This window comes from Cyrtonyx montezumae, unplaced genomic scaffold, assembly GCF_038088225.1.
Source record: "Cyrtonyx montezumae isolate F1298 unplaced genomic scaffold, pur_monq_1.0 scaffold_8, whole genome shotgun sequence".
Classification (NCBI taxonomy): domain Eukaryota; kingdom Metazoa; phylum Chordata; class Aves; order Galliformes; family Odontophoridae; genus Cyrtonyx; species Cyrtonyx montezumae.
The window spans coordinates 115,676,151-116,128,243 of record NW_027072089.1 but is presented as its reverse complement, the minus strand read 5'-3'; the positions used below and the strand labels follow the sequence as shown (position 1 = coordinate 116,128,243).

At 36.6% G+C, this 452,093-nt stretch overlaps 2 protein-coding genes and 1 non-coding gene across 3 annotated transcripts; 1 reads left to right on the top strand and 2 right to left on the bottom strand.

Moving 5' to 3' along the window:
* Positions 1-24,340: 24,340 nt before the first annotated feature.
* On the bottom strand, positions 24,341-206,998 carry AGMO (alkylglycerol monooxygenase). The gene is made up of 14 exons (XM_065752692.1): positions 206,990-206,998; positions 200,442-200,846; positions 193,517-193,647; positions 181,085-181,236; positions 126,910-127,013; positions 120,739-120,834; positions 109,075-109,141; positions 106,689-106,754; positions 106,498-106,577; positions 105,246-105,380; positions 104,675-104,791; positions 98,056-98,138; positions 96,854-96,959; positions 24,341-24,618 (listed from the first exon to the last, which is right to left on the bottom strand). The coding sequence occupies exons 1-14, from the start codon at positions 206,996-206,998 to the stop codon at positions 24,538-24,540; spliced, it is 1,632 nt and encodes a 543-aa protein (XP_065608764.1). The 3' UTR covers positions 24,341-24,537.
* On the top strand, positions 182,525-182,628 carry LOC136059537 (U6 spliceosomal RNA). Its single transcript, XR_010623236.1, has one exon. It is a non-coding gene; the product is annotated as a U6 spliceosomal RNA (small nuclear RNA).
* A 10,943-nt stretch (positions 206,999-217,941) lies between the features above and the next one.
* MEOX2 (mesenchyme homeobox 2) lies at positions 217,942-270,428 on the bottom strand. Its single transcript, XM_065752279.1, has 3 exons — positions 269,611-270,428; positions 230,015-230,187; positions 217,942-219,207 (listed from the first exon to the last, which is right to left on the bottom strand). The coding sequence occupies exons 1-3, from the start codon at positions 270,119-270,121 to the stop codon at positions 218,983-218,985; spliced, it is 909 nt and encodes a 302-aa protein (XP_065608351.1). The 5' UTR covers positions 270,122-270,428; the 3' UTR covers positions 217,942-218,982.
* Positions 270,429-452,093: the final 181,665 nt, after the last annotated feature.

Sequence of the window (452,093 nt, the reverse complement as noted above, 5' to 3'; positions counted from 1 at the left end):
TCAAAGACATCATTAACAAAATGTTTCCTCAGGGCTAAAAGCCATTTCTATTTTCTCTGCATCTGTTTGTAGAACACAGATTCTACAACACTCTCTGCATCTTCACATGGGAGCACAGAGGTTTAGATGGTGATGAAGTCACTACATCCTGTATTACGCATTATGTCTCCACCTCAGTTTTTCTGACCACTTGAGCGTGCCTCTTCCAATGTGTCAACATCACAACCACTCCAACAATTTACTAAGTGGATAAACTGTTTCTGTACCAGATACCATATTTATTCAGCTAACCTTACTGATTGAGCTTTATCAGGTGGGTTTCTTCTTCAGAGAGCATATCAAACCTCATGTACTAGGTCTAAATTCTACAAGGATCTATCCCTTCAACGAACTGAATATAATGAATAAAATTCATTATTTGATTCATTATTAGATAATTTGTTTATTTGATAAGAAAATAACCACTTAATGACACATTGACTGATTTTTTTCTTTTTTACCAGATACTACTAGGAAAATATTAAGATCTTTCAATTGGTTTATCTGCTTTACCAACATGCTAAATACATAGTGAAGTTCCAGTCCGAGAATCACAGAATCATTACTTAACTATATTCAGAAGGTTCTTGAATACCTCCAGAAATGGTGGCTCCACTACTTTCCTGGACTAACTGTTCAAATGCTTGATTACTCTTTCAGAAAAAAAAAAAATTTACTAAATTCCAACCTGAATCTCCCCTGATGCAACTTGAAGCCATTACCTCTCATCCAATGTCTTTTATCACAACTGTATGCTCCAATTACAACATATCTTTAAATGTATTTCTTGGTTCTTTTCCAGTCTACATGACTTGATTTTACAATTATACTTGTGCTTTATATAGATCTTATTTAGTTCTTGATGGACTACAGACATCCTGTTAGCTAGCCTATTACCCAGCTTCTTATCAGTTGCTCTCAAAACCATTATTTCAGTGGCACAAATATAGAAGTCAGGTCAACTCTTTCCCTACCTGCACTGTTTAAATCCACCCTTTCTAATATAACTTTTTCCAAGTAGCAGAGGAACTGCTTCTAATTAAATAAAATATCTCAGGAAGATCACACAGGAAAAGATGAATGTACCAAAAGATAATATAACAACAATATCTGATGCATGTCAAATTGAAATATCCCTTACATAAGTGCAATGCCTGCATAAAATGGCACCGTTACAACAAACAAAACTCCTAACCAAATGTAGGAATACAAGAAAAGATATTCAGAGCAGAAGTTGAGGAGCAAGATAAACAGCATGAGAAAGGAAAGCTGAGAACCAAGGACATTCTAGAGGAAAAGAAAAACAAATTCAAGTAAGCTGCATGACGGTCATTATTGGAGGACAAGCGCATGGCTTGGAATTACACGTGACCCTGATTAGATAAGCACCTGCATGCACGTTTAAGCAGTGTTTGTGGAATGTTTTGTTGACGTGTAAAGATGAGTGGAAAAAAGAAAAAAAATCTGTGAAAGTATATAAGGGATATTAGAACCTGTAACAATCAATTTGGATAGTCCATATTTGAGTCCATGCCTCAGACGCTGCAACCAAACACAACAAAATTCTTTTTTGTAATTTCTACTATTATTTACTTTCTACCTGTCACCAAAGTTTCAAGAGAACTCTGTACAATAATGTTAGGCTAGAAAAAAAATCTCTTTGGAAATGTGTTGATTCAAGTAAAAGACAGGTCATAAGTTTTATTTTCTGAACAGCTGCACTGTCACAGCTTGAACCAGATGTTCTCTTTGCATGCTCTCAGTTCTGTTTGACAGAAGAAAGCAAATGCCATTCTGAACAGACTTGGAACTACTGTTCATGTTAAAAAAACATAAGTTCGGCTAACACTTTTTTGTTTGAGCATCTTATTGTTCAAAAATATTAGTGCTTAATAGCAGCTATGTAGGGAGTTAATTATAATAATAAACAATGTAACTATAGGCTATACACAATTGTTCAATTTTAATTTCTCAGTGAGAAGTGCAGCCATTTGGGAAAGGAATATTTATAACAACGTTGTTTACACCAACAAAACCAAAGTGGCCTACCTCATCTTCCATAGGAGCACACCTTAAGCATTACGTTAATAGCACATCACTGATGCAACTGCATACAGGATTAAATTACCTTTAAATGAATAGGAAATGAGCAGTGGGAATTAAAGATACTGCCAAAAGGTCACTTCCAAGCTAGTTCAATATTAGGATAGTCTTCCTTGACAAGCTTCTGTCTGTGAGTGACATAATTCTGATATTGCTCCTCTTTTTTTCCTTTTTCTCTCCTTTTCCCACACTCTGTGCAAGGACCCCTTTGCACCATCTTTTCCAGACTATCTCCTATTCTTGTGGGGCACAGAAATTGCCACTTTTCTTCACTTTCATGGCATCTGCAGTCCTCCATTTGTCTCCTGACCATTTTCAACAGTCCCAGGTTTCTGTGACCTAGTTTGTACCTTGAAAGGAGTCAGCAAATGACTGTGATTTAGGGAGTCCAGGATGACTGCCACCTCCAGCTATTGAGTATAGCCAGGTACAAGCATACATGTTTTTCTTACATTTAGGTAAAGTACAGAATGATTGTTTTTAAACAAATGAAAAATAATTCTAATTAGAAATAAAAAAATGCAATAAGCAAGCAAAATAATTATTTTGCAGTTTTACTGGAGAAAGAGAATGAATTGTAGCATTATTCTTTGATGGTGGAAAAAAAATGTTATAGTCCGCCCTTCAGTTATCTGTCTACCTCTTCTTCCTGCTAACCATCCAAAGATGGCTAACATTCGGTTTATGCTAACTCACATTTCTGAGCACTTCCCCTCTTCTTATCACCACACACTGCTGAGAAAAGTCCAAACTCGTCCCTTTGCCTCCCACTCCTTAGGTATTTATAGACATAGATCAGACCCCCACTGAGTCTCCTGTTTTCAAAGCTGAACAGACCCAGGTCTCTCAGCCTTTCCTCATAAGGGAGGTGTTCCACATCGTTATCTTTGCAGCCCTCCGCTGGTCTCCTTCAAGGAGATACCTTTCTTTTTTGTACCAGGAAGTCCAGAGCTGCACACAATACTCCAGATGAAGATTGTATTGTAAATAAAGGTCCAATAAGGAAAATAGTCTCTAATGTTTTCCAACATCATTTATAGAATCATGTCATCTTTTCTACTGGAAGGGATTGTCAAAGGTATCTAGTTCAACTCCTCTACAAAGAACAGGACCATCCACAGCTAGATCAGGTTGCTCAGAGGATGGTCCAGCCTGACTTTGACTTCAGGGATGAACCATCCACCACCTTTCTGGTTAAGCTGTTCCTGTGCCTTACCATACTTACTTTAAAAAGCTTCTTATATTCAATCTAGACTTCCCCTCTTTTATTTTATTACCATTTCCCCTTGTCCTATCATAACATACCCTGCTAAAGAGTCTGTCTCCTTCTGTCTTATAGCGTACCTTTAGATATTTAAAGGCTGCTATCAGGTGTTCCTAAAGCCTTCTCTTCTCCAGACTGAAGTACCCCAGCTTTCTCAGCCTGTCCTCACAGAAATGTTCCTATGGGTGTGCTCCATCTCTCCTATATTGAAGGCTACACATTTGTACACAGTACTGCAGGTGAGATCTAACCATCACAGAGCAGAGAGGCATGATCACCTTCCACCAGCTGACCATACTCCTGATGCAGCTTAAGACACAAATGACTTTCTGGGTTGTGAAAACACATTGCTCTTTCATGTACAGCTTGCCATCCACCACTATCCCCAAATCCTTTTCAGAAGGGCTGCACTCCATCATTACATTCCCCCACTCATACTGAGAGCAGGGTTTGCCACGACGCAGGTGCAAGACCTCAACCTTTGTTGAACCTCCTGAGATTCATCTGGGCTCACTGTTCAAGCCTATCTAGGTCTCTCTGAATGGCATCCCATCCCTTGGGTATGATGACCACACCACAAAGCTTGTTGTCATCCACAAACTCACTGAGGGTGAATTCAATCCCACTGTCAGTGGGATTGAAGATATTAAAGACCACCAGTCCCCACACTTTTCCCTAAGGGTCACCACTCACCACTGATCTCCTCTCAGACATTGAGCCATTGACCATCACTCTCCAGGTATGATCTTGTAACCAGCTCTTTGTCCATTGAACAGTCCACCCACAAAAACAATATATTTCCAATTTGGAAAGAAGGATGCTGTGGGAGACTGTGCCAAGGGCTGTACTGAAGACCAAGTAGATGAAATCAGTTGTTCTTCCCTTGTCTACTGACACAGTTATGCCATCATAACAATTGACAAGGTTGGTCAGGCAGGAGCATCTCTCGGTGAAGCCATGTTGATCATCCCACATTACCTCCTACTCTTACATGTGTCTTAGCACGGCTTCCAGTAGGATCTGCTTCAGGATCTTCTCCAACTCAGAGTTCAGACTAACAGCTCAGTAATTCAGTGGTTGTTCTTCCTACCATTCTTAAAATTGGATGTGACGTCCCCTTTTTTCTAGCCACTGGGAATTTCACCTGACTGTCATGAGTTTCCAAATATCATCAAGAGTGGATTGGTTACTATGCCAGCCCATTCCCTCAGAACTCTGGGTTCTCATTGGGACCCACACACTTATGGATGGGTGTTCAGGAGCCACAGGTGGTTACAAACTGATCCTCACTTCCAGATGGAAGAACATTACTCCTCTCACCTTCCAAACCAATTTCATTTGCAGAATACTGAGACTAGTAAAAGAGAGTGTCATTTTGTATCTGCCTTGGACTACCAAAGGCTAAGCAGATCAGAAAGCCAAATTAAATCCATTTTCTGATTGAATATTTTGTTCCATTGTTACTTGAAGTGGTTTGGAAACATCTTCCAGTATTTACTGGATCAGTAATTAATAGTTGAAGACCCATGAGCAAGGATGCTTCTGAAACACTATGCCTGATAAGCCCTGTGTCTTAGAGATCTAAAAACAGCCATCTACAGATCTTCACAGAAAAGAATAAACAGTTTCAGCTTTAGTAACTTTATTATAATAAAGAACTGGCTAGAACTTTCTGTACATTTAACCCTTTTCTGGTGCACAATCAATTGTACATTCACTGTTTTAATTTAAGTTAAACCATAAGTCCAGCATTATTGTTTCTGAAGTCACAAATTTACACTATTAGCTTCTACAGTATCAGATATGGACTAATAGTATATTAAATATGGACTAACAGTAGATGGCTTAGTGGTCTGACTCATTGCTTTAATTCTCAAATATCACATCCTACTTCTACCAGTATGAGTCAAGTATTCTTGAACTGCATTGATGTGGTTTAAGTCACTGTTCTTTGATGTGCTGTTCTGTACTTGCTGTTTTTAATCACACGTAAAATTTCTACCAGCCTATCAACTTATTTTAAGCGTATGTAGTATATTACATAGCCTTTTCATCCAAACGTCATGGTTTTCTTTTGAGGGTCCATCTCATAATGTATTTTCTAACTTTTTTTTTTTTTACCATTATTTATGCTTCTTTAAGGATTTTCATTCTTTCTTTTCCCCATTGTGGCTTAAAAATATAAAAATAACGTTGTGGCGTAAAAATATAAGACCGAATCTAACTGTGTATCATCTGACTTCATAGAACAAAGATTTCTCAACCTAATAAGGATAACAGTAAACAAAGCAATGAAATTTTCCATCTCACTCTTTGATTTGGAGCTGAGCATAGAAGAGAGACACTTTTACACTCTGGGGAAAGAAACAGAAAATTAATCTTCCATTGCTTTTATGCCTATGTTAGCAGTGGGATATGAGGTCACGCTGCTGCCTCGGTAATGATTGCTTAGTCCCCTTCACCAAGTGCTGCATTCCTGCAGAGTATGAACAGCTTGTCCATGAAAGCAATTCTAGGAACAGTGGTTCTATAAATGCCTAGTGTGTGCTGCTAATAAGGTATAACTGCTGGCAAAAGGCCCCGTAGATGACTAAAGGCTATTGAACAGTAGCTTTCCAACCTTGTAAAGTTGTTCACTTCCAAACCTTTTAGAGTTCACCCACAGGCAGGCACAAATGCAGATAGAACTGTAAGTTCTCGGGCGATGATGTGCAAGATGTGAAAACAAAGATTTAATGCCTGCTTTCATTCCCCTGTCACGATCATACAAGATGGAGGATGTAATAGGGGGGTAGGGAGGTGTGTTTGTGTGGGAATATTCCATAGGTACCTGCAAAGAAAATACAGCTCCTGCTAACTAATAAGGCTGGGAAACACTTGGATCCTACTATTAATACCACCCTTAAAATTACTTCTATTTCTTATGCGTAGTGCACAGTATGTTGACTCTATCAAGCTGTGCTTATGAATGACCCAAAGGACAGAAGCTGTGACCATTTGAGATTTATGCAGCCTGAGTTTCTCTTTCTTCCTTTAAGATGTTTCTTCCACTTAGCAACCTCACCACAGAAGTTATGTGCCTCTATAGCCAGTAAAAAACATCTAATATTAGCAATTTCCAACATCATCACTGTAGATGTACCAGCTGCTAGGACTTAATAGCACATCTTGCCAACCATGTCAGAGAAAAAAGGGAATAGAGGAGAACATGAATTAATCAGATGCAACTTCCCACCACAATCAAGAAAATAGTTATTCTGTTGTTTTTTTAGCTGAGCCAACACAAAAGCAACTACAAACACAACACAAAAGCCAACATCTAAGCAGGAGATAAAAGGACATAGCACTTCTTAGCTTTCTCTTAGCCTCCAGCCCTTCATCTGAAACTCCTACTAAGCAGCATGCAATTTTATATTTTTTTTCTACTAACAAGCTCATGGTGAAGACATTGATTGCTTGCAACCAAAATGAGGTCTTACCTCATTCTTTATTCTATGACAAGCAATCCTACAGATCAGCTGGGGAAAAATTATCTCATTTTAGCTGTTTTGAATCGGACTGACTATCTAATGCCAGCTGGTTAGGTGCCTTTCTTCCTTGTTTCCAGGATTACAGGAAATCTCTTTCTCTGTTGTCAAATCATTTTTTCCTTCGGGCTCTTGGTTAAAAACATCAACTTCTAGATTTCCACTCATTGTAACAGATAGTAATCATAGGGGTGTCATAAGGGTTGTAAAGGCAAAGAGACCAGCGCAAACAAGGAAATATTACGAAAAGAAGGAAAATGAGTGCTTACCCATCTCCAACGAACCAGGCTCACAGGGAAGGAACTCCAAAAACAGAGAGATCTTCAACAAGAGATCCTTCCTCAGTGGCAGCCAGTCCTCAGTTAAGGTCTGAGAGAGGAGGAGAATGGCTCCATCTCTTCCAGTCACACAGGTGAATCACCTTCACCTGCTCTCTCAGGACTGACTAGATCTTCCCTTCTGGTGCTCATTCAGTGGTTCAGGGCATGACTCAGCATTTCCCATATAGTAATGTAGACACATAACTCAAGCACAAAAGATGGTATTGAAAAACACCCTAAACAAATAAAAATCATCCTCAAAAGCCCCTCACAACATCTAGTCTAGAGCAAATGCTGACTTAGGAAATTATACATCTTTGTGTGCACCATCATTTACTTCTTACAAAGAGCATGATCAAGCTGACGTTCAGATTAGTCCTCCTGCTCTAAGTCCATGGGTCCATTCTCCCCATTTATCCAATAAAAATAGGGGTAAATCCCCTGTGAATGAATGATCTCTTTCTCAGAGCTGCCAGACTGTTACCCATTCCTATAATGAATGCCTTTAGTTGTTTTCTATCTACAAGGATAAATCGATGAAGATTCATGCCTCCAAGTATGCTCTTTAAGACAAAGATGTTACGTTTATATATCAGTTTAAAAGATATAATGATATAAGCAAAATTTAATAATTATGAGTCATGACGATATGGAAAGAGTAAATCATGTTAGAGAAATCCAGTTACTTTAAAAAAAGTTCAAAACATCATTGGGCCAGGTTAACCAACAAGCTTGACATAGCTGGATTTTTTTAAAGGTTCAGAGGAAATTCAAAATGATGGATCATTGTTACCATTAAGAAACTTTCTATGTGACTAGAGTAAATCTTTGTTTAAAATAGGCTTTAAACTTTTCTCCAGTGTCAAGCACTTGTAACCCTACGTACACATCTGAAGATCATTTTTTTTCCTGAAATCTGACTCTCTCCAGGCCACAAACATCAGTTTTTTGGAGGGCACCTGCTTTTTTCTATAGAACTGTAACAACTTCAATGGGCTCCACATCTGATGGAGTCTTTTGCCTTCAGGGATCAGAAGAAACAAGTTATCAGTCATTACCACAAAAAAAAGACAGCAAAATGGATTGGAGGGAAAACAGAAAGGCAGCTGCTGAGAAGCGAAGTCCCATGGGGCTGTAGATTAACACCAGTATATTTTAATATTTTATTCAATGGTCTAGATAAAGCTGTAATAAGTTAGATCATTAAATTTGCAGATGATACTAAAATAAGGGGAGTATTTAAGACTCGGAGGGATGTAAGAATAATCTTGACATTAACAAAATGGGCTCAGAGGTGAGATAGGAAATTAAATGAATATTCATTTCAAGTAATGAAAAATGACACATTTCAGTAAAAATAATGCCCAGGACACATACTGAGACACAATTTAGATTATAGTAAGTTAATTAATAGGTAGAGTGAGAATTACAAGTATATTTATATTGCCATTCACATTCATAGTCTTAAATAATAATAAGAAAAAGGTCCCTGCCCTAAAGGGATAAAAGATGAATAGAGACTAAATAACACACAGTAACAAAAAACAGTAGGACTAGTTTCTGCAGTAAGCTAGCAAAGAACAAGGACTACAGTTGTCTGGTCATTAGCAAGACTCAGAAGAAAGAATAAGTACACCATCATCACTATCTGCAGCTTTCCAGTGCTGCCATCTCTACAAATCCATGTTTGATTATGGGATACTTCAAAATTCTACAGATAATTCTTTAGAATGGAAGTCCTCTGTATGAATACTCTTATACTACCAAGTATTTGAATAATCTACAAAATTAAAAATCTATTTCTAGGAAAGGAAAAACACCAGATCTTCAGCCCTCTCTCAAGGTTTCATAAGAAGAAGAGGGAAAAACATAATCAGTAAGATGTAGAGAAAAGGAGAAAAAAAACAACAAAACCAAACTAATCCAAATCCAAAAATAAACCATCAAGATAACTAGTTTATGGTTCTTAGCCACAGTTCAAACTTACATCATTAGAAATACCAAAATAATTCTGCTTATATAGCAGATTGCAAAAGCCAAAAATGTTCTCTATTTATACAACTGCATTAGCATGTCATAATACTTACCTGCAGTGTAAAATTCTTTTATTTTTCTTATCCCAGTGAAAAGACAGGTGTGAATGGGAAGTCCCAGACCTATCCTGCTAATACCCCCAATTAGTTACAAGTATTCAGGTGTAGAGTCTTCGTAAGACTTATTCTTTGTTACGATTCTAAGAAAGAAATTTCGAGGAAAAAGATCTACAGTGTTAACAGAAAGGGACTGCTAAGGACTTATGATTAATTTATCTAGGAGCTTAGCAAAAAAAGAAATCTGTGAAATACTTCAATAGTGATAAGCCAGTGGATTAATGCTGTATCAAGCAACATCTTGAAGGAGATCAAAGTAGTAAGTGAAATGCAATGACAAGGAGGAGAATAGGATATTCAGTTTCTTGACAGTAACAAATATTGAATGAACTGCGAAGATCCCATGTGTCTTAGAGCAAAACAAGGAGAGGGGAGAAAAAAAAAGGAACAATAAAGCTTTATCTCAATTAATAAAAATTAAAATAAATCTACATTCTCTCTTCAACTAAACCTCTTTGCTTTTGCTGGTGTCTTTCTTAGACAAAATGCAAAAACTCTGTTTATAAATAATGTTATTCTGAAGTATTAAAACAAAAGTAGAACAGTTATAGAATAATGAGGTGCTATTTAAGATTCCAAGAAAATAAATAATTCATCTAGCCTACACTGCAGGAAAAATAATAAAATAAAAGGAAAAGAGTGGAACACTGAATCATACTGAAAACTAAGCCCTCTGATTTCAGTTTAGAAAACATGGTTTGATATGTGTGCATACAGAATGCATTACAGTAAGTGTATCAACATAAATCAATCCCGGGCTTATATATAAAGCATTATAGCACATAAATAAAGCCCACAGTCTGTGATGTGAGCTGAATAGATTCTGTTGGAATATCACGAGTTTTGAGTATTCAAGATAAAGCCTGTTAAATTCAAATTTATCAGAGAATAAAACTGCTATGAATTTAGGGCATGCTAGGAGAGGATGACAGAGTCACTTTCAATCAATACATATAGGTGTATCATTGTTCAGTATCCTGCTGCTGAAAAAAATGAAATCCTATCTATATTATAAAAAAAAAACAAAAAACCAAAAAACCTTTTACCTTCATCTCAATTGCTATTAAAAAGAAAGGATATGCTCCATATGAATATGAACCAGTGCTTACTTTTAAGAATCTTGTTTAGAAATATATTCCATGTAAAACCATGCAATCTCTCCCACACAATATATGCATGTAAATGGCTACTTAGTAGCAACTACTGTAGAAATAAGAGGACCCAAAATCTGAAATCTTAATTTCCTATTACCTTTCTCATTTCATATTGTCTCAATCAGTGCTTCTGGCCAACATACACATAATTGGGCTTGAAATTTCTGTCATCTCTGTTTGTTTTGCTTCAAATATGGAATAACATCTTAATTTTTTCTGTGCAAAGCGACACCCAATCTGATTGAAATTTTATCCAGCTAAATACTTCTGTCTTTTTTTTTCCCCAAGAAATTATGAGAGAGTAAATACATATTTCATTTTCTTCTCTCACTGTACATAGTAAAATGTACATATTGCTAAAAATACACTGTTCTGGGCAGGAATGATAAGTAACTCTGATATTAGACAACCAATCATATTAGCAAGACAACTCCAAAACATCTACTTTCAAATTCTTATTTCACATTAATTTTTGACCGATTTATCCATTGCATTTTTGATCCTCTCAGTCATGTTCTGACCAAATGCCAGCATGAGACATGCCTTTCTTGTCGTCCTTTATCCTGCCTTCATGGGGCAATGAGCTAGGCTCTCTGGTCTGAAAACAGCATTTGATGCATCCCCAGTCTGAACAAGAATAACTCTCAGTTGCAGCTGCATCTACAGATATGCAAGGAAATACAGTCATATTATTTCTGAGTTTTTGCTTTGTTCCTTCAAAAGAAAAAGCAATCTATAATCTCAGTATAGTCTTGTTGGCTTCTCCTGAGTAAGGTGAATAGAGCTGCACATGCTATTATGGCATTATGGATAAAATGTCATCAACATCTTGTAAAAAAAAATAGAACTAGTGATTTTTTATCTTAACAGGGAAATTCTGACTTAATACATTCCTGACTAAAACCATCTTTTTCATTCATAGCTCTTTAGAAACTCCTTGAGCTGACTAGCAAGCCCAGGTCATCCTTCTCAGTCACCACTGATGGTTTGTGTTTTGAGTTAACAGCAGAATTTTATCATTAATATTTCAGCAAATGACATCAGAATTTGAACTATTAAATTTCATTTTCAGCTATTCTGTTCCTTAAGATTACCTTATATCCAAATATGTTTTTCAGCTTTATTAGCTAAATTTAATTTCTGCACTCAAATATTCTCTGTCAAGGTAACTAATGAAAAGTTAAGTAATACTAGCCTTGAGTCTGAATCATGTAGAGTTCCACTAGCTCCTGGTTTTCTTTTTGTCAGCTCCTAAGAAAATTAGAACATGTAAAATGAGTGAGACAAAAATTTCTCACCTAAATGGTTAGGGATAGTACATGATCTTTTTGAGTGTGTGTTGAATAGACCATGATAGATTTCTTTATTCCACGAATTTACCCATGAATTCATTAAGTCAAATTAGTTTTTAATCCATGAAACCTTTTTATACTTTTAAAATTTGAAACCAGTAAACTTCACATGTTAAAAAAGTCAGGTGAAATTTTACTCCACTTTCTTTCGAACTAACAGTCTACAATTTTGTTTGATATTACCTGGATGATACAATACTGAAAAAGATACTGATCATCCACTACTGTTGCCCTTTTTATTGTGAATTTACAAACATCAAACTCCAATTCATCATGATTTTCTTGAGACTAGTGTATCTTGTCACTCATTTAGTCTACTACTTAATATGCCTTATAATTCTTGCATTTATCACGATCTTTCCCACTTTGGTTAATAATTTCCTATGTGGCATCATATAAAATTGTTTGTCAAAATGTTGATAGATGAGATGCATTTTGTTTTCCATGTGTAAAAAATCAGTTGCTCCATGTAGAAGTGGCAGCAAATTATTCTGATATTCTCATTACAGTTAACTCATGCCACATTTTATTCTGCTTCATATTTACCTCCACATTTTCAGCTTCTTTTTATTTTTTAAAATCCTCTTGAATTCTATTGAGGTCAGGCTAATGAGCATTAAATTACTTCAGACATTTCATACTTTTATTTAATAGGAGCATATTATCTGCTGTTTTCCAGTGTTGAAAGCGTCCTTATTTCTTCATTATTTTGGAACAGTGAGTAATGGATGCCCCAAATTGAACTCATTAAACATGGTTTCTCTTTCTTTTTCATGTACTCAAACTCATGATCTGTCCTCATTTTGTTTTCATTCCATATGAAGCTATCATTTGGATTTCTACAAATACTTTTTGAATTTATTTTTCCATTGCTTTTGCAACTTCTGAGCTCAACGCTTTGCAGGTCTCAATTGAGCCTTACTTCTGTCTGACTTCCTTGATAAAACTCTTCTGTCCATTCTGCTGCCCAGACTGGTTGAGAAGTCTCCTTCCATCTCTGGAGATTTTCAGTACATGCCTGGATGCTTTCCTGGGCATCCTGCTCCAGGGAATGTGCTGAAGCAGGGAGTTGGACTAGATGATCTCCAGAGGTCCGTTCCAGCCCTATAATTCTGTGATTCTGAGATTTATTCCTGGTATAAGTTTATTCATCTAGTTAGGCTTAGATCTTTTCTGTAATTTTTTGCTTCTCCTTAGAATGCAGACTATAGGTAATTCTTTCATTTTTCTTAAATGACATTTTGGCCATTTTTTGCCCTCTTTCTGAGACAGAAACTGTTTCTGAGCATAGATGAGCTTACTAAGATAAATCTTCCTTTACTTTTCAATGTAAAATCAAATCATTACAAATAAAGTCAATTCCATATTTTCACAATAGCAGTTTCAGTTATGCAAAGTCTAATATGCTTCCAAACACTGAAACAGTACAAGCTGCAGCACCTCTTGTTGTATGACCTGTTTAGGCATCTTTGGGAGGGATCTCTACTTTGAATGCAGTGCCTTTGTAATACATTGCATCAGCATGGATTTTTAACAGAAAATTTTTAGTATGAGACACTAGAAAAAGCTGCCCAGAAAAGTCATGGATACTTCATCCCTGGAAGTGTTCAAAGCCAGGTTGGATGGAGCCCTGGGCACCCTGCTCTAATGGCAGCAGTGGTGGAACTAAATGGTCTTCAGGGTCCTTCCAGCCCAAACCATTGTATGATTCTATGATCTCCTAAGAAAACTATTAACAGAGCATCATGTAAGTATTAGCAGAAATATTTCTAAGCTTAATGTACGCAATTGAGTGACAAGAAGAACGTATAGAAAAGTCTAAAAAATCTTTTCAAAGTCTGCTTGGGGATGGCCAGCCAGTATAAAGTATCTGATCATACAAGAACCAGGTATATAAAAAATCTTTGTGCTGTCTCTACATGCTGTTTCTTACAGTTTATTTGCCTTAATCCTAGTACAGATTTTAGAGTTTTACTCTTTTCAGTTAAATAAATCTCTCCTTTAATGCTCAAGGCTAGAGGAAGAAGATTTCATTTGTACATTCTAGTATTTTCTCCTTACGCTCACTTCAGCAATCAGCAATCTTGAAAGCACTGTTAGATGGCAAAAAGTGATTCTACATCATTGCTCAGTGAACTGACGTCACTGAAGCTGCCAATGTGATCGAACACATACAGGAACAAGTCACAGGATTATTCTTCTTTTATAGTATTCATGAAGAACATTCAAAATATACTAGCTAAACTACTCGATACTTTGCTACATTATCCTTTTGCAGATAGTCTTAAGGAATCAAATTGTATGATATTGTTCTTATTTAATAAATGAAAAGTGAAATGAATTTGGATATATTTTCATCATAAAAAGTGTTTTTACAACTTCATTAACATTTATTTCTCCCTAAGGATCTGTAAATACTGAATGAGACTGGAGATGAGTAAGAGTGGAGATCATAATGCTGGCTGTAAAAATGTAACATATCTCTCCCAGCAGCAGAAGGAATGGACACATCATTCATTGCTTTGAGAACAGAAACTGAAGATATTATCAATTGTTTTATTCAGTGTGTGACAGTGTTCATACGTAGAAATGTTAAAAATATTCAGTTCAGAAAACATTCATGTTATCTGAGGCATTATAAAGTATTTTCACAGTCAGATCCTTTGATTCAATTATGTTTGCAATTTTAAGATCATATTTCATCTTTTTCTTTCATAGTAGGATTTCTGCCTGACTAGCTCCTTGCCTGCCTTTTTATTGTCACAATGGAATCGATGAAGTGTAAACCACAATGAGACTGGTGAAGATACATGAGGATAAATAAGAGCAAAAACATATAAGGTACATGAAACAACGCCAGGAAGAGATAAAACATAACTAAAATATTTAATTTTGAGGGAAAAAACAATAATCAGAATTAACTGAGATAAATGAATAAAATATTTCTGAAAGAAAATAAAATAGAAAATAAATAATGAAAACAAAAAACAACAGAAAAAACCCAAACCTTACTCGTAAAAGAAAACTCTTATAAAAACAACAACTGAAACAACAATCTGAGACATGGGAGAAATCTGCTATTTCTTTAATCCTTAGAAGTATCTTGGATTTTTTATTTTTTATTTTTTATTTTATCCACGTAGAAAAAAAGAAAAGAAAGGCTGCAAAGGCATAACCTCTAGCAAATATACAAAATATTTGGGTCTCCTTAACATCCTGGATAAAACATTTTTGAAGATACAGTAAGAAAAATAAGGTCTGTTTATCTGGTGTATATGAAGGGAATCCGATAGTGGCAGAAGCAAAATGGGCTCTTCTGGAAGTTGCAAGTGCCAGTACACACTGACTTTCCATATTGTGAATCTCCTAATTGGAGGTCTTGTGGAGTACTGCAACTCAGTGCTGTCTGCTACTGAAAGCAGGAACCAAATTCTATTGTTCTCATAGTCCACATACATTTCAAAAATGTAAATACACTGGCCACATTTATTCACTGTGTATGCATCTTTTATATTACAGTATATTTCACTCCTCTCCACCAGAACTGTTATCTATGACCAGGATGCTTGCCCCACATTCACAATATAACCCAGAGCTGAGAACATGGCTTGCTCAGAATGAAATGGAACTGCTTCCATAATAACTAATATGGGTGCTCCTGACAGTACAGACTTCAGTTGCTTGTCAAAACTTGTCTGACTGGCTAACTGCTGTTGTGCTCACTCTATTAGAGCTGGCATTTCTAATAGCTGTCAAAATCTTTTCTGAATCTAGAACAGATTCAATAGAATCCTATATTTCTTTCACTTCAAAGTTGCAGCTTTGGTTAATGAGGGATGGATGAGTTTCTAAGCTCACCCATCATCAGAAGGGAGAAAAAGATATGATTTTACCTTGGAACGAACGTGAACTATTGGCTTTTTTTTTTTTTTTGTATTAGTATTTTCCTTCTTGCTTATGATTTGATGTCTGCTATCTATCTGCTTTTGTTTTAACCGGAAATTTCAGTTGTCAGAAAAATTACTTTTACTAATATAGGTTTGGATTTTTTTCCCAAAAGATTATTCTTCAAAGTTCCAATAGATGTCACTATCAAAATATAAAAGAGAGCTGGGTGTGTAATGCAGTCAAAAAGAAAGGCAGTAGGAAAGCCTTACTAGACTTTATCAATCCCAGCATGGGAGCAAAATTCTTTAAAATAGGCACTGAAATGAGGAGCTGACAACCAAACAGTTGTACATTTCCTCATTCCTTAAACTCTTACTATTAGATCAATAACATCTAATAGTTTCACAGAATATGAAAGTCTGAACCTATTGAGTGCCTGGGCTAGTAAGCACCTTCCTGTCTGCTTTTTGTTCTTTACTGATTCAACTATAATGAATGACCTACCTCTTCTTTATCCCACTTTGCACACTACTACAATGTATTCTAGAATCGCTGTTCTTGTTTTGGATCATGTCTGGAGTAAGTCAGCTTTGAAGCCTTACTAATGCTTTTGGAATGACATGTCAAAACATCACCAGGCTCCTTGAAATGCATAACTGAACCTTATGATTAAAACGATTTCGGAGTTATTTGCCTGTGCTGGATGAAACTTTCAACTTTAGTACTGAGGACACGGATTCCTTGCCCTCTCTGTCTAACCTCTAAAACTCAAAAAGCTTATTGATTATATGAAAACTGAAACAGCTCACTGTTCTGAACCTGTTTTTATACTGTTTAACATAGTGAAATCTGATGTAGCTACTCTTTCAACTTTAGTACATGATTCTGAGATGACTATATCAACTCTACTGCATTGAAAACCAAGCTACTTTGTAAAACATTTTGTAACCCCTGATTTTGGGCAACACAGCTGGGGTGGGAATATTTCTGGCTTTACAAAACAAAACAAACAAAAATCTCGTGCCTTTTGTTTGGTACAAATATTTGCAAAGCCATTAGTTAGATGTCATTTTGATTTTATCTGTACTGTGGCAAGTTTTGCAAAAACTGCAGCAGGATCTATCCTCCCAAAAACTGAACCACAAGATGTCAGTATCCAATGTAAAGAAGTTCCATGTTCATTCTTGAAGGCTGTGTATGCTCTGCTTGTGAACCTTGTTCCAGTTGGGATTTATTTTGAGTAACGAGTATGTCCAAAAAGTTGCTATATATTTACTGGCTTTTTTTCTGAAGGGCTAAAGAGACAAACACAGCTGATTTTTTTTTTTTTTGCAAATGACTTCTCCAGCATTGAGCCTCTCTTACTTCTATATAAAGTTCTGTCTCTGCCTAGAACCCCAGACCTATGCATTAATTCAGAAACTCAGACTATTCTCTCAGTTCAGGGAACTTCTGTATATCAATGCAAGTACTTTTAAAATAGAATTTTTCTCTATGCCACAGAACTTACAATATGCTACTGCACTTGCCTTTTAAATCATTTCTTACAGACAGTTTGGCTGAACCATGGTTTGATGAGTTTAGAATGTGAGACATTTGAATGAGCCAAAAAGAACAAACAACCAAAAACAAAGGTCAGTAGAGCTACTCAACTTATTTCAGCAAAGGATTGCACTCGTCCTAGTAAAACACAGTTGAAATATGAACAAGGTTTTGCTTCTTTCTTATCCAATTATTATTATTTTTTTAATATCTGTATTACAGTGGTTTGATGGGAACCTCTCAAAGATAAAAAGCATCAGCTCCTGCTGAAGACTGCTAAGAATGAGCACACACTGTAGGCAGCAGGGTTTCTGTCCTACAAAAATGACAGCACCTGAGCACACAGAGTGTAGAGTTATGTCTTAAGGAATACAGCAAGGTGCTTTTTCATTTACTTTTCACCTGCTGGTTCTTGCTCAAAGGGTCTCTCATTAATCTTCTCTCATGTGCTACTACTAATAGCAGGAACCTTATCTGGGAAGCTCTATATCATGGAATCAGATCATTAGAGAAAAGTAGACCTCAGGTCCTCACGCATTGTGCCTAAGGAGTTTACTTGAGTTACTGCCTCCAGAAATTTTGCAAAATGGGTAGCCAGAAAGCAGATAGAAAAGGCACAGCATAAAAATTCTTGTGATTGTATATAGCCTTTAGTTTCATCCACAGCTATGAAAAGCTGATGAGGAAAATGTTGATAAGATATCTAAAACACAGTTTAAAAAACAAAACAAACAAACAAAAGAAAACCAGAGTATTTTCCCCAGACAAGCAGAAAGAAATTTTCATAAAGAAATATATTTCTTTCTGGAAATACTTCTAGCTCACTTTTTCCTAATCAGAAACTATTTCATAGAGAAATAGAAAGCAAGAAGAACATATGTATATTATTATTTTGCCCCTTCTTAACCTTTGTGTCTACTGCATATATAGTCAGTAATAACTTAAGAAATACCCAACTCCAGAAATACTAGAGAGTAGTTGGAAAATATGGCTATGCCTTCTGGAAAGCACAAAAATGAATCTACATATTCTATTTTACGTTAATTCGGGGATAGATCTCCACATTTTAGACACCAAATACATGTCTTCTAACCAGACATGACCAAGGATTCAGGCACTACTAATTCTTTTGCTCTGAAACCTCCTTAACAGGAAAGCAGGACTTACAGTTGAGTTTTTTTCTGCAGAATATATTTAGACTACATGACTACATTTTCCATAAGTTCCAGAAAATCTTCCAGAAGAAACAAAAACATCCCATTGCACATTTCTGGCAATTTTGATGGAGCTAAAAATGTGCAACTGTATTTGAAATGCGGAGTTACTTTTACTGATTTTAATAATCATTATCAATTTTACTAACTTATTACAAGTAATATTAGTTATTTTTAATGTTATTTCCTCCTATAATCTGACAGTAAATTACTTCTGAATTTCTTCAATATATTGGAAAAAGTCAGCTCCCTAGCCGTTCATTTGTGTTACACTGCCTACAACTACTTTATTTGTGAAATAATATCCAGAAAAAATACTATTTTAACCTTTGTTCTTTTTGGAAAAAAGAAAAAAATATATATATCTATTTAAATTCACTTTATCTATCAGCTAGAATTGATTTCTGCTGATGATTCACAAGCATTGAATACAAACCTGTATACCCATCCTCTTAAATAAGAGAAATATGATAGGTAGTGTACTCTGTAATGCATTTTAGTGGACATTTTTTTGTAACAGTTTCATTGACTAGAGCTACGTCTTACCTAATTTCATTATCATGCATATAAATGCAACAAAATCTGACAGGACCATGAAAATGTGCATTGCAAATACTTCAAAATTGCCTAAATCGCCAGCATATTATTTAATCTTCTTGACAAGTAGAAAAAAACCCTACTATGGATTAGAAGACCCATTTCATTTACACTTCCTTAAGGCTTATTTTCATATTTTCCTCCTGTGGCTTTGAACCTGTGGATGAGGACCGTATGAAATCTCTTCACTGCTAAAACCATTAAAAAAGAAAAAGTGTTAAGTGGAAAACATGGTCCTTCAGCTTTGGGTCGGCCATCTGAAGTTTGAGTTTCATTTGCTAAAAAAGTATGTGAGGCAAAATCTGTTCCAGCAGGGTCGCAAATGATCTCTTCTGCCTAAGTGGTAGGGCAATGTGCACGTTAGAACATCATAGGCATGAACACACTCTAAGATTTTTCTCATAACAGTGGATACACTATTAATGGAGGGAAAAAAAATAGCTATCTATCTCATTGTTAGCCAGGAAGACAAGAATATGTTACTCCTCTGTAACAATCATATTTAATGGAAATTGTATTTTATATAGGAATATAAAAGACGATTTGACCTTCAATGGCAAACATTGTTGTTACAATCTCAGAAGCAACCCTTTTATTTCTCCCACTGATCTCTGATCACCAGGCTTCCCTCTGTTAGACATCACTGCAGAATCAGTTTGTGGTAATGCATAGTGAACTGGGAGTACTTCGAGTTTTCCAGAAATAAGCATATTGGTACCTACAATGATGCGGTGTACAACACATTACCCTCCCTCAAAACATTTTCTTGCACTGTGTTTAACAGAAGTTTAAAAATAAAATCTCTGCTTTCAGAATGATTAAAGGTAATGAGTCAGCTATGAGTCATGAGTGGAGAGAAGGTAAAGGGCTGTCAGAATTGAAATCACAAAAGCTGATATTTGAAGCAAAGAAGCAGTGCCATTACATTAAAAAATCAGGCTTGTGACCTCAGAGCAGAGAAACGCCAACAAGAGACATTATCACACACAGTAAGTTAATAGGTTATTCTTCAATCTAAAAAGTGTGATTCAATTGTTCTCATATAATATATTTCTTTCTTGGCAAATATTTCTATAATTGTAATTTATGTGCTGATAAGGTACATGCGTTCAAGGTCTATGGAAAAATCTAAGTATCAGGATCATCATAAATTCCACTGTGTTTTAAATGTTCCATGATTTTCTTCGTTCATTCAAACTCTATTCAATCAAGCATTATTGCTACTGGACTGTCTCTCTGCTACACTAGAATCAGCAGGTTAAAATATAGTGCATTGAAACTGCAACAGTACATCCTAAGGAAAAGTCATCCAGTGATAGCTAAAGCACAGCAGTGACGAGAAAAAAAGTAACAAGAAGGAATTAGTACCAAAGAATCAGTAAAGGGAGTAGAAAATGGGAAAAGAACTATTATGTTATTGGAATGGAAATAGAAAATGAATCATTAGAGGAAACTAGACAGACATATACAAAATAAATAAATGTAACATTAAAATATATGAGCATTGCACTGTGTGTTTTGAATACCAGAAGAGCACTTTTGACCAATAGGAGCAGTAAAGTAGTCATCTTTAGATAAATATATTTAGCTCTCATCAATAAATACATAACTTCACCGTGGGAATGAGATGCTTTGTTAGGTATCTCTACACATTAAAAACAAACAACAGCAAAAACCTTAACCAACTGACAAAAAGCAACTAAATCAAGGAGGAGACATTTTTCTGTAATGATAAATAAACACAAGAGGAGAAGAGACAGGCAGAAATAAAGGATGAAGCCTTAAAAATATAGAAATGGGAGGGAGGAGAGGATTAATTTTGTATCACTTTCCTTTGCCAAACCATAAACACAAGGACACTCAGCAGTTCATTCTTACTCAATGTTTCCACATTTTTCTGCTGTTTTCCATAGGTGGGGCAAAAATTACAAAGGATTGAGCCAAGTTTTCCATTGGACTTATTAATATGGAAGCACTGCTTCAATATGCAAGATATCTTATTTTCCTTTACCTTGTGGTTTCTGTCTTAGTTTTGAACTCTGTACTTTTACGCTCATTTCCTTTTTAGAAACACAGAATCCTGAGGGACACAGTACATCTCTTGTTTGCATTGAACAGACCTGCTAGGAGTGAGAGTTTACATGACACAGTATGACTTAGGATTGTGTGTACTAAGAATTACTGAGGGTAGTAGGCCCTCGAAGTGCCTGTTCTTTGGATCAGTTTGTTTTAAACCCAAACATAATAGGCTAAACACAAGCAGAGAACCAGGAAACCCAGGAAAGCTCTACCTCATTATATTTTCTCATACTGAAACCAGAAGACATGGAAAAAGGAGTGACCAAAATTAGCTTTTTTCCCACTCTCCCATTCCCATTTTCAGCAATAGCTATCCCAAGAGTTCATTAGTCAAGCCACAAGTAATTACTATTTTAAAAGGGAAAGTATTTTAAAATATTATTTGCTAAAATCGTATTATCTGTCTTTTAAATTTTGAAACTTCCATGGCTCATTTTCAGCAGTTAGAATCATTTCATAATAAATACAAATAATTAAAATAAAACAAAATAAAATCAGCATTTATAGAATTCCAGAAGGCAGAGTTCAAGGAAAACATAATCTATGGGCAATATAGTTTGCATAATATCGCAAGACACAGCAATGATTTAATTATTTAATTTATATTAATTTATTACATTTATTAATTTAATTTATATTATTTAATTTTTTTCTCTCCCTCATGAACTCCATTTCTGAACCACAGCTTTATGTACCAAAATCTAAAGATGAAAGAAGAAAATTCTGAATAACTCTTACCCTTCAGTGCCACTAAGCCTAGTAGTGTATAATTACGTAATATGAAATCCCAAATACTCAGAGAAATATGTCTCTGCCTTTAAAGAGAAACTTCAAAATATGTAATCTGACCAATTTCTTTCTTTTAGAAAATTTTAGGTAACAATGCCCTTAATCCAACAGGCTTGAGTGAAAGCTGCATACAGGAAAGATGAAAAGGACTCCAATACTTAATACCTGCTAAGTAGAACTTGCGGCTGTAGCTTCCTCTGTCACTGTATATCCAGGGACTCTGATTTTAAAATAGCATGAAGAAAACCATGATAGCAGCTTACAGGAACAAGTAGCTGTGCAACTGTGCTACTTTTAATTAATGCTCTGTACCAAAGTTTGAGTTGCAGTGAATATTGCATCATTCTTGTTTCTACATAAATAAACTTCCAATTTGAAGTTTAGCAACAAGATTTTCAGTGACTTCAATGGCACAGACTCAGATCCCAAGGGAACAAAGGATTCAGCTGCTTACTTCTGGATTTTCAGTAACATGATATTGATGTGTCCAAACTTTGGTCAAGGCCTGTGTAAGGATATGACATCACAGCAGCTGGAAAGAGTAAGAAAAATCACTTTTTAACATTTGCTAATAGAAAAAGAAGATTCTGTTAATCTTTGGTTTTCTCCCAAAGGTGTGTGACAGTGGGAATTTTAATGATAAACAAAAACAAACGGAAGTCTTAAGCAATACTGCATATACTACAAATGTGATTATAATGTTTCTGACTTGAACCTGTGATACTAAGGCTTCAGCTTGCAGAACATCAGTGTTTCCAGAGATACAAAACAGTGGATCTCTAAAAGAAAAACAGTTACTTGCACAACATGTGTTAAACAAAAAAAATGTTTATTTCGTTCTCTCTGTCATATAATTCACCTACAATTTTTGGAGCTAAACAATATAGTCAAATAACTAATAAATAAGCCATGAAATCTTAAAAATGGAAGAAGAGCAGATTACCAAAATGACACTAATATAACCTAATGATACGCAGTGCTTGTAGTCAGAATTTAATCCATTCAATTAACTGTATGTAATATATTAATGATGCATAATTTAATTCACTAATCACCTGGACTCTAGAGTCTCTTAACTATTCAAAAATAGAGACAGTATAACTAGATCTAGAATTGGTTTAAGGTGTCTAAACATTTACATAGTTTCTATTATAAAATAATGACAGGCAACTTGACAGGGATATAGCTACCTATCACATAGCTAATAGGAGAATGATGCAGCCAAGAGCATTTCTTCAAGCCTGAGCATGAAACTCTCTTTTCTGAGAAATATATAAAATCCACGAGACACTGTTGCAATTTCATTTGTATAAGTTCAAGGTCTGACTTATGATTTATTGGAAACATCTGATTACGTAGTCTGTGGCATCTTTTATGTCTAAAGTGTGAAAATATATATTAATTAAGAACAGGCTGGCCTCATATGAGAAGTTGGTTGGCATGCCATTAATATCCTAAAAAAAAATTGAATGAAAAAAAAACCAACAAAAACCCACCAAAACAATATTTCTAATCCAAGTATTACTGTTAGCTTGAAGTATGCAAGACAGCTTGCATTTTTTAGCTACTTGACTTTAAGTACTACTAAAAGTTTTGGAACCAAGTAGAAGTTGGAAGAGCATGAGGAAAGAAAAACAACCTAGCTTCAGTATTTTTGCCAGTCCTGCTGTTTGGAGACTCCCTTTGCCATTTGTATTTAATTTTCCTATCTCAGTAGAAACCATCTTCCCAGCAGCTCCTGAAAGATGTGCATCTCCCTTGAGATCACCTCAACAGGAAATTACGAGGAATTAAGGGCCCAGCCTTGCAAATATTTTGTCATGTGAGTAATATTAGTCAATGGGATACTTGTGTGCAAGTGCTGGCTTGATCAGTATCTAAGGTTGGCAACTGCAGGTGTACTCCCTAAATAACTCAGTCGAAACTGAAAGCCTGTATTATAAAATGCATATATCCGTCAACTTTTCTGAAGATATTTCAAGTCATACTAGTTTGAGATATTTTATCATGCTGTTTTTAATAATTTTCCTGTCTCAACTATACATCTTCATGTTGCAGTGTGCTAGGAATACCAAACTACACATGATCATTATGGAAAAACTGATATTCATATATCAGCCAGTTGCTTTATACCAGATTGCTACAAATATGTTTCTAATTATTCCTATTCTGAAAATACTTTTCACATATGGTTAACTACGAGTAAAAGTATTGCAAAATGCAATTAGTTTTACAGGACTTCCAAGATACTGTGATACCTTTAATGCAAAAAGAATAAAAATAAAAAAAAAATTATGAATGAACATTTTATTTGAGAGTTAAATTAAGTATTTTTAACATCAAATAAAATAAATTCACTTCCCAATGAATCTTTCAAACTTTCATATGAAATCATACCCCTCCTATCATTGTAAAATGACTATGATTGAGAAAGAGTCATAGCAGATAAATTCCAAGGAACTTAGAAGGTTATTCTGAAGAGATGTTTCCATAATTAAAGTGGTGTCAGGTCTGTTCTTTCAGAGATGTTTATCTTTAGATGAAGTGATCCGCTTCATAATTTGAATTCCCCAGAATGCAATGCAGAGGGAAAACAGGACCTACAATACAAAATTAAAAATGATAAGCATTACATAATAGCTTCAAAAGGTTATTTATATGTAAACATGAATGGAATAAAGCATAGAACTCATAAGAGGAAAAATTACACAAGTACGTAGGCATACTGATAAATTCACTTTATGAAAGTATGTTCTCTTTTTATAATGCACTTTATTGTGTACCTCCTTGTTTCAATTTGTTTTTTCTTTTCCTAAATGGTATCAAAATAGAGTAACTGGCAGTCTGTATAACCTTCTCTATTTTGTAGTAGAGATTGGATTTGGAGTGTTCAGAGTTACATACAATAAAACACGACAAGAACACCAGCTGTGACAGAAGGTAGGTGCAAAAACGTTGACGTTTTTTCTGGCAAATAATATCTGAAGATTCCAAGCATTGCAAGTTGCATGGTAGTATACAAATACCTACTGTATTCTTACTCTATGGTAAATGAAGTGTTCTAGTTGCAGTACTTTAGATACTTATTCCCCAACACACTATTTGTGTAGACATAAACTAGATTTGAAATAATTTAGGAAAAATAGTGTTTTCTTTTGCTGCATGGATTTTTTTGCTAGCCAATGAATTTTAACAAGAAATTTACTGTTTTATGTTTATTATTATTAAGTTTGCTTGCTAGAAACCACTTGGGGACAAGTAAGAATATTTGCAGGGTACCTAATCCAGGTAACAGCTTTGTCTAAACAAGTATAGCAGGATAAAAAGCACTTGTGTGCATGTGCATATATGAAATGTTATATTTTAAAATCTTTGATATAAATCTTTGACTGTCACAATTTGAACAAAAATATGACAGTCATGGGTTAATGAAGTAAATATGAATTGAACTAAGCATTAGATTATTAGAAGATATTTTGTCCAAGTGATTTCTTTTGTTTGATGGGAAAGAGAAAATCCAAATTAAAACGATGTTTGGAGTCAAGTTATAATATTTTTTTCAGGTTTTTCTCCAATATAGAAGTACTGACTAGGACAGCTTCAATTTTAAATTTAACATAACTTAACTTTCAACATTTAAAAATGCAGGGCCCAAAAGCCTACTACTGTCCTCATCTGCACAATCATTCAACAAAGTACATGAGATCTGACTGTCCAATATAAATTAAAAATGACCATAATACTTAACAGGTACTAATTCTACATGGGATGGAATGAAGTCTGATCCCCCTCACAACCTATCTGAGACAGGTACAGCTTCACATAATCTATACACTGCACAGTTATTAGCATGAGGGCAACACAAAATAACAATTAAGCACAAATCAAATCAAATTCTCTTTCAAGGCAAATTCTCTTCAACTATTCCCACTGAAGATTTTAATTCTACTTACCAAGGGTAAGTTGACTATTCAGAAATTCTGGTGACACTATTAGTTGTTTATTTTAGACTCATTTTTAAGAAATATTTATAAAATTTTACCAAAATACGTGTTAATAGGAATTTCTGAAAAATTTTACTTTCTTTTTTTTTTTTTTTTCCCCCTTTCCTGTATTATCACAAGCACCTTGTAAAACTTGACTAAATCTCTCTGTAACTCAATTTTATAGCTATGGAGTGGAGATGCAGCGCTGCAGGCACACACTCTTCATATTTTGAGAGATTTGCTTTTTTTCTACACTGAGATGTCCATGTAGAAGAAAAATAATTATACATAACTATCATACAAATATCTGCCTATTAAGCAATTGAGCCATATGAATTGTGGCACAAATACAACGATAACATCTTCTGACTGTGGAAAAACTCTTTGTCATGCTATCTCCAGAAAAAAAGATCTCATCCACTTGTCATAATTAGTACTTCTCTGACACGCTACTAAACTCATTTTATTCCTCACCTCAGAAGATCACTTCTATTCCTGGAAGACACATTAAATATAGAAGTATTTCATTTTCAGAAGCATGCTTAAGCACATTTAATGACTGAAAGGCAGGGCATTTGTAGGGGATTAATGACTGCTGGGAGATGATGATCACCTGAAGAAGCACAGCTATGGGCCATTAAGCCCCAGGAAATGTTCTCAGCTAAAGATGGTTATTGCTATTATAGACTGAAAATGAAAAAAACATCTTGAGAGAATTTTTCTTTTAAAAATAGAACGATGCAATTTCTTCTTTTTTAATTAAATTATTCATTGTGTTTTTCATAAAGCATGCAATCAGTGCTTGTGGGGGTGTATTTCAAATTGCAGTTATTATATCCAGAATGAAAAACCACATAATGCACAGTGTGGATCTGCAGAACAAGTTTGGCTTCATCATTCTATGAAAGTATTGATTCACTGCCTATCAATGTCAGGACTACAAGTACTCGATGGAAAATAACATATTCATGAAATAATAATGCTTCAAGGTTGAGGAAAAAAAAGAACAGGGAAAAAAATTAAGGGGCCACATCTTCCCTTGCATGACAGAAGTTCTGGCTCGCTCTATAGCTATAATGCTAACCTATACTGAGCAGAGCCAGCTGCATGGGGCAACCAAGCAGAAACTTGCTGTGGGGGCTGGAGTTCAGTTTCTTCTGATTGCTGCTACATATTCTGGAGGTAAAAGGTTTGTCCCACTTGAATAAATGACGCAGTCAGGAGATGCTGGTAATGGAAAACCAAGCACTGCTACATGCCAGAATTTAGAGCAGACACTAGTGTGGGCAGCGGGAAGAAGCAGAAGAGCATTCCACCAGGTGACTTAAACTATATCTATCATCTTGAAAGCAGAATTTCTTGCAAGCATACATCCAGGAATGTTAAAATGCAGACTTTTTGCCATCTCAACATTAGCAGTTGTTACATTTATCTGTTCAAGTAGCTACAAACTAACTATGGCCTCTCCTTTAGACTGCTGGAAGAAGACAGACTTCTTCCAAATATTTACATTATCTCTTTCCCTACAGTCTATTTCCATAAAGCCTGTTGTTCCCACTGTGAATAAGGCTACAGAAATGTAAATAAAATTGTTCATAAGAAAAAGATACCTTAGCTAATGGTCTGAATGCAGGACTGAATCTGCTGTTCACAACAAATTCCCACTGGAGTGATCTAAGTTCATTAAGTTGTAAAATATTTTAAATTAATTACCTAAATTCATGCACCCAATTCTGTGTGAGTAGCTTTGCTAACGATCATTAATGTTATTTTCTGCCATTTTCTCTTTTTGTAATGACTTCTTTTGCAGAGTTGCCTAGACACAATGTAATAATTTCTAGATTGAGAAGTGTTTCTGTATATCATTATTCTTTTCCAGTTAATATAGAGAGCATGAATTGATATAATAGTACAATATAATAATACAATAAATAAAATACAATATAATAATACTAAAATACAATATAATAATAAAATGGTTAAATAAGCAATTCCAAATTTCACAAGTTTCATTCACTGTCTCCCTACATCTCTACAAGACTACTTGCAAACAAGAACGTACAGAACTATACAGAGATGGAAAATATGTCATAGAAGTGGAGAAAGAGGTATACTGTTTTGAAATGTCAGGATCTGGGTAATAGCTGCTTGCATCTTCATTCTCAGTGCAGTGTTTTGGAATGAGCAGCCCAAGGTTTGTACAGAAATACCATGATTTTAGCAGTAGATATAGAAAACACTTGTAGAGTGCACAGATCAAGTAGACTGCTGCACTAGCAAAAAACAAAAACAAAACAAAAAACAAACAAACAAAAAATGCAGTAACAATACTTGGAAACCAAGAAGTAGAATGATTAGTATTATTTTTTGGGGAGAGTAAGAGAACGGTGGATAGAAGGGAACTACAATAGTAAAAGCTTCAAAGCATTTGTCCAAGATTTCTGCAGAAGTAGCAGGATGTCTGCAAATTCTCCATGAGGGTTCATCATACACATTTAGATTATTGGTGTAGCACACATCTCACAGGTTCAGGACGTCCCAGACATAGAATGAAGAGTGTAATGATATATTGTTGGCACATATGCAATTAATTCAAGTACCTTCATTCCCCCCAAAAATATGCTGACAGTTCACTCATGGACAAGATTCTCACTGGTATGATGTACTCCATTAGTTTCGTACTTCATAATTAGCAGATGATGAGAAAATAAGAGGGAAGTAATCTTCTGCCCACTATGTTAAGCATTATAATCATTTTTTAAAAGATGGCCTGAGTCTCTAAAGCTAGATAAAGCCTGAAAACATAGTCTGTAAATGTCCCCATATCCTAAAAATTCTATGTTACATATTCAGGAAAGACAAAGAAAGATATGGAGACAGGATATATATCACTCAGTTGCTTTCACAGCTGGACACATCCTCTCTATGAAATGAAATGAAATGAAATGCACTGAAGAGATGCTTGAGTTAGCAAGGACAGAAGCTGCTAGGAGTCTCAGCACAACACCAGGTTGGATGACTTTCCTGGCACTGCACCTGAGCTTCTACCTTGCATCCCTCAGCTAAACTCGTGGGAATTTTCACACAGGAAGATCTAAAATGGCTTACATGCAGCCAGCACAATAACTAGAATCCTACCAGACCAGGGCCTTTCGAGTCATTTGTATATATATCCTATTGAATTGTTACTTATTGTATTCCTTTCTTCTGGGGTCAAAGAACAACCCACAACCTAAACATTAGGACTATGATTTTTTTTTTTTACCTCATTCTTGAAAGGACAAAAACAACAACCTGAAACCAGAAAGCTTTGCTGTCAATGGTGAATAGGAACTTCAAAGCACATTACTTTGCATAGAGCTAATGCAAGCTAGAGCTAATATCAACATTATACTTAATGACATGCACATAGACCCTTCTCATGATCTTCATTACAGAAGTTGTCAAAGTGTTTTACTGGAATATCTGAGAATAGTTGCCATATAAATTACTTAATTCCATGCATAAACACCTAACTTATTCTAAAATATTTAGCCTTTTTGAATTGTCCTCCAAAGCAGAACTCTGATAAACTGAAGTCTTATATGTCCAGCACACTAAAATAACTTCTGCACCATTTCATTGCTCTTTAAAGGGAATTCTCTTTAAAAGAAAATTTAGTAATTATGAACTGTCAGTTGTCCTTTGAGCTTAAAAATCTCATAAAAGATACTAACATATTACTTACTCTGTTACACATTCTTAGCTCACAGTGTTATTCCCCAGGTTTCCAACTTTGCCATTAACCAGTAATTCATACCATCGCATTGCCATTATCTTTTTAAATTATTAATTCTGGGAAACAAAGTAAAAGCCATAATTTGCCCTCTTTGGATTTGCCAGTCTTAAATTAGTTCTCATCTCTATCTACCTATTAGTCCCCGTGTTTATGTCTAAGTGCATGTCAGATAACCTAGTGGCTTCATAATATTCCCAAAACCAAACTTTAAAACTCACATGAAAGACATATCACCTACAAACATGTGTCTGATAATCACATTTTTCAGCTCTTTGCATTTGCTTTCTGGTTTTACTTGCAGTGCTTGAAGTCCTTCTTTTGAAAATGTTTCTTAAAATTAAACATTTTGTGTAGATATATGCACCCATGGGCTTAAGTTTAAAAATATGAAAATTATTCCTGTCCACTTTAGAAACTTTTACCAGTCACTACAGTTTTGACAGAAACTCCAGGCTGTGACATCTCTTAGGGAAACCCAGTTCATATTCTGGGCCTCTCTTGGCTGCAGGCTTCATACCTTACTCATGATGAACAAGAGAGATGAGCATCATTGAATTTGCTCTTATAATTATTCTAATTAATTCTAATAATTAGCTAGCTTTACCACACCAGAGGGGTTGATGGGTGCACTGCTGGAAGGAAAATCAGTGAAATAATGCTTTTTAGATTGTTGACAATGGAGTACTGAAAAACAAAGGTGAACAGATTTAGAACTTAATTCTGAACTTCGCTTTTTTTTTTTTTAATGAAAACAATGCTGTTTTTAATGAAAACAATGCTGTTTTTCAGCTTTCATTTTCTCTCAAATTTGAGAAACAACAGGCAAAAAAAATTCTTAGCATACTTTAAAAGAACAATTAAAAAATAAAATTTTCATAAGGTTAAAAGGACAAATCTTAGAAATATCTCAATCTGTAAACTCACGGGTTTAATCTTTTGTAGGCTACAAGGCCAAATAAATTGATAGAGTTATTAATAGCTGTTTATTGCAGGAACAAAATATTTGAGATACTTCTGTCTCAGTTTGGCTAAAACTGTTGAGTTTATTTTTTCCAACATTTAAAAAGGAAGTGTACCCATTGATATGAAACATCTCAATTACTGTTATGCCTGTCAGCAGCTGTAATACAATTACATACACCTGACAGCATCACTTATAGCTCAAACATAAGCTGGAAGGTAAAAGAGACATCTGCAAAGAAGTATTTAATTTTATAAAATATAAGCTAAATACATGTAAAGAGAATATTATCCTCCCCTGCTGTAGAAATATGAAGACTGTTTTCCTTTAATCAATAGTTTACTGTGGTGATCTTATGTTTAATCAAATTTAAATTGTTCTCCTTTGGCTTAAAGGACCAAATGTTTCAAAATGCAATACCATAGACTGGACATGTAGTATGCTGCTGTACACGGTAAGATTATTGCTTTTATGAAGTCATAAGTACTATACTGCTTAATCCTTCTGTAGCAAAGTATTTTTTTACTTAAAACATAGCAAATTCATTTAAAAGATGGACAGGATGACCTGCCCTTGAAGACATCATGCTCACTTAAAAATAAAAGCAAACTACAGAAAATAAATAAATAAATAAATAAATATTGCAGTTTGAACATAGAAAGAAAATAGATAATTGTAACATTTTGAAATTCATTTCTTCACTGTGTTACATTCACCTGATAAGCACCTACAGGAATAACTAAATGCTTGTAGGTCTTCCATTTTTACATAAATTTAATATAACACTATTGCAGGAAAAAGTGGTTTCCAACCTTTCTATCATTAACAAGCATTAATAAAATATTAAACATTAATGGAATATGTTTTTTCATAGATGGGTTTTGTTTCAGAGTGTGGCTACTGTGTGTAAGTGCATTGGTGATGGTGGAAAAACCAAGACTGTGATGTCGGCCTGGAGCTCTCTGAAAAGGTGGCTGCAAAGTGGAAGATCTCTGACTGATGGTTTCCTAAGTATGCTGTTATGAGAAAGTTGACTGGATAGAAGCTCAGAAATCAGAATACGTCCACTTTGTGGAGGTAAAAAAAAAATAAAATCCCAGCTTTTAACTATAAACCCACAGACATTAGATCACTGACAGAAAAACTTTGCTGCAGATGTTAAAAAGAAGTGATGGGAAAAATCTGACTAATGGCAAATGTGAAAGAAGGGAATAGGAATTTGCAGAGAGTGATAAAACAACTGAGTGACAAGCAGAAAGAATTTTCAGTACAGTGGGAAAAATAAAACAAAAAACAAACAAACAAAAAACAACAGAAAAGTATTCAAGGAAGACTGGAAGACAGAGATCAAGCCTAAAAGTCATCTGACACAAAGATTGTTCTGAAAGCCAGTATGTCTTCAGAAGAAATAATTATTTCATCAAAAAGATGGAGAACATACACGGCTGTTCTTAGCAAAGGAAATATATTAATATATATTGATACTGAAAAGGAAAAATGTTGCCATGAAAGATACATGTCCAAGTTAAAGATAGACAGAACATACCCATCATGCTGGCCAACCCTCTTTTTGATGCCAAAAGCAGGAACATGTGACTGTTCTTAAATTCCAAGGAGAAGAAAAATGTTGAGGTCAGTCCAGCCCTATGACCATCACTGTACATAGAAAAAAAAAACAAACCAGATCTCCTGACTACTGAAGTGTCACTTTCTTGCCATACAATCAACAAAATTTCTCTGCGTTCTGGATTTTGATTCTATTTTTCTCTGGCAAACTCCCATCTCCAAATCTCACTGTTGATAATGTAGAAGTAGCTGTACTAATATTCACCACAGCTGCATTCCAATAGGCTACTTCCCACTTACCCATAAAGACTTCCTACTTGGAAAAGTAAAGAAGCAAATATAAATGAAACTTCTACATGGAAGGTATGCAACTAAGCTAAAGGAAAAACCTCCAGTAAGAAAGAATCAATTAATCAATTATTATATTACAAAATGAGAGTGAAATTAGAATTTAAGAGAAAAAATAGGCATGCATATGATAATATTTCTAACATTAAAAAAAAAAAGCTACAATGCCTTTTTTTCTTTATAAATACAAGGACATTTCATAATAGTTTTTACTAAACTGGAGATTCTGAAGTAAATGTGTAATTTAATCAAAGTGAAAAATACTGTAACTAAGAAGAAGAAACTAAATGCCTGAATATGAAAGAGAAATAAAGGCCAGCTAAGAGTATATCAGAAAAAAAAAAAAGTAAAAGAAGAGTTGGAGCTTAGAAGATATTAGCAGAAGAGTATCACAGTAACTGTTCCTGCCTGCTCTAAGTTGGGGAAGTCTTTAAAGAAAATATAGATAAATAAGATATAGTCCTGAGGTAGAAAATTAAACTGATAAAAAGTTTAGAAAAGCTGAGTTGTAGGAAAGCTTGAAGAAATTCTGCATATCCCTGAAGAAAATAAAACTCAGAAGGAGCAACAAAATTAATTTTCTGACATGTGAAAGAATAACATAACAAGAAAAGAAGACAAAGTACTGTTCAACGTAATGAAATAGGGTTATATATCTTTTTTTTTTTAATATAAGATTCTTCATAGAAACTAACAAAAAATCCTGCTGCCTGGAAGGATGGTATAGCATTAGAAACAGCTATGTAAGGAAGCTGTGAAAGGTATATAAATGATTATATAGGCAAGTGTCTATGGTGTAACTGTAATTGATCCTCCTTCAGTGCAGACTCCCTGCTAGTCCAGTATTTCTGTTTATTCACACTGAATACAAAGGAATTCATCTCAAACTTACATTTGCTAATACCATCCGCTTTGCCAACTGCAGTCAAGAAAGATGAAACTGCTTAGCTCACAGAGCAATCAGTACTTTAGCAAACACCTTTTGCAGTAAGCAGCCTGCATCAACTTAATTCTCAGATGTGAGTGGGATGAAAAGTAAAATAGTAAAATCTGCTGCTTCTTGTTTTGTTTTTTTTAATTTCCCCAGTTTCTAGCATTGGACAGATTTGAACCTGCTTACCATTAGGAAGAAAGAGATCAACTTCCACTGTTTCTTTGGATTTTACCTGCAAAGACTGGTGGCAGAAGCATGAGCTTTCTCACTCTTATTTTATGCACAGTATAGACTCTGCACAAAAAATATGGCACCATACAGTCAAAATCATCTGCCTCTAAGACAAGGAGTTATAGTATAAGTCTGGGATGCTGGGATATTCAGTTTGCACTCTTTGCCATAGATTAGACTTTTAGTGTTTACAGCGCTCTAGCTGAGAAAGCTTTTATCTCCCCCACAAGGTGGTACTTTCTAACCCTCATCTCACTAAAATCTAAGACAATTGCACTCACTAGAGTAATGCAGGAAGAATAAAGACATCAAAGACAGATTTGTCACTTCACAACATTTTTTTCTGTGACAAACATTGTATTAATAATTTTAAATCCATTGTATTTTTTTCTCAACAATTATGTGCTTGCATAAACACAATGGACATCTTTAAAAATTGGATAATTGAGTGTATTTCTTATATGGCTCCAGCTATTGAGCAACCTTAGCTCCATAGCTCATGGTGCTGACCAAATAAAGAGCTAAAAATTGTGTGATAAATCATTTCCATCTCATGATTATATTGGCTTAAAGAAGTAACGTCACTATATAATGAATAATTAGACAATGTTGAAAAAATATCAATCCAAAGTATTTTATAGAAATATGTCATCTTCCTAAGCTAAAGTTTTGTTGTTTTCCTCCTTCTGTGTTGGATTCTAGATTAAAAGGGATGTTGTGCCCTAAATACAATTCTGTCTTGGAAAGGCTACTGGGTATTGTTTAATTTGTATGTCAAAGGGAGGACTGAAGTCTCAACAGTTGTTAACCTCTCCCATGGTGTGCTAATAAAAGGTCAGAGGCCCATATGTGGCTTGCAGCCTGGGGAATTTCTCTCAATGTTCTGCCAGGGATGGGACCGCCTGAATGTTTTCTCTCATAAGTTTTAAGCCATAAACTGCATCCTACTTGGCTCACTGTGCCAAAACTGGACCCAGGGGTATCCAGAGTCTTGGCTGATGGGAAAAAATGAATGCTTCCTATGGAAGCCACAGCTGTTTTCCTGAGAGAGAGAGAGAACAGATGCTTAAATATTTCTTTGCTTTCCGTTTCTGACTACCTGTTCTGGCAGCCATTCCAAGAAGGGGGGAGTACAGAGGCAGGCATCCAGCTGCTTTCAATAATCCTTGGCAGCACAGGTACTGATTACCTAAAAACTAAAAGTGTTCCACAAGCATTTTTTTTTTGTGTGAATTTCAAACTATAAAAAAGGTGAGAGCATGTACTAATGCTCCCATCCCCCATCCTCCCCTCCTTAGCAGAAATTTATTGATTGGGATAAAGACCTTAATTACAAAAGCAGAGAGTATTTCAGGGGAAAAAATAATACTGAAATTTATTTTCAATAAAATACATTGAAGTGTGCATTCTACATATATATGCACACAGAGAAATCTAAACTTGTAAATAGTATATATATTCCATGCATTTTCTAGAAAGAGGATTAGTTTTTTCAGTCAGATTGTAGGGTGAATGTTACAATATGGATTTGATTTTGAGTTGTGGGGTAGTATTTATCCTAAGGATAATTTCTAGAGGTCTAAGAAAGTGTGCATGCAAAGTTATGTTTTGTATTGATTTGGACCAGGATTGTATATAACATCAGCTACCTCCTAAATTCCACTGAAAACATATTACATTAGAACATAGCTTATGATACTGTATAGTAACTATTAAGTAATTATCTTTGTCTAACTTTATTTTTTGAATACATATTAGTTACCAATGACCTTTCCATAGAGACAGTAGGGAAAAAGTCTATCCTCTTCTTACAAACAGGTTGTATAGATGTTTGATAGCACTTAGATCAACTCCGTTCAACATTTTTCTCCAATAGTATCTTTTGATGTATTATGGAAAAAATTGATAAAATTAATCCAATTCAAACACAGTTAATTCATATTCATCAAAATGGGATAGTAGATAGCTATAGCTGATATGTAAAGAGCAGAACAGCACATAAGACTCTAAAACCAGACATAATGATTAGTCATTGCTCAGTGGATCAACATTTTCAGCTAAGATTACTGTTCATCAGTTTATTTGCTATTGAGGACAGCTTTGTCAGACCCATACACAGCTGCACCTGCTTGCTACTTGCACTGCTCAGTCAGTGCCTGCTCTGTCACAGTCCTTATGAAATGAAGAAACATCTGTCAACAAGTGAAGCAAGCAGATAATATCAATGCTTTCCATCAAGAGCTGTAAAGTGCTTTGGGAAAGAGCAGCTCTATAATAGCAGTGATTCTCCTCATCAGACAATAAAAACAGTATTCTCCTATAAGACACCTGAATGATCTTTGCTTCAAGACCCAGGGCAGACCACTCGAACAGCAGTGGGCCAGTCTTCCTCAAGATTTTTCCTCTCCTCCCCAACTACACTCACCAAAACTTTTCATTTACATTCAGTTCAACAGTGTATTTACTTATTTTTACTTCTATAATGATCACCAACCATGCAGCAGACACAATATCTACATCACTGACCAAACATTCCTGTGAGTGTTCTTGTGCTGATGGCTGAGCTGCTCTCCAAGCCAGTGCATTTCCAAAACAGAGCACAAATCCTGCACAGATATTTTCTGAGTGCTTACTTCAGACCAGAGGAGGTTGAAAACTGATGAAGTGAAACCCAGAGTGGTAGATAAACTACTTCCAAGCTACAAGGAATAGAATTTAGTTCTACTCCGACTGGTGATCTCACAGCTCAGCCATGCAAGTTGTTCCTCCCCTCCTAGAGGCAGAAACCACTGGCAAGATAGATCACGTACAAAATCTTCTAGGAATGGGAAAAGAGGAAGAAAGTGGTTTCACCTGACCAAACCACTAAAAGTCAATGAGTTCAAACAGGTAAGGAAGCCACAAATTATGAAAAAGAGCTACTGTATTTGAGTAAACTGTTCACATGGGAAAGAGCCTTCGGAATTTTGCTGCCTGTAATATATACTAACTAGATTCTGCCCTGTGTCACTTTCTCCTTTATAACTCATTTATGGCACTTCCAACAATACCAGCTCCTCATCTTTCCATTTTCTTTTCCAAGTCATAACACTACATTTAATAACTTAGCATCTGAAAATAGAGCAATATCCCTGTTTCTCTCCAAAGTAAGTGACAGAGGTCTTTAAAAATGTCAGGTGGCTGCCCAAGATAAAGTGTTCTTTTGTGACAATAAGAGTCCATCACTTGCTAGATGTTTTAATAACAATATCATAATTTTCATTTGTTTAATAAGGATCAAATAGGTTTTGCTGAAATGATTAACATGTAATAGCGTATGTTTGTCTATAGTTTTAGTTTTGTTATTTGCATCTTTTTGCTGTTCTAGCCCTTGTATTATTTTCCTATTCTTCAGTTGACTCATAAAGAATTATTCTTTTTTTTTGTCCTCTATTTTTGTCTTTAAAGCACTGTCAGTATAAAAGGCTTTTGTAGTTACGCATATATATCAGTTAAATCACACTTTCAACAGTACTAAACAGAACATTTCTGTATTATTTTCCTTTTTTGTTTTGTTTTGTTAAAAGCCAGCATACTACAATACTGAATCATACAGAAAATATGGAAAATAAGTGTATTATCATAAAAATCATTAAAGCGGGAGAGTGAAAAAAGACATGATTATAGGTGTACAGATATATTTCTAAAAAATTCAGATATAAGTGATATAAGATCTATTTGCAATCTTTACTCACCAAAGTATTTTTACTGAAATCTACAGGAGTATTCACATAAAAAATACAGGATAGACCCTAAAAGACTGAGAGAAATCCTTTTTTTTTGTTTTTCTGCTATGAGAACAAATATTGCATCATAAAGCAAATGATGTCCAGATGAGTAAAATAGCTTAGCAACAAGATAATCTTATAGAAAACTTATAGGTGCATCTATAGTGATGACAGATAATAGAACCTGAGGAGAGGTTATTACAGACAATTTGGAGTATAACATCTGAGTCATATCCCGATTGTTGAAGAAATTATTGTCAGATCCTGCAAGAAGATTAGTCTATATCTAAAGGGATTTACTACTGATATTATACTAACATGTTCAGAGTTATAAAAATAACACAGTTTTTTTAATAAAAGAGAAACTAATTGGTTCATAAAATAACTTTAAAGCACCTCTAGCTACCACTAACAACAGAAGAAATAGATGAGCTACCCATAAATTAGTATATAATCAAGATTATAATAGACTGTAGTACAATGTAAATGTATTCAGGGAAAAAAAAAGAGAGAAATGTGAAAAAGTACTAAATATATTTGGACACAGATGTATTTTTAAATGAACAAACATGAGTTTTTCATTTGCTGAGCCCACACGTGGAAATAATTTAAATGGATAGGTTTGTTCTAGCTGTGTGAGTAGCCTTCTGGGGGACCATATCACAAGGCTGACTCTGATCCATGGATTCTGAGCTAGATCCATGGACTCTTTCTTGGATCAATGCACTTAACTTTGCTCACCAGGTCACAACTCATACTGCAATACTGGTGAACTGTAGTATGGTGTTGGCACTCAGTGAGCTGGACTGTCAACTTCCACAGGCTAGTATGGAACTGTGGTAAAGGCACATCCTACTATAAAGACCAGAAATAACTGTAAAATGGAAAATATATTTTGCATAGTTTTGTAAACGTATCCAATGTTTAGTTGAATTAATTCTGTCTGAAGATTCCACTGTGCATTTGTATTTGGGACTGAAACATGACCAGTTGGAAAACTGAAGAGATAAAGCAGTAACATTTATACAGCCTTAATAAAACCAATTCTGTATTTTTTTTCCACTATAGAACTGGCTAGAGAAGTATGCAAACTGCATCAGATCTATACTAATTATTTCCTCCCCACAATACCATATTTCCTTTATGAAGCATTGCACTCAGATATATTCATATAAAGTACAAATTAACTGTTTTATCCTAATGGTGAAAAAAATATAACTAGAGAGTTGTGCAAAAGGTGAGGTTGATTAAAAAGGAAAGAAAAGTGAACTATGGAGTGTTCTGGTAACTGGGAAGTAAGGCCAAACATACGTTTAACATTCCGTCAAAAGGTTCTGAAGCTCTTGTATAGGACTGATATGATGAGCTTATTACAAACAAGAATTTATCAATTCAAACAATGCAACGGTAGATTAGATTCTATTTTCTTATTTTCAGATTTAAAAAAAAAAAATTGAAAATATTTGTTATTTGGCATTGTCATGGTTCAGCCATGAAAATTTTGCTGTTTCTGTGAGGCACATTTAGATTCTTTTTCAGAAGAGAATTTATTGAACATATTTCAACACTTGTACATGAAATAGAATAAACTAGATTTATTAATAAAAAAATATTTGGCTATTTTCTTATGGATTCTGCTTTTCCTAAAGTTCAGTCATGGCTTATTGCAAATGTTTGCCTCCATCATATTATTAACTCAAATTTCTATCGTATGCTTAACCTTTTATGAAGACCACCCTGATTCTCCAGTTGAAATAATCAAATAGACATTTGCAGGCTTCTTAACTAGGAACAATCTTTGACATAAAGATGGAGCAAGTCTTGAATTCCTATTTCTTAAGATAGTAAACAGGCAAACCACTCTAATCTTGAACTCTCTCAAGCAGGGAGACTAGTTCAGGGATGAGAAAATTTCTAAAGGACTTATAGAGAAAGGAAAAGACCTTCAATATACCATCACCAGACCAAACTTATGGCTCCATTCAACAAGAATAAAAAATTGCATCATGCAAGTAGCGTAAGGAAGTCTATTTGCTCACATAATAAGTCCACAGTATCTTCTCTACATTAAAAAGCAAAGATGGCAGCAGCAGTATGTTGGTACATATCCCATGAGAAGCTCACAAAAGTAGAAACAAAAAAATACAGGCTCTTTAGACACCAAACAAGCAAATGTACCAAGCCTCTTCAACATAGCAGTAAGACAGTTCTCATAACTCCACTCTTGTTGCTCTACTGAAGAAAATGTTTCTCAAATACTGATGATTATAATTTCCCATTATAGCTCTGTATCTTTCTACTTTTATTTTTATTTGTTGCTTTTTGCTTTACAGAGTTGTATTCACCATCCTGATATTACATTGCCAATAGCAATAAAAATAAACAATAAAACCCTGCAATTTTCAGTTCTTTCCTGTTCAACCACTTCATTTTACCACTGAACTTTAACAAGAGCAGCCTGCCTATATCTCTGCTGGTACCTTGTGTATCAATGTCTGGCCTGACATCCCACCTGTAGCAAGAACCATATGTGTGTTTTTCTCACATGCCAACCCCTCCCTTTTACAAACTTCATTCCCATCCTTGATCAGATCTTATGAACACATGGACAGTAATAGCACAACAGAATAAAGATGAGAATAAATTTTATTCTGTGGAAATGATATTAAGATTTATATACTCAGATTGATCAGAACGAGAAACCTTTTAATCACATTTTTATTGGAGCTTAATAACTCCACACCTGCACGTGTAAGAAATCAAGCAGGGGATTTAAGAAACTGTTGTGTCTGAACAAAGACCTGCTGGTCAAACTGAGATGTTAGAAAGGAAATGCACAGGCAGTAGTAGTGACATGTGGCCTGGAAAGAGTACAGGGATACTGTCTGGATTCATAGGGATGTAATCAGAATTGATTTGGCAAGGGATTCAAAGAATAACAAGAAGAGATTATATAAGTACAATGGCCAGAAAAGAGTGTTATCCCCTCAAATAAATGAGAAGGAAGAACTGGCAGCAGTAAATATGTACTCAGCAAGTTCCTTGCCTCAGTCTTCACTGTCAGTCAATCTCTGAACCTCTAAGCAGAAGATGAGGCAGAAAAGTCCCTCCAACTGTAAGCAAAAAGAAATTTCAAGACCACCTGAAAAATCTGAGCACATATAAAACTATGAAGCCAGATTACATGCATTCCAGGATCATGAAGGAAATGGCCGATGTAGTTGCCAAGCCCTTCTCCATCATATTAAAAAAAAAAAAAAAAAGCATTTACAGGTAGGGTGTAATTTTATTTACTTAGAGCATGAATGAATGAATGAAAGTATTGAAAGTCATTTAAGTAATAGGTGGACACGATGGGCTATGGAAAAAATATCCCATTTGGAATCAGAATTGTTATTTCTGCTTGGGTACTGTATCGATGAGAACATTATAAAGAAGTATGTATTTAATAGAAATGCTAATGTAATATATCAGTTCCACAATACAAAACACAAATTTACAGGAGTTTCAAGGGATACGGATATTAGAAACATATGGTTGGAAGAACTTTCTAAATCATCAAGTTCAGTTCCCACAATGATAAAAAACTATATAAATAAATATTTTGTCTGGAAATACCCACGGAAAATTAAAAAATAAAAATAAAAATGAAACACCTAAAAGTATTTCCCAAATTACTTTGCGAAACTTTAATCTGTAAAAAAATAAAATAAAATAAAAAAATCACAAAATCTTCAACCATTATATAGAACAAAAAGATCAGGGAAGCCATTTTCACCCACTAAGAAGCACACACAGTGAAATTACAGATCCTCAAATACCAGGCTGTCAGAGCTACTTTTTACTCTTCATGCTCTGTATGAAATCTAATAGCACATTACAGAATAGAAATATATTTTCCACACTAGAGTGCCTGAAGAGACTAATGTAGTCTACAAATTGCTTTGGAATTTTCTGGGAGGAATGTTATAAATTGCATAGCATTATAGCAATTCACATCATTATTTTTTATATTTATTAATTCACATAAATTAATTAATTACCCCTCGGAGCATTTGTGTGGTTTCTGTAAGTAACTGCGTGGCCTGGTAATCCATCACAAAAGGTTTAATATGTAGGTTTATGCATGGAATACTTAGCTGAAGCAATATCATAGTGATTAAATCAGAGGAAAAACACATAAATGTGTATGTTAGGAACGCTTCCTTTAAGATTTCTGTACCTATATCAGTGTGACAAAAAACTATAAATAAAAGTGAAAAAAAATGTGTAAGCAGATACAAAATTTAAATTAAAAAAATGTAATCAAGTATTGTTTCATGAGACTTCAGAGAACATTCTTTTCTGAAAAAAAAAAGTTTACAGATTTCTTAAAATAAGCATATCTGCTAATAAAATCCTATTTAGAAGGTTAAATTCCTCTGAAATCCGTTCCCTAACAAGTCAAACTTGCCAAATTGGCATGCTAACGAGCAGGCACTGTATTTTGGAGAATACATGAGAGTGGCATGCTGCAAAAGGTAATCATCTTTTCACATAATAACAAAAGCTAATAGACCTTTAAGATAGTTCCTGTAGGATGTTGCTGGGAGCTAGTTTTCAATTTTGGCTTCAGTTGCAATATCTCTGAAATGCAATAGGGAAAAATCCTATTTAAGCCTTTTATGTATCATTGGAATTAATTTTTGGTATCTTACTGTGAAGATTTTCTGGTGAGTAAAAATTTATCAATAAGTATGTGGGAAAACCTGCCGCCTGCCAGATATATTTGTATATACATACAAAGACTTGTATAATTTGAGTGTATATGTAACTATACACACACACTTCTAGCTTTGCAAAATTTGTATAAAAAATATGAATTCATAATAGCAATGTTTTGCATGCATTCTACATGGGCTAAAAAGCAATCATTATACATTACTGTGAAGAACTGAGCAGCAATAATAAAAATAACAGTGAATAATTTTTAGGGTTTCAGCTTTAATTACTGTTATGATTTTTTAAAATAAAAATATATCTTAATCTTAGCTATGAAATAACTATTAATGTTAATGGGATTGAATAAACCACATTTATCCTTCTTGTTTTATAGCCAATGCTCCTTTACATAAACTCAGCAGCCTGGCCAAATGATTTTGTTTATATTATTTTATATTAAACATAATCAAAATGTTCACTTTGCTAAACTAAACTTTAGATGTTCCCAGTTTTGTGTGTTTAAACGCACACTCTGACCTGTTAGTTTGTCTGCATTGCCACCTGGAGGACTTCATGGCAAAATCAGGTCAAAATGCTGAGGTGAGTTTCTGAGCTAGGGCTCTAGGAGTTCAAGCTGCCTTGTTATTTAAGAGGTAACCTTTTTGCTCCCCTCTGGATGAGCAAGAGCTGGAACACTGTAGAGCCTTGGACATGCCCAGCTAGTTAATCAGGCTAGCAGGTAATCCACGTGGATTGTTTCCTAAAAAGAAAACAAACCAAAAAAATCCCAACACAACCAAAACCAACAACATACACCAAACAAATAAACGAATCTAATGAGGCATCAAACAGTTGTGTTTTGGAACTAGTGCTTAGTGTGAGGCCTTACATGTACACAGCAACCTACAGACAAGTGAGGAAGAGCACACTATTACGCTGAGCAACAGTGATTTGAAGAATTTTGCAACTCAGGAAAAATGAAACTTCAAAAGGAATAGCTCAACTTGCTGAACATACCCGGGTAACATATCACATTTGGGAAGGAAAATAAGCTGATACTTCTTTGAATGACGGCCAAGCCAAATCCAATATAAAATTAAGACAAATTTTTATTCAAAAGCAATGCAAATATAACTCATCCTGCAGAAGGTTAGAGAACAATATATGATAGCCATAAACAAACTATTTTTTAACCCAAACTGCCTTATCTTTACAGAGGAAAGCATTTCAGAAAAGTCTCCAAAGAAATTTAATACTTCAGACTCAAACTTGTTGAAGAAGTCTCACTGGTCAAGCAAATGAGTATGAAATGAGGGAGCTGACTCTCCTTGGGCATCCAAGCCATGCTATACTCAAGAAAAGAACAAATGCTACACAACACACAAAGACTGCTGCAAGAAGGAAGGAAGAGTGTTTCAGCAGAAGGAAAATAGGTACATGCAAAGAATTAACCATCAGAATTTTCCAGGAGGTAACTATAACTAGTGGTGGAGTATTCCCATTACTGTGAGTGCAAGGAAAATGTTTATTTGCTTTAGGCTGGATACCGGTGCGGGGTGTTAATGTGATACCAGAAGTCTGAATAACAGTTTGGAAGAAAAAATCTAGTCTTGCTCAACAGGGATTTAAACCTTATGTTACACAGTAAGTATGGATAGACAAAACAGAGAACAAAATCTTGGAAAGTTACAACAGTAGTCTTTAGCAGAAAACAGACTCCCTTTTATAGACATGATATCCCAGGTAGGGTAAAATGCTTCAGAAGAATAATTTACAGAGATAAAAAGGGAAATAGAAGAGAAAAAAGTAAAAGTATTAAAATAACAAGATTTATCTCCAAGATATAGAGAAACTACATGGAATTACTAACAGAATGTTATTACTGAAGTTGCACCTTCTGCATGACAGCAGTATTTTGGCAGTGTTTTGTAGTATTTGTGCATGGTGAACCTTTCTGTGGCCAACTGAGCCCAGTAAGGACGTGTTTTCTTGCTCTTTACCAGAGTGTAAGTTCTTGCTTTTTGATCTTACCTCTTTTCCAAACTAAAAGGAATTTGATACTGCTACTAAAGACACATCTTGGTGCCTGTACAGAATCATAGAATGGCTTGGGTTGGAAGAGACCTAAAAGATTATCTAGTTCCAACCCTCCTGGCATGGGCAGGGCTACCAGCAGCCCTGCCCATATCAGGGACTAGTTCAGGCTGCCCAGGACCATCCAACCTGCCCATGAACACTTCTAGAGAAGGGGCATTCACAACTTCTCTGAACAATCTGTTCCAGCACCTCACCACTCCCTGAATGAAAAATTTCCCCATAAGGTCTAATCTAAATCTCCCCTCTTTTAGTTTAAAACCGTTCCCCTTGTCCAGTCGCTATCAGACAGCGTAAAAAGTTGGCATCCTTGATTATAAGGTCCCTTTAAGTACTGGAAGTCAACAAGTCTCCCTGGAGATCAAGCCCAGCTCCCTCAGCCTGTCTTCATAGGAGAGGTTCTTCAGCCCTCTGATCATATTTGTGGCCCTTCTCTGCAATCATTTCAATAGCCTTACGTCTGTCTTGTGTTGGGGGCACCAGGCCTGGATGCAGTACTGCACACGAAGCCTCATGGGCGCATAGTTGAGGGGAACAATCCCTTCACTCACCCTACTGGCCTGCTCTTTTGATGCAGCTCTGGACAGCGTTGACCTTCCAGGCTGCAAGTGCACATTTCTGGCTCATGTCAATCTTTTCATTCACTGGGATCTCCAGGTCCTGCAGGACTGTTCTTTGTAAGTTCTTCTCCCAGTCTATACACATATCTGGGATTGCCCCAACTCAAGTACTATACCTTGTACTTGGCCTTGTTCAGCATCTTTAGATACACATGGGCCCACTCTTCATACTTGCTCAGGTCTCATGCAACAGCAATTCTTCCTTTTACTGTATCAACCATATTACTCATCTTGGAATTGCTCACAAACCCACTGAGGCTGCCCTCAATCCCACTGTCTATGTCATCAATAAAGATGTTGAAGAGCAGAGGTCCCAAGATTGACCCTTGTGGGACTTCACTCATCACTGTCCTCCACCTGGACGTAGAGCCACTGACCACAACCCTCTGGCTGTGACCTTCCAACCAATTCTTTATCCACCAAAAAATCCAGTCTTCATGACCATCTCTCTCCAATTTAAAGATAAGCATGTCAAAGGCCTTATAGAATTCCAAGCAGATAACATCAACTGTCCATCCTTTGTCCACTAATGCCAACAGTCTATCACAGAATGCCACCAGTTTGGTCAGTCAAGATCTGCCCTTGGTGAAGCTGTGCTGGCTGCCTCAGATAGCCTCCTCAACTCCCATGTGCCTTAACATCTCTTCCAAGAGGATTTGCTCCATGATTTTCCCAAGCATAGACGTGAAGCTTACCAGCCTGTTGTTCCCCAGGTCTTCCTTTTTCCCTTCTATAAAAATGGAAGAGACGTTCCCTTTTTCAGTCATCTATGATTGCATCTACATTAGTTCTCTTGTGAGAGAAAGTACTGGCTAAAACAAGTGTTGCCAAGCTCTTCATGTGTTCACTTATGTTTAAAAGGAAGAGAGAATTAATTTGAATGTAAATATTTCTATGAAATACTTAGCTAGTTAATTGCCAGTGTAAGCAACTATTTCAGATTCTGACTTATGAATGTGGAAGTAATCTTTCTCAAATATTCTTAAAGGACTACAGCTGCAATATAAAAAAGGCAAAATAAGAAAACCTCCATATTCTGACCAAAAAAAAAAAAAAAACGAACAAAAAAATCCAAAACAGTAGACTCAGACATGAGGGTGAGCAGCATAGAATAAATATTACAGCTTGCAAAAACTACAAGGCAAACTATTCTAGTATGCTTTAGGGTTTTGAAACTACTAAACTGGTTTGGTAATATGCTGGATCCTCCTTATATTTCTTCAACAGATTTCTTCACAGGAAATTAAAGTCTGTACTTACTGTATGGTTGTTACTTAACTGTAACTGTTAGGCTTCAGTAAAAGTCTCTTCAGCTAAAGAGTGCTAAAAAATAACAAATCATTAAGCTACTTGAGACACATGGAGAAAGATGAATTTGCAGGCCAGAATTTGTTTTCTACTGAAGGGAACAATCTTTCTGGAAATGAAGTGGTTGTTTATCTGTTCTTGGTTTTTCTTTTTCTTTCTTTTTTTAATATATAAATATCAAACTTACAGAAAAAGGATTTTTTTTGAAGATCCAGCAAAGAATAAACACTGTATATTAAGGAGGCAGTGAAGCAGAGTTGGGAATATCCCTGAGATAGGAAAATGAAAGGAAGAAGGAACCAACAGTAATGGTTAAGAAAAATAGAAAATAGAAGGTCATGAGAGGAATGAAAAAAAATTGCAAAACACAAATTACTGGCTCATTGTAAAGGTGTGCACCCATTGAACAACAAGCAAGATAAAAGGAAAAAAAATATACAGATTCTCTCTTTATGCATGTATTTCTTCTGTAACCTTTCCAGGATAAGGGGCTTACTGGTTTTTAATAAGGCACAGGTGTATTGTGAAACTACACCATCATCCAACATCAGATGTAGCCAGCCTTACTGCTGTCCTGCTGGCTGGGTACAGGTTACTGCAAAACCCTCTAACCTGGCTTTTTCTGCAAGCTCATCAAACAGTCTGGCTGCCATTTCATAAAATAAAAGTCATTTGCTAGAAAAAGGGTTAAATTTAATACAGCTGGACAGCTGAGCAGCTGCTTTCATGATTTAAATAAAAACAAGCTGAAATCCTTGCTGTCAGCTCAGTGATATATGACTTGTAATGGGATGTTTCCAACCTTTTCTTCCATATGGTTGCCTATGTTAGGTAATACACACAGCCTACAGTGCAACTAGCTTCCCAGAAAACATCTGGGTCCCATTCCTGCTCTTCAGTGTTGCCTCCCACAAACACAGATGATTCATAGGACAACATCCCTTTGGTTAAGGATCAGATTAGGACATTTCATTGATAATTTTATCATGCAGCCCAACTGGAGTTATGGGAAAATGGAACTCATTCAAAAAAGCTTCTCCTCAGTTTCACTCTCCTATCTGCAGTTGATAAAGATTTCAGAAACAGATTTTTAATGACTACTTAGAAAAAAATTAAAAAGCGGAGTAGCCTATCTCCTTTGAGGAATGCATTTCCGTTTGATTTCAACTTCTCTCCTGACTAGAGTGTTACACCCCTTAATAAAATATGTTTGCTGACAGCAAAATCATAACATAATGTTTATTTTTGGAAGCTGAAATCAAAACCAATTTATATTGGTAAGATCTCATGGTAAGGAACTTATGTAAAAAATTGTTTATGTATTAAAAAATATAATGGACTAAAAATAATGTGGATAGCCAGCTCTGGAGTTCATGCAGAGAGAGAGGCCTGCTGCCAGACTCCTCTCAAGAAAAGACAAAGTTGGAAAATACCAGCCTACCACTTTTTTGGATTGGGTCCTCCAAGCATTCATTCAGTAGATCATTTAATTACCCATTTTTGAGAATTGCTTTAATTTTATGGTCATAGTTTTGAATACGAATGGCTGATGACATCAGTGTTTACACAGCAATTCACTTATTTGTACATCTAATAGATGACACCGATCGGTGGTCTTGTGTAAATATCTTTAATTTTTTTTCCAAAACAGTTTAAATTATGTGTGAGTTGGTTTGGTATGATATATCATTTTATTAACATGACTTACATCAACAGCAACATGCTAAGGCACAAAACCTTCTGTCTAAAAAGTTTTCAAAATGCCATTTTCCCCCCTCAGAATTTTAGCGAGTGACAAGTAGATGAGAGAATTTAATTAGTTTAGTCTCTGAAATAATAAGACAGCAGCTTGCTAACGCCTCTCCAGCATCATTTTAAATTCAAGTTTAACTCTATTCCTTCAGATAAGTCAAAATTATATCAAGATGCCCAACAGAAGTGAAGAATCTGTCAGGATTACTCTTCCCTTTCTTTCTTTTAGCACATTTATATTCTTGTCTGAGTACTAACCAGTGCTAACCTGGATAACATATGTAGTATCTACTAAGGTTAAGAAAAGACAAGATTCTTGTCCACTCGCCAGTCCAGGTACAAAAGAGCAGAAAGCATGAAACAACAATATTTTTCCCAGAAGCAGATGCATACAAGCATACAACCCTAAGTTGTATTTCAAGAACTACCCAGCTACTGTAGGACAGTACTGGGCCTCTGACATTTATATCAGGACAATCTGCTAGCACCACTGAGACGCTGGGTCATGATCCTGTTTGTAACGTGACAGAGACCAACTACCATAGCACTGAGTAGATGTAACTAGAGACAGGCTTCCGTAACCCCAGCCTTTCAAGACTTTCTAAATCATGTTGGGGCTGGCAGTGCCGGTGCCGGTGCAGACCAGAGCCAGCACTAACAAAGACTTACAGCTGCCCGACTCCCAGCTGCCAGCTCTATGATGTGCTCAGAGGACATGCAGAACACATTCTCACCCAGTGAGTTACTGGGATTTACAGAAAGAAAATCAAGGGCTGCCTTTGTTTCAGAAAGTCTGGTAATGTTTTTCTGTAAAGAGCTGCTGGCGCTTTTATTTTACTGACACTCAGAAATAGCTGAACAGGTCAAATACTGATCGGCTGTGGTATAAAATTTGCCATCTGACACCATGGGATCTTCTGGAATGATAAAAAAATATATATACATGAAAGAACAGATGGAAGTTTTGTTAGAAAGCTGTTGCTTTTACTGACAATTTACTGAAGTCATTTTTCTCCCGTTGACTCACTCTTTTCCTGTCAGCTCAAACAACATTCTGTTGATTTGTTGGCAAACAAAGAAATTCAAAATCAACAACTCATCAGCTCAACAAATTGACTCAAAGGATATTGGCTAATTATAAGCATTTCAGATAAGCTTTTTGTTAAGATAAAACGTATCAGAATGTTTTACATTTTTTAGACTGCTGCAAGTAGTAGTATTCAGGGCAGTCTTTTTCCTTCCAGTTCAGAAAAAAAATTCTTCACTTTCCCTCCAAAAAGTTCAGTATTGATGACTAAATATACATAGGTCACTCCAAAAGTAACGCCTCCTATTTATTTCCTTGGAAATATCAACAGCTACAAAGAGAACAAAAACACTATTTGGTAGGACCAATTATCAGCTACAAAAAATTATTGTTCAAGATGGTCTACATCATTAGCTCTGTATTTTTGCCAGTGATGAGCAAGAGCCTGCTTACTACGTTCTTAAAAATCTGCACCAGCCGAGGTGACTCACTGTTTCACAGCTTCTATGACAATATCATTGCCAAGAAAACATTGCCCACACAGTCCACCTCTCATTGGCTCAAATAAATGCAATTCAGACAGCACTAAATACAGACAACATGATGGGTGAGGTAGGACAGTCCAGGCAAGACTGGAAATGTGATCCATAGTCTTTCAAACAGGCATAGGTCCTGGCATTATCCCATTGCAAGAGAAAGGATGTCTTCTTTTCTGGCCTGATTCTGGAAATTTGATCCTTCAGCTTAGTCTGCATTGCAATACAGCAGCCAGAGGTGATGATTTATCCAGGTTCCAGGAAATCCAGAAGGATCATCCCTTTCCTATTCCAAAAGAGTGTGCACCACTTTACCCCCTGAAAGTTGCAGCTTGAACTCTTTCTTCACTGGAGAAATCATGTTGCCACTCCACGGGCTGTCACTTGACTCCAGCTTGTAGTGGTGGCGACACCACATTTCATCACTGCAAATGATGCGATCCAAGAAATTGCCTCTTTCAGCCTTGAAATGGTTCAAAAGGTCCTGACAAACTTTTATATGTCATTCTTTCAGTTCCTATGTGATCATTCATGGGACTCACCTGTTGTAAAGTTTGAGATATTCCAACATTGCCACCATTGTTTCCAATGTATTGAAGCCAATTTTCAGTTTCGTACACAGTTTTGTGGTCTTAATCCACCAGCTTGCACAGATGAGCTGACTGAAATGCTCTTCATTTCGTGATGCTACGTCTATGCATAACTATCCATGTTGTTGCTGTTACTGCTAAAATATACCACCCACTGCCTCACTGTGTTCACATCCACTTTTTGGTATCCATTCACATTCAGCAAGTGTTGATGAATATCAATGGGTGAATTTTTTCCACTTAGGGGGAATTCTATTCGACACCTTTGCTGCATATTCACTTCCATGTCAGATGCCATTTTGTCCAACTGCCCCTCTGCTGCTATCTATCACACAGCAACAGGATGTAATGGAATATTGGTGAGAAGGTTCATCATCTACTGCTATACCATTGGCATCTTCTGACACTGTGGGCCAACATAGCAAGAAATATTACTTAATACTTTTGGAGAAGCCCTCATAATTGAAATAATATAATCTTTATGCAGTTAATTTTTAGCTGGTTTTGGATGTGCTCCTCATTGTAATAAAATGCAATACTATAGAAAATATAAAAAGAAGATAATGTAAAGGTTAATGTGAGTATATATTATCAAATTCTAGCACTCACACAATACTGAAATAGGTACTATTTCTGCCAGAAGTGACTCATGTGGGATGTCGCTATCTTACGATGCACAGAGAAATTCTCCTCAGTGAATGTATCCTTCTGTGCTTCAAATGTGAGCAAATTTCTGTATATTTTATCTGAAGAATGAAAGTGGTGGAAATATAAATCAAAGTGACTATGCCATTACCAGCAGAAGTATCAAAAAGAAACTGATCAGCTTTCACAGCATGTGAGACAATCCCTGAGAAGGGCAAACATGCTCATTCTTGCACTGCCAATGTTTACTGCAGTGTGAACTGCAAATACCTTAAAATTCAGTTTTAAAGAAGGTAGCTGGAGTGAGGCAAACTCAGATTAGGTAGTTTGTCTGAAAAAGCATAGAGGACAAAAGATACATATAAGATACCAACATATCTACTGAAAGTTAGAGGTGCATACAATTAGCCCCAGTATATTTCTTGCTAATGTCTTCAACTTGCTTTACACATGCCTCAGTAGCTGAAAAGCTTTGAGGTACACCCTGTTCCATTTAATTCAAATCTATTTTAATGATCTGAGTAAAATAAGATTAAGCTAAAGTTCAGATAAAGGCTAAATTCATTCTTGATTACTGATTGGTACATTAAAAAAAAAATGGTATGGCATTTTTGCTCCCGAAGATAAAAGTATATATGAGTTAAGGATTGCATTCAGCTCTAAATATGAAAAATAGTGTCATGAAATTTCATGGATGTCTTCATAATATATAAAGATGCTATTAGTTCTAAGATTGTTTTATATATATACATATATACGTAGGTATTTGTATTTCATTTCTCAATACTGATAATTCTTTCATCCCATTTTTCCTTTCTTGCATCTTTTCACTTATTATATTACTTCATTATTCATAAGAATCAGCCATGACAGCAGTCTGGTTAAAAAAAAAATCAGAAAGATGCAATAATGAATAATGGCAGAATATGAATTTAAACATTAACTTTCCTAATACTGTTTAACTATTTACAATCAAAACATGAAACTGTGTGTAGACCACAAAAGCATGTACACAACTGGATGTACATGAAAGAAAGTATATACCAAATAGGTCTACTTTCTTTTCCACACAAGGGAGTACACCAGTGTCATATGCACAGAATTTTTCTAAGTAGTTGCAATTTGTAAGATGATTTAACTAATTGTCAACGCAACAATCGTGAACTAGCTTGAATGAAGAACCACTTTAATGAAATAGGAAACTTTTCCATGAAGTCAAGTATGTATCTGAAGAAAGTCTGAAAGACCATTTAACTCAAAGAGGAATGATAGGCACGTCTTTCTCAGAAATACATGTACATCTGCAATTCTTTAAGATTCAGCTACATGCGCATAAGCACATGCAAAACTTGAAGCAGATGACAGATTTAGAATGTATGAAAGTAACCAGAAGGACCAGCAAAATGGGGAAAATTCCCTTTTTCTCTTGTGAAAATAGTCCACTATGCTAAATCCTGAACTGGCTCACATTTGTAGTCCCACCACTCTTATTGAGACAAGTAAAGGAGGTAACCGGAGACCAAGAACAGCAGCTTCTGAACACTCTTCTTAATTCCTTGTTACTGCATGGTGAGACAATCAAGTGGAGTGAAGAAATGAAAAAAATATTCCTTTCCTAGATTAATGAATTCCAGCAACTTGTCTTCATCAGCTTAACAGAGACGATGGTGCAAGGGACCTCTGCAGGAAGAGTTACCTAATCTGAAACATTCTGTTCCTGCCTGAAACTTTCACAAGGATATTCACAGGCTATATTCTCTCTCTCTTTTTTAAAATATAATTATAGATAATTATTTTCTCCACAAGAACTGTTCTTTTTGTTTTGTTTTGTTTTCTGTTTGTTTGGTTTGTTTTTGTTTTTTTTTTTTTGGAGGGGGAGGGGGAGTTGGAGTTCTACTAGTCTAATTTCGTGTGATCTGTTCTATCACTGGCAAAGCTCTCAGGCTGACTATGTGTATATTTCGTAGCTTAAATAGAGATAACCCGTAACTCACCCTATCAACCTTGGAACTTCTTAATCAGTCCTGAAAAGTAATTCACGAAAAGCCCAAGGCTTTTATTGTAACTTCATTGTCCTATAAACTGCTCCCAAAGTTACACACACAGCCAGTTAAAAAGATCATAGTTCGAGAAATAGTGGTTATATTGGTTGTATTTTCATCTCTTTGATCATTATGCCTTCATTCATTTTGTCGGTGAAGCTCAAAAATTTTGAAGGTTCTGTGAAAGTTCAGGATAAAGTTAATTATTCTGCTGTATTGAAACCCACCCCAATTATAAAATAGGCCTTTCATTTTTTTTTCAGCTTCCTTTTCCCTTTCAATTAATATAGGTTGTTTTGAACAGAAGCATTACTTTTGAAGCAGCCCTCATATTTTCTTGCTTCTCTCTTCCTGAGTACATGAACAATTTCTTTAGTGAGGTTAAGCATAACGATGACTTACTTCAAGGAAAACAAAATAAGTAAGAATAATATCATAAAAATGCTATTCTCTAATAGTATCTATTAATAGTTATAAACTGTCTACATTGCATCCAAGTAAATGATACACAGAGAGAGTAGCCTAGGAGTTCATAGCATTGCTGGATGGAGAGAACAGCTCTCCTTATGGGAGGGAACAGAGGCTGGAGCAAGGAAGATAATTCATGTCTGGGAAGGGGATGTACAAGAATTTTTGGAAGCTTTCCTGAGGGTGACTCTCAGCAACAGGAAGGTCAGAAAGAGACAGCTGGCAGATAGGTGTGAAATAATATTCCTGAAGAAGGCTTATGGGAAGGATCCAGTTTTGAACCTGGGATAGCCTGGGGAGTTTTGTTTATTTAGTTAGAAGTTAGCATAGTTCTGCCAGGAATATGATGTTTTGGTGAAAGGAACAGAATAGAATACATAAAGCCAGATGAACATTTCTCTGGTGACTCAGAGAACAATTACAAGAACTATTAAAACTTTTAAAGATTATTTTCATTTTTAAAACAGTATAATTCTGTCATGGACAACCATGAGTACTGGGAGCCAAACACCTTATGCCACTAACATCTTCAGATATTATTCAGTTTCCATAAAAAAAAAAAAAAAAAGAAAGAAAATCTAAAAGTACCCAAAAAACCCAATTCATAGAAACAGGCAGACAGAGGTGAGAGTCACCTAAGCTACTAAACTCCTACAGAAGATTTAGAACTTTCCTCTCAGAGACAACAGAACAAAGAAATCCCTTTCCAAACCTTAGTTCAACTCTGAATTCTCCTTTCAATCTGAGTACCTTAAAAAGTATCTTATATTTTAATCTAAAAAATTGAAGGAGATTCTTGTACCTTCTTCATGCTGTATCTGACTTGACTGTTATGGATTTAAAAGCAGAAATGCTGGTGGCTTAGACACTTCCCCAGCTGGCCAGCTCCTAAGCTTAGGTACAGGAGTCCTCACAGCAGTATTTCACTAAACATAAAAGTGAAGATGTTGGATGCAGTTGCATGAAAAGTAGTAAGGTACTTAAGTTTCTCAGTAAAAAATATTTCTATTATAATCTGTTTATTAATTCACTTAAGAATCTTTAGACAACTGATAAAGACATTATAACTTTGAGTTACTTTTCTTTAAATGGAGAAGAGAACCAGTCTTTCAGAAAGTAGTGATACTTAATACAGATTACTCCGGCATCCAAAATTTACTGTACATACATGCTCATCTGCCTATAAGTTATCTTTCAAGTATACTGAAGAGAAAAATGCTAAGGGGAAACAAACGAATATAAACCTCTCCCAGAAAACAAAACAAAACAAAACAACCCCCCCCCCACACACACACACAAAATTCATAGGCATAATTGAGCACAAGCACTTATTAACAATAAATATGAGTCAACATCTGATGTAAGGAAAAGATGTCAATCAATTTTGAGAAGACTGAGTTTTGAAAACCACTAAAAAGTTTAATGCTGTAAAAATGACTAAAACTGGATGTAGAGTGACTAATTCATTTTAAGCAGTGCTAATTTCTGCAGCCTGGGGTAATGATAAGGTAGTTAGATAACTTAACTTTGAATGCAAAATGTATTGTAGAAGCTTTATTTTGCATTCACTGCACTACACTGTATGAGTGCAACATGGTGGAATTTGGTTCAGAATTTACAAAATAAACTCCCTCCATTATAAACAGGAAAGATCATAATATTTAAGTAAGTTTAAGATGTTTTCAATCTATTCTATTTAACTGAAGAAGGTACAATTTTTCTAAAAGAACAAGAAGAATTATATTTAAATAAGTTTAAGATGTTATCAAGTCCATTCTATTTTCTGTCAAAAAATAGAATTCATATGTCAGTTAAGAGAAATATTATAATTGTCAAAGTTCCCCTCTGAAAGAATAATGAAAATACCATTGCTACACAGCCTATCCAAAGAGAGGGAAAAACTTTTATTACAACATGATAGACAGACAAAAATGCCCACAGAAGTAAAACTAAAGTTGGAAGAAATATGATTGCTTCACAGGTTTTACTGGCCAAAAACTAAATGCCAAATCAAATATACCTCAATGCTTTTTTGATCTGCCATTTTCAGATACCAAGTATAATATGACTCAGAGTACCACCTTTTGCATTTAAAAAAGCATAAAGAAAAATTATTAACACCCTCCTCCACACTCTCTCCCACACAACATTTTTTCTATAGCTTCTTTCTTGGTAGCTAATAATGATCTGAAATCACGGTGCTTGTCATGAAATTCTCATTATTGTTCCTTGTTTCAGATACTTGTAAGATTAAAATAAGCAAATAAACAAAACACAAATAAACTCTTACTTAACCACTCAATTGTCTCATCAGTCATCTTACATTTTATATTCACAACCTACACTTCACATACCTTAAGGTAATATTAAGATTCCTTTACACTGTTTTTTTTTTTTATGTTTAGCAGAAAAAGCATTTGCAAAATTTCTTCCTCCTCAAACTTCTTAGCCTAAAGGAAAGTTGTCTTAAAGCAGTAAGAAACTGATGGAGCAGTGGACTAAAGAAAGATACATTAGCATCTCATCTTAAATTTTAAACAAAAAGAACGAAAAAAAAAGCCAAAATAGAAAACAGAACAGCTTTTCAATAAGCAAAAACAAACTAACAAACAAGCACAAACCTTGGAGCAAAGGTTTTTTGTAGTGAAATCAGCCTACATCTCACAGAACTGTTCTACTATCTCTATGTTTTCTAAGTCTGAGCTCCTTACTGAATCTGGAAGGGGAGGGGGAAAAAAGCAACTACAAACACTAATGTTTTTACCTGGGAGATGGAGTCAAGCTATAGACAAACTAAAAATTTATAGTGGTTGTGCAGTACCCTACAAAGAGTAGGCAGGATATTATCTTTCCTCACGTTAAAAAATAATTTTGGTGCTCAGTAACCAGGAGTGATCTTGATTATTCTGAATAACAGTTAATGTAGAGTAGATATGTATAGACATTCTCAGACTTTCACTGAAGTATATGTTTGAATTAAAATGCAGAAATGCTCACAACAAAATAAAACAAAAAACTGAAAGAGGTTTCTGCAGGAGGTTAGGGTGCCTGTAGCTCATGACATGAGACACAATATGCTCATCTCACCTCCAGATTAAGGAAGGCTTTAAAGCCATCTTCGTAAAACAGAATGAAAAAGGAAATTCAAAGGATTATATTAAAAATCCACACTCTTAGCAGAGATACAGGACTTTCTGCTGCACTGTTAGAACTCTGGTCATTTGGAAATAGTTCGATAGACTGAATGATATATTAGAAAGAAACATGGATTTATTTCATGCTCCTGCAGTGCTGAAACAGAGAATGGTTTTGTTAAGTAGGTGATTTTTCTACTCTAAAAGCCCAGTTTCATACCAAAAAAGGACCCATTTATGAACTCAGTTATACAGTCACAGACTCATTTCCTGTCTTTATATTTCCAGTTTGCTTTCAAAGTTATTCCCTTCTGCAATTTGCCTTTTAAAGGAATAAACTGCTATTGAAATTGTGGGGGCAGAAAAAAAAAACACATTTCCTCCAATGCACTTGTGAATTTCATTATATGTGAAAAGCAGTTTTTAGCTGCAGAAGCCAATATTGCTTAGAGGAAGTAGAGTGGAGGGGCAGATGGAGGTTAAAGGCTCGTGTATACTTTCTGTGACCTGTCAAGCTGAAGAATACGGATGTGATGTAGGCCACTTGCAATGGAGTGAACCAAAAAAAAGGTGGGAAGTTCTTCTGGTGTCAAGGGAAAAGCCTTGGAGAATTAGCTGAAAACATTTGCAACAAATTGGCAAAGTCATTTGAATTCGATTTATGTCTTGTGTTTCAAGGTGGGTCAAGAGTTCCCTACACCCCATACCTCCAATTTCCTTTCTCTTCCCCTAAAGAGCATTGGTAGGAATGAGGAGAAAGGGGTACTAAGTGGAAGGCACTGGAGTTTTTTGAATATATATAAGTGCATCTAATCACTAGAAAAGAGGCAATCCTGCACATTGTTTGCAGAGAAAGTATAGAAAAAAAATCAGTTAAGAGATTTCTCAACGTACATAGCTCACTCCAAAAGTAATGCCTTCTATTTATTTCCACAGAAACTACATCAAATACCAACAACTGGCAGGAAGGTTCAGCCTCTACTGCCACACCATCAACATCAGCCTCTGACACTGTGGGCCAACATAATAAAATAGGAGGCATTACTTTTGGAGTCACCCTCATATGTGTGTATATATATACATATGTTTTTGTAATGCATTAAGTACAATGCATACTTACAATGCATACAGATAACTTCAATGGTAGCATTGTGATAAACTTCATGGAGAGATACTGATTCACTACATTTAACTGACAGCAAAACTGCACCATTTTAACTTTGATTGATTAGAGATGGGCAATAAAGTTCTGTTGTATGTCTGCAAATTATATGAAATTTTTTTTGCACTCAAAGTCAATGTTCAAGTGCTGAGAAAACTGACAGAATGAAATAAAGGCTACTTCTCCTAAACATCAGCATATTTGAAAAGTTCAGAGTTATTTTCTTAATCAAGGTGAAAACTCAGAAGAAATGGGAATTCCCATAGTAAAGCCAGCTCCACTGCTTGTTTGTTGATATATCCCCAGAGTCAGTGAAGCTGAACTTGTGGAACTACTTCAAAAAGTATTTGGTGACGTGCAAAAGATGCTAAGCAAAAACTAGTATCAGAGTCCAACCTTAGAGAAAAAGAATATCTGAGTCCTATACACAGAAAATAAAAGGACTGCATAAAAATCTTGAAAATATAGCCAAAAGTTTCAGGTAATAGAGCAGCACCGTGCCTTTGCAGATCTCTAACTACCAGAGTCTTGGCCAAATTCCCAACTTCAGAAGTTGGATCAAACTGATCTTCGTTTAGCCAAAGCTGATGGAACCTCTAGAAATGTAAGTCTGAGCTACAGCCTAAAAGTGAGAGAATATTTTTTGCCTTATACAATTTTTCAAAGCACATAAATTTTAAAATTAAATGCTGAGACTCTTTGCTCAGTTTGGACTATGCAGCAGCTAAAATAAGTTACCAAAATTAATGGAAATAGGGCAGTAAGCTTTTTCAGGATTATAACGTGATGCAAGTGTTGGGTAGAGTGATGACAGATCCACTGCTCCTCTACATATCTATATTTCTGAGCTCAGAATTTGCACATAGTTGTTCCACACACAGAAATAATAATAGTTAAAAAAGCAACTACATTTTCACAAAACAGAACAATTTTTTTACACACTCCAGCACTAATCATCATTTACTAAATACCCACACCTAATCTGGATTTAAATATACATTAACTGTTTGTGTTATATAAGCTGTATATGTATTAAAATATTAGGAAGGAGAATTTATGAATCTTTTTTAAAGTATAAAAAGATAAGCATTTACACCTGAAATTCTGGAGGTGTAAAGCCACGTTAGAATGTTCGAAGTAGAAATTCTGAGTTTGTGGATTCCACTTAAACGAGATACTGCGCTGAAAGAAAAGAGTATTGCTGGGCAAATCTGACACCATTATAACCTTCTAAAGTTTGAGAAATACTAAGAAATAAAACATGCTATACGCAAATGTTATGAAACATACGAGTGCTGCTCCAAAAGTAATGCCTCCTATTTTATTATGTTGTCCCACAATATCAGAAGCAGATGTTGGTGGCATGGAAGTAGAGGTTCAACCTTCTCACCATTACTGCTACATTCTGTTGCTGCGTGACAGATGGCAGTAGAGGGGCAGTCTGAGAAAATTGCATCTGACATGGAAGTGCATATGAGCAAAAAGTATGTAACTGAATTCCTCCACGTGCATAAAATTTCACCCACTGACATTCACTGACACTTGCTGAACACTGATGGACACCAAATGGTGCAAGAGCATGTTGAGGTGGTGGGTGGGTGGTGTGTCAGCAGTGGAGACAGCAAATCAGCTGGTACAGATTTTTGTGAATGTAGCATGCAGTCTATTGCTCATTGCTGAAGAAAAATGCACAGCTAATGGTGTTGACTAGGTTGAAAAATAATGTATTGTATGTATAGTATATGTACTGTTCTATCAAATACTGTCATTGTACTCTTTTTATCTGCTGTAGATTCCACGGAAATAAATAGGCATTACTTTGAGAGCAACCTACATATATATGTGAAGCACGTTATCTTGCATAAACTACATATACAATTCCACAAGGTAAATCTGAATTGTTCTGAAAAGAAACAACAGGTGGTAGAAGAAGAAATACCATGTACATGGAAATAATTTGCACATATTTTCCAACATACTATATACACACCCTGTGGTTTTTTTGTTGATTGAAAGCAAAAAGAACAATTTTAAGAACATGTCCATGTGAACACAGCAACACGATTACCTGACAATATCTTGTCAATGAGTTATGACTTACTGCATCTTTTGTCAAATTGATTGTGCCTTTTTTTTATTTTTCTTTTTTTTTTTTTTTTGTTTACTATATTTCCCCTGTGTTTCACCTACACATTAAGTTTTGTCCCATCCCTGAAATGTGGAAAAGAGGTTCTTCTTGCACAGTAGGGTACTATACGATGGGATGGTGAGACAACAGAAACATAGGTTTTATTGTAATGCAAATATTAATAACATAAGATGGTGGTGTTAAGTCAACAAACTGACAAACTATTCTTATTATGTGAACAAAGACATCAAAGAAAAAGTCTCACTTGTACTTGGTATGCTTTCCCAAAATTTAGGGGCACCTCCCTTAATTCTTACTTTTCTCCATTTTCCCCTTGTTTTATTTTTCAACACCTAGGAAAGGAATGCTGGCCTAAACTAAGACCTAAACTATAACTCTCAGTCTGTTTGATAAGCTATACAAAATGGAATAGGAAACTGCTCCTCAGAGTCTGATTGCAAGAAGGATAAACTAACATGGAAATGGAAGAACACAGAGAAAGTAAGGTGACAAACTCAACTGGATGCTGGTTAAGTGGAAGAAAATGAACACTGATATGAGGTATAAATAATGATTTTCTCCTGTACTTAGGAAGATGCTAAAAACCAGTGTTTTCCTTGAGATAGATCTGCCGAACTTTGCTTCCAATTGCACCTCTAGAGTGTAAGAACTGGATTCCTTTAGAATGAAACTCAGTTGAAAGATGACATGTGGTGGGACACTTCATGTACTCCAGCTGCTGCCAGGAATTCAGTCCAATCACCTAACTCAGATTCTAAGAATAAAAAACTATGCTCTAGAGATCAGTGTCCTGTTGTGCTTCACTACTTTCTAGTGTAGACAGAGCTATACCACAAAGGCACCCACTAGATATTTCCTAGGGCTCATTAACTGTATCAATGTCTCCAAACAAACAAGAAATTTTGCTTCCTGAAGCAAGTGAGCAGTACTGTGAAGGACATCTTTTGTTTTTGGAGAAAAACTAACAAAACATATTAACAAAAGCATCTAACACAGAAATAAATACCTATTGTTAAGACTTCTCAATGAGGGTTTCTTGTTTTGAAGTTCTTCTTTTGGGATCAAAAAAGATAAGTACAGTATAATCAGAATAAAGAAAGCCTTATCTTTCAGGAAATATTTATAATATAAATTAACATAGGACTGAGATCTTGCTGAAAAAATGCTGGCAAAAAAAAATCAGTCATAAATGAGAAGATTAGTAAAAAACTTGTGTGCACATCATTCATCTATGAAGGAGGAATACTCAGTGGTGAAAGCATTATTAATACTGTATTTCCTTTAGGATCAATAAAACACACAAGAAATAAAAACTACTTGTAGCATTGCCTGCTTAGAGATGGAAAAAATTAAATGGAATATCTTAAACTAGAGAAAAATTATGGCTAACAATGTAAATGTTTTTGACCAGAATTCCATTTAAATTTTCCTATTTTGAACAAGCATTTGTTTTCTACCAGAAAAACAACATATATAAAACTTAGATAAATTACACTAGTAAGTCTGAAATCACATGCAACAGAAATATATACACAACTCTGAAACATCTTAAAACAAAAACAACAAACAATTTGAACATCCCTTGAAAATTTATTACACTCACTGGACATCTCTTTAAATGTATCTGAAAAAATATGGAATTAATTTTTGCGTGCAACACAATTGTATTTAAATACACTCTGCAGTTACTTTACTGGTAGAATATTGAGCAGAACTAGCAGGATCAGTTAGGAGTGATTCGTCCCTTGTTTTGGAAATGCAGATGAAAGGTGAAGGTATACCATCCAGAAGAAATACTGAACAAGGAGTGTTGAACATATGTGCCATTTCCTCTTAAAAAGAAAAAGTTCATATCCCACCCAGGGAGAAGAACTGACCCTGATAAAGAATGTAAGTGATCTTTTTTGACCTGTGACGCAAGACTAGTGCTGACCTCTGCCGCCTAACCACCATGAGTGGTTTCTGTTATGAGTGAGTAAGTGTGCATTGCTAAAAAGGAATGCAGGGAATATGAATGATGCTGAAAGTCAGGAGAATGAAATATTGACTGTGGAAGTGAAAGTGTTTGTTCGTGTAGGTATGAAAGGCTGAACAGAGGGGGAAGAGGAAGAAATACAAGAGAAAAAATTGAAAGTAAACGTACACGTAACAAAATCATTTATATTCTAGAAACAAATCAGGATGTGCCACTTCCTTATTGCCTCTGCAGGCCAATCCTGCTCTTAAAAGCATAATATAACTGCTAATTATAGTATGTAATATAACTAGTTCAAATATTGTCACACAATTGTGAAAATACCAACATGTTAATTTAATTATATTTTAAGTGATGTTAATTATTGGTATCTAATATTATTTACATAACTCTTTAGATTACATATTAAGTACTTCTTACTCAGCACATGCAAAGCATGATTAACCGTTCTCATTCAGAAACTGTCCATACTAATCATACTAATCTTTTTTTTCTTTAAAATAAGCAAACACTCTTATTTGCCAATATCTAGTTGCATATTTGTTTCTAATATCCCAGTGTTTCTGAAAAATTATTTTAATTGTCAATTTTCTCACACGGTAATCTTAAAACAAAATAAAATGCAATTGGCTGCTTACTGACAATGCATATTTCAACCTACAGTATAGGAAACAGGATGTTTAATACCCAGTCCTTACAAATATGTTGTCTATTTAGGTCTTTTGCCAAATATGATTAATGCAACAGATGAAAAGCTAAAGTCAAATTTAATCCATTCAATCTAAAAGCATAAATCAATGCACTTCAGTTCACATCCAAGAAGAGTGATTTATTAAAAGAACTGTGAAAGGAAAGGAACTTATTAAAGCAACTCACATCAGCTGAAAATTTGTCCTCCATTTTTAAATGTGACTAATAGAAATACTGGAGAATGTAACAGTAAATCTAATTACATTGCAGGTTTTTTTTTTCCTTCTTCTACTTTAATCTTGATATATAAGCATAAAGGACCAAGCACAAAAGTATAACACCACTAGATCTGATGTACAAATCTTGGTAATATGTGAAGCAATTGGACAAAGAGAGTCTAACTTGTCAGCAGTCAATATGCAGTACATTTTTAGTAATGGTAAGAATACATTAGGTGGAGTTGAATGACTCAAAAGACAGGAAAGAGAACATGGAACTATACATCTCCAGGTCATGAGTTCAAATGTAATCCCAGTCTGGATCCTCACTGAAATGCCTAAACATTAGGAGCCTGCTTAAGAATTGGAACTCTACTGCCACTCATTCTACATAGTTGCTTAAGACATCTTATAAGTATGAAGGTGAAAAAATAATAATATTCAAGAAGATATTCAGTATGTTCAAGAGTCTGACTGGAGCCTCTGTCCAGAGTCAGATGTGCAAGTTTGTTGCCTAAGTTGAAGCATCCAACTGTTGGTGCCTCAAAATACATAGAAAGGTTCACTCCTGAAATATATTCAGAGAAGCAAGAGCTGATGACTGTAATAACCTTTTACAAAGTAACCCTCCAAAAAATTCTTCTTTATAGATCTCTAGCAAAATTGTTTAGGAAAATTACTTCATTAATTTTCCTCAGTTCCTAGACCACACTGATACCAATTAATTGAAATGCTCCAATCACTCCCCACAATCTATACAAAAAAAAAAAAAACAACCAGAAAATGCTGCCTTTCATTCCTCCTGCTGAATCAAGAATAAAAGACTCAAGAAATGAAAGGAAATCTCTACCTAAGGAGGTCAGTGTGGCTCTGTAGGCCACTGACTTGTCAGTTCCAGTCCTAGATTCTATCACGATTTATGCAACTTCAGATTAAAATGACATTCACTGGATAAAATACAGACAATGTCTAGTGTTTCAAGTTCTGCTCTGCAAGGTGGAAGATGTATATTTGTCCCTTCAAATAGAAAGAGAAATACATCCATTTATTTTTCTTCCTGAACAACTTATTTCATTCCTAAACTATTATAATTGAAGGGAGAGTGGGAGAAGTATCAATAGTGCATAAGCTATAACAAAAATGGCTGCTGCTCCATCTTGAAGGAATCTTGACCCTCTCAATGTCATAACTATAGTCTGTACAAGCATACTGGAATTGGAGTCCCCATGGTATAGGCAGAGAAAATTTGTCTTGACACCCATCAGATTTAGGTGGAGATGCTCAGATTGTAGCAGTCCTGAGCAAGCAAAGCAGCTGAAATCTGGGTATGTCTGGCATAAAGGAGATGTTCAGAGACAATTTTGTGCTCATCTGTTTCCTAATTCACATAGTCTTACATGAGGTTGTAAAATCATTAGCCATCAGTATGACCTAGCCTTCAACTACCAGTGTCTGAAGTCGCTGCTAGCGTATCAGCAATTTGTGAGCTGAACATACTTGTGTTTACAAAGAATCTTCAACAGTTCAAATATCTTCTTCCAAAAGAAGAGCAATCAACACGAGTACATTAATCTGGCCAAAAACACAGCACACTGGCCAATTTAATACACAATGCCACTTAAGCCACATTTATTCCAGTATCTTCATTCAGTAAGTAGTCCATGTAGCATAAATATGCATGTGCTAAATGGGAACCAGCTTACCTGTTTTGCTCTTTAACTGAAAACCTCAACTACTATGCTTACTCTGTATTAAAGTATGGAAATATAAAAATAAATACCACCTGTATCAATTCTACCACATCAGAAATTCCAGTGAATGGATTGGTTTCAGAACAAAATTTTCAGATTAAGGAATACACTTTTAATTCTGTTATTTTGAAGGTGTGAATAATCAAAGGATTAAAATTTCATCAGTGATTTAATAAAAGCATCATTAAATTTATATGAATGACTGATTTGTGAGCACATATAAATTCTCAGATGCCTAAGTGATTTTAGCTTTTGCTTTATGCTACATATTTCAACTTCTTTATCAACTATCCACAAATTACTTAACTAGTAGAATATGGGAATAAATTTTAGCATTCTGTAAAATCATCTTTTATTTGAAATGACTCTTCAGAAGTAGATTAGAAAATAATACCAACATTACATCATCCCACATCAGGTTCTAATAAATTTAAAAAGCATTGAATTTTTTTTTTTAATAAATACTGGAAGTTGTGCTGATATTACGTTTCCAATGAGTTTCAACTTGTAAGAATCACAGCCTGTGAATATCATCCATTTCTCTTTCTGAACATCTCTTAAGAAGTTTAAATACTTGTATTAACCCTACCCTGCTACTTGTCCAGCAAAATCTTGCCAGTGGATTTATTTCCCCAGTGATTCTAGTAACATTTCTTAGCGTTACTTCTTGATAACTCTGCATCCCTTCTCAATAAGTTACCTTCCATAGTCATTCTATCAATTTAATTGATTATTAAAATAAGTAAAAGCATTAATAATTACTTGGTATGTTACTTTCCCTATGAACATGTACTTACTACCTTACAGCAGAAGGCCATCTCCTGAAATTAATCACAGTGTTCTTTGCTACAAAAGAAGGTAGCAACACAATACAAACAGTAGGGACTTGAAGAGTTTGTTCTAATTTTATTAATTTCATCATTTTTCAAATATCAAAATAAAGCAATATGTCTTTTCGCATCATATTTTATAGAATGTTAACCCTTCTGCCTTGTGGACTTGCACAGACACCTCAGCCTGATCTCCAGCAAATACAATCAAAACTTTTGACACGTCCCAAGATTGAATCCATTAAAGTGTAAAGACTGACATTTTGGAGCATTCTCTTTATGTTACATTGACAAATGGAGAGGTTTTGTGTTTCGTTGGTTAAGAGAGTCAGGTTTTAGTTATTTGAACCTGGGGTAACTTCATTCATGGATCAAAAAAGACCTCTTGGGGCTTCCAAAGTCTTAATTATTTTAGAGCTACAAGGCATGATTTGGTAGAGATTTGGGTAATGGGAAACATATTCTTCTGGGATCACTTCACTTTGGGGAGCTTTCCAGCTGTGAAACAGGCTCTCAAACTTAAAAGCTCTCCAAAGCTCTACCTGGCCCCAGGCCCAAATTTCCCTGTAACAGAAGTTGACTCGTAGAAGAACGAACGTAGTATATGCAACCAAAAAACTGCAACATTAAAGAATTACTAAGATTTATGATAACACTAAAAGTTGTTAAAGTGTTTTTAAAAGGTCAGCTTTTCACATTTAGAATCAGAAGAGTGTTCATTTTTATATAATCGCCACATACCTAATTCCACATGCAAAAGTGACAGCTATTTTATTATACAAGGTATGAAAGGGGGCTTGCACATGACAGTACTAACTTATTAAAATAAAGTGAAGGTTCCAGTTGCTATTATTCAGAATGATAAATAGCAGAGGTTTTTTTTTTTTTCCTTTGGAACTGGTTTTCTGAACATAGCTAGTACTCTGGAAAATTGTTCTAATGGTAACAGCTTGTTTATTAGCTCATGTAAAAATAAATAAATGATAAATCTCTCAAAATCTCTGTGTATCTGGTGTTGCTTTGTAACATTTAGACATCATACTACTTTCAAGACATTTATCAACAAAATGGAAGACAGGCCATTTCAAACACACTAACTAGTTTTATACTGTACATAGTTGTAACAGTAGGTAAGATAACAAACAACATGAGATCTGAGTATGGAGGGATTGTCACCTAATATTATTTAAATTGAAAATATTTCTCCTCTTATCAGTAAAAAGAATAGGAATTTGGGACCCATACAGAACAAATAAGATTTTGCTTTGCTTGACCTACTTCTTACCTAGGATATGTGTTTTTATAAGATCACAGGAACACAGAAGTTTAGGGTGTGGAAGGGACCTCTGGAGATCAGCTAGTCCAACCCCCTGCCAAAGAGGCTCCCTTGACAAGGTTGCACAGATAGGTACCCAGGAGAGTCTTGAACATCCCCAAAGAAGGAGACTCCATAACCTCTCTGGGCAGCCCAATTCCAGAGCTTCGTCACCCTTACTGTGAAGAAGCTCTTTTGCTCATTCGAACTTCCGGTGCTTCAGTTTGTGGACATTTTCTCTTGTCCAATCACCATGCACCGCTGAAGGGTCTCGTCTTTGTACCTTTGCCTCCTGCACCTTAGATATTTATAAACATTGATCAGATTCCCTCTTGGTAGTCTTTTCTCAAGGCTGAACAGACCCGGGTCTCTCAATCTTTCCTCATAAAAGAGGTGCTCCAAGTCCTTTACCATATTTGTGGCCCTCCACTGTACTCTTTCCAGGAGAAAGTCAAATCAAAGTTTAGGGAAGAAATAGATTTGCTGGCTTAGGAACAAATTGGGTTGTGATCTGTTTCCCTGTGAAAGAATAAGGCAATAGCCCAAATGATAAATGTTCCTGGGATTGGTAGCATCAAAGAAGTGTGATACGCAGAAAGTGAAATGCCTCTCTTCTGTGTTTTCCAGTCCTGCAAGGTCAGGAAGGTTTCAGGTAGTCACATATACAATTCACTGGGCAACTCATCTCTAAATGAGCTGATTAGTTCAGGTTCCTCTCTGAGTAGAAGTGCCTAGTCTGCTCTTTACAAAAGCTTAGTAGAAAAAATACAATTATGCTTGTCAAGTGTCCAGACTGCCTCTATTTATGGCACAGCACATCTACAACCTAAATAAGCTGCCATGGCAAACTCAAAGAAGATTATAAGAGCAAATATTAGTAATAAAACAATAATGTGTTGTTGCCTAATAGATTTTTTCTTAATTTATTTTTAAACAATCATACCTTTAGACATAAAAAATAAAAGAATTTGGGATTTGTTTTCAGACAGGAGAAAAATCTAGAAATCACTTGAGAGCCTTTGGTTAAGAAAATGTGAGACAACATAGAAAGAAAGAAAAAAAGCATATAGCACTTGAAAGTGATGCCATTTTCTTTGGAGGATGTTTTATGCAGTAGCAGTAGCATGTATAAGCATTAACTGAGTAAAACAGGCCACACTGACCAAGTAATACCTGCAAAATGATATAAAATGCTTGTAATATTTGAATTAGTTCACCTGACAAATTGCCAGATTTCTTTGTTGATACATTCTTGATTAAGATTAAGAACATTAAGAAGGAACTATCTAGCACCTTGTCTGATTTATAGCAGCGGCCAAAATACAGTGCCTAGGGAAGAGTGTTAGCACAGGGCAAGCATACAGGGGTATCTTAGAACATCCTCCCAGCCTCCAGTGATTTCCAATTGACAAAACAAAGAAAAAGATTTATTTGAAAGATGATTATGCACATATCTATGGCTAGAGGCAATAACTCTTCCTCAGTTTATCAGCTTCATATACAGTCTAATACTAAACATTCTTCATGCCACAGAAATAGTATGTTAGTGTAAATATTATTTCAGTGACTGCAATTGCACTTCTCTGAGCATGCAAACATGGGAATGAAAGGTCTGTGCTCCATACACCAACCCATGGGCATCCTTTGTATCCTTACATGTGATCTCCTGAAAGGTTCACAGGCTACATGACAGGTAGGGGACGACAAGGAAACTTAGTGCAGCACTTAGGTAAAAAAGATGTCCCCCTTAGCAGTGTTCAAACCAACTACATGCAAAGTTCTACAGGTGAGACTGCATTTACACAGGTTTTCTGCACCCTACTATTGAGGCTTCAGGAGAACTGGAGGACTGAGCAGTCACACAGCATGTTTCACTTGATGCTTTTCACAGCCACAGGTGATGGGCCCAGTCCTGCTTACATTATCCTAAGCCCTTGAGAAGCTTCTGTTCAATCTAGTCTTGCTTTAAAATGAAAAAATAAGCATCATCACCAACATGAGCATGTTATTGACAATAATAAAACATTCTTTAGATTCTGTTTCCCAGAACCTTGCACATACATATTTTAAACATTCTCAAATAATTAATCCAGAAACACAATACCACAAACAAACAGATTTCACCATAAAATAGACCTGCTACTAATACTGGAAAAATCACCATCTCTGTTGCATTTTGTATAGGGAAAGACCATTGCCTATGCTGCTGCTAGGCAATACCTCTGGCCCTCCAGCAACTGATGGAGGGTCTTCAAAACCAGCCCCAAAGAAAGAACATATGGATGGCCTTTATTTGGCGTGGAGAGTGAAATATATGTAACTCTCAGGGCAAGCCAAAGGCTGCTTCTATGACCACTAAAGGAGCAATTAGAGTACTATGAAATGGACAGCACGTTACACTATTCTGATGAAAAAAAAAAAGGTATTTTTCTGTTCTAGTCATCTTTCTGCACAGCTCTGTCTGTCATAAGCAAACACAGACATATTCATACATCCACACAATAGGCCCCATCCAACGGATAAGAAAAAATCCATTTAAATCATGTTTCTAGGTATGCTTATAATGAGTATTCATATAACTGGGCATATAAATGCTGCCAATGTACATAGCCATCTGTTCCGTTATTGTAGTCAAAACTACAAATCACATTCCAGAATGAAATAAGTCATTACTCAGCTACAGACCCTTGTAAAATCTCTCCTCTCTCAGGGTGTTTCTTCAAAAAACAGCTGCAGAAAAGAGCAGCTACTTATCTGTACAAAATGGTTCACGTTGGTTTTTATTTAAAGAATATTTATTTATGTCATGATTGTATTTAAACAAACTTTAAAAAATTCTAAAAGGATTCAGTTGTAGTAACTGATCAAAGTTGTGATTATTAGGGCTCCTTTTTAACAGGACAGTTACAACTACCTGTTACCACCTGTTTCTTTCTTTGCTTGTTTAATATCCCCTATTACAATTGGATAGCACTATCCCAGAAGCTGCTTTGTGAGTGACCTCTGCCCCAGAAGTCATGGCAAAACCGGCAGGTCTTTGTCCATTTTTCATGTTCGGTCATAATTTCAACCACCACGATGTACTTTCTAAGGTCCTGCTTCACGTAGGCTTTCCTTTTTCTCTGGTTTGCTTGACTTCCCTCTTCTCACATAGACCTAAGAACTCTAATCATTGAATATATTTTGATGACTTTATGAGACAATTTCAAGTCTACTAAGAATGCAAAGAATAATGACATTTTGTTTTAGAGACTATTTTGGAAAGTCAGCATAACGGATACACCAAAGCATAAATCATGGTCTCAAATGTGAAAAGTCTGCTGATACTATCAAGTGAAGAAAACTATTCTGTGGCAATGCCTACAGGGATGATATAACAAATAACCAGCAAAGTTTTTGTAGTAGGCTTATTTTCTTAAAGGAAGTTATTCCCATAAGAATAACACCTTTTGATTCCTACTCTTTTTGATAAGCAAGCTCGGTCACACGGTTATAAAAACATTCAACTAAAAGTGACTTGAGGGAGACCTGTAGGATCTAATTCTTCAGGAATTATATACATAATATTAATAGTGTATGTAAACTTTTGCAGTGGCAAAACCTCAGTTTATATATTACTCACATCACATCATAAATTGTCTTACACAAGCACTGTTTCCAGCATTTCCATATCTTTTCCTTCAGCCCACTAAGACACATTTTTGTTGGTATCTAATACAGACACCTAAAAGGCCAACATTCACTTGCAGTGTGAATGAGCATGTGTGAGGGCTCTTTGGGCTGCAGCTTGCTTGGTTCAATGTAGAAAATCTGGCTGGGTTTAAAAAAATTCATTTGGATTTCAGCCTGAGAAGGTTTGGCAATATCCCTGGTTTATAGAATTTCTACAGTCTGCTGTTCACATTTCAGGTAAAGCAATGCTTCACAATCTTAAAGACTTCTGCTTCAGTAATTATTTTTACAGACTTCTTGATAATGCCAATTAATCAATTCTCATGTGATTTTTTTATTACTGCTTATAATGCAGCATTCAAAATCAGATGGTAATAAAGCTGCTCTGAGTAATGTTTTAGTGAGTTTATTTTATCCATTTTACTTTTTATTTTTTAAAGGAATAGAAAAACTGCAAATATTCTGAACATATGTGAAAATCTGATGCCTTTGCTCAGGGAAACTAGAAAATTACTCAGTGAGATACCCAAACTTCACGAAAGCCTGTATTTTTATTTTGAGTCAACTTGTGTAAATCTGGACAAAATTAAGCTGATATCATTGAAAATTATATTTAATATCTCTGATGCTTAATAATTTATTTTACTGAGTATTAAGTTTTGTAGGAAAAACTGACAACATCCAAGATACAAGCCTTGGTTAGAATGTACAAATGTTGCACTGGAAAGTAATGCCTCCTATTTCATTATTCTTGCCTACAACGTCAGAGGCAGATGGTGATGGTATGGCAAGAGAGGCTGAACATTCCCACTAATTAACTGTTACGTGTTGCTGCCACTTAACAGATGGCAGCATAGGGGCAGTCGGACAGAATGGCATTTGACATGGATGTTCACGAGAAGCAAAGATGTATCATTAAATTCCTCCCTGTGGAAAAAATTGCATCCACTGACATTTATTCAAGCTTGTTGAATGCTTTCGAAATTCAAACAATGGAAGGGAGCACAGTGAGGGTGTGGGGTGTGTTTCAGCAGTGGCGACAGCAACTTGAAAGACAAGTCACATTCCTTATGGCCATGTACAGCTGGCACACCATGCAAAGAACATTTCAACCAATCCGTTCAAGAAAATTGTCTAAAAGTGGTGACTAGGTTGAAAAATAGTGTTCTGTAGACAAGAATTTGCTCTATCAAATAGTTTTATTGTGCTTCTTTTATCTCTTGAAGTATCCATGGAAAAAAGTAGGGGGCATTACTTTTGGAGCAGCCTATGTAAGGTTGTAACTATTGTGAATTTTTTTTATTTTTGGGAGGGGGAAATATTAATAAAGATCTAGCTTGTCCATTAAGCTCTTTTACTACTCTAAGATAATTGATCAGAAAGTGCTAATGTAAAAAGAGGTCCTTCTGAAAGGATCACAATGAGAATATCAACATATAACTTGTTAATTTGAGTCACGCTAACCATGAAATATTACCTTGTGATGACAGGTAGGAGGAAGGACTAAGAAAGAAAGACAATGGAAGCTTTCAATAAACTTAGAAATTTGGTATTAAGTTACCAAGAAAAACTCCTCTAAGGGGAATAGAGTTGAGGAGAGTCCTCAGGGTCTTAAAGGAAACAGTATTAAGTACATAAATGTAAAACAAAAAAATAAATTTCATTATTGAGAAAGACTATTAAGGCAAGATTTTCTCTAGATCACAAACTTCTCTTGATTCCAAATTCATGGCAAAATGAGCAGGAAATATTTGGAACATACTTTGAGGAAAGGTCAAACAAACAGATATATATAAATGAACATTAATCCTCAGAAATACTGACATACTGTGTAACAAGTATAATTATTTGAAAAATAAACTCAATCAAAGAATATCCACATAGACAAGAGTGAGAACCATAACAATGATTCAGGCTCGATAACTTTTTAACAACTAGATACTGAAATACATTGCCCCAGAAGGAACTGATCGTCTGATTTGCATCTGCCATAAAGGCAGTTAGGAATAGTTACGGACCTGCTATTGGGATGGAGAAGGACTGGAGAAGGACTTTTTTCAGCTGTTCATCCAGCCCAGTGACTATTTCTACTAATCCTATCATGTCACCTCACTTATCCTGCTTCTATGAATGTGTAATTCTCTGCCACTGCCCTTTCAACATTGAATGAGGGGTAGACCTCTTCCATTTCTTCAGCATCCAACATTTCTGATGGTATACTAAGGAAGGAAGTGGTCATCGAACGTGAGGAGGACCTGAAGATACAATGGCAAGTCCTAAAGAGTATTGCAAATAGGAGGGAAACGAGTTTCTGTGGTGAATGGGTATAGGGGTAAATAGAACACAAAAATGCAAGAAAAGCATTCACTGGTTTAGGAACACTGCTCACAAAAATGCAGTGGATGATGTTTGCTGAATGCTAATTTTCCTCTTTAAACATCCAAAGATTTCAACAAAAGTTAGATTGCTGCTAGAACTATCTTGCACTGCTGTAGAACATAGATTTTTATTATTTTCCTTACGAAAATATTTGAAACTTACAGAAAGCAAGTTTTTAATCAGTAATTAAACAATTTGCTCACAAGGGAAAGACCACCTGCTCCCTGAGAAAGTATTAGCTTAGGCACTAAAGTAATATAGCACTGACCCAACTGTAGTGTATTAATATTATATTTCACCAAGACAATGAGCCTTGCCTTGTGCCATTCATATAACAGTATTTTCCCCTCTCCTTTTTTTTTTAAATGCATTTCAGAAAAGAAACAAGGTGGTTGCCAAACAATGGAATTTTAAACACCTGTAATAATTAGCTCTTGGTCTGTGGAAACTCTTATAAAAAGGGGAAACAAAGAGGGCCAAAGAAAACTTAGGGTTGTTTTTTTTTTTTTTTTAAGTGTTCCCTATTTTGTTTACTATTTGTAATGAATTTTAGGCATCCTTGAATCCCTAACAGTGAGGTTAGCCAAAGTATCTGTTCAATTCTTGATTAATGGAGAAATCAGCATGAGGCTAGAGGGCAATCACAGGGTTGTTTGCGCATCCCTGATCCTACCTCCCATCTGCTGCACACAGTGGTGCCTCAAAAACTTTGTATCCAAGGAAGACAGCCAAGGCTGAAACTGCCAGGTTCCCCTGTGATAAAGCTACTAAATAGTAACAGTTAAATTCTGTCTCGCCTTGGAGCAGCAGGACCCTGGAAGCCCGCAGAATTTCCTGCTTTGCCTTGCCCCTGGAATTCCCTTACTCTCAGCTCTCCAAGGGTAGTGGAAAGTGTTTCCAGGAGATCAGTCATACCAAGATTTTGGAAGGCAGTCATGGAATCATTCCTGTCACTATTACCTAAACCATCTGTAGCTTGACAGCAAACCTACAGTATCTGTAACTCCACTTAAGCAGATGAAAACGTGCAGAGGTTTCTTTTACAAGGACTCCACTGAAAGTAATGCCTCCTATTTTATTATTTTGGCCCACAATGCAAGAAGCATATATTGGTGGTATGGCAGTTGAGGTTTAATCTTCCCAACAATATTTCATCACATTTTGCTGCCATGTGACAGATGGCAGCAGAGGGATAGTCTGACAGAATGGCATCTGACATGGAAGTGTATATGAAACAAAGGTGCGAAACTGAATTCCTCCATGAGGAAAAAATTTCACCCACTGACATTCACGAACACCTGCTGAATGGTTACAGAGACCAAACAGTGAATATGAGCACAACAGTGGTGACAGTGGCATGGAAGTCAAGCTACATTCCAGATGGCTGTGTATATTTGTATGAATGCAGTATTCATGGTCTTGTTCATCACTGGTGAAAATGCACAGCTAATGGTAGTGACTATTTTGAAAAACAGTTGCTGAGAATTTGCTCTATCTGCTTTAGTTTCCATGGAAATAGACAGGTAACATAACTTCCAGAGCAACATACCAATGTTATTCTTGACTTCAGGAAAGGATCTAGTTATCTATGGATCCATCTGATAACAAATTCATAGCTTCAAATTACAAATAAAAGTTTATTTTAATTAATGAACATAAACAAAATATTTATATCTACCTATATACTTTCCATAAACATTACTGTAAGCATGATAGTAAACAATTCACACCGTTTGAAATATTGATGCAACCATCCATATTTGCCAACTGTGTTGCATTACTGTGTAAACTGGATATCAAATTCCTACAGAAATTGTGGGCTTAATTTTTTTTTCTCCTTATTTTTTGTTTGTTTACAGAATCACTAAGAAATTTTGTCCTCCTTTTTTTGTTTAACTCTCATCATGGGTGGCTGGCCTGAATTGAATAACACAAATTTATGTATTACCAGCAGATACCTACTAAGAATTAATCATTCTTAATTGCAAACATAAAACGTCCAAGTTATCCAAACTGATATTTACAGATCAAACAAAGAAAAGCCTACAGGCCTGCAACTCTACATTAGAGCTCCTTCCTTCCTATCTGCATCAATAAAAAAAAACAACTTATGAAAAAAAAACTCAGAGATAAAATGTGTGAAGCTAAGTTGCCAAGACATTTCTGCTCAACGAATGCCTAATCCAGCTACGGACAAAAAAAGAAATTCCATGCCTTCCTCCGCAAACCTTTCTAGTTTATTCTTGAACTTTTGTAACCTTCTATGTTTCTGTCCCATGAGACCACCTAACCACAGTTCAGTAAAAGTATCTGGTTTGAAATTCAGTCTATCTTTCCGCTCTCCCCCCGCTCCCCCCTCAGCCCCCCCACACACCTTTTTCTGTTTTGTAAGGAGAAAAATCATTGATTTCAGTTTATCTTTTCTGCTATGTTTAGACTACAACCATTCTTAGAACCTGAATTCATGTTTTTACTGCATGTTTTAAAGCCACATTTTGTCATCAAAACTACCCTCATTTCTCACAGCCAAATGAGATAACAAATGAACTGTAATTATGGATTCCCTACCACTTGAGAGATTTGTAAAGCAGCCTTTTAAATTGAAAAGTTTGAGAACGCTATGGGAAAAAATGTGATTTTAAATACTACTTTAAATATTACTTCCGGGATTTTTCTTTTCTAATTTGTGATAATCGTATTTTGTATCTCTGAAGGCTAGAGAACATTATGAAGTAAAACATGTTTGTAAAGTTTAGTTTCCTTTGCAAGACCCTAAGAACTACCTAATTCTTAATAAATACTTTTCAAGGATTTTGTTGTCTTAGTCATAGTATTGTCAATGCTAATGTGACTACAACCATTTGCTTTGAACCCGTAGGGCATATGTAAGCACTAGCAATTTGTGACACCACTTCTATTTCTGTATTTTTGAGAGATGTAAACAAACTCAAAACAATTTACATCAAAAGGTAAGAAAAGTGAAGACTGATTATCTTGTTTATCATAATCAAGTTGAATACTAATTCCTTTTTCATGTGTTTCCTATGATAAAGTATACTATGTGCTGTATAACAAAGTATATAGTATAAAACATGTATATATCATTACACATGTTAAATATACAAAGATATATTTTAATTTTGTCCATCTTACATGCATACATGTAAACATTCATGCAATTTTTAGATTTATATCTGTTTTGTTTTATCCATTTATCTCTTATATATATATTTATAAACTTATTCATGACAAATAACATTCCTAGGTGTTCATTTCAGTAGGGAATAAATAGCCATGAATGACCTTCTTGTCTCTGCCTTTGATTTTCAAAACATTTCTTGTCGATTTAACAAATGGTTCACCGCACTCCAGTTGAAGGGGAAGAAGATGTCAGTGATTTGATGGATGTATTTTACTATAACTTTGACTAGAAAGAAGACACTTAGCACCATGTATTTTCCTGACTTGTTTTATAATCCTATTGACTAAGTACAATAGAACTGTTAAAATATATCACAAAGAATAACAAAAATCTACATTTGAAGTCTAAGATAATTTTTTATGAAAGTACAAATAGCACATCCCTTGAGAAGTTCTTCACTTAACAAATCTGAAAATAATTTGCTCCTATAATTTGCTTCCTAGTTTGTTCATAGTCTTGGCTGCAAGAACACCTCAAAACTTTGTCACTGTGAGAATGTTCAGATTACATATTATGATGGAACAAATACATTAAATAATCATTAACAATAGTAACAAAACAGCTATTGTTAGAAAGACCTTTCTATAAAGAACTATCATTAAATTTATATGCAATAAAACAAATTTTATTATGAAGGCACTTCACATTTTTATTATGAAGATACACTTTTGGCAGTGGGATCTAGGGGGCTTCAACTTACTGTGGAAGGACCCCCCAGTTCCTCTAGGTTAGATCACAACTTTATTTCGTTTTTAATCTACTTGTGGTTGCCACAGCCTTTAGCAACTAGCACATGCTAATAGAAGATGACAGGACAAAGCCTGTATGAATCTTTTGAGGCCACCTCCAACATTTTATTGTAATGACTTACATTATATGCCACTACACCAAATCAAACTTAAGAATACCTCACAGAGATGACTATATATTGATTTATTGGACTTCTGAGCTGAAAAGAAGGCTCTATTTTCAAAAGTAAAATAGTAGAATTTGACCTTTTTTCTTTTACTGCTATCCTAGCAAAGCAAGATAGGCACACATTCAGGTACTCTTTCATCACCCTTTGCAATGTATAAAGTGAGGGCATTATCTTTGTTTACCCTCCTGTGTGTTCTCCCTGCAACTCTTTTCACAAGAGCTATGCTTTTATTGTTCATTTCCTCTTTTCCTGATGGTCTATGAATAGTGTTTTTCTTCTGGAATTTTGTACATAATTTTTTCTTGTTTCCTTGCCAACCTCATTCTACAGCTCCCCAGTCTTCTCTATTTGTCTTCTAATTTTGGGTAGCTTGTAGTGTTTTTGAAATGGTTACTCTTATCATGAAGTGCCTTTCGCCTCCACATCTCATCTCAAATAACTACTCTCAACTGATTTTCCCCTCCCTTCTGTCCTTCCCAGCTAGGTTCAGCTAATTCTTCCACTGTGCTCAGTACATTATTTCTTCTTACACTGTTACACTGCAAGGCTATTACCATGACTCTCATTCTTGATAAAATTTGCAGATAAGAGGTCTAATTAGAGGCAAATTCTTTAATTCTACCTTTGCAATAATTTTTTTCCAGTATTGACAAAAGCAGCTTATGTTTTTAACTACAGAAGAGTTTTCAAAATTCTCATACTGATACAGAAATATATGCTTTCAATATGTAAGATGTCCTAACTTATTTCAAAACCACTTATTGACTTAATATTTTATTTGGCAAAATAATTTGTTAACCTGAAATCCTGAAGTTTACATCTATTAAACTGGGACATAGAAATTTAAAGTTAAATCTATGAGGGGGGGAAGAACCATTTGCTCTCAAAATAGTGTTTTCCACTTTGATAAGGAAAGCAAGTTGCCTAAGACCTTTGTATCTATGGCCTCACTGTAACTTCAGTTCAACGGGATTCCAAGGAACACAAAGATTTATTAATCCCACAAGGCCTGTAAACTGGCTATTTTTCCCTTTTTCAGCCTCTCTTGTAGGTGGGGTTCTTCATTTTCTAAAATCCTCTTAAAAGCTGAGGCAGTGGAATTTTAGGCTTCAGACTTAATAAAGGAATTGTTTTCCCTTGGGTTCACAGAACTGGGAAGAGGTATAAGAAAGTTCAAAACTAGAATTAATGGAATAATTTCACTTTTTAAAAAATTTGTCATTATTATCCAGTTCAGGTGACTAGAGAACACTGGCATTTAAATCTATATCATGGTATCAGTACAAAAACATACACATTTCAGACACTGAAGTATACATTAACTTACTAATGTGAATTTAATTTAAAATGACAATTTACCTTCATACTGCCACAGCGCATGTAAAAGATTTATTTGTATATCTAAATGAAGCATAACAGAGAGCCAAATAGGAGTATATTACCCTGTGAAGCATCTATATATTTCTCATCCCTATTCAATTTCTACTCTACTGTGTGGTAATTAATACTGGTCATTTACTATGACAGCACTGTCAGGCAACCAAGTGTAACCTATACCACATACAGAAAAGTTAAAACACCAAGGTTTATACTTCTCTACACGTAAAACATTAAAAACATGTCTGATTTATGACTGAAAAGGCAACAATATGGTGATCAGTTCCTCCCTACCAACACTATCTTATGCCTAGATTCAGCTGATCAGGACAGATAAATGGCAGGGATTTTACTATGCAGATCTAAGAAAATGCAATGCTTTAGAAGGACTTGATCAAGTTCAGTGGCAATCAAGTGTCTGAGGTTAGACATGCATGCAAAATTGTAAGCACGGTTACCTATAAACAGCAGCAAAATTCTTGTGTCTTACTTTGCAGATTTGTTTAATGCTTGGTCACTAGGCAATTAACTACTAGATTTTCAATACAGAATTTCCCTTAATGCATCTAGTAGCTATTCATGAAAGAGTTAAGACACTTGTCTAGCCATATCACAAGAAAAATTTGGTTCTTGGCGCATCTTGTCTACTAGTTACCTTCTTTCAAGACCTCCTATTAGCCATAGCAAAGCACTCCCATGACCAGTGTTATGTCATAAATCCCTCCTTGAGAATTCTTAAGATATCTTTGGCTGAAAATCATCTGCTTAGACAGAGCAGTGATGTAAGAGATCAGTTCAGTGAAAGAAAGGAACGACTAGATAGAACAAACTCAAATACAAACATTCAGGCATAGGCTCAAGATTGACATCTATGGCAAGACAGTAGATGATAGGAAACTGAATCCATGCAGTCAGAAGCATGGGATACAAGAGCAAGAATTTTAAGGCCACTGAATATTAAGACAAGAAGTTTGAACTCCCTATGATTGAAGTTAGTGAAGGTTCAAGAAAAATGTGCTATGATAACAGTTATCTGTCAAGGCATTACTATGCTGTACTTACCTTTCACCGTGGAAAAAAAAATAATTTAAACACAGTCTCTTGAAATGCACTTGCAGTTCTAGTTTGTGGACTGAGCTAATGACAACAGTGATTTTCTTCCTTAAGTGCTCTTCCTACAGCCTTCTGACAAAAACCAAAACACTATCAACACAACACTAATACCAATTTATATATCAATATAATCATATGCTGGCTACATATGAATAAAGGCATATTTAATGCTTCAGATTCATAGTGGTCACCTTCATTATGACAGTTCTCAATACAGATTTGCTTAGACATGGTCTGCCTAAAAGTGGAAGATAAATCTGCTTCATGGGGCAGAGATTCCCCGTTAGAAATGAATAAGGCAGCGATCATAAGACCACTCCTACACTTCATTATTTCCTCAGATATTTACAATCCATGCCTCTGAAATAGCTAGAAATAGCTTTGTCTCTGTCAAGGACCAGTTAGGGTCAAAACTCAGGTTCTCTCTACCTCAAGCACTATGCTGTAAATTAATTTTAACCATTCTAACACATCTAAACATGGAAATAACAGATTCAAGGAGAATTTCACATTCAGAGTCCCTGTCAAATTTGGCCCAGTTAATCCTTTAATTGGATGTTGAACTTTTTAAGTACAGAAACAGAAACTGAACATACTGCTGATATAAGAACATATGGGGAAAAACAGCATGTGCATAACTGGTAAAAAAAATCAGTGGATTTAGCTTTAGAAAATACTTTTAAAAATACAGGAAAACATTGGCAAAGGGTTTTGTTCATTGTCTAATAGAAAACAGAATCCAGACATATTTAACTATATTATTTTGTGCTAGCATGGACGATATAGATGACAACATTTAATGAGTTTCCCAAAATTTATTTCAAATTAGTGCTTTACAGCTTAAAATGAATACCAGTGCTGGCAGGTGTCAAGACTCAACAGCAATTTACTTTCAGAGGAATGATGCAAATTACACACTTGAATTCTACAAAGAAAAGAACAGCAGTAAAATGTAGAGTGACGGTACTATGAAGTTTGCAAGCAGTGTGACGGATCAGCTTCCTGATAGATCTGGTTTACTCAGCACAACAAAATCTTTCTGACTAGCATTTATGGCAGTGCTTGCTTAAATTTAACTATGAAATTAAACGTGGTAGTAGCTGGAAAACTTAGTATATTTCCTTCTGTTTTTGGAGTCTACTGATATGTTTTTGCTCAAATTTAATGTTTTTTTTTTTATTATTTTAATAACATGAATGTACAAGTCCTCCAATTCCTTCCCTGGAACGATACAATTAAAAAAGACAGTAAAATAGATAGTACATTCAACTAGGATACAGCAATATTATGGTAAGGAATTATGTAAAATTGTGAATTGGTAATGAAAACTGTGTATTATATAGCTGCATGCAACTATATAATAAATAGTGCATGCTGTGTCATTCTTAATAGTTTGAGTTGCCTTTTTTTTTCCTTTTAATTGTTAATCATTCTTATATTTGTTTGAAAAAATATTGTATAAATATGTTATCTGAAAAAGTAGCTAACCTATAAAAGTTGCTTGGAATTTGTAAAACTGCATTATTAACCTTAAACAGAAATAGAAGTAACAGACATAATAAAGTTATAAACCCAGGGTGAGCATGTGAGATCAGTAAGTGAATTCAGACATATAAAAGCTTCTCCATAGCCAAAGAGAATTTCCAGCATTTCAGACCAGTAAGGTAACTGCCTTGTGTAAAGGGATCAGGTTAGTGGAAAGGAAAATACAGAGTACAGTCCTGCAAAGATTTGAAACACATGCTTAACTTCATGCATCTAAAAAGTCCCATTAATGTGAAGTTAAGCATGTGTGCATGTCTTTGTAGGATTATACTCAAGTGATACCCCTTTGATGAATGTTGCTTCCTGTGTTAGCAGGGAATGGTATTTGATCAGGCCAGCATGAGGTTAAGCGCCCTTTATCTTTAACCTCTCCACTTAGGACCCTGCTATGCTGGGGGGGTAGGGGGGGAGTGTGGGTGAGGTGGAGAAAAGTAACACCCAGCCCTGAAGGTGTATAGTTCAAATTTGGGTTATTTCAAGGAAGAGATCCTCTGCAACAGCTGATATTGCAGGTCTAGTTGTAAGATTTGTACTCTGCAGATTCCTGAACAACTTTGGGTTTCAGACAAATTCCTGACAAAAATACTTGTACTCTTTTTTCATAAATTATAGCTAGTGATTTAATATGGAAGTAGCTCTGGTGATTTGCAGAATAAGTCTGTTGTGCTGATAATACACATTTCATTTTACTTTCTCTTCCCCTCCACCTAGAACTGCCGGAGGGCCAGTTCTGTCTATAACCATATGAGGTGTTTTTTTCCCCTCCAAGAGTGATCACCAAATATCTGCTTAATGTACCACACTGAAAAATCATATGCTTAAGCTGAGCTAGCTTAAAGGTTCTTCAGGAGTTCTAACCACTTTAGGACTAACACAGCTGTTTCTCATGGGACAGATGTGCCATAATAGATCACGGAGCTTTGTGAGGAATACAGAGGAGAAACAGGACAGTGTTTCTTACTACACTACAACTTCCTCTACGGCTTAAGGTCTTTAACAGTGTAATTTCAGAAGCTCCATACAAACAAAGTAATTATGCCAAATAAACGCTTTATAATACGGGAATTCTTGGACGGGTTTTCTATGCAGTCAAACTAAGACAGACGTCATCTTCCTCATTAGTCACCAATTTAGCAATAGGCAGACAGGGATCCTTGAAGTTTTTATTCTAACTTTAGAAGTACTTAAAGAAGCTTAAGTTTTTCCCACAAGTTAACTGAAAATATATATTTTGCTACTCTTCTTCCAAACAGAAGCTAATAACTACGTAAAGCTACGTGCGTTATGCCTTAGAAAAACACAACTTGACTGCATTGTGCCATTAGGCTTAAACTGCACATGCTTCCTAAAATGAAAAAGTCAAAACATGTGAGATATATCAAAGAAAACTTAGCAAAAGGACAAAACAAACCCATTCTAGATCTCTTCATGAAGAAAACCAAATGAGGATTATTAATGGCAAAATATTTAGTGTCTGTGAAAAATTTTGTCAAACTAAGCTGATCCAGAATACTAACAGTACAGAAAGCTGAAAAGTACTGTGAAATAAATACTTTATAACATACTGTTTTAGTATTCCATATATTGTTTTAACAGGAGTGGATTTGGATATATGCATTTAAATAAGAAATTGTATTAAAACTAATAACTCATCCATTATAATAATTAAATTATAGCATCCCTGAATTACAGTATGTGATTGCTTTGAATATTCCTGTGTTTACAGCTAACACTCTTTTCCAGTTTTTATTATCACCTTGTTATTCCCATTCTTCCTTCATGATGTTATGGTGATTAAATAATATGTGACTAAAAAATAGCAGCCTTTCATACTTCAATCCCCGACTTCCCCTGGGGAAGTGGATTACTGCATCATAATACTGGTATCTGTTAGTTAATGCTATGGGCTTCACTCAACTTCAAAGAAAGATATTAAAGGCTCGTTTTCCACTACAAGGCAGGTGTATTTTTATTAGCTCTTTTTCAAAATTGCTATGACTTCACTTGTGGATATCCCGCCAAAAGCCATTATTGAAAGCTGGACTATAATTGCTAAGGAACATGCAATGTCTGAAGCACTAAACCAGTGTTACTGCAATCCTCCAACAATTGACTGAAACCAAGTGTTACATCATTAAAGCTGAATTACAACACACCCATGGCGTGTTTTCCATGTGTGCTATTTTAAACAATAGTAGAGAAAAATCTGGCTATAAATCCACTGATCTCCAATTTGTTCAAAATTCACGAACAATGAGGGCTGTCTGACAGGCTCTGCTGGCTACATTTTAGTCAGAAACGTCACGCACCATAATTAAATGTCTGTTTGGCTTTTACTGGAGATGGAAATGCTAGCTTAAGTTATAAATTTAAACAACCTGTCACAAGGGGAGACACCACATTTGTACAGTTTAGGAAAGTTTAGCAATTGTAATTGCTCCAGGAAAGACAAATAAACTAATGGAAACTGTTCTATTTCTTAATTGGCTTCGCATAGGAAAAAAATAAGCTAATGTGGTTATGATATAGCATTCGTCTGGATTGGACCCTGTTCTTTGCTTTGGTAGAAAAAGTTAATACAGCAATGCTTTCCATCACTGTTGCTTGATTTTCACTGAGATGTTAACTGAAGAGTATGATGATCACAACTTCTAGGCTAAGAGAGGATGCCACTGACAAGTGGCAACAAAATATCATCAGTCTTCCAGAAAAACGTTTAATTCAATACAGCACAGTTCACTCTGATACGATCCAAGTGGAAATATTTTGCCGTCACACTGGTATGCGGAGGCTATTATAGTTTAAGCAAATCCTGCAATTTTTCTACTCAGCTTCAGAAAATTTTACAGTGCCCAGATTCCAGTGGAAAATATTTGATCACTCATATGCTTGGATAGAAATTTGTCACCTGGAATAGAAATCAGGGTAAACCTGCCAGCATCCTTATGCAGACAGGCTCTGCAAATATATACTAGGCAAGATCTCTGCCAAATAACTTGTGTCTGGCCAATACCACCTTTCAAGTAGCCTGTGAATACCAGTTGCCAATAAAGATTCATTATACCATGCATACGTAAATATTATTTTAGCTTTTGCATCTACAGTTTTAAGCTTACACAGTAGCAATTCATTTGCTCTCCACAAATTACCTGTCTGCAAGTTTTGGTGAAGTAGCCAATCACAATATTCACACTTCTCACTAGCTGCTAAACAATATTCTTCTTTTACTTAAAATAGATCACTGTCAGATGCAAACATTTCCAAGTTATGTTTTTCACTAACACACAAAGTCAGTATTATGACTATTTTAAAACAGTAATAACACGCAAAACTTTATAATAAATGTTATAATAATCATCAAAAAGTTTTCTGGCTGCACTTCTTTTCAAGAAGCTTCTAATCATGAAGCTAATGGTTTTATAATCCACTGAAATGTAAGTCAATGTGTAATCTCTTACACTTCTGAAAGCACTAATATAGTATTTTTTTGTATTAATTAAATATATCTCAACCTTTCTCCATACTGAAACTTCAGAACCATTCATTCAGGTACAGATTCTTGAGACTATTCTCAATTTGAGCACTGGGTAGTAGTCACTAAAAAAATAAGAACACTTCAGCAGGATGTTTGTAACCATTTACTTTCACTACAGATGTTTGCTATACGCTTTCATTTTCTCTTGTGAAAAAATAAATAATCACCAACTCAGATGAGACTCCTTCAGAATGCTCTTTAGTTTTTCACAATTTCACTAAACTTACCATTATAAAATTCCTCAAGCAGTTAATTTAATTTTCACTTCAGTTTTACCACTATTGTCACCTATTACAATTTCAAAGAGAACAATCCTGTGAATAGCTATTAATGTTTGATTCCAAAATGTCATAGAAATATCATTTAGCAATATAGTTCTTTTCCATAACATTTTCTCATTTACCTGATAAATCAAGTTGCTTCCTGTTCTCCTTCCTTTGTTTTAATTGCATTTTTTCCACACCAGTTCATCACTTATTCCTCTCTTTCCTCACTTCAGAAATTCTCCCAGTTTCCTTACATCTCTCTAGTAACTCAAGTATTTTAAGATCTCTCCTGAAACCTCTATATTGTTAATGCATTCTTGCATACAGACACTGCATTAATTTTCTTCCTCTGGATACACACCTATGTGCCTAAGTGCAAGTGTAGAAAGCTAATAAATGTTTAGCCCAGACTATATATTATATGTATTTGTCTTCTATAAAGTTGGCAGTGGCAGTATATATGCAAGAAAACATAGACAAGTCAGGAAAGATAATGGCAGAGATTTAATTTCTTTTTAGCACTGATTTCTAAATCTTCCAGTGACTGATTTGTCAATAGTATTGTTTACAACATTGTCACCACTTCCTCAATTTGTTCTGCGTTTTTCAAAGACAGTGCTGCATGAAAAATGACTATGCCACTGATAAATCGTCAGCAAGGACTCTTCATATATGGTGTTAGAGCAATCTATTGCAGCTGGGCCCTAGTTACCAAAGAATTTAATTTTCATGGGCTTTAAAAAAATTAAATATGCTACATTACAGTGAATATAAGGATAAATCTGTTGTACATTTGGATGTTTTTCTTTACATAAGGATTTTATATATTTTTTTCTTTTCCTGAAAGATATTGTTTAGGTTTGGTATGAAGTCTTTTCTATACAATTACATTCAGTTTTTCAGTCATTATTTATATTTATCATTATGCTTAAAGTTTCTCTGTCATTATTTGCAGCTTAGATACACCATGGCTTCCTTGTGCAAGCTCTGTTCCTGTTCTACATTTGTAGTCCTCCACATAACACTACCCCCAGCTCAAACTCATGCAGATTCCACTCACTTCACCAAGACTTGCTTTCACACCCCACCAATCATCACACTGCAAACTTCTCAATATTTTTCTGTGCCTGATTATCACCCTAAGTTAAATAAAATTTATATCATCTCTTCTTCCAAATAGATTTTGCTTTCCTTCCCTGTAAGCCAGATATCATCATCACTGTTTGTCTGCCATCTCTTAGTGCTTGATTTCCATCTCTCTCAAGATCACTACATGAGACATGCCGATTCTTTCTAAACAACATACCTGAGATAATCAGTCTTATTCATTGGATTCTCACCCAAGACCTTTTGTCTTCTATCATCTCCAGTAATGCAATTCTGTTTATATCTCAATAAGATTCACAGAGAATGTTCCCTCCAAAAATGAGTGTCTTAACCCCTCTAGCCCCTTTATTGATCAGTGGCAGTTTTGAAGTAGTACATAGCTACTTACAGTCCTTTATAGCCTCATTTTACAGTCTCACTATTGCATTAAAATGCTAAGTTGCTATTGTGAAGGTGTAGCAAGATGCTTCAGGTCCTCCTCAGTACAGTGAAAGCCAAAAATACTTGAAGAATAATATCCCTAAGTCAACAAATAAACAGGGAAAGAGTGCTTTTACCTTTAAATATTTTGAATCTTGGAAAAAAAATATTTGGAAAGCATTAAAAAAACTGATTAGCAAGAAGGTTATTTTAAATTTGTTTTTCTCACCATGTGAGAATCACTGTTTGCACTGAAGGGGAATTTATTTACATTGATGATTACTTTTTTTTTTTTTTCAATTATCTTAACATTAAGGGCAAAACATAGAAGGAAAGTAAGTCGCTGAACTCCTGAATTACTCTGATAACAAAGCAATCTATTCTTCCACTCAGCAACATACTTCAAAGTGCAAATACAACCAGAATTTTTCAATTTTTTTTGTTCCCATTAAAATGGAACAACTAGGTGTTTCATGTGTTTCATGCAATGCTAAGCATTATTTTAAGCTACGTGGTATGAAAATGCTGGATGAAAATGAGCTCCAGAGAGCTAGCATTCCTTAAAAAGCATAGTACATGAACAGTTACACATGCATAATTGTATAATTACACTTGATGGCAGCAATAGCACATTGAGAAGACTATTAATATCAGCTAAAATCCGTGGAAATCTCACGAAGATTAATATCTTCTAAATATACAAAAAAGGTGACATTTGGGTGCAGATTATATTTTAGTTTTACATTTCAGCATGACAATTACCATGAAAGAAAGGATCAAAGCCAAATGGCACAGCTGGCAGCTTGAGAATAATTTAAGAGGTGTACTGGCAATATTTTTTTGGTTTCAGTAAGATGGACTGCATTAACCATAATAGGGAAATGATGGTGAAGAAAAGTCACACAGTACTCTTACCTGGCCTAAGTACAGCATTAACTGAACCTGTGGTTTTGACTACTTCCAAAAAATATTAGGGAAGAAAGCTTCTGTTAATGAATATGAACAAGAGCAATATTTCATCTGTATCTTGGGGCAAAAAACACCATCCCTAGACAGCATTCAGGCTCAAATTAGTGATTCAGGAACTCATGAACAATGGGAAATACAATAAGCTCATCTATAAAGTATCCAACCATGGCTCTTCAATCTTGACCTCCAGTCTACAAAGAGATAATCTGTATGCAAAGATATGACTAAATATGTAAGAAATCATCGTAGTTGGACTGGATGGATGTAACATAAGCTACAGAAATGAAGCTCTCTAAACCCTGTAAAGCTCTCTAAAGTTTGACTATCATAATATAGCAGGGGTGAGATAGCTTTTGGACCAACTGTGCCCTGAATGGGCCAAAGATGATCCATCAGATCTTACCTCTGTTATTTCCTTCCATTCCGTTTTCAACCTCACTAATACATGAATATATACACAAAAATAATGGTATTTTTTATTACTGGCAAAAATAATGCTACATTTGATAGTATACCTTACGGCTACCAATTTCAAAGTCTACCATCAAAGACAACTTCACCTTGGCCTGAAGACATAAGTATGTCCTGTTTTAGCAGATTTCCTTCAAAAAACTGGACATGCAGTAGATATACCTTTATTTGTTTTGGAAAGTATTAAGCATAGCTTCAGTTCCTTAAAACTAATCTAACACCACACCTCTATTTCTACTACAATTTTTCAGAGGATATTTTCATTCTGAAGACTGAAAACTGTCTACTCAGAAACTAAATATTTGTCCACACATGAGCACTCAGAAAACCAGAATCTCCATTTGCAAGTGGATTGTAGATTCCACAAAATTACAGGCTTATATGATCAAATACATGGACTCTAACACATGTAGACTTTAAAACTGTACAGTGCGCACACTGCAGCTGAATAGTATTACAGAAGCAAAATAAAATAATGGAGACCACATAATTTTGTCCACACAAAGGTCAAAATAAAATAGCATTCAATTGTTTCTTGTTATTCAATAGAATACATTGACAGCTATGCAACTCATACACACATTAAATATTTTTATGTTGGTTTGGTTTTCACAGATCAGGATCAGCTCTCCTTCAAGTTGTGACAGGTTTCCTAAAACCTTGGATCCACTACCAAGATTTTCTTACACCAGAAGTAGTTGTTTCAAACAAGCCATCAGTATGTAAAGTATAAAAACTGAAACAATCAGGGCCTGAAAAAGCTCATTTGGATCCAAAGCTCTCACACTGTACCAACGCAACAAACTACGTTAAAAAATAAGCAAACCCTGTTAAGTTTTATGTATCTCATCTCACTAATCAAAATCTTAGGTCAACATGTAGCCACTCCAGATGAAACTCTATTCCCTCACTACTCTTCGAAACAGAGGTAGGACAATTTACTCAAATGGTTTATTTCTTGAAATATGTGATTCTAATATTAACAAGCTTAGATTAACTTGAAGATTTAATTTTATATTAAATTGAGAAGATCAAACATGTTTTATTTCAAGCAATATTTAGTAGATGTAATTGGGGGTATTGGCCCAAGATAAAAATTCAAACTTTCTAAAACTGTGTAAAAATTTAATTTTTGAAAATGTCTGGACTAATGTTTTTCTTCTTTTTATTTTTCAAGTTTTTACAATGAATTATTTTATTAAAAAGTCTACTTATTGTCACAATTTCCTTTTACCTTTTCCCTTTTTGTACACAGAAAGAAAAAAAATAAAGAAAAAGGAGAAAATAAAGCAGAAAATGCATTTTTCAATGCTTTTAAATATTTAAATTATAAAGCTTATTCCAAACTTTTATACAGAGTTCATGGCAAATCATATTCAGATGTGCCTTTATTTTTTAGAGCTTATTAAGCTGTTATTGTAGTTGTTGATATGTTGGTAACATTTTTCTGTTTCATTTACAAGTTTATGGCAGCTGAATTCCTGCTTCTTATGAACGATACGTTCTGGAGAAGCACTTTAAGGAGGACAAGATAACCCTAAAAGTTAATTAACAATTTCAACAGTATTGATAAGACAATAGGAATGGGCACAGTTCAGAGTAATGCTTTCATGAGGAGTGAAGAGAGACCAACAAAATATTAGAATTAGACTCCTCCTGTACTAGAAAATACCCAAAGTCCACACAGAACTGAAAAAAAAGTATACATGAAAAAAAAATAAAAACAATGTTTAAGTTGCATTTAATTGAAAGTTGAAAATAAGAAATGACTATGATGACACACAGCACATGTAGGTGGTTAGGCACTTTTGTATATGCATAAAGACAAGTATCTGCCCTAATATTTTATACTCTAACTAGGCTGCAGATAAAGGAAAATGGAGAGAGCTACAGAGATATGTAGCAATACAAAGGAAAATGAAGAGAGATACAGAGATATGTACCAATGCAGTTAACTGTCAGATCCTGTTTCTTAACATTCTGCTTTTTGGTTTTACTTAACATTTCACCTTTCTTTGTAGCCAACTTACATGAAGCCAACAAGAAGAGAAATAAATATAGCCAGATTTATATTCATACACAGATGTGCAATGAAATCAATAGCTACGGACAAAATATAGAAACATTTCCTTATAAAAGCCTAAAATATTCAAACCAAAACCAGGCATTCTCAGCTGTGTATTAGCTTCCAATCAGCAAAATAAACAATTTACTCTGGGCATTTCATGGGCTCCTCATAAAGATAAACCAAACTAATTCTGTCAGGACAGACACGATGATTCCCAGACTCCATGGGGGGTTTCTGCATTGTTTTTCCTTAGTTTCAACTGACAACTAGAGCTTTATATGTACTTTTTTTCCCCATAACACCTATTTCTAACTTTTAAATATACAAAATGTTGTGTGTTCTACATTTGGGAATCGGCTGTTAAACAGAGCATTTGCTAATCTTCTTTCATCAGGCAATTTTTATTTGGCATTGGCAGGAAAAGGAAATTTTAAAACATTCTATTTGCCTTGCTTAATACCCAAATATAAAAATAAGTATAGCATTGTTGATTTCTTCATATCCCCTGACTCTATAAACATCATAGAATGTATGCAAAAAAAAAGGCAGTAATAAAATAAATAAATCAGAGCAAAGATAACAGCTTGATTTTATCAAACTGAACTATTACTCCCTTTATACAACAAGCACTGGCTGGTTAGAATTTAGAATGCAACTACCAAATTGTCATAAACCATTTTTCAGTGGCTATTTCATGTGCTGTAGTAGATAAAAAATAGATTCAATTTGTACTGTGATTTTCCTTTCTTGTTCTTCTTTAAATGCTACTGGAAAAAATAGAGGCTGTGCAAAACAACTATCCAATAGTTAATTTTGATAAAATATACTATACAACATTTTGTTTTATTCTTTCTTTTCTAAATACAGGTATTTGTTTGGCTCTTCTGTGGCATACATTACAATCTGGATCTGTGAGTCTCATGCAGCCATTATCCCTAAAATGTTAAATATTTATAGCTACCATGTTATTGTTACTCCTACAAAGTCGAATGAGATGCTTATAGGAAGAATAATCTCATACCCTCTTCTCCCTCATAAGACATAATTGGGTAACCATGGTCCACATGCTCTTTCTACAGACAGTCTTTTTTTTCCTCTTTACATCTTGTGAGCCAAAAATACCCTAAATGCTTTAAACACTACGCTGGTTCTTTGTGGTCACCTTGTATCTGTCAAACCCAGATTTATTCTGCATCAGAAATAGCTGGCTTAATTAAAGCTGTCATCTCCTAAAAGCTAATTCAGTCCCTCCGCACGTCATGTCTAGGATAAAATTCAAACTAAGTCATCTGCCTTCATTGTCTTGGCAATATATTCACAGCTTTTCTGTTTAATACTGGGACAATTCCCACCTCTCAGTTGCAACAGTTTTGGTGTCAGACTACCTGATTTCACCACAAAGTCCACTTATTTGTTGTATCAGGTAGACCTATTAAACACACTCATGCAGACACGTGGGATTGGTTAATAACAGCCACACTGTGAAGCCCACGTGCACATCAGCCGTACATGGTAAGGCTGGCAGGCTCCTTGCTCTGGAGTGCTGTGCGTGGCACAGGGATAAGGGCATCATTTGATGCATTCATTCAGGAATTGTTTTCTGCCTCTTTCCCACTACATGCACAGGCAGGAAACCTCAACAAGTAAGCTGGTGTCTCTCATTCATCCTACCCTTGCCTTTGTTGATTTACATTATGTTATACCTTAGATCACAAATGAACATAGAACATATAGAAAAGCATAAATTGATTGGCAAGCACTGGCTCTGTCAAGAAACATGAACCTGCTTTGACTGCATTTGCATCTCCTCTACAGAATCTAAGCCACAAAGGTCCATCACTTTCACTCTAGTGGCCTTTCACTCTAGTTTATGCCAGCACTGCCTGAATAGTGGTGCAAAGATACCTCTGTGCAAGTACAGATGACTACTTCTGCAAACAAGGCACCCTCCAAGAGTTCCTTCACTGGAAGCTGCTGCTTAGGTATTTACTATTATTATTATTAATCATTATTTATTTCTCTCTGAGAGAAGATAAAAATGACAAAAGTTTTCCCTAAAAGCACTATCTTCACAGTATAAATCTAGGTATAAAACAACTCAATTCTTTTACTCATTAAAAACAAAATTGCCAGCTAACGCTTCACTACTAGAGCTGCAATTGCACAGATAAACACATCTACCCATGTGGAGTGTTCTCAGCTGTCACCAGAGATTTATATGAGTGAAGCAATTCATTGGTATGGAGAAGATTTCTATTATTACCCATGTGTCATGATGTAGAAAAGAATGCAGTTTGATGAGGTTTGTAGCCTTCCTGGCTTTTAGAAGAAATTATGCTTTGACTTATGAACTAAACCAGTCTGCAATGCAAATTAGTAACAATGTGTGAGAAATGGCACAACTTGATCTTTATAAAGACACTTTCAGTTTTGAAATTTTCAGTTATGCATCCATCTCATTTGGCATGGTTGTTATCTTTAAAATGCATACACACACAAGCCAAACCCTAACTGCTCAGAAGGGTCAGAATATGAACATCAGAACTATTAATGTGAATGTTATTTTCCTATTCATCTATTTAGCAGGAGCTGAAAATAAAATACAAAACTGCTAGACAGTATAAGTGAATACAGATTTTCTATTTTCAGAATACCACCTTTGCTTTATCTTTGACTACACACTTATGATTTCTATTAAGTATGACTACCTCCTTGTCTCACTTAACAATTAAAGTGACAAAAGTAATAGCAGATGACTCTTTCATATTTAAAACTGCAGCAAGCAGCCCATAGCTTGCATTTTATTACAACCAGTCGATATTGCCTAATAATTGCAAGGTAATTGAAAAGATCCTGATAATAAACCACCGGCTTACTTTTTTTGTTCAGACAAAATAAACATATTAACTCAATTGAGGCATCATTTTAATGACACATTAGATAGTTTCCAATTTGCCTTGATTTTTGTTTTATTTTATGATTGTAAATAAACCCTGGAAAATTCCTTCCCCGATTTTACCACCTGAAACTGCAGCTGTTGGCTGACACTATCAAAGCCTCGCAATTCCGAACTCACGTGCAAATCTCATCAAGTGCAGACACTTCTAATTGATTCCAGAAGTTTTTCTTTTGCTAAGATCAGCGGGCAGAAGAAGAATAATGAGCAGCTTTTAAGCAGAGGGGGGAGGGTGTTGAGCTCAGGGAGTGGAGATTTTAAAAGCTCCAGCTCGGCTGCTCTGCCAGAAATGCAGAGCAATTTTACGGTCAATTGGCCAGAGCATCTGGAACTATACATCATAGTCTGTAGTTGATGGTGGTGAAGCCGATTCTCAAACTGGCTAAGTTTAAAATCAGTAACGACTGCTGTCACACCTAAGTGGAAACGAACTTAATCTACTGCCAGATTTTACTGTGACTTTTTCTAAGGGACATTATTCCCACTAGAGTAGTTGTCAAGAATATTAAAAGTCCAGTCTACTGCATGGCATAGCAGAAATTTCTGAATGAGTCTAACATAGAAAATACAGATTACAACTCGTGTTTATTTAATTCCATGTGTGTTGACAAGGCTTTTTATCATGAGGCATTAGTTTCCTTCCATCACTTCAAAAATACATTTCAGATACACCAGCCGATCTAGTTAGGGCACAGAGACTGCTTAAATGCTGAGGTTGTAAATCACAGCATAGGGCATGAAGCTTTCACCTTAATGGAAACCAAATATAGGATATGCTGCACTTCAAAATGTGGCACAGATGATCATAATGAGGGACCAAGGAAAAATGCCGCAGAGCAGAAAACTATCGTTGATGTGGAAATAAGTTCTTATGAGTAAATGTTTGTTTTAAGTCAGTACTCATAAGTCAGTATCCTGACTCTGGGAAATTGCACTAAGAAACAAGTGAGGCAACAGCAAGTCTTTGTATAATGAAAAGAGAAGTAGTGTGGCTATACATCACGTAAAGAGGGACTGCTGTGGAATGCTGAGTACAGTGCAAATCAGTTCTTTAATAAAGAGATATTATATATTTCACCCAGACAAATTAGCTGACATACTCATAAGAAATATAAGAATTGCATCGAAGACCAGAGAAGCAGTCCATTTGGTACAGAATACTGTCTCCAAAAACGTTTGGAACAGCTGTATCTACTGATCTTATATACTCTGGAGAAGTAAATAAATAATTTGACCACAAAGAAGTTCATTTCTGCCTTCATTAGTTAAGGGTTGAATTATAACCTGCTGCACAAGACTCTACATATATTCCAGTACTGGTTATTTTTCCAATGGAACACATGCCCGTACAAAATAGAAAACAAGTACTTCATTTAAGATTTTACAAAGGTATACATCCTCTTTTTCTCTCTTTTCTTCAGTGAAACCTGCCCCAGATCTTTATCCTTCCCACCCATTAATAAATACATGACTGTTGATGGTTTTGTAGCCAAGCAGTACAGGAAGAATCTGGGTGTACAGACCTATTCTCAGATATAAAGACTTAGAAAAAAAGAATAAAAAATAAAAAAAGGTAAAAGATAAACAGACATCAAAATAAACATCTGCATTTCTTTCTCCAGCTTTCTTCACTACCATTCCCTCAGCTTAAGTGTCACAGTAGTGAGCTGCAGCCGCTATGAGAGTTAGTGAGTATATTTCAGACAAGAGTTCCAACAACATGTCAGTGGCTCTCATTTCTACTTGCTCCTCATTAGCATTACTGTCAAGTAACAGCCAGTGCTTGACCAAAATCAGCTCATGGAACATGCTGACTGATGCCAAAGCAGAGAAGCTAGATGGAAATTCTTTGAAGAGGTGTACCATCATCACAAATTTATTTTTACATATTGTGCCTGTTGAAATGTCACATAACTGAACGTACAAGCAATGTTTTCTGCTACCTCCAGGTGGTTAGGAGACTTTGGGCCCAGTCCAACAGAAAAAGATTTGGCAATAGTAATACACATGATCATCACATTACAGACATAAAATAATCAGCCTACAGCAAGCTCACTAGGATAGGATGTGGCAGCATAGACCCTTGAGCAGAAATGCACCAGTCTTTCAGCTCTTGCAGCCTAAATCCAGTCAAATAGAATATCTCTATCACCAAGGTGTTCAGTGAATTCCTTCTCAGAAGATCTAAAAACTTCAAACTTCACTATGTCTTTGTTTCTAAAAGCCAATCAACAAAAAAAAACACAGCGACAGTCTACTTCTTTTGTCCAAGCATACACAACATACTCAGCACAAGGAATAGAAAATACATGCTGAGATGTGTAGGGTTCTACCTCATACAAGAAGAGAAGATTATTTTTCTAACTCTGATAAACTTGGAATTATTGTCTTCTTTGGAAAAGGAAAAAAAACACCATCTCTCAAGAATATGACTTGGAAGGACTTCAAATACAACTGAGCCAAGACTAGTAACCACATTACTTAATGAAGAATTTCAAAGCATAGACACATGCAATTCTGTGTTTATTGGAGCATGGACACAATTATATGAAGATAGCAGCTTCACCAAAACAAGCGGTTCTTTCTTACCTACCTCTAGCTGCATTTTCATTCCACGGACCTCTGCACTGGGGAACTTTCTTAGTCCAGAGGAAGTTAAATCATCCAATTTACATGAAGATAAATCTTTGGCTGCATCAAGCAGAGCAGCCAGGTAACTGAATTATCAGGGTAGTGAGGTTAAGATATTGGAGAAAGAGGACGAGGCTGATTCTCCTGATGGAATTGCAGTCATTGGCTGCTATTTTCACAGCCACCTGTGCTAGTGCATCAGTAAAAGGCTCTCTCCTTTCCTCTGCTCTTCCTGTTTTCTCTTATTTCTGTACTTAGTTTACACACAGAAGGTGAAAACTTCAGTAGTCTTGATAATTATCAGATGTGCTTATGAGCTGCTCTATCTCACCGTTTATAATAGCCTAAGCTTATGACAAAACTGGACCTTAAGTAAATCTATGTTAGGTGACCATTTGAGGTTTAATCACTTATTTTTACAAGTTAGAGCACTCTACAAATAACATGACATGGACAATTACTGCCAAAATCTTATTTAGTGGTTATAAAGTCTTAACGAGGAATATAGTAGAAAAACCATTGGCACAAGAAAAGTCACAATTTTCACTAATATTTAACATGACGTATGTTAGATTACAAAGGTTCATAATGTTGCTGATAACCAACTCTGCTAGTGACCAACACTAGTTAGCCTGGGAATGTTATTCACATCAGAATCTGTTACTCATCAGTGTTATCCAACTCCAGTCACACTGAAATAGTTATTTTAACCAATCTTGCTTAAATAAGAAAGTAAATTAAAAAGCAAAAGTCACAAACACAGTAAAAACATGTCCCACATACACAAAAGCAACCGCACTTAAGCAGATTAAATACCTGTTTAATCCAGTCTCACCTCTTTTTCAATGCCTAAAAGTCTGCTCCTGACATACAGTATAAATACATAGAAAAATATTTGATATTTAAAACTTTTCCAGCCTCCAAAAGTTTTGAGATTTGTTCCAGTGAAATAGGAATTACTTAATTCAAATTCAGGAATGAACATCAGGTATTCTGGTGAAGATATATGGCCATTTGTAGGGTGAATAAACCAGAAGAATAGTATCCACAGAAAAGAATGAGGTGGATGATATATTTTGCATGGCTTATCTGGGCAGTATACAGACAATCAGTATAATAAGGAAAGGCTCACCTGTCACAGATTGTCAAGACTTGCCCAAAACTCCACAGGGGAGGGATCTCCAACAAGAGAACCTTCTGAAGTGGTGGTCAGCCCTTAAATGGGGTCTGGGAGAGGTGGAGCCAGACTCCACCCCTTCCAGTCACACAGCTGCATTGCCTTCACCTGTGCTCCTGCAACTCACTCCGTGCTCACCTCAGGTGATCAATCAGTGGTTCAGGCCATGATTCAACAGTTCCCATACACCATTAATATAGTATTTTTGCAAAGACTGGTAAACAGACAGCTTTCTGACTTCTTTCAATATAAATTGGTTGTATTAAAGGAAACAATATATGTTTTTTAAAGATAAAAAATAAAATACTAAGAAAAAAAATCAACACTATTGAAACTAAGTGATAAAAATAAGGAAAGAAAATATACATTTGTAACGTTCTCATTTTTTTTTCTATGATAGTAATAATTTCTAAGGTCATTAGCTTAAACATTTCAAAATAAATGTCTTACTTCATATGCATAGTTCAACAAAGAAAGCTGATTTCTCAAGTAGCCAAGTTTGTAACCTCCTAAGAAGACTGAGCAGCGGATGATTTCCAAAATTCCCGCATTGGTTCTAGAAACAGGAAATAATGAAGATTAATGTAATCTCCTTTTTTCCTTGTTAACTTAAATGAAAATCAGAATGTAGAAATTTTATGTGAATCCTACACCTATATCAAGTCCCCTTTCTTAATCTTTCAGTTACATTTTTATAGTATACAGCTTAAATGGAGTTAGAATACTGAATCTTCTGGGATTGAGAACACACATTTGCAGAGAATGTATGTGAACTCACATACATCTTAACATCTCTCTTAATCTCAAAAATGACAATAGCAAAATTCTGCCAACTGCCATCTGAATAGCTCAGAATCTTTTCATTGGCACATTTCTGTAAATTTCTATTAATTCATCTTACCAAGTTTGTAAATAATCCTGATTTCTTTAAAAACTTATACCTATCCTGAAATAAACCATTCAGAACATAAAAGCAAAATGTAATTCTTTCCTGAAAAAGACAGTGAGTAATATGTGCAAAAGATGAGTGGCACAACAGTGAATAATCTATTCCACATTTCCATGTCAGCATAATCAATACTCTTAGTATCTCCGTAAGAAACAGTAGTTGCTCTTCAACTTTCTGTAGGGTCATAGCACTCACACAGACTACTTCCAAAGCATACATCTCACAGAGGTGGTACACTTCTCAAATTCCAGTTTGATTTGAACCCATCATGACCAAATTTAGTCCAAAGTCTATGCCACATGATTTTGCATCTGCTCTTTTTATGCAGTTTTCATATACAATCAGCCAGCTTCACACCCATGATATGCTACTAGATAGGACTGAAACGATATGGCTGAGCTTGAACAGCATTGGGACAGTCTACAGGCCTGCCAGTATTGCAGAGATGTTGACACAACAAATGCAAACACATTTGAGGACATCAGTGGCTAGTGCTTCAATACAACCCCTGACTGCTACTGGAGAACTCCTTGTTTTAATTATTGGTTATTTGTGTTTTCTCTTCTAGTCAACAGACATATATGAAACACACGTGTCAGAATATATCAGTAGTTCTTTATCAATAAAATTTTGGGCACCCTTGAGATTTACTTATAGTATTAGTAGTATTAGAGAAGGAAAAAGAAAAAGCTTTATATCTTGCCTGTTCTCCATAAGAAATCCAAAAGAGGTCAGGGATAGAATGATAATGCCAATTCTCAGTAGAATAGTTTCCTGTGATAATACCTGTTAAAAAACAGAAAAATATAAACAAAAAATATTAATTTGGGCTAATTATCTGAAGACAAGCTGAGTTTAACAGAATCATTTCAACTTTCTCTCAGTGATTTTAGTATCTGCTTCTGAAGTAATCTGTATTTTATTTTGCAAAAGTTTGCAGTAATCTCTTTTATAGTTCTTTATTTCCAAAATAATTATTAAGATATACCCTTCTGTACCATGTGCTTTCATGAATCTGCTTGATTTCCTTATGCCTTACCCCAGGAGGGAACAATCATATTTCTAAGTAAAAATCAGCTTGGCTTCATTCTATTTTTAATACCAAAATATATATTGGTGAGAGTAAGAATTCAAATAACGTGATAATATAGCTATATTTCAATAAGAAATAGTATTAATAACATTCCCTCGTGACAAATCAACACATGGTTCCCAATTCAGGAAAACTGTTCAATTCATATCATTGACTTCAATCAGACTGAAAATTTTTAAACATTAACATGTGTTATGTTATTTGGACACAGAGCAGCATAAAGATTTATGTCCTTAATATTTATATCTAATAATAGAAACAACAACCAGAAAAGAAAATTATTTTATTTGGTGAAGTCTGATATTTTTTCTTTTAATTTATAAAATATTTTTATATTCCACACAGATGCAAATCAAATATTTAACCATTTCTCTTGTTCACTCCTTTGCTTCCTCTCAAATATTAGCCTTGAAGAGCCTTTGTTTCTTCTTTAAAAAAAAAGAAAAAAAAAAAACCAGCAACAATAAAAAGACCAATATGAAAGTAGTGTATCTTGCTGAGTTATAAGAATTCTTTCTGGTTTGAACAGTGATAAAGTTTATGAACAGTATTTTCACCTCAAGATTACAGGCATTGAAAAATAAAAATCTGTGAATGTCTGCCTTGATTTCAATAAAGTCCACTTTGCAGCAAGACCACTTTCCTTCAGTGGTGGCCCCTACACTGCAAAGAGATCTAAGGTAAGTATCTGAGTGTTGGAGGCCACAGGAGAATAATCTCAAGTTTTACAGCTGTGTGAACTTATAGTGCCCATGTTTGCAAAACACATCAAACCACACACTCAGGCTGGGTAGGGTTCTGTCATTACACTGAAGAAACACAAGCACCTACTTGCATATCCTTAACGAATGGTTACTGAACAAAGAAAACAGCATCTCAACAATTCATGAGCTAAAACAGCAGCCTCACTCATTTACAAGCCAGAACACACTTCTTACAAATGACACCTGTCAAGCCACTCAGTTGCACAGATTTATACAAGGATAGATCAAATTCATTACGGGAATGCTACATTAGCAGTCTGTTCCATCCTTTCTTGTGGTAAAATTACAAAATCTCAAATTGATGATCACCATCATCATCTACTTAGTTGAAGACCTACAGAAAGGATATCCTACCCTATTCTTATATTACCCAGAGCAAATGCTACTGGTCACCACAGGAGACAGTATATTGAACCATGGAGGAAGTCTGCATAGCAGTTATGCGTGGAGACTCCTGCTTAAATCAAGAAAGTGAAAATGCTCTGATGGGGTTATCCCTTAAATCAAGGTTTTTCTCAACTAGAATACATTCTCAAATTTCCAATATAGGTTTTAAAATGTCAGTAAAAAATTACAATGAGGGAACTTTATTTATTTACTTTTTAGCACTTTGATTTCTAGAATCAAAAACTGTACAGCAACTTTCCATTGTTGTCATTGATTTATTTTGAGTGACAAAATTTTTAGACAGAACTTTTTTCATAAAAATCTGGCACAGACTCTATTTACGTATAATAAAAAGAGCAGTTCTTAAATTGCTCATCTAGCCACAGTAAATCCCCATTTAAGCTTATTATAGAAGCTGGGTCATAAGGAAATTCAAGAATTAAGAGTAAGATAGCAAAGATAAACATGATTTAGCACAGGTATAATGCAATTCACATACAAATTTCTTAGAAATGCTTGTTATGTTTTTCAGTGATAGTTCCTTGTCAGATAAAGGGTTTTCCAGGGAACTGGAACTGTAGTTCAAGATTTTTTCCTCTTTAAATTCTGTTCTCCCATTTAAATTGGAGAATTGCACCATTTTAAAACTCAGACCTGTACAGGTGACTGGTTTGGTTTTCTATGAACAGTGCAACACACTAGCTTTATAGATTCCCTAAAGATGTCTTCACACTGCCAGATCACTTGTGTGAGGAAGGGAATGTAAGGCTTTGATTCTGTCAGGTAAGATAATACATAGCAAGTCTAAATTTTGAACAGTAGTTGCTACTTTACAAGATATGGCTAAAATCACGCTTTACAGAAAAGGAATGTATAAGAAAGAACTTAGTTCCTTCAGGAACTACAAGTTCAGGAAACTTGTAGTGAAATACATCATGAAGCCATTCGGAAGTAATAGATTTTAGAGAACCAGAAAAACACAGAATAACTACTGATGTAATAGTTTGCTTTCCTAAATTTCTGCTTACAGTTCCAGTGGTATAGTTACACAATGCCTTGATTATTTTATTTACTTTCAAACTTGTATCACCCTGTGAAGTGGATGCTGACAGCTGGGGCATCCATTTTCTTGGTACTACCAAAATAAGTGAAATAGTCTGGGAGTTATATCACTAAGCTAGTTACAGTGTGAAAAGAATGTGCATTTTACAACTTTGTTAGTGCTAGCATCTTCATACCTCTTAAAATTACATGCATGGATATATATGTATAAAATAAATGAATATTTATATACTGGATTACTTGCATAAACAGCGAAGCCTGAGGGACCACAGCAGGTTTCTCAGCTGTGAGTCAGCCACAACTTTGCAATGTGGTTATTGGCTATAATTAAAAAGAAAAAAAATATTTCTGTTGGATTTTGATTTCACTGAAAGCTTTTAAAAATACCTTGGAGACTTAAAAACAAAAGAGAGTTACAGATTTTTGGGAAGAAGTTTACACTGCTTTATAATCATAGGATTTTTTTGTTTTGTTGTTGGGTTTTTGTTTGTTTGTTTGTTTTTAGTTAGGTAAAGAAGAAATAATACATTTAAACAAAGGAAATATGACATGTGTTATTAAAAGTTAATTGAAAGGTTTCAAATTCTGGATAGTTTTTTCTCCTTCTGAAGTATCACATAAATGCATTTTCTCATCTTAATATGTCTGGTGTTTCAACAGAAATGCTAGGAAATATGTCAGCATATTTCATAACTTGACAGACAGCCTGCTGTCATATATGAGACACTTTTAACATTCGAATGAAGCATGCTAATACAGTGCTGTAGAATTTGTGTTGTTTGGTGTCTTTGTATGCATTTTATTTTAACAGAGTTCCTAAAAAACTGTAAGTACTTAGTAATATTTCATATATACTACCTTGTCATATGCTATTGAATGGATATATTACTTGTGTTCTCGACTTTCGAGAGCTCTATCATACTGCCGTATACTTTTTGTCTAATTAAAAGTGCTCACATATTCATGGCATTATAATCACAGTAAAAGTTACAGTATCTATCAACAACAAAAAGATATTACAAAATGTGTTTAAGGTAGACTTCATTTTGATTTATGTGATACAAGCAGTTCTGGAGCTATGAGACTTTTGCTTTGAATGTACTGCAGTTTTACACTCCTAGCACTCTCTCTGGGACTGATCCAAATCCTATTACTTCAATGATCTAGATGTGCACAGCTCAGAAATATTTTTTATTCTCTGGATACAGTACAGATCGCTACATAGAAAATAAACACTATATGCTCTCTCCTGTGGAAATATATATATTTGTTCTTTCTTGTTTTGCTCTTTTCATAACTTAAATGTAGGTCATTCATACTGAAGGTATATGGTTGCTCTTTACACATAAGAGAAACTTAACACTTCTACAGGGCGTGAGACCAAACACTGAGCAACTGTAATCACTTGAGAGATGTAATAGCTGTATGCTGTGTCTTATGGCTATTATGAAATGGAACTTACACCTAAAAATGAGGAAAACAGTCAGCTTTCTCCATTTATGGAGCTATGCCACAGTTATGACATAATTCATAGCCAGACAGAAAGTTCCAGTTGTATCCATAGACATTTTATAATTCAGTGTAGTGGAAAACTGATACTGAAGAGAGGTTTTTGCCAAGTAAAGTTATTCATACACAAGCTTCCTTCTTATGACAGCTTTCCCACTGTACTACAGAGTGATGCTGGAACTCTGCCTTGGGACCCGCACTTTCTACACCAATAGTGAAGGTTTATGTCCTGAGATGAAGTGCTTCCAGTCCCCTGTGTTCTCATTCTTACTACCTCATTACCCCACAGTTTTGTGCAGAGAACTTTCTAGTTGTTTTGTTGCAATAAGTTCAAACATAGTAGATGTCCAAGATATTTCCTCTCTGTAATTGCAAATTATAATTATCATATGGGGTTTGGGTGCATTTTTCAACTCATTACATTCAACTCATTACATTTCAACTCATTACTCATACTAATTCTTAAACAGCTGCAGATATCAGCATAGAAAATAATATGGACCAACCATTTTTCCTTCCAGGACCAGAGAAATACAGAAAGAGAAAATAAAATATATGAAAAATTTCACAAATGAACTCCTTAGTTCTTGCTGTTAAAAGCGATATCGACATAGAAAATAAACAAACACCTTATTTTATCCCTAGGGAAATGTGACTTTTTGCATGTATGCAGGAATTTAGAAGCATATCCTGAAAATGTTGCAGAGGTTTTTCTCAATATATGTGCATAGCAATCACTGGCATTGTATATCATGTACATATGGTAGATATTTATACTCATCTTTGCATTAATTTCCTTTCTTCAGAAATTTCTCAGTATAGACTAAACCTTATATGGTTTTATAACCTCTAAATTCTACACAACGTGACCTTCATAGTGAAGATAATGGTACATACTGTAACTTATACTAATTAGTAGAGTAGGCCTAAACAAGATTGAGTAGTATCTAAATGGGGGCTGTGAGAAAGAAGTGGGCAGACTCTTTAGCAGGATTTGTTGTGGTAGGACAAAGGGAAATGGTTTCATACCAAAAGAAGTGATATTTAAATAGGATGTAAGGAAATAGGGTTTTTTTTATGGTAAAGGCAGTGAAGCACTGGAACAGATTGTCCAGAGAGGTGGTGGATGCTCTATATTTGAAGACATTCAAGGTCAGGTTGGATGGGGCTCTGAGCAATCTAATCTAGCTGTGGACAACTCTGCTTGCTACAGAAAAGTTGGAGTAATCTAAATTTTAAAGTCCCTTCTGAATGAAATGATTCTATGATTGTATAATTCCTGAGATGTATTTCTATTGGAATGATACACACAACACTTTTTAAACGTTTGTCTAAAACAGTTTTAATCTATTCGTCTGATGTGGTACTCAGAACACATCTAAACATTAAATAAATAAATAAACAGCAGCAACAAAAAAGAGCTGCTATTAGCCTGCTGTTTTTTTCTCTTAAGAAATTATTTTACTCCAAGTCTCTTCTTGCAATTGAATGCAAGTCAGAAAATTAAAATTTCAACAACTAGACAAGACTTCTGAAAACTAAATTATTCTTGCAATTAATCATAGAATCATAGAATCACCAAGGTTGGAAAAGAGCTGCAAGATCATCAAGCCCAACTGTCCACCTACCACCAATAGTTCTCACTAAACCATGTTCCTCAACACAATGTATTCTCCCTTGAATACCTCCAGGGTCAGTGACTCCACCACCTCCTGGGTAGCCCATTCCAGCATCTGACCACTCTGTTAGAGAAGAGGTACTTCCTAACATCCAGTCTGAATCTCCCCTGGCACATCTTGAAGCCACTCCCTCTGCTCCTATCACTAGTTACAAGTGGCCAACCCCCAGCTCACTACAACTTCCAGGTCTCCCCTGAGCCTCCTTTCCTCCAGACTGAATTCTTCAGCATCCTTCAAGAATAAGCACAGCTAGTTATAAGAGACTTACATCAGAAATCTGTTGCTTGACCAGATTCAGACATCATTCAAGGCATCAGGGTACATGATATATAGATATGATATATACATGATATACATAGAGAGGAGCTACCTCCAATGCACAGGGACCAGTGACAGACAAGTGGAGAGGAACATGGACTGAGGGAAAAGGCTTGGACAAAATTGTCCTCTAAAAATCTAACCAACCTTGACATCTTAAAACCTACGCAACTTCAAATCTGAGATACGTTCTTCTTTTAAGGAGATCCTAAAGCCTGATCTAGATGCTTACTTTTTCTACAAAACAGCTATTATTTTAATTTAATTGCATAATTAATTGATTTACTAAATATTATAGTAAATATTTTTAATATACATTTAATACTATATAATTAAATAGTTACACATTTATTATTAAACTTTTACAGCATCTAGTTATGATTAGAATATTTTACATAGGATATGAGTCAGGCCCTACAGTTTCTACTCTATGCTTTATTACCTAAGGACATTTTGTGTTATATTACTATCATCATGAAATACTGTTAGCTAAAGATATTAATTACTTACAGTCACAGTAGCAAGAAGATCAATATACATCTCCATTATTACAACAAAATGTACCACTGCGTAGCAGTTAATATAAAATGGTACACTTGGATTGAAGGGAACTTCGTTTCCAGTAACCTATATGAAGCAATACAGATAACAGCCTTCAACAGTGATCCACTGTAGCCTCTTATTCCTTAGTATTCCTTAAAATTATAAACACAAAAAAGATTAAGGAACATAGATAATTACACAGAGATAATCTACAATCTAACATACATACTGACTAGTGTTTCACTGTGTGTGTGTGTGCATGTTCACAGCTGAAAGAAAAAGAGAAATTACTCTATAGAACTATTTTGAAAATCTCTTTAGGAAATGAATAATGAAAAGATAAACAAAAAGATATATTTTTCCTTCAAATAAAAAGAAAAACACAAGTAAAACATTCATTTCCTTCAGTCTTTTCCCTTTATGACTGCTAATTTGCTAATTTAAAATAGCATGTGTAGAGTTCTTAACATTGATCCAGTAGCATTAAGAGGTCCAAGTAAATTACACAAAACTGAAACCCTCTACATGTTATATTTACCACTGGGATTTCCTCAGGAAGGCCAAGTCTAGGTTTGCCTGGTCCCCAGCCTGGCCCTTTGAATATGACAGAAAGCTTATTGCAGAATCCAGGTGTGGCCCAAAACGTATTCCAAACAAGAGCCAAGGGACGTAACTTAAAAAAAGAGCAAGTGATTTTTCATTGTTAGTAACATAAAATTTATTAAAACATTACATTTTCCTCATTCTTAGCTTTCAAATAAATTTCTTTTTGCAAGTCTGTAAAGAGAATATATTAAAAAGAGGTGAAGACAGAGGTTCAGAAAACCTGAGTAAAAAAGGCAGGAGCAATATCAGGTCCTTGGTTTATAGTGAGGATTACAATGGCCTCTACTCAGAGGAAGATCTCTCTTTCCTATAAGCAATCCAGAACACTTAACAGTATTTTGTATAGTTATATGTATTATGGCTTTAAACTAAAATTTTGTTACTGGGACCTTGACATGACATGATCTCAATTCCTAAATTACTCAGTGCTGACTGGAATGTATGTAACAATGAAGACTGTGGATATCCTTCCAGCTTCCAGCCCAGACACTCCTTCAGGTAGAATTTCTAATTATTTGAGATGCCTAGTGGAGTGAACAGCCATAAAAGTCCCCATTAAATAGAGACTTCTATACTCCTAAGTTCTGGACAATTTTATGGAGAATTTTTTATCTAGACAAAGTGAATCTTGAACCATGAAATCCACCAAGAAGGATCACACTAAGCACTTTTTCTTCTTTTTCCTTTCTTTTACAAACAGCTTTTACTGAAAACATGATGGCTGCTATATAACACTGTCAACACAAATCAGTCTGAAGTATCTTGAAGATCAAATATACAAAAGAGATAAAAAATAAAGCTATCACACCATGGGATTACTTATGAAATAGCAATATTTAGAGAAGACATAACAGATTTTATTTTCTGTCAGTGCTTCTCTACATAATGCTCTGTGTATGTCAAAACAGAAAGTATTCACTGAGTAAGTCATAGACCTGCTCCACACTAATTAGTTAGCAATTTTACTGTATTGTGCTTTCATAATGGCTCTTCATGCCCTGTATATGTTCAGTGCAGCAATAATGAAATACTGAAGACACTGTGGATAGTGAATTGACTATGTACCAATGCAGAGTTAACCTCAATTAAGCTTGAAAGGAGTTTCTTTTGAACAACAAAACTGTTTCTGAGAGTTTGTTGAAGATAACAGAAGATATCAGAATCAGTGATACAAAGGATAGCACCTGGAGCAGGATGGGTTCAAATGAATTTACTGGATGTGTCAAGCCATACACAACTTTAGCATCTTCTGTCTCAAATGTTCCTGAAGGAAAAAATAAAAATAAAAATATCACAATTAAAAATATGTACATTTTGACTGACACACTAACTGAACATGAGGGAGAACAGCTTGTTTTTGTTTGGTTTTACTTACCAAATATCCTGTCCCAGATAATGAGCGTGCCACCATAATTTTTGTCAATGCAGTAAGGATTTCTACCTGTAATAAAAATGATCGATAAGTCATTGCATATTTAAGAATACATACAAGTGAATTATAAAAGGATATCTAGCACCAAGTTCTAATCTAAAAAATAGTGATAAGGAGTAAATTAGCAAGTTTGCTGATGATGCAAAACTGGAAGGAGTAGCTGACACACAAGAAGGCTGTGCTGCCATTCTTTGAAACCTAGGCCTGGAGAGAGTTGGGCCTGGAAAAGAAACCTTGAAAGTTTCAGTAATGGCAAGTCCATAGTCCTGCACCTTGAGAATAACTGCATGCATCAGTACAGGTTAGGGTCTGAGCTGCTGGAATGAAGCTCTGCAGAGAAGGACTTGGGTGTCTTGGTGAACAACAGGTTGGCCATGAGCCAGCAGTTTATCCTTGTGGCCAAGGTTCATGATATCCTGGGATGCATTAAAAAAATCCTGGCCAGCAGGTCAAGAGAGGTGATCCTTTCCCCTCTACTCTGCCCTGGTGCAGCCACATCTGGTGTACTGTGTCAGTTCTGTGCTCCTCAGTTCAAAAAAGACAGGGAACTTCTAAAGAGAGTGCAACAAAGGGATACAAAGATGATGAAAGACCTGGAGCATCCCTTATGAGGTAACGCTGAGACGCCTGAGACTCTTCAGCTTGAATAAGAATGAGGGGGGATCTTATGCTTACCAAAAAAAAGGTAGGTGTCAAGAGGAAGGGGTCAGCCCTTTTTCAGTAGTGTTCAGTGACAGGATAGGGAATAACAGGCTCAACATGGAATACAGGAAATTCCATAACATAAGAAAAGAACTTTACTTAGAGGTTGACAGAGCACTGGAACAAGATGCCCAGAGAGGCTGCAGACTTTCCTTCTCTGGAGAAATTCAAAACCTGCCTGGATGTTTTCCTGAGCAACCTATTTAAGTGAACCCGCTTTAGTAGGGGGTTGGACTAGATGATCTCTAGAGGTGCCTTCCAGCCCCTACAATACTGTAACTCTGAATAGTAGGTTAGCTACCTTTTACATATTTGCAGCTTCTTTTTTCTGACAAAGCTGTCTTCATACTCAGATTCAAATATATGAATGTAATATGTCATACATAAAATTTCTGTGAAATAAACAATTAATTTGTAGAGTAAATCCACCTAAAATATATTTATAAAGGAAAATTAAAGAGATAATGAAAAATCACCTCATTCATTTATACCCAAGAAAACGTGTGCAAATACATTTATGCACAATCATCTCATTATTATCCTTCAGCTATCTCTATGTTCTATGCTGTATATCTAGTCCTGTCTCTACTATTACATTCAGGGTGATACTTCAATATATTTATTAGGGAACGCACTTGTATATGAAATATCAATCAAACATTTGAGCAAAATCAAACTGTGGAGTTTGGAGCAAATGTACAATACTTGATTCTGCTCAACTCTGATCAGGATCAGGTTCAGAGGATTAGTCTGGATTTACAGCAGACCAAATAAGAGCAGACTGTTTCCCTCCAGGATTACCAGTACTTGTGCAAATTTTAAGGATTAGATAGTTACAGCACCACAACCTTTTAAAAAAGTCTACACAGTGCTATAAACACTACACATGGAGGATATAATAAATATTAATAACATCCTCTGTATGAATGACTGCACTTTAGTCTGTTTCAAATTATTTCGCTCCTCCATTCCCATTATTTTCTTCTTGTTATCTCTGCACTCTGAATGAGCCAATGACATATATGAAACCCACCTTTATTCCCCAGATATGTAATGGCATTTTTCATTACTCAGTCATTAATCAAATTTATTACCATCTTTAATTGATCTGAATATTGATGGAAATTCGTATCAGCTGACAAGTATGTGTGTGAAGTGATATGTTTTAACCGTTCAGATAGTTGAAACTAAATTCCAACAAAAATTTAACAGCTCTATTTCAAAAAGAAAATCGTGTTTTACTACATATTTAGGGAATGAATTTGAATGCAAGAGCAACTGTTATTGACAAGATCACTATGTTTTAGCAGTCAGGAAAAGGGAGATATTTTTCTGTCATTTTTTATATTTACAAAACTATTTTGTTCAAAATCTTCAAATAGTCTTCATTTCTGATCATTAATTAACCTAATAGGTGAAAATTTAAAAATTAAATATAAGTTCAAAAAAATGTTTTTTATTATTAATACCATGTAACTTCTCACACAACAAGGGCTATTTTTGGAGCATTTTTCAAAATTAAAATCCTTGTGCAAAACTAAAATACAATTTTCATTCTTATTATAGTCCAAATACTGAATATGAAGAAAAGTCCATTGAGGAATTAGAGGTTATGCTTTTAACTTACCATGATGAACTCTGTGATGACTAGGAGTATTAAGAATCCACTCCAAAGGACCAATATTAGTGATAACCTTGAAAAGAAATAATGCTTATCTGAATTTGAAAATGCTGTATAAAATCAATTAGAAGGAAGGAAGAGAAAAGGGTGAAAGGCATAAAGATGTTTATCTTCAGGAGACTTACCTAAAAAGATGAGAAAACAATTTATTTATTTGTTTGCTTTAACATGTGTTAATTAGTAGAATTTTCAAAGGAAAAAAAAAGAAAAAGAAACCTAGTGAAATGCAAGTTAAAAATCGAGTTACTTTTTGACCAATCAGCACACATTCTTCTTATCTTTTATTATGAGTTTATGATTCTATACAGATAACTTCACACAATTTTTATCTGTATCCATTGACATAGCTTGGTAAGTAATGTAACTAAGATCCCAGCAATGTGAATACTCAGCCAAGGCAAATAGTTGACAGTGTCCCAGAAACAAGCTCCTTCAGTATCTTTCACTACTTCTTCCTTCTACCACCATCCTTTTTATACCCTAGCAGAAATGACGTAGCGCAACAAACCTCTCATTAAAGAACTGATGCAAGTTGAAACTATTTGTTTCATTTTTCTAAATGAGTTTAACTGGATTGGTTCTTGAATCCAATCCAATGTGATCACAAATCCATTGGCACATTTGATAAGAAAGATGCAGCAACAACTCAGCCCAGTGTAAACTCATAGTGAAGCTGAGACAGAGAGAACTGCAACATCTGGAGCATCTGTCCCAAAACCTGTACACACTGGCTGGAAAAGCAGAACACTGGGACAAGTTTGTTTTGTTTAACTCAGAAGCCAAAGACAACACAAGTAGGGCCATTTGTATTTCTCAGTACTCACTCAAAATAAGTTCAAGCCTGAAAAGACCACCAAAAGGTGAGAAACAATTCAACATTCATGCTAGCTCTATTTCCCTCATCTCTCAAGAAGAAAATCCCACTGTATGAATCTATATAAGATGTAACCACTAAATTGAATTAATGAATTAAATGTCATAGATTGAACTGTAGCCTGGCACCGGAGAGAACAGTGATGTATCTATTAGACCACATCTATCTTTGATCTACTAGGTTTCAGTATATTTTTAGTTCAATACTTAAATACTTTTAGGAGGAAAATAAATCAACTCTGTGCCAAGAGAACAGGGAGTAACATTCCTCACTAATAGAAGTTTTCACTTTTAGTCTTCAGGTAGAATTTAATAAAATGCCCTCAGAATAAAGGCTTAGAAGCCTTCAATAACCATCTGATTATTTTCATATTTTCAAATTAAACATCATCCTTTGAAAAGTCCTTATAATACTTAGGTATGATGAAGTAGGACCTCATGTCTGGAGCTTTCTTGAGGATCTCAGTAACTCAAGTAAAATTTTAGACAAATACTTCAAACATTCTAAATAAAGTGGTGTTTTTTTTTTAGAAAATTAATTGTCTCTTGTCCCTTAAAGTTTCCAGTCCACCACATCATCATTTTGGTGGTGATGACAATTGCAAACCAATGGTAATATCTTCCCTGCAGCAATATTACTGACTGATGCCTGAGCATACTTTGCTCCTTTACAAATCCGTGTTGCCTCCATTGCGGAGATGTGTTAGCAACCCACTGGTGGAAATATCATCTTAGATTTTAACCACATGACTTTCAAGCTCAGAGGTGGTACAAAACTCTGTACCTAACTTAGCAAAAAATCCAGCATGTTGAAATTAGTGATCTGTAAATCAATACTTCAACTAAAACACACCAAGAATAGATTTCCACCAGATATTCAAACTGGCACAGTATGCTACTTCTAGAGTTTTCCATTGCTGTCAGGAAGCTTACTCCTATACACTTCATATATTTCTAAAATAGCAAAAAACCAAAACCAACCAACCAAAAAAAAAAACCCAAAACACCTAAAAACCATTGTCAGTGTAAAATTTTCGCATTTATAAATATGTAGTTTATATTTTATAAATACATATTTTATATTTTATGAACATAAATTCATATGATACCAATAGGGATAAATACATAACCCCTGTAACAGTGGATTTTGAAGCCTCCTGCAGTAGCACAATACAAAGAACACTTCAATTTTGTTGACATTTTCTACCTTCTGTCATCTTACCACAGGAGGCAAAACTATGAGCAGATACTTCATCAGAGTAAATTGCAAATGCTAGGATAGTAATGTAATTTTTACAAGGCAAGATTTTACACTCGCTCTGTCTGCAATTTGAGGCTAACAGGAGCCCACTGAAACCATAGTGAAAAAATAACTTTGCAGGAGTTGGCATGTAACAAAATGTAAGGTGGTGGAACAACAATCAGTGTTCAAAAGAATGCCTAGAATGTTACAGAGAAGAGAAAAGCAGTGGTGGATGCTCCAGCTACCAATCAACCTTTTATCTGTCAGTCTACCCTCATTGCTGTGGGGCGGATTTGTGTCCAGTCATTTTCCTTGAAGAACAGTAATCACAGTGCTTTAGGTAAATATAGTAGCAGTAACCAGGCACACTCTGCAGTTGCAAACAATCACCAAGATATATACACTGCCAGGTCTCAGTCATTCAAGACATCCGATCATTTCTTTCTTAAAACACTTTCTATTCAAAATGGCTTTTTAGATTAAACATTTTCAAATTTCTGGAAAAATAATGTCCAATTTAAAAATATAAAAAATATCAAATAAATTCAATATGATATCAGAATAAGTCACATATTTTGTGGCTTACAATTGAGATTTTCATTGGAAAAAGAATATACTTTTGCTATTATAACTTTTTAGGCACTAAATGCTTTATTTCAGTCTCTTCTCTATTACTGGAAATTAGTTTTAAAATTTAAAAATATACAGTGGAAATGTCATGGTCCAATATCTCTACTGCCTTTATTGCAAACCCTATTTCATTGTACTGAAAGGAAAAGGACTCTGCCTGTGGATATAAATAATTCTAGTTTATATCACCATCTTTAAGTTATCTTGCAGGATAGAAAAAAATCTCCAATTAGGCTTAAATTATATATATCAACTCCTTTCCTAGTATGATCTTATGATTATGTCAGAATGTTGACCAATGTGGCTGGGAGAGGAGGGTATACTTGTGTTAGTTTCCTTGATACAGGTAACTATTGTTCTAAATAAAACCCCATTTCCTATTTTCCCTCTTGATTAACACATCATATTCACCTAAGATACCATGTCACTGACCCACAGTGAACTGCAACATTCCAGCAAAACTCTTCCTGTTTGCACTGGAAAACACCTTGCAAATAGATTTGATAAACTACACATGAAACTGACATATGGGTATCTTATGTACATCATTCAGAAAAGTCTTGTAAGATCTCTTCTCAAAACATGTATACCTTTTTCCTTTCTTCCTTTCTTTCTTCCTTTCTTCCTTTTTTCCTCCTTCCTTTCTTCCTTCCTTTCTTCTTTTTTTAAGCTACATATTTTTACGTTATTGCACCAAGGTATTGCTAACCAATAAAGCAGAATTACTGTGAGAACACTTGAAGCAGTTTCAGGAACAGCTTAAAAAAACAGGTAGGCTAAAAGCTGTGTGCTTACAAACTTTCCACAGTTTACTGAATAAAAAAATTCCAGAAGTCAAATCTTCATATAAAGTAACAAATACATATTTTTTCTATAATAGCAGTTCTAATATAAAGATGTTTCCTTTGTGACAGCAATCCCTTGCCTAAAGGAAAAGGAACATCATGCAATCTCTTGTGGCATGTAAGCACGTCCGTTTGTGGTCTCAGAGTTTGTCAGCACCAAGGGAAATCTTTATTGCCTGGTACCTGCACCAATTCAATGTAGTTCTTGTTTAAATAATGAGAAAAAATCGTGACATGAAATCCAAAGGAAACTTTACATCTTGTGTAACAACTCCTCCTGTCACCACTACAACATGAATCTTTGCTTAACTCTGTTTCAACATGAATGTTAGGAAGGAATGTTGACAGAGCAGAGGAGGCAGTGTTACTGTAAAAGCACCGCTAAAAAAAAAACCAAAACAAAAAGAAACCCCTTTTTTCTTCAAGTATAGGAAAATCTGTTTGTAGCAGAGCATGACTTTCAATATCATGGTGTTACTGATGTGCAGGACAGAAGAGGGTAAATTCATCCCTGGAGCATCACTAAGGAGCACTTTGAACTTAACTCTGGCGTTTCAGCTAGACTAGTTGATAGTAGAACAGGTATTTCTTCATCAAAAGTAAAATAAGATTTTTATTCCTGGTATATAAATCTGTATTTCAGACAGTTTTGTGGGGAAATTTAAATATAAGACCTTAATTACATTCCCAATAGAGCTGCTGTGTTAATTCAGGACAACACGTCCATGTATTTATACAGATGGCCCCAGTGATCATATTTGCCATGTGAATTCTCAACAGGGAGGCTAGGGAAAGGCAGAACTCCTAGGATATATGCTTGTCTGCCCAGTTTCACACTTTGAAAACCTCAGCAAACCCTGATTTATACACCGCCAACTGTTTTCCTATCTGATTAGGTTGTTTTCTATTCCAGTAAGCATGTAAAATGGATGTAGCCAAATTTCCACACTGTGGAATGAAAAAACAATATTTATAGTTTAGAAATAAAATAAGCCAAAGGAATCAGGCCTGTTGGGATCATAAAGAGTTTAATAGGGGGGTGAATTTCTGATAAATCTGGATTATAGGAATGGGACGTGAAAGCCTAGTTTTAATGGATAGTCAAGTTCAGGGTTTGTTTATATAATAAACACACAGACTTAAGAAATGTGTTTATAATAAATTATCTTGAAGGCAGACTGCTGTCACTTTTCATTGGTTTACACTTTAACCAGAAGGTAAGGTTTGAATCAAATGGACATCTGACATGAATATTTCAGCTACCACTTTCAGTAAGTGTATGCAATATTTCAAAATTTTTTAAATTGTTTTTAAGGTCTAATTAAGCCTTCTTATAGAAAGATAAGCACACGTTGGATATGTCAGTCAAATTGTCCACTACAATGAAAGAAAACCATCACTAATTTACTGTTTTAATTGCAATATTACAAATAGCAGAGTGCAATGGAAGCCACTCTTCTAGTCATATATCAAGTGAAGCATTTTAAACAAACTCCAGGAGAAAAATTGGTATACAATTTCAGTATTTTTGTAATCAGCTTGACAAATACATGCTGGTGACTGTGGGGAAAAAAAACAGAGAGCAATAAATCATACACCAGCCCTGAAACAAACAAAATATAATGAACTTCACTAAACCTTTTTAAAAAGACAAAAAATACAGTCATCATTCTACACTTCTTTTATTATTTTCCTTTTGAAGGCATAATCAATTAAATTAAATTCTTCATGAATGCAACTATGAGCAAAACCCAAGATTATTAAATGTAACTTTGTTAAAACGTTGAGAAATATATAAAAATATATTTATAAATATAAATATATATATGTTCTTTTTTTCTGGAGTTTGGTCTCACTAACTTATCTTCACATTAATTTAGTATCCTTTCAGTATTTTATTAACTTTAATTGGTAAATAGATTGTTAAAATTGTTCTGCAGAATGCAGAATGTACTGAAATGTATTCTGTCTCTAAGTATCTCATTTCACATGCATCTTGATAGTTCTCAGACAGAATAGCCATGAGTAATCTAAATAAAATTCTTCAAATAAAATTTTTGGTTTTAGGGTTTTTAAAGGTAGATTAATAATAGAGAGACCCAATACTGCTAAATTAAAAATTTCAGAGCTGTATCTTGCAAGAATAGTCTTTAATGCAAGGAGCAGAAGTCAACAATCAAACTCAAGGACTTAATTATTAGGATGATAAATCAAGTTTCTGCTTATATTCTTGTCCATATTCTTCATTTCTGGCCTCACTAGTGATCCAACTCCAGCAGGAGAAGGGAAGGGTTCCTCTGCTGGATATTGCCAATCCATCACACACTTCCAAATCAAGTTGATTATTGAGTAGGTAGTTCTTGAATGAAAATGATCACAGCTCCTAAGCTGCATGGTAAATTGCAGAATTAATTAAGGAAGCTCAGGGAACTAGTCAGATCATTTAAATGATTCAGATATTTTTAAGACCTTCTCTATTCATGAGCTTAACTAAAAGAGGAGCTAGATAAGAAACAGTTAAGTTACCATAGAATTGCATAGGTTGGAAAGGACCTATGAGACAATCTAGTTCCAAACCCCAGTGTTATAAACAGGGTTACCAACCACCACATCAGGCTTCTAATATCTAACCCAGGAATACTCTCATAGGAATGTTTTATTTCCTCTCTCCTACATTATTCCTTAAATACAGAAAAAAAAAATTGACTTGAATGTTTTAGATATTTAGAAAGATCATACTTTTCCTCCATCCAGGGGGAAGTGAAGCATGGAAAAGTGGAACACTGTTTGCACTTATTGCTTGTATTACTGCTTAGTGATAGTGCTGCTTGCTTTGTACTTTTCTGCTCCCTGGCAACTGCAATGACAGTAAGACTTCCATCTTCTAGGCTGGTCTGAAAACCTAATAAGTCATTTTTGTCAGATACACTGGGCTGAAGTAGTGAGATCTATTTGTTTCCTGGAATCATGTTTGAGTTCTATTGTTTTTATCAAGTATACTATTTGGACCTACAAAAGCCATGTCTGGATTAAATGAAGTATTTTTATCTCTCTGGTATTTATTGATATATTTTCTCTCTCCTTCTCCCCATGGTAAATGCTTGAGTTGGCAATTTGTGGCAGATAAAACTGAGTTTTTGAGGACTAGAACTTTCTTTTGCAAAACAAAATTTTTGTTCTTTATGCAAATCAGTGATTAGTTAATTCCCAACTAGTTTTAGAATGATTTTTCTATCTTTGTAACAGTGAAAAACATCCAGCTTCTGTGGAAGAATGTCAGGCAGCATAGGTTGTTTCTGGCAACCCCAGTTCAATCATAGGGGGCATTGAGAGTTATCAGGTAAAAACTTGAATATCAGACTAGGAGATTGGCTGTATATCGCCTCTAAATTGCATCCATTCTTCTGATGACCTTTTGCAAAAGTCTCATGAACAGTAACTTTTTAGATGAATCCCTAGTAACTTGAATACGACAGCTGTGTGTGTTTCTGATTTGAAGCAGCACATCAAACAGACTCATATATTTTTGGCTATAGTGGCTGAATTAAATAGAAGGTGGTTCTTTCACTGAATGAGCCAATATATTAGAATATAGAAAATGAAAGATTTTGTTGGCATATGTTATTTGAATTTAAAGTGAACTTCCAGGGAAAAATTGAAGAGACTTCAACTTCACAATTATACGGAACATCTTAGATTATTACTGATTTTACCTTTTACTGACAACATTGGCTATTTAAAAAATGACAAAAAAAAAACCCAAACCCAACAACTACACTAAACATCAATAAACAAACAAACAAATAAATAGATAGATAAAAACACCACTTTGCTTTTCATCTTAGTGAGGGAACAATTAGTTAATCACACTTGGTTTCCACTGTTATCCAGTACACTTACATTCAAGAACATTTGCAAAATCTTCTACACATTAAATTTGTTTAATTACTGACCATATAGGGACTATTTACAGTACAATACATTAAGCACGTGTGCCTTTACAAATCTTTAGCCTTGGAATGATTACTTTTTAAACCCACCAGGAGATATCTCAATTTTGCACACTATTGAAGAATTTAGTTTATTACCAAAATCTTTCTCCCCTTCAACAGAACAACCACAAAAATCAAAAGCATCCTTTTCCCTGCAAAAATTCAAAGCACATTACAGTCAACTAATTTTGTTGAAATGCTTTTTTAATACAAAATCTCATTTTCAGTTTTAAGGTATAGATTTCTAAGTTGCTTAAAAATTGCTAAACTATTGAAAATATTTTAAATAACCCTTTTTATACATTTGCTTCTGCATTCCTTTATTGCTTATTTAAAAGAGACTGGAGCATACTATGTGCAAAAGGTTGGCATTAGAAAATGGAAAAATTGAATATGTAAGAAAAGAAAGGATCAATCTCACTTGTTTGGTCCTGAATATAGAGTATAACAACTTTGTACTGAATCACAGCATCAATGAATGGCTCGTGTTGGAATCAACCTTAAATCTCATGCAGTTCCAACCCCCTGCCTAGGCAGAGTTGCCACCCAACAGACCAGGCCACACAGGACCCCATCCAACCTGGCTTTGAACACCTTAAGGGATAAAGCGTCCACAGCTTCTCTGGGCAGCCTGCATGATTGTCTCACCATCCACTAAGCAAAAATATATAATCTAAGGATTCGTTTAGTTTAAGACCTTTGCTCCTTATCCTCTTGCATATCTTATCTGATGGCTAACAATGCCATTTAAGTATCACATTGTTCTAAATAATTTATAATTCTTCTAACTGCACCCATTAAGTAGTTTCAGTTAAAGAGACATCTATGTCCACTAGATCTTAAAAAAGAGATCTTGATATTGACTTGGTATTCACAAGTATATTGTTACTTAAAAGAACTTTAATGTACTTGTATGTATTTCACTTAATTTTACTACATTTTTTAACGTGCTTAATTTCCTTATTGAATTTGTGCTTCCATTTCAAAATTGAAGATTATTTCTGAATATGACTGTCTTCCTAGGTAAAGAGATGATGGATTTAAGGACTTCAGGACTGGGCCATAACGATTCACATGTGCTGACAGCTTATGTGCTCTGCATGGCCAGAAAAGGAATTCCCACCTTATGAAAATGTGAAGTCTCCACAATTTCTATCGTTTTGATTTTTTTTAAAGAAGACAGAGCATAAGTCAAAGCTAAAGGAAGTCAAGCTTCAACCTGCACACAGCACAGAAGTGCCCTTCTGAAATCACATTCTTTGCTCTCCTATGTGTGCCATAGTTGTGAATTTGTGGGGGAGGTGGCATTAAATATGGCATATTTGGCGTTCTTACACAGCCAGTTTAAGCTTTACTGAATCAGTAAACTCAAAACATTTTGGACTACATCTAGATCGATTTTAATTCCCTTTTGTCAGCCTGCTAAATTGTTTCTCAATCTCTTCCTGCCTGCTTTCAGTCATATTATTCCTGGTTAACCGGAGTGCATCACTTTTATCTGTGTTAATGATACAGGAAGTCTTAAACAATGGAAAAAGAGATGCTTTAAGAAATATGACTTCTATGAGTATGGTTAAAGGCACAGATTACAGTCTTTCCCAAAATTAGAAAATTAAACAGAAACTAATGCATATCAATGATCAAACAGGCAAGCAATAATCTGCCTCCACGATTACTACCAACAGGGATTGATTCAGTTGATATTTTCCAAATACAATTTGACATCTCATAAAAATTACAGCTAAACCAACAGAAACTAATTTCTGTTTTTTTCACAGGTGTCTATCAGGTTATAAACGCATCTAACTTATTGGTTGTTATAAATGCATAACGGAAGGATATAGTTTAATATAAGCCATAGACCCTCAAAATCACCTGTGAAAATAAACTGAAATGGAGTATTTCTGTCTGTCAGTAACAGTCCTGAAACATTTTGTGGCTTTTGAAAAATTAGATTTTTAGTGCTCTTTAACCAAAATTTTATTTTAGTTATTTATTTATTTTTTTAACTTCCCTCATGGTCTAATCGTAGAAACATTTCTCCCTGCCCAGTTAAGGCTGCACCCACTAACTGATTCATTCCACTGGCCTACATAGGACTGGACTGAACCAAAAATTGTTCTCCTTCGATTTACTGGGATCCTGCTTTCATGCACTATTGCAGATTCATTTTTTATCTGTTCTCATCGAAATAAGCAATGATTACAATTATTTCAATATTATTAGGAAAATATCTGTTAGAAAAAGAAATCCAGAGGGAAAAATCTCTAAAAAGTTAAATTGTAACAGTTGTCACAAAACAAATGAAATTGAGCGTAACAGTTAGAAATCAGTTTAACTTCATCAAAAATACTGACTAGTATAAACCACCATGTCTACAATAGCTGCTGCTATTTCCACTCCTTTATATTCTCTTGTTTATTAGGTCCCTACCTTTCAGAGAAGAATAGGGTGTAATTCTATTTCTATTTCGATATAATTTTTGACCTTAAATCATGACTTCAATGTATTTAAACTGATTACAGAATCACAGAATTGTAGGGGTTGGAAGGGACCTCTAGAGATCGTTGAGTCCAACCCCCTGCCAAAGCAGCTCCCTAGCCCAGGTTGCACAGGTAGGCGTCCAGGCGGGTCTGGAACGTCTCCAGAGAAGGAGACTCCACCACCTCTCTGTGCAGCTGTGCCACTGCTCTGTCACTGCACTGTGGAGAAGTTCCCACACACATTTGTGTGGAACTTCCCATGCTTCAGTCTGTGGCCGTTTCCCCTCATCCTGTCACCACTGAGAAGAGTCCAGCCTCACCTCTTTGCCTCCTGCACCTTAGATATTTATAGATGTAGATCAGATACCCACTAAGTCTTCTTTTTTAAGTCTGAACAAACTCAGGTCTCAGCCTTTCCTCATAAGAGAGGAGCCCTTTATCCAGGCCCTTTATCGTCCTTAAATTTTAACCACATCACAATTTCAATATTATTGACTCTAAGAATATGTCTCTTTTGTAAACAACGGTCTATGAGTAGATCAACTGGATCTATATAAAAGATCCTTTGTTTTCCTGCCGACACAATAATTTAGCAGTAAGAAGTGCTTATCTTTTTATTGAGAATGAAATTCATTCCTGTTTAGTCTACTGTCTAAACTTGGCTCATACAGTATGAAAATTGCTTTAAAGTCCTCTGAAGGATTTTTAACTTATTATCACCTAGAATAGCGAATAAATAGAATAATTTTTTTTCCAAAATGATTGTCCTATAGATCCCATAATGAAACTATGGAAGAAAAAAGGGATTTGAATCATCAGAGTAATCAAGAGAGTAAAAGTATTGCAGGGGTAATTAGCCTGCAGCCTAGTAGGGGCTATCAACACACATACTTACTGACATAACGTGGAAAAGTAGCAGGAGGGGGAAGGCAGAAGGCTGTTCAACTACCTGACAAATGTGGGAAACTAATAATTGCACTGGGTTATTAACTTTATATGTATGTAAAATCTATTTTACATATGCACTCATAAAACAAAAAAAAAAAATAGGTGCAGTCATAAATAAATAGCTATCAGAAAACAAAATCTTTTCATCTGAGAACTACATGCACTAAATGGAATAATTTCTGACTCCAATTGCAACTCAAGACAACCTTTAAGAAGCATCTTTTTTTTTTTTTTTTGGATATTTTTCCCTGTAATATTTATCTTAGAAATTAAATCAGTTGCAGTTATCTGCCAGAAATTTTTAATAAGCTGAAAAATAGGAAAATACAGTATTAAAATTCCAAAAAATTTTGATTCCATACAGTTACCATTTTTTCCTTTTTTTTTTTTTTTTAATCTAATTGGGACCAACTGGCCTCATTGCTTCTTATAAACTTAGCAATATATATTCAGAAAAAGGAATAAAAATGAACAGATGTTTCTCTTTAAAGAAGTCAGACAAAGATTTTTCTTACACAATAAATCAGCTGCTAGTGGATTTCCAGGACACTGCTCCAGGCTAAATGTTTAGGCATGGCTTAAAAAAAGGGGTTTACCTCTGTATGTATCCAAAACTGGTAAAGTAGATTAAATTGCAGATGAACAGCAAACACTGATGGTGGAATAAAAAGAGCCATTGGTAAGTTGAACATCTGGAAAATGAAGAAAAAACATGCACTTAGCACTCTATAATTGCGATGATATAATGAAGAATTATCTCAGGATCTCAAAGCACTGCACAAGATAATTTCATCTTTAAATGTCTCTTTAATGTAGGCATTAGATAGAATAGATACTTACTGATTAATTCACTGCTACTAGACATGGAATAGCAAGTGAGATATCATAGAATCATAGGGGTTGGAAGGGACCTCAAGAGATCGAGTCCAACCCCCTGCTAAAGCAGTTTCCTACACCAAGTTGCACAGGTAGGCGTCCAGGTGGGTCTTGAACATCTCCATAGAAGGAGACTCCACAACCCCCCTGTGCAGCTGTGCCACTGCTCCGTCACCCTCACCGTAAAGAAGATCTTGCACACATTTGTGTGGAAACTCCTGTGCTGCAGTTTCTGTCCATTTCCCCTTGTCCTGTCTCCACACACTTCGCCTTGCCACTTTGTCCCCTACACCTCAGATATTTATTAACCTGGATCAGGTCCCCTTTCAGTCTTCTTTTTTCAAGGCTAAACAGACAGAGTTCACTTAGCCTTTCTTCACAGGGGAGATCCTCCAAGCCCTTCACCATCTCTGTGGCCCTGCACTGGACTCTTTCCAAGAGATCCCTGTCTTTTTTATACTGGGGAGCCCAGAACTGGACACAGTACTCCAGATGAGGCCTCACCAGGGAAGAGTAGAGGGGGAGGATCACCTCCCTTGACCTGCTGGCCACGCTCTTTTTAATGCATCCCAAAATGCCACTGGCCCTCTTGGCCATGAGACTGCTGGCTCATGGTCAACCTGTTGTCCACCAGGACACCCAGGTCCCTCTCTACAGACCTCTCCAGCAGGTCATCTCCCAGCCTGTACTGGTGCATGCCATTATTCCTCCCTAGGTGCAAGACTCATGAATTGCTGTGAAAGTTATTTGTCAAAAGTCATAAAGTGAGCAAGCAGTAAAATCAAGAAAAGCATTCAGAAGTCCTGACATTTATTCTCTGAATTACACAGATAGACAGCAACATCTCCTTGATATGAAGGCTTCACTTTTAGGGGAGAATTATCACAGAGTAAACAAGGTGTGAATTTATATCAATATAGCTTTACCATCCCCTTTGAGAACACCAGAAGTGTAAGGCAGTTTTCTCCGCTTTCAAAATTGATTATAAACCCTTATCCTAACTTCCTCACAGCATCTCTCTTAAAACTTGGAAATATTACTGGATTAGAAAGATGTGCTAGCACAGAAGTAGTTTCAGCAAAATGTCTCCTTAGGAAATACAATGGTTTCTTATAAACGGAGAAAAGTCCCAATAATTTCACAATCAATAGCTCAACTGGCTGAGCAATAGGATAAGACTTTCAAGACTTTCACATGTAAAAGTTACCTTTTTTCCTCCCCTTTTTAACCTGACTTTGGATTACACCAGCTGAATTGAGAAGTTAATTCTTCCCTAAATAGATTCAAATTCCTACTGTACTTCTCATAAAATGAGGTCTTGAACTGTCAGAGAAAGCAATTTGATAGCCATGACAGGTCTCCTGAGCTATAAATTCCTTAAACATAGGTGTACAGAAAAACAACAGGCAGTATTTAATGCTGATATTCCTCCCGTTTCTGTCAAGAGGTCTACCCAGTAGGTAAGATATGCTGGGGCTGTGAAACAAATACACTTCTATCTCCATGATGTGATTGATACTCTTAAAAATCACTACAGTGATTTCTCTCCATTAAGAGCCAACAGATAACTCCAACTTGGTCTCCTGGCTTCAACACTGGAAAGAAGCCATTAAAACATAGTAGCTTCAGCATTACCTGGTAGAACTGGGAGAGTGATTTCAAAAGCTACGCTTAAAGACTTGATGATTTACAGATACCCCACAAACTATACTACGTAGTTCCTGTTTAAGTGCCTTGGAAGTTCTTTTCCAAGATGTAAAGGATTTCAAAGGTAGTGGAAGGACTACACTGAGCTTCTGGAACCTGGAGAACATCAATTACCATGTTTTAATCAGTCATTGAAGACCGAAGAGTTTGTGTAACATTTTTTGAAACAAACAAACAAAAAATATGCTGAAGTGGTATATTTTACATATTCAGTTCCTAATAATCACTCAATCTCAGTAGACTCACACAAATTCATAGCTACTCTTACTGAAGGTAGGAGCAATAGATGTCATCACAGAGGTGGGGCATTTAGGCATGAAATTGTGAGGTGAGTATGAGACATCTTTTAGAGTTAAATGCTTAATGCAGATCAGACTACCACCAACCTGGACTCCCCGGTATTCAATTACTAAAAGCGCTGTAAGCTCCAAGAAAAGAGGCTGGGAGATATTTGTCTCATGACAGACAGAGGGCTGGCATGTTTTTTCTCAAAATCTTACAACGAAGCCAAGGAAGGTCACGGACACATGGCCAGTAAACTTACTGCAATTTTATCTTATTATTGATTGTACCTGTCTAATGGCATGATAAGAGCAGGAATTTTTTATTTATTTTTTAATAAAAAAGAACAGAGAGAAAGTTGATTGAAAAAAAAAAACGAAAAAACAGATGGTTTTCAGATTATTCATGGAAGTGATTGCAGGATTTAAAGCAGAGTTAGAGATAACATGCTTTTCCCTTTTACCTGGTATTTACAGGTAGCTCAGAGGGGAAGAAAGGATCATCTTTACAATTATTTGGTAGCTCACTTCTCATAATGAGTACTGGAATTTCCCTACTAAATAGTGGGATGAAGGAAGTTTCATGTAAGTAGGTAAAATCGACAAAGCTTTCTTAGCTGCCTCATGTTACCTTGCAATGTAAACTTTATTTTATACAGAAAGGATTTGAAAGATCATTTCTGAAAGCTGAAGCCATAGAGATGAAAACCTTGTACATAAAATAAAAAAAATCTCCCATTTGTGGTTGCACTGCAACAAGATCATCATCAAAAAGAAAAAAAGAATCATATAATAGTTTTTCACTGGAAATACTAATTTATGGAATCAAAACATTTCCTGAAATGTACCAGTTTTCACTAATCTGCAGAAGAAAAGCTTTCCTGGCTCAGAGATGGAATTTCTGGTCAAAACTGAAGAAAAATGTTTGTCACATTCAAATGGTTTCCCAAGTGTCAGTTCAGCAAGAGAAACTGATAGAAAGTCACAGTGAGTGATAACCTGATGGGAAAGGCACTCACTGAGGAAGTGGAGAGAGATGTATGCATCACAGCTGTGTGTCAATAATTAAGGCACTGGCCTTTTTGGAACCGTGTATGTCCACCACATTGCTGAATACTCTCTGAACTGGGCATGCTCTATCTTTCTGTCTTTAATTTTATGTAAAAGCTTATGAATGCTTCCACAAAGAAATGGAAAGATGTGAATATCCCGAAGGTTAGCAGAAGGGTGAAGTTTCCTGAACAGGTCTAAGTGCTGAGCCCATCTCTTTCCAGGCTGTGCTCCTGGAGGCAGCTGATCTCAGCAAAATGGGGATATGGGGCACAGCAATGCTCTGATGCTCTGCAGGAAAACTATCTCCAGCTAGCTAGCTAGTTCACATAAGGTATGCTTTTGTGAAGATTCATCAGGAAATAAAAGATTCTGTGCTGGAATGAAGAGTTACCTGTTTCCCTTCTAAAATTATACACACAGACATTTCCACCACTTTTAAAACAACAGGTATAATTCAAACCTTTAGATCTAAAATAATTAGACAGCTGTGATAAATTTGAAATTAAATCTTACTCTTGGAGGAAAGTTGTATTCAAAGAACTAAGACACATCTTTTCATGGTTCATAAGCTGCATTCTCCTTTCGCAGTTGTGCTTTAACAAAGCACTTCAGCGGTTGAAAAACATGTATATAACATTAGCTTACTGATGTCCACTTAAAAATTAATATAAATTCTTTCCATCATTTTCACTCCAAATGGAATTCAAAACCACCTCTCAGTCTAACAGTAGGTCTGCTTCTCCAAAGCCTCTCCATTGGACAAATGGAAATGCTTTGTGTGCTAATGATTTGAAGTGACAGACATTCAGTTTCAAGGTCACTACAGCTCATGCTGATTATACTTAAAGCACGTTTTTCTCTTCTCTTTCATTTCACATCTTTTTAGTCAGGCCAAGAACAACCCACACAGATCGATATGCTGATTTATTTATCTTACAATGTTTAACTTAAAACACATACAGATTTGGCAACAGAAAAGTCTCACAATCCCACAACATCCACTATGACTTTCTCACAGCACCCACAAAACTGGATAGAAACTGTATTCAGCAGTACAGTTTCAGTGACATCAGACCACTCTCAGAGATTAGCTAAAGATTTGAGTGAGTTTCAGCTTCGAAGCAGATACATTCATGGAGTTCTGGGAACGTCTGGCAGTCCAAAAATAACAGAAGTACAAGAATTAGCAGGAATTGTGTTCACGCACATAAAGGCTTTGGAGAAAGAAAACCAGCCCACCTCTCAAAAGTTCTGGAGAGAAGAAAATCCCCATATCTGCACTAATGAAACCCTTTGGTAAATATCAAATGTTTGGTGGAAAAAAACACTGCAAACAATATTATGGATTCCTATACTGTTTTCCCTTTGCTCAAAGCAAATCAATGTTAAATAAGCATGTTATTTGCCAAGTGATACCAGTGTGGTCCTGAACCTAAGAAAACCAGACATCTTGGCCTCCCTGAATATTCTGTGCTCTCAAAGGCATCATCCTCAGAACCACGCAAGCAGACAAAGTGCTCATACACACCCATCTGTACACACACAGGCTTTTTGTCTCTTTTGAATTATTGTTGTTGTTAAGCATTTGAACATATGGTCCCAATGGGTATATGTTCAAAGGTTAAATCTTTAACATGGCCGTATTTATATAGGAAGCAGAGATGTGACAGAAATATTTCCACTATTGTTCATTATGGCCATTTAAAGTTGAGGCACTGCTGCTAACATCAGATGATTACTTTATGAATAAAATTAACAAGAATATATAGAAAAGAGCTTAAGATACAAAACTAAGGAACAATATCTCTTTCTCAAGTTCCAAAAAACCTGTATTTTTGTTTTTTGGAACCTACTGCTTTAAGTTAAGTTATGCTCTTGAAAACATTATGAACATTATGAACTAAATCCATATTCAGTTATGTGAGCATCAATCCAGTTGTTCATATGCTAGTCATGGAGATTGACAGATGACTTTTTCTACCCACCTACATTCCACTTCAGTGGGGCACAGCTTTTACATATTTTATATATATATATATATACATTATATACATACATATATATGAAACGCTACTTTAAAATCTAATGTAGATAGTTCAAATTCTGAAGTCATTATATTAAAAAAAAAATCTAAGTTAAAAAACAAAAACAACAAAACAACAAAACCATTCAAAAGAGAACATGAGAGAGCAACTGATGAAAAGTGGCAGTTATCCTGAGCCCAAAGCTAAAAATGGGACAGTATGTTCAATTTATGAAGGTATCTGAAAATCTACATTCATAAATCTGTAAATGAGCAATTATCTCATTTTCTGTTTGATGTGTACACAGCTCACCATTTAAATTTTAACTGAAACAAGTCTAGGAAAAAGTGGTGGCATATTTCTCTGACTTGAGTGCTGACAGATATGTCACAAGCAGAGACAAATAAATCTGCCTGCATGTCCAAAGTGATCTTTAATTGTTTCTTTCTCTGCTCCTTTCAGCTACACAGACAAATTTTACAGTAGTTACATTATACTCTGAACTTTTCCTGTATTTTCCGCATGAACTAAATAAAAAACTATCCTCTTTGACTTGGGAAATTATGAATGTATTAAAAAGACCTAGAATTACCCTTCTTAAACTTAACTACTGTACCTCTTTTCAAGTTTGCTCTAAAAGCATTGATCAATGTACTTCTAAAGCTTATGACTTTCAGATTTTTCAGTTTTACCTCCTTTGCTTTCCAGAATCAAATATCTTAAATAATTAATTTTGTTTGTTGTTTGTTTTGAAAGGCAATAAACATTGTATTTTCACTTCTACTAAATCATGGTGATACTGTTAGTCAAATTTTGTGCAACTTACCCAGGAGGTGTATCTCTGCAGAAAGGATTGTCTCAGGGCTGTGAACAAGTTGTAATCTTCAGAACTGTGATGTACCTGGTGTGCTGCCCACAGTATATTTACCTCTGCAAAACACAATTTCTAATGATGCATGGACCACAGAATAAAGTAATACTTGTTTCCTATTATATTTTTCTTCAGATAAATACAATTAATCCTCCAATTTACACTCTGCTATTATAACATAGTATAACATAGCATATAGCAGGTAATAAAAACTAGTGTTCAGAGCTGAGTTTCAGTAGGTTGGGTTAAATGTCAATAAGCAGATACAAGTCAGCATAACTTTTATGTTGATGAGGGTGAGACTGTAGCAGGAACTAAAGCCATCACTGGATGGACAGAAGGAGATGAGAGAAGAGAGCTAAACAGTCACAAAGTCTGAGCTAACGAAATTAATTCAGGTGCTCTATGGGGTTAACAGGGACAAGGATTGTGTCTTAAAGCTATCATTGTTTACTGAAGTTACAAATCAACACTAGAAGGAGATACAAAATGTTCCAAAAATCTTATGTTTCATATTTAAACAACTTAATCGGCATCTGCTGTTATTCTTATGCTTTTCTGGAGCACGTAAATCCACTTACACCACAGACCACAAAACATTATTGCCTGCCCACTCTTTACACAAATGGAAAAACAAATGGCTTCTTGCTGGAAACTGTTGGAAATTCTGGAATTGGTCAAAAGACAGCAATTGTTCTCTTGTGTTACAGTTCAAAAATATTGCTGGAGTAAGGGCAAAACCAGTATTATTTTTTTCTCTGAAAGTGTGATACCTCTGTTGTACTACAGTGAAGAAGAATATTTCAAAATCTTATTTGTATTTCAAGGCATTTTCTCATTAAGTGCAAATTTAGATGGTCTCTTCAAAGTGAATATTGATATCTGAACAGTCTTAAGTGGAAGGTAACCGGACAGAAAAAAGAAAGCTAGAAACATTCATGGCATCAGATAGAAAGATACAAACAATGAGGAAGATCTTAATCACAACAAAATGAGAAAGTGTTTGGCTAATGTAGGTCAAATAATGTCTATATAGAACAAAAATTAATTAAAGGTCACATATATCCCAAGAGCCAAAGCATACATCAAGCCTCAGCAGATTACAGAAATTACAAGTGAACTAGCTGTCCACCAGCTGTCTGGTACCATCACCACTGAATTGTTTCACCAGAGCAATTAGAGAAGTGCCATTGGCAGATATTATACTACTCACAGAATGATCTTATAATGTGTATTTAAAGGCTTGCAATTATCTAGCATCAAGCTTCAATTCAGTAGCAGAGGCCTGTTGATTAATGTGTGTTTGCAATGTGAAGTAAAGCCAAAAAAATCCCCTGAATGATTCTTAAGGTGCCTTTACCATTTCATTGGACCTGACAGTCTTGAAACAGGAAATAACAGACTTATGTTAGATGATGAGATTTAAAAATGTAATGAGTTTTTGACAGACTGCACGACAACTTCATTTCTGCACATTTTCTATGTCACTGAAAATCCTTACCATTGCTGAATTTGAACTGTAGGTTCAGTTATCATAAAACTAACTTAACATTCAACCAGAGAATTCTTACTTCTATGCAGGCATTTCTTCCTGAAGCAGCAAGAGTTCATTGTATCAAGAATTAGTGATCTCTCTTGAAAAAAAAAAAAAAATCTACAAAAATAACACTAACAAACCATCTTGACTTATTATGCCTAATGACCTCGCTAGGAGATGAATTATTCAGGTGAGCTTCAGTACTCAATAATAATTTGTATTTAAAATGTTTCCCAAGACCTCAACAGAAGCTAAATGAGTGAACAAAGCATCTGAAAAGGTGGAGGTTAAAGACCTGTCTCCTTAGTTGTTTTAAAAGCATTTACTTCCTATCACAAACTGTGTGTAACACAAGACTCCACTCAATGAAGTACAGCTGTACAAACAGAGTACAGTAACTGGATCTTGCTTCTTTCCCTCAGTCATTTTTCTGCATTGTGAAAAGTTCAAGGAAGAGAATCTATGATGATTTTTACAGTCTACTTTCATTCTAGTTAAGGTCAAATGGCTTTCAAAACGAATTACTAAAACGACATTTTATTAACATTCATTTTTCAGTTAAACTACCTCTTACACTAATAACAGTATAAGACAAGGTAACTGAATATTGGTAAAATGTTAACCTTTCAGATCTGCAAGACAGCCTAATTCATCTATCACTCAAAAAATACCACAGGAGTATTGGGGACATAAACAAAAAAATTATCAAAAGTAATTTAACTGCTAAAGCTATTTCAGTTTTTCTGCGAAAAAGAAGTTAAGCGAATTAAATCTTCCTCCTAAATCTTCTTGCTGACATCAGTGTCACCATTTGTGTTAAATTCCTTGATCAGAAATAATTTCTGTCCCCAGCATTAACATGAAGAAACTTATCATCCATTACTTCTATTTGAAACAGAAGAATAACATCATGAATGAGTGTGAAATGGATCACCCCAAAACTCAACCTGTAACCATTAGCACATTAAAAATATTACCGCCATTACAGCTAAAAAACATCTTGCAAATATAAAAAAAGAATACAGCTGATTGCTCATTACCTACCCAAAACAGGAAAGTATGTGTCTATAAAAGGGTTGTGGTTTCATTTATTTATTCATGTATAATGATGATGAATTGAAGCAAAATGAAAAAAACATTATTTGAATGAGAGTGAATTTATTAAAGACCATTTAACACATACTTTCTAATATTTATTATTACGTAATGACAAAAAATAAGAGCAAGATACAGTTGTTGTGTTGTTGGGTTTTTTTTTGTTTTGCTTTTTTTTTAACGGTCTTTATTTTTATTTTTTTTAATGAAGTATTATCTTGTTTTGTAGATCACACCAATGAACAGTCACAAATGAAGCCACAGGAAAAAAACAGCCAAAGGAACTGCTAACTAATGCTCTAAAGAAATTTTTCATGATGCTTTCTAAGTCAAACTGCTACAGAAAATGTAAAAAACACATAACTGAAATACACATATGCACAAAATCACTCTTTTTGATTGAGGTGAGGGAACATCATAGTACACAGGATAATTCAGGTTGGAAAAGATGAGAGGAGGTGTCTAGTCTAACCTGCTCACACCAGAAACAACAACCAGGTTCCTGAGAGTCAGCTAAGCCTTGGAAACCTCCAAAGACAGAAACCATGTAAACACTCCATCACCCATTCCATGAGGTCTGAATGTCCCCGTGGTGGAAAAATATTTCCTTATATCCAGTCAGAAACTCCCACAAAAAGCCTGGCTCCAGCATCTTGATAACCAATTCTTCATCAGTGCTGCAAAGCTACATTTAGGTTCCTCAAAAGCCTATTTCTCTCTCACTCAGTTCCCTTAATCTCTAATTTTCTTTCTTTTATCAATAGAATTAAAATATTGGGCTAATAGTAAAAAAATAAAATTAAATTAAAAATACAGGTCTTCATTTTCCTTTAGGATTATGATTAGGATCCAAATCTCTCCCTTGCTCTGAGCCCAATGACTTCAATAGATGCAAGTCTGAGTCTGAGATAACTTAATATAGACTTGACAAACTAAAGAGAAAAGTGAGGACCAGATGATAACCCATCCATCATCCACAACATACAGCACCAATTTCCTTTCCTTTCCCATCTACCTAGAGCTCACCATTCATTCTCTCACAGAATTATATGCTGAATACTTCAGGATTTATACTAAGCAACATGTGAAAATATTCATGTATTCAGTGTATTAAACAATAACTAACTTCAGTAGCAAGATGTAGTTGTTTTCATCTTCCCTATATCCAAATAGAGCATCTGATCTTCACTTATTTTCACTAGTTTTTAAGAACACTCTTTAAGAACACAGGACATGGGAACTTCAAAATGAGACTTTTTTATTTCAGAGATTTCCACATCGCATCACATTTTGATTAAGAATGGGAAAAAATATATTTTTCCAAGTAACCTGTAGTAATTTCAAGAAGCTGCACCATTTAAACCCTCAATTTTTCACAATCCTAAGATCAATTAAATGACAAAGATTTGAAGGATCTTTAATTAGTTTAAAAGTTCAGATGGATCTTTTAATTAAAAGGGGACAATGTCTTTTCATGTAGCTTTACTGAACTTAGATTTCTGAATCTAAGAAAAACTGGAAAAAATAAAGCCAAACGATGACTTCGAAACATGTCCATATCAATATGCTGAGCCATGTAAAGATTTGTTCTCTTTCAGTCAATACTGACTGTAGCTAAGAGAACAGGTGAAAGTTTCTTCTTAGCATCTACTTAAAACATTTAATTTGACTATACTTGCCATCTTACATGATTAGATATATTTCTTACATAGTGATTAACTGAAGGAGTTATTTACTTAAAAGATGCAAATTGATTGGAACATTACATGTCCTGCTGCTACAGATTATCAGATTACAATGAACTTCACAAAGCCAGACACATGGTAAGAAATTTTCACCGTCTGGTCCCTCCTGACCCCAGCATGGCAAATGAAAAGTGATCATGCCATAGGACCACTTTTCTCCTGTCAGAATTAGTAGAAGCTCCAGAATAGTTGATTAAAGTGTCCCCAAAGGTAAATCTTTCAGTCACTCCTATTTTATTCTTACCTTTGTAAGGCAGAACAGAGAAGAATGCATGTTGCTTAATTTCTCCAATAAACCATGAGCTCCACTTATTTACAAAACCTTGTGTTTGATTACTCATGACCTTCCTGCTCTGCCCTAATTGATTTGCTTATGAAAATTTTAAACAGATCTGTTATATGTATAGCTCTTTTCAAAGGTTATCCTTCCCACCTGAATTCTGTATTGGATGGACGACCACTGAGACAGAAATTCATGCTTTATTACTGGTTTTGTGGTTGTTGCTGTTGTTTGTATTTTAATAAAAGTTGGATAAAAAAATAACCCTGTGTCTTGAGACACTGTGGATGCCTTTACTAAAATTATGAAATCACCCTAGAATCCATTAAATCTCACACAGAATCATAAGGGCTGGAGAAGACCACTAAGTTCATCTAGTCCAACTATTGACCTATTACCACCATGCCTGCTAAACCATGAAAAAAAGAAATCTTCCTACACAGATCAATCATCACCTCTATCTGAAAAGTACTTATATGACCCATACCTGACTCATAATTCTGTTGTGGTGTAGTCCTTCTTTTGTTACCCTTCTGATCCAACTTTTCTTTATGCTTTTCATTTAAATGTTCAATAATTGTTGTAAGACACACTGTATGCCAAAAGCCTCCTCTTCTTTTATATTGTGAATTTAATTTTCATAGGAACAAGTTTTTCCCTCAGTCACTTTAATGTAAGCATAAGGCTGTATGGGTTTGATGAGAACAAGATTAGATCCAAGGACATATCTGAAAGACTATATCAAATGCCACACACAAAGAAGCCTCCATACAGAGAATTGTATATATCCTTCTTTATTTTTTATTTTTATTATTTTTAAGATGTCATTTTAATAAGACATTGTGGCCTTGGCTACATTGAGTGTTAGTAATAGTTTGTATGTTTGGGATACTCAGCTATGAACCAAAATACAAGCCGTAAGTAGAACTGTGATTGAGTCATAAATTATAAATGATTTACTGTATTGCATCAAAAATTTTCTGAACTTTCCTGCTCTGCACATTTTTATTGGAAGGCACCCACCTACACATATAACTGACGAGATAAATTCTCAGCAATTAGAAAACAGGAGTTCCATGGCTGGTTAGGAGAACCCGACTACTATAGCCTTTGTTGCCAGAGTCTGTTTCAGGAGTGAAAGAAGTCAAAAGCACCCCTTCAAGGCTCAATCTATGCCTCTTTGATTATTTCACAATTAAATGTTGCAGTATTTAGATAATTACAGCATAAACAATGCTTCATTCACACAAGCAGACTCAAACTGAAAATAATGCTACAATATGCAATTCTGAAGCATATTTAGTCGTAATCCAGCAACTTTGCTAGGAAACCTCCATAGGCACTGATATTTCCATGATGCAAGATGTGCTTTTTCCGTTCTTTGTTTAGTATTATCTCTTTTTCAGCTTTCTTCTTGAATTACTCTATGTGGTCAGCAAACTATTTAGTGAGTGGGCTAACTTATAATCAAGTAATACACTGTATATGCTCCCATGCCTTACAAGCCAAAAATTGGAGCGATCTTCTACAAAACCTGCCTCCAGAATCTAAGCACATGCCAAAATTTCCTGTTTGATCCACTGCCATACCAGTTGAAAACACAAAACTTCTCCCACACGAAAATCCACAATAAGATCTGCGAAACTTAAGATGCAGAATGGTCTAGGGAAACGTGGGAAGACCCAGGACAAGCCAAAGTATTACATATGCTACCCAGAACAAACAATGGGCTAGATCATATCCCCTCACAGCAAAAATCTGAGGACTAAACTATACTCCCATAGACTTCTGAATCTGTAAAGTATTTAAGACATAACATGGTTAGAAAAGCAGAGCTTGAACAGGTCAAAAACAATGGACCACTCAACCAATAGAAGCATTGTGTTACATAGGACATCAATGGAATGACCAGAAAAAGTCCCAGTGCTCCCCAAGACTTCCTGTTTTTAATCCTAAGGGCAGTTCTCTAAGAAGCTAAGCTACACAAATCACACTTTCTGCATCACAGTTATATCAATACAAATACAAGCCTAAGCTCATTACAGCAGGTCAGTCCTAACCCACAGCCTGTAAGAAGCCCTTCATACAGTTCCCAAGAATTGAACAGTCTCTCTCCACAAACACCATGGAAAACCACAAACAATTACAAAGTAAGGATTCAGAAATTAATTCATACTGACTCAGTCTCTGACTTCATTCACATTTTTTTAGTCCACTGCTGCATCTCACACAAATTCTGTTATACCAGCTTGCCTGAGCAACCTTTTTCTCACACATTCCCAGAGCCAGTTTTCTAGTTGCTTGGAGCAGCTTTGTGGCTGGTCAGTTTTGTTTGACTGAGTTCTAATTGATCCCTGCTGCAAAGAGCTGTATCTTCGGACCTTGAGGAATCAGGATGGTAGCAACTGTTGCATTGTTGATCCCTTCATGGTTGTAAGAAGCACAGCCATTTTCTGCCTGCACTGGCTTTCATGATAGATTTTTTGAGTTTAATAGCCTGAAAACAGCACTGATTATTACAAAATAAATAAATAATCAGTGTCACAGTACCTTAAAAGATAGCTACCTCATAGCATCAAATCCAGTTTGTGAACCCAGTCTCAAGACACGTCACAATTCCAAGCATGTCACACTTCCCGGTACACTTGCTCTATTTGGCCAAAGTCCTTTGGTTACCCTTTCTTCAGTGGGAGTTCCTACTGGTTATGGCAATGTTGGCCCATCTGGTACTCTCACAACCTCCTGATTGAGTGACATTATATATATCAACCTGCACAGCTCATTTCTTTAACTAGTTTTTGCACCACTTAGCTCTTTCCACTTTTTTTTTTTTTTTTTTTGCTACAAAGAGGAGTATATGGCTCATTAATTGCTCAATCACAAATCATTCTGTTGAACTAGATATATTTATTAAAATTAAAAACTGCATCCAATTTCTGTGTAAAGGAGATATTCATCAGCTGGTGCAAAATAGAGCTATAGAGTTATGTCAGTTCATACAAGCTGCAGACTTGAGTCAAGCTTTTCCAAATACGGGTGATTGCAGTGCTGGTAATCCTTAGTTCTGAGTATTTGCCAGCCTGCATAATATAACTCGGTGATGCTGAATACTGATGTCCAACTGCAGTATAAATGTGTGAAACACATTAGCTGTGACCAAATCAGCACTTTACTACTTTGCTGGATGATAAAAAGAACTGAAAGTAAGTCAATTCTTTAAACAAACAAACAAAAAAGCCTCTAGATACATATTTTACTTCTCAGAATTCTTATATATTTGTATATGTTTATAATTATTATATTTTTTTCTATAAGCTTCTCTGCCACTGAAATGTCAGCTTATGCAATTTGTTAATATATTCATCTTGGAGGATTTTAGAAGGAAACTGCTGGAATGAAATGGGAAACAAAAAGGATAAATCTCCCCCCACCCCTTCTCTTCTCTTTTCTTTTTTCTTTCTTTTTTTTTTTTTTTTTTTTTGAGAGAGAGAAAGAAAGAGAAAAAGAGAAACAGAGTGACAGTGTTCTTATTCTCCTGCATTCTGGGCTGTCTACAAAAGATTGATGCCTGGTGTCACTGTTAGGAAGTGCAAACTGTTCAGCTTCATTGCAATCTATGTCCTCATCCTCTTGCTCCACAGGATACCACATACTTTGGCAGGCAATATTCAGATGGGAAGTACTTTAATGGCAAGAATGGATGCCAGTGAAACCTTTTCCCACAATATTCAAAACTCTAAACTTACATACACTACAGAAAATAAAGCTGCAGGATATAAAGAAGAAAACAATAACTGATAGTAATTTAGCCAGATTAATCTTACTTTTTGCCCCTCAGAAAAGTATATTAAAAAAATGCTAGGGAAAACAGAAATAGAAGCAGAAAAAGAAGCGGAAAAAAGAAAAAAGAACAGGAAGAAATTAAAGTCCTCCAACTCAGATACAAAAACAGGCTTTTGAAAAAGAAATATCCATGGCCACTTCATTCAACTTCTACTTTGTAGGCTGGATTCCTGCATTCATTTATTTGGTTCTTCATTTTTCCAAAGGCAGAAACATCAAGATGTAACGCTTATAATGCAGTTCAGTTATTCTGGTGTAAAAGTGGAATTAGTTCTAGACAGTATTCTCCTGCAGGGTTCTAATTGATTATTAACTACGCTTCTGAATGATAGATACTGGGAAATGCAGATTAGACTTGCGAAAGAATCCATTAAAATTTACTGAGAATATCAAGGAAGCCTGGGGACATCCAGGACGCACCACACCCCTTAAATCAACTTTTAAAATATTCTAGGGCAAAAATATATGTGTGTATAAAGAAAAAAAAAGAAAAAAGAAAAAGTGTATGTACAACTTCAGTCCCACCAGCCTGTGGATTCACAAACTACAGAAAAATCCAGACAGACATTTTAGGAAAAACACGTTTTCTGAGTTCTGTATGGATCTGATCCAAAACCTACTTAATTTGGTTTTAACTGTCCATTAGCTTCACCAGATTTTGAAACAGGTTCATTATATATTATGCAGTTCAAAACAAAGGGCTGTTAACACTTCAAACTCAAGTTCAGGTAATTAGGCCACTCATATTTATTTATATGCTTGTTTTACAGATGTCTCACATTCTTTCTCTCATAAATAAAATGAGCTAATATATGCTTGGAGTAACAGCTACTGTAAGATTATTTAGCAGTGATAAACTGATTTCTTATTTTCTGTGTATGTGACATATAGAAAAAGAAATGTACACCAGTATTTACCTTACAGTCCCATTCCTAAAAGCACATAGCTGAACACAGATGTTCTGCATACATTTAATAGCTACCTATGGTTGCAACTGTCATAGAACAGACTGATTCTGGGCACTATTAGGTATGCTGAAACTGTAACATCCTTTTCAGTTTATCATTTGAACAAAGATATGGAAGCCATAGAGACAGATTAGGTAGAGACCACACCAAAGGCAACTTGTCAAAGCACAGAGCCACAATTTAAAAGTGAAAAAAAAGTCCATTAAGCTTGTTTTAATATGGATTCAAGCCAGGATCCATCTGGTACAGCCCAGCCCCAGGTCCATCAGCTAGAACTATCTAGAAGACACCTCTAAAACCAGAATGCAATCTTCACTGCTCTCTCTCTCACTACACCCTGCTCCATTCCTTCAGTACAGAACAAAGACATTCCAAAATTAATTCTACACAAATTCAGGCTCATCTTTATGTTGAAGCCATCCCTGGGGCTATAGCAGTTTAACTAGACACAGTGAAAAAAATGAGCATAAATTGCTCTTCAATAAGGGCCTTTTCCTTCGTTGTCTATTGCTAATGATACTGTGTTTTATTCTTTGACCGTGAGTCAGAGGTGTTATTTATATAAATATTTTTGGGAAAGAGGAAGTTGAATAAATAATTACTAGGTGAAGACTGGTAAAAGCATACACAAAAAGTTTCTTTTGTAGAGCCCATTCCAATGTTTGCTTTAAGTTTTGATATTGGCAATTGTGGAGCCAAACCTACTTCAGCACTCCCTGCAGACACAGATTCCTGGCCTAGGAATTTAAGATGAGGGCTGGCAACAACAAGAGCTAACAGATGAATCTGAAGGTGTTGGGGAACAGGAATAGCAACAGGCTCCTCTGCTGCTAATTCAAACTGATTTGTTAAAGGACAGCTATAGCAACTGACTTATAAAAATGCACTCCTTCTAAGTGCCCACTAAGTTTTGTAGCCACATCTTCTGACTGTCACTATGGTTTCTGACTTTAAGGACCTACATCTACTGGCTGGATAATTCATAGCTTAGGTAACAGAAAGGAGAGGATTTTGGAGAAAGAAACAAATTTAACTAATTATGACATAGTAATATATTTCCCTGTAAATTAACTAATTTTTATCCTTTACCCATTTGCGCTAAGCCATAAGAACAAGCTGAGATTGGAATTTCAATGCAGTATTCATCTTCTGTACGTTATTGTTTCCAAAATCACAAAAACAAGCATTTAAGCTATGAAGTGCAAGACACAAGACTGCAGGCTTACCTCGACCACTAAAATTGTATATAGGAAACATATCTGCCTAAAATAAATAGTCTCCTCTATTTTATAAAGTGTCATTATTATCTGGCAAGTGCAGGGTATTTCATTTAAAATATAAAAATAGAAGGGTTTTTTTTTATTATTATTTCAACTTGCAGATCTCTGGTTAAAATCCATTGCCAGCCAAAATTACTGACCCAAAATGAGAGCATGCTATTGGCCTCTTTAGGCAGACTGTGCCAAATGTAACTCTAGTCTACCAAAAAAATCCTGCTACTCCACAGCCAATCTCCTCCCACAGTTGGCGGGGGAGAAGAGGGAAACAGAGAATCTCTTTCTATCTGTGAAGTGTTGATTTTTTTTATAGAAAACATACTTGTAAGTACAGGTTTTTTTACAGTGTGTTAAGACATATCAAACAGCAAGTATTTATGTATAATTTCATAAGATATTTTATATGCACACCAGTACCCATTATCTCCACACCCAGCATGGTAGCTCTCAAAGCTTGTAAGTTAAATGACTACCCCATATTCATCCCAGAACTTACTTACATTCTGGGGTGGAAGGCCCCAGCAATGGATGAAGCCTGAGTTTCAGTTGCTCAGCCAAGAGGCACTCAGAAACTGCTGAATGGTGGCCTGAGGGAGACACAGAACAACTGTGTCAGTCCAGGCTAAGAATATCCTTTGCCAAAACCCTGAAGAAATTGATATAAGCTAACACCAGGGAATCAAGACCTAGACAATCAAGGGGTATAATTTATAGCACCTGGTGCCAGTAACACAAAATCTAGGCTATAGCTAGTGGTTATAGTACAAGAACACTCATTATTTTCCCCCTAGCAATAAATAAATGAACATTTAAAAAAAACAAAGTATGAACACAAATTTTATTTATATTTCATATCAGGACTTGGACTTATAAAGGACTGGAAAAATATGTATGTAAGTACTGTTTTAAAGAAATTAAGCAAATTATTGTTTAAATGATAGTTTAAGTTGCTTTGATCTCATTTATATGATATTCCTAATTACTTCATTACTACCTTTGAGAATTAATATATTCAATCAAATGAAAAGAGAATTAAAAGGCAGGGAAAGAACAGTACATATATCTGTGCCTTATTTTATAGAATGAAAATATTGCTTCATGGAGCTGATGTTTACTTCCCTCTGGTTCTGGCAAAAAAAAAAAAAAAAAAAAAAAAAAGTTTATGAGTACTAAATGCTCTCCTTATTCCCAAGGAAAATTACAAGAAACATAGTACTACACAGAAAAGAAAAAAAGAAATAAGAATAATAAATGCCTTAGTAGGATGTGAGTACATATTATAAAACACTATATATATGTGTATGTATCTGTTTTTCAGTGTTCAAGTAAAATAAACATTTTCATTTTGTAATTGGTCAAGGCAACCATATTACCACACAGATGTTCACCTAGTTTTAACCACACCACTGCTATCACCGTCTAAATACATTTTCTGAATGCAGATTGCAAACCCTTAAATCAGGAGCATTTATTTCTTTGTGTTTTTGAGTATCCAGGATCTAGAAGCCTTCACCTCTTCTGAGACTTGGGACCTCCTGTAACATGAGACCACATAAGGTCTGAATAACCAAACTTATAAGAAAAGATTTATAAAGGTGTACAAAAGACAGATACATTTGTTTCTGGAATAGGATAGGACTAGTGAAGTAGATCTCAGAGGAACAGCAGGTGGTTGAGATTATAATCAACCAATCAAAAAACCTCAAGCAAGCTGGACCAGATGGCCTTTTTTCTGTTACTAATATTACTTATGTTCCTACTCAGCTGTAAGAAGTTACAAATAGTTTACCTGTTCATATTATTCTGACTCAAATTACATAAGATCAATGCTCTCACTTCACCATCACATTAAAAGTTATCATGACATTGTCTGTAGTTGTATTTAATAATTTACAGTGCTACCTACTCAGAAGAGAAAGTGGTAGGTGTAACAGAAGTCTTGCCTTTTACAGCACAAATTATGCAGCAAGCCATAAAAAAAAGCTAAAGAGAAAAGCAAAACTGAACAAAACAGAAGAAAAAAAACCAAAGCCCTAAAAACCTTAACATGTAAGGTCTAAATGCTACTAATATAAACAAAATTTAAAGTTAAACTATATTTCCTGTATTAAAAAATGAAATTTTGAAGGAAAATTAATGGCCATGACTAATCTAATCACACAGGTTGAATGATATATTAATCTACAACTGCATCAAATATGTCCAAATCTGTCCTTCATTTAATATGGGGCACAGTTCAAACTATACAAACAACTTTGGGAAGGCATTTCGCAGGTGCAAGAAAAAGTTTAGCAACTCTAAGTTCTCAATTTGCGTTTATTTATTTCAAAACTGTACAAATTTCACATATAAAACTTATTTTCAAACAAGCTAAGTTGCAAATGTTGCATTTTACATGACCATGGAACTAAATTGATGTTAAGAAAGTAAACTTACTGCTAATTGCGAGGCATATTATGTTGCTGTAAAAATTCTAATAATCCACTGAAAAAGTTTAAAAAATGTTTAAATTAATTTCATTAAAAATAGCTTAAGAAAGAGCAACAGACAATATTATCACAACTGGGAGCAAGAGTTCATTCAATCAACATATATTTTTACTTTCCAAACCAGTTCTCTTCACTGTAATTTGATGTCATACATAATAATATTTATGGCAGAATAAACTGTGCCTATTATATACATTATGAATTATACCTTTATAGATTATTCTTCATTTATGTACATTTACATTTAAAATGTCATCATCTTTGCAGGTAAGTGTCTGAGATATGATTCCATTCTGCAGGCATTCCAGGTGCAGAAGAAGGAGGATGCGTGTCTAATTGCTGAATTCCAATTCACATCTAGTAGAAGTCTCAGAGAACACTACACAAGTGTTTATCTATACTTACTCTTCCTGTAGGCATATTAAAGTAGGTATAAAATATGTTAGATTCATTCAGCTACTAATATCCATACTTGATTGCTGCTTCATTTTGTCACAATTCTGGAATACTAAGCAAGAGTTTGATACTAAAAACGTACTACACCTCCCCAGCATAGATCATATTTCAGCAACAGTTTTATCAATGCGCTTTACACATCATCTTGATCCTGATTCTGCAGAGATGCAATCATTTTCATAGACACTTGGTATGGGTGGTTGGATGATTTTTCTGCCATTTATCACTACAATATACAGCACATTTTGTTTAAATATGGCTGGCTGGGTAGTGGAGTCACAGGATGAATGAGAATACCCAAAGCCAAGCTTTTGAGGTGGTGGAGAGAAGGAGACCTTCCCAGGGGCACAGAAAACACTGAACAGAGATGTCATTATGAATTTCCTTGGGTTGCACCACTCCACTCTGGAATAATGTAGTTGGCAGGCAATATATGGGTTTTCATAACCTTTTCCAACTTGCTTCATTTCAGTGTTTTTGGATATCTGTATTTAAATTCAAATAGGGAGGTGGTTGAGGCACCATCCCTAGCGCTGTTCAAGAAGCATTTAGATGAGGTGCTAAGGGATTTGATTTAGTAGTTCAGTGGGTAGGGATGGTGATAGGAGGATGGTTGGACTAGGTGATCTTGTAGGTTCTTTCCAACCTAATGTACCTATGAACCTATAAACCTATGAAAGTTTTCTTCTTCTATGTTGTACATTCATCTGCTGTTCTGGTAAAGCTTTAGATAAATGCCCTAAATCCTGGCATTGCCACTTTTAAAAGAAAGTCAGGTGGGAAGTTTTGTCTCAAGTGTCTTGTTTAGTGGGAACCTGTTACATACAGAGATGTGATTATACATATGTTAAGGTGTTGTGTTCAAACAAGATCACAGGGATTTAGAGATGTTATTTTGCAAACTGTAGTCTCAACAGTATTTGTATAAATTACTGAACAACACCAAATGAGTTAGAATGAATCCGTGTATTACATCAGTTAATCCAATGTCACTAGTTCAGCACAATAAAATAAGCATTGAATGCAATAAAATCTTATTTGCAAGAGATTATTTTGCAGCAAAATATACTAAGAGGTAGTTTGGTGAAGTTTCTCTTAAAGGCCACAGCCATAATCAGTATGTGATCATCTGACTAAATATTATGTTAGTGTAATGTACATACAGATGTTCATTTATGTAGATTTTATTCTGCCCTTCCACATTTTAATGAAGATATTTATTCTGGACTAACTCTTTTCTAGGTTGGACTCAGCAGAGAAAAAGGGACATGTAGAGACAGCCTCAACGTCAAGAGAAAGAGGCACATAAAAAGTTAAAGGAAACAAGAAGCACAAACATTTTCTCTGCCAGCCACTCCAGTCTTTTCTGTAACTCTTACAGCATATTTGCAAAGGTATCAGTATTCTACTTGGCTCATAGAGCAACAGATAAACACACCCAAAATGTGAAATACATAGCAAACACATTTCTCACAGAATTCTCATAAGCTCTAAATGAATACTATGGCTATAACATTCTGTTCACACTTAATTCAACTCGTTTCTTCTAGCAGTGAAATCAAGTGAACAGATAAGATTGGAATCAAATCGCACAATTTCATGTTTAAACAAAATCTGAGTGGGTTTGCTATGAAGATAAGCATTTTTTTCAACTGCTAAAGATATTTGGACTCCATACAGTCTCATTTGTTTGAAAATTGTTTTGAAGCCTCCATTTTAATCCAGTTTAGGGATAAAAATAAATGATCTTTTCTATAATTGTCAGTTTTTTATTATAAATGAAATACTACTAATGTTAACTCAAAAGGGATCTGCTTCATATTACATTATTTCTGCATTTTCCTTATACGCTTATGTAGTTTTAAGTAGTTTATTATCACCACAATCTGCTTTATAAAATTAAAACAGACAAAAAAGGCATGTAAATTGAGTATCAGGAAAAAATGTTTTTCTCACAAGCAGCTTTACAGATAAGGCTTAATTCTGCAGAGTGCTGGGGCCTCAGTAGTGCCTGTTTGTGCAGTAGCCTTTCAGTTTGCTCTTGAGTTGCATTGCCTGACTAGAGCAACTGAAGATATTAAGTCCATGAAACAATGGCACTCTCTGGAAACCAGTAATAAACTTTTTCAGACTTAAACTTCATAAGAATTTCACACTTTTGGTGTTCGATGGATCCTGGGAGCTTACATATCAATTGACAACCTCATGACCTAAGGTTTATGACCTCATGCGCAGGTCGTGTGGGAAATTTACAGGTGGGGTGGTCTTATTGCAGCTTAACGAGTGAACCATGAATGACAAACATCTGCATCAAATTTTCAGATAAATCAAGATGATCACCAACCATAAAGAAACAGATTTTTTTCCTTTTTTTTTTTTTTGGTACTGCAAGTCTCCTTTAGAAACAGACTTCATAAAGAAAAAAAAACAAAAAACCAAGAAAGTAACTTTCTCAAAGCCTTTAACTTTGTCAAAATGTAGTTGAAAATCTTGAGAAGAAAAACTGAACTACTAATGTGAGGTCATATCAGAAAATATCATTGAATTAATTACTGAGAAATATAGCTGCCCTGACTTGAATTTTCCAAGTTTGGGTTTTTTTTCCTAAGATACCCTTGATCTGTAAAAGTACATTATCTGACTGTGGAGCCTAATTTTTTTCTTTGGACCTCAATCTGATCTCTAAAACAGCCAAGCTAGAGTTCCAGGTTTGCAAGAGCAATCTGTCAGCTCCAGCTCATACAGTATTGCTGATTTTCCAAAATACAGCCTTGCCCTACTTCATCAACTTCCTCAATGGAAATTCTGGTCTAGAATCAGCTCAGTTGCCATAGCAACTTCAAGCAATGCTTATGGTAGTCAGAGCATGGTCAAAAAATGCCACCTTATACCTGCAACCTTCCTCTACTATCTAGTAAAGGTCTTGACAAAGAACAAGAATACTTCTCTGCCTCCCAAATATCAACACTATTACTTTACTTGTCAGGATTTGATGTTTCTTTAACCTAGCAGATTAGTACAAAAGCACCTAAAATATGGAAGAGATTCAGGTAAGGGCACAAAGAGATTAGGTATTACTTTAAGTTCTTAATTGGATGGCTCCTTAGAAAATAAGTTTGTACAAATTTCAAATGAAGACAGCTAAACAACATACATATAAGATTTTGAGTCCATAAACAATCTCTGTTCCGTGTACTTCTATGTATGTATGTAGCTATGTATTATCTAATAATAAACACATCTGCAGTATAGTTGTCTATCAGTACATATGTAAAGTTTACATTCCCTAATTGCTAACACTTAATTTCAGTTGTAACATCTACTGTGATTGACTATGAACATGGATCTTACCCAGAGCCTATTTCCCACACTGGTTTTCTGCACAACAGAAGTTTCAGACTTAAAAGTGCTTGTCAGAGTTTGCTTATGGCCACTATTTGGGATTAATGAATGAGCACCCGAACACATGGCACATCTGATGAGATCTCCAGCTGCAACCCAGAGTTACAATCTGTCATGGACAAGATCTGCTGGGTTCTATTGGGAAACGGTTTCAGAAATAGGGGAGTGAAGATGTCAAAGGTCACAGCCAAGAGATGGCTGAGAAAGCCTTACACTAATATTATGAAAAATGTTCATCTCAAAATACATATTTGCAACCAATTCTACCATAGCAACCTGAAGGACAATGACCAAAAATAACCAAGGGAAATTATACTCATTAAAGTACTTCCCACAAACAAACAAAATTTTACAAGGCTTGACTTAGTGAAATGATGAAGTAATAAGGGAGAAGCTGAAAGAGAGAAGCTGAAGGATAGGTCAAATCCTCTATAAACAAGCATCAAACATGTATTTGCTATGTGCTGCCTCAGTACTGCTGAGGGAGCCAGGAAGAAAATCCTCCAAGATGAGAAGCTTCAGATGTAAGTTAAGAATAAAGCAATCATTAATATTAAAATTCCAAGGAGACTTTAACAGTTATAATGTAATACATTTTATAAATCCATAAATTACTCACATTTAACTATTTACTAAGTCCAAAATGTCCACATTTCTTAATAGATGAGGGTGAATAATAAACAGCATGGTTAAGTAGGTCATGGATAGAAGTATGGTAATGCTTGAGACAGTTAATGGTTTCTATAAAAAATACTGTTTACAATTGTTTAAAAATATCATGATAAAATTGAATATGCCAACATTTTAAACATAAGTGCTATTTTAAAATAAACACATAACTTTCAGGGGAGATGGCATCCAGAACACCAACAGCATGACTAAGTACAAGTGTAAATTAACGTGCTAACAAGAGTCACCTCAGTCATTCACCCTATTGGGTAGCATTCTGCAGAAATGTGAGGACTTATACTAAAGGCAGTACTAAAGACCAATTAGGAAACAATGCTTTTAATACTGCATGTATATTTATGCAAATGAAACTATTATCACTTAATAAATATAAGTGCTTCTTCATAAAAAATTGAATTTATCATCAATATGTTATGGATTTGATCATTTTAGAAATTATTTGTTGTAATCTTGTATTTAGCTCATTTCATACAAAAGATATTAAAAGGTACTTATGTTAAAGTAAAAAAAAAAACTTCTCACATAGATGTTGAAATTCTTATACTGTTTCAGCTAGATGAGGTTACTTAGAGGTGATAATAATGGTAACTATATTATCTGTAGTTTAAGAATACATTTTCAGGAACTCTGAATCTTACACTGATTAAAAAAAAAAAAAAAAAGACTGTTCTTGGCAGTATGCTGGATTAATAAACTTCATCAGCTGAAGGAAAATGCAGATGAGTACCAGAGCAGCAAAGTAGTTATGGATGGAAGAAATAGTAAAGATGGGTGGGGAAAGTAATGAGCAGAGGTAATCAAGGCTGCTATCTTTGGAGGCAGTTCAAAATCAGGAAGGGGCTTGAAGCTATTAGAAATCTGGGAGAAAATATCATCACAAGGCAGTTCCTGTCTCCTAGGAACCAAATGCGATCACCTGACAATACCATGTAGACATTTTACAAGTTGACAGTCAAATGGCACTAGTAAGATTGAAAAGGTAATGCAGATAAAATATGAAATGTCACTTCCCATTTCTCAAACAAACTTCACTCTTACTTATTAATCCAAATATTTTCAAGCATTTTTTTTAACTACAGAGTTCATGCTCATGGTAAAGGACTATATCATCTGTACCCTGAATAGATGCATCAAGCTGGACTGCTTATGGAACCTCCTGGCCAGTTCTGCATTTGTGCATCTGCACAGATGTGTTTTGTTCTTCACTCAGCCTTAGCAAATTTTGAGATGTCAGATTTATTATACTGGAGATCCAACAGATGCTTTTATTGACATTGTGAAAGTCTTACGTTACTGTAATCAACAGGACCCAATTTCAGGTTTTAGCAACAAAACTAATACCTTGATGCTAGTGATGTATTGAAAGATCCATAGAAGAAGCAAGGGAACTTCGTTCTTTGCCTTCCACTCAGATTTATTTCCCTGTGATCTTGATAACAATAAATTAAACCCTAGACAGGTACAGTCTTCCTCCTATCTGACAGCCACTTCTCACAGTTTACTAGAAACTAGCGGAATGTAACAATTCCTTTCTCACAAATTCCACCTTTTGAATTTCAAATATTTTTGCCATCAATAAAGAGCTGTCAAACATATAGAACGAAAGAAAGACTTGCATTTTTTACTCCATGGTTATTGGAGACATACAGTAACGGCCTGGTGAAATGCTGAAGCCACTGTTCCCATCCTAACATCATGTGTTTGTATTGAGCTGGGAAAGCCAGATCTTTTGCAGGATGTGGAAGAAGATAGTCAGTTTGACTCCTTTTCTGCAATGCAGCGGAAAAGTAAGCGTAACCAATACCATTAATGCCATTCAATTCTTGTGGGGATAAACAAGTGCTCAAACTAGATTTTTAAAGGACAACAGCCATCTGGAAGTAGTGAAAATGAACCTAGTAAAAAAGGGAAATGTCTTCATTTCAACATCTTCCCTACAGTTATAATAGACAAATATATGTGGCAAATTCAGTACCTGGAAATAAATTATCTCAAATTTGTACCAATGATATTACTTGCTGTGCCATCAATCATTTACTATCCAGGGGAGAAATTACATCATTTTGGCCAAGTTTATGCATAGCCAATGGAAAAGAAAGAAGTAAACAAAAAGTACCCTATATTAGGTAGAAATATCAGTGCATTTGTAAACCAAGAAAAATCCAGAACCTGAGCTACTGAAAGGAAGTGGCAGCCAGATTAATAGAATATATTGAATTTCTTTAGGGGGTAGCTAATGAGCTGAAATTATTTTGTAAAAGATACAATGTTTGTGAATAAAGGGATTTGTAAACTCTGAATATCTTTATTCAGAATAGCCAGTGCTTTCAACTTCAGATGATGAGCTAATTCCAGTGTGCAAATGCTACTCTTATGTTCACTCAATCTTTAGTGCGTTCTCTTACAAACTGGCAATGGGATCAGATATCATTCCTCACACTGATCCGATCACTTTGGGAGTAGAAGGCTTTAAGCTCTCAGGATGGCCTACTCTTGCTTGGAAGCTATTCCATGAATGATGCTTTCATTGTACACTTACAAGTATAGCTATGAGATCTTTCAATTCTTATACCAAATAACTCATGTAAATTCGTCATCAGTTAATAGAAATATTAGTGTGTAGCTGTGGAAATCTTATCTGTGATAACATTCATCTGCAGCCATAAAGATTTGCATTTGAATCCCTCAGTGCTCGCTGTGGCTTGATACTGATCCACCTTTTCTTTTTTACTTTTCTTTATTGTAATTCTCAATTATGATCACCACCGTTATAGTTAAGAAATCAAACTTTCAATTCATACCTATTATTTGGAAATGCAACAGATCTTTGCAGGTTTATTGAATCATAAATTCCTTACAAACTTTTCTAAGGGAATCATAGTGAAAATATTCTGATACTCTACATTTCTTTAGCATGCTTCTTGCTTGACTTCTTTCAGCCTACACACCTTGCATTTCTTTACTCATGCAGGATGGAGTATATATTTGGCAATACTCAATCCTCTATTTGCCAGTATCAGCATACAAAATAAAATGACAATCATATATAACTTGTTGGTTATGATCTCTTGGAGTATTTGTGTTTTGTCCATCCATAACTTTGACCATGGAAATGGAAATTGGATACACTTGATTGTTTTTTTAAAAGTCTGTAAGGTCATCCCATAATGAATTTTATCAACTCTGTCAGAGGTTAGCTATAGAAATTAAAGATAAAACGTACCATGCAATTGTAGATTCACACTTTTTGTACATTCTTGCTCAGCTCATGGGAATGCAAACTCACGTTTTGACAACTCTCACAAACTTCCTTTTGTTACTTTGCACAGAATCTACAGATAATCAATATTTCAGGTATATATCAGGTATAAAAAGGTTTCCATAAATACGGTAATCATCCATCCAGAAATGATGAAAGAAGAAAATCATTCATGAAGTACATTTACTGAGTTCAGCTGAATAATATGAAGAATAGATGAAACATTATTTTCTATGACGACTTCAGTCTACTTCGAAATGTATAATTATTTTTGGCTTTATCAGCATTGAAAGGTGAAGTACATTGTTTTGACTTTGTTCATATTTTACTCCCTTCAAACATCAGTACAGAAAATTTCAGTTAAATCGAATGGGAGATAAAGCTGAAACCACCAGTCCAGTCCCCTTTGTCAGCTTACCCTTTACTAAGCTATTCACTGAAACATAAGCTAAGACTACAAACTGAAAAGAAAAAAATAAAACCACTATGTTCCAGCTGCAATGTACAGATGAAAATGAAGAAGAAAAAAGAACTGGATATTTGTGAAAGACAATGTGGAGTACAGTCAGTTCTGATTACAAGCCAGCTGTGTGAGCTTGCACTCTCATTAGCAGGGTTTCAAATTCCTGGGTTTAGGATAAAAGTTAGCACATATTTTCTTTTGTTTTCCTTTCAGAGAAAAAATAAATAAATAAATAGAAAAGGCATGGCTTGAAATGAATAATGAATAAAAAAATATATCCTTATAAGGGTGAACTTTACTCCTCTACTCATCAAAATGCAAACTTTTTAACTTGCTCAACCATAATTCTTGTTATGGTTGAGTTTGTAAGTTACGCATTCCAGATGTGAGGCAATAATAGGAAAATCTCAATGTGAGGGTTGGATTTGGGATCTCTGTGTGTGTGTCTGCAGCATTCTTTTCCCAGTAGGTTTCCCACATTTATAATAATGACATTGCGAATAATGAAAACAAAAAAATCCTAAACACAAGGGCCAGTATTTTCAAATCATAAACAGAAAAATAAAGTATATCTTCTTATGATTCACCTATTAATTTTGGAAACTGGTAACAGTAGGTCACACCATTTATTTAAAAACTCAGAGGAAAAAGCTGGCCAATGATTTCTTTTATTAGAAATATTTTGAATCTTTGGAAATGAAGCCAGTAGGAACTTAGGATGCAGTGAAGTTCAAAGTTTCTGTGGGTGTATGTTGTAGTGAACGAAAGAATGGTGATCCAGGCAGCATTAACTTGCCAGATACAATTTCCTTTCTCAACACTGTCTCTATGGGCTTGCTTAAAAAAAACTGGAGAATTTTACTTTTTATTTGCCAAATTGGCCATAGCTGGAATCAATCAAGAAGTAATACCAGAATTTTAAGTTCTGTGCAACAAAAAGCTGTTGTGCTACAGCAGCTCAATACTGTCTTTTTTATCTTACCCTGAAATAGATACATGCAAATCACACAACCTCTACGTGTTGTAATAATATGAATACACATACATTGTGTGGATATATCCACAAATTACACATACATAACCCAAGGTCAAGCCCAAGATTTTCAGATGTGATCAGTTTCTAAATCCACTCATTGGCAAACAAAAACATCCTGTTCCTGGGAAGTAATGTGCTTCTGAGTGTTTTCTAGAACGTATTTGGTGTGACTGGAAACACCCTGGAAACAGGGTTGGGCAGAGACTGCCATCCCAAGAGACACAGATAATCCACTTCATACTGAATGAAGCCTGAATCTCTTTTTTTTTTTTTTTTCTTCCCTCTACTGCAGCCTTTCCTCTAATCAGGCAACAGGAAAACAGTTTACACCTGGGGTCAAGTGGGGAAAAACTGGACACAGTCTCGTCCAAACAGATATTGTTGACAGCAGGAAGAGAATGGAACAGCCTCCATGTCTCGGGCTACCCTTCCCTGGAGACTTTTCTCATAATCACAACTTATTCCTCAAGCATCCTTCCAGAATTGTGGGATTTCTTCATCAAGTCCCCCAGCCCTTCTACAAGGATGCATGCAAGCCCATGAAAATGAAAAGAACTAGAAGTTTTCAGCTTCCTGCTTCAGTAGATTTTGCATGGAAAGTGCTTCAGAGACTGACAAAAATATTTCTCTAAGTTTGTAGAGCGGATGAGCAAATCAGTCTAGATTTGTGTAATTAGGCACACAGACATTTTGCTGGAAATACAAACTGACATTTCACTTTCCTCTGAGCAGAGGACACTCCAGGTATAGTCTAAATGGACAGAGTTCTGGAACTGGAAAAGGCCAACTGCTAACTTACATAAGATAACATAATGTCCGCTTTCTTTTCAAATCTGGATGGTTCAAAGAGCTTTCTGCAATATTTGCTCTAGTCTGACTCCTCCTTATGTTTTCTAGGGCATCATAGGCTGGCTCCAAGATCTGACAATAAGCACCAAGCACTGCTCATTATTTTGTGATTTTGAGGAGCAGAGACTGGTTTAAAATCAAGCAAAAGCTTCAGAGTTAGTTCCAATGTTAACACGTGGCCCCACCTTCTTAGGACGAGGGATATTCCTCAAGTCTCTGTATTTGGACTACTCAGAAATAACAAAGATCTGGAGTTGCTGGGGTTGCATATATACTATGTGTTATATAAAGAACATTTTTATGACGTATTGTGATTTGGAAGAGTTATTGAATACAGAACAGAAAGATAAGTGCAAATGGATCCATGTGTCCTTCTGCATTTATTACAGAAAGAAAAATCTCCACTTTCCTTTTCAACTTTATATTAGAAACAAATAGACAAAATAAAATATTCATTTCCCTTCTGAGTATCTTTATATTACAAGTTTTTTTTCAAGCATTCAGTAGATACATAGCTAACAAAAAGCAGATCTATTTATTCTACCCTGCTGGGCCACTAGAAGTATAGAAGTTTACAAGGAGTCATTTCTCATATGTTATGAAAATGAACATAGTAACAGTACAGATTAGAAATCTAAGGTTAAACACATCCTCGTGCTTAACTGATCAGAGATTTTTCTTACTCACAATTTGAAAAAAAAAATACTTGAACAAAACAAGGTTCATTTCAGAGTTCTTCTTTTTATTTTTATAATTATTATTATTATTTTTTTTTGTATGTTTCAAATGTCAAATAATTCAAGCTGCTTACAGGTCACCTGAATCTCAGTAGAGGTTACTTCCTGCATTCTGTTAAGCTTAGTTTTATATTTATCTCTTTAAATACGAACACCTAGCAAACAAACTAAATGCTTCTGCTACTTAGAGAGGTAAAGCATAAAATATTTTTTATAAAATGAAACGATGATATACGTAGGAAGTAGTATGTGCTAATGCTTTCTGGGCCTCACCAGAGGCTACTCCTTCCATTTATAAACTTTTAATTCAAACTAAATGGGAACTCAATAATCTGCCTCCTACAGAATTTAAATTAGTTATCTAGAACAAGCTGTTGTCTGAGGGTATCATGCTCTGTTATTTTATCTAAGATTCGCATAAGCTCCTGAAAAAAAGTAGTGGACCAGTGTAGTTCAGACTATTTAAAAGATATTTTAAACTAGGAGAGATATGTAACTTAATCACAGTGTTATGTAGCTGATATATAATAAATCACCTCATCCAAAAGTTTACTTTCAACACTCAAACATCATCAAACATCAGAACTCTGCAGCAGCACACTGAGGACAAGAAAAAAACGTGACATGCTATCAGGCTGTGCATTCATCAATAGAGCTGCTGTTCTAAACTGTTCTCTGTTCCCCTCATAGGATGCCAAGGAATTAATGCTCCATTGGCATGTTTTAATAGAACAATAGGACAAATGGTAAAGTTTTGTTGTTTTTTTTCCTAATGGAATAACCAAATAAACAAACAGAAAAAAAAAAGTTACAACAATCAGACCTATTTTCCCTCTAAAAAAAAAATAGAAAGAAAGCAAACAAAGTTGTGTGGAAAATGCTTAGGAATCACAGCAATCATTGAAACTGCAACCAGAAAGGAGGCAGTAATGTACAACCACCTCTGCCAGAGCTGCATGACCATTTGGTTTTTACAGCAAAGAAAAGACAAGAGCTCTCTCTGCAGTAATTCCTCTGGTAGAAGTGAATAACACACACCCATCACAAATTGTAGAAACACAATGATTTACAGAGGGATTCCCAGATCTGCCAAATCCAACACCACACAACCCCTACTTCTGCCACCCTAGCAACACCGGACTTGTTCTGCTTCAGTTTTTGCCTGGGAACAAGGAAAGTAAACATATGAGGTAGGAAGGGGAACAGAGATGCAGAGTGAAGTCAGATCAAACAGCAAAGCCCATCTCACAGTTGAGCACTCCTCACCCAACATGCTGCTGCTCAAAGCACTTAAGTCATCCCTCTGGTATGACAGAGCAAGTAGCAATGCAGTGCAAACATTAACAGTGGTGTAGATGCAGGGAATCCTGCATCATCAGTCTCATCCAGTCTTTCGGAAGACCATAGACTTCCTCCAAAAGCACCTCAAGGTTTTAATTGCCTGTCACTGTAAAACCGCACATAACTTCAAGATTTTGTCTACACACATGCAAGACCAAAAAAAAAAAAACAAAAACAAACAAAACAGAATTACCTCTTGAAACTTGTTAAAGAAGTGCAGCTGAAGGAGAAAGGGGAAAGGAAAATAGACCGCACAATACATAATTTGCTTGAAAGACGTGAAAAAAAAGTTTTGAAAATATGTAAATATATTAAAAACATCCTGCTCTCCAGCATGTTTTTATTTATTTTTAATTCCTTGAGTATATATTTATGCTCATTTGTCCTTCAGTAGCCACTCAACTCATTTGTCATCTGTACTAAGTGTTAGACTGTTAAAAGGCAACACATCCATGTGAAAATCTCCATGTAGGTACATATTTTCCCCTTGGAACACTAGTATGGCTTACTCACAGCCAAGAACTCAACTAGTCTGTTCTCACAGAATAGTCCTGTATTAAGTCAATGGCAGTTGAAGAAATGTAGTCTTGTTTCTGTTGTGGGAAATTAAGGGGAAGTAATAGCACCTATTAGCTGCTTCCCACTAAAGACAGTAAGCACAGAAAGGAAAATGCTTCTTCCATTGCTGAATGGAAAAGTGCATTTCATAAGATTGCTGTGAAAGATGACTGTGTGCTACATGTGGCAGCAAACTATGCAGCGCATAGCTAGTGTCTGTGCCTTCCACTGAAACAAATGTTTTGACTGTTCAATATTGCAAAGTCAGCTCATCTCTGAATGGCATTCATGAATCATTGTTTTCTGAGAAAGCCCTCTTCTGACAGCAGTTTTTAATGTATAGATTAAAATATGGATTAGTATGATAGGAGAAAAAAAAATCTTTAAATTGATACTTTCATTTCTGATAGCAAAATACTTCATTATAACGACAGAATACAGAAAGAAAATCCTTTTGACCTTTAACAGTTAAAAAAGAAAACAAAAACAAAAGACACAGAGATGACATGTGTCTATAATTATCTTTTACCTGCAAACAGTACTTTAAAAGGAAAATATCCCCTATGGGAGGAAATACTTCATATCACATTGTCAGACAATGAGATATTTGAGTTGTGAGGGCTGCACAAAAGCATCAGCATATGAACCACTGTATAGCTCATATAGGACTGACCTTCACTAATGGGTGAGCATTCAACTCTGGTTCTTGCTCTGTCTCCTTCTCACAGGTGTGCAAAAGACACTCATACATGTAAGCGGAAATTCTTTTCAAGAAACAAGGGTATCTGTTAGAGCATATTTTTCAAATACTGAGAAACAATCAGTACACTGACATTTACCAGTCAAGTAAATGTAAAAGAAAAAATAAGAAAAAACTCATCTTATGGTATAATCAGAAAAACTGAGATAGTTTAGGAAGAAAATTTTACTTTGGATTTGCAAACTTGTTTTTTTTTACTTTTTTTTTAAAGCAAGATGGGCTGTTGAAAACTCATTAAAATCAATGCAACTCAATAAACTGTCGTGTGCTTCTACTCTTAAACATAGTGAAAACTGTAAAAAGCAGCACAAAATCAGCTTTTACTGCTTTCTAAACTTGTCCTGGATCAGAAAGTGCAATGCTCACTGCAAAAAAAAAAAAAAAAAAAAAAGCAAGCAGCCAATAAACATTACAGAAAACAGTAGAGTCGAGCACATGCAAACAATATGCCGAAAAGCTGGTGGTTTTCTGTCTGCTGACTAACTTCAGATCTTGTCACCAGCACAGTCAATGGGGGACAAAATCCGATGGAATTTACTGTGCAATGCTGGCCAAGCAAAACAACCACTGGAACACAGGACACTGGACATATCACGTGCTGTCATCACAGATCATAGCGCTGTTCTCACTCCAATGCCAGCAGAAAAGTCTGCTTTTTATATTGAATGCAGGCTCCCTCCAATCAGTTTTCATAAAAAATCACTTGTTTGTAACAGTATTTAAATCTCTAGCAATTATTCTGATTAAGTCAAGATGCTTCCTTTCTTCATTCAACTGTTTGTACAGACTACCTAACAGCTAGATAGAAAGCATATCTCACGACATTTTATTTTGCATTTTTTATGGTTCCTCCTTCCAATCTCATCACTTAAAGCACAAACAAATTATTGGGCATCTCCAAGAAACTTGTTGCCAAAGTGCAACTTGACATATCCGGCATACTCAGAACATTTAGCAAATGAATGTGGTTTTGAAAGCTGAGAGTGGGACACGCTAATATTTTTGCAGAATTTACAGTCAATGTATTTTACAGAACCACATATACAGTATATGCATTCATGACCACAATAAAAACAACAGAAGGGTGGGAAATTAATCTCCTGTTAATTAAAAACAAAGAATAAAAAAATCAGAAATTTATATAAATGTTTTCCTACTAAATAAATCTGGATAATTCAGACTCTGTCTTTAGGTATATAAACTGTTACTGTCAAAAGCATCTTAGGCTACTTTTAGGGGGCTGTTGAGAATGACCATCTGAGCAGTGGGCCATGATGATTTCTTACTAGGAATGTAGTTCATTTATTTTGCACTACTTTCAATTCCTTACTTAAGTTGGCCAAGTGAGAATGTTTGGTAAGTGGAGTTTTCTGTTCAATGCCTTGCTTTGTTTGTCTTCAGCAGAAACTAGTGATTTTTTTGTTGTTACAATTACCACAAATGGGAAAACAACTCTTCTTTAACCGGCTGTGAGAGCCAAAGAAGTACAGTTTAATATATTGAAATGTGGGAACCCTCTAACCTGATCCGGGCCCCTAAATACAGAAATATGATGTGATATATGGAATAGTTGTTACTAGCACACAATTTATTGATTACAATTCATGCAGTATAAAATGTCTGTGGCTGGCTAAAACAAAGTTCTCCTAGTACAGCAGCAAGACACATACCCAAACGTAGCACCTTGATTTTCTCTTACTTGCTTTAAGCTGTTGTCTGCCCAAAGTCCTTCAGGATCTACACTGGACAAATTTCAGATTTTGTAACAGCTGGGTAATATCTGCCAAAAATATATCATAGCTTCAAATATATTAAAAGCTCACACCCACAAGAAGGAAATGATTAGTTCTCCCAGGAACAACATGCTCCCGGTATAATTGTTAGGTTTTATTTTCCATTAACAAAGAAAAAATCCATAACTGTGGTCAAAAGTTTACAGAACATTACTAAAGCTCATTTACACAATTACCCTGTCCATTTTCCTTCTTACTAACTTATATAAATCCATATGCTAGAAACAATGGAATTTTTTTCATTTTGGTAAAGACAGGAAAACACAGGAGTGTCAGGAATCTTTGATTAGAATTATTGAGCCAAATTCTTTTCTACCTACACCTGTGTGAAATTTGCTAGAAATAGGTGGCTCAGGCCACAGTAATAAAAGACTAACAACAGCTAGCATGAATAATTCAAACTTCACATATGCAATAATGAAGTCCTTTTCCTGATATGCTCTTTCATTTTAAATATCACATTTTTCCAGTCTCCTAAGCTGCAAAAAACTGTAAAAGAATGTGACTGGCTACATCTTTAACACCTGTAAATCTTTCTGTGAAACAAGCATTCACTCTTTTCAAATTCTCCCTATTTTCTGTTTGCTTCTTCCACTTAAAACTTATTTGACTTCTTTTCTGTTATTTCTCTAGCATGTAACTAAAACATACTACAGTGCGTTGTGTCAAGACTTGTGTTTCTGATGGTGGATAACATGAATGGTAACAGTCATACAGGGAATAACTTGCTCTAATTTTGTTTACAATGTGAGTTATAAATATACATTGCCTAAAATTTTTCAAAAACTCTTCCAGTAAGAATTTCCTGAACTACTGAACAACAGAACATCGATTATGAGGAGATAATGTCAGGGCAGATTTGCTTGGAGGAATATTAAATCTACCCATTATCCACTGTTACTTTTGTGCTCATTCACTTCTGGTGTGTATAACAAGGTGGAAACCACATGAGCGGTACCTCTCCCTGTCAGCCAGAACAGATTGTTTCTTCCATTGGATAATATTGCCCCAAGCTTGCAGCTCTACACTGTGCATTTTATAGAAATATATGGATGTACACACATCAGTTATATTTTGACTGCCAATTATGCTTTATTTCTTACTCTTTTCCCCTGATCCTGATATAAACACACAAAATTAGCTCTTCCTGACAATTCTGGTTTCTGTAAGGGAATCCTGAGCAGACTTTTTATAGGATTTTAATTTCTTTTTGATTAGGCCTGTGTGAATTTAAACTCTAATCACAGCTCTTGCCAACATTTTACGTAAATTGCAAAGCCAATCAAGCCTTGCTCATTTGTTTTCATAATGTTTCACCTCATGTAAATTCTCCATTTGGGTAAATGATGGTATGCTGAAATGTTAAAATAGCAAATAAAGAAAGGAAAACTAGCCCCAGAAATACTACAGCACATAAACTCTACCAACACACTTCCTGCTCCTGTCCCAGCTCCAAGTTAAAAAAAAAAAAAAAAAAAAAGTCTCCCTTCTCAACTCAAACAGCCGTAAGGCTGCCCTGCATACTTGTCTAAACATTATACTTCCATCACTTTCTTCTTACTTGAGAAATATGGATTCCAAAGTAACAAAATTAATTTCCATCTGTTTATACACATCTGAGCAGAGGAGTAAAAGAAAAGCTTCAGGAACACCCCAGAATTAGGGTTTATGTCATTTCTAATTCTGCTGCAACACAAAAGAACCTAACTCATACTTTAAGCCCCGAATCACAGTAAAGAAGTGAATTTTGAACCTGAAAGTTCTATTTGTGGTGTCATCTGTAAGTAGCTGGCAAACACCAAGGCCTGCGACTTCAGCACCAAAGGAGGAAGACAGGCTCTGTATACCCCACATACATGAGTATGTTTGAGCAGGTGCAAATATTAACCATAAACGTTTCTCAGTTTCTTTGGGATTGTGAGGCCCCCTTCTTCATCAGCTTCAAGAAGGTTCTGTTCAAGAAAGGATCCAGCTCACGTGATAACAAGATAAAATGGTTTCCTGCAGTCTGGCCAGTATTACATTATATGAAATTCTTTTCTTCACAGCAAATATGTGGAAAGTTAAAGTAAATACATCACATATATCCAGCTACTCTAACTTTTTATGTTTTCTACTCTAATCACCATGCTAAGAGAGAAATTAGAGATTTTTCTAAGCTGGGATTTCAATAGCGTTTAATTTTTATTTTTTAAAGAAGTGTTATGGCTTTAAGATTTTAGGCAGAAGGCCTTGAGGAATCTAAAATTAAAACTGTTATTAGAAGCGGTTGAAAGCAGGCAGTGAACTGAAGCTGTGCCTCGCAATCTTGGCTATTGTTGTATTATTGCAGAGTCCCACAGGCAGCCCTCGCATGTACAGTACAGAGACTTCACATCCTGGCTCTTTTGATTCTTTTGTCTGCCCTCCAACCTGCACGGCCAGGAACTTTCACTTGAGAAAGATTTATGAAGCCTCTGCTAACAGGATCAACCCTGTAATATCACCAGAGGTCTTCTTAAAAATAATAACATCTATCCATAGCTCTGTAGGGCGGTCTTTCCTGGCATCTGCTCTCCCTGTTTGTCTTAACAACCAACTCACACAAGGCCCCAGCCATAGCACGGGCAGTGAGCAGTTCCGCTAGACACAGTAGCCCTGTCTGCCGCTATCAGCCAGACCAGTGTCAGACCGGATAGCCCACGCCTCGAAGAGCTGCTCTGAGTTCCTAAAGGCTTGGCTCTTGTAGCCAAGAGAGGTCACACCCTCGTTTATTTGGAAAAGTTTGGAAATCCAGAATACTTTTAAGAAGTCTGCAAGACAAAGTAATACAAGTATTCTAGAGACTCTGATTACACTGAATGACAGTGGAATGCCTTTATTTTTATCTGTCAGCTACTAATATTACAGCTTGGAGCAGTCACTTTGACTGACAGACTCTTGTCATTTCAAATAATTAGGAGATTCTTCTCCGCCCTGTTTAAAAGTTTCTTCCAATGCCCTTATGACCTTTACAGTGCAGGTGGTTTGGCTATCTATTCTACATGCATTTTGGAAGAGGGAGAAAAATTACTTCTGCTCCCCTTCCCCCACTTATTAAATATTAAGAATAAGTCGGGAAAATTATTTTTACAGTCATTTTCCCCAAAGCAGTTCATGCTTAGAAGCTTGAACAAATCTTCAGATAATCTGTCCTACTCTGTATATTTCTTAATAACATTAAAAGTTGAATTTGGTCCCACTCCTCCTCTCCTGCTTAAGAAAATGCCCTTAAATTTATTTTATTTATTAAGATTACATAAAGTGTTTCTTTCACAGCAAGCATTCCTAACAAGTTTAGTCTCCTGTGCTGGGAGGAGAAAGACTCTTTTCATGGATACTCAGCCAAGGGTTCCTGAGAGTTAATACTCCCACTCTTCTTCTTTGAGTGTCAAGGGATTTTTAACATCCGCAGAACAGACAGGAACTTGGTTTTATGCCTTAGGAAAAGAATGGATTTTTTTCACCACATAATAATCTGCTGTGCAATTACCAATAAAAAAGTAATATTCTCTGCTATAAACTGAACAATGTGCCAGAAGCATTTATTGGTAATGTACTGCAAAAGGCACAAGGAATTTAAATCAAATTCTGAAGTGAATATATAGAAATCAACAACATAAAGAAACCATGAGCACTACGCAGTGCAAATAATTTAAATGATAAAAAGAAGTATGTAACATGACAGACAGGGCATTAAGATACCATGGACTAAATTGCTCATTTTTATAAAATACTGATGACTAGTAGATTGCACTCACTGTATCAAATGCCATAAGGTCTAGATAGGTATAACATATTCACATAAAACAACGTCAGCTTCAATACGCTCAATGTGGGAGCATTTCCTTTCACAAATCCAGCCACAGGACAGGGTCTTTATTAAACTAAGGGCTATATCTTTTAAAGTTAATAAGACAGAGATAACAAAGGTTTTGTCACTGACGCATCTATTTACTATAGAAATGGGTGTTAACCTACCTCAGATTAGAATTTGTCTTTTTCTTTGTCTGCTTTTCTTTTTTGACAGAGAGTAGATCAATGAAACAAACAATTAGCATAAAAAACAATTTTAAAAGTAATTAGGTGAATGAATATTGACGCCCAGATCTTCTACTTTGTTCAAAGAAAACATTAACTGCACTTCAACGTTTCATAATAAATTCATTCTGAACACTGAGTAACTGGAAATGGCTTTTATTCAAGACTTGAACTGCTGTTCAGTCAGAAGCTGGCAAAAGTAAAATAACACTCATATAAAACCATATGTTTGTCTCTTTTGAGGCATTTCACACATATGCTTATAAGAAAGTATTAAATTTTGAAATATATTTTCCTCTACAAAGGCATTATCAGCATTTATTTATGTACCATCAATTAAAACTATTTCCCAAAACATATCACAATGCTGTTCAAGACAAATTTTAAAAACTGTCTTACAAATTGCTCTAATGTATGTTCTCCTAATCCATGCTAAAAGCTAGGTGACAGAACAGCTGGAAGCACAATATGATTTCAGCAGGTGCATACTCTGCCTGGCAAAAAGGAAACATTCTTACCCAGAATAATGACATAAAAGCCACCAAGCATGAAGACTTTCTTAGATGGCTGGCAACTTTAGATTGGGAAAAATTTCCAAAGATAACTTGCAATAGTTCTAGGTACTACGAAGCAAAGCATCAAAACTCAATGCAAAGTAATAATCTTTCGACACCACAGTCTGAGTTTGCAGTGAGTTTTACGTTTCCATATCCATCAAAAATACAGCCTGATTAAGTAGCAGTTAATTCCACAGGAAAAATTACTACAGAACACAGCTATTCTGCAAGAGATAACTTCCTTCAACTTCTCAGCAGAAAAAAGTAATCCTTATGTTTTTCAATTCAGGCACAAGAAAGTGATACAATATCCCTTAAATCCAAAAAATACCTGAGAATGATACTCATAAAAAAATTATGCATCATCATTTAATGTTTTATTCCCATATCGATTTAGGATCATAGCATAGGATCAACAAATGTTAAAAAATTGTATGCATTATACTTCATCTAAGTGAACTGATCTGTTTCCCTCACAGGCTATCATGTCAGAAAGAGCATTGTCTACCGGTTCAAAATTCGGTGACTGTCCAATATCTGATATGAAAACCTGACTAAGAGAAACTGCTAGTTTTGGTTCTTGAACTAGTGGAAATCCACAGCCTCCATGCATGGAATATGGCATAAAAAAATACAAAACAATAAAAAAACCCACTGTCTTCTAAGATCCATAGTCAAAGGTATTCTCACATGTACAAGTCAACAGTTAAACAGTTTAGTAGCACTGAAAGTTAATGCACACACACACACACAAAATAAAATAAAAAATATGAAATTTGCAATACAACCAGGGCATTGGCTTTTGGAAGTTGTTTGCCATCCAATAGTTGTATGACAGTTTTAAAGATATGTGACGGCTGCTCAGAAAGTAATGCCTCCTACATCCATGACATCACAGACAGATATTAGTGGTAAGGCACAATAGAGGTTGAATCTTTCCACCAATATTCTGTCACATTTTGTTGCTGTACAACAGATGGCACCACAGGGGTAGTCTGACAATGGCATCTGATATGAAGTGCATACAAAGCTAAGGTGTGTCAATGAAGTCCTTGGGCAGAAAAAAACTGCACCCATTCAACTCTTGATGAACATTCATGAAGAACAAACAGTGAATGGGAGCACAGCGAGGCAGAGGGTGGTGTGTGATGTGTTTCAACAGTGGTGCCAAAAACACGAAAGACAAGTTACGTTCTGGGGCCAAGCACAGCTGTCACGCCATGAAATGGTGAGCTTCTCAAACAGCTCAACTGCACTGTTTATGACCACTGAATTTTGTATGGAGCTTCAACAGAATATCTGCTTCAATGCATTGTAAACAATGGTGGCAACACTGGAATACTGCAATGCTTGTACCAGGTGAGCCCCACAGCTGTTCACACAGAACATCATCTGCAAATTAGTAGTGACACCATGTCTTATCACTGGTACTTAGAGATTCAGAAATCTCTCACCTTCAGAGTTGCATTGTTTCCATAGGTCCTGACTATGAGACAGAGTCAAAACAGCAATCCATAGAATGGGGATGTGAACTCCCCACTGAAGAGAGTTCAGGATACAGCCCTCACCAGGTAAAGTGATGTGCACTGTCTTTTGGTTACAGGAAAGTTGTGATCCTTCTGGATTTCCTGGAACCAGGACAAACCATAAAAACCTAATAAATACACCACCAAGTTGACTTCCAGGGTCAGGACAGAGAAGAATACAATATTTCTCTTGCAATGTGGCAACACCAGACCCCATACCAGTCTGAAGACCATAGAACACACTGTCAATCTTGGCTGGACTGTCCTTTCTCACCCACAGATTTGGCACCTTCTGACTTCCATCTGTCTGGGCTGATGACAGATGGACTGCATGGGCAATATTTTCCTACCAATAATACCATCATAGCAGCTGTGAAACGGTGGATCACCTCTGTAAATTTTTAAGAGCAGAGCACACATTCTCTTGCACATTGTTGGTGGAAATGCACATCTGATGGTGGTGACGATTTTGAAGAACAGTGTTTTGTTTTAAATATTATGTTATTTTGCAACTGTTGTAATTTCCATGGAATTAGGAGATATTACTTCTGATATAAATACTGATATATATATATATATATATATAAGTAGCAATAAATTTTATTACTCTACCAACCTCACCTTCATAGTTTTCAGTTTTTTGTCTGCTTCAAGTAAACATTTTAAAATAGAAAATACACCATATATTCATAATGTTGCAAAAATATAAAAATAGCCATCCATTAAACATGCACAGATTCAAAAACAGTTCTTCCTGCAAAGATGACTTTTCCATACTTCCTCCACTACAGCTGGACGCAAAGTACATTACAAGTCACAGCCCAGTAAGGGAAAGGCCCTCCCTTCTAAGCCATTGGGGAAGTGCTAGAGCCTCAACACATCCCTAGCAACATTTCCACTGACCTTTTCAACATGTAAGGGAGGATCCAACCCTAATGACCTCCCAATCTGTGAGGCAAATTGTAGGAACTTTAAGACATTCAGCCCTTACACTGCAGTGCCTGCTTGTTTCTCCACCACAAGTACTGTTACGCTCGTACCTTTTCCTTAGGTCACCTATTCTTCTCAAGTTATTGCAGTCCTGAATAACAGAAAACATTAACCTTATCCTTAATAACTTCAGTAGATTCTCCATTAAAAAATAATTTTACACATCTTCTTTGGAAGTATCAGTCTCAATAAATTATCCAATACAATATAAAAAAACACCTACTGCTTCTTAAAGATAAAATCATATTGTCTGCACACTCTATGGATGCAATCATGTTCAAGTACAGCCTTAACACACTGTTGCAAGTAAACTGAAAAATTAAAGTTTGATTCAGTTATTAAATAAAAAAAAGCAAATACTCTTGGCAACTAAAAAAAATCTTCTAGTACTAAAACCAATTCACCTTTCAATAAATATGTGTTCTGAATTGCCAGGACTTTCTCATTTAATTGGAAACCTCAAATCATGAGAAAACATTAGATCTTTACCATATCTCCAGACCATAAATTTCAATTTCAAGACACTAATCATACATATTTATGCTGTTCTGAAAAACTTGACTTAAATCACAACCTTAAATGCTGTTAAATATTTGTCAAATTCTAAAACAAAATTATTATTAATAAAACCTATTGAAGGTTTGGACTTCACAGGTTTTGCAATAGCAATAAAATTATGTCAGATAATGAATAATGTTTTATTCTAATGAATTAGTAAAAAATAAGCGCTTAAATATTTTATCTGAGAGCAATTAAATTTGTTTTTAAAAAGAAGAAAGAACTGTTAAAAATCCATATAGCTATGAAATAATGAGATAAGTATCATAACAGAGCACAATACCATAGTGACATGAAGTCTAAGTTCATTTTGAATCTAAAAAACTTACTGTTATTTCAACTTCTGTATTAGTCCTAGGTGCAGTTCTGTTCAGTTTGAAATTACTACTCCTCTCCTATAAAATCATGTATACCTGGAAACTCCCTGTGGTGAACACTTGACAGATTAATCCCGTATGGTAATATTCAGCTTTTGAAAAAGCGTGCCCTCACTTCTCACTCCCCTTCACTTTTTGAAATACTTTTCTTTGTATATGACCTTACAAAAGCATTTTGCTTTATTTTGATGATCATGCACCTGCCAAAGGTTATAAGGTAACTGAGTTTCAAAAGTACAATTGTGGGTGCCAATCTCGGGAAGGACTCACACTCCTGAAAACTCCACAGCTGCAACACAATTTATTTTAAAAAGTACTTCATCTGGAATATAACTTCATGACTTTTCACCTGATGTACAGTAATTCCTGTTCAATCATTAATAGTTCAGTAGAATTATAAAATCAAATATGGTCAGGTCAGCTATAGTGCCATCAACACAATCTCCTTTAAAAACATAACGCTCAGATTACTATTGTTATGAAATTTTACTATGTATGTCACACACCACTAGGTTTATTTGGCACTTGCAGTCATGACTTGTTCTTCCGGAGGAATTCCTCTATAATTGAGCATTAGTTATTGTGCCATTAAAATACAATGTTTCCGTAAATTTTAAACAGATAACAGCACTTTCTAGCAAGTGTTTTTTATAGATACAAGTTTATTACCTAGTTACGAGGAAAAAAAAAAAATTGGCTAGAAACAGTTTTCCTCTTCTAGTTAAAAAATAAAAAAAAATGAGCTTAACAGAAAACATCCTGCCATTGCTCCCAGAGGAACATTCTCCAAGTACAAAATGAGGAAAGGCCATTTCTGACTGTAAATATTTTAAATCCTAATGTAATAATAAACAGCTATCCTACATATTTTTTCTCTAATATAATCTTTGTTATATTTGTATTATAAGCATTGATCTTTTATAAGCATTTTTATCTGTTCCTTTCATCTGTGGATGTTGGTTTCAGGTTCACCATTATTAACTGTGGCAACAGTCCAGCATCCTGGCAGAAATATGCAGTGGGCACAGATTGCTCTAGTTCCAGGCCTTGCTCATATTTCAGATGAGGAGTGGGCCTGTGCAGTTGGACTATTATTTTTCCACAAAAATGTCAAGAGACTGCAATGAATAGGCTCCTTTCATTATTCTCTGAAAGAAGAGGAGGACTGAAAGGTTCACGGTGAATTGTGTCCTCACATAAATGTCAGGACAAAGTAAGACTCTGCAAAAACATTTTCTTTACATCTTGGGAAGTCTTGCACTAAGAAATACTTCAGAATTGTGTTCATGATGTCTGACATACTTTAGCAAGTATGAAGGATTAACATTTCCTATCTCTTTGCTAATCTGCTCCTTTATATGGGAAATCAAATAGCCAGATTTTAGCTTTCTGCTAAATCAAGACATGGAACTGTCAGACCAGCTCACAAGTGCAGAAAGCTATAAACATACATACCAAGAACCGAACAAATCTCTCAAAATCACTAAATGGGCATATGATTTTTGTGATTTTACCCTGTAGACTTAGTCAAAGCAGTAAAGTTAGGCGTGGAATTAACAATTCTTTGAAAATGTTTCTGAAATATCAGGTTAAAATACTTATATACTCAATACGGTACTGATGACAGTTTAGTATTTTTTAACAAAATGATATTTAATAGCCATTGCATTGTAAAAGTCACTACCAGCCTAGCAGTGTATATACAATTTATGGAATTATTCACTGTTATGGATTAAAAAAAATCTGATTTTAAAAAAAATCCTGATCTCAAATTGCTATTAATTGTACATTTTCTCAAAAATTCACATAGTACTTAGTAATTTAAATCTAAACTTCTTAGAAATGTCGCAAAGAAAATTTTAAAAGTAAATAACAAATAAAATAGTCTAAAATTAAATGTATGACTTGTCTGAAGAACAGCAGGCTTACAATTAAATTTGCTAAAGTATGGAAATCAAGATTATAAAGTAGGGCTGAATTGGGGCTCATTTTGATATTGCTAATATTTACCATTCAAAGCAGCTGCCAATAGAATTTTCACCTGTGTCAGACTTGCATGTTACAATACTTTGGTTTTAATTAGTGTTCCAAACTTTCCTTTAGAGAAAATCACTGATACAGAGCATTCATTCCCAAACTGATTATACGCCCCCCCCCCCCTTCTTTTGAATTTAAATCAACTATACTTGTTAGCTATTTCTTCTGGCACACCTTAATTCTCACTTTACCAGCATCACTTCTAAACCACACAGTAAACATTTGCAGCAACAGATTATGGAAGCAACTTCTGAAGTTAGTGAGAGGGCTGTAATCCTTTGGAAGTTAGACAAGTGTGATATTGAACTGGTATCTGCAATGTTGAGCTTTCCTTCATGAGTGTCTGACGTAACTTAGAATAGAATAACTTTTGTGGATGTTTTGGGGTGGTGGGATCAGTTCGTGGTTTTTTTGTTGTTGTTGTTGTTTTGTTTTTTAATATTACTGGGTTTTGTTTTTCTCTAAAATAAACTGACTTTATTGAGTCATTTGCCATTTTACTTGACTTTGAATATACTGGGATCTAATTAGTCCTGAAAAACTTGTAAAGACTGGCTCAATATTTGGATGTGGCACCTTTAAGTAAATCTAGCTTACAAGGAGGAAATTTAACAGCTGTTTGTGGAGGAAACGTCTTTATCATTTAGTCAGAGGAACCAAGTGCTTAGCATAATTTTAAAGGCAGCTCCTCTGTCACAGGCATCATCATCCACTCGATGTGTAAAAACCATTTATAAATATTAGCAATCATCAGGCATTTTTCAAAAGAACAGGAAAGTAAATCCTGTTTCCTGACTGAGTTCTGACTTGCATAATTACATTCTGACTACCTAAGCTCCCCTGCAATTTCAGTTAATTACAGTATTCTTTTTTCTTCCTGTCCTGAAGTTATTTGTGTAGTAACCATATCCTATGAGAGTGGAAGATGAAATAAACTCTGCAAATTATCGCAATTCATGTGTAAAATGCTGTGCCATCACCTCACACAAATGCTATGATATATTGGATATTATTCTCACCTAAAAAAAAAGTGTGGAACTTTTCAACAATTATACTAACACTCAGCACACCTCTTGGGAAGTGCTTGCATTACTTGACCAAAAGATATAAATCTCTGTGTAATTAACAAATATTAGTACAGCCATTTATTTTACATAAGCAAATAAACAACGTTTAATATTGTTGAAGATTTGTTCTTGTGAAGATTTTCTACAAAAACATTTTCCTCCAGCACTCACCATTGCATTTTCATTTATAACTGAGAGGGCAGTTGTATCCAATTGTCCCAGTAAAAGTCACATCTGACAGTTCCATACATTGCAAAATCCTTCTATTCATTTAATAAACGTAAGATTTTGAAGCATAAATTAGGAAGCAACTAGGGTACTTTCAGCACAGAAGAGGGTTGTCCAAACCATTCTGCAAACAGACTGCATAAAAACTGATACAAAAAGAAAATACCACTGTCTGTACAAGCACCCATTCATAATTACTTCATAATTAATGATAAAATTTCTGCAGGCCTATATTGGACAAGTCTTTATACCCTCAACTGTGTAATACTGCTGCCATTAATCTATCATAAGTTTCCTTCTTTCATATTCACAGCAGACCATTCCTCCTCACCTCATTCTGAATCCACTTACACTCCTCCACATGGCCCAAGCACCTACTGTTTTCTGTCACATCCATCCCTCCTCGTTCACTCCCCCATATCCAGTGGTGCTTCCATATCCTACTTGCACATTCAGATCCATAGCATTATCCTACCTGAACTTCCTATTGCCAGTCCAAGTCTTCTCCCCTCTTGCAATATCTAGAGCTTTAGCACTTCGCCAGCTGTAGTCTAAACCCTTTCCATTACGATAAAAGTTATTCCAATCTTCTTAGATGCAAAAATTAAACCAAAGTAAACTCATACTCTAAAGCGCAGAAATCAAAGTCAAAGAAAAAAATACTAGAATTATTTCAAAACCCATACTACAAATAGATTTGTTGAGCCATGATAAGTAAGTACAGCAAGATCTGGCAACACAGATGAGCCATAACAACATGCTTGAAAAACAGCTAGTTTACTCACAAAGCTGAGCCAATTGCTTTGTTTCTCTGTTCTTCCATCTATCTCTCTACCAGCATGAGGAAACCATAGCTGTAAGTGTCAGGGCTTCTGTCCTCTGCCAGCAGAGATTAACTCCTAAGGCAAGAATCTCCCAGGCTTCATGTAACCAAGATAATATCGCTTTTACAACCACTTTTTCCTTGTAGTCACTTCCATCTCTCTTCTTTGTACTCTCTCCTCATCACTTCCCTTCCTTCACTCCAGGCTAAGATTTGTGTCATGAAGCTTTGTGTCTGCTGTTATCCCCATATATTTATGTATTTTAGTATTTTCCCTTCTCCTGAGCACTTCAGGACACCTCAGTACAGTGTTAAGAGGATCACATAGAAACTGAAGCAGGCTACTTCTGTTTGCTTGCAAAGGCTAACCTCCGGGTCAAGCTATAGAGCATAACCGTTCTCATACATAAGTGGGGAGAAATTCATTATCTGGAGAAAATATTTGAGGTTGGATAACCTGTGTCTTTGAGACATGGATTTCTGGAAATTCTTATTCCTTTCTAAGGAGATACAAGGCCTGTAATTATATGACAGATATGTTTCCTAGTGTTTACACACAGAGAATGATAGCACAGATTTACATAAGCAGAATGTACAAGCAAAACTTCAGAGGCTGTTGCCATTTAAAATTACAAGCCATGATAATTGAGTTTGCAGTGCTTAACCATGCTTAGCACTTGCTTTCCTATCCAGGAGAATAATTACTCCTTAAAAACATTATGGTTTTCGTTAAACAAAGAAAACTCATTCTCAACCCACTTGTTTTGGAGTCCTAACTGAACAGTGCCTCTCCTCCTGTGCACAGCCTACCTGCCTGGATCAGGGTGCAATTTAGCCCGAGTAGGAAGAGATGAAGCCAGTAACAAGACTGATGTGTTGGAGTAAGGGGCCTCCTCTACCTTGCTGCTAGACCAGTGGCAAGACCCCTTTATCCCTCATCAACCGAGGAAAATACCTTCCCCAGTAAGTACAATTATAGGCGCAAATTGGCTGCCAATTTCTGAAACTCTGCACCTTTAAGTTTTAAGGGAGCTAGTTTCCTTTTCAATTTTAAATATATCTCAGTCATATGGGAATAATCCAAAATCAAATCCAATATTTTCTCTACTGCCTAGCAGCTAAGGTATTTACTTGACTTTAACAAGAATTTTCTTTCCCCTTCCCAAGTTTGAGAGCAAGAACAAGATGAGATGAGCTCTGCTGCTGTATGAGCATGCTGCTACTTCCAACAATTTATTTGAAAAGAAGCAGATCTGTATGTTAGGTGGGAAAGGGAGAGACCTAGTGTAGGCGGGGGAAAGAGGGGAAAAAGTCAAGGTTTAAATTTTTGTTGTCCTAAATAGGCAGCTTGAAACATGGGAATAGAAAATAGGAAACTTTCAGAGACCAGACACACCTATTTCCCACTGTTGGAAAATTAAGACAGTGCCTTAAACTGCATCTCCCCTAAAAACAATGCACAAAGGGTGTTAAGTTAGCCACACAGACATAATGGCCCTTAAGAAAACCTCACTCATATTCTGTGTAAATTTGCATATGCAATCTGCATCTGTTTTTAAGAAAAAAAGATAGAAGGCAAAACACAAAAGCTTTAGTTTGAACCTCTTTTTTTTTTCCTCCTCTAAGAGAGAAGAGAATTTAGCACATTTACTATTTACAAACTTCTCAGAAGACACAGACACAGGTAGAGTATTCATGCCTTCCAAAATGTAACCTTATACATCTGGCCAGAAAACATCTGGATATTTATCTTCACTCATCATTTCCTTCAGTAAGTCCAAAAACTGTCAGTTATTTCAGCTGAGATTCAACCCAGGGGAGTACAAAAAAAAAAATTACATCCTTCTTTTGTCCAGGTTTTATAAACTGCTTTTTACCTTTTTCCCTGGGATATCAGTAAGTACAAAAATAAGCAGTCTGGATTCCTTTGACTGTTGTTTTTTTTTTTCTGTGAATATGTACTTCTGTAGCCACAGGGAGCATACATATGCAATTGTATTTATAACACAATCATATCTGCAACGCATGCAAAACCTCCTGCATCTTAAAACAGCTTTTAACTGTCATACATTTTACAAAGAACGAGGAGTAAAAAAATCCAGAGGAAACTACTCAAGTCACATGTAGGAACTGATTTGTGAATAAACTCTATAATGTCAATGATTTTTTAATACGAGGGATAGTCACAGAAGGAAGCATGAATATCAGTTTCTTTAAAAAAAAAAAAGTTCTACAAAAACATTCATCTGCCTTCGCCGCCCTTCTCTCATTTTGAAGAGATTTAATGAAGCCCACTTTTGCAAAACACTTTTGAGGTTAAAAAAAATAATAAAAACACCAATGCAACCACTACTGTAAAATATTTAAATGTTATTAACAAACATTTAGCAAAGCAATACATGATAGATCATTTCAGAATCTTTCATCAATAAGCTTTTTCTTACTATAAAGTAACTGAAATATACTTCTGACTCCAATTTCAAAATCACCATCCTAATATCCACTCTGAAATTATTTTTAGAATGTTTTGGACAAGAACTCAGGCTACGCAATGATTTTTTTAACTGTTCATTACCTGAGGTTGCACTTACTTTGCATTTATGATTTCTTTGAATCAGCTTCTTACTTCCTAATTTAACTCTGCTTAGTGATATTCAAGTACTTTTAAAAACTTAAAACTTATAACCATTTCTACAGAAAAAACCCAAACACAAAAATTAATAGCATGACTTCTTAAAATTCTACATTTAATATGAATTTATTTAATGCATACTGTGGGCACACTGCAGACTGCCAACTGTCCCATAGGTTTGCTGCAAAGTATTTCTGATTCAAATTTATTTCACCCATGTGGGCAAGGGAAGATGTTAATGATATAACTAGGATGCATACCTAACTGTGCATTCTTCTGTAATGCATTTAGAATCATTTTTAAACTTTAAATCAGCAAAAAAAATATAATTACTAAATTGATGTTTATAATGAAAAATAATTATTTCATTTCAGAATACATGGACAAGGAAACTCAAGTAGAGGGAAAAACACGAGATGGCTTTGACAGACCTGACTGTTCTGGCCGCACATCACTCCTAGTCAACAACAACAACAAAAAACCCTCACATACACTTTTAAAAACACAACAGTAGAACACATCTATTTCCAACCAAACCATTTTAACATAGAAGACTGCTCTGTGCAAATAAATTTATTTTTATTTCTATAGCACACCATAGGTAAAATCAGTGAAAAAGAATAAAATATTTTCATAATTATAAAGTATATAGAATGTATTTTGGAACTCAGTGGTTATAGTTTAAAATAAAATAAAACAAAACAAAAACATCTAAAACGTATGATGCATATATAAAGCATCTTACACTACTGTAAATCCATTAAAAAAAACACTTCTTTCTTTCTTGATTTAATAAGTCTGTTTAGAGTTGATGAAAAAACATAAAAATGATGTCAGTAACTTCTGAAATGTTTCCCTATGAAAATGTGTCGCATGCACTTCCCTTTCTATACTTAGCAAAAGTTTTGCCACTGATGAGCTTACAACTATAAAATGCAGAAGTGTCCTTAGAACAATAGCTATGCTTTCGATATACATTTATTTAATAGAAATTAATACTATTAAGTTACAATGAAAAAAAATATCATCCATATTTTACAAGCTCTTGTGCCCTGGTCGCTCTGTATTACGTTCAGTTATAAACACCCCTAGCCATTTATACTGACAGTCTGTGTAACAATGGCCACTTACATGTCCTCATCAGTGAGGCCAGGAACGATGATACTTCATCAGAAGCACAGTTTGTTAAAAATCCAACTGAACCAAGAGAGAAATACTTCAGTACTTTCCTGGACCCTGCAAAACCTTGCCTTTCCTCACAGATACATGCTAATATAATATGATTATTCCCATCTTTTGTTTGCCAGCAACAGGAAGAAATTTTCAGACTATTTCAGCTTCCATTTAGCCATCAAAATAACTAAACCAGACACCAATATCCAGTGCTCCAATCCAAGTGTTCTGCAGAATCCAACTCTGGATATCGTAACAGCTCAGTGATACTTACTTAGGATGTCTTTCATAAAGTTTTACATATGAGAATGTTGTAGATACTCTTCTTGCAATGGGATGTTTATGTTCTTTTTTAAATAGATTTTTAAGATTAAAAAATTAGTTTTATTTTTAAATATTTAACCTTGATTAATTCATTTAGGTTTGACGATTAGTAATTCTTGGCTAAATGTAATTGAGAAGTGCTATGGGTTATTTAAATATCTTAAGTTGGGAAAGAAAAAAAAGTTATGCAAAAAGAATTAATAAATTATATTAAATTTTTATGATAATTTTAGCTATTCCAAATAGAAAAAAGTAAAACTCATGTTAGTCATTTTTGTGGTTACATCTTTCACCAGCACACTATCAATTTAGGTAGCGTTTGCGTGGATATTGCAACCTGTGTATTCAAAAAGCATTTTGGCAATTTACATACTTTAAGGCAGTGAAGATGCATTGAGGGAAACATGCTCATTGCATATGTGTTTCAGATAGAATAACATTTTGTCCGCTCCAAACATTTTAAATGTTGTCAATCTTTAAATACATAATAAAGTATGCGGATGGCCTCACTAGATTCTTAGCAAGCAAGAACAACTAGTACAGACATCCAGCTTCTAGAAATCTAAGTAATATTCTGAAAGGGTCAGCTTCCCATTTGGGAGCTAGGGTAGAATGCACTTTTACTCTTCTTAAATAGCCATTTCAGAATTCTTATTAACCTAAAAGAAAAAAAATACCCTTTGTAAAATTTTCAAATAATCATGCACCTATTCTCCATAAGCAATGAAGTTCAGTCAGTTAAAACTGAGAGTGTTGATTAGGAATTGGAATTATTTATTTATATTTAAATCAGAAATTAGCTCCAACAGATTGTGAGCATTTGGAAATATTTGTCAATCACATCAGCTGATTTCAGGTATAACCAAAAATGATAAACACTCATAAAACATGCGTGTATGGACACGCACTGGAATGCTATTTAAATTACAGAAAGCTTTGCTAGAAGCATGTGTGTCTTTGAATGAAATGTATATAGAGATATTTCTGATATCACCTGATCCTGAACAATGGCTTTTTCTAGCAAGGTCCCAATGAGGAGCAGAAGAGCACACCCAAAACTTAAGAGGCATTTCATGTCTCAAGAGAGCAGGATCTGCATTCTTGCCTTGCACTCCCAGCCACATGCGGCTTGACATTTACCTTTCCCACAGGTAGTCTGTGAAGAGCAACAAGTGGCTGCTCCAAAATTAAGTTCTGCACAATCTGAAAAATGTTTTCAAAGAAATTTCAAAACAGCCATTTGTAATTGTGAAGTACTTTACAGCACCTCTTAGTTCAAGTGCAGCATCAGATCTCAGAGGTAACATTCTATACGCTTCTTTCTCCACTTTAAAACTATACGGACAGACACACGGCAATAATGACCAGGCAATTTTTACTAACACGACATGGGAAACAACGGGAAACAATTCTCTTTTAACAAACAGACAAACCACAACAGAACGGGCCATCTGTTTAAGCAATGCCTTTTATGCTGCATCTACTTGAAACCTAAATGACAAAGAATTGTTACCAGCACTGCCATTCAATGAATTTTATGACGTTTGCTTTTACTCTAAATCCAGTTAGTTCCTTATAACTCCATTTTCATATTAGCAATTAAAAGCCACTGTTAAACTTGGTACCTCTTTATGCTGATCTGATGATTTCAGTAGACTGGTAAAACATAGAAGGGGATTACAAAAAAAAACACAAAAAAAAAAAAAACAGTTTTCCCTTTATCAACCATTCCTTCAAGCTCACGACAAAGTTCTTCAGTAAGTATGCAAATACGCTGTATCAGACACACACAGCTAACATCTCCAAAATCATTAAAACTGTTTAGGGTTTGGGACAAAAAAGTCTGGATCAAGTAATTTGCATGTTTATTTAGGACTTTTTTTCCCCCTTCCAAAATGCTCATGCACAGGCTAGAGGGCAGCAGTAGCCAAGGTTATGAACATTTGAAGTCAGCAGTCCTAGAAACTTTCTTCTCCCATTTCTCCCCAGAAAATATTTGTTTACACTCAGTGACATCTCTATCATGCTAATTCAGTAGTCAGACACATCACTATGATCACAACAGCCATGTATGCAACCAATCAGTTTCTTCATTTTAGCATTTAATACACTCACTGTGAATTTCCATGGGGAATCTCAGAAGACAGTCAGTTTGGACAGACAATACAAAATTACTTGTAGTTCATTATAAGCTTCAGAAATTCTAGGATCTACAACTTTAAAGAAAGAAAGTAGATGAGAAAGAACAGACTTTCCCCATGGATTTAAATATTTACAGATACTTATTTTGCATTTTCTAACATTTCATTGTAAATAGCATGTTACTAACTTGCTCTTTGACAAAAAGATCTAGAACTTTTCCTCTAATCTGTGCACTCACAGATAACTCAGGCACTGCATATGGGAAAATGATGAGTGCACACTCCAGACACCCACAGGTATCTCTTGTTAATGTGTGCCTATATAGAGAGCCTTGACAAGGACAATGCATTACGTAAATCCTCAAAGCAGGATTTCAACGATGCTTAAGAGGAGCATTAACTTTATGCTGGCCCTTTTCCCAGCCATAAGAAAAGACAACTAACAAAGAAAATGGAGGAATATGGTTTCTTTTTCATTTTGTCCTGGGGAGCTTGCCAGATCTCTCGACGGCAGGAGCTTGAGAAAAGATAAACAATGCTGAGAGAAGATGGAAGGAAACACTAACCAAATTTTTGCTATAAAAATTATAACAAAAAAAGTCAATTTACACATTTAAAGAATATAGATCTCATTATATTTAAGAGATACACAGTCTCTGAACTCGTTTAAAAAAAAAAAAAAAAGGCTTTTGTTCTTGTAACAAGGTTTAATTCACCGTCTGTATCCATGAAAAACAATTATGTTTTCTGCAAGTACATGCAAGAATCACATCAAGTCTTTAGTAACCTCTCTCCTGATATCCTTCCATCATCCAGCAGTGAACAGCTTATGTCTTCTCAGACTAGATGCTGAACCAAGATCATGCTTAATTCCTCACCTATAGCAACAAGCCACATACTAATTTCTCCTCCAGAGCACAGGAAATAATAGTCTAAAAAGCCAAAAGTCAGCAGTCAATCTCTTTTTCTGCAGTCCAACCTGTCAGATAATTTGTTATTACCATCAGTCTTAAAAATCACTGGCATATAACGTACTTAGAAAAATCTATTCACTTGCAGTCATCTTCCAGATAATCAGAAGTAAGAATTAAAAAAAAAAAACAAAAACAATTTCTCTCATTTTCAACTTCTAAACTTGAGAGACTACAATGATTTTCCAGAAAGTCACTTATCTCACAGTTTCTAAAGCAGAACAGAAAGAGGTCTGTGATATATCTGTGCCACAACAAATTTAACAGCCAAAGTAATTCCACCTCAGATCGGGACATTATTCTTACCAATATACAAGAAAACCTTCTTTCACACAACAGGAACTTACTATGAACAATAGCAACCTGAAAACAATAGAAGCAAGCTCCTATAATTTTACAGGACTTTGGACCACTCCATGTCAGGAAGCCTGACTGCAGCTGAGGGTTTTTCAGAGAAACTTTTCTCAAAAAAACAAAACAATACCAAAAAAAAAGAAAACAAAAAACACTTGACTGCCAGCAGAGGAGGTATCCTTCTGGTTTGGTGAGATTCACTATGGGTCTTCTACAAATTTACTGTCCACACTGAAAATTATATAATATGTGGTAAAGGAGCACATCTTATTTCTGTGAAGAAATATAGAAGATATGATTGCAAAAAAATAAGCATATAGAAACAGTGAATGATGTAGTTTATTTACAGAGGAATTTGAAGGCAGGGAATGAATCATAATCACTTGAACTCTCTATTTATTTTTAATTCATGTTATGCTGTCCGCAGGTATTAGATTAGAATCAGTCAGAAGACAGAACAGAAAATATGACAACCAGCTATGGCTTTTGCTATTTTTGTGAGGCAGGGTCAACATTTTAATATCTTGCTCTCCCCCAAGCCTGTTTAAATAATAAGAAAAAATAACTGCCAGAATGACAAAAAATGTATTCCCTAAAATTCACGAGAATATTTTTCTCTTAATCACTGGATATCAGTTCCCTTTGTGATCAATACAAGCTGTGACAAGGGAATGAGCAGAGTTCCGTTCAGTCACTTGACAGGCTCCAAAGTTTTTTGCCTTTCACTGGAGTGAATTTAACATTCTGGATAATCAAGCACTGAATTGCCAGTGAGGTAAACAGTGTCATTTCCTCAAGTGAAAGGACAAGCTTAGAAAAAATAAAAATAAAAAATAGCCACCAGCCAACCATTCCCTTGCACCCCAAATGGAGCCTCTGGCACATAAAGGAATATCCTCATTTACTGCTTTTTTTAGAAAGAAAACCTTGTGTTTCTGACCATGTTCCCAATAAGAAAAGTCAGACATCATTTTAGTACAATGAATTTCCCATAAAACTAAGATCCCTTAAATCCAAAATTATTTCAATATACTATCAATTCTTAATATAAAATCTGCTTAACAAGTCCATTCTGATATACTGACTTCAGACAAGCAGATTATAAAATGCAGATGAAAGGAACACTTCAAAGGCAGGAATGGGTCAGATAAATAAAGATAACACGATCATATGATTCCAATCTTCAAAAATGAGTGGTGAATATAAATGCCGAAAAAAACCTTAGGCTCTACTGTCTCTTTAACAAGCTTACAAGTCCAAATGTATATTTACATTAAATTCTGAATGTAGCATTGCACTAGCAACCAACATGCTCTCAAATATTAGCATTGTTAACTGCAGAATATACATATGTAATTAACAGAAAGATTAGGATTAGTTTTTACTCTTGCCCATTCCTATGTTTTTAACAACATGAACCGTGAGACACTGCCTGCCCCAAAATATCCACACATGGATCACCCTGGTTCCTTATATAAGGATGATTTACCTGCCCATGTACTACTGACTCAAAAAATTCTTTTATGCTCTCCCTAATATCTCCAGGCACTGCACAGATTCTGTGCCAGCAAATCTGGCTTATGCTGCCTCGGTCCTCAATCAGCAGGCACTTCCTGCTCCATTGCTAAATTGACTCCACGATGACTGGAAAATGTTGGATTTCATCAGAGAGAAAGCCAGTAGAAACCTATTTCTTGATGCAGACTATTTAAGTGATTTCATGTATGTACACAGCAGGTTTTTCAGAATTCATTGAGTGGTACAGAGAAGAGCAGCTAGGAATTGCTGAATTGTTCTATGAAACTGTAACTAAAAATGCAGAAGCTAGTTACAGGTAAATAAGGCTAAGAGCAACCCTCCAACTAAAAGAATTTTAGAGATTTAGAACTTCTAAATCTTGGAAATCTTAGAAATCCTCCTCAGCAGAGACTTTCTGTCACAGATTTGAGGCATAGTCTTTCAGAAACAAAGCCAGTCTGAGAATTTGTTCTATCTTCTCTACCTTCTGACTCTTCAGAAGTTGTTTCAGCCAAAAAAGTTGGTCCTGTGGAATGGGAGAAACTGAAGAGCTCAGAGACCATTGTTCCAGAATATGCCTGATTTATTTCTTATGCACCATAAACCAACTGAGAATTAAAAGACACTCCATTATCTCAAAACCTTACACAGCAGCTGCAGAATCCGGCTATAATATACTTATCAGTTGATGCCTATTTTATGCTCTCCACATGCAACTCAAAGCATGGGCTGATATTGGCTCAGCCTGCTGCTGACAGGGACCCTGTCACGTATCCTTCAGCAGCTGACTCGGTCTCTTCAGGCCTGGCAGAACAATGCAGCCGCCAAGGTTGGCCCAGCCGAAGGAAACTTGCTTCTCCCAGGTTGTCTGAGGGGAGGGACACTGAAGCAATGGAAATTCCCCAGCAGTAAAGGAGAACAAAAGAAAAGGTGTTGGAAGCTGCTGTTAAACAGAGACAGGCTCTCTGAACCTGCTGACTGCCAGACCAGGACAGCTTCTCCCAGGGCCTGAAAGCTGAGAGGAGAGACCCCAAACTGCCCTTACAACCCACTGCTCATCACCAACGCATCTCTGAGCGACAGCTCCTTGTTTTTGCATAGGCCTAGAAATCCCTAGATTTCCCCCCCCCACCCCCGGATTAAAAGGTGTGGCTGCTGAAGAAGTTAGTTTACTGAGTCTCTAAATTCCTTACTGCCGCTGTCATTTGTCTGCAACAGGCGTATCAGCGAAGCCAGAGCTCAGGGAGGAGCATGCTCCACCACAGCCAGGGCTCTGTGCTGTCCTGGGACAGGAGAATCCCATTTTCTAGCAGGAATAACTCTGTGAAGTACTCTGCACCTGGAGAGGAAGCTTGAGAAGTAATCCATATATGCTAGATGAAAATATCTGCTAAAAATCCCCTAACCCACGCATATCCTTTCCACTAAAAAAAAAAATAATAATAATTCTGTTATTATACAGCTTATTTTCTTTAGTAGTATGGCCATACTGATTGTTTCTACTGAAACAAAGGAAAAAGTTACAGTGATTTATAAATTCATTAAAACACCAAGAGAAAAAACAGTGGCTAACTAAATTCTCCCACTGACTGCCATGGCATTTGGATCAGACCCAGAAGAATGCTGAAATAAGTGGCAAAACATTTTCTAACTTTTCAGTAGCTATGGCAAACAATGGAAAATGCGAGTACATACTTAGAATAACTTTATCCTTTAAAAAAGAAAAATGAGGTCACACCTAAAAATACTTCCTTTTGTTGCTGTATAACTTCAGTTCATGATAATAGCTATTACATACATATAGCAAAAAGGAAAAAATAGTTTCCCAAGTACTGAGTAAAAACTTGATATTCCACACAAGAGTTTCTGCTACGGAGGAAACTTTAAAATCTGAAAGAATTCAGCCTTCTTATTCAAATAAGAATGAATAATCCAAGTATTGGATGGACAATGTGAAAATAAGGCAGTAAGAAGCCATGAGTTTGACTTATCAAATAATTGCTTGGAGACAGTAAAAGCTATATGACAATGACAAAACCTGAATTTTAGTCCTTAATTTTGAAACCAATTAGTGCTATTATTTACATCCCTAGACAAAGTCTACACAGCTTGAATTTCCTGGGATATATACACATGCTATTAATTTGTAACTCAGCTCTAGAATCCAAGCCTGAATCATCAGGCCCTGTCACTTTCTAGCACAAGGGTGTGTTTGTCCGCTTATACCAGACACTGATCCAGCATCTCCACATCTCCAAGTGCAGAGACATTTTTCAGGAATCTACATTTTAAAAGCCTATCCTACATTCAAATTTTCCTTTCCAACTTCTGAATAAATCTACTTTTGCAGCTGTGTTGCCCTGTTACAGATATTATCACTGCTTAACCAGAGGAAGAGTGTTGTTTACACTAAAATCCTAATTTAGAGTGATTTTCTATAACACTGCATCAGCTTCCTGCTGAGAGCACAGACTCAACAGTGAGCAACGTTTCTGTAGCCTCCAGAACACTAACTTAATTTTTACAGAATAGCACAGTACTGACCTTGAGACATGGACATTTTATTATATGTTTTCCACAGCTTCATCACATACTGAGAGAATTGTCATGGATTTTAATTCTAAAATTGCTAGTGTGATTCATTTCTAAGTGCACAGTCCCAGTGTTCCTCTCAAAATATAGAGGAGCAGATGAAAGTGAATTAACACTTGCTGTAAGAACAGAAAAACGTGCAACTGCTTTAGAAATCTTAGAGTGGATCCTCCTCCTTTCTCCGGCACTGGGAATTTTACCATTGACTCTGGTGAAATGGAGCCAGGCTAGCAATTTTCTAAAACTTTCAGGCAATTATTTTTCAGTTAAAAACACAGGAATATCCTCCCACTCTGGTCCAGTTCTCAGCCGGAGCCGCAGCCCTGCCAGCACTGTTAATGTCATTGTTTGCGAAGTGTATTCCCAGTCTCGCGCACACCCACACAGGGCTCCAGCTCCCAGCCGTGATGTCCCCCCAGCACATTGTTCCAGCTCCCCACGCTTCCTCACCTCCTGCCCCATCCCCCTGTGAGCCCTGGCCCCCCACACCATTGTTGACCCCGCACCCACCCTGTATTGTTCTCCCCACCCGGGAGGGACCCTTCCTACCTCCCACTCCCCATAGAAGCTCATGCTTTCTCACCCACTTCCACATTCTCCACGGACCTATTGGCATCAAAACATTTTCACTGTTTGAAAGCACGTTACATAAACTTTCATTACTAGATTTTACAGCTTTTGCGGGGTTGTGGGCACTTTGCCTTGGGAGGCCCAGTCCAAACTGTGAAACAATGAGACCTCTTTGCTACAGGCTTTAGACCAGGCCTAAAATTAGGACCAATACGAAGTGTTACTGCACTTGCAGACAGAATACAAAAGGCTAGAACAGACATACGTTGTCACCACAGAAAGGAAATACGTAATGTATACAAAGAGGAATTGACATTATAATACCTTCACAATATACGAGAAAGGAAGTAACTGTCATGATTTACACTGCCTCCATTGTTATAATAAATACAGGTTGAATCCTTTTTAACTTCACTTTTAAGGCCAAGTAAGGTTAAAAATGTACTTCTTGAAAAGAGAATAATAATCACATTTAAGTCAAGCATTGATTGCAGACAGGATTTCTGAAATACCTTATAAACATATGTGGGTGTGTATAGACATTTTATACCTTTGTATATCTAAGCACAAAGTAAAAAGACACTTTCATTTATCAATTATGCAATCATTGTTTGGTTGGTGGGGTTTTTTTTTTGTTCTTTTTTTTCCCATAGAAAACAGATCTAAACAGTTGAAGCCATTCAGGTAGCCTACCATTGTTTTGACCACCTTGCTCCTTATTACACTTAGGAGTTGTGCAAATCTGTATTTTTCACATAGGTATACAAATTGTATGTACTTCTTATTTTTTCCTGTAAGATGCTACTTTTGCTGTGTGCTACTTACAAAAATATACTCCCTTTACTCATGAAGAGATATCTATTAGACAAAATGTATGGCATACAAACTCATTTCCATGCTTAAAGTATCAGTGAATCTTCACTAATCCTTGAGAAGAAAGCAATTAGGCATGCCCAAAGTATATTAAGTATAGAAACAAAAAGTAAATACCTCCTTCTGCTCAGAAAAATTTAACACAGTTGGTATTTTGATACACAAAAAGCTGAAACTCTTACCATGACTGATGCGGTGAAACCAGTAGTATGCAAAGTCCACTCCCAGAAACGTCAAATACCATGTCCATGGTGAGTCCCAGGGCAGTTCAAACAGTCTGTAGTTATTCCATACATAGATGTAACTAACTAGGTCGACACTTCTAAATAAAATACTGAAACAGAAAACCAAATAGTTTTAGTGTTCAACACTAGTGTCTTTTTATAATGTACATAAACAAGCGTCCAAGCATCACACTTGTAGTCAAGAAATAACACCACTACTGACTTCACAGACCTGAAGCAAATACACTACTGAGTTCCTTAAAATGAGCTCTCATCCACTTATCAACTGCATTTAGGCATGAATCATGCTCATTAAGCAACCATTAAGAAGTCTTGTGCCTTGCAGGTGGCACAGTGCTCCTGTTCTCACCTGTCTGGAAGAAATTAATATTCAAGTTCAAAGTGTAGTGGCATCATTCTCAATTCAAACTCAAACATTTGATTAGTGTAAAAAAACAAAAATCCTTACCATAATATTGAAAATATGGTGCATGTAGATATGAGACTGAGGACTAAGAGAAATTACTGGAGAATTTTACAGGCTCAAAAAGTGTGCCCATGAGAACTTAATGAGGTTTAACCAAGGCCACATGCAAGGTGTTACACTTGGTTTGAGGCAATCTGAGATAGGAGTACAGACTGGAAAAAGAACTCACTGAAGGCAGCCCTGAAGAGAAGGATTTGGGGGTCCCAATAACAAAAATCTGAACTTGAGCCAACAGCGCATGCTTGCATCCCATAAGGCCAACAGTATCCTGGGTTGCATCAGAACAGGAGCGGCCAGCAAGGTGTGGTAGGTGAGCATCCCTCCCTACTCCACCCTCTAAGGCCCCATCTATAGTACTCTATCCAAGCCTAGGGCTCTCAGAGCTCCTTTTGGAGCAGGCACAGAGGAAGGCCACAAAGATGAACAGAGGGCTGGAGCACCTTTCCTATGAGGGAAAGGTTGACAGAGTTAGAATAATTGATATTTGAGAAGAGAAGGCTCTGGGGAGACTCCATTGCAGCCTTCCAGTACTTGAAGGGAGCTTATACACAGGAGGGGGACTGACTTTTTATGTGGGCCAATAGTGATAGCATGAATAGAAATGGGTATGGCTTTAAACTAAAAGAGAGGAGACTTAGGTTAGATGTTAGGAAGACCTTTTTTCCCTCAGCAGGTGGTGAGACAGTGGCACACGTTGCTCAGGGAGGTTGTGGATGCTCCATTCCTCTAGGTAGTCAAGGCCAAGTTTTATGGGACCCTGCAGCCTGGTCTAGTGGATGGCAACCATGCCCATAGCAGGAGGGCTTGAACTAGATGACCTTAAAGGTCCCCTTCAACCTAAGCCATTTTATGTGATAATTCCTTTTCTACAGTTTCTGACTGATTCAGATGAGTTCATGTTATGGTTTTATGTGCTCGCTTCAGCAGCACATACACTAAAATTGGAATGATACAGAGATTAGCACGGCCCCTGTGCAAGGATGACACACAAATTCGTGAAGCGTCCTTTTTAAGTCCCTATACACCACATGACGTTGTGATGTGGGATATCAATAATACAACAAAAACCATAAAACCATAACAGTTCAGTATAGAGTAGGATTTAATACCAGGATTGGCACAAGAGATGTGTGAGAGCTCATTCTGAGAATGCCTTGTGTCTCCGTACATATCAGCACATTTGTGTCATTTCTCAGTGGCTCTTTTTTTTTTTTAGCTTATCTTCCACATAAGTGATTTCAGTGATTAAATTTACTGCACAGCCCCCAAAAAATACTTGAATCAGCAGAACTAAAAAAGAACATATATCAGTGTTTTCTCAGGTTGTGAAGCAAGGTTTTTGGAAGAAAAAGTACATGTCTACTGGCCACATGGAACAGCATTGAACACTCCTGAAAATAGCCTGGTCATGCACTCTACTTTTCAGCAGCTGGACTAAAACAGAGAAAATAAAAAAATGTTGCTGTTTTATTTCATGAACCATGCTCTCACTGAACTTTGTGGTCATCTTTGCATTTTCACAGAGACATATTCAGTAATTCTACACTTCCAGAATTAGAACCTCTTTCCATAATAGTATTTTAAATAAAATTATTAATAAGGAACAAATTAAGTTGAAAATCCAAAGTTCTCAATGTCAGGCATCAAGCAAAATAACATTTCATCTTCTCTGCACGATGTGGTCAATGTAGCTTTACAAGGAGGTGCTCCTTGGGAAGATGAGAAATAATATCATTTCCACAGCCAGCTGCTACATCTTACACACAACTATCTCATTCCTACACCTACTAGAAATATACCAATTCATCTCTTAGGCAAAAACAAAACAAAACTCAAACACTTTCATTTTGGCAGCTGGCAGATTAAGGATTTCTCTTGAGTCGCAACGGCAGGTGTATCTGCAACTTCAAAAAAAACCCACTGATCTATGCCCAGAAGTTGGACCATACACACCTGGAACATGTTTAATTTTCATAAGAGCTGTGTTCTATAAATATTTTTAAAGAAGATTATACGTGTCCAACCAGATTTTTGCAATTCACCTCATGAGGCATCTGTAAAGGTTGGTATAAATTCTCAATCACTTTCACAACAGGTCAGAAGGGAGCTGATATTATTCAAACACAAAGAAATGGGCATTTCTTAACATCTTTTCAATGGCCAGGAAATTTAAAACACCTTTTGCAACATACAGTATCAGTTATTATTAGGTACTGTTTTCTTACTTTATTCTTTTGCTTTTATTAACATATAATGCCTTTGCAGTACATCCAAAGATATGTGGACTGGTACATTTCCTCCATTTTTGATCACCTTTCAATATTTCACCCCTGAGTCTTTTTTTTTTCCTTCATTTTTTCCACAAGCTGAGGCCAAGGTGTAAAATTTGAGCTACCCTCGCAACACATTTTTTATGTTTAATTTGCTGTACAAGTCAGAATTTGCTTATTCTTTCCTTCATGCTTGAATCACAATTCTACAACACATACCACTGGATGATTACTATAATTAATTTGGAGTAATCCATCATATCACTATGCAATGCTGGAAAAAAAAAATTGCTTAGCTAAGATTTTTTTTTTTAATTTACAGCGTGATAGATAGAAAAGTCCACAGCTTGCATTCAATTATAACTCTGAAAGTTCACTTGGAGTTTTAAAAGTTTATATTGCCCATTTTTTCTCCCTCAAGTTCCATTTTCACTTCTTGAAAATACTGAAGAGAACTTAAGAAAACTTTTTCATCATTTAAATGTTAGTTTTTAACCATAAACATGACAGAAGCAGATAGGTAAGACTTTTGCCATCTAGTCCAATCCTCTGCATAAGGAGCAATAAATCCTAGAACACACAGACTTCATAGAAAATCTTATTACATACATTACATAGATTAACCTTCACAGATTTTGAATATGCCTGTTGAAAACTCTTATGATGTGCAACGTATGCACTTAGGTAACTGTTTTCACTCAGAGAAATGTTTTTTATCTCCTTGTTTCTAAAGTTAATACATACTTAATTTAAAGGTGACAATATTTGTTTTAATAAACCATTTCCCCTTTCTCCTTCCACTGGGTCAGATTATCACTTCCTCTAATTAAAGAAGTCCAAGAAGGAAATTCTGGGAGATGAACTCTCCATGTGGACATGAAGATCTACTTATGGTAGATCCCAATGGGATAATGAAGGAGGGAAAAGGTGGAGAAAATTCCACTGGAAGAACAGGCAGCTGACTCCTTGCAAAGAATACCAAGTCCTGTTTTGCTTCCTCCAGCTCACAGATCAACCTTTGAGCCTGGAATCATATTTCAAGAAAAGCCTCCATGGTCTCCAGGAAAGTCACCAAAAGTGAGAAGGATCGGGGGACAATAGCTGTTGTCTCTCTGAGCACTGGGAAAGAACCATATGTTGAAAGTCAAGACCGCAAGGAGACAGCCTAGGCTCTTGCCACTGCTGCAGTCACCACCTCACATCACACTGGGACACGACCTGGGGCCCCTGAGTTAAAAAACACAGCTCTACAGCTGGACCTACAAAGCCTCAGCTCTCAAGAGCTTTAACAGACTTGCATCCTTGGAGGTCAGACACAGAGGGAAACATGTTAAGACACCTCGGTCAGGAGGTTATATTATCATTAAAAATAGTGAGATTACTAATGCATTGTTTCCCTGGGTTAAACAAATTAATCTTTCCCAGCCCGATTCAAACTACATCAATGTAAAGTTTCAAAATGTTGAACAAAGGCAGTCCTCTGTAATTGGAAATTATTCAGCCTATATACGTAACAGCAGGATGCATGAATAATTAAAAGCTCTGTAAGCTTTTGTTTCAGAGTGGAAAGCATAAAGATTTCCATTTCCAAAGACCCTCATAGAGCTTTCTTTTCCAGATGAAAAACTAGCTCCAGTCACAATTGAAATAAACATTTTGATAACATGAATTCAGTAAAGAGAAGAAAGGGGAAGGAGATAGAGCCTTGAGAAAATGTCCATTTGCAAAACAAAGCAAACCTCCTGCAACCGAAATCCCCTTTTATTTCCTGTACAGGTGCCAGGTCTTGAACAGACACCCAATTTATTACCTTGTCAGGTGACTTATTAGGGTTGACACAAATCGAACTGAAATATGCCTGACACACCGCAGTCAAGGCTTTTTTCACGCTTTAGCACAAAGCCAAACTTTCCACAAGATGGAGGGAAGGGGAGAGGGAGCTGTGGGAGTTCTATTCCCTGTTTTCTATCATCAAGATGAATATGATCCTCTCCCATTCTTAATATGCAAAATCAGTCATGAAATAACCTAAGGCTAAAAAATAATTCACCAAAATGATACATCTGGGAAATGATTATCAGACTCTGCAAAGCCCTTGATTACAGGAAATAGCACCTACATTTTGAAAAAATGTTCCCACCAGACACAAAAGCTGAATCAGAGTCTCTCCTCTTCCTCAGTTTGGCTTTCTTCTCTGTCATTTTAGCCTAAACAATGCAAATCCCCGGTTTTCCTGAAGTGGAAAAAAACCCTATTAACTCCAAAATAAAGTGACATAGAGGTAAATTTGGTATCCCTACTAGCTGCTTTACATGACCTGTTCCCCAGGATGTCATCTGACAAAGCTGACCTGTTGTTCTCCAGACCTGATCCTGCTATACTTCATTTTTTGTCCTTCAATTCAAGACACTAATATTAATTTCTAATAGTGGGTGGTATTGTACATGAAAAAAGAGGTTTTGGAAACAAAAGACAGTATCATAATTCTTAATATGTCCTGCCTATATAATTTGAGTCACTCGTTTTTTGTATTGCTCTTTTATACATAAAGAAGCAATCAATATAGTAAATAATAAAAAAGCCAATATTAAGCACTTAAATATTTTCTTGTGAAATTCCACTGCCTTTCATGGTACAACCCACAGCAGCAAAACTCTTTTAGTAAACTTTCAAACTAGTCATCTTTAAAAATCTCAAATTCTAATTTAATTACTTCTGTATACCTCTGGCATAGTAGCTTCTGTATACTTCTGGCATAGTAGCTTATACTTCTTCCTTTATAAGAATGGAAATTGCATTTTCTTAGATCTATTTATATCTAGCCAGAACACTGAGCAGCAAATTGAGGTCCAGTAAATTTAGGACATGCAGTGCTAGAAGATTCTAAAATATGATTTTCTGTGACACAACAGACCTGATGTTTTAATGTTTATACAAATAACACCATACAAGTGTAAGCCAAGAGCTTGCTTAGTATGTTCTCTCAATAAAGAATCTATTTTGAACTTTCCTACTTGCAGAAGAAAGGCTGTTCCACTGAGGTCAGCAAATCTGCATTAGCGTTTGAGTTAGATAAGGAACAAGCTTATTATAGTCTCAAATGTGCAAGCAGAAGTTTTGAGTTATCTAGAACAAAAAGCAATAATGTGACTGTTCTCATAGTTAAATAACCTCAGAGAAACATCAGTTAAAGTAAAAAAACATTTACATAAAAATTTCTAGTGAACAGCTTTTGCCGTGTTTCTGAATTTTTAAAGTCAGTTTGCTTTTGTTCACACAAGACTAATATTTTCACTGATTTACAAAATCATGGAGAGATTTTTCCCTAATTTCCAGAGCTACTAAGTGTTGACCCAGCAAATTGTTGCCAGTTCTAAAAATGCTACCCCGGTGCTCCATCTAGTGGAATTCTGATTTAAGCCTAATAAATCTTTCAGCAAAGATCAGTTCTTTAGTCAGAAAGGTACTCTACCTTACCAAAAATTATAGAATAAAAATATATGCAAGAACTAAAGGGTTGGAAAAATCTGAATATTTTGTGAGCTTCAGAGATTACTGAATTTAATGACATTTTTTATAAGAGTAAACCCAGTTTCACAGCCTGTATTTTCACAGTAGAGGACAAATATCTGAGAATAAAAATAAATTCAATCAACAAGTCATGCTAGTGCAGAACTGGGCTCTGATATTCATGAAATCAGAAGCCTTTATTTGGTCTACTGTCTGGAAAATAAGAAGTGATTCAGCACTGAAAATGTAGACAAATACAAATTCTGAAAACAGCTGTCTTGTTATTAAGAGGCTACAACTCAAAGGAGTAATTGGCTTCCTGACAGGCTCGCATGAAACATGGCAAGCTCTTGAACGTCATAGTAGGGACTACCAGTTGTTTCAGTCAACTAGTTTGAGAACATCCTGATTCTCCCAAGTCTCTTTCCTCAATTCTGCTCTTTAATGCTTACTACCTTATACATCATTTCATTAGAAAGTCCAGAGCCTTAAACTCTGGCAGAGCTTTCTGTAGTCATCATCAGAAAGTAGCACGCTACGCACGCCAGGTTGTCTACAGCTATTCACTGGTACTCCTGTGCTCTGCCAGCAGCCATGCTTGCACAGATGCTTTCCAGCATGTGTCTCAAACAAAACAAATCAGGTCTGCAAAGTTGTCAGTTCAGACTCCTGAGTGCTACAGGGAAGCACACACCATTGGCAGAGGTGGAGATGGTAACAGGGGAGCAGAGAGGTGGCAGTGAACACCGGATGGCAGGCAGGAAGCTGGCATCTTTTATGGGCACAGCAAGATACGAACTTTTCCAAATCAAGCATAGCTTGCTGCACCAGATTTATAAGGCTGTGCTAAGCTAATGCAGCAAGAAGATATGCAACCCTCATGAGGATTAAATAAACATATATTTACTGAGTTAGCCCCACTCCACTCATTGATGATGAAGTAGGCCAACAAGAAAAAGGAATTAGACCAAACCAACACTGTTCACATAGAGTCCCTGCTAGGAGCTTAACTGAACTGAGTTAGAAAATTTCCTTCCAGAGTCAGGTCTGCCTGTGGAAAATGCTGCCAATTTCCATGCGCAGCTATGCCCTCTTTCTGGTGCTGTTTATCCTACTCTAATTGCTTTACCTACAGAGAATTAGTGACTTATTTCAAAACTTATTCTTACAGAGCTGTGAGGGCTATGACCTTTGGCAAAATGTGGGAACAATTAGCAGAGCATATGGGATAGTGCAGCCAAGGGGATATTCTTATGAAATACATAACTATGCAACCTATTTGAAGAGAAGGAGGAACAGGGTGGTGAGTAGATTCTGTCTCTTCAAGCTTGTTACCTATTAAAATCTTTTTTATGGAAACTTCTATTGACAAGCAGTGTCTAAATTGCCGTAGGCAGCTGCTAAAGTCATGGAGTTGCATACAGCTTCAATGGAGACTAAGCCAGTCCAGCTGCTGGCTGCCCATCCTCCTCAGCTGCCTATCTCTCTGCAGTTAAGCAAATACCTTTTGTTCATATATTGATCTGAAATACATTAACACAGGATCAGATGGACACCTGAACGAACACAAGAGAAAGGGATGACTATGTAAAAGAACATAGGAAGGACAGAAGTGCAGTAGTCAGAAGTTTGGTCGGTGTAGGGGCTCAGCAGCCTTGCAATTTAATCAGGTTAAGAGATTACCTTTCCATTTTGGCCCCATCTGCTCATCACTGCCCTAAGTCTAGTGGTTACCAGCCCTCAGACCTGCCAGCATAATTGCATGCATAGCTGCTCCCTGACCCAGCTCTGTCAAAATGAATGCAGCTGAGCTTAAACACCTCTTTTATAGTTCTTGGGGGGCTTTTGTTTCTGCTTTTAGCTGGATCACTTTGTCAGGACCAGGTTAGGGAGCAATTAAATGTGCAGTTATGTTGGCAGATCTGAGGGGGCAGCTGGACCAGAAGCAACACATCTGACCATGGTCTAAGTAAACATCTGTCCAAAGCTTTATTCAAACAGATGTGGGCAAAAACGTAGCTAATAATTATATTTTCACTTCACAACTTTGCAAGAGACTGCACGTATCAAATTTTCTTCTAAGAGATGCAATCACAAATTCAGGAGATTATAATTTTCTGCAGTCTTAAGCATAGTGAAGTATCTAGCACCTGAAGAAGCCAGGACTTACTTCAAATGGATGTACTGATGCAGGCAGACAGTTTGCGTTCTGTTAGGACACTGCCAGCCCCATGGGGTTGTGAATTCCTTGCACCAATCTCAACCAAAGGTATTCTAATCATTTCTGCACTCAATCCTGGTTCTGTTTTCAGATTGCAATTTTGCATGCATTTAGAAGCAGGTAGCTCAGTACTACAACAAAAGAATCAAGTATTTCTAATATTGCTGCCTCAACTGCTTTTTTTTTTTTCTATGCACATTTCTTGTCCTGGGACAAGATTTTGTGAAGCCATGGTAAGAACTGATACATGCTAGTATTACAGGGGGAGGTGCACAACGTACTTTCTGGGCTACTTTATCACAGAGCAACACAAATCCTGATGTTGGGAAAAGGGGAGAGAAGGATCAGAGACAGGAATAAGCAAACAGAAGTCCAAGTCAGGCAAGGGTATTTCATTTGGCAGCAGTGCTGGCATAAACTGTATGTGAAACCACCCCTTCAATCTCACTTCTGGAAAAGAATTACATAAAATCCAGATCATGTACAGAATTGAACTGTACTGGTTACAGGAGAATCAGGATTTGTACTCCTTTGAATCAACTCCTACTGAAGTGCAAGTATCTTGAGATGCATAACTTGAGCTAACCCAAAAGCACTTTCTGATGTACAACACCACTTCAGAGAACTTTAACCTCCCCTGCTTTGTAAAGCAAAGTATTTAATATATACATATTGGAACATTCTCCTCAGAAATAGGAAATTTAATTACAGATTTGACTGACAAAACCATTAGGTATAAATTCACACACATACTATGACTGTGTTGAAGAGTTGTGCACTGAGAGCTGGCAATTGAGCATGACCAAAAAGAACAGAGACATTCCCAACTAGTTTGAAAATGTACCTACCTCAGTTATCCCCCAAACACTTTTTGATTTATGTTCTGCTGCTTTAAAAGGAGAAATGGGCCAATATGAAATAATACACATACTTGAATAGTGGATATTTATACCCAAAATAAACTTTCTCTTGGGAGAATATTTTTAAAGCAGCATTTCAACCCTCCTGGAAATGGTTTGTTAGAGAAGTTAGTTATTTGTTTAGAATAAAGTTCTCAGAAATTTTTTAACCACCAACATTTAAGTTGCAGGAAATAAGGTTAATAATTCAAATTTTTCCCTTCCCTCCAAATTACTTTTCATTGTATATAAAATTTAGCATTCATACATGCAGAGGAGTGTACAGTACGTATTAATGCAGAGAAAATTGTATTTAAGAAATGTATGGACTATTTTAGACAAAGCGATACGCATATGCAAAGCGATTCTACTTACTACATGCTGTCGAGTCTAATAAGTCTAAAACAAAACACATTACCTGGTCTGATTAGACTTTTCCTCTTGCACCTATATTTTTTTATATTTGGCATACAAATATCAGTAATTTATGATTTGCATTTTCTCCAACAATGAAGTAAGAAACACTGAATAAATACTGTTTTCCCCGAAGAGATGCAGTACTTGTTATACAGACTGTGAAATGGAAAAACATGCTCACAGGATGAATATGGCCTGTGACTCCTTATTTTTCCATAAAAACTAAAGACCTCCATGCAGTGATGCATCTGAAGCTTCATTCTAACTAATAGACTGAAGCCCACCATTTTAGATTCAACCACAGACTTTTTTTTAAGGAAGTGGCAAACCATTGCTGCTAGTTGAGAAAATGAAAATTAGTCCCTGGGAGAGGATACAATCAATGGTGTGTTAATCTAACCTTCAGCTGTTAATGATTTGCACTACTATTTCCCCTGATGCTGTGGGTTCTGCTGAAATATTGTTTTAGCAGTTTCTGTCAGCTTTCCATACCTTTTTTTCTGCCTGAAAGGGAAAGACTGAAGTGAAAATCTTAGCAATGAGTTTTGTGCGCACTAGTTTTTTTGTTGTTTTTTTTTTCCCCCTCAACCCAGTTCTTTCACAACATAGAAGCAGAGGACAGAAGGGTAAACTGTTCTGTTTTTACAGTTCAAGCCCTTTTGCCAGTCTGATATTCCCTACTCCTCTTACTTATAAAAAGGAGTGTCTATTCTAAGCAGTCACTATTAGAACTTTGACACACAACTGAACAATTTAGAAAATCTACTTTTTGCCTGCTTCTTTCACATTCAGTCAGAAATTTCAGAGCTTTACAGAATTCTTTTCCAGAAAGAGTCCCTGAGAGGTGTCTTGTGTTTCCAGCCATGAGAGAGCGATGCAAATGACCTGGATGAGACTCCTTATTCTGGTAAATCAATGAATAAGTGTCCTAATCCTGTAGATTTACCTGGTCCTACAAAGTTCATGCTCCGTAAGGCCCATTTAGATCACTCAAAATAACTTTACAAAATATTTCTTACTCAAAAGAAAACTGCCTAGCCCACAGCCAAATTCTGTAGCAAAGCACTGAGTGCCAAAATAATAAAAGTACTCAGCACCTTGCTAAGCTGTGTTCCACACGTGCAACATTAGTTTTCTTAACAAGCATTTGTTCCAGGAATTAGTGCCTCTAAAGCATTTTAGTATTCCTTAAATGCAGCCAAAAGACCTTACAAAGCCATTTAAACTTCATCACACATATCTCAGTCCTTGTTTAATTTCATCAGACCTGAATATTTCAGATAAGAAAAATAAATATGGTAAATCTGAAGTATACTACTGTCTAGAAAAATATAAGTTAGTTGAAGAAAATGATATTTGAGCTATCTCAGTTTCAGCTGCATGAAAAGAGGGTAAGCTTTCATTAGCATTCTGCTTTGGTGCACACAAGTCCAATACTTAAATATTTAATTTATCATATCTTAAAATATGAAACTTAATGTTCCTCCTTCACAAGGCTTATAAAAAGTGCAGAAAATGGTTTGAATATAGACTTCTCACTTTCTCTTTATTACAAAGTCTAAAAATACCATACAAATTCAAACATCTAATGAATAAAAAAGTAGAAAACTTTCAGATTTCAGAATTAAAGAACAAAATGAATATGACTTGTCAATATGGATTTCTTTGTTGTTGTTTCTGTGCTTTTTGAATGTATTTTATCACTAACTTAGATTGTAAAATTCACAGTGACAAGAACAAGGAATCTGTAAGTGGCAAAGGCTGCATTTCACCAATTCAAAACATTTTAGGATGATCAAATATATCATCCATATATTTCTGTGTGGCCAAATTTAAGAAAACACTGCCTATGAATGAGGAACGTAAACCACAATCTAAAAAAAGTATGTGAGGATGAAAGATGGCTCAAAAGACTAACAGGGACCTGGGATACATAAAGAGAGGAAGAAAAAGTAGAAATAGAGAACAAATGACTTCATTACTTGGCACTGACGTAGCAGTTTCTGAAATATGGAGTGCATTTGAGACATCAGCACTAAGAAGGCTGAAAAACTGTTGAGAATTCAAGAAAGAACTGTGGGAATATTGGAAAGAATTGAAAATGTACTATTATAGTCAAATTAAAATAACTGAAACTTTTCTTTTTGTAATGAACAAATTACATGCAATGATGGCAATCTGCAAATTCACACATAAGAAACAGAAACCTAACCCCTCATTAACAGAAAAAATGTAATGAAATCTATCATCTGGAAGTTCACATCATGAAAAGTTAGATCTAAAACACAATATTCCTCAGAGCTCCTGAAAAGCACTTAAGAATTATTCAGAGTCTCATGTTAGTATATATTTAGTAATTAATAATAGATATTTATTTAAAATATATCCACCATGAAGTATTTCAAGTTAGTTGTATGACTTCTATGCAGAAGAGAGAAAATATCAATCATATTTACAGCATTTCTCTCAAGCACTGAAGTCTTCTAGAAGTCCACTGAAACCAGACAAGGTAGTGACTTGATTCAAAGAACTTTGAATCGTATGCCTAATAAAGTGACCTTAAGCTAATATAATGTGCATACTTACTCTGGAAGTCGAGACAGGATACCTAATGAAAGAGAACTTATGCCATCGTTGATCCGACCTGGCAGTTTATGATGCTGAACCCAGCTGACAGCAAATTCCAACACAATAAAAGCAATGAAGAATGGGATACTCTGGAAAACAATAGAAGGAAAAAAAAGTCACTTGACAAGTAAGATGAGACCCCTCTTCTCAAGGTCCTTAGAAGGAAGATTTTGCTCAGAAGGTGAAGGCTCTGGAACTGGTACCCAGAGAAAGGAGGCATTCCTGGAAGCATTGAGGACCAGGTTGGAAAGGGCCCTGAACAGCCTGATCCAGCAGGTGGCCCACAGCTACCACATTGGGTTTTTAAGTTCCCTTCCAAACCAAGCCATTCTACAACTCAAAGAGCAGCTTATGTCGCCAAATACTTCACAGATTGTGTAACACAAGGGAAAGCGCAGCAGAGCAGCAAAGCCTCAGGGCATGAAGAGTGAGGATCTACTCAAACACAACTGGCACAGAAATAATAAAAACAAACTGCTCATGCTCATCTTCAGAAGGCCTGTAAAGCTCTCAAGTAAGCAGACACCTCCAAATAAGACAACTTTGCCTCCACTGCCAACCCTTAAATGAGGTGTGGGAAGGGGTGGATCCTGGCTTCAGCCCTTCCAGTCACTAAGGTGCATTGCTTGCAGCTGAGCTTGCATGGGTGGTCCTGCCTTCCTACAAGGTGCTCAATTACTGGTTCAAGCTGTGACCTAGAATTTCCACTACAGGTTGGCTGTTGTCTTTCTAGCTACTACTGCACCCTGATAAACAGTAATACTCCTCATGGATTTTATAAACAAGTACAACTCACTAAGCTGTCATTTCATATGTACAACCAGCATAAATCCAATGTACTAACCCCATGCAATATTATTTAATATCGTCTGCACATAAGTTATTAAACAGCAACAAAACAAAATACAAAAGTCCAGAAGTATTTCTCATATTTGAGTAAATCAGTGATAGCAGCAACATTAGTGGACTCCTCTAACCCCAAGGTAAAACAGAATTGGCTTTCAAGTTGTTTTGTGTTTCTGGAAAGTGTCAGTCACTGAATCTGGCATCCAAAAACACCATCTAAAGAGGCACTAATGTGAATTTTGTTATACTTGGAATATCTGTTGCCATGCTTTTTACTGCAGACAGTAACAGCTCTTCTGTATGCATTTTTCACCAGAGAACCTAGAAGCTATGTTAATTAAGTATGAAGCCCTTTCCAATCTAGGCCTTAACATGTTCTCTTTACAGATCAGTTAGCAATGATGCAGTGCACCCTTTTTTCTTTTGTGTTGCACTAGCTGTCCAATCATTTTCTGCCTTCCAGAAGAAAACTGTAATATTGTGTGAGACAAGCATTTTTCAGTCACAACATTGCTTCAGTCTAGGAATTAACTCAGACTGCATATCTTGAATCTCAGACCAATGGGCAAATTGAAAATACACAAAAGCTGTACCCGGTAAAGTATGGGCATAACTAGTAATAGCATTGGCAACATTAATGTGACAATACCATGCTTTATCAGTGCAAACAGATTGCTACAGATCTTTCCGAATTTTCACAAGCATCCTGAAGAATGAAAAAAGATTAATCAGCAGTAATTGGCAGAGAACATGCATTCAGGGTTTTTTGTTAGTTAGTTTAGTTTTGTTTTGATTAATGCTGAAGTCCTAATAGTCCTTGTAGTTCATAGGAAGAAAAAGTGATGAGGTGGCAGTGACCAGCCCCCACCAGCCACCATCATCACCACTAAAGGACACGCGGCAATGAACATAGGGAGCAACAATTTTCTTTCCATCAGATCTTTGTGCACATGAACATTTCTTAAATCATCTCACTCTGTAGGAAAATTTAGGTCACCATTTCTGTGGTATTAAGGCATAAAACTCCCACCATGTTTTGAAGGGATAGAGAAATGCAACAGTAGTGAGTTCTTTATCCCACCATTAATTGGAAGCAGCATACTGTCAGTCATGTCCCCCTTAGTCTTCTATCACTGCCCCCTTGTAGTGAACTGCAAACGTGTACCCACATACTGAAACTCCATAGTGCCTGTGACTATACTGTATCCTCATGGAAGAAGCACAATGCTTCTGCAAATGCCACTGCAAAATCTAAGATGCCACTGCATTTTAGAGGGTGCTCATTTTTGTTGCCAAGTGAGACATGATCCAGGAATTCCTACCAGGCTGGAACACCAAAGAGACTAAGATGGATATAGACCAGATTGCTCAGTCGAAAAAGAATGGGATGATTCAAACCATGCAAGCAGCAAGAGATTTATAGTGTCTAGGAAATGCGAAAGTTCATAAACTGCAGCAGCTCAGGGTTAGGTTACAATAACAGATGAACGGAGATTAATATCAACATGGCACTTTTTAATTTAGATGCCTAGCTTGCATTTTAGATATCTAAAGGCCTCTTTGGGATACACACTAGCTGGTGATATAAAACCTCTGAAAGCAAAGGAAAACCTAAGGATAAAGCCTAAACAGCTCCCAGCAAAAACAGTGTGGTAAATCTTCTGATATTTGAAATGATTAAAAAACTACCCTCCATTTGAAATCAACGGAGCATTCCAGAAAAAAATATAAATAGTTCTTGTTCTGTTTTAACTCCTTCATTTTTATGCAGATAAGATTGTTAATAGTTGTGTTTTTTTTTTCTTTTAGTTGCTATATCTAAACAACAGATCCCTAACTAAAGAGATAAAAATGGTCTTAGTAAGAAGAACTAAGAAATATTCGACCACAATATTAAGAGCATAGACTCTAGCATAGACTATAGGCAGGTTTGAAGTTATAGATATGGAGCAGCAGAAGCACCACTGCAAATTGAATGGACTCCGAGCAGAATAACTGGAATTCTTTATTCATGAAATGAAAGCAGCACACAAGAAATATATGATGGTTATATTCTGTGCAGCACTTTACCTAGTAACTTCTGAAATGGTTAACATACTTGATTTTATACTAATACAACTTCTTTCCCATTGATTTCATTAAATATTTTCTTCCCACCGTGAAGCTGTGAGGCAGCCAACATTTGACAGCACTTTTTGACTCACAAATAGGGAGTGTCATAATAAAAAGGATAAAGAAACATTCAGGCAGTCTTAAGCCCCTGCCCATCAAGGATCTTGTAAAATTTATGACATACCTCTTGGTATCTAAGAAATTACTACCTCTCTCCCACTCATATACATTAGGCACTGTTCAAAGCAGATCAAAGTGATCAACTGTGTTGAGACTAGTATGTACCATTTCTATAAATATAATACCTAGTGGTTATTTTCACAGGTCAGGATCTCCGCAAGTTAGAAGTCATCTAAATAAAAGAAAAAGGTGGACAGCAGAAGGGTAACAATTAAAACAGGAAAAAAGGAGGTGAACAATAAAGCAGACAATAATTTTGAGTAGCCTAAGCATGTCTTTTTTTTTTTTTTTTTTAATTTGGGTTAGTATTCTTTTTGATTGGTTGTTGACTTGGTGGTTTTTGTTGCTGATTTTGCTTTTTATTTTTTTAATTATTTCCTTATTTATAACAACAATAAAGACATTTAAGGAACCTGAGGAGGATAGGTAGTTCTGGCAAAATTTTTAAGTATTGCCTCTGCAAGCAAACTGGCACAACATTAAGTAATAGCCACTGTTTGACTCCCGGGTCAGGGACAGCAGCTGGCCCATTTTGATATCTTCTGATCTATAAATATTCTACTCTGTTTCCAGTTTCTTTCTCTTCATCCATCACCAGAAATGCTTAATGGGGATTTACATTAGTTTTTGTGGGTTTTGTGTGTAACTGAGCCATAAATCGAAAGTCTTACATTGAGTAAGAAAGTTTCCCTTACAAGTAACTAATACTTAGAGAATGTGAAAGACCATTTTAAACCAATTTTTACTTCATACAGTTGCAAAAAAATAATACTCTTAGTTGAAACTCAGCATAAATTCACCATTTTATTGCAAGCCTTTAAACAGTTTGTTTTCTCAAAGTCCCAGGTCCTCGTAATGTAAGAATCTCATCTTTCACATAGAACTAAATAAGCAGGTTCTGTGCCTCATTATTTAGAAGCAAAGACTAAAAATGTGGATTGAGTGTAAATGTGAACTTAATCTTTAGGCTTTACAAAATAGAGAGTAAATAGAAAAGAAAAACAGTAATTACTAAGTTTAATGTTTCCATTTTAGGGCTCTCAGCAGAAGGAACTGGTACACTCTCCTCTGAGGTCTGACTACAGAAACATCTTTACTGAGCGTAAGTGATAATTCCAGAATGTAACAAGAAGCAAAGTGAAATTGCTTCTGTTCATGAAAATAATGAACAACAAGGATTCCCTCAGCTCATCTACTAAGTGTGGGAGAATCCAAGAAATAGAGCATGCAAAGTATATTCTTAGAGCCATAGCAGAGGATGCTTGCAAAAAGACAAAGTAAGCACTGGTATCCATTGCTGGAGTCAGGGTCTTCTAACCTGGGGAAATACAACTGACTTACTTCACTTTTTTAAACTAAGAGAAAATCAAGGCCCTCCAAGTCCACATGACAAAATCTCAAATAAAAATAAACGCCATAACTGCGGTCCAGAATTTGGACTCCTTTTCACAGAGTTTTGGAAAACAGCTGGAAGGGTTATTTTTCCATGTCTCTGCTGCAGAGCTTTGCTCATAGGTCTTTGGTAACTGATCTGCCTATGTTTTGAATGGTACCTGGGGCTTTCACATACAGCTATGCCAAGAAACAGAGCACAGTGCAGAGGAAAGGAGCCTCTCTTACTCTGAAAATTGAAGCAATATAACCACAGTGAGAAAGTGCATTGAACAATTTAGGTTAGGCTATTTGATTTTCAAAATCAGAGCTGCTTCACCATTTCTGTCATTTGCTTCATAGATGTAACAACACAAGCCCAAAGGAGCTGCTCCTACAAAATGCATGGTATTTTTTACCAGAATTGCTCTGTTTGTTTTGTCAGCTTATTTCAAGCTTGTTTTTGTCAGCTTGTCAATTACCAGAAGTGCTCTGTTTTGCACATCAATAAAAAAGACTAGTTGAATGAACTTGAACTTTCTTCACCCACCCAAAGACGAAAGGTGCTGGTGTCATGTGGTCTAACGAGCTAGGAACATCATTTGGTACATGACAGACTATACAGCCAAGATCTAAATCTCACATCTGAAGAGTAGCTCAGAGAAAATAATAAAAAAGTTAGGAGTTGCTAACTCCTAATTTAACCAGTAGCTTGTTTCACATCATCATTGTCACCACTAATTTTAAGAGCATGAGTTATGTGACCTGAGACTTTCATTTATTACCAGCTCAACACAGTGACAAGCAGATAGAGATGAAAAGTTACTTCTACTAACAAAGATACAGCCGGAAGAAATTCTAAACACTGCTAAGCTCAGACCAAGGCTATGGAGCTGAGATAGTTGGACCACCACAAGTGTTTTGCACACAACAGAATTATACTGTCAACAAATACACCGAGAGGGCATCCTGCTAAAACTATATCAAGATGGCAATTGCAAGTATAACTATACTGAGAAACCTTCTGTAGTGTTTTGTTTTTTGTTTTTTTTTTTTTGCTAAATACATATTCCCTCATAAACTTATCATAAGGGGAGCTGTAGAACAGCAGAAACCTGCAGGCATTTCTATAATGCTAATTAGGAATTCTTCTGAAAATATTCATAGCTGCACACTCTGTATCAGAAATCATGAGTTAGCATAAGTTCTGAGCAGAATACGGCACAAGCTTCTATGGGAGAAGGAAGACCAGGGATGCTTAGGAATAGTGCTGGCAAGAAAATGTTTGGCACAGCTGAAAATGTGGGAACAGTAAAGGAGATGTGGAAAGGATAAGTAGAACTAGAGGAAGCAATCAGCTGACTAGGCAAAACTGTCAGGCTCTTGACAGTTCTCCTTGATTACCATGTGATAGCTTAGTTGCACAACACCTCTGAGGAAAGCAGTCCATCAACCAGACACTGAATACACAGGTTAGGTTTGCAGCAGCTGTCTGCTTACCCAGTCCAAAGGGACAATGTTTGCTGATAGCCACCATCAGTGGTGGGTTGCTGAATGCTGAGATTCCTGGTAAGCTGCTGACAGTGCTGCACGTCCCCATAACACCTCCACTACGGCCCAATAGCAGCTGCTGCACAGCAGTTCAAGATATGTGCCATGACAGATACGTGCAGTCAGTAGGGCAGCAGGGAGCAAAGGTACCTCCATAAAAGCAGATATATCATTGGAGTGGGAGGGAAGAAAGGGGGACACTGCTGCCAAGGGAGCTCTCAAACCTGACCTCTGTACTCCTGCCTCTGAGCTTTAGGAGACAGCACTGTCCCAAGACAAATATTTGTTCTCATTCTCTTAAACAACCTTTGTGGGGTTTTTTGTTTTGTTTTGTGTTTTTTTTTCTTTCAAATACTCTTTGGTTTATGGGGTTTTTATTATTATAATTTTGATTTTTTGTTGTTTTTTTGTTTTGTTTTGTTTTGAGTTAGTGGTACTAACTTCTAGGGCACAAGGACACCTGACATTTGGTTTGTGTTAAGATCTGCAAAGGTAGGATCTTGGCCTGAATAGCCTAAGAAGGTATCATGTTTTCTGCTTTACTCAGCACTGCCTATTTGAGCAGCACTCACAATGCTCAGATGCGGGTTGCTCCTCTGAAAACTATCTCCTGCTATCAGGAGTAAGCATCCAAGCTTTCATTTATATTGTATTAGAAGAGTACAGGCAGCTTGCAGACAGTGAAAGACAAGGTGTTTCATCTTAATTTGGGTGCCCTTTTCCACCAACATCTTCCCTAGTCCTTAGGAAAAAAAGGCGGGTGGTGCCAGGGCTCAGTGTGGGCGGAGGGGCCGGCAAAGAGGAGGGGATGGGGAGCTCTCACCTTCTCTACGTAGTCGGGCACCTCCTCCAGCGTGCGGAAGGAGCTCTCCCCGGGCGGCAGCACGTAGAAGAGAGCTCGGAGCTGCTGCCCCGCCGTGGTGCCCATGGCTCCACCGCTCCGCGCCGCGCCGTGCCGACCTGGCTCTGCGGCCGCCGCAGGTGTACCGATGGCGGGGCCCTCCCGGCGCCCGCTGCGCGGGGGCACCGCGGCCGCGCCCGCCCTGGCCCGCAGCCCGCCCTGGCCCGCAGCCCGCCCCCGCGGCCTCGGTTCGTTTCCCGTTGACGCTGAGGAGAGGCTGCCTGCTCCTTTCGGACTCGTGCTGCCGTGTAGATCTTTTTTCCTTTTCTTTCTTTTTTTTTTTTTTTCAGTGTCATTAGGTAGCGACTTTCCTGCATTTGAAGGGAGCTTATAAGCAGGAAAGGAAGCAGCTTTTTACATAGCCTAATAGTTATAGGGCCCGCTGGATGGGGCCCTGGACAACCTGAGCTCCTGAGTGGCAGCCCTGCCCAGGCAGGGAGTTGGGACTAGGTTATCTTTGAGGTCCCTTCCATCCCAAGCCGTTCCGTGACTCTGTGTTTTCAAGAAACAGGCTAAGGTGTCCCTGGCAGTTCTTCCAACAGCTGCTCTGGCCACTCAAGCAGTCCTCCCATGCAAAGTTTTTATTTTTCAGTTATAAGAAGGGCTTATCACAGCTCAATTTTATATAGCTCAGATTTATATGATTACACTGAAAGCAGTCTCTAGAAGCCACCTATCATGGCTTCCTTTAGAAGGAAGAAACAATGAAAACAAATGTATTCTAATTTTCTATAGAAGTCTTATAGTGACTGGAATAAGAACAGCCTTTGTACGTTAGACTGTTGAACTAAACCTCAGGAACATGCATTTCCCCACTAAATCAATCTTCATATGTCAATCAATCTTCATATGATTGGCAGTAGTAAAAGTCATAACCTTTGTGATAAAATAGATTCACCAGAAATAAAATAACACAACATCCCAACTCTCTCACAAAAGTTCAGTTCCTCTTACAGTCTTTGCAGAAGAAATAGGCTGCAAGGTCTTCCATCAATGATCTCAGCACACACACTGCTATTTATTAGAAAAAAAATGTCTGCTTGGAGATAACTCTTTATTTTTTTGGAAGGAATTGTGACAGGTACTGTGAGCTGAATTTTTCTGTTTAGGAAAAGAAGTGTAGAAATTGACATTAGAATAATTGAAGTAATGCACCTATGATGTTTGAAATCATATAGTTATAGAACCATAGAGTCATTAAGGCTGGAAAAGGTCTTTGTAACCATTAGTCTGACGGTCAACCCATCACCACTCTGCCTGCTAAAACATCCCTCAGTTTGAACAGTTGGGGTTTGGATTTCAACAATATCTTGCAATTTTAACAATGTCACAGCACAATAGTACTTCATACAATAGTAACAATCAACTGGAAATACTTTATGTTAAGCTGAACAGACCACAAGCAGTTAAAAATAAACCATAAGCTGTATTTGGGCATTCTCTTAATGTGCATAGTTTATGTTAGTAAAGTGATGTTTGTAATACTGATAAACAAATGTAGTAAAATTCTTCAAAAGTACATCTTAGTGTTCTGAACTCCAATGTTGATTAATGGCTGCTTGAGATTCTAATAAAACTATTTCTAGTTATTCTAAAACCCCAATTCATCTAAATAAAACTTTCAAATTCACCCCAAATTGCACTTTTCTTTCTAGGTACATTTTCAGTCTGTCAAAAGTTCTCACAAGCAAAGTCATGATAAAAAATGCCTTTTCATTTAGGTTAGCCTAGGTATTTCTGCCCAGAGAGGTGGTAGAGTCTCCTTCTCTGGAGATGTTCAAGACCCATCTGGATGCCTACCTGAGCAACCTGGTCTAGAGAGCCTGCTCTGGGAGGAGGATTTGGACTAAATGATCTCTGGAGGTTCCTTCCAACCCCTACAATTCTGTGATTTATCTTGCTCCACTAGCATCTCGTAGAGATACAATGACCATTACTACCTTAACCCCATTAAAAAAGAATAAAAATAATAATATTTATCAGTATCTGAGGATTGGTCTGCTGTGAAAAGAACAGTTGCCAGGGCTGCTGGGGATAACTGAAGTACAATGGAACCACTACTTCATATTTACTCCCTTCTGGGAAAGAAGAGAAACCAACAGTTTTCTGGGACTAAACACTTTTTAAATTATTTTGGATCCCCTTTTCAGTGTAAACTGTCACTCAAGTATCAACACACTGAAATTCTTGCATTCGAAACTAGAAGAAATCATTTGGATTTGATTATACCTCGCAGGGAAAGCAGATGGTTGTGTTTTCTAGCTTCTGTACTTAAGGAAGAATAGATGATAGCAATAAAACAGCTACACCTCTAGTGAGAAGAACAAAGTTTAGACAGATGTCAGTAATCTGGCTGTACAAATGTCGCTGATGTTCTCTAAGCACTGAAATTTGGCATGCAGTTTCCAGTGCTCGCTCTTCTCTTTGTTAAGAAAAGAATGGAAAATTAAACATCCAGGAATGTTGCTTTAGTGAAAGGTCTAACCATCCACTAAACAATGTCCCCTCCATTCACTGACCTCACACAACCTCCTTAGCAAGGAGCTGACAAAACAAAAAACAGTTAATAGTGTTGTGTGGCTTTTTTTGTTTGTTTGTTTGTTTTCCTTTCCTCAACAATCATATCTTATGCTGCCATCAGAATGCAGAAGGATGTTCTGTCTGGAGACTGGGATTCTACTGTTGACCGGCAGATCATTCCAGTAACCAAGGCAACAAAAGCCTCTGTTCTACTTAGAGGAAATTGGGGAGCTGGCCTAACGCTGTCTGTAGGTGGATCATATTTTGTTTTCTCCAAAGAACTCCATCCCACCCACTTCATGAACTGAGAACGCCCAGACACTTCCTGTTTGGGTCTCTCTGAGCACTAAACCAGCACTAAATAATAAACTCGTAAAGGGAATTAGGGCAGGTTGAAATTGGGATGGGTGATATATTCTGCCTTGGCAGTCATTCACAGCAACCTGAATCACATCCAGAGCAGGGCTGGGTTTAGTGTACTTGACTTATGTACTGATATCTTTGTGTGAAGAAAAAGTTGATGTGAGTATATCATGTAGATAGAATTTTCTCATGTCTGTGCTCCAAGTATTTACTCCAAGTATTTAGTACCTATATTAAAGCTTGCCAATGAATGTCATTAGGAGATTACTAGATGCACCAGCATTGTTACAAATCTGGTATTACAAAATATTTCAAATGCATTTCCAAGTGATAAATGCTACTTTGTACGATAACTTTTAAAAATAGTCATTTGTTCATATTAAATGAGCTATATTTATTAATCTCCAGTTCCTAGTAACAGTATTACTGACTCCAGAGTCCCAGAGACAAGGATAAGCTGCATAGTGATCATCCTAATGCCATGCAATTAGAAAAGAGTTTGCAACTAGTGGCTATTTCTTCTATGAAGGACTGCTAACTATAGAACAGCACTCAGATATGACTATTCTCAGTCAATTGTTCATTTCATTCAAGGGTTTCCAAGATGTCCAGAGAAAGTAATAGACCCTCTGTGATACTAAACTTGGAACTTCATCCTCTATGTTTCTCTGTTTGTGATCCTTCTGCAAGATTTATTTTAAACATCGATGTGCCTGGTATCTTTCACCTTTCTCTTTCAGATAACAGAATTGTTGCTATCGTCCTTAAATTTTATCTTCTTTCCTCTATTCCCAAGTACAACGACCATTGGAATCAATTGCATCTTAGACTGTTATTCCTCATTTACTGGGTCAGCTGCTGATTTCCTGATTTTCTGTTGAAAAAGTGGAAGCACTGCCATCCTCTTTCTCACTTTTAACAGGGTTAGTCTCTTCCATCTCTCATCTTCCCCTGGCACCAACAGTGTCAAGATTCCACATTTGTTGATCTAACTCACAAACTCACTTTGCAATAAACTAGTCCAGAAAATGTGTGCACACGTGTATGTGTATGCATGTATACACACATACTTCATTACTGCTCAAGTGAACTAATATGGCTCATGGAAGACCAGGACACAGAAGATAGGACCACAGCATCACAAATCAGAGACTGGGGTGGTGTGGAAAGAAGACTTCACTTCTGCAGCAGCAAATTATTAGATCAGATGAGCAGCTCCTGGAATCACTGTCTCCATTTCCCAAATACAGGTTATCGTGTCAGCATGCAACTATATCCAAACAGTTGGCACTTCCTTTACATTTGTTTAGTAAATGCCTTTTTTGTAGTTATCCTTTTTTCTTTTCTTCCTGGTAGACCAGCCTCTAGTAGGATGGACGTTTTTTATGTTATATGCCTGTTCACATACCTATGTATGTTGCATACCACGTTTTAAAGATAGGTTTTGGCTGAACAGGAAAGAAACATTCTCTGGTACTTGCTGTTCCAGCTGACACACATAGATCAGATCATGGGGCGTCTTCTGCAAAGAGAGAAAGATGGTGCTGTTCTTGGATGCACAAGGGACAGCCACACTGCAAGAAAGATGCAAGGAAGATGGATGCTGACTTCAAGGAATATGAACAGGGAAGTTCATTCTGAAACTCTAATTTTTAGGAGCCAGTTACAAGCAGAAAACACTCTAATCTGTTTGCACGTTAACCTTCTTGAAGAGTGCTGTAACAGCAAGAGGTTCCCAAGGGAGCCTAAGCAGTGGTTTCAGCCCTCCCCCACTTCCAGCTGCACACTGTACACTCGCACTGCTTCCCTTATGTGAGCTGGGGTGGTCACTAGACGCTGAACCGAGCCATTTCAACATGCTTCATCAGCAGAAAACTTAGCCCAACAAAACAAAAATCTGAAATTTGCATAAGTTTTTTATGAACTGAAGTCAAGAGACATACACATGGAAAAGATGATCAGGAAGACATGGTAATCTAGACTCTGCCCTGCTGAGGAAAGCTTGGGAACTTGAGAACATCAGGCATATCTCAGTATCTCATGCCCAAACTCTGAAAAAAGATGTTTCAGTACACAGGCATGCAGTCTGACTAAAATAATTGTTAATCTACATGGCTCATTTCCTGGCTGTTGAGCTGCACAGCTGTCCACGGGTGGCCTCCTAGGCTGTCTTGTTCATCAGGTGCTCAGCTATAAGTGTACGTTAACTGGTGAAAATCAGGTCAGAATTGGTGTTGCCTAAAACTGGCTTCTTGTGCTGCTTGTCTCTGCACAACCTGTTGCTTTTAAACCATGCACAGCTCCACACCATCTTATTCATTCATGGCCAGTTCTGGTACGGGCACAGCTGCCTCATGAGTCAGGAAGCAGTCATCATGATACTCAGTCTGAGGAACAAGGCAGGAGCTTATTTTTAAGGTTTTTTTTTTTCCCTTATATTTTTCCAGCATTTTCTTCTCTTGAAATACTTTAACCTTTTGTTCCCTCTTTGAAGAAATATGTTTTGTTTTTTTGGTGGGAGAGAGGATGGGATGGGAGTTGCTGGAAAAATAAATTCCATTTTCAAGGCAAGCCTATCAAATAACTTTAGAAGAACAGCCTGCCCACCTGTTGAGGGTGTTTCCAGATTTTATTTGGCATGCTCTGCTATGAAATTTCTCACACTTCTATTCCTGAACAATCTTTTTAGTTTAGTTTATTAGGAACACTAAGAGTCAAGTTGCTGCGTGGTATATCAGCATTATACAACACACAACTTTAGATCCACATCAGAACTATTTGATTAGACATGTAGGACTAGTAAGTCTAGTAATAAGACTAGTAAGTCTTTGCATTATCTGACTGTTGATAATAACTGATTATTTGCTATAACCAGAATAATTTCTTTTTTTAAATTAGGAGCATGTGTATCAAACACCAGATAGATCTGAAATTATGAAACATCTCAACAAATTAGTTATGGTACACACTGACACTTCATATGTGCAGGCAGGATCCATTTGGGTCATTCCTGAGTTAAGTATGGGAAATACCGCCTTTCAAGTCAGACTACTGACATTTTTAGTGTAAAGAACAGTACTGAAGAAATATAAAGATTTTTCACATAGATCTTTGAATTTCAACAGAGAGCTGTCAGCAGAACATACGCTTAAGAAAATCACTGGGTGAAATTTTAAAACTTGTAATGTTCAAGCACCATGTGGCATTAAATAACTATTTTTCTTTATTATTAGAAACAGAGTATAAATTATTTTCCTTAGGAAAATCAAGTAGTTTCTGTTTCTCCTATCCTTCAAATCACTAGTTCTTGCTTGAGAGAGAGAGATTCTTCTCTGTGGATGACTCCCTTAAATAAACTATGATGAGTTACAAATGCTGAGCACAATTAACAAGTTTTAATAAAAGAGTTACTTAGAAAGATGTAAAACTCTTTTTATTTTCTTCTAGTGAAATTACCTCTCGTAGAAAGCAATTCTACAGCACCAGCAAACCTAGGGGGAGATGGACACCCCACTGTCCCACAGAAGGGAGACTGCTGCTACTGCCACCTGCCACTCTTGGGCTAGAAGTTCACAGCTCTAGCTCACCTTCTCCATACTGCCCTTTAGCAGAGATTGCTTACTTTCCTTGCCTTTTAGACATTGAATCAATGCAATGAATTCAAATCTGATGGCAAAAAGGAACCTCCCTCATTTTGCCTAAAGTCACAAGCTAGCGGCCTCTCCATCCATAGAATCCATCATCTATCCAACTTTACACCCCACAGCTGGTTTTCACACTGCCCAAAGGTCTCTAAGAAGACCTGTTCATTACTTCTTGTCACCCTTAATGATTCTTCCTCAACACTTCCTCCCACTGCACCTTTACTCAGTGCCTGAGCACCTCTATCAAAACAAACACCTCTCACTTCCAAGAAACACCAAATGCTCCTCACAGCCCAAACCTACAAGCAGACAACATCCACCTGCTCCAATTACACTGCAGGTAAATCATGAACTGAGGACACTATACACTGCCACACAATTCCACATTACCTGAAACATTTACAGCATACTCTTCATACTCCACCTCTCAACTACCAAATGAGCTAACTGCCCTTCTATTGAACTAAATAGTTTTTGTTCTAATCAGCATTCAAGACAGGTGTTGCAAATCCTTTTTAATTAGATCTCCAGCTCAGATGATAGCTGAAGCTGTTGGCTCCAAAAGGTCCTAGAATTTTCTGAAAGCAAATAAAGTTGAAATTCAAACCGAAGAAGATTTAAAACCAGATCAAGACATAATAAACCAATGTTTGTAAATAACTTCTATAACAAAGATAGTGCTGTCAAAAACAAACAAACAACGAAAACAACAACAAAAACAGAAGAAAGGAAAATAAAGGAAAGTCAAGCTCAATAGAATTACCATGTTTTTAGGTTATTGGAAAACTAGAGCAGATACCTAGTTAAAGATCTCAGGAAAAGGTAGCATATGGTAAGGTAATTAGATACTACCATAAGCTCTGGATCTGTATGTTAAACAGAAAGACAAAATGTTTTAATCTTTGAGTGCTTTCCAATTTGCAAGCTTAAAGCTTAATTCATGCCCGAGACTTTTTAATGTATTAGGAACTGCAGGAAAAACTCTAGAAGTTATTTGATTAAAACAAAGTATTGGAATATTGTCAACCAAGTTACAAATAATATATATACCACAACTCACCATAGTAAAAGCCTTTTTGCTGCTTTCTTTCTGTTGGTTTTATATCTCATCAATATGAATGAATATAGAAATAGAAATTTCATTTATTCATACATATTACTTTAGGGATAAAAAAAAAGAAAAAGAAAAAGGCTATCTGCTACAAAATTCACTTATGAAATGCCATTATTTTTCCCTTTCATTCTATTTCCAAAATTTAGGTCTCCATATATTCATAAATGTTTCTAATCTCTTTTTATGTTCAGGGAATGAAATAGACTTCAAATTCGTACGTCATAAGCATGGAATGTATTCCCTGATATTTAGTTTTGGGGAATCCTTCCAGTGTACAGAGTAATTCATACAGCAGCTGTGATCAAGATGTCTGTAAGGTTTTCTTTTCTGTGTTGTTTACCTGTCATGAAACTCTTACTGATTTAATATCTGAGCCAAAGCCTAATAAAAAGAGTAAAATTTGTATGTGTAGTGTTTTGGGAGGTTGTAAGTGCTTATGGGGAATTTCTGGCAAGAGACAAAATAGTGGAAAATTGATTAAAGAATGAGATTTACTTGAATCCAAATGCAAGTGTCTGGGTCAGTTTTGTCTGCTTAGAATAGGTTTGCAAAGAATTTACTCCATAATTTTGACATGAATCATACTCTAATTTTTGAGGGACTGATGAGTTACCTGGGGAATGCACGCTCATTCTTAGAAGATTATGAAATCCAGTACAATCTGCATAGTCTATCTGAATAAAGCAATTATACTTATAAAGTGCATTATTTTGTATTTATCTATTTAAAACATAATACATTGATCTCACGGGAATCTCTAGTTTGGTGCAAATTGGTTATGTTTTAAACCATAGTTCTCAGTTGGCAAAGCTGCTGTTGACATGTTTGAGCCATTTCTGTGACAATATTAATCCTTTGTTTCAGTCCACAGAGAGGAAAACCTTTGGATGTGGAAAACAGTGAGAGGAAGGATGGAAAGTAGGGAAACCAAGAATAAACACAGACTTTCCTCTACCAACTCTGCAGAATTCAGAGAAAAATATTAATATAAAAGTCAAGCTCTCTGACGTGTCACTGAATACGGGAGTGCCTTTGATATCCAAACACTGTCACAAAGCTAAAGGAATGTGTTGCTCTGTCTCCAGCAGAGCTCTTAATAGCTTTTCACCTTTTTATTTTTTCAATTTTTTACAGTTGAACTTGAGCAAACACTGACTATTATGTAGTAAGCAAGAAAAATGTTTGATAAAATGCTTCTTAGAGTATCTTCCCTTTTTTTCCCCCTATTCTTGTTGTTATATTGTTTGTTTTGTTTCCCTCTGCTAGAAACTAGACATAGTGATCACATGCAGATCTATGTTTGCTTCAGTGTTATATTACTGTAACTAAAATTAGAATCTGAACTGAAACATTTGGTAAGTAGTCCTGAGCTACCAAGTATGCAATTAGGGTGTAAAATGTTGATATCTGACACATCCAATAGCTCTGGTCCAGTAAAACACATTCCTACCTGAATTCCTTCCACAGAAATCTTGAATTAACTGACATTATCGTAACAAAAACATCTTGGGCCTTATGTCAATTTCAAAAACTAGCTTTTCAGAAGCCAACAGAGTTTTCTTGTTTGGACAGTTGAAGAGAAGAATACTTGCTACACTATTTTCCTTGACTATTCTGGACAAGAATTTTCCAAATTGTTCCACTGTTCACATCAGTACTTACTAATGCTGTTTTTCTGTTCTACACCTATGAGAGATACCAAAGCTACTACAATAGAATGAAGACAACCCCAAGTTCTTAATATACACTTATAAGTCTCAATTTTGCATTGTAAATGTTTTATTTTGTTGATGATGTACCAGAACTATATTAAAAAAAAAAGTCATAGATGTAGTAGAAATGAACTACGAAGAGTTTTAGTGAATAAATTTAATTAAATTCAGATAAATTATTTGATTTCATCTCAGATATGTCATTAAGCTTTCACTTGATTTTATAGCTCACAAACACACACACACACAAAAGGACCTTAAATGTCCTTTAAAAGAAAAAACCTGGATTGCCCTAAGCATCACAGTATCACTTGTAAAAGAAATCTCATTTTTGATGCCAACTTTGGATATCTGTGTTCATCTTGGAGAAGATCGGAGTGAGAACCAAGATGACTTTTTTATGCATTGTCATCCTTTCTTTTCAGTCACAATAGATATTATGCCTACACATTATTTTATTATTGCTACTCAGATGAATTTACTATTGCTTTACTGATATGTGAAACATCATTATCTCATATATCTTTCATTGTTTTAAGTGGCTTCATCCACATTTCATCCATCAGATGTTGAGATATTTAACTGATTTTAGCCTTTGACATGTTACAGCACAGGAACAATTTCTGTGCAGATTTTGACTTTGTTTTCCTTTCTAATCAAAATGTATTCAGCTAAGCTTCTGCTTCACAAATTCCATGAAGAAATCAATCTAGTGAGTGAGATTTTGATAGGTATTCAATTTGGCTAAATAGTTGGGTTTTTTTTAATTTTTATTTTTGTTGTTGTATTGTTTTGTTTGTTTAATGAAATGTCTTTGATATGTTTCAATAAATGTATTTGTACAAGGTCTGCTTTTAATTTCAGTAGATTCTAACTTCAGCTTCATCAGGCTTATCTTAGTGCTATTGTTGAATCTTTAATTCTTCTTTTGTTAGTCTCTTAAGAGTTGGTATAACTTTTAAGAGGAATCTGGCTGAGCCAGAAAGGAAATCATCTCAATAGTGCTGCATGCCAGTTCTTTGTGTGCATCTCATAATCGCAGTATGCTAAGTCAGAGGCTAAGCATGATATTGAAAACACAAGAGGAAGTCTTTATGAAAGTCGAACTGCTCTTTGTGATAGAAAACTAGTAGTTCAAAATCATCCAGATGTCTCAGAGTTGATAAAAAATATAACAGAGTTAGATATGCTTTAACTTGAAAGAGTGCACTTTATCTCAGTGTCATATCAATTTACTGTAAATATTTTGTCAAGGGTTCTGCATAAGGCTGCAGAAAAAGTTGGATTACTTTCATCACTGATAGAGCAAACAATGCAAAGCCTTACTGTCAAAAGGAGTAAATGTGGCTGTATTTTCCTCATCCTCATTTTTTAACTGCTAACATTGTTATTCATTCTGAATACCCAGATTACAAAGAGTGAAAAGATAGTTTATTCAAAAGACCTTCTGAAAACTGTATAGGAAAGAGGAAGCCTTACATTTGTAGTGGCAATCCCTTGCCTCCTAAAAACACTCATCTGCTAGAGACATCTGGCTCAGTGTGGTGAGTTTTCGTCTTCTGTTGGGAGGGCTGATGTCATGTAAGGAAGTCAGGGAAGCAGACTAACTATTGTAAATGAGTGGCAGCAGTAGTGCTTATCCTGGGAACTGGGACTGTTGGATCAGTTGAATGCCTGCCTGCAGCCCCCATGTGTTGATTCTGGCCCATTAATCATCCCATTAATCTTCAAAAAGCTTTAACGTGCGAGTGCATGGGAGAGTGAATATAGGTGAGAGTTTGCAGGTGTCATTCACAAAAGACAGCCATCGTTCCCCTCTCTTTTCAACAAACAGTTCTCCTGGTCTATTAAAGCACAGAAGGAAATTCTTTCCACCACCTTCTACCCTGACTGAAATTTCTGAGAGCATCAGGATTTTTAACATTTTGCAAGACTGATTCAAAAATGTGAAGGAACAGCGAGTCAGCATAGAAGAATCTGAAGGATAATCATTTTGGAAAATATGTACACTTCATTCAGCCCATATCCTTTAATTTTCTGTTTTTGAGTCACCACAGTGTATACCATTGAATAAGTCATCTCAGTCCCATATCAACCAACTTTTAAATTCTCTGTAATATTCTGCTCTACTCTTTTGGGAAGGAACAGCATATAAGAACAGAGCAATTTTAGGCAATTCGAAGGTTATATCATGCTTGACACCTGACTTCACTTTAGTAACACCTGCCTGAACAATAATTAGCAGGCCACTTTTAAAGAAAGAACTTCCATACACCACAGATGGCATTTTTCATACCAGACAGGCAACGATGTATGCTGGAAGTAAGCCAAACTGTCTGCAAAAACTGTGAGAAATTCAAGACAGACATCTGAGTGGAAGGAAAGTTTTACCTTCCTCAACACCCTTACCCCCCTGCAAACATTCAGTAACATCTGTTCAAATCTACCTCTGTATAATGTGCTTTATTTTTCTTATCTACTAATGCTACAAATTATAGTCGAAGGAAAGCAGCATAGCAAGTTTCTTTTTTATTAGTTATGAAACCTATGATTTAATAATGTAATGTGATGACTTGCCAGCTATAGAAATCCAATATTATACAACTCATGTCAGAACCAGGAACAAAATTTTCTTAACTGGCTAGTAATATGGGGTTCTCAACTCACATTTCTATAAAGTGGACTTAATTTTCACTGGGTACTCAAAACTTTGTTGAAATCAGGATACTGTGTGTCATAACGGAGGCACAAAGTCAACAGTCACTCTGGAAATTATTGGCTAATGTCTTAATCCTGGACTGCTCACTGATTTGTATGAACTTTTGTGTATACCTTGGGCTAAATCCAAATTGCTGTGAAATCCATCGTAATCTTTCCATTCCCATCTATAGGGCTTAGGTGAAGTCCTTTACTTCCTTGGAATAGTTTTACATCTTTTTTTTTTTTTTTTCTTTCAAAAATATTCTATATAAAAGGAATCCTGAGATCTTTTCATAATAATCAGTTGTCAGAATCAAATAGCTTATGCATAAATGCTGGTTCTAGAAAAGGACCAGATATATTATATTTTGTAAAATTTATGGACAAAAATTGTGCATTTTTATGCAATTCCAATGAATAATTATATACATAAGATTTAGAGAAATGCATATATAAAATTATTTATAATGTGTCTTACTTCCAAACTTTTTCTCCCCCAGTAGTTCTAACTCTCCTCAATGCATTTTTGTGGTGGCTGCAGAAAATATTCTGAGGGCACTTTCAAGATAAATTTTTAATTTGGGAAAACGCCCATTTCAGTATTTTCTCAGCTGTGCATGTGACTTTCTTGGCAAATAATGTAGTAAGCATTCAGAATAGGCATATTTCTAAAAACCCTGCAGACATAAGAAACATGTACAATGGCTATATATCCATTGTGATGCTAAAGGTGAGAATATGTCCCTTCTACCACTTGTATAGATATTTACCATCTTCATTGCTTTATATTGTTTTGGAGCTGAAACAAATCAAACAAGCACACATTTACAGCATGAAGGCATAATAAAAAATATTTTCATATCAGAAAATTCTTAAGGAAATCAATTATTGTGATGTTTACTTGAAGGATGTGTGAACCTGAAACTTGTTGTTTATGAACGTAAAATAACCTTTTTCATATTTTCTTATAGCAGACGATAAATTTTCAAAATTTATGGATAAAATCCAATTAGAAATAAAGTACTTTGTCTTTCTCTTGAGAGAAAACTAATAACGCTATTTTTCTTGGACGTAACAATTAAATATTTAAATTCAAATATATAACTTTAATAGAAATAAACATAATAGGTAAAAATGAATAAAATAATGATATTTCTGAACAAAAACACAAAGCCATTACAGAAACAACAGAAATCAATAAATCTTCTGAACAGAATACCATTTTTATTATTATTTAATGTCCTTATTCATATTCTTATATCGTATCGCAACCATACTTTGCATTTGTGAAGAACCACCTATTTATTCTTCATTATGAATCATTTGTTTCCAAAAGACTTAGGGTCTTGAGAGTTGGAAGAGGTTATCATAGAAATCACTCAAGGACCAAATACGACCAAAAACAACTGCAGAATGAACTGCCCACAGTGCCATTAGTAGAACATCAGTAGCTGAAAAAAATTGCTAGGTCAATGAAACAGCTGACCAGTACAAATTTCTTGAGTTCCCCATTGTTTACTCAATAAAAGTACTTTAAAACTTACCCTTTTAAAAAAACTCTTTCTAGTCTGTCTACTTAAAAGCAGTGAAAAATAAAGGAGCTATGATTTTTCCTAACTATAATTATTGTTTAATGAGCTCTTCATTCACAGCTCTTCTTGAGTTCTTCTCTAGTTGTTGATACAAAGCAAGTATCCTGCTCAGATAATTTTTTTCTCAACTGAATGTAAGCAATTTATCACCTGAGTTCCACAGATAGGAGTTATGACAGTTCAGATGCCAAGAATAGAACAACAAAGGTTAAAAAATCTTCAAGCACAACTTGGGAAGAAGTAATAAAAAACTGCGAAATCAGAAACCTGTAATATATTTGCAGTTTATACAAGCAACTGTGATAACCTCTTTTACGCCATATGGAGGCCCTGACTAACAGCCAGAGGCCTTAAATTACATGGAAATTGGTTCACACGCTGCACCTTTCAGCTGTAAATGATGTCAAAAAACTATGGGATTTAAATGAAAATGGATAGAAATTCACAAAATCAAATGAGCTTCAGTAAATTCTTATGAGGTAATAGCACGGAACACCAGAGAAACCCTATGCCATTTTTTACAGGCTATCAGGTACACTGACTTTTTTGAATGAATATAGACATCAGGTTGTATACAGAATTCTCCCTTTTAACCTACACACACTGCTTGATACTAAATTAGAGTACGTCATTGGTTATGTTATTGCTCTAAAATCTCTTAAACCTTGTAGATGATCTGATATACTGCATGTATGCTGTTAAATACAAGCTCACCCAAGGGGCTTAAATTGACTGAAGCCAGGAAGTTCTAAACAAAGGCTCAAGCTGACTTTTTGTCCCTAACTTATATAACTTTGTTTCCCCATAGCAACTAAGATTGCATGTCCTAATGCGATTTTACTTTTTCTTATTTGTACAAATAATATTATTGCAGCAGTCAGAGTCTTCATTAAAGAAAGCAAGAAACTTAAAACTACCTTCAGATCAAACATTGGTTGGAAAGGTATAGAGCCTCTCCTTACTACTCATTTTTTGCTAATTTTGATCCAATGAAAAGAGGCTTAGAAAAGATACATTTTTTAATGAAAACCCCAAACTGATTAGAATACGTAATTAAGAAAGTCCAGTTAGTTTGCAATGGTATTATTTTAACCACACCTCTTAAACAACTATTGCCAAAATAAACCTGAAAGCAATGAATAAACAAGGCAAAATACAAAGTCAACAGCCATAGAGAAATAGAAGGAAACCCTGCAAAAACTACATAGCCTTGTACTCCAGAGGCAGTAGAAATAAATGAATTCCAATCATCTATCATGTTGAAAATTAAACTGTTGGAGATCACTGCCTTTTTACAGTCAGATAGATTTTCTGTGTATTCAAATTCTGTCTCTGATTCAGCGGTACATTGACAGTAGAGCATCAATAGTCTCTGGGCAGATAAGATATGTTATTAGCCTCAGAAGTAGGATTCATTGATGATAAGACATAGAAGTGATCAGATACGATTTAATAACAGGAACTAATGAAAATAAGTAAACCAATTTTCATCAGACTTCATTCTACCAAGTGCCTGCACAGCCTTGGCAAATCACAGTATCAGGTGTTGACTGTGCCCATCTGTCAAACGGCATACTCTTAGCCATACTGTATGGCTGGATCGGTGAAAGAACCCTCAGTTAGTCTGCAGGCAGATAAAAACTATTGAGTATAAAACAAAATTTCAAGTTACAGTTCAAAAGCCTTTAATGTTACTTTCAGGAACAAAATCAGTCTGTTGACTCCATCAGCTAGCTTTTAAATAATTGGTGTGTTCAGAAGAAGCCATAACCCTGTCTGCACTGATGAGTCTTGATTAGAAATGCTTACCCAAAAAACGGTGCTAAAGAGGAGAGGGTTCACTGCTGCTGTGCGTGGCTTGAACATGAGCTAGCTGAAATCTGGAAGACGCATGTCTGGATTTCTGTGGGGTGTGCTTGTAAGTAAATTCCTTCAATATCATGGTAGGAAGCTCACTGTGCTTAGAATTTGTACCTTCAACTTCTGCCAGTGTGAGGTCTCTGCGCCATATTTCATTTTGCGGTGGTGTACCCACAAAACAGTTGTTTCAAGCCAACGGGAGTCTTCAAATAATCTAAGATGTTGCTACATCCAGTTAGCATCATATGGCCACATTCAATGTTTTAACTGCTTCTAAAACATCGAAGACAATCAATTTTGCCAGTCTTCCCCCACTCACACCCTAGTGTAAAGTTACATTTGGTGCTTTACAGATTTATTTAAATAAATTTATATAAACAAAAATTTTCTTAGCACTTTACATCCATTTGCATGTTTCTCTCCCCTCTCCTTTATATCTCTACAGATTCAGCTAAACAACAAAAATGGAAAAAGACTATCCTCAAACGGAAAATGTACCTTGTAATGAGATTTTTGCAGCTCATATTTGCCACCATCACACATATAGGCTGCCTCCCCACTGCAAGTATTGCAATCAAATCACATAATACCACATCTCTCCAAGTGCCTTGGGCTAGAAAGGCTTCACTGGTGCATTTCAATTAATGTTAATAAGCTATTTCCATTTGTTCTGTGAAGTGTCATCTCAAACCTGGTGGAACCTTTTTCAAGTTCAGTCTTAAAGCGTGTGAAGGCAACAATCAATTCTGTGTGCCTGAAAAAGCATTTGGGCAATTTGAAAGATAATAATATTCTCTTACCTTTTATGTAGCAAAACTGGTCATGTAAAATTGTTTTTGTAAGAAGGTAGTATCTGAAAATTCAAGGTGTTTTGTTTCTTTTAACTATTAAATCTAAGTTTTTCTCATTTTAAAATTTATGCGTATTTCTTTTAGCAGGAGCAAACATAGCCTAGAAGTTAGTTTTAGTGTGGGTCACTTTTTATTTTATACTTTGATAATCACCACAACCATTCAAAAAAACTTTTCCATCTAGCCATCAAATGAAAAATATCAAGTATTTGCAGGTTGTTGGATTACTTCTCCATCCTCACAAACTTTGCAATTTTATATGAAAAAGGCATTTGAAAAAGAACTAAGAAACAAATAACAAAACCCTTTAGTTCCTGGAATCAGTAAAGTGCTCTTAAGTCTTCAAGGACATGAATTACCCATTGTTTAGGTGTATTAAACTAAATTAAATTAAAACTAAACATATTTTAAACTAAAATGATTATGACAACAATTAATGTGCAAGAAAAATCAAACCTCCAGGATTTGGAAAACAGACTCAGATCTCTTGATTGCGTTTAACTTTTATAATGCTCTACTACTCCACATAGCAGAGCTTCAGTGAATGCTCTCATGGACGTCCATGTTTTCCTGCTTGCTTGCTCTTTCACTCTGCATCTTCTATTGCAGAACCCAGTTGAATTCATCCTTTATGTTTTTTGGACAGTTTAATACCTTTCCCCTGAAGAACACTATCAAATAAAGGCATTATGATATAAATGTGCATCCTTTCCTAATATTTATTCATTTCAACACATTTCAACTAGATCCAACAAAATAACCCCTTATATTCACTCTAGATCTGGAAAAATGGTTGAACAGACTCTTGTTGTTTTTGGCTGAAGACATCACTAGCTGCCTAGATGCCTTTTTCCTGCTGAAGGAAAGAGTTTCCCAAATGGATCAAGGTGGAAAGTTTATCCAAGATTAAAAGCCTAAATTTGAAAACTTAGCTTTGTGTTGTTCACAGATGAAGTTCCAAAAGACCCAAAAAAGTCCGAGTTCCTTAGGACTTTTTCAAAATAACACTTTAAGTTTCCTATGAAATCATTGTAGAGAGACCAGAAATATTTAAAAACGGTTATTTATTAAACATTTTTCTTTACAAAGTACAATCAATGGTTTGCATTAAATTTTGAGTTTTGGTGTTTGCCTGTATGTACATAGAAGCTTATAACAGAAACTGTGTCTTATTTTACAAATGGGACACAATACTGAGTTACTTTCATATTTTGATTCCTACCAACATAAGCAGTTGATAATAACTTTCAGCTTACTTCTGTTTTTTAAACTGAAGATGAAGCGACATTTCCACAGTCAGTATTAATTAATGTACTCAGTGATGACAAAGTAGAAGTGAATAATCCTTTCTGGGGTTTCCACTGAGTATGAAAATTTTCTGGCAGGTTACTGGACTATCCTTATGATCCTAAAAATCTTTTTTTTTTGCAGTTATAAGATAAGAAGAATTGAGGAGCTAGGTAAGTTTAATAATACCCTATTAGCAGCAGTTGATAGTAAATGCAACATAACGTTTGTTTTGTCTGTCATACAAGGACGTGTCCTAGCAGACACTTTCTCTACTTGAAAAAAAGTATCTGCATGTATTGTATGTCTTTGGCGAAACAAAACAAAAATAAAGAGACAAAAAGCCATTTATTGTCATGAGTGACTATTGCCATCAGCTAATATGAATGCATTGCTAAAATTAGTGAAGACAGGAAAATGCTGTAAGGTAAATATATACAGAGTTAAAATACATTTCTTATCCACTAGATAGTGATTTTGTGGCACTGTGGTTTTCAGAATATAACGTCTGTTGAGAGCAATGTAATTTTCAGTGCAAGCTAAAGCAAAAATACCTGCCCGCTGTCATAAACATGACAAACAAATCTGGAATGTTCAAAGTAAGTTCATCTTCCACTTCTCCACTCTTGAGGCACCTTTAAGACATGGCACTTACTGTAAACCATCTAAAAATCAAGAAAAGCAGACACAATAAGCCCGAATCTTCCATAACAACTTTAAAAATCACTGCCAGAGTCACTTGCATACGTAAACGATGCCTGTTTAAGGCTTGCCAGCAAAGCATCTTTCCTGAGAACGGAGCTGGGACACTCTTTGTGTATCATAAGTGTGCGTGCTCAGAGCTGTGATCACTGTCATGGCTGTCGTCGTTCGCTAGTGAGTCCCCTGTGTGCTGGAGACCAGCTGCCCCAATACCAGAGAGCTCGGAGGGGAGCAGTGTGCCTTTTTTCACATTCACCAGTTCCTTTTCCCGGGCTGCTGCCCCTTGCTGGCCTCCTTTTACCCGCTTCCACTTCATCCGTCTGTTCTGGAACCAAACTTTTACCTTTGTGGAAAAAAGAAAAAACAAGGAAATAGAGATGGAGTCACTGAAGGTTGATAACCATCTTCCTAGCTGTAGTACAGCCCTGTATTTTTGGTTAGAAGTGCAGCAAGGGCTCCCTGAGCAGCAAGAGACCAAGTCTGGGATGGGATGAGAGCCCTGGGGATGTGAGAATAATGACTGCAGAGGATGGAAAATAGTTACAGCAAGAAGGCTGCGGGCCCAGCTGCAATATGCATCACTGTCATGCCCTCAATGGGAAGACCTCAGAGCCCCTTAGAAAACAGTGGGAAATCAACATGCTCTTGAAAAATGTATTAATGTCATTCCACAGACAGAGAAACAGAGACGCAACTGAACCCACAAGGGACTGGACAGAAGAACCCAGCTGTTGGGTAGCCCAGTGTATGTCCACACCGCTGCTTATAATGTTTTTTTAATTACATTTTAAACAAAGCTAATTACTTTGGAGAGGAACTTCCACTGAAAAATTTTCAGTGCTTTCAGCCTGTTTGGTTCTGACAACTGATGGGTTTTGAGTGGAGCACTGTAGAAGTCTTTCTAATTTGTTGAAGTGCTTGAAAGAGCATTTCTTACAGTCAAAACTTATAGCTTCCCTGTCCATGTTACAAATACATTTAAATGAACCTAGTCGAGTAATCCTTAATTCTACTCCATTTATTCACATTTTTCACACAAATAAACACCCACAAAGGCAGACAGCAAAGCAGTTATAAACCTGAATCAAAATCAGAAAATAATCAAATATTTCAGATAAGAATGGAAAATAAATTAACAGGATGAAAAATTAAAAATGTGTCTGTACATTTGAAGTCACATTAAACCCCAAGATTTTATTCCAGCTGAAACTCATTTCCCCTCCTCCCATTCTCTGTATAGAAATATATGGAAAAAAAAAAAAAAAAGTAAAGCTAAACTATCTGCACAGTTCTAACGTACCAGCTCTGCAAACCACAAGAAGTCTTTTCCAATAGCCAGAAGAAAAAAATAAAAGGGATGTGCATAGCATCTGTCAAATATATTCGACCAGATTAAAGGCTGATTTCAAATCAGCTTATAATACTGTCACTGAAAACATTATTTGTGAATGAAGGGAAGATTGTTGGATTTGATCCATTTAGAGTTAATGTTACTAAAAAATCTGATACATGTGTGTCTATGCAACACATAATATGAGGGTTCCATAGAAAAATAAACGACATCCACAACATTTCCCTTGGAAAAAATGCAAGAAGTCTTGCAACGCCGGTGTATTCTCTGCTGTGCTTAGCAGAATGTGTTTCAGAGTTTTAAAAGAAACAGCAAGGAACAGTCACAGCAGGACATATTGTACAACATGAGTAATAGAGCCACAAGAATGCTGTTTTGCTGAATCTGTCTTATACATCCAGGAAACACTGTAGTGTTTAACCTTTAGTATCACTTTGAATTTTATATTAAAACTTTACTGCAACTGAATTGATAGATGGCATTGTGATTTCTATGTATGTGTGTAGGAAGGAAGAAAGGTATAGCTATTCTTTTTTTTTAATACTCGATGTTCCTGTTAAAGTCAATGAGAGCTGTTAAACTTAGTCACTTGGGAAAGAACAAAATGATTCCAGGTTAGTTAAGAATCTTAAAGTCCAGAACATCCCTTCTTTTAGTCAACTCGTTAGAAGCCAAGCACCTGGTATGTACAGTGAAATGAGAGTAAAGGGGAAGGTATTTGTTGCTGGCTGCTGTGATATTAGGAATTATCGTACTAGGGTCACATATCAGATGTGTCCAAGCAAACAGTCTTCAAAAGGTTACAGCATTAGTACATCACTTACAGCAATGTGGGGGAAGTTAAGATGTCAGTTTGTTTATTTTAGTTTATTTTTAAGACAATGAAGTTTCTCTTGCAAAAGCCATGACTACAGTGGTGAAGGGAAGTATAGTAAATGCAACCACAGGCATAATCCAAACAGCAAAAATCAATAGGCTTTGGGTTCACCCTGGTACAGCAGAATATTTTCATCCTTCTGGAATAATGGCCCATAAAATTTTGTTTCACAAGAAGAAATAACAGCATTAGAGAGAAGTTTTAAAAATCTAAGCAATTCTCAGAATGTTTTTACGTCCTTGAACAAAAACAAAATAATAGTATATACGAAGAGTGGCTTCAAGAAAAATAGAAGGAAAGACATAAAGCTATTAGAGCTCAAAGGAGGGTTATGAAGATGGTAAAGGGTCTAGAGAGGAAAACACATGAGGAGCAGCTGAGGTTGCTAGGCTGGTTCAGCCCAGAGCAGAGCAGGCTGAAGGGAGGTGGCTGCAGATTTCATAGGGAGTGCAGGGGTAAGTGCTGAGCTCTGCTCTCTGGTGACTGCAACAGGACCCAAGGGAACAGCATGGAGCTGTGTCAGAGGAGGGGCAGCTGGGGATTAGGGAAAGGTTCTGTACCAGAGTGTGATGGGCAGTGGGACATACTCCGCAGGCCAACGGTCACAGCCCAAAGTTGCCTGAGTTTAAGAAGTGTTTGGACAACACTCTGAGAAATATTGTTTGAGTTTTGTGTGGTCCTGTGTGTAGCCAGGGTCTTGACTCAATGATCCTCATGTGTCCTTTCCAACATGGGATATTCTATGATTCTTTCAGCGGTAGTATCAGAAGTAAGTGGCACCATCTTCTGGGTAAGGATTGGAAGAGATCAGTCTAGTGAGCTCCTCTTAATTCAGATCACCTAGCTAACTGGTGATAGTTTTAAAAAGAAAGAAAAATTTTAAAAACAGTCTTAGGGTTTTCTTGTTAATGATTTCAAATAATTCACATCTGATTTAGTTAAAGAATATCAAATCAGAAATGTCATTATTTGATATGCTAATGATTATATATGTATAATAAAAATTAATTTCAGTGAAATTTGTTATTAAAAATAGTGTGAGATTATTTTTTCCATCATTTGTTGTGTTAATCTACTGGGGTACTCTTACATAAGAGAATACCTTATACTTTACGTATTCTCTCTCTCTCTCTCCATATATATGTATAAATCCTTATTTCCTCCATTTAAAAATACTGAAATCCACTTCTAACCCAATTCAAAGTACACTATTATCAGTGGGAGTGTTTCCATCAAGTTCAATGAACTCTAGATGAGGCCTCTGATGCTCAAGTGCTAATAATATGAGACAAGTCCTCCCCTTGTTATTTCCTCTGAGGATCAAATTCAGTTATAGGAATTCTGAACTTCCTCTGGAACTGAAAAGTCAGCTATGGCAGGTGTAGTAGTTACTGATAATGTGATCTATCCATATTTTTGTAACGGGAAGGAGGTGAAACAAGCTGTGTGAAGTGCTTCAGAGTATCATTTGTTTCAGTTCGTGGAAAACTGCCTTTCAGATGCACAGATTATTTGAAACTTATAAAACACGTATCAGGACAGAACACTATGAGAAATCATGTGGGAGGGGAGGAAAGAGAGGAGAATATGAGTGAAAAAAAATCAAAGAAATTTTAGAAAGATAAAAAAGGGGGCCTTTTAAGAGGTGAATTTGAAAGCCTTGTAATATTTTTTTCCCAGTGAAATAACTAGTTTGTCCCATTTACAACTTTAACTAAAACTATTACAAACTTGACAGTGTAGGAGTCCTTTTGAACTGCTTTAGTTAGCTTCAGCAGGAGCTGAATGTGCTCACCACCTCCCAGAATCAGGGTCTGATTGCCTATTATTTATTAAAATGTACTCCCTCTTCTCCACCCTCAGACTAGCACAGTGTAACTATATACAGCAAGCATATGTATATATGGAAAACAAAGGAAGTGGAGGGAAATGAATGATATTAAAGATGATGGTAGCATTAACAGCTGTTTCTACATCAGCACTTATAAGCCAGTCTATTGAGCACATCTGCTTACTGGCACGAAAGCACAGCCTCTTTTCCCTTAGTCAACAAGTTGTTTAGCATCTGCATCTCCACATCTGATGATTAGGCTGTTACTTAAGATTTGAGTAAATGATATCACATTGCAGGGCTCCTGATGTACAAGAGAAATGGTTCTGCTGTGACCAACTTATTTTAAAGAGTACTCTGGAGGAATCACAGAATAAGATTCAAAACAAGGGGGCTGATATGGTTATTCTACACTACTAAAGTTATTAATATATACTCAGATATTGATACCTCACAAACCTTAAGTATTAGAAACAAGAGGGCTGTGGCAGTTGAGACTGCTATAAGATACACATATTTTTAAGTATGAAGCTTTGAAGTCAGTATCCCAAATTCCACTTGTTTCATTATGCTTGAACAATGTGTCAGGAAGAACAAATAATTAAGACTTTAAACCATTCTGTCCTAGCTCAGCCACTGTCCTTTTACTGCTATTTTTTTTAAGTCTATCAATTGAATTTTTCTAATGTAGATAAAAATATGAACAACAAAAAATAATCCTGATTTTTCTAATTTAAAAAGGAAAAAAAATACTTCTTGATTATTTTTTTTACTTCAAAAATGTTGCTGTTGTTTTTAGATAGTACATTTATATTGCCCACGTTTTAAAGAAAGTTTAATTCCTGGACTTTCACAGAAATCACTGGTGTTATACAGCTGAAACTTACCTTCTTCACATACACAGAGATAGCATTTTCATAATAACTTATTCAAAACACTTATAAAAGCAAATAGGAATGGAAAAAAAAAGGTATGTTTCTTTTCCTCATCTCATCTATGAAAGAAAATAAAGGTTAGCATCAGAGAATCATAGAGTGATTTGAGATAGAACGGTCCCTCAAAGGTCATCTAGTTCAGCCCTCCATGCCCAGGGAGACCTTCCACTAGATCAGGCTGCAAGAATCAAAACTATTAACCTAAAATTATTTTTACAATTGAAATTATCAATTTAAAATATTTTCAGAAATTAATAAAGATAACATGAGATTTTAAATAGTTTGATACATGGGTAGTTTTATTCAATTGAACTTAATTTTCTTCCTTGTATGATTGAATTCATCTTTTTAATTTATATATTATATATATATATATATAATTTTATATATATATATATTAAGCTTAAAACCAATTTAAATAAATATATCTGGGTATTAAATGTCCTCTTAGTTATTATAAAATTGTATCAAAATATATCAATTGGAGAAAATTAACTTTTCTAAATTAATGAGTGGTACCAAAACCTGATTAAACTTGCTTTAGTCACCTTCTCAGTGATATAAATTACTCAGTGTTACATTACAGAACTTTGCACCAAATATTCATGAGTACTTTGCAGCAGCTGCTGAGAAAAAGGGGAGTTTGGCAGGTGCACAAAGGACAGCTGGAACTTTTGGCACCCAGGAAGGTGTAGGAGGGAGTTCTGGATTTACATTACATAAAAGTCAGTTGAGGTTTGGTTACTGCTTAGGTGATACATTCTCCTTTTTACCTCCCACACTTAAGACAGGGATGGAATAGACATTATATTTCAGAAGAGAGCAGTGATAAAAGTATTTTGTTCTACTTTCAGAAGCAGTCAATTACCTCCCTCTACTCCCTCCAAAGAAATTCTGCCTTCTCCACCAGTGCTCTTCAAAATTACTTTCACTGAGTAATTCAAAGCCTTTCTGCACTAGGTTTCAGAGCTAACACACTTTAAACAAAATAGGACACAATGCATTTCAGGTTGTTTTCTCTTACTGACTTGCTAAGGGATTACTTTTGACAAAATCAGTCTCTCTTCTTTATGCGAAGATAAGACAGGCAAGCTGTGAAGTAACTCCTAGAACTCCCATCTACCTCATCTACCTTACACTCCTGTAACATATATTTTGGGGGATCTGCCTTTATTAAATTCCTTTGAATATATATATTTAAAAAAAAAACTACAAAAGAAACACATGGTGGAAAAATAACTTATGAAGAATGTCTCCTCAAGACAAAATTTACCTTCTCTTTCCATAAACATCGACTTACATGATTTACACGTACAGTACACTATTGAAAGAAAGAAAGAAAGAAAGAAAGAAAGAAAGAAAGAAAGAAAGAAAGAAAGAAAGAAAGAAAGAAAGAAAGAAAGAAAGAAAGAAAGAAAGAAAGAAAGGAAGAAAGAAAGAAAGAAAGAAAGAAAGAAAGAAAGAGAAAGAAAGAAAGAACTTGCATAATTTTATACTCATTTTGCCTGAGTGAACTGAGTGTGAAAGTGAGTACTGGCTCATGACAGCCCTATAGGACTCTGTGGCTATAGAAGTTATTACCCTTGTCCAGGAAACAAGCAACATCACTTGTATTTATTTAAACCAGTTCCACATTTGCCTTCCAAAATAAGCCAATCTTAAGCCTTCTGATGGCAAACTAGCTCAAAATTAACATCTGCTCTGTTTAGCTGGGCATCCCTGAGAAGGAGCTAGTGAAACCAGAAAGGGATTCTACATTTAAAAACAGTAAAAACGATTCTCATGAGGTGATACTATTTCTATATATTATCACATACACTGCTTTATGTCGCTAAGCACTATCATGTTTATCCCCACCCAGAACTCCATGGGGTTTCTCTGCAGGTGTAAGGTCCATTCACAAGGAACAGCTTGAACCACATGGATCTTTGCACATGAAATTTCTTGTTTGGATTCAGTCAATATTGAAAAAATAAATATACTATTTGAAGTTTTGCCATGTACATTCTTTTTCTTTCAAATCAAAATTGTGCACTAGTTATAATTAAGTTTGCTAGTGGCATTCTTTCCTAAGAGAATGAATTGAGTTAGCACAGTGACTCTTACTGCTGGTATTTATATTGCTCAAGACAAACATAAAAGTATTATGGAGTTTTATTTTATTAACGGTGTTACTTCAAATAAAACAAACAATCCAAAAGATTTCAAGCCACACAGGCTTATTATTATAGTGTGTATAGAGAGTGTTTAGCACATGGAAGCTTGGAATCAGCAGCTCCCTTTCAGAGAAGATGTGACAGCACAATCAATCAGTTCAATTTATGAACTCTTTTATGGAGCCCTTCTCTTCACATTGACTCTTAGCTTATCAGTCAAGTTCAGTACCTAAAAAATGGTGTGATTAAATTCCCCTGAGCTCAGTGATGCTGAAAAGGATTTTAATCAAGTAACTTGTGATCCAGGGGAGAAACTTCTTGCATAGGAGAAACGTGTCTCATGGAAAACTTCTTTTAATATTTTCATAGCCAAAACAATTTAATGTTCCAGTATGGGTTACGGCCTCATTGCCCAAGATACTGTATCAACACTGCCTAAAAGCAATTAAATTATGATGCTGCCTGCTTCTTTTTATTGATAGAAAGGAACATTAAAAAAGTTATTCCTTTGTCACTGTTCATGTTGGTACTACATATATGAAAGTCAAAAACAAATGCAAAAGTACATTTTGACAAAAATGTATCCCTTGTCAATGCACAGTCGAAGGTTTTAGGCATTTTATAAATGACTGGTGGCTTCTAAGTGGATATTGGAAATTAAAGTTAAAGAGAAATAAACCTTCTCCTTGCCATCAGCAGAATTTAATCTGACTAGGTGGGATTTTCCATTTATGTTGGCAAACAGAAGCATTACATATTCTGACTGTTTATTCCGGTAACCTTATCTAGCCTGCAGAACTGTAACATTGCTCTTTTGATTAGCTCCATGCAAAAAGATCTTGTGAGGTGGAAAGATCTCCTACTCCTTCTATATTTGGCAAGATCAACTCCATAAAAATGTCCACTTTACCACGCCTCTGATACCCCACTGCAGCTGCTTCCTCTCCTCATCCCACAGTGAGATATTAAAAAGCCTGAATGGAACCTTCTCCAAGTTTATCTGGATGTACAAAAAAGCCAAGAATGCACTTGTCAAGGTTACAAATATCTAGGGAGCTAAGATATTTTTTAGTCTAACTGGCTCTTCAATATATAATAAAATCCTGCCAGCTGAAAATTATTAACTGCTGACTGAGCAGGAATTGTGAATACACTCCACAGGACATGAAGCAGGAATTATAGGTACCTATACTTCTGGAATCCTTGCAATACCATAATAGAGCCATCCTACCACCAGATGCACTTATAATGCTCTCAAAGTGCATTCTTAATATCTAGGAATTTGAGTTACTTATTTCATTTATTTCTCCTGTCTTGTAACTCAGGTTTCCTTTTTAGGGATTAATTCCTTCTCCTGATCCATATGCTGTGTGTTTTTTTCATGACTGTTTTTGTGAGATGGCTTTCCATGAGCCATTTATGTTCGAACTGATTTTGTAAGTTGTTTCAAAAGTCAAACAGATACTTACTTTGATGACTGTAGAAAATTTTAATACCCTTTTATAGCTTTTAATATTATCAGACATACGTTTTTTCTGTAGTTTGATTAAAAGCCAGAAAGGTAATTATGAAGTGTTAGTTGGTCAGAGCCTCTTTTAAGCTGCAGCGTATGGCTGAAATTACCACTATAGTCAGGAGAAAGATAAAGCTTTCTTGAAATAATAGATTCCATGATTTATCTCACAACTTGGGAAATAACTAAAAGTCATAACCCAACAATACTTTCCTCAGATTATTTTTTTGCTCTTCTTCCCTTTGAATAATCTAATGCCTGCCATGAAAGAAGGAAAGAAAAAAAAATGAGAGAAAGTGAGGAAAGTGAGAAAGAGAGATAAAGCAAGAAAAAGAGAGAAAGAAGAAAGAGAGAGAGAAAAGAAAGTGAGAAAGAGAAGAAAGTAAGCAAAGAAAGCAGAACAGAAGAAAGAAAGAACTCTAAAGACAAATATGCTAAATAATTAATTCCATGAGGAGTTAGGTTTGGTCTGAAATCTAGTTTCTGAGGGGATACAGAAGGAGGGAGGGGGGGAGGGGGGGAAGGGGGAAGGGAGGGAGGGATTTCTAGCTGCTTAGTTAATACTCTGAGACAATCTGTGAAGCACAGAAGAATTAGATAATTAGGTAGACTACTTATAATTCTATAGAAATTATCACAGTTACCAGGATAATGCACAGAACTGACATGATGTAGCAACCAGAAAACAAATACACCCGTAACTTAAATGATTTTTCAAAACTAGTCTTACATAGGATGCATTTCCTCCTCAAGACACTATTCAATATTTATCCTTTATAGTATCTTAAATCCTTTTAATCTATCTGCTTCCTGATCAATTCAGTCTTTAAAGGAAAGAATTAAAAAAATATCAGGGGCAATAGCTAAAATCCAGGTCAAATTCACCTCTGTTGAAAATGGGAATATGTTTTCTGAAGTCAGCAGACTACTTCCCAGAAAACTGCATAGCAGATAGTTTTAAAATTTTGTTGATGCTGCTCAGTTTTATACAGACTTGTTACTGAGACAAGAATTCATTCCTTGTCCTCTTAGCTGTCAAAATGAGGTGTAGAATATAATCTAATTGTCTAGGCTTACCTTAGTGAGGGGGATTCAAAAAGAAAAGGGCAGAAAGTTACCAGTTGTTTGAATGCTTTCAAAACAGACATTTCAATAAAGGAAAATGACCCAGTGAAGCCTAGTAACATATTCATGTCAAACAAGAAAGTGCTGGTTTCTCCTTGCCAAGCTGGAAGGAAAAAGATTTGCCTAGAAACCTTCAGAGAAAATGATTCATTCACATGTGTGAGTAAACGAGTTGCCATGTACAGAAAAGGACAGATTCTAACTGAGATATCTACTAATAGAAGATGCTAATGAAGTTCAAAGGAACTGATTTAGTAATTTCTCATATAAGGAGTTCATAAATCATGGTATTATTCTTATCATCAAACATTGTCAGTGCAAATATTTGCACATACAGAATTTCCTCAAATATCTTTCAAATGTTATTACTGTATCAACAGTGTGATCTGATGACTATACACACACATATAGATAGTTATCTCTACTCAGTGTTATTTTAATACTGTCCCTTGAATACACTGTCATCTTACTGACTGTATCTAAAACAATCTCTCAGTCTATCATTGATTCCTGAAGAAAGAATGACTGCTAATGGCTATGCAAAAGACTTTCAAATTCAGTGATAAAACAGTGGATAACATTTCATCAGTTTGATGTTCTTAGGTCCATTATTCTAAATGCCTTTAATAAAATACTTATTTAAAATGCATACATTAGTATAATTACTACTTGAAAGGTAACTTGACCACCCATTCAGTGTGTTGGGATGAGATCCTGAAACACTTCTGTACATATTTAACATGAATATTTCCATTAGAAATCAATGTGACAACATGCACAATGAAACTTGAGCATGTGCAGAAGTGTTTCCCGGCCCAGAGCTTGGGGAGCAGGAAACCAGTAACAGTGATAAGAAATTCCATCATCTCCTCTGCTTTCACAGCATTGGGTAAGATAAAGTGGTTAAAAATGCCTGTATTCCAGTTTTGCTGGTATTCCATTCTTGCTGCCATCTGGAAACAGGATGTTCAGAAATTCTGGACAAATGGCAACTGCATACATTTAATAGACTAAAACAAGATGCTCATATTTGTTGCACGCAGGAAAACTGTCTGCTTGTACATGCAGTACTTGGGTCGTACCACTCTAAACCAAATCAGTGTGGACAGATTAGAAAAGATATGCACCAGTTTAATATATATATTACTTTTGCCTTCGTTTTCCATCTCTGCCTCCATGATGAAGTTGGTAGGTGTCACGCAAAAATAAAAACTACTTGCCTAACGTTGATACAAACATTCAATCTGTTATACTTACATATATGTAAATAATGTACACAAGAACTCTAATTTAAAGAGTACTAACTACTAAACACAACAAATATTGAGCAAGTATTTGAAGTTCATTGTTTTACATCAGTACCTGTCTTTCAGTGAGGTCAAGGTTTACTGCTATTTCGTATCGCCTCAGCCTGGTCAAATAGTTATGATGAGCAAATTCTGCTTCCAGCTCTCTGATCTGCTCCTTGGTGAAAGCTGTCCTTTCCTTCCTGGGTTTACTGTTGACCTCTGACTTGTAGTTTCCTTCTTGGGAATCTGGAAAAAAAAACAACACACTGAAGTATTGGAATTGTGCAGCTAAATAGGAGGCAACTTCAAATTTAACAACACATCTGCCTTCTGCATAAGTAAAATTCTTCAAACTTTCTTCTTTCAGAAACACACACTTATCTTCATACCTATGGATCCTTCCCTGATAGAAATGAGCTGCTACTTCCATCCATGCACGTCAAACATTTGCTCTAAAACCTCTCAGTGTTTCATTTCCGTAATGGTTCTCTATAGATTTTCTGCAAAGCTTCAACTCTTTACATTTTTGGCAACTCTCAGTGCATCCAAACACTGCAGGATGTATATCTTCTGATCATTGTTTTAATGAGCAATATTCAAGAACTGTTCTCTTCATTATTTCTCTTAAGCTCAAGCATTTTAAAGAATGCACTTTAAGGTTTACGTTTGCAGTGAAAAGAAACAGACAATTCATAAGAAATTCAACAAATATCAGAAAGAAAACAGCAAGCATATCCCATGTGATAATGGGGATCCTCTCCTACTCAAGCCAAGGTGCAGGTAAAGAAGCTGTGCCATGGCTGGTATCAGTATAGGAAATCTCTTATTGCTACAGCTGATCACCCAAAGTATACTTTTGGTGATAGTTAAAGGAGCTTTACACAAAGTTTCACAACCACCCTCCAAGTTCTTCAGCAGGAGGTACATTAGGTCCTGAGCCAAATTACTGAAATCAGTGATAGTCATTCCAGGACTATCAGTAAAGACTGTTTAAATAAATGAGATAAAAGAGTGGGAAGAGAGAAAGAAAGAAAAGTGTGTGTGTGTGGAGGGAGAGAGAGATGAAAGAAAGAAAAGAAAGAAAAGAGAAAGAAAGAAAGAAAAAGAAGAAAGAAAGAAAGAAAGAAAGAAAGAAAGAAAGAAAGAAAGAAAGAAAGAAAGAGAGAGAGAGAGAGAGAGAGAGAGAGAGAGAGAAGAGGAAGAAGAAAGAGAGAAAGAGAGAAAGAGAGAAAGAGAGAAAGAGAGAGAAGAGAGAGAAAGAGAGAAAGAGAGAAAGAGAGAAAGAGAGGAGAAGAGAAGAGAAAGAGAGAAAGAGAGAAAGAGTAGGGAAAGAGAGAAAGAGGAGAAAGAGAGAAAGAGAGAAAGAGAGAAAGAGAGAGAAGAGAGAAAGAGAGAAAGAGAGAAGAAAGAAAGAAAGAAAGAAGAAGAAAGAAAGAAAGAAAGAAAAGAAAGAAAGAAAGAAAGAAAGAAAGAAAGAAAGAAAGAAAGAAAGAAAGAAAGAAAGAGAAAGAGAAAGAAAGAAGGAAAGAAAGAAAGAAGGAAAGAAAGAAGGAAAGAAAGAAGGAAAGAAAGAAGGAAAGAAAGAAGGAAAGAAAGAAGGAAAGAAAGGAAGGAAAGAAAGAAGGAAGAAAGAAGGAAAAGAAAGAAGGAAAGAAAGAAGGAAAGAAAAAGAAAGAGAAAGAGAAGAGAGAAAAAAGAAAAAAAAGAGAAGAAAAAGAAAAAAGAAAAAAGAAAAAAGAAAAAGAAAAAGAAAAAGAAAAAGAAAAAGAAAAAGAAAAAGAAAAAGAAAAAGAAAAAGAAAAAGAAAAAGAAAAAGAAAAAGAAAAAGAAAAAGAAAAAGAAAAAGAAAAAGAAAAAGAAAAAGAAAAAGAAAAAGAAAAAGAAAAAGAAGAAGAAAAAGAAAAAGAAAGGACAACAAAAGTAAGAAGGAAAGGAAGAAAGGAAGGAGAAAATGAAGGAAGAAAGGAAGGAAGGAGAAAACAAAGAAAGGAAGAAAGAAAGCAGAGTGAAGAAAAAAAACAGGACCAGACATTTATAAGTTTGGGAATGATACAACACCTATAAATCCAAAATTAGCACGAGAACAGTAGGCGTATCGTTAGTCAAATTCTGGCTTCATGAACCATCTTAAAAATGTCACAGATAAATTCACACTTCAGCTGCTTATTTAAATAGAAACCTGCATCACCATCCAAATGAACAGACCCATAAGAAATCACTCCCTGCAACTCCATTTCAAATGAATCATCAACGTGCCTGAGATAGTCCAACTGGCCTGTGAGTCTGGTTTCAAAACTACAGGCATCTATATTGTGTAAAGTTGTAAAGATAAAGGTATTTTATAATAATTTCACTTTTTGTCAGTTACTCTGTAGTGTAGAAGAGAACTGGCTTTTTTTTGGTCAAATAAATTGTTGATATATGACTCATTGCTAAAGTTATTAGTTTATATTTTACAGCTGATAGTTTCAAATCACCTAGCTTCTTAATTTGTGCTGACATGACACAGAACTTTTTTCAAACATGTGGTGTACTGTTGATGCATATACTGAGTGCATACACCAGTGGCTGTGTGGGTACGGGAGCTGTTCAGCCCTAGCAGCAGCTGGGCTTCTCTAGGAAAGACCCTGCTATAAGGCATACCCATTGGGTACAGCATGAAGCCAAGGTCTGTTATCTAGATTTATTAAAGAATTCTTGTCATTTCAAAATCACCTCAAGCCAAGATCGCCATTCTTCCTTTATACTAGTTAGCTATACAATCTTCTGTACTTCATTTTCCACTTGTAACAATATGCACATAGCTTTTATTCCCAAAAATTTCCTCTTCTCCCACCTCATCATGGGCCTATATTGGTCCAAATACGATTAAGATGACTAGACCTTACATACTTAATATTCTTATTTCAGCTTTCCACTGAGGAGAGAGATCTGAACCATTTAATTTAGCATTCTGACTTCCTGTTCCTTATACCAACAGTTTTGTACATTTGAAAGCAGATGGATCAGCATGTTGCTTGCCTACAGTATGACATGGGAATATACTTCATGCAAGTCATAGCTAAAATCCTCTTAGCACCTTTTGTAAACCTGTAACAAAGATCCATGGACCACCATTTTCCACGTTAAAGATTCTGACCTTAAAAGTAATACATCTACAGGTGACAATTGAAATTTCATTACTGCAAATAAAGACATAAGCCACTAAATGCAACAGAACTTGCGGTTAAAGGTTTAAGTACTTGTTAACTGCTGCTGTGGTTAATAGTCAAAGGTAAGTATCCATTCAAGTGTCAATGAAGAGTATCTTCATCTCTGTAAGTGAATGAAACAAATAGTTTTTCTTCAAGTGAAGGGTTCTGTGAGGAAACCAGAATTAATATTCAGCCAGAAATACTCTACAAAACAAACTAAAACTAAACTAATACCCAAAGGTCACACTTATAGTTAGTTCTGTGTTCTCAATTTATAAATGACATTAGAATCTAAATTCCAGGTTCCTGGAATGCTGATGTAAGGAAAAGGAAATGCAACTGCAACAGTAGCATTTGTCCTTCATGTTAGCCAGCACAGAGAATTCAGCAGTACTCACGACAACAGCCCACACAGACCCTTATACAGACCCTGAATATAAGCATGCATGGACACCTGATTATTCAGACATTCCTGCCATTGCTGGTTGCTACCTTTAAGTAAATGACAGGTTGAAAATGCTTGGCAGCTGCAGTGTGATTTCATCAGCAGACTGACAGTGGCAAAGTTTCAATTTTTTTTCTTTTTGATGCATGCCACAGAATGCATTTGCCTTGCTTTTTGCTAGGCAGACCCTAGCCTATGTGCCAGAAATTTATTCTGCACAGAAATGGCTAAATCATTTCCCACTTTGTCACACACACCTGTCTGGGTTGCCATAGCCTACTACAGAGTTCCTTATTCTTCATGGGACAGGCAGGTCAAACAAACCATTTGTATTTTTGAAAAGAGTGTGCACCTACTTACCTTCCCTTAACAACAAAGTTTTCATATCTGTATTACTTTAGTGTGTTGGTCTGTAGTATCTTCAAACTCCAACAGGCAAACAGTGCCAAGGCCATTACTGCTACTAACAGCCTTCATAGCTTAAGGGTGCTAACAATTTTTTTCAGGTGACAGAAGTGCAAGGTTAGCTCTTCAAGCTCATTGCTGTAGACAATTTGAGACATCATAAAATACACGGAAGAGCTCAGTTATGAACTAATATATTTTTTCTATTGTTCAGTGTTCATATTTACCTCTTTGACACACCATAAATGCTAAGAATTTAGGATAATTTTATAATTCATCTCAAATTTAGAAATCATGAGTCTCATCAACTACACTTGTTGACCGTATCTTTACTAAATCATACTTTTATAAGAAATACATCCATACTTTCCAGAGAAACTTGCAGCAGTCAAGATACTCTAAAATAAACATGTCATATTAAAAGTGGGAGAGATACACAGAAACCTGAGACAGAGGTCACCTCCCTCTTTCTCAGTACTGAGGTCCATGCAACAGAAGGACTGCCATCTTTGAGAATCTGTTTTAGCAAAGTTCTAGCTAGTAAGACAATGGTATTTTGTTTAATGCATTTGAGATATTTAAATATATATATAAAAAGAGCCTTAGGTGGGTGTCAGTTAGGTGAATGACAGTTTTGAACTCTTGCTGTCATTTGATTTTCTTTCCCCTAGTGCCACTGTGGTTCATACGCAGATTTCTTTTTATTTCCCACTGACATAGTGCAAGACGGAATACTAAAAATATTAGTGTATCTAGAAATATTAACACCTTAAATTGCTGTTCTACCTTTCAGAGCCCTAAACAAAGGTTTTATGATTGCTTCTTTTTAACAGTCTGTGTCAAATCAGGACTGGGAGCTTCCATTTCTTCCTGACATTTGGGTCCTTGCTCGCATCACCTGACTAGTTTTTCTTCGGTGGAAAATGGGTGGGAGACTTGGAAGAGATTTTTGGCAGAACTAATGTCAGCTTACATCTGTTCTGCAGCTGTTGCAACTAAAGCAAAGAAAAAAGTCCCAGAAATCTTAGTTTTCTTCTACTGGCTACATCTTATGCCAAATAGTAGGTGTAGAGCCTGAGAACAAAGCCTACGGGGATCTAAGTTACAGTCCTTGCCTCTCAAAAGCAACACATAAAATATATGCAGATGGTACAAACCACATGATGAAACATATATCAATCAATGTTGTCTGTCTTCTGCCTTCTCCCAGATGAATTCTGGCAATCTCTTAGAAGACAGAGCTTACATGCAGGTATTAGTACCTTATCAGTCTCTCTTTGCAAACCTTTGTTCTTTGGTTGTCATATAATGTAGGCTGTCAAATGCTGCTTCAAGGGGGCAGGTCATACCTCTTTCACATAATTGTTCTTATTAGTTTCCAAAATCTCTTTAATGTCTCCTGGATATTAAAAATGTTTGTTGGTAGCTGACACAGAAAGTACTATCTAAAAAGATATTAAAAGTTAAAAATGATTGTATAAAAGACAAAAGGATATCAGAAACTCAGATTCTTACTAAGCTTAATATTAGCTCAAAAATTATATATATATATATACTTATCCTACTGTACTCTTAAGGAATAAATTATATTAATCCCAACATTTATACTGTCTCATCAGAGTTCCTGTTTCCTTTGTTGTGCATCACTGAGAGATAAAGCATACTAAACAAGCACAGCATACAAGTGTGTATAAGTGTGGAATTGGTCATTTCAGCAATTTTGCTTTTGATACATGCCTAGGGGAAAGAAAAAAAAAAAAAAAAGCCTGCTCACAGAATAGGTAAAAAATACCAAACAATAATACACCAGTGATATGAGGATCTGCTGCTGAGTTTGCTCAGAATCAGACATAAAATGTGTCTGCTATTTTTTTCTTATACTAGTTCAAACACCTTCTGTCCTCAGACAGAAATTAACTTTCTGTTAATATTTGTAATGTAAGATCACAGACAAGACTTTTCAGAAAAAGAGCAGTGGCAACAAACATTAATAATTTGTGACAGAATTTCACCCCTAGAACTATTATCCATTGTCCAGTCTCAAACTTTTCTCACATTTTCCAACAATAATCAATTCCAATATCACTATAAATGTGTAGACAAGATGGATAAATTAAATGTTCTTAATTGTATACCTTACTAAAAATCATATTCAGGTGTTTGCCACAGATGACTACTAGATGGTATTTTACTTTTAAATGAAATGATCTATAGAAAAAAGTCAATGTGAAAAATGTCTCTACTGAGTAGATCAATACATCTGAGAGCATTTCTTTGAAACTTAAGTCCTCTGCATTCGTTTAAATCACTAACATAAATAAATGCTTTTGAGCTCATAAACATCAACGAGATACCATAATGGCACTTAATTAAATGCCAAAGCCTTTTTTGTTTTAACCTTCAAGATATCTGCAATATAAAATTAGGACAAAATAATATTATCTGGGCAATAATCTAGCAAAATATCATTAATCTGACATACATTGATGAAGAAGCAACTCTGCACTGCTACGTTTGCAAAGGAATGTTAAGAAAGAAAGAAAAAATATAGTTTTTTAATTGGTATGAAAATACATGTTGGTATACAGCTGAATTGCCTGACCTGATTGTTTCTGATACTTTATAGTTAACCATATTTTCTGGCAAAATGAAATAGTTCACACAGACACGATTAAGAGTTGGCATAAAGTTCTCCATATGGTTCCTATTCTTTTGCCCACAACTACATGTGAGAACAAGATTTACCCAGAAATGGTCAGTTTCAAACATTTTTTACATTTAATAGAAAATGCTAAGCAGTTTTTCCATTACATTTATTTTTCATGATTTTCAACTCAGAGTAGCTCAGACTTCATACATAAACTTACTCGGTGTTTTAAACATTGCTCGTTGCTTTCCAGCATCCCTTAATGTTTTTGTTCAGTTAGAAATGCAGTTCCAAATCACTGAATATTGTCAATTTGTCAATCTGTGGCTGCAATTCACTAAATGTGTTTAGAGAAGCTCCTCTGAAAACTGGAACAAACAGCATCTTCATTTCCATAATTCATAACACAGCCTGTGCAAATGGCCCAGTAGCACAAATACGATGTCAAAATGACATTAAATCTTTTCATTCTAATGAAAGCACATTTTTGTTTGCTTATTGAGTTAATTCATTTTAACCCAATATGTGACAACTTTCAATTTTAAACAGCTTTATATACACTCCCTAGAAAAAATCACTGAGGTGGCACGGCAAGATCTGTGAATATTCTGAAACACACTATATACTATCCTAAAACATTGCCTACTCATTGTTGCTGCCATCTTTTTGTTGTTGTTGTTGTTGTTATTACAGCCTTCTGAAACTACAAGTCCAGGAATTATACTACAGTACTGGAAGCAGTGATTCGTAATACTGTGACAGCTAATGCTGTTGAGTTTTGAAGATAACTATGCCGGAAAGTATGTTTCTGCATATTGTGATTTTTATCACTATATAGCTTATACAATTCATTTTTTATTCAAACCTTGCAAAATGGAAGCCACTGCAGATCTTCATATGGAAAATAATTTGCATAATTACAGCTTATGTTAGTATGAAAGACTTGAAGTATATTAAGAAACAACAAAACCTAAAAATTTGTTTAGAATTTCAACCGTTTTTCCTTTACAGAAACCTGACAGTATGCATTTAAATTGGATTTTGTCTAGTTGGCCTTCAAGTCCTATTCAGAGTTGTGGAGACACATCTCTTACTTGCAGCATTGGATACACATGGAAATTGTGTCTATTTACAGAATCATTTCTTTAGTTAGCTTTCTTGCAGAAGAGTTTCATTAATGAAGGTAGGAGATGCCACCGCCATTCTACTCACAGATTAGCAGTGAGACTTTCTGAGTAAGAGTTGAGTTACAAAAACAAAACAGGAAATTTTCCACACAGATTTTTCTTATGAGAAAGACATATAAGTAGAGAAAATGGTAGTTGAGATAGGAGCTTATGAAATCTTCCTTCTCTTGTGTCTCACTTCCTAGACATCTCCCACAGAGGTTCTTTCCTACTCAAAGAAGCACAATAAAAGTGAAGAGAGATTAAGCCCACCCCAAACACAGTGCATGCCTCAGTCACCAGCAATGGTCTGATCAAAGCTTTTCCCTTGACAAGCAGCTGTACCTCTTGTAAAGTAAGCATTATAATACTCCTCTGGGCCCTACTTTATTGTATAAAAATACTTAGGAAAACAGATTTTTCCTGTAAAGATGATACATGAAAGATCTAAAGCACTACAAACTGGAGGAAAGTGTTCGCTTAAGACAAAAGAATATAAAACACAGAGTACTTATTTGGATAATTACCTCTCAACAGTCTTATCTCCCAAAAACACCGAGTTACAGTTTACATTTTAGCTTTATGAAGCAGGGAGAGCTCTGTGCCCCTAAAAATGCTGGAGCAGCTATCAATGTTCTGGAGTTCATGTTTAACAAAGAACCATTTGTAATTTCTGTCTGAGAAAAGACAACAACAACAACAACACTAAAATGCTTAAACAATAAAGAATGAAATCATTTTACCAGTGAGCTTTTTGCAGGGATGCTTTCTTATAAGTATGTGTATAACATATCTCTTCATCAAAATATAGATCGTTGTCCCACATTGTATGAATTTCCTTGTGAGAAAATAATACTTTGCTTAAGACATTAAGCAATAGTGTAGATAAGGCTAATGAATGGAAAAATAAGTTGCAAGACCAGCCACTAAGACATATACACAGACAGTATATATCTTGCATGTGCTGTTTGGAATCAAAATATCACACAAATAGTTATTCTGTACCGAGATAGGCAGACACTCTTACTATTAAGAATCCAAAGTACAGTAGAAAAGGGAACATATGGGAACAATGCATTTCAGAAATCTTCTTTCTAAATTAATTTATGTATATAAATGGTCATTAGTTTTACATGTTTTCAAATCTACCTTTATAGTCTTTTGCATTTAATGCAGCAAGTTCCACAGCAAGACCAGGATGTCTGCTTCCCAAATGGTGGTCAGCTCTTACTAATGATTCTATTGCTTAGAAATTCAGACATTCATGACGGTATTCTTGACATCAGTAAGTAATATTTCCACTGAGATGGTGTAAACTTAGTTATTCCTAATAAAGATTTCAGTTGTTTACTTTTCAGATACCACTACAATAAATCTCCATTATGAATTTCCAAGTATCATTCCAATTAAAAATCATTGTTGTGTTTTATCCATAGGCAAATAGACTTTACTTTTTTACTGTAGTAACTATAGTCACCTTACCCAAAGTTTGCTGAAATCAAGGTGTAATTTCCAGATTTCACTAAGCATAAAGTCTGATGCTCTTCCCTGCTTAGATATATAGATGTTGTATAAAAATAATGTAATTCCCCACACATTAGATATTTATAATATACTGGTAGTCTTGTCATAGACCACACTGTGACACAGCATGTATCTTCCCTGGAGTGAATGGTACAGAACTGAGTGTGCCACCTAGGACAACTTGTAAATATAAGACAAGTTATTTCCCAGTTTACAGTGGAGGAAGGCTTGTTGCAAGACCAAGAATTTCAGCTGAATTGGTTCTCCACCTCAATGATGTCCGAGCTAATTTTAATCCACTGTATATTCCAGCTTACTTTGTGTATGATCATGAGAAGTATTAAGTTGAATAAATAAAGATATTTTCTTAGCCTCCTATGTGTAGATTCTCTCAAATAATATGCAAAACTTAAAAGTCAAAATCATATTGACATAAGTTGGCTTTTTTGAAAATTTTATTGAGAATGCATGAGTTCCTGAACAAAACCAAAACCAAAAAATCTTGCACATAAGCCAGAAAATCCAAGCTTTTCATTTTCCATATTTAGTAATAAAAGTTGAAAAACATACAATATTTTAATATAATTGGAATTTCTTTATGGCTCTGTATTGCTTCTCCCACCCATAGTTCCAGAGAAGGTCTTCAGAATACACAAAGGTAAATATTTGGGGCAATATTGGTGGTAGGTGGACAGTTGAACTAGATCATCTAGAGATCTTTTACAACTTTAATGATCCTATGAATCTGTGAAAATATAAATGGATACCAACAATTCTAATTTAACTCTTTCTAAGAGTTATTTTACTGCTATAGGAAAAAGGAAGCCATTTAACAGTGGTATTTTTCAGTGCAATTCTTCCATGTGTATTACACAGGCTGTATTTTTTTTTCCATTCATCATGGAACAGATTTCTCGGGGACTCCTTAATGATGTAATGAAAATTTTATATATGTTGAGCATGTGACAGAAAGAAACAGTGTCTGGAGCAGATCTAACATCCAATATTTCTACTTAATCCTATGTTAGCACAATTTTTCTCCTTTTTTTCTGCCTCAAGTGTTTTTTCCCTTTTAAAACACTGTTCTTCCAGAACACACTTAACCAGACACTGCAATGTCTACAGCAGTTCACAGAATTGCAGGATCACAAATCACCATCCATCTCAGTCTGGAGATGGATGTAAGTGTCCTAGCCCTCACAAGCAATTACATACCATCATTCTCTGAGTTATCAGCTCAGAGATGGCTCAGCTATACATGGCTCAGTTCATGCAGCTCAAGAGCATCCAGCACGAGTCAGAAAAGTAACCCCTGCCTGGTTATTTAAGAAATATCGGAGATTTCTGTGCAAATGCATATGCCTACATATGTTTTAGTGACACATTTTGTAAATCCCTCAGAAAGCATTAAAATGAAGCCAAGAGTCCAGCTGTGCCTATAACATACCTCAGTAGATATCCAGACATATTTAAAGAGAGAAAAACACACACTCTCATACCAACTAGGGATACTGTTATGGGTGTATTCTACGATTTCATTCACAGTTTACTTTACAACATTGTTCTGAAGTATAACATTAACTATAAAAATGGAAAAACAGTGGAAAGTACTTTCCCACATGCAATTAAATGGAATTACCTGTCTTTCAAGGGAAACTAAAATACTAAGGGTTAAAAAATAAAAGTTTTTTCAGATGTTTAAACTATACTACTGGCTTTCAGGCCAACCATGAAATTTTTCATTTCTCACATATTACTATCCATTAGTATTAGTCAGAAAACCTTCTAATGACTATTTTTGAAGTCCTGATTATCAGCTGCTTTTGACTTACAGGTTTTCCTAGGGAGAGGAAGGGGGAGAGAGAGGGAGAGGGAGAGGAGGAATCCTTTAAAGCCCAATTATTAGACCACAAGTTCACAGTATGTTAATCAAATCAGAGGGTCATTTTGTCTCCAGCTTCAATTCCAACTCCTTTTCAGCAATGGAAAGTCTTTCTGTGGTCATTATACTAACTCAAAAGTAGAAACTATTATTTTCCAAAATAAGAGAGACCATTTGGCACACAAGTGTTAAATAGTATGTCCTGATTCTTCCATCATTCATCTCATACGACTTACTGCATCTAAGCTGGAGAGGAAAGGCTCTTCTGGTAATGTGCTAGTGAAATAGTCTGACAGTGCATGTCAAAGCATAGTAAATCCTATGTAAGTTTTACAATCCTAGACAGTGTTTGTTCTATTCTTTTAAACAAAGTTGATTTTAAATACCTATCTCTATTGGGTAAGTATAATTATAATTGAAGATACAGGCTGAGTAAGTATAACTTCTTTCTCAGTCCTAAAAGTTGTAAAACTGGAAATCCAAAGATTATTTAATTCTTCTGTAAAACAAGCTACATCAGTCTCCATATTCTGGGATTTTGACATCCCAGCAGATATCCCAGTAACCAGCAACTAAAAGTCTGGACTTTGCACAACAGCACATGTTGCATTTGCCACTGCCAATGGGGTGAAGAAGGGGAGGCAGAAAAGCCCCTCCTCTGGACCTCAAAAAAAAAAAAAAGCCTCCTGAATTCTGTTTTGGCAGCTTGGAAAAAGAGTATGTAGCAGCTCTGAAATGGCACAAATTCAAAGGATATATTAAGAAGTGGAATAAAGGCCTGCAGCTTTCCAACAAAATGAGTTATAGCAGTTCAACATGAGTTCTGGGGTGTTATTCTACTCAACATAAAACTTCATTCCATCTAATTTTAAACTACTCAGTCACCGAGTTTCCGCTCAATTAAATAAGATAATTGGACATTATATTATTTTTATCTAAGGTATCTTACTTTAAAATTGCACAGCTTAGTGCTAAGAAAGGAGCTTTTCCAATCTCTTTTATCCATTGATAGCCTCCAGAATATGGGCCTCTCGCATTCCTGAACAGAATTTTGAGACAAAGGGGAAGTCTATGACTGAGGGACAGCATAGCCATCCTTGTGATATATCAGCTGGGAATTTCTATTGATATAAAACAAAAACTGAACTCTCCATATTGTGACAAAGCGTCATGAAGAGGAGGGAAAGTTAAGTGATGAATAACCTCATTCCCTCTACTCCCTGCTATTCCCTTGGAAGCTACTCAGTAACAAAGTACTTCTAGGACTTGTCTGCTTGTTGCCTGATTACTTAAGAAGTCCAACTAGGCTGCCTTGCATCTTCCTCCATTTCTGCAGTCCCTAGTGGCTCCAGTAAGTAGAATAAATGTCACCAGGGGCTTGCTTTTAATTTAGATGCTGGACTGAGCATGCTCCACTACAGCACAGTCGTGTAAAGTGGTACTTGATGAGAAACTGCACTGGGTTGTTTTACACTGTTGTAATGTATTTCCAGGGGATTTATAGGCCTTTGCGACACTGAAACATAGATCAACAATTTCTTCTGCAGATGTAAACATGGATCCGAGTAAACAGTTAATTTATGGTGGTGTCACAGCATTTGGCGGATGTTCCTGGTTATAAACAAGCTTTCTCCCACTTTCTAAACAAAAACAAAAACTGGATATTGACTTGTGCTATCATCCAAAGTGCTAGCTTTCTTCTTAAATAAAATTGGACCTAATTCACACATCTGAAGTAGAATTCAAAAGCAAAGACTTTAAAATGTTGGTCTATTAGAATTATGACTATGTTATGCTTATATAAAAGATAAAAATGAATAACATTCTGATGTATGTGATGTTTTTATGCAGTACTGCCTTGTTTCCATTAGAAAGTAAAGAGACAGCTACCGTTTTATTGAAGAAACTGATGGAAAATCCTCATTACTATATAAACAGTGGTTTAGACATAAAAAGTGTTTATGCATTTGTGCATTTAGCTGAACACTAAGCTTTATCTAAACACAATTTAGTGCCTTCCTACTCCCATATATTTTCACTTTCTTTTTGAAAGCAGGAAATCTGTATCTTCTCATGCCTCAAAATGCAGAACAGAAAGAAAAAAAAAGTAGAGGAGTGGGGGAAGCTTATAATTTGTTTTACCTAACTCACTGGAGAACCTCAGTGTATCACTCCTGTTGTAATTTCTCTTTAAATTCTTTTCTTCAACTTTTTTTTTAACCTTATTTCCAAAGCAGACTTTGGTCTACCATTATCATAAAAGACATCATTGTTTACTTCATCTAACTATTCTATATAGGGATTTAAATCTTTTGCTTATTTGGTGTTCTGGCACTCAGCTGTTTATCCAGACCTAAAGCTAAAGAAGAAAATGCCATAGTCATGCAATTATAACAGGATGTTCTCATTTTAGTTCCCTTAGCTTTTAAGTCACATCAATAAAAATTCATACATAAACCAGTTTTTTCAATGATGTCTTCTACTTCTGGTTCCACAGATTTCACCTCTTTCAAGTTGATCTAGTCTCTTCAAAGTCTCAATACCAGCCCCTTCTCTCTTCACTCACTTCCATGAAATGAGCCCTTCAACCCCTTCAAAGGATAAAACTTGTCTTGCCGTTAACTCTCATGCAGTTCACCCTTTCATTTTATCGGCAAAACGAGTAGTTATGACAAAGCTACAAACAAAAAAAAAAACACTGATCTTTCCTTTTTGGATTGCACTAGTGGTGATAAGTAATTCAGACTACACATCATCCTTCAACATATTAATGAGCATTAATTCACATGTACAGTAAATGCAAGATAAATATGGATTGTACAGATGGCCTTTTAAGCAGATAGGAACAAATTCTGATTTATTTTGTTTGAACTTGAACTGAGATAATTGAAGCCTATTTTTGTCTGTTTGCTCCTCACTTAATTCATCATTACCTCTCAGAGAAGGGACACTATCAGGGCAGTAATGCATGGACTTACCAAATCTTCAAAGGTAACAAATAAATACATTTATATAATACTACTTGAAAAAGTCTAAATTTTAATCAACCACTGAGGAATACCTATCTTGGGCAGGTAGGCTAATTCCCTAACTAAGATGACATTTATTTGCTTCAAAAAATTTGGAAAGCCCGGAAGATCTTTCCTTGAATGAAAACATGTACTCAAAATGGAAAAGGATGGAGAAGCATCCAAACTCATTATTCTTCAATATTAGAGCAGAAGTACTACTTCAAGGGCCCTTGTTATTATTATTATATATTCTTACAAATGAAACTCTACACCCCCAAGAGCTAATACTGCATCAAATACACTGTACATCACTTCTTTGTTGCACTGAAAAGTGTTTTGCTCACTGCATATCAGCAATCGCCATCATTGGTATTACAACAAAGCAGATTTTAAGGCAAGGCTGAGCAAAAACTTCACTGTTGCTCACTGTTGCTATATCCTTCAACATAGTGTCCCAGTTTTTTAACTGTAACAGTAGCTCTTATCTTGAGCAAGACTTCAATCCCTTTTCAAACAAGATGTGATAGGAGCTGGCTGAATTTACATAGATTGCATATGGCTTTGTATATAAAACTTTTGCATTTTAAATAACCAATCTGGACAAAAAGGATAAGGATGAGTCAGACTGTATATGATCTAGCCAAAGGTATGCCGGCAGGGTGGTAGGGCAATGTTCAGATGTCTTCTCCCTGAGATACGACGTGACAATGTGGCTTCTTTCACTGACTCAAAGTAGTCTTCTTAACTAGAACAATTTTGAAATTCCTTAGAGTATGTTTATGCAAAAACAAACCAACAAAAATACCCAAGTATAATTTATGTCAAGGCTGTGGTAATTGAAAGAATTTTAAGAAAACATGAAACTGTTAACTGTTCTCAAACTTGTTTTCAGCAAAAGGCTAAGGGGAAGAAAAGTACTAGGGTCTAAACCAAGAAGAAAAGGACAAAAACAACATGAAAAATAATATATGCAGTTCTTAGTTAAACTTTATAAGCCTTCATGCAAAGGTGATCCAGCCTCTCATGAGAGCTATCAAGGGATACTCAGATCCATTGAGTATCTCAGTAATTCAGATGCTTCAATACCTGAAAATATGAGTTTTAGTGGGTAAAAATCAGGATATTTTCTACGTGACAAATTGCAAAGGGTATGAGCTATTCAACTTATACCTGAATGCTTTAATCAGATGAAGACATCCTTACTCATAGACATCTGATCTGAAAACCCAGAATTATATTTAGGAAGTATGAATACAAGCCACAATCACCCAAAAACAGTTTCAGAGTGGAAGCAATTTCTGAAATTATAGAAGCCTCATTGCACAACCCAGATAACAATTTATCACTACAAGAGCTATTAAAAATAAACTTTCTTTTTGTAAACTAACACTACAGGTTATCCAAGGACAAAATCGCTTATCAGTATTTAGACTGTCACTGCTAAGCATACTTCAAAACAGAAATTTTGAAATGCCCTTTCCACGCCTTAGATGTTTAGGGGAACCATTTTTTAAACCTGGTAAAAGAACATACAGAGTACAGGATAGTCATTTGCTCAAACCCAGATCTGAAAACCTGTTTACAAATAACGATCCCACAGAGCATTCAAACAGGATATGAATAAGAAGTTGTTTTGCAACACTCAGCAATGTGTGTGTAAAAAGAAAGAAGTGGTAGAAAGTGCTACTGCCTTTGTACCCATTTTTTTCCTAAGGAAAATGAACTTCAGCGACCCAAAAGATTGTTCCGGATTAGTTCTTTCTCTACAGCTTGTGCTAATATTGATTATCAGATTTATCTATCCCATTTTCAACTGGTCATTACACAGAGATCTTCCTCTCAGGCCCAAAACCTTCTGAATCATTATGAATATGATATCCTGGAATATCTCTACCCCTCCTTACTCAAAGCATTCAATATTTCTACAAAAGTAGTTTAAGAACCTGAAAGGCAGTAATGTTGAGATGCCAAAAATGATGTTCAGCTCCTCATTTACTCTAAATCAATATGAAGAAAAATGTTGAGATGGTAATATTATATCCGGTACAAATCATCACTTGGACAAAGCATAGCTGACTCTAGACAGGACCAAAGTACTTGTCTGAAATGCTTCCTTCTTTCTAAATGCCTTCCGCTTCACCCCCCCTCCAGCTCCTGATGTTAAGACGTGAAGGCAGATGCCCTTGTCACTGACTAGCCTCTGTGTATTCGCTTGCCTTGATTCTCTTTTTTTTTTTTAACTCTCACTCCAGATGATGAAGATTATGCCCTGTCCTGCCCGAAACAAAGCAGGCAGGAATGAGCAGAATTTGCTAACTGATGTAATGCATATGCACTTACTAAGTCACACGTCCTGAAAAAAAGTTTGAGCTGATATATAAACACACAAGTAGTCTGCTTAGCATGAAGATTCACTTGACATATTACTTTCCCTCTCTGCTTTGAGCACTGGTTCTCCCATGAAGGAAAGAGTCCACCTCAAGGCCTCTACAGCTGTTTCCAGCCCTCCACAGAAACAGCTTGAGTAACCTGGCAGTTTTTTCCCTCCAAGATGCTACTTTTCTAACACAGTAGTGTTCCACTGAAACAATTACAAAATATAAGAGTGTGAGAGGTTAACAAATGCAGAGCTAGAACTTTTTTTCCTACCAAGACTGAATCTCCATCCCTGTAAGAAATGCATGGCTCCATCATTCATGACTTACAAGGGGAGACTCAGAGTACTCTTAACTTGGATTAATAAGCATAAACAAAAGCTGTGCAGTGCCTACAAGAAGAAATTCATTCTTTCATGCAATATGAGCATACAGAATTTGTGAATGAGTAATCTTCAGGTTCTTGTAAGGCAGCTTAAAAATCATAACAAATACTATTTACTATTTTGGTTCAGTACACACAAAAATATACTCAACATAAGTAAAAACAGTAAACCAGCACTGAAAAACTGGCTAGAGCCTTTGCTCTGAACAGTCCCTGCAATTTTATAATGCTAACCTGGAGCTTTCCCACAACATTCCAAATTCATGTTTGAGTTATTGGATTCATTCTCAGAAAAGCCTGCCATACTTACGACAGTTCAATTCCCACAAAATATATTATTTGTTTATAAAACTGAGATTAGTTTCCAAATTACATTTATCAGATTTATGCTGCAAACAGGAAAGCTCAAAGCATTTGAATTTTACAAAACTAGCTATCAAGTCAGAGGCAGAAGTTTCAATGTTTTGATTCCCAGGATTATATAAAATTATTCAAATATCCTATTTTAGCACTAATTCATACTATTATGTATTTATTTACTTGTCTGGAAAAGAAATCTGTGTCTTCAGTGCATTCTTTATAGTTTTGGAGATACTACATGAATAAACAGGGAAAGGGATCCATTGTATGCTCGGTAAAATGTAAAAACATCCTTTATAGTTGTCATATAACCAAAATTCCTTGAAGTTCATGTAATGTTGAACTAAGTGTTCAGTAGTTTTCAAATTTTCCTTCTTCCTGTAACAAGGTGCTTTAGCACTTACATAAATAAATCATTGAAGGACAAATTCAAGTATTTTTTTCATACATCCCTTAAGGTGTATCTGTTGTTGTTTTTTTTAAGCTTCTCTTTTTTTCCTCTATTTCTTTTAGAGATCAGCAAAAATGGAGTGACAAAAACAGAATCCCCAGCTATTCAATAAGCTAAATGTCATCTGATAAAGTATGCATTGATGTTTCTTCACATGGACATAACTGAACAGCCATCATCCTTTTTCATTAGTGGTGGACTGTATATCTCTGGGAAACAAGAAAGAGAGATGACAATAGGAGAAAAATTAAAAAGAAAAGATAAGGAATGAACAGATTTTCTGTTTTCTTATTTCTTTAATTACCACCAGATAGATTTGGAATACAGTGTTCTTAGCAAATTCAGCTTTTATTGTCTATCCTATTGTCTTGGATTCTCCTGACCATTCTGTTATTTATTCCCAGTGATGAGATTATGTCTGTGATATATCAGGAGCTAAGTTGTACCATTTCAACAAATGGTCCTTTTCACAACTTGAAGTTACTAAAATCACATTCACAAAATAATCTCTAAGCACTTTTTGAAAGAGTGTATGGATTCATTTCAGGCTATTCTGGCAAATATAATTTGGAAACTAATCTCAGTTTTATAAACAAATAATATATTTTGTAGGAATTGAACTGTCATATGTATGGCAGGCAGCTACAGGCCTTTCTTCTTCTCATTCTATTATTGACAAGAAGCATGTGGGATTAAATAAAAATCAGTAAATGCAGACAGTCAACTGAAGTACTTAAGTTATTCTAGTAGTTTTCCAAATCAGATTTGGCATCTGGCACCACCGCAAGTACCATACTCCTTCTGGTTTAGTGTTATGCCATCTTACCATGGGAGTTTTTATACCTCACCATCAATCATGCAATCTATTTTTAATGCAGATAGTAAGAAAGGAAGAAGGACATCTCCATCCCATTCTCACAGGGTGGAGTAAGCTTCTAGCTCAGGACTGTGTCTTACACAACATTGATATGGCTCCAACAGGATTGTCTTTCTGTCCATTTCCCTCCAGCCTTCCTGTATCTTCTCATCAAGGAAGACCAAGACACTGCAATGCTGCACTGGGAATGTACAAATGCCAAGTCCGTGGCAGAAAAGGGACAGATAGAGGAATGTCCTTTTAAGTCACTACTGGTAAAAACATGGTTGTTTTTTTGGCTTTTTTATTTTTATGATGTTCTTACTAACTTATAAAAATTATCATATACACAGAGTGTCAGATGGTAACTCTAAATCAGAGGTTAGAATAAGCATTTGAACAGGATACAGCCTATGTTTATCCTTGCAGTAATTACAAGAGTAGTTTCTACCTTATCATGTGTTCAAAATGCGAAGTATTAAATTTGCTATTAATAAAAAGTACTGTGGAATATTCGCATTGCTCTGAAAATAAGTCACTTAAAAGAATGTGGATAGGAATAAAATAAATATTTCATTTATATGACTAAAGGAAAAAAATATTACTTGCTGAGGAACCAAATCTGAGATTATAGAACTTTCAGTGAAACTGTAACAACACTGCTTTTCAACAAAGAAAAATTACTGATGTTAAGTACTCTTAACAAGCATCAAATAATTTAGAAACAAGCATGGAGAAGGGAATGGATAAAGTTCTTTTAAAGATTTTTTCGACAATATTTATAAACAATGCTGTAATACTGCCCCGTTTAAAAATCTTACATTTTGCTGGGCCAGGGCTCCACCTCTAATGAAAAATCATTAAATTAAAAAAATCAGAAAGTAATTTTTCTTCTATTATTGATTGTTTCTCTCATGGGATATGCTTCCATTAGCAGTTTCTACTATTTTTCATATTCACAGGCATGCGTACATGTCAAAAGTCAGGTTTTATCAGGAATAAAGCTCAATGTTACTTTGTTGAAAATAACTGGAAACTTTAACATGTATATTTTCCCTCATTTTTATGAAGGACTAAACTATTCTAGAACAACCCAAAAATGACTCACATAGCCTACCAACAAGATTTTTTTCCCCTTCACAGCAACCATGCTAGCCTGTTACAAGCTTAACTTCCAAAAACTGTTAAGAGCGGTGGAAATACTTAACCAGAGATAACCAAAATGAAACAAGAACTTTCTAGCTCATCAAGACTAATTTTTCACACAGAAGAAAAGGTAAAAGAAAAGACTTAGGGCACAGATTGTTGGGAAACAGAGTGCAATGAAATAAAAAACAGCTCGAGTATAAAGAAAAAGCAGATGCAAAGTTACACATGAAAACACTTGGTGGTAAAGGAAGTTAAGGCACAGAGAAGTACTCAATGGCATGAAACACCAGGAGCAGCAAGGAGAGGAGTATCTGTTTTAAAACGGGACTCAGAGAGGAGTGGAGGCACAAGGCAAGCAGCAGCTGATTCCATAGATGTCACAGACATCCTGGATTCTGTTTTTAAATTTCCTACGTCCCTATGAAACTGGCTTTCTTTAAGTAGTTTCCAAGGGCCTGCAATTCATTTCTTGGCTAAGTAAGCTCACTTTCACTGAAAACAGTGATCTGAGGTTTGTTTGAATTCCTGCTGTGTGGAAATCTACTGTACTCTCTAGCAGGTGTGAGAACACTGAGACTCCTTCAGTTGCAGCTCATTTCCACTTACTAACTACTTTATCTCCGTGGATGAAGCAAAAGTGACTTTTGTGTTTCCTGGCAGTCTGCTGCTTCAAAGAACCTAATAGTGATTTGTTTATTTCAGAGGAAATGGAGACCAGTCAGTGATGACAGATTTATTGGTTAAATGGACATCACAAAAAAATTTTCATGCAGTACAGGCTGGCTCTAACCACACTATGGGAACTCATAGTAAAGGGATGATGTGCATTCCAGAAATCCAGTCCTATTTAATCCACTCCACTCTAATCTGTACATTTATACAGCACCCTTCACACAATTTCCTAGAGCTCTGTACAGAAATGTAATAACAACTGTACTGAAAAAATGTCCAGGTATATTAATGGCTTACATTTAGACTTGAAAAGTACAGCAAAAGAAGCCAGACGTCAATAGCTCCTGGCAATGAGTCATTCAGTGACATGAAAGAAAAAATCTTGGGTGTCAGATCTCTTCCAGTTCAGTCTCAGAGCATAATACAAGTTCCTCGTTCTCAGAAAGACAATTCACAATACGGCAATTCATAATAGCACCTAGTGTTATGGAATGAGACGGTGGAGAATTTTACACCAGAGCCATAAAGAAGGAAAATTGATATGAAACTTTGATGGGAGCCAAGATAAATTGGACAATATAACTGATCAAACTCAGTCCAAAGAGAAGGGAAAGCACAGGGTTTTCAGCAGCTGGTTTGTTGGCAATGCATGGAGATTTACTCAGAGAACTGCACAGTCTCAATGTAAGAAATAAATAAATAAAATATTCTAGAACAAGATGCTACCAAACTTATGTTTCAATAGTCTTCAAATGCTAGCTGGATGTGCTATTTGCATCTGTCAAAGAAGGTAAAAGAGATTTATGGATAGCATTTAGGAACCTATGTAGAAAATCCCAGATAACCTGACAACTACTCATTTTCTATAAGGGTGAGGAACATCGATCAAGGCAAGCACTGAGATTCAATCAGTTAGCAGGCAATTCCATTTGATCTGGATTCAATTTCATAAAAATGTCTGGCTGAGGTCGTGCATCAGCCAAACAAACACAGCATTTGGAAAGAAGCTGGAATATTTGTTGCAGCAGAGAAATATATCTGTATATCACCTCTATACATATGGTTGGCTAAAGCACATCTGCCGATAATTGGCTCAAAAAATAAAATAGAATAAAATAAAATAAAATAAAATACAAAATAAAAAGAAAGAAGTGTCCCTACTTAAAATGATAAAATAAAAAGTGTTTCTCATTGTTTGGAGTCCCAGACCTGCTCAAAAATAACTTGACTGGTGTTTCACCCAGCAATTAGTAACCACTCTGGGGGGACTCTGAACGGAATGAAACGAGTGGATGTACACAGGGACTCCTCCTGTGAGGAGTACAGACAGGGTGATTTGTGTAAAATAATATATTTGCTTCTCAGTAGGGACAGTTTACGTGACAAGAGCACTGCGATGGCCTGTATGTGCTAATTTTCAGAACACTTTTGCTGCAGTGCTTCCATGGAATATTCTCTCAGGCAAATTTGTACACAGAGTCCATGGCAAAGTCAGAAATTCAACATTTTTATTTCTTTTCAATGCCTGATTTCAAAGCCACCTATCTTCTGTGTATTTGAGGGGTAGGGTAGCATGGTGGGCTGTTTATTAAAAATGTATGTGAAGACTATTATATTTTAGTAATTATTTCAAAATTTAGCCAACTTGCAACATTAGAATGAAGTCTAAATGAACTTTTGAATAATGTACAATAGACCCATTACACAATGGGACTTCAAATTGCACTTTAACTGTCTGTATACTAAACTTATATAAAGAAGTTATGTAAATTTATTAAAAGCCAATATTTTTAACCATAAGAAAGCACGCTAGATACTATGTTTGATTATGGTTTAACCCAGTCTTGCAATTATGTATATTATGATAATTCATGTGTTAGGAACTTTTAAAAGTAAGCATAATGACTTGCAAGCATCCCATATATGATGGCTGCTCTGAAAGTAATGCCTTCTATTTTACTATAACATCAGAGGCAGATGTTGGTGGTGTGACAGTAGAGGATGAACCTTCTTGCCAATACTACATTCTGTTGCTGTGCAACAGATGGCAGCAGAGATGCAGTCTGACAAAATGGCATCTGTCATAGGAAGCAAAGGTGTGCCACGAAATTCCTCCACGTGGAAAAAATGGTTCCTACTGACATTCACTGACGCTTGCTGAATATTTATGGAGACTAAACAGTGGATGTGAGCACACTGAGGCAGTGGGTGCTGTGTTTTAGCAGTTGTGACAGAAACATGAAAGACAAGTCACATTCCGGAGGGCCATGCAGATTGTTACAAGCATGGAATGAAAGTTCTTGTTCTTCACTGGTGAAAATACATAGCTATTGGTTGTTAATATATTGAAAAATAGTGTTTTTTAGCTGAGAATTTTCTCATATAGTGTTATTGTGCTCTCTGTAGGGTATTACTTTCAGAGCGACCTACATACTTTCAACTTTCTGTGACTGGGAGCTTACTGCATAGAATAAAGTGCTCAGGCTTTGCTTTTTAAAATATTCTATATTTTACATAAATTTCAGCCTAAAGCAAATGAGTGTATGACCACACTGCATTTCTAAATGCCCACAGCATGGTTGAACTCCTCGAAAATGTCTTCCCAAAATGTCAGATACAGAGCAGTAGGCCTCTGGCATGAAAATAACGTAAGTGGGACATATTTTTAAAACTCAGAACAATCTGAAGGGATTGCAGTCCTGTAATTTTAAGAATAGATCACTTAACTACAAACAAATGCTTGAAGGATACATTTGAGGGACAATTCTGGAATAAAATGTTTACAGTCAAATTCTACAGCCGGAAAGAGATAGGCTGAAGCCTAAAAGCTGCCTCAACACAAAAGGATCAGTTTTCAAGAAAGCTGCACACCCGACTGTTACCATTTAGGCACCTAAATGAAGAACAATGGGGGCTGCTGGGTTCTGAGCTCTTTCAAGCATCTGGTCCAAATTTTTTCCTTCCATATGAATCAAAACAAATGTTTAGGCTACCAACTTTCCATTGCCCTTTCAGTTTAATGCCAGCTTTTCTAGCTTTTAAATTCCTTAGCATTATAAAAGGAATAAAATACAAACTTAGCAAACTGCCCAGTTAGGGACTATTTGCAATATTTATTTTTTTATTAGTAGCAGACTTAAAGTTTTTATAAAGTCATTGTAAAAATGTATCTTTCAAAACAATATCTTTTGGATCAAGATTGTTATTTTAATATTTTTTAAAAAAATATAAATCCATATTACTTGGCTAGGAAACAGTGTTCACAGATTGGCTCATTGGTTTGAAGACAGAACTGATTGAAAAATAACTTAAAACAAAACGCAGTAGTGGTAACAGTCAGAAAGCTACCGACTAATTATATCAGAAAACAGAAGGGAGATCACATTATGATGTGGCAGTAGAACATAAGCTGATATGTGATGTGCCACATATGCTAAGAGAAGTTTTAAGACTTGACAATTCCTACTGCTCAGGGCAACTGTGTCCGTCCTACAACAGTGCAGTGGTTAATGCAGGAGATGCAACGCACCACAAGAGTCCAGGATACATCATTGTGCCTGGACCCTGATGCATCACAAGATGGATGAAAGCTATACAAGATAGTTATGAAACTGTATTAAATGTTAGGAAGCAACTGTAACAGACAGACAGAAAAACATAACTAAGTGACAGTGCCAAGGGTCTGCAGCTAAAACAAAGATCATATGAAATGCCCAGCTACTAGCAACACTAAATCTGGGAGGGCAGAGGGCCATTCCCAGTCTCTCCCATCATGGGAATTCCTGCAGAGATGAGTAAATCCAAACATTTTGAGAAAGACTGTTAAACAGAGATATTTTGCAGGCTTATCACACTGAATACTGAAACCTTCAACACTTTCAGAGAGCTTCATGAATAGGCAGACAGCTGGACAAAAGTAAAGAACAACTGGGTATCTCATTTCAATTTTACAACACACATAGCAGTAAAGGAAACAGCAACCAGTGAAAACAAAACCACAGATGGAAAATTTGTCTTTTTTTTTTTTTGTCTAGAATGAAAGCTGCTTCGAGAAGCAAGTAAACAAAGTTGGCAGGAAGCATCTTTACTAATTTATATGAGCTAATTTAATAAAATTTTGGGGAAGAAAAAAGCATAAAGTCAATTTTCAGCTTTTCTTATACCTAATGAATATTCTCCTCAGTTGTTCTTTTCTAAACTATATTCAGATTTAATCCTTCTACTACATGATTCATAAATAAATTATTTTCTGTGATACTGTGCAAAACAGCCATTATGCCAAAGTTCCCTCGATCTTAATTTGTAGAATGAACACTCATTAAGAAAAGAAACCAAACAGTTTGGAACGAATAACTCAAAGATAAGAACAAAGACTTGTCCCAAGACTAACTAATCCTGCGTATAAGGACGCGTGAGAACTGCCTCCTAATGCTAGAGGATGAAAAGCAAGGAGGAATTACTTAAGATTGTCTCAGAGCAGGAGACAAGGCTCAGGAAAAGAAAGTTTGGAGTATTTTTAGATGAGTATCAGGCCAAAATTCCTGCAAGTGAGATTTATTACACCATGGAGTCTGTTTCCTGAGACTGCTAATGAAGGCAAGCTATTTTTTAAAGTCCAAATGAGCATTTGATAAATTAGTACCACACTCACGAACCATATACATAACCCGCATTGTCATACCGACTCAAAAGAAATCAACCCACACTCAACCCTTTTAGTCACCACTACTTCACTCCATCTGTCACTCATCAGTAAAAGAATATAAATATGGATTTCTATTTCGGGGGGGGGGGGGTTGGGAGTACCAATAGAGTTGCTATAGGTAAATTATATTTATAATTTATTCTTTTTTGGAAGATTTTCTTTCCTTCTTTTTCTGCATTTCTATACTGTGTTCTCTCTTGTTCCAATCATCATTAGTTCCTCATAGCTAAACAGCAAAGTTCTTGTGAATCATTTTCTGAAGTTCAGACCTCATCCACTATACCATTCTACCATCTTCCACTTAATTTCACTATAAATAAGGGCATCCTTAATGGACACTGCATCCTTAAGAAACTGTAGTTCCTTTACTTCATGGACCAGAGAAAACTTTGTCTGTCATGGAGAGACACAAGCAAATGGAGGGGAAGAGAGGGCAAAAAAAAAGGGTTGTTTTCTCTGTGATGGCTGGAAGTGAAGTGAGGAGAGTAGTGATGAAAGTCAGTATGATTGTGACAAAAAAAAAGCTTTCAGCTATGACAGTTTTGCACCATTTCCTGAAGGGGGGCAGCCTCTTGATCCTTTTTAATATCCTTATTAGTCTCCAGTTCAAGAAGCGTGTGTGGACATGTTTAACTCCCACTGAAGTCAATGGTTCCTAAGCATATGCTCAAATTTTTTCACAAATCAGGACTTTAATCTGTTCCTTATGTACATTTAGGATTACAGAGAAGTCTTCTGTTTTTGAAGTTGCTGGAAACATCAGCTTGCTGATGGGTGGTGGGGGAAGGGAGCAGGACTCCATCACTTTCAAAAGTCTGTAACTTTCTTGTTTAAATTTTTTCTAATTTTGACCAGACAACTATCTATTTACCAATTTTTTGAAGTGTTCTCATACACCATCTATTAGATTCTGATGTGTGCTGCAAAAATGTGAGTTCTGACATAATAAGCTTTTAGGATTGTATTAAAGTCATGAATTTTAAAGTTGGTGTCTAATTCCTCCCTCTCCTCCTTCTATAAATTTGATAGAATTCTTACCAAAAATCAAAGAGTTTTATCCCCAGCAAAGGAAAAGTTGAGACAAAAGCTGTAAAACTGTCTCCATACTACACTGTAAATGCTCCTCAGTTCTGGCATTTCATGCTTTTGGCTTTTTCAGTCCTGGAACTGAATCCTCTTCACTGAGCTGAGTGGTTGTGCCAAACTGTATGGTGATATTTGCAATACAGATAAACGCCCACTAGAAACTAGCCAGGAAGCAGCCAATCTTGTGATCTGGTCCTCGTGTGAATTTATGCCACCAGAGTTCAGATTTAATATCTTCTGTAATTTTACCTTGATCTATTTGCTGGTATTAGACTGAAAAAACTCTAGATATCGAAAGTAACAACAAAGTTGCCAAGCCCAAGCAAAAGCTACCAGCAACACTTCTGTACTTTTCTCTTTTCTTACTCTGCCTACAGTTCCTTCAATCTACTCAAACTGTTTTAGAAATACATTTAGGAATAAAGCAGCACACTGTAACCAAGTGCTGGTCCAATCAAATCTAGTGGTATCCCAGGTCCTCATTTCCTGTTATTTTAGATTCCATACACATGCATATGCGTGCACACACACGTAACAAATGAATATATGTGTCTAATATACTAGTGAAATGGAACAAAAAAATGTTTTACCACTTTCAGGTTTCTTCTTAAAGGAAATTATAGTGAAAAGACAAATTGCCAATGCTATTTAAAGTTTACAGTCCACATCAAAATGAGACTTTACTTTTTTTTTAAGCATGTTCCTTCTGGCACAAGTAATTATTACCTAAAATTTTGGAATTAAATATTGCATTTTAAGGAGATTAAATGTTCTTTGTGTTTGTTTTTTTTTTTAATCAAGTTTGTTTAGTTTCCCCTTTTTAGACAAGGTTCTGTTAACTCTGGGTACATCACTGGCATGAAATATTAACCACTAGCATTGTGGTGCCTGGGTAACACTTGATTTCTGCTACAGTCATTTACAGAATCTGCTCTGTGGTGTGCACCCTTATGAAGTTAAAATCTCAAGAATAGAAGAAAGAATATGAAGGTTTTATTATTATTATTATTGTTATTATTTTACTCTTTTTCTATTAGCTCTCAGTTAACTAAAGAATGTTTCTACTGAAAAAAATTGATGATTTGGGACCAATGAGATAATGACAGAATATTACTTCTGGACGTTTCTTTCATGAACGTGAGCTGCAGCAGCAAAAGAGAAGAGTGTGAATGGACAGAGTTAGAACATGCTTAGAACAGTACAAAGAAAACTTTTAAGCAGATAACCTTGAAAAGGATAATAGAACAGATGCACCATCTGAGCTGAAGTTGGGCAATGCTTTTTGGAGAAATAGTAGTTTAGTTCTAAGTGGATGAACTGGTATCAGATTTTTGGTGGGGACAGAGCAGGAATCAAAAGAGCACCATGGCAGAAAAACTGGATTCGATTTCTGCTGAGTGCTACAAGAATCATTTGCAAAACAAACTGAAAATATGTTGTAGAAAAAGAAAATTGGAAAAAACAACTACCACACTCAAAGGGCAAAAATATGTGAAGCTCTTACCCTATTCAGAACCAGGAGCAGAATGTGGTTCCATCCTGTAGTGAGGAAATCAAGAACAGTGTTGTTTTGTCCCTGTAAAAAAGTACTTTGTGATGGCCCCCAGGTCTGGTTTGTGAGCATTTTTCCTACATCTGTATGTTCTTACCCTGGAAGGAAAGGAAACAATGTCCTCCTTTACAAAGAAACCAGCGTTACCTGCACAAAGCTACCTTCTAGGCTTCGTGGAGACCAGGAGACATTAAATGTAATGACAGCAAGGGTGAGACCCCTTTTTTCTAACTGTTGTGCAGTATTCTACATACATTTCCTGGCACTGATTCAGTCCAGCTTTTCTCAAGGTTGCGAAAACGCACTTCGAGGTATTCAAGAACCATGAACCCCTAGATAAATCCTGAGCAAGTAAGGCTCCATGCACATTCATAGGAATGCCTCAGTCAAGAGCAGTACTTCTTGTATTTCTAGTCCAGTGTGGATCTCAACTCTGCCTTTTGCAGCAAGTCTGCTGATATATTAACAAGGTCTTTTTACTTAATAGGCCAACAATAACACACAGCCAGACTCCCCTATACGGGTAGCATCAAGCTTTCCACTTATCTACATAATCAAGTCAACCATATGTTCAGTTTGTGTGTGCGTGTGTGTGAGAGAGAGAGAGAGAGAATTAAGACAATCAATTAGCTGTGGAAACACGCCTGAAAAACAAAAAGCAAGACAGAGTCTCCATAAATAATATTTTTATGGTATCTACCCATATGTTTTGTAACTACAAACATGTCTTAGCCTCACATCATTGATCTGAAGGAGTCAACGACCAGGAAGTAATCAATATGCCTGTGCTTAATGTTTTTAACATTATGCTGTTAAGTCCAATGTAATTATATACAGTAAACTAAGCTTAGAGCATCACTACACATATACATACATGTACTTTATCGTAAGGAACTCAGTCTGGTAAAGCAACGAGGAACTTGCACAGGAGGGAAGGAAACGGCATTCATGAGAACTGTGAAAGACTGGATCATTCTGTAAGTTATAGCTCATGAAATATACTACAGGATGGCTGGACACATTTAGCTACTGTGCCTGAAACACATAATCTCTATCCAAAAACAAAAGTGTTTGTTTGGGTGTCATGTCTGGCAAAGCTCTTCTGATATGTTTGCAAATACAAAATCGTTAAGTCACTGATATTTCGCATGCCAACAGACTGCAAACTCTACTGACGCCTTCTCTGCATGGCTAAATTTCAGTTTGGAACCAGTCGAATAAAGATAGCTTTATAGGGTTCAAATACTGTTAGATTTTTGTATCACAGTAATAAAGATGTTAACCTCATAAAGTTGCAGCAATGTATCAAAGTGTAAGAAACAAAGAGGTCAGAACAAGTGGAGGAAAAAATTAAAATACAAACCTACAGGGAAGTTTGGCTGCATTTTTTCTCGTAATTTAAACAACTCCAAGACATCTATGTTCCAATCTCCAGATTTTTCTTCTGTGTTTGTCTATATCATTTTTTTTTCATTTATATTTGAAGTAGTTCCATTTTCTACTTTTAATAATAATATATTATTCCATAGATAATAGATATACAAATAGTATAGACAGACATTCTCCTTATTGGCATGATAATTGAAAATCGTGTAAATTAAAACAGTAATAATACAAGAAACGATAATGCTACAGTTTCAAGTCATCTCATGGATGGCTGCTAATGAGGTCTCCTATCTTAATCTGACTCTGCTCCAGCGATCCGTAGCTGTTTCATTCTGCATTGCCTAGCAAACTAACATTACCTAACAGTACAGTTGTATTTAGCTGATTGCTGTGGTTCTTAAGTTACTTTACACTAACATCTAATGAAAATCTGAGAAAAGGGTGCTATTTTTTGTTTTGCAATAAAACAGGCATTCTTTCTGCAAGGATAAATGGAAATTGAAAAGATATACAGGAATACACTCATTCAGAAACATACATCTGTTAAAAAAAAATGAAAGAGACAGGGAGGGAAGACAGAGCAAGGAGAGAGCTGAGGCTGAGACCATCAGTATGCATTGTTCTAATGTCCCCAGGAACACAGAAAGCTTCACACACAGCTGCTGCTTGAAGTCATTGTGGTACTCTCAAAAAAAGAATATAGGAAAAGAATTGGGAAAAAGAAAAGCTTATAGTGCGATGTCATTTTTAAGTGAAACAGTAATCTCAGGGTGCAAAGGGCTTGCAATGTTCTTGGTTCTCCCTGAATCCTATGCAAGGTGAGCATGCTGACTGCCCTGCAGACCAGTACTGCATTTTAAACTCTACTTCACAAAATACCAATTTGAAAGGAGTAAACAAGCTTTACTCTGCATAAGACTGCTCTTCTCTTCTGACAGAAAATACTGTCAGCTGTTGTAAGCAAAAAGATTTATGCTGCATTTTCAAGTAGTTGACTTCCACATGGGCTTCATTCATATCTTTGTTACCACCTCAGTGCATATAGGCCTCACAAAATATGTCACATTACAGTTTATCGAAGCAACTGACTCCAGTTCTTTTCATTAAAACAGCTGATATTTCTGTGAATTTAGGAAACATTTAGTCACTGTCATTCTTTTTATGGTCAAAAAACAAAACACAAAACATTTTAACAATAGGATTTACTTGTTCACAAGCAAATAGATGAGGTCTATAGCACTTCCAAAGAAAATGAAAGGCTTGAAAAGCTACTGAGACACCCACATGCCCAACGAGCTACACTCACGCTTCAGAACCCCCCTTCCAAATAGACCACCGCACATACTCTCCATGCATTGCAGTCTTCTAGGATAACCCATTTTTTCCCATGGCAGGTAGAAAACCCCACAGTTCTCTCCACTCCCTCAACAGCTATACTGTTGATTCACATATGTCCAACAGATTTTTAGTAGCTATTTTTAGAAGGGCCAAAGTAGGAAACTGTTGTGTTTTCTTTCTTTTTTTTTTTTCCACTTGGTAAATTTAAGTGACTAATGCCCTCAATTCAGCAAAATGTATAAATATCCATTTAACTTCAGGTGTGTTCATATCAAAGTAACGCAACTACTGATGTCTGATGTAAAGGCCTGGCTTCCGTCAGGAGTTAGCTTCCACTTCAGCACACCCAGGATTTCATTCATCTCCTAACACCCAAAATTAAATGCATACTGGCATAACTGTGGGATCACAGTCAAACAATTAAAACTCACAATGGTGGCAACGGACTCTGAAGTGCACCTAACACAACTTATGTACGGCAGCATTTGTTGGGACTTACTTCCTAAAAATAAAAAATAGCTATTATAGATCTGAGAGAATGCAAAAGGAAGAAGGACTTTTAAAAGCTTTCAGTAATCTGTTTCAGTTTTAGTTGTTCATATCCTATTTGCTATAAAATAATGCTCAGTCAAATAATTTTTCTCTAGCCCAAGAAGCAACATTGTAAAAACAAAAGGGAGAGAAAGAGAGGGAAAGAGAGAAAGAAAAAGATGGTAGGAAAAGATAGAAAAAGATAGATAGAAAAAGACAGTGACAAATGGAAAAAGAAGAAAGAAAAGAAAGATTACTTGGCTTCCAGTTAGGGTTTCATAACACACTAGATTTTATTGGTTCAGTAAAACTATGCTCTTCCATCATACATGAAAGATTTGCCTAATTCCTTTGAGACTTGTTTCTTCTGCTGTTTGGTCAATTATTTTTTTTCATTTGATGAACGGAAAGATAAAAGGAAACATAGGTTCGAGTACAAAATAACTTCTCTTTCAAATGAATGTTAAGTTTTCATGTATGTTTTCTTCTGTTCACGCATTGTAATTACCCTTTGTTCTACTGCTGCAAGGCTTGTTTGGCATAGGTAATTTTCAATGTAAAGTTCAGCTGTTGTTTTATCTAGGTAATGAGCAAGCTTAAGTGACTGCAGGCAGCACAGTACTGAATGATTACGTTAATCATTAAACAACAAAATACTAACTACTAAATGTGATTTCTAATTGTTCCTTTGATGTAAAAATTGCATGCCTATTTAGTAATACGCATAACTTCCAGTTGAGTAACCTACCCCTAAAAGTACTTGTAAAATACTTTTTTGTTACTGTCTCCTGAAGGTCCGAGATCTCAAAATGAAGTCCCCTCTAATCTACAATGAATACTGCACAGTTAATATGCACATTTTAACATTTGTAACATTTTGACTGACTAAATTGTTTTTTCACCATGTTTAACAGACCACTTTAAAAGCAGATTCTAATGTAATGGCAGCTGTCTACTATTTTATCATATTATATAAATTTTTTCCCACTTTGCGTAACTCAGTGAATTTGAAGATATAACAGTGCAACTCTGTGTTGGTGATATTCCATATATATATTTAATTTCAGAGACTGACCAACGTCTCCATAATTTAAATTTAACATTTCATCTACTAGAATATCATTTCAAATTAATATGGGCTAGACGAACATCTCACAGGATACCGATTTTTAGTATTATTACTAAATAATACGGACAGCATGTTTTTTTCCACCTCGCTATTAAACTAAGACGCAAGGCAGCAGTCCTTTCTTAAATGTACATCCCTTCTCTGTGCTCTTCACTGCTGGAAGAACAGCAGATCGCAAAAAGCATAAGCACAACCATGGCTATCTGGTCTGCCTCCCTTGCCCAAGCTAAGCTACATTCACAGTAAGAACATACATCTTAACATCTGGCCCTATCAAAAATGAGCAGGAATTCTGTCATCAGTATCTTCCAGGTGAAATTTCACTGGACTCGTATGTTTATAAATCATTTATTTTCATAAGATTTTTGGGTGATTCACATGCTTCAAATACATACAAGCATGGACTATGCACATGTACCACAGTCGCATTTGGCTATTTTTGCATTCAAACTTTCAACAAATCCAACTCAAAGGCAGCTATCGAGTCATCAGAGACCCCAGGCACAAACCATAGAGGTCTAAATGACTTCTTGCTGTGTGCATCTAAGCAGCCAGAGGTAAAAGTGATGTTAGTGCCTGCTGAGTAGTGGGCAAAAGGTTTTTCGTGAGGTGGCTGTGCTCCGTGTTGCTCATAGCTGAACCCTGCCACTAGTAGTGCTTGAGAAATGGTGATGCAGATCTGGAAGTCTTTAAAGTCTCCTAAAAAAGCACACACACACTCACACAAAGCTTTTCATTTAATCAAAGCTTATAGTGTTTTGCAAATGGAAGGAGGGTACTGGCACTGCTATTGTATGGACTGGCAACACAGGCACAAAATAAAAGAGTGGGGCACAGGCTCAAAACAGATCCTAAGGCTGGGTTCGGTGCCCAGCTGTGCTCTGATGTAATGAAGTAGCCTCGAGCACTGTTTATCAAACTTCTCTAACACCACACTATTTTAGTTACAAACCTTATTAGCGACATATGCAAGTATTTATATTTAAAAAATATGACTTTCCCTTCACGTCCTTTCAAGTTGCATTCTTAAGTGTATTAGAACAAGGACACACAATAGCATGGAACAAAAAAAAAAAAAAAGATTGAACCCAACTACACAAAAACTGCATTTTACCGATGAATTTCAACTTTGCTCTTCCTGGTAGAAGAAACCAGATTTATTTTGCTTCCCTTCTGGAAACTAGCAAAATTGTTGGATAGAATATATTCCACTACTGAAAGAAACATGCTACAGAAAACGTTATACTGTCATGTAACATTGTCTTTGCTGAAAGCAGCAATCCTACGAGCAATATCAGATTATCAGCAGACAGCAACGAAGATAATGTTGTCACCCTCCCTTAAATTTCAAGGCACAGAACTCAGTTCTGCTCCTGAGAATTTCAAAGGGACAGCGTATCGAGTCATCCTATCACTGAAGAATGAACATTTATGAATGGCAAACTCTACGCAGTCTTAAAGGCTCAATTAAAAACTACTGAAAAATCAGTACATCTGAAAAGGTTAAAAAGTCTGAGAATAAACAACAACAAAAGTCGAGAATCTGAGAATCTGATTACTTACTGTGCAAAATACTAGAGAAGCTACACTACATATGTCGGGTTAAATTTTGCCCAAGGGTGCTAAAACCAATGAAATTAAAATACATTTTATGTAAATAACGCTGGATTGTCGATGCTCAAACTATCGTAGTATTTTAATCAGACGATATTTGGAAGAATTGTAAAGCACTGTTTTTTTCCTACCATACAGCAATAGTTTAAAAATGATAAAGGATAACTGCAGTCATGATTTCTTGAGTAAGTTTTAGCTACATTTGCAGTTCTCCAACTACTGCCAGACTGTTCCGATCTTTAATCCACATGTGTCCATATCTCTTTCTGCATTTGATTCTAGCACCACGTTTCTTACTCATCCAGACCCCTCTGTGACTTCACTTTGAAGACTAGATCCTTGATAGTGCTTAATACCAAATAATAAAAGAATAACATGAAGTTACATTCTGTGCCAAAAGATTCAAATCAGAGTAACAGAGTAATCTCCAATGGCTTAAAAAACTTCCAGAGCTTAAGTAGTTGCACTGAATTCAACAGACCTTCTCAAAAAAACATTTGTGCTCCAGAGAACAGCTACATTGAGACCTCGATGCTTGTAAGGGTGGAGAAAGTGTAAATCCTACTGAATAATATAAGCGAGCACACAGAAATACACAATTAGAGGTCATACTAATTGCAGTCCTAACAAAATTACTTTTAGGCTATGGGAAAAAGGTTTTTGTTTCAAATTTATCAGTTAAATAGTGTTAGAAATGTTTACAGTTCTAGCAAATTTGAAGATAATATTTCTCAAAACAACAAGAATACATAGCAATTTTCAGGTAAATGATCGAGCAAGTGCTCCATAGTCTAGCACAGCGTTTGCTTATCAATCAATCTTACTAATTTTCTCCTAAGTTTACTAGTATTGTCCACCAAATTTGGAACTTGCTTCGTTTATGAAATCTACAGCGTCTTTTGGTTGTTGTTGCTTTCCTACATAATGGTAAGCAATGCTTTGATACTGGATACCAAACAAATTTATTCTTTTCAGAAAAACTGTACTTTATTATATATTTTTCCTGCTTCCGTTTACAACCATGCTGAAAAGCACAGACACATTGATGAATCAGTTACACAGTTCTTTTTGACTACAAGTGTGCAGCTCATTTTTCTTACTGATGTGTTTCAGAAACCAATCAGAAGTCCTCAAAACCAATGATTTCACAGTATTTACAATCATTTATCAAAATGACCTGCTTTTTAGAGATCCTTTCAAACAAGTGCATATGATTTATGGTATTTAGTTGTGTTTAAAATAAATTCTCTAGAGATGTAACTTTTACTGCATGATTGTTGAGAATAGGTAGGTTATAAAAGATGTTAAAACACTGGAGAAAAGAGTACTGTTTTCTTTTCACGTGATTTGTCAATGAACAAAACCCAGCAGAACAGCCATTGAAACACTGGATTCCTGAGATGTTTTTGTACGATTAATAGTAGTGCTTCTATATGACACTATTGTAAATGTAGACAAAATATGAATGGACATTACCTGCTAGCCTTCCATTGGAAAATTATTCCATATAGAAACATTTTTCCATGTCAAATTAAAAAAGAAAGAAAGAAAGAAAGAAAGAAAGAAAGAAAGAAAGAAAGAAAGAAAGAAAGAAAGAAAGAAAGAAAGAAAGAAGAAAGAAAGAAAGAAAGAAGAAAGAAAGAAGAAAGAAAGAAAGAAAGAAAGAAAAGAAAGAAAGAAAGAAAGAAAGAAAGAAAGAAAGAAAGAAAGAAAGAAAGAAAGAAAGAAAGAAAGAAAGAAAGAAAGAAAGAAAGAAAGAAAAGAGAAAGAAGAGAGAAAGAAGAAAGAGAGAAGAGAGAGAAGAGAGAAAGAGAGAGAAAGAGGAGAAGAGAAAGAGAGAAAGAAAGAGAAAGAGAGAAAGAAAGAGAGAAAGAGAGAGAAGAAAGTGAGAAAGAGAGAAAGAGAGAAAGAAAGAAAGAAAGAAGAAGAAAGAAAGAAAGAAAGAAAGAAAAGAAAGAAAGAAAGAAAGAAAGAAAGAAAGAAAGAAGAAGAAAGAAAGAAAGAAAGAAAGAAAGAAAGAAAGAAAGAAAGAAAGAAAGAAAGAAAGAAAGAAGAAAGAAAGAAAGAAGAAGAAAGAAAAAGAAAGAAAAAGACTTCTCATACCTTCATCCTGAGGGTATGTTTAATTACATTAGACTTTAACTCATTGGAATCAAATTTGTTTTTTACATATATTTATCTATCGCAATTCCATGTTTGAGTTGCTTGCAATGACCTAGAAGAACTCCTCCAGTAGGACTCACCCTCCCACTAAGCTCTGCATCTCGGTACTGAATTTTAGCATTCTTAGGACTCATTCATTTTCTTTTTGCATTTCTCAGTTAACTCAGATTACATTTCTGTATGGGCTTTTCTCCTGAATGTTGTTTTAGGAGATCTTAAACAAGCTAAGACAACTGACAATTGCAGTAGTAATTTTGCATCTGGTGTGTACTGTATCTTCTGAGAAACAAACCTATATAATAATAAAAAAAAAAAGATTAAAAAAAGAAAAAAAACAGAAAGAAAAGGGCCTTAGAAGTCACAAGCAGCTAGTGAGAAGGGAAGAAATTAAAAAATAATAATAAATGAAAAATATACTATACAGAACAACTCGCAACACAAAGCAAGAACGTGCTCCAAGAATATGTGTTTCATACACTCAACATGGTTTTCATCTGCACCTCATTAGCACACAGATAATCCTGACCATTAGTGTGCTTTAAAATAAGTGAATTTCTTTGCAACCTATCCTCAGTCTTACTATTGTCCCTTTTCTCCACATCCTCACCATAAACAGAGCTGAGCTGGGAAGGCAAGGCTGCAGATGGCAATACTCATTACAGATATCTTGTGCCTACAGATCTGAGCGCATCCTTCCAGCTCGCCTGCCTATCTACTAAGCCACTGCTTGGCCTATGCAGGTGAAAGGAATATCCTGAGATAGTGAGAGGGACTGCAGAACACCAAGACACTGACAACTACAGCACGCACAAGCAAGCAGTATTTCCTAGTCCTTTATAACAAGAACAGTCGGCAATGTCACCCTGTCCTGTAGCAGCCGATTCAACACCTTCTAAAGGGTATTTCTAAAGCCTGGGTTAGGGTAGAAGAGAACTGAGAGTCAGACAGATTACACTGAAGTACTACAAAAGCACATTTCACCTGGCTTTCTGCTTCCAAACAAAAGCTTAACAAAGTATAGCGCAAACAGTGGCTCTCCCCTCCCATTCCTCTGCAAGATGTGAATTTCAGGAAAAGAAAGAGCAAGCACGGGAACAAGCACACGGCCCACCACCCAGTACTCTGCCTGCCCCCCAGAGTTCCTTCTTAATTAAAAAAATTACCCTCCCGCCATTATAACAAATAGGCAAAAATGGGTGCTACTTCTGGTAAAAAAGATACTCCGTCAGAGTATCTACACAGCTATGCCACAATTATTTGTTTGGGAGATAAATGACACAAGTAACGTCTACGTTTCACTTTCTTGTGCCCATCGATAATCTCAGTTTTATGAATCATTGCTGCTGATCTTAAGCACGCTGGGATGAAAGCAGGGCACTGCAAAGAAGGGGTGGCCTAAGGTTAATGCACATCTGACGTACGGAACACATTCAGTGCTCAAGAAAACACTGAGCATTCTGTGGCTTTATGCAACACGCTTCAGAGCAGGAAATATATCTGTAAATAAGCAGGAGCATTAATAATTGTCTCAGAACACTGGCACTGAAACTTAAACAGTCTCTCTTTACTTCTTAGTTATTTACTATTAGGATTTTATACAAACGCCTATTGAAGTGGTTCCAAGTGTGATGAATCTGTCACCAAAAAGTGGGGAGGGGGAGAATGCAACGCTTTAAAGCATGGTGATTTGTTTAAAAAAGCAGATTAATGAGAAATAAAGGGAGTGATTTTTAATCTAATGAGGAGCAATTGTGGATTAAAATATAGAAATGCAGCGACTTAACAACAGTTCTTGCTGCCATACATTAGGACCGCATTAAGTAGCATCAGAGCTTAGGATTAATAAAGGGGTGGGGTTAAATGGTTGGCCCAAAATTCTGGCTTTTCCTGAAGAAAAACCAAACACACGGCAGCTGCCCAGTTGCTGTCAAAAGGTGCCTATTTTCAGCCCGAGAGGTTCCTCATTGTGTGAATGGACAGAACGTTTTCTTCCTCGGAGAGGAGAGAGGAGGCAGCAATCAGCAGTTACCTGCTGATTCAGAAAGTCTCAGAATGCGAGGTGTGGAGCACAGTGAGATCAATGTACGCACAATCGCAACTCGAGGCTCCCACTCATGTCCACTAAATCCAGTAGAAGGCTCCAGTCACTTCAGGATACGATCTGTGACATTTCTCAGTGGTTTTTTTTGGTTTGCATTGCAAAATTAAATAAACAGAAAGCAATACAGATATTTCCCTGACAGCGAAATGGACCCACTTCCTTTTTTCACTTCAGCTTTGAGTACACGACAAATAAAATAAATCCTTACGCTAACAGGCATCCAATTATTTTTCAGTAGTAATGGGAACTCAAATTCTAGCACTCCTCATCTGCCTCACGAAAATCTGACCATTCCTTTTCTTTCATAAAGTTAAGGAAGACGCAACAATGGAATTCACCACCGCTGTTTGACAAAGTACAGCTTTCATTCTTGGAAGACTTTTCAGCCCAGCTACATAAGATAAAACTCAACTAAGCCTATCTTGAATGAGAAATAAAAATAATTTATTAATGTAACGGTGGTATCCTTTAGGGTCATTTTCCTAAACTGTTCCAAGGGCTCACCACTCTACTGAGCTAACAACATTTTGACTGGAAGAGGTCACGGTTTCGATTGGGAACTCCACAGCTATGTAGAAAAGCCTTTCACTTTCTCTTCCTTGATAACGAACAGTTCACTACACCCTCTCTGGAGTTCTCAGAGCACCGAGCCCTCGCCTTTCCAAGTGCCCACTGCTCCCTCGCTGCATCCCCGACGGCCCTTTGGTTTGTGCGTGCCGTGACCAAGTGCCATCTTCGCATTGCCCGCACAGCTCGCCTTCGGTCAGAGCCGCCTTTGACAGACAGGCTCCGCCGGTTTAAGCAGAGATTATGTCAAGGCTTCTGCGCGCTCACAGACGCCGAATCATCCTCCTAGAATAACTGCGGCTCTATATGTTTTTCTGCTCTTCTTTAAGCAAGAGTTGCGGTGGTTTGAAAAGTCAGACAGCTCCTTCCTTCCCTCCGCCCCCGGCACCAGCAACTTTCTAAAGCTCTCATTCACCCGTTTGGCTGACGGACCCCAGGTTTTTGCCCTTTCCGCGCCGAGGACTGAGCTGCACGCACAGCCAGATCCTGTACTCGGGGTGCAAAAGGAGCGGAGCGGCCCGCGGAGCCCCACGCTGCGATCTCCCTCCCCAGCTCCGCGTGGCCGCAGCCCGCGGGCAGGGCGGGGGCACCGAGCGCGTCCCGTCCCCAAGTTTGGGGCAGAGGTGGCGGATCGGCAAAGGGGAGGAGGACGCGGGGCCAGATGCTAAAATGCTCACCGAAACGACAAACAGCTCTCGCCTTGTCGGATGGAAACTTTCCTCCCGCCGCCGCCACCTTCGCTACTTCATGCTCTATCACGTGCTGGATTTTTCCTTTTTATTTCTCCCCCCACCGCGGCCCTAATAAAGCTGCCCTTAATGACGGACATCCCGAGAACGCGGCCGAGGGCAGCCCGGTGGCAGCACCGCAGCGCACGGGGCCGGCCTGAGCCGGGACAGCCGGGGCCCGGCAGCGCAGCTCCCCCACACCCTCCGCCCGAGGTTCCCGTCCCGCAGCGAAAGCCGCCGCCGTTACCTGAGCTGTCGCTTTTCCTCTTGCCGGACCTCTTCTCCGTTTCCACCGGGGACAGAGCCTGCCTGCCATAGTCCCCCGGCGCACACGCTGCCCCCGTGGGGGTGGTAGTGCCCAGGCTGGAGGAGTTCGAACACAGCACGGGGGGGCTGCTGCCCAGCTCCGGGGGTCCTCCTGAGTCCGGCTGGAGGCAGAGGCTGTGCCTGGCCGCGGCGGGAGGAGACGACATCTGAGGGATGTGCCAGTTCGTCTGCAAAGCCTGGTGCTGCTGTTGCTGGTGGTGGTGGTGATGGTGGTGGTGGTGATGGTGGTGCCCCCTATGATGCTGACTGGCAAACATGCCCTCCTCATTGGGGTATCCCGTTATTATGCAAGAGGAAGAAGAAGAAGACAGATCGGGGTAGGACATGTGGTCGGATCTTCCATGCAGGGCAAGAGAAGACTGGGAGAAAGGGTGCAAGCTCTGCGCGGTGGCATGGGGGCTGCGCAGGCAGCCAAAGAGTGTGTGATCCATGGCATGCAAGTCTCAGGTTCCAGGCAGGAGAGTTTAGGAAGGATCCAACTTCACCACCCTTTGTCAACTTTCACTGTAAACAGATCGGGGCTGGGATTTTTTTTTTCCAAAACGGCAACGACAGACTTTGCAGCAGGCAACTGAGCTCAGATAATCCAGGTCTTTAGCCCTAGCGGCCAGTCTCCGCTGCATAAACACTCGGACCTAGATGAGCCTTTCTCAGAGCTGCTCAGATGTCAAGAAGCGGGAGAGATTGAAGCCAATAGAAGGTGGTCCCAGAGAACTGCTCGAAGGGGGAAACGGCTCCGAGAGGTTATAAATACAGTAGTGTGTAATGTGAGCTGGGGGCTGGCTTAGCGGCACAGCACTGACCACATGCAAACTCCCTCCAAAACGCCAGCGCCGTCCCCGCGCCGAGCGGCTCCGGCAGCGGGCGGCAGCGCTGCGCGCCCCGGGGGGAGGGGGGGGTGGGGTGGCCGGGGGCGGCCCGGCGAGGAGCGGCCGCCTCTCCTCCCCTTCGACGCGGGGAGCGCGTCCGCCGCTCCGCCGGGGCTGTCCGCTCCCCCCCCCACCCCCCAGATGGATGGATGCGGGGGGCGGCCGGGCCCCGCGGGGCTATCGCCGCACCCCTTCCCACCCCCATCCCCCTTTTCCTTCTGGAAAAAAGGGAGCGCGATGAAGGACACCCCGCGGGGTGTGCGCAGGGAGGAGATGGGCGAAATCAAATACGCCTGGAGGGCGCGGGGCCGCAGCCCCACCTGAGCTCCCAGCGCACCTGAGCATTACCCGGCCCAGCTGTGCGGGGCTGTCACCTCCGCGCACACTTCAGCCTTAAGGACGGGATACCCCCAGTGCCTGTGAGTCGGCAAATAAAGCCCCCAGCGCTCAGGGAATCTTCAGTTGTGTTCGAGCACAGACGAGTCGCCTTTCTTGCCCTCTGCCCTTCCAAAAGCACAATTTGTGCAACTTCTCTGCATCTTCGTTTTCTGCGTCGCAGTCTTTAATGTGGGACGACCGGGGTAGGGGCAGCTTGGACAGCGCGTGTCGTGGGATTATAGCAGTAGCCCCGAGGAAGGCTGTACACGGGTTTAAATTAGGATAAAGCGCTTATTGATTGCTGCCCAAAGAGATGCCCGCTACCGAAACGTTGAGTTCCTTTGCCCTTTCTCCTCTCACTACCTTCCTTCACCTCCCCGCAAACCAAACTTAAAGAAAAAATGAAATGAAAAGAAAAAAAAAAAGCACTCCGCTCTGCCATTTCAGTCGAAACTCTTGGGTCCATGTGCGAAAGATAAAATGAATTCGAATTGCTATTGGAAAAAATCAGGAATTGTATGAGATTTGCAAGAGCTAGTTTCTTAAACGGAAATTGAGTCCTATTTTGTGGGAAATTAGTTTTGCAGACTTTCTGAAAAAAAAAAAAAAATCTAAAACTTTTGTTCAGCAGCTGCTCCACTTTTCCCTGCAGTTTCAGGCTGAGCTGGAACCTGCAGCAGTCTTTCGACGGTAAGACTTTCCCCCCTTTTCTGACATCTAATGTTTTTTTTTAGGAATTGTCTTTAGATTTAACTGTAACAATGCGGTCTTTAAAAAGAGAGCGGCGTCCAAAGCAGAAGTCGCTGCCCCCGTGCACTGTTCAAAACTTGATATTTCTTCAGAATAAAGGAAATATACAGTTACAACACTGATGAAATATTTTGTGCTTTTCATTGTGTTTATCGTTTCAATATGTGCTCTAATATTAAAAAGAAAAAGAGTACAAAGAAATCGCACTGGCTGAACCGCTCGTGGTTCCGCGAACCCGCCGGGCCGCTGTCCCCGCAACAGGGAGTGCCACCAAGCACGGAACCGCCGGCCCCGGTCCCGTCTCCCCGCCGCGGGCGGCCCCAGGTGGGCGCGGGGAGCGGCCGCCCGACCCCACTGCGCTCCGCGGTTCTCCAACCTGCTGCTGTCAGTCCGCCCGCCCCGGCCGCGGGGGCGAGACGCCGTCGAGGGGGCCGGGGTCGCGGGGGGCGGAGGGGGGAAGGAATGCAGGGACCCGTCCTACAAGGGCGGCTGCTGCCGGAGCCCTGACACCGGCACGGATGCGAAGGGGCTGGGGAAGTCCCGGACCCAAAGCGCTGTGAAGGTGCTTTTTTTGTTGTTGTTCTTGTTGTTTTGTTGGTTGTGTTTTTTGTTTGTTTGTTTGTTTGTTTTAATTCTAGTGAATGGCCGCAGATTTCTCGCGTGGGATATATATATAAAAAAAAAAAAGGGGGGGGGAGGGAGAGAATAAGTGAAGTGCAATGAAAAAAAAAAAAAAAGCGAGAGGGTGCAAGGGGGAGGGAGAAAGATTGGGTTTCCAAGAGAAGTTAAGAGATGGATCCAAATTGCACTTTTGGTAGCAGAGGTTTGAAAAGGTGAAGAAATAAATAATAAGAACTCAATAACAAAGCCATCATGGCACGGCAAAGTCGTTGCCATCAGCTTCATAACCAAACGTGAATATGTGGGGCTGCATTTCCTTTGGCACTAGAGTCCCCCAATAGATACACAAGACCCAAGTGTTCTTAGCACTTCTTCCATCAGCACTTTCAAGCACACAAGAACTGGAAATGAAAACCTCGATGAAGCGCTGTGCTTTCATTTTAAACATTATAAGGAGAATGCAAAACCAGGCGACGAATAATGAGGCAAATACACAGCTTCAGACATTTACTGGAGTAATCTAGAAAGTTTCTGAACGGAGCTATCAAATAACTACGGTTATGTGATGCCATACTTTGTAAAAAAATGGGACTTTTTGGTCAAAGAAAGCCTCAGTGCAGAGCTTTTCAGTGCAGTAATTACTGAAGAAAGTGTACGCAGCTATTACCTCTCAATGTAAATGGTTGGATTCTTGTTCATACTGTATCTTTTTAGAATGTGTGTTTGACCTACATATGGTACAAAAGCATTACTTAAATCAATGCCAGCAAGTTTGCCCAAAGCTTATAACATCAAGTGAAAAAATAGAATGTTTTAAATATGAAAACAGTAAACCGTTTAACTCATAAAAACATCTGGAGCCAACACAGTTTGGAACATCATTTATATTTTCATATAAGGGCTAATATTTGCGTTTGCTTTGTGTTTTTTGGTTGTGGTTGTTGTTTCTTTTTTTAACTTACGATTTATGACAAAAGAGATCATATAAAATTGACCTGAATGAACCAGCGCACAATTTCTTTGCTTCAGGACTTCTGTAGCCTCACTTGGTACTTCACGTTGGAGGCTAAAAGCACCATCTTCCTGAGCAAGGTCAGAATGTAAGTAAGATTCTTGAACATTTCTTTCTGGTGTGCAGTTCTTATATTTGCAGTGTACATAGGGCAAGAAAATCAGACAGTCCTACCTGGGGAGCACTGTTCCGGTGGGGTAAACTGCCCTAACTTTGCTGAAGTCAGCAAAAAGGTGGCAATTTATGCCATTTGAGAACGTTCTCCTTACTGTCAAAGAGAAAGCTAACAAATATGAATTCAGTTTATTTTAGCCAAAGATTTTATTGTACTCAAGAGCCTACCAGAGCAAGAGGACGAGATTTTATTGTACTGTAATTATGATCAGTTCGTATTTTTCCATGGCAATTTGGTGAAGGCAGGCATCATTATTTAACCTTAGAGTCAATCCAGATTCACAACAGATGTATGTTTATTTTCAGTCTTTTCTTTTTCCTAAATTTTCCCTGCTTAATTCCCATGGAGGCAATATAATTCGTTTCTCTTGATACCTGTGCTGCAATGGAAACCTACAGATACAAGCAGTAATAAAGCCGGGGGATTATGCATCATTTCAGAGATGCTTGGATGCCTTAACTGAAAATCCTTGCACAGAAAATGAATAATTGGTTGGCTGATTTGTAAAAATGCCTAATCCCTGCCTGGTTAAAGACAATGATAATCACATTTACCATTCATAAATCGATGGTGGATCAGTGCCTTCTTTGTAATTCACCAGAAAAAATAGGGGTGTTTTTTTGAGAAATTACACTGCCACAAAGTGTACCGCATAACTTTAGCATTGCAATTCTGTGGTGTACTTCCAGTTCACTCTTTTTAACGTTTACATGTGCATTGGTTTAACACTTATCAGACACAATTTTTGGTTTAAAGACTACAACATATCTATAAAAATGTTAAGCCCGAATCCATATTTTCAGCTACTTCTCCTGGATACATATGGATTCTGTTCTAATTTTCATGATCTCCAAGTATTACAAATTTTAAAGCTATGCCAGCAATTTAGTATATTACATAAAAGTTTTGCTGAACTATGAGGCCCTCACTGAAAATGATTTACAACTTTGCATTACATCATTAAAGTTATTTGAATTGCCAACCCACTCCAGTCAGTAGAATATCTTATGCTTCTTATTTATTTTAAATAAACTGATGAAATATTAAAATACTGAAGGTACTTGAGGCTTCACACCTGAACACTGATGTTTCAGGAATGCTTTCAGAGTTTAAACTATGGGGAAACTGCATTCTGCATTAGATACTCAAAAGTCCCAGACCAATTTCTCTTCAAAGCCTTGGTGTGTGCTCATACATTTTAAATAGATAATTTATTTGCAAACTAAACTGTCTTGCACAATGCCATTTCTTTCCCAATCTGCATGTTACATCACAATTTACCAACTGTTTAATTCTTTTCAGTATTGTCTCCACTTAAGAACTCTGACCTAAAAAACAGTTATCTCAATCCTTGTAGGGTGTTTTAATGATCCATATCTCTCATTTCTATTTAGAAATGTATTTGAAGTGCATGTGCAATCAAAGTCAATGATGCCTGAAAAATATGTTTTCCATTTTGTTTTCTTCAGATCTTGACAGTTAGATGCTATATTCAGTCAATTCTCCTATTAAAATTAGTAATCATAGAGGGAAAAAGGCTTGCTTTTTTTTGTGTGTGTGTTGTTCATTTCATTATTTAATGCAATTTTCACAGTGGATTTTGATAACTAGTCAAAAGATGTTTTACCAGAGCCCTCATCAAAATATACACAGATGCAGATGGAAACACGACTGAGTGTATTTTTGAACCATTTTATTTTTACCAGTGCTTACTTCTTACTGTGCAGTTAATATTTTGCTGATGATACTTGATCATCCAGAGTAAAAAATGCAGCTGACTCAGATGACTGTGCATCAAATGTTTCACACTAAGACTTGTGCCAGCTTACTGGATAAATAAACAGCGTGCTTACTTTAACAAAGACTAAAATAGTGAGAAAAAAATCCTACCATTACCTGAACTATTTATCATCCCTGGCTGATGTTCCTGGGCCCATCCAGGACCTGCAGCAGGGGACATATTTCATAATTCTGCTTCCATCAGGGGATGGTAGCAGAGTGATAAGTCCCTAATCCTCATCACCTCTTTTGCACGTTAATGAGGAAAATACAGCTCGCAGTCTATATTCCTTGTCACTTCTAAATTTCTCAGTTCTGGAATGAGAAAAGATACATACACATAGATGAATGCACCAAGCATAAATAACTACGCAGTATCAAGGTTTTAATAGCTGCGGGGATTATGTCACCTACTCTGCAGGTATATATGCCTGTGATTTACAGCGTGATGAGCTCTAGACTTGGAGCAGAAAGCCAGAACTAGCTAGTATTTGGGAGAGCATGATATTCATCACCCTGAGGAGTTCAGGCTCTGTTCATTTCACTTGCTTCACATGGGAATACTCCTGCGTTTTTACACAGTCCTGTTTGCGTTCACGGCGATTTGCCTGACTAGAAGCATTTGCAGGGTTGGAACCTTAATTAATAGTAGCTGGAGGAAACAGGGAAAAATTACATGTAGCTTTTTGTAGTTTTTTTAGGCATAGCTGCATAGTAGCCCTCAGCGTTTAATGTCAGACAACACTAATAACAGATACTGGATAGGAGAAGTCAAAGTAACCATTTTTTGAAATGATCATTTTAGATTCTGATATTGTAGCTTGTGAAAAAAAAAATAATAATAATAGAAAGCTAGATTTCCCTTAAAAATATTAGCTGAATTTGGAGGCAGATCACCAAAAGATGAAATTGTAGCTGTTTCGAAGATACGATCGTATTCAGGAAATTATGTTAGGTTTTCTGGAGCCAATGACACTACTGATGTTTAAAAAATTAGGCAAGTTCTGCAGCATCTTGAAAAACAGTCCAAGCAGAGTACCTTAGGGAGCCTAACAAATGTATTTGGATAGTTTATTCTATTTAATTTTTCCTAAACCAAACGCAGCCTCATTGATGTGCTGTGAATATATTATACTGTGTCTTGCAATGAGCCTTTCCAAGATATTTGTATTCATTATGCTGTGTTAGGCATCACACTTGCACAGCAATACAAATAGATCTCATGGTGGGTTAAGTAAACCATTACACTAAAGGACTGTCTTTGAGGAGCCTTGATACCATACAAGTATACATAACAGACTTTGGCACACCAAATCACTCTCAGGAGCCACATTCCTCTTTTTATTGGTGCCTATCTCATATATTTCATCTAGAGATGCCCACAATAAATTTGTGCAACCTGTTTATTTCTTATCCCCTGTTTTCCAAACATAAAGTGCCTAGCACTGTGAGCTTGGCAAGTCGCAGCAGTTTTAGAATGTAAGAGGTATATTTTTGGCATACTTTTCAGCTGCCTGAGACACACACGCAAAATACAATACGTGCAGACACTATCTGAATTTCGGCAGTTCCCTCATGGGCATTTTATCTGTCTTAAGTATTTGTGTATTTTTGCCATAGAAAATATCACTTACGGATTTAGATTGTATTTAATAATTCAAGAATATTTCAATACAAGATGGCAAACTAAAAATATTTTCCACTTAACTGTTTCAAAATGCCATGTGCAGGAGAACACAACAAAATGGAATTAACTCGTAACATATGCAACTCTTATTTGTGCAAGAGCATTATATGCCCCTAAATCCAGACTCCAGCATCTGGAGGCATAGCATGTCTCTAATGGAAGAGAAAGGCATGAGACATGTCAGCTTCTTGGCTATGATACGTTGAAAGCCATACCTTTGCCTTCATGATACTCAATACAGCTCTGATTAAAACTAATAAAGCAGACAATGTCCAGGTAAGCTGCCTTGGAAGCATTTGGATTTTTCATCTCATTAGTTGTAGGCAGTAGGATTAAGCTGAGAAAAAAACTTACTATATTAAAAAAAAAATCATCTAAAGCTCTTTCATTTGAAACAGTCAAGTTTGAATGAGAACTCATATTCCATGAATCATGCATTTGCAGTGCATCCAAACTAAAGAAACGTAGAAACAAGTTTTGCTGTCACCAAGGCATTCCTAGTGCCTCTTTCTCATTGCTACTTCTTACCTCTAGCAGCATCACAGAATAACATAATCTTTATACACTTCCATCACTGTGATCAGTTCGGTAGTCTCTGAAAACATTGTAAAGAAACAGTTCATCGTATAAACATTTTAAGACGTGAACTGTCAGGTCAGACTTGACCTTGAGAAGTGCTGAATCTTTTTTTTTCCCCCATCAATCTCACGGGAGATACTTTAGAGGATCAGCTTCATTGTTAGACTGTAATAACAATTTTAAAAGTATGCAGCTGAACATAAATAATCTTCCTTTTGTTAAAAAAAAAAAAAAGGAAAAAGAAAAAACCCACAAAAAAAACCTAAACCCCAGCAACAACAACCAAAACCAAACAACTGAAAATTGTACTTTGAAACAAATATGTGAAAGAGATCTGCTGGATAAAATATTTTTTATGAATGCGTTTTCAAATTTTTATTGCACTAAAACCCTCAGTTGAGTTTCTGTAGAAGTTGAGACCTCAAACCTCACATTTTCTTTTGTTCATTTTTATCTAGTAATCTCCCTTGTTACATTCGTAGCAACCAAGGGAGAAGGTATGCATTTCTATTGTAGTTATTCTTATTTGCAAAAAATACAAGTAGAAACAGAGAAGCTGCTTTGCTACAGAGATTTAGTTATTAAATTTAAAAAAATCCTTTGCAGAACAACATTCTGGATGTATAGATACACACATGCATACATCATAAGAGGGTGTTCAACCGTGCAAAAAATACAAGCATACCTCCAGGCTGAAATCTTTAATGTGTGATTCAAACCAATTAGATTAACAATTGTTTTAATAAGGGGGAGAAATCTTAGATGCTTCATGCAAAAAAAGAGTGCTTCATATTAAAGCAAGAGAAGGAACAGAAAAAGCTCTTTGCACAGATTACCAGACAAAGTTCCGATTTCGCTTCCTAGCAGAGAAAAATGTTTGGAAATGTGTCTAATCTAACACACCCTATAAAACTGTACAGTAGTCTCTGGTGTAAGTGGGAGTTGTGTGGACATAAAGGTCACATCCTTCAGCAAAATTTCAAGATTTCAGCCTGCAATCCAGTACTTCCTGATGAATTTCTAAATTCTGAATCTGTGTACACATTATGGAAAGTAGGTATGTAGCCTCTCCATAAACCTGTACATTAATTTCATTATAATACTTATGAATACTCACAGTTCTGGTAACAAGTCTCTTTTTTAAATATACCCTGACTCGATGATGAGAATGTTTTGCTTTAAAAAATAAGTCATCTATTTAATTCCAAGTGTGGCAGGCATGGCATGTATCCAGGGGTGCAAGGAGTAAGTTTACCCCATACAATTTGTAGTCAATCAGACTTTCCAAAATGAAGTCCCATAAATATGAACATACATTGCTTGTTTGTTTTCTTATTATTTTTTTTAAGTTTCCTTTATTGGTATCATAATAGTACGACCCAAATATGAGGAAATAGCCATGTCATATTAAATATGCTTTCACAGTCATTTATTGTGCATAGCTAGTAAACATTTCCTGGCAAACAATTTAGAGAGTCCATAAATTCCATCTTAACGCTACTTCCGTAGCTACATGCACTGCACTATACACAAGGGTATTAGCTCAGTCTCTCTCATCCGGAATGGGTGGATTGGAATTGAAAAATCCCCACCCCCCCATTATAGCACCATATGTCTCGAAAGTCTATCCTCTCTCAGGGCAAACAGCTCCTCTCAGATCTGCCTGATGGATCATGACTAAAATTCTGCTGTCCCTTGCTATTTAATCTAGCAGTATTGCTGAAGTATCTATGAGGAGAGCACAACAAGCCAACCATCCTTTTGGCACAAGCAGCAGTTCCCCACACAGAGAGTATCAGGAATATGGAATATCAGAGGGAAAGCTGACCACACGATGATAATTCATATGAAAAAAAAAAAAAAGCTAATTTTGAAACTAGAAGTGGGGAAAATAATAAAATCTCTCCCTCCAGAAAATTAAACGGCCTTCATGTTTCCCTGGTTCATCACACAGTTAACCGTTGTTACAGATCAGCTTTGCAGCATCTTCAAAGGTTCCGAGTCCGTCAGAATTGCAGACAATTTCCTCTAGATATCTTATTTATGTGTTTATGGAATGAGAGATTATTAGAGAAACAGTTTACCCATAAAGATTTTGGGAGGGTTGGATTTCTGCTCATTTTTTTTCCAGTCCTCTTGTTGTGCGTGTCTGTCGATTTATGTTGGAAAAATACAAATCCTTTAAACAGCCCTCAAACAGCCCAGCACTTGAAGGAATTCTTATGAAATGATCACGTTAAGGTAAAGTTCATACTGCTAGTACCAGACGCTAAGCTGACATATTTCAGCCAGTTTGTATCCTTATTACAGGTATACATTATTATCATTCCTGTTACAGCTATTATTTCCAGATTATTTTGGATTGAAAACAAAGAGTTAGCAAAAATCTGGACTCCTTCCAAAGACCAGCTCAAAAGCTCAAAGGGGTTCAGTCACCTTGTCAATGTTCTGCTTTACGATCTTTAATTTTACAGGGTATAATACTAAAACCTCTCCCCTGCACCCCTCTGAGCACTTTTTGAGGAAGAGCTGTGTGATAAAAAAGATGACTAAGAGCAGAAAGACAAAGATTTTATTTCCCTGATCATGGAAGTCCTTGTTTCTGCTTTTTAAATCATTTAATTTATTCATATGGAATGGAACCACTATTAAACAAATAGTCCTGTTCTTAGTTACTGGCTGTATGTATTTGATAATACACATGGTATAATCTTTAGTTGCATGTGTCTCAAATGCTCTCCTTTGGAATCTTATTAGATGAACAACAGAGGCTTTGGAGCAATAGTACGATGGATTATTGCACCTTTTGGAGATAATCCAAATGATCAGGACATCAAAGCTTCAGAATTTTACTTTTTTTTTTTTTCTTTTTTCCTGTATTTCCCTCTGCTCACTCCTTGACGGCAGACCTTTCATAAGCATCCCTGGTTTGCTGGCCACTCATCTTTACGACCTCCCTGTATTTCCTCCTAGTGCCTCCAAGGCACCAAGTTCAGCCACAAGCCCTTCAGCGGCATGCTGAAGAGACATAGTTTGTGGTCTGCAATTTGCTCCAGTTATTGTCTGATAATAAAGGCCCTAATCCTTTTCCTGGATCAGGACCTCCACCAGCTTCCTTTCATTATGCACATGGACAAACAGAGCAAGAAGAAAGATAACGCTCCGCTTGTTCAGCACAACTCCAGCAATTATTTTCTCTTTCATGTTTTAAGTCAATTTGATTGCTGGCAAAACCTGCCAGAAAAAGACAAGTCTGATCAGAAAGAGCACGAGCAGAGAAAGTGCAGTTTCCCAGATACTTCATCTCAAGGACTGTTTTGTACTCAGGACAGAGCATATTAGTGGGCCCAGTCAGCCTCTCACAGATCACGCAAGCATTCCTGCTTGTATGAACGTCCGCTAATAAAGATTTTGCAGTGAATACTTACCTGATTGGTGCAACATACTGTTTTCTTTTACTTTGCAGTTTGCTTATGGATTTCTTTCCTGACTGTCCTCATACTACAGAATACAAATAACAAATTCAATTCATGTGTTTTATATACATTAAATAGTAGGAAATACATCTGTGTAGAAAATGTAGCTAGTTCCTGTGCTTGCAGAGTCTCTCTGGATTTATTGTATTAAAGCCAAATCTATTGTTAATCTGTTTAGCACTGATTGTATTCCTCAAATATGTTTGGTGTTTCCTTTCAGAACTGTCATATACACGTCAGCATTATACCTTAATAAAGTACTGGCACACTAGAAACAGGTAATTGTAATCTTGCTGATAAAATACCTACAACCTCACTAATTAATTTTACTTGGTGACTGGTTGACTTATTGGTAACAATTTAGCAGAATGTCTGCTGAGATCTCTACCCTTTTTCTGTCAGATGATGTGCACTGAACTGTTCCTCTTAATAGACAAGATAAACAGTAGAAGAAATGAGACTGAGTAATTATAAGGCAACTCTACCTAAAATTAGGAATGTATATAGACATTCAGTTTAGGTCTTATGAATAATTTGCTTGCAAAACTAATAGAAATGCAGTACTCCTCTTTAAAAAGGTTTCTAGGAAATTATGTAGTGAGAATTAGGAGATGCATTCCCTAAAAGCTTTCTTTTTTAATAGCACTTTTGAATAGATTTCACTATCTTAAAGGAAAGAATTAAATCACAGTGAGGTAACTGGGAGTTATGGTCCAGTTAGTGAGCTTTACCATGAAGCCAGTGGCAAGTTATATCGTTATAATGTGGAACAGTGCTTTTTGAAGAAAACTGCTGGAAGTCGAGCAGTTTGAGAGCTACTGACTTCAAATTTCAGTCCCTTTTCCAGAATTCTATAATTTGTTATAATTGTTGCTGCAATTTCAGTTTGTTATGCATTTCTTCTAAAAGCATTAAAGTGAGCAATCTGCATTAGATGCTGTAAATAAGCAGGTTACTACAGGACACACACAAAAAAAAGCCCAGCTTCTGTAATCTAAAACTTTCACACCTCTCAGTAACTGTGTCAACATTTAAAAAATTACACTCTGTTACAAAATAATAATTCAAACAGTTTTTTTATCAGTCTGACATTTTATATCTGACTTTTTCTTGTCTCATTTGAAAAATTATCATTACTGTTTAAGAAATAATTTTAAAGGTCTATATTTCTTCCACACAAGTCATGAAATATCTTAACATGGAAAAAATGCTTATGGAGAATGGAATAATATTAACAAGAGTTGGAAACTTCAGAGTGTCTATAGTAAAACATCAGCTACATTAAAAAAATAAAAAATGACACTTTCCTTAAGTACATCCAACACTCTACTAGATATCAGTGTGACAAAGAAAAGTCATATAATTATAAATTAATTCCTAGACCTTGATTACATTTGGTATAAGCAAATGAATTACCACACAATATCTCTACTTAATGATAGTCAGCTTTCACAAAGTTGATGGCTGATTATTTGAAGAAAGTATCCAAGAAAAATTTTGAATGAAAAATTCAGATTGCTAAAGAGCGTATTAATAACCATCTAAAAGAAAACCCCAAACCCACCAACTGCCAAGAAGAAACCAGGTACATTTCTGTTGAAAATAATAAAATGACATAGAAATTATGTGAAGGCTGATGCTAAAAAAATAATAAAATAAGGAGGAGCAAGGGAAAAGATAGTAATTAATGTAAATTAGAAGCTGAGAATTAGAAAGCATTGCTAAAGAAAGCCAAAGATCGCAAAGGAAAAACATTTTAACAATACAAACAGAATTTGAAATTATATTATGAACAACAAAAAACATCCAAACAATTGTCTTGCTCCAACATTAAATCCAAATTACTCAAACTTTTTGTAATTGATATTTTTCTTTTCTTTTCTTTTTTTTTTTAAGGTATTCTCAAATACTTTTATTCTGTATTTGGGAAAAAAAAATTCAAGTGATGTATTCATATCAGATGAATATGATGAAGCTCTATTTCAGTAGTAGCACAGGAGAACGTTAAATAGCAGCTAATAAAACTAGACATTTTTAAAATCAGTAGACCTGAATAATTTGTATGGAGGTATTTTAATACATTTGGCAGAGAATCTGTCTGCACAGCTAGTGAGGATTTTTAGTACGTTTTGAAGAACTAGGGAAGTTCCAGGGAACTATGCAAAAATTTTTGTCAATACTTAAAAAGAATAAATGTGATTACTTAAATGTCTATAGGCATTTCAGCCTCACATTGATCTCAAGCAGCTGGGAGTACCAGCTCATTTCAATCAAAGCAGTGAGAACTGAAATTTATGGAAAATGATCATGCCAAGGCTAACTAGATGTCATTTTATAAGAGTTTATATTTGGTGGGAGAAAGGTAATTTCAGTAGTATTGAAAATGCAGAATACTGGAAAGACTTTTAGTTATTAATCATAATATTTTGATGTATAAAAAATATTAAATCAGTATTGAACCTATTAAATAGACTCAAATCTGAGTTTCATGTATGTTGTAAGTGGAGAATAATAATCAGTGGTGCTTATTATAACAGACTTCCACAAGTCTTTGGCCCTGTTAGTTATTTTCCCCATCTTTGACCCTTCTATCAATAACAAGAGAAAATATTTAGACAGTCTTCCATTAAAATGATTGGAACGTCAGTAAATAAGGAGACAGTAATGGTGGAACCTGTATTGCTCAAGAAGCTTGCTGAAGCTAAACAAACTACAAATTTCAGTCCAGACAAACATAAGACACTGTTCTATTAACAACTTCAAGTCACTGCTAAAAGGCAGGGAGTTGTCCCACCACCTGAAGTTGGTCTGAAAAAAGACTAGTGTGGATAGTTGGCTGGAAATGCTCTAAACACAGGAAGGTAGACATGGGTCTGGTTCAACCCAAGCACACAGAACCAGAGAAGTATACTGTATGGTTGTTACCTCTGTCCTTGGCCCAGATGCAATCATTTCTGGAATAGTGTGTCCGCAACTCAAGAAAGATTGTTGTGAAACTGGAAAAGGTTCAGAGGAAAGCAATGAGATCTGATGAAAGGACTGGAAAATGTTCCTCATAATGAAAGACTCAAGGATCTTGATCTATTTAGGCTATCGGAGAGAAGTTTAAAAGGCTACTTGATCACAGCTTATAAATAACTATGTGAAAAAAAAGAAATTTGATAACATTAGACTTTTCAGTCTGGTGACAAAGGTATAACAGAAGCCAGTGGTTACAAAATGAAGTCTGAGAAACACACTGGAAGGTTTATATCAAGATCAAATGCTTTTCTCCATTAAAATCTATCCTACAGTTAAGCCCCCTCACCTCTCACCCTCCTCTTCCCCCAAGAAAAAGTAATGAGTAATTGAGAAAAGTTGTGGTGCCCCTCACACAGAGGGGCAGACAGAGCAGGTGACCATAATAGCCTTAGCTTTATAGTCCAGGAATCAATGGCTTTGATTGCAGGCTTCGCTGCTCTGTACTTTCTGACGCCATCACTGGGCAGATCCAACCAGCATGATGTTAATGGGAACCAGGTGGAGTCTCTCTGTGCCTCACAAGGGAGCTTCCCCCTGAAGCTACATTGGTTACCACCAGGATTTGGCTGGACTTTAGGAATTCATACAGTATGAAAATCCTCAGTCATTCATATTGACACCTATCATGTCTAACTATTGCAAAATTCATTGATATTTCAGTTGTTATAAAACACTATTCAGGGGTGAAATGTGGTAAATTTTACGTAAAACGGATTTAGCCCCCGTGCAACACACACCTTATCAGTTCCAGAGAAAAGAAAGAGAAAATTATGCACAAACACATACAGCTGTTTAAGTGAGGCAGAGTGCTAGAGAGAGAGCTAACTTCTTTTGCCTGATTATTATTATTATTTTTTTTCTCTTGAGAAGAGAGTAGGTCTGAAAACTTTCCTTCAGTCACTGATGGTTCTGATTACCATCCTAGTTAAGATATGGGGGGAACAACAATGGAAAGATAAACGCTAATGGGGAAAATAACAAAACAGAACAAAAAACTAACACATATAAACAACATAACATATGCAGGACACTCACCATGTGCCAACCTCACTTTTTTCCTCTCTCTCTAATGTGGTCCAATAATCCCAGACATATAGAGGGTTATTTGCACTGTATACTTCAGGCATCTGATGGAGGTAGTTTGAATAGCAGCTGTCTCTCACTCTCTAGCTCAGCATCTGTCCTTCTGCCAGCTATGAGGGAAGGAAAAACACCAGATTTACTCCTTAAACTGTGCCTAAGTTAGATACCTAGATGAGACTGAATTTTTTGGATGAATACTACTGATTTCTATCTTTTTTTTTAATCACTGCTATTATTTAGTGAATTATGATTTGCTTATTTAAATTTCAGAGATAATAAAAGTGCAGGAGAGTTTACATATTTATGGTCAGGTCCAAACTGGCACAGTTCATCTACTGGCATTCCAATAAACAGACAGATTTCTATTCACTCCAGCAAAAGTGCAGCCTTCAAGTTGTTTTTATAAACCAGGCTGGGTACCTGATTCTGCTGGGTAGAGCACAAACGTTTTCATAAAATACAGAAAAATAAATTTGCAATGTAAGTTCATTAAGAAAAACCTCAGAGAAGAAAAAAAAACCTGAAAATGTTGTGTGGGAAATCTCAGCTACTGCAGTCTGCAGAAAGTACTTCCCTTGTAAAAGCAAAGAAAAAGCAGTGAGAGATCAGCATCAGGCTCTACAACATTTGAAAATAATCTGTTTTTCTGAGGAAGAGTCTTACTTCCCATCCTAACTAAACTGTATTTTCCTCAAATTATAAAAAACAAACAAAAATTAAACTGAACACTTTGCTGCTTCACATCAGTTAATAGATTTGCTATATACTTAACTTGTAGTGGGTGGGACTGCAGCACTCCAAGCGAAGCAGAGCGTGTGGATTGCAATACGCCATAAAGCTGGAAGTTTCACAACAACAGCAAGGCAACTTTGCATAAATATTAATGAATGACAGTGAAGAGGAAATTCTGCATCTTCATTTCAAGGTCTTTAATGCTAAGAAGCATCAAAATATTCTCTATACTTCTAGAACCCTTCTGTTAAAACGGCTCTAACTCCAGGGACACGTTGTATAAGGCAGTTATGCACCATTTAAATGCAAAAAGTGCACACTCTACTTGGAAAAAGATGTGCGATGTGAAGTGTTTTTAAGAATAATTGAATGATTTTGTGATTCATTAAATGCTTTTTCCTCAGCAAGCAAGTAATGGCTTTTCCACTAAGCACCCAAAAGGTGAAAAGTCAAACAGTTAGAAGGAGAAAAGAGTCTTTGGGAAAAGGATCATTTACACAGCTTTTTGTTTTATTCCTTATCTCTTTTTTGTTCCAAGAGGAATAGAACAATGAGGGAGGAAAAAAACGTGAATAATTCCGTTTAGGAAATTAAAAAGATTGAGTGCTGGGGACAAAAGTATATGTGGCAGTTGTCTATTCTTTGGTTTAAGAGGAAATATAGAAAAACTGTGGCACCTAAGGCTTATTGAATATGGCTTCACATGTGTGTCCCTGCTGAGACTATGGGATCAGTTCTTTTATGGGAGGAAAAAAAGAGCTGTTTTCATATACCCAATATATCTTTAAGCTAAAGTGTAAATCTTCAGTTTCTTTCCCTTACTTTTCTTTTTCTTTTTTCTCATTTTCTCTTTCTCTTAAAAAAAAATAAATAAATGAAAAGGGAAACAATACACACCTTGACTCCTGCAAAAAAGATCTTTGGCAAAATCACAAGACGCCTGCTTAAGTAATACCCAAAAGGTAACTCCATGCATTCCACTGGCCAGAAATAATTCACAGCACGATGAATCCACAAGAAAGTCAATAGGATATTATAACACTCTTAGGGGAGCTGTAGCCATAAGAGCAATGTGAGGCAATGCCTTAGCATGAGCTATCACTTTATATATGTGCTGTATACATGAGCATGAATTATATTACAACATTTGACACGCTCTGGCTTTTGATCTAATGTAACTTATGACCTCTGTCCTATTGTGACCTGTATGCCTAAATCTGTGGAGAATCGTTCAAACAATAGAAAATACATGATAGATGACACCTAGGTAAAAGTGTATGAAGAATAAAAACACCCATGTTCAGGACAATAGCTAGCCAAAAACTACCTGAGATTAGGAAGATACTTCCCTGGTATATGATATAAAGAATTTTCTTGCACCTTCCTCTGAGGCATCTGGAACCAGGATACTAGTCTAGATGGACCACTGGTCTGATTAGATATGGCAGTTCTAGTATTTCTATGAGCATATGCTAGTGTGGAAAAATACACCTTATGAGTTTAATAGAAAATTCTGCGTAAGACAGGACGGGCTCTTTGACCAGTGATAAAATCCTTGTGAGATTTCAACTGAAAAGCCAGTTGAACTTTGTATGGATTCTGTTTCCACCCAGATCAACAGCGATTTCCAGCTGATTTCAGTAGGAGCAGGACGAAAGAAGCCTCACATACTGACTTGTATGGTGTCAGCACTGAGATTTCCCACAAGCAAATCAAAAATTAACAGTCCCTGTAGATTCTGAGGTCTCATGAGATTTTCCAGGTAGCCACAGTTATTTTCCTCCATGAGAGGGAGAATTTGAAGATAATCTTTTAGAGCAAATCTTTATCAGTCTCTGTTGCTGCACTGTTTTTCAACGGATCCTATTTGGTTAGCCTGTTCCAGCAGCTTTCCAGCTGCAATCTTGGACTCTGAAGACGGGCTTCCTGATCATCAGCTACCTGGCTCTGCATAATAGCCCAGGGAACAGACATTCGCATGCAATTAAATTGCTCTCCAAAAGAAAACTGGAGAGCTAGAGGTACTGTTGGCATGCTGTAGAACAGCAGGAAGATGAAGAATCAACTGACAGTCTATATAGCAAAAGGCTGAAGTCTTTGGCTAAAATGTAGAATTATACTGCATCTTGGAAAAAAAGCATGGACAGGAAAGCAGCCATGGAATGAAGGTATCCATAACACCTCGGCTGGAAAACTTTTCAGCATTTTTCACCAGATGGATATAGGCACATTAGTAAAACTTTGCTCATAAATCATACTTTCAAGATTATTGTCACAGCCTTAAGACCTGAAATTTACTATACATTTATAAACCAGAAAAGATATTGCTTGTCTTTACCAGGCGTAAATGTAGAATTATAAATTAATTTAGCTAAATGATTTAGAGACAAACAGAATAGAGCAAGGATAGACTGATTTTTGCTAAAACTGAATTTATTTCTGTATAATTCTCACTTATTCATTAAAATGAAACAAATTGCTGAAACTACAGCAGAGCCATGTATAACAAGATTTTTATTTGCTTTAAACAAACTGTATATGGCTAGATTCTCTCGTACTGTTGACTGGGAAGTAGCTGTATAGAAAATATATGGATTTTACCTCAGAGAAAACATGGTGTAGGACAGAAAGTTTCTCTATGAAGCAAGCCCCAGAGATGACTGCCCTTTCTGATGGAACATGTACATACATGCAAGCTATTAATACCATCTCCTTTGTGCAACAAACTAAACAACTCCTGGGTCAGTCAAATCTCAGGTAATACCTGCCATCTACACATTAGATGTTCCTGTTGTGCTACTGGTAGTGTGCTATGAAGTGGTGCTGGAAAGTGAGATGTTGCAAATTACAAGTTGGATGGACTGAATTCTGCTGTCCTTTTCTCACGATAACTGCTCTTATGGAGAATAGATACAAAGTTTGCTAACTTCCTCTGTCTTAAAAACAGCCAAAACATTATTACAGAAAATGGACAAGCTGTAAATAAAGCCCATCTTGTAATTTATTACATTTTTTCTCTATGTATTTCTGCTCTCAGAAGAAGTAAAACTAAACATTGTTGTGCTGGTTAAATAATAAAGAGGTTAAAAACAGGTTAAGTGGTGAAAAGATTAGGCATCCTGAACTGAGATTCACCTCGTGTAACTTAAGCCATTTGTGGCATAGACGACAATAAGCAAACCTGCAGTTGGAAGAAGCAGACACTTCCAAGCACAGCTTGTCTGACTTACTGCAAATACCTACTTTACAGAGGCACTCCCTAGACTCTGCTGCCTAAATCTCCAAAGAGCTCGTGGTAGCAGAAACAGAGGCCAGTGAAGAGGTCAGCTCTCTCCACCCTGCTGCAGCAATACTGTTGTCTCCAGAGCCCCGAGAAAAGACAACACTTCTCTCACTGTTTCACTACCAGGAAACAGATCTACAAATATGTGTATTGCCACGATATCCTGTCAATAATCTAGCTCAGGGGTTGAACTTCACAGTTATCTAAATATATAAGAAAGCACACGGGTTGTAAAATAATAGGCTGTCAGCAGCACATGCCAATCTATTTAGCATGAATTGAGACAGAGAGGCATTACAGAGAGAAAGCCGACACCAGTGGAGTTTCTATTCCCCCTATGACACTGAGCATGAACCTTGCCTCCAGACCCTTTGTCTTCACACTTCTTTGACATTGTTCCTTTCCCTCTGTTCCTTCTGACTCTCTGCTTTCAAACTGTTCCTCAGACACCTGGACTTTTTTGATAAATTTCCTAAGCAGTGCTTTGGAACTAAGCATTTTTGATCTCACAGATGTATGAACTGAGACATCATATTTAGTTTAAAGAAAATAAAATGTCAAAACTCAGTATATACTCAGCAGAATTGAATGATATAATCTGCTTCCTGGAAAGAAGTTACACTGAGCACATAATAGGGATTTTGTGAAAGAAAAAAAAAAAACCTGAAAAAGTGTAATGGATTCTAGTCGATCCAAAACACATTTTTATATTCTCTTGCCCAATGTGACACAAAATATGCAACATTCCACTGATACAAAATAGTCCATTTTCACGAGCATATGAAGGAGGGGAGGGGAGGGGAGGGGAGGGGAGGGGAGGGGAGAAGAAGAAACAATGGCTATTATTCACACAAAACAAGTATTCACGCTTATTTGTACACAGAATCAGAGCTGTCATTTTTGCCTGGGGAGAAGTTTTGATTCCCTTTTGTCATGCTAACCTGGTACATCCTTTTAAAAATATTTTTTACTGAAGGCAGCAAATATGATATCAGGTATCTAAAAGTAGGAGATTGAAGTGCAGGTCAATACAATGATTCTGTAGCAGTAGGCAAGTGAAAATTATAACAAACAGAAAAATTGGTGGATAAAGAAACTGAAATTACATAGGCAGTTCCTTAAACTAATGTAAGGATAAAGATAAAGCTTACTTACTTTTTGACAATATGTTTCACTAAAACCTCTTAAAAAAACCACCTCAACAGCCTCATGATAAGAGACAAAGTTTTATACCTTAATAGGTTAAATGAAAGAGATATGGTTAATTTTCAGACTGGGAGGAGGTCTTTGGCTGAGCCCTCAGAGATGCCACTACATAAATCTGTGTTGTGCCTAAATACTGTATCCTGTGTGCAGTTCCACTCATCTCAATAGATAAATTTTCTGCTTGTCACTATCTGCAAGAAAGAAAAAAAAGAAAAAAAGGTAGCAACAGAAGATGATGGAAAAAGCTACTATGGAAGGCTGCTTAAAAGACTAAATGCCGTAGGTATGAGCTCCAATCTGATCAGAGAGAGGTAGTTTTCCATATAGATGGAACATAGATGTTACGAATGCTAAATGTTTGCAGGGATTCAAAGAGTCGCCAATGAAATTCACAGAAATAAACAGTACATGTATGTGTCCAAAGTGTCCCTTCACAGTTGAAAAAGTTATCTACAGGCTTTTATTTTCTTCACCATGGACACAGATCAGATTTGGCACTTTTGGATCCAGAGAGGCTGTTAGCTCAGGCATATTGCGGTCATACTAATGTAGTAGCTGTGTGGCCACTTCAAAAATGTTATCCTTGATTGCTGGCAACCCAAAATATTACATCTCCGAAGTTATTGTTTGTGTGTAGTAAAGTGGAAAGATCTTCTCCATAAAGATATTAGTAAGAGCAGTAGAAGCTGAGTTTTGTTTTTATACTTAAAAAAGAAAAAAAAGAAAAAAAAAAAAAAGCAGTTCCTTGTTTGATCAGTGTAGCTGATCCCAAACTCACATGTGGGCAAAGAGCAGAATGCCATCAGCACCACATCTTAAACTATGTAAATGCTTGCAAAATGGAGGAAATAGAAGTGATGAATTAAGTGAGAGGCTTTTGTTATGATTCTTCTAGGTTTTAAGGGTGAAAAATTGAGAATGGATCTCCTCAGAGAGGAAGGAGAGAGAATGGCACATCTAAAGGACGCAATTTATCATCCTGAACACTGGTGACATTTCCATAGGCAGTTGAAGACTAAATATGTCTGTTTTTTTCAACTTGTGCTGGTAGAAGAAAGGAGCCTTATGCTCTCATTTTTAAAAGGCTATCCACAGTAAACTGAGCATAATTCAGTAGACAAACTACTAGTAGAGTTGTAGTTAGCGTGTCTAGCTCCACAGCATTTTCCTCTGTGATTATTTTGAGAGGAAAGGATTTTGTTTATTTTTGAGTGCACTTTCTATGTTTTTTATTTAAGAGGCCTGTGATGTGTTAGAAAGCATCATGTGCATAGAGGAACTGCAGCTCTTCCTGTAAATTCAACGAACTGGTATTTGCTGAAAGAAACTTCTGAGTGATTTACTTTTTTCACAAAGAGAGGTGAAGAGTAGAGGAGGGGTGGGAAAACAACAGATTTTTTAAATTATATTAACACTCACTACCTGCAAAAGCATTTGTAGAGAGTTACCCAAATCTCTTGTGGGCATTTCAGCATGAGTCCAATGCAGAAATACACCAGAAATGAATGACTAGCTGAATGGGCTACGGGCCAATCTCAGCTACAACTGTATGGTATCATAAAACACCTTGGCCCCTTCCACAAGAAGAAATAATCAAGTTTCTAAGATACTGTGTTCCCAAGCAATGTGGTTTTTCCAGATAATTCTCATTTTCTGAGTCACTGCTAATTTTCTTTAGGCCAATGCACAGTTCACATTCCTGTTACAAAGGGGAACACCTTAAGAAAGAACTGAGATGGCCAGAAAGCAATAGGAAAAGAATGCTAGAAGCAATTACTTCCTCCAAAGACACCAGGAGACACTTGGGTGTTTTAAAAACATAGGTTAGATTCAACCAGGAGGCTCAGGAAGCCAACCTGGTTTCCTCCCCCTTGGTTTTCTCCCCGGTTTGGAGCCAGCAGTTCCCTGGACAAGCCCTGCCAGCAGCTTGCACCACTGCTCCACTCAAGCAGTCTCTGTCCTTCTCTAGACTCTGTCCAACTGGGAATGAATAGTGTTTTGTTACTAAAGTTATTGCATTAAGACTCACCACCATTGACAAGTCAGTAAAATTTTCTGCCTATGACTTATTCTAACCACACTAATCTATCAGAAAAAAAGACCAACACGTTTCTATATAAAGTTGTTCCAGCAATTATTTTAATTAAATGATTATTATCTTCTGTATGTTATTAGAATACACAGTAGTAGCCCAATGCTTGCTAAGATTTACATTTGTGTTGGAATAATATTCATGAATTGGGAATTAAAAATCTCACTCAAACGTGCCTTCACGCAGTGGGCCAAATAAAGCAAAGTTGTTTAACAAGGGACTTCTGTGTTAGAGACCTTGAAAATAATGACTTAACAGTATGCTAACTTGTTGAAAAGAATCTCATCAGAGGTCTATCCAGCTATGACATGTTATGGATTTACTTTGGACTGAGCCAATGGCCAGAGGTATGCCATCACGATGAAGGAATACAACTTGAAAGATATATATGTCTGTTTTAAGTAGGAATGTTCATTCATTAGATCACTGCTTCATTCACTAAGCTATGCACAAACTGCTACACAAATGAATGATTCAATACAGATGCCTTTAGTACCGCACATAACAGTAAGTAAGGAGCAAGGTGCTTGCTGTCATGACTCTCCTGGCGAGACAGGGAAGCAATTTCTTTGTGGCTGTGTTGCGAGGCAGTAGCCTAAAATGGAAGAATGCAAACTAGACCAAATAAAGTATTCTTTAGTCAAAAATGGCCCACACATTAATGCACTGACAATCCTTCCTCACTTGTCTTGGATATTTGAATTTACTGGGAAAGGGAAGCTGTGGGTAGAATAGGTAAGTCATTTCAAGGTCCACGCTGAGCAAAACTGTCCGAAACAGCAGCTCTAGGGGCCACTGAAATAATATACAAGCTTTCACGATGCAAAGTATACTAAAGTGGGCAATGCAGTTTATTTCTACATGTTCTCATCATCAGAATATGTCATTTTCTAAATGATACTGATGAAATCTTTGAAGACTTTTTGTATGAGGCCAAACCAAAAATGCACAAAAACTGTGCAGAATTGTTTTCTAGGATATAAAAGCAGAAGAAAAATAGTCCCTGTATTTAGAATTTTCACTGTTAATAAAATAATTTGCCAAAGCTCAGGGAGAACGCTCTTTTTCCTGGAAAGTTTCCAAGTTTAAGAAAATTCTAGAGGAGAAATTGTAACAGATATCAAGCATTGGCAGGAGAATCACAAGAAGAAAGCAAAGACCAAGTGATGTAAATGATAAAAGTTTTCATGAAAAGAATGGTGAAATGGCAGCCTATATGACAAAACATTAAATTTTACCCATTCTTTTGTTAAGTCATAGAGTGCTGTAACCAGGACTATTAAGTCAATTTGGTAATGAGCTCTAGAAGGTGCCTTAATAAGAGGGCTTAGAATATGAACTAAGGAACATTCCCAAAAGGAACTGGTGCACAGATTGTTATTTTTTTATTTTTGTAACTAAAAAGAAGTCTGCCTATTACAGTAGAAACAGAAGAAAGTGCATTAGATAACATTATATACAGATGTGAGCCAATAGAATTGTGATTTAGCTCATAATTATAGAGAAAAAGTAAGATTCACATTTTAACCTGTGGATATTCCCGAAGATTACTATATAGCACTAGAGCACTTATGTTTTTTAAAGGCATACATGTGCAATTGCAGCTTTAGAGTTTTTTTTCCTTATGGTTTTTCATTATAGTTTCTCTTAGGAAAAACAAACAAACAAGTCCCAAACTTTTAATGGCCTTCCTTTGCAAAATACTGTAACTGCTAATACTCCAGTTGAACAATGGAGTAGAATGAAGTGCCAGTGGAGGGCCTGATTTAAGAAGGACAGAAGATCATAAACACACATGCACTGTATTTGTATACTTTTTTTTAGTCAGACCCATCTGTGCTCCAGCTCTTTTCTAAATTGCAAAAGAATTGCTAAAGAACTGCACCTCTGCATATACAAGTACTGTACATCAAATCCAGTATTTTTTTTTGCAGTGGAAACCATGTTTGATATGCATACTTTTAACTTAACTCAGACTCAGACTCACCAGTCCAGACAAAACTGCATCAAACAAAAATGACTTGAATTGGGAAAGAAAAGGAAATCAGATGCACTCAGAAGCAGGAATATGACCTTTTGTTGGTGATGCATTAAAAAAAGTCCTTTCTTATATTATTTAACATCTTTTTTCTTTTTCCATTGTATTCTTTATTATGAAAGTGGCATTTGGAATATGTATTTATACTGCTGTCTTTTTTTACCACAGGGTGCCTTAGTTACTTTTCTTTAGTGATATCATAGCCCAGAGATGGTTTTTGGCCCTCTAACTTGACCAACTATAGAAATTAGAAAAGGGGAACCAACAGTTTCTATGTGAGCTACAATACCTGTCTTAGACGGGGTATTCTGAGAGGTATGTTGCAGCTGAGTTTAAGAACTGCAGCAGATGGAAAATCCAGCACATTGGTATGTCAGAATTTATTCCAGACATTAATTAGTATAACTTGATACTTCTGCTCTATTCCCAGATCTCTCAAAGTTAAATTTTCAGAAGTTTCATTTTTATTATTAACTAGTTAGCAATCAAGTGGGAACAATAATTGATAATTGGAAATTGAGTTATTTTATTAGTTAACGAAAGAGAAATGATCAAGAACATCCTTCCATGAAAGTTCTTACACAATGTGATAAAGTCTCACAGAATCATAGAATTGTACGGGTTGGAAAGGACCTCTAGAGATCATCTAGTCCAACCCTCTGCCAAAGCAGCTCCCTAGCCCAGGTTGCACAGGTAGGCATCTTGAACAACTCCAGAGAAGGAGACTCCACAACCCCTCTGAGCAGCCTGTTACCCTCACTGTGAAGAAATTCCTATGCACATTTGTGCAGAACTTCCTATGCTTCAGATTTTGTCTATTTGCCCTCATCTTATCACCAGGCACTGTTGAAAAGAGTCTGTCCTCATCCCTTTGCCTCCCACACCTTAGATATTTATAGATATGGCTGAACAAACCCAGGTCTCTCAGCCCTTCCTCACAAGAGCAGTACTTCAGGTCCTTTATCATCTTTGTGTCCCCCTGCTGAACTCCCTCCAGGAGATCTCTGTCTTTTTTGTACTGAGAAGCCCAGAACTGGACACAGTACTCCAGGTGAGGCCTCACCAGGGCAGAGTAGATGGGGAGAATCACCTCCCTTGACCTGCTGGCCATGCTTTTTTTAATGCACCCCAGGATGCCATTGGCCTCCATGGACACCAGGCAACACTGCTGGCTCATGGTCACCCTTGAGCAAATCAGTTTCAGTAAATCAAAAAAAGCTTCAGTAAAATTTGAGTTAATCAGTAACCAAATCATCTCCAACCTTGAGTAAATCAGTTGAGCTTCTTTACTGGTAGCTCAGGCACATTTTCCAGATCTCTTTTTTTCTTGCAGCTTTCTTTTGAGCTCATTTCAGTTTGTCAGCATCCTTCTCAAAGTGCAAATGCCAGAATTTGACAGATTATTCCAAGAATGCTCTAATGACACAGACAGAGGGAATACCACCCTCTCCATCCATATGACTTGGCTCAGACTTGGAAAGATTGGATCTGACATATTAATCACAGTATCACTCTGGGAACTCAGTTTCAAAGTAATGTTTGAGTCTATTCTGGAGTACCAGCTCATGAGTATTCAGCACTATATAAATTTGTTGTCCTTTGGCCTCAGGTTTGCCTATGCAAATGTATCTTGTTTTAATGAATCCATCCTAATGAGCACTACAGATTAGCTTGTTCCTCTTTTGTCATCATTAGTTGTTTGTCTAACAATTATGTCACCTGTAAGTTTTTCTAGTAACATTTCCACATTTTCCAGACTTTGCTTAAGATAAAGCACAGTTTTGGACAAATATCTGATCCTTGCAGGGCTAAATCAGAAATATTTCCGTGCACAGCTATTCCACATCTACACTCACTTCTTTAGTGTCTCCATTTTAACATTTGTAATACATTTCAATTGCAAATATTAATGTTAATATTTTCTAGTCTTTTGCCTTTTTCCCAGTATTTTATAAATAAAAAATGATTAATATGATGAAATAAATCGCCTTTGGCTACCTCAAGGCTATTAACTGATCCTTCCAATTGAAAGAAAGAAAAGAAAAAAAAAAAGAAAAAAAAAGCAAAGAAACACCTAACATACGTGTTCAGCCTTGCTTCTAGCTATCAGTGGGGATAGAAAATGCTTATCGCTAGCTTCAAGACAGAAATCGATCTTGGTGTCATATTCCAGAACAACAGATATATCTGAGAACATCTACTGTTTGCATACCATGATCAATGTTTTTACTATTCTTGCTGAGTACTGGATAAAACCATTACTAGGATCTCATTATTTTTATATACTTAAAGTATTGTTTCTTATTTTCCTCAGCCCTCTACAGAATTTTTCAAAGATACTTCTAGTTTCCTGTATCAATTGTTCATGTTTCCCCAGAGTTGCTTTTAAGCTCACTGCTATTACTCTTGTTTTTACATTTGTGATTTTTTACTGCTGCCTTCATTTTTCTTCTCAATCAATAGCATATTTTCAGGCTGGAGATATCTTTTAAGTATGGCAAAGTATAGTGTATTTTGACACTGAATTTATCAAATATGAATTATATTTCACAGTTTCCTGCTTAAATGTTTCCTGCCACATAATTTTACTCACAGTTTTTCTCAATCTTGAGAAATCAGTTTTCTAAAAGGTGCAATATATACATTACTAGTAAAGCACTGTCAAAGAATATATTGGTGAACCACACAAATATTTCTGACAGGAAAAAAAATAACAGTGTCCTTCTTCTTCTGTTCCCCAAAACACATGTTGAAATAAGGATAACTGTAAAAATACCCTGGATTTGTCTTTTTGTTTGTTTTGGTTTGGTTTTTCTAACCAAATTAAGTTAGTAATACCTTATTTTCTAAGAATGTGTTGGTTTAATTTATCAGTTTGCATTGATTTGTCCTATGAAAAGACATACGTCAATTTAGAAATTTATCCTAATCACAAGATCATTTACCCTACTCTGACTGATGTTCTCTGTGATCCTGAAAAAGTCATTCAGTCACACTGTGCCTCAATTTCCCATCATTAAGTGAAAATAACTGTTAATATTACATACACATGCATAAAGCCAATAACACAGAGGATTTTTTATTTAATTTCATTACGTATGAAGAGTTCAAAACATTACTGTATTAATATATTCTATTATTATTATTACTGTATTAATATATTCTATAGAGTTCAAAAAAAACTGTATTAATATATTCTACAGACTTTTCAGAGGCTGTATTAGTAGCACTGCAATTCATTTATGAATTTGTGGATTCTTTGACTTTTCATTAAGTGTCACATACAGTAAGCTTAGGCCTTGTCTGGATCTTAAATTTGACTTAGTTGTGTTAAAATGTTCATACAGAAAGGCATGTGACGGACTCTCTGAGTATGCTGAAAAGCATTACTTATTCCTTCCAAAATCAAGAGTGAACTGGCATTAGATTCTCCCTTTTTCCAATTAATGGCCCAGAATAATATATGTGCTTTGAAAAAAAAAAAACAGAATCACTTGGGGCCAAACCCACACTGTCTCTTGGAGATTCACCAGTGAAACTGGAGAGAAAATAGACATAATTTTTAGAGAATCATAGAAAAATGGTGAATGTAAACGTGAAATAATGCCTGCCATCAGTCCTCAGATTCTCAGTTTGTGTTAGCTGATCTGACAAGCAAGTTTGTCTTAACACATTTAATTAAAGTGTACATAGGACAAACACTAGCCATTTCATACAAGCCACCAAATATGTTTCTGCTGTCAAGGCTTCAAAACTGACTTGCTCAGATTCAGCTCCCATGTCAAGAGCTCTCGTTTGTTTTTTCCTTTAGAACTAGTGAACACACATCTGGCATACAAGCATTTCAATTTTGACAGGACTAATTCTATTTTTTTCCCACTGATTACCACAGATCTCAACTCAGTTCAGAACATAACATCTAACAGTACATAACATATACCTTTAAAGTACTCAAAGTTCAAATTCCAAACCCAAACGTTTAAAATGTTAGCATCTGATACAGATTTTGAATGCTGAAAAGTTGGCATTTCCATTTCAGCTTGAAGTTCTGTGCAACAAAAAATTGGGAACATCAGAGTTCACAGGTGTTTCTACATGTGTGTACACCTTTCACTGTGTTTAAATAAGCTTAATATAATCAGTAATTTGGTTAATATTATCTTCATTTATGAATTTGTCTATTTGGCTGAAAATACCCTATTAATTTTAGTTCACTAAAACATAACCCAGCTGTAACTTGACCCATTTTGAGTAGCTGTACTTAAACCAGTGTTATGTTTTTAGTACTAAAGACTGATAACTTGATAGCTCCCCAGGGTTTGTTGGTTACAGTTAAAGCTCAGAGCTGACATTACACGCTATTTTTCTGAAAATCCCAGCAGTAATATTACAGATGAGATACTGGTATGTCAAGATAGATTCAACAATTAATGTGGAATGTGGATATCTCCAAACATACAGCATCATTCACCATCCTACAACTTCATTCATTTTTAGATCTCTTTAATCCTATGAAAATGGAACTGTAAAACCTAATAAAAACAGTAGTTCAGGAGTGTTCTTTGGGCCAAGACAAAAACAGCCTGGATTCTGTCATCCTTACCGATGGTGAACAGTAAGATACACTGTAAATACTCCTCATTATTTCAGTATGAATAAAGGTCACATAATGTGGTGCTTAGGGATTACATAATAATTTTTCATCTGCATTTCTCGATATGTTTAGCATACAAAACTCATTCATTTCTGCTTCTCAGTTGGGAAGCTGATGTAAAGTTAGATCAAATGAGGTATACTATGTTATTAAACAAGACAAAGGGAGTCAAGAACCTTATTTCTTTTTCTGAACCAATTTCAATAGAACAGGGTTGTACTATTAACATTTTTTTCTGCTTGACATTTCCCAAAAGCTACATTTCAAAGAGAATAGAGGCCCACCGTGTCTGTTTTTATTACTGTCATTTCTTAGCACATCAATAGATGAAAGCAGTGATGCTGCTTGATCACACCACTTTATTCCAAACACAGAAGAAAAAATTACCATAGGTAGTAAATCTATAAATCTTAATGATTTAAGGCTTTCATTCAGATTAATGGAGGGTTTTATTCTATTTCCCAGAATTTATGTATTTGTTTTTTCATAATAAAGGAAGTTTCTAGCTTCTGGTTGTGAAGATAGCCTTGACAATGTAAACCAACATACTTTCATCTTGTTGATCCCTCATCCTTACCAGCTAAAACAATAGCATCAAGCACAGTTAACTTCCCCCATTCATCTTACTGGAGTGTCAGCCTTGAAGCATAAACATGCACACTAAAGTACCAACGCTGTTAACCAATTCACTGCTTATTATAACATGAGAAATAGCCAGTCAGCACAATTAAGTGGCTGGACATTTGTGATATTCATGCCATGCTATCACTTGAAAATCTGTAACAAAGTAATGTATTCAAAATGTATATATTGAAATAATATAATTATGAATATAATGAAAGGTTAATAAAAAACAGAGAACAATCTACTAAGTCTAAGGTCTGTTTTTTTCTGCATAATGTTGCATACTTAAGCTTTGGCATGCTTTTACAACACCTCTGTCTGCATATCCAAAAGTCTCCAAGCAGTGACTCACCTACTCCATACTTCTAACTCTTGCAGTCCATGGTCAGTTTCTTGACTGCCAGCTTCCTCTTCCATGACAAAAATGTCACTACACACACGTTTAACCTCTTTGAGAGAAGTGTTCAAAATTGGCCTGAAATTATCTGAATACTCATTTATACTGAAATGACTGGGGAAAAAAAAAAAAGAAAAAAAAAATACATCATTCTCACAGTACCGCAGTACTGCCAAGGTGATGGGTGAGAAAATGAAACTACAAGAAATTTACCCCCTTTTCTTAAACCTTCCAGACAGAAATGAATAATACTCAGATACTGTACATCAGAATCAGTTTTTCTCTTGAGAAACCAAAAGACTTTAACATGCCCATTTTACAGCTGAAGAAAGTGAGGCATTAAATTCTGAAAAGGTCATTCATCAGGAGAGCAATAGCAGAGATTGTGAAGGACACAAAATCCCAACACATCTGTCAATTTACTGAATCACTCTAACCCTGTTCAGGTGGAGTACCCAATGCAAACTCTGATAGGAAAGGGGCTAAGATCTGGCCTCCTTACCTTGAGTCTCTGAATTGTAACATGAACCCACAGCCACAGCATCAAGAACAAATGCCAGATCTTACTACCAGAAAGCAAGAAATATTCATGCTTTGCTATTTCTACCAGACTGACAGAGGACAAGGCTGGTGGAGGAAATCAGCCTCTATTATAAAAACATTTCATGAGGTCTCCAAACAACGGAAGTCAAATTTAACAGGAACCAAAAGCATATCCCTGATTCCTCTCTCTGTATTGTTCAGTGGTCAGACCAAGAACAAATTAATCTAAGTAATGCAGAGTGCATGTACCTGGTTCCTGGATGCACATCTGTGTTTCCTGCTAGAGATTTTCCTTTTCTACTCACCTTCACTGATCTTCTGAACAGAAATTTATTGGCAGGTTTTCTCTAGCTTTTTTTCTGCCTACATCTTTACAGCCCTTTGTCATTCATGAGGCTACTTCTGATCAACTTTTTTACACTGAAAATGCAGTTAAGCACAGAATACATTTTAAAACTGCTACAGTATGAAGCGGGGTGTCTTTTTTATGTAAGTAAAAAGCACCTTGAGTGTGCATCTTTCAGAAAAGAAAAAAAAAAAAGTATTTTCAGGCATAGCCCTGAGAAGATACCTAGGCTGCTGTTTTTATCAAACAACACCTGACATAAATTCATTCAACAATCATCAAGATAGCGTTTAATTTAAGTTCATATGGCCTTATGCAACGAGAAGCTTTAAAAACAAATTTAAAAAAACTTTCACTGTAATGGTTTAGCTATTGCAGAAGGAATCTTTCAATCTAGTTTTTATTGAAAAGACACTTTTTGCTTTCAGCACGGTTAACAGATACAGCTAAGTACTACACGACTTGCACGAATATTTTGTTACTGCATTTCTATTTAGTTATGCAGAGCAGCACACAGAACCACAGTTTGTGTGGAGAGCACGAACGGAGGCAAGAGAAGAAGATACCAGACTGGCATCGATCCCAAGCTGCTCACACACTGATGTTCAGGACAGCACATGTGGGTACCACATGAGCAGGTGAAACTGTGATCCTACATGTGTGGAAGGGGGAACAGTAATTAAACAATCAGATGTGCTAAGTGCATCATGCTGGGACACCACTACACTTCAGATGGGCTGCAAGGGTTGAAACCTGAGGCAATAACTCAGGAAGCAGCCAAGTTACAGCTATGATCATCAGGCTTTCCGTGAGGTCCCTGAAGTGAAATGATGCCCGTCGTGTCCTGACACACTCCCCAGCCGCGTGCCAGACTCTTCATCGCCATAGGCACCCTTCAACTGGGAAGACGCTAAGATTTCACTCTGGGACATTCCCCGCCGCCGTCTGCTCCCCAGGACAGAGACGCGCCCTCGCAGCGTGTCGGCAGGCCGGGGACTGGGCCGGGCTCAGCGGCCTGAGCGCTCTGCCCTCTGCCGGGCCAGAGCTGAGGTGCCACAAACCCAGCGTCGCTGGCTGAGCGATGGAAGGGCGCAAGCAGCCCCTCGTCAAGGAGTTGTTTCCCTCAGATTTTAATTGTGGCCGCCAAAAGGGTAGTGAAAGGGCTGCAATAAAGCCCGAGAAGTTAAAATCTGTACTTGTTTTAACAGCTGTCAAAAAATTTCCCTCCAGTGCAGCATAGATTTCTGCATCGTTTCGTCCTTCCCTCTCCATTTGGACTGATAATATTTGCCCAGAAAGCTTTTTATTTTATTTTTAACTAAAATATGCTCATTATGTTAAAAATCATTATATTGTTATTTCTTTGGATGTAAAGGCTATAATGTCTGGAGAACACAGGTTTAGGCTGTGCACTGTCACTGAACTATTAACCTAAACTGCACGGACACGCTATGCCAAATAGCCATGCATTTGTTCAGCTGGTCCTGGCCCTTTTTAAAGCAAAACACAGGGAAGTTTCTCAAGAAGAGATACAGCAGAGGGTCACAGAGGGCACCTACCCCTTCGCTCCAGCCCTGACCTGAGAAGCTCCGTGGGGCCCTGTTGTTTCTCCTGTCCAGCACTACACACTTGGAGGGTGTTGAGCACCATGGCCCTGATCTCTTGCATTGCCTCTGAGAACTGCTGTCACATGAGCAATAAATGCCCATCAGTGAATATTACACTGCCCTGTCTCCTGCTGAATGCAAAGCAGCTCCAAGCTTTGCCTCTTGTGACAGAAGACTTGAGTACCATGAACCCAAGCTGTTCACACACCACCTGCCTTTTCTTAACTGTGCATAAAATTGCCTACCAGGAATCCCAACGTGGTTTATATGTCACTAATAAAGTTAACATTTCTATTAAATATTGCTCCTTTCTGAGATTCTCACACAACCTTGGGGAAAAAATCAAGAAAAAAAAATCTTTTGGTCTTTGATATTTGTTGCAACTGTATAGAATACTCTTGTAGCACAATGCTACATTGGCATTTTTCCAGTATAGGAATTTTTTTCCATAGTTTCTTTTTTCTTTTCTTTTTTCCAAGTCAATATATCGCAAAACAGTTGCTTTCTGTAATATCACAGATTTATCCAGAGTTTACAATGCAATCATTGCTCCTTGGTATTGGAAATGATTTATTTAGCCAGTTTTGGCCTTCATTCCACAAGGCTGAATGCCAAATCATTACAGCGTATCTGGTGTTCTGTTGTCAGAAAATATGATCTAGTATTAAGATACTACTCAGAGACTCTGAAAGCCAGAGAAAATAATTGTGGTAAATCAAAACCTCATAAATACTTTATAAAGTTGTTTTTTAATGTCTGTCCTTATGTGTGACAAAAAAGTACCAGTTTAAATGCAATGAGAATATGTGAATTTGGAGGCTTCATTTCCTATATTGTCAAAGTTTTAAAACAGTATTATAGACAATCCCATATAGATGCAGAAGTCAGGCAGTTGTTATCACGTTATATTTTCTGGTACTACTGCATTTTAATAAGCCAAAAGACAGTAAGCTACTTTTCTATATTCAAGCTCAAATGATGTATATTCTTTTATCTTTTTTATTTTATTTTTAAAGAGAGTATTGAGAGTATAAGTTGAAGTTGTGAAGGCTCTGAAGTTGTGGCCACAACCATGCAAGCACATACACACAGTAAATACTCTAGGCAGTTAAAGAAAAGCACATGCCAAAGACTTAGGAGCAGCTGGCCCCAAATTCTGGCCTCAACGCACCATGTGAAATTGAACATATGTGGACTAGGTTTGACTCCCTTCAGATGCCTCTGGAACACAATAATATCTCACTGGGTAAGAAATCTGTTCTGCCTTCCAAACTACTCATGCCAATAACTTAATATTTCTCCACCAAAAAATCAAGAACAGTTTTCCTGTTTAGCACATCACTGTGACAGATCACGGTGATTGCCGGAAGCTTGGAAGTGGCAGTGTATCTGGGATGGATATTAAATCGAGTCTATCTTAGAGGCATGAGAATCATGAGGGAGCAACAGGCAGAATAATAAACTCAAGCAGAGATCATGTCCAGTTCTTGCTCTGTAAATATTCCACTTACTTATTTTTGGAGAAACAGAAATCTATCATTCACCTTTTATGGTTATAAAACTGTATTATCTGCAAGAGAAGTGGGGGCCAGAGAAGTTGCTACCTCACATCATATTGAATTCAAATTCAGAAGCAACTAACCAATGCAATATGTAGAGGCTTTTTCTGCAAAAAGGAAACCACAGATTCTGGGGGGGAACTCTGGGTCAAAAAACATTGGTCTGAGTTTGGAGGCAAAGCTCAGCTTGATCTCACTCTGTTGACACTAGCAGTTTAAACCATGGCCATATTGCAAAGGAGTACAGAACTTATTTGATTACATTCATGCATCATTGTAGAGGAAACAGAAGGCAATGAAAACTTGCCAAGCTCTGATGTACACGATAAGCTATAGAAGCAATAGCAATTTTACTCAGCTTTGTTGTATGTTTTTTTGTTTGGTTGGGTTTTTTTGTTTGTTTGTTTGTTTTTGTTTGAGTGCATTGCTTTTTTGCTGATGAGGAAGGAGACTGATCTGTATGTTCCAGGGTGACCAATAACTTTGTGGGTCTGGCTCAAAGGAAGCAAGAATCCTTTTTCATGGATTGTAAGCAATTTTTAACAATGCTTTATGCTGAACATTCAGATCCTGACGTATTAATAATCTTTAAACAGTTTTGAAAATTCTTGTCATCATATGGACTTCTTTCTAGCAAGGGTAGCAATGGCATCTCACCAAAAAACCCAAAGTGAGGAAGAGGGAATCTGGGTACAGCCATATACACAGTATGTATGCTTACACCTTTCTATCTGAGCTCTCAATCCATCCCAATTTCCTTGTACATAAATTTGTTTTCTGAATAAGCCAGTCCCTCTATTGACTCTGCATTGACAGCCTCATGTAAAAAAAAAATAATTGAAATCATTAGCTTTAACAAATGTGGAATTAAAACCCAACATTCTAAAAAAAAAAAATACTTGTCTTTTATCCACGCATGTCTTAAAATAACAGACCTGCAGAGTATATTCCAGTTTAGGAGACTGTAGATATGAATTAGTCCCAGTTTATTAGGATTGTGGAATAAGAACATTTCAATTGAAGACACCTTTCAATGGTCTTTCAATGCCCTCAGAGTTTGACGATAAGTATGAAATGAAACGCTAGCAGTGTAAAGAGGAAAACATGCACAATACAAGAAACAAAGTTTTCTTCAGGTATGTTCAAATTCTAAGAGATATACATAAGGCTTTGTACCAACCAAAATACTTTTCACTGAAATATCCTATTCAATCTCTTTCACTAAGTGGTCCCACACTCTATTTACTGAATGTCTCTGTTTCGTTGCAGTTATTCTTAAGAAGTCATCATCCACATTCTGATTCATAACTATTATAGAATGGCTTGGGTTGGAAGGGACACAAAGGATCATCCAGTTCCAGCACCCCTGCAACAGGCAGGGCCACCAATCTCCTGATCTGGTACTAGACCAGATTGCCTAGGGCCTCATCGAGCCCTGTCTTGAATACCTCCAGGGACAGAGCACCCACAGTCTCTCTGAGCAGCCTGTTCCAGAACCTCACAATTCCCTCTCTAGAGAAATTCCCACTAATAACCAATCTAAACCTTCCCTCTTTGAGCTTAAAACCATTCCCCCTTGTCCTAGGAAACAGACTTACAGGCATCAGCTAGAGCTGGCAGACACAATTCACACACATAGGCATGATTTTTAAAGTTCTACCACAACAGGTATTGTATTGTGTTTAAAATAACAGTCCCATTCAGTTTATCTATAGCTTTGTGTGTTGAATAGCTTCGCAAATCCGTCCTCTACAGCCTCTGCCATCAGACACCCAGAAAACATTACACAGTGCTGACTGCTTCTCAGAAGCCAGTTTTAATAGTCACCTGGTACCAACCTTGGGAAGCAGAGGTAGGAAGACAACATCAGGCATTATAAAGATGCTATACATGCAAGACTATATTTCCATTATCTGGTGTCCCTCAGTACAGCTTCCAGGCTCTGTGACAAGTGAGAACAATTCCTTTGCTACATTACACTGATTCAGCCTTTTAACAAGTTCTCTTTGGATGCTGATTTTCTTTTTTTCCTGCTAAAATAGGAGGTAAACACCCAGGCAAAACATTTCATAATTAAACTTGCCTAAAGAATTCAGGTTATCTCTGTGTGTTCCACAGGAAATTCTGCAATTAAGAAATGATGAACCTACCCAAAAATCTGTATAAAAAATAAGATTCCTGAAGCTAATCTGTTTTAATGATTCCAACTGTGGGTAGTTTTTCATTTTCCTTTTATTTTCTCTTTTTCAATAGATAGATAGATAGATAGATAGATAGATAGATAGATAGATAGATAGATAGATAGATAAAAGTTACAAGACCATTAAGCATTTAATTCTAAAAACAAGGTAACAAAATCATTCAGCAATATCAAAGGACCTTTTCCTCCTCTGCTACCTAAGGAAATCTTTGAAATGGGAAGTTATAACACAAATTATCCTCAGCTAAGTTTATGACATAACCAAAATTTTGAAAACTTTAAAAGCACTATAGTATTCTCTTAAATTGCTTGTATATGTGTGATTTTCTAGGTCTCTTAAAATGCCAGTCATAAAATCAGAAGTAAAATGAATTCTGTCAGATGGTACTAGTTTATCATCCATGTAGCTGACAACAGGACTGGAACTAGACTTTGAGAGTTAATGTGGGAGCTAACAGCCAAAGGAATAATAATGTTAAGGTTCCATTTCCTGTCTAAGAAGAAATTGTGATAACCAGGAAATCAAGACTGATAGAAAGTTTTACATTATTATATTCTGCAGTTATTCCATACTTTGTCAAGATTTCTTGCTTGCATCTTCAGAATATATAATTTGCTTGTGATTCTCCTTAAAGTTCTGTTTGAATTAAGAACCGTTTTGTGTTTATGAAGTTCAAGAAGGCGAGGTGGAAGGTCCTGCACCTGCATCAGGGTAATCCCAAGCTTAAGTACAGACTAGGCAGAAAAAGGATTGAGAGCATCCCTGGGGAGAAGGACTTCGGGTGTTGGTTGATGGGAAGACCAACATGAGCCAGCAGTGTGCTCTTCAAGCCCAAGAAAGCCAACAGTATCCTGGACTGCATCAAAAGAAGTGTAGCTAGCAGGTCAAGTGAGGGGATTCTCCCTCTTTATTTTGCCATTGTGAGGCCCCACCTGCAGTGCTACGTTGAGCTCTCAGGCCCCTAGCACAAGCAAGATGTGGAGCTGTTGGAGCAGGTCAAGAGGAGACCATGATGTTCAGAGTACTGGAGCACCTCTCCCACAAAAGGAGAGAGGGAGGAGTGGAAAGGGGAATAGGAGTGGGGAAAAGTGAACATGAAAGGGGAAAAAGGGAGAAGGGAGCAGGGAAAATGCAAAACAAATGATGCACAGTGCAATTGATCACCACTCACTGATCAATGCCCAGCTGGTCCCCAGCCAACTCTTCCCAGTTTTATTGCTCAGCATTATGCCACATGGTATGAAGTATCCTTTTGGCCAGTTTGGGTCAGCTGTCCTGATGCCAGATGTCCCTACACAGCTTCTTTTGCACCCCCAACTTCCTTACTGACAGGACAGTATGAGAAGCCAAAAGCACTGCTCAGTAACAACATCAGTGTGTTATCAACATTATTTTCATGCTAAATCAAAAACATGGCACCATAACAGTTACATTCCCAGTTTCTGTTGCAACCATGTGTTTTTGGGTTCTGATTTTTAGAGGTTTAGAAGAAATACTGATTACAACAAAAAATCTTTTTTTAGTTAACTACCAGTGAACATTTCATGGGGAGGAGGGATAGTCAGACACATAAAGAGGAAAGAAAGAAGAAAATGGAGGAAAAGAAATTTTCAGTGAATTCAGTTTTCTGATTTCAGCTGGGAATATTTGAAACTCTTCTGTACTTCTATGCAAGGTGATTGGATTACTATTAAGATGCTTAGAAATGCTTTCTTTTGGTAAGGTCTTAATTTTTAATCTCAGGAATAATAATTTAAAAAAAAAGGCACACACAGCAATATTCTTCCAAATACAATGCTCTCAATCCAGAAGAAAAATGAGTACTAGCACAGTAGGTGGTCGTCCTCCTGCTGAATCACTATCAATGCCTGCAACATCTGGGTTTTCCATGGAGACTTCCTATCCAAGAACTGACAAGACCCAACCTTACTTATTTATGAGACGAGATCATAGCCAATGATTATATGAATGCAAACAAATATAGTAACATTTGTTAAGTTTACAAATACCAAATGAGTCAACTAGTGTATAAGTAGGCTTTATGAAATTCTGTCAGTGTACTATTCAGTTTACATGATATTTGCAGGAAAAAAATGTACCCAGTAAATAAGATTTCATTTTTGTCAGAAAAATATATTTTTAAAAAGTAAATAAATTATTTTACTACAAATGGATTATGTTTTGCAGTTTTTGCCTGTGCTCATTTTTCTATCCTGCAGAACATCCAAAAACAGTAAGCCAAGTGGCAGCAGAGTAGCCTACAAAAACTGTAACAGAGCTTGTACAACAAAATTAAACAAATATTGTGTCCAAAATCTTTAATTTATTAAGTATTTTAACCTTTTAACTGCAGCTTAATTTTATTCTGTTTAGAATTAGAAAAATGTATATCCATGTTGAAAGGATTTTAAAATTAAAATGGTATTTTTTTAAACACTGAAATGATGCTTATATGTTTTAGAAGAACCCAAATTACAAACAGAAATCTATAAAGAAGTATGAATGATAACCAAGAGCAGCAAACTTTTAAAATCTTTGAGCAATATAGCCATCACAAATATCTCATATAACTCAGAATGAAAGTTATATATTTCATTATGTACAGTTTTATGCTAATATCCCAAACTAGAAAAGTAGTGGAAAATCAAGTTCAGAAGTTCATATCTAGATTTAATACAAACTGAGCAGAATTACAAGGCACTATAGTTCTGACCTCCTACTCACTCATGAATCTTTCATGGTACCAAAATTCTTCTTCCCCTCTTTTATAGTTAGAAATCTGGCTTCTTTCCCAAAGAAGCATTTTTCTACTAACCTGAATGTTACCTACCAGTTTCTCTCTTTTCTTTTCTTATTTGCAATTTTCTTGTTATAACTATTCTAATTTCCCTTTTCCTTTTTTTTCCCCCTTATTAAAATTAAAAAAAAAAAAAAAAAAAAAAGGAAGCAAAAAGCCAGGAGTTCTAGCATGTAGACTTTGATAATTAAAATTGATGTGTAATAGAACAGTTTGGGTGGAAAGGACCATTTGAGATCTTCTGGTTCAACCTCCTGATCATTTCAGGGCTAATCAAAAGTTAAAATATATTATTGAGGGCAATATCCAAAGTCCAGCAACAATGCACAAGTCCTCCTTTAATTTCCTATTAAAATCAGAAATGCATGTGCCTTTTGCAGACATAGACTGGATAAATACTTTAGGTAACCAATTTAGGAACACCACCTCTGCATAAAAAGAGAACAAAAACAAAGTTTCCTCTACTGCACCACTCAGGTTATCTAAATTAGAAAGTACTCTCTATAGATCTAATGGTGAGAAGACATTCCTAGAGTTGAACCAGGCCACAAGCCATAAGAAACAACTTTAATCCCTACTTGTTCAGTAGTGCTAGGGATGATGCTGAAGTCTGAATCTGAGAAACGAGGATTACCTTGAGTTGCGACACCAGCTGCTCTCAAACATGTTTGCTTTATATCTCAAGATGACCTCGGCATGCTGAAGTCAGCAGAACTTATTACACCACTTAAGATACTCAGTTTAGCTCAGGTGATGAACTCAGTTCTGAAAGCACAATTTAATTCTGCCTATAGTATAAAGAAACACTTCTAGTGACTGCAATGGAGACAATAAAAATTTATATACTGCATTTATACAGAACTCATGAATAGCCTTTCAGGATTGTTGATGACTATTAGCTTCTCTTCTTAGTGGCAAGGAGAAAATAGCAGAGCAAACGACGCCTTTCTACAAACAATTCATTTCCTATAGATGGAACCCTGCAGACCAGAACAGATGTCTACAAGAACATGACAACATGAGGCATAGACTCGTCAGTCATTCTGGCTCAGCTCAGCCACAGATACCCTCTCAGTGTATTAGACGTTTAGTAGAGATTGCATTGTGTACCTGAAGCTTAGTCTTACAGGCATGCTTAGATTTGAGCTCTCACACATAATGTTTTGTCTATATCCATTTCACCTGCTTTTTCCCTATTAGTACTATGGATATTTGGCTCATCTGTTACATGCTCTGTTATTTACAAAACCATTTTTGGATGTTTTAATTGTCCATTTTCAAATCCTGAAATCTATCACAAACATTGTGCAGACTTTTGTTTATTTTTTATATTTTAATTTGTAAGAGGCCACTTAGAATTTAGGTGCTTAGTGGTTTAGTTAAGGGGGATGAAAAGTACTTGCAGAGTACCAAGCAAGCAAAAGCCAGTATGCTCACTACTAGCAGATTTAGCTGGACATTTTTTTTCTGACTTATAGCTACTGCACAAAAGGCACATTCATCTTGGGAACGAAGTTAAGGATGATAAGGTAGGCCAGATAATACTTAAAATAATTAATTGAAGCATGGTTTCTGCTAGAAGAAATTGTATTTTGAACTAGTCATATGTTGTAGTAGGCGTGGCTGGGACACCGGGATGTGATGTAATAGGCCCTCCCTTGCTCTGTGAGTGATGCATGATGCATGCTCTAGGGGGCGTAGATGATGATAGATGTATGTATATAAGAAGCTGCTGTGCCTTATTAAACGCCATTTTGCCATTTTGTACATAACCATATTGATGTCTGTGATGGCAGTGGCCCTAGCGTGGGGGGATCACTAGCCCTCAGCGGTCCAATCTCCAAGAACGGAGTCAACATCATCATTAATAGAAATAAGATTCATACTTAAATTATGCTTTTTCTTTGTATTCATATAAGCAAGCAGATAAGAACTCAACAGAAACTATATCTTACAAAAGTACCATGGCATACGTTATTTAAGAATTACTGGGATAGAAAACAGAGCACTGCTTCTTTCAGATGCTTTCTTTAGCTCAGAATTAGTAATCAAACATCTACATATTTTAAGTTAATGAGATTTTTAAACACACAGCAAAGATCGTACAGATCTAATCACACATTTTCAGGAACAGGTCTGAGCAAGAAGGATATTCTGTTATTGAAAAAGGAAAGCAATAGATAATACAATATTCACTTTTTCATTAGCAGTTACACCACCAGGTAAAGCATGTTGAAAAACACAGCTATTTTTATGCAGAAATCTCAGTTCCCACTATTGAGAATATACCTGTGAATCACATGTTATCATATCTCAGTTCCAGACAATCGCAGTATGCAAATGCATACTCCTTCCTTTTGCTGAAGCCTCAGATTCACTCAGACATATGGTTTGCAGAATGCTTGCAACTGTCTCATTTTTGGCACTTCAAGTACAGGAAGCAATACGTTATTTGTATATTCTGTTAGGGACTAATACAACACAAAGCCCCCTGAAACAGTTCAACTTTAGATCATACCTTTCAAGTCTCTCCTGACTAGTCTACACTGCTTCCTGAAAAGGAATAACTTAGATTTTTTGTAAAGGTAGTTTGACATCTGCTGTAGTGGTCATTGCTAACCTTAAGGTTTCTCCTGCATTGTTCTATGTTTACGCTGCCATTATTTTCCCATTGCCTCTGTGTTAGGACCCAGACCTGAACTCAGTGAAGACAACAGGAATCTTTCCATTACTTTATGACAAACGATTGGAAACCAAGTCTTCCTCTGGGATGAGAAGTGAACTGCATGTCTTCCAACCAGAAAGGCTACAGTCTGCATCAGGATGCTTGACTGTCCCACCGCACTCAAGTTTCTGAGCATTCATACAAAAGCTACAGATTTGCTGTGTCAGCATGTTAGGCAACAATGTTTCTGAAGACAAGTAATAAAATAGATTTCTCTGATTCAGCGTCCACAGTATTTACACGTCAATCCCAGTTACATTTTGTTTTAATATGGTTTAAATTAGAGTAATTCAATCATAGTTTTATTTCTCCTGTGCTTGTGTTTTAGTCCCAGAGAAGTTGCCTTTAAAAAAAAATGATCACAGGGAGCACAATACAACTATTACATCTTAGTCTTTTTTGATTTTTTTTTTTAATTTTGGTCATTAATTTGCCCTTTATTAAAAGGGCACTTTTCAGTTCTGTACCCTAAGATCTACAGTAAAGTCTTTTCTTTGAGGAAGAAAACAGGTTAATAAATAATCCACATTCTGAGGTTTATTGGCCTTTTTTGTCATTCACCTCCAGTGGGAATTATAGCAAGGAACAGTTGCCCTTGTTAACCTGAAAACATTTTTCACTCAGTTAGGTCATTGCCTCTGGCTCAAGGGTCCAATTTTCCTTTCATTCATTAAGCACTTTGGGAAGCGGAGTTCCTAACCCTTTCCAGTCTAAATGTGGAACAATCACATCCCCTCACAATCAAGTGCCAATGTGCTGGGACCTTTACGTTTCACTGTGATCTCTCAGTGACGCAAATTTTTAACAATTGAAGGATATTAAGTCAAAAAGTCGTTTTCTAATTGGAGGAGCTCAGGGGATTTCAAATAATGAACTCTTATAAACTGGAAGCTGGTACATGTGCCTTTCCAATTATTATATATATTTTTTTAAATCAGGGGAGAGGGCACTGCTAATCTCAGAAAGCAGATTCCAGAAGTTCTACCTAGGAATAAAGGAAGGCCATGAAGGATAACGGTTAAACAGGCATTAAAAATAAAAATAAAAAATTGTTTCCATGAGTTGAACTGACATACATCTTTTCACTAAATGGTGCAAATGCTAGAGAACAATGTCATATCAGTATTTAAAAATAACTAACATAGTGACATAACTAATTCAGATATTCCTTTTGGGTCATTCATAAAAAAGGGAGAATATCTTCTCCCTATTATTAAAAGATTTTACTACAGAGAGTCTCATTGGATGCAGAGAGGGATGAATGATGAATGCAGCCTGGCAACTGAGAGCTCAACACTCAAGTTCTATATAAATAGAGTTTTCCATGCATGTAAGTGTCTGTGCCAAAATATAATAAATATCTCTGTAAGAATTGAGCAACAGTGTTTAAACAGAGCCAATGATATTAAGATAAGCAGAAAAATCACTAATCCTTTACAGCGGAATAACTGAAGACTTTATAATGAAAAGACTTAAAAATGAGAAAAAAAAATAAAAAGGAAGGGCAATTCAGAATTGGATTTGGGATGCAATAAGGAGGAAGACAGATGAATGAGAGAAACATGGAATGTGGAAAAGATCGAATCCCATATCTTTGTACTGATTTCTGATCATCCTGATTGCTCAGTAAAAGTACAGGAAGAATTCCTCATGAGTTGTATGTAATGACTTTATGGCATTGTGTGGAGGGGTAAATGGCATGAGATAAGCACAGTGTGAAGCCAAATTTTGACATTGGGAAATGAAAGGAAGGGGATGGAGGCTAAGGACTGAACAGAGGGAAACAACACTCAGAGATCTGGATGTGTGGGATGCACGTAAATAACAACTCAGTTGAAGACAGAGGAAGAGAAATAGATTGACATGAACGCTGATGTTAAACACACACAAAAAAAGCTGAGGATAGGAGGCTGGCAGAAGAAAAGCTGCTATGGGTCTTCAACTTGCAAATACTGAGATTATCATCTATATAAAGATTCCCAGAACAGACTGCAGACATGTCAGGGGAAGTAGAATTTTGTTCAGTGGGGAAAGATGAAAAGGAAAATATTGGAATTATGTGTTAGCCAATTGTGGAAGATATTCAACCTAAGGCAAATTTTCAGAGAGGTTCCCTAAGAGAGAAAAAAGCAAAATTGGTGTTTTTTCAAAAGCACACACAACCAGCTTCCTTCTTACTAGCACAACTTATGTGTCACTGTCAACATTTTGCTATTTCTGAAAAAGAAGACAAATATTTTGTTTGAACCAAATGACTGCATAAGTGCAGACAGCAGAAGTGTTCAGCTTGGAGACTGTAGCACAGAAATACACTTTGCGTTTTCTGGAATAAATTACCAATGCAGGCAGGCTATTTAGCATTTCTTACATTCTCAGTGTTTCAGAGCAATAGACTGATCAGACACAGAGTAAGTCAGAACATTTTGGAAGAAATTTTTTTCTTCATGTGAGTTTTGTCAAAAATTCCGAAATATATCAAGATACTCCCAGAAATAGGACTGCACCTTTCTGCTCAACTCTAGTAAAGAACACAGGTGTTACTAGAATCTCAGAGTTCTCAGCTAAAGGATAAAATGAATGATAGATAATGAATGATACTGCTGTCAACTCTTATCCCAAAACCTGTGATGCAGTTGCTGCAGACAACACACTTTCAATGTCAGCAGTCATTTAAATTTTGCTAGAATTCTACTGCATTCATAAAAGCCCAGCTTCGGGAATCTGCAGAGATTCATACATTTCTGTGTAATTTTCCCCTCTAAAATAGGTTTGTATTGGCTAGTTCTAAATTTTAAACTCAAAATATCCAACCATCACAAAGCAGATGGAAATATCTTTCTCTTCAGTATAAGTTTTTTAAAAGTTCATGAATTTTAAGGCAGTTCTCTAAAATTCTGGTGCCCAATTCATAATCTTTGAGTTCTAATGCTTGGAGATACAATAATTTTTTCTTTGCCCACACACAAGCTGATGCAAACAAGTAATGAAAAAAGCTGAATATATCTCGTTGTAGTGTGCTGCCAAACCTTTGTTTGCTGACAAGAGAAGTATTTTGGAAAGGCCTGAGAAGCACTACAAATTTCTTTGCCAGCTTAAAAAAAAAAAATGAAGTTGCACCTCCGTATTCCAGGCCACACAGACTGAAATCATTTCAGAAATAGAGATTACACAGGAAAGAATGTCCTCATATACATTTGTTGAAGGACTGAAGCCCAAATGCAATACTGATTCTTTACATTATAAGTCAAAGTTACAAGACAAACTTATTTTTGTGAGTGTGTATGGTAATAATAACAGATTGTGCTAGTATGTTCAGGAAGAAACACTTGTAGGTTAACTTCTTGGTCGCATTGAGAAATTATTTAAGAAACACTGTTAAAGCTGTTTACACTTTCCATGTACTATACATAAATATTTGTTTATGGAGCAACTGTGTAGTGCTTCGCCTTTGTCAGCAACTGGAAATTGTTACTAATAACTACATTCAGGGTTTCAAATTCTATAACCCCTATCTGACTCCATGTAGTACTTTCCAAGAAACTGCAAAGTGAGAACTCTGGCTTGGACTTCAAGGTTATGTTATGCTGAGATACACAAAAGTGTTCTGTGAGAAACTTAAGTATTTCCCATGCTGCATTTCCCCATTTCCAGAGCCATGCAGCAAAGACTCTGTATTCTTATACAAAGCTTGTTTACAGTGTCAGACAAAAGTTTGAGCCCATTCTTATAATCAGACCTAACCCCTACTGTATGATATAGTATCACATCATTCCTTTCTTCTCCAGCATTAAGTTCAAAATGCTCCCTTTCTTCTTCTTTCCATCTAAGCAAGTCCCTGAACTGGTCAGCTTTGTAGGGTAGTATTTATATGACATTAGCCATATAAGCCCCAGACTTTCTCCTCCCATTATTTCCATCTTTCACCCTTTGGTAATTGGTTCAATATTGAATGTTTACTTCCTGTTATTACATGTTATGCAGAGAACAGAAAGTCTGAAGTCTGCTTTTGAAATTAACTTGTCTATATAGTTTTAAGACATCAGATCTTACTACGTTACCTTGCTAACTGAAAGAGAAACCTTAGGAATCAAGACTGACAAGTTAGCTGAGGAAAGCATATGGAGTGTACTGCTGTCCTCTTTCAAGGAGCACTATTCCCAGATTGCAAAAGCTATCCCAGAGAAATTAATACGGTATTTGGCCCATTGTTAGCATACTATCCTTGACAATCTCTAGCATAGAACAATACCCAGTGGATTTTGTGGGTTCAGCTTTCTACAAAACTATTTCTTTCCTTCATACTAAAAAGGACAAAAAAGAAGAAAACACAGATGCATGGGAAAGTAAGTCAGGCAGGAAATAAGTCTATATTCACATTTGTTCTCCTAAAAAAATGTACATTTGAAAAAAAAAGTATTTAAAGTCGAACTTCTTAGCATTTAATTACTATTTATTCAGAGTCCTGTGGGATAGAATTAGTGCCACATAACAGATCTGAAAGCTTTGAATATCCTGAAATTCACACTGATCAAAGTAATAGCCAGAAACATGGGAACTGTGTACACTTTCCAAATATTTAACTTGTGCATTTAATCTAGGTCACAATTTAAGAATAGTAAAAAATTAGGGAATTCATAACGTGCAAGAACTCTTAGGAGAGGAGTTAATTTTACCTAATACTAGAAAAGCAGTTTCAGAGTGGTTTACTCTATATTACTTAGAAAACCCAGGAAACAAACAACAGTTCATAGAGTTTGGGTACAACATAATTAATTGATGTTCATTTGACATGAGTAATACTTAATGAAAACTGGAAGTATTCAGAATGTCACTGCATAGGAACTAACAGTGATCTGGTGGAGTCACCAAAAAAACAAACAAACAAAAAAAAACCACCCACCGATTAAAATTCATAGTGTATATTCATGTGAATAAAAGGAAAACATCACTACTTTTAGACTCAACCAAGTTTCTTATTAGTTTCTTACTGGTAGGTAGATCAAGTTCGAGAACTTTAGAAAATCCTCCAGTGACAAAACATTCAGGCTTATCTTCTCCAGCATATATATCCCCAAAGGACTTCTCAAGTGTCAGAAATCACACCTACTAACCACTATCACCAAATAAAAGGTAGAGATATTCTCCATAGTCAGTACCTCCCAAAAATCCAAAGAGAGTTTATAATCTCCATTGGAGATTATAACCATTTCCATTACCTTTCCCATTACTAAATTCTTATCTGCACCTCCGCATTAAATTTATCTTAACAATTATCACTATCATCACTAAGAATCCCTTTTTTTAACTTATGTTGCACCAGATGAGAGAGCACTGCTCAGAGCAGGCTGCGTTTTGGAGCACCAGTATCACTCAAGCTCTGGCTTGAATTTCCAGAACTCTTGCCTATACAGTCAGCTGCTAACAACGTACAAAACATTTTCTACGCTTTTTGAATAAGACAAAGTGTGCAAAGGGATTAAATAGCATGACTGGATCAAGTAAAGTGGACGAAAGGGGCTATGCACTCACACTGCAAACACTTTGTTATATTTCCAAGCAGCCCAAATTACAGACTTTCTGGTTGGAAGAAGTTACAGCAAGGATCCTACTATGCTGCATAAAAAAACTGCAAGTGAGAAGAAGAGGTTTCTCTGCATCACTCTCCAATACATATATATGAAAAGAAAGGAGAAATAATTCCAGTGAGGATCTGCTTTATGAGACCACAGCAATGCTAACAAGATATTACTAAAATGGTGCACTTGGTTCTATTAGGATAGCTAATTGTTAATTCCTACTAGGAATTTTTTTCCCAGTATGGTTTTGCCAGTAGGAGGGTAGAACTACAAAGCTCAAAATACTTCCTGAAAAACATTAAAATTTAAAAATAAAAGACTTTTTCAGGGCTACAAACAGACTTAAGTTTTGAAAACAACATTTTATCAGCCTAGAATCATATTCCTTATCCTGTAGAAGAGTATAAGTGTGGAGATAGTGAGTTATTCTCTTATTGCTCAAATTTAAGTTCACCTAACTCTGGACATGTGGATGATAGAATTTTGCAAATCCAGTTTCCTTTGGATTTTCCTATTCAAAATACATTCGTATTAGCAAATTGTTTGACTCTTAAATACTGTTTTGATTTCAGAAAGAACATGCAACCCTCACTTAAATCAACTCCCTTGAAGTGAGCCTGCTGTGTGAATAACAAAATCATCTTCATCATGTCCCAGAGAGGATGCTAACTAATTAATTCCTAATTTTCACAAGTTTTCTGAGCATATCTAGATTTTACACTGAAGACATGCCTCCAGATGTCTATTTGCATTACCTTCAAAGGTGTCTTAGCACATTTTCCAATATCAGCTGTTTCAGGACTCCTCTCAAGAATTTTTTCCTATTGCTTTGATTCATATCATTACAAAGGTCTGCGTTTTTCCTTATCCTGTTTTCTCTTTCCAGCAGCTTTAAGCTACCTTTGATCTGGAAATATAACTTGATAGACTAAGTTGCAGTGTTCTGTTCCTCTCCTCTAGTACCAAAGGGATCAGTCAGTTACATGTGCTTACTTTTCAAATGCCCAAAAGTAAATAGCCATAATTTTGACAGTTACTACCTGTGTTATCTTTCTACTTTTCAATCCTTGCTAAAGACTTTGGATAATATTCTCTTCCAATTAAAATGAAGGAACGTTTTCTCACTGGTGTGTGACAATGCTCATAATTAATTTTCTAAATTACCATCGCAAAAAGTTCATCAGTATTTCACACTAAACATCCAGATCCTTTTGAATACAGAAAACAAAGATTTTTTAACTCTAATTTGTGAGTATAGTTATGCTTTTATCTACAGACTGTTACCGCAAATGTACACTTGTGAGAACACGAGAGTCAAATGTCAGTGTGACAATTTTTTAACTCTGTCCTTTGGGTTGATCAATCCCAGCTGTGAAACTAGACCTGAAGAGCAGGTTTGTACCTACTCTTTGGAGCCTTCCTGTCCTGATCACATCTTCCTTTTTCTTTACTTTATTGTCAGACAAAAACTAAAGTTATTCTTTTCTCATTCCTAACCAGTTGCCTCTTGTACAATACATTTATTTCTTGTCTTTCATGTTTGCATAAGAATCTTGTAGCACTCAAGTACACACATTGAAAAATAAAGATTAATCACATAAACTGAGAACTCAGAAGAATCAACTGAGCTAAAAATGTTTAAAGTTCTACAAGGGTTTAAAAGTTTACAAACTAAAAGGACAAGGGTTTTTGGAAGCAGACTTATGAGTAAACAACCTCACCATGACCTCATGCTCGTATAAGGAGTGAAGAGGAGGAGATGGACCCGTCCAGCAGGAAGTTACAAAAAATCTGCTGAGCTAAAAAACAGCAGATAAAATAATATAAGAAAGTCTGCAATTAAATCTGAAGAGGACAAATCTCCGAGGACTAACTGGAAGAAGAAACTACATTACAACATTTTCCTGGCCTATAAGCCTAAGTGAGGAAGTAAGCAAAGCCCAGACCCAGTGCCAGATCACCAGGATTCACTGAAGCTTTCTGCCTGCCAGAACATCCTCCAAATTGAACAAGAGGGAAAAGAGGCAACAATGACTCTTTTTTTCATAATCTTTGTTAACTAGGAGCTGTAAAGCAGCAAAACCTAGGGAATGGTCTGGAGATGGTCCACATGAATCTGCTGAGCTGACCACAGGAAGAAAATTCCCAGAACAATGCTCAAGAGGGCTGAACAGAAAAGGATTAGGATGTCTATCTAAACATTGAGAATGAGGTTCAACTCTCGTACCAGACAGGAGACCCAGTAATGTTTGAAAGGAATTTCTGCAAACTGACCTTATTATGAGAAAACATGCCAGGTACCTAACAACTGAGGAGACAATACCAGTTCAGAGAGCATCTGACAATATAATGTGACACTGGAAGCAATAACTGTGGAGAGAAAAGATTGGAATGGTAATCTGTACCTATTTATATTCAGTTTAGCTGGAAGAGGGGGCCAAGTAGCTAGTGAGAAAATGTGGTTAACTGGTAAAACACTGTGCTAAAGTCAAAAGGAGGTATGAGGGAAATATGAGAGTTGGGAATGAACAGGAGCTAGAAGTGAGTAAAAAGCCTGCAAGGGAAAAACATTGCAAGAAGCCAGAAAATTTTTATTTTAGAGAAAATGTAGGGAGCCAGGGCATGGAGATCTAGTAACAAGTGAAGTTATTCTTTTAGGATGCAATGATATATGAACATATACATAATTAATATAATTAAATATAATCAGCCTTCTCAGAGCAATTGATTGATTTCATACGGTAATCCAGATTCATAAAAGTAGATTTACTGAGTTCTGCCCAGAGTAATACACGTTTGTGTTATCTATTCCTTCAGTTTCAAATAAGTCTCATTCAGAAAATTTGCAATGTCATACATACCTGTGCTTTCCAAACTGAAAAAAAAGGAAAGAAGGAAAAAGTAGAAAGAAAAAAAAAAAGAAAAGAAAAAAAGGAAAAAAGATAAAAGAAAAAAAGAGAGAAAAAAAGAGAAAAAAAAAAGAGACAAAAAGAATTCCATAACCCATTTTTTAACATTCTCATGTAATTTATACCTGTGGGAAAAAAAATGAGAAGTTACAGTTTGGAAGCATACAAGTATTTCACACAACATACCTTGTCCTACTGACAGGATCCTGTTTTCCTCCCTAATATTTCTTTATTGAACAGAAAAGAACAAGCAGTCCTCAGACAAAACAGAAATGATCTCTAGATGATTCTGTACCCTTCATTGGTATAAACTGAGTTTGGAAAGGCCAGTCTTTCAGATTGGGTGCTTCAGTTGAGCGCCCACAGTCAGAGGGCATGAATGTCCTAGATCCACTGTCATCCCATTGGTCCAGAGACTAAGGCAGGACTAGGTTTCAGGAATCAATTTTCTATAAAATCTAATTTCCCAGACTCTGGCCTTTATATTATAATAATGAAAAAGACTTCTGTACATACAGACTGCATAAGGTCAGCATTTATGTCCTGCAAACGAGTCCCTTAAAAATTCTCCTGTGCTCTTGAATCAGTTTACAGAAGTATTCGTTCCACATGAACATTTGCCTTACCACACTTGTCCCAGCTTGTTACATATTTCTTTGTTCAAAGACTTGGCTTTTCATTTCACAGCAATTGTCAATGTAAAATATAAATATAAAAGCTACATGGTGTACAATGTATAATTGCTTCCCATTCTTGAGCTGCCTGGTTTCCCCCACACATTATCACAGCAATCATTTAACAAAGAGATAAAGAGAGAAATTATCTTCCTGAAACAATGTAAACGTCACTGAAGCCAGTCAGTAAGAAAGAATGGACAGTATGAGATAAGAGAGGAAAATACCTTGCAGAAGTGAAGCATGTGGAAGCTGAATGATGGATATTCATAGCAGCAAATACAGGGAAGCTAAGTAGGATGCAAGTGGGGTATCAGGTAGGTACAGCATATAAAGGGAGTAGTGTGTGTGTTTGCGTGTGTGTGTGTGTGTGTACACATATACATGTGTTTGTTTACTGTAGATGAAGGAACAGAGTGAATTCAAAGCTCTATGACTCAAAATAAAAAGAGCTAAATTCATAACATGTATTTGTGTGGCAGCCTTTACCACACATGTCATATCTGCAATGGTCTGTGCTCCAGATGGCTGGATAATGAGAGCCCACTGGCCTGGCCTGGATGAGGTTCCCAAGCCTCTTCTTACTCGTTAACACAGGACTCTAGTAGGCACACAGCTACACAGGCCATATATATGTATGTCTCAAACAAGTGGAACCTCTCCAAATTATACCATCTGGGGCAGGTAGGAATGTGACAACAAAGACTGGAATAACCTTCCTGTTGGTGATGTTATAGAGGGGGACATTGCTAAAGGAAGTCTAAGAAAATTATGATACTGTTCTCAAGAAAATGGCAATCTAAATTTCAATAATTTGTTTTCTATGAATTGCCAATAGTTGACTGCTCAGCAGTCAAAACTATGGGGAACAACCATAAAAAACATCCTATCAGTACTTGGATACTTTAACCTCATTCATTCTTTTTTAAAAGTGCTGTCAGGCTGTTGGCTCTGCTACAAAAACTGTATGAGCTAAGGAAAGACATGTGAACTCAAGCCTGAAGCAGCATTTAAAGGGAAACAGACTATATGAAGTATTAAGGCTTGTGATGGCGATGAAGACACATGCACACTAATTCTGAGTCTATTGGCTAGTTCAGTGAAGGAGTTTCTTGTAAGCAACATAAACTCCTGTCCTGTTATTAATATTAGTAATTCATTCTGGATGATCCTTCATGCCAGCCCCACCTATCATTCACACTTCATGGGTTGTTCAATTAAAAATACTAACAACTGCTGACTTTATAATGTTAAAAGCAAACAGTTGTTATTAAAATAGAAAATAACAGCAACACATATCATCAGACCACCATAACATTGCAAAGCTTGGCACAAGTCTTGAAGTCTCTGCTGTACTGAGGCCCAGTACAGACCACACACAGAGCCCAAATTAGAACATAAATCATAAATTTTAAAAAACAACAATAATGATAAAAATAAGACAGTATGTCTTAATCAGGATTTGCAATATAGCCATCTGCTTTACCTAATCTGGAAGTGGCAGAGTTGCTCAAATGTGAACTTTCCATCCCAAGGGAAAGTCTGAAATTCTGATACTTACTATTACAATTAACTGTAACAGAAGTTTAATTTTTCTCTTTATTCTTTTTCAGCTATTTCAGCTAAATTATTTCAATATCTCTGAATCAACTTATTTTATCTGTCAAATCCAAACTGAAATAAAAGAATCTATTCTCTCTGCTAACACAGATCCCCAGGGAGTGACTGCCAGGCTGTATGGAAAACATAGTCCAGATGCACAGCATCTTTTCCATTTGAAAAAAGGGAGCATGAAAGATCCAAACAATTTCTCTGTGTCTTTGCTAAGCTTGTGCTCAGGCAGAAATTAAACACTGATTGATCTGAAATATTTCCTTCTCCTATGAAACCTTCACAGTAAAAAAAAATAAAAATAAAAAAAAATAAATAAAAGATGCTTTCCTGGGAAAATTTCTATTTTGATAAAGCCACATTTACTGATATGGAAAACTGTCCAAATTTCATCAGCTCACACATTAAAACCACTGTAAATTCTAAACAAATGTAAACAGCAGACACTTCAGGATGTGTACACATGTATCTAAAAACAACACCAAAAAATTACAATAAAAAACTCTATTCTGGCCATTTCAGAATCAAACCCACAACACTTATATCTGCAAATCAAACATGTCAGAATTACCTTTTGCTTCTGCTTATACATTATGATACAGTCCGTAATTATACAAACACTTAGTATTTTTTTTCCACAAACCTCTCTATTTCATTCAGTGCACAGAGTGAAAGGTAATGCAGAAATGAATCTGTTCTGCAGTGAATGAACCCATTGTCTTTTGGTCCCTTGCCTCACTCGCTGCACAGCTTAGAAGGTGTCCGGTAAATGAGGCAAAGGGTTGCAGGAAGAGGATTGTTCATCCTGTGCTCAGTGTGCCTACTAAAAGTATGTCTACAATTATGCCATTAAACACAGTAATTGCAGTTCTCATGCACAACAAGCCATACTTGATGTTATCTATAAAAACATCGTGATTGTTTTCTGACTTTTGAAGAGCTAAATTTGTAATGTTCTTTATACACAGATCAGTAGGACTTCTACACTTGATAGCAGACTTCAGCTGGCTCTGGCTTTCTGCAGAGAAAGGAACCATTCACGGAGAAACTTTAAGCCTAATTCACACGCACACAAAAATAATAAAAAGGAGTGAGGGAAGATTTGAAATAAATTCCTATAATACTTGAACCAAAATGACTCAGCCTTTAAAGAAAGTGAAATCCAGTTTGTAACTGCACTGCTAAGAGGGCAACTGCTCATTTCAGTATCAGAAAGCATGTTATGTTGTGTGAAACTGACATTGCTGAAGACTACCAAAGTGCTGATATGTGAACCTAATTTGGAGGATTTGCAAGCTGTGGAACTAGTAAGATCACAGATAACAGAGGGATAGATCTATTACAGACTTTCTCTGGTTTCATCATGACATAATGCTCCAAAAATCAGAAAGTAAGAGCTGGCTCCAGTCCAAGCATCCAAATATGTGAACTACAAACTTCACTTAGTGGATGCAGTAGCCAATTGATTTCATTTTTTCATCATTTCATTTTCAGAAAATAAACACAGTAAAAATTACTGAAGTCTAGATGTTCTCATGAAATAGACAAATCTGCATTCTTCAAAGAGATAGGCTGCAGTGTAAATTTGGGCCCACTATAGCACTCTCCTCTTTCCTTTTCCCCTCCAGTTAGCATCATTTAGCAAACCACAGACTCCAGGTCACATGCAGTCATATGGTTTGCAGAGCTCCACTCCTTGTTTCCCTCTACATATCACAACTGTGCTTATTCTCTGCCTTCTGCTGTAACATAGCTTCAGCCTGAACAGAAAAGATAATTTATACTATCAAGCAGGATATTCTGGCTCCAAGTCCATTTAGGCTTTGGCTGTTTTAGTAGAACTGTCAAAAACTAATGGAAATATGTTGCATTTACTGTAATGATTTTTGTGTTGTAAACACCTGGTGCTGATGAATTAGATATTTTTTTCATGAGTTATATAATGATTTTGATTGCTGCTGGCTTTGAACTTTGAACATCTAATCATCAGACATTTTTACAGGATCTATATTAGAAGCTGAATGAGAGAGGACACAGGATGCATTTGCACACACAAAACAAAGGAAAAAGCCTGTTTCCTATGCACTGTTCAGGTGAAAAAGATAACTTTCAAGAACTTTGAGGGCATACAGAAATAGAGTGGGACAAAAATAAGCAACCTCCCAAGATGATGTAAAAGAACCAGCCTCAAATCACCATCTTGAATCTGAAGCATTACAGGCTCAACATCTTTTTACCCCCTCTGAAGAGAAAGCACCTCAGTCATTTGGCCACATCACACCCAGAGCATCTGGCTTGAGTTTCTCTTACTGAAAATTCCATACTGTACCTGCAAAGCCTCTCCTGAGAAAAAAAATTCATTGAAACTAGCATGCTTCCCTGCACAGTTTAATTTGGTTTCTGCACTTTCCAGTATAAATAATCATACAAAATATGAATTACATTATAATTTATATCTCATTAATTAACTTGGCACCTGAGTTACAAACAAATTTACTTGTAAGCAAAAGAATCTCTCAACTCAATTTACCAATTTCCTCAGCAGCCAACCTCCTGAGTTTTGTCTGATTTTAGATCTTAAATCTGATGACTTGGAGCACAGATATGAGAAATAAGACATTCAGCTCCTATTTCCAGTTATATCACTGAGTCTCTCTTGCAACTTGGATAAGTCATTTAACCTTCCTGTCCCACAGCTTCTTGATCTATTGGATACATACAGCCATATTCAGTCTGAGGGTATTAAGAAGCTAAATTAAAAAGCTTGAACAAAGGTTTGTGTCATTTTCCAACCCCCCTGCCTTTTTTTGCTTGTTATGAGATCAAGGAGAGAGAGACTCCATTGTGTTTCTAAGACATGAATTTCTGATAAGATTTATAGTAGTTGACTATATCACTATAGTGTCCTTTTAACCTAAGATCCCCAATTTCAAATATATATATATATAGGGAATCTTATACAAAAACAACAGTGCAAAAGACTTTCCAAGGTGCAGTTATGTATGTTCAAATCCAATTATCTTTGGCAGGAATCTGGCAATTACTGCAAACCACAGTGGACTTTCCATTCCCCAAAGTTTTCTGACGATTGACACCACACATGTTTTCAGTGATGGATGTAAAATCCTTGTTACCAACCCAAATCATTTTCCTTGACTCCATATTTATTTCTTGGATTCATTAACACTGCCCTGAAATTAAGACAAAATGGCAGCAAAATGATCATGTTTCTTATGTCCCAAACATAATTGTTTGTGCTATACCATAATGATACCACAGTTGTATATCAGATCTTGCAGTTATAAGCACATACGGAATATAAGGAACTTTACTACCAAATCTACACACTGTGATACAGTTAAAAATTGTTCTCATACATGGTTCCATCTCTGATTTAAATATTTGCATTATGTCTTTATGGTACTTGTCAACAGAATTCTAGGAACATTCACTTATTCACACTGTCATCAGAACACTATCCCTTCAGAAATATGCATACTTTCACTGAAATAACTAAATGAAATAACCTTAAGTATATTCATCAGTACAAGTAATTTCTCTCTTATTCAGCACTGATACTAATGAAAAAGCCTTCATTACTGTTCAGTGTTGTAGGTACTGTATATCATACAGTAGAATAAATATTTAATTGGAAAAGTCTTCTACAATGTAATTTCCTGCTGGGTTTCTCCTCCCCTTTCACCTCCAATGGCGATCCCCTATTCACATGCACTATGTCCAAATTTTTCTTGTAACATACACAGTTTCTTTTATCTAAGGATACTGATCAGTTGGACTCGGCACATTTTTACAACTGCATGAGTTTCCACAGGTTCTAGCCTAATTACTGTGATATTGCAATTAGTTCAACACTTTTAAATGATTTTATTTTTCCAAATTGTATCTAATGTTTATTTAAATACAACTTTTCTAAATTCTCGGAACAACAGCCATCATGTTGGTTTTAGCATTTAAGAACCTGAAGATCTATCTCTGATCTAAAGAATTTGCTTTGACCACCTGAATGCTATCTCCAATTCTGTTATGCCACTATGTATCCAATTCTTGTAAAAATAGAAATTCTACCTTAACCCAGAGCTTGGACCCATACAGTTTGCAATACCAAATAGGCCTTCATTTCCTATGATGTTGAATAAGTGAGATGGATACTCTTCCAGCTGAACTCATCATGATACCATACTCTCTCCCATATATTATATGTAGTTCAAACTGCCAAGAGCTGTCAACGGATGTAAATGCAGAAATAAGAAACCAGACTCCATACATTTATCTTTTGTCCTACTCGGGGCAAAAGAGACAAAGGCTGGAATCACTGCTGACTCATAAAATGTCTATTACAGAAAACCACCTACTTCTTCAGGAATTAGAATTTCCAGTAGAGTATATATTATTTATATTTGGTAACATGAAAATGGGTTAAAGAGCCTAGAGTAAAAACAAACAAACAAACAAACAAAAAAAAAGGACTATGAAGAAGGAAGGCAAAAATTCATTTTCTCAAACATTAAAACAATATCTCAAAGAAGGAAATACTATTCATTCTTAGAGCTTCATTTGCACTCTTTCAATGCACATATAAGAAATTACCTGTTGGTACTGGTGTTGCTAAATTCTCATAGGTCATATTAAGAGATTACAGTGTAAAATGGAAGAAATAATATTGAAAAAGCTTGTAAATAATCTTTTTGCAGTCCTCATAGTATTTTCATGACACTTGTCCAACATCATCCTGTATCCTGTTACACCCCCGTCTTTCACCAATATATCTTCAACTTAAATACACAATGAAAATGCTGTCTTGGTTGGAGCTTCAGTTCAAGCAAGTTTCAGGTGCAGAAAGTAGTGTCACCATGACAAAACTCATAAACTGTTCATTGCAACAATCTCAGGTTTCTATTCTAATATCCATGCCTCAGGGCTTCTATAAAACTGCTTCTAGTCTGGGATGAGGAATATACTTAATAACTGTCTTACTCTGTAGCAGTAAAGCTCTCTATAGTAAAGCTTTTTCTAAACAAGTGGTAGCATTTTCTCATAGACATTTCAAAATTATGAAATGACTCCAGTCACCAAGTAACAACTTTAGAAATCTTACCTCATTTTACTCTGAGATCAAAGCACATTTCTCGGAGCTGCACTTGTATAACTGTAGGTGGAAAAAGAGAACAAGTGGAAAAAAAAACCAAAACATTTTATTGAGAGTGCTCAGATACTGAATTCAGGAAGCTAGTAAAAGAACTAGGACTGAAGGTATACATGCACAGTGGTACTCATATAAGAAGAGTATCTCAAGGCAAAATATCCACAGACCAGAAATGCTACCCATTTAACCATATTTATTGTTTGACCCCTCACCCCTAGGTCAAAGTTCTGAATAGTTACAGATTTAAAAGTTTCTAAACTAAACAATCCAATATAATTTAGAGAAATACCTTTGCAAATATTCTTACATATTTTTGCATGAATGTACTCATGATTATTTTACTGGGAAAATCATATTCCTTATTCCACTGTAGCTATTATCCATATTTTTGAGTTTATTTACCTATACAAACATTTCCTTTTTTTTTTCTTTTTCATTATTTTAATGCATCTGGAATTTTTAGGTACCAGACATGCTATTTATTGTAAAAATTGTACATCAACATTAGAAGAGGTATAGTAAGCAAAGTTATTACATAATTTCTATTTGAAGATTCATATAAACTCTCACTAACATTATAAGCCCATCTGCTTTATTTGACTTTATCCCTTTGATTTTCTCTGATGGTGTTTTAAATCCCCTGTCATTTTCTGTTTTCAGCCACATGTCTACCACATGTATTGTATAAAAATAAAGGTTATTTTTTTACCACCCACCTATAAAGACTAGTTAGCTACTAGAGTGTGCTGAAAATTCTGCTTGGTAGTTTAAACAGAAGATAATCAAACTGTGAAAAGAAGTCTATGATATAAAATAAGAATTCCAAAAGTTGGCAAACGGAAGACAAACACTTGGCCAAACAAACACGTTATTTATTACCTATCCTGGAATGAGAATCATGTCTCCAGAGGTGAAGGACTAGGGCACTAAGCCCTGATTCTAGGGCTGGAAAAGCTATTTGCTTCAGCACATTGTTTACTGGATTGAATCCTTTCACTATTTCTCAGGAAATTCAAAATTCAAAGAACTCTTCTGTTGTACTGAAGTTCTTTGGGTTGAGTTGGAAGAGTCGTACTTAATTGACATGTCACACTTGCAGAAATTCCTTTAAAACAGAAGATATCTTCATTCTATAGCTTTCCTAGAGCAATCTAAGTTTGGATGGCACAAAAAAAGAGCATTATATGTGATCTCAGATTTCCTTTCCATGCCTTGCCTGAAATATTCATACAAATGTGACATTCAGTATCTCCACGGAAAATAAAATATTGAGCTTTGATTTCTTAGAAGTTCTTTTTGCTCATCATAACCGTATTCAGAATACTGAATTTCTATGACAAAGCCACTAAAGAAATATTTTATTTTAACCATGGTGCAATTCTGCTCAGAAGCATGCAAAACCACAAGCAGAACAAATTCTTTAAATAACAAATGTGTACTTTTTTTTTTTTTGCTTATATGTTGCTCTTAATGTCAAAAAACAATTTTCTTGCTTTTGTGAGATAAATCTGATGACACACCCTTGAAATATATTTCTGCTGTATGCCTCTTTTATCTCCTTTGTAGCATTCTCAAATGTGACTGCCAGAATGCTGTTCTAATTTGGGGAATAATTTTCTATATGAGAACTGTCAAAATGAAAATAAATTCAAAGTTCCAGGAAATAATGAGTTCCTGATTATGTGTCTGATTACTGTCAGCTCAAGGATTTTAAAGAATTCAGAAATGGAGGACATCACTTTTCCTTTCACCGAACAGGGAGCCCTGACTTGATGGCACAGCGAGAAAGCTTTCAAGTAGTTTTAAAACCTCCCCTGTTCTACATGAGAGTTATTTTGAGGTCGTGTTCATGTTTCTAGACTGCATGAGATTCTCTAGTAGAGACATCTGAGTCTTATCTGTCTATTTCTGGCTTTGTTTGAGAATGTTTATGCTATTCAATGTGGGAGACTTGAACTCATGACAAGAAACATGATAAATTTTCTTAATCAAACTGGGTATCAAGAGGTGGTCTGTCATCATTTTCCTTTTGTTGCACTGTGAAAGAAAGCAAATAAGGAGCATCCAGTGCAAACCCCACTTCTGTTTTAAGTCTCCACACCAAGTCATTAAACATTCCCTGGCCTTTGTCAACAGCCTGGTAAACATCCAGGGAAAGAATCAGAATAAAATAGTTTATTTAACATTCCTCTCCTCCAACTGCTGATTAGGATAAATAGTTTGGATAAAACGCCTATCTGATCCAAAAATCACAAAAAGAAAGGATTCAGCTATCAGCAAAGTTTAGATTTGGTTTCAAATATTTTTAAACAGCAAATGAGTTTTTTGTGCTCTTTGATATTTTCTCCATCCTCAGCACATCATGTTAGCACCGTGTCAAAGCAAAACATCAACATCAAATGATCACTGGGTAAACTCCAGTGAACTGGAGTGAAAGGCTGGAGGCTGAAATTCCAGGCACAAAATAAAATTTGGAAAGAAGCCAGAACAGAGTTTTTTAAAACTGTCCAAAATACTAAGGAATCGATACCTAGCAAATTCCTTCAATTGACTTCATAGTTTGGAAATTGTTAATCCTGGTCTGAATGATGAGTCCTTTGAGCCAAGATCATTTCCTCTGACAGGGAAATGTGTCAAATGCTTCAAAGAAAAACAGAATCTTCTTCCTCCGACCACCATTGTGCTCGTCCATAATGAAAACAAAGCAACACTGTGCCTAAAAGAAAGCATCCACCTAATATGCAGTGACTTGCAATCAACTCAGGAAGTAAAGCAGTCGAATTCAGGATTGGTTATTTTAACATAGGCAAGAGATTTTGTACTCCAAATCTCCTTTAAAATATTGGGGGAAAGGATATCCAATAGTTAATTATGCACTGAGAAGATATTTGTTTATAGTAAGATTTTTGCCATTTCAGTTTGCCAGCTGTCCCATTGCTTTTGTAATATTCTACAGTAAGCAGAAGCAGCCAAATGATCTTAGCAGCATTCAGGATAGTGTTAGATGCTTTGCTGATGTAGATGAGAATAGCTCTACTTCATTCAACCATCAAATCACCATTTAAAATACTGAATCATGCAAAAGTCTTAAATGTTCCTTCTCTGTCTTTAAGCTCTGTATGGAGAAGTCAATCAGCTTTTCTTTTTTTTAATTGTATGTCTGATACATTCAATATCCTTTAAATTTTGGGTCAAATCATCAGGTAACATAAATCAGCAAAGCTGAAGTTACTGGATCAGTTTACACAACTGAGAATGTTGCCTGTGGCTTTCCCACAGTAATAAAGTTTAGACCACATACTCACTTTGGCTAAAATATATGAAAGCATCCAAAAAAAAAAAGTCTGCATGTTATGACCCCATAACAGGAATTGGGGCTAATTTCATCTATCTATCTGATGGGTAATTTCTGTTTGTGAAGCACATATCCCTCTGATGCACACACAGAAGAATGACTAAAGGCGAGAAAATTCCACAAATGAACACCACTAAGGAAGATTTTTCTTAAGCATAATCTTTTCTCAACAAACTGTACAAACATGGAATTTAATTATATTTCTCAAATAGAGACTTCTAAAGAAAATAAAAATGGTGAACCCACTTCTAATTTTAAAATTATATACTATTACATTTATCTTGAGAACAAGTTACAAAGTGCTGGCACATTCAAAGATGCATGGTTTAGAGTCTGTGGTTAAAATCACTGTAAATAGGATTAATAGAACAACTTTAATAGAACAAGCAATTAAATATAGGTCAATTTTTAATTTTGTTGTTGTTTGTGAAAAGTAAGATTAGTGCTTTCCAAGTCACTTCTAGGAAGTGGCTACAAGTCTGTACTATTGACTGAAGCGAAGAAGTTATCACTGAATTCACTACTGAAAATAATTTATTTTCCCCACACTAACTCTGACCATCAAGAGAACATAAATGAAGGAATCTGATATGAACAAGGAAGGACTGGCAGGGTACACCTGTTCAGTAGTTGTGTGTGTTTTTCATTGAATCCTTCCTTAAATATCCAAATTATAGCTCCACATGACTTTTAAAGCCATCTGATGCTTGTGTGAGTCTTCTCTGTATATGTAATGTAAAAGATGCAATATTGCTTCCCACAGCCTGCAATTACTTTAAAACTTTACGATTTTATCAGTAGTCTCAAAAATATTTATCATCTTCCTGAAAGTTACAGCTGCCTTCTCTCTTTTAGTGAGCCTGTCTTTCTCGTAGTAAGGAGAACTGGCTTAAAATATTGGAACAAACTGCACAAATGCTGGAACCTGAATACAAAGACAGAGAAATGTTGTCTCCTGTAATGTAATGCTTGAAAGGCAGCTGGTTGTTCCTGCAACAGCAGGGAGTGCTAAGGAGTATTTCACAAGGATGGAGATAGCAACACGTTGGCTACTTCACTCAAAGAATTGTATGAACGCTATTTAAAGTAGGGACTGGGAAAGGCAATGTACTCTCATTGCAGTGAGAACGTATAGAAAATTTCAATTCTAGTATTTTGACATTAATTCTGAATCAGAATGAAAATAGAAGCATTATTCGGGAAATAGGAGGCTTGAAACTACTCACTTTGGACTCAACTCTGTACTTTGACATTCAATTTCATAAAATACTCCAAAATTGCTCTGAGGCAGCTCAGCCCCAAGAAAAGACCCTAGAACCCTAGAAGGATGGCTTGAACTGCCACAAAGAGAGGAACTCCTACTTCCAGGATACATCATTACAGCTCATCTTACTAAGCAGGGAAAATTAACAATAATAAATAAATAAGAGACTCAAATAAATTAAATTAATAAAGGAAAAAAATGAAATTAATTATCTTATTCTGACAAACAGGAAAAAAAATTAATTTGATTTCAGCATTTTATCAACATTTTAATATTGATCTTTATATTTACCCTTATAATTAATAATATATTTTATCTGAATGTAAACAGGAATTCCATTTTCTTTCTAAGACAGTATGGTTTGTTCATATTTTTTCAGCTAGTTTCATTCATAATAGTGGATTTAACAGGAAAGAGAAACAGTATCTGCACGTTGCCACTGAAAATGAGATGCATCATGATACAATAGCATGCAGATGGCAAAAAAAAAAAAAAAAAAAGAAAGAAAAAAAAGAGGAAGCCAACTATCATTTCTTAACTCTAACAGTGAGGCTGGAATTGGACCTCCCTGAAAACACTAAAAACAAAAAACAAGAAAACACCAACAACAAAAAGAATATATATATATATATAAACAAAACAAACAAAGAAAACAAAAAAAACCCACATTTTATTTTTTTTCTCCAAAAAGCTAAGCAATTTTAACACAAAATATGCACTGCAATAGCAAAATATAAGGCACTAATTAAATTGGGTTATTTCAGTCTGGAATTCATAGCCTGGAAAGAGTTTGCTTCAAATTGTTGTATGTTATCCGTAAAATGATTGCATATGCATAAAACAACCTTGCAGAAAAAGGGAAAAGAATTAACCAGTGGAATCCCTCGTGAAAGTATGTTTAAAAATACCGAGGTTTAACATAAACTTGAAAAGAAAAAAAAGCCAGGAAATTCTAACTTAAGCCTAACAACTCCATCCTGAACCCATGCTGCTGAGAAAAATAAAAGGAACAATGCTGAGATTTCAGACCAGCTCTGCAATTGAGCTTCCTGATTCCTCACCGTTTGTTAGAGATGTTCAATGTCAACATTTAATGTTTGAATCAATAGTTACAGTATTTATAACTGCTCAGAGCAACTAAGTTTTGCAATGTTACTATAAGGAATGTTGGTTGGTGAAAGCCAAGCCACTGGGTTTAAGCACTTATCATGGAACTAATTGTGCAAAAAAGAATCCCTGAAGCTTTGTGAACATCCAGTTTTATAGCAACTTCGTCATATGGTGCTGTATCAAAATAATTTTGGTTCTTCAGTTGGTCTTCTTTAGATAATGCAATATTTTTCATCTTAATGTGTTTTAATAAAGGTTTATTAGTAATAATTTTATTTCTATGCCAAAATAATTATCCCTGACCATTATTTCTACATTTACAGTGATGGATTTTGATTATTTGCCACTACTATAAGTGATTAGTACATTGGCAATTTCTTTTCACTTATTTTGCTGTTTTATCCTAATGTGTGATCTTGGATGTACTGTGATCATATAGGTGCTTCTGCAATGTGCCTATTTGTGATATTTAAATAATATTTATGATAATGATGCTTATTTTGAACAAATTTGTTTAAAGATTATTTCAGTCACATAAACAACACTCTGGGAAAGGAAAATTTTAAACTTGCTCTACCTCAGTAATTTTAGTAATTTTAAAATTTTCCAATAAAAGACCATTCCTTCTCATATTGATTTAGCAATAATATTAATCCAAGATTGAAACCATGCTATTCTGCCAGACGACAATAATCAATACTAATATGCAATGAGTGTCCAAATTCAGACATCAAACCGCAACTTGGATATTAGTTTATCAGCTAAATAGATTTATCTTCACCTACAAAAGATCACACTGCATTGATCTATGGGTATGCTGAAAGCAGAAAATTAGCAAACAATATTTACTGAATTATCTACTGAGTTTTCCCTTCAACTCTCACTGGTGATTGAGCCTTTCCCTCCAGACATGGATTGCTTCAACAGTTCTCTTCCTAAAGCACGTGTCCAGATAAGTTGATTCTTAATCAACTCTTGATCAGTATTTGAGCACCTGACTAGCTTTATAAACACGTATTCCTTTGTTTCAGTCACTGATTTTTAAAAACTTGTTTTTCTCCTACTTTGACCACCTGTTTGCTATTATGTTCAGTTCAGTGTAGGTCTCAATAAAAACAATTTTGCTGTTGGCTGACCAAATGGACACTGATTATATAACAGCTGCAGTTTGATAGGTGCAAAAGATGAGCATGTGGAAACTGTCGCTATGTGTTCCACAGATTAAAAAGAAAAAAAAAAAAAAATAAAAATATGTAAAACAATGCTTTGTTCAAAAGTGGGTAGTCAGTCATTATTATTATGGTTATTATTTATGCTTTATTCTGTAAAACTATATATGAATATTAAGCATTAGAGAACCCATTTTTTGAAATCAGAGTATTAAGATATTCTTGAACAGAGTAGAACGCAGTGTTGGGAGGCATACAACACTTCACGAACACAGACATGAGCACCAAAAACAAAGAAGAGAAGGTACGAATCAAAGAAGACAAAAGCATATGTGAAAAGACTCCCAGAGGATGGGAGGAAGCAGGAGAAATTTGGAGCTAACAGTCTATTTGCTTAGTGAGAAAACCTAGTCAAAAGCATGAAAAATTCAGCCAAAATCATCAACATTTTTGTTAGTTTTAGTAGGTTTTCATTGTCAGTAAGTATGAGAAAATGCTGCTGGAACTGCTATAATGGAGAACAAAAATATTTTTAGATACAGAAGCCTCACATATATCTGTTATACCTCCAAGTGTGGTATAAAATGTGATCCAAGGGTGGAACAAAGTTCCACAACGAGTGAGTAGAGAAAAATTATACATTCCAGAAGTCTTTTAAAACATAGTAGTGGCATCTAGTGAGCAAAGCATCAATTTCTATTGGGAAGAAATTCAAAAGTGGTACTGAACACTGAATTAGCTAGAAAAATAACTCACAGGAGTTTAAAACACCTCCAGTAATTAGAGATGAATCACAGCCCTAACCAGAAACTAAACTGCATGAAAGAATAACATGTAGGTTGCACCATAATAAAGAATTTAAGAAATGGAAACATTCCTGAACCACATTACTGCACAAAGAACGCCAACTCCACCTCCTCCAGATTCCCAGTGGTTTGTTTTAATAAATTCTCTCTGTCTACATAGATAGATAGATAGATAGATAGATAGATAGATAGATAGATAGATAGATAGATAGATAGATAGATAGATAAAAGAGAGAACTACATTTTCAGATAGAAGTAAGTGACTTCCTCCAGGATTTGGCAACTGCTGCCCCATATTGGAAGTTCTGGGAATTCTAACTTCAGCAAGTTGTACAAAATATGTTATATGAAGCATAATTTGTCTTGTAAAGAAGCAAGATATTCAAGTAAAGGGAAATCATTCATGCAATAGTTTGGAGAACATCCTAGAACAGCTGCAAGGACTGATTCAGACAGTTTTCTTGAAATGCTTAAGTATCAGTAAAGACATTTGCATCATCTTACAACGGAACTCAGAACAATTTAGTGATTGTACAGTTTTCCTAAGAACTGTTATTCATCTCTGAACGTTTGGAGTCCAGAAGATGTAAAGCTGAACATTTTTCACATGAATATATAGAATAACTACATGCCTGTGTCCTACAGTGCACCACTTGGAAATGTGCTTTTCAGTCTCAACTTATTGATTTATTGACTATATGCACTAGGGGAGAATAAATAAAAACATGCAAAACAAATCCAAACAAAGTTCTGTGATGTGATAACAGTCTTACTGTAAAAAGTATGAAATTGTCGATGGACTTTTAGGGCTTGCTTGAGGTAGCAATTACAAATAATTCCTCTCTGTAATTAATTACAAAGGTATCTTGAAAATGAAAGGCTACAGCTTGGTTGTAGCAAAATAGTATTGAGTGATTCCTTTAAAAAATTATATCAAAGATTCTCCAGGTATTTATTAAATAACGTATCAGCTGACTTTTACATTCAAAAAATCTAAGGCATACATTAGCTATTTCCTCAGGCTCATAGCACAGTTTTGGCAAAGCTGGAATCAATTCCCACTTCTTTCTCCATTTGTACATCAGCATGACAGTGGTTGTCCTAGCAATTCATCCAAACTAACCCTATCAAAACTTGATACTATTTTCCTACCTTCTAGTTTTAAGTTTTTCTTTCATCTGCTCTGTTCCAGCCCTTCTTTCTTGGAGAGGGAGAAAAGAAACCAATAAATTAATTAATATAAGGGAACAAACAAACAAAAAACAACAACAAAACAAACAAACAAACAAATGCAACAAGGAAACTCCAGACTTATCAAGTTAACTCTGGTTATTATTTGTTCAGTGTGAAGGATCCACCTTCCTTTCAGCCCCAAGGCCATGACTGAAATATAATTTACTCTTATGAGCAGACTGCACTTTTGGAAAGCTTGGAATACCTCTTCTGCAATTTTTTATTTCAATCTATTTCAAATAGATTTCATAATATAGATAATGAGATTGATTGTAGTAAAATAAGCTCTAATAGGTGGATCATGGGACATGAAAAACTGCAGACTTATCTACTATCTAAATGCTAACAATCAAGTCTGTGCTTTATTGATATCATTGGATTTTTTTTCCCAAAAATACTTTTTCTGGTATAGGATTCTGAAGAGTTTAGATTTGGTACAATGCAATGTACAATTCAAAACTTTCTTTAGATGTATAAAATTAGAAATGTTAAGCTATGACAAGAAAGTAAACTCCAGGTGTTATTACATTATTTGTGTCTGTGCTTTTGGGAGGATATCAAATCCTGGAGTTCAAAGGAAGGCCACAGAAATAATACAGGGCATGGAAAGCAAGAATTCTTAATTAAGGCTAATAGCATTTGCAACTTAGCTTGATTAAGCTTGATTGCTGACTACAGACACACAGGGAAAAATTCTGATAATAAGATGCTTTTCGGTTTCGTTGACAAAGATTATGCAAGATTCATTTTCTGAACACCAACATAGTAAAATTCTATCCTCAAATGTGATAACGGCTTGTGAGTGAAGACAACTAAACATAGGAAGTCAGGGAAAGTGATATAGACTTTCTGCAGTGAAGCAATATCTCTATTAAAATTTCACTTTCATTGAGCTTAGAGAAAATTTATTTGGCCTGACTTTCCACGGATAAGTATGTTGATACATAGGTAAAGGGACAGTGAGGGGAAACTGATCAGATAGAACTGCAGCCTTTTCAAATATCATAACTGATGGATTAATATTTCCTACATCCCCTCACCTTAGATACACTCATAAATATTACACCTCTATATTATGTTACACATTTCACACTTCGAGATTTCTGTCTCTCATAAAAATGACAGGAAGAATGATTTCCTTTCTGTTTCACACAAAACCACTTCTTTATCTTATCTTTTGTATTGCCATCATTCTCTTCCACATCAGAACAAAACAACAGCTGGGAATGGGGTGCTACAACAGAAGAGAAAGAGAGCAATTTTTCTTGACTGTGGCTTGTCCATCTTGCTTGCAATCTCATTCTGAACACAGGCGTGGGTGCTAGGCCAATCCAGAGGCTTGAAGCTCCTCCACAGACTTCTCATGATCAGGGCTGGAGCTGATGGGCAGTATGGGGCCTGGCATCCAGGCACCCTAGGAAGGTTGGGGATAAGAAGACAATCCTAGTCATGGCCATCATGCATCTCCCTGGGGACATAGTTAGGCCAAGGTTAGGATGAACCATTGGCCTGTGGGTGGGTTGACCCAGCTTAGGAGCCACCATCTGTAGGATAGGGCTAAGGGGAGCTGGAGCTCAGACCCCCTGTGGCATCACTGGGGTGGGGCTGATAGCGGTATGGGATTTGGGAAGGGTGGAGATACCACTTGGGGGCTGACAAGGGACAGTCAGTCCTGGCAGTGTCCCCAGAGCCTGCATGCTTAGCTGGGCAGTGATTTCCTGAGCTACTCTGGCAAGGGCTACTACGTTCCATACGATGGGCTTGCTGGGTTAATCTCAATTTTTTTAATCTTATCAATTCCATATCATTTCTGGGTGATTGATATTTGCATAGCTGCTATTTCATATATCCTTGCTGTTAAGAACCAAAACATTTTGTGCAACTGTCATAAAGGTGTGGGGATAGGGGTGTAGACACTGTAGCAGTCAGCACTAGTAGTGCAAAGGCAAAGGACTCCTTGCCCTGACATACTATGAGTCATACTTCATCCCTCATTGTATCAATCTCTTCTGTCATACACAACACCATTTCCAATTCAAAGAGATCTTCTCTTTGGATTAGTTATAACTTGTCAATATAAATGAGCAAAGTGCAATAGAGGTTTTATCACGCGTGCACACACACATGCTTCTAGCAGAATTCAAAGTAATTCTACAATTTTAATAAAAAAATATCTGCCTATGTAGCTGGCTTGCCTCAGTAGGGGAGTCATCAAGCAACTATGTACAGACAAAAAGAAAATAAAAGACTTAGTAGAAGGATTGAAAACGTAGGCATCCCTGCCAGAGGTTAATGGAGAACCAAGAAAAGAAGTGGAGCACTAAGCCCCTCCTGTGCTAGCCAAAAGAATATATTCTGTCTGGGAAAAGCAATTTCTTTCCTCCACTGGACAGGTGATGCAACATCCTTGCTCTAAAACACACTCTACCAGAGTCCCTGTTGAAATAACCAGAAAGCTTCTTAATACACATTGTGCATGCACCTCATCTCTCAGTTTCACGTCAGCCAGGGTGCAGACCCCACTTTGCTTCCTATCAGACAAAGAAACTGGACTTAGCAAAGGTTAAACAAATAAGTCAGTCTAAGTCTGTGAACAGAAAGCAACACTTGAAAGGAAGTCAAAACAGTAGGGCCTACATTATTTTACTGTGAAACTAATGATGGCCTATCAATTCATAGGCCAACTCTGTCCTAGTTTATAATCTCCAAGCAGGTCCAAAGGATGCAAGCCAATCACAGTTCCCAGTGGGACCTTTTAGCTGCTTAAACTAAAAATAAATGAAAATAAAAATAAAATCTAACTCTGCCACTCTGTGAAAAGTCTGCTTTATCTTCTGCCCTGGGGAACTGAAGCTGCCAAGGGAAGTTCTGTCCAGACTCTATCCGCTCAGGCCAATTTGCAAACCTCTTCAGACAGAGGTAATTTTCCAGGACCTGTTTTGACTCTTCAGAGTACCTAAAATCTCAGTAATATTCTTCTCTTTGCATCCCAGGGAGACGGACTGATGAGCCTGATAGTGCTCAGAGGGAACAACAGTTCACAAAAATGTTTGTGCTTCCTCAGCTATCCAGAAATTATTAAAAAGCAAGTACAAATGAGAAAATAAACACTATCTAATGAGACAAACCAAATTCTTTTCTGTCCATTGGAATTTTTTTCCAAGCTACTGTTAGGTATCATGCAGGTTTTTAATCTCTGTGCATAATCAAATACTCTACTACATGAAGTAAATTTCTTGGCAAAAGGAGATAGATTTCACAGTGGAAATACTGAAGTTATTTTATTTTTCTTATAATCTAATTTCCTTTGTTTCTTTAGTAGTTTAAAAACCCAAAGGAAAAAGTTGTCACAATTTAAGTGTCATAATTTACAACTTTTTGACGCCAATCACAGGGAGTCACAGGAAAAGATTGGAAGTGCTGATATCTGGAAAGATGCATAAAAATAACAGTACATGCTATAAGATACCTGCTTGGACTCCTACTCAATTTTTAATTACTGTATGACATTCTCACTCCTTGGATCCCCTCCTTCCCTTCTGCTAGAATCAGTAGCATATGCCTCTTGGAAAACATCAACTGGAAGCCAGGAACAAGTGCACTAGACTGACCAAATCTAAGTTCCCCACTCTATGCAAAACACAGAATAAAAGTCTTAGCTACTCTAAAGCTTAATGACTCTTTCATCTCAGACTTTCAATTTTTTTCTTTCTCTTTCCTTCCCTCCAATCTACATTCCTTCTTTCAAAAACAGAGAGAGAATTTTTAAGAATGCCATCCAAACCAAAGTTTAAAAAAGTCAAATTTGAATCAAAAAGTAGAATTCAAAAGGATACAAACTCAAAACAAAATATCTAATGGAAATCAATTGTTAAAATGATATGAAAGATCTTTCTTTCTCTTATTGTGTGGGAAAATCTTGATTCTATTTATCCACACTCATCTTTACAGCACTGTACAGTTCATGAGGAGAAAATAAAGAATTAAAAGTGGAAAAAATAGACATGAGCAGAAAACGTCAAAAAATTCTCTTAATTCATACAGGGAGAAGAAAGACTATAGTGACAGACAAGCTCTGTGATTTAAGATAGAATTTATCACATTTAAGTACATTACAGTGTTCTTATTTTCAAGAGTCAATGGTCCTTTAAGGAATAAAGGAGTATTTTGATCCTATGGATAAAATCACTAAGGAGCTCCAAGTGCCAGGTCAGAGTCAGAAAATAAAGAAAATGAAAGAATGAGTAAATCAGTGGCAGTAAATATTGATTCCCTTTAATTTCACATCAGTTACCCACAGGCATGTAAATACTAGGACTATATCATCTTTTCCATGGACTGTACCTGTTGTTTCCACTGACAGCTACAGTCACAGGAATCTCACATAACATTCCTGCTGGAGGCCTGCAATGAGCAGAATCTACTGACTACTAAAAAGTCTCTCACAAGTTTGAGTTTCTGAAGCATATACTTTACTTTCCAGCAGATAGCAGGGTAGGCTGGTGTCAATGAAGGTGATCATTTTATTCAACAATGAGGGATAAGTGAAGGATATATAATTCTATGAGTTAAAAGCTGGAGAAGAATCCAAAAGCGTCTATTAGGAAAACTATTAAATAGCTCCTCATTTCAACACACACTTAAACCCAGCACTGTACTGGGATCCAGGGAATCCCTGGTTTAATTCTGCCAAAAAGCTTTGATTGCCTGAGATTCTTGATCTATAAAATAGATCACAATAGGGTATTTCTATAAAGTGTTTTTAGATTTCTAAGTCAGTATTCTACAAAAAGGAGATTTATTTCTTTTATAGGCAAAGCCTTTAGAGATGAAATGTAATCTCTGCATAAATCAATCACAGTTTGTCAAACTTGCAAGATTTCATATTTGGGATTTACCATACACAAAACAGTGTTGTATTTGCAAGCTGGCCTGAACAAGAATTCTTTTTCTGGTGTGTAATTTCTATTGTTCACCTCTATTTATTATAAAGGAAATAGATCGTATTGTACCAGACCCAAAGGTGGTATTAACTAGTAGACGCCTTTGCTATTGAAGTAATAAATTATCAAGTTCATATATCAGGTTTACTAAAAGAGCAACTCTATGTTCATATGCTGAATAAATGGAGCATTGTTTCAGAGAAGAGAATCTGATTCAGAAGGAATTTCAAATTTCATTGCAGTGAACTGATAAAAGAAAAACTTTTTCTTCTTACAACATGATAACATAAAATTACACTTAGAAATAAGTACACAGAGGAAGACATTCCCACTAGACTACTGACCTGAAATAGTTAGGAAACAGTTGGAACCTCCACATTTATGTTATCAGCAAACTTCCATGTGTCATCTGAAAATAATGTTCTGGTTGCTCTTGCACTTAGACCCCTTAGCAATGCAACAAAGGCAAAAAAAAAAAAAAACAAAACACTTATGTCTTTTTGCACTGATACATCAAATTAAATCAGCTTCACTTTTTACACATTGACTATGCTTCTTTTTTCCTTTCACTTTTTAGCCTGGTTCATTTTATTTCCACACAAAGAATTTGGCCCTTTGGTGCATTACAGAGAATCCAAGGGACTAACCTTTTAGTGTTGGGAAACAGCTAATGTTCCTGCCAGTGAGCTAAAGCTGGAGTATCCCTTTGTCATGGCCAAATTTATGACACGGATCAAAAACTATAAAAAGCTGTGTTGCATCCTGCCATTAAAGAGAATTAATATTTTCAGTGGTATGTTAACCAAAGTTTTTCCAGTGTCTCTCGTTAAAAGCAGATTGTTGACTTTTCATCCTAGTGTGCCAAACATTTTCACTGAAACCCTAACAAGACTTTCATCTTACAACCATTATTTCTTAATGGACTTGGATAGGGGTAGCATACGGGAATGGATTTCCTTTTCAGCTCAGCGCAATGGCCTATCATTAGCGTGCTGGGTCTTGAAGAACCATTACACATGCAAACATTTTAAGTATTTCCAGGGTAACTACTTTTCTTTCCTGAAATGCAATTCATGTTTTATCTATTATATTTAAGCAAAATTTGGTTACATTTTACCTTTCAAGTATCTCTAGTATGATCACTTCTCATTCTGCTGTATAGTAAAAGTCATAATGAATGAGATCATACACAAAAACATTTTTTTATGGAGTGGATTTTGTAGAACTTTCCCCTCATCTTGGGCAATAAATCTGTCTCTAAAAACCACAAAGCCCAAATGCTGACCATTTGACAAGAATACTTTATGATGATATCACTTGCCACTTACTTCTTATTATTGAGTAGATTATAGCCTTCATATTCAGACAAAAAATAAAAAATAAAAGGAAAAAGAAGACCTACTGTTTGCCTTTTTGGTGCTTCTATTTTCAGTGATTTTCAGTTCATTCCTGTTTTGCTACTGGCGGCATCATCAAATCTGTCATAAAATAACATTCACTTACATTGCAAGAATGTATTTTTTTCGAGTTGACACAACAAGCGATGTCATCTGCTTTCAAAAGTTGCCCATTCCTTCGGCTAAACCCTCTCATTCCTCATATGTATTTCTAAAGATTCCTTAACAATTACATACACAGATGCAGTTTTGGAAACTTTCAAACTTTGATGGTATTTGGAATCACAGCCCTACTGGCAGTGTATGAACTCAAAGTAACAACCCATGAGTGTGATACCATCAGTTCTAAGAAGCTGTGTAGTATTTATATGTCTTCATTCAGACTTTATATCAAATGTAGCAGGCTTTGCAACCTTCATTAAGAAAAGCTGGCACCCAGAGGTTACCATATGTTCCTCTTTTTAGACTAGAGTTTAAGCACAGATGTATATTTATTTTTCCACTCTGCAGTACTCCTTGAACTGTTCTTATTGCAAAGCCAATGAAACCATTCCTTTAATCCCTCTGGCCTTCAGGGTACATCATATGGTCCTTACTATTTAAGTATTCTTTTTAGTGTATGTACTTCCTATTTCCTTATTCCTGCAGTATTTATAATGTCCTGTTTCAAGAGGCTTTGTTTTTCTATGGGCATCGGGGAAACAAAATCCTTGGTATCACACTGAAGGTGTAACTAAAGCCAAATCTGCCTAAGTTAGATGCAGAACAGTTCATTCCCCACTCTCCTCCCTGACATCTTCTGAATTAGCTGAACCACCCAGGACAGCCTTCCTTTATTATCAATCTTGTCAGCCATTTTTAAAGTTAGGCTGCTCACAGTTCTAACCTGAATCACCTTCTTATATTCCAGTTACTGATCATTTTTACAGCACAGTTACTGAAGACATTCAAATTCTGAACTTAAAGTAATTACTTGAGGCTTTTTGATAGGCACTTGTCGTCCTATTTATAGTTGAAGGGTGTATCAGAATTTTCTATTATTTCTTTTTCAGCCTCTTAACATTTCCAAATATACTCCGGGACTGATCCAAACATTGTTTGAGTTAGTGAAAGCATCACAAATATAGTGGTTGTTTTTTTTTGTTGTTTTTTTTGTTTGTTTGTTTCTGATGAGGAACATATTCCAGTCCATTGGAACTATGGGCTCCAACCCACAGTGTCGATTCAGACATGCAACCTTTAGTCAGGATAGCAAATATAGGGCATGCTGAAGGCCTTAAGGTTATTGCTGAAAATAGCAGCTACAGATTTGGACCCATTTTCTTCTTTTCCTTTCTACATTGGATATTTTGCAAGAGATGAATTCCTGTGTGCTTGATAGTAGTCTATAAGATTAGACTTTTATACTATATTTTATACTTCAGCAAATCCCACAGAACTCATTCTGTTTTATGTTTCTTCTTATAGAAGACTATTATATGTAAGCTGAATCTCTTAACTATATCAAATCCAATATAAACACCCTCTTTATAAGACGCACCTCACTCTAATGCTCAGTGTGGAACTCCTAACAAAAATTATAAATGGAGTGCTTTGTTCAGGCATTTAACTCCTTCATTCCTAATGTCAAATCACAATGTTTAAGCTGCTTTTATTTTGCACTTGAACATAAACATAAAGGGAAGCCCTAACTTAACCCATATGATGTATTTGAGAAAATCTGGAAGAAGATTTTAATGAGAGGCAAAAATTAAGATGTGACTTAGCCAAAGGTCTGAGTTGGTTTAATCTCATTTTTTTCAGAGGGGTGTCTGGGAAGTAACGGGGGGGGGAGGGGAACGTGCTAAAAGTTTGCTAATTGTTGGAGAATTCAAACCTGTTTTCATTTATTTGAAATTATTACATAATGGAAGCGGGACGCTATAATTCAACCCAAATGGACAACTTCAATAAGCGGGTGGAAATGATTCAATACATTAAAGAGAAGCTGTTTCAATAACAAATCTTTATTATAATCAGGAGTGAAGTGGTTAATTTAAGTTTTTACTGAAAAACAGGCTGGCAAAAATGTTTCCAGGGATGTGGGGATTTTTTTCCTTTTACTCAGTAGGGGTTTGGAGAGGAGGTTTGGAAGGGAAGGAGGGCTTCAGTTCCAGGATCCCTGCATTCCCACGAGTTCCATTAAGGAAGGGGGAAGGGCTTCCTGCTGAGGCAGCCATCTGCAGCTTTCTGTGAACAGCAGGAACCAAAGGCCTGGTAAAAGGAGAGTAAACCCAGGGTGAAAATTTTGTCCACATTCAAAGGCAGAATGTGGCTGATTTTTTATTTTTTTTAATTAGTGGTAGTATTATTGCGACTATTATTATTAAAGAGGAGAGAGGGCTTCTCTGGCAGAATTAGCAGGTCTATAATGGAATATTAATTACAAGAGAACAATAGCATTGCAGGCAGAAAAGCAGAGTGCAAACACACCCTGACAGCCTCTCCTGGAATGCACCGCCAACAGCAAGCTGGGATTGTCATCATCCAAGCTACTGTCGCTCTGCTTCAAGCTATCTGGAGTCCATGGATTCATGGCTGAGGTCCCCTTAAGTTATTGCTTTCTAGGCTAGAGTAAATTAGACCTGGATTTTTGTAAAGTGCTGTCACTTAATACCTATTTTATTAAGGTTATTTTTATGCCCATAATTTGAGGCTAACACATCTGTTATTTCCTCCACTGCCTGGCTTTGGTGAACGTTGCCTATGGAAAGTAACAAAGAGTGACACTGGAAAAAATAACAAGGGTGTTTTAACATCCAACATCTGGAGAAAACAACATTAAGGAAACAGAAACAAATAGGTACGGTAGCCTACAAAGCAAAAGTCCACTTTTTAACAACAGTACATAGTTTATATGCTAGAGGAGATTTTTATGATTTTAGTCTGGGTAATATAAAACAAAAAAGAAGGTCGAAGATTTCATTAAAGAAGCAGCAGTTCCAGTTCCTGTTTAGGTCATCCTTATGCCAAAAAGCCAGGTACAAAGGGAGGGAAAAAATGTACTAATATCCCTTCCAGAAAAGGGTTTCAAAATTCCATCTCAAAAGCTTCCTGTTGTGTAGTTTTCAATAAAGTTTTATCGCTACTACATATATGTCCCTGGCTGCTACCTACAGAGACGTAGAAAATTATACCGTATCACATGCAACTTCAAAATCAAAGTATACCTGTGGAGTGATAAACACTGAAGTTACTAGAGTGGTGCTAACATTTCTATGGGAAAAAAGAAAAAGAGACAAATATAAGATCTCTTAATATTTGCATTCACATGTTTGACTAGAAAAAAAAACAACAGAAAGCATATCTAGGAATCCTTTAAGGAAAGGGATACATTTAATATGCAAACATCTATCTGGAAATACCACATTTCAGTACCACAGTTTTTTCTTTTTAAATTTGATAGATTTATTTTTACAGTGTGCATTCCTAAACCCTCCCATTTGTTGTCTGAATTCCTGTTTGTGACCTTGGAATTCCAAATTTATGATGTCATCTTCTGCCTTTTTTTTTTTTCCAAGGGTATTGTATTAGAAAATGAAAACATTATGGAAATACTTCCCTATCCCTTCACACCCTCTCCTTTTCTCCTGTTACTAAATGTAGCCTTGGCATCAATTTAAATATATATATTAATATATATATAATTTTTTTACTGGAAAGGTAATTTATCCTTACCATACTCAGTAAAACTGAAGACCTATCTTTGACTCACTAACATCACAGGATGTGTGTAGCAGCAGCTACTAATTTCTAGCTACTGCTTTGGGGCATGGACAAGATTTCTACTTTCATTTAGTATTTTCTTTTAAAGAAAAAAAATTGCACAATTTCATGGAAGATTTTGTCTTTTTTTTTTCTGGGGGGGCGGGGGGGGATTTACCTCTCCAAAAGGAGGACTCTGTTTCCAACAGTAAATTATTGTTTTAGCAGTTTTGCTCCTATGAAGACTACATGCAAGTAAAATCCATTTCTCCAACAGTTATAATAAGTATAAGAATGGTAGTTAATAACAGATGCTTCTAATGGCAGGAGCATTTCTTGTGACAGCATAAGCCAGAGGAAGTCATTACACACCTAACAGTAGACTTTCTTATAGCTCCCAGTACAAATAACATGGGCTCCAGGTCAGTAAAGCTCTCCTGAATTTGAACACATTTGGTTTTCTTAGATTTGGCCTCCTTTAGCTAAGTTAAATGTATAGCTGGGTGTTTTTTTCTGAGGTTTTACTGTCTGAATACATAAGAGTTACTCCAGGCACAGGTGAAACTACTCCATTTTCTCAATAGGCTGCAAAATGATAGCTTGAAACACAGGAGTCATTCAGAAGGCCGTGAGAAACAATTCCAAGTGATAACAAATAAAACCATAGTACAACATGAAAGCTGACATAATGAATGACAGCCTACCCTAGAAAATATTTATATTCAAAAAGATCTTTAGAAATGCTTAGCTTAGCATCTCACAGGACTAAGTTCAAAGTTACCTGCACAAATAGCATTTCCTTCACAACTCTAAAATACTGATTTTTCTAAAGAAACTTTGGGGTTCTGAACTACATAAATCAAACTTTAAAATATCTATAGTTTCCTTAAACACCACCAACTGTGACCACGATGTTAGCAAACATTAAGAAGAAGAACCTTTTTTATATTTTTTCAACATATATTTTCCTAATACAAGTCTGTAAATGCAACACAGTATCCCAGTGCTGAAAATAGAGCTGCAGCAGCACAGCTCTTGTATTTTTTTATGAAGAAAAAAAGAAAGAAAGAAAGAAAATCACAATTTTGTCTTAACAGCTTCAAAGTTTAAAAGTTCAGAAGGGTGATGTGATTATTCTGAAGCAAGAAGCCATTCCTGGCTGGCTTCACTACTGAACCCCACAGCAGCTTCCCCAAAGCTGCTAGTACTGAAATGTTTCCCTTCTGGAAAGGCATCAGACACTCCTATGGTGATATTTAAAGTCCATAATGTGGATTGGAATAGTACAAAATATAGATTGTTTCTTATGTATGTTTATACCAACTTATGTTATTGTTCTGTATCAATTAGTGCAGAAAACGGCTTGTAATTCAGGGGATAGTTAATAATGCAATAATTCTACTCTATAGGAATGGTTTACCTGTGAGTAGCACCTCAGAGCAACATGCAGGTATAGTATATACATTCACAAAACAAATAAAATTCAACACTGAATATATAGGTATCAGGAGACCTCTCTATCACTGAGTCCTCAGTGTAAGGCTCCACTGGGGTTTGAAAAATGCATGGGCTCTTTTCCAGCCCTGTGAGGTGAATTATATCCAGTGAGACTGCAGATATGTCTGCACAGACAGGTGCAGGCAGTTCTCTCAATTCCTCTGTGTCTCTTGTCCCAGCATGCTGCAATCCAGCTCCAACATTGAGGAGCCACATTTTGTAGAGGGGTAGGTTCTATTCCCTTGGACACCGTTAGCCTTCAAACAAACTAGGTAAGAATACACCAGCTAGTTCATGAAATTGATCATTTTTACACAGAATGCTGATTAGAAATCAAATTGCAGAAAGTAGTGATGTTTGAAAATCATTCAAATGAAATGTATTACCAAAACCGTTCAAAACGGAGCATTACACCACAATTAAAAAAAAAATCCAGTGAGTTTATTTTTAAAGATATTCAGTCACATCCAGTCTTCAGTGCAAAAGAAATAGGGCCAAGAGGTCAGCATTTCCTTTAAATCCTAGTATCTTTCCTCATTTATAATATATGCTGTAGAATGAAGGGGAAGAGGTAAATGAAGCAATGAACAACTAATGGTTTAACTGACAGCTTCTTTCGTACCTAACAATACTACATTTGTTTTCATTTATAATACCAGCTCAAATACTGACCAATAACCCAGCTCAGTAAAGTACTTAGACATGATTTCAAGTATTTTTTGTGTCTAAAACTTCAACCATATGCTTGAATTACTGTCCACATAAACTGCATCTGGAAAGCAAGCAATAATACTACAAATTACCCTAAATAATTCTGAAAGCCTATCACAGAAATCTGTTTAATTTGTAATACTGAAAATCAACAGGCATACCAGCATCTGTCAACTAGTATTTGGAGCAAGATATTGATTCCCAAGTGGAGCAGGGTTAAAATGTTTTAGCAACATGATCTTGTGTGATTTTCAAAAACTTACATGCAAGTGAAATACCCAAGGGTATACACAGAGGGAGTACTAGGCCACACTTCTGAGAAGGCTGGAGTTAAGAATAGAACACAGAGGAAATCAGAAAGAGAAAAATCAGATGGTTTTCAGTCCCCAGAAATCTGCCTAAGAATTTATAGACAAGACAAATCTCCAGGTACATGCACATCAGGTCCATCAGAAACTAACCTTTCACTATTTTGTTCCCCACATAGCTATCACTCTTCTTCCTAATCAACACGCTGCTATATCTAGTCAAATATTTTGTATAGCAAACAACAATATTAAGAAAAAAATAATAATGGAATTTATTAATCAGCAGAAGAGAGAGAAAAGGTCAAAAACCCATCAGCTCCTCTAGGCTTTCCACTTTGATTTAGATAGAAAGCCAAATCAGCTTTGGGAAAACTTTTCTGACTCACCCTCATGGGCTCAGCAAATAAATTGAGCAGACTTTGCAAGAGCTACTATAGGTCTGAAGGAAGCATACAGAACAAAAGGAACTGAGAATATTTGCTAACCCAGAAACTGTTGCTTACTGGTATTCTCAGCGAAGAGTCAGTGACACTCTGCTTGTGTTCCAGTGTGATAACCACTCAGTTACAGAACAAACCACAGGAAAGGTAGGGACCATTACTTCTGTGCTTCCATTAGACCTTGTTTCTCCTTAATTTTAACATACAAACCCTGAAACAAATATCCATTTCCTTTGTACCATGGGAAGAGGAGGTCTTTTTAAAGCAGAACAAGTAATTGAAAAAAGCTATTTTCTGGTTTTAATAAGTAGTAAGCCAACACGATATAAAAAAGCCCTATGTTTTGCAACACCTGTCACAACTTCAAAGGACATAAAAAGTAGCTATTGTGAAAATAACAGGTGTCAGCTTAGAGACGTGAGGTCCACAATATGTGGTAGAAGCACAGCAGTTCAAGCATTTGCTGCTCAAAGAGAAAAAACCCACATAAAACCTCTCTCTCTCAAAAAAAAAAAATGCAACAGACTCTACGACACACAACAGTGGATATTATTCAAACATTATTCATTATTCATTTCCATATTATTATTATTAATATATTACTAATAATTCATTTCCATATTATCTCATAAGTAATGTATCATTGAAGCATGCAAAGAGATTCAGGAAGAAATTGGAACCGAACTGAGGTTGAGAAATCACACATTTATGGCCAGGAGAAAAAGAAATGAAGATAAATATCTAATTTTGCTTTTAAAATACAGATAAATATTGTAGGTGGATAAACTCAATGTAAAGTGGATTGTCTACAAAACAAAAACAAAAAAAAAATACTTGGATGATCTGAGGGATATGATCTCAGAATATTGTATCCTCCTTGTCATAAAAAATTTAAAGCATCACAAAGCTTCTAAACTGATCAATCCCTGATGCAGTCCTAAAAACCAGGAACAACTGTCCACTTAGTCCAAATGAGAACATGATTATTGGCAGAAGCATTGACAACATTACAATAATTTGATCCTAAAAACAAGTTACATGGTAACTGCAAGTAACATAGGAGATGATGCCTTAGAATATTCTGTGGACAAATGTACCATAGCAGAAATGTAAGGATCACTCATTTATAATAATTTGCTTGTAGTATCTTATTTTTGAGTCTACAGTCACTATGGATCAGAAGTTAAAATGTTGGGGGTTAACAACATGAAATTTCCTTTTCTTTCTTTTTAACTACCCAAGAGGGACAGAGAGAGTAACATCCGCTTAGTAACGGTGCTTCCTCTGTGATGCTAACTGTGAAATATGTAGCTGGCCCTGGGTATTAACAAGGACTATGTGCTTGAAGCATAGAAACAGACTGGGTTGTTTGAAACATAGCAACAGACTGGGTTGCAGGGTTGTCCCTCGCTGCTACCTAATTTGGCTTACTGAGGGATATTAGTGGTCTGGGTCCCCTGAGAAACTGTCATGATTACTCATCTGAACACCATATCTGCTACTTTTATCATTGTACTTTTGTATATGAGAACAGAACTTGCTTTATGGATAGGCAGATGTGCGTTTGATGTAAGGTTTTCAGGAATGCTAAAGCAACTTAGCCAATCACTCTAATGCACTGGGGAACATGTCTAACAGTACTGCAAAGTCACCAGATACTTTGAAGTCCTTTACGTTGGATTAAAAAAAAATCATAAATCTGTTCATCAGTTAAATAAGTGCTGCTTCCCACAAATAAGAGAGCAATCAAAACCAGTTCAAACCACCAGTGATAGATCTCCTACAATTAAGAGCATTTCTTATGATTTTTAGCAAGCCATCTTTTTCTCCTTCAGTCCTATTTCTACAACTCTTGACAGATCTCTCTTTGGTTACTATAGTCTTTGAGCTCAAATTTGAAAATTTCCATTTTACCTAAATGTTATCTCTTCAAAGTTGTGGATTTATATTTTGGGTATAACAAATATGTCACATTCATCACTTTGTTTTGTGATAAGGAGGTATGATGCTGGTTGCCAGCTGGATGAACTTCAGAAGAAAGCCCTCTAAATCTACCAGCCCTATCCAATACTTTACTGATTTGCACCTTGCAGCTGAGAGCAACTTCCATTTGAGATTGCCTCTTACTGAATAGACAGCTTCAGACTCTCTTAGGCTGAGAATTTAAGGTTGTGCCCAATTAATCCAGTTAATTTTGTACCAAATGTTTGACAGCCAATGACAACAACAGCAACAAATGCTGTTATGAATTCCTTATTTGAGTCAAAGTAGTTAGAACATTATCTATACTGTGCAGCACTGATACGGAATTCTAAAAGTAGATTTTTACTAAGTCCTTATTTTAACTTATTTCAAACACTGTGGTTTCAAAAACAGCAAAAAAGAGAACGGGCAACGGCAAGTTTATAAACAACAGCAGTTAAAACATCTCTGCTTCCTTCAGAATTCCTAATCAATGCTTTCCTTTAAAGTTATGTTCCATGATTGAGACTCTTGAGAACTTAAGTTCTTTACTTCTTCGCCTGCTCAGTCAGGTCTTTATTCAGTTGGAGATGACTACAAGTGTATGGTTACCAGATTATGTAGAACCTCATGGTACCCTAATTCACAATGGATGTGAACTTATTCTTCTCTTATTTGTTTTAAACATTAATTAAAATTAATTAAAGCTAATTATAAGTAAGTTATTAAGAAATATAAAAAAATAGAGAAAAAGTTCCCAAAATCTAGCAAGTCACTTAAAAATAGATACACTTCCCAAATACCAAACAAGACAGGAATCTGCATAATACAACTCCTAAACAAAAGTTCTGGGTTTGATTGCAGCAGATAAAAATGTAACATTTCCTGATCTCTTGAGATGAATTCTCTCATTGTGTGAAACTTTAACTTTTATCTAACAGCACCCCAGAAACTGTACAATATTGCAACCTGAATGAGCAACAAAGAGAATCATGACAAGGGAACAGCTGTGGACAAGATCTCCTCCCATCAGATAAATAGTTATTGTAATTTTGTTTTACTCCACTGGTGACTTCCTAACAATCTTCTCTATTTCTCTCACGTGGATAAAGAGGAAGATAAAGAGGAATGCTTTACAGAATAATTGCTTGACCTAGGTTCCTCCTTGACATAGACCCCTGCCAGCATCCTGGGAAGCAAAACACAGAGGAAACAGGTGTAGGAATGTGCCAGGAACAAACTTCCTTCAACAGCAGCCACAAAATTTAGACACAGCACCCAAACTCCACTCATGCAGAAGCAACGCCTGAGACTCACCATGGGGGTTGTGTTTGTGATACAGTAGCAATAAAACTAGGAATCTTCTAAGAAATGAGAGTAACCTAAGATGAAACAGTATTTCCCTAGAGAAAGGACAGCTACAAAAAGAAAACAAAAGCCTATAGAACCAAGGAGTGAGACCTGAAAGAAAACAATTCAAACACGTTTACCCTAGTGATGAACATGATGTACTTCTCTCTACTGCAGATCATTTTTGATGTTACATTTTCACAGAATCACAGAACTGTAGGGATTGAAAGGGACCTCCAGAGATCATGGAGTCCAACCCCCTGCCACAGCAGCTCCCTAGCCCAGGTTGCACAGGTAGGCGTCCAGGCGGGTCTGGAACGTCTCCAGAGAAGGAGACTCCACCACCTCTCTGTGCAGCTGTGCCACTGCTCCGTCACTGCACTGTGATGAAGTTCCCATGCACATTTGTGCAGAACTTCCTTTGTTTCATTACGTGGCCATTTCATTCATTCTCACAAAATTGATAAACTCCGACTCAGATGTATTCATCTCACTGATCATGAAATGTTACAAGGGTCTTAGACTTGCTGTGTATTTCTACAGAGTCTATCAAAAGGATGTCTGTTTCCAAGCCTGTGTCACAAATGGTACTCACTGACATCTTTTTCTGCCATCTCTGATCCCTAGAATTTTTAGTGATTACATCATAAATGGACGTCTAACCTCCATGCATTTTGTTAAGGTTGTAAGCAGTCTTTATAAACACTCACCTACAGTTTTCTCTTCTGTTGCAGACTCTAACAATGTGAAACACGATCTTATCTTAACTATCCTTATTCTTCTGCAAAGATTCATTCAAGCTCAGTTTCATGAGTGACAGTGTTTTCTTGCTGTCTGCCATACTTCTACAAGCAGTGTGCATACATATGCCTAAACTTCAGCTTTTATTTAAAGTAATTCCCATCCCCTACAGAGGAGAACTGCAAGAAAATCTGTACTCTTTATAATATTTTGTTTTGCTGATTTTCTTTTGTGCACATGCTATCAGTTTTTGAATTGGAAGGAAGAGGAGAAACCACAGGTGGTTGTTTCCAAGCCTTACCAAATTGACTGGTCAGCATGTGCAATCTTTTCTGCATTGCAGCATTCACTCCCTACATCACAATACCCATCACCCATCCTCTTCCTTCCTGCACAGACTCTCAGAAGATTCACACTATATCCATTTTCAGAGTTCCTCTCAGATTCCCCAGGCAAATGCCAATCAAAGCTTCCTTTGTTGGTGCTATGTACATTCCTCCATGAGCTATAAAGGGTAAGAATGTCCCAACTTTCTACAGGCTTTCACAGGCACGTGCAATATTATTGTCCCATAGTTTATCTTACCATGCCCCAGAGAAATCTCATCATCCTGTTTTCTTTAAATGGACTGCAGATATCTTAGCCAAGCTTCCTCACTACTGAGTCACTGACCAACACTGTTTACAACTTCATAATGAGTCACCTTTAGGATTTGGCTCATTGTCAATATATGGGCTGATGGTTTCAGCTATTCTATGCTTTGCCTTATTCTCCTTCATCTTGTCGATGTAATAGCACCTGTAGGAATTATGAACATCAACTGGCTCCCTCCTACTATTCCTTTTACTTTCTTAGTGTCACTTCATGTAGAATTATGTTACCTTCTATCTCTAGATTGATGACTGTTCCAAAACTTTGACTTTCATGTTGTTTCAAGTTCCTGTGCCATAGGAAACTTAATTCAGATTTCTTTCTTTGCATGAAAGAATATCAGATGACATTCAAAAGTGCTATATTTTTGGGCACATGTTAAACTATACTTAATATGTGTCTTTCATCCCCCTCATCCTGTGAATACTGCAAATATCTAAGATACTTTACAAGTCATGTTGCCTTTTCCTGTATGATATCTTTTAACTTTGTTGGAATGTGTAAATGACTAAGAATTCTGTTCGCCCAAGAAATTTCCTTTTTGCACTATCCCTTGCCTTGAAGGTTTCTTTTATGAATGTTCTGTGTTTATTAATGCTTTCCTTTTCTAATCACTATGTTTAGCATGCCCACTCAGCACCTAACTCCCCTTCAGATCAGAGCTCCTTGCAATCACTGGTTGGCTGGGATCCCAGAGTTAGTCACATTTGTTTTCTGTTTCACCTTCAGGCTTTCATGTACTGCATCAGAGCTGTTACAGTTACATTTCCAAAACAGCAGGGCAATATGAATATTTTCATTATTTCATTATTTTCCGAACTTATCTTGTAAATGTTTTTATATTACTTCCTTTCCTTTAAAAACTGTTTTTAGGTTGTTGTTTTTGTTTGTTTGTTTTTCAAGTGCTTGATAAGTTTCCTGTATGACTTTTTCACAATTCATCTTTTCTAAGGTGTAGTTTGCTTTGTAGCACAAAAAACCTTATGGCAACTAAATTGGGGTGAGAGGTAAAATTCTGCTATGAATTAGAAACAGGCTAAGAAACCAAACCAAAGAGTCAGAATTAATAATCAGTCCCCAAGGGAAAAGGTTTACAGGAAGATGACCAAAACTGAAGAACTGAACTTGGCCTGCCAGGTAAAGGAGAATATAAGGATGTGAGTAAAAATATTATTTCATTATTACTAATAATATCAATAAATCACACTTAAGTGTCATGCAACTAAACCCATGGAAATCACACCCCAAAAAATCTCCCCTGTAGTTTCTGTCAGTAGCTTCCAACATAAACCTGATTTTTATTCACAACCTCAATGTTTGTGGACAGAAACACAGTTATCTCATTTTCAAATAGTAAACTAGTTATGTTACAGGCACAGCATCTTTTAAGAATTACAAATCTTGTCTATATAATACACTGCTATTCTAAAAAGTGAATCAGTTAATTTTTTAGCTTTGTCTACTGGTCTTAGCTATAGATTCTTTGGCATACTGAATTTAACCAGACTCACTCTCCCACCCCAAAAATAAAGAATATTTTTGTTCTCTAGTACCACTTCAGACTAATGTGCAACTAGCCAGCCCTGTTATCCTGTTTATTTTTAAATCAGTCTAGATAAACAAAACTTTCCATTTTTCATCATGGTTTCTCTTTTTATAATTAATCTTCTGAGTGGTTACAAATTAAACAGTGCTTACTCAACTGAAACAGAATGTTTGAATAATATTTTCTTTCATAAAGAAAAATCAAATATAAATCCACATTTCTTGAATATGGAACTAGTCATAGAGATGGAAGTTATATTTAGTACATGTGGAATGCATGCTTCATTTTTTAAAATGTTGCTTTTTTCTTAATATATATATATATATAAATATTAAAAAAAAAACAACAATACTAGTGAACTTCAAGATGATGAAGTTTAATGAGTTCTGGAGCTTGCTCAGATCTAGCTGCTTCAATCCAAATGTGAATGTGCATTCAGAACTGTAAGGATTAAAATTCAGCCTGAAAGACTCATTGCTTTGGTGGGAAATATTATTTGTGCCAGTGAGAGGAGTCATTGCCTGGTTTATGTGATTTAAGTATTGAGAACACATGAGATGTTACTCAGTTGTAGTAGACTGGATTCCACAGTGAAATTCACTCTCCTAGATTTTGTTCTTGTTTTAAGATGAGGCCAAGAATAATGGTTTGTATAGCTTGAGGTACAAATAAGGAGAGCAATAGACACTCACTGTGCTGAACTGCAGAGCTGAAGAATGGTCTAATAAGAACTTTTTGCTTCTAGATGCTGGACCCCATGTTGATGATTTTCCCAGCATAGTACAAGGTAAGAGACCTGCAGTTACAGCTAGTTGGTTGTTTTTACACTGATACACGCAACCAGAAAGGAAAGCAGGCACATTATGAGTACAACAGAGCCAATATTCCAAGTTTGCTGGGGGGAAGGAGTACTATTAAACTGCTGTTCATAAGGATCTTCATGTGCTTCTGCCTTAAATGAAACAAAAAAGTTGTAACCTCATACACTTAACAAAAAAAGAATTACATTCATAGTAAGCAAGATAAAATTTACTCTGGGCTTGTTTAATCCGACAGTGTAGGACAAGATAGTCTCAGTCATGAAGTCTGAGTGTTACACTATCCATCCAATTCTGGAAAGATATATGACAAAAATAGAGAACATCTGCATGTTGTAGAGAGTCGTAGCATAATTTTTAATTAGAATATGTGTTTTGAATATCTTCTCACTTAGCAGGCTAAAGAAATGAGTATTTTTAAAAATACAGTACCCAAGTTATTTATGGGCAAACGTATGAAATCCTCATTTCAATACCAAAACAAAACCAGCATGAGTGCCGATCCTACTACAGCTAATAAGAAAACCAAGCAACTACTTAGACAAGTTCTAATAAAGTCTGCTAATGGACTTTTCATTTATATATTATACATCTGCCTGAGAGAATAATGCTGAGTTAGGTTTTCTTCCCTGATCCAATAACAGTGTGCTCTCTAAATAAACCACATGTTAACATGAAGCCCCACACATAAAAATGGAGTAGTGAGTAAAATTGAAAGAGAAAGGGTGAGGCTGCTGAGGTTATTAGATGTTTCACAAGATTTGCTACTGAGATCGATTTTGTTTACTATTTTGATTAATGCTCTGGCACTAGAACATTGGAGTATGCTGAAAAGGTCTGCAGGCAACACAAAGATAAGAGGCATTTGTTAGAGGAATGGGAATTTGTAAAATGAATTGAGATGACTATCAGCAACAAGAATCACAAAATTTGTATTGAAATCTTTCTGAGAACATGCTCTGGAAACATCAGGTGACTGCAGGAGGAGTACAAACTACAAAAATAATGCTTTGTTAAGACAACACTAGAGGAATAGGAGTTAATTGTAAGTTTACAACTATGCAACCTTTGGGAGACCTCATCTGAAATACTGCAAGCATCTTGTTTTCAAGGAAAATAATTTTAGCACTAGAAAAGTTGTAGAGATGACATACTAGGACAGCCAGAGGAATTTATATTTTATCTTATGAGAAGAAATTAAGAATTCAGCCAGTGTAGCCTTACTAAATTAATTTATGGTGTGTGAGTAAGCATCAGGAAAGGAGAAAATATGTAGAAGCCAACGGCTAGTGCTGGCACAATAATAAGTTAGTGAGCAGAGATCACAAATTATATGAGACTGGAAACTGAAAGATGATGTCCAGCTATTAGAGTGGTAACCTTCTTATGGAAGATCCTTTCCTGAGCAGAGATACAAAAATCCTAACTGCTCTTGAGAAAAAGTTTGATAAACTGTGAAAATACATAGTAGCTGTATCAAATAACTTGCAGAATACTTGCACATAGCACAGGAATTTATTTCCACTCTGACCTTTCTTTCTGATGTATTGATCTAGAAGTATTAATGCTCAACTAGACAAGTTTTGGTTCTAGAGAAAACAAACTATACTACACAAGCAATTTTTTTTTTTAATATTGCAACAATGAATTTTTATGTAAAATAGAGGCAACAGCAGAATATATAGGTTGACTATTCTCTATTGGGTAACTACATAGCCATCATCTCTAATGAGAAGTATCGTTTAATCCAAAAAGATGTATGAAATAGTAACCAGGATAACACTGTTTAAAACATATTGCATTAATGACAGAAATCATAACACAGATCAATTCCTGATACAGTTAAAGGGAGGAAGGGAGGAATTCTCATTAAATACTTGTGCTGTACCATCTTAACACCTTTCTGTGTCTAATTAGCTCATGAAATTCAAGCAATAGTTTCTGACTGAAAATTCCATATTTTCTTTTGGACTTCTGAAGAAATTTACTACAGAAGAGCCCTTAGATCTTATTTTACTAAATTTAGGCAAAGTCAGAATTCCTTCAAGACAAGCAACTCTTCACAAGCAGAGAATATAAACATTGGTTCATTTCTGACTTTTTGCATTGCTAAGATTTTGTTCTACATGCTCAGATCCCTCATTCATTCAAAAAAAAAAATACATGCTTAGTAACTGTTCAAAAATTGATTGAATTCTTTAACACATTATTATTGGTCTGACTCAGTAAGTCCTTAGTTTACCAAAGAGGATATTTACTGTAAATATGGCACCAGAACCAGCTGTATCACATTTACACAAAAAGAAAACATACTGGATTGTTTAGAAAAGAGGCATAATATAGTGGCGATTGCTTTTCCCTATACTTCTGAATTAAGAGTTTGAAATACTGTGCTTGAGGTCCCATAAAGCTTGGTATGCCTTAGGAACACCACTCCTAGCTTAATTTGGGCCAGGCTCATTTTTCCACTTTGAAGAAACAAAATGAGACTTTAACAGTTCCAGGAGCCTCTAGGTAGCTGCAAACTGAAGACTCTAAAACATTCACATGGGCAGTGCTCAACTCATAACATAAAACATATTTGAGGGAGATCGACTTTGGAACAAGAGAGATCTTTCTCCCCTCCTACCAAAGCAGAAACAAAAAGAAATTAGTTTATTCTCTTCTCTGTCTCCTTTTAAGAATTATGGAACTCTTCTTAACCTAACATATGCAAGTGAATTGCAATTATAACATTCACATCATTTAGGGATATTCCTGACTCAGAAGTCAAATAGGTTAAGCGAGAGAAAAGCAGCATAAAAGAGTAATAGTGTGAACAGTGCGCTTAATCATAAACTTTAGGAAGCCATGTAATGTTTAGGTACAAAAGCTCCTTGGGTACAAACAGAATGGGAGCTCCCACTACTCGTTCACTCCGAAGACTATTCAAACCCCAGTATAGATCAATTTCAGAGATACGTGTCATACAGAACTATGTAGCTTAAGGCTTTTAGCCAGGAAATTCTGCAAATTTGTCCACAGATTAAATGGTGCCATGCAACCCGATCATGTTACAGTCCTATTTTGAACACTTGCACTTGGTAAAGACTCTGGCTGAAGATGTCTTGTGTTTTTTGGCTCCTGCAGAGTTTGTACTAGAAAAACATTTTGGTACAATTGGCATCTACTGTCTACTCTCTTAAAAGAGCACAGAAATAACATCCCTCTAAAAGCTCTTAGGTATGCACAGATCTTGAAACACTGAGGTTTAATTTCTATAGCTTGAAACAAATATACAGCTTGAACTAACTTCTTGTCCAGTCGTGATGATCAAAGGTTGGGATGTAGACAGAATGCAATAAAATTGCATCAGAAAATATGCTTACTGTCTAGCATTGGTGCGCATGTGTTAAAGACAGTGCCTACAGTATGATTTAGAACTTGCTTGAGGAAGTGTGTAGAAGCTGCAGCTAGTTGGTCAGGTGATGATAAACAGCCACAGCAGAGCAAAGTGTGGACCAAACAATCTCAAACTTTGGGCAAATATTTAGGAGGCTAAGCTACAGTGAACTCCAAACTGCCACACACAACACTTTGTCACAGGATTTATAATCCTATCTTGCCATAAAGAGTAAGAAATTCCTACATGATTTGGTTCTAAGTATATTATGAATTCAAACAGTTGAAGGGAAATAGGTAACTCAAAGGTATTACTGGACCACTTCACCTGAAACTCTATATCGTCAATCAAACTAAACTTTCACATTTCTATTATAATCATGTTTTTAGTAAATTCTCTGCCATCTCTAATTTCTTGTTGCAATTGCTGAGCAGTATTTAGAGCTTCTCAAGAGAAATTTCAGAAGAGAGCTTAGACATGTTCTTCCTTACTTGTCTGAATCCATGGACTGAAAAACAAAAACGTAGAATAATAGTGTCTGCTTGCTTCAACAGACCCACCCATGATTGTGTGCTTTAATTTTTCAACAAGATGTGGAGGTAGGGCCTGAGGAAATTCATAAAAATGTTTGGTTTGGCTTTCTGGCAGTTTTCCCCAGCTAGAGGGCATGAAAAGCACTAAGGATGCAAGACCCTGCTAAGTTTCCATAGAGCGCCTGACTCAAACATTGCAGAACATTCTGTACATCCCAGAGCAGTGGACTGAATTACTCCACTCACCCTAGGGACAGCAACAAGCACCAGTAGGTCATCAACTGGAAACTGGAAACCTGCCATCTTTTAATTAGCTGCTCTCTGCTTCACAGTAATCACATTTGAAATCCTATGTAATGCAGGTCAGATTTGCTGTACAAGCTCAGATAATGCCAAGCCAAATTTTTAATTGTGTAATTAGCCGGCAACACCTTTTTAGATGTAACAAATATCATCTCCTCATTAACATTAGGAAGCATGACATAGAGACAGGTTTTGTTCTTTCCTATTCTTAATCATTGTCCAGATAAACAAAAGGACTTGTCAGCTGACTATGGAATCGAGAACAACTTCATTTATTTATTTATTCAAACTGAAGATAACAGCTTTCTATATTACTTAACTTGGATTTCATCTCAAATTCCTTGCAGGCAGCCCTTCAGATGCAAAGACAAAATTCTCAATTCTCTTACACTCAGTGCAAAGGTTACTGTAAGCCACTCCACTTTTCAGTGATTCCAAACAAACTTGTTTATGAGCAATCACTAGAAATATTGTAAATGCAAATAACACTACCTCATACAAACTGAGCACAAGACCTTAGAGAAGAGGATATCAAAGGCATCAAAGTCTTATCGTCATTTCATAGACTGCTGCTGAACTGAATAAGAAAGATTAAGTGTTTCTTAGTCACACAGCAAATCAATTCCTGATTCAGGAGCAGAATGTGGGCCTCCTGACTACTAATCCCATAGTAGAAGGGCAAATGTCCTCATCTGGATTTAAAAGGAAGATTTCTCACATCTGGTTCCTTCTCCACATCCAACATCATACCGTGCTGCTACCTTTTCAGGGTGCTAGGTTGAAATGTAATCCCGGCTGTGCATTAAAAAATAAAAATTCAAACTTAGATGGTAGGTTCATATTAATACAAATTAATAACTTTCTTCTGTTAATACGCTGCAGTAGATTGTGTAATAGAATATAATCCTAGTAATATGAGCCCTTGTTACAGCTCTCTGCTATTAAATCATTGCCAAAAAGGGGGGAAAAACTGCCAACCTTATGTGCAAATTATGAAGTGTGTAGATTCACAAGATTCTACCTTATTGACAAAAGTAAACTCTTTTTAAAATAGATTGATTTAGATAGCTGATTTCTTTAAACATACGTATTTTACCTTGCAGGCTTCATCCATTTGGGCAGGAAATTAATTTTTCAACCAGTGATCTTTATCAAAACACCTCTTAAATGATATTTTTATACAGAATGCTAGCAAGAATAGCTCTGTGTGAACACATCCCAAGTTTACAATGCCTGACAATACCCCAAATATTTCAGTAGGTGTAGTGCATTCAGGCTCTTGGCTTTGAGTCAGAACTCAAAGTCCTAACTCACAAAAGAGCACAGAGGTGCATTCAGAATTCAGCAAATCTGGAGCTACAACCTCACTCCAAACAGACAAACAGGCAAGCAGCCAACCTTTCAAGAATTACCTCAGGCTGCCGTAGATCTCCCACCTCTCTGCCTAGACATTTCATCAACCACTGGATCGTCCCTCCTCTCCAATGGATTCTGCTCTAATGAGATGTCTTGGGGAATTCCTCTTCACACTATTCTCACTCTTTAATTCCAGTCCTCTCTGCATGATCCTGCTCTTCATCATTCACCCACTCAAGGGAAAAAAGATGAGCTTGAGGTTTCCCAGCTCTACAGCAGGAGATTTCTTTCTCATACTTAAAACATTCAGGCCTGTTTATCTAACCTGCTATGGCTTAGCAGTCATGACATGTAGCATGAGTGTCACCAGGGATCAGCAGTATTAGTAAATAGAGAGGAAAGGGGGCTTGTTATGTTTTCCTAATGGAAAGGTAGGGGCAAAATAGGAGCAGTTCTCCTATGCCTGGAAATGATCACAAACCAAGCTTTGGCTCATATCTTTGAATATGCCCTGTGCACTCACTTTAAAATATATTTTTTGCTGAACAATTTGTGTCTATGTCAGGATCTTCTCAATTTTGTAACCAAAGAGTTCTTTGGAAAGGACTATTATTTTTCCAATGAAATTTTTCCAATGACCAAAGGGAACATACTAATGGAAAGTCACGCTAGTGAAATGCCCGCCTCTTTCATTTGCCAAAAAGCAGAAAGGTTTTGGTAAATGTCGTCAGCTGTTTATTTTAAGAAAAAAAAAGTTCTCTGCATTTCATTTGAAAGCTAAGATGCTGTTCATATTCCAAAATTTGTGGGAAGTTTTTGGTACTTATTTCCATACTTCTCATAAAATCTTTGATATTTGTCTACGTTCCCCCTCTTATTTCTCATTAATAAACAAAATCAGTGACTTCAGATATTGTTAGATATTCAGTACATAAAACCTTAAATACGTTTATACCTAAACAAGGGAAAAACAAATGTAAACATTATCAGTACTCCGCAGCCTACTGAGAAAGCAGCTATAGTGTTTTACTAGTGTCAGTCCAAAGCGTTTTCACTTGTTCCACTGAGAAAAACAGATTCCCTCACTGTTCTTTCTCAGTTTTCATTCATTTGCCAAAAAACATTCTCTTCATCCCAGAAGCCCACCTTCATTTTTATTTTGTAGCATACTGTAAAAATCAACCATATTTTTGATCCTGAATTACATAGCAGTGAAGGCAAGGAACTCTATTAAGTTATGAAAATCTTTTTTCTTCTTTTTTTTTTTGGTAGATATGAGAAGATAAATGACAATTTCTCATACTAACAAGTGCAGCAAACACATTACACATCTGAAATGAAGTTAGATAAATAAAATATCTAAGTCAAGCAGAGAGAAAGAAAAAAATGAAATACAGAAGGTGACTGACAGACCGAGAATGAGGCACAACTGGTGTATCTACACCAGTAAACTAGGTATGTCAGTCCTGGCTGTTGTAAAAAACAGGCATGTCCTGGTCCAAGTCCTTACTATTAAATTCTCCCATTCTCTAAGCACAAGGATACATGCAATGTACCACTTGGAAACAGTCACCGTTGCATGCGATGTCCTGCACTGTGCCCAGAAATAAGTGACCCAAACTAAGATCATGCTAGGACTGTTATAGCAATTTAACAGTACAGCTGAACAAATCTCAACATCCAGGAATATTGCCTTGACTTGTATGCAGACAATTAATGTTCACTAATAAGCGCATGCCATCCTTCTGCTTCTCTGAAAACCACTAGAATGCTTCAGACACAAGGCCTGTTGCATTACTAGTCCTCTTTATTTTTCTTATTTAATACTTAAAAGGAAAAAGGCAAGTCAGTGAAAAGACATCCTATAAATGAGGGAATCATTCGAAAGGAAAGGATAAACAAAGGAAGAAGAATTCAAATGAAACTTAAAGATGTAACTTCTGAGATTTTTGCAGAGCTGCCTTGAAAATCATTATCCTTAGAACAATCTTTGCAGTACTAAGCAGTACTTGCATACCTTTACTGCCTTTCCATAGATACATGTATTAGTACAGAAAAAAACTACATGTTTCTTAGGCATTCCTTTGCACTCAAGGTCATGAGTTTTCTTAGCCATGTCTAAAACTTCTGTTTGATTTAGAATTATTATAGGACTTGAATAGAAATATCTTTTTTCCTTTTAAACATATCACAAGGTAGATTTAGAAAAAATCAGTTTACTGGCTAGAAAAAAAAAAAAAAAGTAATGTTGGAATTTAACTTATGGTTATATCATTAGGAATATATATTTCAGGTCTCTGACCTTACAGCTGCAAAATATAGAACCAGTTTTACTTCACAAGTTTTTGTCCAAACATTTTCTTTCATTTTGATCCAAATAGTTTCACACCCACTGAGTTAGACTTTGACTTTCAGATTTGAGCAAACTGAAATTTTCAATCAGTTCCTCTGTTAGAGTAAATTGGTGTAGCTCCACAATGGAGCAAAAAAACTGACTTAAATGGAACTACGCCGATTAGCACCGTGTGAGGATCAGATCCTGATCAAATTGAAACTCAATTGAAATTGTTGGGCTTCACCTGGTGTTTATTCGCACCTCACATCAAAACCATGCAATGCTATGAATTTTGCATGATTCCGATCCAAAGCCACACACTATATATGCTTAAAATTGAGTTCAGGTCATTCAGGAGTTCCACAATGCTAAGCAAATCTTTTGATAAATATGGTTTGCATTATTAGTTTGTAACAAAACTCCATACCAGGTGACTTTTGTGTGGTCTGGTGTTTCATTGTGAACATTTTGCACTGCCCTAATGAAACGATTTCTAAGACAACTAAAGGATTAAAAAAAGTTCCAGTTCTGTGTTTAACCACAAGTTCCGTGATACACACACAAACTGTGACCTCAACATTAAGCTCCCGATGCCTAAAATTTGAAACATAATTCCCTGTTAAAACACCTAAATAACACCAGTGTGATCTAGTGATTGTGTGGAGTGCGGCTCTCATTATTGGTATAACTGCAAGTCAAACCACTTCACCTTAAGACTTGGCACAGGCTAATATTTCATCAGAGCTTGTAAATGAATAGAGAAGTTTTCATAGGTATTGGTTCATAGTACCTGAAAATGCAGGTGGTTATCTAAGGCTGGATCCAGTGTAGGCACTGGTCTCTTTAGATTAGAACACAAAAGATCCTCTGTGTAGCGTTCACGGAGCAATGGCCAAGAAGGAACTCACTGACAGGAGCTTTACACTCTGGAGTTTTAGTGGTAGTCACAACTCTGAGCACACAGGACCATGAGCCTGGAACACAGGGCTGTTAACCTAGACAAAGTATTAGCATGTACTCATACATTTATTATATGTACATGAGATTGCTGCCTTGCCTTTTCCATGCAGAAAACGTATATATCACATGTACAGTAGGCCACATACATCCAAGAAGCTTTAAACTTCATGCATATGCCCTGGAGAACATGATTTGTAGAACTGATATGCATAAACAAAATGCATAGCTGGGATTTCTGGATTGCTCCAGGCAAAGTTTTCTTGTAGAAAAAGTAGATATATTTAGAAAAACTGACAAATGGCAGCCTTATGCTACTAAGAATTGCAACAATGCTCACAGATTTTTTCACTACAACAGACAAAGACAAGAGCTTCCATGCAGATGAGTCCACAACATGGTAGGCCACAATTTTTCCCTTCAGGTGAAGTAAACACAGTATGTGACTCTAAATACTAGTCTTCTTGAAGGTCTATCATGCTGAATATTTCAGGAAAAATAATAATAAGAGGATTGTATTATTTGACACTTCTAACTCAGTTTTGGAGAAAGAGTAGTACCCAGCTCTTCAGAGCCAGGAAGGTACAGCTATACAAAGAACCAAAATTGTAGCCACAAAGGAAAATTAAAGCCTACAGTGAGATAGCATCTGAATTCAGGCACTTCTAGCGTTATATGTCACTAGAACATTGTCTCCAGGCTTCATGAAGCTCAGTTGCATACAATAAATTCCTTAATCTTTTACTGAATTTAGCCTATGACTTATTTGCAAATTTAAGGACTTGTTGAAGTTGCAGATACCTTAGAGGTAATTTCAATGTACTCCTTTGTCAATGTGCCTCTTGCAAAATGTTGCCATCTCACCATGGCTGAGCCACACAACATCCATTTGTACCTCCACCTCACTGAGCCACTTCAGCTTAGCATTTCTAAAGTGCACAGTTAGGCACAAGACTGATCTTCTCAAAAGACAATCTCCTTAAAAACTCATTGTGGAACAAAACATCCTGGATTCATATTATTTCCAAAGCACAGAACACCTTACCTAATCTGCAAGGCCTCATACTTAGGTGTTCTTTTAGCAGTGATCAGCTAAGGAAATTCTGTTTATTCATATCTCTTTAAATAAAGATGTATCTACACCATCAGATGACAGAAGCCTATCAGATAACACCAGGAGAACAAAGAGCTGCTCAACTCTCTAACTACCAATAAAGATATATTCTAGGAAATTGGAAACCAAGGGAATAGGTCTGTGGACTTCTGCTGCATGCTCTGCAATTTCTTTCAAATAACTGTCATGTAGCTCCTTTACTGTGATTTTCAGGTGTGCTTTCTGCATCTTTGAGCATCTTGTCCTTAGCACCTGATTCCCATCACATCCTGGTGATCAGTAGTTTTAAATGTAAGCAGTTAACATCCTGGTTTCTACAATGACTAGTTCTATGTTATTACAGTACTTGGACAATCTACAGCACTGATTTGATCATTAAATCAAGCTGTAAATTAGACAGATTGGATTAACATTTTTCTATTGAGCATTCTTTACTCGGCATAAGGGCTTATTGCTGGCTTGATTCTTCAGGCACAAAGACAAGAATTTATTATACTCAACATGGTACAAATGCCAGAAAAATACATTGTAATAGGTCACTCATTTCCCTTGGAAACATCTACTGCTCTTTGGACTTCAGCCACATTGGTACTTGACTCTAACTTTCACTGTCTTTCACAGAAGAATGTGATGCAGAAACTGGGAGACAAGAAGATAAAAACAGATAAGCTTTCCTCATTGAAATTTCAAAATATGAGGGAATGGAGAGAACGTTTCCTTGGGAAATTAATCCTGTTATTGCCAGCACCAAAACCAACATATTCTATGTTCTAATGTAAAATACTTCCATGGGTAAAAATTACTTAATGAAAACTGTTTCCAAAGGCATTCTGTTTTTGGGTCCTCAGTGTGCCCATTTACAGAGCAACAGAGACCAAAAATATTTTGCATAGTAGAGTGTTTAATTTTATTTAGGCTACCATCCCTTCCCATTCCCATAAAAAGGTTTACGTACAATAGATCACAGAGACTATAAACTAAGGACAAAGACTTACACAATGCTGCTGAGGTAATCCTTTGTGCTCTGCACATACCAGTGCTTTAGAATATTTGAGGAAAAGCACTATAAACTATTTCAGACATCTGTTTTTAAGGTTGCAGAACACTACAATGTAAAAAACAGACACTACAAGGACTCACATTTCCACAGACTGCAAATGATTCTGGATACTCAGTGGAGAGCACCAACCTGAGTAACTGCTCTCCCAACTGACAATGATAGCACGATGTTAAATGAGACAGATACGTATGCTGCCACTGCGTTGTACTGTCATAGTTTCTTTGCTCTCCCTATGATGAAATAGGTGTTAAGCAGAGTTTGACAACTGTGCATTTGCCTTATCATATTCCTATTAGATACCATATCAGGTTTCAGTGCCCGTTTCAGAGAACAGCATCTGCTTACAAGAAGTTGTGCTGTTGTCTCTATTCAATAGAGAGTATACATTTTAAATAAAATCACTTACTACATCTATAGTTCTGTGCTTCCTTCTAATACATAAAATACTTTATCCAAAACCAATTCAGGCATCATGTCATAATGAAGCTGAAGCAAAGCAACTTTTGGAGCAGCTGCTCAACATTACTCCCTCTGCCTTGTTTTCTTTTCTGTAAACGAAAGGAAACAAAGGTTCCTGTTTGTTCTCTAAACCTCTGCCCATCGCACAGCATCCTACACAGTGAGCCAAAAGCACAGCAGCCATCAGCGATATAGCTAGGCTTAGGTGAAAGCAAATATATCACTAAGTACATTATTCCTTTCAGGGAAGTAAAAGAAATAAACATGCTATATCAAATCCATAACTATTAAGAGTCACTCAGATTCTCTATTGTCTGAAGGATATTTAAAAAGCTTTCTTAAAGTCTGGGTCCTCAGATTTTGAAGAACACAATGAGGTAAGGATGGCTTCCTTTTTTTTTTTTTTTCCACCCAAAAATGTCTGATTTTCCAATAGTGAGTAGGAGCCTCTAGCTCCAACACACTTCCACAGAGTTTAATTGGTGGGTTGTTTTTTGTGGGTTTTTTTTTGGTCAGGTACAACTTTATTCTTTTTTTTTTTCCTTTGTTTTTCTACACTCTTGATCTTCAGTTTGTGTATTAATGACAAAGACTGCTGCAAAGGGCTCTAGAAATTTGTGAAGACTCTACCACCTACTAAGCAACTATAGCCTTCAGCTTCTTTGCAGCAAATTGCTCAGCAGTGGGCTTACTGCCAGAGCCCTGCATAGTGATCTTACAGCACTCCAGATCCCAGTATGAGTACATTTGGGAGGTTGCTGTTGTTAGCTTGTTTTGTTTTTTTCTTAAAGACTCCTAAACTGTACTCCTGAAAGAGGGTCTGGCTTATGTTTTCTATACTTAGAGGAATTACATAGGAAAAAAAGAAGAAAAAAATACAGCACAACAAAAACCTAGAAAAATAAAGCAGTAACCACTGTATACCTAATCAAATGAAAAACATATTGTATCTTCCTTATTTTTAGTTATCAATGAAAACCTGCCAGTATCTCCGCTTGTTCTATAAGATACCAGCCAACAGCTGTTAGAAAGCTAGATTATGGATAGCTAAGGTCCTACATATTGTATTTCCTCAGCTGAGGATAGCATTTAGTTACAGCCAAGTTTGTAGCACTCAAAAATCTTCGCTTGATGCATCCTGGCTTTCAAGCTGGTAAGTGAAAATCTAATGTCCAGAATGAGCACAGAACATGGCAGTTACCCATATAATTTTAGTGTAAAAATGTATCTTAAGTTTGTTCAAAGGGCTCATCTTCTGGAACACTCAGTGACTTAGGCCTTTGTAAAAGACTACTCTATCATGAGTTTTGCTCTGAGAGTATGCTTAACAAAGTCCACATTCTGATGATATTACACCAGTACAGGGACAGTTCTGACTGCTGTCTTATCCCTCACACTACCTCCCATGCAGGTAGGTACTCTCATGGGCAAGCAGGATCTTAGAGGCACTGATGGTATATAATTTTTTCTTTGAGCAAACTTATCACTAGTGTAACCTTTTATAATGAAAATATCAGAATAACCCAGGCACCATTTAACACAGGGCTAGCCTGAAAAGGACTCAATGGCTTTATGACCAATTATGGTCAAAGAAGTTTTTGTTTTGATAATAGCATGTTTGACGATATCTGTCCACAGAAGGAGGATGTAATGTTTCCTACTTGACGTACCTTCTGTATTGTGTCTTGTCTTCCTGTGTTCTCATTTTTCCAGGTTTTATTTGCCTCAGTTTTTTTCTTGGGTTACATCCCATTTTTGGTTTATTGTTATGTTGTGGTTTTTTTTTTAATCCTTAGAACAGCAGATCTTATATAATAAGCATTGGGAAAAAAAAAAGAAAAAAAAAGGATGTTTATGGATGTTCTGTATGTCTCCTGTGCTAAGGGACACATGAATAGATTTACAAAGCGGACAGAATTGAGAAAAATTTCAAAAGCTTGCTTCTAAGTATCCCACTTCACATGAAAAAAAAAAAAAAAGCATTAAAACAACCTTAAATGTTTTGCACTAGGGATGATCTTGCTCAGTAAATCTAGTCTTTTTATTGTTCTTTATGGGTAGCACATTTGAATCTAAGATCTTTGTTCTCTATTCTAGGCTTTTTGTATTCACGTAAGTTTTATCTACACAGAACAAAGACAAGAAAAAGACCACTCACTCACATATTCTTCAGGAGGAGAAAAGCCACATACATCCAGCTCCTGGCAACTGAAGCTACTTCTGCTTTACCCAGAGAAGATGCACAGGTGCTGAAAGTTAGGTGTAACTGCTGAAATAATTGTTACCACCTGGAAGAATTTAACTACTCAGTGGCATGGTAAGGAGAAGAGTTTGGGACCAGCAACCAAACTGTGTGTAGCTATCAAAGCACCTTGCTGCAGTTCTGTCTCTGCTGGTATACAAAACATCCTCTGCCTGCAGACAAAAATGGTAAGACTGCATGAAAATAGCATAAAAATTAAGCCAACGTGTCCTATGGAGAAATAGGTAATCAGTACAGCCTCAGCAGTGCTAATAGAGAAAAATGACTTTTGGAGAACTGAAAGACTCTTGAACTCCATAGTCCATATTCAATGATCTTAGAACTTCCTGCAACGCACAGCACAGTTGGCTACAACTGAGTGTGGAAAGGCAAACTCTTCTATATGCAGAGGAAGGGGGAAGTGCAGTAAATGCAATGTAAATAGCTTGTCTGCTTTCACAGACGTTTCAGTAGTGGAATAAAATCTGTGTGGTGTAGGATGCCTTCCAAGATTTATGCATCTCTGCTTTGGAAGAGTTTGATTTTTCTCCACACTACAAGTTCCTTAAAACAGGTAACTTTTTACAGCTGTGCAAGCAGCAGAGCAGAGATAGACTCTATAAACGCAGGCAAAATGGCTGCACAGCCACAAGAATGCAGCTTTGCAATGGGTCAGTTGTGCTGGACTTCCCATCAGTGTTTATGGGCATATATCTATCTAAAAAATCGCTATGTAATTAAATACATGTCTGATCACAGTACAGCGTGGCCTTGACTCAGCAGGGACCCTCATCTTTACATTGCTGAAATCACAAATGATAACACTTGGAGACAAATTGGACATCCTAGTAAAGAAAATTATTTTTAAACCAGTAAATGTGGATATGGGAACATAACAGCAGTTATTCTGAATGGAGTAGACTCACAGGGATAGGAACTGGTAGTTCATAGCTCTGATTTCTAAGAGTGTGAGAAGATCAAGTAAGACTGCAGTAAGGCTTTTTGGTGCTCACACTCCACTTCTCACCATTGCCTCAGTAACCTGCCCTCCCTTCCCTCTGAATATGGCCAGCTTTGCATTGGCACACTCTTCTCCTTGAACCACTGGCATCTTCTTCCAGATATTTCTACTGCAGCTGTCACATCTGAGAAAGCTGGACAGGATTGGTACCACGTGAAACTCAGGCATGTTTGTACCCATGTGGCATCCTCTTCTGACTGCTTTTATTGAACACCTCTATATAAAGAACATACTTGCAGAGATCAAGTTTCATTTCTGAATAATTACACATATGAAAATGAACTGAGTAATTGAATTCCAATGAATAATTCAAGCAGCTGTAATATTTGAATCTATAATCTGCCAGAGTGTTATATGATCTTATTTCCATTCGATTCCTGAGAGGAAGTGCCTTACAAGCACTGGTACATAAAGTTGTCTCTAAACACAGACACCATCCATCGTAAATGTTTAATGTCCAATCATGAATTACAGCACCTGTTTTAAGTGATCAGCTACTAAAGGATATATATAAAAAAAAAGAGGACGGAAATAAGGGTTTCTTTCAAGGAAGATTATTTCCTGCTGTTGAATTTCTACATCTTAATAAAGTGCCATATTCAGTCTTTGTTCTCGCAGCATCTACTGTGCTTAGAACTGAAAACTGAAACAAAGATCCCAGCATGGAATTTCAGTTACAACACCAAATACGTCAACTTCATTTTGCATGCACAATGATTTAAAGCCTTTGCTACCTGTGTACACATGATATGCTACAAAACAGGGCCCACAAAAATTTGTTCACTTCCTCAATGATTTTTGCATCAATGTTGTCTACTATTCCAATATTTTTTAACGTACCTGATAATTTGTAAAATATCATTTTTATTACATGTGCTCATATTCACCTGCAAAAAATATACTCTGTGGAGCATCTGAAAAATTTCTTATAATTAGGACAGTACCTTAAGAGTTAAGTGGCATGCAATGAGTAATGAAGGATCAGCAATAAATGATAAAAGTCAGTGCCTTACCAAATATAAATTTAAAACAAAAGAAATAAAAATTAATGAGATATAATAGAGAATAGGGGGAGTAAGGTGTGGAGAAGAGAAGCTCACAGACTGTTATGGAATGATTTACATGCAGAAAATAGGGAAAAATTCACAGTAGATCTGTTTCTCAGGGTGCTTGGTCCAAGTGTCATTGTCATTGGCAAGAGTGAAGGGGCAGAGTTTAGAAACATGAAGCAAGGAGAAAGACAAAAAAAAAATGGACTTAGGGAAAGGACTTTATGCCACTTTTTCCTTTTGGCCTTTATACTCTACACACATTTTCCTCACTCTTACTCATACTCGTATGTCTGGGGGAAATGTTGGGATTGGGAAGTGATCCATGAGAATGAAGCAGCTTGAAAAGCATTATATTAGTCTGTGGAATAAGTAATACTTCAACCAAGTGAAGTAATGGAAACCGCTTCACCCAAGTCATTTAAAATTGGACTGAATAAGGCACTGGAGATTATGCTGAAGGGAACAATTCTGCATTGGCAGGAATATGGACAAGATGACTTAATAGATCTAGTGTCCACGTGCCAAATCCTGAGATCCGGATCCAGTTTTTATTACTCTATCATTACTGAAGTTTAACTTTCATTCACATTATTGGGAACTCAACCTGACACAAGGAAAAATAACCAGAAGCTTCAGGATTTAGGCATAAGAACATGAATAAAATCCTTTTCCATATCATTTAAAAATATAACTGGCTACATAATTATAAATTTTCAGTGCAAAAATTATAGATTTAAATGGAGCTTTCCAAACTGTCTCTAACAGCCTTCACAGGGAATCTGCAAAGATGTTGTATAGCTTATTTGTCAAAACTCAACAAAATGTTTTATCAGTGTGAACACTTCTGCTCACTTGAAATATGTCTTTGTGCACACATTATTTGCTCCTGAAATGGGTGAATATGTCTATGAATAAAAAACTAAACTTTAATTTTTATTAAGTTTACTATGTAAATATGCAAACAGTACTACAAGCTGTTATTAAAAAGTGGGGAATATAGATGTAATCAGTAGCATTTTCCCCTTTTGTGTATTGAAGTGACTTCATTAGATACTGGTGGGGCCTTTCAATGTAAGCACTATGATTATACTAAATGGAGTCTGTTTTCCTCAGAGCAAAATTGTGTGCAAAAGAATCAAGACTCTGCAGACACTGCTGAATTCTGATTTGTCTTAACTTTGAAAGAAAAGCTTACTAATTAAACCCAAATAATTCTAGAAGTTAAAAAATTAACATTTTTTAAATGAGAGACTAGAAGGTGCCATGTGGATAAAGACCCATATGTCCATATACGTACATGAGTTAAATGCAGTTAAACAGTTCCAATTTTCACTTTGCTGCCATTCACATCAATAACTATTGCCTACTAAGGCTATTCCTGACATGGAAAAATGTTAACCAGTGTGCTGTGGTTCACTATGGAATGATGATACACCAGTAAAAAACAAAAGGCAATTTTGAATACGTTGGAAAAAATACTCAGAAAGATAGATTATGCAGATAATTTTTTTATTTATTTTGTGATATGCAGAAACAACACATTTGTTCTATTAAAGTTAACATTTCCTAGTATGAGTGGCAAGACTGAGAGCCATAGGACAGTGGAATTACTTCCTGTCTAATAAGAAAGCCATGTTATAAGGTAGTTGGAGTCTTATAGAAGATTTTTACACTATACTGAACATTTACAGAGAAAACATTTTACTTTTTATTAATTTTTATTTGTGCATTTTCTGAGCTCTAGTCTTCATAAGAAAGGGAAGAGATTTTTTCCTCCAATCTTTCTGGTGTAGTATTGGGAAAGAACACTACATTGATATGAAAAGTTATGTATTTCCAGCATGAGTGCAAATCTTCTCTGGTTAACTCTTTTTCTCTTGATTTTTTTTCCCCCCTAGATCTATACAAGAAACCCAGCATGCAATCTTTAAAATTATCAGTAAATCAAAGAGAAACTTATTAGTGAGCACATCCAGACACGAGAGAAAAAAAAATGATGCCGATGAACTAACCTCGGAAGGATTTACAGAGATCTTGACCCCCATCCTGTCCTATTCTAGAACAAAAGGTTTACCCAGCATTTCCAAGGCTAAATAAAAACAGATAGGTCAGTCAAGTCAGAACAGTCCATGGGACCTGGACATTGACTCTTCTTTTGCATGTCCCTGAAAGCCCACATTTCACAGCATGGTTCAGAGTCTTTCCCTTCATGGCCCCTTGCGCCCACCTAGCAAGGGAACAGCATTAGAATCATTGTGTATAAAGGGGCAATAGTTCCTGCCCTGTTCCAAGCCAAGAGCAGACAATCCCCAGCAACAGTTCAGCTTCAGCTGCACCTGCTCATATGGGTATCAAAGTACTTATCAAGGTTATGCTCACTGAAAAACTGCCACATGCCCAAGACTGGAAGGTATCGAAGGAGGTGAAGAGAAAACACAGCTAGTCTGGTACTATTGGTCTGACAGAACAAATATTAGGCAGCTAGCATCAGCTGTGCAGTTGTAAAGGACCACAAGTACTGTTTTAAACTGCACCACCTACCTAAGAACCTTTGGTTAATCATGGGGATTAGGGATAGATATTGTTAAATACCAAATTATTAGATTAGCACTTCCGTAAAACAAAAGCAAGAATCAAATCTCCCTACATGCCCTTCAAGTATAAAAATGATATAAAATATATCTAAGTATAACATTGCTGCCTAGAGAGCTTACGGTCTATGCAATGAACAGGACTGCTACAGTGCTCCCCAGCTTCAGCTATACCCTACAGTTGCACCTGATTACTTGGCCCAACATTATATTTGAAGCAAAAAAGTCTTTCTGCTTCATGTTTGGAAGGTATCACATCACTTTCACAGTATGCTTCATCTGGAACTGTATTTAAGTAAACTCAGGAGAGAATACTCTATGTAGGCAATGCAAAATCATGTGTGATTTTTTTTTTGTTGTTTCAATAGACAGGACTTGAGTAATGTCAGGGTTTATGGCTTTTATTTTATTTGGAGGGACTACTTTTTAACGGAAGCAGGAAGCAGCCCTTGGACACAGTAAGTCACAATGTATAAATAGCTCTACTGAGAGTATAACAAAGACTCTTTTGTGCTTTTTTACCAGCAGAGCCAATAATATATGCAACTTAGCAACATTAAAATACCTCATCCCTACTTATGACACCTCGACCTTATAAGAAAAATTATTAAGACATCCAATTCAGAATTTCTACCATAAGCACATTATTTTCATACAATACTTAGGAAATATCATGCACTTGAAAGTATTTCCATTAAAAATTGCAGAAAAAGTTTCAAGAAATTTACTGTTGTCTGATTACTAAATAGAACTTACAGTTAATTCATTTTGAACTGGAATACATGTGTGGAAATATGCTTCTCTATATGGTTTAATATTTTTTCTTCAGTGAAAAGATTTTTTTTAAGTAAGAAAAATTTTATAGTCTAATTAAATCAAAAACTGTAGATTTCCTATTTAGCAAGCATTCCGGACCTTGTTTTAAGCTATTTGAAGAAGGTCTGAAGCTTATTGGATTTTAAATGCATCCCTTTTTCTATTAAGGGTGTTTTAAAGGATATTTTGATCTGTCTAATTTACATTCGTGAATTCAATCTTTTACATGCCAGGCTATGGAAACATCAAATCCTTGGGCTTTTTATTCTTATCAAACATAATAAAAGTGATCATATACAACCAGTAGATTATATATATGTAAAATTGTTATCCAAATGCCATTTTCAAATTAATTTAGGTCACATAGGATGTCAATTTTGTACAGCTAAGAAGCTAGACAAGTTTTCCAAAAAAAGATTATTGGTAGTAAGTGTAAATATATGTCAATTCATTAACTCTTTAAAAATATCCAGTACATCAAGCTTCATTCCTTTACACATTTTCAAATACTACAGGCGTTCCTGCCTGAAGTTCTGTAATGTCCTGATACAGATACTCTCAAAAACAAAGGAAAGCTTTTGTTTTTCCTAGTGAGGCTTGTGGTCAGGCAAGCTTCAATACATCCAAACACTTTATTGAGTGGCCTTGATCACATGTTGATATTTGGGACAGATAAGGGGGTCCTTGCAGGTCATTCTAGCCACAATTAGAACAGCTTCCAGTGAAATATCCTCCAGCTGTTCCATAACTTAAAGAATTATTATGTCCTACTTACAACCAGAGACAGAAGATAATTTGTCTATTGACAGTCAATCATCCCCTCTCCCTCTCTCTTCTGCAAATGTAATGCTCAATTTTGACTTGTGTAATAAAAGAAGCTTTTTCCCATTTTGTTAAAAATCAATACAGACTCTACGCAAGGTGTTGATTTGCCTTCCTTAATAACTTTTTTTTCCCCCCCTCAGCAGTATGGTAGAGCTGTGGAAGTAATTTTTTTTTCCTTCCTGTACTTTGAATAAGAAAGTTTCTGTTATTTCCAAGTTTAGGAGAAACCAAATCTAAATCCACACTAATCCCTAAAGTCAAGTAAATTCTAACAACTCCTTAGAAGTTGTGCTAATATTACCTATGATTTTCTTCCTCTGCTTAGCATGATGCAAATTGATACAGACCAATGGAAGTGGGCCCAGTTTCCCTGTGCAAATCAACTAGTACACCAAAAATAAGTAATATGCCCAACTTGAATTATGTGCTAAGCATCTTATTCCTTGTATACACAGAACATTTTTAAGATTAATAAAATATTCGTGTGTTTCTTAGGTTTTGTGAAAAGAAAGTCTTTAGTAGACTTTTGTACTCTAATGGGGATAGGTGGGGATTCTGCCAAATTCAATACATCTTTCTCATTAACATAAACCAGATGAGTTGCACTTTTACCTACCTATAGTAAAATAAAAGTTATGAGATAGAATTTGTTATCTCATACCTGTATACAAGACAATCCTGCCTTTCCATGGTTTCTGAACAGAAGGAAAAGATGATCATGGACTGACTTCTTACAGGTTCCACGAGCAATTGCTAGAGCATTAAATTGATCAAATTTTTTCATCCCCTTCATTTTTCTGCAGCTAGCCAACCATACAGAACCCATTCCCTTTGAAGATTGTCAATCCTATATTGTCATAAAGAAAAATCATCTTGAAGTATCTTTTAGAAGTCTACAAAATTTATTTTAAATTCAATGATATCTTAATCAACAAAACTCACAGAGAGCTTCTCAGCACTCTCCCACAAGAATGGAGCACAACTTTCAGTCATTCCAATGTTAAAGAGGAATCAAGAACCCAGTTCTGTTCTTTTAAAGGAAAACATGAATAACATCCCAGAGGGCAAAGCCTGTGTACCTGTGCTCAAGGTACCACATAGCAACCCTACTAAAAAGTGAATGAGAAGAGAAAAAGAAAGCAATATTAAAAATATTTTCCTATCTCCTTTAATGAGCAATTAATCTACTCCTGGAGTAGTTAACATGAACGCCTTCGTGTGAGCTTGTATACAGCAGGTAGTCATTATGGCTGTCAAGCAAAATCCTTGTTTACCTCCTGTTGCTATAAGCCGACATCTGCCTCAGATGAGGGACCTAAGGGAAGTGAGCATCCATCTAATGCTTACCTGTTATCACCTGTACATACAGGTAGGTGGGGAAAACCTTACTATTATTCCATCCCTATGTCTATCCCATTGCAAAGGTTGTTATGAATAGGCAGCACCAAACACCCTTCAGGGGTTATGAATCAATATATAACCAAGTTATCTCAGTAAGCAAAAACATGATCAGGACCCATATTCACTTGTGTGGAGTCATCAGCATATAAACAGTACAACAAAGAAAGCTTTTCCTCAGTATATGACCTGGGTCTTTTATATTGTACCTCCTAAGTATAGAAGTGTTTGACAAGATTTATAAAACTGAATACAGAAGAGAAAAAAAATGTATAGGTTTAAAATCTTCTGTCCATGAGTCATGTCAGACACAGCAGAGGCTTGCTTGTGATCATGCTAGATAAGTGTCTATAGCTCCCGATTAAGTATGTTTCCAGCAGCTATCATTTAGAAAATCTGCACCACCTCCACCAGAATAGAAAGTAAATATATTAAAAAAAAACCCACTCCAATATCCCACAATATCCACACTTCCACCAGCAAGTAAATAATATTCATTTTACATTCACACTTGAGTTATTGTTAAGCAGCCAACAAAAACAACATATGAAGCCCTACTGAAGAGCAGTTTTAATTTGACAGCATTTCTGAAGCGTCTGGGGAAATCTGCTGTCTATGAATGCTACATAAATTCTGCTGTTGTTTTCTAGAGTACTGCAGAAAGAGAACTTCCAAGTGTCGTTCACAGCAGGAAATGCCTTCAGCCTATTTCTACCCACAACCAATAATTCTTAAGTTAATATCTGGTGGGCCCCTCCAAGCATTTCAAAATAGTATGTTTTCTGCAGCAGGCTGTTAAGAACTGCATGACCTATAGAAACTGGTAGAATAAATTGTGCCATCTTATACTGACATATTCTCCTGACAGTTCTTTTTACTTTATCAGTGATGGAATTTGTGATTAGAAAAAAAAATGCAGCATACAGCAATTATGAGTTGGTTTTACTTCTTTTGAACCTTTTCCTTTGCAAAATAGAAGTCTTACTCATACCCTTGGCCTCTCTTCTCCACCACTCCTCAAATCCTATTTTATCATTAATAAAATGCTGATGTTCTTCAAGGTTTAGAATAAAGGAATGGGATATTTCATTTTACTTATCACTGCATTAATCTTGCTTCCCTTTCATAAAAAAGGTGTGTTGTACATAATCATGATGTTATTTATTACACATGATCCAATTTAAAATGTTTATGTATTTAAAAAATTTGTATATGCCATACTGTTTTTACAAATTTTGTATGTCATACATAGGAATGAAAACAAAAAAGTACTTACAGAGCATTCGATAGTAGTTATCAAGTGACATCAAAGACATGCAGTTGATAGTGAAAGCTGCATTAATCATCTCATTTTCATATTTTCCACCTGCTTTTTGCACCTTTATAAAGTGGGCCTATTTCAAGTTCTAGCTACAGGTGTAATAGAAGTAACTTCACTGTGATAATTGATGACAATCAAGCTATAAACTTCCAGCCACATCTCAGTAAAGATTAAAAAGTACATGTGCTACCAAATAAGACTCTGCTGTTGTGAAAAATACACCAGGAAACTAAATTAGATCATTTTTTAAATGCTTCATTTTTTTAATTTATTTTCTCTTTTAAAAAGAGGAGCATGATGGACGATATTTTTTCAGTGAACTTTTTAAAGTTCAAACAGATAGAAACAAAAAACCACAGAGTAAAAAACAGAGCATTAAAATCACATTGTGGTGAACAGTACAGTAATTTGGATGATAATCTGAAAAATGAATTTTCAAGCTACTCATCCTGTACTTTCCATTTTAACCTTAGCTTCAGGATTATACATTTGAGAAGCAGACAATACCCACTCAGTTAGAAAGAGATTACCTTAAGACTTCTTTATGAAAAAAGATGGAGAAGTAGGAACTTTAAGCTCACAGCTATGTCTGTTTTAGCTGTGATGACCCCATTTGTGTTTCAGCACACTGATGCTGAGAGCCTCACACTGATTTGAAAGCTCAGATTTGAGGAACTACTCCTCATGGACTGTTCTCATTTCTGGCTATTTGATCATCATAATTTTTAAACATTTAAACAAATAGACCTGGGTTTCCAAAGTTCAAACTTTTTTTTTTTTTTAAGAAAAGTGAAAGACATTTTCCTTAGATTCATGAGGGTAAAAAACATCAAGCTGAAGTGCAAAAGTACAATTTCTCAGTGCATCTGCTCTATCCTTAGCTTTCCATTTTTGAGTGACTGAGTATTTGATTCAGCTCAGGCAGCCACCACTCCCAGTTCCTGAGCTCCAGCCAGGTCTCTCAGGTCCATTCACAATTCCAGCACTAACTTTCCATAATTATTTTATTTCCTTAATCTTCCCAATGGCTGGTTCAGCCCCAGGTGGGCCTCATTCCTCTCTAAGTTCAATAAGACAGTCTCTTACTCCCTCTGCTCTCCTGTCTCCTCCAATTTTGATTTTTGTTGGCAACCTCACAGTATCTCCTCAACTCTCCCTCTTTTACACACACAAACATGCATACGTACACCCACAGAATAACATGGGAAATGCTTCAACCATATGAAAAGTAACTGCAATTTTCTACACCTTGAAAAGAAAGGAACGAAACAAATGATGACCAAACAAAAGACAGAAAACAGTATATCAGAGAAAAAGCAGGAAAGAAGCTCTTTAAAGAAAAAAATAATAAAAACAGAAAAATTTAAATATAGCAACATAAAACACTGAAAAAAATGTTAGCCATATATAAAATTATGATAAAAATATGTAAAATATTGATGACCAAAAGAAACCATAAAAACAGGAAAAAAAAAAATCAAGCTCTAAATAAACCAAACCTCAGTGGAGCTAAAGCATTTCCTAGCCATCTGCCCAAAATTTTTGTCCCTGGAAATATTTAAAGAGATCCAAAAAATGTTTCATCTTCTTCGGTTATTTTGCCTATATAGAAAAAAGAGAGAATTTCTAATTATTATTATACAGTATTATTGAGAATTTTAAATGCTGAAGTCTTCCCTCAGCTTTTTCCACACGTGAACCTGAAGTGCAATGCATGTCATCCTGCAAGGCTGCATGCTACGCCCTGCTGTAGCATCTAATTGTGGTCTACAGAGACCAGTGTGTTGATTACAACTTAATGAGATATTTACATATATGGCTGATTTAAGGCTATGCCTATGTCTAACCTGGGGAACCCAGGCATGCTTCCCAGCTCCTGCAGCCATGTGCACGTGCATGTGTGCGTGCCCAACTCCCTGTTAACTCCCTTCCTCTCCACCCCACCCCCTGCTTTCCAGCCCCACCAGTTCCCCCCCTAGGCAACGAGAGACACAGCCGTGGTGCACACCCCACACTCCAGCCTGTGCCTTTGGGAAGCAATCCGGCTGCGAGCACAGCAGCCTGAAGTGCAGCTTCAGCTAGTGGCAAACATTTTGTGAGCTGAGCCTTTTGCGGATATTGTTCGCTAATAGCTTTGGTGTGAAAAAGCAAACTTTCCTCACTTTCAAAAGCAGAGGTAAGCACAGTTCATTTCTAAAAGAGATTACTTTAGCAGCTTGATGCAATATTTCGGTAAAGGAACATAAAGATTCAGCCCAGCCAGTCTGGTAACAAAGGACACACAGACTTGGTATAAGAAAGCACAGTGTTTATGTGGCTAAATCACCACGCACTGCACTGGAAGCATACTCCTAGGTGTCCCTAGTTCAGGTTTGGCCATCTGTATTTTGTCAACAATAGCAATTCACTTTTTAATGAATGTTTAAAAACTCAGTTCCCTTGGGAATAACAGCTATAGAGAGCATCAGCTATTGCTGAAAGAACAGGGATTCTAGGAATAAACAGAATATTGTAGAATGGCACACAGGAACCAGTGACCTCATTATTCTGGAAAATGTCTCCTTTTGAACCACAAGGAAAAATGACAATAGAAAAGGTTAAGCCTTGAACAAAGGAGTTTCACAGAGATAGAGTGAAAGCAAATTTGAGCCCCTTGTGTACTTATGGCAGTCCTGTATTATATGCCACATATTATCGTGTTGTGTGGGGCTTTATTGTTGTTGCATCTTTATTAAAGATAGGCCAGAAATAAAACCCAGATGTAAACATACCTGCACTTCCAAAGGTCTTGGCTTTAGCTAAGAACACAGCAGCTGAAAGCCATCCTGAGCACATTTTGTTCTAGAAAGTTCATATTCTTCTTATAAAAGAAAACAAGCATTAACAAAAAATAGGAAAACAGTTAAAATGACAAGTAAAAATCTCAGTTATAAAATAACAGTGTATTATCTTGCTTGCTGTAGTTTAAATGCACCTGGTTATGCTGGTATGTATAAGGAATGAATCTGACTTTAAAAGAAATGAAGGAAGATAACAGTTATGCTCTCTAGTCTGCAGAATAGTAGGAACACAGGACACGCCATTTTCTTACAGTCAAGGATTTTCATTGTTTGAGTTTATTAGAAAAATTACAGACTGGTGTCGTGCAGTTAGACACTGAGATATGTACTGGATAATTGGGTTGTAGGACACAAAACCATATAGAGAAAGAGGAGAAAAATATTCACTGCTGACAGGCTTACTTGCAAGTCTGTTGGTGTCAGCATATATAGCAGTACTGATATAATACCTTAGGAAGGAGTTTGTTACATCTGGTTAAAGAAGTGTAAGAGCTGAAGGGGAACAAAACACTATATGTCAATATTTGCCCTACTGAGGAACAGCAGACACACACTGCAGATGAAGGTTACCATACAGAAAGAAATAATCACATGCATTATTTCAGCTCTATACCCCAGCTGTAAAGCATTTGAAGTTATAAGGTTATAATGGTTGCACAGCTGTGGGAAGGTGGGGGTCATCCATTTTACATACATATTCAAATTAAGAATGCAGGGCTGCTGGCACAGAGCACCATTCATGATGTGTCTCAAAGGTAGGAATGCATAGAAAGACTCAAAAAAACACTTTTCCTTGACTCATTTGTGAACATTTTCACTCATCCTTTGGTCGTGCACAGTTAGGTGTGAAGATGGGAGAACAACGAGCAACCCAGAATCTTAAAGTACAGATTGACAGAAAATTCAGAAGGCTCAGTCAAAACAAACAAACCCTCATCCCCAAAGCCCTAATTTACACCAAATTCTAGTGGTGCCTAAATCCCCTATGTTCTTCCTCATTCAATATTCAGATGGGTTTCTTGAACCCTGCATCTGTCCATGGCTAGAATCACCTTGGCTAAACCCACCTAAGCCCAATCTGGGTACAAAACCAATGCTTTTCACATTGGAATATGCTTACACAGAATATTCATAGAATGGCTTACGTAGGAAGGGACCTGTGTGTACATCAGGTATCTCTCAAAGAGCTAGGCTGGGAATGAGAAGATCATAATACATCACTCTCCACTGGCCAATATATCCTGTTGAGAGATGTGTTCATGATCTTCCACTACAAAATAAAAAGAAATCACTGTTATTGGAAAGGGACTCTGAAGATTGGCTAGCCTGATCCCCATGCTTTAGGTTAACTAGAGAGAGTTGCTCAGATGCTCATGCGCATCTGTGTTTTGATATACATCCAGGTAACCCTACTACCTTTCTGGAAAGCCTGCTCTAGTGTTTGTCTACTCTGATCACCATAAAAGATATTTCTTATGTTTAAAAGGAATTTCTTCTATTTCATTGTGTTGATTGCCTCATGTCTTTTTGCTGAGGCATCACTGAAAAACAGTCTCCATCTTCTTTACTCCACCCCCATCACATATACATATAGACACGTATAAAATCCCTCTGAGTCTTTTCTCCAAGTCAAACAGTCCCAACTCTCTCAGTGTCCTTCAACTACAGATGTTCAAATCACTTTGAACATCCAATCATCATGGCATCTGTACTCACTCTGGTATATCCATGTCTCTTTGGCACTGGAGAATCCAGAAGTGGATACAGCATTACAAATGTGTCTCACACCAGTGCTGAATAGAGGGGAAAGATCACACTGACCTACTAGCAGCACTCTGACTAATATGGTCAGGAAGGCTATTGACCTTCTTTGCCACAAGGGTGCATTACTGCCTCCTACCAAAATTCTCATCCTACAGGGGCAGTGGTTCTTTCCTGCAAAGTTGTTTTACAGCTGAGTAGGTCCCAGTATATGCTAATGCACGGGCATTGTTCTTCCCCAGATGCAGAACTTTGTTTTGCCCTGTTGAACTTACTGACCTTCATCTTAACCCCTTTTCTCCAGCCTGTCAAAGCACCCCAAATGACAGTATAACCATCTGGTGTATCAAGCACTCTTTCCTATCATTCACAAGCTAGCTGAGCATGCATTCTGCTCCATTATCCAGGTAATTAACAAAGAAATTAAAGAGTATAGACCCCAGTATGAAGGCCTGGGGTGTCTCACCACTACTGAGTGCACTGCAACTGGTCTTTATGCATCTAGTCATAACATTTTGAGGACAGCTGTTCAGTTTCCTGTCTAGCTTGCTCTATCTTTCTACCCCATACTTAATCGTTTTCACTATGACAATGTTACGTGAGAAAGAGTTGAAAGCCTTGCTAAAAATGAGATAAATATATATATGCTCACCCTTTATCAAGGAAGGCTATAATTTAAATGTAGGCTATCAACTTGGCTATCCATTTTCACCTCCACAAAACCATATTGACTACTTTAATGAGTCATCTTCTCCTTCATTGGTTGGGAAGCTTTTTCCAGAATTATTTGCTCTATCACCCTCCCAGCATTTCAGGTGAAGTTGATCAGCCCACAATCTTCTTGCCCTTGTTGAAAGGAAGAGTGGCACTTGACCTCACAATCCTGTTTGATTACTGTGCTCAAAGAGAATCAGGAGTTATTAACATCATCTTCCCTCATGGGCTCTTCAGTTGCCTGCATCAGGAAGTTAACCACAGTGCACTCCAGCAAACTCCTGGATTTCTTGTGCCCTACTGTGGTGTCCCCTGGCAGATATCAGATAGTTCATACCCTTCTCATGAGGCCAAAGATCTTTCTGTTGTCTCTGATGCTATGTGCACTGTAGACCTCCTTCTGCAGAAGCTCTACTCTATGACAAAGATCCTTATTAAGTACATTCCTCCTGCCACTAAGAGCAATATCACTTCCAGCCTCATTGACGTATCCCTTCACCTTTTGGCTGACAGAGCTGCATCCTCTTTCCAGAGTTCAGTCTGAGTTGGTGCCAAAGGAAACTACATGACTTGCTGCCTCATGGCAGGTCATCACCATTACTGGGCACACATACGTCACCCCTAATTGAGTTAGACTGCAATAGTGCTGTTTGTCTAGCCATCCATTTGCTTAATTTACTTGTCAGTTCTCTTCAAAACCTTGCAAGGAATTAAGAGAACACAGAATACAAAGCCAAGCATATTCAAAGCAATTTTCTTCCTTAAAGTTGAGTCACTATCAAGAAACGGTACACTTCAAAAGCTTCTGACACCATTCTATTAGAACGCACTTTTCCTGCCATCTGTCATACAGCGTAACACAATGGAAAGTGTAGCAATAACAGCACGGTAGCAAAGTTCTAGGCTGCAGCAAGTGAGGATATATGCAAATGCAGCAGCTGCAAACACAAAAACAAATATATATTAAAAAAAAAAATAACTGCTTACCTTTAGAAGGCCTCAGGTACACAAGGATCACCAACAAGGTATCTTTGCCTCGACTGCCAACCCTTAAATAAGGTCTGGGAAGGGGTGGATCCTGGCTCCATCCCTTCTGGTCACTCAGGTAAACTGCTTGCACATGAGCTCCCCTGGGTTGGTCCTGACTTCACACCAGATGCTCAATCACTGTTTCAGACTCTGAATTAGCATTTCTGCTACATACAGCAACAAAAAAAGGTACAACCTCTGCTGCCATACCACCAGCATCTGCTGCTGACATCATGGGCTAATGTTATAAAATAGGAGGCATTACTTTCAGACCAGTCTTTATAAAATATACAATACAGTTAAGGTATACAAGTAACAAAACTCATTTTAATTTTTAAATTTTTTGTTTTTTCTTTTTTTTTTTTATTTGAATATATAAAAAAGAAAGCAACAAAGACATAAAATTAGCAGGATATTTGACCTTGCTTTTACAAAAGTATCGCATCAGGCTGGTTTGATGGAAATGGTTGTTATGAGTTCTTAAGGCATTCACAGGAGATTTTTGATGAAATTTTACTCTTCCTGTGCTTCATCTTTGAAAAAAGTTGTTCGCAGATGTGCATAGTGCCAAAAGCAACGACATGAATAAGGTGTGATTGTGAAGTGAGGCATATTTCTCTCCGGTATGAAAGCGCTTATAAAAGTCTGGTAAAGAGAAATGATCAAATTTTAGATTGCAACTCCATGCATCCCATTTTAAAACTCACAAGTTTTTGTTGACTGAAAATGAAGTCACAAATAAACAACAACAAAAAATAATGATTTCTTGGCAGACTTGAAACCTATTCTCAAATTTCTTTATCAAAACAGAAAGTACAACTGTATATTTTCTGCTGTTCACAGGATGTGTTTAGCCATTGTATCAAAATCCAAAAACTTATTTGTCTTATCTTGATCTGGCTCTGCACTTCATCCTCCCTGTGCCACAGTTTCAGCCCAGCCCAGATAGGTTTAATAAGGCATGTTCACTTGGTGCAGAGTGATGGTTATGCACCTTGGGCTGGGCCAGGTCATGTGAGGCAGAGCTGCTGCCCTGATGGCACAGGACAGGGTTGAGTAGCAGCGCAAGCTGTGCTGTGACAATTGTGGCCCATGGGCTGCAGGTTGGACATGCCTGTAATAAGAGATCAATCAAATCATAAAATAGAAGTGAATCTTGAAATGGTTTCATATTTTATTAGTAAAAAAAATCACATATACAAGTATCTCAGTATACCTCACTGGATTTCTTAAATATTTCTTTGCCTATGTTTAGTTGCAGTTGTTTGACTTCCCTACAACCTCTGCTTTGGGATTTTCTGAATTTCTCAATAGGATCAATAGTCTGTCACTGATTTATGTAAACATTCTGGATTCAGCAAGATAAGAGAAAGATGTATTTATATATAAGAAGATGTGTGGAAATAGCAGAAAACTAGTCCAAAGGAAGATCTTACTCTAGACAAAGTCAAATGAGCCTAGAGATCCCTTGACTTGAACACAGAGCTAGCATCAAAAGAGGTGAGAAGCCAGAAGTCTCTAAAGGAAACAGTCAAGAAGCTAGCACAAGAACAGATGTGGAGAATGGTTCTAGAAGGCATGGACCTGAGCGTAGAAAACATCTTAAGTATCAAAATACTGGCTATTTTTACAATGCACATCCTTCACAAATAAACAGAATTATATTTACACTGCACTTTACTAAACTGAAGGAAATCTGGGAACTGGTAAATGTAATGTGATTGACAAACACATGTATGTATGCCAATTAAAGTGCCTGAAGATGTCCAGTCAGCTTACTAGCCACTGCTCCAAAAAGACACAGGTCTTATTGCCAGCCCCACCCTAGGTGCCCCAGGTACCATAGAGCATCTCAAATGACACTCCCCATCTTTATTTAGGCAAATGAACCTAAGATGTTTGGACAGAATGTGTATAATTTGTATAATCTTGTCCCACTTGCCATTGCCAGCTAGAGCTGGCTATTTTGCAATCATATTTATTTTCCCACATTCCTCATCTTTAATCATTGGTTGGGATATAATAAACAGTTTTCAAAGAGAAATCCAGAGGGAGAGAGAGGCACCATAAATCATCCCAGATGAAGAAAGAATAACCTAGTGATTCAGAAAACCCAGCAAGTCCTAAGATTTCTAATCACAAGCCAAATGCTCCTGGCTACAGAGGTGATCTCAGACACTTCTACCCTTCTTTATGGGCTATTAAATAATGCTCCTCATTGTATTTATTAATATCTTTTGAAGCACTGGAAGGAAGAGTCTTCCCATGCACCTACCTTTTCTGAAACCAGATAGCAAACATCAGTTAATACTTACTTACAGTAAATACCTATTCATGCCAGGGTTAAAAATAGCCTGAATTTAGACCATGCACATCTGATATACAAAAGACTGGCACAGAATAATTTCAGATAAATTTTAGTGGAAAAAAGTGTGGAATATTTTCTATGCAAGAAGATTGGGCAGACTGGGACTGTTCTGCTTGAATAACAGACCACAGAAACAGTAATAAATGTCTCTAAAAACATTGAATAGGAAGAAGAATGTGGGTAGGAATAACAGTTAATGGATTCTTCCACTGCGTGAACTATGAAATAAAAGTACTGGTTGGCAAGACCAAAGTACACTGAGATGAGGTTCTTCATGCAAGACACATCATGCAAGGCACATACAACCTATGCGAATCCTTTTAAAATGGTGTTTCAGGAGACTAAATTTTATATTGTGTGAAAAGTGGTCAGAAATGTTCATGGTACAATTATTAATGAATATTAATTACACAGTTAAATTGCACATAACTGATGGTAACTTGCATTTGGACTTAGACTTTTAGTGTTCGGCCTTAAGCAAAAATGACCCTTCATAATTCACTACTGTCTACTCTCAGACAGAAGCTCCTGGCCTGGAAAGGACATTGGTCCGCCTGGTGTGGCCATTCTCACATCCTTCATATGCGTGAAGGATAGCTGCACTTTGCACTTTGCAATGAGTCTGCTTCCAAACAATGAACCTTAAGCTAACATCTGTCTCTGCGATTTTGAGCAGAAACACCATTCCGGAGTTCCAAAACTCCTTCTGAAACTTGTTCATATATTCCCAGCATTATCTGATGAAAAGAATAATAAAAAAGAACAGTTCATTTTAAAAGTCCCAACCAGTTCCTCTGTTATCCAAACCAAAACTCTACACTTTCCTGAGGCTTCCCTGCCAGAACCACAAGATCACTGGCACTTTCTATAGGCTCAGGCACTGGGAAAATGCAATACATATCTAAAGAAAACAGATTGCCTGTCCTTACTGCAATGATTTTAAGGCCCAGTGCTCCACAGGGGAGAGATAGAAGACAGCCAGGAAAGACATCATGAAAATAGACTATGAGCTTATAAATCACCAGTGCACTTCAGACACGGAAGCTAGAAAGATGATGTCTATTTTGAAGATTAACTACAATACATGCTAAAGCAAAGCAAGCAGATCTTTCTATATCAATAAAATGCAGAATACTCTGGAGAGAAGAAAGGAACCTTACTTCTGCCTCCAATGAAAAAGAAAATAAAAATCTTTACATAGACAGACACTGGAATGGGTTATTTTTGCCATGTACTGAAACATAACCTCTGGACCATAGGTGGGAGGAGGACTAGGGAACTTGCCTACAATTCAATATAGTATGGAAAAAATACACATTCTTATGATGATTTTCTAACACCAAAGAATTTGTCTATTTTAATAAGCCCAGAGAACTTAGGTGTCTGGTGATTTCTTGTCATAAATCAGGAGCTCATTAAAAAAAAAAAAAAAAAGTATGAAAGGAAGGCAAAGATTCTGGCAGGAGTCTTGAGAAAACAATTGAAAAGCATTTTTGAAGTTTCATTCATTTTCGTGCAATATGTGTAAAGGCCACAGCTCTAAGTACTAGTAGTTGTGAAGGCTGCCAGCTAAGTACCTAAAAGCTCCTAAACTTGCCAAATTTTAGACCATGGATTTAGTTTTCTGCCTGAGTCTGTATATGGCCTGTGTAGAGTGAAGTGCAAAGCTGTGGTTGTGGGAGGGAGGTACAGAAAGTCATGCTACCTGACCAACAGGAAATTCAAAGTGCATCAATTGTATGAGTCCAAAGAGCTGTTGAAAAGTAAGATAAGGTTCAGAAGGGGATTACTGTGTCCTAAATGTGATATTTTTATTGAGAGGGCAGTGCTTAAATTACATTTTTATGAGCCAGTATGGCATACCATCACTTTTTCATTTTACTGGGAAGCTTGCTGGGACTTCTCTGGTTCACAGCTGCAGAATGGATTAATTTTATCCTCCCTTGAATTAGACCTTCAGTCCCACTGTAGCTTCTAACTTGAAACAGTGAGTAAGGATACTACAAGACCTAAATGATTACATCATCAGAGTAGAAGAAAAATGGGAACAAAAATGGATTGAACATAGTGTTCAACTATGACCTGATTCAGCAAAAAGATATTTATGCACATGCCAGTTTGGTGAAGTAGTAAAGTATGTTCCTGGGCTAAATTGAAGTTAATAGAACTTACACAGGTTCTGATGATACTCACATGCTTCACTGCTTCATTAAGTGAGAATACAAATATTATAGGGCAAGGTTTATCCTCAGAGAATTCCACCTAAATACAGAGTGACATAAACCTACAAATCACATTAAGGATATTTACTATTAAAATATATGAACAAAAATGTGCTAAGGGAAATGCAGATTGCGTAAGAGCTAAGCCTCAGGATAGCACTTTGTTTTACAAGATATCTGAGACATAAGACTTGCTAAAGTGTAAAATCAGAAGTAACAACAGTGAAACCAAGACCAATGCAGCTGAGATTGATATTAAACCCCAGAGAAAAAGCATGGGGGAGGGGGAAAAAAATGGAGAACAGGTCCCCAGAGAACATGATAAACGATGATAGGTTAGGCAATATAGCTCTACTTCCAAAAGCCAGGCTTAATCCTTACTCAGGAGTAGACATAGTGCCATGTATTTAATCTATCCCTTAGAGAGAATCAAAAGGATCAAAAGCATCACACAGATATTTTAAAGGAAAGGTCATATTCCCATCGAGGACTAATGACTATATCCCTTTCTTCAAGCATGGAGATTTCTGGTAAGGGAAGTAAAACTGCAATGTTTCCAGTGTTAACTCTGGCTGTAGGGTGTCTGCTGTCACATCAGCTTCTTAAACCCTTCCCCTTTACTCCACACTGCCCTCATACTGGGAGCTTGCAGCTCCCTGTGTTTCTCCTACAGCTTTTCCATACCTTTCAGCAAAGGGATTTCTTTAACAAAACTGAGCTCTGTGATCAGATCACCCCAAGCCACTGCTATGTCTCAAAACTACCAAAGCCTTTGTGGTTACAGAATAATTGTAGAGAGCTGCTATAATTTAAGAGTAGGGATTTTTTTTTCCACTGTAGTGGTTCAATGTGTGTTGTGTGCACACATGTGCTTCAGCACAGATGGAGATTCAAATGAATATCAGACCCTTTGGTGTGAGTTCAAATTTCCTGAAGGTGTTGGAATGTCTGTAAAACATCAGATGCCTTTTGGATTGTTTTTTTATGAATACATTTTAATTCTCTGCTGATTTGACATTTCACTTTATTTAGAGAAAATGGGGGAATGACAATACATTGAAAAATGTCTTTACATAAAAAAATTAAAATTTTTTTAAAAAGGAGGAAAAAGGGAAGAGAAGGAGCTTGTATGTCCCTGGCAGCTACCTGCCTTTCTACAAAGCCACCTATGATTCTTCTACAACCACAAACAAGCCAGGTTTTCTTTGTGCTCAGTCCAGAAAGGAAGTTCAAAATATGTACATCTACTCCAAAGCTATTAATCTTTTTTACAAGATTATTGAGGGGAGTAGAAAACCATTATCATCTTTCCTAAAATAAGTTTTCACAAAAGCTTCAGGGATCCTTTAAGTAAAAGTTTAATTCTTTCTTTTTTCTCTCCTAGACCTTTTCCTCCTAAGACATAATTACCTTATGACAGATTTACTTTCGTATTAATTGTATCTTCAGGAAAAAAAAAAAAAGAGAGAGTTAAAAAAAAAAAAAGAAAGGAAATATTATTTCCCAGCCTATTGTTTTTAGTACCATGCAGAAGTGGCCTTACTTTCGACTTACTACTCCAGCCCCATAGGTGCACACCTCAAAGGCCAAAGGATGCATTGCATGAAACAGTTTCTAAATGGTTACTGACATACAAATAAATAAATAAATAATAAAAAACCGAGAAATCCTAAGCCTTTAGATTTTTCAAAATGGTTTCAGTTGCACATTGAAAATAACATAAAGTGAAACAGCAACAGAAATCAGACTTGAGCTTCTAAACAAATGTCATCACTGCTTAAACTTCAGTGAGGGTGTTAATTATTATCACAAAGTGAAGAAACCACAGAATTGTTGGACCAAACACACGTTTCATGTGGAGAAAGTAGTACAAACAAACCAAAAACATACATCATTTTCCACGGAGTTCAGAAAAGATCCATCTATTTATTCAACAAGCCTTAGGGATCCTCCTCCTGTACAAACGATCTAACCTACTGCAGTGCAACTTGCATCCCAAGGCTATTACAGCCTCCCATATGCCTGTGATTTATTAACAATCTCAGCTATGAGATTACAACTGGAATTATTCTGTGCTGTTAAGAAAGAAAATAAAAATCTGTTTAGCTGTATTATGATAGTAACGTGGGAGGAGCAGCCATATCCCATGTGCTCACATTTGCAATTCTGTAAGTCACATAAATTAAACATAAGACACACAGTCATTCTGCCTGGTTTTGTGACATGGGATAAAACTACAGAAAAGAGTGTATATGCCATACCATACAGTTGAGCCATGCACCCAGTGAAAAATATGGAGTTCTCAGTACACTTACACAAGAAGGAACAATGACACATAAAGTTCAAAAGTTGTCTCAGAGAAAGACCACTACCAGAGACTGGTAAAGCATAAGGAAAAGCAGTGGAAAGCCCACATCAATCAGGTCTTGAAGAATGTAGGTGAACTCTTTCCTTCTTCAATTTCAAGGTGCTTTGTGACCTGAATCTAGATAAAATATAGCATACCCTAGTCTGTACTTAATGCTTCGTATTTACGGAAAGAGTTGTCGATAAAGTTATATATAACATGCAGGTAAAATAGAGATCACACAGTTCACTGATCTTCACTCTCATAATTAGAAGGACAGATCATTTCCTGGTATGAACTCATTGGTATGGGCAATATTTAGAACATCTCTTTGCTATGTACCAATATCATTTAGGATAAAAAAAAACTATGCTGACACATGATTAGATTATGGCCCTATTACTGTAATTCCCCAAATTATCATCTGACTGTCAGATCTTCTTTTTGGACTGATCACAGGCAGCATTTTATAGGTATCAACAATGGCTGTAGAGTAGTTTAAAAAAACAAAACACAGGTTGAGTGAAGGCCAAGTGATTTGCAAATGTCTTCCAAAGGTGATCAAACAAATTCCCCAAAAGTGAAGATTTGAGTCAGTCATAATGAACCCTTGAAAATTCCTAACAATACAAGACTAAAACTGACTGAGTACAATTGATTTGGTTAAAGTAATCTTGAACTATGGTCAGTCAACATTTACAGGTTGAGACACCATACCTAGTTTAACTTAAAACAGATTTAATATGGTCTATATTTTCAACTGATCTAAAACAATTCCATTCCTATATTTTTAGCTGACACATAAATTAATTCTTTAAAAACATCTCATACTTAAAAATTTGCAACCAAGCCAATGCTGCACAAACCACACCTTTTCTTGAATTTATAGCCATCTTTTTAGAAAGTTTATTTAAAAGAATATAACCCAAATATGTACTTTGCTATGAAATGTACTTTTCAAGTTCATTTTGCCAGAGAAAATACTCATTTTCCAGAATGGCATATTTCATTTGCTACCAAAGAGGACTGACTGTAACATAAAGCTAGTGGCTCCTTTAGAAGAAAAAGAAACAATTTGACATGGTAGGTCTGGTATCCTTCTGCAATATCAAATGAAGCCCTACATTTTCAAACTGATGCATGGGAATTTAACCACGTGGTGCCCATTAAAGAAAATGCCAGTTCTCATAGTTTATGAGGTCACCAGAAGTCCTTGATGGAATTACACCCCCATCCTGCATGGCTCATTCTCTTGTATTACAGACAGAGTCTGAACCAACCCTCATAAAGTCAACAAAAGAATCTGCAGTCATTTCAGTCACGTTTGGATCAAGTATTTCCACTGGAAAAAGAGAAATAAGAGAGAAATAAATTACTGAGCAATTGTTCATTTAACAGCATGGCATGGATCCTGTGTTGATACATATTCCTGTGTAGTAGGAGGGAAATAATGTCTTCCTGTGATCGTGCTGGAGGCATCTGATGGAAAAGAGAAACACTGGAGAATATTCCTTGAAAAAACAAAGGACATCCTGTGAGAATTACAAAATCATTGTTTAAGAATCCCTAGCTGCTGCTCCACAAAATACAAAACACGGTATACTTGAAGAATAAACATTCTCAGCTCTTTGTGCATCATTTGTATTTTAAGAATTTACTGTACTGGTATACATCTCTCAATTTTGTGTTTATTGGTCTGAATCATTAATATCCATCACTCACTAAAATTCCATTTCTGAATGTGAAACTACCTCTCTCTCCCTCTTTTTTTTTTATTTTAGCACAGATTTAATAAAAGTCTACAGTTTATTTTGGTATCTTGATTTTCGTATTCCCTCAGGTGGAATATGAGCTTGCTTTAGTGATAAACTGATATATTGATAGGATACATTCCAGTTTGTTTGGCTTCAGGTAGTGTCCTTTGGTTATATCAACAGGAGCATATGAACTTGAAATAGTCTCCTTAATCTGTGTATGTAAGATATAATCATTCAAAAAATAGCTCTTTGTCAATCCATGAGGTGATATTCAACATTAAAAGAAGTACCAGCAATTTTCTAGGAATTTGTGTGCATTTTTAATATAGTTAGGATTTAATTAGAGTAAGAAGTGTCATAAAATAGTTAAGAATTTAGGGAGCAATTTGTATGCATCCATGAATTAATACATACATTCAAACCTTGCAAACAAATATCTAGAAAAAAGCAGACTTGCTAATTTAAGGAGATTTGCAAGTAGCAAATAAGTTATCTCTCTGATAAAGGAAACAAATTTGGAAGCTTAACAGCAACAAGATTAAGACATCTGCCTTGTGTTTCCACAGGTGCTTGACGGTTCAGTTAATAGGATAGTGCAATACTGATTTTACAGCAATTCACAGATCAGATCAGGCCAAGAGGTAAAATCCTGATGCTTCAATATGGAAACTGAAATAGGAAATATATACAGTACAATAATAACTGTACTGCTTCTGAATTCTAGTGTCTTCATATTTATTGCCCTGTCTGTCCACAAGCTGAATAGGTCACCTCTCAGATAAGTGTGAATTAACCATACAGAGAATGCAGAGCTGTATCAAATAAATTTCTGGAGCAGCTGTGGAGGCTATGGCAAAGTTTCAGATCCTTTGAATAGCTGATCCCAGTGGTACCATGGCTTTTTATTTTCCAGCAAAGATTCTTTTAACAAGGCTGGAGTATATTTTCTTCTGTCTTTTGTTTTGGTCTCTGTTATTATTATTCTTCAGAACTAAAAAAATAAAAAATAAAAAGTCAGGAAAGTTCAGAGTAGAGTAGCTTTTTTCATTACAGAGGATTGAATCACCCCGTAAAGGACAAAGTTTACAGCAGAAATCTGTGAAAGAAGCATTGTGTACCTATGTTCCCATCCAAACCTTATGATAGAGCCTGTAATATTTTACTTCTTGCAGCCAGACTGCCTTTGCTTGCCTGTGCTTAAATGAGCAGTCAGAATACACACAGCTGGCCTGGGTTTTCCCCCCTCCCATCATCTCTTCACCCCTCTCAATGTCAAGCCGCAGATAAATTTTAGCGATGGAGACAATACTTTGCGGAAGAAAAAATGTGCATTCTTCAAGCTGTACATCTTAAAGGGCTATTTCACTAATAAAAAAGTTCAGGGCATCAGCTTAAAAGCAGGAAAGGCAAGGGCTGGTGCTGTGGGTGGAAGTGGGAGAGGAGGGAGCCTGACGTGGCGGGCTGTGGAGGAGGATGTTTTGGTCCTTGAGCTAATGCTAGTCATACTACACCATTTAAACAGCACTACATTAAAAGTGCATATTTACTTCTGCAAAGTGTCTGACTTACATCTGAGGGTATTTTTTGTGAGCTGAGAGGAAAGCTATCCTTTCTTTTTATAAACAACATAACTTAGGTAAGTATTTGACATGGATAAATAGTTTGCAAGCAGCATAGAATTATTAGTTTGCAATTCCCAATCTCTCAGCTTACACTTACACTCCACTGCCCTGTTTTCAAGGCACTATTCACATATGATTCAGAGGACAGAGTATTACAACATGCTTTCACAGAGTCCAGGTTTTTAATATGACTTTAATATAGACTACAAAGATTAGAATAAAATAAGTACTTTGAGCCTGTAATTCAGATTAAACCTTTCAGTTCTTCTACATTCACCATCTGTACTGGCTATTCCAATGATACTAATGCTCACTCACTGAGAGCTTTTCTTTTTTTTCCCATCATCTTTAATAGGCTGAAGCAACGTAGCATCATTTGAACTCTCAATATTTCTTCTGTACCACTTATGGAAGAAACGGCCCGTCACTCACAAAAGCTGATGTCTGCTAGCTCTTGGCCAAACTGAGCAAGAAAGCTTGGAAGAGGAAGCTTAGCTGAAACCAGTAAAGTGAGAGTTAAATGAGTTCTTAATTCGGACGTCAGTAGGCAGCGGGCTGGTGTCCCGGCTGCTTAGAGCCACTAGAGGGAGATGTGATTATCACCTTCGGTTTTCATTGCAACTGCAATGTATTACAAGCGCCAAATGCATATGGGGCAAATGCTGCCATGTAGAGAACACAGAGATAGAATTTTTTTCTTTTAATGGACAGTCCTGCAGTAAATACAATATGGAAAGTGTTAGTAAATCTCAATGTGGAGGACAGATTTGTTGCCATTTAAATTAAAATGATTTCAGGATAAAATCCAACACTCAGCCAACACATTTTGGATGAGAATGCAGAAACTTATGAAACTCATGAAAGCCATTGTTGAGGATATCATATTTAAAAGCTAATTAAAACAACACCTTCCATGCAAAATCTTCAGGTTGCAAATAGAGTGGCTATTAGGAACATTTGCTAGGAATCAGCAGAGATCTAAAAGAAAAATACCTCTGTAATTCACAAGTAAAGGTTAGACTTTCTTTTTTCTTCCATTATAAACCCATGTTTCTTCCTGAAGTGCATCTACCTTTTTCTTACCCAAGATTTTTACATTACAGTTATACTTCTGCATCAAATAATTGACACAGAATGGACACATGAAAATAGATGGATGTGATCTTTGAGATTACGATCCTAGGGTTATAAAATAGAAAAGAAAAAAAGTAATTATTCAGTAAAAAAAATAACAAATTCAAAAACTTATGATTTATGAGGAGTAAAAGTAACTCATGCTTTCCTGCTAAGTTATAGTATGAATGGTAGCATTTTGAACTCTTGGCCTAAAATAGTTATATTGAGCTTTGATCCTTAGGACGTTAACAGACGGGAAGCAGAGGAGTGAATTGGGGTGAATTTAATAGTATCCAGAGATAGCATAATTAACTCTTATGGTGCCTATTAGTTAGCAGTTAGAATCCAGGAGAAAAGGATTTAGAAAAATAAAACCAGGAAGGAAAAAAAGACATTTCAAAGTATTCTTAGATGCATAACTTATTGGAGAAAAAAACAATAACATCCTTCCTTAATGTGAGTCATGAAATGAAGGCCAAGTTAATTTTCTTTATCATCTAACAAAGAGCATAACTGTTCGCAAATTGTCTGAAAGGTTGTAGGGCACTGGTTTCAGTTATTACTCTCTTCTTCAATTTTTATTCCCTTCTTAGGTTGTTGAGATTTTCTGTCAATTTACTCTTCACGGTATACATATTACTGCATGGGATAACAAGACTTCCTATGAATTATGAGAGCTACAGAAGCTCGCTTCACTTTCCATCTTTCTTAATTAGATATCAAGTCCTATTTGGATAACACATAAACTAGATCTGGGTAGGGTGGACAAACAAAGGACTCAACACTTTTATAATTCCTGATTTATTTGTCTGCATCAGATTGCCTGCATCAGATTGTACTGCTCAATGTAGCTTGTCTTCCTTGTTATAGTAAGTGATTGAGCTCAGGCTGTCTGTAGATGTCTTAGTGCCTTTCCAGTGGTACTAAGACCTTTCTAAAAAGGATTGAAAGTACCTTTTCTGTCCAGTAGAAGTAGATCAGGCTTGGAAATGATATGTTGTCCATGACACAGATACATTCAAAACACAAGGAGTCTGTACTCATGTGTACATTCCCACTTTGTTGCTATGTTATGTAATGGTCTATTCCTATCAAAAAAGAAAACCACAGGAGCATGAGAAAACAACATTCAGGACATATACCATAGCTAACACAAAGAATGTAGACTGAGAAGAAGAATAAAATGATTCCCTAAGTACTGAAGAGATGTTATTTTCATCAAAAGAAGAAGCATTTCACTTTCCAAATTTAAGTCATCAGTACAGGTGACAATGTCTTTCAAAGTGAAGTTATTAACCCAATTCACTAAAGCTATGCAAAAGCTCAGTAAGATGTACTTCACATGGTTATGTATTATATACCAAAGGGAAAAGGGAGGAAGGAAGGAAGAAGAAATCTCCCCAGTCTTTTTGCAAATGTATACAATAGAAGTCATTGAAAAGCCTCTCAGTATTTTGCAGTACTGGACAGTAAATCAATGTAATCTGCATTTCTGCAGTAGCAGGAAACTTTCCAAATGATCGCTATAAATGGAGCACATGTTTTACGTATAGGTTACTATTTTTGGCAGTCCATCAAACTCCTTTGATCTCTAGACAGTGGGGTTTCATCCAGCCAGCAGGACAAGAATAAAAGGCCAATATTCTGCCTGTGCCAAGATCCACTCAGAGCAGGAGATGGGGAGCCAGTTATGGTCACACAACTCAGCAGCTGCTCCCATGTCAGCCTGAGCCACAGCAGAACTTAGATAAGTTTATGCAGTTCAAGTGCACCCAAACTAAACCCAGCTTCAGTCCCCAAGATGTTCCCATTAAGAACTGAGAGTGCTCTGTTGTGTTCCTGTGAGTCTCTCCATCACTCCCTGTGCCAGCACAGGAAGAATTGGCACAAAGCTGTTTATGCCTCTTTGTACAGGCTGGAGGGCTGCCCATGTAGGGACAGTGGGAGGCAGTTAAGCCAGGCCTCTGCAGCACCTGTACAAAACATTGTGATGGATACCACTGGAGAGAGCCTGCCCTGTGGCTTTCAAAATGGAAAGTCAGATAAAAAATAAATTAAAATAAAATAAATAAAATAATAAAATAAAATAAAATAAAATAAAATAAAATAAAATAAAATAAAATAAAATAAAATAAAATAAAATAAAATAAAATAAAATAAAATAAAATAATAAATAAAATAAAATAAATTGGAGCAGATCACTTCCTAACTGTAAAAGAGCAGAACTTCAAAAAAGATCCACACTGCAACCATGCAGTGCAGGAGTGTCCCCCTGTTCTATGAATTCTCATTGAAGATAATGTCAGTATTCATGTCTCCTCTTTTGAACAACTCTGTGAGTTTAAACTAGACTTTGGCCTATTACAGACTCTGTAGAAAAGCAAAACAAGAAGTACTTTGTCATGTGTGAATAATGCACTATGGAATACGATTAATCGACATTCGTGATTCTGTAGCTCTCAGAGCTGATCCTAACAATAAGGCAAAGCCAATGTTGACAAAAAGAATTACAAATATCTAATTTACCCACTACATTCTTTTTTTTTTCACTCTGAAATTCATTACACTCCTGGTATATATATAAAATGCACTTTCATTAGCCCGTCATCAAAGCACGCAAATCCTAAAACCCCTCTGCTGTTCTGAGTGACATATTTCAGGAATAACTACTCAGAAATAACTGCTGTAGATGTGTCTGGCTGCTGAACATGAAAGTATGGGTGCTGCTGACTGCCTGGCAGCTGGCCCAGCATTTAACCCTGCTGTTTTAAAATGTCGTAAAATAAGCACAATTTAATCTTTTGAAACCTTTTGGTCAGTGACTGTGATTTCCGCAAAAAATGACTTCAAAGGAAAGACAGGCACCTTTTTTGATGCCTTTTTAAGCAGTCATGAGTTCCAAATTATTTTAAAAAAGGAAAGCAAAAACCTCAAAGTGTGTAACACCTCCTCAGGATTAGATGCTGAAGCGATATGTAAACTGGGCTGTAAAAATCGATCCTCCACTAGCGATGTGGCTCAGAAAGATATAATTAAAAGATAATGTCAATGGAAAAAGAATATCATCATAGACTAATGGGCTCCTCCTGACACATAAATGCCACAGCAAAGCCCCTTTTTTAATGAAAAAATACCACTAAGAAGCCAAGTGATTTTATTTTCAAAGCAGGACGTGTTGAAAATGTTCTATTTCTGTTGCTATATGTCTATTTTGCCAAATGTTTGACATAGAGTTAACACTTCCACCTTGCAGTGTTCATACAATACACAACATTTGTCCATGTCTTGGACGCACTGTGCTGTACCTGCACAAAATAGAGCTTACTTTTGCAAATAATGTTCCTCTATATTAATACATTTTCATCTTAATATAGACTGAAGGTTTCCTTTCCGAACTTTAATGTGGGGAAAAATTTCCAAATTTAGTCATCTGACACAGATTTCATTCAACTTGATTCAAGGAACACGGACTTCCTTAGGTTCAAGTCTACCAAGGGCAATTTTTCATCCCTCTCAAAGCTGAATTTTCAATGCCCTTTAAATAAACAGGAGATAAAAAGAGGCAATTGAAGAAAGCTCGATAATTAAATGTATTTGGAATTTACAACGCATCTCATTCTTGGCTCCATTAAAAAAAAAAATGAACCTTTCTTCTGTTTTCAGGTTTGTTTTGGAAGCAAAGCCTTTAGGCATTTTATTGTTAAATCAGAGTGATACAAAGAGCATTTGATCCATCAGTGTGCACTAGGATGCTCTAAAGACGTCTACCAGATGTGGTCCACAAAAAACTTAGGCGTCTTCTGCTTAGTTCCTGGCTTCAGACCAGTGTGAGGAAAGACATAGCTGATGAGCTGCTCAGACCAGGCTAATCTGGACATGATTTGGACAACTATTGTCACCTGCAGAAATTTAAAATCAGAAAGGGAGGTGCCTTCCAAGGCTAGGCGCCTCCAGGATTAGGCAGCAGCCAAGCATGGGTTTCTGGAGAGCACTTTTGGATACTGTTCCACCTACATCCTGCCTTAGGTGCCTAAGACCTTTACTGGAACTAGCCAGAAAGGCTGGATTCCCATTGAAGTAAAGAGAAGGATTTACATTAATTTAAGTGGATTGGTTCAGGCCTCAAAATGAGAACCATGTGTGCATCCTTATGAAGAATCTGGTCCCTTCTGTTTATGCATTGTGACTTCTTGCTCTACTGAACCATTCACTTGCACTAAGCCACAAATAGTAAGTCAAATAAGATTTGGAACATAAGAAAGTTCTGGACTTTCATATCCATAATCCATGCTGTTCTCAGTGGTTGTGGTAGCATGGCAGTCATCCTGGCTAAGTGGCCAGTCAAGTCACATATAGTCCTCAGGTCATACATAAGCTCTAATTGTATTACTCATTTGGCTCATCAGTGCTTTTCCACAGAGCTGAAGGAAGGGAGGGCATATGGAATAGAGAAGCAGGAAAACTAATGAATAAGAGAATATAACTTTCAGGGTTCTGGCAATGTTTTCACATCCATTTTTTGCTTCACTCCCCTGAGGTCACGAAAGCAAATGGCATATTCATTTCCTTCCATCTGTGCTATTCTGAACAGCAAACGAGAACTAATATCTAAACTTTCCTAATAAGTAGGAGTGGGAGGAGAGCTGGGTAATAATTAGATACTGGCTAGCGATGCCTTGTAGATTATGTGACTCAGGGAGAAGTTCATTTTGAATGTATTTTTTCTTCTTCCTTTTCCTATTTTGCAGCACAATGAACCTCTAAATTAAAAAAATTAAAGTCCAAATTCTACACATCCCACACAAAGCACAGAAGCAGAACTGTGCAGAGCCAGGCCAGCTCAGCCCTTTTTTGTTCAAAAATGCAGCAATGCAAGCACCAGGATGGGACGGTTCACCAGGAAGGACCAGCAGTGGCAATGGCTCCTCTTCCCCAGGGAGCCCTCTAAGATCCAGCTGCAGCAGCCTCCTCCTGACCTGCCGGGAGTGGATGAAAAGACCTTCCCAACACCACACTACCCTAGCAGCTCACACTCCCTGCCTCAGAACACAGAAACCAGAATTTAGAGACCTGGCGATGCAACAAATAAATAAATGAACAGAGCTGGAGAAGTTTCTGGAGGGCTGTGGGCTGAACTTCCCCGAATGGAGGAGAGGAAAAGAGCTTCTGTAGGCGTCTGGCTGGCTGGGTTCCTGTCAGAATAATGATTTCAATGTTACCGTGATTTCACCAAGCGGAACACTGGGGCACCTAGGGTCTTGGTAAGCCATTTTTTACAACCATTAATGTAAATATGCTATTTACTTAAATTAATCCCCTATTATACAGAGAAAATACAAGCTGTGAGGAAGCAGCGTGCCTTGCCTCTTGAGTTTGTGCATTAGGGAGCAGGATGGGCCCTGTGCAAGACTGGGCCTGTGCTGGACAACATTTTCATTTAAAAATATGGTTCAGGTACAATAATTCTGCAACTGGCACAATTAACTTTCATCAAGGCTGCTCTACGTCTTGGTTCCCAGCCTGTTGAATGGGCATAATGATTGTACCTTTATATGTGAACCAGAAACCACACTACGTGATTTGAAAGTACACTAGACAGGAACCAGATTTCTGTTCCAAGGCAACATGAACAATTCTGAGGGGAAATAAAGAGCATGTAAAAAAAAAAGGACTTGAAAACCTGGGATATTTCTTTAACTGAAAGTCTTCTCCAAAGCAGCACTATACTTATCTCTTCTGAGAGATTTAATGTGAAAATGCATTTTTCTCTATTCTTCAGTTGGTTCGTTTTCTGAAATACAAAGTAATTCCAAGCTAGAGAACAAGGATACTATTTTTAAAGAGAATACAAATGGAAATTTTTTGTCAATGAAAAATTCTTCCAGAGTTTTTGTGTCAAAAAATAAATCCCAACCCTTTTCTGTGGGAAGTTAAATTTTCAGCCATCTGACATTTCTATAAAGATCCATTTCATTAAGTCTTCCACCTAGCTGGATCCAGTAGTACTACTTTGCACCTGGGCACTGCCAAACCTCTGCTGCACTTTATGGTGATTCCCAATGAGCTCAGGTCAATCAGAAGGCTCCTTTTGGCTCCAGGAGTATCTGTCTGATCCCAGATGCCTAGGAAAAAGCAGCATACCTCTACGGCAGAGGCTGCTGGAGTTTAAAATAAGGGTGGATCCTGACTTTGATTAGGTCACTCTTTTTTTTCTTTTTTTTTAATTTTAAAAATGTTTTCCCTTTATTTTCATGGTAAAGGGTATTTTCAATATTTTACAAGAAAATACTGAATGTCCTTATTAGCTGTAGGCCATAAATGCCACAAAACAGATTTAAAAATTGGAATAAGCCCAACATAAATGCTTACTATTGGTGAATATAAGGGCATACAAAATAGGGCAGTAAAGTCACTATACAATATCAGGAAAACCATTAAAAAAATCTGGAAAAGCATCAAGATGGCTGGCCTCTTTGTAGTTTCAGCACAAAGATTGAGCCTTATTTCTAAATATTTTCCCTAGTGGGAAATAACAGCTTGAAAATAATCCCAGATGTATTCATTTGTGTAATGTTTTGCTGCTCGAAACATATAGGCATGGAAAAATTATTGAAGGTTTCAATTCTGGACTTGTATTTTAAAAATGTCAAGCTTTTGAAAAACAGCATCATTTTTCCTTAAAAGCTATTCATTTACCTGGAATGTTGGCCAGCAGGCCTACATTATGGACTTGGTTTAGTGAAGATTGAAAAACTGCCCAAAGGCAAAGGAGAAGTAGGCAATTTTTTGTGGCTTAGACTATATACTAGCAGAAAACACAGCTGAGTTGGTTTTTGCACTGGCATATAAAAGTTTTGCAAGTATGGGATCTTAAAAGTGATCAAAAGCTATATCAGGTTTTTAAAAGGCTCAAGGGTTTTTTTCTTGTTGTCTTTTCACAACCAAAATCTGTATCCTGAGGTATGGACAATTAGAAATCCCTTGTTAAATGGCTACTGAAAACAATAAAAATCCCTGCCCATAAGTAATAATTTCCAAAGGAGAGAAGATGAAAGTATGTTTCTGTTTGCTCTACAAAATAAGTTGTTTACTAAAATGTTCCCATTTGGGGTAAATAAATATAAAACTGCACACACTCAAAGCTGAAGGAAGTTGTATTGTTAAAAAAATGACAGTTTTCATTTGTATCATTCAATATAGACCATCATCTTGAAAGGCTATTTTCACTATTTACAGCCCAGTGTTTTCTGTGACTAATTTTCTATGTTGTGCAGTAAGTGGTGTTATCACTTTGTAGGTGGCAAGAAATTATTTTAGCAGGATGGATTGAACAGACTTTTTCAGGGTTTTTTAGCTTCTCTGAAGTCTCTGGTCTATTAAGTCTTGTGTGTGTGTGTGTGTGCGTGCGTGCGTGCGAGCAGATTTTAGAACAAAAATGAAGAAGAGTCATTAGAAACTTAAACAGATAATTAAGTTAGTCAAGAGCCAAAGACACGGATGTGTGAACAAATATAGTGAAGAAAAAGTGGACATCAATCCTACAGTTCTAAGGGAAATGCATGTATTCTGAAAGGAGTAATAGGTACAAAAAAGCAAGCTTGCGTTAACTAGCCAGTTCTAGGACCAAACTATTGCTGTGTGTGTGCAACACTAAGTTCACTAAGTGAATGTAACTAAGTAGTGTGGACACAATACCATTGGTTCACAGAAGTCTTTCTTCACAGTGTCGTTATCTGGCCAGCTTGCCTGGATCCTGACCAAGAAAGTCCTGTTAGACCCTGGGTTATGCAGTGTTTGCATAGTAAAGAGCATGGTGAACAGGGGCATTATCATCTATCCTGTTCCCATGGGAATAATTGCCAAATCTTCTCTGATGTTCTATTTAGGAGGAATCAAGTCTTAAAGCACAAAATAGAGGGTACCCTTCAGGAAATGTTGCTACTACATGGCTGGCAAAATTTATCTGGCTGATTATTCCATGAAAAGCAGTCCTCTTCCTTGTGGAGCAGCATCTTCTAATACATTTGCAGTCTTCCTCAAATGTAGAACATTACAAAAATGTTCAGACAACCTGAGCTCCACTGAAATGACTCAGGGAGCTCATTGCTCAGGTAGAGCTTGGTTCTGACGGTGAATGTCTATTCTCAGGTCACATGTGCCAGTGGGAAGTCACGTAAGTGGTGTCTTTTCTTCAGTAGATGCAATACCTCATCAATTACAACAAGAAAAAGCTGTTTCTTGAATACCTCATGCTGCACCTTGCATTGTCATACTAAGCCTGGCAGCTACTAGAAACAGTGACTCAGCCACACTTCTTTTCACCCACATGCTTCAAAAAAGATGTTAAATGGCCACTTAGACTATTTGGGAAGAGCAATTTCAGGAACACAGACTCTGTACATATCATACTGAGCCTAGATTATATACCACAGCAAGATATTTTGACATTTCTTTTAAGCACTTTTCCTATTCTTTTACAGAACCACAGCTCTGTAAGAGCACTGAAAAGGGAAACGTGTATATGGTGATGTTTTTTACAAAAACACTGACAAACTGGGAAGTCCTATCTGATACCCCAAAGTGCCATCAGCCACAAAACTGAGACTTGTATAAAAGCTGGGTGCCCATGGATCACAGCTGCAGGTAATTAGCATATCTGAAAAATTAGATCAATAAATATGTCTTATATGCAATATAAAGAAAGAGAATTTGTGGCATCATTGTCACCCTCCTATAAAGCAGCTGCAGATGTCTTGGCAGATCAGGAGAAATCAGATATATGGCCTCTGGTTATACTCTTAAGTATAACTTGTTTTATTTACATGTACAAATAAATTCCGGACTGCAGATAATCAAATAACATGCTAGCAGTTCCCCTGTTCAGGAATCTCAGCTTATCACTGATACTGGGATTACAAGCAACAATTCCACCTGAAGAACAGATTTTAATATGAGAACAAAGCTACTAGCAAACTTACGTTCTGATAACACAGCTCCCTTCACACAAAACTGTGTATAATTCACATTTGAAAAATATTAGTTTATCTTCCTATGATGGAATATTTATTTGCATGCTTGAATCAGAAAGAAAGAAAGAAAAAAAAAGGAAAAAAAACCTGAGTCTGGAAGATTGAAATGGCACCACCTGGTGACACCTGCCACACATTATGAGGGGTTGCATATTAGTATCCATGAAACCACTTTTGTTGTTTGAAGTTTTGTCTAACAGCCTGATGTGTGACAGTAAAACCCTTTAAGAGAAAAGTCTTAATCAGCCACTGCTTTTTTTCCATTGTGTTGCTGTATCTTGCTGTAAAGACAATTGTAGACAGGCGTATGGATTCAGATACTTCACTGAGAAATTACCAGAGTAAATCAAGTTGTATTTGAGACTCACCTCACTCTAATTTATAGTTCAGCTCAGACCACTGAACTCAGAAATAAAATTTATGGGGGAAGAGCTATAAATTAAATTGGATAGAAACATAATTTTAGTCCTCCAGTTACTTGTACAGTTCGATTTAACACATAAAAAATGGAGTATAATACTAACTTGTTAATAAAACGTGCACAGCGCTGACATGTAAAAACAGTTTTATAATTGGTTGGTCCACTCTGTTAGCCTTGTTGACAACACTAAATTTTCAAAACCTTATATTGGTAACATTGAGCTAACATTATAAATGCAGAAAGCTCATAAATGCATACAACAGAAATTCATTTGGCCTTTGATTTTTTTGGGGGGTGTCTTTAAAGTGAAAACTGTAAAATTACCACATAATAAAAGCCAGTACGCTGAACACTAATTGCCCATTTATAAAAAGCTCTTTTCCTCCAATCACATAGGTGTGAGGCATAAACTTCTTGGGTTTTACGGAGCTGCGATTTATATTTTCAGTCCTGTTTCTCTCTATTCCATTTCATCTTAAGCTTATAAAAGAAGAGCTGGATTTTATTAATCTGCATCAGCATTCATTGGACGTTAAATCTACGAAGATCCCTACAGGGTTTTAATTGTGGCTGAATTGCCAACAATAATTGGGCCTCCTGCTAACCATGGAGAGCAGCCCACCCTCACTGCTGGGCACAACTGCGAGCTCCAGCACCAGCCCCGATAGCCCACTTTGTCAGCCGCCCAAAGGGAAGTTGTCAAGTCTGGGACCCTGCTGCTTTATTCCTATAACTATGTTTTAGAAACACCTCACAAGTGGAATTGTGGTTGCCTCATCCAGAAAATGTGGAAAGGATTAATGTGGCATGTAAAACAAATCACTCCTGAGCTCAGCTGAGAAAGTGGGTATTAAAAGCACTCCAGTCAAAAGAGCTTTAGTGAAAGGGTCATGGTGATATACAGTCAGCACATGTTGGGCTGGTAAAGCTGCAGGGTGTTTGGGAATGGTAATGGTCCATGGGTGTAAATTCTTTCAAGACCTCTTAAAGGCACATGTGTTTCTTGAGCGTGTTCTCCAAACAAGGACCTGTTATAGGTTAGATTCACTGGAGCTTTTAAACTTTATTGATTGGCTTGCGGTATTCCAGGTTCACTTACTGTTTTTTTTTTAATGCTGTTGATAAATACAGGAAAAGATCCTGGTTTAATCTAAATCTTACAAATCTATAAACTGTGAGCTATGCAACTTCATTGTAATATATTTCAGAATGTGTTATTTCTTTTCTTTATGCCAGTAATCACTGGCTTCACAGGAGTTAAGGGTCTTCCAATATTTCTTTTATGAATGCAGGTTAGTTAAAAGCATCTTTACTTCTGAAGTTAAAAAATACAGACCCTTAACTATTACATAACATTGAGTGTGCTGTTATATGTGCTCGTAACATGACATTTCCTAAAGTTATTCAAAAAATGGCTCACGACAGCTTCTCCTGTAAAGCTGTGAAGATGCACATTGCTATGTGAAAGCTTTGTTTTACCAGTTGCACTATTCCTTGTCCTTTTTTTTCATTAAGAATTTCACTGTGATTTAGAATGAAGAATATGATTTAGAATGAAGAATAAAAATGCGGTAGCTCTTTTCTACCCAAAGAATCATCACTGCAAGATGAAAATAACTTGGATTAATTTTTAAGCAGCAGATTGCCTTAACTTCAGTCAGAAATGTGAAGGTCGAGTAATTCTGTAAATTAGGCCTTCTGTGTAGGGATCACTTAAATCTGACACGGAGATATTTCAGAGATGCACATGTCAGGCATTGAGAAGAACAAAGACATAGCTTTTTAGAAGAAAATGCATATACTTGCTATAGTACTTGCCAGGATACAATTAAATTTGCTAATATCTGCTTCTTACACATACCACATAGCTGAGAGTGCATCCCTGCAGCAAGTGGCCTGCATTCAGTTCTAAGAAAGGCTATGAGAGTTCTGGACCAAATGCCATGATTTGGCCAGCAGTATTCAGCTTTGGTTACATACACAAGAGAGTGTAAGTTTTCAGTCTGTTTTCTGGTTGCTGTTCTTTTTATGTAAGGCCACTGTTAATTACATTTTGTAGCCATTTTACCTATACTCACCATAACAGTCTTGAAAGCAGAGATTGCAGTTACATGATGTGGTAGGTGAAAATATTTGTTTTGGATAATAATATTTAATTGAAATAGCATTTAAAAACACTGAGGAGCTCTTTTCTCACAAACCCACATGACCGTTATGAACAGAGACCATGGTCAAACGATCAAAAACATACTTAGTCAAGTTAAAACAAATAAATAAAATAATATGTGACCTTGGAAGAGTTTGGGTTCTATGTTGGTTCTGGTTCAGTGCCTTTGACTTTGGCTCTAGCCACAACCATGACTACAAATATTTTTTCACAGGCTTCAGCAATGACACCATTTGTTACTTTTGCTTAGTGCATCAGTAGTGAAAGTCAAGATCAATCGTTCTCTTGCAACATTTCCACCACACAATCAAGTTCCATCTCTAAAGAAAAGGAACACATGGTAGATATGATGTCATTGTCAGGCATTTTTATGAAAAATCAGAAAACTTTTGGCAATGTTGAACTTCAAAATTAAGTTGCCTGTGCTCTTCCACTCTAGAAAGGTGAAATGTGACGTGCTTATAGCCAATCTTGAAACAGATGTCCTGTAGTTAGGTAAACAGCTGAGGTAACCGGCCAAGACACATTTAAGGGCTTTACAAAGAGACACACAGTCTGAAAAAAAAATTCACAGTACATATAGGCCATTGTAATTTCATTGTTCCACACTGCAATAGCATGCAGGAAACTGGATTACAGTAATCTGCAAACTAAGTTATCGGAGTTCTACCCAAACATTAAAACCCAAACACCTGCAAAGACCAGCCAAACACTCTGAGCAGAAAACTAGTCCTTCTGGGTTATTCTTTCTTAAAACAAATATATATATATTAAACTTGCAGCTTAGAAAATTTTTTTTCTTTAAGCATTCTAAGCTACAGAGCACAAACAAAGATGGAGTTATTTTTTGTTGTTGTTTTGTTGTTGTTTTTTCCCCAAGAGCATATGTTTACTCATTAGACCAAAGAAAGGATTTCCACACCTTAGAAAAAAAGGCATTGCTTATCTTTCCTTTCAGTTCTCAATTTATAATAGAATCAACCTTGATAGTATTCATACTAAAATCTCAAGTCAGTTATTTTGCTGAAAAACTGACTGTTAAGTCTTAATACTATTGGTTTTAAAAATTAAATTCTTTATGGAACTGCCTGTAGAGTTCTGTTTCTTTTCAAGAAGGCTCTGCTCAGACTTGAATCTATAACTGTAGATTTGGATTCAAAGGCTTTCATCAACAGAAATCTGCAAGTTAAATAAAATTTGAAGGATGCACAAGATGAAATGAAAAAGAACATTGCAGAAACACTCCTTTTATGTTGTTATTTTTCAGTTTAGATTAAATTTAGTTTAATGCATTTAAAGTCCTAGTTTTCCTTTCTGTTAGAAGACAATCCAAAAAACACCCACTAAATTTACACAAACAGTAAATGGGCATAATAGGATGCCACTGGATTATGTCCTGAAGATGGTCTCTTCCTTATCCAAAAATCATCATTGTAGCTGTGTTAGGGCAATAATCTTCAGGTGTTCTCAGAAGAACAAAGCAACTGGGCTTTATCAGATATTTCTCTGATTGAAAATTTTAATTTGTACAGTTCTGTACATTAAAGCAGAAAAGGAGCACAGGGTACGCAGGTAATATGCTCTCTGTAAACCTGCTTACTCAGCTGTTCTGATTCTGTCCCACCTACACTCTCAAAAACCAGTTTTGTCAAGAAATGCAAGGTCTAAAACATGATAGACTCTCCAGAATTTCTCTTCCTCTTACTCTGCTATTTTATTGAAGAGCAGCAAGAAACAGGGTCTGACTATGCTAGGAGACATATGGATGCTATGAAAATGAAGATAATGCTATGAAGATTAGGTAAATGTAAGGTTTTCTAACAATAGTCAGCTTATACTCTCCTAAGTGGGAAATCACGTAAGAAAACATAAAAATAAATGTAAAATCGCAATGGTATTGGGTTTTCTTCCCTCTCAAATTAGGAATAAAGTCTTGTTCTCATGTGTGCCTAATGAGTTCCATCCACTTTGTTCAGTAAGGTTTTGATATGGGCCAATCAATTGTTAAATCAAATTTTTGGTAGGTCTAGGAGCAAAAATGATTGGTACAGGAGAAAAAGAAAAAAACAAAATGAAGCAGGGAGCATAAGAATGGGAGAGAGGAAGTCATAGCTGGATAAAAAGGAAAAAATATTTAGTCAAAACTCTTCTGATCAAATCATTGGCATTTGAAAAAGGGCATATTAGGAAACAGAAGAAGTCACATATTCTTCAGGATAATTTTCTCTAAAAAGAAATTAAACCATTACTGTAGCGAGGTCTGGTGCTTTGTTTTAAACAGATGATAGAAAAATATATGGCTATTTTACTCATTTCATAACTTTGAATTTTAAATCAAAGATTTTGGGGTTTTACATTTTATTTCATTCTTAATATTTTCCAGAAGCAGAACATATAAAATGGTAAACACTCTGAAGTGACACAGAAGACTTGATCTTAAACTAAAAAAAAAAAATCAGAAATTCAGAAAATCGCACACTTTTCCCCCATTAAGTTGAACAAATATTTTTTTCTCTTGGAAAAAATGGAAAGGCAACAAATTTTGTATGCTCAAAGATGCTACAGTATGCAAAACCTGTCTTACATTTTCTGCTGAAGGACTGTCCATATGCCTCCCACTGTGTGAGGGGCATGGACACTGCCCAGTGACCCTCTTCAAAGCAGAAGAGGAGAAAGGCAGGCAAATAAAGAAGCATAGCTCCATTTTCTTTCCTCTGCTTTCGCTCATAAGCTGCTGCCAGTGCTCTCTTTCCAATTTGTTTTTTGTATGGTCTTCTTCACGCTTACCATGCACTTGACACAATTTACCCATGAAATCTCCTACTATATTTCTCCACAGAAAATGTTCAATAAAGGGCATAAGCACACATCACTTTAGAAATGGAACCTGATAATGTAAATACACATGTACATATGTGTGTACGTGTATTAAAAATATTTGTCAGAGTCCTCCTGTGGTGCTATCACTTTCTTATTCATATACACCATTAACTTTCTACGGGCAAAATAAACTATTTGCAGTTGCATGCAATTTTGATTGAACTGCACAGTTTATTCATGCACTAAACATATCGCTACAATGTCATTTTCTACCTCCTATTGCCTGTATATTTTGCCATCATAAGAAACAAAAACCTAAAGTCTAATGAGCTTTGCCTACTAAACAAGATAGAGTCAGTACAGTAGGAAAGTGCCCTCCCTAGCATCGATATTCAGGCAAAAAATAAAGGAAATGCTTGTCATTACAACACACAATTATATTATGGAACTTGTTACCACAGGATGCTGCAGAAGCCAAAATTGTAACAGGGTTCAAAAGGAGATTAGACTAACTCATGAAGGATATGTCTATCAATGGCTATTAAGCACAGTGATCCGGATGCACCTCTGGCAAAGGAAGTCCCTATTCCACTGGCTACTGGAAGTTGGGAGGGATAATTTTCATGCTCATATATAGAAAAATATTATTTTAACTGAGCACCTTACAGAATTGTTAAGTACTCAATCTGTTCTTATTCTTGTTTGAACACTTAGATGTTTGTGATGCTCTACTTAGAGCCCCCTTCTCAGCAACGTGAATATTGTCAGTCCTTTAGAGACAAAGCAGTAACTCCTTTTAAGAGATTTACCTGATGTTATTCATCCAACTTGTAGAACTCTCTCTCTACCTTCGTAAAGCTGCAATATAGTTTCCCAGAAACCTGGTAAGTATAACTGAAATAAAATGTGATATGTGCACACCTGTATAGCAGATGACTATATTAAAGTGATTAAATAGCATTTCTTTCAGTTTCTTTTAATTTGAACCTTACTCCATTATTCCCCTGATAAGAAAACGTTAGAGCCAGGACCCCTCTGTGCAATCCTGTTTACAGAAGCTTAGGATGCAGCCCTTGATTTTAGAGACTAAGCACAGATAACTGTTAAACCTCAAAGAACTCATCTTGTGTCTAAGCTCTTACATTAACACTACACTTCCAACAGCCTTCCCTTTGAAATACATTTGTTCTATTTATTGCAATTACAGTCTAATAGAAGATACATTTGGGAGTGTAAATGTCCAGATTAAATCTACCTTGAAAACTCAGACAGAATCAGGTTTATAGCCTAGAGGCAACTTGTGAATCCCATAAAGCATTGTTCAAGGGACCTGGTTAGTGTTCTGTACACCTGCTTAATGTTTTTTTTCTTCCATAGTCACAAATGTCAAACTGCTCAGTAACGCATTGGGGTTTGAATGACAGCCATGCACTTGAGTACCAGTTATGTTTTTTCACTACCAAATTGGACTATAAATGATGAAAAAGAGGTCAGAAAGGAAGCATGGAAGCATACAAATTTGAAAGGGGAAACTGCTAATAGTCATAAACCGTGTGCAATCAAAGGACTGGCAAGTCATTGTGAATTACCTGCTCCATGAATTACAGATCTAACTGCATTATGATATGGAATTTTCTAACCCCTTTCATCTGTGGTGCAATGGCTTCTAACAGCTCTCAGATCAAAAGCAAGTCCGCTAGTGAAACCTTGGAAGAAAAACACACAACACTGACTTTCATTATGAGCATTTATTTGTTAAACTTTAATATATAGGCTTTGTTATTTATTGATTCGCTGATTGCATGTACTGTAAGTATGTCACCTACCAAATCTGAGGAAATAGCACAGAAATGATCAACAGTGTGACACCTAAGTACAAGTCAAAACTTGTAAGCATGTGCACATAAACACCCATAGCTGTATGCTTCTCCACAGGTGGTAAAACGCCAAACACTGTGGTTATATGGCCTCCCTTTAATTTTTACTCCAGATTAGAATACTTTACAATTAGTTACATGCTAGTAGCTTTACTGATTGTATGAAGTTAATGAGATAATTAGCATGCATATACCAGTAGCACCAAAATGGAAAGCTGGTCCAATATGAACGTGAGCAATGATGAAACAATTAATGTCTGCAAGTGCTTACACACGCCCAAAGCCAAAACTGATTCTAAGGTCAATCTATGACCATACCAACAAAGCTCAAGCCAATATTAAACATTAACAAAAGTCATATAACTTTTCCAGTGGGATATTGATATTATTACATATTAGTATTAAAAAAAATTATTAAAAAATGTTTTAATTAACCACATTTCAGTTGAATCTCATTTCGTGAATACTGGAAAAACCAGAAGCATTCCACATCTGAACTATTTTTCACTATGCACATCTACGTACACGCATACACACATTTTGACAGATCTCTTTTTCAGCGTGCATATGCAGAGATAACTCTGAGTTTGGTCAGAGATGAAATAACGAGTTCATTTCAACACAATGACAGTCTGCACAGTGAACATGTCCTTTTGTGCTCATCCTAGAAAATAAACTCTTCAGGAATTTACAGCTGGGTCACAATTTGTGTGAATATACTTGATACTGTCCACTTTAGATCGTAGTTGTAAACATATGAAGCACAATAAAACATGAAAGATCAGATCAGCCCAGAAAATAAAGTTTTTCTCCTGTAAAAATGAGTGTTTTATAATTTTTCCTGAAGAACTCCATCTCTTGTAGAGGAAAGAAAACTTCCACAGAAATGCTACTTCAAGAGAGCTTACCTGAGGGCAAGAGCTCCCTCTTCCATGCTTCTGTCAGCCAGCTACTCTGCACCAGAGGCCTGGCTGTGGTGTCAGAGAGCTGGGAGAGCAGCTGCCTGGGGAGCAGGGGGCCAGGGATCCTGGCTGGCACACAGCCGGGAGCACAGCTTCCTGGACAGCCCACCTGCCTGCTTTCCATTGAAGCTTTCAATGGAATCAACATGTTCCTGTAAAATGTTTCAGTTCTATGAAATCAGCATTTTCCAAAAAGAAGTGTTCCACTGGAAAATTTTCAGCCAGCTCTAATAAGCAGAGCATCTTTAACATCTCACACAGACGTGGAAGGGTAGAACAAGAAACATTCCCCTGAGAAAGAGTTCTGTCCCCACCTGCATCCTACACCACAGCAATGTATGTCACCATACAGCTGCATATTCTTACTCCATTGTTACATGATTAAAGTGTCTGAAGAGCAGGCACCATGAATTTGATGCAGCCAGATGTAGGGTCATAACAAAGCCCACTTGTGAAATGCTTGGAAAACACCAGTAAGAAACTTTAATGGCTTTCAACACCACAGGAATCACAAAGAAACATTTTCCTCTCTAGTCACAACCAGGATTTGTCTTATGTCCATAGATATGTTGGAGCATGTAAGTCTAAGTATGAAAAATATATTTTTCTGTGTGAACTATTTAGTTGATTTTAATATTTTCTGTAGGGAGTGGATTTGTACACTTGACTAAAATCTTATTTATATGAAGATTTTGCTGAAGAAAAAAATCCTGAAGAATAACAAGAATATCCAGCAGAGTACAGAATAATTGTCACACATTAACAGCTCCTGGCAGCAGTCAGTCAAAGACTGGCAAGAAACCTCTACTGATGATTGCACCCCTATGTATCCTACTTTGCCTTATGTGAGACATTTCTGGACCATTTTCCATTAGAACAAGTTAAAAAATTACAAAGATGACATTCTACAAATATGAAATAAACCAAGATAAACCATTATTCAGCAACATTTTAAAGAATTAGATCTGGATGATAGGAAACTGATGCTTTAAAGTTCTCCTTGAGTGAGCATAATGGACTCAAATATGTTTCTTTACCACTAGAAATAGTTCAGAGAAAGATAAATGGCATCTTTTTGTCGCTGACATTGGATCTCTAAAAGACAATGCAGAAATTATTGGCAGCAAGCGTTAACCAAGCTACATGATGGCAACCAGATCAAGCCAGCTCTTTAATTCTTGTTTTATGATGCTCTTTCATGGACCAGATTTACAGCTATTGATGTCCTTCGATTTGTTTCGTACAGCTGTAATATTTAGGAACAAAACTCACCTCACAGAAAGCCACGCACTAGATCAGAATCCTCTAGGGTGCAATTTCTTAGTCTAAATATGGCCCAATAATCTCAGGAAGAATGAGCCTATTTCGCTCTCTTAACTGTAAAAGCTACGATGACTAACTTCATGTAAATATATTCAATGTCAGTGATTTAAGTTAGGCGAGATGAAAAAAACTAAATTTCCTTTAAGATAACTTTCCATGGAAAAAAAATTACTCAGTGGTCAAATGTAGGTTTTAGATGACTAGTGCCTATATTGGTTTTAAACTTTGCAAGAGTGAGTTTTAATAAACTGCATAGCGATCTCTGGGCATTAAGATCTTGTCTTGATTGAGGAATTTTTGAACAGACCAGACTGAGGGTCAAGGATTAAGTCTCACTTGTGTGAACCCTTACAGTAGGAAGGAAAAGAGCAAAGAGAAAATGGAGAAAAAAAAGGAAAAGGGAAAGATAGGTATACACACACACACACAAAAAAAAAGGGGGGTGGGGTAGAGAGAGAGGAAAGAGGGAAGGAAGGGAAGATTGTGATAAAAGGAGAGGTGGAAATAATCTACAGGATTTCCAAAATGTTTGTAACATAGGAGAGCACAAATAAACAACAGCAGATAAGCATCCCATCATTACATGACACTTCCCTGAAACAAAACCCTCAGTTTATAAAGCTCAGACTTTAAGTGAGCTGAACCTGGACACGTGCTTTGCCTCTGGCATGGCCCTGGACGTGGGACTGTGCCAAGCCCTCATACACAAGTACTCCCCCAGGCACAACAGGGGCAGCGGGTGCCTGGCCCACCTCCAAACCAGCACCAGCTTTTCCAGTCACTCCTCACCCTGCAGACACACAGGTTCTTATACACTGGAAACCATATATCACATGCATGTCCAACATACACAGTAACTTTCCATTCGGCGTGTTTCAGGGTCTTAAATTATTTTAAATTTTATGAAATCATGCATGCTATTCAAAAATTTCCAGCTAATGCCTCTCAAGTAGCCCCACCCTAACACATGCACACACACAGTAGTTTATTGTAAATATATAAAGACTGAGAACTGTAGCTGCTTTGCTCTCCCTTGGGTGAAAGAGAAGAGCATTATGCACGGATAGCTCAGGCTATATGGTGACTGCTGCAACACAGCAAGATAGGTTATAGGTCCAGGATGGAGATACTTTGGGAAAAATACCAAGAGCCAGCCATAGACTATGTGAATATACACAAGTACAGTCAATGCATAAGTACTCATAAATATCTATTAACGTATATGTATATCTCAAGCAAGCTGTAGGGAGCTTGGGAAAGATCCCAAGACACTTACACATGAATTATATGTGAGTATCTGTGTATAAATGGAAATGCAGGCACATGTATTGCTCATATGCCCCCACAGTGCTTAGTAGCATAGTACTTCTGCTGTTTTGGCTTGGTTATCTCAGAGCCTGAGTCTAGAATAACGCATGTCACTCTTGTGGTTAACATTCTGTTACAAATCTAAGCATGCAAATATTTGTGTCATAGCTGTCTACACATGCACCCAGTTGAGAAAGTGAAGTGACTTCAAGTTACTTCAAGCAACTGTTCCCATTTCCTCTCAAATTGTGTTTCTGTTATTTCCTAACCTACAATTACTGTATTGTTTTTACTCTGTTCTTAAGCTTAACTGCCTTTTTCTTCTCTGCCTAATTTCTGGGCAGTGAGAAGAATGCAAGCAGGCATCTCCAAAATTCAGTACAAAGGCAGCTGAAGTCTGAGTCTTTGTCAAAACAGTCCCCTGCTGAGTTGCTCAGCAACTCAAGCTCTTCGAGAGAAGCCACAACACAGCCTTACCCTGTAGTAAGCACTTTCATTCTACTGTAGCAAGGGCTTTGAGCTTTATAAGTGCAACAGATGAAGCCACCTGTAATTATATATGTAATTACATATATGCAGTGTAGTTAAATATGAACACTGTCTGTGTGCCTCTCAAGTGAACTTGGGCAGTAATTGCTTCCATAGCCATGTGCCGTGGACAGTTCGGAGAGATTCTAGCTGGCTGAACCATCTCCTTCTCACCACCGCAACAAAGCAGTTCCAGAAGCTGTTCAGGACTGGATCTGGAGGAGTCCTGATATCCCTCTAGGCAGCTTCTGCTTTGCCCAGACCACCTGATAGATATTAGTTGTGTGCTTCAAGTGTTAACTGGCTGGGGTGAAGCAGCAATGACCAGTCTGCCCATACGAAATATGCTTACCAGTAGCCAGTAGGAACTGCTGCCACAAAAGTGCTCTAAAAGTAAAACATCTGGACTAAGGTCTTAAGTAGATCAAACAGTCAGGCAAGCTACAGCCTGCAGGCATCAGGCAGCCCATCCTATGGCCACTCCCCGCCCCCTATCATTATGGCAGTGGCTCTACCTCACATGGCCCAACCCAGTACTAGGCACTCATCAACAGCCAAGTGTCTATTTAAGGACAGCACTGTCTGAGCTGAAAATTAGACAAACTGGGACATGGGGAGGGTGAAGTGCTAACTGAAGTTATATCATTCTGTATATTTTGATACACTGACTAAACATAGTCCTGTAAACAGTGAAACATATGCAGTCACATTTTCTCTTTTTAGAAAGGAAAATTAGAATAGGTTCCAAGACTGACAAAAAAATCTAATTTTTCTTTTCTTTTGTATATTTGCAACTCCATTCTCAGTCAACATAAAAACACTGCCTGCAAATTTTCAAATAAGATATATAGAGCTGCAGTCAGAGACTCAATACAAAATTTTACCATCTCTCTTTGATCACATCTGTTTTTACAAGACATATCTCACTAGAGAAATTATCTCTTACTTCACAATCACACATTACTGGTGTCATTACTTTTTGGTAGTATATATGTTTTTTAACAAATATTTTCAAGGATGACACACAGGAAGAGTGAAATGTCAATAAAAAGTTCTGACAAACCTCTGAGAATTCACTGAGATCTGCAACCACACCCACTGAACCAAACTGATGTGTTAGTTTCACAAAAACAAGGTCAATTTTATGTCTTTGATGCTCTCTTTTAAATATCTATATTAAAACATAATAAAATAAGATACATTTTGTTAGTTATCTATGTGTACAGCCCAAAGCACCAGTGGTATCTTAGGTATCATCAGAAGGAGGATGGACAGCAGAGCAAGGTAGGTGATCACCTCCCACTGTTCAGCTCAAGGGAGGCCCAGCTGAAACACCAAGTCCAGCTCTAGGGCCTCCAGTTCAGTAAAGTCAAGGAGCTTTTGGAGAGGATCCAGAAGATGGCCACAAAAGCAATTCAAGAGCTGGAACACCTCTGATATAATGACAGACTGAAGGAATTAAGCTTGTTCAGCCTGAAAAAGAGAAGGCTGCAAAGAGACCTTATAGCAGCCTTCCAATATTTAGAAGGTGCTTCTAAACACGTGTGGAAAATCAACTTTTTACATGGGTAGAGTGTGATAGGACAAGGGTCATGATTTTAGACTAAAGGAAGATATAGATTACACGTCAGTGGGAATTTTTTTTCTTATTGACAGAATGGTAAGGTGTTGAAACTGAATACTCCATTCCCAGAGGTGCTTAAGGCCAAGCTGGATGAGGCCCTAAACAATACAATCTTGAATCATAAGAATATTGTGAGAACAACTCAAGCAGATATAAGCTGAAGGACAAGAGGCTGGCACAAATGCAAGCTCAAGAACAAAATGTGGAGGCTGCTAAACTGTTGTCAAGTAAGAAAGTAGAATAGATGTCCTGTTTTTGAAGATAAAACAGCAAAACAGATGCCTCAGCTCAATGTAACATCAGTGGGAAACAGTTCAGGTTACCCCTCCTTAAAGATTGGAAATTTACAGTGAAAATAACTATTAGCTTTAATCCCACAACCACCAGAAATGTCAATCATTTCTTAGATTGTCTGTCCATATTCTTGGAATGTAATGATATATATGTGCTATGCCTTTAAATATGTAGTTGTTTCTCTCTTTGGTGTGCATCTTTGGTGAACAATCCTCATGCACTCAGCACTGTAAATAAAAGGAATACCTACTTCACATAACTCATCGGCACATCAAGTTACTTAGTTTTCTCAACTTCAATCTAGAGCCTCATCTAATAGATGGCAACCCCACCACAGGCAGGGGTTAGAACTTAATAATCCTTGAAGTTCCTTCCAACCTAAGCTACTCTTGGAATTGTATTGTATATATTACATGCAGCCCTAGAATATTCCTCTTCACTCAGTGCAGCCCAGGCAAGCCAAAACATTAGTTATAGTATCACGTAAAGCAGAGAGGATATAACTGCCGCAAGCCAGTTTTCAGATCACTCAAAAAAGATACTGATCACAACTTAGTAATGAAAAAATTGCTTACCCCTTTTTAAGGATAAGGGCTCACTGGAAAACTCCCAGAGAAGATAATCACCAAGCAGAGACACTTCCCCTTCAGCTGACAGCCCTTAAATAAAGTTAGGGAGGGGAGGACCCAAGATGGAGCCAGGGTCCACCCCTTCCAGTAACACAGGTGAATTGTTTGCACCTGTGCTCGCAGGGCTGGCCATGCCCCTTTACCAGGTGCTCAATCACTGGTTCAGGCTACAGCCTAATGGTTCCCATACAGATATCCATTAAACAGATGTTCTGTGTAGTCTAATCAGTACCAGTTTATCAGGCATGTGCTGGAGGGGCCACGTAGAATCAGTCTTTGCAATCTGGGGGTTCTTACTTGGCCCATTGTCATCCAGACAGTGACTGACCATCCTGTTAGAGATTCAGTTGCCCACAATAATATGACGCTGTACAGATGACCTCAAATCTTTTTTTTTTTCTCTTTTTCTCTCTCTTTTTTTCCTTTTTAAACACAAAGTGTCTATAAGTCAATGTGCAACGCTGCTTAAGTATAGGAAATCTAAAAATGAAATACAGGAAAAAAGGTTTCTGGTAAGAATCTATCTACATGAAGGATCAACAGGAAGACGTAGAATTTGCTAGAATTCAAGGAAAATAAATATGAATTTGGCAAGATTCAAAAGAAGTCCACCTGTCTAAAGATGACTTCAACTGTAAACACACTGGGGAACTCAGGCAGTTACCACCCACAGTGAAGAGAACTGAAGAAACCAAGATGCACATCAAAACAGACCTGCCCCTGACTTCCCCCTGCCCTTGCACTCCCCTTGCTTACTCTATCTTAATTCATCTACTATTTTTTCTGAAGTCAGTCAAAGAAAAGGGCACACGACCATGGCCTATAAAACTTAACACTTTTTCCTAAAATACTAAATAACAAGAAGAATAATTGGACTTTCTTAATAAGGATTAATAAGTATCAAGTTACTTGAAAGTTCATTTGAGGTTCTTTTTCTTGAAGATAAAGGAGCTTGTGCAAAATCCATGAGAATGGAAGGCAGAATTCTCATGTTTCTTTTTACCAACATAAATTTGAAGCAACTTCATATATCTCCAAGGAATTAAACGAAGCTCACTATTTTTAAAGTGAGGTAAGAATTTGGCCCTTATAATGTACAGAAAGAGACTCTTTTAGTTCTGTAGTGAACCTTGGTGGTTAAAGAAAGGGTCTTCTATGAGCCTATAGAAATAGATATTCATTCATAAATACTTATCTGTTGCAAAGTGATGGGGTAAATTGTATTTAGCTATGTCAGCAGCAGAAGTTCACATAAGGAACAGGAGACACAATAAAGTTCACATAGCTTGCTTTCAAATATATACGGGTTTCTTACACCACGTGTCACACATTCAGTTTGTAGGGATAAATATTTTAACTACGTTTTTTCTAACTGAAAACATTTTCCACATGTGAACAGACATAAAAGCACATTTAAAAAGAAGTCTCAGTAATCAGATTTTAAACTTTGACTTTAAATTTGAAACAGAACTTGAAATAAGTCTTTGGGGATGTTCCTTTCTTTGAAGAAATGCACAATTCCTGTTACCAGCTTCAAGCAATGTATGGCAACACTCAGTCACAAAAATGCAGCAGCACTTCTTGGGAGTGGGAAAAGGCCATACAAGACATATTTAAACAACAAGAGTGTGAACGCAAGTGAGATTTGGAAAAGGATTTGAAATTTTAAGCAATTCCCTCTGGACTTTCCTTCACTTATCAACTATTACTTGTTTCCAGGGAAATGTTCTGTCAATCCCCATTCCACAGCTCCCAAACAAATGAAATGGTAATTACTGATAGAGAATTTCATACCCAAGGTATGGCCAATGAAACAACATGGAAAACGGGTGGTGTTCATTGGTTCTGTTCAGGACTGGCAGGCAACATACACAGTAATGGCTAAACAGTGGTTAGACGGCAAAAGAAAATAGCAGTTACTTTTCACTGGTTGTAACCTTGATTTTTATTTGAGTGTGTAAGAAAGTTCTGCATGGGGTCCACATGGAGCTAGGAAAAAGGTATGAGGAAGGAACAGGAAGAAATGAAGCATGGAATCCTGGTCATAACCTGGACAGGAGTGTTTTTCCTCCTGTGGAGGAATGCCCATGCAGACCTATTGACAGTAGTAGTATTATCTCATTTTCCCTTTTCATTGTTTAGCTTACTTCTTACCACCACTCCTGACTTTACTAAGATGCAAGAACTTTCCGAAAATCACCTTCTGCTCATGGAAAGATAGGAAAAAAGAAAAGAAAAGAAAAGAAAAAAGAAAAGAAAAGAAAAAAGAAAAGAAAAAAGAAAAAAAAGAAAGAAAAGAAAAGAAAAGAAAAGAAAAGAAAAGAAAAGAAAAGAAAAGAAAAGAAAAGAAAAGAAAAGAAAAGAAAAGAAAAGAAAAGAAAAGAAAGGAAAAGAAAAGAAAGGAAAAGAAAGGAAAAGAAGAAAAGAAAAAGAGAAAAGCAGAACATGCTTTGAATAACATATGTTAGAGAAGTATTTACTACTGCTAGAGTAGTAGTTCCCACTTGTAAGTATCATTCTGTTCTTTGATGTGGTCTGTGTGTACTCCCTGCTGCAGAAGCCTAGCTAGCAATAAAACACCAACAGAGGTAGGTCCTGCAATTGTAGTAAGCACAGGTACATATGGTTAACGAACTGAAAGGAAGTAAGTGTAATCTTTTTCCTCAGTACACTGTTCAGACTGGCCTCTCAGAACACATAACTGTCTAAAAGTAAAGACATCTTGGTATATCTTATGTAGGAAAATAGGCTGGGAAAGCCAGCAACCAACATATCAAGGATCTTACTATTGAGCTCCTATTCAGAAAGTGCCTATATGTAATAATTTATCTCTTTTCACACTAGCCCAATCACACACTGTTGATTTTCTCTAGCTCTTAGGGACTGCCTCACATGAGCTCACATCAGCAGCATTGGGAAAAAGAGCACTCGTCCCTCATGATCGTTTCTAGAGATTATGTATAATCAGGACAAAAAAGCAAATTGTTATACTACGTCTGACTAAAGGTTTGTGTGATTAGGTATCTTGTCCATAAATATGAATATAGAGGGACAATAACAGAAGCTGGGATGCTTCCCATGAGACATCTTACTTGATTGGCGTCTTTAAGGAAGTGGTGGAGTTTGTACCTTCCTTTTTCATGGCCTTGAGATACTGCAACAATGAATCTCACAGACTGATGGTGAGATGAAGTGTCATTGTTTTCGCTGACCCAATCCAGTCAGAATGTTATGTCACTTATTCTGCCTTCTTTGACTGAATGTCAAGAGAATTAGCACTTGCTTGTTGGCCTCTACGACAGCTGTGTTGACAAATTTCAATAGGACACTTACAGGTACTATAAGCTTTGTGATTTCCATTTCATCTGTTCCTTTGCAAACCGAAGTCAGTGAAAAAAAAAATTGCATTGGCTTTCCATACCACAATACAATACAGATTATTATTATATACTCAGTTATTTGTAAAATCAACATTAAAATAAATTTTGAATGTTTACCATGTTAACACAAAATCAAACTGTTGTTACTGTGGTAAGCTGTTATTGTTTAGTTGTTGGATTGGTCTTTTGCTGTTATTTAGGGGGAGAAGGAGGGTGGTGAAATGTAGGTAACAAGCCACCACAAAAATTCAAGTTGCTGTTTTCTTTAAATTCTTAAAAATTATTTATCTTGACCCCTAGTACACTTTTTTTTCAAAGCAGCACTGAACTGCATTGCACTTAAGTGAACAAAACAGACAACCTGAATGAATGCATAACTGGGGTATAGTGAAAATTTAAATAAAGCAAATGCCCTTTGGGAATACATTCGTATCACAAACACCATAACAGCTGGCACTGGTTGATCCACTTTTGGCAGTCAGTGAAGCAACATCAAAGGCGCAATGTTTCAGAACAACTGATGAGTCAGCCACAAAAAGTTGAGAGATTTAGTTCAGAGAAGCCCATTTATTATATAATGAAATATTTCCGTAACATCCCGTATTTGACATCCCATAAGAATACCAGTTATTCACTAAGCTAATACAACCACGTACTATTGAAAATGTAATAACATACCTCAGTATCTGACCCTCTTGCCAGCTGCATTTTAGGCTTGTAAATCTTTAACCACTTGGGGCTGTAATTTTTTCTTTTTTTTCCTGTTTTTCTATGACCCATCCTCTTCTTTATTCTTTTTTTTCTTTTTCTTTTTTTTTTTCCCAAACTAATTAAATTTTTTGTTTCCTTCCAAGAAAATCTCTTGAGAGGAAAAAAGTTGTTTTGTTCCTGTGAAGTAAGGCCTAATGAACCCTTGTCAAGAATCTCTCTAACATTCACGCTTTGAAATAGGACTATGAAATTTGGGCTGTGGGGAGGATTTGAGGAGGTTTTTATGCAACTCTCATTAAGGTATTTTATAGTTAATCCAGCAATGATTTTGAAATTCCAGAACCAGCTCCTGACACCTGGAACATTATTTGGGCCTCACACAAAAAATCTTTGAAAGAACACAAGTCATTTCATAAATATTTCTTCTACCACTTAGGGGAACAAACAAATCCAAAAACAGCAAGGAGCCAAAAGGTGGCAAAACACCTACCATAACATGAAGCATTTAATAAGAAAAAACTATTATTTACTTTTTCGTTATCTCTGCAATAAAAGTGGAAATGTTTGATTGTGTATCACATGCAGTATGAATGTGGACATTGACGGGAACACTTCCTACCGTTCCTACGCTATGCACTATGGAAGACAGGCACACATTCTGTTTTTCTGACCTCTCAAATTTACTGCATTTTCACAGGCTAGACACTTTCAGCTTTTTTCCTAAGATGTCAATTAAAACTTCATTTGCAGCTGTGCTCTTGAAGCTGGAGCTTCCATTGTATGATTTTAGAAGGCTTGGTATTTATTTGATCTATGGAATTGTAAAATTCTGCTTTTGAGAACATAAAAAGTACATAAAATATTAAAAACATGCAAAATAACTACCGTGGCTGGACAAAACCTATTGCCCCTCAGTGGGATGATGTACTGACGAACCAACAAACACAAGAAAAGGAAGAGGAAGGAAAGCAATAGGGGTTTGTCCATTTCTGGAAAGTTTGGCTTGCTAACTCCGAGTGCATGGAACAAGTTGCAGTGGAAAACGAAACTAGAGAATATGCAAAGCTGGGAGATGAGATCATCTCCCCAAAACAATTCTTCAAATTCATAGACACTTCTGGATTCATGAGGTGAGAATAAGCAGCACTGAGGACTGTAAAACTCATTTGTAGCATTTGAATTTGTTAACATGCACACGCAAGCTGTCTCCTCCTAGAAGCATGGAGCGGGAGATGTCCTGGAAACCAAAGACAGAGAATCATAACTTAAAAAAAAAAATCTTAAAATGAAAGCGACAATAGTTTGCATTTTGACAGCTTCTCTGCTAACAGTCTGCACCAACCCAATCAAGTGTCACAGCTACCTTTTAAGTTTTCATCAGAGTATTATTTTGCAACAGCCCATTCCTGCAAACGGTTGTTCCCAAGTGCATAATTATTCACACATGGAGCCCACTGAAAACAATGGGTGTCAGTGCATGAGTAACTACCTGGAGGGCTGAGAGTCCTGAAAGTGTTTCTGCACATGATAGGTATGTTGCGCATTTGCTGGGGAATTTTCTTTCACTTGTGAATTCATGCTTTTGTTTCCAAAATTAAAATGGAGATAGGCCCGCATTAAAATAACCAGACAAAACCTTCTGAACTTCGGCAGTGGATAGAGGCCAAACCTACAGCAAGCTCAAAATTTTGCATGTATAGTGGCTCTTTATAGTGGGCTGGATCCAAACCTCACATTGAAAAATATCCCCAAGGCAGTGGAATTTGGATCTGCGCTTTCCGGTTTGAAACCAAACTGAAAGTGTTGCAAGAAATGTCTCATTAGTATATTCTGCAGCATTCATCTCCAGAAATCTGTCTTTGAACAAAGGCACATCGACATTTGGAAAAAAAAAGAGTAGTTATTTTTGGATAACCTAAAGGTCCTCTAAGTGTTGTAGCTCAGTATTTTTGGAAATCACAGTCTGCTGCAGAGCTGTCTTAGATCTCTCTGTTGGCCTAAGCCGGGTTGTATTTTGCCACAATAATATCAACATCACACTCGGGGTGGCCAAATTCAGTTTTCAAAGACAACAAAATGGATCTTCCCACAAAGTGAAGGTAGGACAAAATGGAACTAATCAGTCAGACTTTGGGTGACTACAACTGAAAGCCATCATTCTTTCCCGTTCTACCCTATTTATTTAGGATACGGTATTCTTCTGCCCCACTGTCATGACAGAAAGAGTCTTTCCTCTTCCTTCTGAATTGTCCATTCTCTCCTGGCCTCTGGGAGGAGAAATGCAGGGAAGGGACTGGGATCAGAGTAGGCTAAGAGGAAAAGTGTTTCTTCCACTAAATTAATCTCAAACAAAACATTTAATAAAGCAATATAGGAGACAGTGTCTCAAACTGAAAGACCTTTGAGTAATAATTTCCCACTGATTTCAAGCAGCTTTGGCCTTCATGGTGACCCACAGAAGTCTTAGCTTTTCCCCTCTTGCTTTCTTCAATTCCTTCTTTTTCTACGTGGGCGTTTGTCTCCCTGGTTCCTATATGGAGCCAAATTTGAGGGAGAAACCAGAAAGGAAACGAGTACTGGGAAATTAAATTGTATTTGTCTTTTACCCCGTTGTGCAATTTTTGAAGCTAAACCTTATCTTCCAGTCCAGAAATCATACTTTATGAAGGAATATATGAAAGTGTGCTGTTTGTTCACACTGATTGCAGAGCGTTGATATTCAGATTCTGAAGGGATGTTGCATGAGGGGTTGGTTTGTTTTCTGCTTTAATTATTATTCTTTTTTCTACTTTGTTATAATTTGAAAGAGAACCTTAAATAGGCTTCCATAAAACACAAATTGTTTTTAAGTTTTGGCTTAATGCCTACGACTATTTATAACTTGTGTAAGGAAGTCATCTATCTTAACCAGTCAAATATATTTCACCATGTTAATTGGATGTACTGGACCTGATGTGTCAATGGCAGCTTTTCATTTTAATCAGCAAAAAGGTGTCTCTTTAACCTACACAATACAAGTATAGCCTATTCCCATGTAAATGTAAGGAGTTTGGAAATTATAAAATCACAGGCACTTGTTCTGAGATACAAGAGATTCTGGATGCTGATTTTCTCTATAGGTCCTCACTTGCAATAATAACACACTAGAATTCTACAGAGTAATTATCACTAAATCATAACTGCAGTAATGTATGTGTTCAGTCACTCTAGCAAGATCAGTCTCCTGCATATCATCACCTTAAAAGGATGTATGGTTATTTTTGCTTTGACCCAGTGGAAATGTTCAAAATATCCCTGTGATTTTTGAAACAGTTACATGCAATTTTTGGTACTTTCCAGTGTAGTACTGATTAACCCAGTAATAACCAAACATTTTTTTTTAGAACATGTGCCTTTGGAATATTAATGCACATACTCTACTTTTAAGTCATTAGCTGTGTGATGAAGGGGATTTTTCTTTAATGTATTTTTGGAAGCAAAATCTCAGTGTTACCACAGCTGTTCTTAAAGGTGTTGTGACAAAAATATCCATACTAAATACTTTTTAAATACATGTTCCAGTTATTGGGGAAGAAACTACTGGAGTGGTTTCCTACAGGCCAGTACATTTCACGTACCAACATATACCTCTTACGTACCAGTATTTTCATATTTATAGACACGTCTATTTCTATGCATATCTAGCATTGTGGAAATATAAACTAATCGGGCACAAGCCCAAGAAATCTCAGCATGTTGTCTGGATGTGTCTGATGTCCCAACCCAGTCCATCTCTGGAGCAGCTAGCTGTGCCTGGCCAAGTTCAACTGTCATTGGCCCATCTGCAGACCGTTCTCCCTCCACTCACAATGTCACTCTGGAATGGTCAAGGCTTATCAAGCTGCAGCAGTGCCTCGAGGCAGAGTTAATGAACATAAAATGTTGTGTCCCTGGCACACTCCACACTGAATACTAAGCATTTTCACTCAGAATTCTTTAGGGATATGAAATAAACACTGCTTTCAAAGGCTCTCAACATAGTATATTCCTCTCTCAATTTTTCAAAGACAGCTGGCGTGTTAGTCAAGAAATCATCAAAGCAAAAGATCTCCCAATTACTTCTAAATGAGAAATCACTTACTGAAAGGAAATGAAGACAATGGAGCTTATATTAAGCCACTCCAGATGCAAATAAGACTTCTCCTGGTCCTTCACACCTAGAAGCCTAATTCTCTGACACCTTTGGCTTCAGTTACTTACTGTCATTACTGCTAAATTCTGTTACTTCTACTTCATACTAGTGTGAGCCTAAAAGAGCCACAAAAACTGAATACTGTTACCAAGGGCAGAAAACCCTTCAGCAGATGGGAAAATGATCCCACTTGGCAAGATCTGATGTTTGGTACTTAAAAAAAGGAAAAAGCTTTGGATTTCAGCCACTAAATCCAGTCCCCGTTCTTGGACTGTGCAGAGTAATTCCCAGAGCTCAAAAAATGTAATGTACTGCTGTGGATCATCCATTAAACTGTCTATTGAATGAGCTATAATGCTAAACAGGCTGAGGAGAGTTTATCATTCAGATTAATGCAACTCCAACCCACAAAACCTTCAGAAATATTTTTTGTAGGCAGGGCAACTTGGTGCTAAATAAGTTTGTTTGCTGTGAGAGCCAAAATGTTAGAGCATTAGAAGCCCAGAAGAATACGGCTATTTCTAGGGCTTGAGTCATGACACAAGTATGCAACAAAATGGAAACAGAATAAACACTGAGAAACAATGAAAACTGCATGAATTTCTATTTCCAATAAAACCTTAGCAACAACATACCATGTCTTAACAAAATGTTGCAGATTCTTGCTCTGAAGGCAATTTCTAAAGAGGTGGTTTTGTCCAGTCAGTGGCCCTCTGTGGAACCACTCTGATTCCAAAACTCCTTTGGCAATAGTCAGAAATATGTCATTTTCAGTTGCTGTCTGGATGAAGATTTAAGCAGCCATTGAATGTACTTCTAATATTGTCGTCACTGTATGAAACATCGTACACATAGTACCATAAAAAACATCTTACATGAGAGTGGAGAATATGGCTTTACTTAAAAATTAAGAAAAATTGTATGTAACTCAAGTTTATTGAGCATTTAAGTACCAGAATGTTTTTATTTAAAAAGCAAACAAACAAAACAAACAAACAAAAACCACAACAGCTTAGCATGTTGAAAAGAATAATCTTTTCTCCAAAGGACTTTAACTCACTTTGATTGAAATAAAACACTGTTGTTAATATGGTTATCCCCCATGCTTCATTTTATAGGTGCCATAGGTATACAAATGATAAAACATTCATGGCATGAAACAATGAATTAAGAGCTCCATTTCTTTGTTGTTTATATTGCTCATGCCCCCCAAATGAAAACATTTTAGTTATTGCGTGATTAATTAAAAATTAACTTTAAGTCACACAACTATCAATATACAAAAAATATTCAAAATATACTCAAAAATCATTTTTCACTTTTTCTTAGATGTTGACAGTCTGTAGTTAGGGAGGAGAGAGAGACAGGGAGAAGGAAGAAGAATACACAGAACTCTTTGCATGAAACACCTGCAGCTACTTTGCATTGAAATCTGAGTTATATCCTTCTTGGTCCACAGCTATTATATCTGGCCTTATAATACAATCATACCCCTCCACAGCTCTCTTGTACTTAATTATTCAATCTCTCAATATCATGTAGCACCCAAAGCAGAAGAGGAAGGTGTGAGATTTGTCATAAAGAGTGTAGCACTTCTCTGTGGTACACTATACAGCAATTATTTATTAAAATATTTCATGGTTATGCTTTGAAGTGAGAAACACATGGGATGCAAAGACTGCATGCATATTAACTGAACAGTTTCCATGCTGGAATTTTATAGAGGCACCCAGATATGGGCTATACATTAGCTACCTCAATCTCTCTGTGCCTCATGAACATTGACCTATTTCAGTACAGCTTAGAGTGTTTGGTTATTTGGTGTTTATAAAACACTGAAAATTAACGTGCAGTAATTGAGACTTATGGACTTGGATTCCTTCCTTATAATGAGAAATTTGATAATGCTGGGAAGCATTAAGACAAAAATTAGAAAATCTGTGTAGCTTTGCCCTAGTTTAAGAAAATAGCATCAAAACAACCTGAACCAAACATGGACATGAGCAGCCTCAGCCCCAGTGGAGATTCACATCAAGGTCATCTGTCAAATAAGCTGTAGTGAAGTACGCGTGCAAACTGTTTCTTGTGACATATGCCCTTTTCTGGCACTGCAAATAAGTGATCTTCATCGGACTGTGGGACAATTTGTTTTAAGTTGCAGCTAAAATAGATACAGTGAATTTAAAGTGATAGATCAAAAACAGAAATAAAAGGTCTTACAAGCATGATTTGTAAGTTTAGCGCAGCTAAGGGCTCATAGAGAGACTGTTTCTTAACCAGCATGTGGAATCACTTACTTGAAACTCAGCCGGTTGCCTGAAATGGTAAGCAGCATCCCCCAGCTTTCTGAATTATATTCAAGTAGCAAAAGCATGTGTAAAGAAAGAAATGCACAATAAATGGACAAAATCTACACCTCTTCTTTCATCAGCTTCTACATGAATACCTATGTCTCCAGTGCAACAAAAGGATTCTACCATTACAGATTCAAACCAGAGACGAATGAGTAAAGGTAACATGCAGTCTGCCCAGAAGCAAAGAATTTTGCCAAAAAAAAACCTGACCCATCTCTCGAGAGGGAAGTAAAGTAAAAATGGAATTTAGGGACCACATGAATTTAAATGACTGTAAAGATCCATCTGTTAGGATTTTACTCTACTATTTTACCCCAATTTCAGGAGCATAATTTTACCAGTTATGTAGGAAAATCAGAGAAAAAAAATGAGGTAGGTTTTGTGCTATTTTTGGTGGGGGGTTTTTTCTGTAAAATGACAGTGATGCAAACATTAATATTGACGTTTCATAAATGCTCCTAAATACCATATTATGAGAAGCAGATCTCCAGATCTCTAACCAAGGAATACTTCCTTAGGGACTCCTAGGAGAAGATTTGAATAATGAAATACTTTATTATGTCTATGAAGAATTTTTTTAATGTTTTAAGAATCTTCCTCACAAGGAATTTAGGCTTTCAATTTATTTAAGAATTGTTATAGTAACTCTTGAATTTGTGCTCACAAAGTTCAGACTATGCTGTATGAAACTTTCTAGTAGCTCTTCAAATAAAATGATTACCTTCTACCAATGAAAGCTACTTAACACTAAAGGAAAGAATCTGGTTACTAAATACAGGTATCTAGTACCAATTTAACCATAAGTTACCAAAGATGTCCACATCACAACAATCCATATAAATAAAATGACATTAACTACTTTTATTTAGGTATATGAATTCCTTCCTATATACCTGAGGTCTGATTTCTACTGAGTATCCACAATAGAGACAACTGTCTACCATCTATTTATATCTGATGGCTTGGGACTCACATGTGTAAAGATGCCACTCCTATGCCTCCACCAGAAGATGCCTCAGGAGTGAGGTTTCATGTCTCCCAGCACGTCTTACCTGCAAAGGCCAGTGTTGATGGCTTGAATTGGCTCAAAACTAGACTTTGGATCATCTAGACTAAGAAACCCAAGTCAAGCCTGGCAGAGCTAGAGAGACAAGAACCTTCAGTAATGTGTTGGTAACAAATTGCTGGGGATAGTACATCTTAAACTAACACAGCTGTCTGCAAATTGAACATCTGTCCACAGGCTAAGTATATGGCTATATAATAAATGGAATGAAACATACACTATGGACAACTTAAGATGCAATTCTTCCTAGTAGATATTCTCTTAAATCTTACAAATTCCCAGGTATTTATTGCATTACAAATATGGAAACCCTCATTTGCCTAGTTTGTGTCATGATTCTCTGTCAGATTAAAGAAAAAGGAGATACAGAAATCCTACAAAGTCATTTGTATAGGACATTGCAATCTTTAAAATCTGCATGGCTGTCTGGAATGAGGCATGTTTTTCATGTCATTTTTGCCACCGCCTGAAATCCACCACCTGCCATCAAATTGTGCTTATCTCCACTCTTTAGGCTTCATAAACATTCAGCAAGAATGTCAATGGGTGCAAATTTTCTGAACGGAGTTCAATTACACTCCTTTGTGTCATACACACTCCTACGTCAGACACCATTTTGTCAGACTGTCCCTTTGCTGTCATCTGTCACATAGAAACGACATGGAATATTGATGGGAAGGTTCAACTACTGCTATACCACCACTGACCTTTGACATCATGGTCCAGTACAATAAAATAGGAGCAATTAGTTTTAGAGCATCCTTGAGTACATGTCCTCTTTGTATTGCTGAAATAGAATTATACTTTGTGCTTTTGTCCACTTTTGGTTACTTAAGAAAGTTTCTTAAGTATTTCCCAATAAATAATGTGTAATTTTCAAGCTATTACTCACTGGTAATAATAGTTCTTGTTAGTAACACTTCTGTCTTCAGAGCAATTTGTACATGACAGCCCTCACATCATTGTGAAATGTTTGTTTCTGTCAGATTTGGACAAACTCCTGCCTTGAAAACAGATAAATGGCTTTGTACTGCTGTGTCATACAGTCACTCTGCATGGTGAAGGTGCATCCTTCTCTAACCAACGTGTCCATGCATCTTCGTTTTATCTCCTGTGATGGTAACAGGAGCACAGCTAGAGAGTTTCTGTCCTTCTGAGGCTTACACACAAAACACCAAGTGGCTAAAGTATCCACAACTTTCCATATGAAGTAATGGCTCTACTAGAAACTATAAGCAGCATCAGATGATATCACTTTATGTATGTAATCTATTTCCCACAGTTTTTAGTCATCCCGAAGCTTTGGTGAGATAAGAAGCTGCCTTTATATTAAGGGTGGGAACTTAAAAATCAAGACAGATACAGTGACCGACCATCAGATTACTCAGAAAAACAGCAGCAAAGCAAAAGATTACACCAGGGCATTCTTTATCCTAGTCCACCATCACATACATCAGCTATCCCAGATCAGAAATCAAAAGAGGACTTCAACAGAATCTGAAGCCCAGATTCACAGAACTAGCTGAAGCCTCCCGGAGAAAGTGTATTTGTTCCATGATTCTGATTCCATATGTTAATTTCTTCTTTTCCTAGTGTCTACAGTCAGCCATTTTCTTAGGGATTTTTCACACAGGCTATGATGACAGTGAGGGTGGTACATAACTGCAGTGCACAGCCATTTTTGTGGCTGAGGCCTATGAAGAGCTGGTGTATTTGTAAACTACAGTATAGTCTCTAATAAAAGATTATGCTCTGCTCTGATCCAGAGCAAGTTGTATATATTTTGTCAGAATGATCTAGTTTTATTTCCCTTACTGACTCTGTCCCACTGACTTGAACTGGTAGCAGAGCTTTCCACTGTGTTTTCTTCTCGCAGCAACCTGCTCCCCAACCCACAGAGCTTTCTGCTTTTGTGGGAAAGAAGCTCTTCAAGACTGTCCTTCAGGGGCTATGGAAAATTAGCTCAACTCAGCTGGAGGAAACTGCTATCAGTACTCTGCTGTCATTTTCTCCACTTGATGTTGCCCTTCAGAATGGAGTGCTGCATTTTGGGGGCTTCCCTTGATGCAATTTTCTTCCAGAAATATTCAGCTTTCTCAAGACATATTCACCCACATCCTTCAGCAGAGGGCTGTTTTGTTTTGTATCAAATTGCTCTCTGAGTTTCCAGAGGTCTGAGGCTACCACACAGCTGAGGAATAAAAATGCATTGTTTCACTGCTGTGAGTTGCTCTCAAACTTGTAAAGCAGTCACAGGAACAGTCCTGATATTTGAGAGCTTTGTAGGGATTCTAATTCCTAACCCTCTGAGCAACCAGTTGAGGTTTAGACAGTTACTCTATACAACTTTTGTTAAAGCACACAGCAGGTGCCTCCTGCAACAAGATTTCAGCTTTCAGAGTTGGTACCTACATCCTTAGCTCACCTCCAAGATCAGCATTGCAAAATGTTAAGAATTACTTTGTACAGTAGGCCTTCGGGAGAAGACAGAGTGCAAGAACTGGGCAGAAAAGTGGATTGGGGACCTGTATTTGATAAAGAAATAACTTGAGACAAATTACTTTGTTTCTTACTGCCCGGAAAAGTAAGGAGAATTATTATTTTTCCAACAGGAAATTGTAGAGTGAGGAATGGAGTCCATTGTAGTTCATGAGAAATATACACCAATAGACTAAGTTGTAGATGGATTTCACAATAGCACTCATCCTGAAGAAGTCCCATGAGATGGAGTAAGGGAGACCTGTTACTGACAGGATCAGGCTTGGACGTTTTTGGTAAGAATTTATACTTTGGAGAAAGGAAGAGACTTAGCATTGCCAGGCAACAGTTTTTCTCTATACACTTTCTCCACCTTCAGGAGCCCATGCAAGGAAATGGATAAAAAAATAAGGATACAGAAATACAGAAGAAGGGTTGTTACAATTCACCTCAGAAGTTGTTGGCCTAGTTTTCTCACATGTTATAGTCTTTTTGTTTAAACCCTGCAGCACTGTTTTTTACATGTACTTGTCACAGGACCCAAGAGCACACCTGAGGCACACCATGATATCCTAGGACAAGCAGCATATTATTTATTTTAATTAGCTATGAAGTGGATGTACATTAAAACGCAAGAGCTATGGCTCCCTTTCTTTCTAGTGTTATACCATATATGCTTCCAGTTACATGACCAAAGTATTCAGACAACTGAAACATTTCTCTTCCATATCCTATCTCTAGATTATGTGTGCAGCGTAACTGTATCCAACCCTGAGATCTCCTACCACTGTTTTATTTTTCCTGTTTTAAAAGCAGAATAGATCATCTCTTTTAAATTAAAAGGAGACAAAAAAAATGTAAGAGGAAAAATAAAAATGACCCAAACTTCTGTAAATTTAGGGGACAGTCTGTAAGGAGGAAGATACTGTAAGGTAGCAGAATCCAGAGCTGGCTGACGTTGTTGTCCAGTGCTTTAGGAATTGCACTTTAAATACAATAGACTGACTGGAATGTTGCTAGGCAAAGATCAAAAAGTTCAGCTGATGAAGACAAAGGGTAACCAGAGATCCATCAAGTTTCTTGTAACACATAAATATGGCAGTTCAGCATACCATATTTTTGCTCTATTTAAGATTCAGCTACGGAGAGAAAATAACAAATTAAGTAATTTCATCACCAGAAAACAGTATTCATTCCATGATAAATGTTAACCACTGCCCCAGTTGTGTTTCATTGTTTCACACTTAAGTATTACTGATTAATCGCAGGAACAGAAGAATCTTTGAGCACCAGACTAAACTGTCAGCATTTCTAGGTTATCCAATCATGAATCCACACCAGAAACTATAAAAATATATATATATTTACAATCTGGAAGGTAGGGTGGAATGAAATTGATAGTGGGAATAGAAGCCTGACTTAGCCATGGTTAGAGGGAAAAGCTTACAAAGTACAAAGTACAAATGATAAGCCATTAATAGAAACTGTACTCTTGAGATTCATTCCATGGTTATGATAGTACAGCAAGGAAACAGCATCAGCAATGTCAACTGGCAGCAAAACAGAAAAACAAACATCAGCAGGGTATTAGAAACTGGTCTGGGAGAAAAAATGCCTTTTGAAGGTAAGATATATTAGGCGAGATCTGTTCTGTGACTGCAATTCTTTTACATGAGGAAAAGGCTCAGCCTACAGAAAGAGCCTCTGAAATTTCCAGACGTAGCTGATGGAAGATTTCCTCCAGCAGCCATGAAGAAAGCTTTTGGATGCTCCTCTAAAAATCACCAGTGACCCCAGGCATTAAATAGGCCCCCCATGAAGGAGGGGGCTGCAGAGCCAAACCACATGCATTTCAGACACATTGGGCAACACTGGCATCAACAGAGCACACAAGGCCTTTGGGCTATGCAAATTCTGGAAAAATCCGAAGGCAAACTTGGTGCCTGCAGCAGCCTGGCTAAAAACAGTACAGAATCTGGCTAAAGCTGACTTAACCTCTTCCTCCCTTGGGTTAGAAGTTCTGCTCTCTTTAGCCCAGGCCATCAGCCCTCATGTCTTCTCGCTGACATCAAGATCCAAAAAGAGACACCTTTAAACTAAAGGACAGGCACTGTTTTAAAAGAAAGAAGTGAGAATCATAAAGCCATGAGACGCACTGGTGAAGGCCTACTCTGGTTTCTCACAGGAACACTGCAGTGACCACAGTGCACAGCCTTACATCCCTAAAAGCTCTGAGGAACTGCTACTGTGGGTTAAGCCCAAGCACACAGCTCCTTCCACACAGTTTGCTTCAGCCATCTTTTGGACAACACACTCACGAGCTTTAGAGGCTTTGGCTGCAGAAAGTAAAGGGACAATTTATCCACTGCCTTCAAGTCTCAAATTTAAGACTTTGTTCTTGTCAGTCAATTCCCACAGCCATAAAACAAAGGCTAACTGGAATGAGGAGGAGAAATGGAAGTACATTCTTACTCTAATGAAAAAATTAGTAGGCTCATAAGCCTGAAGGAGCACATGGGAAGATGTCATAAGCATTTCTTTGCTCTGACAAACTGCTTTAACAGTGAGAGCACCAGAGAAGAGTCCATTGGTGGCTTAAAAGGAAAAATCCCCAAACTGGCCACAGCATTCAAGGAAGTGTTCAGGTCTGAGTCAGCTGATAATTAGATAGTTTCACATGGCAGAAATCATTTATGGGAAGCCCCGAATTTGAAAAAAACATCATTTAAAAAAAAAGATCCTATGTACTCTGTCTCCATCTGGCATTATTGCAGAGCTGTGAATGTTAGATAGAAGAGAGAAAGAAGCAAAGGAAAAGCTTTAATGGTGGCCAGGAAATGCTTTTTAACTTCTTATCACCTTTCCATTCCCATTTGCCTCCTCCATTGGTTTGCAGCTTATCTAGATACATTAGATTGTGAAGTCAAACAGAATGACTCAGTCATTGAGGTGAGTAAGCTCTTTCAACAGAAAAAGAATACGGTGTCAAATAAAATGTTTCATTACAGATCACAACAATCATTCCCATGGTGTTGCAAGGCAGAGGATCACATGCTGTAAATGGCAGTTTTGCAGAGATAACACTGAAATAAAATGCTACAAAGATGAGTAGGGAGAATGATTCTGCAGCCTGCTGCTGCTATGATCTCATCATTCCAAATTACTGAATTACGTAAATAAACTCTCCTAAAACACAGTTGGTTTGATGGGTTCCTGCATTATGTTGGCTTGTATCTATTTTATTTTATTCCCATTCAATTTATAGAACAGACTCCCACAAGTATTTCTCAATAACTTTAAAGTTTCTACAATTGCTGAGATAGCGTCTCAGACAAAGACCTATAGGTCTGAAATAAAAATAGTGAAGGGTTCAAGATGACATCATGTTTTATGAACACAAGACGTGACCACAAATAACCTACAATAACCTTTAAAATTAGTTTTTTCCTGACTTCATAAAACAATATTTTATTTGGCAAGCCCTTATTGGCAAGAGCTTTGAACAGTTCTATTTGTTTTCTGTAACCAGGAAGACACAACCAGTGTTTTCACATAGGTTTCCTCAGGACTGTGGTTTTGCCATTTTCTGCCTCTTTATAGCTGCCTGCTGCTGTTGAATATTTTTCTTTGGGATGTTTATTAAGAACAAGGATATGAATTAAAGAAAAAAAAACTTTCCTTATAGCTGTGCTGGTGAGTTTCTCCCACTGTAATATAACTGTATCAAAAACACAGAAATAGATCTTGGTATTTAGAATGATCAGATTGCTTTAAGTCTGAAGTTATGTTATAACATACAGCTGGCTACATGTATATTATGAGAAACTGAAGGAAATCAGCCCATATGTCCTTTGATGCATTAACCAAGACCAAGATTTAGAAATCCACCATAACTTGTAACGCCATATGAAAACGGAGAAATAGGGTTAGCCAACCAATGAATTGAATACAAAAAAAAAAAGAAAAGAAAATCTAAGTGGTTGAGTTAAAGTACATTAGAAATGAACATCATGCAGCGCAAGAAATGCTCCTGGCTCCTTAGCAGATCATACTTGTGTTGAGTAGAGTTTTTGTGTCACCATCATCAGTTGTCCTGGTTGTGAGCCCCAGCTTGAGAGGTGTGTTTTCCAAAGTGCCTCCTGCAATGAAACCAGATTGCTTGCTGTATTTTCAGCTGCTCAGAGCTTTGTTGTTTTGAATGGTGCTCTTGTGAACAAATGGACTGTTTTCCCACCACATCTGTAGGACTAGCTATGCTGTTCCCAGTGCCAGAACTATGTATTTTTCATTGCTGTTTTTTATTATTTGGAAAAAAAATCTCCATACGATTTTTATTCTCTATATTTTGAGCTCTGAAGTACACTTAGTCAGTAGTTCAAAAAATTCAGTAAATCCCAACTCCTCCCCCAAAAAATTTTGTATGTTTGAGAAGGGTCATGTAATTAACAAAGTTTTTTAACTTCTGTACACAGTTTGGAGTTCTTAGTAATCCCTCTTTCTTCTCTACAGTATGAAGCCTGAGTGAATAAGGAAACCTCCAATAATTAAACTTGATCTATTGACCTAACCAAAATGAACTGGCTATGCAACAATGTAGCTGTCCATGTAAAAACAGGAAGTCAGATTTCCCCAAGTAACCCTTATTCACCATGAGAAAAACAGCTGGTGCTTTCCCTTCACATGCAAGTGTGTGGGGCATGGATAAAAGATGTATACTTCTGATATCCTCTCTTCTAAAAGGGTGTGTGTTTTTTTGGTTTTTGTGTTTTTTTGTGGGTTTTTTGTTGTTGTTTTTTTTTTCTAGTGGAAGTTTTCCAGCACTCAGTTCCTGAGAGGTAGGGCCCCAAGACAGTCTGGTCGAAATAGTTAAAATCATATCTTCGTAAGGAGAAGTCTGTGAAAATGAACAAAGAAGCCACACTAGTATAACATGAATAATCCTCGCTGACCTCCAAAGAGAAAAATAATAAAGGATTTATTACACTTTTTTTTTTCCTCCCTAAGAAAGACTAATAAGAAAAGTCCTCCTTACAACAACAACAACCACTGTTTCAGAATCAGAGCTTTTGTGTCACTGTTTTTCAGTAGTTACGCTACATTTCTCCCAGTACACTGCTGGGATTTTTTATTTTTTATTTTGCTACACATGCTCGCACATCTGCTCCACATGTGTGATCAGCAACTGGATTTTCTGAGCTGAACGTCCTGTTAAATGGACAGAGTGGGCAGATCATTCCTTAGAGAGCAGAGAATCTGCCTCTGGTGGATTGCTGCCAAATGCAGTGGTGTAATAAAGAAAAGAAAGCTGCTCATTCGGATTGCTCTGAAATGAACTGTGTCCTCTCCTAAAATACCATCTGGTTAGGATCCCTGGAGGTGCAGTCCAACGCACCTAGGTCTGGAAGTCTGTATGCTTGATGGCTGCAAATGTCTCTGTGTAGGTTGGCTGGGGGGAGGCAAGGTCATTGAGAATCAGAAGAGGTGAAACTGTTGTGATTTCATCCCCTTTTACCCACCCAAACAAAATAGTACAAGAAGGCTGTGGAGGTGTTTGTGTTTTTGTTGCTGAAGTTAACAGCTAATCTTTAAAAAGCTGTCCTAGGCTTTGCCGTTCTTTATAGGACAGGTTGTGTCTAATCAGATTGAGCCTTTGGTTCATTATTCAAGGATTTAAGAGTCAATTGTGTAAAGGAGATTGAGTAAGCCTAATAGTATGTGTGCAAGGAAATCCAGCTTCCAAAAATCAGATCACACCAGGGGCTGATAACAGATGTACAAAGTTAGAGGAGAAATTAACAGATGCTTTTCAGTTTTGGCCATTATCACCAATGAAATCCAGCTCATATAGTCCATAGGTCACACTAAAGAGTCTGCTGCAGATGAATTTGGTTCTTTCCTGATGCTGGCAAAATTAAGAGTGCAACTGCACCATCCTGCATGTACCCTAAATACAAGTTGGCTTTTTCAAAGTGCTGTCAGTGCTGCTAAAATGTTTCCTCTTGTTGTTTATCAGTTAAGTCTGCAACCAGACAAATAAATGCTATCACATTGGATAAATCCATCCCTGTAATGGATATCCTGCAAACCAGGGAACATGACTGTTCCATTCTCAAAAAACACATTCTTCCATTTTCTTCTCAGGCTGAATCTATCCTGGAGAATTAGACAGGGCCTGGGAACATTACTGGGCAGTGGATTATGATCATCTATGATGTTAAATGGTCAGGCAGGTCCCTCACACTCACAGGGCTGTTGCTAACTACACCCAAACCACTCCCAGACACAAATCAGAAGCAGGGGATTTCCAGTACCACTCCCAATTGGCAATTTGCAAGTAGACACCAGTTCTGAAGAGTATTTACTAGAGCCAAGCTGGCTGCTCCGTGCCTGTTGGCCTGGGTTCCTGGGAACACTGAGAATGCCTCAGAAGCCCTTAGCCTTGGACAACACTTGCCAGAATGACTTTATTTGAAGCAAAGGCAGAGTCTACCTCTTTTTGAGGTAGAATTTTTTTTTTTTTTCTTTTTGTAAGCAAATCCAAGTTACGAAACTCTGGAGTTATTTCCAGGGCTTCTTTCTGCAGATACCACTTAACAGGGTTTTGTTCCTGCAGCTGCCCTGGAAGCTGCTGGGTGACTGAGCCCTTGCAGTGGTGTTGCTGATGGGGTGGGTCTCACTGCCTCTAGCTAATGCAATCACCCTCCTACTATGAAACAACCCTAAAAATCTCATGTTTTTTCTTTGTTTTATGTTTATTTGTTCGTTTGTTTGTTTCCAAAGGTGTTTCAAAACAGCTACTGCTGTTGGTTATACTGTGAGCTCACATTGCTCCTGCTTATCCATCTGCCTTTAATTATGCTGGCTTCAGGATGATTTTTTAATTAATTTGAAATAATTTGATTATTGCTTACCACCCAACAGAAAAAAAACCAAAGTCATGATTCTGCCTTTGGAGGAGTTTTCAAGAACTTGAATTCGGTTCAAATTCAGATTTATTATCGTTATTTTTAATTCCTCTTGAGCAAGACATTAAAAAAAGTTGCTTTAGAAACAATAGTACAGAGCGTATCCTAAAGAAATGTCTGTCCCTTGGATCGTGTAGCTGTTATTTTAGCAGCTACAAAAACTGAGTAAAACATCAGTTTCACTAAGAGCTAATGTTGGCTCTGTTGAGTCACAGCAGGTATTCCAAGGAAAGCCTTTTGTTTAACTTGTATTTTCCGGGCTTCCCCACATGAAGCTGCCATCTGTCAGGAATGTTCAGTTCCAGTCCCAAGGGGAGATTTGACTGAGCCCAATGTTTCCAGGCTCAGCCCCACGGTGCCATGTGCAAAGAGCAGGAATTGAGGTTGGGACCTAAGAGCTTCCAGTCAGCTGAAAATAAACTCTGGTGCCCAAACTGGTCAAGCCAGCAGCTTCCATTACAGATCTCCAGACCTCTGCCCCAGCAATCTTGACTTTCATGTTCAGCTTTTTGGAATCAGTGAACCAACTTTCTTTCATTGACAGTTTCTGATATATCATTCTGTTAGATAATTTGTGATGGAAATTAATGGAATAAACATTGTGTAGAAAAGAAAACGGTGAGTTGAACTATTTATTAACTAATTACTATGATTAGCTAATGCTATATGAAAAAGCAGAAGTCCTAGAACTGAGGGAATTTTTTGCATTTTGGGAGATGGAGATGACTAAGGAGCAGAATTAAATGTCTTTAGCTGAATTAGGTTCAGAATAAAACAGGATCAATTTAAGGAAATTGATCTTGCAAAACAGCGCTATTTTAGTAATATAAAGACTTCTCTTGTTTCAAATATGGATCCTATCAAGATCAAGTATTGCATGCAAAAAGATTACTTCAAAAAGTATGCTGAAATGGGACAGGAGAACGATCAATAAAACTTTTCAGTCATTATCCAAATCAGTGTAGCAGGTCAGTAAGTAGTGATAAGATGAAGCCATTTTGGTGATGAACTAAAAGTCTCTCAAAGTCCACTTAAACCAAACCCTTTCTGAAGTTTGGTTGTGTGCCGTTAAAGGTTTTCAGTATTTTCTGGTTTCTTCTTGCTTTTCTAAGTACCAACCACTGCTCAGCCCTCTGCCTCATAGATTCCTGCACATTAAATAGGTTATTTTACCAAACAGTGGTACAAAAGCAGAATTGTTCAGAGCCATGAAATAAGCCATGACAACTACCTTCTACTGTGCCTGGCATATGGCTTTCTAGATTTCACTGAGCTTAAAACAAGGGATCAGTCTTACAGGATTGTGTCATACCTTCTCACTTCACAAATATATGATGACGTTCCAGGCTAGTTAGAGAAAAAAGCTGGAAAAGAATGTTCACTGACTTTGTTCAATGTTGTCAATGCAGTTTTTAATTGCCTGAGCAAGTTGTCATTAGGTGACAGATAAGATCCTGCCAAGTCTAGAGAGTAAACACTGTGTTGATACACCCACAAAGCATTCAAATAAGAAACTGACACTTATTCAGCATAACTCAGGTTTAACCTTCTCATTTTCAAGATAGTTCATTCTTCACGACCTTCCAGATTCTCATCTCTTCATGTTCATTCATAATCATAGTCATACTCTTAATCATAGAATGGCCTGGGTTGAAAAGGAACTCAAAGATCATCTAGTTTCAAGTCCCCTGCCGTGGGCAGGGTCACCAACCACTAGAGCAGGCTGCCCAGAGCCACATCCAGCCTTGAAGCCTTGTTCTCAGCCTTGTGAACCTTGCTGCCTGCTCTGTCATGCTTAACATATGCTTAATCAGATATAGGTTATCATTATATTTGTGAACATGTCTGATGAAGGTGTCTCTTTTATTACTTACCTGAAGTCTGGTTTTAAATGTTACCATCTTAAACGTTGATAGGTTTTTATCTTAGTCTCCAAACTGCATATTGTTTACACATGTTTCTTCAAGGCATATAATATAGATATTAAAGTGCTAACCCACACACGTATGAGGGCTACTCCAAAAGTAATGCCTCCTATTTTTTTATATTGGCTCATGACATCAAAGGCAGATGTAGATGATAGGGTAGTAGAGGCTGAACGTCCCTGCCAATATTCTGTTACATATTGTTGTTAGGAGATGGCAGAAGAGGGACAGTCCAACAGAATGGCATCTCACATGGAAGTGTGTTTGAAATTATAGGGTACAATCAAACTTCTCTATGCATAAAAAATTGCATCCACTGACATTCACTGACACTTGTTGAAATTGACACTTGTTTAAAGTTTATGGAGACCAACAGTCAAGGTGAGCACAGTGAGGCAATTGGTGGTATATTTCAGCAATGGAGACAACAACAGTGGGTCACCTACACTAGTACAGATTTTTATTAGTGTTTCATGCAAGTTCTTATTCATCACCGGTGAAAATGCACAGCTAAAGGTGGTGCTTATGCTGAAAAGTAGTGTTTTGTAGCTGAGAATTTGCTCTATCAAACAGTGTAATTGTGCTCTTTGCATCTCTCATAGTTTCCAGGGGAATAAATAGGAGGCATTACTTTTGGAGCAACCTATATATGTGCATTCATGTGACATATACCATATATACAAATAGAATGTGCTCTATATGTAATATGTGCAATCTATGTATTTATATTAAAATAGCACCTATTAATGTATCTGTGAGATCACTTAACAAACCTAATTAGAGCAGCAAAGCAGTCCAGAGGCTCAGGACAGCTTGTATTTAAGCACACTTTCCACATGTGGGTGGTAAGCAAGCTATACCAGGTGGAAGAAGACTGCATAAGAGAAGAAAATACTTGTCCATGATTTTATAGAGCAGGGATGAAAAAAAAAATAAAGGGTGTAGAAGGCATTATTTTAGGAAATAGAAGAGGGAGTTTCCAGAGGAGGTTTCCAGTCTCATCTGGAAAATGCATCAATGAGAATTTCAGTCCAAAGAAGATAAGAAAAGTTAATCCAAGGTAAGAAAAAGTCCAGGAATGGGAAAAGCACTCTTGAAGCTCACAAAAAATAAAATAAAATAAAATAAAGGAACAGGAGAGGATGGATTTGCAGCTGACAACAACCCTCTCTATGAAAAAAAACTTTGCAGCTGGTGCAGCACAAGGGATTTTGTCCAGCAGGACCTGCAGCGGAGGCTGAGATACCATCTGGAGTGTCAAAAGCTTTTTCCATTCTGAGAAGAGTGTGCGGAGGTGAGTGCTGCCAGTGGGTTCTGTGTTCTCTCTCTCCTTGGTAAGAACCCTAGGAGCTACTGTTAGATTTTCCCCCTGAAATGTGTGCAGATCTGTAGAATATGCAAACCCCTCCAATATGGCATATCAATCGAAACAAACCATAAGTTTTTATCTTAGGACCTTTTGCTTTTCCTACGCTAACCTACTTGGAGTTTGCTACAGGTTGCATGTGAGACTTCAGTCTTCTTCTATTTCAGAAGACAAGAGTGCAATGTTTTTATTAAGCTGTGTACTTTCTTGATCTCCATTCCTCAGGAGAAATCTCATAAACCATCTTAGATGACTGGTCAAAACTTCTGCTCTTGTTATTCTTTTGGACCTGAGAAACTGGCTGAAATTCAAGGTTCTGGGATTGCTTCAAAGGGGAAGAAAAGCTGGCACAGGAATCAATACTTCTTTCAAATAATTTTATATATTTACAAGGAATGGATTGACCCTCTTTTCCTGAGGAGAAAAACCACAGTTATTCACCACATCAATGTCTTTCTAAGATATCTTCCCATGAGCACTCTTTCAAGGCTTTTCAGGGTTGTGCAACCAGCTGTTGTTCAAGTGCATTTTTTTATTTCTCCTCCTTTTCCTTCTATTCCATATGGAGCAATGCATGCTAGAGGGGTCACAAATAGTAGAAACTGGGCTAATAGAAGAATCAAACCAACTCAGTCATGTAAGACCTGTGTTGTACGTGAGCAAATAAAATTTGCAGAAGGTAGGGCTTATAAATGCAATCCCAGTACAATATGCAGGAAGTTGGTTTGTTTGGGGGATATCTTTTACTATCTCCAGAAGCCAACACCTTGAACAGTATGGCTGGACCACCCTGGGTTACTGTTAGCTTGAGAATATTTAGACGTGTTCTTTTTTACCTCCATTTATTTCTCTTGTGAATGCAGTCATTAACTCAAGCAACACTCTTTTCATCTTTCCATCCGAAGTGTTAAGATCCCTCAATTGCTTTCAATATGTCTGTTTTAATGCAGAAATCAGTGATAATACATGAAAGATGCTTTTTAATCGAAGCCAACCCGTCAGACTTGCCCAACTCTAGGGAGTTTCACTACACTGTCAATAAATGAAGAATTGGAAGAAGCTGAAGAAGTTGCAGTTCAGCAATTGTTTTCTATGAAGATATACTGTGCACTGCTTGACATTTGAATCTGTAGTTACTTTTTTATATTTAGTGTGGACAGTATGGATTTCAGCTGGAGTATCTGGGATACAAATTCAGTCATTCACCTAGCCAAAATTTAGCTAGGCTGTCACAGTCTTCTGTATAAAGTTGCCAATGAGATATTGATGGATACAGACATCACTTGGATGGGCCTCACTGAGAGGGGGCTCACAGGAGCAAATTCTAAGGAAAGGTGGGGTCAGAGGTGGTAGCAATGTTTGAGCATGTGCTTCTGTCCTGCAGGAGAGGTGTAATTGTATGAACTCACTGTCAAGTCTGTGAGTAAATAGAGACCAAGAAATGATGTCTCTGCAGAGTGGGAACAGCTCTCCCTAGCTACAACATGTTGCATGCTGTCACCTTTAATGAATGTTTTATAAAGTACTTGGGGACCTTTACATGCAAAGTGTTATGCACGAGCCACTGATAATTAAATGTTTTATGTAGTACTTGTTTCAGCCAATGCTAACAGTAACTAATGGAAAACTTCATGTCTGTGACTCAAAAAGGTCAGAATAATTGGAAAGAGATGACTGTCTGGGTGAAATGTGTGAAATCTGAAAAAAAAAAAGCCTGTCTGAAGAGTGCAGTGCGCCCTCACAAATGGGTGGAGAAAGGATTCTTTTTCATTTATCAGCACTTGTATTCAATCTAATATGATAGAGCGAAAACACAGCACAGCCAGAATGCTTTCTGTGTATGTTGCACTGTATGTTGCACTGACAGCAAGCAGCACTTAAGCTGGATGCAGTATCTGAAGGACCTAGTGTCTAAATGATAATCAAACATATTTCATGACAGTAGTCATTTGACGACTTTAACATTAGCAAAGGAGTCCACTCATCTTGTTGGGAGTTATGACTCTTCCCTGAACTGGAGTGGGACACTTGTTATCCACACTACAGATACTGCTGCTTAAACCAAGAGGCAAACAGATGCAAGAAACAGAATTAAAAAATGAAGAGGTAGGGAGCAACTGAGCAAAACACCAATTGGGCTTGTGTGTACCACAAGAGATTCGCCAAGACTGAATGTGTGTGCAGATGCAACTCTGAACACGCCCTTGTGCACACGTAGGGTGCCTGGCCAAGCTCCTCATTCTCTGGTTAGACCTGGTATTGGAAATGCTGCTCCTTGCTCCCCAAAATCACACACCAGGTGCAGCTCCCTTGGCTCAACACTGCCATCCACAACACTACTCTGCACCCACTTGAGAAGAGCCCACGCATCCTGCCAGCTTGGAAAAGTGAGAACCAGGTAACGAGCACTTTAACGCAGAGCAAATATGCAAAAGAATTCTTTGCTGGCTCTCTCCCTTCACTATTAACATGTGACTCTGTGACTTTATGATAATTTGTTACAGTAAATTTTACTTTTAAAAGTTCAGTGCCAGATTGGCTGAAGAACGTGCTCACTTGTTTCTCCCCACGTCAAGCTTTATGCAGCTACCTGTGGGCCTGGGCTGCCTGATCACCTCAGCAGGTGGAGGTCGTGGGCTCACACGCCTCAGCTGGAAGTCCACAAACTTTAACCTTGGCACAAACCAGGAGGCCCTAACCTAGCCCCCCACACCCACACACTTTCACTTCATAATATCATAAATTGTATTTCGTTAGCTAAACCCATTAGCTAACCTTTAGCACATACATATTACCCCTAATAAGGTTAAGTGGCTAAGTAGCTCACCGGAGGAAAATTGCGCTCAGTAAAGGGCAGGGCTCAGAGGAGCAGCATGCAGGAGCCCATTCCTGGTGTTATACTCCCTCTGCAGGGCACAACAGCCCCGTGGCCAACCCAGGCCTCCTCCTCTCCCCCTCCTGCTCCTCTCTTTCTTCTAGGGAAATTCACTTCTAAACCCTGCAATTATCCAATGTATCCGGGGGCAAGTTACCCAGAGGAGAATCCCTCAGAAAAGGATGTTAAGTAGAACCGTGTGTTTACTGCAGAAACAGCCTTAATTCCTCTCTGTCATTTACTTTCTTCCCTCTTTCCTGGTATTTTGCAGGTTCCCCTCATCACCTCACATAACACGGGGCTTCTAGGGATCCTGCTTTCCTCATGCCCTAAGGAGAGCTCCCTCCTTTTGAGGTCCTGAGTCCCCAAGTCCACAGCTCCCTCTCGCTGTAGCCCTGTGGTAAGAGGTGAGGTAAGAAATGAAGGACACATTTTGTATCCCTCTGTGAATTCTGGCATTTGAATCATTTCAGCCTAATTCAAAGCCAGAAAGTGACACTTACGTTTTTTTTTTCTTTAGTATGAATACTGAGAGAAAAAGGACATTTTGAAACATCTGGTTTAGTGTTTTCGATCAAAGTAAAACATAGTTCAGCATCTAAGTGCTTTGCTTGCAATTATGCAGCTGGTTTCAAATGCTTTTTGAAAAGCATTTAAAGTATTATTTAAATTGCATTTTCCTATGCAAGCATATCGCCTTATGGAAGGAATAGTTGGACATTTAACACCACATCTTTCCCTGTGGATTTGTCTCACCAGCCAAACACATTTCACAGAGAGTCATGTGAATCTAGTACTTAGCTCTGACATTCGCTAGAGGAAAACTTACGCTACCTTGCTGAGAGATGTCATCGTGCAAGGGGCCTGGCCAGAGCACAGCCCCAAAATGGGGATGAGAGCCTGAACCACTTTCTTTTGAAGTCAGTGCAGCGGTGAAGAAATGCAAGACACTGGTTTTGGTGAACCCATGTGTTCTATGAAAGTTCAAAAAAATTAAAAAAAATACTCCAGTTTCATTCCGTGATGATTTCAACTTCATATACACTGTGTTTTCTTCCCAAAAATTAATTCAGGTAGAAGATTCTTATGTGTTTCCTTCTCCTTGACCCATCGAACAGCAGCCACCCCATTCTCAAACAGAGCAGGTGAAGAGGAGCTGCTTCATGATCACCTGGTGAAGAGCAAAGAAATGTTGTACCTCGAGACCTGAACTCAGTAACTATCTGAACCAGTGGTTCATCAGACCAGGCTGGAGATCAAGAAGGAACCTTGGCCTGGGCATGGGAGAATTGCTCAGGGAGAATGACACACAGCAGGGATAAACCCTCATGCAGGGGCAATCCTGGCCTCCAGTGGGTCCCAGCTACCAGCAGAGGAGTCTGCTGAGGGCATGGTGGGTTTATGCATACCCTTGTCAGGTCTTCTTCCCTAGCAATGATAAGTGTGGTAAAGTAAGCAATGAAACAGATGTTTTGTGCAACATCTGCTGAACTCTGAGTGGTTCACATCTGAGAGCACCAAGAACTGGCCTGAACAACATAACTAGTTGTACAGTATATTCACCATAATTCAACACAACATCCTCAACTATCTTATGCTGTCATAGTTTGATCAACTCCATTTTCACATATCCTTCTCAAACCACATAATTATCAGGAAAGTTTGACACGACATAAATTGAGAGACCTGTTTCCTCTATCAGATGCTTTCCAAAACAACCCTAATTCCTAATGGGCTAGTCACAGGCTAGCATGAGTGCTAATTCCAGGCCTGCCATACTTCCATGTCAAAGTTCTGTCAGACTGCCCCTCTGCTGCCATCTATCATGCAGAAACAAAATGTAATGGAATATTGGTGGGAAGGTTCACCCCGTACTGCCATACCACCAACATCAATCTCTGACACCTTGGGCTGACACAATAAAATAGGAGGCATTATTTTTGGAACATGACACATAATTTCCATGGAGATAAATAGGAGGCATTATTTTTAGATCAGCCTACTTACATGCTGCAAGTCCATGCCAGAATCAGTAAGCAGTGTCACTCCTGAAAAATTACAGAAAGCCTAAATGTTGAGAAAAACTATCTCACACCCCTGGTGCTTTAAAAAGCAGGTCATTCTCTTAGCATCAGTGGTCTTTCATTTCATCTATTTTTAATTATTATTACTATTATTATTATGTGAACACAGGCTCGTCTGCTGTACAGCATTGCTTGATCATTGGGCGACTAATAAAAGCCACAATGTAGCCTGCAGGCAACTCAAAAAATAAAAACTTGCAGTGGTATTTACTGCTCTGCTGTTTATCGTTTACCCTATGTTGAACAGTGCAGGACGGGGAGAAACACAGTTTCAGTGCACACACAAAGCACTGTTTTAACTGCAGAGGGCATGAAAGAGCTGCTGAACAGCCTGGTGTTTTACTTACAGGGTATCGTTATTTGCAGTACGAATTTCTGCAGTCAGTTTGATCTACATTGAATAATTATCAGTCTGCATTTTAGTCTTGAAAGATCCTCTAAAGATTCATCTGGCACAATTCTTGCTTTCTGGGGGAGAAGTACAAACCTAGAGTATGGATCATCAGAGTCATTGTGCGCGATATCTCTTTATGATAACCAAGGGCTATAGCTTATTCTGTCATGCTCACTGAGTCTAATTTCCATCACTTCTTACTGGGATTTTATTTCCCATTTTCTTCCTGCTAAAAATCTTTCAATTTTTTAATTATTATTTTTAATCTGCATACGAGGTTCCTAGTGTAGTATGGGCTGACAGTTATCAGTCTCTCATTTAATTACAGCTAGAAAATCCCCAATTTCTTTTTGCCATTCACTGACACACACTGGAGCCACTGGCCATATCCAACACAGTGCAGGACAGCTAGTTTTTAAAGCTTTTCTGTTGCTAAGGCAGGCACCTGTTGGCAGTAGTAGTCCCAGCAAATAAATGCTTTGCCCACGTAATGTGATTAGCATGATTCCCCGTTTCCATTAACACACACGCCCTGCTCTCCAGCCTCCCGTTCAAGCTACGTGCATCGTATTCTCTCGGCAGTCACTGGAGCTCATGCGGGGCCGGTGGCTGCACCATTCCGTGTGTGGGAACCAGTGAAGATGGAAAGCGAAACGTCGGCTCTCCCTCTACTGGATATCCGTCCCTTAGCTCACTTGGGAAAGATATCTACGGTCACCACCAGAGGGTGCATCGCTGCCGCTGTAATCGTCATTCTCACACTAAGTCACGCTGCTATTGCGAAGCTTTGGACAAATCCGCTACCTCCCACTGACGTGGAGGTGCCTATGCAAAGGTGTGGAAGGCAGGATTAAATACAGAAGTCAGTCGCTTTAAAAAAAAATAACATTAAAGAAAAAGTGAACGACAGTATGCCTTTCGTGCTGAGCACTCAAAGCATTTTGCAGCTTTTCCTGAAATAGTCTTCATAGGAGCACCTCTTTGGACCTGCTGCTAGCAGCCACCCCCAGAAGAGGTGACAGACACCGTGTTTCCCTCCTTGCTGCTCTTACCCTGACCTACTCTTCTGGAATGCAGTTTCAAATACTGTTTAGAAGTGCCCCTATCACCCACTTAACTATAGGTCTGTGAGTGCTTAGGTTGGAGGCTGCAACTAAACTCCAAAACATGCCTGAGATTAACCGAGACCATAATGTTCCCCCACCAAATGGCGAGGGAGTTCAGCACAGCATAAATACACACTTTAAAATGCGGCACAATAAAAATAACAATAAAGAAGAAACATTATAATAAAGAAATTCTGGTTATGCGTGAAGTTAGCTGGAGATGGCCAGAGGGAGGAGATGCCACACATTCTTGGAAGCACTGGGAGGAACTTTCAGTCCCATTGACTTCAATGGGTTTCCAGTCAGGCTGTGTTTTTGCTGCAGAAAGGAACTGCTTAACGCAGCATCGTGGGGTGCCTTGGTTTTTGTCTCCGAGCAGCTCCTGGCAAAGCCACTGGTTAGTAAGTGAAAACATACTTTTTCCAGTCACCAGGATGTCAAGCCGTACCTGGATTTGGCTTCTTTTCTTTCACTTTCTGCTGTTGCTGAGATTCCGATAGATTTGCAAATCTGGCTCCTTAACTTGGCGCTGACTTTACAAACCCAAGAGGGGCTCTCTGAGGCAGGGGGGCTCTGACCTTGGAGCACATCATTTCCCCTAAAAGTGGGACAGGGCTGCTTGCAGCTCGACGCCAGTTAACGAGCTGCATTGGGTGTCAGCCCAGCAGCTGCCATGCAGGAGGTCTGTCCCCACGGGCAGCTGCTGCTCATCTGCCTGCAACTGGCAGCGGAAGTGACATCTGTTCTTGGTCCCAGCTGTGAGCAGCACGGAGGTGCCAAAGCCCCAGTGCC

Excerpts from the sequence above, each read along its gene's own strand:
- AGMO (XM_065752692.1), bottom strand. Across the intron at positions 193,648-200,441 it reads TGCCCGACTACGTAGAGAAG|AGTATCCCATTCTTCATTGC; the intron begins GTGAGAGCTCCC and ends ATTGTTTTCCAG. Across the intron at positions 109,142-120,738 it reads AGTTTTGGATACATACAGAG|GTTATCACTAATATTGGTCC; the intron begins GTAAACCCCTTT and ends TTTCTTTTCAAG.
- MEOX2 (XM_065752279.1), bottom strand. The coding sequence starts at position 270,121 with ATGGATCACACACTCTTTGGCTGCCTGCGCAGCCCCCATGCCACCGCG. Across the intron at positions 230,188-269,610 it reads GAGGAAAAGCGACAGCTCAG|ATTCCCAAGAAGGAAACTAC; the intron begins GTAACGGCGGCG and ends TTTTTTTTCCAG. Across the intron at positions 219,208-230,014 it reads TTGACCTCACTGAAAGACAG|GTAAAAGTTTGGTTCCAGAA; the intron begins GTACTGATGTAA and ends TTTTCCACAAAG.